At 40.8% G+C, this 574,117-nt stretch overlaps 27 protein-coding genes, 5 long non-coding RNA genes, 1 other non-coding gene and 1 pseudogene across 63 annotated transcripts in view; 22 read left to right on the forward strand and 12 right to left on the reverse strand.

The window, feature by feature from the left end:
* The window catches only part of tspan31 (tetraspanin 31), a 12,154-nt gene extending 7,593 nt beyond the window's left edge, over positions 1-4,561 (forward strand). The window contains exon 6 of the mRNA XM_004071019.5: positions 3,033-4,561. Coding sequence (XP_004071067.2) covers positions 3,033-3,107 — 75 coding nt within the window. The 3' untranslated portion in view covers positions 3,108-4,561. The remainder of the gene's footprint in view (positions 1-3,032) is intronic.
* Positions 4,562-20,231: 15,670 nt separating this feature from the next.
* On the forward strand, positions 20,232-50,848 carry marchf9 (membrane-associated ring finger (C3HC4) 9). The gene is made up of 4 exons (XM_004071045.5): positions 20,232-21,796; positions 44,139-44,294; positions 48,734-48,926; positions 49,483-50,848. The coding sequence occupies exons 1-4, from the start codon at positions 21,452-21,454 to the stop codon at positions 49,812-49,814; spliced, it is 1,026 nt and encodes a 341-aa protein (XP_004071093.1). The 5' UTR covers positions 20,232-21,451; the 3' UTR covers positions 49,815-50,848.
* Positions 50,849-61,887: 11,039 nt separating this feature from the next.
* On the forward strand, positions 61,888-85,095 carry LOC101155197 (natural resistance-associated macrophage protein 2). Of its 3 annotated transcripts, XM_023956938.2 has the most exons (18): positions 62,510-62,707; positions 62,771-62,889; positions 66,058-66,147; positions 67,425-67,864; positions 68,540-68,694; positions 68,792-68,914; positions 71,721-71,840; positions 73,300-73,406; positions 73,483-73,553; positions 74,753-74,820; positions 76,493-76,648; positions 76,715-76,873; positions 76,948-77,034; positions 78,178-78,297; positions 78,485-78,634; positions 79,623-79,696; positions 79,779-79,932; positions 82,959-85,095. In XM_023956938.2, the coding sequence occupies exons 4-18, from the start codon at positions 67,726-67,728 to the stop codon at positions 83,064-83,066; spliced, it is 1,791 nt and encodes a 596-aa protein (XP_023812706.1). In that variant the 5' UTR covers positions 62,510-62,707; positions 62,771-62,889; positions 66,058-66,147; positions 67,425-67,725; the 3' UTR covers positions 83,067-85,095. The 3 variants fall into 3 exon arrangements, with proteins under 3 accessions (XP_078806315.1, XP_078806316.1, XP_023812706.1); XM_078950189.1 differs by lacking the exons at positions 62,510-62,707; positions 67,425-67,864 and adding an exon at positions 61,888-61,906; XM_078950190.1 differs by lacking the exon at positions 67,425-67,864 and having other exon boundaries at positions 62,484-62,707.
* Positions 85,096-86,966: 1,871 nt separating this feature from the next.
* On the forward strand, positions 86,967-94,520 carry ctdsp2 (CTD (carboxy-terminal domain, RNA polymerase II, polypeptide A) small phosphatase 2). 2 transcript variants are annotated; one of them, XM_004071018.4, is made up of 7 exons: positions 86,967-87,682; positions 89,566-89,720; positions 90,679-90,780; positions 91,043-91,099; positions 91,558-91,650; positions 92,486-92,671; positions 92,960-94,520. In XM_004071018.4, the coding sequence occupies exons 1-7, from the start codon at positions 87,619-87,621 to the stop codon at positions 93,083-93,085; spliced, it is 783 nt and encodes a 260-aa protein (XP_004071066.1). In that variant the 5' UTR covers positions 86,967-87,618; the 3' UTR covers positions 93,086-94,520. The 2 variants fall into 2 exon arrangements, with proteins under 2 accessions (XP_004071066.1, XP_011475929.1); XM_011477627.3 differs by having other exon boundaries at positions 86,978-87,682; positions 90,682-90,780.
* mir26-1 (microRNA mir-26-1) lies at positions 91,386-91,483 on the forward strand. Its single transcript, NR_107118.1, has one exon. It is a non-coding gene; the product is annotated as a microRNA mir-26-1 (primary transcript).
* A 231-nt stretch (positions 94,521-94,751) lies between the features above and the next one.
* tmbim6 (transmembrane BAX inhibitor motif containing 6) lies at positions 94,752-101,346 on the forward strand. Its single transcript, XM_004071017.5, has 10 exons — positions 94,752-95,306; positions 96,248-96,353; positions 96,430-96,538; positions 97,220-97,340; positions 97,421-97,469; positions 97,560-97,657; positions 97,754-97,833; positions 98,669-98,769; positions 98,875-98,950; positions 100,577-101,346. The coding sequence occupies exons 2-10, from the start codon at positions 96,298-96,300 to the stop codon at positions 100,598-100,600; spliced, it is 714 nt and encodes a 237-aa protein (XP_004071065.1). The 5' UTR covers positions 94,752-95,306; positions 96,248-96,297; the 3' UTR covers positions 100,601-101,346.
* Positions 101,347-103,992: 2,646 nt separating this feature from the next.
* nckap5l (NCK-associated protein 5-like) lies at positions 103,993-157,037 on the reverse strand. Of its 7 annotated transcripts, XM_023956926.2 has the most exons (14): positions 133,610-133,762; positions 132,019-132,134; positions 131,765-131,850; positions 117,726-117,866; positions 116,198-116,266; positions 116,081-116,119; positions 115,883-116,002; positions 114,576-114,668; positions 110,465-113,298; positions 108,667-108,796; positions 108,451-108,523; positions 107,972-108,250; positions 105,471-105,622; positions 103,993-105,079 (listed from the first exon to the last, which is right to left on the reverse strand). In XM_023956926.2, the coding sequence occupies exons 4-14, from the start codon at positions 117,864-117,866 to the stop codon at positions 104,819-104,821; spliced, it is 4,191 nt and encodes a 1,396-aa protein (XP_023812694.1). In that variant the 5' UTR covers positions 131,765-131,850; positions 132,019-132,134; positions 133,610-133,762; the 3' UTR covers positions 103,993-104,818. The 7 variants fall into 7 exon arrangements, with proteins under 7 accessions (XP_023812694.1, XP_011475924.1, XP_004071092.1 ...); XM_011477622.4 differs by lacking the exons at positions 132,019-132,134; positions 133,610-133,762 and adding an exon at positions 156,898-157,037; XM_004071044.5 differs by lacking the exon at positions 132,019-132,134 and having other exon boundaries at positions 133,610-133,929.
* An 844-nt stretch (positions 157,038-157,881) lies between these two features.
* Positions 157,882-175,898, reverse strand: kansl2 (KAT8 regulatory NSL complex subunit 2). Of its 2 annotated transcripts, none has more exons than XM_004071016.5 (10): positions 175,748-175,898; positions 173,415-173,672; positions 173,083-173,255; positions 172,846-172,960; positions 172,397-172,560; positions 172,151-172,314; positions 169,002-169,092; positions 165,692-165,945; positions 164,697-164,897; positions 157,882-158,277 (listed from the first exon to the last, which is right to left on the reverse strand). In XM_004071016.5, exons 2-10 carry the CDS (start codon positions 173,663-173,665, stop codon positions 158,206-158,208), a joined length of 1,485 nt encoding a protein of 494 aa, XP_004071064.1. In that variant the 5' UTR covers positions 173,666-173,672; positions 175,748-175,898; the 3' UTR covers positions 157,882-158,205. The 2 variants fall into 2 exon arrangements, with proteins under 2 accessions (XP_004071064.1, XP_011475923.1); XM_011477621.3 differs by having other exon boundaries at positions 175,464-175,814.
* Positions 158,192-166,218, forward strand: LOC144994034 (uncharacterized). Its single transcript, XR_013657410.1, has 3 exons — positions 158,192-158,326; positions 159,259-159,357; positions 163,539-166,218. It is a non-coding gene; the product is annotated as an uncharacterized LOC144994034 (long non-coding RNA).
* Positions 175,899-175,984: 86 nt separating the features above from the next.
* On the reverse strand, positions 175,985-183,629 carry ccnt1 (cyclin T1). 2 transcript variants are annotated; one of them, XM_023956936.2, is made up of 9 exons: positions 183,370-183,629; positions 181,556-181,637; positions 181,339-181,467; positions 180,725-180,785; positions 180,088-180,150; positions 179,902-179,947; positions 179,636-179,799; positions 179,442-179,512; positions 175,985-179,012 (listed from the first exon to the last, which is right to left on the reverse strand). In XM_023956936.2, exons 1-9 carry the CDS (start codon positions 183,540-183,542, stop codon positions 177,738-177,740), a joined length of 2,064 nt encoding a protein of 687 aa, XP_023812704.1. In that variant the 5' UTR covers positions 183,543-183,629; the 3' UTR covers positions 175,985-177,737. The 2 variants fall into 2 exon arrangements, with proteins under 2 accessions (XP_023812704.1, XP_078806314.1); XM_078950188.1 differs by having other exon boundaries at positions 179,902-179,957; positions 180,086-180,150; positions 183,370-183,626.
* A 4,051-nt stretch (positions 183,630-187,680) lies between these two features.
* sarnp (SAP domain containing ribonucleoprotein) lies at positions 187,681-194,778 on the reverse strand. Its single transcript, XM_023956953.2, has 11 exons — positions 194,627-194,778; positions 193,697-193,796; positions 193,566-193,609; positions 193,226-193,296; positions 192,940-192,991; positions 191,388-191,461; positions 190,394-190,428; positions 189,300-189,325; positions 189,149-189,217; positions 188,490-188,576; positions 187,681-188,389 (listed from the first exon to the last, which is right to left on the reverse strand). Exons 1-11 carry the CDS (start codon positions 194,735-194,737, stop codon positions 188,348-188,350), a joined length of 711 nt encoding a protein of 236 aa, XP_023812721.1. The 5' UTR covers positions 194,738-194,778; the 3' UTR covers positions 187,681-188,347.
* A 5,866-nt stretch (positions 194,779-200,644) lies between these two features.
* Positions 200,645-215,788, forward strand: pmelb (premelanosome protein b). The gene is made up of 12 exons (XM_004071014.5): positions 200,645-200,921; positions 203,134-203,229; positions 203,319-203,465; positions 206,026-206,154; positions 206,299-206,460; positions 209,536-209,868; positions 211,214-211,417; positions 213,557-213,697; positions 213,794-213,896; positions 213,999-214,204; positions 214,285-214,375; positions 215,391-215,788. The coding sequence occupies exons 1-12, from the start codon at positions 200,840-200,842 to the stop codon at positions 215,548-215,550; spliced, it is 1,854 nt and encodes a 617-aa protein (XP_004071062.1). The 5' UTR covers positions 200,645-200,839; the 3' UTR covers positions 215,551-215,788.
* A 293-nt stretch (positions 215,789-216,081) lies between these two features.
* tuba1c (tubulin, alpha 1c) lies at positions 216,082-219,088 on the reverse strand. Of its 2 annotated transcripts, none has more exons than XM_023956945.2 (4): positions 218,913-219,088; positions 217,523-217,745; positions 217,293-217,441; positions 216,082-217,206 (listed from the first exon to the last, which is right to left on the reverse strand). In XM_023956945.2, exons 1-4 carry the CDS (start codon positions 218,913-218,915, stop codon positions 216,226-216,228), a joined length of 1,356 nt encoding a protein of 451 aa, XP_023812713.1. In that variant the 5' UTR covers positions 218,916-219,088; the 3' UTR covers positions 216,082-216,225. The 2 variants fall into 2 exon arrangements, with proteins under 2 accessions (XP_023812713.1, XP_020560565.2); XM_020704906.3 differs by lacking the exon at positions 218,913-219,088 and adding an exon at positions 218,103-218,220.
* Positions 219,089-221,113: 2,025 nt separating this feature from the next.
* On the forward strand, positions 221,114-223,885 carry tuba1a (tubulin, alpha 1a). The gene is made up of 4 exons (XM_023956946.2): positions 221,114-221,282; positions 222,219-222,441; positions 222,523-222,671; positions 222,758-223,885. Exons 1-4 carry the CDS (start codon positions 221,280-221,282, stop codon positions 223,736-223,738), a joined length of 1,356 nt encoding a protein of 451 aa, XP_023812714.1. The 5' UTR covers positions 221,114-221,279; the 3' UTR covers positions 223,739-223,885.
* Positions 223,886-228,168: 4,283 nt separating this feature from the next.
* Positions 228,169-230,923, forward strand: LOC101175403 (tubulin alpha-1B chain). 2 transcript variants are annotated; one of them, XM_023956922.2, is made up of 4 exons: positions 228,169-228,342; positions 229,191-229,413; positions 229,495-229,643; positions 229,730-230,923. In XM_023956922.2, exons 1-4 carry the CDS (start codon positions 228,340-228,342, stop codon positions 230,708-230,710), a joined length of 1,356 nt encoding a protein of 451 aa, XP_023812690.1. In that variant the 5' UTR covers positions 228,169-228,339; the 3' UTR covers positions 230,711-230,923. The 2 variants fall into 2 exon arrangements, with proteins under 2 accessions (XP_023812690.1, XP_078806317.1); XM_078950191.1 differs by lacking the exon at positions 228,169-228,342 and adding an exon at positions 228,641-228,807.
* A 5,173-nt stretch (positions 230,924-236,096) lies between these two features.
* LOC144981260 (tubulin alpha-1C chain) lies at positions 236,097-238,775 on the forward strand. Its single transcript, XM_023956924.2, has 4 exons — positions 236,097-236,279; positions 237,201-237,423; positions 237,505-237,653; positions 237,740-238,775. The coding sequence occupies exons 1-4, from the start codon at positions 236,277-236,279 to the stop codon at positions 238,712-238,714; spliced, it is 1,350 nt and encodes a 449-aa protein (XP_023812692.1). The 5' UTR covers positions 236,097-236,276; the 3' UTR covers positions 238,715-238,775.
* Positions 238,776-239,132: 357 nt separating this feature from the next.
* On the reverse strand, positions 239,133-266,726 carry jph2 (junctophilin 2). The gene is made up of 6 exons (XM_004071041.5): positions 265,810-266,726; positions 257,961-258,774; positions 245,067-245,185; positions 242,288-243,186; positions 240,321-240,421; positions 239,133-240,254 (listed from the first exon to the last, which is right to left on the reverse strand). The coding sequence occupies exons 1-5, from the start codon at positions 266,186-266,188 to the stop codon at positions 240,341-240,343; spliced, it is 2,292 nt and encodes a 763-aa protein (XP_004071089.1). The 5' UTR covers positions 266,189-266,726; the 3' UTR covers positions 239,133-240,254; positions 240,321-240,340.
* A 4,128-nt stretch (positions 266,727-270,854) lies between these two features.
* Positions 270,855-297,134, forward strand: gdap1l1 (ganglioside induced differentiation associated protein 1-like 1). The gene is made up of 6 exons (XM_004071012.5): positions 270,855-271,348; positions 278,497-278,689; positions 288,500-288,673; positions 292,493-292,587; positions 293,275-293,389; positions 293,463-297,134. Exons 1-6 carry the CDS (start codon positions 271,169-271,171, stop codon positions 293,804-293,806), a joined length of 1,101 nt encoding a protein of 366 aa, XP_004071060.1. The 5' UTR covers positions 270,855-271,168; the 3' UTR covers positions 293,807-297,134.
* A 1,235-nt stretch (positions 297,135-298,369) lies between these two features.
* On the reverse strand, positions 298,370-302,088 carry fitm2 (fat storage inducing transmembrane protein 2). The gene is made up of 2 exons (XM_023956921.1): positions 301,844-302,088; positions 298,370-299,562 (listed from the first exon to the last, which is right to left on the reverse strand). Exons 1-2 carry the CDS (start codon positions 302,014-302,016, stop codon positions 298,953-298,955), a joined length of 783 nt encoding a protein of 260 aa, XP_023812689.1. The 5' UTR covers positions 302,017-302,088; the 3' UTR covers positions 298,370-298,952.
* Positions 302,089-307,450: 5,362 nt separating this feature from the next.
* On the forward strand, positions 307,451-309,867 carry LOC144993897 (uncharacterized). Its single transcript, XR_013657181.1, has 4 exons — positions 307,451-307,583; positions 307,661-307,762; positions 309,033-309,128; positions 309,766-309,867. It is a non-coding gene; the product is annotated as an uncharacterized LOC144993897 (long non-coding RNA).
* Positions 309,868-313,750: 3,883 nt separating this feature from the next.
* Positions 313,751-349,197, forward strand: hnf4a (hepatocyte nuclear factor 4, alpha). Of its 4 annotated transcripts, none has more exons than XM_023956917.2 (10): positions 313,751-313,939; positions 342,739-342,913; positions 343,145-343,239; positions 343,651-343,757; positions 343,846-344,001; positions 344,537-344,624; positions 344,712-344,864; positions 344,968-345,204; positions 347,766-347,885; positions 348,234-349,197. In XM_023956917.2, the coding sequence occupies exons 1-10, from the start codon at positions 313,831-313,833 to the stop codon at positions 348,374-348,376; spliced, it is 1,383 nt and encodes a 460-aa protein (XP_023812685.1). In that variant the 5' UTR covers positions 313,751-313,830; the 3' UTR covers positions 348,377-349,197. The 4 variants fall into 4 exon arrangements, with proteins under 4 accessions (XP_023812685.1, XP_023812687.1, XP_023812686.1 ...); XM_023956919.2 differs by lacking the exon at positions 313,751-313,939 and adding an exon at positions 328,134-328,280; XM_023956918.2 differs by lacking the exon at positions 313,751-313,939 and adding an exon at positions 339,573-341,764.
* On the reverse strand, positions 326,315-330,953 carry LOC101174669 (uncharacterized). Its single transcript, XR_909070.4, has 2 exons — positions 330,490-330,953; positions 326,315-327,215 (listed from the first exon to the last, which is right to left on the reverse strand). It is a non-coding gene; the product is annotated as an uncharacterized LOC101174669 (long non-coding RNA).
* Positions 349,198-352,213: 3,016 nt separating the features above from the next.
* Positions 352,214-361,209, forward strand: ttpal (tocopherol (alpha) transfer protein-like). Of its 2 annotated transcripts, none has more exons than XM_004071011.5 (6): positions 352,214-352,658; positions 352,740-352,956; positions 353,861-354,104; positions 354,201-354,394; positions 354,638-354,748; positions 359,498-361,209. In XM_004071011.5, exons 2-6 carry the CDS (start codon positions 352,753-352,755, stop codon positions 359,774-359,776), a joined length of 1,032 nt encoding a protein of 343 aa, XP_004071059.1. In that variant the 5' UTR covers positions 352,214-352,658; positions 352,740-352,752; the 3' UTR covers positions 359,777-361,209. The 2 variants fall into 2 exon arrangements, with proteins under 2 accessions (XP_004071059.1, XP_011475919.1); XM_011477617.4 differs by having other exon boundaries at positions 352,236-352,669.
* Positions 361,210-367,793: 6,584 nt separating this feature from the next.
* On the forward strand, positions 367,794-405,813 carry pkig (protein kinase (cAMP-dependent, catalytic) inhibitor gamma). Of its 2 annotated transcripts, none has more exons than XM_078950193.1 (3): positions 367,794-368,037; positions 404,531-404,712; positions 405,192-405,813. In XM_078950193.1, the coding sequence occupies exons 2-3, from the start codon at positions 404,559-404,561 to the stop codon at positions 405,272-405,274; spliced, it is 237 nt and encodes a 78-aa protein (XP_078806319.1). In that variant the 5' UTR covers positions 367,794-368,037; positions 404,531-404,558; the 3' UTR covers positions 405,275-405,813. The 2 variants fall into 2 exon arrangements, with proteins under 2 accessions (XP_078806319.1, XP_020560564.1); XM_020704905.3 differs by lacking the exon at positions 367,794-368,037 and adding an exon at positions 403,883-404,436.
* A 303-nt stretch (positions 405,814-406,116) lies between these two features.
* ada (adenosine deaminase) lies at positions 406,117-431,807 on the reverse strand. Its single transcript, XM_004071008.4, has 11 exons — positions 431,578-431,807; positions 427,912-427,973; positions 423,810-423,932; positions 421,689-421,832; positions 421,490-421,605; positions 419,234-419,358; positions 415,994-416,065; positions 414,761-414,862; positions 414,473-414,540; positions 414,267-414,396; positions 406,117-406,884 (listed from the first exon to the last, which is right to left on the reverse strand). The coding sequence occupies exons 1-11, from the start codon at positions 431,701-431,703 to the stop codon at positions 406,780-406,782; spliced, it is 1,173 nt and encodes a 390-aa protein (XP_004071056.2). The 5' UTR covers positions 431,704-431,807; the 3' UTR covers positions 406,117-406,779.
* Positions 431,808-453,338: 21,531 nt separating this feature from the next.
* On the forward strand, positions 453,339-465,222 carry LOC144993898 (uncharacterized). 13 transcript variants are annotated; one of them, XR_013657184.1, is made up of 15 exons: positions 453,698-454,405; positions 454,928-455,033; positions 455,174-455,245; positions 457,058-457,157; positions 457,234-457,321; positions 457,437-458,034; positions 458,107-458,251; positions 458,334-458,416; positions 458,542-458,616; positions 458,686-458,817; positions 458,915-460,958; positions 461,031-462,336; positions 462,496-462,564; positions 462,756-462,909; positions 464,541-465,222. XR_013657184.1 is itself a non-coding variant. In XM_078949803.1 (11 exons), exons 2-6 carry the CDS (start codon positions 454,984-454,986, stop codon positions 457,705-457,707), a joined length of 339 nt encoding a protein of 112 aa, XP_078805929.1. In that variant the 5' UTR covers positions 453,339-453,983; positions 454,928-454,983; the 3' UTR covers positions 457,708-458,034; positions 458,107-458,251; positions 458,334-458,416; positions 458,542-458,616; positions 458,686-458,817; positions 458,915-459,074. The 13 variants fall into 13 exon arrangements, 4 of the variants coding, with proteins under 4 accessions (XP_078805929.1, XP_078805927.1, XP_078805926.1 ...); XR_013657185.1 differs by lacking the exon at positions 462,496-462,564 and having other exon boundaries at positions 457,437-457,464; positions 457,607-458,034; XR_013657183.1 differs by lacking the exon at positions 462,496-462,564 and having other exon boundaries at positions 453,699-454,405; positions 461,031-461,113; positions 462,199-462,336.
* A 20,587-nt stretch (positions 465,223-485,809) lies between these two features.
* On the forward strand, positions 485,810-498,282 carry ccn5 (cellular communication network factor 5). The gene is made up of 5 exons (XM_011477614.4): positions 485,810-486,001; positions 486,559-486,775; positions 492,055-492,303; positions 496,492-496,733; positions 497,004-498,282. The coding sequence occupies exons 1-5, from the start codon at positions 485,939-485,941 to the stop codon at positions 497,289-497,291; spliced, it is 1,059 nt and encodes a 352-aa protein (XP_011475916.1). The 5' UTR covers positions 485,810-485,938; the 3' UTR covers positions 497,292-498,282.
* A 2,526-nt stretch (positions 498,283-500,808) lies between these two features.
* Positions 500,809-504,159, forward strand: LOC101166131 (P2Y purinoceptor 1). The gene has a single exon (XM_004071007.5). The coding sequence runs from the start codon at positions 502,257-502,259 to the stop codon at positions 503,310-503,312; it is 1,056 nt and encodes a 351-aa protein (XP_004071055.2). The 5' UTR covers positions 500,809-502,256; the 3' UTR covers positions 503,313-504,159.
* A 10,112-nt stretch (positions 504,160-514,271) lies between these two features.
* On the forward strand, positions 514,272-515,581 carry LOC101174154 (P2Y purinoceptor 1-like; annotated as a pseudogene).
* Positions 515,582-519,320: 3,739 nt separating this feature from the next.
* LOC101173908 (P2Y purinoceptor 1-like) lies at positions 519,321-521,692 on the reverse strand. Its single transcript, XM_011493017.4, has one exon. It carries the CDS (start codon positions 520,949-520,951, stop codon positions 519,944-519,946), a length of 1,008 nt encoding a protein of 335 aa, XP_011491319.1. The 5' UTR covers positions 520,952-521,692; the 3' UTR covers positions 519,321-519,943.
* A 23,486-nt stretch (positions 521,693-545,178) lies between these two features.
* LOC101173941 (P2Y purinoceptor 1-like) lies at positions 545,179-547,368 on the forward strand. The gene has a single exon (XM_023956257.2). The coding sequence runs from the start codon at positions 545,745-545,747 to the stop codon at positions 546,723-546,725; it is 981 nt and encodes a 326-aa protein (XP_023812025.1). The 5' UTR covers positions 545,179-545,744; the 3' UTR covers positions 546,726-547,368.
* Positions 547,369-548,579: 1,211 nt separating this feature from the next.
* On the reverse strand, positions 548,580-556,414 carry LOC101173705 (UDP-glucuronosyltransferase 2B17). The gene is made up of 2 exons (XM_023956913.2): positions 556,297-556,414; positions 548,580-552,464 (listed from the first exon to the last, which is right to left on the reverse strand). The coding sequence occupies exon 2, from the start codon at positions 552,460-552,462 to the stop codon at positions 550,864-550,866; it is 1,599 nt and encodes a 532-aa protein (XP_023812681.1). The 5' UTR covers positions 552,463-552,464; positions 556,297-556,414; the 3' UTR covers positions 548,580-550,863.
* A 1,324-nt stretch (positions 556,415-557,738) lies between these two features.
* Positions 557,739-559,056, forward strand: LOC111947671 (uncharacterized). Its single transcript, XR_002873544.2, has 3 exons — positions 557,739-557,875; positions 558,560-558,639; positions 558,718-559,056. It is a non-coding gene; the product is annotated as an uncharacterized LOC111947671 (long non-coding RNA).
* Positions 559,057-559,062: 6 nt separating this feature from the next.
* Positions 559,063-560,215, reverse strand: LOC111947672 (uncharacterized). Its single transcript, XR_002873546.2, has 2 exons — positions 560,079-560,215; positions 559,063-559,335 (listed from the first exon to the last, which is right to left on the reverse strand). It is a non-coding gene; the product is annotated as an uncharacterized LOC111947672 (long non-coding RNA).
* Positions 560,216-574,117: the final 13,902 nt, after the last annotated feature.

Here is a 574,117-nt window from a genome sequence, read left to right on the forward strand (position 1 = left end):
AGAAGAAGGACGATTAGGATTTACGTCCCAGCCAAGGAAGACAGAAAAGAAAATTCAGCAATGTCGTCTGACGAGCAGCTCCAAGGATCTGCACGAGCTGCACCAGGACCAAGCTATGCTCAGCTTGCCCCGCCGGTTCCGCTGAACCTTAGCGCATCAGACTTATTCACGGAATATAACCTATGGATGGACTCCTATAGATTTTTCGAAATTGCCTGTGGTACGATTAATGCACAAGATTCGGTAAGAAGAGCCACACTGTTGCATTGCATAGGAGCGCCAACTCAGAGGATTTTTGCCAATCTTCCTGGAGACAAAGGTACGCATGCTCAGACTGTTGCTGTGCTAGACGCGTATTTTACTCCGCGGAGAAATATACGCGACACAAGTTTCGGCTCCGAGCTCAGTACCCTGATGAAACCGTTGATGCGTTTCTAAATGCATTAAGAGAGCTGTCAAATCAAGTGAATTTCACTAAGAAAAGTGCACGCTCAAATGGCGGATGTGCAACCGGAGCGGCGCGCGACACTAAAGGCAGCCACAAGCGAGCCGACAGCGACACCCAGTGTCACAGATGCGGAATGAACACTCACACAGCAGATGAATGCGGTGCAAAGACAGCGACGTGTCTTTTCTGTCGGAAAACAGGACATTACTACCTTTACCTGAGACTGAGTATAACGAGTATGTGGAAACATATGTAGACAAAGTCCTGTCATTAACCATGCATGGAGTACAAGCTATGAGCCTTCAGGACATAAAGCAGAAAACAGCTGAGGATGAAACACTGAAACAACTACATGAAATCATTGAAACAGGAACATGGCCAAATCCAGTTCCGGTGGAACTGCAGCCATATAACAGATGTGCAAAAGAGTTATGTACATATGACGGACTTCTACTGAGAGGACACAGGATAGTGCTACCCAGAGAAATGGTAAGACAAGCACTGCAGATTGGACACGAGACTCACCAAGGGGTGGTTCGTACCAAACAATATCTAAGGAGTAAATTCTACTGGCCCAACATGGACTTAGATGTAGAAAGACTGATCAGAAACTGCTCCGCCTGTGTTCTCAACCAGCCACTACATGAAGACCAACCCCTCCAACCACTGGAACTGGATTTGGCCATGTTCCTGTCTCAATGATTTCATGTAGTTGTTTCAGGAGAAACACCAGCCATGTTAATGTTTGGAAGAGACATCCGCACTAAATGTCCAAATCTTGAAAAAGATCTACCTCTAACAGAAAAGGAGAAAGCAACCGATGTAAGAAAGCATCACAAGGAATACCAAACCAAAATGAAACACTACGCTGACCAGACCAGCAGAGCCAAGGAGCACAATTTTAAAGCAGGTGATATAGTTTATATTGCAAGTATGGAAAATGGAAAACTGGATCCAACATTCAGAGAGACTCGCTATGTATTGCTGAAGAACACCTCTGACAGCTCATTTGAACTGGTCAACACAGAGGATGGATCTAAAGTGATCAGGAATGTCAAACATCTTCGTAAAACACCATTGGAGGTTGACTTTGACATACCAGAGCCTTCATCAGCCTGCAGTGAACCAAACTATCATAAGGCAAAGGATGCGTCAACTGCGGAGACTACTCCAGCACTTGAGATTCCACCAGAACGTGACCCCTCTTCATCTGATGTCATCACTACCAGGAAAGGCCGGGTTATCAGAAAGCCCATCAGATACAGAGAGACTTAAATAGAAAAAAAACAAAACAAAACAATAACATGTATATGTTCTCATTATTGACAAGTTTTGTTACAACTGTATTTGAAAAGAATTTGATTTAATTTGAGAACAAAGTGATTTGTTTATTATAAGAAAATTTAGTTTGAGAACAATGTGATTTGTTTATTAAGAAAATTTATGTGGTAGGAAGTTTTTATTCTAAACAAGGGAGGAAAATGTAGTATAGTTAAGTTCCTGAATTATCGCGAGATAGGCAGATAGAGAGGGCGGGAAAGGGAGAAGGACAGGAGACGAGGAAGCTGTAAGATTGAATGAAAGGTGTGTCTAATAAAACAAGATAAAACTAAACTAAAGGACTGTTTATTTAGACAACACAACATACGTCATAAATAAACTGTTTTTTAAAAACGACATTTTTAAAACAATTTGAATTAAAGAAAAATATTCAAACAGAATTTTGAGCTTAATAATCTTTATGCTTTTGAACAAAAACAGGCCAGAGAGAAAATTAAAAAACATTAAAAACATTATTTCTTAGTGTCTGAAGTTTTTAGATTTCTAAATTGTTAACTCAGATATCCCAGAAGTGTCATTTGTGTGCACAAAACACATCAACAGTAAGATGAGCAGAACTGTAAAGACTTTGATGTTTGCAGTATTACTTCAAAGAAACAAAGACTGTTGCATCACGTTGCAGGAACTTTTACCAAGGTTGGCTACAAATAGATTAAATGTTCTGCATCACTCCACTGGCTTCTTTAAAACAAACGTTTTCTTCATCTGGACAAAAACAAGCAGTAAGAGGTGAACTCTCTCTGAACTGATGCTTTATTTAACCTATTGTGACGATCAGCACATATATCGCTTTCCTTTGCCGCTGCAGCCGAGGTCGGTGCCGGCTCATCAACGTGCCGCCGCACCATGTAACAATTAGCCCGCTTTTTGTGGAAAAAATGATCTAAACTGAAAAAATAACAAGAAAAAGTACTAAAAAGTAGTGGAATATTTACTTTTTTCGTATGTGACCATGGTATAAGCGGGGTAATGCCCGACAAAGTGTGAATTTTCGATAATTAAAGCTGGCCGTGGAAGCCTGATCTTCTGATGCAAAGTGTAAGAACACACTTCACGAAGTGTAAATAATTCACATTAATAAGCATTAAAGCGTTAATTTTTATAAATGAATCACACGCGTTAACGTTAAAAACCCGATTAAAAACACAATTTTCTTCAGAGTGGGCCTTTAGATCAGTTTCATGTGTAGATAAATGTTGAATAATGTACTGTTTTTAACGATGCGTGATGATTTTTCTTTCAGATCCTGGGGGTGTGGCTGGCCGTGCGCTACAGGAACCAGAAGGATCCGCGAGCAAACCCGAGCGCCTTCCTATAGTCTGGCTAACCTTGCGAAGCAGCAAACACACCTGTAGACACACTGGTACACACCTTATGACACACATGTAGAGGCACGCATTCAGCCTTTCACACACACACACACACACACACACTCAAAGCCACACACCCACAAAAACAGAATGGACGAGCGCACTCAGCACCTGACATCACTGAAAAACAAAACACACGCCGTCACCAGAGACTGAGGAACCGCAGAGACCGGTTCGGAGCTGAAGCTGGAAGTGCCGCGTACTCGTGCATGAAAGGGTTATTTCTCAAACTGACAGGTGTGACCTGTTCGGCCTTGATTTGAGTACCAGGTTTCCTGACTGCAGCTTGCTTCGTTGGTGAGACATCTTTGCATGTGCCCTGCCCCCCCACGCACACCAACGGCCTTTTTGTCCATCATCCCACAAACCAACTTCTGACAGTCCAACCAGGGACTTGTATGCACCTTGAACTTCCTGTTGTCTTTAGTGTCGTGCCGCCACTTACCAACGGTGATTTTGTATCTGAACTTGTCCGGTGTGATGACGGGGGCAGCCTCAGCGCGTGGTGTAAAGTCGTTTTGGAAATGTGCATCTCAAACGTAGATCTGTCTTTTGGATGTAGGCCTTTTAGGTCATGTAGTTGCTTGACGGTTTCTAATAGTGTTGATCTGAGCCAGCCACCTTCCAGGGCGCGACATTCACCTGCCCTGATGCTGTAAATACTCATCCTTATAATGACGTGTTTGAAACGTGTCCCTTTCTGTTGTGGGGGGGGTTTAGCTGGAAGAATTGCAGGGTTGAAACTCTCGGTACCATCATACACCTTACCTGTGTTTATTATGTTCTGTGTCACTCAGTGACCTTTGCTTAGTGTAGATCCTACTGTTAGAAAAGTGTAACTGGAAAGAAAAACCATGAAATTGTGATATAACCTTCATGATTCTCAATTAGAAAAAAAATCCTCTAGATCTGACCTTAACATCTGTTTTTATTTCAGCATTTATTGTATCTGAAATTATTTACTTTTTTTTTTTGCTTGTTTTTGCTTCTGTCGCCATCACTCGTCTATCAGTGTTAAAAATGCTTTGTAAATACGCTCATTGAATATGTTCGGGGTTTATTTAAGTCGTATGCACATTGAAAACGTGTTTGTTTTCATATAATTTTGCTCCGTGTTTGTCGTCTTCTGTTGATGATGATTTGCTGAAGACCAGTCTTTTCAGAAATGTGTTTCTTGTCCTATAAGTTGCTTTTACCTTTTAAGAACTAACCTGATCCGTCAGGACAAAAGTCATTTTGTGTGAAGCTGTGATTTTTGCCGGTGTGGAGTTCCTGCTGCTGGTTTGGCATAAGTGCAACATTTGACGGATATCATATCATGTGACACCTTGCATTGAATTTGTGTGCACTTGTTTTTGAACTGTGTTTTTAATTTTCCAAATATTAAAGTCTTAAATTAAAATTCTTCTTTTTGTGCTTTGTTGTCTTGAACGGGAATTCAGTTTGTGTCATAGTGATAATATGGATTTAAATGTCCACATCCTTGTTTTCTGTAATCCAGCTGTTATCCCACTTTAGGCCACAAGATGGCCGTTTGAGGTCCGGCTTTGACAGCACCTGAAGCCATGACACCCAGCAGAAAGCTTTCTGCCTGAAATCAGATTGACTGCATCCTGCTGGAGTGTGATGCTATCAACACAGCAGATTTGATTTGGCCTCCCTGGTTGGAGGTTTTAATTCCCTGTGATAGTCCTTCAGAAGGACCCCTAATCCCTTCAGCTGGGGCGGTTCCTTCAAATGTGTGGGGAGAGCAGAAGGAAAGCTCAAGAACACTCTGATGTGGGAATGGAGACAACACAAACCACAATTAATTCTATACCTTTGAACGAGGATAAAACATTTCTTAAATTATTATTGTGTTTGGAGACCCACTGATCATCTTTTAATCTTTTTTCACAGCGTTCCCAGTGGACTTTTATAAAATAATGGTTTCTGCAGACCGGCTGTAGTTCCCCTCCCTGTTGCTGAGAGCTCCCTGCGTACATGCTCTCCCGCTAGCTTACAGCCCCTCACACCCCCAACCTACCAGTAGCAGTGCAACCAAAATAAAGGTTAATATTGAAGCCACCCAGCCGTACATTTTTGACCCAGATTCCACCTCAGATAAGGAAAACAAAGACACACCGGTACATGGATCGATCTTTGGATCCATCAGAATGGAGCAGAACAAGGAGCTTGTGGCCCACCCAGTGTATTTTCTACATCACAAAAACGATCTTGTTTTTGAACTGCCTTTTTTCGTCTGCTCCTGATTCTCAGCGATTTGAATATGGTAAAACTCAGGAATGCTGTTTTATACTTAATTTTCTTTTTAGATGTCCTCCATCATCAGGAAAATGCCTCAAGAACACGTACAAAACACCATTTTTATCAGTGGGTCTTTAAGCATCACCTGTTTTGTTTACTTCCTGCCAGCGTTGTTCCTGCATCCTCCTTTATCTCAAACTTCAACATTTACATAAGGCAAATCTCCTAAAGAGTCTTGCTCCAAAGTGCTTCCGATGGCCTTGGACCGGCGTTTTGGAAAAGGCTCCGCATCCCCTCCTGTTCTACCTCCTTGCTCTCCTGAGGGCCCGGTGCCCGTCTCCATCCTGTGATGCGCGTCCATATGCCGGGCGTATTAGTTTGGAGAAGCTGTGGAGAGTCGCACCAACAGGGATGGCCATCTGTCCCCTTACCGATATAGCATGAGTTCTGCGAGCGCACAAAGACAGGATCTTAAAACATTTGGTGCGTTATATCAGAGTTGGAATGGATAGTCTGTTGCTATCATGCAGGCAGAGTGAAGATAGGGATCTTGATAGTGATGCAGCTCCATTCAGAGCAGCAATATCTGAGGGAGATGAGAACCTCAACTGAAACATTCTAATTTATTTATCTATAACAAAACTAACAATGAGATCAAAAACTACTCCATGTATGAATTTGAGAAAAAAAATCAAGTTTTAGGGTTATGGTTTGATTATGCTATACTTGAATAAATATATTTTAAGGAGTGTTTTTAATAACAAGGCCACCTCTGAGCTTTAGTTCTTACTGAAAACAGATCATACTTACAGTTTTGATAATAGGGACACCTGATGGGTTATTTTGTTAGAAAAAACACTTAATTTTATGGCAACATTTAGTGATGACAGCTGTTAGTTTGGTGCAACAATATGGTCAATATTCAAAAAATAGTTTAAGGAAATATCCATTATTTTGCAGTTTGTGGACTTTTGAGAGAAATGGACAAACTAACAAACTGCAAAGATAGACAGAATGTCACAATGTATGCAGTAAACAACTCAGTCTTAGAGCAGCTGGGCCTTAGTTCCTGTGAGTTAACACAACAAAAATGCAATCTGACATGAAATAAAAGAGGATAAGAAAACTCTGATCTGACTGATAGAACTTTCAACTTGATCAGAATATGTACTAAAGATCATGAAAGTGTGATGCTGTCCTGCTTTGTGGGTTAAGCTGTTGGTGGTGGTATAATGGTATGGGAGATTTAGACCATTTGAACCACAGTGTGGTATTCATGCATCTCTTTATAGTGAAGGTTCTGATGGCTTCATTCAGCAGGATGAAGCACTGAGTCACCAAGGTCATCTCAGAGGTTTTGTACATGAGAATAAGCTGACTGCGCTCCTAAAACTCCACAATCACCAGAGTTCAAGTTAGAGTTTTATTAGTCTGTGGCATAATAAGACTAAATGTAAAGTCTGTGTGTAAATTTTGGTTAGGGGTCTCATGCTGCATTTTTCTCCCTCCATTGTGGCTCTTTGGCTTTAAAGAAAAGTTCCAATGATTTGTATAAATAATGGGTTTTTAATTGTGTTTAATTTGTTTTAGATATTTAAGGTTTGTCATTTAAGTGCTAAAGTGATGTTAAAATGTTTAATCTACCGTCGGAGTGGTTTATTATAAGAATAAGCTTAAAATGCATATTCTTACTTTCTGCTGCACAAGTGTCTAGCCGCTGTTCAGATGGAAAGTTCTTAGAATATATACCAGGAATTGCACTTATATGTGTAGATTTAAATAAAAAATAAAAGATTATACACCACTGCTGTCCTGTTTGGATGTGACAGTAAAATTAGAAAAATAAGACGGCACAACAAAGTGTTTTTGATAAAAAATGTCATGTTTTACTTTGACCTTTCAGTGTTTTTAATTCCAGTAATTCTGCAGCAGCCGCAGGACAGACAGTGGAATTTATACTTGTGTGTGCTGCTGTTAAAAAAAAAAAAAACTGAAACAGTTAACTATAGAGAATATAATGATTTCATGATTTAATTACTAGAAATTTTTAAAGGCTACATTTTATATGTAAATTGCTTAAATGACCACAAATGCATAAATAAAGTGGCCAAAATGGTTTTTTTTTAGGGTTAACGGTTGCAGACCTCTGTTTAAAACCCCAAACTAGGAAGGTCCTTTCCTTTTTGGACAGCTCCACTTCAGTAAATTGTTTATCATTTAATATTATTTTATCAATATATTTTTCTTTCTTTTTTTAAAAAAATATTTAAATAATAATAAAAAATAACAATTTCTAAAAATGTTCCTTTTTGACCAGGTGGTGATGAAGACGTGTGACCGTTCATCCATTCATTTTTCCACACTCCCTTCCTCCTGCTCGGGGCTGCGGGGGTTGCTGGAGCCTTTCCCAGTTATCCTGGGTCACAGACGGGGTTCACCTTGAGCAGATTCAGGACTCATTATTGTTCCACATTATAGAAAAACTGTCAAATAACAAACATATCAACAAGTCTGTGCTGCCTTCAGTTCAGTCTGAAAAGTTGGTTCCCTAAACCGTGAACGGTTATGCTTAAAACGTTATAAAATTGTCCCTAAGCTCCTCCAAAAGTCCACAGGAGACGGAGAATAGACATGCCATGATCATTACGGGGGAAGGAAAAGTCAGACTTCAGCTTTACAACATCATGGTTTCTTCTCAGAAGACTGTGGGTGCTGATCTGACTTCAGTCAAAACTAAATAAAAAGCTAAAGTCAGGATTTATTTTTTTTAAAACAAAGGGATACGATTTACCCCTGTCTGAAGTCCATATAACATGAATTTAACTTGAGTTTGGAATTTATCGCTTAAAACACTTTATTTCTATTCTGTTTGTATTAGAAAAGTTTTAATTTTCATTTTCATTTTCATTTAAAAAAATATTATCCTAACTTTTCTGACGTTCTAGTTAGTTGTGTTTTATATTATAGGAGATATCATCTCAGGCTTGAGAAGAGAACTCGTCCACATCACATTGAGTTTTTTTTTATTTGGGATGGAAAACAGCCAAAACCCAGTTAAGCCGAGCAGAACCAAGTAAAGCTCTGACTGCATGAGCATCAGAAGGAGAAGGAAACAAATCATGCCCTGATGAAAGGCGAAAAAGGGAGATTCAATGGGTACCAGCATCACCAAAAAGACATATCAGAGAAATGACAAAGTGTCAGAGGGTGCGGTTCCAGTGTCACGAAAATCTTTCATGGGTACCAGCATAGCCAGAAAAAGGTGTAACGTTGCACTGTAGAGAAAAGGACACTTCTATGTGGATTGTCTTCTAGATTTGGTCAACAAAAGTGTTTAGTTTTTTTTGTCTTTTTTTGACAGCTTTAACTCCCAGAGTAAAACAAGCTGCAAATTCCAAGATGCCCACTCATTTTATAAGCAGAGAAGCAGGCCTAAAGCCTTTACCATTATTCTGATACTGACCTCTGCTGTGCTCCTCAGATTTGTTTTTCTGATTTTAAACAAAGGGGGCAATAACTTTACTCAGTCGTCCATGTTTGTTCTGAGCTGTGCTTTTGAAACTGTCTTCTCATTGATTTTGTTTTTTTAGCTTTTTGAACAATTTTCTAAACCAGCTTTGTCCTGCTCAGGCTCACAGGCTTGCTGTCAGCTGTTTGTCCACCTTCACCACCTTCTCACACCCCCTTCTCCACCCCCTTCTCCAGCTAGTGGAGAAGGTGGTGTACACCCTGGACAGTTCTGCAGCCCACTGTAGGGTCACATGGAGACAAAAAACACGCCCACTCACATTCCCACCTAAAGCAGTTTAGAGACTCCAATTAGCATGTGAGGCAGGTTTTTGGACTGTGGGAGGGAGCCAGAGAAAACCCACGCAAAAACACACAAAAAGCTCCCCGCCGGGATTTGAACCAAAGCTTTAAATCAGTATTTTTTTCTAATTTTTACGATTTTATTTAACTTTTAATTCACCGAGGAATAATGTGGGCAATGCAAAGCCTAACCTTGAGCTTGAAGAAAGCTCAAGCTTGAACTAATGGCAGTTTCGTATTGATCCTCGGTTGGGATCCAGAAGGAGGGAGCGTGTTCTGTGCCGTGGCTCCGTCCTGCTGGGAGCAGCATTGCTGAGGGTGGAGCTGCACACTTTCAGTGCAGCTGGATCTAAATTCTTCTCACAGCACTGAGAGGACAAACAGGGAGGTAAATCATTCTCATCAGTGAGGAGAGACAAACAAGTCAATAGGCCTATCAATAATGAAAGAGAGCAGGGGAGCATGCTGTTAAGCCTCACGTGGAGGAAGGGGCAGATTAACCCACAGCGACGGGACGCAGCATGTGGGCAGGAATTAATGGAGGAATGCAGTTAAAGATGGTTAGGTGTTTTAAGCAGCTTTCAGATTGAATAAATGACATATGTAGGAACGACAAACCATAGATAATACCTCAACCAATGAGGAGGAGAGGGACAGCTCACGTTCACACATCAACCTGCCAGCATTGAAAGTGCTGAGGGGTGGATTTTAGGTTTTTGCATCCACATTTTTTTACTTTTAGAGAAATGACAGGAGTCACAAAAGTGAATCCAAAGCAGGCACTGCAGCAGACGCAGCTCCTTTGGTTTTTGGAGTGTGAACACAAACCTGAAGTCTTCTGTCTGGATCTCATCAGATTCTTCACAGATGAAAGAGGTGCGTCTCAGTAGAGACTGAGTGTGTGGTCCTCACAGGAAGCAAAGTTTGGAAGAGGATTTAGAGGAAGATTAATGTTTGTATGGTTTCCTCTGGGATTGTGGCATTAGTAAATACATTCATACTACTCACAATAAGTCGGGGATATTGTTAATTAAATGAGTGTTTTTCATACTTGGTCTGAATTGTATTGAAATTTGTAAAAGTACCCTTTGATATTACAGATTAGGAACAAGAGGAAACACTGTTTTCATTAGTTTGACCTTTATTACCTGAAAATTAATAAAATAATAAAGATAGCCCCAAATAACATCAATCGACCAAGTCAATAGCAAGTATTTCCACCATTTGTTGCAATGACAGCTTCATTCTCCTCACCAGCCTCATGAAGCAATGCGTTCCACTCTTCCATAAGTGCTACATGCAGTTCTGTCAGGTCACTCTGGGGTACGATCATCCAGTCTCTGCTTCAGCCAGTCCCAGATTTGCTCTATGGGGTTGAGGTCAGGGGTCATCGCTGGTCAGACCAAATGAGGCTCACCAACTGACAATTCTAGCACCATGTGGTGGAGCATTATCATCCATGAACAGAAAGTTGGGGGTGTGCTGGTGGAATTGGGGGATGATGGTGGGTTCTATGATGTCTCTGAGGTAAGAACATGCAGTGACTGGACTATTTACATAACCAAATCAATTTTGCGCTGATCTCTGCCCAGAGTAGTGCACCTCCTCTACCAAAGCCGACCACAGGGAGCCATGTTGACTGTGACTTTTCATTCACCTCACCTTCTCCATCAATACTAACGACCATAGTTTCTGTGAGAGGTCACTCATCAGTGAACAGGACAGTAGACCATTGCCGCATTGTCCAGGTCACATGGTCTTGTTGTCCACTGCAAACATTCATGACGGTGTCTTGGTGTCGGTGGAGTCACCTGCAACAGTCGTCTGTCTTTCAAGTCAAAGAGGTGGAGCTGTTGTGAATGGTTTGTCTGGAAACCCTGGTACCCCTCACATCTGGTAAGCGGGCCTGAAGCTGTGTGGCATTTGCTAAACCATGTCTGAGTGCAGAGGTCCTTAGGTACTGGTCATGGTGGTCGTCAGTCACTCGTGGGACTCCCCTCCTGGGTCTGTCACAAACTCTGCCAGTAGTTTAATGTCTTCATGCAAGTCTTCTGACGACACTTAGAGACACAATAAGTTCACCTGCAACATCTGACTGCCTACTTTCAACCTGAATGTGCCATGGCCAGATGGTGCTGCTCGTCGGTCAACATTGAAGAGGATTTTCTTTTTTTAGAATTTTTTAATTTTGGCCCCAGTAAGTCAGAAATACTATAGACAGTGAAACCATTGTGAGGAAAACACAAAATCGTGTCTGTCTATCACCACAATACAATACCCCCAAATTCCGTGAAGTGAAACAAACATTGGGGATACCACATCCACTGAGTTTTTCACAATACCTCTGACTTATTGTTATAGTGTACTTCATTGTGTTACATAGTAGTAGTAGCATACAACTTGGAGTTTTCTCACAATTGGAAGCGTCTCGAGGTTAGATGTCTTGCCCAAAAGAATCATGGCTGCAAAACCTGAATAACCCAATTTGGCTGCTACTCCCACTGATCCCACAGCCTGAAGGAACCCATGTAAAGCTGTGGAACTAATTTCTCTTTTGAATCAACCTTGGCACAGCCAAACACCTGTCCTGTACCTGGACAAAGCTGAATCTCAGTGATGTTCAGAGCTGTGGGATGACGGGACTGTTCCCAAACATGCCTCCCGCCTTCTTATCAGGATCCGGAAATTGAGCCCAGTTTCCACCGTGAGACAAAACAATAGCAAGAGATCACATCAGTTTTCATTTTACATGTTAAACTTAATGACATGTGATCAGAGTGAGGAATAAAATGAAGTTTGAGCAGAGGAACAAACACATAAAGTTTGAACTCAACATTAGTAATCTGATGCTGCTGTAGAAACAGCTGGTTTGTGGTTCTGCGAGGAATCCTGAAGCGATCACAGTGACTGTCGTTACAAAGAGATGGTGACGAGAGTCGTTTCAGGGAAATGCTGCAGCTGAGAGTCAGAACTTTGTGCTGCTCACTTCCAAGAACCGGAAGATGCAGTGCACTGTGGAACAGGAAAAAGGATGGAGAATCTGAATACTTCCATGCAAGTATTCAGAATACTGATCTGAGGTTATGATGCTTCAGGGCTAAGTAGATTTGTGGTGCTCACTGAAAGACATGTTTTTATCATGAACAACCCCAGAAAAAAAAGGTTTGTGTTGTTTACACGTCTGTAAGTTGGTGATCTATTTAGACCCTGAATCCGTGCATATTTTTGTTTTGCAATAATGGTTTTTGGCAGGAGTCACGTTCTGTCCTAGTTAAACAGCCACTGCATACATTTTGCACATATTGCACAGATGAAAATTGGTAATACTGAATGAATAAGTGTGAAAAAAGTGAAAAAAATGTGGTGGTCTTAAAGTGAACATTTCACAGATGTGTCACGAATAAACCACGTTAAAACCACAAAAGAAGTACGAATAAACCACACAAAGAACATGTTAAATAACATGGAACATGAACTATGCTTATTGCTATGATTATTGTGCTGTTTATATGCTCTTCATTAGTGACTTGTGTGTCAATTACATAATTTTAACGTTATATGTGCGCGATATAAAAGTTATACATGGTGCATTCATGAAAAGTCTGTTAAAGATACATGGAGTGGTTGTTGAAAGCCACAAATTTACATATCGCAAAAATCCTGCACAATTGTGCAGGATTCACGTAAGAATTGCACATGAACTACGTTAAATACACGTAAATTGTGTAATTCTCAACAACCAAAATTTCTGAACAGCTCCAAACTGAATTCACGTAAAGACCCATTGGCCTATAGGCACATCGACGAATGATGAACACAATAAACAATTATGAATTACATATATCACAAATGTATCACAAAAAAATGGCATTTTATACGTCGAAAATGTGCAAAATGTACATAGTGGCTGTGTGACATGGCCTGAAAAAGCTTCAGGCTTGGTCTAATTTAGTACTTCAGACATCAACGCTGTTGCCACAGTTTTTTAATCCAGACTGATGAAGCCACTTGGATGAGCGGCGAAAACATTTCAAGAAAGATGTTTAAGTCCAGTTGCTATGACTTAACTTTAAGACCAATAATTGTTGGTTTAGCAGAGGTACCCAACTGTCATTATAATGTGTTGCTTTCAGTCAGCAACTTTCAGTGTGGCAAATAAAATACAATAATAAATAAACACACTTATCCTGGTCTGAAAAAATATTGCTATGATACATGGAATATATTGCATTATGATTGTATCCTGATTGAATAAACAAACATGTCTTCGTCATTCCACAGGTGGAGCTTGTTTGCTCACTTGTCAGATCCAGATCATCCAGAGAAAGTTTGGATACAAGATTACAGTGTAGAAAGAGAGACTGGAAAAAAATTTAGAAACGATGTTTCTTTTATTGGAAAGAGTCATCAAAAATCAGAAAATCTAAGTAGTATTGACTTGTTTCCTCTGATTCTTGTTGCTAATGCTAATAAACTATTTTCATAGTGAAATGTTTAGAACATCTTTGGCAAATCCCACTGGTTTTATCCCAAATGTGGCCACTCTGGAACATGACCTCGTTCTGCATAATGCGATCAGACAAGCGCATCTCCATGGCATTGTTTTATTCAGATTAGGAACTAATTTGGGATGAAATCGACATGCTTGTAAACACAGTCATGGTCTCTGTTTAGTCACAAATCTCAATTTATGTTCTTCTGGCCTTTGACCTTCATTCTTTGCATGTAAGCCTTCATCAAGTCCTCCTGTTCCTGCTTGGATGTATTCTCCAGCCGTCCTCCTCAGATGTAACTGGTGACCATTGTTTAACATTCCCATTGTGTGTTCATATTCTTGTGTTGCCTTAATAACCTTTCCTATTTATTGTTTTGATTATTGTATACAGATTGTGGATAACCTTATATGTATAAAGGGTTACTTTGAGCTGCTTCATCTGTCTCAGTCCAGTTTCTATCTAAAATCCGAAATCCCATCAGACGGTGGTGGTTTCATTTTGGTAAATGAAATAATTGTTAAACGGTTCTCATAGAATTCAATCACTGAATTGTTGCTGTTTATTGGGTACGAAAATTGAGCCTAAAACGCTGCTTCAGAATAACAAAAACATGTTTGGAATTAAACAGGAGGTGTTGGACAGACACCCTCCATTGAGCAGCATTTCTTTCAAAGTCAGTCGAGGCAGCAACCAAAATCTGCAGGACATCAGCATTCCTGCCAATTGCAGGGAATTGTGAGTCAATACCAATAAGTAGAATCAAGAGAACGGCCCAGCATGTCAGACATGGAGGGGGTGCCTGACAGAAGCCTGGCCATGAGCAAACATGAAGCCCGACTGAAGCTTGGTTAACCCGGACCTTACAGCAGCCGTAATGGTGTTTGTTCATGATGGACAGACGTGCAACACATTGACGGTGTTACATGCAGGGGTTTTTTCATGTCTTTATTTTGTTTCCTTCCTCTGCATGTGCTTAAAGAGCTGAGTGAAGACACCTGGTGGAGACCTGACCAGCTGCACAATCAGGCCCCAAAGCCAGCCACCAGGCCAGCATATAAGCTCCTGTGAGCCACTGGAGGACAGCTCTTGCTGGATCACAACCAGATGAATGGTTTGAGCTTGTTGTGTTGGAGATTGTGGGAGGTTTGTGGACAGGTAAGACAGGGTACCCTGTACACGTCATGCAGCTTGCTTTCTGTTAGTCACACTAGGTAAGTTGGTTGGTGCCATCCCTTGTATGGTTTATCACCACTTTATAGATAAGGCAGTGAGTCTTTTGTTTTCCTGTTTTAGTTTTAGTGCTTTGATAGCCAGGCTGGGTTTTGTTCTATGAATTTCATTCCTTTGGCCCAACCTTAGTCCCTACCTCCCCTTCTCAAAGTTCAATAAAATCTTTAAAAGTTCCTCCATTGTGTGTGACTATGTTACGTACACCTCCGCCTTAGACCTGTACGTTTGTGAACGTAACAGACGGCCTGTTGGAAATATACTGGTCCGTTGGCTGAAGCTAAACAATTTACAACTGAGAGCAGACTAGGACAAATAGCCTCATATAGTGATGGGATCTGTGCTGGAAGTTATTGTATAGTTGAGGAGTCTGCAACCTTTAAAGCTAAAAGAGGCATTTGGACCAGTTCCTCACTGACCAGAACCCAGCGAGAGCCGTAAAGTCTCACTTCACTGTTCAGAAAAATGCCTTTTATTTATGCTTGTGTCAGTTCCTTTGAAATGTATAGCTTCTAAATATTAAAAATAGTTGGAAAAATAACTTTTTATATAAAAATTAACACTGGCACATACAATTTCCTTTCAAAATAAAATACACACTGTGTCAAATAAGATCTTCCTGCTGCAGAAGATTTAATAGATTAAAAATGTAAGGAAGTCAAGTCAAACATGGTATTTTCAATGTGACTTTGGTGCACCTTCATCACTTTACTATGCATAACAGTGGCGTGGAATCCAATATTTTTATTTTAACGTGTATATTTCATATTTAAAGACTTTGCCTCTGGACAGCAGCTGTGTGCTTTACGCTCAATCTCCTGTAAATTTACCCTGTCGCCACCATTTTACTCAGTTATCCGACAAGTAAAAAAATCTAAACATGAATGACAAGTCTTAATTAACTAAAAAATTAATAAATTAACCAAAACACAAAAAACACTTTTTATTTAAACAGTTAATTTTCTTCAAAGCCAAAGAGCCACAATGGTACAGACCCCTGGTATAGTACAGTTTCCTGAAATAACTCTGTAGAAAAGGTCAAAGAAACCTTAAATACACACAGTTGGTAGTAGGAGCAAAGCTTGTCTTTTTTAGCCAAAATCTGAAACCGTGTTGCTTTATAGGAGACTGTTTCTGCATAGCAGCAATCATTTATTAGAAAATCCCCTCTGAGTTGTGGGTGGGACTGTTGTTGAGGAGAATCCCCCTCCTGTCACTCATAACTGAGCTATGTGTTTACACTCTCTCCTGCTAGCCCACAGCCCCTCACATGCCCAAGCTAACATTAGCGGTGCAAAAAAATGGCGAGTAACATTGGAGCTATCCAGTTTTGACAGGCGTACATCTACTTGTCTACAAGTGGATGCGTCAGAATGGAGCGGAGCAGGGGGCTTCTGGCCCTCCCAGAGTATTTTCTTTGTCACAAGAACTTTTTCAAACCTCATTTTTTCATCTGCTCCTGACTCTCAACAATTTAAATAAGAGTCAGAAATGCAGTTTTAAGCTCGATTTTTTTCTTCTTTTTTTTTTTTCCTTTTCCATGTGTTCCCCCATGAGACAAGTAAGAACATGTTAACAGCACCAGAACCAAAACTTTCATCCAAGTGGGTCTGATTTAAATTAAAGCAGTGAAACAGTAAGAACACAATCAACCAACAAGAAAGTGTATTTACCCTTTAGTTTTAATGTTGTGGTTTTTGCCATTTGAGTGCTGCTAAAAATGTGTTGTAGAAAATTAAGGAGAGCAAATCCTCCTACTTAGTGCAATACTCACACTTGCTGTTTTTCTGGAGAAACCTGTGATGTAAGCAGGGTGAACCTCAATGCTCATCTGTCATCATGATAAAATGTTCATCAACACAATATTGAGTTCTTCTCTTCTTGATTTTTCATGGAACGACAACTGAGTGAAGCCCTGCAAGAACTTTATGTACAATCCAGAACAGTTGTGCAACATACCGAATGTGAGTGATAAATCAAGACATCAGGGGATTTTGTGGGATGCTGCAAGTGCATGCGGGGAGAAAAAGATCATTCAATGAAAAGTGCTGATTAGAATGACTTCTTGACCCGTGAGTTTGATGATCTGCTAATTGCCTTCTCATCATGCAGCAAAACAGCACTGTCCTCCAGGGAGTGGCACATTATTACAGCAGTTTCCTGTGGTTTCTTATTGCTGGAGTGTCCATGTTGATGCATTGTGATTAAATAATTGTCAAATTGTATAAAAACTGAGTTTTTGAATGTATTACAGGAGATAAATACATGAAAAAGTTGCATTATGTAGTTACTTAAGTTTTCTGGTGCTACTGTGTACTTTCTTGTGGCCACGAAATGTGACCAGTGTGATCAAAAATGGCAATTTATGGATTAAAAATCATGGAACTATGTGTTCAATTATTTGATTGTGATTATCTAAATTACATTATTATAAACATGTGGCAGCAACTTGTGCTACTTGACCTTCAGAGCCTTAACCCTTGTGCTATCTTAGATGACCCCTCCCTTACATTGATGTGTTCTCCCTACCATATTAGAGGTTGGAAAGATTTTATGTAATCCATGGACACCAGTGAAGATCACAAATCATTGAAGAAAAAAGGTTCAGAGCACTGTCTAGTGGGTCTAGATGACCCAACTCCCAATGGTAAAGTGCCTAGGAGAGCACAAGGGTTACGGGCTCAAAATCTGTACATTGAATTGCATGCCTAGTTCCTTTTAGGCATGACCAGGATGAAACTGGATTCTGAGAACATTGAGTTGTTTCAAATAAACTTGATTTGAACAGTTGAGATTCACTTTTTATCTTACTTGTTTCGATTCTTTTCTTTCATTTCTTTGCCTAGTGCCTTTAGATAATCTCACTTTTGAATTGCCATTATAAGGAAAGTGAAATGAACTTCAAGGGGACTTATTTCTGTCTCAACTATAAGCTATTTTGGGGTTTCTTTACACTGCGTTCCAAATGATCATGCAAATTGTTAATTTAAGTATCAAAAATATAAAATTATTTGTTTTTCAATTAATCTCATGGATGATATTGTGTCTCGGGGGTCTTTGGATCACAGACATCAATCTCAGGCACTTGTGATATGTTGTTAGTTTGGCATGTGAGTTAAATTAAAGGAAAAACTACTAAAGAAGGATGCTCTGCATTATTAAGCAGACCAACATTTTCAAGCAATAAGGGAAAGTAAAAGGATCTCTGCTGCTGAAAACTGTGAAATGGTCAAATGCCTTTTACAAGGTATGAGAACCCTAAATATTTCACAAAAACGTAAGCGTGATCATCATACTATTAAGAGATTTGTTGCTGATTCAGAGCAAACACATGTTTGTGCAGATAAAGGCAGAATGAGGAAGGTTTCTGCCAGACGAATACATTGGATTAAGAGAGCAGCTGCCAAAATACCATTACGAAGCAGAAAGCACATATTTGAAACTTCTGGTGACTCTGGAGTCCCACAAACATCAAGGTGTAGGATCTTCCAGAGGCTTGCAGTTACACGTAAACCTTCTATTCGGCTCCCTTTAACAACACTCACAAGTAGAAACGGCTGCAGTGAACCCAGACATACATGAAGACTCATTTTCAAACAGTCTTGTTTACTGATGCCGTGCAACGCTGATGGTCCAGATGGATGGAGTAGCAGGCAGTTGGTGGATGGCCACCATGTCTTAAAAAAGCTGCAACGTCAGCAAGGAGGTGGCAGAGTCATGCTTTAAGCCCGCCGGAATCATGGGGAGAGCTGGTCGGCCTCTTTAGATCCCTGAAGGTGGGAAATGACCTCTGAAAAGTGGGAGGACTTTCTGACTTTCCATAAAAAAATCATCTTCATGCATGACAATGCATCATCTCATGCTGCAAGGAATACCTCTGCTTTTTAGACTGCTATGGGCATAAAATGAGATAAACTGGTGGTGTGGCCTCCATACTACCCTGATCTCAACCCTATTGAGAACCTTTAGAGCAGGGGGTCCCCAAATCAAGGCCTCGAGGTCCGGTGTCCTGCTGGTTTTCCAGAAACCCTGCCTTATCTGCTGCTGGTTACCTGGATCAGGTGTGTGTAGCCAATAAGGAGCTTCAATGGCAGGTTGGTTGGAAAACAAGTAGGACACCAGGATTTGGACATGGGGACCCCTGCTTTAGAGCATCCTCAAACAAAATATCTCTGAGGGTGAGAGGCAGTTCATATCCAAACCGCAGCTCTGGGAGGCTATTCTGCCAAGAAATTCAAGCAGAAACTCTCCAAAGTTCAATGGATGCAAGAATTGTGAAGCTGCTACAAAATACAGGGTCCTATGTTCAAATGTAGGTTGCCTAAGATGTTTTGATTTGAACAGCTTTTAAGTTTAGTAAATATGACCTTCTAATACAGCAAATTCAACAAATTACCATTTTCAATTCTTTGGAATCTATCAAATGTTGTGAAACTGTTGAGTGTAATAATGTGGAACAGTGACCTTGGAGGTTTTTACTTTTGAAAGAAAAACTGTTATCTTTAGGAGGTTTGTTTAACCATTGTGTTATCCTAGGCATTTTAACATTGGGAGTTGGGTCATCTAGACCCACTAGACAGTGCGCTGAACCTTTTTTCTTCAATGATTTGTGATCTTCACTGGTGTCCATGAATTACATGAAATCTTTCCACCTTTATCCACCTTTGTCATGGTAGGGAGAACATGTCAATGTAAGGGTGGGGTCATCTAAGATAGCACAAGGGCTAAGTAAGGGATAACGGCCGACGAAGTGTGCATTATCAGGAATTAACGCACGAGGTGGAACCCTAAACCGTCCGACTTGAACCCAGCACACCCAGTAGTCAATCAGAACTGAGTATTCACACGGACTATGGGATAACAACATTTAACATAATGCTCTAACGGTTAGTAACTTGAAAATCATGCTGACTGTCATTTGCATTGAGCATTTTGAAAAATAATATCTGGATAATAATTTGGACCGTGCTGTAATAATGTAGATGCTTGTTAGACCACCGTTTTTGGCTATTTGTCCTGCTTTGGATGATCCAAGTTTGTTCATCTGATTTTCTTATTAAATGGAAACCTTAAAATTAAAATTAAAATCTCAAGTTATCTTTCAATATACGTGATAACTTGAATGAATAAAAATATGATTAAATTTTAGATTAGGAAAAATACTAATTGATCAAATGTTTTTCCACATTACTATTTGGTAAATTATGTTAATTAGACAAAACACAGATGAGCGTTTTCCAGTGTTGCCGTGTATTTGCGTCCGGTTTTGAACTGCGCGCGCTCCCTCTGCCCGCGCCCGCAGCGTTCACGTCAGCAGAGGGAGATCAGCACCTCGGACAGCAGCCGCCGGTCACTGAGAAAGCCGCCACAGCTCCTTGCCTGCCCACGCAGCTGCTGGGAACGCGGCAGAGGCGCGTCAACCGCCGGAGGAGATGGACGGATGACCGGAGGGGGGAAAAAATGGCGAGCTGTTTACTGGATGACAGTCAGCTTTTTTCCCTCCCTGTTCCGGAAGTAGTGGCTGCTAAGGGTTCAATCTCCAAGCCGACCATTTCGAGGAGGAAAAAAGAACCATCACCGCCATACATAACTGATCCCATGATCAATGCCTTCGCTGAGGTGTCACATCTGACAGATGCGGATCCACGCGCATAATCGGAACATCCAGGTGCCTTCTTCTTCTTCTTCTTCTTCCTGCCTCTCGTTTATTTGGCTCCTGGCTCGCGCTCAGGTGCTGATCGTGGACATCGAGCGAGGACAGAAAAACATGGGGCTCTGGGGTGTTTTTGCATTTCTGCTATAGGCTTGTGAAAATGCAAATCCAAAGGGCTGCATTTCTCATCTCGATGAGGATTGTCGGGGAGGACGGCGCGGATTGTTTTTGCCTTTGAGATAAAAAAAAGGGAGAAGAAAGAAGGAGGAGGAAAAAAGCGACCATGCTCTGACGGAGGATTCAATAATGGACAATAAAACAAAAAGACAATAAAAAAGACCAATTTTATCTCTTCTTTTTCTATTTTCTGGATTATGATTCTTGACAAGAGTCCCAGATGTAAGTGTGTGGATGGGATGCCGTTAGCGTTAGATTTTACATCTCTGATGCTTTCCTTTCCACTCCGTTCTCTTTCGATCTTCTGCTTTGGGTAGCAAAAACATGTAGGCTGTTATTGTTTTTTTAAATAATTTCCTTTGCCTGCAAGCCTCTGAAAATGAAGGTGGAGGAAATGGAGCAGTGAGCGCGCAGGCAGGCAGGCAGGTTGTGGTGTTTTCTGGGGTGCGGTGGAGGACGCATCTCGACGGAGAGTTGTTTGAGTAATGAATATTGAGAGAGAGTGTGTCGGCCAGCTGAAAGGGAAAAATCTTTCATCCGCATTGGCTTCGACACACATGCCATCAGTGGAGCGGGAGCCCTCCTTTCTCCTGATAGAGGAAAAGCCTCAGAAAAGCATGAATTTTCCAGGCTGAATGAGGAGAAACTCGGAGCAGTGAAGCGCATCTTTACGCAGACAAACATGTTCAAGTATCGGATCCGCATGTTTTTTAATGAACTCAAAGTCCTGGTGTTTATGCGATCCGATTCAAGACAGTCCGGCTCAGACACAGAGAGGCGCACCACCACCACCACCTCCACCATGCGCGGTTTGGGGATGGGCGGCTGCGGCTGGCCGCCGTTCGTCGACTGCCATTCCCGGGACGACGAGGAGGAGTATTACGGCAGCGACCCGCGGCCCCGGAGCCTGGCGTTCGAGGACAAGGAGCCCAAACTGCAAGTGGGCCTGGACGCAGTGTCCCTGACCAGCACCGCCAGCAGCCTGCGGACCCCCCAGTGCCGGATCTGTTTCCAAGGCCCCGAGCAGGTAAACGCAGCGGAGAATGGCTCTCCATGCTGATATTGTGTGCATTTCTGTGTTGAGCCGTGGAGGGATGAGGAGAGTTCTCTCTCTTTCTCTTCCTCACACCCCCCCCCTCCCTACCTTTTTAATCTCATCTGCCATCTTTGTGTTATTTCTCAAACCACAAAGGCCCCCTGATTGATTAGAGCTGCTCTACCAGCCTCCCCCCCCCATGTGCGTCCTCAGAAAAATACAAATAAAAATAGTGCTCTCAAATTCGCCTGAAGAGGCTGCACACTCTGTTCAGAACAGTCCTCGCAGCTTCAGTTCACAGGCAACTATTGTCCTTTTCAGAGGATGACCGCTCACTGATCTGCTCATCCAAACATCAGGTTTTTTTCAGAGCTAGTCAGCGTTAGAGCAGATCCCTCACATCTCAAATCTGGACCGCATGGCAACAAAGAAAGTTAACCAATTAGGTCTGCAGGATGACAACAGTCACACGCCGTGAGTCAAATCACTCCCCATGCAAGTCTGCTTGTGTCACAGAACACCACTGATCACTTGTTCCTTGCCATGAGAACGTGTGGATAACTTATCCTTCAAGCACCCCCCCCCCCACTCCTGCACAGGAGCCCAAACAAAACAACAAGCTCCTGTTTGGTCTGTGGCCAAATGTCGGTCTCACCAGATGTGCAGAAACCTGTGCCGCTCGGATCAGCAGGTACCTCTGAACACCAAGATAATTAGAAACACTGTAAATCCTGCAGGAGCACAGATGGATATTACCATTTAGCCACTTCTCCAAGATAGGCGTACAGTGTTGTTACAGCCCATGTGCTAATTTATGACATCTGCCTGAGAGTTTACAATGGGGAAACAGTAAAGCGGAGAATAAATCACAGCAGGCTGGCTTTGAACACTAGTTGATGTTGCAGACAGGGATCAAGCCCACGTTCCTGTCCTGGCCCACTCAAACATCCCCTTTCGATAAAAGGTTCATGTTTTTTAGGCTTTGGACTCTCCGGCAAGGTGACTCATCCAGCAACGTGGCTCTGAGCAGCCTCTTATAGCTACTGACAAAGAGCAAAGGAAACAAAGGGAAAGCCCTGCAATAAACTAGTACAGCTCCGGCGTGATACCGATTGTTTTCTGGCTCCACAGCACCGTCTTTTACTCTGACAGAGTGCCGCTCCGGCCTCCTTGTGTGGAGGGTTTGCCATTTTATGGTTATTTCATTATTAAAGCAGGTCACCACAGGAAGCGAGGATCATGTCGCTGTCAGCGGTTCGGTTACCTACAGACGTAATCACCCAGCACTGCAGGTTGTACCGAGCATGAAACCCTATTAATTGTCTGTCTGTGGATGGTTGACTCTAATCATCAGTGGAGTATGCTTGCAAACAGTTGCTGGCGTGCTAGAGAAAGATCGGGTGGGGGGGTAGGAGGGGTGATCACCCCTTCTTGCCCTTTTCAAGAGTTTGGAGTTGGGAACTCAGGGGCACTTCCTCATTGAGGTTTGACTGTAAAGGTTGCAGCCGAGGAAGAAGACCACTTTCTTAGTCGTGAAGTGACACTTCAAATTAACACCTTGGTGCTCCGTGATGTAGCCAGCAGCAGTCCGTCGGCCTTGGTTGTGTTTGTTCACCTCCTTGCTGTTACGATGTGACTGATATTTATCTTCAGTCGTGGTCACTTTGGGAAAATCTGAGGGGAGTGGGATCCATCTGGAAGGTCACCGAACCTAACTTCTACTGACCCCAAAAAAAAAAAAAGGAAATGAAAGAAAGGTTTCCAGAATAAAAGGGGACTGTGAGGCAGATTCTTTCAGGATACGAGAGTAAAACAAAACTACTGAGGGGGCATGTTCACACCTGAGAATTGTTACATGGAGTGGAATGAGAGGAGGCAACATCTGTAGATTGATTTAGGAAAAAATATATTGTACAGTTGTCTTATGCCTGTAACCACACATTTTAGAATCGTATGTAACACGACTGGAACAAGACGCCCGTTTAAAGAAAAACACTGTAGAGGCTCTCACAGGCTCCATCTGGCTGTAATATTTAGACAACTAAAAAATACATAAAACACTGGGTTGTGACAATTCATTTTAACAACAATTTGATTCATATCACAATTTGGCATTGCTGACGATCCCATTCAGTGGCCTAAAATGGATCCAGGACATCTTTAGCTAGAACCTCAACCAGTGTGACTCAGAGATAAATACCTGGTACTGAACAGTGCAGGTTAGGGTTAGGGTTAGTTTTCCAGATTCCTTTTATTTCCTGCAAGACAATAAAGAGTAAATTAAAACATGTAAACAAGAATGAATGTCAAATCCATTCACATTTTAGTTTGCTAAAGTTCAGCCCACTGTTGTTTTTCCTCATCAATAAAATCTAAGGGAATATTAGAACATTCTAGCACTCTGTATGGTCACAAGTTTTTGCTAAATTCAAAGTGTTTCCACGCATTAAACTGAAATGATGGACTGATCAGTTTAAGTTGACATCACGTGTGTGTGTGTTGTATGCTGTGATGCACTTGGTTGTTTTTACGTAATAGTAAGATAAACCTACTGAGCCTCAATCCACATAGTATTTTGCAATATCAATTATCAATGAGCTGAAAGCCTCTTGTTTTGGGCATATTTTACTGTCACAAAGGGGTTTAAATACACACTAGGTGTGTATTTAAATAAACCTCTGTTGTAATTTAGGCTAAACTTTATTCATCTTACTCATATCTGTAACAGTCTTTTGTTGGAGCGGACGGAAAAGAAAACAAGGGAAGAAGAGAGAGATAATCGAGGGGGGGTCAGGAGGGTGATTAAAGAGGATGGGGGTAGAACCGTGACGCAATATATCATTTAAAAAATATCATTTAAAAAATGGGATTGTCAAAAAAACATGTTAAAAATTCATCAGAGCAGAAATGGTTATCTTGACAAATAGAACGACTGAGTGATAACAGTTTATTTCTCTATTGGAGTCTATGGGATTTTGGCTTCTTGGAGCCAGTGAGCACTTGTGTGTGGGGGGGGGGTCTCTCAGTCCACTTCTCTTATACAGTCAATGGTTAGGACTATACAGACCCTGTGTTACATTGTAAATAAGTTCCCAGTGGTCTTCTAATTATGATTATGCCAATATAAAAAAAACATGTTTTTTTGTATAACATTGCTTCTGCAGAGTGGGAGTATTTCATTAAAAATTTGCTTCTGATGTTGTGGGTGGGACCAGTGGAGTGGAGCATTTGTCCATATTCTCCTGATTTGTGACAATTAAAAAAGAGAAAGAAATACTCATAAAAACCATTTAAAGTTTAATTTTCTTTATAAATGTATGTCCTCCATCATCAGAAAAATGCCCCAAATACATGTTAAAACATAAAAAAAACCCACAATTTTCATTGAAGTGAGTCTTTCAACACTTTAAACTTCCTTTTTGTCCTTTGGCCACACCCGTTAGGGGTTGCCACAGCAAATTGTCCGCCTCCATCTAATCCTTTTCTCTGCATTCTTCGTGCTCACGTCAACCTCCCTCATGTCCTCCTTGATAACTCCATGAACCTCCTCGTTGTTTCTCCTTTAGGCCTCCTTCCTGGCAACTCTAACCTCAGCATCCTTCTACCAAAATAAAAGAAACGTATAAACATCAAAGCACAGCTCTTTCTCTTTAAACAAAAGAATAAGCAAACCTCTAGATTTTTCTGCAGTTTTAGGGTTAAAACAAAGCTCAAAATTAACTACTGGAAATATTGCAAGAGATCTTTTTACCCACACACCATCACCAACAGACTAAAAGTGTTTTGTTTGTTTTACTGGAGTGTACGTCATTTATTGATCCACCACAAATGTAATGGTGGAAAAAGCAGAGAAAAGACTTTGTGTTTGAGGTTTTCAAAGCAGGGAGCTAAAGATTTGCTGTTAGTCATAAAGTCTTTTTTTTCCACTTACTCCACAGGCGCCGTGGTGAAAGTGTGTGAAGGGGTTAATGAGCCAAGCTGTTGCCGTGACGAGTTCCCACATAACAATGAACACGCAGTTTGTTTTGAAGCAGTAACACATCCACCATCCTGCTGTCCTACAGACTCATCACAGCACCAAATGAGCATTTCATCGCAGCTAAGAGAAGCATTTGGATGAAGTACTTTTGGAAAACTACAGTGTCAAGCTGTTTTAGGATAAAAGCAGGATTAGGTAATGTGAGAACATTCAAATAAGAGGCTGAAATCCCACTATTTTTGCTGCAGCTAATGCTCTGGAGCGAAACGAATACATAGAAAAACAAGATGTTAGGTCTCTAAAACCTGATAGATATGAAGGAATAAATTACTGTGAAGGGAGTTTCTTTGATTTTTGTTTTTATTTACTACAAATCCATTATGCTACCTATAAAATTATGAAATGGCTACAGATTAAGTGTAGATGTTATGCTTTTAATTGTTTACATGTTGAGATGTTTTCATCTGCAGAGACTGAATACTGGAAGCTTGAGACTAAAAAAATAAGCAAAGAAGACCAACCAGAGTTTGTTTTCCCCGATAATCCGGAAAACATTTTCAGTCTAAATACACCCAAGCGGACCCTGGTCCCGGACCAGGAACCGCTCTGGAACACATCTTTGGAGGTGGTGTCGGTTGGTTTCCAAATGCCGTAGCTTCGATTTGCTGTCTGATTCATCAGTCTGAATACAATCCGTCCTTGGAGAGGAACAGCTGACCCAAAACGGCCACCGTAGTCGGCCATCACATGATGTAAACAGATTAGGAATAAAGGAACAGATGAGCAGCGGACGAATGTGAAGCAATGATTGTCATGTTATCAAACAGAAGAAAGGGTCAAACTGTTTATTTGTTAGAAAGTTTATTTTAACACTGCTTCTTTAAAATGCTTCATACATGCTTTTCTGTGTCTCGTCACGCGGCACGCGACCGACAGGCGCCGCTGTGATGTCATCCTAAAAGCTACCTTGTAGTTCCTTAACGGAATGCAATAACACAGCAACTATGAGACACAGCAACTCACTAAAATGTGGTTGGATGATTGCAGTCTCATTAAAACAATTTTAACGTGATCCACATCGCCTCCCATTGTTTTCCCTACAATCTATATGTCATAAAGACTTATCAGCGTACCTTCATACCCGACGTCTCCTCATCACTGCAGTTGCTAGCATCCTCTGGTTTAACCCTTGTGCTATCTTAGATGACCCCACCCTTACATTGACGTGTTCTCCCTACAATGACAAAGGTGGATAAAGGTGGAAAGATTTCATGTAATCCACCAGTGAAGATCACAAATCATTGAAGAAAAAAGGTTCAGAGCACTGTCTAGTGGGTCTAGATGACCCAACTCCCAATGTTAAAGTGCCTAGTATAGCACAAGGGTTAAAGCACAAACGGCACGTCTCCTTGCCAGAAACCAAAGTAACAAGTAAAAAGTTTGTTCCTGAACATCAAAACTGATAATTGGCAGATAAAGTTCGAATAAGTTAACTGTCCTGATAGGGGTTGTAAAGCTCAGCATAACCATCTTTATATTGTTGTCTTGTTCCGCCCTCGTAGTTTTTGGCCAATGACTGAAAAGATGTTTAGTCACATGGTTTGTTTACAAGCTTTGGTCCATAACAGAACTGTCTGCTTGATGCCAGTCTGAATATAGACCAAAAGCAAGGTTCAGGACTCGGTCTGGAACATATTAAGCGGACTCGGTCCAGAACAAATGACTAATGCAGTCTGAATACTTCCTCAGATTCATCGGAAACTGAGTGCAGGTGAACCCTGGAGAAGATTCAAAATCAAGTGCATGTAAACAGACTATTTAGCACACAGAATTTGCAGAAGTAAATCTAGGAATGTTTTCAATTTCAAATTAGTAAAAAAAGAGAAAAAAATACAGCAAAGCTGTTTGGTCCACTGTTTCCTGACATAGTCTGCTCCAGTTGACAGGTTTGAGAGCTAACGTCAACTCTGGTGTGGACCAAAAAAAGCTCACAGCACAAAACCAAAGAACCTAAAGTCAAGAACATTTTAAACATGTCTCAATGGCAAACACGTTTGACAACTTTTTTCACAAATTGGCACACTTTACAGAGAGTCAAACACACGTTTATGACAACTTTATGATCACAGAGACTGTATTGCAAATGGCTTTTCAATGTCATACCTACAGCTCTGTCTGTTTCACCAAACCCCTGAATGTAAAGGGAGTCATGTGACTTTATTTCATCTATTTATATAAAATTGTGACTTTTGTCAGAAAGACTGTTGGACACAAGCTCATTTTCCTGAATTATTTCAGCTCAGAAAATCAAATGTGTTTTTATCCTTTGTTGTTGAACCTTTTTTATCCAGGTCCTTTAAAGACCCACTCTGATGAAAATTGTGTTTTTGTCATTTTTTTGTTGTGGCATTTTTCTCATGATGGAGGAAATATAAGAAGAAAATTAGGATTAAAATTGCATTTCTGAGTATTTCTTTATTCAAACAATGTAAATCAGAAGCAGACGAAAAAATGCAGTTGGAAAAAGCTTGTGGGTGTGACGTACAAGCTACTACGGCAAGCCACATGCTCCCTGCTCTTCTCCATTTTGATGCATCCGCTTACAGACGACTAGATCAGTGTACGTCTAGGAGGGGCTGTAAGCAGGAGAGAGTGCAACCAGATGGAAGGGGAGGGCTTACTCAGCGCCAACAGTCTCTCCCACAACTCAGAGGCACATTTCTAATAAAGTCTTGCACTCTGCAGAAACTATGTCCTAAAAAATGACACAGATTTTCTAAAACATGGCATAATCTTAATAAAAAGTCCACTGGGAACATTTTAAAATGGATCAAAAGATGATGGGAGTGGGTCTTTAACACCGGAGATGCTGCTGGCAACACCTAAATAAAACACGCTATTTGACCTTCCGTAACTTTTCAACTGTTGATGCATAGATCAAGATGAATCAGCTGATTCTAAAATAGGGAAAAGCGGCTTTTCATATCAGCTTTGCACCAATATCCAACACAGTAACGTAAAGTGTTGCACATCAGTGCAGGGCTGCTTTTCTCCACTGCAGCATCCGCTAGAATTACGTTATTTGCTGAAACGGTTGAAAAGTTACAGTAGTTGAAAGAATGTAACCATAAAGCTAAAGTGAATAAAGAGTTTTTTATAATAAAAAAGGAAAGAATACAAAAAGACAAACTTGATTTAGCATCAATTTTATTCTAAATCAAGAACTGAAAATGTACAAATAAAGACAGACACAGGGTTAGAATTGATGCTCTGAGCCTGAAAGTACTGGTTGACATTGATGAAAACACTGCAAGCTATTATAAATATTAAATCAATGTGATGGTCGAACATCCTCCCATAAAAACTCATCACATTTTAACTTGGTAAAACCTGGACACCACAGCTGACCTATTATTAATTTTTAAAATAACATTAGGAACTATTTCTTATACAGGAAACAGGTTCTGCTTCTTTCAGTAATGGAGAAAAACTCACAATTTGCAAGTTCTGAAGACAAAAAAGACAGTGAAAGAGAAAGTGGAGAAAAACAGTTGGATTTCCATTTAGGTTGGACACATTAAAATCAGCAGGGTGTTGCAGCTCTCTTTGGTTTTTTTAGGCTGATTGAACGTGTTTTTCCTCTAATTAGGGTTTGCCTTTGACGTCACCACAAAAACCAAAACGGCTTCTTGTTTTTGGAGACCCAGCTGATGCAGCAGGATTTGAACCTGCAGTACACACACACAGAAATGTGGCTTGTAATTTTTCATGATTATTGACTGTTTTACTAAGCAGTTTTCTCAAAATTTTGGACAGAGCTATAAAAGGAGACAGGCCCCTGTTTACAAGATCTATTTTAGTGTTTGGATTGGGATGATGATGACTATTTTTAAACATCAAACAAGTCTTCCTCACAGTCTTGAACATGTCTGGAAGGATTTAATTGATGCTTTCTCTGGATGCATGATGTGAAGATGCATTTCCCACATTATTGACTTGCATTTATCAATAGTTGAGGGCCTGCGATGAATGCATTACTGGATTTTTGGTTTGGAAAGGAATGGTGATGATTGCATGTGTTGCATCTTCTGCATAAACAGCCCCGGCTTGTAGTCATGATTTAACGCGATAATTATAGCTTTTAAAGGTCTTTTGTTTTCATCCTGTTCTGGTTCATCGTGACATTAACTTTCTCATTTCAGCCAGTAAATGCAAACGCACAGACGCACATCTTTCAGCGACAGCATGGCATTTCAGAAATGTTGGCTTTCACATTATTTTTATTTAGTCCCTCATATACATGACCTTCTCTGTGTTATCTTTATAATGTCAGCAGGCAAGTTATTTTAAAGTTTATGAGTGGCATGTGGCTCATCTGCGAACCCACTTTTAATGCAGCAGGACACTTGAAGTCTTTTATTATAAGTGAGAAGGTCAAATGAGCCAGATGGGTGAACTACAAGAGTGCAAACAGACAGGAAAAATAGAGGGACTGCTATTTGTGTCGGCGTGGGTCCCTGGCTCATAAACCTGTGCTGATTACACAGGTGTTTCTCTGCCAAGTCAACGTGAGCAGATGCTGATTCGTGTCTCTGATTCATCACTGTTAAATACGGCTATATAACACTCACACACTGTGATCTGTGTAATTAACCTCATTGTTCAGCTCTTTTCTTTTGCAAAGAACAACCTGACTCTTTTTTTGAAGGAGAAAACAAAATTAGATTCATTCAACCATATGTTAAAGAGGATCTCATCAAAATAGGATCAAAACAAATCTGATTCGATTCTAGAGTAGATAAACTAAGCTTATATAGAAAAATAGCACATAAACTATCAAACCGTCAAAACTTTGAACTCTGATCATATTTTGATCTATTTTTCAAAGTGTTCCCAGCAGCCTTTTATGTTACGATGATGTTGAAATAAAAAAATCTCAAGTCGTTTTCTAGAACATAGTTCCTGCAGAGCGGCAAAAGTTCATTCAAAAGGGGGCGGGATTGTTAGCCCATTTCACATTATCCACATTTTTTACACTCTCTCCCGCTAGCTTGCAACCCCTCACACCCTCAACGTAACATTATCAGTGCAACAAAAATGGTGATCAATATTGGAACTATCCAGCCGTACAGTTTTGATCCAGATACCAGCTCAGACGGGGAAAACAAAGACGTGTGAGTGTTTATTCATCTGCTCCTGATTCACAACAATTTAAATAAAGAAATACCCAGAAATGCTTTTTTTTAATCTTTGTTTTCTTTGCATAATGTGAAAATTGCTACAAAAGCATGCGGAAAACACCAAAAACACAATTTTCATCAAAATGGGTCTTTAAAAAGCCATTTGGGTTGATTTCTCACTGACCACAACCTAAAATTACAAATGCACAGACAACGACATTTTTTTTTTCCATATATGAAATAGTTTACAACCTCTGACAGATGTTCACATGACTTCCTTTTAAAATAAAAGACATCCTATGCCTAATAAGATCATCCATCAATATATCACTGGATTGGCCTTTGCCTATTTGCTGCTATACTCAGAGATGTGCACACGCAGGAGCACTTGCTATGCACTGAGTCACGTTAGCAGAACCCTGCTGTTCCAGGTGTAGTTACGACAGGCAGGCATCAACCATAAAAATCGGGTTAGCTCCCTCATTTCTAAACCAATTTTCACAAAACCTAGCTTTGATTAAAGGTAGGGAAATTATTGATCTGGTGCTAAATTTAAATATTTACTATCTCTAAAGAATAATCTATAAATAGTGCAAGAACTGCACTTTCTAGTGTTACAGATAACACATTGCTGTCAAATTCACAGCTATTAAATATCCATTATTTTAGATTTGGCCTGTATGCCAGAATCTATGTAACTGAGCTTGTAAATGCTTGTCACTCAAGCCAAGAAAGGAGGAATGAATTTTATTTCTGCACTGCAAACCGACATGTTGAAAACAGCAAGTTTGTCAAATTTTGAGGTAATAAACATTAAATTAAACATCAAACATCAATAAAAATATACGTGGATGACCCAAACTAGCATGCTAGCACCCACTGTAGCACACACTTCACGCTTCCCAGCGTGAAATTTGATTACTAACGAAATGGTAAAATAGTAAATTGCGTATACTAACGTGTGTATAGCGCTTTTCTACCTTCCTCGAAGGCCCAAAGCGCTTTACAGTCACAGTCCCGTTCACACAAACATTCACACACACATTTGCACACTGATGGCGGCTCCACTGCCGAACACTGGCGCCAACCTCCCACCAGAGGCAAGGAGGGGTTCAATGTCTTGCCCAAGGACCCGACACACGGGCGGGTAATGCGGGAATCAAATCTGCAGTATTCCAATCAGTGGCCTACCACTGCACCATGGCCGCCCGCCCAAAGGTGATGCCTCTGCATCGGATAATTTTTTTGTCATAATTTTTTTCAGTTGATGCCCAAACATTGTGCCCCTTTTTGTGATTCTTTGCATGCCTGATGGACCTTGTTATTACTTCACACAGCAAGAAGGGCTAGACTCAATGCAAAGCAATGGATATGCATTGAGCTATGCGTATGTCACGTAACAGCCAATCCAGTAACATATATCGATGGGATCATCTGAATGCAGAAAAGGTAGAAGTAGGTGGTTTCATGTCTGCAGTTAAAAAATAATTTAAAAATGTTTTTAGTTTATTTTAACATTGTTGTTGTGTGTAAGCCCCAAATTCCTAAACCTAGCCAACTAAAATTATCAAAGCTAATTAAGTGACCCTTTTCAGACCATATGGCACAGTTAAAATCATTGATTATTTTCAAAATAGAAAATCTACTTCATAATCCAGCCTGCATTATGCATGTTTCTATTTGTGCTTATTGATCTCAAATTTATTTTCTGTGGTACAAAAACCTCAAAGATCTGTCTGAATGTTTTAGTACAACTTTGGTTAATTATGAAACCGCACTGCTTGATGGACTGTTAGAGCACCTCGGTCACTGTAGTCACAAGCGTTGGGGAGTAATACGTTATGTGCTTTAACTATTTGTAAATTAGTTGAATAAATTTTTACTTGTCTGCTTTCTTTTGTTTTGTTTGATTCACCTTTTAGTCCAAACAATTCCTTACTTTTTATTATGGAAACCATTACATTTTTATTTTACCAGAGAGCCTAAATGGTGGGATAAAAAAAAAACACATGTAGAATTCAAACAGGTGCCATTAATGCAGATTATGAGTGGAGGACTTGAGATCCTCTTACAGAACCAGTTAAAAAATGCCCCTGACAGGGTTTCTCATATTACACCAGACCTGGGGGGCTATTCCAGGAAGCCTGTTTAAACTACCCTGACTTTAACCCTGAACTCTGGCTGAAATCCACCTGAACTTGCTTACTCGGGGTATAATTGAATAATAATAATTAATACTTTATTGATCCCACAATTGGGGAAATTCTTCTCCGCAGTTTGACCCATTCCCTGGGGGAGCGGCGAGCTGCAGCCTAACCGCGCTCGGGAGGCAGTTGCGTTAAGGGCCTTGCCTAAGGGCCCTCACTGGGTGACGTTCATTGCTCGCCATTGATATGGTAAATGACCCAGTACCTCTCACCTTACCAACTGAGCTACCCAGCTGGGTATGTTGGTTTCAAAAGACCAGATATGAGTTGGCGTATTTACGCTCAACTTGGTAACCCTGGGTTAATGCACGTGCACAGCAAGTACATAAAGACATTCTCAATCGCCCATTTCCGGAGTCACCATGGAAACGCATGGAGAAAAAAAAGAGATACTATACTATAGTCAGAGATTTTAATGACAGTGTAAGAGGATTATGCGTCCATCAAAAAAGTAATACGGCTGCATCAGCAAAAGAAAGAGTTTCTGCTTGGAGAAAAATAAAATATTTTCATTGTGACGCACATATATAGAAAAATCATTTGAATTAAGGTAAAATAAATGTCTGATAACTACGAGTTATCTTAACTGAAGCAAAAAATTAAGTTAGATCAAAGTAAAAATGTTTATCTTTCCATCATCCATATGTGGTCTTATCACCCTCTCATGGTGGAAAAAGTATTATCTGAGCTTTTTCATCCACTAAATCATCTTCAAATGGACACGCCATGCTGCTTCACCTCTCTGAAAACAAACTAACCTTCAACTAAACCTGCTCCAGACCAGGTTATGTTCAGAGTATGAGTTGCTATGGCAACTTGACATACCCTGAAACATACCTTCATTTCTGGAACCGAAAGCAGAGGTTATCCACTTCTTTAGCCTCAAACTTACCGTGGGAGCTAGCATAACCTGCTTTTTGGAACACCCCCCTGGGTGATGAGCATCAAGAGCTTGGTAACATTAAAAAACAAGCCCCATTGCTTTGTCAGAACTGCCATCTCTGGGGCCCCACCCTGCACCCACCCCGTGGCTGGGATTCATGGGCAAACACCTCCTAAAGAATCCACTGTTTCCCTTCGTCAACGGTTCTGTACATTACTTCTATAGACAGATTTTCTTTATTCAGCCAGGTGTTGGAGGGAGTTTGGTTTGAAGACTGCATGATTTCATCTCTGCTTTTTGCAGATGATGTTGTTATTTTGGCTTATTCAAACCGGGATTTTCAATGCACATCGAGGTAGTTCACAGTGAAAATGTGAAGCAGCTGAGAATTAGCACTTCCAGGTCAAAGGCCATGGTTCCCGGCGAGGAAATTGTGGTTTGCCATCTTGGAGTGGGTGGAGAACTCCTTCCTCAAGTGGAGGAGTTTATCTCGGGGTGTTGTTTAAAGGTGAGGGAAGGATGGAGTGTGGCAGGAGGATGGGTGCAGCAGCTAGAGTCGCTCTATAGTTTGTTGCTGGTCAGTCTATACATTTCTACTCTCAACCATGGTCATGACCACCAGGTCAATTGGACAAGAAATCAGATACAAATGGCTGAAAGGAGTTCCTCTACGGGGCATTTCTGCACTCTCTTAGAAATGGGGTGAGAAATTGAATAACCTGCACATGTCTGAGTTGAGTCTGTTGAAGTGGCTTGGGCATCTCTTTTGGATGCCTCCTGGATGCTTCACTGGGTAGGTAATCTGTGTATGTCCTACCAGGGGGAATGCCAAGGGAAGATTTAGGACATCCTAGGAGTACTTTGATGTTGCACCGATTGAACTGAAGGAAGTTTTCAGTTCAATGGATGAGTGGGATGAGATGGATGGATACAAAACACCAATCAGTATAAATGATCTAACCCCATATAAAATAAATTGCAATGAGAAAAGACTGAATTACAAGAAGTATATAAAAAAAAAAGCATCCATCTTCTATTCCTTTGCGGGGGAATGGGATAGGCGGGGGGCTATCCCATTGTTGAGGTGAGGGTGGAGTACAACCTGGATGGGTTCCCATCTATTGCAGGGCCACATGCAGACTTGAAACATTTTAGTCTCTAACTAAAATATATACACTGTTAAGTTTAAAAAAAAAAGTCATCATCTTGGAAGCACATTTTCCCACCTTCTTTTAAATCATTCTATGCTCACAAGTTAGTATATAGCAAACCACAATAGATTTAAAAAAATGTTACTCTTTATCTCAATTTTTGACTGCGGAAATTGTTTGTTTTGGGCAAACAAAATCATTTTTTCTGTTCATCTTATGCGGACAAGAAAAACAATGTTTTTTTTAAAGCTATAGGAAATCTGAACCAATGCACCAATGTCTTCTTGTTAAATTAAGAAATTTTTCGTTATGTTTGCAAAAGGAAACAAAATATATTTTCTTTTAAGTTAATACAAAACCTCATGAACCTCAAGGTTTATGAAAGCAAAAAGGTTTGCCAAAAAGTGACTTGAACATGATGACAGACAGATGACCCGACAGTAACTCGTGACTGAAAAGCTGCATGGATCCATCCTGGTTAACATACATGAAAATCCTCCTTCACACATAACTGCTTCCCTTCTTCACACTTAAGCCTAAAATGTGATTATATAATTGCCTAACCGCTTACTCACCTTTAAAGGAATGACATGTATGGTTCAGGAAGATGGCGCTCCATGTTGCTGCAGTGTCTCCTCAAGTGAAAGTGAGTCATGAGCAGATGAAGAAACTGACAGACCCCGTGGAGGCAAAGCAGTCATTGAAATGACAGGTGTCAACACTAGTCACTGACAATGCAAAAGTACATTTTTGTAGGTTTTTTTAAGAGGAAAACATACATTTCTTTCTGAAATAAGCACATATTGTTTTTTGGAGGGTACATAAATACATAAATTACCATAAACAGTTGTGCTTACAAAATAAGTTAACTGACCATCGTACTGACTAGTAGTTGCTGTTTGAATTGCTTATTGTTAGAGGCCACAATAGTTTTAAAGATAACGAAAGAACTCACAATACGGTCCTTTTGCCTCTTTGCAATTGTTTTTGCAGTTGTAAAGTAATAAGGTCCAAACAGGAACGCAAAGAATCACAAAATGGGGACTGGAAAAAGACAAGCCATTGTTTCCTTATGCCTCTTTTAAACTTCAGATTTTTTTTTTAACTACTTATTTTTAAGTTTGGCTCAGTTGCTTCACGGCTTCCAGCTAAGTGTCAAAAGTGTTATTTTCAAAGGCTGCAAAATGCTCCAAACCTGACCGTTGCTATGGTGTGGTACCAACAAAAGAAAACATGCAAGTTTCAATTGTTAATTTGATCAACTATAGGATCCATCTCCGTGTGACAATGTTCTTGAGAAGAACTGAATCCAACAGCTGTCTAATTGCAAAAGACTGATCTCTGATTAGGCATTAGTCAGCACAGTTTGGGGGATTTGAGCGTTGTTTACAATAGTCCCAATGCTCTGGATGTGAAACTTAAGTGTAACCCAACTCCAAGTACTTAATCCCCACTCCGATCATCTTTTGATCCATTGTTAAAGTGGTCCTAGTGGTCTTTTAATTGTGATCATGCCGTTTTTTAAAACTGGCATTGTTTTCTAGGCCAGAGTTTCTGCGGAGCAACAGTAGTACATTCGACAGTCTCCTCTTCCATTGTAGATGAAACTGTTGTCACTGAGTTAGCCAGTGCTGATGTCCCATCAACCCTTTGTTTACACTCTCTCCCACTTGCCCCTCAAAACTCAAGCAATTTTGGAGCTATCCAGCCATACAGTTTTGAGCCTCATATCAGCTAAGAGGTGGAAAACAAAGACGTTCATGGATCTATTTGTCTGCAAGTGAATGCATCAGAATGGAGCAGAGCAGGGAGCTTGTGGCCCGCCTAGCACATTTGTGACACCACAGAAGAGACTTTCTTCAAATGACGTTTTTTTTGTCTTTCACCATGATTTAAATCAAGAAATACTCAGAAATGCAATTTTTTGTCAAGGTGCCTGTCAGATTCCTCCCCCTCCAGCTCTTCCTGCTCTGCTCCCTGATTGCCACCAGCTGACTTCACTCACCTCATCTACCATGCTGCTTAAAAGGAGACCTCACTCATTAGTTCAACGCCAGTTCGTTACCCCTTATGGATCATCATCATCTCACGAGTGACGTCAGCTTCCTGCCATTCTGCTGCTCGGTGAAGCCAGAAGGCCCCACGGCCCACACTAACCGCACTAAGCCCTCCAGCCACGCCACCAGCTGTCTTCAAGCCTAGACTACCTCCAACTATTTACATTACCATACCTGGAGAAACAATAAATCATTTTCTCGCCAAAATCACTTACCTGTCTTCTTCTGGGTTCCAGCGTTTGGGTCCTCACGCCTTGAGCGTCATGACATTTTTATTCCTAATTTTCTTTACAGATGCAATTGATCATGAGAAAAATGTAAAACAGTATTTTAGCCGGAGTTGGTCTTTACGAATTTCCCTCCTTTGCCAGGAGGTGGCTTTGACAGAAGCTGCCTGTATTAGATTTTGCTTTTTGGAAACCAAAAAACTGTCTGACTCCACGGATAAAGTTGCCGTGGAGTTACGCAGTTTTAGACTTGGATTCCATATTTTACCCATCCAACCACTATCTCTTTCTCCTGATTGGGGTTATTGAGACTGCTGGAGCCTATACTGTAATCATCTTCTGTTTGAATTGTAAAAACCGAAACACACATAGCACACATTTCTGAGGGGAAATCTAGAATCTTCAAAAACATCCATTTTTTACACCCGCTTATTCCTGTTTGGGGTCATGGGGTTGCTGGAGCCTAGCCAGCTACTGAAGGGAGAAGGTGAGGGACACTCTGGACAGTTCCCCAGTCCACAAAGATGGACAACCACACACACACTCACAACTAAGAGACAATTCAACCTAAGAATTTTTGGATTGTGAAAGGAGAAAACACACGCATGGGGAGAGCATGCAGACTACATACATACAGGATCCAACCAGGGCCTTCTCGTTGTGAGTGCTAACCACTACACCACTATGTAGCTCTACAAAAACACATTAATACTTTAGGATTATGGAAGGAGGTGACAAGCTTTGAAGAAACATGCAAAGTCCAACCAAAAAGGTCCCAGCTTGACAAGAATCTTCTTGCTATGAGGTGACAACTAAAAGTAGTATCCCACCATAAAGCCCCAAATTTTTTATTTGTTCTACTGCATTATGTAGTATTCAAAAATAACGTAATACAAATTATTTTAATGAACAATTCAACAGACAGACATATGGTCTAATGGCTAACTATAACACACATTTCCAAATACTTAAAACTTGGAAGATGTCCGCACTAGAATTAAATTGTTGCAATGCTTTTATTTGACTTTGTTTAGAGTTTTTACTGCAAATAAAATCATTGAAGAGCATTGCTACTTTCCAATTCTTTCCGTTTATGTCCCAATTTTCTGTGTATGTGTGACGTAACAAAGACTTCCCCGACCTCCATTCAATTTAGCTCACCTAAACGGAAAAGAAACTACAAAAACCCTTGATTCGTTTTTGTGTTAGACAGAACATATAGCATGAGTAGAGCCTAAAGCAAGGGTTTAGGGGGCTTTGTGGTGTGTGAACAATTGAACAGCAGCCTCTCAGCCTCTCTTAAGCACCATTGTGTTGGCCAACATTACAGTGGTTTTCAAACAACCCCTCCCTATATCTCCCAGTGCAAGCCTTCCCACAGCAAACACCTACTCACAGCATCTAATACTGTGGTGTCCGGGGTACAGCAAGCACAAAGGTTGGCTTTAGGCATGCCCCAGAAAATGCTTCTCTAACAAAACAACAGCATTTCAGGCTTTGAATGAAGAGTGGAAATGTTCACTGCCTGGGATGCAGCACTCAGGTGATTCTTCAGCTAAATTGCAGATTTAGAAAAAAACACAGAGAGGATTTATGTTGATACCATTGACTGTATACGAGAGCTGGACTGAGTGACCCCTCCCCCCTGGCGTTACAAACAGGAAGTACCAGCTGGCTCCAAGATGCCAAAGTCCCATAGACTTTTATAGAGGAATAATAAGCTTTTACTCAATCATTTTATTGGTCAGAATAACCACTCTTCTTCTGTTACCTTTTTTTTTTAACTTGTTCTTGCTAACCCAAACATTTTTTTCATTTTTTTTTCATAATTGCTCAAGTTATAAACTGACCAATCAGATGCAGTTTATATCTGTTTATAACAGTATGTAGTTTCATATCAAACGTTTGAAATGTTTAATTGACAGATTCTCCCGAGCCTGCTTTCAAGTGGTAGGGGTGTGGCCTTCCAACAAGCTCACTCCTGATTGGTGAGAGTGGTTGCCATAGAAATGATGACTCATACTGACCAGTCCAATTACAACTTAATCATGTTTTCTGGTTCCATCATTCATGTTTTAAAAAAAAAATTACTTCATTTGGTTGGAGCTGAAAGTAAGTCACTTTCCATGGATGATGTAACACTCACTCGGTCCAGTTCTCGTATACAGTTGGTGTTTGATGCTTTGCTCAGCTTATTTTAGCATCATGATTGGGAACCCATGAAGCCTTTGCTGTTTTACAGACTATGCTTCAACTCACTGACAAACATTTTAAGTTTTGTATTCTGACTCAGTGTTCACCTATCATTTTAGACTAACTTATTTGCTAGCACAAACATAAACTATGCTGATTACAAGTGTATCATGTTTTTCTTTCACATTTCACAAGCAGGTATGGTCAAACTCAAGGCCCGGGGGCCAAATGTCATTTTATGTGGCCTGCGAGAGCATAAAAGTTTTTCATTTCTCAACATTGTAAAATGTTACACTATAATACATGTTCCTTCTAGCTCAGTTTTATGTTATTTTTCTTTATTCACTTGGACACTTTGATCTTTCATTAATGGAGTTGTGTGGGTTTTAATAAGCGGGCAACATTTAAAAGGATTTATGCTAGAGTAACAAGCAAACACATATTTTCTATGCAACTGTAATTGTCACTTTAAAAACATATTAGGAGTAGTTACATTTATTTTTCCATTACATTTCGTTACATGTATAAGTTAGATTTGGCCCTGTAACCCTTGTGCTATCCTAGGCACTTTAACATTGGGAGTTGGGTCATCTAGACCCACTAGGGTCTAGATGCACAAGGGTTAAGGACAGCTGCTATGCTGATGTGGCCCTCGGTGAAAATGAGTTTGACACCCCTGTTCTACATTAACCCTTGTGCTATCTTAGATGACCCCACCCTTACATTGATGTGTTCTCCCTACCATGACAAAGGTGGATAAAGGTGGAAAGATTTCATGTAATCCATGGACACCAATGAAGATCACAAATCATTGAAGAAAAAAGGTTCAGAGCACTGTCTAGTGGGTCTAGATGACCCAACTCCCAGTTGTGCCTAAGATAGCACAAGGGTTACGATAAGTATTCCAATAAAGTCTTGTCATGAATGCTTTGTAGTCTTTGTGCTTTGCTAATGCTAACTGAGAAGGTTTGTTTCGAGTCAAACTGAGCTAAACTCCTGTTTTTAATCACTCTCTAATTTTTAAGTCAGATTTCAGTCAGATTTCAGAACTCCGCTCTCTTCCCCCCTAACAGAGCTTAAAGCCTCGATGCTCCCTGCTGTCAGTGCCGAGTGCTAACATGCCCCTCTGCCAAACTCACTTCACATCAAGCTGTTCCTTTTCATTGATCTTCTAATGAATCACACTGACGATTCCCCAGAAAAGATGCAGATTTAAAAGCTTTTAATGAATGACTTTCACATAAAACATAATGAAAAGGTGCCATCAAAGGCCAAGTCATCTAGAATAAAGGATTTTTAATTGAGGTGAAACAGCTTCACTGTGGTCATCACTTATGTGGTGAATATGCCCTCTTTATTGCTCATCATAGTACAATAGAAACCCCAGCCTTGGTGTTTGAGCGGCTGACGTTTTGCATTGTCTAGTGTTTTTAAAATGTGCTGTGGCTTTTGCAGGAGTTGACATTTGCATGCTACAAGGATTGATATAATCTTTTGCAGAAATGCACTGTTTAATCTGTCACGTCAGACTTCTGTTTATGGACAGAGAGAGGTTTTTTTTTTGAGCCATGAAGATATTTTGCAAAGCTTTGAAGATAAAACTCACTGCTGAAAAACAGATTAAGTTGTTTCTGGATCCATCTTGAGCAAAATCACAGCTTACAGGGTTTTTCCTTCCTGAGAGGTTTACAGGTTTACATTTGTTAAATCTGCAGGAACAGTTTCTAGTTTCCTTGCTTATTTCCTGAGTCTTTTTATACTTTTTTTTATCCTTTAACATGAATTGGAGCATTGAACAACTTGGTGAAATCGCTTGTAATTCCACTTTTCATGGTCAAAAAACTGTTAAAACTATGGACTGGATGTGACTGACTGTAACTGTTGACAGAAAATTATAGGAACAAATTGTTGGAGAGTTTTCAAACTACCTTAAAACATTTGTGAGGGGTTTCCTTTTTTATAGAAGGTTTTGAGGCCTTTATGTCCAAAAGTTGCACAAAACAAGTTCTCTTAAAAAAGGGAAGAGTTATTGCTGCTGTCTTTAAATGTTCTTGAGTTTGTTTCAGTATATGAAAAAAAAACACATCCCAAAAAATGTGTCTCCCTGTATCAACGGCCAAAGAAAGACATTTTTGAAGCCTTGATCGCAAGAAATTCTTTTATTTTTATTTTTATTTTGAGTTGGTGCTACATTAAATGATGTTCTATGGCTCTCTGACAAATTATGTTCAAAGTTTGAACCACAGTTTACAATGGGGTTACCACGTATTGTATTACCTGGACTTCCACACTGGTCTTTTTGTCACCTGTGTCAATGTAAATTTGTACGTCACATCTCCCTCACACATTTCTGCTCTAATTTCTTCCACTTCCTTCATCACAAAAACTGAAACAAGTATAGAGACTTCCAAGCTAAATCCAGGGTTCAGTTCTACAGTTGAGGATTCCTAAATCCCAAGTGTCCATTCCAAAATTTTAAGCAAACAAGGAAGTGGCAAATGTTGAAGTTCTGGCAAAAAACATTGGAGGCTGGTTTCAAAAGTCAGTTATAAATAAGTAAGTTACTGATTCTAGTCAGATTTACTCCACGTTTTAAGTCTAGTTTCCAGGATATTTGTAGAGTACATTGCATGATTTCTTATTCTTGACAACTGTAAAGGGGAGGGTGGAGCATTTTTCTTCATTCATCCATCCATCTATACAATCTGCTTATTAATTCATTTTGGGGTCACATGGCTGCTGGAGCCAAGCCAGCTGCTGTTGGGCAAAGGCGGGGTACACCCTGGACTGGTCAGTAGTTTGTTCTTGGGCCGGTCCAGTATACTGCAAAAAAAACCATAGTTTTAATAAAGACTTTTTGCAAAAACCCATAAACAAAAAATTACAAAGAATGTGTGCTGCATAAATATGTTGATATGCAGATTAACTTCACACTAATTATATCCAAGTAAGAGACAGGCTTGATTTTGGAAGCAATTCTAATCTCTAGCTTTTGGGGGAGGTAGCTTCAAAAGGTGGTTTCAGTTTGTCTATGGTCACATAGTAAGAAATAACACAATTTCAATGAGCCTTTGGGTTTCAAACCCCCTCATTCATCATCCAAACTTAATGCCTTTTGTGCTCAGTGGGTTACTGGAGCCTATCCCAGCTACTGTTGGGACAGGGAGGCACATCATGGACAGGCCGCCTGTCCTTCGCAAAACGGGTTTCAGATCATCATTAGTCTTTGAAATATTAAAATAAACTATATTTTTAAGCGTAAACTACCAACTTAGTCTCTGTTCAGACTTTCTAAATATTGATGTGACTCTCTGAAGGACAATTGCACTGTCCAAACTTTAGTCGGACCCTTGGAACACCAGTAGGACTCGCTGAGGATCAAACCTTCTGAATGCTGGTCCACATTAATTTCAGGATAAAAAATCTATTTTGCAACCGTAACAAACACCAACATTCTAGCACCACAAAAGCAAAGACCCAGCAGAAAACCCCTCAGACATGCTTTCTTGAACTCTGTCACATTCAGCACAGAGACATTTGTGCGACTCCAGTCAGCTGAGAACACAACACCCTGTGTGGTCATGACAGGAATGTAGTGACATTAAGACAACCAAAACATGGATTGTTGAATTGTGCTAACATTCAAAGACATAATAGAAAACAGCCAGAACCTGAACAGGCAGAACACACACACCTAAATTTTGTTCCACACACCTTCTTTTGTTCCTGCTCTGTCATCTGTCCAAAAGGAAGACGCAGAGAATGCAGTGAACATGACAACTAAGCTTGGAGTAAGAACGACGAGCATGCAAAAAAAAAGAGGCATAAGAGAGTGGACATGAACAGATTCTTCATAAATGTGGAGGATTCACACTTCCTTAGCTCTCCAACCAGATCCATCAGGGAGGAAAAACACTGTTCAGCTGATTTCATTTGACTAATGCACCTTCTATTTTAGACCTCAGAGGGAATGTGGAAATGGCAACAAAGTCGCTTTTTTTACTCGGTTTCTTTGAACTGTCGTTAAAAAATGCTTCCATCTGGCGAAAGGACAGTCTGCGACACATGAGCCTTCAGTCAGAAAATGGAAGGATAAGGGGTAAAAGCTGTAATGATTTTGCCCTGGAGCTCTGTGAGAGGCTTCATAATATACAAAAAACGTGTACACTGTACAGAATTGAATTAAGTAGACATGAACATTTTGATGTGTAAACCATTATGAATAATTTATGCCTGTATTGGATACAGAAATGGCTTGCTAATTTGCAAATATAAATATTGACAGCATAGTTTTTTTGTAACTTTATATTGAGTTTAATTATTTCAAGTAATATTAATGAAGGTGATTTAATTTCACAAAACACTATCAATGTTTTCCTTTTTTAAAAACAGCTTAATAAACTCCGTCTCAGAACTGGTTTGTGTCTAACTGTGGATTTCCTTGTCTTCCCTGCAGGGGGAGCTGCTGAGCCCGTGCCGTTGCGACGGCTCTGTGCGCTGCACCCATCAGCCCTGCCTCATCCGATGGATAAGCGAGAGGGGCTCCTGGAGCTGTGAGCTTTGTTACTTCAAGTACCAGGTCCTGGCTATCAGCACCAAGAACCCACTGCAGGTACTATAAGTAGAACCACAATTAATTTGCTTTGAAGAAAAAAAAACCTCCACAAAACCTATGGGAAATCTTTCACTTCCGGTATGAACCACGTACATGAATGAAAGGAATTGGAGCCAGGTCAGCTCACAAAGCAAACACTGCATGGTAGTCATCTTTACAACAGAATTAGGTACTTACAATCCACATGTCCTTTTAGGAAATTTAGTGTACTAAACAAGACAATAATCATTTTATATTCATATTTGACCTAGAAAAAAATCTAAAACATGAAAAGTGATCAATCTTCACAAAAAAGTATAGACGTTTTGACACAAGTTGGTAACCCTTAAATGGAGGTTAATAGGAAACTGCTCTATTTGAAAGAAAAAAACAGACTCTAGTGGTCATTTGAGGAACTGCAACACGTTGTTCTAGTGGGTTTGCACCACCAATTTTCAAAATTTCTCAAATCTAGATAAAAGTGGCTTAATCTGAAATCTAAAAAACCAGTGTGACATAATATTTCATATTTTTTACACTCACTGGTAAAAAAAATCTTAATATATCTCAAAATACCAGTGATAATCAGGCAGGAAGAAAACATCGCACAGACAAAGTTGATGCTGTCAGTGACCTTTCATATTAAGTTAGTCAGCGGACAAACGCTGCTGCAGCACACTCTTTGATGGAACAAATCACAGGCCTGTCGCTGGTGTGAGGACTGTTTGCCATATTGTGCCGACACATTTTCCCTCTGCGTCACCGTCCGTCTGCCCTCCTTCTCTGAGGCGGCCAAGAAAACCTATGGAGGTGATGTGTTTGTCATCTGTGGGTTTTTCTCGCTGGGGACAAATTACATAAACTAACGGCAGATCGCTTTAAAGCTTTTTTAGTTTTTGTCATGTGTTAAATAAAAGCACAACGTTAGCAGCAAATCAAACAGTTGTGATTCAAGACGGATAACAAAAGTGCGTTCACAGTGACAGAGGGGGATGCTGTGAAATTTTTCCAAATTTTAACATCTCAAAACAAACTTGTTGATCCAAATCATTTTTCTTTTCTTTACTGTTTTAAGTCTGTTTGAACATCTACAACAGTACAAATTAAACAGCTTACATGAAGCCAAATGAGGCTGACTGTGAATAAAGTTTTAACATCAGTCCGGAAAATCTCAAGAAGCTCTGAACATCAGAACACAAGTGTTGTGCTCCCATAAGAGCCAGAAACCAACCATAATACATAGAAGGATTAGTCCTTTTTATAAAACAAAACTATCATCTTAAATCAAGCATTATTATGAATAATCCCAAATAATAAAAAGAAAAGGTTACTCACCTCATCAAGGTTGTTCTGGCATAAAAGTAACCATTTTGGTTGTGTGTGTTTTCCACACATCCTCCAGTTGTTCTCATGATGTCTAAAGACACAGTAGATCAAAGCTTTGCAGTTTCCGACTCCAGATGAGGGACACACTAAACTCCTCCTGCCTCAGGCTCCAGCAGCAAAGCTTTGTTCTGCTTCAGCACCGGGTGGAACCATCGACATGCAGTAGATTACATGGACAGATAATCACTAATATCATGTGGCGTAGTATTATTGACTCAACTCTAAAAAAGGCGGGTTGGATAAGTCAGAGGGAAGGCAGAGTCATGTTCGGTCCACCCCACAGAAATTTATTATTGTGTACCAAAAACTTCCATGGAAATTATTTTTTCCACAGGTCCTAAACTGAAGATGACCCCTGAATTTCTTAAAGTGTTCCCAGTTGTCTTACAATTATGATAATGCTGTTTTTAGCCAAAATAAAAAACCTGTGTTGTTTTCTAGGAAATAGTTTCTGCAGAGCAGTAGGAGTTTGTCAGAAATACACCTCTGAATTGTGGGCGTCACCCTTAACCCTTGTGCTATCTTAGATAACCGCACCCTTACATTGACGTGTTCTCCCTACCATGACAAAGGTGGATAAAGGTGGAAAGATTTCATGTAATCCATGGACACCAGTGAAGATCACAAATCATTGAAGAAAAAAGGTTCAGCGCACTGTCTAGTGGGTCTAGGTGACCCAACTCCCAATGGTAAAGTGCCTAGGATAGCACAAGGGTTAAATGAGAGCCGTTTAAACAAACAGCCCCTCACACACATACCTAACACTACTGGTGCTGCTATAATGATGAACAATATTGTAGTTTTAGGGGTGTGTATCGGCAAGAGTCTGGCAATTCGATACGTAACCCGAGACGCGTCCCACGATACGATACATAGAAAAAGCTCTACCTGAATATTAATACACCTATCATTGTAATAAAATAGTAACATTTATTTTATTTCATGATCACAATGTTAATCCCTGCAACTGTATCTCCCTACAAGGTGCGTTTATCCAAACAAATACATAGTGCTTTTTTTTTTGGTAATTTAAAATGTATTTTTTCTTAAAGGGAAGAGTCAACATTGTCTGATTGACACAGCCAAATATTTTTCAGTTTAAAAAAAACAAGGAATGAATGGCTTAACCAAAAAGGTTCTAAAGGTAAGACTTAGGAAATAAAGTGCTGTTTGTTTCAAACATTGCTTAATGTAGCTTCTCCAGTACTTTTTAAACAGTTCCGGAGCCTGAACGGTGCTTCAAAAATAAAGGGGGTAAAAAAAGAAAAACAAACACTAATTCTATCAAGAAACATTAATGTGTGATGAGGCAGCATGACAGGATGAAGGAGAGCGCTTTAATGAGGCTAAGATGCTTTATTTACATGACAGTAATCTGCACTGCAGCTGCAGCTCTGCTTTCTCACATGCAGAAGTAAACACGTCTCACTCCGCTCATCGCCACAGCGTTGGACTCTTATCAGAGAGTTGTACTATCCAGCCGTTCAGTTCTGAGCCAGATTCCAGCTCAGACGAGGAAAACAAAGACGTACATGGATCTACGGGTGGTGGCATCACAATGGAGCGGAGCAGGGAGCTTGTGGCCCGCTGATTGTAGTTTGTACCTTAAAACTACAAGCCTTTTTCAGATTGCCTTTTTTCATCTGCTCCTGATTCACATTAATTTTAATAAAGAAATACTCAGAAATGCAGTTTTATTCTTAATTTTCTTAATAAATGTCCTCCATCACGAGAAAAATGCTACAAGACCATCTCAAAAACACCAAATACACAATTTCTTCAGTCTTTTTAAATAAAAGGCAGCCAGCCCACTTGCTCACAAGAGACACCTGCCAAAAACAAAATGCTGTAAAAAAAATAGCTACATATACAGACCAAAAGTTTGGACACACCTTCCTATTCATTTGAAGGAGAAGATGTGTCCAAACCTTTGGTCTGTACAGTATCTGAAGCTGTTTGACCTACTTTTGGGATTGCTTGAAAGCCAGGGATCTCGTGGGACAAACTGTCCTGAAACTGCAGCAGACTTTCACAATATTTGAAATCAGCAGAGTCAAAAAAAAAAAATCACAGGTGTTACTCTTTGAGCGTTAGAAAGTTAGAAACACTGGATGTGCACACATGACTCTTAATTAATGTTGTGTGCTTTTTAATAAAACAATAATTAAATAAAAGCTGTTGGTGATGTTTTACTGTTTGACATATTTTTGTGTTTACGGTGATCTGATCCAGGTGCCCCCCCCCCCAACATTATCTGTTAATGGCCCCAGCAACCCCGTGACTCCTTAAAGGGACTCTGCAGTTTTAGAAATGGATCTGTGTTTTACATCAAAATCCCAATTATTTGTATGTTTTAGAAGTATATTTATATATATTTATAAGTATATCCATTGTCTGAACTAGAAACCAGTCCTAATTATACTGAGGATTAAAAAAAAAACTAAATGAAGACTGATCTGCAAAAGAATAACTGCTTAAGTCTGAGTGTGAATGCAACCAGGAGAAAAACACAAGACAATGAAATATTTGTAAAGTAAACAGGGGGAACTAAACTATGGAGTTATTAGACCCTCAAAAGAGAAGAACAAAATCTTAGTGACCAAACAAAATAACCTGATTGCACACAAAAAAAATCAAAAACTGGATGAAATACACAGACTGGATATTTAGCTGCATTTTAAACAACTCTAAACATTCCTTGGAAATGCTTGTGATATTTCCAAAGATTTATTCAAATGAGGTCAAAACATAGAAACCACCTCCTTTATGCTATGAGCTGACCCAAACACACTTACACAACAGTGCCTAACTGTTAAACTGTACATGTGTGTCCATTAAATTGGTTTATGTCAGATATGAATGAGTATTTAGGAGCAAAAACTAAGAGAAAAAAACCCAAAGCTTTAAAAAAATCTAAATTTTAAATATAAAAATATGTACTTTTTTTAAAAAACAACAGATATTTTATTTGGCTGTGACTGCAAATGTATCTTGACATTTGATTGTAATGGTAACAGCATCACTTTGAAGAAACGGCGCTCCTCCTTGACTCTAACATCCTCTTCCCGCAGTGGCAGGCCATCTCTCTGACGGTGATCGAGAAGGTGCAGATCGCCGCCATCATTTTGGGCTCTCTATTCCTCATCGCCAGCATTTCCTGGCTCATCTGGTCCTCCCTCAGTCCCTCAGCCAAGTGGCAGCGTCAGGACCTGCTCTTCCAAATCTGCTACGGCATGTACGGCTTCATGGACATCGTCTGCATAGGTAAAGGTCCAAACGGCAGACAGTGCTGCAAATCGCTTCAGCATCGAGATTTTTTCCAGGGGGGAAAAAAAAGCCGGAGAGATGACAAAGAGTTGTGTTATGCAAGAAGAAGGACAGCAAAGATTGCGGGAGGTAGAAGAGAATTTTTTAATAAGCATAAGTTGGATTATGCAAGGACAACGTAAGGTTGAGGTTATATGGAATTACTGAACAGGCAGATGGTGCTGAGGTAGGAGATGACAACTCCGCGAGAAAGATAAACAAATTTTGTTGATGAAGTACCGCACAAAAGATTGTTTTTAAGGTGCGACTGGCTTGACTTCTCTTGCGTAATTATGAGTTGCCTGTGTAAGACAACACTGAGAACAGATGGCATGAGATATCTGTGCCATGATTTTTGCCAACTGTCTATTCTCATCCTCAGAATGTTCTGTGATGCTGATAGCGGCTCTGCCGTCCACTACCTCCATATTTGAAGTACATCAGTGGGAATTTATCATCTTTTAAGTGCTGTCCTTCACACTGCTTCAATGTTTTGTTTTGTTTTCCCACCCAGGCCTTATCATCCACGAGGGATCATCGGTGTATCGCATCTTCAAACGATGGCAGGCTGTCAATCAGCAGTGGAAGGTGCTGAACTATGAGAAATCAAAAGACTTGGGCGACCCGCTCAGCTCAAACAGTAAGACTGGCGCCCGCGGTTCTCGCTCCAGCCCTCACGGAGTGGCCAGCAGCGGCGGCGGGCGGCAAAGCAGGAGGCTAAGAACTATTCTGAACCACCACTGTGGATACACCATCTTACACATCCTGAGTCAGCTGAGGCCCAACGACCCGCGGATCAGCGCCGCCGCCAACCGGGAGGTGGTGATGAGGGTCACCACCGTATGAGGCGGGGCCAGGCAGGGGATAGACTCCATCTCCGAAGTGAAACAAGTGGAAGAACGTATGGACCTATTATTAAACACTAAAGACTCCAGCCGGAAACCCTGCGAGGAGCTGAACGGTGCCTGGAGCATCAACAGACTGAACCCTTTGTGGATTTCTCCTCTTGTTTCGTACAGCAAAAAGGAAGCCAGATGCTCCTTTTCAATAAATAAAAAAACTGATAAAAATAGGGACATTAAACATGAAATGAACAACGGGGGGATTGTAAACAGGCTTTATAACCTGATCCAAGATGTTTTTCCAGCCCAATATCAGGATAACACACATTTCAATCCTCCAGGTTTTATTTACATGTCCTTTTCTTTTCCTACACGTTTTGATTTTCTACTGCTTTTAGAGGAAATCATGTGACTCCGTACATGCCAAACGTTTCTAACTACGTGTAATGATCTTTCTACAAATGATGCTGGCAAATAGACCGAAATACTGAGACGAAGCAAACACGGGGGGAGTGTGGAGGCGTCAACACAACAATAAATCTCTACAAATAAAACGAAAAAAAGTCAAAGAAAAGCCAATCATTTTCCAGTCACACCTAATCTTTATCGCAATAAGAACGTGTATGTACATTTCACAAAGAATTTTGCATGGATATATCATTTTATTCTTCATCACACATAGACATGTCAATTTTACTCTATTTTAAAAAGGTGCTTGCCAAAATAAAATCTTCAAAGGCATTTGACGTCATCGCACCAACTCTTTGTCGACATGACAAATGCCAGTGTGTTACAGCTCTTTCAGCTCAAATACAGAGTGTTGCTGCTGTGTGCTGATTCAGATTTGATAACAAGCAAAATATTGGATTAAAAAGTGGAGGTCGGATGACCTCTTACCTCTCAGCCTCACATGTTAGTCTCTTCTTTACCCGACGTAACGTTTGATGCATGCAGTGTTGGTTGAGTGTGTTGCTATCTTTCTGATATCCAACTGTCATGAGGTCATTCATTTTCAGGAAATAAACTTTGTATTTACTACACTTTCCTTCAATTTTGGGGCCAGACGGGAAGAACTGCGTGTAGGATTGATGCAAAGGAGGGGCTAAAGAAGGCTGTAACCCTTGTGCTGTCTTAGGGACTTTAACATTGGGAGTTGGGTCATCTAGACCCACTAGACAGTGCTCTGAACCTTTTTTTTCAATGATTTGTGATCTTCACTGGTGTCCATGGATTACATGAAATCTTTCCACCTTTATCCACCTTTGTCATGGTAGGGAGAACACGTCAATGGAAGGGGTGGGGTCATCTAAGATAGCACAAGGATTTAAAAAAAAAAAATCACCCATAAGGTGTCGCTAAGAAATGCACAATGTGCCTCTGATGCAGAAATTTCATATCGATCCTTGGAAAACCCACAGCATCAATTTATTTCCTTATTTTTTTATTTTAAATTCTTGCCCACTGTTAATTGCTGGTGTCCAAAAATAAATAAACAGTTAAATTAACTTTAAGATTCCAGCAGAAAAGTGCTCTTGGGTTCTCTAGGGTTAAATTGAAGCTTTAAATTTAAAGAAACAAAATTATTATTTTTTATTTCTTTACATTGAGCTCAGAAACACTGCAGCAAAGATTTTTTTAAATAGTCAATTAGATCAATACATTTATATAAATTCGATAAACGACAACTTCCCAGAAAAGTTTAAATTACATTTTTTTAAAATCTCTTTAGATGTGAGTTAAATTGGAAAAATAGTTTGTGAAGGGTGTTACGACTCATTTTAACGATTCGTTCCATTTATTTTGAACAATCTGATTCACTGACATAAAATGTATCCAGGACATCTTTAGCCAAAACTTCAACCAGTGCAGGTGAAATTTTCCAGATTCCTTGAATTTCTTGCAAGATAATCAAGAGTAAACTAAACATACGTGCAAACAAACAAGTAAACAAGAATGAATGTCAAATCCATTCACATTTTAGTTTTTCTGCCCACTGCGGTTTTTCCACATCCAAATAATCCAAAGGGAACATTCTGGAACACTGTATGGTCACATGACTTTGCTAAATTCAAAGTGTTTCCACACATTAATGATGGCTCGATCATCTTTAGGTGCCATCACTTGTGTGTCTTCCGCTATGATGCACTTTTTATGTGTTTACGTTAAAGTAAAATAAAAAATTTAAAAAAATGTAATTTTCCAATAATGATATCATCGATTTGTTTCATTTTGAAATTATTTTATGATGAAAATTCGGCTAACAACTTACCTCAGAAGAATCGATCTGGTTAGATCAAAGGAAAATAAATAATTTCATCAATTAAGTCATTTCATTGTAACACCCTCAGTTTGAGTGTGAAACTAGCAATTTCTGATATAAATCAACAAACAGGAATGTTCAAAAATGTCATTCACAATTACCATGGTTACAAACTAGTTTTGGCACGATTTCTGTAGGACTCGACATTTTTCCTGTCGTATCGGAGTATTTTCATAAAGGTTTTATTTTGTTGCTGTGTGTTTGCTCAATCCCTGCAGAACGTTCACTGCTAAACAAAAAACCTTGGGAGAAGAACCAGGGCTGTGTCTTCCTCAAACAGAACCTCTTAACAATTAATCACTAAAACTATAAAGAGCAAATTAAATGACCCACTGTTCCTGAATTATTCAGAGTTGGTATTAAGACCTGGTCTCTCTGTGAAGGCATCACAGCATGTAACCCTTGTGCTATCCTAGGCACTTTAACATTGGGAGTTGGGTCATCTAGAACCATTTTTCTTCAATGATTTGTGATCTTCACTGGTGTCCATAGATTACATGAAATCTTTCCACCTTTATCCACCTTTGTCATGGTAGGGAGAACACGTCAATGGAAGGGTGGGGTCATCTAAGATAGCACAAGGGTTAAATCTCAGCAGTCAATCATGTCACCCCTTGGATGTAGATTCTGATGTCCACCCAGAAGTCGTGTTCTTAGTTGTTTCCTGGATCTTTTTTCTCTCTTACTTCAGCCCAATTGCACAATATAGAGGTAAGTTGTTTTGTTTGTTGTTTGTTGTTTGTTTTTTTGCAAGTTCAGGTTTCAAACTTCTTCTTTCTCTTTCGGCTTTTCCCATCAGGGGTCGCCACAGCGAATCATCCTTTTCCACCTCACTCTATCATGAACATCTTCTACCCTAACGTTAGCCAACTTCATGTCCTCTGTTAAGACATCCATATATCTCCTCTTTGGCCGTCCTCTTGCCCTCCTGCCAGGCAGCTCCATCTCCAACATCCTTCTACTAATAAATCCACTATCCCTCCTCTGAACATGTCCAAACCATCTCAGTCTGGCTTCTCTGACTTTGTCGCTAACACAGGCAACATGAGCCGTCCCTCTGATGTACTCGTTCCTTATCCTGTCTAACCTGGTCACTCCTAAGGAGAACCTCAACATCTTCATCTCTGCTACCTCCATCTCAGCCTCTTGTCTCTGTCTCACTGCTACCGTCTCTAACCCATAGAGCAGAGCTGGTCTCACCACTGTCTTGTACACCTTTCCTTTGAGTCTTGCTGGCACTCTTCTGTCACACAACACTCCTGACACTTTCCTCCAACCGCTCCAACCTGCCTGCACTCGCCTCTTCACCTCTTTTCCACACTCCCCATCACACTGAACTGTTGACCCCAAGTACTTAAACTCCTGCACCTTCTTCACCTCAGCCCCCTGTAACCTAACGCTTCTACCTTGATCCCTCTCGTTCAGACACATGTATTCTGTCTTACTACGACTGACCTTCATGCCTCTTCTTTCCAGAGCAAACCTCCACCTCTCTAGCTGTTCCTCCACCTGCTCTCTACTCTCACTGCAGATTACAATTTCATCCGCAAACATCATTGTCCAGGGAGATTCCTGTCTTACCTCGTCTGTCAGCCTGTCCATCAGCATAGCAAACAAAAAAGGACTCAAAGCTGATCCTTGGTGTAGTCCCACCTCCACCTTGAACTCCTCTGTCTGACCTACAGCACATCTCACCACCGTCATACTTCTCTCATACATGTCCTGAACTACTCTGACATACTTTTCTGCCACTCCAGACGACCTCATACAGTACCACAGCTCCTCCCTCAGCACCCTGTCATACGCCTTCTCTAAATCTACGAACACACAATGCAGCTCCTTCTGACCTTCTCTGTACTTTTCCATCAACATTCTCAAAGCAAAAATGGCATCAGTGGTGCTCTTACGGGGCATGAAACCATACTGCTGCTCACAAATCTCCACCTTCTTCCTAAGCCTGGCTTCCACTACTCTTTCCCACAGCTTCATTGTGTGGCTCATCAACTTTATTCCTCTATAGTTGCTGCAGTTCTGCATGTCACCCTTGTTTTTAAAGATCGGGACCAGAACGCTTCTCCTCCATTCCTCAGGCATCTTCTCACTCTCTAAAATCCTATTGAACAACCTTGTTAGAAATTCCACTGCTGTCTCTCCTAGGCACTTCCATACCTCCACAGGTACGTCATCAGGACCAACGGCCTTTCCGCTCTTCATCCTTTTCAGAGCCTTCCTAACCTCATCCTTTCCAATCTCTGCTACTTCCTGCTCCACAACAACCACATCTTCCTCCCTTCTTTCCCTGTCATTTTCCTCATTCATCAGCTCCTCAAAATACTCCTTCCATCTTTTCTGTACACTCTCTTGGGTTGTTAGCACCTTTCCATCTCTGTCCTTAATCACCCTTATCTGTTGCACGTCCTTCCCATCTCTGTCTCTCTGTCTGGCTAGCCTGTACAAGTCCTTCTCTCCTTCCTTTGTGTCTAACCTGTCATATAGCTCATCGTAAGCTTTCTGTTTGGCCTTTGCCACCTCTCTCTTCACTCTACGCTGCGCTTCCTTGTACTCCTGTCTACCTTCCTCAGTCCTTTCTACATCCCACTTCCTTTTAGCCAACCTCTTCCTCTGGACGCATTCCTGTACTTCCTCATTCCACCACCAAGTCTCTTTACCGTCTTTCCTCTTTCCAGATGACACACCTAGCATCTTCCTACCTGTTTCCCTGATAATCTCTGCTGTAGTTTCCCAGTCCTCTGGAAGCTCATCCTGACCACCCAGGACCTGCCTCAACTTCTGCCTAAATTCCTCACAAGTTTCTTCATTCTGTAGCTTCCACCACTTGGTCTTCTTTTCTGTTTTCCCTCTCTTCTTCTTCCTGACCTCCAGAGTCATCTTACACACCACCATGCGGTGCTGTCTGGCTACACTCTCTCCTACCACCACTTTGCAGTCATTAACCTCTCTCAAATGACCTCGTCTACATAGGATGTAGTCCACCTGAGTACTCCTACCTCCACTTCTGTATGTCACTCTATGTTCCTCTCTCTTCTGGAAGTAAGTGTTGACTACAGCCATTTCCATCCTCTTCGCAAAGTCCACCACCATCTGTCCCTCCAGATTCCTTTCCTTCACACCAAACCTGCCCATCACCTCCTCATCACCTCTATTGCCCTCACCAACATGCCCATTAAAGTCTGCTCCAATAACAACTCTCTCTCCTCTGGGAAAACTCTCTATGACCTCATCCAACTCACTCCAGAATCTCTCCTTCACTTCTAACTCACAGCCAACCTGTGGCGCATACCCACTGACTACATTCACCATCACCCCTTCAATTTCTAACTTTAGGCTCATCATCCTGTCTGAGACTCTTTTCACCTCTAGAACACTGTTTACAAACTCCCCCTTCAGAATCACACCTACCCCGTTTCTCTTCCTATCAACACCATGATAGAACAGTTTGTATCCTCCTCCAATACTACGTGCCTTGCTGCCCTTCCACCTTGTCTCCTGTACACACAGTACATCTACCTTCCTTCTCTCCATCATGTCTGCCAGCTCTCTGCCTTTCCCTGTCATTGTGCCAACGTTAAGAGTCCCTATTCTCAAACCTATGTTCCTGCCTTTTCCCTTCTCTCTCTGGCAACGGACCCTTCTGCCTCCCCTCTTTCTTCCACCAACAGTAGTCAAATTTCCACCGACACCCTGTAGGTTAACAGCATCGGTGGCGGTCGTTGTTAACCCGGGCCTCGACCGATCCGGTATGTCTAAAGTGTTGTGGATGATTCGCATGGTTATTTTGGCAATTTTTACGCCGGATGCCCTTCCTGACGCAACCCTCTCTATTTATCCGGGCTTGGGACCGGCACAGAAGTTACTGGCTTGCAACCCCTGTGGCTAGATTTTCAGGTTTCAATCTTAAAAAAAAAAAAAAAATTCTGAGATGGTCTTATGGTGCTGTATGACCAGGAGTCGTGTGACTTTTACCACGATCTACAAGTGCAGTGTTCAAATCTATTTCAGGAGGTTTAAGTCCATCAGAAAAGCCTGGAGTGTTTCACTGTGACTCATTTAGAAGATCAGAGGTAAGTTGGGCTCCATGGAAGCAATAATGAGAGGCTGAAACATTTGCAGCGTACAGCTGCCACATTTACGACAAAATTGCTTCTTCGTGACTCTGCCGTTGTGAGTCAGTTCACTCCTTAAACTGCCACATTTAGTCAATACACCAAAACAAGGGTTTTCATCAACTATTTAGTGTCACTTGAGTAAATAGTTTTCGAGGCTGTGTGCTTTTCACGCTGATTTTAATCAGAAATTCGAATTTTAATGAGCTCCAGACAAACAAAAATGTATATTTTTCAAAATTTCTGTTTTGTTTAATCTAGCTTGACCAACATGAAGTTAAAGTACGTTAAAGAATGTACACGTTCCAGGTAGAAGGTAAACGTGACAGAGGTTCTGCTGTAACCTTCACATCTTTCAAAATCCTGCTATTTTGAGCTAAATAACGTAAAACTGATGCAACAAAAACATTGCTGCTTGTCAGGATTTGTAAAATCTGTTGTTCATTTTCCCAATTGAAATGTAGCTTCTCCAAGCAAAAAGTTATATAATAAAAATTGTGGTTACTCATTTAATTTGATAAAGTATTACTTAATTGTGATTTAATAAATTAAGTAGCTCTTTATTTCTGTCCATAACTCTGAAAGTAAGTCAGCAGGGTTTTTTTCAGCATGAAATTCTAGGCATGTTTCTAATATCTAAACATGAATTTAACATGATCTGCACTTTTTGTGTATTTTTTCCTGCCTTGTAAGTTGGAACACACCTACTTAAGCTGACATGAAGTCTGGCCCCTCAAAGGAGAAAATGATTGAGTCAGGAATTAGGTCAGATCTCTGATTGCCTTTGGATCATTTTGGACAGATTTTGTCTCTGAAACTGGAAAAAACTGGCAGTTTTATGCAATTTTTGCAGAAAACGATGCATGAAAATTGTAAAATGCGGTCCTGTCTAAACTGTGCTGCCCTGTAATGTACAACAGTGTGCTCACCGAGATTGGACAACAAGAGAAAAGAGTCACATTTTAGTCAAAGCAATGACACATTCTGTCTGCTAAAACACTTTTCATATCAGTTCTTATTCAGTTCCTTGTTTTTTTTGAGGTTTTTGTGGAGGCGGGGGCAGAATTATCTAAAAAAAATAGAAAAAAAATTCAAACGAAACAATGCAACACGAAAAGATTGAAATGAAGGAGACAGCAAGAAGCACATCAGAGAACGTCAGAGAAAAGGTTTCTTTTTTATTTTTAATTACACATAAAAAAGAACATCACTGTACAGCAATGAGAATCAAAATCAAAACATAAAAAATAAAATGTTGTCATTTTTACAGAAAATGAAAGAAAAAAGTAAAATTCAAACTAAACAGAAGATCTAAAACACAAATGTCAACAAGATCAAAGACTTATAATGTAGGTTAATAGTATATATTCCATTTGGAACATTGAAATGCAAATGTATTCTGTAATTCCATGCAATTAATTTAACATTCAAACTCAGGGCCCAGATTTATAGATTTCAATTTATATTTGTTTATTTTGACTAATTGCTGTTGTACTTGTTAAATAGTCAAATTCCTTTCACTCCTTTAGATTTTTATAAAAGGAGCTTTAGACCATATTCCGATAAAAGTTTCAAATAAATCCAGGTCAAATTTAGAGCAGTTTTTCTGAGTGCAGGTTGGAAAACGTGAGACCAAGAAGCTTTTCTGTTTGCTTTTTTTTCAATTGACAAAGTTCTACATTTTTTTCATTTGGAACATTAAAATCCAAAACATTATACAGTAAAACATTTTCCAAGTCGAAAACTAGAAACAAAGTCCAAGTAAGTAGATGAAAAAAATATATACATATATAAATAATTATGATAATGTGTAATATATAAATATGTAAAACCAAACTAAAATTGTTCAAATAAAACTAAAAGTAACAAGTGAATTAATCCATATAAACCAATAAACTAAGTTTTATAGCTTTCTGATTATGTATTTTACTGTAGGGATTTACAAAAAAGCATGAGATTTTTTTTAAACAAAACGACATTTATGAGTGAAAATTTACCTTAAAATATCAAAATTGTTTAAAATAAACGGAATATTTTTGTCTTTTTTGATACAACCAAATTGAATTCGAAGGTATGAAAATTTTAACCAAATTGCAATCATGATACAGGTGCTTGTAACCCTTGTGCTATGACCCCACCCTTACATTGACGTCTTCTCCCTACCATGACAAAGGTGGATAAAGGTGGAAAGATTTCATGTAATCCATGGACACCAGTGAAGATCAGAAATCATTGAAGAAAAAAGGTTCAGAGCACTGTCTAGTGGGTCTAGATGACCCAACTCCCAATGGGAAAGTGCCTAGGATAGCACAAGGGTTAAGTAATATCTTTTGTATATATGGGGCATACATTATCTTGTATATTAAATCTTTTTTGTGAAACGTCCTTACACGGCTAAATGTCGTCAATGCTTTTAAAATGGGCTACTTTCACTTTTGGAGGTAGAGGACCAGAAAGAAAGCACGATCTAATGTTTGATGTCTCTTTTTTTTTTTTTTTTTTAAAGTTCGGGTGGAGACCAAGAATCTGCTTCTGGGTGTCCAAAACACGCCACATGAACGCACATCCACCAGCATGTGGCGCCACCTAGCGGGTATCTCAGTGAAAGGTCACTTACTCCAGGGCAGCTCTGCTCTCCACTTGAAAAACATCACTTCCCTTTTGCTGCCGCTAGAGGGCGCACGTCTGCAGAAGACTGCCACACATTTCGGTTTGTAACAACGGCATCCTATTTTAAATATCAGAAATAAAATACTAAACGGTAATTTAGAGGAAATTAAAGAAAAATTAAAGAAATTATTTTTTAAAGACAGCAACAGAACGGAAGTAACACATTTCACTTCAAATTCTTATATGACCCTTGGAGGGCAACTTGGTTTTCCACAGACATTTTTGGACAATAGCAACTGTAAGTTAACTGCTACTACTTATTGACTGGTGTCATTGTTTTTTCTTTGGGTAAGTATTTGCCGTCAATGGGCATTTTGTGTACACTGAAAAAAATCCCATGATGAGGAAATACAATGACTTCATGATCCATCAAAAGAATGATATATTTTTCAGACAAACTAAATTACTTTTTCATATTTTTTACATTTTTGTGCATTACGTAATCCGACCTTTCAGCTGGTTTTGAAGTGGTGGTATAAAGGGGTAAAAAGGGGAATTTGTACCAAAGTTTAGTGGCCAGAGGAAAGATGAGGCCAAGGCCATACAAGCAGTATAAGTATATAGTATGAAGTATATTACACTTTTGATTCAGAGGATGGGTGACTTCTGAACAACTGAACATCAATATCTTTAGAAACATTTTCTTACAAAAAAATGTCCAGGCTGTTGAAACTGCGGCCCGGCCTTCTGAGACGACTCACAATCTTTTATAAGAAGCTCCTGCCTTCGTTTTTGAGGGATCACACCAAAAGATCATGAAAAAAAATGAGAGAGCTGAATCAATGAAATATAACGGAGCTTCAGTTTTGTCTTCCTGAAGTTCAGAGAGTCTAGTTTAAAAAAGATTACAACTTGCAGTCAAAATATGTGTAGCCGGTCACTTCCTGGCTTTGAATAACACTGCAGATTAGTATATTCTATGGTCCGAAGTTTGAAAAAATCTGTAATAAATATTCATTTTTGAGAAATCTTTGGGAGACATTTTTCTCTCTGCTCCAGCTCCATTGTTGTAATAAGTACACATTTTCAGATCTTAATCATTCATTCTGTTATGTCCTTTTCCCATCAACTGTCCTGTTATCTGTTTAGTTGGAATTCTTCTGGTGTCTAAATATTGTTACAAAGTGAGCGACTGAACCTTGGGCGATTAATGTGTATTTTGCAGACAGAAAAAGTCCCTTTATTCTTCAGTTCAGAACGGCGTTCTCTATGTGGTTTGCAGCTTCTTTTAATGCATAAAATACATGTTCAATTTATTTTGAAAATCTAAAAGTCAACTTCAGTCCCAGAATTCTACAAGCCTCTCATCTAAATAGTATGGCATCAGTTAAAAAGGAACTACACCACTTTTTTAAAGCTGTTTGATGTAGCTCTGCACCCTCACCTTATTGGAAACCATTCCATTTGCCCCCTCATATTATCCCTTGTTTAAACGGGTTTCGCCTTTTGCCCCACCTCTAGTCATAGTAACTGACTTCTTGGTTCTTTTGTAATCAGACACGGGTTATGTTTAAAGACACCTGACATTTTTCTATGGACGCATTCTGTGGTTGTGCGTGATAAAAACAGTTGATTGTCACAGACAGAGTCACCTGTCAGACTGTGACAGGTGACTCCGCCCCTTTGCTAGTCATGTTAGTGTTCTTCTGATTGGTCAACTTTAAAGGGCATGATGTGATTGGTGACTTTTAATGTAGCCGTTGTTCCTGCGATATGGCCATAGTTAAACAGAAAATGCTTTAGACACAAAATGGTCTCCATTGAAATTTCTGGTGAAGCTATTCCCTCTATGTGAACTCTGCAAGCAATAATTACAGTGACTTCACCTGTCAGGTTTCCAGCAGGTTTTTCCAGTGTGTGTGTGCATTCTCTACAGGACAGTCTGAAAACATGCTTTATAGGTTAATTGGTTTGCCTAAATTGCCCTCTAGGTGCTCATTTTAATGTGTGTGGCCCTGCAACAGACTGGTGACCTTTTCAGGGTGAACCCCACCTTTACACAACAGTAACTGGGTTGGCTTCAGCAGCCCCGTCACCCTGAAAGGGATCAAGCAGTGTTTGAAGATGGATGAGTGGCTACAAGGTAAGGCTATGTGGAAACTACAATCACCATTACAATATTTTCTTCAAAATGTGGGATTTTAACCAGCTCTAAAATACCGTCCATGCAAAGGGGAACTGGTGTGAAACTTGAGGCCAAATCTCTGTGTGAATTACTCGAGCTGTCACCTGCTGGAGCAATCCTCTGAGAGTTTCTGAATCCATCAAAACTGGGACAAGAACTGTCCAAGAAATCACAAAAAAACAGAAGCAATCCTGATGAGTCAGCATCTAGACCAGCGATGTCCAATTTGGGCCGGTGTCCTATACGGTTTCCAACCAACCTGCCGTTGAAGCTCCTTATTGGCTAAACACACCTGATCCAGGTAATCAGCAGCAGATGAGGCAGGATTTCTGGAAAACCAGCAGGTTGCCGGCCCTTGAAGCCTGGATTTGGACACCCCTGATCTAAACAAAGGAACTGGTTGGAAATTTTTCAATCAAAACTCATTTGTATGTTTAATTAAAAGTATCAGAGAAAAAAATAAAGTTAAACTGGTGGTGGTCCATGAAAGTGACAATGTTTCATGTAAATACACTCACTGTGTCAGGAGTAAACAGCTGTGTTGTTGAAGCTAATTGAAAACCGCATTATTTCAGTGGCTCTGCCTGCTCTGGACAGTCAGGAGAGCAGGATCCCACATAGGGGGATCTTTGTCAGCTGACCACTCAAACAGGGTTCTTCCAGCAGGAGATGTTTCCAGGAGGAGCTCCGGGATGATGCCGTTGGGAATGAACAGACTCAAAATGTGGATGCGTGGCTCTGGGAGCATGACACACAGCATTGCCACATGCACTTACCCCCAAAGGGTAAACACCTTACAAGAAGTTGAATCAGAAGTTTGGGGGGAAAAAAACTTCTTCCAGCTTTTCAAAGCGTAGGTATGTGAAGCCTAATAAGCTGCCTAATGTGCACAGCATAAGTCCATGGCGTAATCAACCAATTCCTTTTTTTGTTGTTTTCTTTTTTATGTTTGACATTTTTACTCCAATAGTGTGGAATTTTTTTCCTTTTTTTCTGTTGCTTTATTTAGAAATAGCCCCTTCCTGTGGCAACACAAATATGCAGCACCACACAAGGCAAAGTCCACAGATGCATGAATGTGAGAGTTTTGGAGTGGAACAACTTCACCGACAGGGATCTGAACTCCACCTGACACTTTTCAGATGAATCGGAGCAAATTCTGTGAAGCAGACCTTGTCAGCTAACACACAGTTTATTAATTTACAACATTAAATAGCATTTTAAACTCCATGGAATATGGTCATGAACTCCCATAAATGTATGTGTGAGTCAGAAAATATTTTACAAAATAAGTTAGAAAGTACCCCAAATGAGATCTCAAATGTTTGATTTGAATCCTTCTTCAAATGGTTCCTGCTTGTGTTCTGGTTTATTTTGAAAGGGTAAACCTGAAATCCCTCGAGGGAGGAAGTGCAGGAGCTTTAAAAAACTTTGAATGGTCAGTTTTCGGGCTTTCAGGTGAGTCAGTGGATCAAGCGACAGACTGACTCACTAGGATCAGTCTTAAGACCTGCCACGTGGTACAAACAAGGAAAAGAAAAAGCTGAAGTTTTGCCAAAGTGCGCGTCTATCTATGAGGTTCCGTTTTTGCCAAAAAGATCAAAGGCGTCAGTCAGCGTTTTGTCCTCACGGAGTTTCGTCTTCCCTCCACTTGTCAGGTGAGTTTACGCCTTCAGTCAGGGAGGGGTGGGGGCTCAACTTGCTTAACTTTCCTGCTCCAGACCACATTGTAGAAGAAGGCGTGGAAGACACCGAGGAATCCGCCAGCCACGTCCCGGGCATGTAACTCTGCTGCGGCCGGCCGTCCCGTCAGTCAGCATGCGGTCCTTCCTGCGCTCAGGTGAGCCCCCCGCGAGCCAGAGGCGCCCCGGGAAACGCAGAACCTGTCTGATGATAGATGCCACTCGTGGGGTTTTATCATCAGACAGCGACTGAACTGCGTTTGTCCTGTCATTCGAGACACGACAACCGGCCAACACTGCGCGGTTTGACGCAAATTTACCCATACGTGCCTTTACGCGTCACTTTTAACGCTGCTGTAGGAGGATCGATATCTAACAGGTCATCATTAAATGTGTTTTATTTGTAACAAATGGTAAGGAAGTGGCTTTAAATCACAAAAATGAAAGTGATGCTCTAATTTGTAGTTAGGGCTGTATATCTAAAGACATTTTTTTAATGTTTAACCTTATAGTTTGATGTTTTCATACATTTCAGATTCATTTAGACAGTCACTCCTTAGATTATTATTGTGCCCTTTTTAATTTAGGGCTTTGTAAAGTTTGTGTGAATGTATTTTTCTTTTTTAATTCACAGCCACATTAATATAAGTTACTATCACAGCAAAATACAAATACAAACTAAAATTTTAAGTTCATTACATTGGTTTCTGATGGCAGGATAGTTTCTTTTATTTTATTTTTTTTAGCTCCGGCCCCTAAAACAGAATTATATCTAAAGGTAGAAAATGAAAAATAAAGCTTATAATAGATCATTGTAGGTCACAGAGAGTTATTCCAAATTGAACTTTTAGGTCGGCTTCATGTCGTTAAGCTTACTCAAAATGTTTCCTTATGCCCATTTAGATAATTTTCAAAGAAATAATAACGAGTCACTTTTTTCATCTGTGAAAATAAATGCAGTCTTGTCCAGCAAATTTTGTCACAAATATACATTTCCACAGATTGTTGTGCATTAAATTCTAGCTTTATTAGTAAATACAATAGCCAAATACTAAAAAAATGTCAGTATAAACAAAAGGTTTTGGTAAAACTGCTGAATAGGATGCAGCAGGCTGGACATGTGAACCTCTTTATTGTCGGTACATTACAGCAGCTGTAAAGGTTAACCTCCTACTCGACATGTGTGTTAACATTTGTGCTGACAGAGCAGAAGGACAAAATCTGCTGGTTTCTTTTTCAGACGTTTACTGCTGCTTCTGTAGTGGGTTATTATGCCTAACCTTCAACTGACCTCTTCCAGATGTGTTTGTTCTGAAAGAAACTTTTTTTCCTCCTTTTTTCTAAAAATAGAATTGTGGCCAGCAATGCCCTGGCATCCATAGTTAAGCATCCTTTTTTTTTTTTTACCTGTTGCCAAAATTGGGTCAACTTTATCCTCTGCTGGCCAGAAGTTATGAAACGGTTTCTTTTGAAGGAAACAAATGTCTTCAAAAATCCTCAGAAGATTAATTCAGTCAGAATAAAATTTTTCATACATGCCAAGTCATACAGCAGAATTAAACTGCAAGTAAAACATAAAATAGAAACTTAAAAACTTTAAGATGTTGAATAAAGCCATAAAGATTTTTTAAGAGCGTGGAGAGGGTTAACTCCAACACCAACAAACATCTCACTGGTGCTGCACCACCGTGGTCTGTTTAATAAAGTCCCGAGGACATCTTTCTGTGCCACCCTCAGTCTCTGCATGCTGAATGCCCTGTAGTAAGTCACAGAGCTGAGCAGGAAGATTTAGATGAACAAAGGTGAGTGACAGACATCAGACATCAGGCTCGGTGCTGGACAGCCTTAAAAACAGGACAATTCAATTAAATTCAAAGAAAGTTTGACCTCATATTTCCATAAACTTGTACTGCACGTAATGCTGCAGGTTAGATCTTTGCCTCAAACCTTTAACGTCCAGTCTACATCTGGTGTGCTCACACTCGTTCCACTTCCTGCTTTTGATATGTGCTGGGTGACAACAGCATGAATTACATGATCTTCCACTTCCTCTTTGAGACTGGTTCAAAAGGCTGAAGAAGCCAGATCAATCCCTTCAATAGCCATTAGGGGGCTTTGACACAACAAAGTTCTTATTTGCTCTCATGTAAAACAAAGCAGTGTGGCTGCGACAGACTGGCGACCTGTCCAGGGTCTACTCCCCCCCCCCAACAGTAGCTGGTATAGGCTCCAGCAACCCTGTGACCCTGAAAGGGATTCAGTGGGTTAAGAAATTGGATGGATGGTGAACACAATCAATTAAAAACGATTGCACTTTTACTCATAAACGTTTGTGCACCTATAGAATGTGATGTGAGACAAATATACTTTAAGTTTATATTTTGATTTTAAAATGAAGATAGAAATTTGTGCCTAAATCGAGGCGAGGTCTTTAAAGTGACAGAAACCAGTCTATTTGTCTACAACAGACAGACATGTTTGTCCCACCAATGTTCACGTTTTCAGAAAGAAAGAAAATCAAATATTGCTATCTAGTGAGGAAGACTGGGGTCAAATCGACCCAAAACAAACAACAAACCCAGATGTCACCACTTTATTATAAGATATCCTATCAGCCGACATGAAGCAGGAATTTGAGATTTTAAATCAATATCTAGCCTTTACTTTGCAGCATTTCTAATCACACTTGTACAATATTTGTGCTAAAATGATGATTGAAAAGAAAATAAGGAACTGGGACTGAATCAGATTTATTATATTTGTTTGATGCAAACTAAATCCTTGAGGGTTTGGTGTTCATTCTTCTCTTTTCAGACCATCATGTCTGAAACATGGGGACAAATAATGACAAAGAATATGTTTTTCATAATATTGTCATTGTTAATATGCCAGAACCAAATTTGTAATGAAAAATATCTCATTTTTGTTCTAAGCATTTTCGTTTTTCATCCTACATGATGAAGCAAATCTTTCAAATGTACATGTGACAGAGCTTTTGTTTTATTCAGAAGAAAAACCTTCTTATTACAAATACAAATACAAATTTACGTCATCATTTTATTTGCAAAAGTCCCAAGTTTGTGGCAAAACAAGCATTATATAAACAGACAAATAAAAAAAGACAAAATAAAGGTTCACCCTTAAAAAAATAAAAATCAATGCGTACATTTAAAAATGTGTTTTTAGTTAAGGCGTCCTTGGAAACTTTGTTCATAGCTTGGAGTCGTTTTCTCATAGACCTTAAGTATGTAAAGGATTTACCTTCTGCTTGGCCAGTAGTTCTGGAAAAGCCTTTAATAGCTGCATAATGACCCGTTTGCTTCCAGTGAGAAACCCGGCTTCTGAGAACATCCACATCTCATCTCTTCCTGCTGGCGTTCCCACAGACCGGGAGCCGGAAGAACCCACGCAACAAGGTGAACAGATTTATTTGGTAAACATTCACGTTTGACCTCATCTGAGTTTAATGAAGGTTTCCTTTCGTATTTCCCTCCGTAATCCAGCAAACCATCTTCCATCTGTCATGTGTTCTGAGTATTTAACATAGTAAATCATGTTTGTTCATGTAGACATTTAACTGATGGTAATAAACTTTTAAACATAGTTGTGAAAGTTCTTAGTGATTTTCCTTTTTTAAACAAATGTATCACATGATTAGAGCTAGTTTTTTTTTTTTTTTACAGGAAGAATAACTACATAACAACAAAGAATGTCTTGATTTACATAAAACAAAGTTTATTTTGGCTGAGTTTTTTCTCTGTTTAGTCAAAACATTTTCTCCGTAAGGCTAAATTAGAGCTTGTAAATGTTTCCCATGGTTCTCAGTTGATACCAGTTTTCCATTTTAAGAGCAAACTATAATTTAAAGCGTTCAGGAAAAAGCAGACAAATACTTTAACAGCCCTTAAAAAAAGACCTGCTGTAGTAATACATAATTAGAACAGAGGAGGCATTTTATTATGAAAACAGAAAGCTGTGAAAATCGCGTGACGTGCTCTTCTGTAAACCGTGTTATGGGGGGAGCATGACATTTCTAAAGCGTGGCTGAATTACCTGAGCAAACGGTGCCCCCTCTATGGAACGCGTAGTTCTTAGTGATTTTGGCCCCTATGGCGTTCCGTGGACGATGCTCGAGAAGTTCGATCCTCGCTCTGGGCAACACTGCCGCCTGAGTGGGCTCGGATCCCCTGGGCGGGAACCGCAGACTCGGCAGCAGGCGCCGTGGCAGGACGACTGGGGCAGGCGGGTTGTCTCGGACCCCCTTCCGATTGAGGACGCACGCGGGCCGGCCCGGGCTTCGATACACGTTGCTGCGGGCCGGAGTGGTCGTCCGTCGGGGACCCTGCATGCAGCAGGGCCGGCAGAAGCCCTGCTGCATGCTGGGAAAACATAGAAAGAATGGCAAAAGAATGTCATGATGATGATTTATTTAATTATTTAGTTAGTTTATTTATTTTTGACGGCCCGCTATCTACCATCACATCGTTGATGGTGGTCAACATAACGAGCACCCCTGGCTCACATCATGCACCCTTGTGTCCTCCTCCTCTACATCCATGAACCTCCTCTTTGGTCTTCCTCAAGACCTCCCGCCTGGGAGCTCCAACCTCAGCATCCTTTTACAAACACTATCACTGTTCTACGTCTCAAGGTGTCCAAACATCTCAATCTGCTTTCCTGCTTTCATCTCCAGAACATCTAGCATGATCTGTTCCTCTGATGGATTCATTCCTGATCCTGAACATCCCAAAGAGAACCTCAACATCTTCATCTCTGCTACCTCCAGATGTGCATCAGTCAAGAAACCAACAACATGGCTGCTCTCACCAGTCTTCCACACTTTTCCTGTCATTCTTGATGACACTCTATGGTCACACATCACACCTGAAACCTTCCTCCATCCGCTCCAACCTGCTTGCAAACTCCTCCCCACCTCTTTCCACTCTCTATTGTTTTGAACAGTTGGCCCTGAATACTTAAAGTCCTAGTAATAGATGTTCTGTCTTGTTGCCGATGACCTTCGTTCATATCCTTTTCTCTGTCAAAGTCCCTGCATTCAAAGTTCCTACTGTCTGCAAACACACCATCCTCCTCTGCTTCCACCAACAGGACTTCAGTTTTCATCAGCACCCTGTAGGTCAACAGCACTGATGGTTATGGTCGATAACCCCATCCACGACCGATCCAATATCAAATCCATCATGATATGCATGATCGCTTTGACTTTGGTTTTTAAGTCGGCAGCTCTTCTAAACACAACCTTCTGCGTTGACCAGGATTTTGGTCCAGCACCGGATTGTGCCTCCTTGTGTTTGCGTTAATACAATAGAAGCCTGTGACATGGGTTAACTGCAGAAATAGGAGGGTATAAATCGTTTTAGGGTTGTTGTTTTTTTAACTACTCTGTGGATGGTTTTTAAATGCACTCATGATCATACTCCACTGCAAGTTTTTAATATGATCTAAATTAAACATGGCCGAGATGTGACCAACAAAGTGAAGATTGTTTTCTGCCAAAATATAATTATACATTGTGTCAGTAAACATGATAATTACCTTGAGTAATGAAAGTTTTTTTTAATAACTTTTAAACAACAGCCTTGTATTGTTAGCATCATGTTTCAGTGTTTTAGTTTAAATTCTGTTGTCATTGTTTATGAATGTGTGTCATGCAAGTTTGATACTCTATACCTGCTGAGTTAACCACAAACTTTCCTTTTTGTGCACATTTTTTTGTTTTTGTTAAATAAATGCTTTTATGAATTTCAATTGTCCCCTTTTTCCCTGAAAATTACAATGTTTTATCAGATGAGATGGTGAAAACTAAACGAAAGGCCGTCATCCGGACGACGCACACCCAGGGAGTCTCCACACCGTCCGTCTTCCTCCAGAACAATGACAACGATCTTCCTCCCACCACTTACTTTGACCAGAAGGTCTCTGTTCCTGAAGAAGACACTGCGGTAAGTAAAAAAACTAGGTTGTTTTTTTTTTTTTCATGAAGATGATGTTTTTTGTGTGGACTTTTAGAGCTTGTCTCTCTCTCTCTGCCTCCTGTAGAGATTCTTCAGCCTGCGTAAACTCTGGGCTTTCACTGGACCGGGTTTCCTGATGAGCATTGCTTACCTGGACCCAGGCAACATTGAGTCAGACCTGCAATCGGGAGCCAAAGCTGGATTTAAGGTACACGACCTTTCATTTTGCATATAGTTAAAAAGAAAAAAAAAAGGGAGTCAGTTAATGCTGCATAGGACTTAGCAAGACATTAATTATTATTCTACAGTATTGTTCTGCTCTACTATTCCGTCTTACTGTAGTTTACAAAATAGGAGACAGACCTGATTTCTTAAAAAATAACATTTTTTGAGCTCAAACTTAGATTTGAATGGCCGAGACAAGCAAACATCATGATACTGCCACCACAGACGACACAGCGGAGGCTGGTTACATGGCTACATAACTCCCTCCATCAGCCTTCTTCTTTAGGCCTCATATTGAAAAAGGTTCATTCAGGAATTATTAAAGTGCATGGCTTTGTTTTTCTGACATTTTTGTTTCAATTTAATGTTTCGTTCCAAATTGTTATCCCTTCGAAATTGTGTTTGCTGATAAAATATGTTTGAAACATTGTCTTGCTTGTGGAAAACTTTTCATTTTACTATTACTTAATGCAGAATTTTACCCCCTTTTCAAAGGGATTTTCCATCACGAGTCCTATAAAGCCTTGTTTCCACTGAGCAGTCATGTCCTGTATTTTGAGAGTTTCCATTATCAAATGGACCCAATAATCTGTACCAAACTGTTGGTTGTAGGTCCATAGAAAAATGGAACGGACCGGTTAGGGTGGAGCAACTGTCGTCACACGATGAAACCCGTTGATTGGTGGAAGGTTATTACAAGAAAAGAAAGCGCCAAACCTCTTTTCGGCTGTATTGCTTTTTGACGCCCGCACTCTTCTATGAAACTGCTTTAAATTACTTATATATACAAAGTAGCAAAAGCCAAGTGGGGAAAAAAATGAGCTGCTGCATGACCTCCATTGTTGTTCCTGATAGCTTCACCTTTGGTGTAGTCCCACTACTATGACGAAGAGCTACGCTATCAGTTTACACCTGGCGGCCGCCTTCACGATCCTACGTTGAAACCTCACCTGAGTTGCCTGGACTATTCTAAACCGGACTGTACCTCTTTTTTTTTGGTTGAAAACTTCAGACTAAAGGCAATTTGGCTCTGATGAGAATGTATCTTGAATAATTGCAAGTGAACCCTGTTGTGTTTCAAAGAAAGAGAAATATAAAAAGAAAAGTAATGAAGTGACATCACACAAGCAAACAAAAACAAAAAAAGCCTTGAGTGGAATCTGAAGACAGTGGCTCAAAAAAGGTTTAAAATTGTTGTGCAGTAGTGAGGAAATTCAGACTGTGTCAAAGGAAAAGACTATGCATCTCAGTCCCTGTGTTATTGTGAAGAAGCTGGTTGATGGGGTTGAGTTTCAGCTCTGTCTCCTGAACAAACAATATACCGGCTTTTGTTCTTAGTTGTGATTTATTTTATTTGCTGGTTGTTCGAGTAAAACCTAAACTTAGAAAAGACAATAATGACCCCTCAAATCTATTATTCCATTTTGTTGTTAAGTTATTTATTTGGTTTATACCTTAAAAAGCAGTTTTTCTATTTTTTGACATAAGCATTTCTAATTTTATGAATAAAAGTTCCACATAGGAAAATGTGTCATGATTACAATATAATAAAACAGGTTTTGTATGGTAATAAACTGTGTTTAGTAGGATTGTCTTAAGTTCCAATGGAATTAAATTGTCAAAGTGTGAATCAAAATTAAATCAGTTCAGTGGTTTGGCAGTGATTCCCAGCCCAAATAAGTAGTTTAATCTACTCCTAACATTCAGTGTGACGTTTTTCTGCATTCCCTTCTTTATTATAACAAATCTGATGGATTATCCTGGTCTGAGCCCACTCAATCGTGAGGCAAACGTCCTGTGGAAACCATTATTCTGTTACTTATTGTCTTTTGCTAAACGGCTGCTGTGCACCATATGGTTGGGAGCTTGCAGTAGACTGTCAGGGTTTATGTACAACAGAGAAAAACCAGAAATACGTCCCTAAATAAAGTAGTTCCATGAGTTTACATGGGAGTAAATAAGCATCCAAAAGGCTGTGTTTTCGGTCTTACCATTATGTGTCTCTTTACCAAGAGTTTCAGCTTCCACTTCCTCTATAAACTACATGTGGAAGTCAACTGTAAAAAGTCAGAAAAAACAAATATTATTTTAAAAAATGTGATCATGATTTGATATCTCTTATGTGATATATAAGATAAATCATACTTGATTTATATATATAAAGTCCCACTCCCATTATCTTTTGATTTATTTTCAAAGCCTTCCCAGTGGTCTTTTTGATCATGAATATGCCGTTTTCAGACAAAATGTAAAAACCTGTGTTGTTTTCTAAGACATAGTTTCTGCAGAGGGCCAGGAGTTTATCAGAAATTCACCTCTTGGGTTGGGGGCGGAGTCAATAGCACAGGGCAACCACAGCCCCCCTTCCCCTCCCTTTAAGAGCTTTCTGTTTACACTCTCTCCTGCTAGCTTACAGCCCCTCAGCAGTCCAACCTAACATTAGCGGTGCAACAAAAATGGCGAGCAATATTCCAGCTATCCAGCCGTACAGCTTTGATCCAGATTCCAGGTCAGACGAGGAAAACAAAGACGAACACGGATCTATTTGTCTGCGAGTGGATGCATCAGAATGGAGCAGAGCAGGGAGACAGCCCAGCATGTTATCTACGTCATAAATATGAGCTTTTTTCAAACTGAATTTTTTTTGTTTGCCCCTGATTTACAACAATTTGAATAACGAAATACTCAGAAAGGCGATTTTGATCTTATTTTTCTTTATACATCTTCATTTTTTTTTTTTTAAATGCCACAAGAACATGTTAAAAATGCCAGATCTTATCTCCTTCCAGCTCCTGTGGTTGCTGCTGAGCGCCACCATCATCGGTCTGCTCTTGCAGAGGCTGGCAGCCAGGCTGGGCGTGGTCACCGGGATGCACCTGGCTGAAGTCTGCCACCGACAGTACCGCACCGTAAGTTTCCCACTATGCCTGTTCCTAAAACAAATCCTCAACCATTGCTTAAGGCTTGTCATGTTCGTCTCAGCTGGTTTAATGTGCATCAGCGGAGAGGCTGAGCCTGCAACTCCAGGATTTGATTGGTGGGAGTTGATGATTAAATGATAACCAGTCAGCTGTTTTTTTTTTTTGTTTTTTTTTAGCTATTTCACAATTTAATACAATGAAAATTTACCAAGTAAGTCAACTGAAGCTCAAAATTGTTGAATTGATATCCTCGAATTTTACATTTTTAAAATCCTGCTTTAAAAACAAACTTTTTTCTTTATATTTTGATGAGCAGAAGCCTTCAGTTTCCAGTTTTTTATGAGAAGCAGGAGTAAAACAACCAACACTAAAACTTTTTGTTTTTTATCAAGAAATCTTTGACAGAATTAAAACTTCAATAACTGAACGACAAAATCTCATCTGCAGAAGATTCAAGAACGGTTGAGAAAGTGTTTCTTCTGCTTCTACTGCTGCTCCTGTTGAGGCTGCTTTGTTCTCTGAGAAAAATGAGACATTGAATCTGCCACAAAATGAACAATGGCCTCTCTGACCAGAACATTTCATGCTTCACAAGAAGCTCGAGTGCAGAAATCTCAGGTCAAATTCACTGTTATTCATTCTGAGCTATTGTGTCTTCACTGTTTTAAACAACTGAACTCTCCCCACGTCAGCATCAAGGTGACCCAACCTCAAGGCTGCCTGGTCAGGTGTTGTTTCAGTGGGAGCTGGTGTTCAGTCTTTTTTACTCTAAGTCCCTTTTTTGTTTTGTTTTGGTGGACGTTTTACAACCTGTGCTCTGACATTTAGAATGAATGAGGATGTGCATTGTTACTGTAACAAATGGCCCCGAATCAACTGACATGCAGTTCAAAGTTTGACCTATTTTTTTTTTTTTTTATTTGCTCTGGAATTGGATGGCCCTGAAATCACATCAACAAATCACTTAATGTAAAGAAAAATACACATACATACATACATACAAGATTTGATCTATTTAAATGTTTTTTACTCTGTTTTGTCATTTTTTTATTCTTTTTTTTGTTAACCCCTCAGAAAAAGAGATGTTGCATCTCAAGGGAATAATCCTCCCATTGCTTATTAAAGTTTAAATGATGTTCTTCAAAACTCAAACCATCATCATCTAGTCAGTGATGTTCCATAATACCTACCTTTACCAGTTTCTTATTTTATTTCTTTTTTAACATTTCATTTAGATTTTCAGAAATTACTTTTGTTTTCTGATTTTTTTTTTTAAAATAAATTTTATATTTTAGTTACTCGATTTTTGTTTTGGTTTCAAAAATGTAATGTTGTTTTTTTATTATTATTATTATTATTATTATTATTAGATGACCCCACTGCCAATGTTAAAGTGCCTAGGATAGCACAAGGGTTAATCTAAGAGCTCATACTGTGGCTCGTTAAGGTTCCTCGAATCCTCCTGTGGTTGATGGTGGAACTGGCGATCATCGGTTCGGACATGCAGGAGGTCATCGGCTGCGCCATCGCTTTCAACCTCCTGTCTGCCGGCAGGTGCTGTAAAAAGAGACAGTTTGAGTTTAAAATTCAACATTTGGGCTGATCTTTACCGTGACCCGTTTACCTACAGGATCCGCCTGTGGGCCGGAGTCCTCATCACCATCCTGGACACGTTTGTCTTCCTTTTCCTGGATAAGTATGGTAGGTTGAGGTTAAGTTCTGTCTTATACGATCCTATTGGAATAATTATGTTCAAACTACAGCAAATCTATAAACAGTGCACTGCTCAAGAGAAACTGAGCCTTCACCTCGTGCCTAAACTAATCCTTCCAATTTTAGGAATGATGGTTTAAACATTTATCTCTTCTTAAGATTGAGGTTGAAAAAAACTCAAATCAACTAAATAAATCAGTGGATGATTATCAACAAAATCTGACAAAAGATGAGTTTTTTCTGATGCTTTTAAAGTTCATTTCTAAAGTTAAGGGTGTATTCAGACTGGACACATCTGGGTCACTTAAAGTGAACCAGAGTTTGTTTTCCTCAATAATTCGGAACAAATTTCCATCTGGAGACACCCAAGCGAACCCTGGTCCAGGCTTAAATTTCTGTATGGATTTATACATGGAAACTGTAAATGAGAAAAAATTTGGGACCCTAATTCATTTAATGGTCATAGACAGACTGAGGCGGTACTAAGGCGTACCTCACCTTGGCCCAGCAGTAGCTGGGATTGGCTCCAGCAACCCTGTGACCCCGAAAGGGTTCAGAAAATGGATGGAAAGAATTATCTATTCACAAAAGCTCCCTTTCGGAGTCAAAAGCCATATTTGATCACTTCTACACAAATGCTGTACCTCTCTATGCAGATGTGTATCTATAAAAGTACTATTCATTTTAATCCCTAATAGCTGTGGCCTCTTCCATTTGACTCAAATATTCAGTAAATTGTCTCAACGAAACTTTTCTGTGCTTTTAAAAAAACACCACACAAACGATTAAAGCGGTTAAACTATTTAACGTTTACTGTAGACTCTTCCATTCAGCTTTTTATTTTTTGTGACTTGAAAGCTAACAGCAACAGTTGGATCAGGTCACCTTTCAGGTGGAAACAGATTTTAGAGCTCATTGCACACATGCAGCATTATAAATAAACCTTACTTACATTATGAAGCAGCTGCACATGAAAAGACTTGAAAACTTGTCCAAAAATGCTTTTATCCTAAAATGCATTGCGCTTCAGAGAAAGTTTTGCATGAAAAATCCATTTTAGCTCATAGAGGTGGATGTTTTCTACTTTGCCTCATCAGTTGTTGGTTTGGTGAATCTGGTGATCTGAACCACTCAGATTACCGTAAATCCTCACTAAATGTTCATTCTCTTTCTGTCTTCGACCGCAGGTCTGAGGCGGCTGGAGGCCTTTTTCGGTTTGCTCATCACCATCATGGCCATCACCTTTGGGTGTGAGGTAATAACAAACACTGATCCACTTGTTTTTTTGTTTTTACATAAAGCCGTCTGCTTTGGGTCAAAAAAAATCCTTTAAAGCATCACTTTTCTTCTGAATTTATTGACAGCAGGTGAGTTCAGACTGTTGGTCAGTAAGACTTTGAACCCTTTTGCTTTTCTTAACTTCTTATTTGGAGTTAAATCGTACAAACAAAACCAAGAATCTAAGAGATAACAGAACTTTTAAACCACAAAATAAACAAGGGGAAGTTTTCTTGTGATTTTAATGTATTTATTATTATACCAGATACAGAAGTCATTGGACAGATGAAGATGTGTTAACTGTTTTTAAAAGCAGAATGACACAAAGCTGCTTCCTCAGCTGAGCTCAGGAAAATGATTAACAGACTGACACGTGATGAAAATGTCAGATCAGAGAAAACGCTTTCATCATCGTTGCGTCCAAGTCTAAGGTTTGCGGTGAATAAAAATAGTCTTTTTTTTTTTCCTTTCAGTAAATGTTTAACAGTAACGTGGGATGGATCACTAACAAGAGGGTTGATGGTTTCTGACCTTACGGACCACTTGGTTCATTGTTTTTAGTGACTTAACACTGGAGACTTCATCTAGTTGTCTTTTGCTATGCTCTGTGGAAAAAAAAACTCTTGTTTCTAAAAGACATAATATTCCATTTTAGTCTCTGCGACGTTTCCATAGATGTCCTTAAAGCTAAATTAAAGGCAGAATGACTTCTGGATTTGATCGGAGAATGTAAAAACACTCGGATGATGTGATACAGTATTCAGAACAAAAGAACTCTGGCTTTATATTAGAGTGACTGAAAACCAGGAGTTCGGATTCTTTACTGTTTGTATAAAGAACTAAAATAAAAATTAAAAAAGCATGGGTTTGTGTGTTTTTAGTTTATCTGTTTTCACCATTTAAATGTTATGCCTTGTGTTAATAACTAAACTCTGTTATTTGGCTTTCGAATGAAGCCAAATATAACAAAATCTCATCTATGAAGATGAGCTATTGTTTTTCATGCAAAACAGAGGCTTGTGTGGTTATGCATTTGTGCATTTTTATGTGGCATGTCAGCTGATCAGGCATGGGACATCAAAGAATAAATAATCAATAAATCTATTTACGGGGTGCAGCACACAGACATTAAAGTGACGGACGTCCAAACTGGTATTTTTTTTCCTCTAGATCTTTTTTACTATTGATAAAGAATCAATATGATTTTGCCTTTATAGTGTTATATTGAACCACAAACACAGGAATATGGGAATCAAATTTAAATGTTGCAGATATTGTCTTTTTGGTTGGTAATTACGCACTTTGACCACAAGGGGTCTCCCTCACTGCTTTTGTTCTCAAAAAAAGAAAAGATCTTTCCTGGACAAAGCTGTGAGCTGACATCAGAAAAGATGATGGATGCTCCTGATTCACAATGATTTGAATAAAGAAATACTCAGGCATGTAATTTTGAGTATAATTTTCCTCATATATGACCTCCATCATCAGAAAAATGCCACAAGAATGCGTTACAAACACCAAAATACCATTTTCCTCGGAGTGTGTCTTTAAATCCACAGGTTTTTTGTGGAGTTTGCATTTGCGTCAGCATTTTTGAAGTGTTTTAGTGTTATCTTAAGTTGAAAACACTCTGAACCTGCTGTTTGCAGTATGTGATGGTGGCTCCAGACCAAGGACAGCTGATAAAAGGGATGTTTTTGCCCTACTGTGAGGGCTGCGGACCCGTCCAGCTGACCCAGGCTGTCGGCGTCATCGGCGCCGTCATCATGCCTCACAACATTTATCTCCACTCTGCTCTCGTGAAGGTCAGACGCTCACAAAATCCTCTGCGATTAGCCGCATGAAGCTCATCCGAGTGTCTAAATTGTCAGTCCAGAGAGGTGGACCGATCCAACAAGAAGGAGGTGAAGGAGGCCAACAAATACTTCTTCATCGAGTCGGCCATCGCGCTGTTTGTGTCGTTCCTCGTCAACGTGTTTGTGGTGGCCATCTTTGCTGAGGCTTTTTATCAACGCACCAACATGGAAGTGGTGAGTGCCCCTCTTCATGCAGTCACCATGGATCAGCATGCCCTGCTGCAGTTCTCTTACTTTTCTGTTTTTAGTACACTGTCTGCAATCAATCAGGCACCCCCCATCTAGACCTGTTTCCCCTGGACAACAACACTCTGGAGGTGGACATCTACAAAGGGGTACTTTCTTATTTAACAACCTCAAATCTCAGTTTATGACAAGCCTTAAACTGTAAAGCAGGGCAAGCAGTGACATATTTAGCAGTTTGGGGGCCCGGGTGATCAATAACATGTGACCCTCTGCAGCGTAGGTGTTAATCACTTAAAATAAAAATTAAAAAACTTACCCAGGGAAAAACGTCTGTTGAATAACTGTAAATCTTTTGAGAAACATTTGAAAACTAAAACCACATTTGGTGGTAAAAGAAATGTTTTCTTTATCAAATGTTCTGGGAATGTGGAAGTTTGGGACTCACTCTCTTTCTAGCTGGAACGAATGACAACCTTCTGTCCCTTCTTTAATTTACTCAAGACGGCAAAAGAAACAGAAATACTTACATGATGGAACAAAACAATACTCTATAGAGTACCATGAATTGTAAAAAAATAATGAAATATTCTTCAAATGATCATTTTCCGCCGCTCCCTTTGCCCTTCTTCCTCATATCTGTCCATTTTTCTCATTCTTAACGTTCTTTATCTTCTTTTTGAGTTCTTTTGATTCTGTTTTTCTTTTTCCTCTTTTGTTTTCCTGCACTTTTGGAAGTGTAGCAACAAATTTCCTGCTTTCTCTTTTTATTACCGCTGCTCAGCTATGCATCACCTTACCGCTTTTATGTCTTTTGCCCTTTCAGTGATTTTTTATTTTCTTTTTGAGGCAGAGTTAAATTCTAATGGCCATTATTTTAATATTTATATAATATAATATATTTTTGATCAATTGCCCACCTTTGCCTAATGCTAAGTCCGCCCCGGTATTTGCTGCATTCAAATAGTCAAAGCCAAATCCAAGCTTTAAATCTACTGACAGTAAAGGACATACAGATGTGATAGAGGAGCATTCAAGAATGTAAAAATGTTTCAGATGTTCAAACGATAAAAACCTGTACAAATAAAGGAAACACAACCAAGTGACCACATTGACCTGGAGTTCATCTGGTGGAACAAAAGAAACGGAAAGATTTGTGCTCTCAAATAAAGCAAAAAGCCAGACATAGGCAGCCTAAAGGCCATAGAATAAAAAAAAACCATTAAAAATCAAATGGTAAAGATTTTAGGTGTTTGTGTCTTTGCTCTAATCTCTGCCTCGTGTGTCCTGGTCAGGGCGTGGTTCTGGGTTGTTTTTTCGGCCCAGCAGCGCTCTACATCTGGGCTGTGGGGATCCTTGCAGCTGGTCAGAGCTCCACCATGACTGGAACGTACTCGGGTCAGTTCGTCATGGAGGTCAGTGAACGGGGACGAAGCCGTACCCAACGCAAGCTGTGCAAAGATCCATAAGTCCATCAGAAAACATATAAAACACGCACATTTCTCTTTTGTGTTATTCTAGTAACTTCTTGAGCTTTTGGATCAAGTTTTATTTTCACTTCTGTTCAATCATCCATGTTAAAGTTTTCGGTTCGCTCCTTAGGGCTTTCTGAACCTGCGCTGGTCCCGATTTGCCCGAGTCTTGCTGACCCGATCCATCGCCATCGTTCCCACCCTGCTGGTGGCCATCTTCCAGGACGTGCACCACCTGACCGGCATGAACGACTTCTTAAACGTGCTGCAGAGCATGCAGGTCAGACTTTCAGTCAAGCTACAGACATGCTGGAGAAAGGATTACTTTTCATCTTTTTGATATTTACTCTCCAAATAAGATTTGTTCAATTCTTCAGTTTAAAATGTTAAAATAAAGACTGAACAGAAAACTGTTAAAGTAAATGAAGCCATTGGTTTAGTCTAACAAAAAGTCTTTAGTTTTTCACATAATTCTGTTAATAAATGTTTAACAAAAATATAAATAAATACAAACTAAATTTAACTTAAAGGAAGGTAAAAAAAAGAAAAAAAGCCTAATATAAAGAAGAAAGATGGATATATTTTTATTTTTTAAATATTTATTGTAGACAGTAATGTTGGTTTTTGTCGTGTTTTTGTATTTAAAGCTTGAGTACAAAATACAATAGAGTGCTCTTCTCTGGTGTCAACGCTACCATTCTCATTTTTATCATCAGTTCCAAAAGCTGAATATTGTGTAGAATTTGTGTATTATGTTCACAACATCATTAAAAACATCTCTGAAAAGTGTTTTTTTTTAAATAAAGCCACAACACAGAACAAATTATAAAACAAATCGGATTTTCCTTTAAAATGTCAATAGATAACTCACTGCTAAATATATATATATATATATATATATATATATATATATATATATATATATATATATATATATAGGTTTTTTTAACTGCCAGTTAATTTAGGGGGTAGAGATAAATACATTATGAATTTGATTAATCCAAATGTAACGAAAACAACAAAGCATTTTTGCTTCTTAAAGGTTAGACTAATGTTAGACCAACAAAATAACAATAGTTATTATTCTATTCATACTCCAGTTCTCATCTGCCTGATGGAGACAGAGACTGGACTTCCTTTTGGTGTATAAATGCAGTTCTTAAATTGTTTTAAATTAAACATAATCTCACAGTTTAGCGGCAGCGCCTCCCGGTGGGCAGAGAAAGAAGTAGTTAGAGATCAAGGTAAACACTGACCTTCTCTTCCAGCTACCCTTTGCCCTCATCCCCATCCTGACTTTCACCAGCCTGCCGTCTCTCATGAGTGAATTTGCAAACGGATGGTAAGTCAGTCTGATGCCTCAAACCTTCCGTTTTCCTGTTTCTATGCCTCTCAGGCTCTTCTATGTCCTGGTCTTCCTGCAGGGTGTTTAAAATTGGAGGCGGTGTGGCGATCCTGATTGTGTGCGCCATCAACATGTACTTTGTGGTCATCTATGTGACGGCGTTGAACAGCGCCTGGCTGTACGCTCTGGCAGCGGTCCTCTCCATAGCATACCTGACGTTTGTGGGATACTTGGTAAGTTCTCTGAAGGATCGCCAAGTCGTCATTGAAAATGTTCTAGATTATATTTTCAAATGTTAATTTTATATAGATCTAGGTTTAATGAATGATGAATGAAGATGAATTAGCAACAATTGCAAATCGACCTCCTTCTTTGAGGAATGTCAATCATTCAGGGATCAAGAGCTGCTCCAGGAAATTCCTGCTTTTTCCTTTTTGGTTTTGCTGAATTTATATATTTGTGTGTTAATTCAAAATAATGTTTTTAACCTTTTTTAAATCTTTCAGAATAAAAGATAATTTAAACATTTAATTGTTGGGGAAAAATCTTTTACTTACTCTCAACTTTTCTAAAGTTTCAAATTGCTTTAATAGATGCTACAGAAAAATATTTAAAATCCGCTTATCCTTTTATCTTTTTGAAGATGTTTTGCCTTTTGTATTTGTTAATTACTTTTAAACAACAGTAGTGAAATTTAATCAGTTAATTAAGTATTTAGCAGTATTTTCATTGCTATTATAGCAGGTTTTTGGTTAATATTTAACATTTCTGGTTTCTTCAACCCTTTCAGCTAATCTAGTATTAAACAGGTTACTGCAGCTGAAAGATAAATCTATTTTTTCAGCCTTTTTACTCTCATTCGTGGCAGTTTAGCATTTTCAGTTATTAACACATGCATTTCCTAAATGAAGGCATATTTACCGTATCTCTCCTTAAAGTCCCACTCCGATCATCTTTTAATCTATAGTAGAAGTGTTCCTAGGGGTCTTTTAATTATGTTTATGTCTTTTTTTTTTACCCAAAATCTGAAAACCTGTGTGGTTTTCTAGGACGTAGTGTCTGATGAGCGGCAGGACTTCATTAGAGCACCATTGGTGTGGAAAAAGAAGATATTAAAAACACCATTTTCTTCGGAGTTATAGAATTATGGTTATATAATTTATTCTTATCCATTTATATAATATTATTATTGCTCAACTTTTAGTTCATGAATTAATAAAGCTGAATTCTCTGTTCTAGAGTTTTAGATGATTTAAAAAAGGAAATGCTGCATTTACCAGAGACTGTGTTGTTCATTTTCAGGTCCACATACACACAAATCACATATAGGTGACCCAGTTAGGAGAACAAAGACAGTTGCACACACTGGTTTGTTTTCTGGTATTTTATGAGTGAGAATATGTGTGTACAGGTTTGTCAAGCATTTCCAGCCTGGCAGAATGAGATGAAACCAAATGTTCATTATAAAAACATGGCAACAAAATGCTTCAGGCTTCAGCTTTAGAACGCCTTCGCACTAAAACATCTCGGCAAACTCCATTCCGTTGGGTAAGGATGGATGAAGAAATAGCTGAGCGGACCGGGGTTTGCTTGTTAGGATCAGAGCGGAGGAGCTTCAGCGACTCTCTGAGTTAAGAACTCTGGTCCTCAGAAAACTGAGAGGGGGCTCACACGGTCCAAACCCTGACCACTGTGAAATATCTGTTATTAAGTCTTAAACTGTAAGTACTGCATGTCCACTAAAGCCACATCAACGGGAGCAGCTTAAAGGACTCTTGTTTCACTGTTGAAATGTGAGAAGAAGGTCTTAAAAGCAGGTATGCCATAGATGTTGGAAACACCATTTCAAATAGCTACGGTATGTTGTTACATATTTGAGCGATTCTATAAATACTTTAGAAGAACAACACGTACAGTTTTAGTTTTTTCCGACACGTGTTTGCCAGTTCTCCCTTTTAACTTCAACTTTAGTTTGTCCCGTCAGGGCCGTTTATGTACTAAAACACTCGGAAAAAACACACACACTCAAATACAAGATTAGGGACCAGGTCGTAGCAAAAAAAACAACTAACAATAAATAAAAACCCATTCAGGAAAAATAGTAAGAAAGCAGGAAAATTGATTTAGCTGCAGGAACATGAAGGGATTTTTAAATCTGCCTTCTTAAAGACTCGCTCCAGTAAAAAAAATTGTGTTTTTAACATTTTGTTGTGGCATTTTTTTCTCATGATGGAGGACAAGGACAATTTTGCTCAAAATTGCATTTCTGAGTATTTCTTTATTCAAATCGTTGTGACAGTCGAAATTATGTTGTTTGAAAAAGAGCTTATTTGTGATGTAGAAGATTCCCAGGGCTCCCTGCTCCACTATAGATAGATAGATAGATAGATAGATAGATAGATAGATAGATAGATAGATAGATAGATAGATAGATAGATAGATAGATAGATAGATAGATAGATACCATAGATAGATAGATAGATAGATAGATAGATAGATAGATAGATAGATAGATAGATAGATAGATAGATAGATAGATACCATAGATAGATACCGTAGATAGATACCGTAGATAGATAGATACCGTAGATAGATAGATACCGTAGATAGATAGATACCGTAGATAGATAGATACCGTAGATAGATAGATACCGTAGATAGATAGATACCGTAGATAGATAGATACCGTAGATAGATAGATACCGTAGATAGATAGATACCGTAGATAGATAGATACCGTAGATAGATAGATACCGTAGATAGATAGATACCGTAGATAGATAGATACCGTAGATAGATAGATACCGTAGATAGATAGATACCGTAGATAGATAGATACCGTAGATAGATAGATAGATAGATCTTCCAAGGGTAATTCAATTAAAACAGCTCTCCAGCAAGAACACATAAAAGACATGATAGTAAAAACAGTGTGTGAAACAATGGCTAAATAGATCCATGTACGTCTTCATTTTCCTCGCCTGAACTCCAGTACAGCTGTTATTCTGACAAATGACTGAATAATGTCAGTTTATTTCACTATAGAAGTCTATGGGATGTGGCTTCTTGGAGCCAGCGGGTACTTCCTGTTAAGAACACAAGGGGGGGAGAGGTCACTTAGTCCAGTTCTCATATACAGTCAATCGTGTTTTCTGAATCGAACCTGTGTGTATTGAACACATCATCTCTACAGGATGTGTGTCTTTGGGTCCTCATCTTCCTCTGGACCCATGAGCCTCACTGTGCTTATGTGCTGCAGGTCTGGCTGTGTCTGATCGCTCTGGGAGTCTCCTGCCTGGATCCCAGCACCAGGACTCTGAACGACACAACCATCTTGATCGAGCAGCAGCCGGAGTTCGACTCCTGAGTCACGCGCCCCTCTGGAGGCAGTGCCGCTTTCGACCAACTGGGAGGTCGGTGGTTGGACGTTGACCCCTGCAGTCCACATGAAAAAGGGTATTCTGGCTGATAACGAAGCTCGCTTGGTCTCTCAGCACATGAGCGTGTCTGTCGTTAGCAAGCAAAATACCATCAATTAGGGAAGTGAGGCGTCTACAGCCAAGTATGGTTTCAGTTTGAAGCCCTCTGAGTTTACAGAAGTGTTTAAGTGTTTTCACAGTGGCTGCGATCAGCAGCTAAACGGTGTCTGCGCAGTTGGCTTTCATGTAGAAGTCAATGTGCCATTTTCTTGGTTATCCGTGTTTTTCACTAAGAGGCACCCCAGTCTAGAATCATAAAAGATGATAAAAGTTGTATTCTTGAAAATAAAGTGACAGCATCTGTGGAGAACGAACTGTATCTCCAAAATAAGGAATCTCACGGGCTTGGATGCCCAACGACCTTTTTAGGTGGTTCTTAAAGTGAATGTTTGTATAATTTATAAAATCACTAATTACATTGTTGTTCATTTGCAATGTCAAAAACTACACACAGACGAATAAAGAATAACTGCGCAAAAATTATTTATTTAAGGGAAACGCTAAATTTTCAAGACTTTTTAAAAAAAGAATTAGAATCAAGAGTCAAATAAAACTGCAGCAATCAGCTGATATTTGTACTTGAGTTTAAAAAAAATCCTTTTCTGTCTTACTGTTTGATACTGATTGACAGCATTTAGGGGAAAGATCTGTTCATGGAAAGATGAACAAGGATGTGACAAAATGAATCTGCAGAATTGTTGCTTTTGTCTGAAATTTTGATAGGATCGTAAAAGTAAAAACCTTTTAGGATTTATGTGAAAGAAAATAAATAAAAACAACCGTTTGCAATGTTTACTTTGACCACAAGGAGGCAGTGCGGAGCCCCAGATCCATTCTTCAGTTAAAGTAAACATCTCCACAGCTTACAGCAGAACAGATTAAAGATGTGGTGTTTGTCATTCTGTGTGTGTCCGTGCCGTCAGAGCAGCAGAGCCGCCGCCGCTGCTGCTGCAGCGTTTGCCTGAAGCAGCAGGGCCTTCATCCGGGCGCTGCTGCACATGTATGTGGTGCTGCTGGGTCGCTTGTGTAAGATGGTTTCAGTATCGCTCAAATTTCAGCATAGAAGAGTCCATATGGACTGCAGGGAGGCAGATGGACGTGTTTTTCTGTACATTATGGCAAGCAGTTTACCCCCCCCCCCTCCCTCCTCCTCCTCCTCCTCTGTTCCCTGTCATGGAGGCTGAGTTATGTAAGAGGGGAGAGTCTTCCCACCGCCCATCTCTGTTTTTGTTTTTCTCAATGAGCCAATGCCTCCCTGCTTAGGCCTCACAGCCTGTCCAGTAGGCCCCTTTCCTGGAAATACAGCCGAGCGGAGGCCACTGGGGGGCAGGCCCGCGAGGCTGGAGAGGAAGGGGAGGCAAAGAGGGGGCTCTTCCAGCAAATGACATGGCTGTAGAGCTTACAGTCCCAGCCCCACGTGAGGCTCAGATGTTGCATGTCATCAGCAGGATTGGGTGCAGTTGATGCATGGCAGAGAGCGGGAAGGCAGTAATTAGATGCTGGGGGCTCCCAGGTGTGAGATGTTGGAGTTGAACCTCTGCACTTGGTGGGTGAAGGTTGTTTGAATGGGATTTTGGAGCTTCTTGATGTCAACAGTGAGCAGTTCTGATCTTAATGTAAAAAAAGATCACTCTTCCTTTCTTGAGTGTTTAGAATAAATGTATTTATTGTTGTGTCTGAGTATCATTGCACTGTACTTGTTTGTAATTATGATGTCTCTGCAGTTTAATATCAACGAGCTGCTGATTTATTTATGCAAATCTGTAATCTGAAGAAACAACAAAAAGCACCAAGTGTGTATTAAACATTTGTGTAACAAAGCCTGATGTTTTAATGAATTGCAATTAAGAAAAAACAAATACATGTGTAAATTATTTAACAAATTCACTAAAGAAATAAAGGAACATTTAGAACAAAGGCTGTTTTTTTATGTTTCTTTTTAATTTCCATGACTAATAAAAGATGTGATGTTTGACGTTCTCCATTTAAGGGGGTCACATCTGCTGCGCCCTGAACACTCGGACCGGGGCCTCTTTTTTTACGGCGGCTGACCCCTGCGCTCCTTTGTGTCCGCCTGCCTGACCCGCTTCAGGAATGCAGCAGCGGCCGTGACCGAAACCCAGACGCAAATAATGGATTTGAAGTTTGGTAAACAGCAGCATCAGCTTTAGGACCACGCCACGTTTTCCAGCTGTGCGGTCCGGGCTCATTTTTGTGCGTATTTTTACACGCATCTGTCAGTGCTGTTTGAAAATGCCCAACACCAGGAATGCAAACAGCGGGGTCGTTTTTGTTTACGTCTTGCGCTGCGGCCAGCGTTGGCACCGGCTGAGCTCGTGCTGTCGTGGGCCCACACGTGCTCTGGGTTTCAAATGTGCATCCATTCCTTTATTGGCAGCAGTGCAGCGCTCTTGCTTCACCTCAGCAGTGTTCTGGGTTTGCTGCCCGTCTTGTTTTGCAAATGATTTATTGGGAGATGTCTGTCAAAAGGTAGTCATCTCTTTTGTTGCTTAACGAGGGTTGCATTAAGGAGATCGCTCTGATTTATTCATTCCGCTTTTATAGGATGAGAATGCAAAGCCTCGTGTCAATTACTGACATCTGTTGTGTTCACATTTGCATGAACTCATTGAATCACATTTAGATGCCAAATCATCCCAAAAAATATGCATAAATATAAAGTTTTGTCAAACTGATTAAAAACTGTTTTTCTAAATCCTAATAATTTTGTTTTTATGCTGTTTTCAGATGCTTTTTTACCTCAATTCACATTTTAAATCTCATAACGGCAGTTTAGAACGTTGCACAAATGTTTCCTGAACTCTGTTTTGAAACCTATTCTCCTCCTCAGGCTGTATACTTTTGCTTCCCCCCCCCCCCCCCCCCAAACAAGGCACAGTGTTGTCATGTCAAAAAGAAAGCAGGATAAGAGGGAAAACGAAAGAAGCTCGGGTCATCGGTTTCATTCTGCCCTCTGTTACCTCCATACATGCACTTCTTGGAAATGTACCCACCCAACAAAACTCTTCCCATGTGGGGGACGTTCAGAGGAGGCAGTGAGGGTGCAGCGGGAATGCTCCTCCACTGACTATCCCTATTCACTGAATTCACTTATAAATTTACATTTGCAAAGCCTAAACTATGATTGAAAATGATCTGTTAAATGTAAACCAACATTTTCCTACTAAAACCTCTCAGAAGCAAATGTTTAGATGTTGTTCCAGTGTGCAAATAGCAATGGAATTTACTTTAAATCCAATTCAAACTGCAAAAATAAAATACTCTATTACTTAAGTGTTTGGTGTTCAGTCTGCTTTTTCTAAAGACTTTAGAAGTCTGCTAATAAAAAGTATTTTTGTGGTTATGATACATAGATTCATATAGATGCTGTGAGGGATTTACCACCTTTGATGTAGTTTTGAAATGTAAATTATTAATAAAGTAGCACTTTTTTGGTTTGATTGGCTGGTTATGAGGTCAGGTATTTTTGACTATTTTTTTAAAAAGTAGAAGTACTAAAAAATAAAGAAAAGAGCTTAAATCCTGGTTCATATGTACTAAAATATTTTACTATTACTTAAAAACATTCACGCGACATAAAGAAGAATAAATAATTGTGAATAAAAGAAAAATAAATTACAGACATCGTTTAAAAACTTGTACATCCGGGTAGTTGAGTGGTATGCGCGTACGTTTTCGCGAATATTTGCGCGCTGGAATGTGTTTGCTGCGGCGTGTGCAGGATGGGGAGGAATGCACTAGCCACGCCCCTTCAGTTCATGTCACCCAATCAGAAAACAGTGGCAGTTTTAAGGCGCCCGCGCAGTCCCAGCCGCAGAAAAACAAAGCCCCTTATATCAAAAAAAGTAACATTTTACCGCGATATACCACCCGCAATCTAATTTTCTATGCTAGACAACACGTTTCTGGTCAACATTTGGGTTTTTTCGACGCTCTTTGTGGCCTTTCAGACGATGTTGTTTATCTGTAGTATGGGGGGGGCTTGAAACTCCCTCTTTCCCTTGCCCCATTTCCTCGGTTGTTTTCCTTCTCTCGCCTGGATTCTCCATGTTGTTGCTGCAAAAGTGAGGACTTCGCCGCGACGGGAGAGGGGGGCTGCTCGGCGATATCACTGCTAATAGTAGCGTTTACAGTCGGGAACACGGAGCCTACGCCGTGTCGGGTCGCCTCCAGAAACATTTCCAAGTGCCTTACCCCCTCCCCGGGCTGGAGGCTGCCGACGGAGGACGCAGAAGCGGTGGGAGAAGAAAGAAAACCAGGAACTAGATAAATCCTGCCGTCCCCGAGGATTGTGACTGAGGCGTTTGACAAGTTACCTCGGTGATTACAAAAGTCTACTTGTCAATAAATCCCAATGAGGGATGCCCATCACTTCTCGGGGACAGGATTTGAGGATTTTGAGGGCTCCGTGATTGTCAGATGGAAAGTTCTGTTATCACCCAAGTGCAGAAAGAAGACGTTCTTCAAGTGTCACCGAAAGCAGGTAAGCTGGAACGGGCTATTTTGGCCGTCAACTGTCACGGAAACGCCTGTATGGAACTATTTTCCGCGCATGAATCCGTGTTTCTCGGTCCCGTTTGTTTGACAGTTGAGGGCTGCGGACGCGGTTTGGACGCGCAGTTCCTCGGTGTTTTCAGCTCATCTGTCACTGTTTTTTTGTTGTTGTTTTTTTTTTTTGGGGGGGGGGGTGTCTTTGACCCAATCACTTTGTGGTTTATATTGAATAAAGAAGATCTCCTATTTTCCTCCGCTCGGTAATTGTTTTCCCTCCGAAATCAGCCTCGTTTTCGGCGCAGGCGCTCAGCTGCGTTCCCCTCACTAGAGCGGCCGCGGAACTGCGCGCACTGTTTTTTTCTGCTCAGGTAGAAGTTCAGGCTCCATCGCTGCGTTTCCACAGCTTATCTATTGTCTTTCACCAGTTCACCTTCGATCCACTCCTTCGCGTATTTGCGTGAATTCCCTGCGTGTTTTCGCCTTTGTCGTCGCAGGAGGAAGCTGCTCTTTTTTTTTTTTTAATGAACCGCTTGTTTACTCCGTTCTGGCACAGATAGGCGCGCGCCGCAGCGCTCATTCCCCCCCACACCCCACACACATTTACATGAATAAGTTCCACGGAACGCGCGGTCCGTGGCATTACGACAGGTACGGGAGCCCGCTGGGGCTGGTAATTTGCCCCGCGCGGCTGTGCGGGACGACCAGGTGGCGCGCGCGCTATTGACAGCGGAATGCACAAACACACCCCTCTTTGCGCACGCCCATTGTAGCGCCGTCTGAAAGATTTCGTTGTTTGCAGACTTTTCTCGGCTTTAGAATTGCTTCAGTTCCGCCTCTGTAGTTTAAATCTCAAATGGTTGAAGAATCGAGGCGCCCTTTGCCCCCTAAGTCATGTTGTTGTTCAAATCAATCCGCATTTTTCTCCTTTTTTGTCAATGTGTTTCTGCATCTATGTGTGTGTTTATTGGATGCAGCTTATAAAACCTCTAAAATATTAATCTCCCATCTTTCCATGTATTGACATGCAGGGAAGTTGTGTCACGCTCCAGCAACACTGTTTTACAAATCACATTGATGTCAAAGGAGTAAAGCAGAATGGGGAATGATGGATCTTCCTAAGAGGCTGCTGGACTGTTTGTAGAGTTACGAAACCGCAGGACCTAGTGTCCTTTGTCTCTCACACATGGAGTTGTGTAACATGCTTGTTGTCTGCATTGTGTCTCCAGTGCTGGAGGAGCAGCGTACACTCTGCAAGATGAAACGCCTAGGTGCACCGTTGCTTGGCATCCTTTTCCTGGTTCCTCTTTGAGGAATAATTGTTGGGCATAAATTCGGCATTTGTTTGCAAGTCCTCACACGAAAGGCAAGAGAGGCAACGTGCGCCCTCGGCGTTGCCCTTCGCTGGGGGCACAGGTGTTTCCGGGGCTGTCCTCCTCACTGGGGCTGATCAAAGGCCCGCAGCTTGTTGTCCGGCTCACTGACTGACTGACTGACCGAGTCTGGCTGGTTTCCTGCAGCCCAATAAGGTCTCGGTGCTTACAGGGGTTGGAATGTTTCCTGTCTGTGTTTGCTGCTGAAGGTACTGCTGTGTAGTGTGGGTTTTCCCGCCCTCTGCGATTATATAACACGTACCAGCCATTTCCAGCAGCAGAGGCAGGCGCATTAAAAACAAGCTTCATCTCTGTGCACAGATGGACCTCCACTGCAGCCTACCTGAGTAGGCCATGCAAAACCAGCATCTGTGCTCGTGTCCTTTTATTTAAAAGTATGGGTTTTGGCTGTGGGAGGAAGATTTCAGGAATTGAAATTGAAGGCCCTACCTAACCTGCCAATGAGTTTTCTAAGGAGAGCATCTGTGTTTGTGCTGCACAGGCCAGGTGAGCCGCTCTGCCCTCAAACAGCCGCGGAGCTGCAACATCTTCAAAGCCCTCTTCTGCTGCCTCCAAGCTCAGGATGGCCCCAAACCACTGCCACTGCCTTCCCAGCAGCCCTTGCTGGAGTCGCAGGAAAATGGGACGGTTGTCAAGGTAACGTCAATATATTCCCTTCAGCTGGAAACAACCCGAGGGTCAGTTTAGCATTTCTGTGTTGTTGGTTTGGTTGTTTTTTTTGGAACTTAACTTCCTGGTTTCGCCCACACGCACACACCATGGGTGGTGGAATAAAGTACACACTCTGTTGTAAAATTGTGTTCATTGTTGTCATGGTGCGTCGCCTTCTACAACCGTGCTCTAAAACCACTGCTGCACCTGCTGGGAGCGTCTTAGCACGCTAACCGCCAACTGTCTGCGGATTCGGAGCGGCTCTGATGTGCTCACTCCGTCCTAAATGGAAGAAAAGAGGGACGGACTCTCACTCCTTCAGGCAGATGGCTAAAGCGGCCACAGAATGGAGTATTGTCTGCCTTGTTCTGGCTGAGGTGGAGGAAGAAAAAAAAAAAAAAGAAGTCTCAGCGGAGCCGCTGCACAATGCCGGCCACTCTGGTGATCGCTGTCAAGCTGATTCGCTCCTCTGTATGATGTTGGGGGCATTTTAATGAAATGCCACATTTGTTCATGTTGAGGAGCGTCTTCAAGCCTCAGCGGTAAACAAGCAGCAGCAGCAGGAGCTGCCCGTTGTGTCTCAGGCTGGACTAAAATAATAACATAAGAGGTTACGCTGTTCCAGATTTACTTTGCTTTTGGACACCATACCTTTAGTTTGTTCTCCACCCAAACTGATAATCTATTGTCATTGTATAATACATAACATATTCATTTGACTTTAACCGTTTCTCTATGATGCTTTGAGTAAAAAGACTGTTTCTTGACCAGTGATAATTATTCTAAATCTAGAAATCAGGGTAGAAAAACTCCCCAAGTCCGCCTCACGTGTCTCCTTAAAACTAATCTAGTTTACTTGAAGTAAAACAAAGGGATTTTCTCAGTGTGAAGCTAATGTTGTAGCCGAGGTGAGCAGGTAACTCACGTGTGTGTGTTTCTTCAGCAGTATGAAGCCAGCCTCCTACCTGAGGTGAACGCCCAGGACCAAGGGAAGATCTGTGTGGTCATAGACCTGGATGAGACTCTGGTGCACAGTTCTTTCAAGGTACCGGCGCCAGTTTCTTGTGTTATCCCAAAGCAGCTAAATGTCTCTTAGATGAAGATGATGCTTTGACTCTGTTTTTTTTTCTTTTTGTGCACCAAAACAATCCTTCCGAACACGACTTGTTCTCTGTGATTTATGGCGGCATTGAGGATTGGGCTTCTTGGCAGCATTGAGGATTGGGCTTCTTACTGCTCGCTGCCGTGTTATGTAACGCCATGTGAACGCACACAGCGGCTTCATTTGACTGTGTTTGTCCCTGCAGCCGATAAGTAACGCAGACTTCATCGTGCCGGTGGAGATAGAGGGCACCACTCACCAGGTAAACTAGTGTCTCTGTTTGTTTGTTTGTTGCTACTGTGGTTGTTTATCTAAAAAAGGAGGGGTGTTTCAGTTGATCAGTTTTTATAGATGTGTGTGCAGAGCCCCCTACTGGCCAGATGTTTAATCCGTCACAGCAAAGACACAAAGTGTTACAGCTAAAACATCATGAAGAGGTGGAGCAGCCTGTGTTTTTTTGTTAAGGTCTTCTGCTTTGGTGAACAGAGTCTCTCAGCCAGACAGGTGGAAATGTGATTCCTGGGACCCCCCTGCGCCTTGAAGGAACCGTCTCTGGGCCTCTGCCTGGTTCAAGTAATCCAGGATAGGCTGGTTAACACTGGCACGGCCTATTCTTGATTACTTGTTTCAGGAACCGGCCATAAGCGTCCACTGTGGGGGGGAAAAGGATCCGTTGCTGATATGTGGCCGCTGTTTGCTGACTGCCTGTCTGCCTTGCAGGTGTATGTGCTGAAGAGGCCGTACGTGGACAAGTTCCTGCGCCGCATGGGAGAGTTGTTTGAATGTGTGCTGTTTACAGCCAGCCTCGCTAAGGTACCTGTATCGGATCATTTTTATTCACAACAAGTTGTTTATTGGCTGATTTTATAGACGGTGGTCATTCCCTTTCCGCCCTCAAGCTGCTCTCAGACTTTGCTGGCGGCTGCTGAGTCTCAGCGGAGTCACATCCTTCCCTTCTTTAACTGAAGGCGTAGATTCTTCGTATGTTTTGTAGGCAGTGGCTCGTTCCCCGTCCTAAGTCCGATCACCTCCTTTGTTATTGTTCTGCACTAGGGCTGGATTTTTAAAAACTTTATTAGTCAAATCAATTTTCGCTTAGAAAATCCAACACCGGTTCATCAAATCCAGGGATAGATTTCCTTTTTAAAGCAACTTACTGTATTTTCCAGGCAAAATTCAAATTTCCAATTAGATTCTTATAACTTTTAATTGATGAAAGTTCTCCCTCTGTTCAGTTTTAATCAGTAGTTATGTGAAAACGCTTTTTCATAACCCCCCGAATAACTTCTTTTTTTTTCTATTTCAAAATAAGAGTTTGAAAGAAAACTCTCAACCCTTGTGCTATCTTGTGGGGTCATCTAGACCCACTAGACAGTGCTCTGAACCTTTTTTCTTCAATGATTTGTGATCTTCACTGGTGTCCATGGATTACATGAAATCTTTCCACCTTTATCCGCCTTTGTCATGGTAGGGAGAACACGTCAATGTAAGGGTGGGGTCATCTCTACCCCACAAGATCGCACAAGGGTTAAGTGAATCTTAACTGGATTTAAAGTAATCATTCCTCAGCCCTTATCTGCACAAACATCTAGTATCTGTAGAAATATCCTCACTAGCCTGTCCTTGCACTCCTCCTCTTCTTCATCAGTACGCAGACCCGGTGACGGACCTGCTGGATCAGTGCGGCGTGTTCCGGGCCCGGCTTTTCCGGGAATCTTGCGTGTTCCATCAGGGCTGCTACGTGAAAGACTTGAGCCGCCTGGGCAGAGACCTCCACAAAACCCTCATCCTGGATAACTCTCCTGCCTCCTACATCTTCCACCCTAATAACGCTGTGAGTTCTGCATCCCAGACAAAACACTTCAGCAGCTTCTCCGCTGCCGGACCCAAATCCTAGTGAACCCTGGTGGTGAAAACCCAAATGGCTGGGAAATACTGGCTTTTTATGGCTTCAGTTTTTATTCCAGGACTCATCCTAATTTGTAGGAATCTGCTGCTGACAAAAGAGGCTTTCAGGGCTGATTACAACGCGCCCCTGTGGTCCAGGACTGTTTGGACATCAGTGTCAGTTTGCTGAAGGCACAAAGGCCAACCATCTGAGCTCCTCTCCTCTGTTCCCCAGGTTCCGGTGGTGTCATGGTTCGACGACGTGGACGATGCCGAGCTGCTCAACCTCCTGCCTGTGTTTGAGGAGCTCAGCCAAGCTGATAACGTTTACACTCAGCTGGACCAGCTCCGCGGACAATAGCTTCACCTTCACCCGCTCGGCTGCCGTCGGAGCCTCTTCGTGTTTGTTCAGAGCAGATGCTACCGTTTCCAAAAACGTACTGGCGTGTGGGTGAAGATATTCCAGCCTCGGAAAAACCCAGCAAAGTTGGGCTGCCACCTTCTGAAAGCACTACAAACAAAAGTGGTAAATGATAGCCAAAGCAATCCCAGACATTCACTCCTCTGTGTGAACATCAAGGTGGGGTTTGTTTTTTGCCAAAGCAAAAACCTGCCTGCCCTAACTTGACTTTTGGACTTTGCTTTCATTTTTTTTTTGTGCCTTTTAAGCAACTATAAGAAAACATCGGCTCCACCGGGTTTTATACATTCAGTGATTTCTTTTTGTAAGGAAATCTATTTTTAACAGTGAGCATGGTTCCTCTATGCAAACCAGCTGTGGAATGGTTGATAGTTCCTGTACATTTACCGGTTGAGGATCACATTCAGCACAAGGAAACCTTACTGTAGCCTTTTTTCCCGTTTTGTTCTTTTAAATAAGGCTGTTTTACATGTTTTTACTAAAAAACAAATATAGTTAATTTCTCAAATTGTGCTAGATTGGGTGGTTACAAATTAAGTCAAAGAGGTGAAGTTTTCTCTTTCTCGGGGAAAAGACACTGGATATGTTGGCACATACACCATAAACGTTTTGTTTTCTCTCATTTAAATTTCACAATGTTTCATTTATGTCTGACACACAATGTGCACTTGTATGATATGGACAGTGCTGAAAGTAACAACTGTGCCTTTTAAAAAAATCGGGACAGAGAATGGTCTTCTGCCTGATCTGAGATTCGTAGGCCTACACACACACACACACACACACTCGTGTGCCATGCTGAGCATGATCAACACTGTCAGGAGTGAGTGGAAAGCCAGGGGACGTGGTACTTGCAGTGCAACACTTGAAACTATCCGATTTGATATTTTTTACCATGAATGAGTGCTTTGTTTTTCTATATTTATTGGCCAAAAAATTTGTATTGTCCTGTACTTTTTAAATGCTCAACATTTTGTATTGTAGTCCACTCTGCCTGCGACGAGGCGGGCCTTTTGTCCGACTGTCTATCGGTGCCTAAATAACACATCCTGCTGGACAATTCTGAAGGACAATTTGCTAACTTGTGCGCTCAAATCTGCAATCAGATGAAAAGACATACAATTCTGTTCAGTACTGTTTCTTTGGTAGTGTGCTTTTCTACAGATGTTTGTGTCATTCGGTTATCCCCTGCATGTTGACTGCTGAAACATGACGAGGACAGTCGGTTGGAATGACCAAAAGTATTTTTCTTTTTCTTTGTATGTTGCAGAAAAGTAACGATGAAAACAACTCATTTTGTATATCAAGTCTGACCAAAACCCTAAAGCATTCCTTCTAATTTTCATTTTTGAAATAAAATGTCATTATATTTTAATGCTGTGTGTGTGGCTTTTTCATCCTTTGATATAGAATGTACTACTTGCTGGGCATTAAATTCTTTCATCGCCTGTTTAACTTCTGGTTCAACCAAATTTTTTTTTAATTTATTTTTCAAAATTGCCTTCAAATAAGTTTTATTGGAAAATTATTCTAACTTCAGCACCGATCTATAATAAAATCTAATACTAAAAGACCTTAAAAAATGTGTCCATTTGGTATCAGAAGTAATCTGAGCCCGATTTTCTAGATGAAACTAAGCTGTGTTGCAATAGGTTGCAACAGGACGCCGTTCATTTGCGTCATATTTTCAAGAGACTAATGTTACTAAACTAAGAACCCTTTAAAGGTTTATATTTACTAAGTTTGTTTGATGGTAAAACTAAATTTTAAGAGAAAGTTTTAAAAAAGACGTCACTTGAATGTTTACAGATAACAATCAGCCAGCTAGTTAGCAAGACGGCCATTTTAGGTGTCGCGCGACATTTCTTAGGAATTGCATTTTTATGAATAAAAATACTCTTTAAATAACAAGAGATGATTGTGGGGTTTAATTGCTTCGGGCTAAACCTATTTTAAAAAGGTATCAAAGATTTTTTCTTTTTATTTTACCGTCGTTGAAAGTAGGGAAACTGTGCTATGTTTGAGCCGTTAGCCCTCCAGTCTTCTGGGCGTTTCCATGGTGACATCAGCAGGCTGTCTCGAGCTCGCTGACACGTACTGCTTTATTAACAAAGTGCAGTAGGCGAGCAGGGAAGTAGCTAAACGGCCTCAAGCAGGGGAGGTACGTACACGACTGAGGGCGATGTTGTTTTCATGTCTAACTTTGTTTCTATTTTTGTTGCTTTGTTAAATCAATTAATGCTGAAAGTGTCGAGTTTTGTTTATCGGGTGTGGATTTCTTATTTGAAGCTAGACAGGAGTTAGCCACGTTAGCTATTAACTTAACACCTCAACGCTCGTTTGGCTGTACGCCGTCATCCCGGCGCATTTTTACTTTTTAACTTTAATTTATTACTACTTATTTAAATTATAGTAGTTAGGCTTGGGTAACTAGTTTTCGTTACTGGGGTTTGAAAATTAAATCGTTTGCGTGCTAACAACAGAGCTTCCCGTTAGCTTGCCAAATCTGGTTTGGTGCTACTCTAGTAAGTTAGCTAGTCAACCCTTGACATTTAACCTGTTGTTCAAGTTAACGCTTAACCTTCAACTAATCACTTATCATGCTACTTGAAAATTAAATTAAATTAAAAAAAACGTACTCGTTTCACATAAACGTGAGCCTAAGTAAATCTGTGTCCCTGCCTGTCCGTCGGTATGTTGTAGCATGCTAACACACAACATGCTATTGTTTTTTAGGCGTTAAATGCTTTTAAAGACACGAGTTTATGAGTGTTGCGTAGCTTAAGGTTTATAAATCTGTGGTTGTGAAATAGTCTCACAGTTCCGCCTCTCTCCAGATAGTGTTTTTTGTTTTTTTATAATGGATTACTATTTTTTGTTGTTCGCGTAAACTGTAACCCCTGTCAGCTGATCACGTCAAAATAACTTTGAGTGAACTGCAGTATTCTGTTGTGTCATGCCGCCTGGACAAAGTTCAGTTTTAAAAGGGAATTACAAAAAGTAGTTATGTAATATGTGGCTTGTAAGTAAATATTCTTTCCTGTTCATCAGAGAAGCTTTTTCTCAATCGGTCTGTAATTTTTTTGTTTGTTTTCTATTCAGATAAATTGTTGGATTAGCAAACTCTTCAGGTCTCTGTTCCTGGTTTCATCATGAACGTGTTTGACCGCAGCATCAACATCGACGCTCTCTTCAAGCTCTCTCAGATGTACGTAAGCACGCAGCAGATGCCTCCTCCACCTTTGTTCATGTCCCTCATTCATTGGAATGAATCTGTGTTGCAGATCTCACTCCACCCAGGTGCACTTGAAGAATGTGTACTCCAGCCTGGCGCTGAGTATGATCGTGGCCGCCGCCGGCTCCTACGTTCATGTTGTTACCCGTCTTTTTGAGGTGATGCTCATAATTCTCCTGCAGCTAACGGTGAACTACAGATGACTGTAGTTTCTCGTTCATCTGGGTTGATTTAAATCAAAGTAGAGGGTACCAAAAAAAAAAAGAAAGCAGATCTAAAGCTACTTTGAGATAAAACGCCTTTAATGCTTAAATAATATGTAAGTCCAGTCCACTGCTCCGTTACCTTCTGCTGTAGATAACGGTAAACTTTAAATCTGTGTTAGTTCTTGAATGACCTTGTCACAAAAGTTTGAGATTTTGTGTTTGGCTAAGTTTGATAGCTTTGACCAGATCCTGTTTTAGCCGATACTGACAGGAACAGCCAGCAGTGAACGCTTTTCCATAAAGTTGCTGAAAGTCTGACTGTGTGAAGGTTTGGTTTTATCTGCAGTACTGAGAGAAAATGAAACGGCAGTTTTCCACTTGATCATATTATAGTAAAAGGGACTTTTGACCCAGAAGTAACATGACTGTAGAGAGACTGGAATGTAGATGTCTTTCAAGTTTTGATTCTGCTTTTGTTTTGTAATAAATTTTTTTTAAAGTTTTCAATATCTAGATTAAGTCTGCATTGGAAAGTTTTCACTGTAAAACAATGAACTTCTCAGATCCCGTTGAATAAAACTCAGTATTTGAGTGCGCAGTGATCCGGCTGTAACCTCGTGTCTCCTCTCTCAGGGGGGCGTTTTGTCCTTACTCGGCTCTGTGGGGTTGATGTTCTGGCTCGCCATGACGCCCCACAATCCCGAGACGGAGAAGAAGAGGCTGGCTATCCTCGCCGGGTTTGCCTTCCTCACAGGTGAGCTGAGGGCGCTTTAGCTTTTTCCTCCTGTCTGCCTGAGATGGCCTAAAGCTGTGATTTCCTCATCTCCTGTGCAGGCGTTGGCCTTGGACCCACGCTGGACTTTGTCATCGCCATCAATCCCAGGTTTGATCAAGATTAGCATGTGTTGGAATGAAAGTTCAAGGTGAGCTGCTGTGATTCAACATGTGGACTGACATGAGTGTTTTCTCTCAGCATCATCGTGACAGCCTTCCTGGGAACGTCTGTCATTTTCGTCTGCTTCACTCTCAGCGCCCTGTATGCTAAACGCAGGAGCTACCTGTTCCTGGGAGGTAAACGCTGATTCATGTTCAAGCTGTCCTAAGCTACGTTCATTTTTGAATGTTTCTCCCTGACGATGCAAAGTTTCCTTTGTTTTTGGCTGAAAGGAACACTGATGTCCGGCCTGTCCATCCTCTTCCTGTTCTCTGTGATGAACATGTTCTTCGGCTCTCTGATGCTGTTCAAGGTAATTCAGAACAAATCCAGAGCGTTTTATGTTCCCGATGCTCTGTTTTGCTGATCACTTGTGCGATCAGAGACTCTTGCCTCCAGTGAAAGCCCTGCAGGTGTTAGCAGCTTAACATTGCAGCGTTCAGAAACCGAGGCAGGCGCCTTCTCACGACATGCTGGATGAGAGTCAAAGCTCCACTCAGCTTCAGCGTTTGAGCCTCACCTGCTGGCACATCACACTGCCAGACCTGGTTCTGGAAAAACTGGCTTTTGATAATCCCACACAGTGGAACGGTCTGAATGTGAAGGGGAAGAGAATTTGTGCTTGAAATTTCCCAAAAGTTCTGGAGAAAATGAAAAAGTGGAAGTTTAATCACAAATGTCCCATTCTGATGGCATTTGAACTGAAGGGACGCTGCCTGAGTCCAGGACAAACCCAGCAGGAACAAACCAACACAAAGGTTTCGGTACGAGCAGAAACCATTCCATGTGATGGATGAACACAGACGTATTTCTGTGCTTTCAGTTATTCATAGAAAATCAGCTCCTGCTGTTGGGTTTATGGTCTGTGATACATAAACCTTTTTTAATTTCTGAAGAAAATATTACTGATATTTTGCATCGTTTTTGAACTTCAGTGTCCGTTATTAATCTAAATTATTCATTTGTTCAAAATGCTTTTTTTTTTTTTAAGAATTCCATATAAACTTTTGACTGACAGGAATTTAAAGCCCTGAAGTATTTGGAAGAAGAAAGGAGAAAAGAACAAAATCCATGAATTGTCCCTCCTCACATGATATGTGTGTCAGCAGTCTTTTGTGAGTGTTGTTGTGTTTTTGTGTACCTGGCAGGCACACATGTACCTGGGACTGCTCATCATGTGCGGCTTCGTCCTCTTTGACACTCAGCTGATCATTGAGAAAGCAGAGAACGGAGACAAGGACTACATCTGGTGAGGAGCTCCAGACCCTCTGACCGAACCTCAGAAAAAAACATCTGCAGCCGATCGATCACACGAGAAAATAATGAAATCTCTTTTCTTTTTTTCTCTTGTCAGGCATTGCGTCGACTTGTTTCTCGACTTTGTCACCATCTTCAGGAAACTGATGATCATCCTGGCAATGAATGACAAGGTACCATCAATTCAGGATTTAAACCCGTTAAATAAATAAATCTATTTAAGAAACCAGCGAGTAGAAACACTTTGATTTGAAGCTGACAGAAACATCATTAGTTTGTTTGATGTAAACAAAAACTTTAAGCCCCCAAACAAAATTAAAAATATTTTTTTGTGGAGAAAATGAATATACTGCAGCCATTTCCTCTTAGCTCCATGAAGCTTCACTCTTTCATTATTGTCACTCAAACCATGTGTGCTGATTCTGGACAGAAGTAAAGACGAGGAGAAGCTTCTGTCCTCATCTAGGACTATGATGTCATAGTGACCAAAGCTGAACGCCTCCCGTTTCTATACTTCAGACATTAAAGTCCCACTATGATCAGCTTTTGATCTACTGTCGATGTTTTCCCAACACTCTTAATTAGGATTTTACCGTTTTTAGCTACCAAACAAAAAAACAGTCGTTTTCTAGGACATAGTTTCTGCAGAGCAGCAGTAGTTTGGGTGGGACTGTTGGCACAGAGCAACATCGCCCCCACTTCCCATCACCCATTTGTTCACACTCTCTCCTGCTAGTTTACAGCCCCTCACAACCCCAACCTAACATTACCTGAAACAAAAATGGCGAGCAATGTAAGATCTGTCCAGCCGAACAGTTTGGATCCAGATTCCAGCTCAGCCGAGGAAAACAAAGACGTTCATGGATCTATTTGTCTGTAAGTGGATGCATCAGAATGGATGCATCTGCATCTGCTCCTGCTTCACAACAATTTGGATTAAAAGAAATCCTCAGAACTGCAATTTAAAACTTAATTTTCTTTATAAATCTCCTCCATCGTGACAAAAATGCCACAGGAACATGTTAAAAAACCCAAAAACCGAATTTTCATCGGACTGTCTTTAAGCATCATTGAAGGATCAAAACGCTTCAGCAGCTTTTTAAGAAACTGCCCTTCTTTGAAACGGAGAATCTCCACGTCATGTTGAATCTAGGAGCATGAAGCTCTACAAACCGACAGAAGATGAGTTTCCAGAAGTGCGAGTTTGTTTTGGTGACGCTCTTCCTGCTGCAACCGGTCAGAGTTCCAGAATCTGCTGTCATATGCAAAGGAGCTGAGCGGCTGCAGCCGAGGAGAGGACCGGCCAGGCAAATGAAGCAGAATGTGTCCAGCACAAATGCACTGGAACAGCTAAACACCCACTCCATGGAAAGCGTGTTTTTAACATGTTCTGGTGGCATTTTTCTCACGATTGAGCACATGTATGAAGCTTAAATAGATGTGAATGGATGTGAATCAGGAGATGATGAAAGATGCGGTTTGAAAAAGAGCTCATTGTTGAAAATGTGCTGGGTGGGTCACAAGCTCCCTCCTCTGAGCATCGGGGAGGGGGAGAGGGGGCGGGATTGCTCTGCACCTGCAGTCCCACCCACAACTCTGAGGTGATTTACTGCGGCTCTGCAGAAACTATGTCCTAGAAAATGAAAGATTTTAAACATTTTGGCTAAAAATCCTGAAAATCCTAAAAATCCTCAAAGAAGTGACCTCAGTTAACTGCAAATGCATCTAGATTGAAGATTTTCTTTTTGAAATGTGTTTACTTCTCTCCAGAAAATCCTGATTTCTTTTTTTGTCTGCAGGAAAAGAAGAAGGAGAGGAAGTAAAGGGCTTTGGCGTGATCCACTGTAAAGGCGATGCACTTGGTGCTTTTCACTTTCTGTCTTCATTTCTCCAATTAAATCTTCTGTGGTCTTATGTTATTGACAGTTCTTGGACTTGTTTTTTGGAGCTAGCGCTGACTGAATGTAGGTTTCTGGGGCAGGAGGGCCGGTTTCCACCTGGCTGACAGTTCAGCCCAGCAGCTGTAGGGGGCAGTACTGCGTAACGGAGGATCACAGGTGCATTTGCACTCAAGATTTTTACATCGCTGTTGTTTAGTGCCATGAATTAAAGAGATCGTAGACTGATTTACTGCATCTTGTAAGCTTCTTGGACTGATTATAAGTTTTTCCTTTTGACGTTTTGTTTTTTTGCTTATTTATAGATTTTCCTGTTTTATTTAGTGGGATATTTTAAAAAGTGTAGCGTCACAGCGTTTCTGAAGATCTTCATCAGAAATTCCAGTTTTCTTTCCTCAAACACTTTTTCTTAAGTTTCAGATGAGGCGTTGTAACCCGACAACGACCCGTCTGAACTCATTTACCCAGCATTCATCTGGTTTGAGGAGACAGTAACATCGTTCTAACCACACTTCTCTGCTGTCTGACACTAGTTTGCCAAATTCAGTGACGTAAACCTGTCAGGTTTTTGCTTCCTTTTCCTTTTAAGTGTAAACTGTGAAGATTTTATTTTATCGATGTGGAACTGAAACTAATTTCATACATTTGCTCAAATAAATGTGTTGAACAAATTTAAAGTGGTTCTTGTTTTAATAACTCAAAGTTGAACTTTTTAGTTGATCTTTGAATAGATTTAAAACAAAACAAAAAAAAATTTCAAGCCACAATTTCAGTCACATCACTGTTTGCTTAAAATGCAAAAAATACACAAACTAACCCTTGTTATCTTGTGGGGTCCAGATGACCCCACTCCCAATGTTAAAGGATAGCAGAAGGGTTATATGAAACACACCTTCCACCACACTCTGCTGGGGGGACCCATTCACCCCAACCCCCACCCAACATAACAGGGCTCCTTTCACATCACCCCTCCAACTTCTCCATAACCACGAACCAGGTGAGGAGGGAGCTGAGGAGGATCAAACCCAGGAAGGCTACTGGCCCAGATGGCATCAGCTCCAGACTCCTCAAGGACTGTGCAGATCAACTCTGTGGGGTTTTCCTGCACATCTTCAACATGAGCATCAGTCTGGAGAGAGTTCCGACCCTGTGGAAAACATCCTGCGTAGTCCCAGTTCCCAAGACTGCACGTCCCAGTGAGCCGAACCACTTCAGGCCAGTAGTCCTAACTTCTCATCTGATGAAGACCATGGAGAGGATCATCCTGGACCACCTCCGTCATCTGGTGAACGACAACACGGACCCGCTGCAGTTCGCCTATCGTCCAGGAATAGGTGTGGAAGACGCTGTCATCTACCTGCTGCACAGATGCTTTTCCCATCTAGATGACACTGGTAGCACTGTGAGAGTCATGTTCTTTGACTTCTCCAGTGCTTTCATCACCATCAAACCATCACTGCTCAGGGGGAAGCTGGAGGGAGCTGGAGTCAACAGTAGCCTGGCTGCATGGACCATCGACTACCTCTCCAACAGGCCGCAGTATGTGAAGCTTCATGACTGTGTGTCTGATGTGGTAGTCTGCAGCACTGGGGTACCACAGGGTACTGTGCTCTCTCCTTTCCTCTTCACCCTGTATACATCGGACTTCACACACAACACTGACAGCTGCCACCTCTGAAGATACAGCCATTGTCGGGCGGATATCTCAGGGAAACGATCTGGAGTACCTGGAGGTCATCACCAACTTTGTGGACTGGTGTGCTCTGAACCACCTGCACATCAACGCCAGCAAGACGAAGGAGGTGGTGATCGACTTCAGCAGGAAACCATATCTGACTGCACCGGTGAACATCCAGGGCTTGGACATTGAGGTTGTGGAGGACTATAAATACCTGGGTGTTCACCTAAACAATAAACTGGACTGGACAAACAACACAAATGCCCTGTACAAGAAGGGCCAAAGTCGTCTCCACCTGCTCAGACGACTGAGGTCCTTTGGGGTGTGCAGGACACTGCTAAGAACTTTTTATGACTCTGTGGTGGCTTCAGCCATCTTTTATGCAGTGGTCTGCTGGAGCAGCGGAAGCTCGGAGAGAGACAGGAAGAGACTGAACAAGCTGGTCAGACGGGCCGGCTCTGTCCTGGACTGCTCCCTGGACTCCATCGAGGAGGTGGGTGAGAGGAGGATGTTAGCCAAGCTAACATCAATCATGGACAACCCCTCTCACCCACTGTACCAGACTGTTTCAGACCTCAGCAGCTCCTTCAGTGGCAGACTGCTGCACCCACGATGCAGGAAGGAACGCTATCGCAGGTCCTTCATCCCAGCTGCTATCAGGCTGTTCAACACCAGCCTAAGTAAATAGTTTCATAGTTTTTGTTTTTTATTCACTGTACAAAACTGTATATACAGATGACCTCTATATACCTGCACATCTCTTTCCCTGTTTATTTATCAGAACACTCTTACTTTTGTATATATTCTTTCAAATGTGTCTGTCTAACTTGTCATTACTGTCTGTACATACTTGTGCCAAACTCCATGCTACTGTGACAAGGAAATTTCCCATTCGTGGGATTAATAAACAAATCTAATCTAATCTAATCTAATATGCAGAAAACAAATAACCGCTGCTCTTTAGGATGCAGCGACCCAGAAAAGGTGCTGCCGTTTTAGCCTCGCCCATTTAAAAGGCTAACCCAAAAGGTCACGCCCACTTTAACCTCATAACCATTTGTGAACTGACCAATCTCATCAGCATGACTCAAACTAAACACTTTGCATTTGACTTGGGTGTATTTTCTGCCCTGTAGTTCCTCGTCATTCCACTAGAGGCACTAGAGGGGCTTTCTTTGCTTATTTCAAAATGGCCACGAAATATCAAACATTTAAGGTGGAAAAGGTTTAACTTTTTCATGTAATCCATGGACACCAGTGAAGATCACAAATCATTGAAGGAAAAAGGTTCAGAGCACTGTCTAGTGGGTCTAGATGACCCAACTCCCAATGGTAAAGTGCCTAGGACAGCACAAGGGTTACTGAGTACTTGCTATATTGAATAAAACATGTAAGAATTCTAACAGTTACAGCTATAAATGTGTATCAGTGGGTCAATAAGGGTTTTTTTTCCCTGAATCTGCAGGTCAATATTTTTGCATCTTAAACCAACATTGTGAGCAAAAACAAACCAAATCTCCTGAAAAAATATATCACATTTTTGTGGATTTCAAAAGAGTTAAAACATCTTCATTTCACAAAGTTGGAGTTTTCTGTCAATTCTTTGATATTTCAGGCTTTAAATAAAATAACCAGCTGCTCAGATATTTAAATGAAAACCTTTTAATTAGAAAGTTGAAAAACGGCAGTACGTACATCAGTTCTCTATCTGCTAACAAAAAATGACCGAGATATGAACCCGACTGAACTGCAGTTTCCACAGAGGAGATGAACCAAACCAGACCGTGGCAAACGATGATATACATTCAAAATAAATAAATAACAGAAATACATATCAATCAGCGTAGACATTTCTCTCTATGTTATTATTGCTGGCATATATTACCTTTTTAGATGCATTATGTTTCAGGAACGGTCTGATTTTACACTGAACATTGTGTTGCACGAGTTTAATGAAGAATCACAGATATGAAGGGTGTTTTTCTTATATCTAGGCCCTCTTTTTTTTTTTTTTTCTCTCTCCAAGACATTACAATGGTGAAATGATAGCAGAAGGGGATGGAGGTATGGATGCAGAACAGCACTTCATCTACTTTACTGGTCACAGCTTCCTTGATGCACGAACAGAGATTTTCCTACCAGAAAGAGAAAACCAAAAACAGTTCTGAGCGTGGGCGTCGACCTCTTGTGCTGATCCATAACTCGCCATGCGTTTTGAGAGTCGACATGAATCCCAGAGTCCAACATCTGTGAAAAAGTGAAGAACCTATTTTATTTGGTGGCTTTTGGCTTCTTGTTTTTGTTGGAAATCCTGAGAAGAGGAGATCGATCCGTCTTTCCAGTTGCAACAAGCCCAGGAAACCTTCTCCAGGCTCTTTTTTTCTCCGCGCCGAGCTCATCGTCACGTTTTCCGGAGAGGAGAGGCGACCCGAGGCCACGCCCCCCGCGCCACGCTCCGGGCTGCATCATCCTTGGCTGCCGCAGGAAGACAGGCTGTCGTACAGAGAATCGCTCAGGGACTCCGGGGTCTCCAGGACCTGAGGGCGACTCGGAGACAGCGCCTCCTCCGGCCGCTCCCTGAGCAGCTCCAGGCCGGCCTCCCGGTTCATCTCGGGGACGCTGGGGGTGCGAGTCTTTCCTCTGCGGCTCCCCCCCGAATGGGCGGGGATGGACAGGCTGCCCGGGTCCACCACCCGGCTGGAAGACGGGGCGCCGGCCTTCACGCCCTTGAAGGGGGGGAAAAGGTCATGAGTTTCCTCTGATGAAACAAACACCTTCAGGTGCAAGAAAAATGCCGGCTGCAGAAACTGTGAATTTTTAATCTTCAAGTGATGAATAATTTGTTGCAGGAGGATGTGGTTCAGTGTTTCTTTACGTAAGACTTAAGAGCAGAAAAACCTGCAGCAAAGAAGAAAGCTGATCCTTTATTCATCTACAGTTTGCTTAAACAGACGTAAAAGCAGAAAAAAAGCATTGTTTTCGTTTCCTCATGCTTATGAAGATCCATTTACATGTCTGATAAGATGTGTCTGATGCACATGTCATACAGGCAACTTTAACCCAAAACCCCCCGCCACATGTAGTGGGTTTACTCTGAATGGATCAGAACGCACTCACCCCTCGATACGGTGACCCGTAGGACACCGGCTCCTCCTCTTCCTCCTCCACTGCCAGGTAAACCTCTCCATGTCCTGAAGGGGTCTTCAAGTTGGGGAAAGTCCACGTCTTGGAGCGGGGGGAGAACACATTTGCTCCGTGGACCTCTTTATCTGCACAAGGGAAAAAAAACACTTCATTTACATATGCATATGTATCCTTGTTTATTTACATATTTATTCTTTTTATCTTCAATATTTCTTTCCTTATTGTCAAAACGGCTTTTGTTCATCTGCAACGTACATTTCTATTTAATCAATGAGTGCACATAACTGAAATGTTTATATTTAGGTGTAACCCTTGTGCTATTCTAGGCACTTCAACATTGGGAGTTGGGTCATCTACACCCACTAGACAGTGCTCTGAACCTTTTTTCTTCAATGATTTGTGATCTTCACTGGTGTCCATGGATTACATGAAATCTTTCCACCTTTATCCACCTGTGTCATGGTAGGGAGAACACGTCAAAGTAAGGGTGGGGTCATCTAAGATAGCACAAGGGTTAAATCTAATTTTACATGTGGACAGTAACAATAACGTCATGTCCATCCATCCATCCATCCATCGTCCGTCCATAAATCCAGACAAGTACAGGCCAGAAGTTTTCTGTATAAATGGTTACATTAATTTTGGACAGAAACTTTTGATTAAATTTCATTTGTGAAAGAACTTCAAATCATGGAGTTGAAATCAAACGTTTTAAGTTACTTTTACTCTGATTCATGGTATAAATGCACACTTGTCATTACAAAAAGCCACCACTAGATGGCGGTGTGGGTCCTCTACCTGAAGTAGCAAATGGCAGGCTAACGCTAGCATTAGCATCGATGGAGGAACATGTTTGGACTCCAGTTTCACAAATAAATTCTCAAATTCAAACTTTCAGGCAGAAAAGAGGAAATTCTTTGAAAATATTCTGGCAAGTTAAGAAAAAAAAAACCAAGAAAATCAGCATTTGCCACATCCTGATCCTGTAAACTTATGTTTTTAATTAAAGTTATAACAAAACCACAAAGGTTTTGTTTTAAATGCGACCAAAAATTAAATCAACAGAATATTGCCAATTACTGAGTGTTGAATGTCAAAATAAAATAAATGTTTAAAGATTAGACTTGATAAGAATCAGAGGGTCAAAGGTCAGCTTTGGTGCCTAAACAAACTAGAAGAAGCTGCATTGCAATAATTGGCAAAAATAAAAAATAACTAAATGAAGAAATGATCAAAGTTGATCATAAATTAAGTGAAAACAGCACAATAACAAAAGAGATGTTTTTGTGAAAAATGCCAGCACCGGGTATCGAACCAGCGAGCTTCTGCACCGCAGAAAGAAGCAAAGATTTTCAAGGATTCCCATGTATTTCAATGAAGGCAAAAATCCTGGAATACCTTGAAAAGCCCAAGGATTTGAAAGACCAAAAGTCATAGCTAGAAAACGCTGAAAGAGCTGAACATTTGAATAGTAGAATGGTTGAAATAGCTGAAAAATTGTAGAAGTTAAGCGGGAAAAAGAAAGGCGTAAGATGCTATAATAAACAAAGAAAGAGAAACAGGAAAACAATGGACTGAATGCTTTATAGCATTCAACCAATTAAAATACTGCAGAACAAGTAGTTACATTTTAGACTAAGTCACTTAAGTTTCCTAGGATGCAAACAAAAAAGTAAAATCAAATTTAAGCTGTTAAAACCACATGTTTTTTTTAAATATACATATAAATGAAACAAACATGTTTTAATGTAATGTTAAGGCTTTTTGGGTGAGAAGAAAACCGTCTGTTGGTCATTTTCTTAAAAACAGCCACCATGGAGGTGGAGGACATTTCCACTTTGAGGCTCGCTGTTGTTCCGTTGGTTCTGACAACAGACGAGACTCACATCAGCTGCTTTAAACTAAAATATTATCTCAACTTGGAAAAAGAAAAACCTCAGCATTCCCAGAATTTAGCAAGAACTGGAGAACGACGGCACAAAGCTAACCACCGGAGCGTCAGCAAACACGACGGCAGCCATGTCTAATATCAACAGACCAAACACTTTGGTCTACACCTGGACTACAGGGTGGATACGTTTGGATAACGGTAAATTGTTAAGAACATAAAAGGACTAAAGCGTCGCTTCATGCCAGGACTGAGAATGAAAACACTGAAAATACCCCCCCACCTCCCAGTAAAAATACAAGACAAAAGCTGGTTTGTTCATAGGTGCAGAAGGAGGCTTTAACAGTGCAAGTACAAATCAGAACCATCAGATCTGAGAAGATTTCAGGCTAATGAGGAACAAATGTTGACCTGCAATCAATCATTGCTGTAAAAACAGCACCAGCCTCAGGAGACTGCAGCGTGACCGCCATCCCACAATCAGGAAGGACAGGCGCTTTCCTATTCTGAGCTCAACCTTCAAGTGTTTGAACAGCCTGACCTCCTCCAGCTGTTATTTAGTCTGAGCAGAAGAGCTGGTTAGCACCTTCACGGACGCCGCCCGCCGAGCCCCTCCCCTCCAGCGCCGAGCCGTACTGAATGGTGGGAATCAGCTGCTTGTGTGGCGGGAAGCCCTCCTCCTGTGGCGTGGGCTCTCGATCCAGCGTGCGGGCTCGCCGCCCGGCCCTTCCCGGTGAGTCGGTGGAGTGATGCTCGGCCCCGCCTCTCGCCTTGGACAGGCCCCTCCCCGTTCCGCTGCTGCTGCAGTCCGGGAGGGGGAAGGTGCCGATGCCGCTGTCCAGGGTGTAGGTGGAAGCCCCCGAGCCTGGGGAGGACATGTCACCCAGGACAGTTTCAGGAAAGCAGATGTTTGTGATGTCTGAGACGTGACGTGGTTCCTGTGTCCTCAAATGCTTCTGCTGCAGTCACGTCAACCACTGTCTGCTTTCAGATGACTCTCCAGTCTTCTGATCTTCACATCAACCCTGGAAAATGTGCCAGGAGCCCCCGGCAGACCTCTCTTACCTGCAAAGTGCTGAGAGTGAACGGAATCCGCCAGGTTTTCATCCGACGTCAGCTTGCCGATTCTCTGTGATCCCTGTGTGAGACAACAAGGAGGAGGCTGCAGCTCTGAAACCTCTAATGAAGAGCCGATTCCAGACGCCAGGTTCAAAGAATACACAAGTCTGACTGGATCAAAGGGTCTATTTTTAGCTCCTGGCGTGCGAGCTGCAGCGGTACCTTCTCCATGTCATTGTGACTGCTGGTGTGACTGATGACGTCGCTCTGCTGGGTGAAGACGGCTTTGGAGGTCTTGCAGTCAAAGGAGAGGCGGCGCTGCGGCATGCTGATCACCTCCTTCCCGTCCACCCTGCGTGCAGCAAATACAGGCGTTAGGGAAAAAAGCAGGCAGCAGTGTGAACGGAGTTTCAGGAGGCGGATGCTTGATTTCACTTTCTTCCAGTCTAAGAACAGCGGCTGCATCCACCCGCAAAGGCTCGTCCTGAAATCAGCTGCTGTGAACAACTAAAGCTAACGCTGCACAGAAAAACAATAGCTGCTCTGCTTCTGTGTCCTTGTCATTTAAAACAAGTTGTAACTTATTTCAAAGATCCGCTCGGATGTAAATCATGTGTGGCTTTTTTGTAATGATGGAGGGTATTTAGGCAGAAAATTAAACTTCAAACAGCATTTATGAGTATTTTGTTACTCAAATTGTTGTGAATCAGGAGCAGACAAGAAGAAAAAGAGCGTATTTGTTACGTAAATGTGCGTTTGTCGGTCCACAAACTGACAAACTGATCTTTGTTTTCCTCATCTGAGCTGGAATCTGGATCTGAACGGTACTAATGGATTGCTCCCCATTTTTGTTGCGCTGCTAAGGTTTAGGTTGGGGGCGTGAGGGGCTGTAAGCTAGCTGTAAACAGAGAGCTCGCAGAAATGGGGAGGGGAAGGGGGTGCGGGGTTGCTCCTCATCAACGGCCCTGGTCACAACTCAGAGATGGATTTCTAATAAACTCCCGCTGCTCTGCAGAAGCTTCCTCCTCGTAAACAGAAGGATTTGGGATTTGGAACGGGCTTCCCTCAGGACGCTGCGTCACGCTTTAAGATCATGCCGGAGGGAGACCATGAGGAGCAGAGCTGCAGCAGCGTCAGCAGCCAGAACTTCTTCTGGGATGATTCTTCCATGATGCGGGAGAACCAGACTGCCGTGAACACGCTGGCTATGTCCGAATTCCCACCCTAACCCCTAACTACTAAAAAACTACATAGTGTGGCACTATAGTGCTCTGACTTTAAAAGCAATTCAGACACCACGCTCACTACTTTTTTATTAATTTTTTTAAACGGCAGATATGACGTCATCGATTTCTGACAATTTTTTATCAGTCCACTGTCTTCTGAAGATAAAAAGCGTTGATGGTTTATTTAAAAAAGACATTTAAATTTATTTTTTCTTGCAACCATTGTTCAAATGCAATGGATTGTGGTCTATTTTGACAATCTAGTGAACATTCATGCACACTGGTTTTTTGCAGAGACTTCTGGGAAATTTCTAGGGCACTACATTTTGAAATTGTAGATTCAGACTGCTCTATAAAATGGTGAGTGCACTATATAGTCCCTATGTAGGGATCCAGACACGGCCTTGAAGTATTAAACTACAGTTTTAACCAGGTAATGTTTTCTGTTTTTAATCCGATTGGATGATTTTTAGTGAGCTGTCATTGAAGGAAGAAGAAAGAATGTTTGAAAATGTTTCAGAGAAACAGGGATGGCATGGAAAAATCATACAATTTTTAAAATAATTTTTTATAAAAGATTTCAGTTCTGTGTGTCTTATAAATATGGACAAAACAACTCTTCTTGCACATAAATCTGCTTAAAACGTGTCAATTTTTTGAGAAAAACAACAAAAAAGGAATCTTAATTTGACCGGATTCATGTAAAGAATCCTTTTGGTTTCTACGGTTACAGATGCAGGAATGTGTTTCCTTAAACTCCATTCTGCCATAAAAAGCCGCTGCCGGGTCCTCACCTGTTCAGCAGCTGCTGCATGAAGTTGTCGGAGCGGCCCCCCCTGTACATGACCGCCAGCTGCCCCTGGGCCTGGTCCATCACCACCTCGCAGGAGTGGCCCCTGCCCGACCTCTCCACGTAGGCCCTCTCCTCCTCCAGGGCCCGCCTCAGCCCTTCAGCCTTCTCCATCAAGGTGGAGATGTTCAGACCCTCCACGCCCTCTTTGCACCTGGAGGTGACCTTCACAGAGTCTCTGCCCACCGAGGGGATGTTGATCTTCCACTCCTTCTTCTCGTCCTTGGCTTTGGCGGCGTCGGCCTTGCGGCTGAGAGCGGGCAGCTTGCTCTTCTTCAGGCCGAACCAGCTGGCGATGCCGTTGGAGGTTTTCTGCTTGACTTCCGCCCCCTGGCCTCCTCTGTCCTGCTCCTGGAGCTTCAGCACGTTCTCCTCGATGCCCTTCATCACCTTCTGCTCTATGGCTGACTGAAGGCTGGGCACCGGCTGCGGGGACCTCTCGCCCTCAGACGTAGGAGGTCTCGGAGGAGGAGGAGGGAGGCTGTCTCCATACATGGGGTTCTTTTTCCCTTTCCCTCCAATCTTGATCCTCTCCTCGGATTTAGAGGAGTAGCGTGGAGTCTCGGGGGGCTTCCCTCCTCTGTGCACAGAGGGGCCCTGACACGGCTTGGACGGAGACTTCTGGGGGATTTTGTTGGGGCTGCTGCTGCTGCTGTGAGTGCTCACACCGGGTTTAACATTATAAGGCAGGTTGAGGGAGCCGGGACACTTCATGTTGTTGCGCAGCACCAGCGGAGCGTCTGCATTGGGGGACAGCAAACCGATTTTGCTCCTGGAAACGTCTAGCTTGGTTGGACACGGCTCCTGCTTCGCCGGACCGCAGGACTGCTGCTTTAGCGCCTGTTCGTACAGCTGGGACGGAGCTGGATGCTTCAAACCAGCGCCACCTTTAGCTTTTCCCTCCAAACAGTCGGCATATTTGGAAAGCCTCTGCTCGTCCCTTTGGACCACGGCGGGCCTCTCCACCGCTTTGCTTCGTTCCTCGGCACACGCGCCCTCGTTCGTGTCCACCGACTTGGCGCTGGCCTGTAAATCCTCAGAGCTCCTCAGCTTCCCCAGCGCAGCCAGTCTGTCCTTGAAAGCGTGGTGACTGGAGTCGGTCTGGCCCCGCGCCGCACCACCTGCAGGCCTTTTAGGAATGGAGGAGCAGTCACTCCTCCTGGAGGGAGGGGCAGGCTGGGTAACCTCGGAGCTCGGACCGCCGGCGTCCCTCATGTCCGCCTCCTGCTTCTCTCTCATCCGGGGATAGTCGGCCCTGTTCTGAGCTTTGCTGAGGACAGCCGAGGGGGGCAGACTGTGATGGTTCACCCACACCGGGCTGTCAGAATCCTCTTCCTCGTCCGAAGTGGACTCCGACGAAGAGGAGGACTGTTTTCGCTGAGGAGAAGGGTGCATGACGCTTTCTGGCAACGACTTGACCAGCTTCCTCTCTGCCCCGTTGGGCTTTGCCTGAGCAGGAAGTGTGGTTCTTTTGCCGTGGGCGGGGCCCGTGTCCTCTGCTCTGGATACCTCGCACACGTTCTCATAATGAGGGACTTTTTGAGGAACTTTTGGCGAGCAGCAGGCTCCTGACTTTGATCCCGCGCTGTCTTTAGATGCAGAGAAGCTGCTGTAGCTTATTTCTTTAGTGGGGAGGGAGCAGGCCTCTTCCGACTGCGGCGGCGAGGTCGGAGCAGAGTGGGTGGCGGGATAGGACTCGGACCTGGCTGGCGGGGTAGGGGGCTGCCTGCACCTCTCCGTGGTCGTAGCTTTGCGTGTGGGAACTGGGGAGTGGTAGACCTCGTAGTTGTTGGTTCGGCAGGGGATCCGGGAGTTGCGAGTGAGTTGGGGGCTCAAACGGACGGCTGGGGGCGGAGCCTGAGACTTCTCCCCGATGGAGGGAATCTTGAGGAACTTCAGCAGCTTGGACGGCGAGTTGATGGCGGCTGCCTTGACGTCACTGAGGCAGGAGGGGCTTGGGCTAACGGACGCAGAGGCCCTGGTAGAGGAGGCCTCCATTTCTGTGCCGTCCTTCTCAGAAAAGGCTGAGGGGTCACTGGTTTCGGTGCCGTTGTAAATTCCGTCGCTGGTCCCCGCGTCACAATGGGTTGCTTGCATGCTCTCCTTCCCAGAGCCAGGTGTTTGCGAGGAGGCAGAGAGCCCCTCAGAGACGTCTGGACGGCTCCCTGACAGATCCTGCTTTGGCTTTACTGCCTCCTTATTCCGACAGAGCGGTTCTGAGGTGGAGGAGTGTGCGGCTGCAAGCAGCTGGTGGGCTTCATTAGCAGTGCATGGTTTGGACGGGGCTACAGACTGTGGCGCTCTGGTCTTACTGTGACATTCGCCCAGAGCAGCAGCAGCAGGAACCACATGGCTCTGGCTGGCTTTTGAAGGACTACAGACATGGCCGCAGGGCTTTGGGGGGCTGTCCGGGCTCCGTTTGCAGTGTGAACACCACGCGTTCCCCCCGTCGCACTTGACCGCCCCGTCGCCGTTGAAATGCTGGTGTGAGTCGGTCTCAGAGCAGGAGCAGCGGCAGTGCGTGAGGTGGGATTTGCACGGCCGGGGGAGGGGGTCCGCTGTCGCCAGCACCGCTTCTGTCGACATCAACACCTGACTGTAGTCGCAGAAAGACAGGCTGGCGGTGGACGGGTGGAACTTCAGAGGGTCCGTCTCCTCCATCTTGCGCAGGACCTCCAGGATGTGTGCTTTCTTCTTGAAGAAGGGAGACAGGGCCTCCATGGAGGCGGCGGGAGCACGGGGGCCCGGAGAAACGTGCTGCGTGCAGAAGCCGTTCCCCTTTGGACAGGAGTAGACAAGCGTTAAGTCTACAGCGGAGTCCCGACAGCTCAATGAAGAGCAAACCGTTCGGGTCATAAGGACCTTTGAGCCGACAGTCACAGGAAACAAGTGTGAGATTATCAGCGAGGACTCGACCCCGCCTAAAACAAAGCCAGGAAAGGTCAGAGCAGCTTTAAGGTCACACGTTTCTGTGTTTCCCATCAGAGAAGCTGAAGGTTTAACCCACACCCAAAAACATATTAAGTCTAGTCTATAAAACGCAGTGTGATCGCTTTATACAGAAGCCTTTTAAAAAGGAAAATACTCTTTTCAGCAAGACAAATATCTCTGTTTTTCTGCCAACATTGCAGCCAGATGTAAAAATGACTCGACACTAGGGGTGTAACGACTCATCGACTTAATGGATCCAAACAGATCGATCCGTCTGAGGTGAGTTGTTAATAAAATCGACCTATGCCATTATAAAACTGTTTCTAAATGATATCAATTCTAATGGCAAATTATGATATGAATGGAATTGTTAGAATGAATGGTTACACACCGATTTGACACCGATTGAACACATGTTGCATACATGTTTAATCCCTTTCCTAACACGTCAAATGTTCAGATGAGCATTCAGCTGATAAAACCAACATTTTCAATCTACCTGAATCTGTGTCGACTCACGGATCCACATTGATTTCATCAAAGAGTGGGTCAAAAAGAAAAAAACTCCATTTCAGATTTTACCCACGCCACATTTACTTTGACTGGTCCAAAATCACTGCTCTGTTTTGATAGATGAAAGACTTGGTGTCGTATAATTCTGCCCGAGCACAAGCGGTAAATATTCCTCTGCCCTTCATGATCCACTTTTAAACGGTTGGCACTGTCGTGTTTTGAAAAAGAGGCTCCCCGTACGTCACTGCCAAATCAGACTCCCTGATTGGTCAAAGTTCAACTGATTTAACTTTCAGCGCGCTTTCAAATGCTGCTCGTTTGGTACGCAGAGCCCGAAAAACGGACTTACAAAATGGAGCAACGCGGCCGCCCGAAACGCACACATACACGAGCACACAAGGCGTGTTAGGATCTGCATCAAAAAGCCCTGGTCTCTATTTTGACTCTTAACTTCCAGCTGATATTCAGCCTTGACATTATCATTTAGTTCTTATTTCACACCATGGCATCAATATTGAGGTAAGGCTGAATAAAGACGTCCTCTGTGACTTTCTGAATCATAAACGTTTTCGTGTACAGACGGCGTAATCGCTTTGATCACAGATCATCACCTTGGCCTGTGCTTCGGTCTGCGAAGGCTCCACCTGCTTGGCCGATTCATTGTGTGGCTGTGTATTGTAGTCTGGGAGGGGTCCCGCCTGGACCTGTAACAGGAGATTCAGGAGGCAATTAGGAGGAGCGCAGATCCACGACAAGCTATGAGATCCACGGACAAGCAGGAGCTACATTATCCTGGCATCTGATGGGAACAATGCAAAAGGTCGGGGGAACGCCCGAGATCCATTTCTGCCTCCGCATCTGAAAGGCTGAGAGGTTAAATAATGAGACATCAGCTGAGATGGAGTCAGAGCTGCAGTCTGACGGCGAAAGCCAAGTTATGACGCGTTCAAAGAGGGAATCAAACCCAAAAACCCTTCAATGCAAACTCTTTGTCACCAATATGAGCTATTTTTTTAAATACTCGTAACAAATCTGGTGTTTTAAAAAAAATAATTAATATAAAGTTTAGCCTCAAATACAAAGGGGGTTTATACAAATATACAAATCGTGTGTCCAAAGATTCATAACCCAATGTTGTAACAGTAAAATCTGTTTAACACAAGAGGCCTTCAGCTCCCATCCGTTTGCTCAACTGCTGGGCAGGACAAGTCTAAAAATCCATCCATCTTCCTTCGCTTATCGGGGGGGGGGTGGGGGTCGCAGGGGCAGCAGTCTATGCAGAGATGCCCAAGACTTCCCTCGCCCCAGCCACTTCCTCCAGCTCCTCTGGGGGGATCCCGAGGCGTTTCCAGGCCAGTCAAGAGACATAGTCTCTCCAGCGTGTCCTGGGTCTTCTCCGGGGCCTCCGCCCAGTGGGACATGCCTGAAACACCTCCCCAGGGAGGTCCAGGAGGCATCCGGACTAGATGCCATAGCCAACTCAACCGGCTCCTGTTGATGTGGAGGAGAAGCGGTTCTACTCCGAGCTCTCCGCGGGTGATCAAGCTCCTCCCCTTATCTCTAATGGAGCACCCAGCCACCCTACAGAGGAAGCTCATTTCAGCCGCTTGTATTCTGGACCTGGTTCTTTTGGTCACGACACAGAACTCATGACCGAAGGTGAGTACTGGAATAATGATTGACCGGCAAATTGAGAGCTTTGCTTTTTGGCTCAGCTCCCTCTTCACCACACAAAAGTCTGGTTTTAGTGGAATGATCTGGACTGAAGTGGAGTATAGCATTGTAGTGAATGGTTTGATGTCTGTTGTCTTTCCTGTAGTACCTCGTGTAAACGTGAGCTTTAAAAATACACTAAATTACACTGAGAATGAATGGCAGGATTCAGCCAGGATTGATCAGTGTCAGCGATCAGTGTTACCTGGTAGTGGGCAGTGGGGTGGTTGGGCAGCTTCTGCTGAAAGAGCTCGCAGAGCGCTCGGTTCTGTCTCTCCAGATCAAACACCAGCATTTTCAGCTTGATGCACTCCTCTCTCAGATCCTGCTCAGGAACACGCCACACAACAGTGAGCCAAACGCAAGGCTACAAGCCGAGGAAGGTCTGAATGCTGGACGTTACCTTCTGATTGAGCAGAGCCTGCACCACATGGTTAGCCACCTAAAAGAGAACGTGGAGAAGAGTTTGTAGGAGGAGCTGACAGAAGAGCTTTCAGGATCACTGTAGGGATGATCTCACCTCATCCAAACATCTCTCATAAGCTTCTCTCTGACTCTCATTGGCCAAAACCAGGGCTGAATTCTCTGCCTGCAACAAAACAGAGAATAATTTAGTTTTTAACAGAAAAAAAGGAAGAAAACCTGATCAAAAATAGCCATTTCTATAAACAAGAAGCAGTAACCTGCAGCATAGATGATATTCATTGTTTAAGAACTGATGATGATGATAAAGAAAGCACAACATGTTTCATGTGGAGCATTTTTTATTAATGTTTGCCGGTGTTTTGTAATTGCTAAACACAGTTTTCAGAAATACAAAACTCAAATTGTTAAAGTCCAACTCTAATCATCTTTTGATCTAAATTGTTCCCAGTGGTCTTTTAATTATAAATACGCAGTTGTTAGCCAAAAAAAAAAAAAAAACTGCGTTGTTTTGTAGCACACAGTTTCTGCAGAGCGGCAGTAAGTCATTAGATATTTGCCTCTGAGTTCTGGGCGGGACTCTTAACAGAGACATCCCACCCTTTTCTGTCACCCATAAATGAGAGCTCTCTGTTTACATGCTCAGCTGCTAGCTTACAGCCCCTCACATCCCCAGCCTAACATTACAGGTGCAACAAAAACGGGAAGTAATATTGCTACAGCTATCCAGCCGTAAAGTTTTGATCCAGAATACAAAAACAAAGACGAACACGGATCTCTTTGTCTACAAGTGGATCCATCAGAATGGAGCAGAGCAGGGAGCTTGTGGATCGCCCAGTATTTTCTATAAAACAAATACAAACTTTTTCATCTGCTGATTCACAACGATTGGAATAAAGAAATAATCAGAAATTTCAATTTTTTTAATCTATGCCCCTCCTTCAGAGAGACATGATTAAAACACCATTTCACTAATAAAAATAAAAGTGTTAAAAACACCATTTAATCATTTTTTCAACAGACTGAAACGCCTTTAGTGTGACAGCAGAAGTTTCCAGACATTAATTATGCAACACTAACATGTATAAATTAAATAAAAACTGCAGTATTAGTATAGTAAAAACTGAACCACATTCAAAAAAAGGAATTAGAAAAAGTATAAATTGAATTCTTTGACAGTTTAATGAAGTATGCGGTAAATTAACTTAAAAATGATGAAGGTAGTGAATTAATTTATGGATGATCTAAATGCGATCAACTTGATGTAGATTAGAAACAAGAAGAAAAGTTTGGTGTTTGATTACGTGTTCCATTTTTATTGTCTTTAGAGTACAGCTTAACTTTTATTCTTTTAAAAAATAAGTTTATACAGTGAAAAAAAAACAAAGTTACTAAAAAAAGAAAATCATAATTTGTATAAATCAATGTTGATTTATTTTTTCTTTGAAGTATTTTTTCTTAAGCTTGACAAACTTGGATGTAATCAAAATGAATTCATTTTCTCAGAATTTAAAGCTTTACTGGGACATTAATCCGCTCATATTCCCTTCTCTTCCCTCTGATTATATTCATTTCTGTGGCTTGAGACATCAGTGGAGGCGGCTCAGCAGCAGCGTCTGACTCACCTCCAGCTCCCTCAGCCGGTCCACCAGCTCGCTGCTGTTGTCCTCCAGGTAAGACTCCACATCTGCCTCCTCGCCCTCCTCGTCCGACCCAAAGTCCACGTCACACGTTCTCTGTTCCGTCTCATCAGACATTGTTCTCATCTGCAGCACAGAGAACACCAACATCAGCCGCTCTGCGTCACAGAGAGGAAGTCAAGCCGAGGCGACTCGTCATTTTCATTTGATCACATGACGTGCTTGAACGGTTCAATTCCAGAAAGTTCGGGAACCGTAACCCTAGTGCTATCCTAGGCACTTTACCATTGGGAGTTGGGTCATCTAGACCCACTAGACAGTGCGCTGAACCTTTTTCCTTCAATGATTTGTGATCTTCACTGGTGTCCATGGATTAAATGAAATCTTTCCACCTTTATCCACCTTTGTCATGGTAGGGAGAACACGTCAAAGTAAGGGGGGAGTCATCTAAGATAGCACAAGGGTTGAAAGGAACATGGACTTTCCAAGATGCTTTTAATGTTTCAGTAATGGATGTTTGTTATGATAGCATGACTCAGCACAAAGCAAAATGAAAACCAAATTCATTTACATCCTACAGTCCTGTGGAGCAGAGGAGCAAGAGAGCTTCTTTATTAGATGACAGGAGAGACTACGTCAGCTTCCAAACACTTTCTGTAATGTTGATGCTTAAATCAGCGGAGTCAATAAAAGCTTTGAAAAAAAGAAAAACAGCCGGCTGCAATCGGGAAATCCTGGCGTTTTGGCATCAGAGGCAAACCAGATGCAACTGAAGCGTTTCTGTTTCACGTGGACACTACATTGAGACAGAAACAAGGGCAGCACGTTCATCCACAGCCATCAAAAAGACCTGCAGTGTTCCCAGACACAAAGTGATCAATGACGGGCAGAGCGGTGAACTTCTGCCAAGTCATTTTACTTTCAAACAAGATGGAACAAGCCAGAGAGTGAATGTGTATCCAATTTCTGTGATATTAAAGTTGGCAAAAGTCAAAACGCTTCATTCCCTCATGATCGGTAAATCAGCCTGAGCTCCAAGCTTCACCTTTCTAAGAAAAGGAGACTTCAAAGCCTCGGCCATCTTCTTTTTTTAAACTCATCTAAGGACAACAGAGAGTCTTCCCACGGCCCAGACCGGTGTGGTCTCTGCCATTCAACTCAGTTCACTTCATTCACTTCTGCTTATTTAGGTCATCTCAAAACGCTACACAAAAACCAAAAAAGGAGAACGCTCAAATACATTTTAATATACAGGTCAGTTATTTTCCAGGGAAACGTTTCACTCACATAAAACCTACTGTAACGGAAACAAGACGCTTCCGTCATTTTAACCAGAAACAATGGAGCGTTTTATGGTTTGGTTTGCATTAGATCTGTGGAATTATAGTCCTTACAAAAACTATTTGTAGTTGTGATATAATATCACATCATTTGAATAGTTTTGCATCTGTAAACAAAAATTGGCAAATGCAGAATGTTTTGGGGGCTTTTGAAAAACCAATCTGTCCTCGTGAAAATTTACTGCAGTAAAAATGCTTTGAACTACTTTGTTTTTAGAAAGAAATGTTCAGGTCTTCATGGCAGCACACACAGACCTGCAGACACATTTCAAAGCTGTGACACAAATAGACAATTTGTTTGGCCTGATCAACCAGTCACCATATTCCTGTCCAATCGGATTAAAAACAGAAAACATTACGTGGTTAAAACTGTAGCTTAATACTTCAAGGCCGTGTCTGGATCCCTACATAGTGGACTAAATAGTGCACTCACCATTTTATAGAGCGGTCTGAATCTACAATTTCAAAATGTAGTGCCCTAGAAATTTCCCAGAAGTCTCTGTGAAAAACCAGTGTGCATGAATGTTCACTAGATTGGCGAAAATAGCCCACAATGCATTGCGGTTGAACAATGTTTGTGGGGGGAAAAATGTATGTAACCCTTGTGCTATCCTAGGCATTTTAACAATGGGAGTTGGGTCATCTAGACCAGGGGTCACCAACCCTGTGCTCGCGGGCGCCAGTGCGCCCGCGAGCACCCCTTGTGGCGCCCGCAGGGAATGCACCCAAAAAAAAATCTTTTTTTTTTTTTTTTTATTGAAGCAAATATTCAACAAACAACCACCGCATGTCTGTCAATGACAACAATATCAATTCTGAGATAAAGGTAGACAAAGAAAACCCAAATATGTAAACAAATATAACTTAAAAAATAATCACTAAAAGTAAGGGTCTATTACAAAAGTTTAAATAGATCAAATAAATTACACAATTTCTGGACATTCTTATGATTCATGTAATGTAAAGATTTTGAGAATAGGTTGAGGTGGTTGAGTAATCCATTAATGTGAGGATTAATATTCCTGTCTGTTTTTTATTTACATTTATGTTTAAAAAGTTAAAATTAAGTTAAAGTTTTAAAGGTTTAAAAGTTTAGCTTTAGTGTGTTCAATAAATATTTATCTTGTTCGGCTGCAACCTAAAGTCTGTTTTGAAATTAGGCTCCCTCTGCAACTGAGTTTGACCCCCCCCCTGTAATACGAGTCTAGAAAATTCATGCATGTTTTTGTGTGTAAAATGAGCAAATAAAAATAGGGCACACAAAAGGAAGTCCTCAAATTGTGTTTTTTTTTTTTTTTTTTGGGGGGGGGGGGGGGGGGGGGGGGCTAGGAGGTTTTTAGTGGCGCCCTTCATACCACTTGGTGCCCATGAAATAGCCCTCGGTCTCAAAAAGGTTGGTGAACCCTGATCTAGACCCACTAGACAGTGCTCTGAACCTTTTTTCTTCAATGATTTGTGATCTTCACTGGTGTCCATGGATTACATGAAATCTTTCCACCTTTATCCACCTTTGTCATGGTAGGGAGAACACGTCAAAGTAAGGGTGGGGTTGTAGGATAGCACAAGGGTTACATGTCTTTTTTAAATAAAACATTAACTTCTTCATCTTTAGAACTCTATGGATTCATAAATAGTCGTGGAAAAATGTTCACATTTATTTGGTTTTTACTTTGTGAAATTGGTGATGTCCTATTTGCCGTTTAAAAAAAACACAATGCAGTCAAGTCCACAGCATATTACTTCTGTTTTTCAATGAAAAAGCCTTCAACTGATTTGACTGATCATTTCAATCATTTTCAACAATGATCAAATATCCTCATAACAGTAGGACTTAGAAAATCATTGTACCAGTAGAAATGACAAGTACTATATTAATCTAAAAAAAAAAAAAAAACATAAGCCAGTTTTCATGTGTATGCAAGAAAAAAAACAGAATTGAAATTTTTAAATAAGTAGCAGTTCTGTTCTTTGTGTGGCACTAAAGAAACTGATCAGATTTCCACATTCAGCCATCAGTGATTCATTTCCAAACAGCATTTGGTTTTCGGTGTGTAATCGTAAAAAACATGGTTGTGCGTTTTCTGAAAACCATTTCAGTTTTTAAAAAACACTTTTACAGCCATAAATCTTTTTTTTTTTGCATGAGGACATATTGGTTTTCAAAAGCTCCAAAAAAATGTTTCAGCTGCACAAATTTTGTTCACAGCAGATACAAACCCTAATACGATGAATGGACATCATTAAATAGCAGCAAATTATAGTTATAATGTAGACAGAGATCTTTCTGCAGGACAGAAACAGAGATGTGTTCCTGATAGGTAAACCCGTTTCCAGAGTGAACGGTTTCGGCCTGAACAGCGGAGGAATCCAAAGTTCACGAGGGATGAGGTTTCAGTGCAGCACCACAGGTATTTGAAGGGCTCATAAAAAGAGAACTATACTACACAAACTCTAAGTCCAAGACAACATTCTGAAAACTCAGGACGGATGTGAGGAAAAGCAGCCCTGAATTTTTTTTCTTCCACTAATATGTTGCACTTTTATGTTTCAGATCAAACAGTCCAAATATATATATATATAAATCTTTAGCAGCACAACAATTCAGCAGGTGATAAAAGAACTAGAAAATGTAGAGAGCTGCAGGAAGAGAGTTCAGAGAAGAGTCTGAATTCTCCAAAAAAATCTGTCCTCTGGCTTTGATCTTTTTTCTGGATCCTTTCAGCAAACCTCACAGGTCAAAACAAGAGGAGACGGCGAAGAGGCCAAAGGAAACGGTAAAAGGAGATCTGTGCTTCTGCAGATTGACTCAATCTGTGCAACAGCTTCATAAAAGATGCATCAGTGGATAAATATGACCTCACTCTACTGTTGAGCAACAAATAACAAAGATGAACCTAAAAAAAGCACAATTACAGCTGCATACCATTAAATCCAGGACTAAACGTAATTAAGCATCACCTTGAGCAAAAAAAACAAACATTGAAGAACATCTTTTTATATCATTGGAATTAAAGTCAGTCATGAAGGGGTTAAAGACTAAACAGCCCAGACTCTTCATTGGGATCAGATCAGTATGTTCAGTTTTTATTTCATCATCAACAGCTGCAAAGTTCATCCTTAGATCACTGGTGTCTTTTAAAACATGGGAACTTTGTTGGCTTGCGAAGACGGGGCGCCGCTGGGTGGTGGGCGGCTCATGGGTTCTGGGGGCCCTGGCTTCGTCCTTGACCCGCGTCTCGGTGGGGGCCTGGGGGCCCAGACGCCTATGCCCCTCTGCACCTGGCTGGGCGGTCCCCCCCTCCCCCCTCCCCCCTCCCGGGCTGCTTGGGTCCCCTGGTCCAGGGGTCTCTCCCTCTCTCCTGGTCTGGCTGGCGAGGACCTGGTTCCCCTTATGAGCACACGGTTCACTACGGCAGCATGCATGTATCTCCACGTGCACGTGCACACTGCCACACTGCTGCCTATCTGCTTCATCCCTCCTCCTTACCTACAGTGTATTGATGTCTTTCGCTCATCTTTGTGTCAGAATTTCACCTTTGATGTAATATTTGTCTTTCCACCAGATCTGGTATAATTGTTACAGCTTAAAATAATAACTTACCCCAATTTCTCCACCTCTCTTCCTTTTATTCTCTCCCCCCCCTTCCCCTCACATTTTTCCCCTCTCCCTCCCCACACACACTAAATGTAACAAATAAATAAAAAATAATAAAGTAACAAAAAGGGGTTTATACAAATTTACACTCTGGTTTTTAGAAGTTCTATAACCTCTTTTTGTGAAAGTAAAACTTGTCCAACACAAATGGCCTTCAGCTCTAATCTGTTTCCTCAGTTGTTGGACAGAACAAGTTAAAAAAAGAGGAAAAAAACAAACAAACATTGGAACTTTAAGGCATAAAAGCAATTTACAGGTTTGTCTGCATGTTTTTAGTGCTTCTTAACTTTATGATTTCACCATGTTTTCCTTTCACGAACGATGGTCCCCGGTATCCTTTAATAAAGACGCCTTTAAGTTGAGTCACGGCATCTGGACTTAAAATGTTATTCTTTTGAAATGTTTCACCAGCCATCCCAGTAGTGAAAGGAAAAAGACTTTCGGCCCAGAAGCCATGACTTGGGGTGTATTCAGACTGGAAAAGTCCATTGGTCCGGATCGAGTCTTGAACCTCGTGTTTGGTCTGTATTCAGACTGCCTTTCAACCAGACCTTTCTGTTTCGAACCAAAGGTCATCATCAAAACACGTGACAAACGATCTCTTCAGTCATTGGCCAGAAGTCAGGAGGGCGGGGAAGAGCAACTAGAGAAAGAAAAGTCGAAGTCCTGCGCTTTGCAGTCCTTGTTGGGATAGTTCACTTATTTAAACTTTATATTTCGCTTTGAGCGTCTGCATCAACGTCAGGTAAAACACTTTTTATATCTACTTTGATCTGGTGCACAAAAGTTGATGATGGGGAACACAAAAAGACAACAAATAATTGTTGTCGGAGCATCTGTTAGGCAAAACTGTAACTAAATTAGTTTCTGGTGGTAAAACTTCAAAACACAAGTGCAGAAAGAAAAACGTTTGTCCTTCAGCTGTAAATGATGAAGAAACAGGGAAGAGGATGAGAGAAAAGTGGAAAAATATAGTTTCTTTAACAAAAACAAGTGTTCTTTGATTTGGTTTTCTCCTTTAGATGATCCACGTGCAGAAAATGAGGAACTTTACATTTAACAAACTAGAGTCTGACTAGGATGAAACGGTCAAAAGACTCAGACCCCCTGATGGGAACGCTCCCCTTTAGGGGGCGTCAGCACAGCTCTTCCAGGCCGCATGTAACAGGAGCTGTTTGCAAAGCATTTACAGGAAGGTTATTGAACAGCAATGACTGTGAACCCTCCTGGACAGACCATCAGAGCATGGGCTGCTCACTGAGACTTGATCGACTCAACACAGTCAGATGTGCTGTAATGGAGGGCTGATCAATGAAAGCCGTCTGAGAACGGAAGCAGATATTCCCCATCCGTTTGACCTTGGTTGTGGTAGCAACAGAGAGTCGTTATAAATACCAGCTCTTTTCACTAATGCACATCAGAGGTGCAGGCAGAATGGCCAAGGAGCTGGAAGAGAGGCTTGGGTGTTTCACAGGGAGAACAGTGAGGTTGACTACAGGTCAAAGAGAAGGTTAAACGTCTCCTGCAGATGTGGCGGTGCCTCCATTGCAGTGGTTTTCTTCACACAAGCACAGTTCAGAACGCCATAGACAGAAAATAACATTATCCTCCAGAGTTCAGTACATCACCACGGTTCTGATGAACTCTGGATCTATGTTCTGACTGTTGTGAAGACTCTCCTTCATCCAGGATGCCGTCACATTAACCCAATGCATCATGGGAGTTGTAGTGCGGGCTGACACTGGATCCAGCGGGAAACTACAGGGGGTGCCCCGATGATCCGTGATTCTTACAGATCACTAGCCCCTGTTCTGCGCAGACGTGAACACAATTCGTGCATCAACTTTGCGTTCACCACCCTTGTTTTAACACACGTAAAAAGTCGCCGCTCAACGTTTGTCCAAATGTGTGTTTAGAAACCCGTCGCTCCCGCCACGTGTGGGAGGAGCTACCGTCAAAGGCTGTTCTCGCCCTCCTTATGAAGGGCACGGAAGATGCCGAGAGATATGGTGCTTTTATTTTGAAGGGCTCCACAAAGCTGTCGGCAAACTACTCAGTGTGAAACCTCAACCTTTTTTGATGAGCACGGAGCAGATGTTCTGGTGATTATAAATGTTTTATATCAGTGAAAATGAATCATTTCCCGCGGCTCACCTGACCATCTAATGTGCCACGCCACGCCGTTGTAAACCACTGGCTTCATGTATTGCATGTCGGTGCAAAGCCAGAAAACGAAAAGCCACTTTCCTCCGTGTCAGAATCCGCTGATTCACGGTGATCGTGTGAAGGGTTGAAGATTTACGGTATGTCAAAAAGCCTGTGTTATTTTGGTGTCGCTGTGACATTATTGGTGTTAAAGGATTAACTACGGTGGCCCTGAAGTTCAAATCACATCAACAAATAACTCCACGCAAAAACATTGAAAAGATCACAAGAATTAAAAAAGCAAAACAAATAAAAAAAAACATCATTACTGTTTAAAAATCCAAACAAAATCCCTGAATCACGTACTATTCCAAAAAAGAAAGAAGAACAACAAAAAACAAAATAACAAAATGAAACGCTTCAGAAAACAAAAGTATTTTCCAGAAACCAAAAACATAATCCCTGAATCTATAACTATTCCAAAAACGAAAGAAAAATGACCACCAATGCGTTTTCTTGGACACAGTTTCTGCAGAGCAGCGGTTCATAACCTCCGAGTTGTGGGAAGGAATGTTTGCACAGGAGCAACACTGCTGTAATCTCATAAAATCTGTGTACACTCTCTCTCCCACTAGTTTACAGCCCCTCAAAACACTAAGCTAACATTAGCAGGGCAACAAAAATGGCGATCATGTTTGGAGCCACTAGTTTTGATCCAGATTCCAACCCAGACGGGGAAAAACAAAGACGTTCATGGATCTATTTGTCTGCAAGAGGATACATCAGAACGGAGCAGACTGTTCTTCAACCATTTCTCTTGTTGTGGCACCATTTTTTATTTGTTCAAACAGTGTGTTTTATTTGCTCCAATTTGATTAAAGAAATACTCAAAAAAGCAGTTTTATTCTTATATTCTTTTATATATCATGAGGAAAAATGCTACATGTTAAAAACAGACAAAACATGAGTCTCATTGGAGTGGCTCAACTTTTCTATTTCATTTATCCTTATTGTCGTTTCAAATAAATGTCTTTTTGTTTGCCAGTTAATCATTTTTAAGTATTAATGCTGATATTGACAGAAAAAGGAAAGTAACCACGTAAAAGAGCTGAGTTACATGCAATGTGGTCGAGGAGGTGGGTCCACCCAACTTCTGCACCGGTGCGCCTAAGAGAAAAACGTTAGGCGCACCGGTGCAACAAGTACAAACATTTGGTCTAGAGCCCTGAATTTTCATTAAAGTGGGTCTTTAAAAAACTCCAGATTAAAGTTTTAAAAGCTTTTTCTGAAGTTTCAATCACATCTTTGCATCAAATAATCTGCAGTTGTTGCTTGACTTTGACTCCGAGTTGATTATTTCACCTGATATTTCTATCATTTGGGAACCGATAATTGAGTTTTTTATAAAAAAAAATAAACAAACTATACTGTGGAGCTATGACCAGAGATAAGGGTTAAAACCCTGATCCTTAGTTTACTCCTTCTCTGGTAAGCTAGAAGTGTACAGTGGATACAGAGCTGGTCGTGGTTCTTTAGTCCACCTGTTTCTTCAAAATTTAGATTAAAAAGACACACGCGGAGGAAAATTATGTTTTTGGGTTTTTAGTTTGATCCCCTCTATTTGACCCTAAGGCTGCACGGTGGGACAGTGGTTAGCACTCTTGCCTCACAGCAAGAAGGCCCCCGGTTCAAGTCCCGGCTGGGGGACCTGAACCAGAACATCAGTTTACATGTTCTCCCGTGCATGTGTGGGTTTTCTCAGGGGACTCTGGCTTCCTCCCACTATCCAAAAACATGCTCCATAGTCACTCTAAATTGTCCATAGGTGTGAATGTGAGACTGCATGGGTGTGTGATTGGGGACACTCTACCCTGCCTTTGCCCACAAGTGGCCGGGATAGGCTCCAGCAGCCCCGTGACCCCAAAAGGGACAAAACGGAATAGAAAATGAATGAATGCTTGGTGTTGCTCAAAGTAAAGCAGGGAGGAACTGGGCCCCACTTTGAGAGTCTGTGGTACAACGCGGCCATGGGTTTGAACCCACAACCTCCCAATCTCAGGCATGACACTCTGGGATGTTTGAGAACATCCTTTAAAGACCCACAGCTTTTTTGATTTTGGCCTAAAAAACGGCATAATCATAATTAAAAGACCACACGTTTGAAAATGGATCAAAAGATGCTCAGAGCGGGTCTTTACCAAGAAATCTGGCCCAGAGACCTGAAAAGTGACTAGAACTTCCAAGAACTGACCTATGAGCATCTTTGGATCTGACAGCACGGAGGAAGAAAAAAAATGCTTTGCAAAAATGAGAAACGTTTGTGCCTTCATGAGACATTGCATTTGTTTAATATTCTTGGTGCTTTGAATCACACAAGTTCTCTGCAACCGAAACCCAGGGAAGAGTGGAGGAGTGGGAGGGAAAGTGCTGCTGGCTGCTTTCTAAACTGCACAATTGTCATGAGACTGTGGTTTAGAGGCTGCGAGTGGCCTGAAACTGCACACAGCGGCTCATTGACGGGCAGAGGGGGGGGGCTCGGCGTGCCTCTGAGGGGCTGCAGTGCCAGCGAGCTCCTTCCACTCAGCAGACTCCCTGCCGCTGCTGCCGTCAGGGAGAAACCACGAGGGGAATGCAAACAGACTTAATGCTGCTGCTGCGCTCTGCTTTTACCCACCTACAATGGAGGAATGCAACACTCTGAGGACATCAGTATTCATTATGGAGAGCAGCAACAAGTCTCCACAGACGAGCACAGAGCGGATCTCTCTGATACTAGAAGACAACGACAATGAGGCGTCGGCTGTTACGCCTCATTTCTGACTGAGTGTGGGTTTGGGAGTAAAGTGGAAGTCCCTTTGCTCCGATGGGAATCCCCGTAATCCCAGATCTCCATCCTACAGCTTCATTTTGAGCACACAGACATTCTCTCTTTAACTTTATATGAAAAAAAATAATGTATTCTCAATTTAAACTAACTGAAAATAAGTGAAATAAACAATGATAAATATAGTTCATTTAAATCAAGTGCACAGAACATTAATGCCTTACAAAAGACATATTTTTTGAATCTCTTAGAGCCTGATGGCAGCTTCACTGTGAACAGCAAATGTCCCTGCATTCATCCTCAACGGGGAGGTGCAAAACCACTGCGCCGGCTTCCACATGCCAGCATTCATATGGGAAACCCTGAAGACCTCGGTTAAAGATCCACGATCTATATTTTCTGCTTAGAGACCTGTTGAAATGATTTCAGAGAGAAGGTTTGGAATCTAAACTGGAACAGAATAAAATACCAAAATGCTTCACCTGAAGAGACTGTTATGGTAAGAAGGCAATAAATAGCGAGGTCGTTTGTTAAACGACTAAATAACCGTACACACTGGATTTCCCACGTCTAAATATTTAACACAACCGTCCACACAGATGGCATAAACTAGCATGATCTCTACTAAAACCACATGTTTCTGCACTTTCATAGCAAAGACCAATGAACTTAATGTATCAATTCAATCTAAAGCATTTCATTTTTTGAGATGAAGGGGAGAAAATCTGGTTTATGTTTTCATCTCCATTTATAAAGAAACAAAACTCAAACTTTCTATTTGAACTCATCCTCTGGACTCTAAAGGAGCAGTAGAAGTCTGATCCACAGTTCTACAGGCCTAAAGACGTTTGACTGCAGCGGGGGGAAACCCAGAGTTTTTCACAAGATTATCAATTATAATGAGAAAACTAAATGAATGTGGTAACATATTACTACAGTTGGGAGGAGGAGGAGCTGCATTTGAATGTCCATCGAGAGAAATAGTGAATAATCTGGCATCCAGCAGGCTCTTCTTTCATCATGCAGTCATGTCTATATTTCTTCTCTTTGTGAGTTTTGTCTTAAAGTGTCTGCTTGTCTTTGTCTTAGGCCGCTAAAGGACAAAAGCTGGATCCGCTGAAGTCTCCATCCATCATCCATGTCATAAGAGACTTTTAATGTGGAGGCTCAAACCCATGTATGCAGTCAAAGCTGAGTGCATGAGCCCATCACAAACAATCCACCTCACAGCGACTCCTAAAGCCAGTGGAGGCAGAGGAGATGAAACCCATACAAATGATGGGAAAACGTGCACAAACACAGAGGGCTGGTTGGGATCTGATCCCGCTGGCTATACAGCAAAGGTCTAAACCATCAACACCTAGCAACTTCAAGAAAAAAAGAGAAAAATCAAAGAAAAAAAGATAGATGAAGAAGTATATATAAAGGCAAAGAGAGAAGCACGAAGGTCAAAGCTAAAGTGAAACATTTCTGTCAAAACCAGGAGAAAAAGCCTCTTAACCAACATAGCCGAGTGTAAACAGAGAACACAGAGATAGCATGTCCACGGTTTAATGCTGCAATCACTGAACAAAACAGCAGGGATCATGTGCTCTCCTCCAAGCCAAGCGAGCATGTGGCCCTTTTGTTCCTGCTAAAAATGACTTGAACAGATACCTGTGCATGAAAAATGTGAGCTGCCGGGACACTGGGCTGCTTTCACCAGCAAACAAATGCAAAGGAACCTGAAACCAGAGGCAAACTAACCTTCCTGTGTGATAAACAAAAAAGCATAGAGTCCTTCAAACAAATTACCTAGAGGTAACTTCTAAAAAAAAGAGAAGCTGGTTTCTGTGGTTGTGGGTGTGATCTACCACCAAGGAGTCAGCTCTTTTTTTGTGTGTGTGCTTATTTTACACTAAATGTGTATTCAACAATCATCACTGATAGCTAAAAACAGTCTTGTTAGAAGGCCCAAAGTGCCCCATTCACCCATGACACCACCAACCCACAACCACCAGGAGCACTGTGGGCTTCAGTGTCTTACCCAAGGACAGAACCTACGATCTGATCGGAGGTTAGAGGTCGACCAGTCCACATTTGCACCATGGTTGCCCTATTTTTACATTTTGCCTTCAGAAAAATACATGTTCAAAGCAACATTTGATAAGACTTAAAGACATTTCTTTAAATGCACGTCCAGTCCTTTCCCCTGCCCAGCTTCAGATCAATTCTAAGGGTTCCCTAGTAAGATTTTCTGTTTGTTGAGGACAAAACAGTAGTTTATATCTTTAATAAGGCTAATTTGTAATTCCTTCTAGAGCAACATTGGTGTTTTGAGTTCAATTGAGAAGATGTATATTGAACTTTACATTGGAGCAGTCTGGGAACATGTCACACCTTCATGGATAAGGGAGAAAATTCACTCTTAAAGCCTTAGTCCTTCCTAACTTCCCTTACGGGTGGACACAGGCTGTCTGTGGGTGAGAAATGGGCAAACCCATATGAAACATCAAGGTCGAGGCCGCTCGGTGAGCCCATAGGGCGAAAATGTTCATACGCATGTTTCTACAGGAAAGCTGCGAAGGACAAGTCATAATGAACATTTAAACAGCACGTAAGGGCAGGCATGGTGAAGTAGGCGTGACACAGGCATGTTGTAAAGTGTTTTAGTTTTCTCAATCTCCCCAAATCCTGCACAAGGAGCCCATTAGTGCTTTTCACCAAATCCTTGTGCGCAGCCTGGCTGTTGGAAATAACAGAGTGTAGTTTGTGTGGGCGTCCTACGGGTGCTAACGTGTCACCTGCACATGCCGTGCGTGTAGCATTGTGTGCCGTCAATAAGGAGTCAGTTCTTGCCCCTTACTAACGACTAGAGTGTAGTGTGAGGGCATCCCAGCATCACCCGTACATCATAAGTGAGTGCATCTTACATTATCCTTTTTTTTTCTTCTTTTTTTTTTTACAGTTTACATGTTTTGCAGACCGCATGTTTTTTTACACTTTTGCAGCTGTATTTTTTTTATTTAATATTTATTTCTTTATTTAATAAGAATCTCATTTTTGATAATAATTTTTCATAATAATTTTAGTAATATTTTTAATTATTTAATATAAATGTCATTTGTGATGTCCTTTATTGATGTTATATTATATAGATTATTTCTGAATGTCGTGTTGCTGCCACAGATAGATGAAATTTCCCCATTGTGGGATTAATAAAGTCATCTATCTATCTATCTTACAAATACTTCATGGTACACTTATCACACCCACGACAATGGTACGTTCCATTTTCACGAGGAACTCTGCAAGACACACCTGTGGTCCTCTTCATATGCAGCCGCTCCGTTCTATGACCCTCCACAGGCCCAGGCTCAGGCAACCCAAAAACATGCAGCACCCGCTCAGGTCACATGTGCGTGAGACTAAGGCTTAGAGAGTGGACAAATCTGCTTGTTTGGGGAGGTGATGCCTCAGAAAAAAAATCTACCTTTAAGGAAAAAGGAAGCTAATTTTGACCGTCCTGTGAGTGTTCCGCCGAGACATTTCGCAACCTTTCCCTGATGTGCACTTCCTCAGATTCGTTAAGGAGGCTGTCCTTAAACGCAATCCCTCGTGCATTTCCTGCCACTGGTCTGTAAACGTTCCACACAGACACTAAACTGCACCAGAGTTCACTTGCAAGCCAACCAGGACCCTCGTGTTTGGGCAGACCGGGGTGCGCTTCTTTTAGTATTTTTTTCACTACAGAATTCAGATCAGATCTGTTAAAACGGGTTTAGACATGTTCAAGTAGAATTTATGTGTTTAAAAGAAGATTTTGGAGTAAAAGTAATACAACTGTTGTTGGAACTGATGTTGTGATGCCACATTGTGTGATTGATGCCAAACCCAGTCCGTTTGTGTTCTAACAATCACCCAAAGGAGAGATCTGTGACTTACAAAAAAAACAATTTTAACCTTTTTGCTGAACTAAAAAATTAGCTGATTTATTAAAAATGCTACAAATGATTGAAGGAAAATGTGCTTTCATGTCGTAAACAAACAAACAAACAAAAAATCTAGGACTTGTCTTTACCTGGGGGTTGGGATCTCCCTTTGTTTCTCCCGGAGAAGTCGGTCCTCCGTCAGGCTCCTCTGCCTCCCAGCATCAACACTGCAGAGCTGATGGAGACAAACACGTTTTAATGACCCCCCCCTTCTCTTTCCTCCACTCACGCATCCCCAGCGCATCTCAAATCATAAGGCAAACCACGAGCTCGTGTTTAAGGACGCACGTTGAAAAGTTCAGCTGTGGAAGTTTGGTGGATGGCGGCTGCTCTGCCTCCTCACCGAGCAAGAGCGGAGGAACCTGCCCTCGGGGGACACCAGCACTTGGCAGACGCCAGCCCGGCAAGGACCGCATGCCCCCACTCTGAAATCTCTCCTCCTCTCGTCTTCCCTTTCATCTCATTGTGAGCGTAATGAAAAAAAAAAAGACTCATGAATAATTCAGTAGAGCTTAAAACTCCCTTTTTGAGTATTTTCTGATAGCACAGATTACTCACTGAAGCAGCCGAATATTGTTTGGTTTTCTTCTAATGAGGGATTCCCGAACAGCACTGTTAATTAGACTGGCTCTTTACAGTTCAAACCAGAAATAGGACACCACCTCCCACTTTGCTGCAGCATCTCATGGTTTTTTTCCAGCCTGCAGGTCAAACCCCGGTTTGGTAAAGAAGTCTATTTAGTACCTGGGCCTGGTCGTGCCAAACTGAATTAGGATTAGAGGTGTTAAGCATCTGCCCACTCAATCTGGGTTTAACAGCAGCTAATCTGATGTGGCCATCCTCTATACACCTGGCTCAGAAAAAAACTAAAAGGCAATCTTTGATCTTCAGAGACATTACAAGGCCAGGAGTTTCAGAGAAAACACGGTGGGTTGATCTTGAGTCAGACTTTCAAAGGGGTTTGATTCGATGCTTAAAAACGAGAATGGAATAAAGGTTTTAGATGGGGGGGGGGGCTGCTGCAGCTGCAGCAAAGAGGAAATGCACAAAAGCTTCTTAAATCATGTCAGTCTCACTCTCAGGGATTTAGCACTGGCAGGGCCGTCTGAGGATACGTGAAACAGCAGCGTTTCCATCTGCCAACCTGGACGGACTCGAGTTCTGGCTGTGCAGGCAGAGTGTGAGGGTGGGAGATGTAAACAATGAGACGAAAACCTTAACTGGGTAAGTTAATTCAGGTCAAAGTTATTTTGTAGACGCGCAGCGTGGCATTAAAGACAGATGCAGATAGACATCAAAGAGGAGGAGAGACGTGGGTGAGACAGAATCAGGATGATGGGCTCCCTCAGTGCTGCTTCCTGTCTGATGTTTGGCTATATGAACCGAGACGAATCCTACACCAGCAATATTTGGAATAAGGAGCAGAGGCGGTGGAGATGGGGGAAGGGACGGAGGAAGAGGAGGAGGGGAGCTCCCTTCCTAAAACAGCCTGAAAGAGAGGATTTTCTCTATCTGTGTGAAATACAGATACCCTTTGGAAGTCTGTGCCAGGCTGTCTCCACACCCAAGCGTCATGGGGAGGATCGCCAGGCCCCCCCGCCTCCATTTCTGACATCAGGCTCAACCGCATGCTGCACGCAGACCGAGCTGGACCGCCATTCAGTCCCGAGATTTATGACACTTTGTTAGCTGCTACCAAAACAGTCGCGCTTCTGTTCAGCAAAAATGACACCACGGTTCTCCTGTCATGAGGGCTGTCCAGAGAATGAACCCTGCAGCACAACTCACCCCCTACCCACCATGAAACATCACACTGATGGCCATTTAGACTGAGGCAAAAGCGCCAAAAACATGACAGCTGTAAGAAAAAGAAAATAAAACACAACCCTGCACTTCCATCTCCCCTGTTCTGCAAGCACACACCATCAGCTCACCTTGCTCCTTCTTCTTCCCAGCCATCCAGGGAATGTCAGATCTCCTCCCAGCAGAATGAAGAGTAAGGCACCACAGGAAGAAGAAGAAGGGGGGAAAAAATGGGACCACCTTACATTTTTGCTTTCCGGCTGCAGAGGAGCGACGCTTTCCCTCCTTGTGGAGTGTCGTCACTTTGTGAGCGTGGCGAGGAAGCCGGTTTCCTCTGCGCTGCTCTACGGCAGGCCTGCCCTTGGGCATGTGGGCTGGAGGTCTGTGCTGTCGGCAGAGGCTGCCATGTCTCCCATTGTTTCAGGGCGAGTGAGGCAGGCTTCTTACCCCAACAGACCCTGCCTACTACAACAGCTGTGGACCAGCCCCCACCTCTGCCGCTCTCCTCCTCCTCTTTGCTACAACTCCTGCCTCTTAGCCTGCGCCGCTGTGAAACATTAACCCCCCAGCTGCCGTATCGGGCCACAAAGGAGGTGGAGAGGGGGGTGTTTCACAGGAGACTCTGCCACGGAGCGGACAAAGAGATGTTGCAGCGAGAGGATATCCGCCAGCCCGGCTGAGCTGACAGGAGATCTGCACAGAGCCATTCAGCGCCCTAGAAAGAAGAGCGGCTCCGTGCTAAGAGGATTTTCTTTCTCCGTCACACTGGTCAGAGATGATGTGTGCGAGTCCCAGGTGACTGAAGAGAGGAGCCTCCACGACAAGAAACAGCACCTTAATAGCAGCACATCATTCACGACTCGAATAAAAAAAAATAAAATAAAAAAAAGGACAACACTGAAACAAAACGTTTGTCATCCCACTAAAATGGGCTTCAGCAAATATGTGGCTCATAAATGAAAGCGTACTAATGATAAGGAGGACAGGGTCCTGCCTGCAGGAAGAAGAAATCTATGCATATACAACATGAAAGATCAGGCCAAGTCAAGGTTCTCCAACACAGACCACTGGGAGCTACCACCCTGCTGGTAAGATCAAGGAGCACAAAGATCGAGGAAGATAAAGTGAACTCTTGTTTGCTGAAAGTTAACCGAGTCTTAACTTCCTTTATGAAACAACAATGGATTCCAGGCAGGGTTCGAACTCTGCTCTCGCCAGCTTGTAAAGGATTTAACAAACATCCTCAATCTCTCCACATGACACTGTTGTCCTGGACCGTCTAACATCTGCTGTCCTCGTTCCAGTGAACAAGCACCAAGTCAAACACCAGTTCCCTTAATGACTACAAATGAGTGTGAGGTCCTGACAAACACAACCCTCAACTAACACACAATTACAGCTGCACAATATGAGGAAAACCTGCCATGTTCTGTGTTAGGGATCGATAATGCGGTGACGATAAAACAGTAAAAGAAAAAAAACAGAAAAATACATCATTTCATTTCACTCCAACAATTTTATTGAAATGAAAGTCAATGTAATTTGAAGTTCACCCCTGTTGACCCTCGTCTACATAGGAAGCATGCATATGAAGCAAAAGTGCTCCATTTGATGGGTCAGACAACTCAAAAAGGTCTATGTGGTTAAGCCAATGGCTGCATGCTGCATAATTACTGTGGTTACAAAACAAGCCCACACCATCACCCCTCTACCACCGTGCATGGCAGTTGGTGTGACGTTCATCAGATGACAAAGTGTGGGGCAAAGATTTCTAGATTTGGTAACATTTTGCCCACGAAAATGTTCTATTTTTAACAGTGGTGTAGTGGTAGGGAGGTCGACCTCTGATTGGAATATTACAGGTTCGATTTCCCGCCTTGCCTGCTGCCCGTGTGCCGAAGTGTCCTTGGGCACGACACTGAACTCCACGTGGCCTCTGGTGGAAGGTTGGAGCCAGTGTTCGGCATTGGAGCTGCCACCAGTGTGTAAATGTGTGTGAGTGGGTGAATGAATTTGTGACTGTAAAGCCCTTTGGGCCTTCCAAGAAGGTAAATGCGCTATACAAGTATATGCTGTTGACCACTTACCCAAAACAGTTTTTAATTGATTGAAAGTAGTTTTTTGGTTTAAAAACATACGAGAAAAATACACAAAAAGGTAAAATGATTAAGGGATTTGATAAAGATTTATTTAATATCAATTACTTTTTCTTTTTTTAATCCAGCTCTGTGTTCTTTAATCAAAGTTTCCCTGTGCAACTACATTTATGTAAGACAGCAGGGTAACTTTTAGCATTTCATGGACTAATTTAGCAATATTACGGGGATTAATGGATCACTGCCAGTGTTTTCAAACACTTGGTAGCCAATGCTAATAATATACTTAATCAGATAATTAAACCTTAATTAGCTTTATCAAAGACATAAAACACAAAGTCTCTTCTATTTTAGTTGATAGCATGATCAAATGTTAATTTGCAGTGCCACACACATCACTGCTTGAATAAATTCAACTTCAAATCTACTTGATCAATCAATGAAATGGCAACAACAAAAAAAAGTTGGGTTTTTTTCTCTGAAACTACAAGTATCCTTCTGAAAAATATATTTAAAAAAACAGTAATATCATATCCTGGAATTATTTTGCCAACAAGAATATCTGAGGTGTTTGATGTATGATGATGCATTTAGTGGAGATGAAGCTGCCTGTTTTCACCCAGCTGCTCATCACCGTTTGTCCTTTAAGGTTTCGTCATGCGGGTCAACCTCTGTCCTTGTATATGAAGCCACATCATCCTGGTACTCCAGACATACCGGACAGTCTGATGACAGAATGACGGGCAGCCTGAGCCAAAGGGAGGAAAACATGGCTTTCAGGACCAGAATGTGGGAGGATAAACAATGAAAGTATCCAGAGGGGTCACTCTCAGGGCACCACCGATAACAACCCTGCGATTTGAAAGTGAATGGGCTTCTCCTTGATTGGAACGAAGAGAAAGTTATCGTGTGGTAAAACACAAATAGATGGCATGTCCTTGCAGCAGCCTCCAGGAAAACATGATCTATACATTCTGATTTGTAAGCGGACTTTGTTTTAGATTTGACCTGAATGGAGCAGACAGAGCGGCCTGACCCGAATTGGCTTAACCCCACTCCACACTTTCTATGGTCAAAATCAAAAGCCCCAGGGCTCCCACACGAACGTCATTTGTTTCAAACTATTGTCATTTATGCCCCACCATAGCAGTGTCTGCAGCCTGGTCAGGACAGAAGTGTCCCAGATTCCCAGAGGAGGTCCAGCTCCTGGCAGTCAGACAGCAGAGGCCAGGCTTTGTTTTCAAGACTAATGCTGACGACAGCGATTTCCTGCACGGAAATTTGGGGGAAACCCAAACACAAAAATACTGTTTAATCAACTGAAAATTAACTGTTTGTTGTGCGGGTCATCATGAAGTAATGAGCTCCACATCAAAAACAAATGGCCCAGACCAAAAGGAGCTGGTGTCAAGTGAGGATTTATCCTCTCATTACCGACACATGCAGCAATCCTGCACGGCCCATCAATCCCGCCACCACCAATCCAATCTACGTCCACCTGATGTCTGAAAATTTCAATGAAACGAGCAGTTCTCCTTCATCTTCAAACAATAATTCCTAACCCTAACCCTGTCCTCCAAGGTCAGGATTTCTGAAGCAGTTCTTGCTAATCCTAAATTCTTTTAAGGTACTTTTTCTTTATTGCAAGTTATTCAAATTATAAACTGACCAATGAGATGCCACGATAAAAGTATCTAGTGCCCGCTGGTCCCACATCAAATGTTTGAAACCTTTGACAGATTTTTGACCATTTACTGCTTACTGACCATGTCTGGCTCCAACATGGCGGTGTCCATATTTGTGAAAAAATGGCAACTATATTTACCGTCATTTCTGGACTGTAGAGCGCACCTGATTATAAGCCGCACCCATTACATTTATAAAGGATAAACCATAAACGTATGTGCTGCTCGCGCTCCTTCCTCTTACACCAGCAGAGCACTGACACACACACTCATTCTACAACACTTATATAGTTAGTTCATTAGTTAGATAGTTAGTAGTTAGTTTTTACTGTTATTTGTTAATAAAGAATAGTGCATTGTAATTATTACTTGTATTGCTTTGCGACGCAGCCGCTGGGGGATCTTGTGTTGGGGGGGGGTTAACCGCGACACCTCACAACTCCTGCTGCTTCATCCCCGCGGTGATCAAAAACCCCACACAGTCACAGCTCTATTCCAAACACTGCCTGTGACGCAACAGTAACACGGCAGCAAGATGGTAGTAACAGCACTAACAGGGCAGGTTAAAAGAAACATACCGGTAAAAGTCACTGAGAGCAGCACTGACTTAGGCGCTGCTGTGCAATGAAACAATGGAAGTCTTCCTCTTCAGAGCCGGTTTGGATTAGCGTCAGACATTCTTCGTCAAACTCTCTCAGTGTCTCCTTCGTTGTCGCTGTCAGTGTCACTCTCATCCTGAGGCAAATTCTCTCCTGAGCTTGCGCTGTCCTCTCCGTCACGCAGCAGAGCGGCTCTTCCAAACCCGTTGGTGATGGTGGATTTTTTTCACACTGCTTTTAACTTGAAAGCTGCATTATATGCATTTCTTCTTGCATTTTCCATGATGAAGGTCTGTTCATGCTGTTCATTCACAAAGCAGGAACTTACATTAAACTTGCGTCTTCCTGACACATAAACCGTATTCCCCCTGTCTCACTCTTACCCTTTCTGCTCAAGCGCCTCTAGTGGCCGTTAGAAAAAATGCATAAATTAGCCGCATCATTGAATAAGCCGCAGGGTTGAAAGCGTGACAAAAGCAGCGGCTTATATTCCGGAAATTACGGTACTTCATTTTCACTGAAGCCAGAAGTAGCCATTTTCTATGGGGAATGTCACACTCAAGTAAAAAAAATGTTTTTTATTGCAAAAATGTGCAAAGCTGACCTGAGGAAATGGTAAGTCATGTCTTCTTTTTATACAGGAAATGGTGTGAAGGTATCATTTAGCCCGAATCCGAATTCTCCCCCTACCGCTACGGCTTCTTCCTACCCCTACATTTAGCCCTCTAAACAGAGAGTTATGGACAAATGCTGTCTTCGAATTCGGACGTTACTCCCACTCGATGACGCCATCAATAGTCCCCGGTCAGCTAAGTTAGCTGCTAGCGCTCGGAAATACATAAAAAACATTGGTTTTGCAACTTTGAAAAAGCTCAATCTAAAACAAAAAGTCATTACCTACATTTAAATGTAAACGTCTGTGCATCAGAGCCAACCCACATGAAAAAAGAGCTTCTCTTCTGCAGCACAGCGCAACATGGAACAATGAGGGATGCCGAACCCTCCGCCACGAGGGTTAGCCATTAAAAAGTATTTCGGACAACTCTACACCTCCAAATGCCCCCACAATTTGAAAGGTTGCCGTAGGGGCAGGGGAAGAATTTGGATTCAGCCTTAGACAAGCCATCCTACAGGCTTAGGCCGCGTTTCTAGATTAAAAAAAATTGTTTTCTTTTAACAAAGCATTTCTCCTCATCGGCACACAGCATTAAACTGTCCAGGAGTACACTGTCCCTGAGGTCGCAGCCAAACTGGTGTTTAGCTGGACCTCAGCATGATCACGTTGAAGAAACGAGTTGAGCTTATCTGGAAAGAGCAGGTTTATGAAGCGGTGCTTTTATTTGCATACAAACAGGACATTTTCATTTTAAAAAACTGCCTGGAGAAATGAATGGACTCTGCTTGTGTCTTTCCGGGCAGCTGTGCAGACTTAACCACATGTCCAACAGCAGCTAGTTGCACGTGTCACTTGCAGGCAATAAAAGGAGCAACGTCAAAGGATTGTCATTCCTCTGCTGCATCAGGCAGAAAACCTTACAGACTGTAGCATGGAATGTATGAAAGACAGAGGGGAGCAGTTTCAGGACACAGGCTGAGCTGCTCACATGTTCCCCTGCAGCCAACTCAGGGAAATTAGGATAACTCCCTACATAAAAGGCCTATTGTCACCCACGCTGCCCTCTAGTTCCCCTCAAAGTATCTCTTCTAACACCTCAGAACAAGTCAAGGAGAGCTGCATATGAATAACGAGCGGTGACAAAAAGCATCTTAAAGGTAGGAAATTTCCTGCAGGCAAAACTGGATGTTGGCGTGTGACAGATTCAGTGCAAAAGGGATGTAAAGCAGTGAAAATCGGGGCTCCTGGCAATGACAGGCGTGTCTTCCTCAAACAGCCCATTGACACAGATACAACCCTCATAAGAAGACACACAAAAAAGTCAGTAGATCCCACAGAGGGGTTCTTAACACACACAGCCGAAGCTTTAGCCGTTTGTTTCTCAAATACAGAATTCTTTAAAAAATGAAAAATTTTTACAAGAATAAACTTGTAGGGACAAAAAACTTTAATAAATCAGGGATTTATCATTTTACAAAAAACACATTAGCAGAGAAGTAGGTGGCATCTTTTTATGGAAGTCAGCACACTAGCTGCAAATTGACACATAATCTTGACTTGATGCTTTTGAATATAAACCACTTTATTCGTTACCAAACCAAGAAAATCCCAACACCACATCGCTGTATTCTGTCTAATAGCTCTATAAAAAGTCTTCATTCTTATTTTTGATCAGTTTTCAGACCCTCTTGCAGCTTTCACAAAAAGCAACTAACAATACATCTGACAGTAGAGACATTTGGAAACAGATATGAGGAACATTCAGTTCCTGCTTTCTCCCAAAAGCAGCACATGCCCTCATTCACGCTCACAGTCTAAACTTGAGGAAAACAACTTAACCGATTTTACGTCTTTACCTTGGACAATAAGTCATAAATTCCTATCTTTCCTGAAAGTGTAATTGGACCATTTTTGTGGTCCGTAGACTGATTTGTGCTGCTGGTGATGCACAGGAATGATCCTCTCTGGTGTCGACCACAGGAATCTGAATGACAAAACTGAAGCCTGAAGCGGGACATTGATCAGACTTTGACTTAATATTTTGGCAGTAACATCCGGCACTAAAGCAGGACCGGCAAAAAAGGGGGGTGGCACTGTAGAAGGGCAGAAACAAATCTACCACCACCAACACTGGACAGCAGAGACAGAGCTTGAAACACCTTACAGAGTATTTTCAAAAATTTGAGGCAACAAAAAATTGCAAAAACATAGTCTGTGAAAAGATTGTCTTGAATATTTTCTCCTCCGTCTCGGGGAGTACGGATGACTGTGGGACGGGCAGGCTTTCCTATTGGCAGAGCTGCAAAAGTTTTACAAACTGAGTTGAGGCTATTTGACGGCCTCGTCTTTAACTTGACCAGTTTGTAAGTATGTGCTTTCAGAAATCCATCTAAAACTTCACTTTGACTTTCTTGCTATGCCTAAAACTGTTGATTTGATGCACTGGCATGTTTAGCTTAAGGCTGCATTAAGTGGAACATTATTATAGTCAAAATGACCACAAAGTCAAAGTTTGACGTCTTCAGGGCAGGTTTATGTAAATAAAGATATGTCTTCCCATACACCCAACTAAAATGTGGTTTTTAGTTTTGGAATAAAGAGCTCCTTGCAGTGTAACCTTTAAATAAAAGTTACAATACAAATCCTCAAGTCTTATTTATATAGTTTATACGTGAAGTTAGTAAGTCAATGTGATCCTGAACAGAAGAGGGGTCTCATTTTAATACATCAACATCACTACAATAAAAATATTCAAAATATTTAAAAAAAAAACTGTTATTTTACGGGGGGGGGGGGGGGGGGGGAACTTTCTCATTTCTGATACTTTTTTAAATGAATCTGACCCAGGAACATCAGTGCTGTTCCTCACAAACAGACATCTGGGTTAAGATGATTTTGTTGGTCACACCCTCTACGCAAGCATCTTTATGAAGACCTATTCTTTCTTTCTTTTGTTTTCAGGCTGCTGGTAACAATGAGCAATTGTTTTGTCATTTTACTGAACTAATGGGAACAACAAACAACAACAAAAAAAGGACAAAAATTGCTGGACAAGTCAAACAGCTGAACCTGCAGGAAGCTCTGACCGAGTTGGATCGGATAGTTGGTTACTGGGCCGCAGAGCGCTGATGGAAGGGAACAGTGAGAACGAGTGAGAGCTGTAAATCACATCCTGGAGGACAAACACTCGGAGAGAGGAAGGGCTGTGAAATGGGAGGTTATTCGCACGGATGCCGGTCAGGAGGATGCACAGTTAATCCACCTTCAAGAAGCATGACACGGACATGTGCATAGTCTACAGCTGGGGCAATAAAACCCCCACTGGCATTAGAGGGGGCTAATTTGCGTGAAGCCCGAGCTTGGTTGGACCTGATTAGGAAACCACGAGTTGAAGGCAGTTAGCCATCAATACCAGCTGGTCATAAACCGTGCCTGCTGATGGTGCCAGTATGTGCAACATAGCTCTAGCCAAAAAAAAATTACCTTCAGACACAAGGCTGAGGCAGCAGAAAGCAAAGGATTCAGTGGCTAATGTGATGCTGCAGCAAGTTAAAAAAGCTAGAATTATTCACCAAATATACACCGCTCACTGAAGAAGTCTCTAGGGAGGATTGCATTGCTTTCAATTTTTAACTTTAATTCTTTAACTCTTCATATTACCCAGCTTTTGACCCCCCAAATAATTGCACAAATGCAAACCCTCATTCTAAATTTGTAATCATGTTTTATGGAAGAAAATTTAAAGGTGCTGCTACCTCAGGACAGGTGGATCACACTAGCATCAAAAGATGGAACTCATAATGTGAGTCCATTAATTAAAATAAGTCACGTTTGTCCAAAATAACTGCTGAGTCATTGTCTAGACATGTCCAAAATTGATGACAGGATTAACAACTGTGTTTTACAGCAAGGGAATGCTTTGTTCAGCTAAAAATCATATTCAGAATCTTTTTGTACACTTTCAGGGCCATTCGCCACCTCTTTCTACCATATTTGTCTGATTTCCTCCATATCCACATCTCCATCCGCCTCACTGTGCCCTCTGACCACCTCAACGCCATGAGGGGCAGAGCTTTCTGTCGCTCAGGAGACATGAGAAACACCGATCCTCCTCCCGTCTGTGGGTCAAATGTCAAATCTCATTTGTTTAGAACAGATCTTTCTCTAAAACTGTCGTTCTTCCATCAGTTTGTTTCTAAATCTCAACTTCTTCTCAAATTAAAATGGTTAATTTCATAACTTTTCTAATCTCAAGGAAAGTGTCCTTGGAAGTTTTGAAGGGTGCTTTTTAAATAAAATGTTGTGTTGCTGCTGGCCTAGTCTGTGATCCCGCCCTCCAGAGATGTTTACAAGTTAGTAAGATAGATATCAAGAAGGGATGTAACAATTAATCCCTAAATCGATTTCTATAAGCAGGTCAATCTGTCTAAGGCTAGTTGTTAACTGATATCATCAAAAGTTGGCAAATATCATTTGGATTGAAGCTCAGTAGGTTTATTTACAATTAAATAAATGACAGCAAAAACTGATCAGTCCATCATTCCAGTCTAATGTGTGGAAACACTTTGAATTTAGCAAAGTCGTGTGATCCAGTGTGCTAGAATGTTCCGATAATGTTCCCTTTGGATTATTTTAATGTGGAAAAGCAACAGTGGGCTGAACTTTAGGAAACTAAAATGTTAATGGATTTGACATTCATTCTTGTTTACTTGTTTGTACACTTATTTTATTTATACTTGATTATCTTGAAGACACAAGAAATCTGGAAAACTTCACCTGCACTGTTCAGTCTGAGTCACATGGAGGAAGTTTTGGCTAAAGATGTCCTGGTTTGATTTTAAGTCAGTGAATCAGATCAAATCAGATTGTTCAAAGTGAACCAAAATTGACTAAGAATCGTATCATCAACCAGTAATTATGATATGAATTGAATTGTTAAAATGAATCGCTATACCACTGACATAAAGTCTCAGCTGGAAAGTAAAATCAGGTTGAAACTCTCAAAGTTAAAAAGGTCATAAAAAGTCACCATGGTAGCTTGAAACCACCAGTGAAGAGAGTAATATGCTTTTACTAAATCCACACTGCCAATAATAAACACAATTGGAAAACAAGGAAAACGCCCCAGCCCAATTCTTTGACTTCAGTTTGAAAATACACTTGCATGTACAAATGCAGTTGACAAAATTTACCAACAAGCGATTGTTCATTAAAACCATTTTGGAGCTGAAGTGGTACGATGCATATTTGCACCAATAGAGTCCAATTGTGAAAACAGACCATTCTCCCTTTGCTGATTTTACGTCTTTTTTGTGTAAAAATATTACATTATTGGACCATAGAACACAGAGGGTCCTATGGTCCAAAAGTATGATATTTTTAAAAGTTTCTCTTTGTAAACTACAACAAACAAAGCTTTCTGGAGCCAACATTGTCACCTCAGCAAAGGGGGATAACAACGCAGCAGGTCGGTGCTGTTCTTGATGGGGATGGGATGGCACCAGACTGCACAAGCGGAGACTTTAAATATGTAGCTAGCCTAAGTTTGTCTGTCAATTATTTTATCATAATAACAAAACTGTTAGGAAACTGACTAGATAATTTTGACTTTACAAAAATATATATATATAGTTTCCAGCAGATTTTCTCTCTGCATCAGAACACAGAGGAGTGCAGTTGTGGGATCTACAAACACTTTACACTGAGCAATGACAAGCTTGACTTAAGACTAACGTCACAGGCTCCTGAAACTATTATTTACTGCTGCTGATGGCTGCTCAAAGAAGATTTCCCAATTATCTGCAGCACTGGCAGCTTCCTTGAAAAAAAAAAAGCGTGAACTGCAATCAATAAAGTCAATTTGCAGCCATTATTTAGATTCCTTTCTGATCAGTTGGCAGTGGAGAAGGAGGCCTAAATAACACAGATGATAAACTCATAGTCAGGTGCATTTGGTGCATGACTGATTCTACAAGCCTCATCAATGTCTATATCAAAAACCCTCTTCCCTTTCATGCGGATCCTTTTCCAGGAGACACGCTCACCTTTGCGTCTTTGCTCAATAATCCACTCCTTCTTATTCGTCACTCACTTTCTACGCACCTCCACCAGGAAATCTTTTTTCTGCAAGCGTCTTTTCTCAATATCACCCATCTGCTTGCACCAGTCTGTCACACAGATTCCTCACCAGAACGGTCTTTGGCTTGTGCCAATGCAAAACATTTAAATTGAACGAATATTTCTGAGCCATCGCTACACACAGACACCTGGCGTCCGCACAACTGGGCACTGGGCGGGGAGAATGGGGTGGGAGCGTGGTGAGACCAGCCACTACTGAAAGATAAACAGTATTTAAGGTGAAGTATGTAAAAAGAGGACCTTTTTCTGCCATTTTAAAATCATTTTACAGGAATACCAGCAAATTCTAGGAATGTAACAGTGAGTAAATGGGATCTCCACAGCCTTCTAGGGCTCACCCCAACCAGCCTTTACAGTTTATGCTGCGTTTCCCTAAACGTCTCTGGTCCATCTTCACTCCAAAGAAAAGCAACTTTCTAATCTCTGATCGACCGAACATCTTTCAGAAGAAGAGAGCTGCACTTCCATCCATGTGGGAGAATAGGAAAACTTCCAAAAGAACAGCTCGGGATTTGAACCACAACACTCTGTAGTGAGGTAACCACAACCTCATTATAAAACGCCTCAAAAATAATTGTACTGACGAGTCCTAAAATAAAAGGACTGGTGTCATTATCAGGAAGTGTTTCGTTGTGGGAGGAAGAAGCACCCAGCAGTCCGGTTCTTCTTTCCTCTTCCTGTTAAAGGAACTTGTTCCTCTCTGCTGTAGCCTACCAGCATGAGTATGTGTTCCTGTTCTAAAACATGTCATGTCCTCATTCATGATGGCTGTTGGTGGCTCTGTAAGCAGAAAGAGGAGGCTTTGATCCTCAAGACCTAGACAATAACAGAACTGTGCAAATCATTTTCAGACCACAAACCCTTATAGAAATGACAGGATTGTTTCATGACAATGAAGTTCATCAGAAGATTAAAATGTTTGTTATTGACAGTAAAACATTTTGATTTGAAGTCCCACTCCAATCGCCTTTTGATCTATTGTTGAAGCATTCTTACGATTATGCCGTTTTGAGCCAAAATACAAAACTGTGTCGTTTACTGCAAAGCGGTGGTAGTTCATTATAAATTTGCATCTGTGTTGTGGGCGGGACCATTTACACAACAGCACACATACAGCCCCTCCCTATTACAGAGAGCTCTCTGTCTACACTCTGCTAGCTTACAGCTCCTCACCCCCCCCCCCCCAAACCTAATATTAGAGGTGCAACAAAAAATCAGAGCTATCCAGTCATTACAGTTTTGAGCCAGATTCCAGTCGGATGAAGAAAACAAAGACGTAGATGGATCTATTCATCTACAACCGGATGCATCAGAAAGGAGCGGAGCAGGGAGCTTTGTGGCTTGCCCAGCGTATTTTCTACATCACAAATATATCCTTTTTTTTTTTAAAGAATGTATTCATCTGCTCCTGATTCACAACTACTTAAATAAAGAAATGCTCAGAAATGCAATTTTGAGCTTATTCTCCTAATATATTGGTCCTTCATCATCAGAAAAATGCCACAAGAACAGGTCCAAAAAAAAACAATTTTCATTGGAGTGAGTCTTTGAGAGATTTAACAAAATCCACAATAACCTCTTATTCAGTTCTTTTACTCAGGACACCAGAAAAAAAGGTGCAGTGCAACAAGTTGGAGGACTTTTGAGCAATTGCCTTCCAGCCACATGGGCTCAGATTGAACCAGGAGTCCCCATCTGCTTCCCAGCATCTGACCAAAGGAAGACCTATTTTGGTGCAGATGTGAAGATTTAAATATTATAATAGGAAAAATAATATACTAGGAGATCCGTTTAAATCATCTATGTAAGTGGAGCGGATTTGAGGTATTTTTGGATAAGTTTGAAACATGGAGCCCCTCAGGGAGGGAGGGTGAGGACCTTGAAGAAGCAGGGGAGGGAGGGGGAGGAGGGGTTTTAAAAGCAACTCATTTTAACCCAGAAGAAAATAAACAGCAGAAGTGCACAAAGACACACTGTTTAGCACAAAACATGACTGTCGCTTTTCTCTACATCTGCATTTTTTTAAAGCATCACAGCATCTGTGAAATGATAAAGCTGCTCCTGGGGTCTAACAGGACGTGGTGGGGGCCTGCTTGCTTTATGATTAAAACTGCATTCCAAGCAGTGTTTTCTCTGGCTGCACTGATGAATCGAATGCTTGTCAGACCTGCGGTGGCTAAAGCTCCGGTGTTTGCAGGACCACAGATTCCTCCGCAGGGTGGATGCTCCGCATCTGGACGGAGCGCTCAGGACTTCAGTCGTGCTTATGTCACAGAACTTGGCGGGCCGCTGCAACGAGAGACGCTCAAACCCACCACTGAGGCTAGGGGCTGTTCTCGCACCTTCTCTGATTACACAAACAGCAGGAAGCGCAGAACTGTGGGGAGACAATGCGGGAAGAGATAATCCCTTTGATGTGTGTACATTGTGTGCGTGTAAATAGCTGTGATGATGTGTTGCAGAGCTCCCCGCCAGCCCAGCCTCCTGCTGGGACCTCTTCCTTATCCAGTCGGTTTTGTGAGGAAACTGATGAATATTTTGCCATCCTAACGCAGACTCCAGAAGTGCCTTTGGTAGCTCCGGTACCTGCATGCATCAGACAGCGGGGTGATGAAGAGCTGAGCTGATAGGGAGGGAGGGCGGGCGGGCGGGGGACCTTGCTTGTACTATCTTCAAAGCCCTTTTTGCTGAGGGGAGGAGCGGTGGAAAGGAGATGGACGACTGCAGGAGCGTCTGACCTGCGCACGCTCTCTGGGCAGACTTCAAACCAATTGAATTATTGTCCCCGGAGGTCTTTACTCCCAGTAAAAACTGCAAACGGTGACCTTATGGAATGACAGATTACAGACCGACTCACGTTGATCCTTTGGACTTTTGCTTTAGAGGACACACATTCCAGCCAACAGCAGAGCAAAGACACAGCTGAGGAGTGGCCACTATCAGGCTGACTGACTATCAGCAACTATTCACATCCTTTATCAGGATAAATCTGTATGAAATTGAAAACCACTATTGTAAACATTTAAGCAAAGATAGTAAAACTTTAGTCAACAGGTTTGTTATTGAGTGTCTTTCAATCTTGAAAATGAAAATGATGAAAAACTTAATGTTATTCAATAATCGGCAGACAAACTTTAGTATGAACCTGCCTTGCTTGTTTATGGAGTAATTGTAGTGATCAATTTACAAACAGGTAGCATCATTTCATCTGCTGTATGTATATGTATATATTAACTAACAACACATTTTTTCCTTCATAAAATAGATATCACCAAAAGATACACTTAATGCCCTTTTTCTATCAAATATTTATCAAGTTTTCAGCTTTATTCATTCATTCATTTTCTAAACCAGTTTTGCTCCTTTTGGGGTCACGAGGCTGCTGGAGCCTATCCCGGTCACTCGTCGGCGAAGGCAGAGGACATCCTGGACAGGTCGCCGGTCTGTCGCAGGACCACAATCACACACCCATACACACTATTTAGAGTAACTAACTAACCTATGAAGCATGTTTTGGGACGGTGGGTTTTAAGCTTTGGTTAATAAGAAAAGAATGTAAAAAGTAATAGCAAGAAGAAGAAAAAAACAATCTAATATTCTGGTTATAATTAACTAACTTCATAGATGATTTTTTTAAAGGTTGTCCAAATGTGTGAGTGAACTGCAAAGCAGCAGCAGATCTAACAGGGGATCTGCCTCACATGGAAAACGTCTTTCTGCTAATCCTCCTGCAGAGATCTGCTCCGCATCAATGTAAAATCTTTTAGAAGTTTGAGCATTTTTAGAAAGAAAACTAACAAAATCCTGGTTGTGCCACCGGCAGCAGCACTGAACTCGTGTTCTGACAGGTTAACTGTCTATTCCTGTGTATTTATTGGTAATATTTAGTGTTTGTGATTCAAATTGTTTTCTGTCAACTCAAAAACAACTCAGTCTGTTATTTAACAATTATCTTGCATTGAAAGCCCTTAATACTGCATCTTAGCCATCAGTGAAAGTATTGTGGTATGGACAAATGGAACTGCTGTCTTCTTAATCCATCTCTATTAAATCTAATTAATACATAATACATAATTTTTTGTGTAAATCTGAGTTAGATTATCAACGCATTTCAAATGTATGCAGGTTGTTGGTTTTCATTAATGGACAGAAATTACCGTAAATTCCGGACTACAAAGCGCACCCGATTACAAGCCGCACCCACCCATATTCACGTGTTTGACTGCTTTTATACATACACAAGCCGCGTCAGAGTACAAGCCGCGCATGTGATAACCGATATTGTCATCCTGACAGATCACGCCCAGCATCCCAGAGTGAGTGCAATTCATTAGCACATTGTGGGTGGTGCCAATTTTGCCTCTGGGTCACGTATTTAAGTGTATCGACATCTGACAAACAGCATGGAGCTCTATTCTGTTCACAAGTTCCTCAGTTATGGTGTTTTTATTTCTTTTTTTTTTTTACTTATTGACAATCTAGGTATCTAACATAAAATTACAAACAGTAACCATATAATCAACATTACATCCCTCAGTTATAATGAGGAAATTTACATCCGCGATTCCACATTTCCCATGAGTCTTAGGGGCTAAAGGCGGGGCCAACGCCCGGCTCGCCATTCTCTTGTACGTGTTTAAGAATTAGCAGCAGTGCATGGAGGGGTGAACGGGTAAAGCTCTCCTTCCGCTTGTGTCGCAGCAGCGTTATGGGAGTAACAGGACTGGTTAGAAAACACAACGGTAAAATAAAGCAGCGGCGACTGAAAAGCGCGCGCCTCAGCGCGATACGCGCGCCTCAGTGCGGCGCGTGCGTCAGAATTCAGAAGCCTCTGCACTCCGCGGACGCCTCTGCGCTCCGCTCCCGCCCGCGCTCCTTGTCTCCCCTTCCTATCTACTCCGACACCTCTGGCCAGGGCAGCTTCAAGGAGGAGCACTTCGTCCCCGTTGCGCCGGTGGATGGAGCAAATCGTTTCTGTGCAAAGCAATCGGACTTAATACTGTACGTTTTGTGTATGAGGGGCGGGTGCGTTGTTACGTGTGGGAGCCTTCAGACTGCCATCGGCCCCGCAGCTCAATCAGCAGGAGAAGTTGTCTCCGGCTCACACGGAGGCTGTGAGTTTTTCAAAGCAAAATTCCGCTTTTACGGTTTCCTTAGAAACCGTAAATGGAGTGTAAATTCACTCCATGCGCTGTTCTCTCCGTCACGCAGCAAACCGGCTTTTCCAAACCCGTTGGTGACGGTGGACTTTTTTACGCTGCTTTTAACGATTGCTTTTAACTTGAAAGCTTCATCATATTGTAGCGGCGATCACGTGCACGTTGGGTCTAATGGCCCCAAAGGATTCTGGGATGCGGCCGGGCATGCGTGTTTCGTTTTGTTGAACCATGACTAAAGTGTCTAAGACCTGAAGTCAAGTCCATGCTGTTTGGCTGCTAAGAGGTGTGTTGAATAAAAATGCCTCGTGCTTGGTGTTAGATAGAGAATTCAAACTATTCACTGAGTTCGAAAATACGTACATGGCGGCCGCCAATTAAATCCATAAATTAGCCGCGTCACTGAAAAAGCCGCAGGGCTGTAAGCGCAGGAAAAAAGTAGCGGCTTGTAGTCCGGAAATTACGGTAATCCAACGTTCTTCTGTCCGCATCGTCTTTGTTGCTATTTGAACCTTTAATAAAGACTAAGTTAACAGAACCAGCAGACAAATTTAACATCTCGCCACGTCTGCCCTCTTTAGTAAAAGTTGTTGGTGCCGCATGTGGCGTCTGCGCGAGGTGCCTGCCACAAGATGTGGGACACAAAGGAGCGAGCACATCTGTGAGCAATTCCAGGCGAGCAGAGAGCGCCAGCATTTATACTGCCCGTTACACTTAAGTAAGTCACCGCTTTGGCTTTTCATGATGTAATGCTGAAGGAAATCTGAAAGTTGCACTGGAACAGGGCCCTCGCAAAACTTCTGTCGAGACCATAAATGTCAAGAAACGATTGCAGGGCAGAACCACATTTCTCCTCAGACGCCAGGCCCCACATCTGAGGAGGAGATGCTAACAGCTCTGCATGTTCTCCATGGAGCATTGCCTTCCATATACATTCAGAGTACAACTTTTGTATACCGTGAATGCTTGTTAACGGACTGTAAACATTAGCAAACAACCTAAAGACAAAATATCCTTGTTTTGCAGGTTGATACCATGATAGTCTACTGGAGTTTTAAGTCCCACTCCGATCATCTTTTGATCTATTGTAAGAGTGTTCCCAGTTGTCTTTTACTTATGATGGTGCTGTTTTTAGCCAAATAAAAAAAAACGATGTTTTCTAGGACATAGTTCCTGCAGAGTGGCAGGGCTTGATTGGAAATTCACCACGGAGTTGTAGGCGGAACTGTTGGTGTTGAGCAATCCCAACCTTTCTTCCCCGTGCTGTTGCTGAGAGCTCTCTGTTTATGCAAAGACGGGACCGTGTGGCCCTACCAGTACTTTTATCCTGTGCAAAAGAATACGCTTTTTCAAACAGACTTTTTTTGTTCTGCTCCTGATTCACAATGATTTGAATAAACAAATACTCAGAAATTCAATTTTAGGTTTGATTTTCTTGATATAGTGTCCTCTATTATCACAAAAATGCTACAAGAACATGTTAAGAACATCGAAAACACAATTTTCTTCTGAGTGGGTCTTTCCGTCCCTTTCTATCATAACAATTTGGTGTGTTTAGAGAGATTTGGACTTTTTCTTGGAAAGTCTGAGTCAGAATGTAATTTTGCACTTATTGTATCTGTGGAGGCTATTTTGTGCTGCAGGACACAAGATAAACACTCAACCAGGATTTGTAACTTCAAAAAGAAAGGGGTTTGTATTTCCATAAAGATCACAAAAACTATCAGAATACATTTTATTCAACTTTGGTAAAGAAAAAATTGACCAAAGGAAGAGACATCTGCAGCATAACAGAACCATTTTTCTATCAACTTTTTTTACTTTGAGCTTTCAGTTCGACAACATTTACAGAATATGGTGAAATAACAAACCCAAATCAGAGAACAGGTGATGAACTGCCAAAAGCCCATGTAAGAGCGGGGCTCTGCAGTGCAACCAATCGGATCGCACATGCGACCCAATTCCTTGACAGTGTGACTGATAAAAATCTTTGGTCGCACCAGTGCACCCAGCTGTTCGAGGAATTGAAAAAAAATATATCTCAGTGACTCTGAAAGTCTCCATGTGGTTCAACAGCAGACAAATATTAAGTCCATCTAGTGGTCTAAGCCAATCAGAGACAGCGTGGGGAACGGGTCCACCTCTGATTGGCCGAAGTCCACATATTCCTGCCTGTGAGAGTGGCTTCATTTACAAATCCTGCAGTCAAAGCAAGGCGAGGAGCTCTGATAACCAAGGTAGTCATAGCCTGTTCAGAATGTTTAGGCCTGGTCCATATGAAAAACTAGAAAGGCTCGGTTTCACTGAACATGTTTCTACTCAGGTAACACTGCGGCATGAACCCATAGTGGTGGAGCTTTGATTAAAAAACCCTCAGGTCTTTTAATTATTAATCAGAATTAAAAGATCACTGGGTCCTCGGAACCACCAGATCCAAAGATGATTGGAGTGGGTCTTCAGTAGAAAGACACTGAAAAGCTCAATGCATCTCGAAATAAGACATTTCAGGTTGTGATAAGGCCAACGTTCTAGTACCTTCCCTCTATCAGCAATGGCAGGCAGCAAATGGTTTTAAGAACAAAGACTGTCAAACTGGGCTGTTAATTGAGCACCTAGAATAAAGAATTAGGACACTTAAGTAAAACCCGTGCAAAAAGTTAGTCTAAAGCCTCAAAGAGGAAAGTCAAAAGCAAGGAACATTATTTTGGTGGCAGTTTTTGTACAAAGGTTTCATTTAGAGAAAGAGAAAAACAGCTGCAAACCATGACTTTTAAAAACATGTATTTAGTGTGCGTTTCAGATCATTCTCATGCATTAGATATCAAAGTGAGGCATTTCTTCACCGCCAGTTAGTTTACGTCATATTTCATTATCGGTTCATCTCCATCAGAACCTCTCCTGAACAAGTACCAACGACTAAACATGTAACTTGAACCATTTCCTGATGGAAAAACAGAGAAAATGCTGGGACCATAGATAGAGCTAAACAGGAACAAGTGGAAACTGAAATATTCACCAATGGAACAACAGGACGTTCACAAGTCTCCAAGGTTCTACTCAACAATAGAAAAAAATGAGAATTAAATGTAATTTTATAGGTGCTCATAAATAAGCTAAGTAAAAGCGTCAAAAATCAGATTTGACTACTTCTAAGTTCTTACTTTTAGTATCGTCATATTTTTTTAAACTTTGGATAGAAATAGTTGCAGGACATGTCTAACGAGAAATAACATGTGTGACACAGATGGCACTGAAACAAAGACAGTTTCATGCTGAATAATGCTTTGAAGAAAATTTGGTCTGTCAAATTGTATAAAATCCTTTGGAGACCATGTGCATGTTTTCATTTTTCATGCAAGGTATTTTTTAGTATTATTCAATAAAGCATCCATCCATCCATTTTCTTAACACGTTTTATCCCTGATGGGGTCACGGGGCTGCCGGAGCACAACCCGGCCACAGTTGAGCAATGGCGTTTACGCCTTAGACAGGCCGCCAGTCTGTCGCAAAGGCCACAATCAGACACCCATTCACACAACAGTTTTCGCCGACTCTGACTGCTCTGACACTGAATAACCCCACACACTATCCATAACTAACAAATCATTTACTTCAATTTTTAAATAAACAGAACATTGAAGAAGAAAAAAGTATATTTTACGTTGTTAAAATGGAAGACAAGACTAAAAATGTGCTTTTTATGAAAAGCGTCAAGACAAATCGACAAAAATATTAAGCCGCTTATTCTTTTCAGACAATGTGTGGTTAAGATTTCATTTAACTGTATGGATTTTGAAAGTTAGGAGTGTTGCACAACGTAAACACATAATTGTAAGGATTCTGTGGTGTTGTTCTTCGGTTATTGTTTTGGTTTTCAGGTTCATGATCCACAGCCGTCTTCACTTCAGTTCATAACCCTCAGCCTATTTAAGGGTCTTGGTTTCTGGTCATCCTTGTCAGGTCATCTGCTCTTTTGTGTCACCTTTTTGTTTTGCCCCTATAGTTTTTTCATGTTTCAGTTTGTTTTATAAATGTTTTATTTCCAAGCCTGGTCTCCTGCATTTTGGGTCCTCCACCACCAGTTCCTGACAATAATACTGAATATAAAACACTCCATTGTTAGACCTGATCTGTTTAAAGAGCAAAGGCGGGAAATACATCGGGTACCCGTTTTTAAAACGCGTTCCCCATCGTGAAATAGATAAAACCGTATAAATATATTACTAGCCTAGAACATCATCTAAACATTCTCCAAACACTTCTAACGAAACAAAATCGCTTTCCATGAATGACATCTTTTTTTTTGTTGTTTTACGCTTTCTGGATTCATACTGCTTAACCCTTGAGCTTGTGGGGTTCAGATGACCCCACTCCCAACGTTAACGTGCCTCCAAGGTTAACATCGGGAGTGGGGTCATCTAGACCCACTAGACAGTGCTCTGAACCTTTTTTCTTCAATGATTTGTGATCTTCACTGGTGTCCATTGATTACATGAAATCTTTCCACCTTTATCCACCTTTGTCATGGTAGGGAGAACACGTCAATGCAAGGGTGGGGTCATCTGGACCCCACAAGATAGCACAAGGGCTAAAATGACATAAATCACCACAACAACAACAAAAACTGCAAACCAACATCTACAGATGGCCCTGAAGAGGCAAGAAGCAGAATTGGAAGACAGCAGCCTGCAATCACTAAAAGATTCATCGAGCATTTCCTCTTCGGCAAAACTTAAATATTTTACAGCCCGACTTCTGGAGGCTTCAGATGGTCATTTTGTGCTCGTTTCTTCACAATTCCCACTCGCCGTTTGTTCAGAAAACCACGAGACGACAAAAACCAGTATGAGTCTGTGTCTGACAACAGTCACTGATCATTGAGCCTGAGCGTTTATCTCTAAGACAGCTATGCACCGGTTAAAGAGACGCCCAAAATCTTGTTGTAATCTCTGCCACTAAATGGCGTTAGCGGCACCTGTGTCACCCTCACGGGTGAAACCAAAAACAAAAACAATCCCTTTCTCGTGACTGTTGGGAGGAATGTGGAGTCACCCTTACAGAAAAGCAGCTTTGTTAAAGCACAATGCAGCGACACGCGGTCAACGCTCACTAATGTAGGCTGCAGACACCTGATTCAAATGAAATGCTTCAGTCAAAATAATCGTCTTATAGCGGAAAAAAATGAAATGTTGTGCTTCAATTCTCTCTTGAGGTTCTTATTTACAGTCAGGTTCTGGAGGCTGCTTTTTCCCCCTTACTGTCATTTGACTTTTTAAAGATTTGTTTTATTTGATAAGGATGGATTGAGCAACGCAATGACTGAAAACTGCAGGAAAAGGTTAAAAATTCAGCCACAGATTGAATCTAACTCTTCCGCAGCAACATTAAGAACACTATTTTTTTAAACAGTTAAGAGATTTTTTTTTTTTTAAAGCCTCAAACATCCACATCGCCCCCCTTCCCATCACCCATCTGTTTAAACGCCCTTTGGCTAGCTTACCCCCCCTTACACCCCCAACCTAACATTACATGTACAAGCAGTATTGGATCCAGCCGTATAGTTTTAACCCAGATTCCAGCTCGGACGAGGAAAACTAAGACGTATTTGGATCTGGTCTACTACCTGCAGATGCATCAGAATGGAGCGGAGCAGAGAGATTGTAGCTCACTCAAATAAACTCTTTCCCAAACAGCATTTTGTCCTCTGCTGATTCACAACATTATGAATTCATACATGTCCGCCATCATCAGAAAAATGCAACAAACAAACAACACCAAAAACACAATTTTCATTGGAGTGGGTATTTAGGATGAAATCAGAGATTTAGACCGTACAGGTGCCTGAGTAACACAGGTAAGTCGATTTGTGGCAGTACATTAAACAACAGACTATTACAATCTGCAACTTCAATTTTAAAAAAACATTTGCTCAAACTGAATCTACGTGTAGATGGACAGTGGATGTTGGACACTACTAGGTAGGTTTTTCTACCTATTGTTAAAACAGATGTGCATTCAAGAAATCAGAGGTTAATCAGCTTTTTCTCGTGCATTTTGTTGCCTTTAAAGCAGCTGATGTCAAGCCTGAACAAAAAAACAGGATAAAATCCATTAAGGTTGGCCTCTCCAAAGCTTTAAAACTGACCTTCCAGCTAGGCCAAGATCGTATGGAGAATTTTTATCAAATTCAAAATACCTAATGATTTTTTCTTTGCAATTTTAATAATTAACAGATTACTAAAAGTGAAAAGCAATCGTTAAATGGAATTATTATCATAATCACGAATTAATTAGACTATCATTAATAAAGTAAGGGTTCTTTTGATGAGAAGCCACACCCATTATGATGGTTTACAAAAACACGTTGTTTAAAGGAAAGAAATACTCAAGCAACAGTCTCAATATCAGTTTGCTGGGTTTGATTGGAAACACAAAATACCCAGCATGCTTTAATGTCCAACTTTAGATGATTAAAATATCCCAATATGCAATCCTACATATTCTAGTTGGAAGTAGAAGTAGAATGTTGACGTGAGATTCTCATGGGTACAGGTTCAGACTGCCTTCTAACTTCAGGTTTCCTCTGTCTGCTCGCAGTGTTTGGGGTCAAGCGTCGGTGCCATCGGCGCCGGGAGCCGGTTCTGGCTCTGGTTCTGGCTGAGGAGCATCACCCGCTGCAGCCTGGATCTCTGACAGGAGGCGTTTAAAGGAGCCGCAGCTGATTTCCATCATGCATGCTGGATGGAAAAACCACCCACCGACTCGGCTCCGGGTCTGCTTCCCCTTCCCTGTTCCCCCTTATCGGCAGGGCCAAGTCAGCGGGACATGGCGTGTTTCAGGCACCACGAAGAAAGACTTGTTTTTAATTTAAAGGCCTCCAGAACCTGAAACACCGAGCTCAAACGGGTTGTCCTCCGACAAGAGTGAAGCTGAAACGCCCTTTCTCCACACCCGGAGGTCCCAGGGAGGAGAAGCGACCTATTTTCTCCCCTCCGCCAAACAAAAAAAATATTGAACTAGCTTAAAAAAACATGCTAATTATCAAGGCTGCAAACCTCTACTGCCGTTCAAACCCAGCCAGCTTTCAAGCATCCCGTTAGGCTGACATTAACCTCAGAAAAATGCTCACCTGGTTCGGTTGAAGGTGGTCGTCGAGGCGCCGTGACTGATCCCGAGCGAGCCATCGGTGTGTGGAGCGTCGTTGCTGCTGCGCCGCGGCGGCCGCCGCTCCTCCTCTGCCCGGCGAAGTGAACGTTTGAGCGGAGGAAAAGTGATGTCATAGCGCGAGCCGCCCGCCCCGCTTTCTCCGCGAGGAAGGCCCCTCCGCCGAACTTCACCCGCAACTTCAGAGCGCGAGGACAGGAAACGTGCCGCTTAGTCGCTTTGAACGGTGTCTCTCACGAGGACGTCTGGCGGGAACATGTTTGTTTCCGCTTTAAATGGCGTTTGTAAGGACAGGGAACATGGAAAATGTTATCTGCCAAAACCAAACATGCTCTTTTGCTGTACTGACTGAGGTGTTCGTTAAATTATAGGCTAAATGTCCTTTTGTTATTTAAGGTTGGCACGTTCCATAAAGTGGCACCAAAAGCTTAAAATTTAAAAGACCCACTCAGTCACTTTCTCCAAAGAAAATTGTATTTTGGGTATTAAAACATGGAATTTTAGAATTTTTCTCATGACAGAGGACACTTAAGAAGAAAATTAAGCTTAAATTAGCATTTTTGAGTATTTCTTTAATCGTTGTGAATCAGGAGCGGACGAAAAAATGCAGTTTGAACAGGGGTGTAGTTGTTACAAACCAGTCAGAGGCTCACAAGCTCCATTCTGATACATCAACTTGCAGACATATAGATCCATGTTTGTCTTTGTTTTCCTCATCTGAGCTGCCTAAATAGTACCTTACTTAGTCTGTATTACCAGTACTTAGTCTGTATTAAAAGTGAGGCAGTAAACTTGACCTTAACTCTATATATTGTAAACTTGAAATTTTCCAACTTATTCTGAAGTATTCAGTTAGTATACTTCCTGCACTACACATACACATTCTATTAAATGTACTACATTTTGCTAAGGGATTCACAACAGGTTAAGAAGGAACAAACAAATGTCATTGTAGAAACTGGACAAACTTTAATGACTTTTTTTTTAAAGAACCTGGGAGAAACATTGTTTTACAGGTACATTTTCAGAAATTTATGTTTGTCAAAATCCATTCTAGAAGGAACCACAGCTGGAAGCGTAAAGTACAATGACACATTTGTTGGTTGAGTTGACACAAACTGGAGCTTTCCGATTTCTTTAGGATCTCGAGTAAATCTGGCCGCGTTAGAGAAGTAAAGTTGGTCTTTCAGCATTTTTCTTCCGTTGCATAAAAACAGAAGTGAGAGCTCTAACCGATAGTTCCATGTCACTGAGCTGGTTTGATCTGCGCTGCTCATTGTGAAGTGTGGCCTGCAGCAGTGGGGACGTCTGGAACCGAGCTCCTTGTGGGATCTTCTGACGCCACCTGAGTGGAAGAACAAGAAGTTCAAGCGTCTATTTCCTTCTTTTTTAAGGTGTGACAAAACACAAACGTTTTAACTCTGTTTACAAAAATGGTACCTGGGTTTAACTCTGAATACCATTCTGAGGGTTGCAAAACATCACAGAAATCCTCATGCTTTGCATCATTTTATGGATTAATAGGCCAAACTGTTGATCATATTTTGTAACCCTTTTGTAACTTGGGAGCTGGGTCATCTAGACCCACTAGACAGTGCTCTGAACCTTTTTTCTTCAATGATTTGTGATCTTCACTGGTGTCCATGGATTACATGAAATCTTTCCACCTTTGTCATGGTAGGGAGAACACGTCAATGTAAGGGTGGGGTCTTCTGGACCCCACAAGATAGCACAAGGGTTACACGTTTCTACATGTGAAAATCAGCTGTCAAGCCCAGACTGCTCTTCTCCTTCAATCTGCTCATGTTTTGCAAAAGTTGGACCTTTTAATATGAGGGATATCCGTTTTTATGCATAACGTGACATGAAAATGTTCAAATAAACTTTAGACGACTGAAATGACTGACAAAAAGATACATATCCTCATTAAATTTAATGTTTTGGACTCGACTAAAGTAAATCAAATGCCTCCCTTTTTTCAGCTAAACGAGCAGACTTTACTGATTATCTGAACCTGATGGGTTCATTTCAGAGGAAGTCTCAGTTTTTTATTTTTTTATTTGGGGGGGGGGGGGGGGGGGTTATTGTTGGCTGACGATTGGTTCCTGTGCAGCTCAACAGTGTGTCCAACTAAAACCCCATATCATCCCTTAAAAAAAAAGAAAAAACAGCAACATATATAAAAACTGAATCTTTATAGACCCACTCCAATGTAATTATTTTTGTTGTTGATGTTTTTAATATGTTCTTGTGGCATTTTTCTCATAATGGAGGACATATATAAAGAAATTAAGAATAAGACTGTTGTCTTGTGTATCTCTTGCAGTTTGAAAAAGATTGTTGTGTACAAACTCCAATCGGCGGACCACAAGCTTCCTGCTCCGCACCCTTCCTGATGCATCCACTTGCAGTCCAATAGATCCATGTACGTCTCCGTTTTCCTTTTCTAAGCTGGCATCTGTGTACGGCTGGATAGCTCAAACATTGCTCACAATTTTTGCTGTACCGCTAATGTTACATTGGGGTTGTGAGGATCTGCAAGCTAGCTGGAGAGCGTGTAAACAAGGATGAATTTATTGCAGGCATACTATCCGTCAACAGTCCCGCCCACAACTTTCTAATGAACTCCTGCCGCTCTGCAGAAACTATCTCCTAGAAAAACGACAGGTTTTTGGGATTTTGGCTAAAAGCGGCATCATCATAATTAAAAACCACTGGGAACAATTTTACAATGGTTCAAAGAGATGCTTGGAGTGGGACTTCAAAATACAGCAAGAAACTATGTGCAGAATCATTAACATTCTCATAGATTGGGGGACAAAATATAGTAAAAAACTATTTGAAAGGCATTTGTTAAAGGAAAGTGCAGATGGAGGCAAGAATGATTGTGAAAGACGACGTCTGTCTGATCTAATGAACCCCTCCAGCTTAGAATCTGAAGGGAGGACTCCTATCAGCTTTTTTAGTTCAATCAATCAAACTTTATTTATAAAGCACTTTTCATATAAAAGAATAACACAAAGTTCTTTATATTAAAACAAAACTAAACAATATAAAAACAAGCATGAAAATTAAAATAAACAAGCACAAAAACAAGCCTTTTTGAGCCTTTTCTTAAAAACTTCAATGCTCTCTGCGGCTCTCAGTGTTACAGAAGGGGAAAGGGAGGAAGTACCCAGGTGCAGAGAGGAGGAGGCAGGAGGTTTCAGGAAAGACGGAACTTCAATAAATAAACCAAAAACTACAAAACAAAACCACTGCAACAGGCAGGCAAAACTCAAACCACACAGGAACTCGGGGTATGACATAATATGGACAAGCACAGGAGGAAGAGAAGGACAAGACTTAAATACATACAAGGCAACAAGACAGGTGAAAACACTCAGGACTGATGGGGAAAGGCAAAAATCGAAACGACAACAAAACAGGAAATGCTACAAAATAAAACAGGAAGTAACTCAAACAGGCCCGAACATAAAACAACTAGAACATAAAGGCAAAGAACCTAAAACCGTGACACTCAGGTCCTCTGGCCATAGTGCTGAAAAGATGTTTCTCCGTAGGTTTTGGTTTTTACAGTTGGGATGGTTAACAGACCAGTGTCAGAGGACCTCAGGGTCCGCCAGGCTTCATACTTTACTAAAAGATCTGATCAATAAGAAGGTGCAAGACCGTTAAGACTTTTTAAAACTGTTAAAAGTATCTTAAAATCAATCCTGAAGCACATGGGGAGCCAAAGCAGGGGTTTTAAAATTGGGGTGATGTGAGCCCGCCTCCTGGTCTTTGTAAGAACTCGAGCAGCAGAATTTTGGAAAAGCTGAAGGTTCCTAATGTTGGTTTTTGGAAGACCAGCAAGCACGGCGTTACAATAATCAATTTTACTCATGATGAAAGCATGCATTAGCGTCTCCATATTAGCAAGAGAGAGTAGTGGGCGGACTCTAGCCAGATTTCTAAGATGATAAAAACCAGTTTTAACCACCTGTTTTATGTGGGGGATAAAAGTCAGCTTAGAGTAGAAGATAACACCAAGGTTTCTGACTGTTTCTGAATGACTTAATGAAAGTTCTTTTAACCTCAGAAACTGTTCTTTTCTCTTGGCTTCAGGACTGATAACTAAAATTTCAGTTTTCTCCTGGTTGAGCTGCAGAAAATTATTTGCCATCCATAATTTCACATCTAAGACAAAGTTAAAAAGTGCTTCTTTTGGTATTATGTCATCAGGAGAAATAGTTATGTACAGCTGGGTATCATCAGCATAGCTATGAAAACTGTGGCTCCTGATGACATTCCCCAGAGGAAGCATGTAAATGTTAAAAAACAAGGGGCCAAGGATGGAACCTTGAGGCACACCACAATTAATTTCATGGACCCCAGAAAAGTGTGTGTCCACACTTACCATAAAGTATCTCTCCATGAGATACGATTCGAACCACTTGAGAACAGTCCCTGAAAGGCCAAGACTTTTAAGTCTGTTTACAAGGATCAGGTGATCAGCAGTATCAAAAGCTGCGCTTAGATCTAACAGAACTAGTACTGAGATCTGACCTGAAACCAAGGCACATCTGACATCATTAACGATTTTTAACAAGGCCGTCTCAGTTCTGTGGTTCGTTCTAAAACCAGACTGGTTTATCTCAAAAATGTGGTTTTGTAAGAGAAACTCATTCAGCTAAATAAAAACAAGTTTTTTCTAAAATCTTACTTAAAAATGGCAAGTTGGACACAGGTCTGTAGTTATCAAAAACTGAAGGGTCTAAATGGGTTTTCTTAAGAAAGGGTTTCACTACTGCAGTTTTAAAGGTAGCAGGAAAAATACCCGTCTGTAGAGAGGAGTTCATGATATTTAAAATCTCACTCTCAAAAGACCCGTAAAATGATTTTAAAAAGTCATGCAGGGAGGGGATCTAAAAAAAACGGGTCGTTGGATTGACTTGGGAGAAAATTCCACTCGTTGCAGGAACCAAAAAGCAAAGAGAGCCGAATCTGGGCATTGCAACAGTGTGACCGACATTAGTGACCTGGATAAATTCCTTATCATTCAGTGCCTAAAATAAGAATCAGTAAAGAGCCAATAGCTTAACACAAAAATAATGTAACACAATATGCAAGTTCTCTTATTTGCAGCCACTTAGATTTGTGGTGGTTTGCCTCTTCTCATATTACCGTACCATTTTTTTCTCCTTTTGTCTCGTACATTCTTGGGAAGTGTTAGGCTTATAACATTTTCAACTTTTATAAAGTTGAAAAATGCAAATATGTTAGTGGTTTGACTTTGTTGCTCTATAGGTTTTTTTTTTTACTTGGGGACATTTGTTGTTTCTCTAAAAAAAAAAGTAGTTTTCTCTTTAACAGATTGTTCATACTAACTAAATGAGACCAAACCAAGATTTTTTATGGCACGCCATTAAAAAAAACAACATGCAAATAAGCCTTGTTTATTAGCACCCTTTTTTTTCAGAAACTACTCTGAAGTGACAGAATACTGTACAGCATTTGCATGTTTTAAAACATAATAAGAAAAACATTTTCTGCTGTTCATGCTAAAAACAGATTTTGGGACTGCGTACTCTGGAGTGATGTTGGAACTTATAAACTTGACGGTGTCCCAAAGGAATAAGAGTAAAAGCAGGAGTGTATGGAACATTTTGACGTTACGGTGATTCCACTGCTGTGCTTTGAAACAGCAGATGCTACCATCATTCTGCTTTTGTTTGTTCACACTGTAAATCAACAGCTAACTTCACTGCTGCCTTCCTAAGGGGCAGAGAGAGACAGACAATGTTGCTTGCTGAGCTGAAACTCAAAAAGCAGCATCACTCTCCTCCAGCATCCAGAACCCTGCATGGGAGGAGAAATACACTGCAATACACCAGCTTTGTTGGACATCATTGTGCCTCAAATCCTTAAAAAACAGTACTTTCCATTGCAAAAATGGCAGGTAAATCAACATTTTTTAATTTAACTTGATGTTTATTATTAATGTTTTTATGTAAGTTTAATTTTCTATTAAAACAATTTAGATTTTGGCTAAAACCACATTATCCAGGGGGTGTACTTACTTAGATGAGGACATGTTTTGCCATAAAAGGATGAAAATGTAAAATTACAAAAGCTCAAAAGCCTTTAGAGATCAGCTTGGGCATCAACTACAGCTCCACAATGACTCTGCTGTTCACACCATGACACAGCATTTCACCAGAACATTGTGAAGTTGGTTAAGGAGTTGGATTGATAACGATGAAACCATTGTTCAAGAAAAGCTGGTAAACTAGCATCACTGTCAGCACATGATCCATGATCGAATGCCCCTTCACCGATGTTTTAAATATTTTTAAATTGAACAAATAAAAGGCCGTCGATACCTGGAGCATTTCCACACTTGTTGGAAGCAAAAGTGCCAAAGCGGCTCCAGGGCAAACACTCCAGTTTGATGCAATGTCAGGTCAATATAATATCTATCAGGGATGACAAAGCTGCTCTCTGATGCTGGTGGATGTGATCCGGGTCTGGAAGGGGAACCTTGATAACATATAGAATAAAACTGATGTGTGTCAGACAGTAATGTGACACTAAGACACCAGTCTGCCATTCCTCATCATCCAGGGCAGGAGCATTGAAAGAGTGAACTCAAAGATCCTTGGGTGATTACCTGAACAATGCACTAGACTGGACCAGCTGCTAGGAAGGCCCAAGGCAGTCAGTCTCCTGCTGAGATTGTGGTCCTTTTGAGTGACGGGGTCATTCAGCCAACCAGCACAACACAGCATCATCACAGAGACGGGGAGGAGAAAGCTGGACAAAGTGTTCAAGAAGTCCGGAAGGGTCCTGACTAAACTGACATCCACGCAGGACCAAAGAACGACCCGTCTGTCCCGGAGAAGAGCCTCAGTGACCGACTGATCCACCGTCTCTGCGTGGAGGAGCAGAGACCTATCCTCCCTGCTGCTGTCAGACTCTACAGAGCATCACTGACATGACGCTCTGCTCCCAAAGCCACGACAAGTACTGACCCCAACATGCTCATGACTTCATTTTCTGTTCAAAAATCATTTAAGGTGCATCCATAAAGTTTGTCTTTATTCTGTTTTTATTCTTTTGGCACTCCAGAAAATCAGTTCACTGCTGCAGGACTAATGAATCCTTTCATGTAAAGGCTGTTTCCACTCTGCTTCATGTTATGAAAACATAACATGAAGAACATAACATTTTTTTTTTTTTTTGTCATTTCAAGCATTTCTGGTTTGTGTAAGTTGACAGAATTCACAAAAGTTGGTTTAGGGGTCAGGTCATGGTGGAACACAGACCAAAATCTAATTATAAAAAATCAAGTGAACAATTATCAATGTTTAGGATCAACATTCAACATAAATAATATCCCTTTCTTTCAGCTTAAACATGGCGTTTGTCGCTCATTTTGGCGCCGCTTCTGCTTGACAGAGCCTTTCACTATAAATGAAATCACTTTGGGAAATCTGCTACATAACCAATTTGAGTCTGTGTTTATGTTTTATCAGACATGAAACTTTGCCATCTTTATGCTATTTTATCGTTTTTAAAGCGATTCATCCAAAGGAGATCTACAAACTTCCATCAGCTAAACCCATATGGAGTCCATGACTTTGCACCTGAACTTTAGAAAAATGGGAAAAACGTTTTCTTTTGCCTGAACAAGGCCAGATTTTATTCATGAGAACATATTTATACATTTCGCTGAACACCACTGAAAACTCAAGATGCTGAGCCTCTAAAGTCAAAGTTAACCTGGTCATCCATGATGGCATCCACATCTCTTTCGGAAAGCTCCTGTCCCGAGGCATCCAGGTCCACCGGTTCTTCTCCGGTTAGGATGTCCATTGGCGCTTCAGCAATAGCTCTGATAGTTTGATCTTCCAGAGCGAGAGCTGTGTCAAACTGCAGAGGTGATGGCGGGCCCTGCATACCGTCTCCTTCAACGTCCAGGTCCTGTTAAAGACGGAGAAAACATTGGGTTTTTTCCAGCTCCAAAATCTCTGGCCCTTTTCTCCCGCCTCCAATTACATCCTGTTGACTGTTATTCTGTATTTCTGCTCAGGACGTCAACAGGTTCTTTTGAGTTCTTGTAAATTATCAAACTTTTAATTCGACCTAATTTTACCAAAACGGTTTTAGCTCAGCACGCACAGGTGTAGTCACTTTCCGCAAACGACTTGAGGTGTCACTGTAAACACCTCAACATTCCTGTCTTCCTACACACCCACACAACACTGAACCCTCTTTGTTAGGTTTGTGTGTGGAAACAAAACAACTACAAAACCATTAGGTTGCTCTGCTTTTTTTGCCCTGCAGAATCAAATAGGGAGTTCTTGCAGGTTGTTTCTGACCCATGAACCCCTCTGACGTTTTGCCTTATCCACCAATGACAGTTCCTCTGTCGGTTTAAATACATGGTGTGTGAATAACACAAGAGAGCAGCATGGTGTGTGTGTTGCCCCAAACAGTGCGATAAGAGCTGTATCTGACACACGTCTACGGTGCCTCTGTTCCCGTCCGCAGCAGGCAGCTGTGCTTGTCGCTGTAATTAAACGTGTTTATCCAATACTGATGTCAGAATGTTTAGCAGAAATGTCATGTGTGAAGCATCTGCAAGGACTTCCCCAACAGCTCTGCAATCTTGTGTGGTAAAATGTGACATTCAAAACATTCTGTTTTGGAGTCCATAAAACACGGCCGCTTCAAGTTAGGAAGGGAACAAAGTATGAAGCCCATCATCTACGTACGTCACTGAACTCCAGGGGAAGGCTCTCTGTGGGCTGAAGCTCTGCAGCACTGAGGTACATGTCTTTGCTTGCTGGTGTGAACTGCTCCTGCGGTGGAGGTTCCTCCTCAGGCTGGTGCATGGGCGGAGGCAAGGCGAGGTGAAGAAGGCAGCGCGGATCGTCGGACTGACCCATGTGCACCGTGCGGCTGCACGGGACATCTTTAATGCCGGGACAGATTTTGAAAAGAACCTGGTTGCTGTCTTGGTAAATGTCTGAGCATCTGGCTGTCAAGGATAATGTGTTATCTTTGCTATCATTTACAGGAAACATCATTGGGCAAGACTTGGTCATATGCTTATTGATAACTAACTTCTTGTTGGTATGCTGCAGTGAGTGGAAAGTACCAGCCTGCTATGCAAGGATTAGTTCTGCCATTTTTTGTCCGGAAGCCATTCATTGTGCTTAAAACCCACTCCAATGAAAATGTGTTTTGAAAAAAGTTCTTTTCTGATAATGGAGGACATATAAAGAAAATTAACGTCAAATTGTGTTTCTGAGTCTCTCTTAATTCAAGTTGTTGTGAATCAGGAGCAGACAAAAAAAATGCAGCTTGAAGCTCGCTGTAGTAACTTCTACCACCCGCAAGCTCTCTGCTCCGCTCCATTCTGATGCGTCCACTTGTAGATGGCTACCTCCATCTTTGTTTTCCTAGTCTGAGCTGGAATCTGACTGTATGGCAGGATTAACTCCTGCACCATTAATGTTAGGTTGGGTTGTGAGCGGCTGTAAGCTAGCAGGAAAGCGTGTAAACAGATGGATGACGGGAAGTACGAGGAGACTTACTCCACGCCAACCGTCCTGCCCACAATGGAGAGGCGAAGTGCTGCCGCTCTGCAGAAACTATGTCCTAGAAAAGGACAGTTTCTTAAATTTTACCTCAAAATGGCATCATCATGATTAAAAGACCACTGAGAACGCTTTTACAATAATAGTGTAGGGCTGTCAGCTATTCTGTACAGTCAATGAGTCTTTTTTTTTGACGTTTTTTAAATAATTATAATAACCACCAGCCACAAAGTCATTGGGATCACAAAGAACAACAAGAACTTTACGAGGCAGTATAGCTTTTCCTCGACGATAGTAGACGACAGATAAGAACTTGCATTTCTTGCTGCATTCACACCAACCGCGCGTGGTGCATTCAAGGACGCTCTCTATGCGGTCTTAAGAACACGCATTAGCATCAGACAAGAGCCAGACATGCAGGTAACGACAGAAGATTCTTGTTCTTTTGTGCATTTACTGTTTTTTTTAGCGCTCGTCCGCCACCTACAATAGGAAGAGGCTCGGAGCGCAAAATCAATGCAGCGCAAATCACGTAAATCCTGCTCCAGACGTTTTTTCACAGTTCTGTTCCTATAAATAAATTCAACCTGACACAAACCGCAATTATTACTGTCTCCTTCGTGATCGTGTTTTCAACAGCTGGTACATCTTTGTTTAGAAGCAGACGTCACCCACACATCACTGCTAAACCCACGATTGGTCACAGTGCTGCATTCCAGCGTGAGAACCTTCAATCGCTTGAACCTCCAGTGCGCGATCAATCAATGCCCCATTCGTACGTAGAGATGGTGACCAGACTTAAAAACCTGCAAGCGACGCGCGATCACAGGCGTTCCGGACGAGTGAGCCTTAAATTCTGGTCTGCGCCGTTGACTGTAGACCGGGGGGGAGCCAGTGCACATCAGGAACGGTGCACGGCACACTTTAACCTTGACAAAAATCCCGCGGCACACAAGCATCCAAAAAAAAAAGCGAAATTCATGGTCTGTATTGACCGACAGCCCCCCCCTCCCGCAATCTCACGTGCATTTTTGTGATAATTGTGGCCGGAAAAGCAGGAAGTTGCGGCTGTTTTTTCTAAGAGATGAAATAAAATTTAAATTAGAAAATTTAGAAACTGTTTGTTTGTTGTGGTTTCAAGACGTTTCACAGGGACGACTCATTGTGCGCTGAGACACTGTCCCTTTAAGCCAATGCATCATGGGAGATGTAGTGTGAAAACTGCCGAAAAAGGGCAGACAAACTCTGAGCTTCATTGTTCTGTTCACTTGTTCCACGGTCTGACACCGGATTCTGTGGAAAGCTACACCGCTTAAGACGAGCTTTAGCTGGTATTTTTGTTAGAACTGAGAGACTTTATCAGCAGAATTAAGAACAAGGAAGTGAAGATTTAACCACTTCTTATTGGTCAGACTGATGACATGTGATTAAGCCTTCAAGAATGATTGGCGGAGACAGTTAAAGGGGCGGGACTTTTCCGCAAACTAATATAGCTGCAGGTAAATCGCGGTACCGTCATTCTTATTAAAATGTCTTTAATAGAATCAAATAAACACAAAGAAATAAGTATTTTAAGATCTTTTATATTCCTAACTTCTCAGTGTTTTATCAGGGCCTGTTTGGATGAACAAAGAGCTGATTTCCTGGAGATGGAAAATGTTTTTAGATCAGTAAATGAGGGCAATTTCCCACGACACACTTTACCATCTCCCACGGCACACTGGTTAAAAAACACTGGCTTGGACGATGGTTTAGTGCAGGGATCAGAACCCCCATAGCTTGCCAGCAAATTATGGCTTTTTTCTTTTGTGCTGAAATATAGCTTACCTGCAACCTTAAATTTTTTTTCGCTTTTATAAGGATGAAATTGAAATTCATAACCTATACATATAAAATTTAAATTTTTGTGAAAGCCCCATATGCTGAGCATTAGCAGTGCCTTACTTGACCTCCACGGACTGAACACCACCACTATCACATTTTAGAAAAAAGAAAATTGCACATCAATTTACATAAACAATAATCGTTGACTAATCGACTACTGAAATAGTCGTTAGTGTCAGCCGTACTGGAGTGGGTCTTCCATGAGTGTTTACCCATTGATAGAAGCTCTCTGTCTTTTTAAAGGCTCAAACAATTTAGAATTGCACACAGAATCCTGTCAAAGCAACAGTTTCTCCAAACAGGGTGACTAAAATTTAAAACCTTTTCATTAAAAAAAAAAAGGTTAAAAAGTGTAATTATTTTGTTCCTTCCAACTGAAATGATTAGCTCCTTTTTTACAGGCGAGGACAAATCAACAGACCACAGGAAGGATGTTAATTTAGGCCCTTTAGAAAAACAGCAGTTACAACAAACTACTGCTTTTGATCAGAGCCAGGAACAAAAAAGATTTTAAATAATCAATAACAGAAATGCAAGGAGTGTAAAGAATGTAAAGAAACAGATAATACTTTAAAGATGGTTCACATGGAAAGGATACGTGAAACACAGTGACGAGCCATTGGAAGGCAAGGATTGGTACATCTGGTTCCCTCCATGAAGGAGATGCATGTGTCATTTGCTGGTTTGTTCTGGAAGTTGGACAAACAGTCATTTAAAAAAGAAAAAGAAAAAAGTCACAATGTTTAACGTCAATACATTTGACACCAGGCAAAACGCAATGCTCTGCTTTCACAGACAAAAACATGTTTGTGGCTGCTTTAAAGCAGAAAAACAAAAATGGGTGAAATGGAAATTAAAGGTGTAAAGACCTCAGACACAGCAAACCATCTCTCCATCAAAACACGATGGGAAGAGGATTGCTACCTGTCCCTGACTACACTAACTCATTTTTCACACACTGTCAAAATTACTACCCATACTGGAACAGTAGGTGGCAATATTTGGTCTTTTCACAGATAGACGCCTATCAGCTGGCCAGCATGCCACTATTTAAGCTTTCATTCAGTTTACATCACTTTAAAACAGCTGCTGTGTCTCCCCTACTGAACAATTCTGGTGCAGACCACAGCAATCTGAATCATCTCTACCTCGTCCTTTTTCTCTCATTCCTCTTTAAGATTCCTAAAAAGAGCTGTTGCTTCATGTCCATCTTTAAGCTAGCCTCATCATTTTACTGAAGCTGCTTTATTTTAAAATAATATCTCCTAGCAATTGACTTGGGTCTTCAATCAATTCTCATTCTTCTCGATTTAAGAGCAGCCACTGATGCCATTTTACACTTCCATGGTGCTGGACAGACTTCTAGCTATCCACATCACTAAGTGGTTAGGATCTTGGCTCCCTGAAAGGCTAATTATTGGCACTAAATGCACTTTAAGCAAAGCTCCCAGTTCATCTTCATCTGTATTTGTTGTTAGTTCCTCCATCTTACATGGATAAAGTGATCACATATGTACGTTTCAGGCTTCCACTTTTAAAACTATTGAGTTCACACGTCACCACACAAGTGTTTAAGTCAGTTTTCCGGCTCACCGGAAAACACATGGCGACTGAACGTGAAGTTAAACCAGTTGAACTTTGACAATTCAGGGACTTGAATTAGGCAGTGATATCTTTTCAAAACACAGAAGTGGAGACTGGTGTGAACTAGGGTTGTGCCGATGGACGATATCATCGTCCATCGTGATGGGTGACTGACATCCCGATGGAGAGACCACCATCGTGATGCCACGCCCCCGCCACGTTGCGCGTCGACACCATAAGCCGCGGTTACATGTACAAAATATCTTGATGGGATCAATGGTCGGATTAGAATCCAACCGTGTACATGGGCCCAGAAAAATGTTTTCAGAATATAAAAACGTTCACTAAGGTCACAATTTCGGTCGGAATAAATCATTCGCACATGCGCAGTATTCGCACATGCGCAGTTTGAAAACCGGAAGGGGATACAACTTCTGCCGAGCGGCTTTTTTTTCCCAAACTTTATTGAATGTAACAATTCAATACAAAACGATAACAGCACCGAGCGGCTATACATTGACATGTCAGCTCGGTAAAATACGAGATGATCTTCTAAACGTGCTTTTAATAATGTTACGGTTATTATCAAACACCTGTTCGCTCATCATTTGAATTTTAATCCGTGTGGTCAGTGCTTTTTCTGAACGGAGCCAGGATTAGCAGTATGCTAACACGGGCTAACAACATTAGCTTTGGGTGGTGCTGCACGTAAACGTGTAAGAATAACATCAGCCTTTATTTAGTACTGGACTGGAAACACAAATCCGCGTGATTGATTGAATGTTTTCTAAGGACTGAGCGACATTTCTGCTTTGATGCTCAAACCGCTGTGTGTGCTGACGATCCGAGCTGTGCTCAGAGACACACTTTTAGACCCGGTTCTGAGTTCGGTTGCTTGTACCCCTAGAGCTGCGGGACGGATCGCAGTCTTAAATCTCCCTCACATACCGCTCATGTACCCCCCCCCCTTCCCATCAAACACAAAGCTTTAAGTCCGCGCTCCGCCGGTCCACTTCACTAATTAAGTGCGGGAGCGACTACACTTCTTTTCTATCTTGCTTGTTACTTTTTCTGTTAAAGTCACTTCCCTAATTTAAACTGGATCATCGCGGATTAACCATTAGTTGGGAGATAAAATGAAAAAAGCAAAATAACGAATAGCAGTTATACAAGAACGAAAAATGTAACCCCCCCCCCCTCCCCCCCGACGATGTCATCGTCCATCCCGATGGTTGACAGCAAACATCGTCAACGGCCAAATTAGGGGACATCGCCCAACCCTAGTGTGAACATAGCTTTGCTCTTGTTTGGTTTGTTTATTACTCTTTTCTTGAAAGTATTTTGACTGTTTTCAATATGTCGTGACCTGGAATGTCAGAAAAGCACAGTAGAAATATGTTGTATTAATATTAATTATTTGTGCCTGAAAATGGAATGAGTGATCAAAGTAACCAAACAAAATGCACCTGATTTCAAAATGAGTATGAATAAACGGTGTGTTGTGTAAAGGAATGATTCCTCTTTACTTTATTAAACAAAACATTTAAAAGGGCCATCTGCCATGCTATTCTTAAGCCTTTCATAGTAAACTACATCCATGTATTTGATAATATATTACCTTTGGCACACGATAGACCCATTTTTTAAAATTAAATAATAGTTATTTTCCTGAGTTCTTTTCCAACTAAGACGACTCGACCTCCGAGTGCCGCCCATTTCATGACGTCAACTTAGAGTCGGCCTCGGCAGCGTGTCTGTGTTTCGCCCACGAAAACAAACAACATCCAAAGATATTTTGCAAAGATAGATGTCCATATTGGGCATATAAAAGGAAAGTATTTTTGCCAAACGCAGCTAGCTCCACAGAGGAAGTGTGTGTGTTAGCCTGGAAGCAGTGCTGGCAGTGAAAACTCTTCCTGGAGGGGCTGTTCTCACTTTGTGACGTCACAATGTGAGAACCCGCTCGTTCTGGTGGGTTGGGAGCTCAGTATGCAGGTTTTTAGAGGAACACTCAGAAATGTGTAAATGGATCAAAATACCGCTTTGAGGTTTCTTTTCGTGAGGAATGAACATTGCAATACACTTAAAAGCTTAAAAAACAGATTTTGCACGGCACAGGCCCTTTAAAATAACTGGCTCTTCTATTAGCTTTTGAGTTCACACCTGAGGGACTCCCTCCGTTACCGCCAACCTCCTCTCCCTCAGCTGCCGATGCAGCAGCGCCTCCACACCGTAGCGGCGACGGTATCGGCGCAAAGCCTTGAGCTTCTTCAAGTCCTCCCTCTCCTTTATTGACAGACCTTCAGGCCCCGTCAGCAGACTGTTCCCTGTGACCGACATAGAAGCTATGATTGGGCTGAAAAGGATTGGCTGCTTATCAAATGTATTTAACAGACAGTTTCTGTTTACCAAGAGTTTCATGCTCCACTTTGCGATTATGCAGATATCTGCGCTTCTTCTCTTTGAGTAAGTGTTGCAGGCGTTTGAACTGGTCGATGTAGAGGGACTGCAGCCGGATCAGTTTTTCTCGTGTGACCAACGCCACTTCCTCTGCAGTGTAAACTCCAGCATGCCTGCAAGTACGCAAGGTCAAAAAGTATGACTACTTGTACACACATAAACACATAACAACCGTATATTTTACTTTAAATACATTATGGAGTGGTAAGAATTAAATAAACATTTTGAACAAAAGTTTTAATATATTTATGCTATATTTTTGTTCCACCCATTATAAACAAACTATCAGATTTGTATAACATCAGAGTACAAAAAAGTAATTGACAGGAAAAATCAGACATTAGTTGAACTTTTAATGTAAACTTTATAGTGTCTGTAGTTTTTGTTACTTTACTTACTTTAGAGGGTCTTCAAGGTCGCTGTCTACACTGTCAGCCTCGCTGTCAGGATCTCCTCTCCAGGTCTGATCTAACGCTAAAGGTCCCTGCTCCTCCTCACTAAGACTGTCTTCATCTGAAACAAGGAACGGATTTTTACCACTTTAGGAGGATCTCTAAACATCACAGCCATATATATTGCATTCAAACAAATTAAACCACAGTCAAAAACCTCAGAATGAAGCCAAAGTTTCTCACCAAGAACTCGGCTAGCTTCGGAGCGCCCTCCGTCCTGACTCTGCGTCTCTCCACGACTGTAGCTACTGAGCTGAGACAACAAAGCCTCTGGAGATGGACCAGAAGAAGTCTTCCTCATCTGCGCTCGGAGGGTCATGGCGCTCCTACGAGCGTGCTCCGCACAGAATGTTACTCTACCAAAAAAAAAAAAAATGTATAAATTAGGCTAATAGCAGCAAACAGACTGTTTATTACATGATTTTCTTATTGCCCTGTGACTGAGCTTCCACAGGGCAGAAATACAACTGCTGTTTCATTCTTTTGCCAGCTGATGTAAATGACCTTCCACCCACCCATCTTTCCTCTCGGCCTTTGGCGCAGCATTGGGGCAGCGCTTGCCATTCTTGGCAGAGACGTAGCTACACTGTTTGTATGGGGCGTTCTTGTCCTCCAGAATGTGTTTCATACAGAACTCCAGACCCTCCAAGCGAGGCTGTGAACATGGTCGCTGGGTGAAGGAGCAGACCTGGGGCTCCTGGGGTCGGCTTGCTTGGGTTGTCCGGTTACGACTTGAGGGTAAAACGTGAATTCGTATTCTGTTCATTTCAAGTCTGGGAAAATAAAGTAAATACTTAAACTAAGCATATTTCTCTACTACTTTAGAAATCACTTAAGAAACAAATAATCCAGTAGTATTCTTAAACCACAGAAAATAATAAATTTAAAGGTTTATTGCATTAAAATTTTACATAAATATCTTCTGAATCTTTGGAACATACACATCTTTTACCTCTTACTCTAGACACTTTGATAATTTGCATTTTAAATCTGAACCACAAACTTTGGCAGATCTTACATCAACAAGTTCTGCTTTTCATAATTCTTTGGTTCTGTGATGCTGAAAATAATAAATTTCTACTGAAAAAAATAACAGTTTAAAATTAAGAAGAAAACAAAAGCCTCTTCATGCCTAACCCTATTATCATTCAGAATGTTTTTTCCATTGAAAATGATGCTGATGCAAAAATAGTGACATACAGCATGAAGAGGTCAAAGACTAGATTTAGCCCAGAATAAGTATTACTAAAAAGGCTAAGATATCATACATACATACACTTAACCCTTAGAAAGAAGTCAGTGGTCTTTTCTGTGTCAAGACAAAAGAAATGTATTTTATTGAAAAATGAACCAAAATCTTAAGAATAAAAAGCAAAACATTACTTTAAGGGACCTATATCGTGCTATTTTTAAGGCCTTTCAGAGTAAACAATAAGCATTTAAATGATACGTTACCTTTGGCACAAAAAAAAATGATTTTTTTAAACGAAATATTAGGTATTTTTGCAGCTCATTTTCCTACCCATAAGTAACCCCCTTTTGCTCCATATGAGTGCCCCCCAATTCATGGCATTGACCTAGAGTGCGTTTCTCCCACGAAAACAAACAAGATCCAAACTTTTGCCTCACTTTGTTACATCACAATGTGAGAACCAGCTTGTTTTTGTGGATTGGGAGGGGCTGGTGCTCAGACAGCAGGTTTTAGGAGGAATACTCAGAGATCAGTCAATGGGTCAAAATACCGCCTTGTGGTTATTTTTTATAAGGAATGAACATTTTACTACACCTAAAAGCTCAAAAAAGTGATTTTTGAATAATATAGGCCCGTTGAAATAAAAAAAGACAAGATTTCTATAACTTTTATTTTTACAGATATGATTGCGGTATATTACATATATATTTTGGTAAATATATAGCCCAAAAAGAAGAAAGAAATTACATTTTTTCTTTACCCTTAACTATTTTTCAATAATTTGAATAAAACACGTTTATGTTAAACTGTTGTGAAAACCATAACAAGACAAAAAGGGGGATATTTAATCTTGACAAAGAAGCATCAGTAAGGCAAAATTGTCAAATCATTGCTCTCTTTCAACCACCTTTTCCCACCATGTCTTCTTTTTATTAAAATTAATTTCGTAATTCGCAAAATTCAACAAGAAACTGACTTTATGGCAACACGGACACCAAAAAAATAGTTAGATCCATTGCTTTCAAAATACAATGAAAAAATCAAAACACCTATAATCTTTTAATTGGCCAAAGTAAATCGCTAAATAACATAACATAGAAAAAAACTGATCGCTCTGTCTGAATATATGTGTATTGCTGCTCCAACATTAAACCACAGAAACTAAAAACAGGGGTAAACGTCCGACACGTTGGGTCAACCAGCTCAACAACAATAACGCAACAACAGTCACACAGAAGCTAGCCTTTTTAATTTTTTGCAGACAGTGTGTCAGTATGTATGCTTATGTTGACAAAAAATAAAATATTAATAATATAATATTAACAATAAGAAAAAATAACCCACTATAACCAAATAAGTAGACTTTACATACATGTAAATGTCGACGTAAACGTAAGTACGTCTGTTTGACTCGAACAACGCGCTGAAAGGCGCTCCAGCCCGCCTCCATCTACTGCGTCATCCTCTAGGCTAAGGAGGCGCCATCTTTGCTAGCCGGCTAAACCACATGCTATCCTTTCCTTTTAACATTTCCAGGCTATTAAATCAAATTCGAAAACATAAAACAGTGGTTTGTCTTCTACCATGTCATTATTAAAATGTCTCAGACCCAGAATAGTAGCAGAAACGCATCGCTTTTTGTGAAAAACTGCCTACCTTCCGCTGTGCAATATGCTAACTCTGCCGTTCCAACGACTTGCCTGCACTCCCTGAATCGTTGCTGGACTTTGTGTGATGTCAATAAGCCCCACCTCCTTGAAGTTGATTGGTCGAAATGTTACTCCAGGAGACGGTTCATTGGCTAGTCTAGATGTAACTCAAAAGACCACGTAACCGCCCTCTGACCGACGCAGTGAATACAATTCAGTTGAAAATGACTGATTACTCCATTAATTTTGATATTTAATATATTTATTGACTTTCAGAATAAAGCAACCACAATATATAAAAAAGATCAGTGTTCACATATACCTTTTTAACGAAAACAAATTGAATTCTAGACCTGAGAGCCAATAAAAACACCTGACATTAAAAAACATAACTTAGGATGTTGTAATTGTGATTTTTGCATTGTTAGGTTGCACACGTGTCTTGGGCTTGTTATATGGTTTTGCTATAAAACGTGTTTTAATAGCTTTCATGTATCCTTAATACTTGAATGTATTATTTCTTAGATCAAAATAAAGCATGTTTTAAATGGACGCACCAGAAATCCACACTATTTTTAACCATGAAAATGTAACACTTAATTCAACTGCATAAGCAGGAAAAAAAAAATTAAAATTCAGTGCATTCACCATTTCCCTGTTACAACCAAAAACCTTTACTGCCCAAGTAAAGACCTTTTTTCAGCACACTTTTAATTCATCAAGGGAAAACAATATCTTACATTAGTTTGGCTGGTTTGATGTACTCCAAACAGCTTTGTTTTTATAAAAACTTTTATAAAAAAAAAAAGACACCAGTTAGGAGCAGGTGGACTAAAATTCATAATAAGCTACATGTGTGAAATGTACAGGAGATACCAGATTTCTTGTCAACAAATTGAACTTTTCCACTGTTGAGCGCTTATACAAAATAGAAAACATTCATTTCTCATTATACTCAGGGTCCTGCAATGGAGGTATTTTTAACAACAATTTCATTTTACACAATTATATTATGCATGCAAAGGTTTTTGAGGAATGCACATAGCAACCACTTTAAATTATGTGCTAAAAAGTATCATCAAAAACCTTTACATTTCATGAAACAGAAATATATTGTCACGTTTTCCCCATTTATCTTGTTGACAAGTCCTTCATCATGACCATTATGGGTGGATATGTTAAACCTCTGACGAGTTCTATGCATGTCCTTAGTATGAAGTGTATTCATAGGAGAACTGAATATGGATATTTCACAACCATTTAAAACAATGACTGCAACACTTAAAAAAGACTAAATGTACAAGCTTTCCTTACTTTACATTTCCATTTTTTTTTTGGCAATTTTCCATAACAAAATGTCCAAAAAATATTCTTTTACACATACTGCAGTTTTGTTTTCATGTTAACCCAATAATGTCCATAAAATAAAACAGAACGCCCAGGGCTATCATTTCTATATGGCTCTTTAAAGAAAGAAAGAAAGAAAGAAAACTAAAAACTGAAGATGGCTTTGGAAACATGCACTCTCAAATGAGCCGATACACTTTTAGGACGTTTCTGCACTTACAGAGCAGAGCGGGCCATAGAAAGATAAAAAAAAAAGCAACACGTTTTTTTAAAAGGAGTCAATAAATAACTTATCGTAAAAAATAAAAACATCACAAAAAGATGTGGATTAAAAAGGACCTAAAAGTGATGGGAGACGGCTCGGGATTTTGAAACTGTCTCCCACCATCAGAGTTTATCCAAAGAAAATAGAGATATCTACACGTTTGCTTTTTGATTTTCCTCAAGAAATCCTTAAAATATTATTGCACCACCAATAAAATGCAAATCATAATTTAAAAAATTCACCCCGGTACATTTCTCTGCTGTCCCCCTGAAGCCTGCGACGATGTTGGGTGAGTAGAAAAGTCCAAAAAGTAAAACAACATTTGAAACATTGTACAATACACTTTTTGTAACAAAGTGGACGTTTCTGACGGTGAGTATGTGGGCTATTTGGGTAATGGAGGAAGTGGGGGAGGGGGTTCTGAAGGTAGGGGTGGGGGTCTGGGGTTGTTCCCTCTGGACCCAGCGGGGAACCTATAGTCTCCGTACTGAGAGCGGTACTCGAACATGGACGGCTGTGCCGGCTGGACGCCCTGAGCGCTCAGTAGAGAGTTTAACATGTCAAAAGTGTCCTGGTACTCGTTGGACTGGACCCCGCCCGCTGCACTGTGGCCATTTGTGTCCGTCTTGTCACTTTTGGAGTGCGAGTACGCCCCTTGGTGGTGGGAAAGGCCCAAAGCAGGAAGCAGGTCGGGTCCATGACCCAAAGTTTGTCCAGAGGAAGCGGACAGGGACGGTAGTTGGTATGGATTCCTGGACGACTTGCTGACTTTGAGGGGCGGGTGGGAGCCGGCTGCAGGGTCTGGAAGGTGCGTCCTCTTCCGTGAGGCTGAGGATGACGAAGAACTTGTTCTAGAAGAGTCATTGGGAACTTTTTTACTGCTTCCTAAGCCCCCACTTGTACTAGAATGTTTGTGGGAGGACGAGAGTGAAGCGCTGCTGGAGGAATGGTGATAGTGGTGGTGGTTAGAGCGCTCCCTGTGCTTGTCCCTGCTCTTACCATCCTCCCCAGAGCCTGTCTTTAGTTTGTCAGGCACTCGTATTTTGACTTTAATGTCTGCATCCTGACCTCGGTCACTGCCACTTTGCGCACTGCTGCCGCTGCCGTGTCCGCCACCGCTGCCCCCTCCTGACCCAGGTACTGGATAACGCACTTTTAAAGAGCGGTCGTGTCTCTCTTTTTCCAGGGGGATTTTCAAAATAATGGGCGAGGGGTTAGACATGTCAGAAGAAAAGCTGGACTGCTGGTGGTGATGCTGCTGCTTCTCTTTCCTCTGCTGTTGGCCGATGAGAGCCTTCGCTGCATTGGCATATTCTCTCTTGACGCTGTCCTCCATGTTCTCAAGCTTCCGCTTCTGGGCGGCTAGTACATCTGCGTTCTTGGCCCGGTACTCACTCAGTGACACTTTGGCAGGAGCGTGGACCTCGTGGTTGGGCGGTAGTTCAGTTGCAGACGCACCTTTCCCGCTCCACGTCTGAGCGCTCCCAGGTGTGACCTTGTCGCCCGCAGATGAGGAAGAGGAGCCCGATGGAGCGGAGAGGCTCATGAGTCCTGCCACAGTACTTTCTGATGAGACCATGGAGATCATGCTGATCATGGCGTCTCTCTGTTCACCTTCCTCCTGGACCTTGGGCTTGACCTTTGGGGTCTGGCCTCCAGCCTGAGAAACAAGAAACATTATTAGGTCAGAAGTTCCATTCACACAAAAAGAGAGCGCTTGGCTTTCAGCAGGGGAGCCCAATCGGATCCATACGTCAGTGCACGTATGTGCATGTTTAACCACACAGAGTGCCAGATGTGTGATCGACCAGCCCCCTCTGCCTGCCATTGCATAGGCTCTGCTGGCACAGCCACGCGCCGGTTCCTAGGGTGAATGCCACTCCAGATTGCAGGAGCATTTGAAACCCACTCAGGCAGCAGTGCCGTCCAGAAGCATGTGCTTCTCGAGCCCCACCCATGAACCGGGCACCCGGCTGGGCTGCTGTGTGCACTCTGCCGTTGCTCGCCCACCACCCTGAAGAAAGCCCGAGCAGGTGGAGACCAAGAAACTGTGGGCTCCGCTAGCTTACAGGCAGAAACAAAGTCGTACCTTCCAGTTCCGAATCCGTTTAAGCCGACTAGGAGTTTTCTCCAAGATTTGCAGAAACTCATGCGTGAGTTCTGCAAAAGAGTTACAGGCTACAGTCACAAACTCTCCAAAGACGGATTTGCAGTTCTTTACACCATTTTTGCATTTACAAAAAAGAATAGTTAAAAAAAAAAACAACAGGATTTGTGAAGTACCGTCCAAAAGCTCCAAAGTAACCGTGGGATCAACGTATTCCCACCAGTGTTTGCCATCAGTGGAGACGGGGATCTCCCAGTTGGACCACTTGCATGCAAGATGTATGCACACGCAGGCCACGACGGGGGGGCAATACTGCAGGCAGAAGGTGGTCAAATGCAGACTGGGTGGCAGGACGCACGAAAAGAGAGAGAGAGAGGAAACAAATCAGCCCATTTCCACATCAAAATTCCCACCGTAAAGCCGATGTGAAAGGAGGGCATACCTGTTAGTTGCCATAAAGTAGGATGTTTGGGCCAGATCCTTGCTGGCTGCAATAAAACCAAAACAAAGAAACAAAAAAAGACCTTAAAGTCTGCAAATTAACAATTGGAGGTACAAGTTGTTGAATAGTGCCAAATAGACGGCATTTTTTTTCTTTATATACGCATATTGTGGACAAGGTGCTCACCTCTGACGAGCTGAGTGCACTTGACAACATGAGTGTGAGGATGATCAATGGTGATTTCAAAAGCTGCCACAAAAAGGGGGACAAGAAAAGAGAAAGACATCAGCTCACTGGTTGCCAAATTAAAACGTTCAGGTTTATTTGAACCATTTGGCTTCCACTGGATAGGTAACGTTACCAAAGACCCTAAGAAAAAAAACAAAAAATGTGTAATTATTCAAACAAAACGCCAAGTGGAGATCAACGTTTTATGAGAACTCTTCTCATGGGATCAAACCTTGGGCAAAATCAAAATATTAAAACCTAATCCACACAAAAAAGTAGAAGGAAAATTAAAAAATGGCCCATCATTTTCAGTTCCTCAAACATGTTCTGCTCCACGAAGTTGTGAAAAAGCATTCTTAAATTTATATAGAAAAAAAGGACGAAAATAAAGGACTGAAATGGTAAACGATAAAGAGAATGAAAGAAATGCGACTGAACAGTGGTGGAAATGCTTCTAACATGAGTTGAGTATGTGTTTTCCAGTGCTGATAACCACATTTGGAGTTTCTGGAAACAGAAAGCTGCAGAGGTCATCTCGGTCAGGATGATTCTCTGGAGGGAAAGGAAGGGTCCCAGGTTTGCCTCCCAAACTTACCCAAGGTCTGGAGTATTATGCTCTCAAGAATGACCAGGTCTTGGGCTTGTGTCAGGTAAGCCTGAGGTTGAGAGGACAGGCATGTTACTCTCCCAGACGCCTGCAAACTGTTGTCAAACAAGAGTGTCTGAGCAGCTCACTCTGTGGTCCTAGAAATGTTCGTCCATTCATGTAAAAGTCCACAAAGCGAGCGCAGACACTCCTGTTTTACAACCGATAGACATCACATCACCTGGGTGACTGAAACCTACACAATCAGACGCATTTTGACCCTTGCTCTCTCAACCCATAGGGAGCAGCGTCTCAAAAAAAAAAAACGTCAACAAGTCGGTCAAGTGGTTGTTTAAAGTTAACATGAAAAAGAAACCAAAGAGTTAAGAAACTCCCCCCGCCCCTCCTCTTATCACAGAACCATGGCAAACATTGTTCTTTCTAGAAAAGAAAAACTGGGATTAAGTGATGCACACAATTAAGACACAAGAACTGAGAAGACAGCTCAATGAAATGCAGTACACAGGAGAGCAGTTCAGATTTACAAGCCAAGCAGCGCTTTTGCAGTTTTTTTTGAAATGCAGGACAGACGAGTACTCATCTCACCGCCGTGAGACACTTACATCGCTGCGCACATCGGGCGACGGCTCCTGAGGATTGAGACACGCATGGGCCACTTTAATGACATGTTCCAGCTTCCTGGGCTGCTCTTCAACCTTTGCAGCGAGGAAAAGTGCGGCAGGAGAAATCACCTGAGGAGGAGGTGATAAGTTGTGACTTTTATTTCCACCGGTAAATAAATCTTTAAAACAAAATGGTTTTGGACATGAAAACACTTACATTTCGGTGAAATCGGGTGAAGGACTGGATCATGTAGAAGCGATGCATGTACACGATGGCTGTGTTAATGGTAAGTTGGGAGCTGTCACGCCAGTTAAGGACCATTGGAAAAACTGTGCAATCCTAAAACGCCACCGGAGAGAATTTTGCTAAAGTGACACAGACAGAACGTGTATCCTTAAAGCTGCGGACACACCGGACACGCGATGGACATTCTTGAGTGTAATCGCAGCATATGGTCTTCGCACTGCCCAAGTAGGGAGGGGCTTCTTCTCTCTCTTTATTACCATTTGTTAGCACATGTCTGCCACCTACTAGAAGTTTGGTGCGAAATGTCCAAGTGGGGAAAACCTCACAAAACTTGCTCCAGGCTTTTTCTTTCACAGCTCTATTCCGACATGAAAGACTTGGTTCATAGAATTCTGGCTGGGCACAAACTCTGATAATTTCTCTTTTAAAATCATCAAATGGACGGTACAACCGTGAATCAAAAGTGACGCCATCCATACCCAACTACCAAGTCCGAGATTTACACGGACTTTTTTTAATTGGAATAGGCTGCATAGCACACGTTGCAGACATTAACTGTAAATACAAACTAGACATACTGACCCCTCCTCCCTTATGTTCCAAACAGGAAGTACCCCCTGGCTCCAAGAAGCCAAAATTCCCATAGACTTTTATAGAGAAATAGATGGCTATTACTCAGTCACACTGCTTGTCACTCAGAATAACAGTTCTTGCTCTGCTATATATATTTTTTTACAGGTTCTTGCAAATTTATTTCCTGGTCTTTTTTTCTTAATCACAATTTATAAACTGACCAATCAAATGTCTCGGTAAAATGATTTGGTGCCCACTGGCCCCCCATCTCCAACCTTTGACAGATTCTCCCAAGCCACTTTCCGTGGAAGTGGTGTGGAATTCAAACATGCTTAGGATATAAAAGCCCCTCCCTTTCTTCTTAAATGGTGTGCATCTAATTAGCCAGTCGTGGCGGTTAAAGAAATAAACAAGTAGGTGGTGCAGATTACAGTAGATTACTAGCTCTTGGGAGCTTTGTGTGTCCTATTCAGAGCTCTTCTGGATCGCAGTCTGAGCATGCCTCTTAATTTGAAAATAAAACGTTTAGCTTAGTTACATTCATATAAACAAAAAAACTAAGAAATACAGTTAAATCTGGGAATTCTTTAGCAACATTCACGTGTTTTATGAGCTTTCCATAACTTAGGATACCCTTTGGTTGGAGGGCCTCCTTTAAATTTCACCGTGAGGCCCCCCAGAACATATGAAGCGTCCATGATGAGGATAATAAAAATAGCCCATCATGATTTTTACCACCACACCACAAACAACGAAAGCCAGGTTGCAGTACAGTAGTATAACCTCAATCCCTCACTCACAGCCTCTGAAGAGGCTTTTCAAGCCTACAAATAAACAATTTTCCTAAAAAGTTGATTCAATTTCAATTTATACTATAACTGTGCTGTTTATTTTTTAGCAGAATATATTCATCTGTTCAGAAAACTTCTTCCTAGTCATTTGCGGCTAGTGAAGCTAACGTCCCGGACAGGCCTGTCGAGCTACAGGCCTTGGTGGACCCGGCTAGCCTGAGACGCCGCAGGGAGATGTTAACGTAGAAACAGCGACGGAAAACAACCGCCATTTAGTCAACAACACACGATACTAACAAATAAACAAGAACCCGTCGAACAACACAAGAAATACCGGCCACGCTCTTGGCCGAGCAGGTTACACTTTGCTGGCTAGCATGCTAATGCTAGCTACGTGCGACGCAGCACGACAAAAGATACACATTGAGCCGCTGTCCCATGTCCTGGATCAGGTTCGCTGCCTGTTGCCTGTACGACAGCTCCTTGTCGGGGTCTAGTCCAGCTCGCCGAGAGGGGTTGTTGTCGATCTCCTGCCTGGTGAAGTACCATTTATTATTATTGCTTGCAGGGAGAGAACGAAACGAAGCCGCCATTACTAAGAAGGACGAGAGTTTAAAATTTCTGCGCGTCACAGGAACATACGTCACAGAGGGCGCTGTTCCTCTGGTAACCGACAGATGTCGCCAAAACCAATGTGTTACTAGGCAATATGGGTTTTTGCATTTCCTTCACAGATTCTGTGTTGGATTTTTTGGATACTTTTTCTTCTCTTTTTTGCAGTGTGGTGGTATAAATATTACTCCATAAAGATACAGCCCCGTTTCATTCACAGTGCAACTGATTGAAGGAGGTTTTCACTCAAATCTATCTTTCCTTAATAAGTCTTCTTGTCCACTTCGCAGAAAACCAGCCCCAAAGCATAACGTTTCCACCACCATGCCTCACAGTTAGTATGGTGTTCTTGGGGATAAAACTCAGCATTTTTGTTCTCCTAGTGCTCCTCTGGATCAGCCTCTGGCATGATTTAACAAACATGGACATGTGCTGGAGGTGGACCATTGGAGCTTCACTTTCTGACTTTCTCAATCTACTGATCAATATTTGTTCCAAAACTCACCTGTGGTCATGAGCTCTGGGGGATGACTGAAGGAACGAGGTCCTGAATACATGAGCTTCCTCCATCGGGTGGCTGGGCGGTCTTGTAGAGATAGGGTGAGAAGCTTGATCACCTGGAGAGAGCTCGGAGTAGATCCACGTCTCCCCTAGATCAAGCAGAGCCAGATGAGGCGGCTCAGCCATCTGGTCTGGATGCCTCCAGAGCCCCTCCCTGGTGAGGCGTTCTGGGCATGTCCCACTGGGCGGTGGGCCCAGGGAAGAACAGGACACGGTGGAGAAACGATGTCTCTCAGCTGCGCTGGGAAGGCCTTGGTGCTGACTGACCGCAACCTGGGCAGAATAAGATGGAATGATGGATGGATGGATGGATGGATGAAATGATGGATGGATGGTTGGATGGACGGAATGATGGATAGATAGATAGATAGATAGATAGATAGATAGATAGATAGATAGATAGATAGATAGATAGATAGATAGATAGATAGATAGATAGATAGATAGATAGATAGATAGATAGATAGATAGATAGATAGATAGATAGATAGATGGATGGATGGATGGATGGATGGATGGATGGATGGATGGATGGATGGATGGATGGATGGATGGATGGATGGATGGATGGATGGATGGATGGATGGATGGATGGATGGATGGATGGATGGATGGATGGATGGATGGATGGATGGATGGATGGATGGATGGATGGATAGATGGATGGATGGATGGATAGATGGATGGATGGATAGATGGATGGATGAAATGTTGGATGGATGGATGGATGGATGGATGGATGAAATGTTGGATGGATGCATGGAATGATAAATGGATGGATGGATGGATAGAATGATGGATGGAAGGATGGATGGATGGATGCATGGAATGATGAATGGATGGATGGATGGATGGATGGATGGATGGATGGATGGATGGATGGAATGATGGATGGATGGATGGATGGATGGATGGATGGATAGAATGATGGATGGATGTATAGATGGAAGAATGGATGGATGGAATGATGGATGGATTGAATGATGGAAGGATGAATGGATAGATGAATGAAATGATGGATGGATGGATGGATGGATGGAATGATGGATACAGCCATTGATGGCGTAGTTCCACTTAAAACTAAAACGTTGAAAACTAAAGCTACAGCACCCTGGAGGAACGAATCAATCAGAGCCATGAAACGTGAATGCAGGAGTGCGGAGAGGAAGTGGAGAAAAACGAAATTAACTATACATCGCAAAATTTTTAAAGAACCGCAAATGATGTACAACCATGCAATAAAAAAAAGCAAACTTGATTTTACAAAACAAAAATGATCCTAAAGTTCTCTTTAAAACAATAGACAGTTTAATTAAAAGAGACTCTTAAAGGTCCTCCACAGCAGCCTCAGATGCTGTATGTGAGAGTTTTGCCGACCACTTCAAGAGTAAAATCAATGCTATTAGATCTAGTCTCTTAACTCAAAAAGGTGTCGTTTTGAATAAAACTATAGCATTGCATTTATCAGAGGAAACACTGGAAAGTTTTGTCCTGGTTGATGCTGTGGCACTTGGTCAGGTTTTCTCCCAGTTAAAGCCAACCACCTGCCTTTTAGACCCAATCCCCACATCGTTGTTGAAAACATTTTATGACTTCTTTGAGTCTGAGCTTTTAAATATAGTAACTTATCGTTTCCCCACTTCAGGAGGAAGCCAGGTCTCTACATTCCATCATTTTTTTTATCATGGTGTGCGTATGAGTGTGTGTTTGGGGGGTTGTTGGCACTCTTTGTCTTGTCATCTTGTTTTTAAATTTTATTGTATTTTATGCACAGCACTTTGTGACATGTGTTGTTGTAAAAGTGCTATATAAATAAAGGTTAATTTGATCTACCAAGTTTAGTAGAAAATGTTTATTGCAAAACTGTAAATCCAACTAGATTCTTTGAAACTAAAAAATATTTTCCTTCTCACAAGTTCCTAAACATTTCTTTCCGTTTTTTGTCTCCAAGCTGTGTTCAAACAAAATTCAGAATAATATAAATATATATATATATACTTTAATCGAGAATATGTAAAAGTTATGTTTCTTGATGAGTGAAGTAGATTTATGTACTAGTTGAAAGTAAAGTATGAAAGAACAAGAACGCGTACGTTCGACTGCTCTTCACATCAGCTTTTAACACCATCATCCCGCAGACCCTCACCCAGAAACTACACACACTAGGACTGAACCCCACTCTGTGCAACTGGGTCTTGGACTTCCTGACAGACAGACCACAGTCTGTAAAAATCCGCAACGTCTCCTCCTCCCCGATCACCCTCAGCACGGGCTCCCCCCAGGGCTGTGTGCTGAGCCCCCTCCTGTTCACCCTGCTCACGCACGACTGCACAGCGATTCACCCCAGCTGTCTGATCGTGAAGTTTGCGGATGACACAGCCGTGGTTGGACGCATCTCTAACAACGATGAGTCCAACTACAGGCAGGAGGTGGAACATCTGGAGAGCTGGTGCAGAGACAACAAGCTCTGCATCAACGGGAAGAAGACCAAGGAGATGATCGTGGATTTCAGGAAGGACAGATGCCCCCCTCCCCCCATTCACATCGGAGGGGACGGGGTGGAAGTGGTTTCCAGCTTCAGGTATCTGGGCGTGCACATCTCCAGCGACCTCACCTGGAGCACCAACACCTCCTGCCTGGTCAAGAAGGCACACCAGCACCTGTATTTTCTGAGGAGGCTCAGGCGTGCTGGGATGGGGATCTCAGTGCTGACCTTCTACAGGTGTGTGGTGGAGAGCGTCATGACCTCCTGCATCACTGTGTGGCACGGCAGCTGCTCTGCGGCAGAGAGGAAAGCTCTGCAACGAGTGACAAAAGCTGCACAGAGGACTGTGGGCTGTAGCCTGCCGTCCACCACTGATATCTATACGACCAGATGCAGGGCCTCCCGCATCCAGAAAGACCCCACTCACCCCTCACACCCTCTGTTCTCCCTGCTCCCCTCAGGCAGGAGACTGAGGAGCATAAAGAGCAGGACCACCAGACTGAGGAACAGTTTCTTTCCTGAAGCAGTCAGACTGCTGAACTCCGGTTGATCACTGCACACCCCCCCCTCCCCCCCCTCTCCATGGACAACAAGCTAATTCCCAAGTGCAATATCACAGGGCTGTGCAATGCTTAACATAACATACTGTGCAATTGAAAAATACTTCTGTGCAATACTCCGTAACAGTCTGATATCATTATTGATACTATATTTATTTATGTCTGAATGTAAACGGCTGGCCCGGGACCAGAGAGCCTAATTTCGTTTTATCATGATAAAATGACAATGAAGTTTCCTGATCCTGATTCCTGAAAGTAAAGTATTTTTTTATGTAACTGGCAATTTCAACAAGATCAAAGTGGCTCAGTGAGACAGAGTTTGGTAGTTTTTGGGGTTAGGCTTCATTTAAAATAACATACATAATTACAATACATTTGTAGATATTTTTATCCTGACCTCATAAATGCTCAGCTCATGTGACAGAATGTAGAAACGATCTACCCCAACATTTTGCTAAGGAGGTTGAACTGTTAACCAAAATACTGATGTAAAAGGCTGATAAGAGGCGACTGTCCAAAAATTAAAAAGTTTATTTTAAATCACAAAATGTTATAAAACAGACAGATAATTAAACAGGCGTAACAATGGGACGCCCCCCCCCCCACCCCCCCCAAGGAAAAAAAAACAAAAATGAACAGGCAGATGGGTCAAAGTACAGAGAAATACCAAGAGTGAACCACAGCAGTCAGAGTTTGAAAAGAAGTCAGACGAGGAAACGACTTTTCCCGTGTTTGGGCCTGAATTTTTTTTATTTCAGCCCAATATTTTCCAGAGGACTTTTTTTTTTTAAGTTTTATTCCTCGTTTCACTGCACAAAAATGCTGCATCATGATCCTAAAACCACAGCAAATGAAACTTTTGAAAATCTCTAGATAAGCAGTTTACCTATTTTAGCAGAAGACTCTGACCGGTTTCCATGTTTGATAGAGTATTTGCAGAGGAGTCACTCTAACGCAGATCTGCAGGACTTTTATTGTGAAGAATTTGCAGGAAGCCTCGAGCAAATACTTGATTCAATAGTTTACCAATCTTTTTTTAGGGAAAAAAATAAATTTTTTAGGGCTTTGAAGACTAAATGTATTAGCAGACGTCTTAGTATTTAAGTGTACTTTTGATCAACAGAACTACCGTGCACAGCATCTGTCTGCCCTCCGCTGTGAAACTCTAGAAAACAAACATTCACACTTTTCCAAATCTTTCAGCGCGCTTCCTTTTCTTTGCCTGTTGAGACACAAAGTAGAAAAAGGCGACATTAACAGCCAGCTAGACTTGTATCATCATTTCAGACTTGCCCTGATAAGTGAACGAGACGGAAAAGTACCTCAGCATCTTCTGCTCCGCCTGGGGAGGCACTTGTTAGGATCCCAAACCGCTCCTTCCTCTTTTTCAGCTTCTCATCCTCCTCAATCTGAGGAAATCAAATACACTGCATTGCTTCATCCCAGTGACAACTGAAGCACACATCTAGTTTTAGTTTTTGATAACTTAGTTCAAGGACAGTTTCTTGAAGAAAAATAAACGTTAGCGCCACCTGGTGATCAGTCTCCATCAAACTTAACGAGGACAAAAAGATGATAAAAGTAATATACTTTTTACCAAAAACAAACAACAAAATATTGATTTATGTGCATAAACAAAAAGGTTGCATTAAGCTGGTAACAGAATGTTAGCATCATCAGGCTCAGGCTCCATAACAAAAAATAAAAAAAGAGATTCTGGCTCTTAGTCCCTAAATGGACTAAATTGGTGCAATCCTCAGACTTCCTCTGAATTTTCCATTTACAGGGATCATTGTAATAATTTGTCCTCATCAACCATTAGACATTTATATAAGCAAAAAAAGGCAAATATTTCCTCAAATAAAAACCAGTTAAATTGTAATCAATAGAAGAAGAGTAAACTCTGGCGTCTTTCATCAGATGCTGCATTCAGAATCCTGAAGGAAAACCAGTGACTGTGGTGAGGCGCCGAAGCTCTCACCTTCTGAGAAATGGAGGAGACGTTCATGCCGAACCTCTCCGCTCTCTTCTTCAGCTGGTCAACATCCACCTTCAAGAGAGACAGAAACGTTGACTGTTGGTCTGCCGAGGCTCCACAGAATGAGCAGAACGAGGAGCAGTGAAGGACTTACAGCAGCTTTACTGTTCACCACCAGGCCTGCATGGGAGGCAAGACAACAGAGAGCATGAAGCAAAGACACCATCACAAAAACCATCATCTCATTTTCTCTGAATTTACTTTAGATTTAAATTACATTTGTCATTTATTTCTGCAAACAGCATTTCTTTGTTTATTGTGGGAGTTCTGTTCTGACAAGAACCCACGATAAGGAAATCTGAAGTAGTTCACTTATTTTTTACAATTATTGGAGATGTTTTACGGCAGCAAAACCTGACAAAACACACGTTAGACATTTCTTCTCAGACACACATGAACAGTTGGACGCTTTCGTCTCTCGTTTGAACTCTCAAAGTTCAAACCCTTCGAAGCAAAATAAGTCTAAAAACAAAGATCTGATGGCGATGGAAGAGGCAAACATTCTGCAAAGGGGACACGGTGTCGAGGAGAATGATTGACAAGATCTACAGCCAATCAAGACGCAGGACACAATACACTGTAAAAAAACGTTAAAGCACGCGAAATTGCACAAAAAAAAAATACAAATCAACGAAACAGTGAATCCCTGAAAGGTGAATGTGATGTGCGATGTGGCGATGTCAGAGTTTTTCTTTTGGATGACTGCTTTTTAATACTTACTATATTCTTGTTTTATATATAGGAGTTCCATACAAGCCGTTTTTCTTTTTGCCCGTTATTTTATTGTCCTGCATTGCTGCATTTCATTGCTACGGTTGAAGGTTAATCATTTTTCTGATGTGTGAGAGATCATCTGTAAATCTGCCACAAAAACCACACATCTACACAAACAATATAGACTAAAATGAGAGAATTAAGACCAATGAAGATTACAAGCACCATCAGGATTTGGAACAGCTGTCTGCAGCTGCATGAAGCTGGACAGGCCGGCACCATAGCTGTGTTCCCTCAGCAGGTTCCTTCTTTTTCATTGGCCATGCTTTAATTAAAGCCGATGAAACAAACAGTAAATGTAGGGTTTGTTTGTTTTTTTCCCATTCAGCAGCTAAATCTGAACCCTCCATCTGGAAAAAGTAACCCCCCCCCCCCCCCCCAGTGAAACCAGCAGGTCACAGAGAGACGCCGTACCTGCAGTGGGATTTGACGCCGTGGTTGAACCAAACCTGCAGGAGAAAAAAAGAAAGAAAAAAAAACCACCATAAAAGTTGATCATTTAATAAAAATAGAATAAAAAAAAGAACCAACAAGTGCACACTCGTTAGTTCTTTTTTTTTTTTAAATTGCATTTTTTTTTTCAATGGGCTTCTAGGGGCCTCGTTCATTTATAAGTAACAGGTTGAATCGTTAAATTTGGTTTGAGAAAATACTGGCAGCAATAATGTTTTCATTTTTTCACTCAAACTTCCTACAGAAATCAGCAAAGAAGGCTTTTCTGTTCAGTTCCTTCTGTTTTACCGTTTTTATTGCTGCCAAAAGTCGGTGCTAAATCAAACTTTGGTTTTCATTTTTACAACCAGTGCAAAATCCTCAATCAGGCCCCAGTTGGGTCTTAAATTCTATGTTTTTCAGCCTTTCATGCTGGAATCTGCATTCATCTTGTGTCTTCAGGTCCAGTCTGATCATAAGGAACCAAGTTTTACTTCTGCAGGCCTATTTCTAAATATTGACACCACTGTCTGATGTATTTTAAGATTCTTAGGTTGGTTGAATCATTTAATCATGTTGTCATGTCTAATTTAAATTTCAACACCTGCAAATTCACCTATGCAACAAAAACCAACAGAAAAACTTTGGGATTTTGATCACAACCACATGGAAAATAAACAAGACTAGTTTGATAAAAATCCCACAGCTATGGGGGGGGGGGGGGGGGGGGAGGGGGGGGGTATCAACCAGGTCAACTGTAGATATCCTGGTTTGCAGAATATAAAAGTTAACTAATTCCAGCCAGTGCAAAGAACAGATGCATTTCACTAAAGAATGTTCCTGTTTTTCTATGTTATTATTATTATTCATCTTTGATTTCTCCTCCCAAAGATAGCCTGCATTTGTGCTTCTCCTCGGTGTTTCTGGCAGAAACACTCGCTCATCTGTAGGGAAATGAGGAAAGCTGGAGCCTCACCTGGCGGCCCGCAGGGCCTTCTTGCTCTCAGCGGTTGCAGGCATGTTGAAACGCTCCGCCCTCTTCTGCAGCCTCTGCTCAACAAAAGCCCACAAATGACACGTCACTGTCTGAAATTCATCACAAAACCCTAAAAACATGCTTGTTCCTTTCAAACCCCAAACTCTTCTAAGCTGCAGGCTCTGAGTGTCTAATAAAGGATGATGCGTTTTCACCAGGTAAAAAAAGGCCGCCGAGGACGGTTGGAAGACGCTGGAAATCAGGATTAAAAAAATAAAATAAAACAGAAAAAAGATAGACAGAAGTACAACTACTGTACATGTGAGAGCACCAGAAGCCTCAGAATCTCCCTTCTTCTGAACATTTATCCAAGGCAGCATTAAGAATTGGTTTCTGCTTTAAAGGTTGAACAATGAATTTTAAATGACACATTTGGGAAAAGAATAGTTTTCCTCCATGTGGGACAATAAAGCTGAGAAAAGTTTCTTTTTTTAGACAATTGCTTTATCCAAAACACCTGACAGTAAAGACAGTAACCAATAAAAATCTAAGTGAGAGCATGAACAGCCATACAGATTTGTGCGTTTGGCACCAACCATCCCCGTGTTCACTGCGTCTGACCAGCGGACATTTTCGGATCTAAAGTGAATTCAAACCTACGCAGCAACACAAATGGACAGACTGGGCTCTCAGCACTGGCCTTGATCGAGCAGAAAATGACTTCTTGACGGAACTGAAGAGCAATAATCTACATGACAGGATGATGGAACTGTTTGAGGAAAGAGAGGAGGGTGGATTTTGTCATCAAATAATCTCATCTTCTGATGAGTGAACATCTAAATATCATAAATAAATTCCTAATTGATGTGGTTATGGTAGCGGTAATGTTTTGTGCTGGCTGTAGTTGCATAACAAGATTTGTTTACTGTTTTCTGTATTTAGAGGCACTGATTGTGGCTGCAGGAATTTTCAATCTGCAATGCAAAGCTAGTTTCTGCATCATAATATGGTTAATGAGGCGTTGAGTGATTCAGACGTTGCACTACTGAAGGCCCAGGTGTGTAATGCACGGTCCGCCACTGATGTTATCCTACCACTATTGTTATTTATTTTTTTGCAAAGTCACCATAATCCAGTCCTTATCAGAGTAAGAGCATATTATTCATCAAGTATGATGAATAATATGAATGGATGGAGTCCTTTAAAAAAGCAAAATATTTAAGTTTAAATAACTAGGTTGTGCTCTTATTTGGTTAAATTTAAGTTACAGATTCGTTTTTCCACTTTTTAGGAAAGATTTGCTTTATTTTTCAGAAAAATAGATGTTTTTGTATTAAACAGTTTGGCTTTAGCATCTACCCAAAGTGAGATTTCAGCAAAACTTAATCTAAAAACACCAAACCAAAGGAGCAAACACGAGCACAAAGGTGAAGTCTGAGGTCAACTAGTGTTTTTCTGAAGCTTTTCTCTTCTAAAATTAGATTTCAGAGCTCAGACGTGATCTAAAATCTAAACCAAGGTTTATTTGTGAATGAAAACGACTCATACTTACTTCACCAGCAGACAACGGAGGAGAGATTTTCACCACTTTCTTGTCTTCAGACCTGAAGGTAGAATTTATTTTCTCAAAAATTAAAAAAAAAACTAAGAACATGACAGTCCAGCAGATCCAGCTGAACTCTTTTTTGATGTTCTCATCTGAGCAACATCGACTGTAATTCCCTGAAAAGTTACTATCTTACAATAATAGTTAATGATAAACGATAACTTTATTCACACGCAAAGAGGAATCTGAAAGGTAAAGAGGAAAAAGCACATTTGTTGTACAGTTAACTTACTCTGGAATTGCGATTGTTTCAGTGTGGTTGTCCTCCTTTATGCTGTTGGAGCTCTCAACTTTAGTGAATTCCTAAAAAGAAAAGAAAAAAAAACAGACATACTGCTTTTGTGAAACAAACAAGCAGAAGAAACAAACCTGAACAATATTTCATGATAAAATTTGGAGTTTATTCAACTAAAAACTGTGTGTGAGCTGTGTCTGCCTGAAGAAATGTAATCAATAAAATGAATAGATTTGTGTATTTGACAAATCAATATTGATTTTCTCAACAAACATTGATTGAACGTTTCTGTTTTATTGCTAAACTAGAAGAGAACGGATAGAATAAAAGACATTACCGGTGTGTCCTCTGCCAGAACTTCATCAACATCCACATCGTCCTCTGTGGTTTGGATGACAACACAGACAATATGAGCTGGCAGGAAACAACATTTGGTTGATGTGCAAAAACGGGTCACCCGGTTCTCACCGTGCTCCTCCAGGTAGGCTTGGAGCCGAGCGATCAGCTCGCCCTTGTTTCCCTTGGTTTCCAGACCGCGGGCGTCACACTCTTGCCTCAGCTCAGCAAGCTGAAAGGGAAGATGAAACCTCAAATTAACAATTGGTTTTAAAATTTACTGACGTGATTCAAAAAAAGTAAAACATAGATCAGCCAACACCTGCTTGGAAATATTGGTGTAATTGAAACTATAAAAAAATATATATATATTTTTCCATCTCCACATCAGTAACCTTCTTACTATTCCATAAAACTCTGTAAACGAAAGGACGGTTCTTTTTTATTAAAGATAAATTTACCACGATCTGAAAGCACCTACATAAACTGATTTCATCATCTGTTGAACTAAATCAGTTTAAATTGATAACAATAATTTGTGCATTGTTAGAATTTTATTTTTCCTTTTATATATATACATATATATATATATATATATATATATATATATGTATGTTACGATTACTTATTTTCAAAATGGTCGTTCATCACATTTGCTTTGAAAAGCAGAAATGCAGGATTGAGTTAAGTTAAGTAAAAAAAATCTCTCATTTTTATTTTGTCTTTCCAAACAGCGGTTGTGGTTCGGTCCATTTACCCACCTCTCGATTTTTGCTGTAACTGATTGTTTTCATTGTTTTACGTCGAACTTTATTACTGGTGGGTTGAAAGATAGTTTCTCAGATTATCCGTTCATTTCCCTCCGCGTTTCCTTCGTCGTTCTTTTAGCCCGGATTAGCTCAGAACACATGCCGGTTCGTAGACTTAAGACCCGGAGAACACGATTTTCTGCAGCCCGCCGCCACCCCGCTAGCTGGTTCCGGTGTAAATACTGACTTCATCATTTCCACCACAAAGAAATTCACCCAATGTCAGGAAAAACGTATTTTTAATTCTACCAACCTTCAGCTTTTGGAGCTCCACCACTTCAGCCATCTTTCTCTGTTGATGTATTCCTGCCGTCCAATCAGAGTCGAGCTTTTCTTCCTCTGTGCTCCTGAACAACGACGTCATTGATCACAACGACGTCATTGATCACAGCGCCTCCTGTCGGGCATATTAACGCCGTGCAGATGGTCCTGCTGCATTTTAAACAAACTTGTAGAGATTTTGTTCAAAATAAAAATTAATAAATCGCCGCAAAATTTTGTAAAAATAAATGTAAAAGACGTGTTAAGACCTTAACAAACTTTTTATTATATAAAATCATGATTAAAATGCGATTTTATAATACTTATTCAATTTAGCCTCAGATAAAAAGTGTTTACTAACATTTTTTATCCTTATTTATACTTTTTTCGTAGACATTCCTCACTGTTTTCTTTGTTCTCAGTTCATTTTATCTTATCTTTGCCATATAGATTGTGGATGTTTTTTAGAAGTTAATTTTCTTCTTTTATTTTCTTTACCTGGAGGAATAATGGAAGCAGTTTATGCAGTGGATCCACATTCATGTATTTGAGTAACAGCTACATTTAAATCAGTTGACATCATGCTGGAACTTTCTAAAACATGTATTTTTTTCAACCACATCTATAAAACACAATTATATTACTGTCTGATGAAAAAATTATTTGCTACATCCATGTGGCAAATAAATAAAGACTATTTTTCCTAATTTTCCATGAATCATCAGGTGTGGATCTTCACAGATCTAAAATGTCAGATAGGCCTAAAATGTCACCTTCATTGTTTAACACATTGGTTTCAAAACTATTAACTCACCTGACCAGGCCATGTTTGTAAAAAATAAATTCAGGCTGGACTGAGGAATCAAAACCATCTACAAGTCTGAGAGGTTTACAGAGGAATGCAGGTGCTTGTATGAAATGTTTGAACAATTAATGAGAGTTTAACCAAAAAAAAATAAAAATAAAATTCTAGTTTAAGCAGTTTTTCTGTTTTAGTACTACACACAACAGAGGTAAAACAGATTTTGTTCCTTTTTATATTTATGTTGCAGTTCTCGTGGTGAGAGAAAAAAAAATTCAATCACAGTACAACAATACTGAACAAAAACTGACAGCATTGACCTTGGCTCTTAAAGAGGGTCAGCTGACACACGCCACCGGCTGAAAGAACCCAACACCAGCGGGTCTCAGGCGTGGATGGACTGAGACACGAGGCGGGGTCAGGGTGAACACAAAACAGATGAAACGTGTTCAAACTGGATTTGCTGTGAATGCTGACATTGTTCAAAAAGAGGTTTAACCCAAGCTGCAGCTCGGCATACGATACACAGACAAAAAAAGTTCCAATAGACTGACTTTCAAGTTGTGGGCATGAAGGACAAAGCCGGATGAATTTAGGGAGTCACAAGTGCTTCCATAATCCTCATTATGGTTGCATTCCTTCCATTGTTTCAGCAAGAATGTGTGAGCGATTGTTCTAATGACACAGAAACACAAAGCTGCTGCTGCACGTTAATGTTTAGTCATCAAACCTTACCCCTTCACATTACATTAAGATGCACACTGAAGCGTGCAGCAGGATACAGCGGACAAAGCTACACAAAACCTTCCAAGGAGTCTGTGCGGATTCTGTGTATGAGAGCACTTCCATGACATCAAGCGGGAAAATCTCTCAATGCATCTAAATTTAAACAGTTCGGTGAAGTCTTGGTTAAAAAAAGGGCCTAATTGTTATACATTTTTCTTTACAATTGTGAAGATGTATCTATGAGAGGTTTAGGAAGTTACAACCTTTCATGAATAAAAGCATCACCTGTTTTTTGCAGGGATGCAACAATACACCGTCTTTACAATGAAGTGGTCAAATGTTTGGGTTTTGTTTCGGTTTGTGTTTCATAAAACAACAACAAAAACACTTAAAAAATCAGAAAAATCCTATTTTTAGTTTGCTATTAAAGCAGGAAAAATCTCCCAACTGTCTCATACTAAGATTGGTGTAATGTAACTAGGCAATAAATAATAAATCCTTCTTAATTTTAGCCCAATTTGACACTTTAATGGTACACAATAAGAATGTACGCTTTCCCCAGGATCGGGTCCGTGGTGCATCACACGGTTTGGATTGAAATGTATTCTTGCTGTTTTTTTAGTAGTTGTTCTTTGAAAGTCAAATTAAATTTGTTTTATTCATCCTTGGTTTTATATACAAGAAAATGAAAACATTAAGAACGTTTTGAAGGCTGTGTTTAAAGCATTATTTATATATATTTTTATGTTTAAATTATATTTAAAAAACTCCAACGCCTCCTCCTCCGTCTATTCAAGTATCCTATTATTTATCAGAGATTTCTTACACACACAAGACATTAAACCTACTCTGTTACTAACAGTAAGTTTATATTTATACTGTGACTGAGACATGTGTGGTTTACGTCATTCATACGTGTTTCTTGCGTTCGTCATTCGTCGATAGACACAGATGTCCATTTATGGTTTTGGGCGACAGGTCTTTACATGAATTCAGTTTGAGTTGTTTAAAATTTTTTGGTTGCTTGAGAATTACACTTATATGAACTACACAGTTTATGCGTATTTCACATAGTTTCTACGCAATTATTACATAAAGCGTACGCAGTTGTTGGTAATTTTTGTGATATGCATACGCAAATTTTTGGCTTTTATTGACTGTTCCACGTATGCCTAATAGACTTTGTACCACCAATGTATAACTTATGTCGCGTATTCGATGCAAGGTATAAGCATGTAATTAAAGCACAAATCACTAATGAATTGCATATAAACATTTACAATTTAACTTGGTTCCTTTGTGATCATCTGAGGAAAATTTCATGTAAAGACCACAACTTTTCTCCCTTTTTCCACGTATATTCACATATGACCAATTTTTATCCGTGCAAAATATGGGCTAAATGTATGCAGTGTTACGAACGGGGAATGAGGGAAGCATCCAGGCGCAGAGAGGTGGAGGAGGCAGAAGGTTTTCAGGGGAAAAGGGGCTTTAATAACAAAAGAAAAACTACAAACCAAAACCACTGCAGCAGGCAGGCAAACTCGAAATCTTATACACACTTGAAACAGGGGAACATGAACCTATGGAGCAGCACAGGAGGAAGGGAAGGACAGAACAGACGAGACACAGGGGGAAACAATGGGGCCATTGGGGGCAGATGGGGACCAAAAGTAAAACTCAAAATAACAACACAACAGGAAGCCCTTCAAAATAAAACAGGAAGTGAACTCAAAACATGAAGAAACAAAAGACAACTGGAAAACAAAAGTAAAGAAACTAAAACCGTGACATGTAGTGGCTGTCTGACACGACCTTTATCCAGTTCCGGGCTTCTCAAACCCCTTTAATAAAAAAGATTCTCAATTATTAAACACATAAACTAGTCTGTTAAATGTTCCACCTAAAGAGAGACTGGGATTTTTTTACACAAATTGTTTAAAACGTAAAAATAATTAGTTTATAATTCGGGTTTCTGCATCGTGTTCTGCACAACTTTGTCTGTTTAATTTTCTTTTTTTTGGTTTATTTTGAAACTTTTTCATTTTTCCTTCGGGTTCCTGTAAGTTTCCTGGCTCGGTTCTGTTTTCTAAAAGAATCAGCAGCTTACCTCTTGGTTTTAGTTGACAGAATTGCTGTTTGGTGCCTGATTCTGTTAAGATGCTAATCGAGACGACTGTTGTTGTGAATGTGGGCTATACAAATAAAACTGAATTGAATTGAGTTCACATCTAGTGGTCTTACAATTATTTTTTTTGCATTCCTCATATCACAGAATGTGCATCAGTGCATCATTCATTCATATGACTTTAATCCTCTATTGGTTCTCCAGATCAGAACCATTTTTGTGAAAACAGGCTTTTAGTTTTGGTGCGTCTTCCGCTTGAAACCTTCTACAAACAAAGGATCATTTCATTCCTCGTTATATATTGTAATTACTTTAAAGTTTGTGGGGTGCCTCAAGGCTCCATCCTGGGTCCCACACTTTTTAATCTTTACATGCTTCCACTCGGGGATGTCATCAGGAGACACGGCATTAACTTTCATAGCTATGCCGATGACACACAACTATATGAAGCCATTTCTCCTGATGACACTGGACCCCTGGATAGCCTTTTAAACTGTATTTTAGATATTAAAATATGGATGGGAGAGAACTTTTTGCAGCTCAATCAGGACAAGACTGAAGTCTTGGTTATCGGTTCTGAAGCTGTGAGAGATAGGGTCCAATTTTATCTGTCAACTCACTTTATGAAAATATGTGATACAGTAAGGAACCTCGGTGTGATTTTAGATGCAGATCTTAGCTTTGAAAAACACGTCAATCAAGTAACCAAGACTGCATTTTACCATCTCAGAAGTGAGACCCTTTCTCTCTAGAGCCAGTGCTGAAATCTTAATTCATGCTTTTATTTCATCAAGATTAGATTACTGTAATGCCCTCTTTTCTGGGGTAAAGAAAACCACTCTCAATCGCCTGCAGCTAGTCCAGAACTCTGCTGCACGCCTTTTAACGCGAACCAGGAAGAGGGAACACATTACCCCGATCTTAAAATCTTTGCACTGGCTCCCTGTCAGCTTCAGAATTGATTTTAAGATTCTTTTAATAGTTTTTAAGACTGTCCATGGCCTAGGTCCTTCTTTTATATCAGATTTGCTTTTAGATTATGAACCTCCCAGAGCCCTAAGATCCTCAGGCGCGGGCCTGCTGATGGTCCCTAGAGTCAAGAAAAAAAACCACGGCGAGGCCTCGTTCAGACACTACGGACCTCGTCTGTGGAACAGCCTGCCTGAGGATGTGAGGACCTCATCCTCTGTTGAGGTTTTTAAAAAGAAACTAAAGACTCATCTATTTAACTTAGCTATTAATTAGATCTTATATGTGGTATTTTTACTCTTATATTTTATGTGCTATTTTATCAAATATTTATTTGTTTAATGTCTTTTAGTCTTTTTATATTCTAACTTTTTCTAATTTATATTTTAGACTTTTTTAGGCACTAAATCATCTTATCTTATCTTATTTTAATTAATATTTGCTCATTTGACCTGTTTTTATATTTTAACTTTCTTATTTTATTACTTTTACATTTTAGACTGTTTATGAGTGTTTTCTCACCCTTGGCCGGGGTGTTAATGTTCGGGCTCGAAGAGATTCTGTCCATACTTGCCCCCTGGCATCTCTTGTTCCGACTCCCCGGGCTGCCGGGCCTGGTGCGCCCACGTTTGGTGCTCTGGGCCTGGGGGTTGGGGGTCTCTGGGGTGGGGGGTGCTGGGGATGAGTTGTGCTTGTGTTGCTTAGATGCTGACGCCCCGGCCAATAGGAGGACAGGGCGGACGGCGCCTTCTGGGTTCTCTTTTCTTAAGCTCTGTTATTTCTCTTTTACTTGTGCTTGTTTTTGTGTGTTTTATTATGAGGGGCTTATTTAATTATTTTACTTCATGTGTGGGGTTTGTTTTTATTGTATTCTTGTTTGTTTTTTATGGAAAGCACCTTGAGCTGTCTGTGTGACATGAAAGGTGCTTTATAAATAAAATTAATTTGAATTTGAATTTGAATTAAAAAAAAAGAGAGCATCTCGGACACTGCTAATGTTTCTAATTTGTTTGTTTTCCTTTTCTTAATTGTTATACTCCTAATAGTCTGTTTTATCAAAGATTTTTGTAGTCTTTCATATTTTATTAATAGATGTACTTGTGTTTCTTGTGCTTTCTAACTGTTTTGCATTTGAGCTACCAACCATTTTGCCAGATTGCCCTAAAAAAAGAGATTCTGATCTTATTGTGTCTTTATCTGGTCACACTAAGGTTAAATAAATAAATGCAATGACACAAAAGTGTGACAGAAGTGGAAAAATCTACCTCAGACAAGTTTAAAAGCAGATGTAATCAGTCAGAGAGCATTTTGGGCATTTCTCTTTTAAATTCTGGCTGTTGGGATTCAGGATTTTTTTATTTTTGATGTCTGTCTTGGGGGTAAAGTGGGCCTTGAAGATATTTTCTGACGACGTTACGCAGAGCCTTGTTGTACTGTACATAAACGTGTCACACAGCCTTTGAATCACGCAGAAAAGGGGTGTGTTTTTTAATTCCTACAACCTCAGGAGATGGCATAAAAAGCTCCCTGCAGCCTGCTCCTCATAAAGGGACATTCCACCAGAAGGAGGTGTACCAACCATGAGGGCTGCTGCTTCACCGCCACCGCTGCTGCTGCTGCTACTGCTGCTGCTGCTGGCAATGGCTTCACTAACCGCGGCTAGTGAGTACAAGAATTAAAGAATGCCGACTCCTGCTTTTCATTTTTAAACAACATACTACACGCGTACACAATTTATACCCTAACCATCACAGAAATACTTTTGGGATTAAATCGTTTATGTTTAGATCAGTTGGGGAGTATTTCAGTGTTGCAAGAATTTGGTGTCATTGTGTGTGTTTGGGTGTTTTTAAAAGAGCAAAATACCTTAAATCCACCAATTAAAATATAACTGAATCTAAATGTTAATCAGAGGAGATGATGTAGAGACGAGAATCCGCCTGGACATTTCGAACAAGTCAAAAACACCCTGAAACATCTCTTTACTTGGCAGACAAACTTAACCCCTTGATGACTGAACCAATTCACAGCTATAAAAGTGTTTCTTGTGTTTTTGCTGTCATGTAGATGCTAAATTGATGTTTTTATGCATATTTGTATCAATACTTGTCAAAGGATTCCATTTTTACAGCTCTTATAATCATGTTTACATGTTATTCTGAACAATTGAACATAAGTGGGGTACACATTTAGTTTAAAAGTCAAAAGTTCCTCATATTGTTCATTTTGGAATAATTTAGTTTATTTTTATTTTTAACCTCTTTATGCCGTTTGATGCTAATTCGCACAGTTTCATCAAATCCAGGGATCCACTTAATTTAGCATCGTCCTAAACAGAAAAAACATTGGAGAAAATGTTTGATATAATTGAAATTGAAGTAATGAAGGATTAAAATGCTACAGTTCTTGTAAATGCAGTGTTGCTTGTTTTCGTGCAAATTTTAGTTCTACTTTAATAGAATTAATTATGCATTATTGTAACCTACTTTTGCCGTGAACTTGTGGTCGGTGTCAAGGTCTGTGCATTGTTTTAAGCATTAAAAGTAGAATAGAATAGAACAGAAAAAAATACAATAGATTACAACGCGATAGAAAAGAATTTGATATTTGCACAACAAAATTCCAGAAAGTTTCATTTAGTCGCAGTTTCAGTAAACTAAGTAAACAGCACAAACAATATTATAATTAATTTAAGGCATGTTTTACACAGCACTCTACTCTCATACTTGTTCACTTCTTGCACAATATTTGTTTCAGTATTAATAACACCAAGAATTTGATTTTAAATGGGTATAAAGACAATACTTTGGAATGATAATTATAACAAAAAAATGTTAACACGTGTGGTTTTCCCTCTAGCGTCACAGAGAGAAGGCTCTGGTTCGATTCCCGGCTGGTTCCTTCTGTGTGGACTTGCATGTTCTCCCCGTTTATGTGTGGCTTTTCCTCCGCGGCCCTGAACCATTCTTTAGGTCAATTGGCGACTCCAAACTGTCCCTCAGTTGTGAGTGTGTGTGGTTGTGTGTCTTTGTGAGGCGCTGTGGTGGAGTGGTGAACTGCAGGGTGTACTCCACCTTCACCCTGAAGTGGCTGCATACATTTCCAGCATCGTGGTCCTGCACCGGACCCAGCGGTAATGGAAGATGCATGAGAGCAGCTGTAGCTTCATGTCTGTACAGTTCTGTGGAAGGAATCGACAGCGGATCCAATCCGTCTTTATTCCAGAATTTGATCTATCCTGAGTTACAGACTTTCTCTCTGCCTTTAGCTTTCAATACAAAAGAATCTGTGTTTTAACCTCTTGATGGCTATTTACGCAAATATGCATTAAACCAACCAAATTCAGGTGTGAAGATTTTTTTTAACCTATCTAATTGTTACACATGGCTCCTAAAACCCTGAAAAAAACAGGACTGAACCATAGACGAAATTGTACTTTTCTTGTAATCGTAAAACAAAATTTGACCATTAAATATGTACGTTTTCCTCCAACACTGATCAAAGCAGACATTTCAACAAATGAATGTTCATAAAGAGCAGAATGTTCACATTTAATGAGCTAAAAATAATCCAAGATTAATTCAAGATTACACCCAAAAGTGTGGTTTTGATCAAGAATTCTCCAATCCGCTTTAATGACGCTTTAATCCAAATTCAGCCTGTAACACAGTTGGTCTGTATCGTAATCCTGCACATGCTCAGTTTAGCATCACATGAGAAGGATTGAACCATAAACTGGGATTAAGGTACAGTTTTTGGGGCACAGGTTGGGCAGCTTCAGCCACATTTAATTCCTTTTTTTTTAAGTCATGATCAGGCACTTTTTCTAAATTACTCAAATTATTCTTTAAATGCTTTTTTCTTCTTCTATTAGAACCAAAAACCCGCTTCATTCGTTATCCATCATGGGACACTAAGATGTATCCAGTTTGGAAGGAAGATGACCCGCGATTCAAAGACTCCTGGAAAGGTTTGTCTTGTTCTGATCATGATCCAGCTCTTTGGAGTGTCTGAGAGAACGCCAGAGTTTGCTCTTCTCTCCTCTGTCCTGTGGTGAAGGTGGAAGGGTGAGCTTCAATGTGGATAATGACTCTCCAACCCTGACCAAGGCCAAGGTCACCTTCACCATCGACCTGGAGTTTCCTCACAACCAGAGGGTGCAGCCGGATGGAGAGGTGGTGTGGGCTGAAGACTGCGTTGTCAACGGTAACACAAAACACTGCCCACAGAATTCAAGCCTCTTTATTGAAGTGTTGTTAGAGTATTCTACTGCAGATAAAGCAAAGCGTGTGGAGGAAGGGTTGTGCATTACGAGTTTTAGTTTGGCATAGATTTATAGTAATTTTTCTAAAAAGTTCCTCCTCATCTCGTTTTTAATGCTGCACTTAAAACAATGTGCAGAAAACAGTGTCAGGCTAACCTATTTAACCCCTAAATCAAATGAAACAGATTTTACATTGAGTCAAGGTTTTAAAGGTTTAGTTACAAGATGAAAAAAAGGAGGGATACACAAAAGTGAAACTGTTATTAAAGAAAAAGATATCACTTAAATGCTTAAAATTTATATTGGATTTGAACATGACAATCAATCAGGATAAAACAAACTTTTTAAATTCTTTACGAATTCAGCCCTGGGTTCCGCAAACATCCGAACCTGATGTGTTAAAAGAAAATCAGGCTTTAGTCTTTATATTACTATTTCATATCTGCACATGTGGAAGTAACTGAAAATATGTTGCCATTTTATTCTGACCCATAAAAATATAAAGGGGTTCCGCCTATGGGATGCATCGTAGCTGCACACGTGTTGATGCCTGCATATTAGATCTGAAGCACGGTGCCTCCATCTCTCTACTGTCTGCAACCTTTAACCCCAATAGAGCTATTTGGTCCAGTTTCTCATTGACCACAACAACAAGTCCCACCTCTTACTGTTTAGAAAAACACACTTTATTTATGTTTCTGTGACTATGAAGCCATTCATTCATAAAATGTAGGAATTGAGTTACCACAGTGATCAACTTTTCTATGGATAATAACTTTAACTTCTTCAACTAAGTTCTTTTCAAAATAAAATACACCCTGTATCAAATGAGATCCTCCTGTTATACTTTTAAGGAGTTTGCCTCTGAACAGAACTGTTGTGCACTGAAGAAAAGAGTATGTGGTTTAAACTTGTGTCAATGACAAACACCTCTGACAATAATCAGAATCAGAATCAGAAATACTTTATTGATCCCACATGTGGGAAATTTGTTTGTCACCATAGCAACTGACAGCAGAGGGAGAAAAAAAAAGACTAAGAATAATATAAAAAAGAACAAGAACAAATAAAATGTAGCATAAATGCAAAACAACAAGGTTTTATAATTTAAAAAGCTATTTACAGAACAGTGCAGGTAAAAAGATGTGCAAAGAAATGTGCAAAATTGAAAAAAATAAAAAATAAATGGGTAATTAAAAAGAAATGTGCAAAGGTTATCTTTTGCATTGTGTTGTTGTACAGGGTTATTGCATTGGGTGTGAAGGATTTCTGGTACCGGGCAGTTTTGGAGTGGAGCTGTCTGAGCCTCCTAGAGAAGGAGCTCCACTGTTTGTCCAGAACAGGGTGGAGAGGATGCTCTGGGTTGTCCATGATTGAAAGGAGTCTGTTCAGTGACCTCCTCTCCATCACTGCTTCAAATGTTTCCTGTTTGCAGCCAATGACGGAACCCGCCTTCCTGATCATAAAAAGAACCTGTAACCTGAACCTGTAACCATCATTTTGCTTAGTTAAGGTGTCTGTACTTTGGGGGAGTGGTCAGCAGTCGTTTAGAAATAAATTATTTATTTTTACTAATAAAGGACGACCTCTGCTGAAAAATAGAAACAAAAAAAACCATTTACTCAAATCATTAGCATTTTTCTTTAAAGCCAAAGAGCGACGATGGAGGGATAAAAGAGCCACATGTGGCTCCGGAGCCTCGTGTGGTAGACCCCTGGTATCTAAAAAACACAGCAAAGAGATGACTCATCTGAGCTGAATGCAACAGGGACTGTTCTGTAGAACGAAATACCCAAATTCACTTCCATTTCAATCTCTATCAAAATCCAGTTCCTGCCCAAGGTTGTCCCATGTTCTGCACAAAAAAAGTAAGAAAAACTTCAAGCCAAGGCAAACATTTACATTAAGTCTTTCATCCCAAGTCAGTCTGAATCCTGATAATTAGACCAAACTCTAATAACTATTTGTTATTGTTGCTCTATTTGAGGTACAAAAAAAAAAAACATAAAAACCAACACTTTTTTTTGGCTATAGTAATAGTTAAACATGGATTGAGCGACTGTAATGAGAAACAAGTCACTTTACCAAACCAGACTGTCAGGAACTGATGGTTTAGGACCCAAAATCCAGGAGGCTGGGCTTAAACCTTTAAGAAATAAAGTAGAATGGGACAAAATCCGTAGAAAAAACAAAAAGGTTACAAAACAGAGGACAATGACAATGAACTGATAACCAGATGCTTAAATACACTGAGGATCATAAACACAATCAAGGCAGCTGTGGCTGAGTGGCAGCCTAAACCTGGTGAGGCTGACAGAGGGAAAAAACACAACAAAAGCTGAAGAAACAGGACAAAAATGCAAATGCACCATCCTCACTGATTCCATCTGGATGATCAACATCAACCTCTCCCCACTTTAAAAAAATCATTCTTGAATCATTTATATTTTATAATAATAATACATATTTTAACATTAAATTTCCCATTTTCTTTTCTTACAGCAACAAAGTATTTGCGACACAAGCCGGTTTACCCGGCGCAGAACCAAGACTGGAAAGCTGTTTTTCCAGATGGAACACCAATAGAGACAGACAAGAGGCCTGCATATGTCTTTGTCTGGAAAACCTGGGGTGAGTGCAGCTGTCCTACGACATGAAATGAAGAAACTTTACCGTTATTCCTGCTTTATACACCTGCACTGCTCAATCCTGGCTTGTGCCGTTGAAGCTGGCGGTCTTGGATGTCGGACTGACCTGCGAATGTTGTTTTGGCAGGTCAGTACTGGCAGGTGGCGGACGGCCCCTCCTCCTCCCTGACCATTGACACGGATGACGTCCCGCTGGGCTCCTACACCATGGATATTGTTATCTACCATTACCGGAGCAAAGAGAAGTTCATTCCTCTGGGATATGCTTCAACTCAGTTCTCCATCACTGGTTGGTAACACTCCTGTGTGCAAATGTTTGGTGTGAGGTGGGGTAAGAGGGCAAAACAGTACAAAAAAAAAAGCTCAAAAGGATGAAACAAAAACATTTGAATTTACCGATAAAAACACCAGATAAATTAAGAGCTGTAAATTTCTAATAGCAATACGTAAGAAAAAAGGGAAGCAGATGGAAATGGTTTGGACATGTTGAAAGGAGGAATAGTAATGAAGTTGATAAAAGGATGCTGCGTACTTAAACTATTCTTTATCAGACACTGGTTTGTTTGTTTTATAAAACGTACCGACATGTTTCGCTGGAATACCTTCCGCCTTCGTCAGGGTCGTCATCAGGTGATGACGTCACAAAAAAAACAAAACAGTGTCTGTTAAAAAACAATTTAAATACGCAGTATAATTTATAGACACAATGAACCTCATTGAATCATTGATAAAAGGATGCTGAGATTGGAGCCACCAGGAAAAATGGCATAGAGGAGGACCAGAGAAGAGGTTCATGGATGCAGAGAAGGAGGACATTAGAGTGGTTAACGTTAGCAAAGATGAATGGAGGCAGATGATTGGCTGTGGCCACTCAACCTCTCTATGCAGGCAGGCTTTAGGATGTCAGGGAAAATAATATTTTAAAACGTCTCTATAAATCTCCCCCAAATGAAGTGTTGTTAACAACTGATTTTTAAAATCACCACTGATGTTGCTTCTTTCACAATAATTATCGGAAATCTCCAGACCAAAAAAAAAAGAATAAAATCCTTTTTTCAAAAAGGCGCTGACACTTGATGGAAGTGAATAAATGGAGGGCAAGCTCCACATTGTTACATACCCTCTTAACTCTTTTAACCCTTGTGCTATCTTAGATGACCCCACCCCTACTTTGACGAGTTCTCCCTAACATGACAAAGGTGGATAAAGGTGGAAAGATTTCATGTAATCCATGGACACCAGTGAGGATCACAAATCATTGAAGAAAAAAGGTTCAGAGCACTGTCTAGTGGGTCTCGATGACCCAAATCTTTTTTTTTTTTCTTTTTTTTTTCTCCTAACTTGTCCTGTCCAACAGCTGGGCAGACAGATGAGAGCTGAGGGCCTCTTGTGTTGGACATATTTTACTTTGACAAGAGGGGTTATTAATCTTCAGACAAACCAAAGGTATGTCTGAATAAACCCCTTTTGTAATTGAGGCCAAACTTTATTAATTTCAATCATGTCTGAAAATCTTTGGTGTTGGACCGGACGGAAAAGGAAAGAGGGGAAGAAGAGAGAGGGACGCTAGAGAGGGGGGGGGTAGGGGGGTGATAATAGGAGGGGAAGGGGGATAAGACCATGAAGCAGCATAAAGCAACAAGTTTACTGGTTGTTAATCATTATGGTAAGGTTCAAATGCAGTACAAAAAGGGCGGGGCCCGTCCACACACACACTCAAATGTTATAAACACACCTGCTAGCTGCAAAAATGTCCACCTGTCGACATGTACACAAAACAGATAGTGTTCACACACGCATACTTATGCCTTAAAACCAACTAGTGTGAAATATTTCAGTCATTCAGTCATGCAAACTGTTAGTGCAAAGGTGAGCTAACACCAGTGCTCAGGTGAGTGTTTATGTTCTTCTAAAATGGATGGTGGAACGTGAAAAGAGGGAGGGAGAGTGCCCAGCCATCCCCACCCCAAGACCCCCACCGCAGCAGCAGCGGCTGCCGAAATCCACAACGCCACACGGGAACCGGCAGGGAACAACCGCCGCCCGGGCGACCAAGCCCGCCACCCAGGCCAGGGCCAGCAGGGCCGCCGCAAGGCCCCCAGAGCCAGAGGCCAGGGAGGCACGGAGGGAAAGAGAGCGCCGCCCCAGCCCAACCAGGAGAGCAGCCCCCCCGCCGCGCCTGGAGAACTCAACGCAGGGCCCCACCGGAGAACGACGTCCACAGCCCCAAACGAGCACCCCATCCCCCCGCCCCAACCCCGGGTACGAGCCAGGACCCCCCAAGGGAGACCTGCTCCGCACTCCAGGCAGCCATCCGCCCGGCCCACGGTTGGTCCAGGGAGGAGCGAGGCAGGGGGCCCGCCGCCCCCGCCCAGGAGGGGAGAACCCCGGGGGAAAAAAGAGGGCCCACAAGGGGTGTTGTAAATATGGCCCGACCAGGCTCAGCCACAGTTGGAAATTTGGCGGGGCCCAGCACTCAGGAGCAAGGACCAGAACCCACCCCCCAGGGACCAGACACCCCCGGCTCAGATGTAATGTGAACCCCCCCACCGCGCGGAGAGAGCACCGCCGGGCCCAGGAAGCCGGCACCCCGGGGACATGGCCGCCGTTGCAAAGGGGCCCGTATCCCCCACCAGGGAAGAGGCAGGGGACAGATGGACCCAGGTCCCACCTTCCTTGCAAAATGTGTGTGCGTGTATGTGTGTTTGAGAGGGTGTGCGTGTGCATGTGTGTGTGTTTATGTTGGGATGTATGTATTGAGGGGGGAGGGGTGTGTGTACTAAGGGGGGTGCAGTTAAAATTGGCGGGTAGGGCACTAAGGGGACATCTCCTGATTACTCACAGTGACGTCCCCTCACCCTCCCCACCAAGGGGCCCTAAATGTCTAAGGTGCGGTTAAAATTGGCGGGTAGGGTGCTAGGAGGACATCCGCTGCTTGCTGGCAGTGATGTCCAAGCACCCCCCCTACCAAGGGCCCTACATGTCTAAGGTGCAAATAAAACCGAAAGAGGGGGGCCACTGCCTAGTAACCCCCCCCCCCCCCCCCCCCCCAAGGCTCATCGCAGGCGAAGCCCCCCACCCCCTCACCCTATTATGAGGTTATATGAGGAAGGGGGTTCAGAGCACTGTCTAGGTCTCGATGACCCAAATCTTAATGTTAAAGTGCCTGGGATAGCACAAGGGTTACGAGCAGTGACTTTACGCACTGACGTTACATTTTGACCAGTTTCACAGAAAAAAATAAGAAGTGAATCTCTTTTGTTAATGCTTAATAGCTTTAAATAGAACATTTTCACATCTGTATCCATATAGAAGGACTCCCCTCATTTTTTCTCAATATCTCACAACTGTTTGTGGTTCTCAGATCAGATCCCCTTCTCTGTTTCACTGGACCAAGTGAATGATGTGCAGGCTGCAGACATGCGCTTTGTGCAGAACAGAGCAATCGCCTTCACTGTCACCCTTCACGACCCCAGCGAGTACCTCAGCAACGCAGACATCACCTTCAACTGGGACTTTGGTGATGAAAGCGGAGCCCTGATCTCCAGAGAGCTGACCGTCACTCACACCTACATCACTTCTGGCTCATACAAGCCCCAGGTGGTGATCCAGGCAGTGATCCCAGACAGGTCCTGTGACCCCCCACCTGAAAATCCAACCACCGCCCCTGGTCCACCTGCAGATCAGGGTACCACATGTAAGTAATACATTATAGTCCACTTCAGACAAGCTTGTAGTGCTCTAACTGTCTACTGCTATAGAAAGTAAACACTGAAACTTGCAGAGGTTGGTGGTTTTGGATGACTTTAACAAACCTTTATTTACTAAGGTTCTAAATACCTTTGAACTGTCCAGAATGTGCCCGCCTTTGCCTTGGTTTGCATAGCGAGAGAGAGAGAGGGAGAGAGAGAGAGTGACAGGAAGAGAAGCGTATTTTTTCTCCATCCATCTTACCTTTCTTTAATTGTGGATAGAAATGTTTATGGTTTGGAGCACAATATAGCAAAATTGTTATTATGCATAAAATTCCATACCAATGCATAATTGTATTTCGTTATCTGTTCATTATCTGGCTGTGATAGGCTCCAGCAACCCCTACGACCCTGACCAGGATTAAACAGGAATGGAGGATGAATAGGTGCATAACAGTTCTAATGCACAATAGATTTTACATTTACTGGAGCAGATTTATAATGAAGAACCACTACTCTTACTCAGTTACGTTGTACAGTCTGATTACATTTCGTTTTTAATAGCATTTGTTCAGTCCGGCACAGTCGTCACCAAAAGGACTGTAAACCACGGCAGTCCTTTGCTATGTCCGAATTTCCACCCTAAACCCTAACTACAAAAAAACTAGAGTGTTTTTAAACTGCTAGGATCAGTTTACTAATTTCATGAAGTTAAAAAAGAAGTTAAAAAAAATAAATTTAAACACATTTTCTTCACAATCATTGTTCGAACGTGATGTGGTCTATATTTCCCAAATAGTGTGCTTTGATGCATGTCCCTGTAACATTGATGCACTGGTTTTACGCCGAGACTTCTGGGAAATTTCTAGGGCACTCGATTCTGGAATTGTAGATTCGGACGGCCCTACATAGTGCACTATGTTTGGACATGGCCCCTGAGTTTGCACCATTTTAGATGTCATTTTTTGATGATGACATTTTCTTATAATCGAGCAATACATGTTCCCCTACTATTTATCAACTGAAATATTATTTGAGAAAAATGTAATATAAATGTCCGTTTGTTTTAAAATGTAGAACAAAAAAAAGATGAGAAACTGAAAATAACTGTAGACACAGCTGGTCATAGGCTAATGCTACGCTAACAATGAGCCATTTCAAAGTATATGGAATTGAATTTAAAAAATTCTGTTAATGAGAATCTATGTGAGCTTGAGAAAGCAAATGTGCGTCATGTGCCAATCAAAAATGTTTCCTCAAAGGCTAAAAGTTGGGTTGTTCTTGAGCTAAATCATCCTTTTAGGCTGTTTGACAACACAAAACTAACTAAAGAGTGTTATGTCATTGAAGTAAAAGCTCCTGCGCTGGTGACTGCTCTGCCCACGCCGGTTTACTCCGAGTCACCTCCACCGAACACCGTCCCCTCAGACACAGAGGACGACACCGCCGAGGGAGAGGCCTCTGCCGCCTCCTCGTCTCAGTCCGTCCATGAAACGCTCTCAGGGGCCAGGACACCATCACCCGTCAACAGAGAGGCAGGAAGCAAACCCAGAGGTGATGTATTTCATCCCACGTTACAGTGAAACTTAAAGCCAGTCGCTTGATCTTTTACATCACGATGACAAACTGTTGAAAATGCAAATGTTTCCCCATGAAAAGACGCTGATGGAAGCTCCTGGGTTTGATCATTTCAATCTGGATTTACATGTCCTGCACAGTTTACTAATCTGGTTTTCTTGTTCTACCAGATTTATATTTAATACAATGCAAAGAAAAATGAAAAAAAAAGAGAAGCAACAAAAAGGAAAACTTTAGGAAACCTTGAAACTTGAGAAAAATATGTAAAATGAGCATTTCAGACGTATTTCTTGGAATAGTTTTTTCTTTTTTAATTAAAATGAAAAATACTCCGGCTTTTGAGGTCATTTTCATTCTTTTACACAAAATGCATCTGTTCAGGCTTCCTTTTTCTGAGTTTTACATTTCCTTCTTTAATTCATTTATCAGATTTATGTACTCAGTGTCTTTCATTTAATGTATTTGTTTTGCTTTGACTGTGCTTTGACCTAAGGCAGGGGTGTCAAACTCCTTTTCACTGAGGGCCACTTCAGCATAGTGGTTGTCCTCAAAGGGCCAGATATAACTTATACTTGTAACTAAATGTAATGAAAAATAAATGTAACTACTCCTTAATGTCAAATAACTCATTTATAAATTTATTCTAACTTTGTAAAGTGCCATTTCCAGTTGCGCAGAAAACATATATTTGCTTGTTAATCTAGCATAAATCATTTTACATTTGATTCTGTCAGTTAGGTTATGTGGACAGTGTTTAAGTCCTAATGTATAGTCGCCCGATCCAACATTTCAAGTCTGATTCCCCCTAGATATGAATAAATACACACCAATTTTAATTTTTAATTTTAAGAAATTAAAAACTTTTATGCTCTCGCGGGCCACATAAAATGACATGGAGGGCCACATTTGGCCCACGGGCCTTGAGTTTGACACATGTGACCTAAGGTATCTGAACCGCAGCCTATGAACTATTATTACTGTACATCATGATGGCCCAGATGCAGGACAGATCAGGCAAGGCTTAGTAAAGCTCCTGTCATTTAATGACAAAAAGCACCACTCCAGGTGGGAAAACACGCCAGGAGTGGTGTAGCAATGGTTATAAATGAACTGAAACACTGCAGACTCAAACAGGGACGCTAAAATATTCAGGCAACAGTGCGCCACTCCACAGAGAACCACAGGTGAGAGGCCGGTGACCTCCAGCAGAAGCCACAGCCCGCCTGTGGGCACCAAACAAAGACAAACTGGCAGGCTGTGTTACAATATTCAAAAAAATCCAAGATTGTGTTTGAATTCCCTCACTGCTTAGTGCACTATAGGGCACTATATTTTGGGTTGTTTAATTCTACAATTCCAAATTCCAGTGCTCTGAAAATTTCCCAGAGGTCTATGCAAAAAGCCAGTGTGCATCAAAGTTCACTAGATTGGCAAATATAGACTACAATGCATTGCATGTAAAAGATTTTTCATTTGAAATAAATATATTTGAATTTATATTTTTAAATTATCCAAGTTTTCATCATCAGAATACAGTGGAATAAAAAGTCTATGGAAAATATTCATATTTATAAGGTTTTTACTTTGGCAAATATGTGACATTATATTCAGTATTTCAGAAAAAGTAGTGTGCAATTTGTTCAGATAGCTAAAACACAGGGTACTGGATTCTCCCACACTATACAGTGTTTTTGGCGTAGTGAGGGAATTTCAACATAGTCTGTGTCTTTTCTTAGGATTACAAAAAACTGCAATTTCACTGCACCTTCATTTTAGTGTTGAGCCTCACTTGGACATTACTTTTGAAAGAAATTCACATTTTTTTGTAGAAAACTGTCCTTGATACATTTTCATTGCATTAGCTCATTGATATTTACTTTTAATTTATTTTTCATATTTTTTGTTAACATTCAAAAATAGGAAACAAGTTAAAAATCCATTAAAATGTGTTATTTTCGATACCTTGATTCTCAGGAGTCACATGAAGGGTTTGGATGCATTTCCATGTTAAAATACGTTTATAGATTTTTCTGTGCCTCTAAATATTAATTTGTTAACTGTGAAGTGTCAAAAGCAGTTTTTGATGATAAATGTATATTTTTTTAATCTAATCAGGTGACAAGAGAAGAGTAATGCTAACAGGAGAAGGTTCGGCTGTCGTCATTGCAAAGAGGGATGCTGGTGACGCACCGTCTGCCGATAACAGCTGTGTGATTTACAGATATGGCTCCTTCTGCACCGGCATTGATATCTTTGGTCAGTTTTTGGTTTTTTAATCTGAGATTTTTTTTTCCATTAAAAAAAAGTTTAATTAACCACAAGCCATTGGCTGATTATTTTTCTTTTCACCAGAGGGGATTGAAAAAGTAGAAATTGTGCAAATGGAAAACGCTTTGGTGACAACCCCCAGAATAGCCAGCAATGTCTTAGATGTCACTGTTACCTGTGAGGGAAGGTGAGTATGTAGATTACACGGGTCACACAGCAAAGAATGATGCACAGTTTCGCAATTTTAGCAAAGTCTTTTGTCACTCAGTGTAACCTCTTCTTCCTGCAGCCTTCCAAAAGAAGTGTGCAGTGTAATTCTGGATGCAGAGTGCTTGAAGCCAATTCACACGTCCTGCAACGTTGTGGAACCGTCCAAAGAATGTCACCTGATGCTGCGTCACTTCTTCAATGAGTCTGGACTCTATTGCATCAATGTCTCCATGTCTAATGATGTCAGCTTTGCCGCCACAAGTGCCAAAGTCAATGTGGACATGGGTATGCATGATGACCACAATGCAGCTTTTCATCCTAAATCTGATCTGAGCCGCTCACTGACACAGAGACTCTTGTTTCAGGTTCTGGTCTGTCCTCTTCTGGACCCATTATCATGATGTTGGGGTTCCTCATGCTTGTTCTGGTCATGGGAATTGCAGTTTACTCTTATAAGTAAGAACAAGGAACATTATTTCAAAGAAAAGTTTTTAAAATTGCCATCCTTTTAATTCTAGTTCTCTGTAGCCAACAACATTCCACGGTAAACCTGGATCCTTTCCTTTTTTTCTGACTGAAAAACTCTCTCGTGGCTGAAAGCCTTGATATCATTGAGATTTGCGCGTTACCTTCTCCAGCAGGAGCAGAACAGTTGTTCACCTATAAAGATCGATGGTGAAATTCCTGGCTCATAGACATGTGGAAATGTCTTTGAGCAAGACACTGAACCCTTCGTTGCTTCTAGCGAGTTAGAATAAGCAACATGACCATCGGTGTGTAAATATGAAGATGATATCAGCATAGGAGCACTATTTGAGGTGAGAAAACCCTGGTTCAAATCGCAGCTGGGCTCTCTCTGTGTGGAGTTTGCATGTCCTCATGCAGGTTTTATCCGGGAACTCCAGCTTCCAACCACCATCAAAGACATGTTTCATAGGCTAATTTGCGTCTCTAATTTGCCCCTTGAGGCAATGTTTGTGCTTTTGTGGCCCTGTAACAGACTGGCAACCTATCCAGGGTGTACCCCACCTTTGTCCAGCTGGGAAAGGCTCCAGCAACCCCCAGACCCTAAAAGGGATTCAGAAGGTTTAGAAGATGGATGGATAATTTGCTTGATTACACTAAAAATGCTCTTCAAAGATTGGGTAATTGTTAATTGTAAAGTAAAAGATGAATGTATTAAGGTAAAAGCAGAGTTAATAAAACTCCACAGTCAAGGGATCTTAAGGAAATAGACTACGGCATCACTCTGCATCAGCAGAAGAATACGGCACTTTTTAAATTATGAGCTGGAAAAGTGGTGAAAAGATATTTCAACGTTTATTTTATTTGATCATTTAAGCAAAAATCCCCTTCAGTAAGAATGCCCAGAACTCCCACTCTATGTTCAGGTCTCCCAGCTCTTCCAGAATGTTAGCCTGTCCACGGTTTCTAAATGTTTCATCAATTGATTCTATGCTTTGCTTGACAGGCGCGTTCAGTCCTACCTCCCGCTAAAGCCAGAACTCCCTGCCTGTGAAGACGCACAGCTTGGCGCGTCTCATGGACGCCCTGCAGCCTCCATGTGCTGGAATTCAGACAGACCAGCAGAAAACGACAACTGCCCTCTGCTGCAGGACAGGTCGCTGTGAATCAAACACAGTTCATCTGAAACTTACAAAAGCACTGAGGAGATGTTTACTTTTTAACATGTTTTTTATATCTCATAAAAATCTTTGCAAATGTTTAACTTTTAGTTCTAAATCAAACAAATCCCTAGAATTATGTAACATTTCTTGCTGAAATTCTTTTGTACCATCTTCAATTAAATTTGAGTTCATGCTATCTGAAATTTGTCACATTTTGAAATAAAAATGGTTTGAAATTAAATTTGTTTATGAATTCCATCAGTACAGACAAATGGATAATCCATTGAAAGGTTCACCAAATGTTTTATTGATCTAAAACCATCTGAAGGGTCTCATAACCACAGAGAAAAACTGAAACTGAAAAAAATAATGTAATGAGACCAATAGAAGGATATGCTCAGGAGTAATGGTACTGTAATTTAGCTTTATAAAGTTTTACTTTTGGATGACTTACTTGAAAAACTCTGAACCATAGTAAAAAAAAACAGATCATAATCACATGTATATATTTAAATAAGCAAAAAACACAAACAATCATGTGAGAGATTTTATTCATATCAAAGCCAATCTTGACATTTTCAGGAGGTTTCACTGAACAACATATTCCAGAAGAAAAAAAACATCCGTTTGGAATCCTAGACCAAATTCTTTCCTCTGTAACTGATTCCTCCTCCTTGTTTAATACTCTTCTCCTTCCTCCTCTCCTTCACCTTCAATGGAGTCGACTCCAACCTCCTCATAATCCTTCTCCAGAGCCGCCATGTCCTCTCTGGCCTCAGAGAACTCTCCCTCCTCCATACCCTCACCCACATACCAGTGAACAAAGGCGCGCTTGGCGTACATCAGGTCAAACTTGTGGTCCAGCCGAGCCCAGGCCTCTGCAATAGCAGTGGTGTTGCTCAGCATGCATACCGCCCTCTGGACCTTGGCCAGGTCTCCACCAGGAACTACAGTGGGCGGCTGGTAGTTGATGCCAACCTTGAAGCCAGTGGGACACCAGTCCACAAACTGGATGGTGCGTTTTGTTTTGATGGTGGCGATGGCTGCATTCACATCTTTGGGCACCACGTCACCACGAAACAACAGGCAGCAAGCCATGTACTTTCCGTGGCGGGGGTCACACTTCACCATCTGATTGGCCGGCTCAAAGCAGGCATTGGTGATCTCAGCCACTGAAAGCTGCTCATGGTAAGCTTTCTCTGCAGAGATGACGGGGGCGTAGGTGGCCAGAGGGAAGTGGATACGTGGATATGGCACCAGGTTGGTCTGGAACTCAGTCAGATCAACATTGAGGGCACCATCAAAGCGCAGAGAGGCAGTGATGGAGGACACGATCTGGCTAATCAGCCTGTTCAGGTTGGTGTAGGTGGGACGCTCAATGTCCAGGTTCCTGCGGCAGATGTCGTAGATGGCCTCATTGTCCACCATGAAGGCACAGTCAGAGTGCTCCAGGGTGGTGTGGGTGGTCAGGATGGAGTTGTAGGGCTCCACCACAGCAGTGGACACCTGAGGAGCTGGGTAGATGGAGAACTCCAGCTTGGACTTCTTGCCATAGTCCACAGACAGACGCTCCATCAGCAGAGAGGTGAAACCAGAGCCAGTGCCTCCACCAAAGCTGTGGAACACCAGGAAGCCCTGAAGACCAGTGCACTGATCCGCCTGAAGACACACAAGAAAACAAATGCCAGATACTGTTCTTGCACCACTTGGAGACAAACACAAACACATGCTCTGATTGTACCCACCAGTTTCCGGATCCTGTCCAGAACCAGGTCGATGATTTCTTTACCGATGGTGTAGTGTCCACGGGCGTAGTTGTTGGCAGCATCCTCCTTCCCGGTGATCAGCTGCTCAGGGTGGAACAGCTGCCTGTAGGTCCCAGTGCGCACCTCATCTGACAACACGACAAATCCCTTTAGTTTTCACAAACTCCAGCACCTTCATCAGAACATGTTCATCTGGAAGAGATGCTCACCGATAACCGTGGGCTCCAGATCTACAAACACAGCTCTGGGAACGTGCTTTCCAGCTCCAGTTTCACTAAAGAAGGTGTTGAATGAGTCGTCTCCTCCTCCAAGAGTCTTGTCACTGGGCATCTGGCCATCCGGCTGGATCCCATGTTCCAGACAGTAGAGTTCCCAGCATGCATTGCCAATCTGGACACCAGCCTGACCAACGTGGATGGAGATGCACTCACGCTGTGTGGAAGAAAGAGAAAAACCAACCCCGTCAAAAATGAAATGAAAACCAGACACAGACACATTAACCCTGCACAGTAAATTGTAAACATATCCTTATAGCAATATCAACCTGTGCAAATTGCAATAAATAGTAACCTTAAATGTGCTAAAACAATCTTATGGCTTCTTGAAGGATTTAGAATCAAATAGATCCATCTATGCATTTGTCCAATCGGATGGAGCCCTTTTATGTTAGACGTTCACCTCCAATGTTGTTATATTGTCATCGCAACACTGATCACTAATATCGCAAATTGCGAGTTTTCCTCATATCGTGCAGCCCTAATATATATATAGACCATATATAGTCCCCACCCCCATCTAGAAGGAGCTTGCAGTGCAGCAGGAGGAGCCTCCCTGCACCACGAATCCGCAGAAATGTCTGACATCAGCCTTTCCCATCGCAGGATGTTCATCTTTCCTTCCCTTGTCTTTTTCTTCGCTCCCCTGCCCCATCATCCTAGTCTTCTGAATGCCTAAGCACAAATGCAAATGCATCCGCTCTTGGGAAGGTGCGCGTGGAATATTCCACTTGCTCCCCTTAAAGATGTACAGTCAATTTCCAACAATGGGAGTCTGTTCATAATCCAATTTAAATGGAAAGACCAAAGTGTGCGGTGTTTTTCACTAAATATATAAACAATTTTGTTTAAATTTGTGTTTTTAATTTGAAGAAATAAAGATGTATCGCTGCATCCCATGAATTAAAAATGACAACAGCGTCTCCATCCATCCACAGCCAGACTGCCGCCTCCTCCCTGCCTGCTTTGACCAGCTTATTAAACTAAAGGGTTTTTTATCTTTAATCCGTCTATAAATCACAATAAACCACCACAAAAACTGCATGTACTTCAAAATAAAATAGGACTTTATTGATTATCCTCATTGGTCATTGTTCTCATCTCTAACACAAAGGCACTCACTGTGCGCCGCAAAAACAATCACTCTGCGCTCCAAAGGCACAACTATACACGCACATTTCACTATCAGTTTAATAAAAATATCTTCTATGATCATAACATCTGTAGAAAATGTGATGTAGAGCAAACTAATGCGTGATAAAGCCTCAATCCGATTAAACAAAACGACTCCACTTTCATTTATAAAATGACAAATATGGCTCACCATATTTCCGATTAGGGTGAAAGGAGGAAGAAGAAAAGGAGAAAATGCCAAGAAAAGGCTTTGTTAAAAAAATGGGGTGTTCTCGTTGCGTGTTGTACCCAGCGGGGTCGATGCAACAACTGCTGAATGAGAGGGCGGCGCGTCGTGATTTATACAAGCGGGGCAGGGATTGCTGTGTGGGAGACAAAAAAAAAACCCTTCATGCCTGCCCAGATCTGCAATTCTGCAAACTGGTGTGAATGAAAATGTCATCTCTACAAAGCATTTTAACCATCTAAATGAAAAGATAATAATTAAAAAAAGATATCAAAGAAAGCAAACTTATTTTTACTTCATAACTGTGTGTGATACTTTTAGCTCATGTGCTTCATTTATTTAACTCAAAGACAAATTCACAACGTATGATAATGGAGAACAAAGAGTGATGCCTGTGTGTGTGTGTGTGTGTGTGTTAGGATGCACACTGCATGCAGGTTGCACGCAGGCGCTCCTCCCTCTTTGTCCTGGATTCTCTGCAGTGCTGATCACATGCCTGCCTGCCTGCCTCGGAGCTGATCTCAGGCCATCTTCCGTTCTGGCTCTGACCTTTGTTGAGGAACTGAAACTGCATGATTTGCAGTTTATGGGTGCAGGCAGAATGCAGTCATCTGAATGTCTTCCCTTTGAAATGTGTTGAATCATGTTTCATTTGAGGTTGTGGGGGACTATTTGTTTTTTCGGACAGTGTTGTCAGTTGGGTCCTTTTTTTCTTCCTGGCAACAGCTGTGAGGCAGGGAGAGGCTGAGGAGCAGCTGCAAGATGAGAGGGGAGGATGGGAATGCTGGATAAAGGGAGTGGTCCTTTGAAAATGGCTGCGTTGCATCCTTCCAAAGAGGGAACTTGATCCCCAGCAAAGGGACACAGCACATTTTCCATGTGCCGCGGATGAGCTGCCGCATAACGGAGAAGTCAAACGAACTGTGCAGCTGCATGACGGAAAAAAATGACACGTTTTTTGCAAAAAACTGAAGCTTGTTGAGAGGAAAATGTATAAGAAAGAATGCAATGGGTGTGGCAGCGCTCTTCAAGACTATACTGAACCTGAACAGATTAAACTGTTCGGTATTTTTTTCGATAATCATCATAAACTACAATGCAAAGATGGAAATTTAATGACATGCGTGTGACATGATCTGTTTTAACAAGACTGAAAAGACTCCCAATGCTGCCTCCGAATCCATAGGCGTCTCAGGTCACATCCAAAGGTGTAACATGTCTGATGACTGATGTCACAGATGGGTTTTGTTGTTAGTAACCAAGATAAAGAACCATTTATGTGCTTTGGACTTGAGAATTGGTCAAAACTGATGGAGAGGGCAACCCATCCTCAGGAGGAGCAGGGCGTTACCCCTCCAGCAGATTTTACAATAAAGATCGCCTCAATTCACCGACAGCTACAGCTCTGCCTCTTGATTTTGTGGCTTAGCAAGGTCATGTGACTGCCGGATAAAGGCGTCTGTGTGGATGTCGGCCTGTATCCAAGCAACTCCTCCATTCATTTCCTAGTAACCGTTAAACCTTGGGAGTGGGGGGCTGGGGTGGATTGCTCTGCTGGCATTATGGCCTACATCAATCCTGTGGGACCTGCAACAGCTGAAGCTCCTAAATCTGAGGGAAACGGCCACTGTGACAGTGAAATGCCCAGGCAACATGCAAAAATGTTAGACACATTGAAGAGCCTGCAAATAAAATGAACAATGGAGAGTAGTTTTAGGAGGAAGACGTTTAGAATACAGTGTTAAATGTTGTGGTTTTACACACCAAAACGGGTTAAATAGCGTTTTCACAAACTCACAAGTGAAAGTGTAAAAATCAGATAATTGAACAGTTTATCTTTCAGTTTAGTCAAATTAAATATTTTAAAGAGATCTTCACTTCAACCAGTTTAGTGTTGCAACATCATTAATTCTTATTTTGTATGTGCCCACACCTTAAAAGTTAAAAATGTGAAAAGACATGGACATCAACTTATTAAAAATTGGGTGGACAATTACATGGCATTTTTTTTTGTCTCTGGCACAGACGCCATGATTCCAGGCGGGATGACGCGGGAGGATGTCGGGTGGGGTCCTGGGGGCGGTTCTTAAAAAGAGCTGAGCACTCAGCCAATTGGAAGCCGCAAATCTCTAAAGAACAACCAACGGACATGGAAGTGACCAATAGAATGGCAGAAACCACCGGCACGAGGACTGACATGAATATAAATAGCTGTCATCTCCTTCCGCGACGTTACTTCTTACTTCGACCACATAACAGTCGAACCGTAAGACTCCGCGGCGAGGAATTTCTCCCATCCTCTCTCATCACTTAAAAAAAAAGAAAAACAAAATGGTAAGACTTTTTTTGTCGTTATTGTTTTATAAACACTCAGTAAGATGAACACGTTAATGTCCAGTTTCCACTTGTAGAAAAGTAACGAACTAAGGAGAAAACTGTTACTTAGAGTGAAATTTGAATGTTAATGTAAGTAAACCCAAACTTTACCTAGATGACTAAACTTTTCAATGTACAGCAGATGTTGTCTGCAGAATTTGGGAGGTGTTCTGGCTCGGTTCGGGCCGATATACGTGGCGGGTAGGATGAACAAAAGAGGGTTTCAGGGCTGGACAATCCGCAGAGTCTGCGGCGAATCGCTCCCCTCCTTCTCCGAGTCATCACTTGTCTGTAGTTGACTGTTGGCAGGAATTTAAATAGAAGACGAAATACAAAAATAAAAAATGATGACACAAAAAAAGACTCCTGGAAAGGTTGTTGTACCCAAGGAAACTTTGTCTGCAGGAACACTTCATGAAACGCGCTGTCGGCAGATCATGGCGGCGTTGATTAATTATGGATGATGGAAAACGGACACTGCTGTTTTGTTTGCCCCCAAAGACCCCAGCAGGAGGAGCGCCGCCTTTTGTCCTCGGGTTGTAACCGAGGACAACAGATACTCAATTGTTTTAAGTTAAAATGTGAGAAACGAGAAGTTTGCGTCGGGGCTTGTTGCCTGGCAACGAAGTTTACTCAGGAGGTCATTGCGCCGCGCAGAAGGGCAATCGGTTAACTTCTTAAAATAATAAAGAGAACGAAAACATTAGCAAATAAATCCATAATATTCAATGGGAAAACTTTCTTATATTCTTATGAATACATTTTATATTTGAAAAAAGTTTACTTTCAAAAGTCAAACTATGAGCAAAGTTTGTAAGACTTGTAGTCCAAAGGTTTTAGTAATTTATTTACAGTTTTCTCTCTCTCTCGTTTTTTGGTTTGTTTTCCCCACAGCGTGAGTGCATCTCCATCCACGTTGGTCAGGCCGGAGTCCAGATTGGCAATGCCTGCTGGGAACTCTACTGTCTGGAACATGGGATCCAGCCGGATGGCCAGATGCCCAGTGACAAAACCATTGGAGGAGGAGACGACTCATTCAACACCTTCTTTAGTGAAACTGGAGCTGGAAAGCACGTTCCCAGAGCTGTGTTTGTAGATCTGGAGCCCACGGTTATCGGTGAGCATCTCTTCCAGATGAACATGTTCTGATGAAGGTGCTGGAGTTTGTGAAAACTAAAGGGATTTGTCGTGTTGTCAGATGAGGTGCGCACTGGGACCTACAGGCAGCTGTTCCACCCTGAGCAGCTGATCACCGGGAAGGAAGATGCTGCCAACAACTACGCCCGTGGACACTACACCATCGGTAAAGAAATCATCGACCTGGTTCTGGACAGGATCCGGAAACTGGTGGGTACAATCAGAGCATGTGTTTGTGTTTGTCTCGTAGTGGTGCAATAACAGTATCTGGCATTTGTTTTCTTGTGTGTCTTCAGGCGGATCAGTGCACTGGTCTTCAGGGCTTCCTGGTGTTCCACAGCTTTGGTGGAGGCACTGGCTCTGGTTTCACCTCTCTGCTGATGGAGCGTCTGTCTGTGGACTATGGCAAGAAGTCCAAGCTGGAGTTCTCCATCTACCCAGCTCCTCAGGTGTCCACTGCTGTGGTGGAGCCCTACAACGCCATCTTGACCACCCACACCACCCTGGAGCACTCTGACTGTGCCTTCATGGTGGACAATGAGGCCATCTACGACATCTGCCGCAGGAACCTGGACATTGAGCGTCCCACCTACACCAACCTGAATAGGCTTATTGGCCAGATCGTGTCCTCCATCACTGCCTCTCTGCGCTTTGATGGTGCCCTCAATGTTGATCTGACAGAGTTCCAGACCAACCTGGTGCCATATCCACGTATCCACTTCCCTCTGGCCACCTACGCCCCCGTCATCTCTGCAGAGAAAGCTTACCATGAGCAGCTTTCAGTGGCTGAGATCACCAATGCCTGCTTTGAGCCGGCCAATCAGATGGTAAAGTGTGACCCCCGCCACGGAAAGTACATGGCTTGCTGTCTTCTGTATCGTGGTGACGTGGTGCCCAAAGATGTGAATGCAGCCATCGCCACCATCAAAACAAAACGCTCCATCCAGTTTGTGGACTGGTGTCCCACTGGCTTCAAGGTTGGCATCAACTACCAGCCGCCCACTGTAGTTCCTGGTGGAGACCTGGCCAAGGTCCAGAGGGCGGTGTGCATGCTGAGCAACACCACTGCTATTGCAGAGGCCTGGGCTCGGCTGGACCACAAGTTTGACCTGATGTACGCCAAGCGCGCCTTTGTTCACTGGTATGTGGGTGAGGGTATGGAGGAGGGAGAGTTCTCTGAGGCCAGAGAGGACATGGCGGCTCTGGAGAAGGATTATGAGGAGGTTGGAGTCGACTCCATTGAAGGTGAAGGAGAGGAGGAAGGAGAAGAGTATTAAACAAGGAGGAGGAATCAGTTACAGAGGAAGGAAATGGCTCAAGCATTCCAAAAAGATGTTTGTTGTTCTAAAAAAGGTTAAGATGTTCAATGAAACCTCCTGAAAATGTCAAGACTGGTTTTGATATGAATAAAATCTCTCACACGATTGTTTGTCTTCATATATTTTCACTTAAAAAATTAAGTTTTGAGCTGAAAACAACCTAGCTTATGCATTTCAGTCCCTCAAACAGGACTACTTTCTTCAGTCCTAGACGAGCTTTTTTAGAAACCTTGCTGCATTGCAGCTCACAAAGTGACAACTGAAAAAGGCTAAAAGTTTCCTGAGTTCACAATCAGATTTAGAAGAACCATAAAATAATGTGAATCTGGATACAGAGCGTCTCTTTTAACATTTAGGCACACAATATGTTAAAGTAAATTTTGGGTCTTTCTGCACCATTTTTCCAATAAAACCACAGAAGTTTGTGCTTTCAGTATCTTAATCTTTCAAATTTAATGTCTGTTTAAAGTCAAAACAGTTAGACCTAGGTCATATTTATCCTGATGAAGCATCATTACAATATGAGTGGCCAACTCTGCATACCCCTTTTACCTGAGCTCCCTGGTCCAGGTCTACTACTTTCTCCACTCAGCTTGCAGCAATTAACAGTTATTGGTGGACTCTGAACTAACAGATAAGGAGTTGAAATCTGCTGGAAAACAAAACCCTGGTTTCCTATGTGTCAGGCCTACACACTGCCAGCTGAGCCATCCAGGTGCTTGAGCTAAAATCCTTTATCAGGAAATAAAGTTCCAATTGTTTACTTGTAAGAAATAACTAAATGCTTTCCACACAACCCACTAGAAGCCACAGTCTTTCTTCACTAAACACTGATTTGCATTTATGTTATTGTTGTTGTTATGATAAAAAAATTAAAAAAACAAAACAAAACTATAAAACCTTCTGCGGGTGGTTTCTCACCAAGGCTCGGGTCCTCTACCAGAGGCCTGGGAGCTTGAGGGTCCTGCGCAGTATCTTAGCTGTTCCTAGCACTGCGCTTTTCTGGACTGAGAGGTCTGAGGTCTTTCCAGGTATCTGTTGTAGCCACTCCTCCAGCTTGGGGGTTACTGCCCCGAGTGCTCCAATTACCACAGTCACCTTCACTTTCCATGCTTTCTCCAGTTCTTCTCTGAGTCCCTGGTATTTCACCAGTTTCTCATGTTCCTTTTTCCTGATGTTCCCATCACTTGGCACTGCCACATCCACCACAACAGCTTTCCTCTGTTCTTTATCCACCACTACAATGTCTGGTTGGTTCTCCATTACCATCCTATCAGTCTGGATCTGGAAGTCCCACAGGATCTTTGCCCTTTCATTCTCTACAATCTTTGGAGGTGTTTCCCATTTTGATCTTGGGGTTTCCAGTTCATATTCTGCACACATGTTTCTGAATATTATTCCAGCCACTTGATTGTGGCGCTCCATGTATGCTTTACCTGTCAGCATCTTACACCCTGCAGTTATGTGCTGGATTGTTTCAGGCGCCTCTTTGCACAGCCTACACCTTGGGTCTTGTCTGGTGTGGTAGATCTGAGCCTCTATCGCTCTGGTGCTCAGGGCTTGTTCCTGAGCTGCCAGGATGAGCGCTTCAGTACTGTCCTGTAGGCCAGCCCTTTCTAGCCATTGGTAGGACTTCTTGATATCAGCCACTTCAGTTATGGTCCGGTGGTACATCCCATGCAGGGGTTTGTCCTCCCATGAGTATCTGTCCTCCAGCACTGCATCCTCTGCCCTCCATTGTCTGAGACATTCACTGAGCACACTGTCAATTGGGGCCTTGAGCTTGATGTGTCATGCATCTTGGATGTTTCATCCTGGATAGTGGCTTCTACGCTCACTAGTCCTCAGCCTCCTTCCTTGCAGCTAGCATACAGTCTCAGGTGCTGGATTTGGGATGGAACCCTCCATGTTTGGTGAGGAGCTTTTATGTCTTTACATTTGTGGTCTGTATCTCTTCTTTTGGCCATCTTATTATTCCTGCAGGGTATCTTTAACTGGCAGTGTGTAGCTGTTTATTACCCGGGTCTTGTTCTTGCCATTGAGGTGGCTTCTCAGAAAATGCCTTACCCGTTGGAGGTATTTAGTTGTTGCAGCTTTCCTTGTTGCCTGCTCCAGGTTGCCATTTGCCTGGGGCTTGATGTCATCCATGTAGAGGAGGTGACTGATGTTGGCCCTGTTTCTGAGTCGGTATCCACAGCCAGTCTTGTTGATTATTTGGCTGAGGGGGTTCAGACCTATGCAGAACAGCAGTGGGGACAGAGCGTCACCTAGGTATGGACACTTGTGCAAGTGGCTTGTCATTGGCTGCAAGGGTGGATTTCCACAGCTTCATCGGGTTTCCTATGAAGGCTCTCAGAGTCCTGTTGATGTTGTACAGCCCCAAGCATTCAGTGATCCACGAGTGTGTCATTGAGCAATATATATATACTGTATATATATATATATATATAATTTTTTCGCATGCATACAGACAATACAAACTTAAGGAGAATATAGCCGTTTCCTTCCAAATTAAAAGACACCATGTATTACATAAGATCATCTCAATGCAGTCAATGTTGTAGTAGGTAATATGATGTCAACAGTGATAAAAAATAACAGTTTATTTTGCTTTTTGTAGAGCATCTCAGCCAGAAATTTGTAAATCTAACCAAAATTATATCAGAGCTAATTATATGACCTTAACTGGATTTTTTAAGCCATGAGGTGCACTTGAAATCCTTGAGTTTCTTCAAAAATAGAAAATCCACCTTATAATCAAATGCGCCTTATTTTTGTCTGTGCTTACTGACCTCCAGTTGATTTTTTTGTGGTACATGGTTATGGTATAAATTTATGGTGCACAAAAATCTGTCAAAATGTTTTAGTTTGACTTGTGATTCTGTCCTTCAGCCGTTAGTGAATGCATTGAGAAAAGTTTAGTCATTTTATTTTTGAGCTCTGTTTTTCCCCCAACTCTTTTCTGTTGTAAGGCGACATTGGGTGTCCAGAAAGGCGCCTGATAAATAAAAATAAAATAGTTATTTTTGTCTTTTGTTACCTTTTTGTCCTTGAATGCTTTTTAATTAATCGTTACTTTTAAACTTAAAAACTTGTACTTTTGTTTAACCAGAGAGCCTTCATGGAGGAGTGAAAGAGTCACGTGTGGCTTTGGAGCCACAGGTTGCAGACCCCTGATCTAAATGATTAATTTCTTTGCAAGACAGTTTTCACATCAGTGTCAGTATTATCAGGAGACGCTGATGATCAGTGTTTGAAATTATACATAAAGGCAAGAGTTTACAGTTAGAAATGAATGTATGAATGAATGTAATAATAAAGTATTGTGAGGCTTCACAAAAAAATTGAAAAATTTGTACCTGTTGTATTAAACCAGACTTAATTCCATAATGGTCAAGCAGAGTGACACTGAGACAATTAAAATGTGTTTTCTGTCTGTGGTCAGTCACTTTAAGCTTTTCTTAGTTTTTACTTTACCAAGCCAAAAAAAACAAAAAACCTTTTTCTTTGTAAACCCAAACACTTAATTATGGCCCGCAGCAGTCATAGTTTCATTTTGTGTTCTGAAGAACTGTCTTTACTTGGATTTTTGGAAACACCTCAACTGTCTGTCTTGATCAGCTAAAAGTGGATTTGTTTTTACCTGCTTATTAAGAGAGTGTGACTATTTTTAAGGCACATGGACCCAAGGTTCTATATTTTGTCCATCTTTTTTCAAACATTACATTTTTATTTTATGGTCCTATATCTGAGTGAAGCTGAGGCTGGTCCTCACAAATACTTCCTGTGAAAGCTAGAACTTTGTCTTTAATGCTCTGGTGGTTTTGATCATTTTTTTCTCAGTTCTAGGCAAACAAAATTACTGCAAGGCAAAAAAAAAAGAAAAACGACCATGGTACTGTGGTCTTAATGGTTTACATACAGTCCTTTGTAGTATTAATAGACCAGTTTTCAGAAAACATACTTCTAGACATATTTTTATTGCTTATCTTTGCTTGAGGCTCTCGTGTTCACTTGCATTGTAACGTACTTTTTCAAAAACATTGGTGGCTGTAGATGTTTTGTTCCACTTCTGAAGGTATTATAGTGTAAATCACTTGAAAATAACACAAGACTAATCAAATGTGTTGGAAATTGAATACGTTTTGAATAACAGTAATGACTAATCTATAGCTTGGATATTTAGAGAATGATTTAGGTAAGGGTAAGGTCAGACATTTTTTTCTCTTCTTCCAACAGAGTCCACGCATCTTTTCCTCTCCATGGGAGGATCGCCATGTTGCTTTATGATCTAAGGGGCGGGAAAATGAAGTCAGCATTCTGTCAGGGGGCGGGCTTTCCGTCGACGCTTAACCAATGAAAAAGCCGCTTCTTTGTGCCAAGAAGTTGATTGACAGAAAAACACACCAATAGTAAGAAAGTACCGTTGCAAGCGAATGTAAGCGTCTAACGTCTCCATCAACCGCGCCATTACCTCTTACATCGACCACATAACAGTCGAATCGTGAGATTCAGTTTCGAGGAAAATTCCTGCAAGCTGATCATTTCAACAAAGCAAAATGGTAAGATCTTTTAATACGTTTCTTTTCAATGTAGTGTCGAGTTTCTATTTACACGGATTTGACCCGGTTTTAAATAAATAATAAATGTACCAGAAAAAAACCAGTCAGTTTCCAGATATAAAACATGTCTGTTCTCCAAACAAGTTATGTCCTTTTTATGGTTTCTTTGTTTTAATAAAATTTTGTAAGAAGATGCAGAGATATTCTTGGCTCAGTGAACAAAAGTAGGATCATCATCATCATGCAGTCAGTTGAGCCGCATACTGCGGCATTTTCACTCCCGCCCATGCAACAAAGAAATGCCCGGATGTTAATTAAACGTTTCTGTTAAGCGGAAAAGCTGAGGATGGGAGGATTTACCTTACCCTCTGGCTTTAAGACATCTCGTATAATAACGAAAGTAGCAATTGCTGAAATTCGCTGCCATCATCATGGCGATTATTCTGATTAAATATGGATGACTCTGTAAGTAACAGACACCGACATATTGGAGGGTCTTTGGTTTTTCTCCCACTTCAACGTGGTATCTACAGCTCGCTCTACTGTTATTTTGAAAGTTTAAATACATTTCTTTAGACTTTGCTTAATAGTATCCCACTAGGGATTATTTTAAGACGGTTTTAAATGAATTTAAGGCTCGCCTGCACGGGGGCTTGTTGCCTGGCAACGGGGTTCTTTGTAGGAAGACAGTGCGCCTCTCTCTGGACAAAAAAAAAATTATCTTCTTCTGAAAAGAAAAAAAACGATGATGCATTTAAGAATTTGTAAACAATTATTTTAATGGTTGAAATTATACAAAAACATATTTTTATACTTAAACAACTATACCAACCTTTTTCCCTCCACAGCGTGAGTGTATTTCAGTGCATGTTGGTCAGGCCGGAGTCCAGATTGGCAATGCCTGCTGGGAACTCTACTGTCTGGAACATGGGATCCAGCCGGATGGCCAGATGCCCAGTGACAAAACCATTGGAGGAGGAGACGACTCATTCAACACCTTCTTTAGTGAAACTGGAGCTGGAAAGCACGTTCCCAGAGCTGTGTTTGTAGATCTGGAGCCCACGGTTATCGGTGAGCATCTCTTCCAGATGAACATGTTCTGATGAAGGTGCTGGAGTTTGTGAAAACTAAAGGGATTTGTCGTGTCGTCAGATGAGGTGCGCACTGGGACCTACAGGCAGCTGTTCCACCCTGAGCAGCTGATCACCGGGAAGGAGGATGCTGCCAACAACTACGCCCGTGGACACTACACCATCGGTAAAGAAATCATCGACCTGGTTCTGGACAGGATCCGGAAACTGGTGGGTACAATCAGAGCATGTGTTTGTGTTTGTCTCGTAGTGGTGCAATAACAGTATCTGGCATTTGTTTTCTTGTGTGTCTTCAGGCGGATCAGTGCACTGGTCTTCAGGGCTTCCTGGTGTTCCACAGCTTTGGTGGAGGCACTGGCTCTGGTTTCACCTCTCTGCTGATGGAGCGTCTGTCTGTGGACTATGGCAAGAAGTCCAAGCTGGAGTTCTCCATCTACCCAGCTCCTCAGGTGTCCACTGCTGTGGTGGAGCCCTACAACGCCATCCTGACCACCCACACCACCCTGGAGCACTCTGACTGTGCCTTCATGGTGGACAATGAGGCCATCTACGACATCTGCCGCAGGAACCTGGACATCGAGCGTCCCACCTACACCAACCTGAACAGGCTGATCAGCCAGATCGTGTCCTCCATCACTGCCTCTCTGCGCTTTGATGGTGCCCTCAATGTTGATCTGACAGAGTTCCAGACCAACCTGGTGCCATATCCACGTATCCACTTCCCTCTGGCCACCTACGCCCCCGTCATCTCTGCAGAGAAAGCTTACCATGAGCAGCTTTCAGTGGCTGAGATCACCAATGCCTGCTTTGAGCCGGCCAATCAGATGGTGAAGTGTGACCCCCGCCACGGAAAGTACATGGCTTGCTGTCTTCTGTATCGTGGTGACGTGGTGCCCAAAGATGTGAATGCAGCCATCGCCACCATCAAAACAAAACGCTCCATCCAGTTTGTGGACTGGTGTCCCACTGGCTTCAAGGTTGGCATCAACTACCAGCCGCCCACTGTAGTTCCTGGTGGAGACCTGGCCAAGGTCCAGAGGGCGGTGTGCATGCTGAGCAACACCACTGCTATTGCAGAGGCCTGGGCTCGGCTGGACCACAAGTTTGACCTGATGTACGCCAAGCGCGCCTTTGTTCACTGGTATGTGGGTGAGGGTATGGAGGAGGGAGAGTTCTCTGAGGCCAGAGAGGACATGGCGGCTCTGGAGAAGGATTATGAGGAGGTTGGAGTCGACTCCATTGAAGGTGAAGGAGAGGAGGAAGGAGAAGAGTATTAAACAAGGAGGAGGAATCAGTTACAGAGGAAGGAAATGGCTCAAGCATTCCAAAAAGATGTTTGTTGTTCTAGAAAATGTTAAGATGTTCAATGAAACCTCCTGAAAATGTCAAGATTCGGTTTGATATGAATAAAATCTGACATGTGTCATGCATTAAATTGTACATGGAGGTAATATAAAACTACAATAAAATCGGTTTCTCCATCAGAAAAAGGCCTCATTGTCTTTCATGTCTTTTTGCAATTAATTCTTATTTCTTTTACCAAAAAAAATGCAGTTTTAGCATTTTAGCTTCCACTGTTTTTTTTATTATGTAAAGCTTTTAAACTCTTCAGGTAAATTAGACTAGTTCTTAAACATGTTTAATTTTCATCTCCAACCTAAACACGCCCCAAGAAGGCACCTTGAACTGTCACATGAGATTCTGCAGGAAATGCAGTTTTTCTAGTATTTGAAACATTTGTTTTTTTTGGTAGATTTTCAGATTTAAAGACTTAGTGCTGCATTCTATCAGAGTTTCTCAGTTAAAAATGTGTTCTGCTGGGAAATTAACTGATTTTATTTCTGTTATTATTATTTTACCATTAAAACAAAAGACAGCCTGAATACAGCATGACATGTTTCTGCTAACGTTCATTTCCGGTCCCTAGTTCTGTTGGCGGGTGCAAAGAAAAAAATTAAATTCAGCCAATAGTAAAGAAGCTGGTTCAAGGCCTAACCAATAAAAAGGAAGATCATAACAGGAAGTGTGTTACAACCCCGCCCACCGGTTAACTCCTTCCTATTCCTTTAGCACAGGTTTTATAGAAACCTGCAGGTACACCTACATTGTGTATTGGTTTTTCACCAGTGATGACAGCAATAAAACTCTTAGAAATTATTCATTTGGAAGATGATTAATCGTAACACATTGTAAAAAATAAACGAAAACGTTTTTTTACACCCTTCCATGGACACATTTCACAACTGAGCAAAAGATTAATAAAACGTTTGATCTTTTTAAGCTCATTTTATAAGTAAGTTATGTTTGAAGCAAATCATCTATGGCTGCAGAATAACATATAGTAGCTGTCCAGAGGGAAAATGTAAAAATATGTATCTGTGTGTACTTTATGTACTTTTTCTTTAGGATTTTAAAGTATTGTAGTCATATTTAGATTCCTGTTAACATCATTACAAAGGGAAAAGGATCACAACCCATGGAACAGACTTAAAAGAAAAGAAAATGCTTTTTTTTTTTTAAGTTTGACTTTTTTAAAAAGAATATTATAAAAACATATAAACAGCTGTAGGACAAATTTTTTATTTTGAAAAAAAAAAAACTCATATGACACTGTCAAGCGTAAACAAAACATTTTATATTCATGCTAAAAAATTCACGTTTTCCGTAATACAAACACATAATAAAAGAAAGTAAGTTAAATACAAAGAAGTGTGTTTTTGTAAAGGATGAAATAAGTGCTGCTGGCTCCCACTGCGTTTGATCCATGAAAAGTCGGCCTGAATGTTTTTTTCATTACTTAACCTGGGCGTTAGGTGGTGAAGGCTGGAGTGTTAGTTTATGTGTTCAAGACCCATTTTAAAGACAATTGTGTTTTTGGTGTTTTTTACATGTTCTTGTGGCATTTTTCATGATGGAGGACATCTATGGATAAAATTAAGCTTAAAATTGCATGCCTGAGTATTTATTTATTCAAATTGTTGTGAATCAGGAGTAGGCAAAAAAATTGCAATTAGAACCAGAGTTTTTTGTGAGGTGGAAAACGATGGGCAGACCACGACCTCTCTGCTCTGCTCCATTCTGATGCATCCACTTGTAGACAAAATAGATCCATGTGTGTCTTTGTTTTCTTCGTCCGAGCTGGCACCTGGCTCCAAACTGTACGGCATGATAGCTCCAGTGTTGCTTGGCATTTTTGTTGCACATGTAATGTTATGCTGAGCATTTGGGAGGCTCAAAGCTTCTGGGAAAGTACTTAAACAGAGAGCTCAGTTATGGGTGGGGGGGTGGCGGCAGAAATTATGTCCTAAAAAAGACAGGTTTTTCTAAAGCAGCAAAATCACTATTAAAAGACCACTGGGAACGCAAAAACGAGATTAAAAGATGATCGGAGTGAGTCTTTAAGGAAGCTTAGGTGTACAGGTGTGTGGAATTTATTTTGGAGTTTGTAAAGTTTTGAAATGATGTTTGTACTCATTTTAAACCAAATCACGTCTCCGTTTTCTAGGGATACTAAACGACTAGGTAATCTATCTATTTTGACTTGTCAAAATCTCCAAACTCCCTTAGTGTTTTATTTTCAAAGGTTCACTTACCACAACAAGTAAAATTATATGAAAATACATTTTAGGATGAGACTGGGTTGGAAAATACCACTGTTGTTATCAAAATCGGTTAAACTATGTCCTTGAATTGCACTTTTCACAGTTAAAGGGGGAGTTTGAGATGAAATTACATCTGTTTATTACATATAAAAAGGTCCTATGTCAAATGTTTGCACCGAGACAGTTTTTAGTCAATTATAGTAATTATACAACTTTTACAGAAGAAATCATAGAAATTGGGTTGATTTGTAAAAGCTGCTTTTTTTTAAGAATAGCCCAAACAAGCCACAGCCCTGACAATTTAAATAAGGCTCAGATTATGCTGGTTTAATAAAAACACTGCTTTTGATTTGTGAATCTTATATGTAATTTTTTAAAATTCATTTTATTCTATTGAACTGTTCACAACGAGCTAAAGCTAATCTGAGTATTATATTAGTATATTTACATTTTGAATTATTTCTGATTTTGAAAACTCAAAGCGCCATTTTCTTGATTAGCCCTTGTGTTATCCTAGGCACTTTAACATTGGGAGTGGGGGCTAGATGACCCACTAGACAGTGCTCTGAACCTTTTTTCTTCAATGATTTGTGATCTTCACTGGTGTCCATGGATTACATGAAATCTTTCCACCTTTATCCACCTTTGTCATGGTGGGGAGAACACGTCAATGTAAGGGTGGGGTCATAGGATAGCACAAGGGTTAATATGAATGCAATATCAACTTAAGTCCTGTAAAAAGAAACTACTGCAGTAAGACAGATTTGACCAGATCTTTATCTTTATAGATAAATTACATTTTTTTAAACAGATTTTACTTGGGTTTTGTGAGAAAGCAGGAATGGACTAAAAAACATCAATCATAGTTTTGATTTTTGCTTATATTTTTCTCTCCTTTCTTTGTTGTCACAGTGCCCTAATGCAGCTGATAATGTGAACCAACTCTCCAAGATAACTTTAAGCAGTGCAAATATTTCATTCATCTTCTGAACCCGTTTTGTCCCGGGCCACTCGTGGGGCGAAGGCAGGGGACATTCTGGACAGGTCCCCAGTCTGTCGCAGGGCACCACTGCAAATAGTTACCTCAAATTAAGATCCTGCAGATCAAAAGAAATGGAACATAACAGTTGATGACTTTTTAAAGCTGCATCCGATTTGCAAAAATAAAGTAGAAATAAATGCATAAAAAGAAATTTTACCATTTCAATGGTTTAAAACTGTCAAGTTTCAAAAAGGTCCAACTAGAAGCTTAAAAACAGAGGCGTACTTCTGCCTTGTGTATTTCCGCTTCATCGTCTCAGTGATTGTGAGGTATTTCTGTTTCAGCAGCTTTTGGAGTTGGGCTGCTGCTTTGTTTGAAAAACTGCAGTCAAAGCTTTTTTAGATCAAGCCTGTTCAGAGATTTAGACCTTCTGCTTTCATGTGGTAGTCTGCCATCATTCGCTGCTGTGTGCTTTGTCCCAACTTTGCTCTACAATGTTTAAATGTTTGCTTTTAACCCAGTGCAGTTTTTTATGCTTCAAAAGAGAATGTAAAGTAATTTTACTTTGAGTAAACTGTTAAAAACAGAGCACATACTTTAATTCTGTCTTGTTTTGTCCGTCTTTAAATGTAAAGAAGAGTCCTGACATTTACTTTTTGCCTTCCCCAAATGGTTATTTCTTTATTTATTTTATTTAAGATGTGGAGTACCACAAGGGTCAATCTTAGGCCCAACACTGTTCATCCTATACATCAATGACATACGCATGGTATCAAATACACTTGAATACTTTTTCTATGCCGACGACACAAGTACTTTGTGTACAGAGGAGAATCTCAGTGAAGTAGTAAGAATAGTAAACACAGAATTAGGGAAACTAAAACAAAGGTTCGACAAAAATAAAATCACTAAATGTTAACAAAACTAAATTCGTGATTTTTGGAAATCGCCATATTCCTGCAGATTTAGAAATAAAAGTTGCTATTGAATATCATGTTCTGTAAAGAGTGACTGAAATTGAGTTCCTTGGAGTAATTATGGACGACAAAGTGAGGAAGCCACATATCAAGCAAGTCAGAGCTAAACCTGCTAAAAGCATAGCAGTGTTGAGAAAATCGCTTCATACACTCACTCACAAAATACTTCTACTAATATATTCATCGATGATGCTACCACATTTACAGTACAGTGTAGAAGTTTGGGGAAATACTTATAAAACTAATCTGCAGTGTTTGTATATCTTACAAAAAAAGCCATTCAAATAGTTCATGGTGTGGATTATGGGACACATACAAACAAGCACTCATCATGTATAAAGCCAGAAATAATTTACTTCCAGTAAACATACAACAAATGTTCAAGGACAGAGATGGGAGTTTCATTTTAAGAAATCAGCTGAACTTAAAGAAGAAGTGGATTTGCACTACAAAAAGAAAATGTGCTTATCAATTTGTGCTTTGGATTTATGGAATGGATTGGATGAAGGTGTAAAACAAAGCAAAAGTTTACATGTATTCAAAAAACCTACAGAATGTCACTGATGGAACCTTACAAGGCCAAGAAGGATTGATAAAAACAAAAAATGTCACTCTCTGCATAGGTGTTATGCAGAATGTAATGTGAATGTTTGACATGTACAAAACTACGCAAATCATCAGGTGTTTTAAAAAAAGGGCTGGGATCACACAAGTTTCTCTTCAACCCACTCGTTTTCAACCACATTGTCTTTTTTTATTTGTTGTTTTAAACTCTTGTGTTTATTTTCCTTTGTGTTTGAAATAAAGAAAATTGAATTGAATTTCTCTGTGTATTCCGGTCATTCTGGTGTCAAGAATGGAAATTTTTTCTTAGCTCTAGGAGTAGTTACGAAAAAAAAAGCTTCTTATCAAAAATAAACTTTTTTCACTTTTTCTGCGTTTTAGCACTTCATATTTTGGTGTATCTAGTAAAGAAGATTAGGAATTTGAATACAAAATCACCCGGTTTCAGCTAGTTAAAGTCATTTTTCAAATGGAGACTGACGTAAAAAAAGGGTGGGGTGACAACGTTTTCAACTAATAGGAAAAAAGTGCACGTGCCATTCAACCAATCGGATTTAGCAGTGCATTTCCTGGGACTATATAGTTCTTTCCCGGCTAACGGCCGCTTCAGTTGCTTCTTGCTGAAGACTCTTAACGTCTGCTAGTGAGAACTGACGTGCCTGTCTTTGCTATCTCATCTTTCGACTCAAGTTAATTTTATCTTCCAAGTTACAGGAAAATGGTAAGTTTCAAACCTCTTGTTTCTGTTCGCCAAACAACTGGAGCTAAACTTGAGACTTTAATTTGTCACGCGCTGATAAATTAATCTTAAAGTTAAAGAAACAACAATGTCAGCCATCGAGATACAGAACGAAAAGTCAAATGATAAATGGTTTTAATTTGGTGAGGGATACTATAAAATGACACTTTCTTTTTTTTAAGTGTCGAAAAGCCAACGCCCGAAAAAGGCCGCGAGGCGTTAGCTTCCGGGTTCCGCGTGCGCGTTGACCTACTCGATGAATCATTCCTCTTTGAGCGCAATTTATGGCGACAGACTGGACTTCCCCAACCAGTTTTATCAATAAAGCTGTTCCACTTGACTCTCTCGAATTCTCTCGTCTTCGGTGGTTGTTTAATCCTTGTGCTATCCTAGGCACTTCAACATTGAGAGTTGCCGGGTCATGTAGACCCACTAGACAGTGCACTGAACCTTTTTTTTCTTCAATGATTTGTGATGTTCACTGATGTCCATGGATTACATTAAATCTTTCCACCTTTGTCATGGTAGGGAGAACACGTCAATGTGAGGATGGGGTCATCTAAGATAGCACAAGGGAAGGGCTAAAGTATTTCATTCCAAACAAATTCACTCCCTTGTGAGAATCTGATCCTGCTCAAAGTTTCAGGTTTCACTTTTTTTTTGTGACATTGAAGAAAAAGTGGTGTCAGGTGATTATGTTCACAATGTTGTTATCCCTGACAAAGAAGTTCTTTTATTCAAAATGAAGGCATTTCAACATGTGACTTAAATCCCTTAGGAGTAACGTGTCATAAAAAACAGAGAACCGGAGACTGACTTTAATCTGAACTCACTTTAGAAGATATTTGCACACTAGCATTTATTCTAATTTTATCACAATTCTTTTGTCTTTATTCCCCACAGCGTGAGTGTATTTCAGTGCATGTTGGTCAGGCCGGAGTCCAGATTGGCAATGCCTGCTGGGAACTCTACTGTCTGGAACATGGGATCCAGCCGGATGGCCAGATGCCCAGTGACAAAACCATTGGAGGAGGAGACGACTCATTCAACACCTTCTTTAGTGAAACTGGAGCTGGAAAGCACGTTCCCAGAGCTGTGTTTGTAGATCTGGAGCCCACGGTTATCGGTGAGCATCTCTTCCAGATGAACATGTTCTGATGAAGGTGCTGGAGTTTGTGAAAACTAAAGGGATTTGTCGTGTTGTCAGATGAGGTGCGCACTGGGACCTACAGGCAGCTGTTCCACCCTGAGCAGCTGATCACCGGGAAGGAGGATGCTGCCAACAACTACGCCCGTGGACACTACACCATCGGTAAAGAAATCATCGACCTGGTTCTGGACAGGATCCGTAAACTGGTGGGTACAATCAGAGCATGTGTTTGTGTTTGTCTTGTAGTGGTGCAATAACAGTATCTGGCATTTGTTTTCTTGTGTGTCTTCAGGCGGATCAGTGCACTGGTCTTCAGGGCTTCCTGGTGTTCCACAGCTTTGGTGGAGGCACTGGCTCTGGTTTCACCTCTCTGCTGATGGAGCGTCTGTCTGTGGACTATGGCAAGAAGTCCAAGCTGGAGTTCTCCATCTACCCAGCTCCTCAGGTGTCCACTGCTGTGGTGGAGCCCTACAACGCCATCCTGACCACCCACACCACCCTGGAGCACTCTGACTGTGCCTTCATGGTGGACAATGAGGCCATCTACGACATCTGCCGCAGGAACCTGGACATCGAGCGTCCCACCTACACCAACCTGAACAGGCTGATCAGCCAGATCGTGTCCTCCATCACTGCCTCTCTGCGCTTTGATGGTGCCCTCAATGTTGATCTGACAGAGTTCCAGACCAACCTGGTGCCATATCCACGTATCCACTTCCCTCTGGCCACCTACGCCCCCGTCATCTCTGCAGAGAAAGCTTACCATGAGCAGCTTACAGTGGCTGAGATCACCAATGCCTGCTTTGAGCCGGCCAACCAATTGGTGAAGTGTGACCCCCGCCATGGAAAGTACATGGCTTGCTGTCTTCTGTATCGTGGTGACGTGGTGCCCAAAGATGTGAATGCAGCCATCGCCACCATCAAAACAAAACGCTCCATCCAGTTTGTGGACTGGTGTCCCACTGGCTTCAAGGTTGGCATCAACTACCAGCCGCCCACTGTAGTTCCTGGTGGAGACCTGGCCAAGGTCCAGAGGGCAGTGTGCATGCTGAGCAACACCACTGCTATTGCAGAGGCCTGGGCTCGGCTGGACCACAAGTTTGACCTGATGTACGCCAAGCGCGCCTTTGTTCACTGGTATGTGGGTGAGGGTATGGAGGAGGGAGAGTTCTCTGAGGCCAGAGAGGACATGGCGGCTCTGGAGAAGGATTATGAGGAGGTTGGCGCTGATAGTCTGGGAGAAGAAGATGAGGGAGAGGAGTATTAATCTTGTTTATGATTCCTTGACATTTTGAAGTTGGAAAATAAAGTCTTTTCATCACTCTTGAGTTTGTGTGGTGATGGTGACAAATATAGCTTTGCAGAGTTGGCTCAGACATGTCATGACATGGGGTCGCGTATTGCAGAGTTCATTTAATTGTAGGTGGCGGAAATGTTTTAATCCAACTTAAAAGCTTTTCTAACTTTTTAAATGCTGCATTTGTCCAAAATAAAAGAACAGTCTTTATTTCAAGGACTGTCTGCATTAACCTTTCCCAGCCAGAATGCAACATGAAAACCCCTTATAACCCCATCAAAACCCAGAATTTTTACCACAAAATGGACCACAGAATAAATTTAATCTGTTGCACCAATGTTCAGGTTGATCAAACTTGTAGGCTTTACTGAAAACTTAAACATTCACCTTTGGAGGAGAGTTGAACTTTATTTGACCCAGCAGTGACGTGTTTAATCAATCTTCATAACTGAACAAACGGCCTCCTTGGTGCACCGACTGACACATTTTAATCACCTTGATCATGTGGTATCACGTGATGACATAAAAAAGAAATCTTAAACATTAAAACTAATGTAAGACATGGAGTTAAGTAAATCTCAAGGATTCTCCATCTCACTAAAGTGTCTGAAATTTAGAGATGCTTGCAGACTTTATTCTTGGGCTGGCTTAAGAATGCATACAAGTGTACATTCACAAAAGTTTAATCTCAATGGGCCCTAAATAAAATGCCCTGTTGGAGAGATTTGAGCACTGAAACTGCTGTCTCCTCACCAGTCCATCCACCGCACTTCCTGCTTCCTGTTTAGACCTTCAGCATCCTCACTAAGATACACAATGACTGCTTTGGCAGAAATGTCATCCCCCTCGCTTTACTGCACATTTATAGCTGTGAACTCCTGTTGTGACACCACATTAACACACACGCCCCTAGCAAAAGCAGTGTCTTTGTTTACCTGTAACAAAAGCTGCATCTTGCATGTTCATGCATGAACATCTGTGAGATCATTTCACAGCCTGGTCTTACAGGATTTCACAAGCAGAAAAGCAGCTGTTCTGGCACTTTGTCAACATATCTCTAAACCAATCTTTAGCAGTTATTTAACGCATACAAAAAGTATTTGGAAAAAGAGTGAACAGTCTTAGCTGAAAGGATATTGCAGAGAAAAAGCTGTTTGAACTTGCACAGATGCACATAAAATAAGAGGGCCTGGTGTGGAAAAAAAACAAAACATCGTCAGAGCCAGTTGATCTGAGAAGATTACAGGCTCTGATGAAAGCCATACAGAAACGTGATGCATGAAAAAAACAGCGCCAGCTCCATCTGATTTCTACAAAACAACCAGAAGCACAGAGGAGCTCTCAGTTCTTTAATGTCCATCGGTGTCTTTAATCTCTGGGAAGATGGATGGGTGACACCCACACCTGCAGCAGCCTGCAGGAGGCTCCTGTTCACCATTGATGGCGTCTCCCATCTCCAGTCCTTACAGAGGAGGAGCAAACAGCATCTCTTCCCAGCAGCACCGGATACCTGCAGCAGATCCACATTTATGGCTGAATGTCTCTTGGAAATAGGGATGCTTTTAGTGTTTATTACCTGATAGGACGGACAATGTCTCATGACAAAATGTGGACGAAGAGAATAGCCAGGCCGATGTTGAGCAGGATTACCATGCAGACCATAATAGTGTTTGGCCCCTTAAAAAAAAAGAAAGAAACACAAATGGTTAGACTTTCAAAATAAAACTTCCTCTAAACAATTTAAAACAGTAGAGACAAAATGATGTTTAAGTATTGTCATTTAGCGACTTAGCCAAGAGAAAACGCAACAATATTTCTGAATGAACAAAAGACAAAACCTAAAAGCAGTGAAAGTTGTTTGTTTTTCTCATCATCTGACTAGTTTCCCACCATTTGTCCTTGTTGTAAGACCACTGCCTGATAAGATCACAAAAAAATCTTGTCACTTGAAAGCAGCAGATTTTAGATTTTGATCATATCAAATGATTACCACAAAACACAGAGCATTTCTGACCAGATTAAGAAAAGGCGCATTTCTTTAGCAAACATAAAAGATTCTGTAGCTTATTTTAAAATATTATCAGCATTTTACTATAAATAATTTCTATTTCAGAACAAAAGATTTTTTCAAGTCCTGTTTTATTGATGTATGCAGAATTCTGTTTAATTGAACATTCAAGGAATAACTTTGTTAGTACTGCTATTTCTTTCTATTGACTGTGGTGGTGTTTGAGGGGGGGCCCTAAAGCAAAAACTTGAACTCAAATGTGATTCAAAAACTAAACAATTACATGTAACAAAACTTAAACTTTGAAAAAAAGAGGTGGAATCCTTCAAGGATGTATAACTAGAGCCTTGATAAACAACAAAGAAAGTTATGTTGTTTAAAATTGTAAATATAAAATTAGAAAGAGTTTTCAGGAAGGACTATTAGTGTTATATTTAGACAATATTTAATCTTTGATTTTGGTCTTTTCCTTGTCTGTCTTCTGTTCTACGTCCTCTAGTCCAGTAGGGGGCGGTGTTGCACCTTTTTGCTGGTTTGCAAACTACAACATCCCATGAAAATAAGACCAAAGATGAATTTGAACATGGGAAACAAAACGTTGACAAACAAAAGAAAAAACATTGATATTTGCAGCTGTCCTCAGACCTTTGCCACATTTTCATGTGTTTATTGCAGCTTTAGATGGAAAAAAAAGGAAGAGTTTCACATGTGTACTAACAGTTGAAAACATTTTTGGACACTGTTACAAAGTCATAAATTGCAAATGCTGCATACTTAGTTTAAAAAAAGAAGCCTTCAGAAAACATTAGTTGGTTACTTTAAATTCTGACAGAAACTATCTGCTTATAAAGTTTAATTTGATCAGAAATCCTTTTATTGTCAGTGCAGGACATGAAAATTGAAATGCTTTCCAGCTGTCTAAAGAATATATAAACGTTTATAACCTAAATGTAAAATGTAGACTATAAAAAAGAACTCAAATTTTGTAAAGTTGAAATATAAAAAATAGATCAATCACAATTCCAGCTTTTCCATTGGGATAAATGTATTTAGCCATTTTGGCTCATTGCATGGCACTTTGTTTTTGTTATTAATAATGTCATGGTAAAGCAATATAAAGCTGTTTGTCAGCATTTGAAAGGTTACAATGTTTAGATACATCTGAACCACCAACACTTCAGCTGGATTTTTGATTAACCTCTACAGTTTTGTTAATAAGCAGACTTTTATAGGTTATAAGACATTTTTGTTGTTTTTATGTTTCATATTAATGTTTAGGTTTTGGAATTTTTTTTGTGGTGACATTAACTTTAACACATTTCTTTCAAAGTTTGGAGTTTTGGAGGAAACACGTTTTACCACCTGAATGGTTAACACATCAAACATTTTTTTAATGTTTCTGTTTTATTGTTTTCTGACTTTGATGAATCAATCAATTTACGCGGTAGCTGTAAAACATCATTTCTATCGATTCCTTACTGTCTAAAATGAATGTTTGTCAAGGAGCTTTTTTGCAGACATGTTGATAGTCTCACCTCCAGATCTGAAGCCTCTGCAGCTCCCTCCACACATGAATCAGACACCACAGGCTTCAGGATTGGTTTAGCAGCAATGATTTTGGCCTCCACCTGCTTTGTAATTGTTTTGGGTTCCACATTCAGAGAAGCTTTTGGGATTGGAGCTGGGCTAGGTTGTCGTTTTGGCAGCAGCCTGGTCTCTGCCTTGCTCGGGGGCCTACTTCCTTCCCTAGATGGGGCTTTTTTCTCCAGGGTGGATGGTGAGCGTTCTTGGACTGAAGGGGCTCTTTCGGGCTTTGCCTCTGGAGCTTTAGGCTCAGGGGTGGCAGCTTTGGACAGCTTGCGGTGCTGCGGTGCTTCTTCTTCTTCTTCTTCATCTGGCAGAATGAGGCTGTTGGTTGTGGGGGCAGCGGGGGCTGGGGGCAGGTCTGGAGCCTTGGCTTCAGAGTCAAATTTCTGCAGTGGCTTAATCTCTAGCTCAGAGCCCTGCTCATTCTTGTTGCTGTGACGACTGGGGGAACGGGAGGGGCCGCGACTGCCGGGGGCCCCCTCACCTTCAGGTGGAGCCAGTGCAGGTGGAGGAACTGCGGTCGCAGGGGTGGTGGGGCGGCTTGAGGGTGTGCTGTTGGGTTTGCCAGCATCTTTTGTGCTTCCCTGTTTCACAGATCTGTCTTCAGTGATGCTTTTTGGACTGAGGAGTTTGGGGTCCTCCTTGTTGGCGATGGCTGGACTTGGGGATGGGGTGCGGCCCGGGGAGGAGCCCGGCATGAGCCGGTCCAGTTCATTCAGAAGTGGGCTTTCGGGGGGTGTTGGCAGAGGCTCCTCTTCAGCCAGAAGGGGCTCATGCATGACCGTGTCAGCATTCTCCGTGTCCTCAATGGCGTCCTGCAACACTTTCTTCTTTAGATATTCAGGTCCTATAGAAACATTTCAGTCATTATTTTATCATCATATAATCTTTTGTTTGCTGCATATGAGTCCGAGCTTCTATGAAATAAAAGCTATGAACGTTCTCTTCAGGATGAGGAGAATAGATAAAGCAGAGGCTGGATCTCAGACAGAAGAAAGCTGCTGCAACAAATGAAAACATTATGGATTGAAATCAGCCTGTGATTTCCTAAAATCAGGATGGTCTAAACCAGGGGTCTGCAACCTTTAAAACTTAAAGCGTCATTCAGGTTGATTTCTTACTGACCACAGCCCAGAAGGAGCCACAAAGTCTTATAAGACCCTGATTTGTATTGATGCCATTGTTAGTATTGGGATAAATATAAATGAATTTTTTTTTTAAACATAAACAAAACCAAAACACAAAGAGAAAACAGCAGTTTTTCAAAAGGTGTAATAGTTGAAAACTAGAGGTCTACATCACTTCCTTTCAAAATAAAAGACATCCTGTACACATAGGCTTTTCTAAGTTTAGCTATGCAGTAATGGGTGGTGAAATGTCAGCAGTGATTAGAAATAAACAAACAGCAAAAAATATATATATATTTTTAGTGGTGTATCTAAACCAGATATTCATAAATCTAACAAACTAAATAAAATTAAATCAGAGCTTATTAAATGACCCTTGTCATGTTTTTGGACCAGAACTTTAAATCCTTGAATTCTTTTCAAAAACAGGCAGTCCACCTTAAATATTGGTGCACCTTAAGTATGAATTCTGGTTGTGTTTACTGATCTCAAATTGATTTTCTGTGGCAAACAGCACTCAAAAATCTGTTGAAATGTTTTAGTTTAGGTAAACTATGAAGCCAAAATGCTTGATGGATTACTGGAGCATTATGGGTACTGTAGTCAGGAGCCTGGTGGAGCACTACAAACAGCTTAAACTTTGAACGAATGAGTAGAAAAATGTTTGAATTAGCTGACTGTTTTGTTATGCTTAATGTGCCTTGTTGCCTGAAAAATATGTAACTTTTTCAAACTGAAAACATTTTGTTTTGCGTCAACCAGAGAGTCATAGTGGAGGGTTTACAGAGCCACATGTGACTGCAGAGCCTCAGGTTGCAGATCCCTGGTTTAAACATTACCAGGAGTTTAGTAAAGCTGTGAGAAGCTTAATGCTACAAACATGGCATTTTTAGATGTAACAAATAATATATATTTTTGAATTTCCTCATGACATCTTGAGGAGGAAAAGCCCAAAGTGCCCTAATAGGCAAAGTTGAGACAAACCTAAGGTAACAAAAATAATACACAAAATAACCCATGTTCACTTGAAATAAATTAAATATATAAGAAATGTACCGGTAAATGATTAATGAAAAAATGAACACAAAAAACACAATAAGCAATGAGAGGATATTATTCAATTCCTACACAAAAAAATGTTTTGAGGGGCGGAAAGAGAAGAAACTGTCTGGAGTCCAAGTTACTTTTAAAAATCATGTGAATGAACATCAGTTTACTCCTCTGAAACAGCATGGGCAGTAGTTTTAACCCTAGAACACTTTCACTATAAAAAGTTACACCATCACTTTTGCCGGGTAGTTTTTACCAGATATAATATACCCCCAAAAAAATACTTGTCATAAAAATAGATTAAAACATGACCATAGGTGATAAATTACAGTGATTTTCTTTTATTTTCAACTGTGGTATGTGTAACAAAATGAAAAAGAAAAACGTAGGAAGTTCCTAAAAACATGCTCAAAAATGACAACAAATGTCTTTGCTCCGTTTCTGGACCCACAAACTTTACTGTGTTAACAATCACAACACAAATCCCCAAAGTTATTTCAAATAAAAACTGTTTGAGTTTAACTTGAAAGTGAAATGGGTGTCCACTGACCTGGCTGGTAGAAGGAAGGGGAAAGCTCTTTGGCGACCAGTCTGGCGATGCTGGACTCACCGTTGGCGGCGTGAGCGGCCTGTTCAGCCCCATCTGACTTGGCTTTGGCATGGGTTGTCCTGCAGTTGAGAGATGCAACACAACTTACCCTTCTTTGTATGGTAAGTGCTGTTAAAGATAACACATCTGTCATTGTGTCAGCATCTACAGCAGATCTGATCATTACCACCTCTGTCTGTCTGCAGCAAACTAGAAACTCTAAAACTGCTTTCAGATTAGAATCTGTGAGTTTACAAAGAAAGGACAATTTTATATGACATATCCTGCAGAAATTATTGCATCAAGAAGAAAAAATAATAACTTCTGTTACGTACAAATTCTACTTTAGCACACAAACCATCAGCAGAAAACATTTAGACAATTAAGCCTTTTTGTTACAATATTTTAAATCTTAAAACAGACATAATTAAATTAAATAACAGAAATAAAGAATGAAATTACGGAAGACGTGTCAGTTTTTAAAGCCCAAGACGAAACTTTCAAACCCTTTATTTCTGCTGTCAACTTGGGTAATAATATATTTTATATTTTTTATCTTAAGACTGTGTTAGAACAATTAAAGAAACATTTCTTTAGTATCGAAAAATATTTTTTGTCTGCTCTTATTTGCTTTGGCAAGCTTTGTCAATTGTTGCATTTCCTGTGGATTTTGATACATGAATTTATTGTTGGGGTGAAAAAAAAACAATGTCTTAAACTGTATTATTGTATTATATAAAACGTAAAATATTATCAAGCAAAGGGAAAGGTCTGGAAAATTCTTGGTAGATTTATAAACTTGAAACAATCCATTTAGTGACTTTACTTAAAGGCCACAAACAGCTGCTCTATAGAAACCAGGAAAACGACTCGCTGAGAAAAGTCTGTGAGATGTTGGCTTGAAGAAAACTTTGGCCCAAAATAGCTGCTGGGTCCAGTTTGAGACGGAGCGGGGAAGGTGCTTCCCAGAGGAACATTAGTTGTTGCAGCTGTCGCAAACAAGATCAACACTCACAATAACAACTCATGGATGATATTTCAGATTTGTTTTGTGCTAACAAATGACGGCTCAGCTTTCTATATAAAAATAAAATGGTTTGTTTGATTGAAAAATCACCAAATGTCTGCTTCTCTGTGCTTCAACTTAGCACAAACTGTCCAGTTTCTTTATTTTATTGTTGGTCTTGCTTCATACTTGGTCACAAAATACAGAACTTTGACAGAATGCATCAGATAAAATTTCCTTTTTTTAAACTATCACTACAGCTCTGTATTTTCAGAAATTTTCTTTCAGAAATTATCCTCCTTTGGTTTATGAAAAGTTTCTAGGTGGGGGTTAAACACACATTTTGGTCGTCCATTCTGATTAGCAAATGAGAGATGTTTAGTTTCTGACTGAAAACAGCATTGAATAAAATGAGAGGCCACTGGTCCCGCAGCTTCTAGTGGTAAATGGTGTATACTTATATAGCACCTTTCTTCCTACAAGGAAAAAGCACTTCACAGTCACAGACCCATTCACCCAGTCACACATACATTCACACACTGGTGGCCGCTACCACCAGAGGCAAGGTGGGGTTCAGTGTCTTGCGCAAGGACACTTCGACTCATGGGCGTGCAAGGCGGGAATCGAACCTGCAATCTTACGATCATGGGTCGACCGCCCTACCGCTGCACCACGGCCGACTCACGAAGTGAAGTAAACCAGAAAGGAAGTCACAGCCAGCTGAAGTGTTGCACTAAAACAAAGTTTAAACTAAAGAAAATTCTTATTTACTTAATAAACTTAAAATAATAAGAAAACATATTACAGTTTACTCTCATAGGTGACCAGTTCCTTACACATTTTCTTCATGGAAACTACATCCTGAATGATGGAATTACTAGAGGCAGATGCATTGACTTGCTAGCAGCTTTAACTCTACTGCCTGCTCAATCACTAGTTCATTTGGAAAGATTATTTAAAAAAAAACATTGATTGTGTGCATTACTTATCCAAAGCAATAAGAAATGGAAGCAAACATAGTTTTCAATATTTTTTTCTTGGTGTGGTGGTCAGCAGGTTAAGGTATCTGTTAGTTGTGCGTTTTTTATAATCTAAGTTCCAGCAACCTGAAACTGAAAATCACTTTGGGAACAATGTCGTCTCGCCACCATCAGAGATCATATTGCAGATGTGATAATTTTCTTTGCAGCACAAAAAGTTGGTATCAAGGAACCCTCCAAACCTCAAGGTTACAGCTGAATTATTAAACCATTGCAACAAATTGTGGGTTGGTTGTCTCCATAATTTTAAGGGTTTTAAGTTAAAAATCTTAAAAAAAAATCAACTTTAAGTTTTGAAATGTTTGCTTTTTTTGCATTAAATACAGAATAATTATTCATTCTCAATATTTAACACATTTTCTACAGGCCTACCAGGATCAGGAAACCCCGTTACCCCGACAGGGGTAGAGCGGGTCTTTAGATGTTTTAAACAACACTTGGTGTTGGAATTCCTTTTTTTCAAGCAATCAAAACAAACAAAAAAAACTAAAGAAGACGAACAAAAGAAATATTTTTACAAAGATTTATCAGACTTAGCACGATTAGTCAGGACTTGATTGGAAAATTAAAAAGTAAAAGAGCAGAGGGGTTGGCTCCTTGTAAAGCTGGGATCCTGGACGTTTGTAGGATTTTGAACAAACTAATACCTTAATGAACTTTAATTCTATAATAACACTAAGATCATCACTCTGAGCCAATAATCTTACTGCACACACCCTCACTTGTGATGTCTGCAAGTAATTACCAATGTGACAACAAGTCTGCAATTACAATTTCCAACCTCATTTCATTAGAAGGGTTTTTGCACAAATAGGAAGCCAGCTAAAAGTGGATTTTTTTCTTCCTGCAGGAGAACTTTATGATCCAGACATTTTTGGTGTATGAGCGTTCCCAACACTCCAGCACAGAGCTGCTGTACATCACATACCCAACACTAGGAGGCTTTTCTCGGCAGTGGCACAGTCAACTTGAACTCATAGGATAGGGAAGAGAGGATATGCTTTAGTGGGAAGCAAAAGAGTACAGTTTTCACCATGAGCAGACACACGGAAATGGCACCTATAGGATTCTGCATGGCAACAACTTGATATAACGGCTCAAAAGGCTACCATAAGAGACATCGTGAAAATAGAACGTATGATTGTTGTGTGTGAGTGGTAAGTGTATCATGAAATACCCGTACTTATGACGTACGGGTGATGCTGTTGTACAGTGACCTTACGCCATACTCTTGTCATTATTGAGGCGTGTGTACTTGCTCCGTGCGCAAATGATACACGCAAGAGGATGTGCACGTGATATGTAAGTGGGACACCTGTAGGATGTCCACACAAACTACACTCTTATTGTCTAATTTTCTCATTTATAACAGCCAGGCTGCACGTAAGAACAGGGCACTTATCGCTCCCAGGGCAGTGTACAAAAAGGAAATATCCTCACACACCTGCCTGCAACTAACCTACTTCACCATTGCTTATACTCATGTCTCGTTCCAGTGTTGACCACAACCTGTCACTCGCAGAATGCCAATAGAAAAATAATGTACATGAACATTTTTGCTCTCTGGGTTCACAGAGCGGTCTATGATCTTAACATTTGGTTCGGGCCACCTGTGTGACGCGTACAGGTTTTCCCACTTTTCACCCACAGTCGCTAAGATTAGTGTTAAAATGCCGCATTGTGGCGCAGCGCCAATCTGCAGAAGCAAACGTCCAGTCCATCAGTGAGGATATAAAGAGACAGGGAATGCATTGTGTCAATGGAAAACCCTCAGAACTATAAAAAGACAGGAATGTGTGTGAATGCGTACATGAGGGAGCCTCTATAAAAAGAGGGCCACATTTCAATTAAACCACCTTGCCAAAATATACGAAGTGCTAATTTAAAACCTGCTCAGAGATCTTATCAGTCAGTGTTTTTATTGAATACTCTGTTTTGCTGATCCTCTTTTTAATAAACAATTAGGAAAACGGTCTGAAGCTGACATTTATGTGGTTTAAATAGTGGGTTCTTCACGGACCAATGACAAAATGCTTGTGTCAGCAGTACAGTATCTAATCCAAGCTCCACAACTAAAGCAAGGTGTGACACAAGTATATGCCAACCCTTTATACCCAAGAACTTGCTTATGAGCTGTGTCATATTTTTATCCGTGCAGCCATTTGACACCACTGCTGAAGCAAGATGAACCGGGGCTCTAACTGTTGCTGTCAAGCAGAGGAGCTAAAGCTGTCAGGAACACAGACCCCACCAGCAAGCAGGCTGCTGTTCGTCCAGAGTGGACCTGCAGAAGGTGTGTTAAAGCAGCAACTCACTGCAAGGCATCGTAGGAGTCTATGTGTCTAGGCGGGGGAGTTTGGGACTTGACAGCAGGGGGAAGGGGGGGATAATCAGCTGTTGCATTCCGCTGTGATTGTGATACAACAGGAGGGAGCCGGTCCATATTTAGTCAGGGCTCCTCTGTGACCACACAGCCCCCGTTTGCATCATTTACACCCGCCTCCCATCCACCAGCTCAACAGAACAATGTCCACAGTGCGTCCGAATGCCAGCAAACACGTAAACCAACCGGACCTGAGGAGGACAGGTCTTGTAGCTCATACACTGAGCTGGTTCTACGGGTATTTTTAACCCTCATCTTCACTGCCAAAGGATCACAGCGTGAGGAAGCGGCTGCCAGGAACAGATGTGTCATGTCTCTTCCTCTTATATAACAAAGGTTTAAGTTTAAGGTTAGGGAGCACAGGACTATAGCTGTTTAAGTTTGAGTGACAGAGAAGCAAAGGAAGCTCTTATCTTCATTTCTTTGCTGGACTCATCCAGCAGAGGCTAAAGAGGCTGCATCCTCCGATTTAGAAGCATAGGTTTGATGTTCATGAAAGCATAAGCAGGAGTAGTTAGCATGATAACATTAAAGCTAATTTCCAAAAAGTCATTTAAAAGCAAAAAACTTAAACAATTTCTGAAATTGCATAGAACAATTAGCACACAGTATCTCTGCCTGTAAAGTTATTGGAACCTCTTCCATGTTATTTTAACTGTATCCCACATTTTAGTTTTCTATGATCTTGATTAAAGCCTTAAGATTGCATGCTTGGTGTTTAAATCTCTTGCTGGCATTTGAATCTTTGCTATTGAGAAAGTGATGCTGATTCAGACCAGTGGGCTCTATTAGGGATGCATGCAGGTCTCCATAGCAACCAATCCTCCACCTTCACTTTGTTTTTCTGCAGGAACTGAACTGATGGTCTGAGTCTGACTGCAGAGAAGACCTACTAAATGCAGGATTTAACTTATTTGTTTTAATGAAATGGTTTAATATTAGACCTGCATAAAAGTAAAAATGAATAGATTTATAAAAATCTCGTTCTTTTAAAGTAATTCTGTATCCTTTTAAAAAATGCTTTCTGTTCTATATTTTTATGTAAAAATTCAAATGTCAGTAAGTAAAGTTTCACTTGTTCAGTTTAACTACTATAGTTACGCAAAGAGTTTTCATAACCAAATATATTTTCTTTTAAATAAAGTTTTAGAATTTATATTTATTCATATTTCTCTATTAAAAGTGTCCTCGTGATTTAATTAATACTTTTGATGATGTCCATTTCGTCACGTGTGTTAAATCCTCTTGTTGCAAAACGACCCCACATCATGATGCTGCCACCCACATGTGTTAACAGCTGTTCTGGGGCTTGGGGACCATCCCTTTGTAACAATGACATTATAATAATAAAATGGACTTTTGATGAAACCACTGAACAGGAATTCTGTCCATTTATTGAGCTGCAAACTGTATTTTCTTCTCTTTTTAGTGTGTTCCGTTGTACATTTTTACTATTGACAATCAGTTAAATGAACCATGTTGACATTTGGTCAATTTCTGAAAAATAATAACTTTTTCATAATCTTATGCAGTTCCAGGTAATTTTAACCATCATAAAGACCTAAATGCTTAACTTGATCATCTGCAGCGGTCAGAGCATAGAATGAAAGCAATAAAAAAGGGTTTGGAAACCAATGATTGTTCACTTTTAAGATGAGTAAAGGTGTTTCCGCAGAAATAAAACAGTTATTGATAATGAAAAACATTTGCAAAAGAACTTTAGAGAGAAAATTCCTTATTCATTTTACTTTAAAAGTGTTCCAAGTGTTTTTTTGATCATGATTATTGTTACAGCGAAGAGAACTTATAAACTCTGTTAAAACCAGAAAGACGGCTGTCAATCAGGCAAGATGGAATTACCAACCTTGGCCAATCGACAGATTATGGAGCTTTTTTAAGTCACAGCATTTCCTTATTAATATAATAATAATAAAATTGCTTAATCAATTAAGATGGTTAAACTGATTGATCTCTAGTTATATCACTTCACTTGCCCCAAAAGTCATGATTTGTTAAGTCTATTTTTTTCTGACAGTGTTATTTTTAATCATAATCATGACTTTTCTAATAAAAATAATCTGAATATATTTTAGATAACTGTTCTGTATGTGGTTATGTCTATTTCACATAATTATGAAGTAATTAATCGTTGTAATGTGATTTATTGATACCTAAGTATTCTTACTGACCTGAAACTGTGTTGGTAAGTCATTGATATCTGATAAAAGGTTATGAACTGGATAATGATAAATCATGTGAGTTCACTTCCTTTCACTCCCTTTCAAGCAATCTTAGATTCAATGTCTAATTATCCTAAGTTTATACGTCTTTGTATGAATTTTTGTGCGTTATTCTTGCTTTGATTGCTTGAAATAAACCATTTAACCCTTGTGCCATTTTAGATGACTCCAGCCTTACATTGACGTGTTCTCCCTACCATGACAAAGGTGGATAAAGGTGAAGAGGATTTCATGTAATCCATGGACACCAGTGAAAATCACAAATCATTGAAGAAATAAGGTTCAGAGCACTGTCTAGTGGGTCTAAATGACCCAACTCCCAATGTTAAAGTGCCTAGGATAGCACAAGGATTAAAAAAGTGATGCTATTTATAGGAAAACTCAAAAAACCCTGTCATTTTCTAGGACATAGTTTCTGCAGAGCGGCAGTAGGTTCTCAGAAATTGCCCTCTGAGTCGTGTGCTTCGACCAAAATTGTGGCGAAACACCCCCCCCCCCCAGTTGCTGAGAGCTGTCTGTTTACATGCTCTCCCACTGGCTAACAGCCCCTCAAAACTCCAACGTAACGCTCCTGGTACAACAAAAATTGTGAGCAATACTGATCCAGATTCCAGCTCAGACGAGGAAAACAAAGATGTGCTTGGATCTATTTGTCTGACAGCGAATGCATCAGAATGGAGCAGAGCAGGAGCCTTATGGCCCGTCAAATGTATTTTCTACCTCATAAATATGACAGCGTTTTTTCATCTGCTCCGGATAAACAATGATTTGAACAAAAATTATCCAAAAATACAATTTTAGGCTTAATTTTCTTTAACAAACTAACATGTTAAAAACATCCAAAACACAATTTACATCATAGTGGGTCTTTAAAAGTATTGTGAAGTACTACCTTAATAAGTTAATAGGTCACAAAAGACGTAGAGGGCGTGATAACTGGCGTATTACATTTTAAACTGAAATAAACAATCTTTCTGTCAAGGACACTATTTTCTATTAACTAAAACCAATCCGACACTATCATATTACTGTTTAAAAATGAAGTACAATTACTATTTTGAAGATTTCCTTTTCTGAACAAACAAATGATTCATTAATGCATGCTTATTTTCATTTCGTTAACATATTATCTTCAGCTTTGTTTACATATTTTCAAACATATATTTGCTTACAGTTTCATTTCATAAGACTCCAGATGTGCAAAGGAGTGATTTTTACATCAGATAGAAAGTTATGGATGCTTAAAAGTCACATCAATAGATGAAACAAAATTTTTTCTTTTCTTAATCCTGTCTACTTCATGACTAAAACTCAAAGACACAGCGCTATAAATTTCTGTTGAATGGGAAGACTTATGTGCGAGCTGCTTGTTGAACTTATATGGAATTAAACACAATCGCAAAATCCTGATGGACTGTAGGTGAGCTCAAAGCAGGGACAGAATGAATAACTTTTACTTGCTGCTTATCTGAGAAGAGCAATATTTAGAGTTGAGTCTGCGTGAACGCGGTCTGCGGAGCATCAGTGTAAAGTCTCAGTGCTGTAAACACAGAGCTGACTTCACACAGGAACACCAGCACCTTGTACGGTCACAGACAAACCACAAGCAGATGAGAGATCGCACGACAGATTTGTCTCAGGAGTTCATCTGGGTTTTTTCTTTTCATGCTGTTTGTGGGCTTCAATAAATCTGTCTTTAATGTCAGGAACAAAAAGCTCATGAGGTATTGATAGATCAAAAAAATGCTGCAAAATTTCCTCTCTGCTTTTGATCAACGACTCTATTAAACTACTGAGCCAAGTTTTTCCTGTAAAGCTTCACAGACCCAAACAGTTTAACTTTATTTAACGTCATTATTTTTTGTTTTTTAAGTCTTCGTTAAAAACCCACTTTTTAAACTTGGCTTTTAACACACAGTAAATGGGCTTCAGTTTCTTTTAATTCACTGCGTTGTAATTTATTCTATTTTATTGATTATATAATTTCTGCTTCTTATTTGACCATGTAACACATTAACTTTTAAAACAGTCTAAATACATTTGAATAGATTTTATGTATTGCTTTAAATATTATTTTGTCTGCACAGACAATTTAGGTGTTCTCTAAAGGACTTATATGATGTAAAATCCAGTTTTTTGAGGTTTTAACTGTATTATTAAAACCTGGTCTGTCATTCCTCACAAAAGCCAACCCCAAAGTGGTATTTTGATTCATTCAAGCATTTCGGGTATTCTTCTAAAAACCTGCACTCTGACAACCAGCCCCAACCAATCCACAAAAACGAGCAGGTTCTCACATTGTGACATCATAAAGTGAGGAACAGCCCCTTCCAGGAAGAGTCTAAGCTTCCAGCAACACCCCCAGGCAAACAAACACACACACTGTCTCTGCGGAGCGAGCAGTGATTGGCTTAACCCTTTCCTATTATATGCACAATATGCACATCCATCTTTGCAAAAGTTCAGATATTGTTTGTTTTGGTGGGCGAAATTCAGAGAAGCTGCTGAGGCCGACTCTAGAGGTCGAGTTGTCTTACTACCGGGTAGTAAAATGAGCTGTAAAAATAACGTCTCTTTCATTAAAAAATCGTTCTTCAGTGTGCCAAAAGTAATATATTAACATATGTTGGCAAATTTTTTCCCCTGAAAGGCTGAAGAATAGCATGGTATAGGCCCTTTAAAGCAAGTTGGTATGCTAACCTGTTATTATGAGTTTGCATTTTTTGCTTTAGTCTTTAAACAACCAAAGGCGCACGTTTTCTTCTGTTCAAAGCAGAAATGATTTGGCTGCATGTTCATGTTTATGAACTAAACTGAGGGGGTTTGAGCTTCGTGTTGCAATCACCCTAAAAGCCTCCATCTCCTCCTTAAAGTTCATAAAGACAATTAAATGTTTAAAACAGCACAAACGGCAAAAGAAAATTCCTTCTTTTTCTGTTAGATTTAAATAACGCTCACATTTGACCAGATAATTAAGCAACCTTTGCCAAATTCGTTTTTTTTGTGGTGTCATGCTGCTATACTGTACCAGAAAAAAAACTACATGAACTCTTTATGACAGCATACTGCCCCTCATCTGGATTCAAAATACTTCTATTACTAAGGGGCTGCAATAAATATGTAATCCATTAAAATTTAGACACATTTTAAGGTAATTACTTTTGAATCTCAGTAGTTACTAATGTATTACAGCTTGGAAGTAACAGTTGGATATCTTTTGAAGTCTCTATCCTCTCATTTAAAAGCTTCCTAAATATGAAAAACTGACTAAAGATCCACTCCAATGAAAAATGTGTTTTTGGTGATACTGGCCCATTGCTCTGCTCCTGAGAACCTCCCACAGCTTTCTGAGGTAAGCTGACACATGCCAAATAAAAATGAAATATTTCTAGTCATTTTATTTCAACTTAATGGAAGTTAGACAGTACAGATAAGAAAATAAAGTACAGCTTTAGGCTTTTTTTTCTTTACAAAGGGAAAAATAGGAATAATCAGGTCATTTTAATCTGAACAAGCATACATGGCTTTTAGCATGAAATGAGTGCTGTCCAAAAATAAATCCAAAATAAAGAAAAGAGGGATAAATTCAGCTCTAGACGATTTTGAGTCCGTCAGAAATACAAATTCTAAATGGAATATATAAAACATAGATGCCAATCTCACCAGGAATGGCAGAATTCTGACGTGCATCCCAGATTGTGCAGAATTCAATAACATTTCTAAAAGTACAGCTATTGAAACAAAAAGCTGGAAGCAGCTTCAGTCTAGTAACAATCATTCTAATTCAACCTTTTTGTGTAAAAAACAGGATGTTATGTTAAACATGAAAACATTCAGATATATAACATCTTCAAAATGCTGCAAATAAGCCAAGGAGTCAGAACATGATGATCTCAACATGGCTGGAAAGGAAGAGAAATATACTGATAAAAAATGGTAGAGGTGAAAGGTCAGAGATCAGTGGTAGAAAAAGGAAGGGAATTCCTGGCAATTAATCCAGCAAATTTAAAACAACATCTTTATGAAGTTGTAGTTGGACCAGAAAGCTGTCCAGGGAAAATCTTGTCTTTGAAAGCAGCTGGAATTGGCACCAGCAACCCAGTGACCCTCACAGGGATTTAGCAGGTTTAGAAAATGGATGGATGTGTTTTTTGTTTTTCTATGCTACTCACTATCTTAATGTGTTAACAATGCTCACACACACTAAGTTAAAATCTCCAAATTAAACTTACAAAGGCTCATTTTCCCCAAAATTAAAAAGTAATTTTTTGCATTATTTTTTATAGACTCTTGGTATTAAAGTCATGAAAAGCAGCGTAAAAAACAACTTCTCTTTGTTTTTTGTACTTGTCTTTTACAGATCCCGCGGTACTCTTCTGTGTGGGTCAGGCTACAGTGGGTCAGCCCCTCCACTCAAACTGTCTTGACATTTGCTTGACGGCATTAGCAAACAGCTAATGATACGTTTCTAATATTAGATGAAATCTGTTCACCGTCACTCGCTGCTAAAGTCCCCTCCTGCTAGGCCTGGTCTTCGGCAGGAGTTTTAGAGTGTCTGCAGAAACCACAGCTTCAAACTGAGGTGTTTATCAAAGAGGTGTGGATTTATTAAAAAAATACCTGAGATTAAAAATTAAAATCAAATTGGTAAATGTATCTACGGTGGGATTATTTCTAAACAACAATGCTTCCAGTTTATGGAACAAACTGGACATTTCACTTTAGGAAGAAAGGTCAAGTGGATTCTTGTAAAATAAAAAGGTGAACTCCGTGAACTGATGGAAAAACTTCCAAAGTTAAAAAAAGTGACAAAAGTCACACAAGGCAAAATAAAATTAAAAAAATAAAATAAAATCCAAAAATTAAAAAAAGGATCCATTATGATCAACTATTACAATTAAAATAGGATCATATTATTAGGATCAACTTAGATTCTACAAAATAAATAATATTTGTAACCAATTATTACCAATTTGCAATATTACTGATAAAAACTGTTCAAATATTTGTGCTGAAGCTGGAGATGGAGAAGAGCCTGAAGAGAGGAATGGCATGATTTGAAAGCAAAGCAAAAGACTTTTTTCAAACTGGAAGCAACAAAAATCGCTTGCTGTGAAAGAACTGTTTTTGATCAAGAGAATTGGAAAGTCTTTAAAAGGGGGTGCTTTGCTCTTTCTGCTCAACAGGTTTTCTTAAATGCATGTTTCAAACAGACTGTATCAATTTTCAACATCCAAAATGCACATTTAAAGCCTCATTCCATATTTAAAAGGGAATAAAATCATTCCATGTTCCTCTAGCATCTTTTCTCAATTGAGAGGAGAAGTGGAAGTTTGGAGTTTGACTAACCCTAAGATCTTTTAGATCAGTGGTCTCCAACCTTTTTCAGGTCCTGGACCAGACTGGTTTGATGTCAGACAATATTTTCATGGACCGGCCTGTATGAGGCTCGGTAAAAAATCTGCAGCTGCTTTTAACGTTTATTTGTCTTCTAGATTTCATGTAGGAACCATTAAAATGCATAACTTTAGCCATAACTGTAAAGTGGAAGCTAAAAAAATCAGATGCCAACTTTCCCCCTTACACAACTTTTAAATTTAAGAAAAAGGTCGCTAAAACTAGTATGAAAAAGTGAATCAGCAGTTTGAGCAACTTTCTTGGCAGCATCATTGCAACATTAGACAGCCGGTTGCTGAAAATTCTGCATTTATATTATGGTATGTGGGAACGACTGTCACAATAAATACATATTTGGAGTAAAGCCTGGTTTTTGTCTGTTAAATGCAGATTCTTTTTATTTTGAAGTCAAATGCTCTTCTTCTGTTTCACCACTGACTCTTTTCTTAAAAAAAAATTAAAAAATAAACTTTCCAAAAAATACGTTTGTTTTATGGTTAACTTTGCTAGCTTGGGGTTTAATTTTGGTGGTCAGCTGAGCCGCTTTAAGAACAAGCGACTTGACATGCATAAAGAATGAGTCGGATGTGGTGAATCCCGTAGCTTTTCAAAATAAAACTTCCTTCAGAAGACATAGGTTGTGTATTTTTCTCTGTGCCGTGGTACCACCTGTCCCATGGACCGGTACCGGTCCGTAGCCTCAGAGTTTGGGACCAACTCCAAGGCTCTGACATCAGAGCGCGCATCCTTTGCATTTCAGAGAAGGAGAACTTTGCTCCGTGTTCTTACCTGGAAGCAGCGATCTCTGCCTTCTGCTTGGCGATGGCTGCAGCCCTCTGAGCTCCTTCCACTGCACGCTCCACCTTCTGCTTGATTTTGTTTCCTTTCAGCTGGATCATCCTCTTCTTCATAGCCTTCACCAGCATGTTGTTCATGTACTTGCCTTCCTCTTTTCCTCCTTCAGCAAATGTGGTGCAGCCATAGCCATGTCGCTGGTTGTTAAGCCACTCCCCCTCGTACTTCAGGCCACTAGATCTTTCGCTTATTCCGTATCCTGAGCGCTTGTCGTTCTTCCACTCTCCCATGTAGACCTCTGTGGTCGTGGCATCAATGTCGGACTCCACTGGGGGGAAATCCTCAACTCCCAGCAGGCTTTCATCCCCACTGATGGTGGAATTTGTGTCGCTGGCGTTGGAACTGAGCGCTGAATCTGGCCTCAGGAAGCTGGTCTTGCTCTTCTGGCTGGACAGCGACACACTGGAGTCGGACTTCTTCAGCTTTCCAAGGAGGGAGCTCCTGCGAAACAGGCCCTTCTTCTTTGGTTTCACTGCCTCTGGATCCACCTGGAGAGTCAGGGCGAAGCCTCCGCGGGATGGTCCCAAGTGGGTTGGCGTGGCAACGGGCGTTTCCTCACCTGAGGTGTTGGTGGTGGTGATGACCGGGATGTCCTGCTGCAGGACGGTGCCATTGCTGTGCTCACTGCGCAGTGAAGTCAAGGAGGTGCGAAGAGGCGAACGGACAACAGCCGCCATGCCGTACGGGACGCTCTGACGGACACCATAGCCGTGTCGCATCCCACCAGTGAACTGACCCTGGAAAGTACCTGAAAACATTGGAGAACAGAATGGGAATCTCGCTGCACCACAAAATTAAGAAATACATGAAAAAAAAAATCTAAAGGACTTTTATCAGCAATGTTTTTGTGATTCTCTTTTAGAGGCCTTTATTGTTTCTGCCTCGTTTAAATGACCTTTTGATCTATTTTCACAGCATTCCCAGTGGCATTTTAATTATGACTATGCTGTTTTTAAGCAAAAAAAACCAACTTGTGTTGATTTATTAAACATAGTTTCTTAGGAGCGGCGGTAGTTCATTAGAAATCCCCCTCTGAGTTGTGGGAAAGAATGTTGGGGCAGAGCAACACCGCCCCCCCTTTCCGTTACCCATAACTGAGCTCTTAGTTTAAATTCTCCCCCAAAGCTTACAGCCTTTCACAACCCCAAACCTAACATTAGCGGTGCAACAAAAATGGCAAACAGTAGTGGAGCGATCTAGCTTTACAGTTTAGATCCAGATTCCAGCTCAGACGAGGAAAACAAAGACGTTCATGGATCTATTTGGCTCCAAGTGGATGGAGCAGAATGAAGCGGGAGTTTGTGACCCATCCAGTGTATCTTCTGCGTCATTAATACAGTCGTTTTAAAATGGCATTTTTTCGTCTGCTCCTGGTTCACTACAGTTTTGAATAAAGAAATACTCAGAAATGCATTTTTAATATAATAATAATAATAATAATAATAATAAACTTTATTTGTATAGCACCTTTCCAGATAAAAATCACAAAGTGCTTCACAGTACAACACGATAAAACAACAGTAAAACACAGTAAAAACACATGTTAAAAAGAAATTAAGAAAAAGCTATTTTAAAAAGATATGTTTTTAGCTGCTTTTTAAAAGAAAACACTGAGTCCACAGATCTGAGGCTGAGAGGAAGAGAGTTCCAGAGGGATGGGGCCACCGTGGCAAAGGCTCTGTCTCCTTTAGTCTTTAAACGGGTTCTCTTAACAGCCAGCAGACCCTGGTCACATGACCTCAGTGACCTGCTGGGAGTGTATGGCTGCACCAGGTCTTTTATGTAGACTGGTGCTTGGTCATTAAGAGCTCTGTATGTTAAGACCAGGATTTTAAAATGCACTCTGTAGTGGATGGGGAGCCAGTGCAGCTGCATTAACAACGGGGTGATGTGTGAAAACTTGGATGACTTGGTTAAAAGCCTAGCAGCAGCGTTCTGGACAATCTGGAGCCGTTCTAGAGATTTTTTACTTAAACATGTGAAGATGGAGTTGCAATAGTCGAGACGGGAGGATATAAAACTGTGAATGAGCATCTCCATCTCAGAACGGGACACGACTGGACTCAATTTTGCAATGTTTTTTAGATGATAAAAACAAGAGCGAACGAGTGACCCGACATGAGAGTCCAGGGATAAAACCGGGTCTAAAGTTACACCTAGGTTCCTGACAGAGGGCTTGATAAAAGAAGCAAGTGAGCCGAGCTCATGGATTATCTTGGGGAGACAACTGTCAGGAGCACAAACTAGGACCTCAGTTTTGGCTTCATTGAGTTGGAGAAAGTTGTTATTCATCCAGCTCTTAACTGAATCCAGACACTTTTGTAAAGTCTGTATTTTAAAAACATCCTGGGGTTTAAAAGACACATAAAGCTGAATATCGTCAGCATAAAGGTGATAAGAAATGTCATTAAAAGAACTTAAAATATGCTGTAAAGGCAGCAGATATAAAATAAACAATAAAGGTCCCAAAACTGAGCCTTGGGGCACACCAGAAGTGAGAGGAGCAGAGGAAGACTTAAACTTGGAGAAGACAACAGAGAAATCATTTTAGTCATTTTAATGAATGTAAATTAAATACCGGTATACATGTATGCAAGTTTTTTTTATATGTGTCCTCCATCATGAGAAAAAAGGTTACAAGAACATGTAAAAAATAAGATATACACTATTTTTTATCTGAGTGGGTCTTTAAAACAAGCCAGAGTCCTACTTGTAGTAAAACCTCAAGTTTTCAAAAATAGTCACAATAATAGAACATTTTCAGGTTTCTTTTTTTATACTGACAAAATTTTTCCTTTTGATTTTTTTTAACAAAGTATTTTTCAAAATATCGGCCTGTTCTAAGCTGTATAATGATGCTGCTATCATTCCAGAACATTATTTCTATTACCTCCAGCCACTGATCCTCACGAAGTCCAGCTGTGACTTTTGCATTTCACTGCTGCACTTCCTTTAGATTTAAAAAAAATGATTGTATTTGTGAATAAAATAATTGATTCATTAATAGCCTCCCTGACAAAACATTGTTTGGACAACACTCTGTCTAAAAGTGACATGTGTGGATTACGATGACAGCTCGGCTTCAGCACGTGAGGCCAAGAGGTCTCAGAGTCTGTGTGCTATTATTACAAGCTGACATGTGGCAGCATAACATCCCCCCACCCACCCCCAGCTTACCCCTGAACTGGGCTTTTAATGGCTGATGACTCAGGGAAACTATTGCTGTTGCAAAAGTACAAGAAAACTGAAGTACTTCAGGTTATTTTTAAAGGAACATTTTTGTTTATTAAACTAAGAAACTGATAGAACGGTGCATCTCCGAGAAAAAAAGTCCATCTACAAAACCATTTAAACAATCGGTATCAGTCAGTTTTAAACTTTTATGAATGTTAAAATTCAACTAATAACAGCAAAGTTACAGTTAAATAACTAAGCTGTGAATTCCACAGATGAAGTGGCCACCTATGAACAAAAGGTCCAAAATGTGAATATTGTGAACACTATTTTCCCCTTCAAAACTCTAAAACGTTAAAGCAGGTCAGTTCAAAATCCTTCCTCTGCAACAAAAAAGATCAATAAAGAAATAAACCCTCCAGTTTAGTTTCAAGGATGTAAGTGTGGAGGTTGTTTCCCATTTGACTGACAGCAGCAGTTTTCTTCTGGTCACACATGGATCTTTAAAGATCGTCAGGATCATCAGGCTGCTCGGTTTTTATTGTTGGATGATCTGGGTGGACATGCCGGCCTGTGTGCTTCATGTGAGAAGAGGAACATGTTCTGGGCCATCAAAGTTTATTGTTTATTTCATTTGATTACTAAGTAGCAGTTTGTAAAGTGTCGAAATGTACAAACTGTATTTCTTGGGGAAACTGTTTTTAGATTTGTATGTTAATAGTTTTCTCAACTATTTTGCGCGCAGTGTTAAGGGGGCGTTTTTGTCACTTGGGGGCGGTAACCTTTCTGGTCGATCTGATTTTTCTACATTGTTACTTGCTAAATTTTTCTGAATTGTTGTCAATTTGTAATGCCAAAATCATATATCGAACTGAAACAAAACTGTGACCTAAAAAATCAAGGTTGTAACTGGATTGTGAGGAAAGTGAATCCTTGAACCCCCATAGGGAGTAGTAAGGACAGGGAGTAGTAAGGACATTCAAACACAACGCTGATGTTGACCTGTTAGTCAAAAAAGCCAGGCCCCCATTTTAATTTGATCTCAAATAGAAAAACATCAAAAAGAAGTAAAAGTTTTGTCACAGACAATGAAACACTAGAACTAACCTGACTTGCTTGTGTGGCAACCCCCCTAGTGGTTTCTTGGTGAACTGACCTGGCTGCAGTTAGTTTTGTTTTTAGTTTGATTTAAAGAAGAAGTCAAAATTAAACTGTTTTTAGTATGTGAACAAATTAACAAATATGTTACTTCTAACAAATATAACATATAGTTTTTATTTTTAACTGCATCATCACATAACTGTTTCTTTTACATGTACAGTGGAACAAAAAAGTGTTTAGTCAGCCAGCAATTGTGCAAGTTTTCCCACTTAAAAAGAGGAGACAGGCCTGTGATTTTCATCATAGTTATACCTCAACTATGAAAGACAAATTGAGAAAAAAAAATCCAGAAAGTCACATTTTCTGATTTTTAAAGAATCTATTTGTATAATATGGTGGAAAATAAGTATTTGGTCAATAACAAAAGTTCAACTCGGTTCCTTTTTATATACTCTTTGTTGGGAATGACAGCAATCAAACATTTTCGCCAAGTTTTTAAGAGGTTTTCACAATCTGTTGCTGGTATTTTGGCCCATTCCTCCATGCAGATCTCCTCTAGAGCAGTGATGTTGTAGGGCTGTCGATGGGCAACACAGACGTTCACCTCCTTCTAAAGATTTTCTATGAGGTTGAGATCTGGAGACTGGCTAGGCCCTCCAGGACCTTGAAATGCTTCTCATGAAGCCACTCCTTTATTGCCTGGGCTGTATGTTTGGGATTGTTGTCATACTAAAAGACCCAGCCACGTTTCATCTTCAATGCCCTTGATGATGGAAGGAGGTTTTCACTCAATATCTGATCATACATGGTCCCATTCATTCTTTCCTTTACACGGGCCCCAAAGCATGATGTTTCCACACCCGTGCTTTACAGTAGGTATGGTGTTCTTTGGATGCAACTCAGCATTCTTTCTACACCAAGCAGAGTTCTTACCAAAAACTTTTATTTTGGTTTCATCTGACCATAGGACATTCTCCCAATCCTTCTGGATTTACCAAATGCTCTCTAGCAAACTTGAGCTCCTGACAGGGCAGAGTGTTACTGATGGTAGCCTTTGTTACTTTGGTCCCAAATCTCTGGAGGTCATTCACTAGGTCCCCCGTGTGGTTCTTGGGTTTATGCTCACCGTTCTTATGATCCTTTTGACCCCACGGGTGAGAATTTGCCTCAGATGGAGGGAGATTATCAGTGGTCTTGTATGTCTTCCATTTCCTAATAATTGCTCCAACAGTGGATTTCTTCAGACCAAGCTGCTTACCTATTGCAGATTCAGTCTTCACAGCCTGGTGCAGGTCAACAGATTGGTTTCTGGTGTCCTTAGACAGCTATTTGGTGTTGACCATGGTGGAGTTTGGATTGTGACTGTTTGAGGTTGTGGACAGGCGTCTTTTATATACAGTGGTATGAGAAAGTTTGGGCACCCCTCATACTTTTCAAGATTTTTCTTCATAAATCATTGGTTGTTCGGATCATCAATTTCAGTTAAATATATCATATAGCAGATGAACACAGTGATATTTGAGAAGTGAATAGAAGTTTATTGGATTTAAAGAAACTGTGCAATAATTACTTAAACAAAAAAGGCAGGTCCGTGAATTTGGGCACCCCAACAGAAACATGCCATCAATATTGAGTAGATTCTCCTTTTGCAGAAATGACAGCCTCCAATCACTTCCTATAGCTTCCAATAAGGGCCTGGATTCTGGTTGAAGGTATTTTGGACCATTCCTCTTTGCTAAACATCTCCAGTTCAGTCAGATTTGATGGCGTTCGAGCATGGACAGCCTGCTTTAAATCACACCACAGATTTTCAATAATATTCAGGTCTGGGGGCAGAGATGGCCATTCTAGAACATTGTACTTGTTCCTCTGCATGAATGCCTTTGTAGAATTAGAGAAATGTTTAGGGTCATTGTCTTGTTGAAGACAATGACAACGGCGCAACTTCAACTTTGTCACTGATTCTTGAACATTGTTTGTAAGAATCTGCTGATACTGACTGGAATCCATGCAACCTTCAACTAAGACAAGATTTCCAGTACCTGCACTGGCCACACAGCCCCAAAGCCCCCATGATGGAACCGCCACCAAATTTGACTGTGGGTAGTAAGTGTTTGTCTTGGAATGCTGTGTTCTTTGTTCGCCAAGCATACCGCACCTTGTTATGTCCAAATAACTCCATTTTAGTTTCATTAGTCCACAGCACCTTATCCAAATGTGCTTTAGCATACCTCAAGCAACTCTGTTTGTGGCATGTGCGCAGAAAAAGCTTCTTCCGCATTACTCTTCCATACACCATCTCCTTGTGCAAAGGAGATGCTGAACGATGGTTGAACGATGCACAGTGACACATCTGCAGCCAGATCACGTTGTGGGTCTTTGGAGCTGGTCTGTGGGTTGAGTTTGATTGTTCTCACCATCCTCCGCCTCTGCCTATCTGAGATTTTTCTGGGCCGGCCACTCCAGGCCTTTGCTTGAACTGTGGCTGGGGTCTTTTATTTTCTCCCTATATTCCTCACAGTGGAAATTGACATCTGAAATCTCTTAGCAAGCTTTTTGTATCTTTTACCTAAACTATGATGTTGAACAATCTTTGTTTTCAGGTCATCTGACAGCTGTTTTGAGGTTCCCATGTTAACATTCTTCAGAGAAGATGCAAAGAGGAGAAAAACTTGCTCTTGGCCACCTTAAGTCTCTCTTCTCATGATTGACTTCACATGTTTATATAGGTCAAGGGTCAAATGGCTTATCAAACTAATTTTGTGTTCCAATAATTATTGCTAAAGGAAGTCAAATCAATAAAACAACAGGGGATCCCAAATTCACGGACATGCATATTTTTGTTTAATTATTGCACAATTTCTTTTAATCCAATAAACTTCATTTCACTTCTCAAATATCAGTGTTCATCTACTATATGATATATTTAACTGAAATTGATGATCCAAACAACCAATGATTTATGAAGAAAATCGTGAACATTATCAGGGGAGCCCCAAACTTTCTCATGTAGATATCCAGTTCAAACAGGTGAATTAATACAGGTAACTAGTGGAGGACAGAGGATCTTCTTACAGAAGATCTTACAGGTCTGTGAGAACCAGAAGTATTGCTTGTTTTTCTTTCCACCATAATTTACAAATAAGGTCTTTTTGTCTCTCATAGTGGAAGAATACCTATAAGAATATTTCCTCTCCTCTCTTTTTAAGTGGGATAACTTGCAAAATTTGTGGCTAACCAAATGTATTCTTTGCCCTGTAGGTCAGATTTATTTCACTTTGAAACTTTTTTTCTTAATATAATTGACAAATTAAACATAAAAATTGCATATTTTAAAGGGAAAGGATCCAAAATCTAAACATGCTATTTCCATTTTTAGGCAATATTATTTATTTAATACCATAGGATATGCTCTGTTTTTAAGGAATAAGCTTTCAGTAAGTGGAACCTGGACCCTGCCAGACAGAGACTGATAATAATATTGCCATAGGTTAGGGGGGCCTCTCACCTCCATCCGCGTAGGTTTCTGTTCCGTATCCATCCTGCAGCCCGTTATTCCACGTCCCCTCATATTTTGCGCCGCTGCCCACGCTCACGCGCGTGCCATACCTCCCTTTGAAGCCGTGCGTCCATTCCCCTTTGTAAATCCAGTGCCCTTTGCTCTCCACTCCCAGTCCGTGGCGCTTCCCCTGCGACCAGTAGCCCTCGTAGGTGTTCCCGCTGGGCCACGTGTAGACCCCCACCACCTCGAAGCCGTAGTTCCAGGAGCCGGAGTACTCTCCCTGGCCCTTGGGGCCCGTGCAGATGCCGTGGCCGTGCGCCTTGCCCCCCTCCCATCCTCCGCAGTAAGCCCCGCCGTCATCAAACTCGAAGCGACCCCCGCTCATGACGCGCCGCGGCCCCAACTACTCCAGCAGGCAGAAGAGCTGTTGCTTTTAGGGGTGCGGGCTTTTTATGTGCTACCTCGGTGAAGACAGACAGACGCTCCGTCAGTGTGAGAGCTCCTGCAGTTGACATCCAACCTGAACTTCTTCAGATTTCTTCAAGCGTTTCCAGAAAACTCCAGTGTCCACTCAGTCCTTATTTTCCTCTTTAAGTCTTCTAAGCAGATCCGTTGATAAATAGGCTAACTTTTTAGATTTGCTTCACAGATTTCCCTGAACTATTGAGGCGAATTGTTTCTGTATTTTTCTCTTTTAAGCCAAAGATCTTACATGGCTTTCAGGTGGCCGAAGCGAAAAGCCCCCCTCTGTCCCCCTTTCCCTGCCACCCAGCTATCTCCTGACAGACGCTGCTGTTGGAAATACTTCAGCAGACCTAAAAGGCGACCGATGCGCACACACACCCTTCCAAAAATACGACCCAATCCTTACTCTGCTGCCTGTAAGGAGCCATGCCAGAGTCTTGCCACTTCGGGACTGAAGTGCATGCCACTCCTGTGCGCACTGTTGCATTTGTTTGACCAAACTCAGAATATTCTCTGGGCAATTTAACACAAAAAGATTCTGCTGGACATAAAACCTGTTTTTTCTTCTCAATTTTAACGTCAGAAAAGACCTAAGTAAATGTAAAACATTATACATCTAGTCAGGCATATTGTTGACACAAGGTAAATTTATTGGGATTGGACAAGTTATGTTTGCACAATTCTGTCAAGAAGAGACAAAATAAAAGCACATTTAAACAAAAATAGAAATTAAAATAAAACTGAGTTAGTTTACTATTGTTTACTAGGATTCTAGACCACTCAGATTACATTCATTTGACCCCAAAAATGTTTACATTTCTTCTATTTTTAATAGTATTTGTGATTTGGTGCTTCCTTCTGTCATCTAGTGGCGCTAATTTGCCATTGCAACTGTCAAGTTCTTACAGTGAATCACTAAAATGTCCAAACTTTCTCTGAACATCCGAGTAATGATCAGAGAAGCAGATGGTGAAACAAAAAACATTCTTATACGGGTCACGACATGGCACAGTTCTGCCTCTCCGTGCACTTTTTTCCAGATCACTGCGTGCAAATTTCAGATTTATCTGAGGTGAACTGAAGGTGGTTGGTTTACTTTGTGGAAAATGTGAACTCTCTCACGTGTTTTTTTTCTATTATTGATGTTTTGTACTCATTGAGAAAATGTTTTAACCCAATGCAGACACCTCCACCTCTTAAAAAGTTTGCTCCATCAACTTCTGTTCTTTATATTGAGAAACACAGTCCCAGAGGAGGCTCAGGTCATTCAACATCTGCCTAACCATGATGAGGATGTTTGATGAGTCTGTTGTCTCTGGTGCCATCTTGTTTGCTGTGGAATGCTGGGGCAGCAGACGGGTTACATAAACTGATCGTGGTGGGAGTTAAGCTGGAATCCTTAGAGACAGTTAAGGAGAGAAGGATGTTTAAAAAACTTTGAAGCCCCCCCCCCCACCCCCTGCTCCTGGACTAATACAGAAGCTCACATGCATAGATATCACATTTAGGGTTGTATCACAGTAATTAATTAAGCATAGAGCCCTGTCAAAGAGAAATACAAAAGGCACAGCAAACAAAGGCTCAGGTCTGAAAGGCCCACTCCAATGAAAATTGTGTTTTTGGTGGTTTTTTAAATGTTCTTGTTGCATATTTGTCTTTTTGGAGGAGAAGGATTTAGGCTTAAAATTTCATTTCTGAGTATTTCTTTATTTAAATTGTAGTGAATTCAGGAGCAAATCAAAAAATGCCATCTAACAAAGCTGTCAGTTGTGACGTAGAAACTGAAATGGGATGGCCTAAGTCTCCCTGCTCAACTCTATTCTGATCCTCCACTTGGAGACAAAAAGATCCATGTACGTCTTTGTTTTCCTCGTCTGAGCTGGAATCTGACTCAAAAGTGTACGGCTGGATTGCTCTGATATTGCCCGACATTTTTGTTAGGTTGGAGGTGTGAGGAGCTGTAAGTTAGCGGGAGAGAGTGTAAACAAAGGCATGATGGGAAATGAAGGCGTGTTCACTCCACACCACAGTACCACACAACTCAGAAGTGATTTTCTTATAAATACTGCTGCTCTGCAGTAACTATGTCCAAGAAAACGACCAAAGTTTTTTTTTTTACTTTTTGTTAAAAACAGCATAATTATAATTAAAAGACCACTGGGAACACTTAAAAAATTTATCAAATCATGATCAGAGTGAGACTTTTAATAGCATTTTATTTTGTTTTATCCTGATTACAATTTGTTAAGGTGTTTTGTTGAATCAGTTATGTTGCTATGATACATTAAAACATTAATTTTCCTTTCATAAAGTTTATCAGTCAAACTCACAACTGACCAAACATTTGGAATAAACAAAATATAAAAGATTTGATCCTAGAGTTCTTGCGTTAAACTAAGTCTTTCGCATTGGACTACAGCTGGTGAAAGAGAAGAACTTGACCTTCACTGACACTCAAGTACAAACAAATCAAGTAGAAGATATTCTAAAATTAAAATTAGATTTCTCTTTGAGTATTCCTTGGGTTTACTCATGAAAACACAAACCAGCAATATTTACTGAACGAAAGGTCTTATTTTTTGCTTATATGAGGTTTGAAAAAAAAACAGAAAACTGCAGTATAGCTGAACTTAAATCAAACAACTAAAAGAGAACAAAAATGACTGTTTGCCCATCATTTTCTAAATAGATGGAGCCAGTACTGAACTCTTTTCTTGGCCACATGGACCCAGATGAAAGGTTAGGTTGATACATGCAATGGGCAACTACATTTTGCCTTGGACGCGCTTAAAACATGTGCGGGAAATTCAGCAGTGTGCATCTTGGCTGCATGTTTCACGTGCGGCCATCGTGACTTTCCATCAGTTTTTGTGCTGGTCGCACGTTAATATGTGCAAATACCATCAGCCTCAAAGAACATCAGACTGAAGGATTTCTTTCACTGACACTTGGAAATTTACCTTCAGTCTTCACTCTGCTTTACAGATCAGTGAGATGCAGTAACAATTTTAACCATATAAATCCAATAATGATCTATCAATACTACAGTAATAATCAATACTTAGGCTATGCTTAGTTTTCCATTCATTAGTTTTTAGCCTAATTTTAGGTTTTGCTGATTGAACAATTAACAGTACTGTAAAAAGCTGATCAAACATTCACCAGACTCAAAATCAGAAATTAATTTGATTTGATTTTGTTTATTGATACACTGGAGGCTGAAATTGGTGTGTCATCATTGTATAAGGCAGAGCTTTCCTTGCTGGTCATTGGGGAACACTGTCCTGCATATTTCACCATGAAGCCTGGTGATGGCAGTCATCAGAGGCAGGTATGTTTAAACGGGATTAGATAGAAGAAATTCAGGAGTTATCCCTGAGGAACGATAGTATGGAACCACAGATATAAGGTTTCACTTGTCAAATTAAGAAAAACACGATGTTTTGTAAGGTTTGGGTCTGAGATGAAGATCTGCTTCACCCTTCCTTAAAATAACTCAAAATTGGGGGTGTTTTGGGGAAGGTTTTTGTACTTAATGCTACTTCATAGTGTTACGGGGAGAGGAAGACGGAGTACCCAGGCGCAGAGAGGAGAGGAGGCAGGAGGTTGCAGGGGAACGGGGCTTTAATAATAACAAATGACTACAAACCAAAATCCACTGCTTAGCAGGCTAGAAACTCGAAATTTGAAAATACACAACGCTCGAAACCAGGGAACAGCACAATATGGACCAGCACAGGAGGAAGGGAAAGACAAGACTTAAATACATACAAGGGAACAAGACACAGGTGCAAACACTCAGGACTGATGGGGAAAGGTAAAACTTGAGCCAACAACAACAAAACAGGAAATGCTACAAAATAAAACAGGAAGTAACTCAAACAGGCCCGAACACAACTAGAACATAAAGGCAAAGAACCTAAAACCGTGACACATAGAGGACAACTTTGTGCAAAAAATATACAAATTAAGCTAAGTTTGCCACAAAAAGGCATTAGAAACAGGAAATAGTTTAGCTACAGCTCTGTTTGCAGATAAAAGGTGAAAACATGATAAAAAAAACTATTGTGGGTCAGGAAATCTTTTACATTTTTACCAAAACGTATTTCACAAAATCACATAACGTTAAATGTTCCTTTTCAGATTAAATGAGTTTGTATCATGACTGCGCACAGAAACATGTATAATGTTTTGGTTTATTTTTTTTTAATATGTTTTAAAAAAAGCCTAAAAACTGTGCAACATTTTTAAAATAATGCATGGATCCTCCTCATATTCTTAGTGGAACTTTTGTGGAAAAATAGGAATAGAAATTGTGTTGTTGTAAAAATAAGTAAAATTTTGGTTAACGTTTATATCAAGATATACACTCATAGTATGGTTTCTGAAGATGTGTTTTAATTCATGAAGATTTGTAAAGAAGAGCTGCAAGTTTAAGATGGGGCCAGAACATCAGATTCAACTTGCTCCTGCTGAATTCCTCCACAATATTCATTACTGTTTTCTAAAAGGGCAGAATCTGATCACATTTTCCGTGAAACTGATGTCCAGCGTGTCCTTACACAGACACATGACCTTCCGCATCCGCTGCACAGTGTACGCATGTGCGTAAGTCATGACCGCCTGACGCAGCGTGGTAACGCATTGATTTATCTGGGCGCTGCTGCATGCTGGAGTAAGTAGCAATCTGCATATGGATTATGCTGAGGGGCTCTCGGCCTGACTTTTGAGGGATTTCAGCACCGGAGCTGTCCCGCGCCGACGGACGCCGCTGCCGCGTGATGCTGCGCCCGCGCCGCTGACATCCTCCCTCTCTCCGCCTCTCTGAGCGCATCTCTGTCCGTCCCTCCTCTTCTCTGCCTCCTCGCTGCTCTCCTCCACACGCACAAAACGCTCTGTCATGGCGTCTTCCAACCATGTTACCCCCACCAACTGTAGCTGGTGGCCCATCTCAGCCACGGATGAAGACGGCAAAGTCGCAGACGGAGAGGAGAGCGAGGAAGTCCCGGCGGAGCCCAAGCCCTTTAACAAAGACAGGCTGGTTCTGTACCACTGGACGCAGTCTTTCGCCTCCCAGAAGGTAAAAACAGCACACACAACAGAACATGAACGTGAACATGGCTCTCTGAGCGTGCTCCTCTCTGCGTTTGTGGCGTGACCGACGCGTGTGTGCATCCGCAGCTTGCAGAACACGCAGAACCCCGCAGCGGAGGGAGAACGTGCAGCCGCGGCTAAATCATGAATCAGCGCGTCAGATCATCCGATTGCAGCTTCCATTCACACGGTTTTCGGGTCTTCTTGCAGCTGCAACCTTTGCGCTCCGACACACGACGTCCTGAATAATTCATTCCAACAGTGTTGAAAACAAAAGCAGAGGCCATCTCTCCTGCACACTCCAGCTACATCACACTGTAGCTGCTCTTTCTTTCTCTGAATTTGACCTGAAATGTGAAAACACTTGATTGAACAACAGGAAGCCAAAAACTGCTTTCTCATGACTCTCGACCTCCACTGAAGCATCGGTTTGAGAGATCTGTTCAGCTGTGACCCCTTTAAGAGCACCTCCATCCTCTTGGGTTGGAACTTAGTGCTCTTACTTTGCAGAGATTTTATAAAATGAGGTTCATATGACGCCTTGACATGAAGAAAAAGGTTTTATTTCATATGAAAGGATTAAAGATATTTCTGTGGTTGAATCATCAGTTATAAATGAGAGAAAACGCTGAAGCGGAAGACACAGAGAAGCTGAAACCATCTTCAACAAAATACACATTTTTTCAAGGTGTCATTAGTAATTCAGAAAAACCCACAATTTTGTACTTCTTATTGAGGACAAAACAAAGTTTGAGCGGACATTTTTGTAACATCAACTCATCCATTTTTCTGTTCAAACAGATCTATCGTCTATGTAAATGCATTTATGTTAAACTTACAATGAGGAAGTTAAATTTTCAGCTTGTCTTTTTTTTTTAAAGTTTACTCTCTATTTCCATCCCTGTCGAGCTCATTCATGATTCCAAGCTGCCTTTAGCTGCATTTCCTCTGCACAGTCTTTTGATGAACTGGTGACCCGGAGTCCTGGGTGCACCCGTCTCTCACTCCGTGACAGCCAGGAGATAGACTCTGTCAACCTGAACAGGATCAAACGGGCAAAGACAGAGGCTGGTTATAAAGCACCTTCAACGGCAGAGTTTGAATCCTGCAGAGAAGATAATGATCAGAGTTTAAAAACAGGAACGGTTGATCCGTTTTTGTTTAATCTAACAGATTTGTTGAGATTTGAATGAGGTTGAAATTCTTCCTGGGTGAGTCTGTGTCTGCAGAATCGTTCATTCTGGAGTTCCTTCTGTGGTATAGAAGTTAGGACATCTGCTGCTTTGATTAAGTCTCTGGTGATACCTGCAAATGTATGCACAGCATATCTACCAAAGGCCTAATGACAGATGGATTTTTGTTAGACTTTTGACTTTTTGTAGTGTATCCATGAAGTGGGATGGCATGTTAAATCACACAAAACTAAAATTCATGTGAATTGCTGTAAAAACTGTACATTTTAGAGTTCCTTCTCTTGTATCGGACAAAGTAACCAGAATGTGTTTAATGTAAGATTAGTTAGATTAGAATAAATGGATAAAAGCGAAAGAAAACATTTTTGAGTTTGTCTTGGCTTCGATGCCTGTGGTTAATGTATATTTTGACTTACCTGAACAGTTTAAGATTGCAAAAGAAACGTTTTTACCCAAAAATCCACAGATTTTTTCCCGAAATGACTGGACATGTTTAAATGTGATGACAGTCAATCCAACACACACATGTATCTCATAGTGCTGAGTAAAGGAAGTGAGGTGTACACAGGATCCTCTCTCCTCTCCTTATTGTGCTGATTCTCAGTCTTAGGTCTGCACGGATTGCTGGCTCGGTGCCACTCCAGTCTGAGCTGCTGAGTGTCACTCATCAGAGAGTAAACACCAAGCTGAGTGTCACGATCATCGCTCCGATTGGGAGCTGGAGTGACTCCACCATCATGTGCCTACTGATCCTGACTTTAGAGGGTTTTTATTTTTAGACTTTTGTTTCACTACCTCATCCAGTGCTGCATGGAGAACATCCCCATTAGATGGAATTCAAGGAAAATATGCAGCAAGTTGTGTTTTGATATTTAAGATATTTTCCACCTTTTATGAATAAATTCTGGTTTCTAAGAAAAGTATCATTAAGTCTGTGAAATAATACTTGAGCACTGTGCCACACACACAGAAATGGGGAATAACAAGTTATATTTATTAGATTGATCTGGACCAAACTGAACTAATTTGAATTATCTAAATTAATTTGGATAATAACAATGATTAATATAAGGTTATGCTTGGTTTGATGTCATCTTTGCTGCTTTTTTTGAAAGGAATATAATCTTGAGAGAACCTTAGTTGTGAATTTTATTTAGTACACTGAATTAATCAGAACAAATTTAGAATATAAATCAGGTTTAATCAAAGTGATACACAGTATTTGAGCAGTTCTTGCTGCAGTTACTTCTCCACTGCTAAGTATTTACTGGAGGTCTTCTGTATGACTTTTACAAAGAATGGCATTGTTATGAGGTAACACTAATCTTACCTTGGAAAAACTGTCTTTCAGACCGGTCTCTTGGCACCCAGCTGTGATAATACTTAGAAAATAGTTTTTCTGTCGAGTTTTAATCATGTTTACAAACAGAGTCAATGCAATTAATGCAGTGAGGAGAAGAGTCAGACTATGGAGGTCCAGGTTGCTCTAATAGCACTTTTAGCTGGTTTGTATAGTTGGGTCTAAAGTATCCATTGACTGAGTGACTCCTCCCCCCAGGCGTTCCAAACAGGAAGTACCTGCTGGCTCCAAGAAGCCAGAGTCCCATAGACTTCTGTAGAGAAACAAACAGCTATTACTCAGTCATTCTATTTGTCAGAATAACCACTCTTGGTCCGACACCTTTTTCTAGCGTGTTCTTGATCAAAAATGTTCTTTTTCACTATATTTTTTCTGTAGTTCAAGATATTCAAGTTATAAACTGACCAATCCGATGCCTCAAAAGTATGTGGTCTTGTTCAAAATGTCTGACAGATTCTCCAGATGCCGCTTTCAAGTGGTAGGGATGTGTACTTCCAACAAACTCACTCCTAATTGGTGAGAGTGGTTGCCACAGAAACTTTAATTCAGACCGACTCAGACCAATTCCTGCTTATTGACGTCTAGTTCCAACATGGCGGCAGTCATGTCACAAAAAAATGGCAACTGAATTGACTTAATTTAGTAGGAGCTGTCTCACTCATTCCGTCGATCCAGTTCTCATAAAGTCAATGGTTGTATCACATCGTTCTCTCCTCAACAAAGGTTTTGGTTGAAATAATTTTTGGGACTATCAATAACATGATTACAGTGATCACTAAAGCAGGAATGTGGGCAGGAACCAAGTCCTGCTGGAAAATAAAACCACCATCCGCTGGTCTGTGGTAAAGAAACATGGAGTGCTCTAAAACTTTCAGGAAAACTGCTGTGCTCACCTTGGAGAGGATAAAACATTTTCAATCAATACCAGCAGAGGACATGGCTCACCAAACCACCATCAAAGAATTTTATGTGGAGCCTCAAGCAGCTTGGAGTCTGTCCTACTTTATGCCTACCTTCTCTGAAACTTGGCTTTTAAAATAATATTGTGCTTTTATTTCAGGAATAGCTTAAGTCCATGTCCTGCAACCGTTAATGGGATGCACCTGTATAGCTTTGACTGCTGCTGCTCTCCACTTTAATTTCTGAAAGAGTTTCATTTCAAAATTCTCTTAATTCGTATTCGCCTTTGCTGGTCTTTTTTTTTGTTTTATACCAATTTCTGGTAACCCTTGTGCTATCCTAGGCACTTTACCATTAGAAGTTGGGTCATCTAGACCCACTAGACAGTGCTCTGAACCTTTTTTCTTCAATGATTTGTGATCTTCACTGGTGTCCATGGATTACATGAAATCTTTCCACCTTTATCCACCTTTGTCATGGTAGGGAGAACACGTCAATGTAAGGATGGGGTCATCAAAAATAGCACTTAATGTGCTTTGGCACAGCGCCTTGTGAAAATCCGGCTTCTTTAGCAATCACCTTTAGGTTTTTACCCTCTATGTTTAGAATATCAGGCTCTGCTGTGTTCATTGTTTGGTTGACGGATCCAAACCTTTTAAAGGACTTCCATCATACTTTTATTAGCCCCTTCTGAGTGAACCACATCCATATAAATATAATAATAGAAAAATATTTTTAATTAAATATGATTTATTTTTACAGTTCATTTTGATAATCAAAAGTTAGACAATTCAATCTCTGAGGCTCCGCCTTTCACTGCTTGTGGGTGCCGCCCATTTCATGATGTCAACCTAGAGTCGGCCTATGCAGCGTGTCTGGATTTCTGACATGAAAACAAACAACATCCAAACTTTTGCAAAGGTGGATGTGCATAAAAAAGGAAAGCGTTTAGCCGGTCACCGCTAGCTCCATGGAGAAAGTGTGTGTTAGTCTGGGGTGGTGCTGGCAGCGCAGACTCTTCCTGGAAGGGGCGGGTCCTGACTTATATATATTTATATATATTTTATATATATTTTGTGGGTTGGGAGGGGCTGGTGCTCAGAGTGCAGGTTTTTAGAGGAATGCTCAGAAATGCATGAATGGATCAAAATACCACTTTCGGTTGGGTAGAGTGGGGAGTTTACATTATAATACACACAATAGCTAAATAAAGTTGATCTTGCTTGATATAGGCACTAAAATCCCAGATACCTTTACAGGTGTTTTGAAACCAGTATTTGATTAGAGTTTTTGAAATACTCACATTTTCTGAGAAACAAGTGTTGGGTTTTCATTAACTGTCAGCTATGATCATAAAAACTGATAATAAAAAATGTGAGTCTCTCTGTAATGAATCTATAAAACATTTACATTTGTCTTTTTGAACTGAATTACTGAAATAAGTCAACTTTTTCAGTATTTGAATTCACTGAGATGCATCTTTGCACTGAGAGCTGTTGTTTTGCTGCACCCGGTGCCTCCTCATCCTCCTGTACTGCCTGTCATGTATATCCCAGCACACCTATACTGTGAGCGATGCATTGTGCACAGGACAATAGAGGTGGATGAAGCTGGACCGCCTGAAGTAACAGCACATTTATGGTCGGCTGCACCGATCGATGCTGCTCTGGTTGCCTCACACTGCGCAGGTTTACATCTTCAGTAGGGAGGCTGGAACGCTACTTTCTGTCAGTAAGAAGGCCAGCCTGTCATAAACACAACAAGCTGTCATGAAAAGATATTTTGTCAATTTTCCTGCTGTGGGTCCGTTTGTGAATTATGAAGTGAGAAGCAGCTTTCTTCTGAAGCAGCAAATACTGAATGACATCAGAATGATTCTAAGGAACATCATTTTGTAGCCGCTGTGGCCACATAGACCCTGTTTTTTGTTGAGGTCTGCGGAATGTCTCAAAAATGATCAGTGATCACAGTTTCACTTTTAGTCTCAGTGTAAAAGTTACATCAACTCTAAAATGATGATATTTTTTTTCCTCTGCTGTTTTCACCATCTTGAAAAATGCTTCTTATTTTGTAAGTGCAGCAGCTCATTTTCAAGAGATGAGAAGAAAAAAAATCCTCCAAACTGAGGTGTTGCACTTTTTAAACCCAGAACATTGAAAAACACCTCAACGACAGAGTTCAAAATGATTATTTTTTTGGAATATGATCCCTTTTCTCTGACGGTGTTTCCGTAAATGTACAATAATCTGCAACCTTTCTTTCCCTATAGTAAGCTCCAGGTTTTCATGTTTGTGTTTGCAGGACGTTTTCATAAGCTAAGTTGTTAAATGGTGACCTCCTATTTTTTCTATCGATGGTGGATTCAGTGACATGTTGTAAATTGAATGTCTTTTTGTGGGATACGCTTGTAGACGTAAGCATTAAACAAACAAACAAAACAAACTAAAGAGTTACCCTCTCATTGTTCTTGTTATGTTACATTGACTTTATAAATGGTGATGCAAAAACCCAGAGCCTTTGTCTTATCTTCTATGAGGTAAAGTCAATGCATCTGCATTTGAAGTGGACAGTTTGTGGGGAAAACAACCCAGCAAACTGTCTGAAAATCCTCAAGTAAACCTGTGTTTGTGGGTTAGTGACGCACAAATTCACTGGAGAACCGGAAACGTTACTGTGAATTTGATATTTTCTGAGAAGATGCAGCTACATAGTAGAAAATTATATAAATCAAAAGGAAAAAGGTGAAAAAAGTTAACGTTTAAAGAAAACAAAATGAAAGGGAAATATTAGACTGTAAGCTGAAATAAATTAAATTTACTGTACCTTTGAGGAAATGTCATCCCATTCCAGTAAAATGTCCATAAACATGTTATTATTGACAGATTTAGATAACACTGAAATTGAGAGGAAAAGCATGTTGAAGTGTGGTCTCGACTAATGAAGTGCATTTATAAAAAGCCAAATGGGCATAGAATGTATGAGGATCTCCATGTGAAATAATAGATACATCAAAACAAAGCACAAAGTGTGCATGCACATTTGTGGAATAACAAGAAAAGAGTTTTTAAAACTGCAAAGTGCTTCTACATTTTGGACCCTCTGTATGTTGAAACATGTCCTCCAAAAATACATACATATAAATATGCATATTGTTATTAAAAAAAAAAGATATGAAGTCCTTGGGACATAGATAAGTTTCTGCTTCTGTGAGATAAAGCGATCTGAACATAACACACCCAGAACCAACAGTAAGGAGAAACTGTCACAGTTTTAAAACCATATTTCTGTTGTGGACTCCTCTGAGAGACTGCATTCTCCTTTACTGTAAAATGTCAAACAAGATGAGCTTATTTCTTCCAAGCAGCTGAAACTCTTGGCTTCATTTCATAGAGTGACTGATATAATTATATAACAAACCCTAGTTGCAGCAGGGACTGCAATATTTGTAGTCATCCTTGTAGGACACCTCAGCAAAAAGACGTTGCAAACCAGAGTTCCTTCAGAAATCCCGGGTTTGTTGAAGTATCACTTTTTGGTTGTAAAGTCATTCATTGTAACCAGGTTGCTGCGTGCAAAACCGGACATGCACAACATTCTCTCTGAGTGAGGTTTTCCAGTAAATCGGAGAGTGTGCATGTTTTTGAAGCCACCTGTAAAGTTGCTCGTGTTTTCTGCTTCCAGGTACGTCTGGTCATCAGTGAGAAGGGTTTGGTCTGCGATGAGAGGGATGTGAGTTTGCCGCTGCAGGAGCACAAGGAACCCTGGTTCATGAGGTTGAACCTGGGGGAGGAGGTGCCAGTCTTCCTCCACGGAGACAACATCATCAGTGACTACAACCAGATCATAGATTACTTGGAGAAGACCTTTGTGGGAGGTAAACAGACTGCGATTGAAAACAGACTTTTATTAGTCCAAATAAATGGGCCATCATCAACTCTTCCTCCAACAATTCGAAAACCAGCTCAGTGGCTGAGTGGAAGATTGTCCATCCTGAAGCTGAGGGGGTCATGGGGTCAAATCCACGGTCAAACCCAAAGACTCTGAAAAGCGGACCCAGCAGTCAGCAATAAGGGGCTGGATTGGAGGGGTTAAACCACCAAATTAGTCCCTAGTGGGAATGGGTCAGGTGCAGGGTGTACCTGGGATAGGCTCCAGCAGCTCTGTGACCCCAAATGGTTTCAACGGGTTTAGAAGATAAACAGACAGACTACAATCCTTGCTCAAAAAGAAACAGACTGGTCCACACATTAGCTGAACATGGGTTACAAATAAAATGAGTTCCACCATTGATCAATTTATGTGAAAGGTGTTTTTATAACCAGATACAATTGTTTTTTAATGTAAAAATGAACAAATATTCAGTTAAATCACTAATCAATTCTTAAGCTTGTAAATCATTTCAGTATTTTGGCTGCCAAAATTATTTAACAAAGGAAAAACATTTCTAAATATAATTTTAAATACCCAAACATCCACTGTAGTGTTATTTAAACATCAAGTTATTCTATTGGCTTCAATGGAAAAGTCAAAATGACTTGATACAAATATGGTTTGAGTTTGGCTTAGGTCTCATGTAATTTTGGTAGAACCACAAAGGATAAAGTAGTAAAACGGATGTTTAAATGCTTCAAATCATTCTAACTTCATGCTTGTTGGATTATAAAAGAAGGTCAAACCCTGTGCTCATGTGACCCAATGTTTTGTTACTCTTTGAAAACAATTTTTCAGCTTCAAGGTCGTCTCGATCTCTGCCAGACACGATTCGATTAAACCCCAACTTTTCTGAAAACACTCCCATCAGTTGTTGGATAACTCCCAGAAAGTTTATGTGATGTGTGTGCTGAACTGCAAGGCAAAAGATGGCGGCTCAACTCAATGACACCTCAAAACGGGAGAAAATTGACCCTTTGCGGGTCTTCTATAAACACTGTGATTTTGTGATATTTTCATCCAGCTGGTAGGAATCCCTTTATCTTACAGCACAAAAAAATGCAAGGAAACAAATTTATAAATTGATCAGCATGAGTCAGCAATGCTCTAATCTGCAAAAGAAAAGAGTTTAGGCTAATGTTTAATGCTAGTTATTCTGTACCTGCAGACATTGGGATGTCGTAGGACATCCAAACATACTACGCTTGTCTAATTTCCTAAATTCTAACATCCAGGCTGCAAGCAAGGAGTACACACTTATAACCTGAACAAGCTCTAGTGTGTGCTCTAGAGTGTGCAGGGTTCGAGGGGTTAAAAAAAGGAAAATATCCGTACGACATGCCTGCTTTTCAGTATGTGTTCATTACGACCTGTTGTCTGCTGCACACCTGTAGAAAAAAATGCGTTTGAACATTTTTTCTCTATAGGGTCACTGAGCGGTCTGCCACCTTGGTATTTTCTCTGAGCCACCTGCATGCCTCAAACAGGGTTTTTCACTCACAGACTGCCTGTATCCACCCGTAAGGGCAGTTATGACTAAGGCATTCATTTCTCATTCTGCCTGGTCAGAATATACAACACACAACATGTCATATCAATTACAGGACATGACTTGCCAAAAGTTAAACAATGCAGCTTTCAATTCTTCTTTGGATTAACTGGTGGGGACATGTTAGTTTTTGCTAATTCAGAAATAAACTTGTAACTGTGGGTGAGCCTTCTCAGGCCATATTTACAACACTCCTTGGGGACCCTCACTTCTCTTGGGCGGCCACTGCCTTTCATTCTCCTGGACCAACAGTGGGCTGGGTGGGTGGCTGCCTGGAGCATGGGTCGGGTGGCTTATGCCTGGGGTTGAGTAGGGCAGATGCTCAGAACTCCTGGGTGGTGGTGGGCTGCTCGTCTGGGGCTGGGCCCTGCGTTGGGCCCCCTGTGGCGGTGGGGGTGGGGGGGGGGGTATTCTTCTGGTTGCACTCTCTGTCCCCCTATGCCTCCCTGCTCTCTGGCATTGGGGGCCCCTGTGGCGGTCCTGATGGCCATGACCTGGGTGGCGGACGTGATTGCCGTTTCATCTCTGTCTGCTGCAGAGCAGGTGTCGGGGGGTCCTGGCTGCTGCTACTGCTGCGGTCTTGGTGTGGGGATGACTGGGCAATCTCCCTCTTTCTTCTCACTTTCCATCATCCACTTTAGAAGAACAGAAACACTTGCTCGAGCACATGTGTTATCTCACCTTTGCACAAATAGTTTGCGTGATGGAATGAAATGTTTCACAAGTGTTGGTCTGAATGCATTAGAATGCGTGTTTGAACATTAGCTGAATTATGTCCACGTTTACCTGTTTGTTATGTGAATATTTTTGAAGCCAACAGGTATGTTTGTAACTTTTGAGTGTGTGTGGACAGGGCCCGCCCCTTTTAGACTTATTATACATCTTGACACCTGACAGTAATGATTATAAACATCCAGCAATTTGATGCTTTATGATGCTTAAGGATTTTACCCCCTCCCCTTCTATAATTGCCCCTCCCCCCTAACATCCCTCTCTCTTCTTCCCTCCTCTTCTTTTCTGTCCGGTCCTACAAAAGACGGTTACAAATATAATGAATATAAATAAAGTTTAATCTAAATTACAAAAGGGGTTTATTCAAATATACATCTGGTTTGTCAGAAGATTCATAACCCCTGTTGTTAAAATAAAATATGTCCAACACAAGAGGCTTTCAGCTCTCATCTGTTTGATCAGCTGTTGGACAGTAACAAAAAAAAGAAATCTTTAATGTTCCACTCCGATCACTTTGAATCTATTGTAAAATTCCCAGTGGTCTTTTAAATATGGTTGCGCCGTTTTTAGCCAAAATAAAAAAATGTGTCCTTTTCTAGGATATTTTCTAGGAGTTCGCTTGCACTCCTTTTCCAGCATCCTTTTGTTTACATGCTCTCCGGCTAGCTTACAGCTCCTCGCACCTCCAAGCCAACAATACTGGTGCAGCAAAAATGGCAAGCAATATTAGAGCTGTCCAGCCTGACAGCTTTGAGCTAGATGTAGGCTCGGACGAGGAAAACAAAGACGTACAGTAAATGATCTACAAGTGGACGCATCAGAATGGAGCGGAGCAGGGAGCTTGTGAGCCTCTGAATGTAGTTTGTACATAAAACATACGAGCTTTGTCAAATAGCATTTTTGCGTCGGCTAATGATTTGCCACAATTTGAATAAATAAATGAATAAATAAATAATCAGAAATGCAGTTTTATGCTTTTTTTTCTTTATATGTGTCCTCCATCATCAGAAAAAGCCACCAGAACATGTTTAAACACAAAAAACACCATATTCATTGGTGTGGGTCTTAAAAAATCATCTCTTTTGATCGATTATACAACTCATTTAGTAGAGTTACCAGAATGGAATAAAACTGAAAAAAATGCAAACAATTTATATTTCTGCTTTATTGGTGGTTTGTCTTGCATTCAATGTGTTGCGCCTTAAGATAGACTGAGTATTAATTTCACACCCTATAAATACACTGATGTAAACATTTAAAGCTTTAATAAAGTCTTTCAAAGATTTATGTTTCGATTTTCTGCAAAGCTGCTGCTGACTTATTTCTCTTTGCATCACAACTGCAGCTTGACAAGCTGCCACTCTTAAAAGAGATGTTTTGTCACAAAAGATGAAACTCCTTTGTCTAACACACACAGACTCACACAAAGCTACAAGCCTGTTGATTTCCACCAGACCGAATCTTTGGCTGTTACACTGTTTCTGTTTATTAGCTGTATCGTTGCCATTAATCGACTCTAATGGATCCGCATGTGCAGCTCTGCTTAGCCAGCAGATACTTAACACTGCTCTGTGCAGACAGACACGCTCCCACCCGCTGTAATGATATCCTTTCTTCTTTTTAATGACACAAAGAATGAGACCTCGGCATTAATGCTGAAACCCTGTTTGTGCACGTCTGCAGACGAAGAGACAAATAAAGATTTTTGTTGCAAAAGTTGCAAAAGGCACGAGTCACTGCAACAAAGACACAATGCACTCTGCAACTTATGGCTGAAATAAATCACATCAAACTTTGACAGTTTTCATGCACAAAGTTTGGAGAACAAACACTGTTTTGGAATATAATAAAAGTCATGCATTCATCTATAAAAAAATCAAACTTGTGGACACTCATACTGATACGGAGCACACATATGCTTCTGCAAAAACATAATTTCTGAGCTCTGGTGTCCAAAATGAAGGTTGAACCTCCTAAATCCTTCCCCTAGATGTTATTTCTTTAAGTTTGCAGCTAGCTAAAGAAAGGTATGATTGAGAAAAACACAACTTCTACCACTTCAGATCATTAGAGAATTGCAAATTTGGTCATGTCATTTATGACAAACCACCAGCGACTGTTGTGCAGCTGTGGACTTTTGCTGTATTTCCGAGCTGCAGAAACCTTCAGCTCAGATCTGTCAGAGTGGGGAAGCTGAAGTAAAGCTGGGAGAAGCTGAAGACCATCTGTCGTCCTGATAGGGGGCGCGTCAATGTGCACAGTGCTGTGAAAACGCCGCAACAATGTCGCTGCAGCAACGTCACCGAGAGGATCTCTGATGAGACCAGAGAAAAAAAGGAAAGCTCCCAGAGCCATGCAGAGAGCCAAACTGCTGATGTTTGAGCTAATAATGATCTGATATGATACATTTAATACATAAAATGTTATAATACTGAGTCTGCGTAAAAATTAACTACCGGTAATGAAGATGAACTAGACAATCTCTTTAAAGATGTGACGCATAAACTGTCAGATAATGAGTCAGACTGAAGGGTAAATAAAGATGGGTTGCAGTAGCTGCACTGTTACGTCCTGTGGTACTGTTAGTGGACACATTACGCAACATGCGAGAAGCCCCAGATCCAGAAGGGCCTGAGGGACCGTGGTCATGCTGTGGCTCAGTTAGTGGTCCTATGTCCAGAGCAGAGAGCTCAGTAATGAAATGAGGAAAACGGAATCTGACCTCAGGCATTGATGTTTCGATTGGGTTGCTTTTGCTATGAGTTGGTTTGCAGGTGAAATCCTTAGCAGTTTGTGTTTCGTTGGATTTTTTACACATTTATTTCAAATTATTCAAAAATGGGATTACATTTCCGTGAATAAGTTTCCATGTTGTTTTTGTGGAATAATAAATGTTTAGTTTTAGTAATGCAGAATAACCAAAGAAAAGTCTCAAGTTCACATTTTATCTCTTATACTTCTTTTGCAAAAGGTACTTTTTTACTGGTTAATTACATTTAATGTGCTGACATATCATACCACTCCAATCATCTTTTAACCTGTCTTGTTTTCTAGGACATTGTTTTCTGTAGTAGTTCATAAAAAATCACTTCTGAGTTGTGGGCGGGACCATTGTCGTGGGAGCAGCCCAGTAGTTTAAACGAGAGGAGATAAAAGCATGGATGATCAGCTCAAGGTCAGATCTGGTTAACATTGTCTTCAGTTTAGCCACATTCCTACGGTAATAAAAACAGTTTTTGACCAAGAGCTTCGAGTGAGAGTCAAGAGACATAGCTTTGTCAAACCAGACACCAAGATTCCTGAGACTGGGCTGGACAGAAGAGCTCAGTAAACAAGGTGTCTTTTGATGGAGGGAATTTTGTCACCAGAAGCAAAAATTATTGTCTCTGTCTTATTAGGGTTCAGGAGTAAATGGTAGTCATTTAACCAAACTCTAATGCTGGCTAAGCAGTCTAGCAGCCACGATAGATTTGTGTAATTTTCTTTTTCAAGGAAGAAATAAAGTTGAATGTCATCAGCGTAAAGATGATAAGAAATATTTGAAAATTTGCTGATGAGTCTCCCAAGGGGAATCAAGTAGAGAGTGAATAGAATGGGTCCGAATACAGAACCTTGGGGAGCGCCACAAGACAGGATTTTTGCTTCTGAAGATAGAGAGTCGACACAGACCTTATGAGATCTACCACTGAAATAGGAGACAAACCAGCTTAGGACAGAACCAGATAAACCGTGGTTGTTATGAAGACGTTTGATCATGACTTCATGGTTTACAGTATCAAATGCAGATTTCAGGTTTAAAAGAATGACAACAGTGTATTGACCAGAATCTGCCGAGCATTCATGCGCACATCGTTGGAAACTTTTAAAAGAGCTGTTTCAGTTGAGTGGTTCTTTTTAAAGCCAGAATGGAAAACGTCACAAATGTTGTTGTGTTCTAAGAATGACCTTAGTTGCTCCCCTGCAACCTTCTCCAAGATCTTAGCTGTAAAAGGAAGTTTTGAAATGGGACGGAAATTATTTGGATCAGAGTGGTCCAAGTTAGGATTTTTAAGCACAGGATTTATCATAGCGTGCTTCAGAACGGAAGGAACAGATCCAGACGTTAAGGAGAGATTTATAAGGTCAACCACGGCAGCACCAATACACTCAAACACTTTGAGAAAAATGGGAGTGGGAATTATATTAAGAGGGCAAGATGAGGGCTTGATCTTATTGAGCAGAGAATGGATGTCTTCCACTGTGACTGGAGAAAAATTAGACCAGGTCTGATACAAATGTGCTTTGAATGTGGCTGAGGTCTCATGTAATTTTGGTAGAACCCTCAAAGGATAGAGTAGTAAAAAGGATGTTTGAATGCGTCAAAGCATTCTAACTTCATGCTGGTTGGATTATAAAAGAAGGTCAAACCCTGTGGTCATGTGACCCAATGTTTTGTTACTCTGAAAACAAATTTTCAGCTTCAGTTTGCTAGAGAGCATTTGGATGATCCAGAAGAGGGTTGGGAGAATGTCCTATGGTCAGATGAAACCAAAACTGAACTTTTAGGTAAGAACTTTCAAGGTCCTGAAGTGGCCTAGCTAATCTCCAGATCTCAACCCCATAGAAAGTAGGGAGTTAAAAGTCTGTGTTGCCCATCGACAGCCCTAAAACATCACTGCTCTAGAGGAGATCTGCATGGAGGAATGGGCCAAAATACCAGCAACAGATTGTGAAAACGTTATCAAGACTCACAGAAAACGTTTGACTGCTGTCATTGTTAACAAAGGGTTATAACAAAGTATTGAGTTGAACTTTTGTCTAAATACTTATTTCCCACCATAATTTACAAATAAATTATTTGAAATCAGACAAGGTGATTTATATTTTTTTGTGTCTTTTTGACTTTTTGCCGCACTGAATGTGATCATGTTCTTTGTGGATAACCAGGGACTCTTTAAAAACCTACTAAGCAGAAAGCCTGTCCTAGAAAATGAGTTTTTTGATTGTGGCTAAATAGGGCATAATCATAATCAAAAGGCTCAGGGAGCACTTTTACAAAAGATCAAAAGATGATCGGAGTGCATAAAACCAACAGAAGCCATTAACCATCCCCCTATTTATTCAACAATAAACAGCAAAAAGTCACTCCCTGTCTCAAAATTAAAGTATGTTGCTTTTTTTTTTCTTAAAGGCACTTTCAATTGTTTTTATTAACTCCTGCCACAAGCCCCAGTTTTGAAACGGATCCAACAAGCAGCTGGCAGACCTTTTTTTAAATGAAGTTAAGTTTGCATTTTCTGGTGACACCTGTCTCTGGAGGTTCATTGGACGTTCAGGTCGGTGTTTCTATCCTGACACTGACCGCTCAGCTTTCTGGAGGTCAGCCATGAGCCTCTCCGGCCTTCTCAAACCTCTCTGCTGACCAGTCTTATTAAAAACCAGTCCAGCGTTCAGTTAACGAGAAAACTCAACAGTCTGACAATTTGCTGGGTTTTACTTGCAATCTCTGCATACAGGTAAGCTCTCACACATTAGGAAATAATAAAAAATAAAATAATAAGAAAGTATTAACTTTAAATGACTGAAGATGAGCAACACTTGGCAAAATAAGTCAGGAACTGTATTGTTTGGTTTAGTTTTGTATTTGATCCTGAAGTACATCTAATGGGTTGAATGCTTTATAGCATCTTTCTTTCTTTCTGTCTTTCTTTCCGTGTTTCTTTCTTTACTATAGTATCTTCCACCATTCTTTGGTGCTTAACTGCTTCTACAATTTTTCAGCTATTTTAACCATTCAACTATTAAAATGTTTTGCTCTTTCAGCTTTTTCCATGACTTTTGGTCCTTCAAATCCTTGAACTTTTCGAGATTTTCCAGGATTTTTGCCTTCATTGAAATACATGGGGAATCCTTGGTGCAGAAGCTTACTGGTTCGATACCCGGTGCTGGCATTTTTCACAAAAATATCTTTTTTGTTATTTCTGTTTGCCAATTATTACCCTTTAAGTTTCATTTTCATTCAACAAAATAGCATTCAACCCTGCTTTTTCTTCTGGAAATGCAGATCCTTCTAGTTTAATTTGTTGTTTCTCTGGATTGTTTGAAGAAATCCCATTTCTACATCAGTCAATGTTGTTTTTTCTTAGATTTTCTGTTCTGCTTTAAGTTTGTTGATTCATCTGGTCCTTGTTTGTTAGTCTGGGTAAAAAACAGCTGTTGTGTGTCTATAAAAATGTAAAATCTGAACAAAGTCTTTATATACAGTCTGCTGGGATGTTGTTTTGACTGAAGTAATTGGAGCTTGTAAGAAACCATGATGTGGTTCCTTGTTGAGTCAAACTGATTCCAGTTTCCTTTTTGTAGCACCCTCAAAGAGGAAGTGCCCTTATTTTAAAAATATGTTTCACCTTGTGATTTTTTTATTCAGGTCTTTCTTCTGCTTCATTTTGTAGGGTCCACAACAATAGAAGTGATTATTGTTTCTGCAGGAAGACCAAAGAGAATGTTAAAATGAACGAAGTCATGAAGGTAGCTGGTGTCAGAGGACGCAGAAGACAGGGGTTAGATGGAGGAAGCTGATGCTCTGTGGCGACCCCTGCACAGAAAAACCAAAAGGAAAAGAAGATTGTTTCTGTTTCTGTTCTAAATCAGTTGTAGGGTAGAGTTAGAGTTATGCTCTGTTCATTGCTGAGAGCAGCTTAACACACATTTTGGAAGTAAAAACAACAAAAACAAATGAAAAGTAACCCAACAATTTTGTAGCTTATTGCTTGGTGAAATAATCTGTTTCCAAAAAAAGCTGCTTTAGGTTTTAACGTTTCAGAAAGACAGAGCTGCTGTCTGCTGGCTTGGACAGAGTCTCTTCCGTGACTGAAGTCACATTTTTAATAATACAAAACCAGATGCCCATTTGTGGGTGCGGCAAAAACCACAGAGTTGTGCGTCTGTATTCTGGTCTCAGAAGGTTATCTTTGGGCTGGACGGGCAGCTTTAAATGAGGAAGTGACACCAGCACACTTCTCACAGCGTCTATCATCTCTGAGAGAGAGATACACTTCAAAGGAAACACAATCGTTCTTAACGTGTCCAATTAGCGCTTTAGCTGAGCAGCAGCAGGGAAACAGAGCAGAGCAGGTCAGCAGGGGATTAATGCTACAGGATTTTGACGAGGCCTCATTAACCTGTTTATTATGAACATGCAGTTTGTTTTAATGGATTAGATTTTGCTCGAAGAGCCTTTTTGCCACAGTCTTTTGCAGAGCCTTGGTTCTGTGAGGTGTTAGTCTGTGCTCCAGCAGTAGATGATGCTCTCTGTCCTGGATACCACCATGCTGGGCGAACAGCAGCTGAGGCAGGAGTGTGTTTTTGGTAGCTTGGTGACAGTTGTTTGGAGACGTCAAAGCTGCTGGAAGTGTATAAAAACAGCTGAACATGCGTGTTCAGCAGGACTTTTGTTGTCGTCCGAATGACGGTTTCATGTTTTTCTACACGCAGACACGGTGGCTCAGCTGATCCCTGATCCGGACTCGCCTCTCCATGAGCGTGTGCAGCAGTACCGGCAGCTCCTGGACAGCCTGCCCATGGACGCGTACACGCACGGCTGCATCCTCCATCCAGAGCTCACCACAGACTCTATGATCCCAAAGTACGCCACCGCTGAAATACGTAGTAAGTGACGCCTGCTCACAGTGATGAACGTGCACAACCCTGCGTGCAGCATGGAAGGAGAAGCTGCATTTTGGATGGCGGGTTTGAGATTGGACTGTTGGTACAAACTGTACACTGTAAAAAGAGGCTCCTTATAAATAAGTCAAAAGTCTCACCTTATTGGCAGATTTTAATTAAATATGCAAAAAGATCTGCCAATGGGGTAAGAAAAATGGTCTTACAAGAATTCTTAGAAAAAAATTCTAGTCACTAATGCAGTGTTTTTCAATATTTTTTGAGCCACAGCACACTTTAACCTTGACAAAAATCCTGCGGCACACCAGCATCCAAAAAAATAAAAAAAAAGGAGAAACTCATAGTCTGTATTGATCTTCAGCCCCTACGCAATCTCACATGCATTTTTGTGATAATTGTGGCAGAAAAAGCTGGAAGCTGCAGCTGTTTTTTCTAAAAGATGTCATAAAAGTTAAGTTAAAATATTTAAAAACTGTTTGATGTGTGTTTGTTATGGTTTCAAGACGTTTAACAAGGACGACTCATTGTGCGCTGAGACGCTGTCACTTTAACCCAATGCATCATGGGAGATGTAGTGCGAACAGCCGCCGAACACAGACAAACTAGCGTCTCGGAGCTTCATTGTTTTGTTCACTTTTTCCACGGTCTGATACCGGATTCTGTGGAAAGCTACACCGCTAAAGACGAGCTTTAGCTGGTATTTTTGTTAGAACTGAAAGACTTTACGAGCTAAATCGGAACAAGGAAGACTTTAACCACTTCTGATTGGTCAGACTGATGACATACGATTAAGCCTCCGAGAATGATTGGTGGAGACAGTTAACGGGGCGGGACTTCTCCTAATATAGCTGTAGCTGCGGCTAAATAGCGTTACTGTCATTCTTATCAAAATGTATTTTATAGAATCAGATAAACACAAAGAAAAAAGTATTTTACGATCTTTCATATTCCTAACTACTCAGTGTTTTAACAGGGTTTGTTTTGATGAACATAGAGCTGATATCCTGGAGATGGAAAATGTTTTTAGATCAGGTAAATGAAGGTAATTTCCCACGGCACACCTGACCATCTTCCATGGCACACTAGTGTGCCGCAGCACACAGGTTGAAAAACACTGATCTAAGACATGTTATCTAAAAACTATGATTATTTTGCTATTGAAATACTTTCTTAAGATTATTTTTCTCGCAATACAATTTTCCTAAAAACACTGGGCTTTTTACTTTCTTAAAATTCAGTTTTTGCAATGAATGGTAGGTAAAAAAGTTTAGTTCATGTTTTGAAAAGACATTTGAACAGTTGCTCCGATCTGTTCATCAGAAGAACTTTACCTACAGATTAATTACACCTTTTTATTTGCAACATATTTATAACATTTATCCAAACTGTTGTGCAAAAAACAAACAAACCTCAAGGCCCCACTTCTAGCATCAGAATTCACAGCAGTAAATTGTGATGCTGAATAGCAAAAAACACTGCAAATAGGACATTCCTGTAGTTAGTGTGACAAACACATTGGCTTTTTTATTCAGACCGTGATCATAAGCAGAAATGTTGCTGTTTGCTGCAACATTATTCTTAAAAATCCAACTCTTTATTTCAAATCAGTGCAAGTCTGCTGATCTGTTTCAAGCAGAGATAACTCTGAGATTAAACCAGCCTTTTTGCTTACCATATACAAAACAAAAAAAAACATTTAAAGACTTCTGGAGGTTAGGGGAGGGAATCATAGACGAGGTAAAAACAAGCAAATCTTGTGAAATCCCTATTTCAGAAAGAAGAATGTAGAAGCCAAGAAAAAGTGTCTGGATTCCAGGAAGCAAGTGTAAGGATCGTTATTAGAAATTTAAAAAAAGTCTACATCTGCACTGAAATCTTTTAGACACATTAACAAATACACACAAGATCATTTATCATCATTTAAGGTAAATAAATACATGTTTTTGTAAAGCACATTGTACACTTAGATGTCACAAAGTCCTTCACCACCTCAGAAAAAACAAACACACAAAAAACCAAAAAGGCTGTTACGTTGAGTGGTAGACTACAAACTCAGACAGAAACGTAGAGCAACAATCATCTGGCAGGGAAATCGAGAAAGGCTCAGGCTTTTAAAGACAGTGATGAGACGAGGATCAGGTGTGCAATGTAGAGAGGCACCAGGGAAAAGGTCAGCCGGGCCCCCCTGCTCCACACTGCTCATAACAAATGCTCAAGTATATAATGAAAACATGTGTGATAATAACTGGGTAAATGACAACTATTAGCAAACAGTTTCATTATTGTAGGAGACATTTGAACTTGTTTTAGGTGTCAAACCCACAGTAGTGTTTTCCGTGACTCAGCATTATGCGCTTGCACACTTCTTGATCATTAAAAAATACATTTCTATAAAACATATATTTCAAGAAATGTTGTTTGAAAACGTTATCATGTGAATCTGTTATAATCATGCAAACCCACAGGCCGGTTCACACATTTCAAATGTAAAGCTGTTGGTCTTTTTACAGCATTTTACACACGATCCAATTAATGTGCACAAAAACAGAGAAACTGTAAACTAAACACCTTCATTCCAGCTGACATCACTGAACATTTCAGTAAATGCAGAACTCCACACAAGAACAGGTTTATTTCTTCAAAGAAATCCTGATAGGTTTGGGAAAAATTCAACCTGATTAGCATTGAACCCTTTCCTCCATCCTTAAAAAAACCAAAATCACTGCTGTTCTTGAACCTTGTAGAGGTCATGCTGAACATTAATTACTCAGCATTGAACACAGAAATTAAACTATTTATTTAACTAGTCTGGATGAAAAATGTTCTCCAGTGATGGACTAGAAGATAAAATGAGACAAAGAATTGAAAAAAAAAAAGAAATTAAAATAAAAAAAGTCATTGCTGACATCTTTTCAAAGTGTCATCCACATATTTTTGTGTCTTCAAATTAAACATTTGAAGCACAACTCTAATGCAAAGTCTTATCTACATAAATGATTCAATAGTCCAGGGAGCGATACTTACAGAAAACATTTTACATCTGGAAGCTTTAAGTCCTACTCCAATCGTCTTTTGATCTTTTGTATAAGCGTTCCCAGTGCTCTTTAGTTATTATTATGCCATTTTTAGGTAAACTCAAAAAGGCTGTGTTGTTTTCTGGGACATAGTTTCTGCAGAGCAGCAGCAGTTCATTAGAAATTCACCTCTGAGTTGTGGGCGGAACTATTGGGACGGAGCAACCCCGCCCCCCTTCCCCCCTCTGTTGTTAAGCCCTCAGAGCAGGGAGCTTGTGGCCTTCCCAGCAGATTTTCTACGACACAAATACAATCTTTTTCAAATGGCATTTTTTCGTCTGCTCCTGATTCACAGCAGTTTGAACAAAGAAATACTCAGAGATGCAATTTTAAGCTTACCGTAATTTTCTTAATATGTGTCTTCCATCATGAGAAAAACACCACAAGGTTCATGTTAAAAACAGGATTTTCATCAGAGTATGTCTTTAAACTATGAATTTATATTTTAACAGAATAATAATAGAATATATTTCTCATATAAACCCCTTATTCAGTACAAATGATTTTTTTAGTGATTTTTTTTACTATTTTTGAAATACTTTTGAAGGAAAGTTTGTAATCAGATTACAGGATTCCTGTTCTTGGTTGTGTTGGTGTTGTTTATCTGCAGCATCAAGACAAGCTTCACACCCTGGTGCAACTTTGAATATGAGTTTTGGCTTTTTCACAATATGTATGGAGGAGTAAAACACACAAACCACGTCACTCTGTGTGTGTGTGTGTGTGTCAGGGCACTTGGTAAATGCTGCAACGGAACTGATGAAGTTGGACCATGAGGAGCCTCAGCTGACAGAACCGTACCTCTCCAAGCAGAAGAAGTTAATGGTGAGTTTCAGCCAGTGTTGGATTTGTTGGACTTTTTAATAACACAGGAGTCAGTAGAGGATAGCTTTCTTCTGAAACCTGCCTCTAGTGGTCTTTGGAGGAACTGCAACATTTGGCACTTCCTGGTTTGGGAATAGAAAGCAGCAGCTTCTTCCAATTCATTAACAGTCTGACTTTGACACACAACTTTTATGTTGTTGTGGCTGCAACAAACATTTCATGCCCTTATACATGTTTATTTAAAAAAAGAAAAAATGTATTCAGGTCTAAGAGATTCACCTTTGTGTTTTCTGCGTTTTCTGTCTGGGGTGGCAGTAAATTCATTGCTCTTGAAATTCTGCACCTCTGCATAAATCACAAACCACATTTTTTGCAGCTTCTGCTGTTTTAATGTTTTGTCTTTGCTTGTTTTAAGAGGTTTGTGCAAAGATTCACAAAGACTTCTTCCTCTCTGAGTACTGCCTATCTCTCAGCTGGATCGTTACAAACGATTGTTGTCCCTCTGTGCTACAAAAACTACAATAACCTGATGCCTTAAAAAAGTGCTTTTGTAAATTTACTCCAGAAAAAAACTATTTTTGTGATTTTCTTTAATTTAGACAGAAGTAAAGCCTATAACAGAGGAACTAAGTACCGTGGTAAATCTTGGAGCTCTTCTCAGTTGATCTCCTGATTTTTTTTGGGCAGGCCAAAATTTTGGACCACGATAACGTGAACTACCTGAAGAAGATTCTAGGAGAGTTGGCCATGGTTCTTGATCAAGTGGAGGCGGAGCTGGAGAAGAGGAAACTGGAGTATCAAGGTCAGCGTCCTAAAAGCGTCCGTAAGCCTGCAGTGTGCCGTTTTTACCTTACGAATCCACATTTGTGTTGCAGGTCAGAAGTGCGAGTTGTGGCTTTGTGGACCTGAATTTACACTAGCTGATATCTGCCTTGGAGCCTTACTGCACAGGCTCAAGTTTTTGGGACTTTCTAAGAAATACTGGGAGGACGGCAGCCGACCCAACCTGCAGTCCTTCTTTGTGCGCGTGCAGAAACGCTATGCTTTCCGAAAGGTCTTGGGTGACATCCACACCACCCTCCTGTCGGCGGTCCTCCCTAACGCCTTCCGGATGGTAAAAAAGAAGCCTCCGTCCTTCTTCGGAGCCTCTTTTCTCATGGGCTCGCTGGGCGGGATGGGCTACTTTGCCTACTGGTATTTAAAAAAGAAATACATGTAGTGAATGCCCACTTCTTGCGTTAAATGTCTGTGTATTTGTGTGATGTTTCAACTTTTCTGTACTGTTTTATGACTGCAGGAAAACATACAAATATATATAGAGAACACTAAATATAACCTGGGTGAACAAAGAAATATTAAAACATTCCACAGTAAGAACTTCCTGACAGCACATTTTCTGGCAGTCAAGGCCTTCATCCAGTTTCCCTTCCAAGGATGCGGCGCTCCTGATTTTCTTTTTTTCTTTCTGGAGGCATGCATCAGATCCGATCTTGCAGCCAGACGAGACACCGACCACAGTGACAGCAAAGGTTTTTCGCATGCCACAGTGACGCTCACTATTCATGTCTGCAAATCCACAGAGTCGCTTTGTGCTGCCAGAAACTGCCAGAAAACCTGAGGAAAGAGCCAAGGCGAAGTTTGAAGAAATGGTTGAACATTTTGGGAAATTCTCTTGCCGGGCTGTGAGAGTTTATGGGAGCGAGGCACAACAGATATAGGGAAGAACTTCAGTCCCTAAAGTCTTCTTCAGCATCACACAAAACATATTTCTTAAAACCCAGTTTAGTTCTGAGAGCAGTTTTGTCTTAACGGTGGATATAAATGCCATCCATCCTTGGAAAATTTCACACCTCTATGCATGAACATCAAGTACCTCAATATAAGGTTTATTTTGCATAAACTGAGCCAAAGTCATATTTATTTACATCCCTGTTGGAGCAGAGTTAGCATGGAAAAAACTTTATTTAACCCACAGGTTGCTTTATTACCTTTTTTTTAGGTCCAAAAACCAGTTTTGGACAATTTTAGGAGGATATTTTACTAATTAGGACAAATATTTAAATTCAAATTAAACTTTTGTGCCTCACAGGGCAGTGTGATGATTAGGGGAAAATGAAGCTTTAAGGAAAACAATGATTTTTTAATTTTTTTTTTCTTTCTCTTTGAAACTTTTTTTATGGATCAGTTTTTTTTCAGAGAAACCTCCATTTTTACTTTAGGTTAAAAGAGTTTCTTTCCCAACCATTAAAAAAAAAACCTCCTGATATATTTTCTTTTAAAGGCCCACTTCAATGAAAGTTTTTGGTGTTTTTAACACGTTCTTGTAGCATTTTTCTGAAGATGGAGGACATATGTTAAGAAACTTAAGCCTAAAATTGCATTTCTGAGTATTTCAAATCAGATAAAAGAAATGCTGTTTGAAAGAACTTTCAGTTGTGACATAAAAAAATATGCTGGGTGGGTCACAAGCTGCCTCCTCTGCTCCATTCGGATTATGCACTTGCAGACAAATTGATCCATGAACATCTTTGTTGTTTTGGAATCTGGATCAAAATTGTCTGACTGGATAGATCTGGTATTGATCCCCATTTTTTCTGCACCACTAATGTAAAGTTGGAGGTGTGAAGGGCTGTAAGCTAGCAGAAGAGAGTGTAAACAGATGGGTGGCAGGAAGGGGGGCGGGGTTGCTCCATGCAAACATCTCAGAGGAGAATTTCTAATGCCATTACTGTCGGTAGTGCAGGTGCAGACTCTTACTGCAGAAACTATGTCTTGGAAAACAACATTTTTTTTGTTTGGAAAATAACACATTATTATGATGAAAAAAAAAATCACTGAGAATTCTTTAAATAAGATCAAAAGATGATGGGAGTGGGACTTGAACGACAAAAGGTGATATTCTTGAGCAGAGTGAAAGGGCAGAGGCTTCACAGACATTTAGAGCGCAGTAAAATGTTAATTTTAACCTTTAGTTCATCTTTAAATCTACCAAAACTGGTACCAATTTCCCAAAATATCCAACTATTCCTTTGATCCAAAGTACACTTGACACAAATAAACACAAAAAACACACTCCGCTGTTTCTTAGCAGAAGTTCACTAAAAGTTTTAGAAGTGCGTAAAAGGAAGAGGTGCTGATCCGCGGCGCAGCTCTGCTGCACTGGGACGTCTGTCATCCCGCCATGTGTACAGTGTGATTGTCTCAGTGTGATGTGAGGACACACAGGGTTTGTGTTGCCCAGCCAGCTGGAGACAGCAATCCCATCATTCTTCTGTTGATTTGCTCCTTGTTTGAACATAATTTGATGGATTATCTTAATTTTTTTAATCCTCAAGGGTTTACCATAAGGATGGAAAAAGGTGAAGCTATTCTTGTCGTCAGACTTTAGGATTCTGACTCAGCTCTTTCTTTCCTCACTTTGTGTCTCAGATTTTAGCTTCTCCACTTTTTGCCATAAAGCGAGTTTCCTTCTGAGGGTTGAACCGAAACGATCTGAGCTTTGAAAGGTCCTTCCAGTTTCCTGCTGAAGAGAGAGGGTGGAGGTGGAGCAGAGACACTACTCCTCTTAGGTGTAGAGTATCAGTGTCTTCAAATTAAAGATTTGGAAATAATACAACTGAACATCAGGTCAACATGAAAAACATTTTAGATAAAAAAACTTTTTTTAAACTGACCTTATGTTTAGAAATTTGACTTTTATCCTAAAATCCTGACTACCCCCCCCCCCCCCAAAAAAAACAATATCAAGAAATTGCAAAAAATTATGATTTCTTTATAAACTAAATATGATAAATGTGTACTTTGCGTAAATATTATGAAAAGTCATACAAAGTTATAATTCTGACTTTTATATTTGAGTTGTATTTGCCACAATATACTGATTCTTTTTAATGAAACCCCCATATTCAATGTTTTTTGTTCTGAAATTTGAGTCAGTCGTAATATTTTTCTCAGTTTTACCTTTTTATTTTATTTAAAAATCCTTCTTTGCTTTTTTTTTTTTTAGAATCCAGATATCATTAATGTGGACATTATTTGACATAAAACAATATTGTGAATTATTTAAAAAAAAATGCTCAAAAATCAAGGACATCTAATCTGAGTTCCTTAAACCTCAACTTTCATTTGTAAACAGTGAAATTCTGAATTCCCTTTTGAACAGACGAGCTTCCCAGAAGTCCTGATCCTCCTCTGGAGGATCCGGATCTCCATCCTCCACGTCTTTCAAAGCTCAGAATGACGTGTTTTTTTCTTGCGACCGCCAGCGCAGAGGGAGGGGGTGCTCCGGCGAGCGAAAAGTCCCTCCAAGCACACCGGTCAGCACGCCACCTGAACGGATGGATCTGCACTTCCTGGATCGCACAGACAGTTCAAGAAATATTAGCCGTATTTTTTGGCAATTATGATTCACATTATTTTTTACTTTTCATTTTTTATATTTCTCTATCTCTCTATATATGCATTACTTTATGGTGCTTTTTATGATGTTTGTTCATACGCCTTAATTTTTTCAGTTGCCATCAATAAAGTAAAACAGAATTCACAAATCGCTTTTTATTTTTCTAAATCCAGAGTCATTCAGGAAGTTACAACAAAAATGAACAAATCTATAATGAATATGGCCGTTGGTTACACACACGAATGCGCTCCTGTGTTGATTTATGCATTTGCCTAAAGACATTTAAACAAACATCAAACATATTTGGAACAAAAAGTCTTTTTTTTAACATTTCCAAACTGCTGCTGAAAGTAGAAACCCTTCCTGCTGGAACCACAGATGCTGCTATTTGGTACTAAAGTGTGTGGAGAACACTAACACAACAGTTCTGCAGCAACAAGACAAACACACAAAGAGTTTGGTCTTTTATAGTGTCAACAAAACAACCTGTGTGACATTTCTGTGACTCCAAATCACTTGGATTCAGCTTAAAAACCAGAATATTCATGGATTTATTTGAAGCAACTTCTTTCTTAACTCCTCAGTTTACATTTGATCTGGTTTCAGACTTTAATGGTTAAGAAACAAGTAAAGCTGCAGAAACTAAAACTATCTTTAGTTCCCAAACTGGAAAAACAGAAACTTTTCTACAGAGTAGAGAAGTTAAAATCTGCAGGCTCATCGCTTCTTCAGCCCAACGCTGTTCACTGTTCCGTCTCTGAAATCATAAATCTTGCCGGACTTCTTTAATTATTCAACGGCTAAAATAAATTAGGCTCTAAAAATATAATATATACTCCTTACAATCTGTTGAGTCTTGATAAAAACCAGCAGCTGCTGAAACTTCATTGCAGCAGTTGAAGATTCTTTCTGAAGGTAATTTTTATTTTATCTTAAACAATAAGATTTACACATAAGTGCAAAAATAACCTCCACACGTAGATGTAAAGACAGTCATGTGTTCCCTCCCATGCGTATAAAAACAGCTTTTACCCCTAAAAGCTTTCTAAGGCAGCAAGCTGTTGATCTGAACAGGGCAGATCAACACGGGGCGGCCGTGGTGCAGCGGTAGGGCGGTCGTCCCATGATCATAAGATTGCAGGTTCGATTCCCGCCTTGCACGCCCATGAGTCGAAGTGTCCTTGGGCAAGACACTGAACCCCACCTTGCCTCTGGTGGTAGGCGGGCGCCTGTGTTTGGCAGCGGAGCCGCCATCAGTGTGTGAATGTGTGAGTGAATGTGTGTGTGACTGGGTGAATGGGTCTGTGACTGTAAAGCGCTTTGTCCTTGTAGGAAGAAAGGCGCTATATAAGTATACGCCATTTACCAACAGCTGAGGTTTCATTTTTCTTTTTTTCAACAGGTTTTGTTTTGAATCCACAAACACTTCTGGTAATGTTTCTGTAAATAAATAAGCAGATATGGACAAAGGTAGTAAAAGTAGCAAGAATGTGACAAATAAGGCCAAGAGGAAAGCTACTAATTCAAGTTAAACGGCTGTTTTAATGCTGTAAGCTTAATAGAACTGAGTATCAGTGTCATGAAGGGCTAAACTGTGACTTGCGTGTTCTATTAATCACAACACGGTTCCATCATTTAAAACAAAAACTCATCTAATTTTTGGAAACTATCAGGAAACTCTTCAGTCCAATCAGGCCCCGCCCCCATCAGCTGCTTTAGAACGGACCGAACTTTCCAACAGATTCGTCTTGGCGGTGCGCCTTCAGACTGTGGGGGGGTCTGGCTTTTATTACAGGAAGTCGTTCTGGGAGGACAGCTGCCTGTCCCTCAGGAACAAACAGGAGAGGTAAACCTGAAATAGCTTCTAGCATCCCGGCAGGCGCTGGACCCCGATGTGCCGTGGTTAGTGTTGTTGTTTGGACTGTGAGGTTAGCAGCTGTCCGTGGAGGTTAGTGTGGATTTGGCCTCAGGGGTGTGGTTTCCGTTCCTTTGACTGGAGCTGGGGGGGCAGACCGGGCGAGCACGGCGTCAAATACCAAACCCGGTAAGTCAGAAACCACCCCAGCAGCCCGCATATGGTCCCTAGCAACTTGTGTGAGGTGTCATGGAAGTAAACAGAGGTGCAAGCAAACATCCACACCCACATGACCACGATCAGGTTCAAGGCCACATACAGCAGAGCCAGGACCGTCCCGGGGAGTGCAGACAGACGAGCTGTCCTCACCAGGGCCATGGGAGCCGTCTCCTCCATGATGAGGAGCGTGGAGTAGGCCAGGATAAAAGAGTGTCCTGAAATGTCGTACCCGTGCCAGTGGAAGCCCGCCCGCCTGCAGCTGGCCTTGGACGTGAAGCTCTTCTTCAAAAGGCTGGAGGCGCCGCTTTCAAAACACGAGCCAGTCGCGTCCTCGATGTAGAAGAAAGACTCGGTGCAGACATACCACACAGCCGTCGCCACCGCCAGGGAGAGCAGCCGCCTGCCCAGGATGGAAACGCTTCTGCTGACGGAGGCGTTGGAGAGGAGGAGGAAGGGGGTCAGGAGCAGCAGCGTCCAGCCCCAGGAGATTTTGACAAAATACCTGCAGGAGCAACGAGGCGTTGACATGAACACTCACTGTTAACATTCATCACGCGTGCATTTACATATCAGCACGTCTGCCATCATCTCATCTGTTAACACTGGGGTGTGTGGGTTCACCCCCCCCCCCCCCCCCTCACCTTCTCAATACACTGTCTATCAGCCGATACACAACAGATTCAGCTCTGTGGAGATACGATGCAGTCCAGTTCTTCTACACAAATAGATACAATCTAGATATTAAAACTTTAAATGAAAATGTTTTTTTTTAACAGAGAAACTATTTTTTTCTAACTGGCACTTTTCATTTTAAGCAACAAAAACAAAACATCTGACATAAGAGCTTCAAACATTAAAGCCTGACATTTGGGGTCTTTAAAACTGTTTGGTATTTTGTGGTTAATAAAGTGTCTCATTGATTGATTCAGGTATGAAGGGCTGTGAAAAGGGTTATCATATGTTGATTAGTGAACAGAACACACATCCTTCACTTTGGTTCACCTTCACCCAACTTGTGATTGGATGTCTTTTTGTTTGCATCACACGTTCATAACAAGGCAAAGACGGTAGAGTCACAACATGAAGTGACGCTGACAAATTTCACCAGAAATCGATTTATTTTTGATTTGATACTTCTTTACCAACAAAGGTTGGTTCGTATTTGTAATTTTTAACCGAAACTGCTGTTACTCTCAGTGTGGAATGTCAATTTTTTATGTGTCTGTATCCTTTAGATCCCTAGTTAACAGAAAATATGACATTAATGGATCAGAAACAGGGTTCTGAATGCACACAGCTTTACTTTAAAATAAAAGCGGCCTGTAACCGTGGGGAAGTGAATTCATGAATTACCAATAAATACCTGATAACAAATTTGCATCTGACACAAGAAACTCGCAACTTCTTGTTTTACATCACAACTTTGACATTTTTTTTCCAGCTCGGAAATGTTGAAAAGTCTTTAGAAAAACACAAGATGGAGCGATTACAACTGAATCCATGAAATGTCGTGCAATTCCAATGCTTCGTATTCAGGAAACAGTCGCAGTGTTGTAATGAGTTCACGTGAAAGACATAAATAAACTGACATTTAACGTGAGAGAAATGAGTTCAGCCTTTAAGAACCTTAAGAAAAGGAACCACGACTTAAAACCTGAGCTTGCAGCAGAAAAAAACAAAGAGGCTCGTTTTTCCAGTAGGACTCACTGAACTGAAGGTGTGCAGAATGCAGCTTGATCCTGATTGGAGGAATTCAAAATGATGCACATTTTCCTGAAAGATCTTGTCAACAAACTGACGATCTGCAACTACCTTTTCTTTCCGTTTCTGAATATATATGTATAAATAATATATTATATATAAACAATATATATAAATAATATCCAGACTCAAAAACAACAATAAAATAGTATCAGTTTAATTGTGGCAATTAAGTTAAATATACACTTTGAAAATGCATGTAGAAGCTAAAAAGGTAATTACAGGTCTTTTATTTCTTTTTTTCCCTTCTAAATGTTATTTCTCACACTAGAATTTAGATTTAAACTGAGAAAAGTGGAAATTTATCTGAATTCTGAAACAATACTGCTAGAATGTCTGTAAGTCAAGGGTTCTTAACAAACAACAGTGAACGAAGGTGCTAGACTAATAAGGATATAAACATTTAAAAAAAGAAAACAGAGAGATTTGGGCATTGTGTGTTTTTGTCATAGCTCAGATTTCTGTCAAAATGTTCAGTTAAAATTTTGTTTTGCCTAATTAGCCTAAAGAGATTTCTCTTTAGATTTATCTGTGTATCTGTGGTATCATGGGTCAATATTAACAGAACTACATATTTGTAATCGAAATAAATAAAACAAAATACTAGCATAAGACCTAGAGAAGAAAATTTCAGATTTTTCTAGACAAAGGCGATTTTCATTTTATTTTGAAAAGATGATGCTGACATGCGCACAAACACCGACTTCCGCTGTCTAGTCAACCGTTACTGTTTACTGTTGAATTTCCTGCGCGTAAATATATTAAATAACTGGTTAATAATGGTGCAATAACATTCTCTGAGAGTTGTTTCTGCTGCTTCTCAACAGCAGGTGCCGCCATTTGAAAATAGACTAGAGAAAAGAAAAATCACAGACCGGCTTTTCTACACTGTGTTGATAAACCGTTAGGAGAAACAATAATGAAAGTTTTCTCGATTTTCTATTTTTTTATTTAACTTAAACTAAAGCTGTGAAAAGTTGACGTTCGGGGTGCCGTCGGTTAAGTCAAGATGCTGTACTTACACATTAAAAATGTTTTTGCTGCTGCTGAAATACGTCTGAGGAACAAGCTCCAGGTCTTTCAGGACTGAGCCCACGATTGAGATGAGTAAAAACAACCAGGGGACGCTGCGGCGGACCTTCGGCTTCACCCAAACAGAGACCAACCTGTCCACAATGACACCTAACGCCGCCATGATGCCCGCATTGGCATACGTGGGCGGTGACTTCACTGACGTCACAGGACAGCCACCACGTTTTTTTCCTTGAGGATAAAAGAGGAAACTATCGCCACCTGCTGTTCTGGAGGATCATTTACAAGTCAAGTGTTTTTTTTCTTCGTACTTCTAAGAAAATTAAAGGTACAAATAAAGCAATACAAACAAATCATATTTTCCCTTAAATATTCACTTTTATTTTAAACAATTTAACAAACGTTTATTTAAACTTTACAAACATATTACACATTTATACAGTACATACCAAAAGTTTGGACCCCTTCTCATTCAAAGAGTTTTCTTTATTTTCGAGAATATGAAAATTGTAGAGTCACACTGAAGACATCAAAACAGTGAATTAACAAATGTGGAACTATATACATAACAAAAAAGTGTGAAACAACAGAAAAATGTCATATTTTAGGTTCTTCATAGTAGCCACCTTTTACTTGGATGACTGCTTTGCACACTCTTGGTATTCTTGATGAGCTTCAAGAGGTAGTCACCTGAAATGTTTTTCACTTCACAGGTGTGCCCTGTCAGGTTTAATAAGTGTGATTTCTTGCCTTATAAATGAGATGGGACCATCAGTTGTGTTGTGCAGAAGTCAGGTGGATACACAGCACAAAGTCCTACTGAATAGACTATTAGACTTTGTATTATGGCAAGAAAAAAGCAGCCAAGTACAGAAATAGGAGTGCCCATCATTACTTTAAGAAATGAAGGCCAGTCAGTCGGAAAAATTGGGAAAACTTTGAAAGTGTCCTCAAGTGCAGTCACAAAGACCATCAAGCGCCACCAAGAAACTGGCTCACATGTGGACCACCCCAGGAAAGGAAGACCCAGAGTCACCTCTGCTGCGGAGGATAAGTTCATCTGAGTCACTAACCTCAGAAATGGCAGGTTAACAGCAGCTCAGATTAGAGAGCAGGTCAACGGCACACAGAGTTCTAGCAGCAGACACATCTCTACAACAACTGTTAAAAGGAGACTGTGAATCAGGCCTTCATGGTAGAATATCTGCTAGGAAACCACTGCTAAAGAAAGGCAACAAGCAGAAGAGACTTGTTTGGGCTAAAGAACACAAGGAATGGACATTAGACGGAAGTGGAAGTCTGTGCTTTGGTCTGATGAGTCTAAATTTGAGATTTTTGGTTCCAACCACTGTGTCTTTGTGCGACGCAGAAAAGGTGAACGAATAGACTCTACATGCCTGGTTCCCACCGTGAAGCATGGAGGAGGAGATGTGATGGTGTGGGGGTGCTTTGCTGGTGACACTGTTGGGGATTCATTCAAAATGTGTTATATTAGATATTAGATATAACACATTGTAAATTGAAATAGCTGAGAAATTGTGTTTTATAGAAAGAAAATTACTAAACACAAAATTACTATAGACATGATAGACTCACTAGACTGACTCTGAAAGACTGAGAATGTGTGTGAATTGTGAGTGCAGCTCCTTAGTCAGATCAAAGCCAGACCTTTTCTTTGTGTTGCAGTTCTTCATTTTTGTTTAGGGTTTTACATACAATAACAGACATGAGAGCGTCAAAGAATTGACAGGGGTTGTCAGGATCCGAGTTCTCTCCCAGTTAAAGCCAACCACCTGCCTTTTAGACCCAATCCCCACATCGTTGTTGAAAACATTTTATGACTTTTTTGAGTCTGAGCTTTAAAATATAGTAAATTGCTCTCTTCAGACGGGTGTCTTCCCTGCTGCCTTTAAAACGGCAGTGGTGAGGCCTCTTCTGAAGAAGAGTAATTTAGATCCAAACAACTATAACAATTATCGTCCAGTATCCAACTTACCATTTTTAAGTAAAATGATTGAATCAAACTGTCTTAATCCAATTTAATGAATTTTTAAATAGAAATAACATTCTTGAAAAATATCAGTCTGGTTTTAGGACAAACCACACCACAGAGACGGCCCTTGTCAAAATAGTAAATGACGTTAGACGCAACCTAGACTCAGAAACTTTCAGTCCTGGTACTACTGGATCTGACTGCTGCATTTGACACAGTAGATCACAGTATTTTACTCAACAGGCTGAGAGGTTTGGGCATCTCTGTAGCGTTATGAAGTGGTTTTATTCCTATCTCACAGATCAAATATTTTATGTAAGTCTGGATACATGCTCCTCAAATATTTTTGAAATCAATTGTGGGGTCCCCCAAGGTTCAATTTTAGGCCCAATACTTTTTAATCTATACATGCTGCCACTTGGGGACGTCTCATCAGTAGGCATGGCGTTTGTTTTCACAGCTACGCTGATGACACTCAACTTTACATCGCTTTGTCTCCTAATGACGAAGAGTCGGTCAAAAACTCCTAAAATGTATTTTAGAAATTAAGTCATGGATGGCCAAGAACTTCTTACAGCTCAACCAGGACAAAACAGAGGTTTTAGTGATCGGCTCTGAAGAGAGAGATAGTTTTGTCTAAATTTAAAAAAAATTACAAAACTTCTCAGTGTGTGGGCGTTATTTTTGACTCTGAGATTAATTTCATACCACAAATTAAAAATATAACAAAAACAGTATTTCATAATCTTAAAAACATTGCCAGAGTCCGCCCATTTCTCTCTCTTGCCAGCACAGAGGTGCCAATGCATGCTTTTATTACCAGCAGACTATAGATAGATAGATAGATAGATAGATAGATAGATAGATAGATAGATAGATAGATAGATAGATAGATAGATAGATAGATAGATAGATAGATAGATAGATAGATAGATAGATAGATAGATAGATAGATAGATAGATAGATAGATAGATAGATAGATAGATAGATAGATAGATAGATAGATAGACGGATGGATGGGTGGATGGATTAAGTGTCCACTGGGGAAAGCTGTTTTCATAGTAAAACATTTCTTCATAAGCTATGGAATTATGGTATTCATGCATATGCCTTTAGTTTGTTTTATTTTTGATAAAACAATGCATGTCGTATGTCTCGACCATTCAGAAAGCAACAAGAAATTACATTTGAGCTGAACACTTTCCCATTTCCACGTTGATTATTACCGACATCTGTTCCTTGTCAGATGCAATTAAATGGATGGAAATAAAATGCCCCATCACAATGCGTAATGACGCACAAAGGTTGATCTTGCGCTCTTAGAAGATGTGGCAAATGGAAGAATTCGGAGTGAACGCATCTTTAGACAGCAAGAAGACTTGCTGGCAAACGAGGACGACTGGCTTATGAGCCGGTTCCGACTTCCTCGAGCCGTCCTGTTGGACCTCTGCGGGCTTTTGGGCCTGGCGTTACAGAGGAGCACTCGGAGGAACCACGCCGTGCCAGTCCCACTTCAACTCCTAACAACAGTATAAGATTCCTGGCGACTGGCAATTTTCAGAGGGAATTGGCTGACAGGTCAGGAATATCTCAGCCGACCCTTAGCCGGGTAATGCCAGACGTGTTAAAAGACATAATAGCTTCGTCCCATGATTCGGATGGAGCGCTAGACGTTTTTTTGCCTCGACTTTGATGTCCGACCATTTCTTTTTTATTTCGGCCACGGTCCGAGGTTGTGAGGCTACAGCATTTACGGCGTCTGCCACCGTTTGCCGCTCACGTGCCTTTTTGGCATTAGTAATGCCCACACTGTGCCCTCCAAACAACACTTTTCTCCTCTTTTTCACCTCGCCAACGATAACTTCTACTTCACATTGAGTGAAGATACGTTTTTTTGATTTCCTCTCTGTGCTTCCCATGATTTCGCAATCAATGAATATTATCTTGTGGGCGTTTCACGAACTATTTATGGGCAACTATGGGCGTGTCATGAAGCCGCAAAAGCTGCGCTGCATTTAGAATTGGTTGTGATTTATTAAGGGAAAAATCCGTAGGATGTGCGTGCGCACGGTTTTATAAATCCGAATATTTCTGTGCGTACACACGTCCTATGTTTCATCCGTACGCCACTTCTGACGCAAATTTAATAAATGAGGCCCCCCCCAGTTCATGCTTGATAATATCTTTTTCAAGACACAATCTAAAATGATAAAAAAAACTAATTAAGGTACTGCTCTTCTGTAAAAAAAAGTGTGATCATTTTCTCAGTTGAATAATTTTTATATAGTTTCATCAGGTTTTTAAAAAGAAACAGCAGAGAAAAAAAACAAGTTATTGTAATCTTCATTGATTTTCACCGAATTGGATTCCCAGATCTGAAGAGTTTTCAATATTTCCAAGTATTTGGAGCTTATAGATTCTTTACCTCTATGAGTAATGATGATACATCCACTGGATAAAATAATCATCAAATTGTAGGTAAAACCATTAAATTAAACCAAAAATGATTGAAGTTCCTGTATGCAACTCACCTGTGTCCTGTTAGTTTACTGCAGCAACTGATTGATGCCTGTCAAAACTGGAAAGGATTTAAACATTAGTCTCACTCCAATCATCCTTTAATCTATTGTTAAAGTGTTCCCAACTATGATTAAGCCGTTTTAGGCAAAATCGAAAAAAATCTGAGTCGTTTTTTAGGGCATAGTTTCTGCGGAGCGGCAGGAATAAATTCGTCTCTGAGTTGTGGGCGGGACTGTTGGCTTGAAGTAGCCCCACTGCTTCCTGTCACTCATTGCTGAGCTAAATCTAACAGTAACTGTGCAACAACAATGGAGCAATCCAGTTGTTCCAGTTTTGAGTCAGATTCCAGCTCAGACGAGGAAAACAAAGACGTACATGAATCAAGTCGTCTACAAGAAGATGCATCAGAATGGAGCAGAGCAGAGAGCTTGTGGCCCGCCCAGTGTTTTTTTTTTTTTTTTACATCACAAACACAATCTTTTTCAAACATCATTTGTTTGTCTGCCCCTGATACTTAAGAATTTGATTAAAGAAATACTCAGAAATGCAATTTCAAGCTTAATTTTCTTTATATATGTCTTCCATCATTAGAATTTTGCTGTAAAAGACTCCTCCGCAACTTTTTTTTTTTTTACATGACATGCTCATGTTTTTGTACAGAGAAACTCAGAACAGGTTGTTCCAGACATCATGTTATTTTTGGTTTGAAGGAGTGTCAGCTGACTTGAGAGTCTCGGAGGTCTAACACATTTATCACATCCCAACACAAGAGTCCTCACCTTTCCCCAAAGATGAAAACTGAACCCCGCAGCGCTTCCACTAAATATTTATGTTTTTTATGTCAGCAGTCCCCAACCTTTAAAACGCCATGAACCGGTATGACTTCACACAGAGATTTACACGGCTCTGTCTTTACAATGAGGGTGGGCTTCACTATGTGTGGATCAGAGACGTGACAAGTAGGATCCTGGACTTTTCTTTTGACGCGCATCACTTTGTACATCTCACAGGTCTGATCATTCCTCTGCCCTTCCCACACTCATGGTGCAAAAAAGCAGTAATTGTAGCTTTCTTGTTTTTGGAAGTTGAAGGCTCCTCCTCTGTCTCCTGGCTGGGTGCTTTCCGGCATTCCCTTGGCTTCAAGGTGCCTCTGTGATATCGGCCCGAGAAAGGCGGTGAAATATCTGAGCCAAAACTTGTCAATAACTTCAGGAAGGTATTTTTAGAAAAACATAAATGCGTATATGTAGTCTCTCTGCTGATGACTGGTTCTGTGTATGGTGGCTGTGACAGGTACAAGTCTATCGTTGACCTCTGTGGTCCTAGCACACTGAGAGGCATCCATGAACTTACCCAGACAGATGCAGTGGATCTGTGTATTCTCACTACACTCAGGTACGGCATGTTTAGTCTTTTGACTGTTGATGTTTTACTGTTCATTTCCAAAATGATTGAGCACTTTGTAAGGTCAATATTTTTATTTTAACAAAATATTATAGGTAAAGGTATTAAAACAACAAACAAGCAGTCATTAAAAACAGGGGATTTAATAATCATTACTTTAGAAGTATTTTATTTAAAACGGGCAAAAAGGCAAAAGTTGGTGGGTTAAGGAGGGTTTAATCACAGCTTAAGTTTGTGTTTGTTTTTTCCCCATCAGTCAAACAAGGACACATTTGACAGTTATCTATCCAATTTTAAACTCTGGTTTACAATTTGTCTGCAGTTGGTGATTCTGTGTAACAGCTGTTTGTTCTGCCTTGTTTGGGGATTTTTTGTGTTTGATTTTTTCACGTTTTGGTTTACTTGTTTTTTTCAAATTTATGCTTTGTTTGGTTTTTAATTTTGGTGTTTTAAGACAAGTCTCGTGCAAATGGGACTTTGAAATCATGCACCATGTTGTCTAATGGTTATTTAGGCCACATAGCTACTTTTTTCTTTGTACAATTCTTTTAATGAATATTATTTTATTTTTTATTCTTAAACCTTTATGGAACATCAAAGAGATGTCTTTCTAGCCCTGTTCTGTTTACAGTATTTCCTTTCTAAGAAACAGAGCAGAAAAAGTCTTCATAAACATGACTGTTTGCCTGCATGTTGTGTCTGATAACTTTCTGTAATTAACAGGCACTGATGTAAGACCTGGTATGTAGAGATGCAGCTATTCACTTTCCATGTGGTTCAGTTCAAACCTTGATATGTGTATTACAAAACAACAACAACAAATTATTTGCTAATAAGCAAATAAAAATGAAAACAAACAAACAACGGATTTCAATTGGCCTATACAAAACCTGGTATAATGTAATAAAACAATGAATAATCAATCCTTCTCACATAAGTATTTGACACTTTCAATGTAAAAATACTGGTTTGCACTATAGATGCAGTGATTCATTTCCCCCATGATTCAGTAACATATGGTTCAGCTTTAAACCCAGAATTGTTGCATCCAGTATGTAGTGCAGTAATAATATCTGGGCCTGAGGTTTTGGCATAGCAGGCTGAGCAGACACAGAACGTTAGTGTTAGAGTGTTAAAGTGTCTGCTGCAGGACCCCTTTTGTGGCCGATGGAAGTTCTTTATGACTCCTAAATAAATTAAGCAGTCCTGTAATGATCACTTTGCGGCTGCTGGATAACAGCGATTGTTTCTGCTTTCTCAGATGGACCAGGCGGGCAGCAGCAGTGTGGGATGTGCTGCCAGGAAATGCTCCAACATGCATATCTTTGGAAAAACCTGGAGGGAAGCAACACTGCTGGTTTGCAACTAGTCCACTAAGTAACACAAGTTTTTGACCAAACATTTTTAAAAACAATTGATTGCTATTGCTGTCAAGTGTCGTTTTAGAAGATCGATTTAATCACATCGTACAAAAGCAGCACTGCTCTGTGCAAATGGAGAGACTGGGTTGAAAAATTTTATTCTACCTGCTAATCCAAAACACACATGCCAATAATGTATACCTTTAAGCTTTAATAAAGTAAAATTGCATGATTTAACTGCCTGCTCTTCCCCTGCACACAGTTGTCTGAAGTCAAAATAAACCAGTAAAATTTTAAAAAAGGGGCATTCCACAATACGAATGTTTATTTTTGGTGTAAAATCAGATTTTGTAACATATGATTCAATTGGGAATTGCTCCCTTTGGACTCCAGCTTCTGGTGGTTTTCTGAGGAACTCCAAGACTTGGTTTTCCCATATTGGCTTTAGATTTGGACACAGAAGTTGGGGGATTGCCCCACGCACAGTTAGTAGCCAGGTCAGGAACTATTTCAATTACCGATGGTTTGGCATGAACTGGATATGTTCCTTATTACAAACTTTTATTTTTATGCATACATTAAAGACACATTTAAAAAAAAAATCCATCTATCGATTTTTTTCTGCTTTTCCAGGACCGGATCACGGGAGCAACAGACATCCGGTCTAGTTGCCCGAAACACCTCAGCTGGCTCCTCTCGATGTGGAGGAGCAGCCTTTTTTCTCCGAGCTCTCTGTGAGTGACCGAGCTTGTTGTTTCGAGTTTTACTTTTGGTCCACCTCTGCTCTCATTGTTTCAACCTGTGTGCTGTTTCTGCTGTTTCGAGTTTCTTAGTTTGGCTTTTCCTGCATTGCAGTGGTTTTTGGATTTTAGTTTGTTTAAGTAATTGAAGTCCTTGTTCACCTTGAACTCCTGCCTCCTCCTCTCTGCACCTGGGTGCTTCCCTCATTCCCCCATGTAACAACTGTAGATACTGAAAGCACTACAAAATGGCGAACGCACTAGATAGTCCACTATGTAGTGAGAAGGGAAGGATTTCAGACAAAACCACTGTCATTTTGATTCATTGGTATGGCAAAATGCAAGCTTGGTAGGAAGCCAAAAAAGCGGAAGAGCTTGACTGAAACATTGTAAATAATGCAAACCATACAAATTTTAAAATCTAATAAGCAGAAAAGCACATTTCCCTTTAAAGCCTTCAGGAGATATTTTACAGTTTGTTTGCTTGATTTTGTCTGAGTCATTGAAATTTATGACCAAAGAACACAAATCAAATCAAATCAAATCAACCTTTTTAGCACTTTTCATAAAAAAAGGCATAACACAAAGTGCTTTACATTAAAACAAAACAAAATAAATAATAAAAAAAACAAGCACAAAAATTAAAATAGAGCCCCCTCCCCAGACCAACACGCAACCCCCCATCCCTTTGACACCTCCCACCCCCTAACTGATTGGGATAAACAATGAAAAATAGTTAGTATAGTATTAAACAAACTTCAAACTCCAAAGATTTTTAATGAAGATCTATACATTTGCTTTTTGGTGGAAATATCTCAGTTAAGATCTCAGTAATTACCACAAAAACAGAATTATATTGACTCACTTTAATCACAGTGTTGACAGTTCTCTAACAAATTGACATTCTTGGAGTGTATTTATAACACGTGCAGCCGCCATGATCAGTCTCTTGTTTTGTTGCTTTGGTCTCTCCTTTTCTTCACTCATTGTACTTTTTGCAAGTGAAGTAAAACTTGTAAACAGAAGCAAGTGTGTGATGATCACTGCACCTACTGGTCAGAAGTCTCAGTGGCAGAGTAATGACATTTTTGAAAATAATCCTGAAATTGTTTGTAACATTGCAACATGACATGATGCAGCCTCTTCTTTAGGACTGATGGTTTCTGTTATGTTCACGGGAAAAACAGCATCTTATGAAGTTCATCAAACCATGGGAATTTGTCTCTTAAGCTTCCCTGAACTTCCTTTTTTGCTTAATGCATTTCATACTAAACACTTCTGTACATTTTGTTTTCCCTATTAGGTTTGTTGCCCAAATATCAAGAAGACACAATTTTTCCTTCCTGTTTGAGGTTTAACTGAGCCTCGTGGCTCTCAGAGTAATTTCCACAGCTGTTTACTCCCCTAATTCTACTGTAGCTTGGTAGATGGCAATTAACATTAGGACTTGTTCAGATTAGGACTGGTTCATATTCACACCAGGTTGATGTGAACTGTAAAGTGAAAGTGAAAATAAACAGTACCAAATCAGTTTGGAAGCAGACCTACATCACCTTTTTAGATTAGTTTTTGTGAATAAAAATTGTGTTTTGGTGTTTTTAACATGTTCTTGTGGTCTTTTTCTGATGATGGAAGACATGGAAAAAGAAGCTTAAAATTGCATTTTAATTATTTTTTATTCAAATTGTTGTGAATCAGTAGCAGACCAAAAATATTGTTTTTTGTCACGTAGGAAATACCATGGATGGGCCACAACCTCCCTGCTTCGCTCCCTTCTGATGCATCTATTTGAAGACAAATAGATCCATATACATCTTTGTTTTCCTTGTCTGAACTGAGCTGGTGTTGGGCTCAAAACTGTACGAATGGACAGCTACAATATTGCTCACCATTTTTGATGTTGGGTTCGGGTTGTGAGGGGCTGCAAGCTAGCAGGAGAGAGTGTAAACAGATGGATGATGGGAAGTCAGGGCAGGTTTACTCCACGTCAACAGTCATGCCCTTATCTCAGAAGCAAATTTCCGATGAATCCCAGCTGCTCTGCAGAAATCATGTCCTAGAAAACGGCACAGGTTTTTTGATTTTGGCTAAAAAAAAAATCATGATCACAATTAAAAGATGACTGGGAACAGTTTGATTTGATTTTTTGATTTGAAATGGTTTATTTCAAGCAATTAAGTAGAAATAATACACAAAAGCAATATAATCATCAGTTATACATTCATACAGTAACTAATCAAACTTAGGATAATTTGACATATTAATAAATATTGCTTGAAAGGGAGTGGGAGGAAGCGAATTTATATAATCCCACCCCGTTATACTGTAACCATTTTATTACATGATTTATCAATATCCGGTTCCTAGCTTTCATCAGACAGAATTAAGAATCATAAGGTATCGATAAAGCACATGACAAAGATGAATTGATATATATGCAGATTATGTTACTTATAAAAGTCATTCATATGAATAAAACATAATACTATATCAGTAAAGTAGACACAACACTGTTTCAGGAATTTTCATAGCAAAATTTCGTCAAGTATCAAAAGTTAAAAACGTGCAAAATTATGCTAAATTAGGAAAGATTTTTGAATCAATTTATCAATTTCTGTAGCAAGTGAAGTAATATCATTAAATTAAAAGATGACATGGAACAGATTGAAAATGAAAATAGCAGAAAAGAGGATTGGAGCGAGACTTTAAGAGTTTGCATGAGTGTTTTCATGGCTGTTCACCTGGTTTGTAATATTGTGGGAAACAAACTCTGAAACATTTTAGGCTGCTGTGAATACACCTTTAATTTCCAGATGGACTATTTATCTAAATTATTTTAACTAAAATTATCTAAATTACTTCATTTTATCAAACATTTAAGATTTTCTGACAATTATTTTATTTACTGATCCATTGTCTGAATTTGTGATTTAAAGAAAAACAGTTTCTCAATATAAGCACTTGAAAAATTTATAAAACATCCAATTTAACCTTGGATAGATCATTGATTATCCTTTTAAATGAATTGTTTGGGATCGTTGCAGTAAACACCTTCCTGCTGAAATATGGTTTTCTGTTTGTCTGACTGACTATTAATTAAGCCATAAATTACTGACGATGCTCAGGATCCATATAAGCAATTTACTGCTGACAAGTTATGTTTGTTCACCGCCGCTGCAGGAAATTCTCTGCCCTGCATTTCACCTCATTACATCCCACAATTTACTCTTCAGAGACTTTCTCTGCCATAAAACAGTGCACTTAGACAGCTTTTATGGTTTGAAACCTAAAAGTGTCTGTGGGCACCCAACCGCTCTTATGAGCACAAGCTGGAAACATAGAAGCACATTTAAACACTTTCTTGGTTGCTCACTTTGCAAAATGTTGTCTTATTTTAGGCCCAAAAATGTGAAATATATTTAAAGGTTGAATGCTGATGTGGCCATGCAGTTCATTCCTGCAGAAATCCCTACAATATACTAGTTTAAATTACATTGAATTAGGCTTGAACCCATGAAAGCTAAAAGAGTTTTTTCCATCATACAAAACATATTTGATGACGTCACCCATCATGTGTTTGCTGCCACCTTCAGTACATTCTCCACTCCTCATCCACGTCTCACCCTCCTGCTCTCTTTCTTCCCTCTTTATTTGGACAAACTCCTCTTCCCTCATTAGCATCCACAAAATTAGCTTTTGGTGATGATACAGAGAAATAGAAGGAAAAGCCATCATAACTTTATGTCTATTTGAGTTTCTGTCATCATGTTGCCATAGTTACAGCCGCTGTATAGATTGGTGTCCATATGAGCCTGGTTACTGTTTAACCTCCCCACCCACATTTGCCCAGATTAGGAAAATCAATAAGATAACAGCAGCAACAGCGGCCTTACCTTGCACCAACAACACCGTTCTCACACTACAGCACGCGGCGCGCAACTCCCACATTTTAGACCTGATGGTTAGGAAGTTAAAACGTGGATTTAAACACCACACTCCAGGAGAAACGGAGGACAACATGGTCAATGTGAACAAACAAGTCGGTGCAAGTGTGGAGCCGTCGCTTGGTGAGTACACCTTTGTTAAAGGATCAAGAAGCGTAGGGGTTATTTTAATGGTTATTTTAATGGTTTGTGCGGCTATAAAATGCACGCCAGAGCACTGCTGGATCACAGGCTGGGAAAACTTTTAAAGTTTGTGGCTTCTTCACACAAGAGGTGTGTCAAAGAAATGGAGGCTGCTCAGAAAGACACGGGAGCGGAGGTTGCTAATGATGGAGGTCAGAATGAGATGACATGTCAGAAGACTCTTGGTCGTGGCATCCTAAAGGGGCAAAAAAAATATTCTCCCAGAGCAGAGTAAAATAGTGAAACAATTCCATGAGGCACATCTAAAGAACAGCTGTTTTTACTTTTTCGGAATCACAAAAATATTTCACTCTGCGACTCTTGCTTGTTCTTCCGGATCTTTTCTTCTGTGCATAACGCCTCACTTAAAACAAAAGGCTTTCGGCCCTGCTCCTTTCAGTTATGGGGGTTTCCTTTTGGTCCTGTGGTCATTCACTGGATAATTTGCATGTCACTATGGGATGCGGAGTGGGATGCGGAGATGCAAATCCTGCAAGTCCAGAAACTCGGGCCAAAAATAGAGGGAAGTTAATGTTCTACTCAGACATTCTCCGCCGCTGTTTCTATGTCTCATCTTGTCTTAGCTGAGGTTTTCCCGAGCTCCTCCAGATTTTCCCTCGACAGAGTGAAATCAGTCATTCTTAATGCGCTTTCTACAACAAAGAAGATGCTTAATTTGTTTTGTGGTCACCTGTGCTGTAGGTTGAATGGTCTTCTCTGTTGCTTGGAGAATGATCACTTTTAATTTATGCACTGTGTCAATCCTGTCTCCTCTTCTCTTTCTAAAAAGACATAATTGGATAAAGAATCAGGTTCTTGGTGAGTTTTTTTCGAATACGTTCTGGGAAATGGGGTCGGGTTTTGTTTTGTTTGATATTGCAGACCATATGAGCTTCATCCTTTAAAAAGATGCTCTTGTTGTAACAGCTCTAAATTTACACCAAAAATCCAAAAGGAAGCAGGTTTTGGGTTCTTGGCACACACATTTCTGTCCTTGTCCAAAATGTATTAAAGAGTGGAAACTGAAGAAATGTAAAAAAAAGTCTTTATGATGAGGGTTGACAACAGGCTGGGGAACATGAACTCTTGAACAGGGTGGACTTTCTAAACCGACTGGCATCATTTCACATCTGCAAAAAATATTTCTGCAACTGATTTGTGAGTCTTTCTTTGGTGGTCAGGTCAGTTTTCTGTTTTGTTGGGAGGTCAGCTGGGCGTTTGGGTACCCAACACTCTTGGCAGTTAAAAAGGACCATCACTGGTAGGTGCTGAGCCTGATCCTTTGGAGACAGTGGTGGAAGAAAGAACTGAAGAGAGGTTAAAATGCATCACAGCAACAGCACTCACCCCCCAACAAAACCAGTGCTTTCAATCATTTATGACCAACAAAATGAAGCAATCATTTGTTTCTTTAAGCTCACCAGCTTAACAAAGGAATAATTTGTAGAATTTAAATACAAATGTCAGCATTCTGTGAATCTCAAAGGACCACCAGAGAGCTGGTGCTTTAATTAAAGGATGAACAAGGACTGGCCTTCTGGTGTTGCGTGATTATGTAAACTTGCAGTATCCCTGGATAGTCACAGGTGAGTTTGTTGTCATTGGTTACTCGTCCAGTGCATGATCAAAAACCATTACTAAGCGATTCAGAAACAGTTACTTAGTTAAGGTGAATTGAATATCTGGTTTGCAACTCTGCACTTTTGTTTGGCTTGGAGACTTTTGGTTTATTTTGACATTTACTTTAATTGTTCTTACTTTGGTTGCTGTAGAACGTTCTTTGAAACATGAAGAATAACTGTTACACAAATCTCCGTTAAATAAAAATGAAATGTTATTTTGCTTTGAAATCTGTCAGGGTTCTCAGTTTCCCCTTAGGCATTTTTGACCAACCAATGCTTTTTCTAAAACTTTTTAAAATGCTGCATTAGCGAGCCTGTAAACACCCTTGTGTCTCTTAGTTGAAGCACTTAAACATGCCCTAAAGAATATCACATATAAATTTTTTTTATTTAAAAACCAAAATGCTTTAAAAATAAAAGTAAAGACAGAAAAATGTATGAAAATGTTTAAAAGAGAAATATTAAACTTACCCAGTGACACTTAGGGTAAAAGTGTCACTGGGTAAAAAACTAGTTAAACTATGATCATCAGTTTTTATTCATTTCATTAGTTGTCATTAGTTATTATCATTAAGTAAAAAAAAAAAGTATTATAGTCCACAAATGTGTTGTGGATAGATTTTTTTCGCTGTAGTTGAAACACTCTAACACTTTCTGAAGTAAAAGTTTTTTCATTTATCTATTTCCTGATGAAATATGCAACAAATCAGAGTGTAGAAATTTCCCTTGATTTTCATGAAAATCCACGAAAGGATGAAGAAGAGAAGAGACAGATGCTTGCTGCTGCCATTTTCACAGACAAATGCCGCGAGAAGAGAGAGGTAAATGGGTCAGCTTACGTTAGCGCATTTTTTTCGGATAGAACACATGCAGAATGACATTAAACTAAGATAATTTTGTTATTGTCTGGGGCACCGCATGTGTCCCCTGTTATTACCTGTAAAAGAAAACTGCTGAACAACATGCAGAAAAGTGTCTCTTACAGAGTATTGGGTTATTCAGTATTAAACACATTAAGCTTTAATGATTAAATAATGAACAATTTTTTTTGGACTGAATCTTATTTTATCTCATTCATTATTCGCCCCTTTGAGTCATAGATGTTACACCGTGTGTTTATTACCATCAACCGCAGCTGGACAGTTGCACCACAACAGACAGTTGGGCTGGGGGGATTCACACCTCCTATGGAAGCGGTTCTGTAGCATAATTAAAAATAAAAGTCAAAACCAGAAATGCTTTTTCATTTTCAAAATGAAGCTGCATTTTTTGACTCAAAATTATATTGAAAAAGCAATCCTCCAAAATGCTTTTTCATTTCTATTGAAAAAAACGCTTGCTCATGTTTTTTTTAAATCCGTGCGGTCAGTGCTTTTTTCTTCGCTGCAAGGAGGACCCGAAAGACGGGTTAGCATTAGGCTAGTATGTGCTAAAAACATTAGCCGTGGAGGTACTTAAAACTCCAAACGGGCAATAAGGATCTTGGATGTAAATATGTAGAAATTACATCAGCCTTTATTTTGTTCTGGACACCACTGGAAACACAAATTCATATTATTTCTCAGATCGTAGCAGCACTTCCGCCTTCGCCGATCGGGAGCTTCAGGTCGTGCCGGTCCGAGGAAAAAAAGCTTCGGAGGGGAGGGGTTTCGACGAACCACGGTGTGTTTAAAGGGGGGACAGCAGAAGGCGGAAATGCTGCTACATAGTCCTGAGAAGCTGTGTACAATCATCACCTCTTCTCTGCCGCTAACACAAAGCTCCACTGCTCCTAGCATGTGTCTCTTAGCAGCCGGACACACGGAGATAGCACTGATGTCATTGCCCCGCCTCCACTCTGGAAATGCTAAGTCAAATTGAGATATGCGACACTATTTGCAGGGTGGATGTTAAAATGAAAATGCAATTCCCTCTTTGCATTTTCATTTTATTTCTGACATGGAATAAGAGGTTTTTAAGTATAAAATAAAAAAGCATTTTGAAGTATTGCTTTTTCATTTTGATTTTGAGTCATTTGATGCAGCTTCATTTTGAAACTTAAAAAAGCATTTCTGTTAATCCATTTTAATTGTCAAATTAGACATTTCTAAATGAATTTTGCTACACATTTACCAGAGAACTTTTTGAAAATGAAATGTCAAATACCATTTTCATTATCATTTTAATTAAGTGAGAGAATAAGCGGTGTTGAAGAAGAAAAAGAAAAAGCATTTTGGGGGATTGCTTTTTCATTTTAATTTTGAGTCAAAAAATGCAGCTTCATTTTGAAAATGAAAAAGCATTTCTGGTTTTGACTTTTATTTTTAATTATGCTACACAATCGCTTCCATACACCACAGCCACGAGCCGATTCGTCAATTCACACACGTCACCCAGAGTGTGTGAAACTAGTGCTCTGCAGCCAGCTGCTTCTAAACTGAAGCAGTTGATTATTTTAGCATCACAATGAAGAACCCCTTTAAAAAAAAAAAAAATATCCGGTCCCGGATAAGCGGAGGAAGATGGATGGATATATATATATATATATATATATATATATATATATATATATATATATATATATATATATATATATATATATATATATGTATGTATGTATATATGTATGTATGTATGTATATATATGTATGTATGTATGTATGTATGTATGTATGTATGTATGTATGTATGTATGTATGTATGTATGTATGTATGTATGTATGTATTTATTTATATACATGTATACAGACTGATGGTAATGGCGAACCAACCAGACATTGTAGTGGTGGATAAAGAACAGAGGGAAGCCGTTGTGGTGGATGTGGCAGTGCCAGGCGATAGGCCCATCAGGAAAAGGAACATGAGAAACTGGAGAAATACCAGGGACTCAGAGAAGAACTGGAGAAACATGGAAAGTGAAGGTGACAGTGGTGCCTGTGGTAATTGGAGCACTCGGGGCAGTAACCCCCAAGCTGGAGGAGTGGCTACAACAGATACCTGGAAAGACCTCAGACCTCTCAGTCCAGAAAAGCGCAGTACTAGGAACTGCTAAGATAATGATTCATTATTAAGTGGATTGATTTATCCCTGGTCTTTTTTTTTTACTAAGTTTAGTACATTAATGCATTTACATTTAACAGAGGCTTTTATCTAATTTGATTGACAGGTGACTTGAAATTGAGCGCAACACAGGGGGTTTGGTGTGAGGGGAAAAACTATTGTTAAATCTGGTTCATAAATCTTTGCCACCCAGACAGCTGCTTAACTTTGCAGAATCCCCTATAGTACTTGGAATAGATTTTTATTTACATCCCTCTTTCATTTTACATTCGATTAAAATCAAATAAATGAAGCCAGTGACTCAGTCCAGTTCTTTTATACATTCATTAGTCATCATAACTCATGTATGTCAGCACAAACACTTGTATAGCGGTGGTGATTTGACCATCTTCTTTGACCAAGCAAGCAGCCAAAACTTGGCTAAAGTTCCTATTTTGAGTTAAATGCTTCTCCAAAAACCATAAAACCATAAAATGTCCTTTTCCATTTTTTTTAAATGTTTAAAAAAAAAGAACAGTGTTGAAGACAAAAAAACTCTAGTTTATTTTCAAATGAAGGGTCTTAAACTATAATATCACTTCATTTACAAGTCAAGGTCACAGTAAATTCAACAGATATTGTGAAAAATGATCTCTTAATCGAAAGAATAAATTTAATTAAATTCTTAATTGCATTGTTTTCAACCCATTGGCTATATTTTTCAGTATATACCTAACAAATCCCAAAAAATCTTGATATTTATCCAACTCATGCACTCTTTGGCAGCAGCCAAGTCTAAGCCATCTTTTTGGCCTGGATTGGGTTTGGCTTTTTTATGTAAGTAAAGTTTTAAACCACAGTTAAGTTTACTTTACTTCTAGATACTCTTCAGCAGCATTCCAAGCATATTTATGTGTTTATTTTATTTGTGTAGAAGTGTTTTTTTTTTTTACTGTCAACCTAACGATGATGGGAAAAGGGAAGTGTGAGCTGAGTTTGCTGAGAGTTTGAGTGGCTCAGCATGCACCTGCTTGTGTCAGACAGATGGGAGTGATAGCTCACCGGCTACAGCTTGAACAAACTCCCAAGCTCTGCTGCTGCTAGAACCCCTTCATCAGTGTAAATATGACAACAGCCGCTGAGCAGACACGGCAGATATCTGTTTGCCTACCAACGGAATGGCTTGATGGTAAACCATGAGGTTTCTTAGGAAGCATTCCCAAAGTTTCAAACCCTAATGGCTAAAGGATATCTGGGTTTACCTGTTGGATTGTGGATAGTGATCAATATCTATCTTATAAGATTTCTAATTAGGCCTGCACAATAAATAGCAAATTTATCGTTATCGCGATATCAAGCTGTTCAATATGCATATCGCAAAAGAAGGCAAAAATGGCAACAAATGGTTACCTTAAATGTGCTAAATAAATCTTATGGCAGCTTGAAATATTTAATGAATTAAATAAATATATTTATGCATTTGACCAATCAGGTGGACACCTTTACATTGTTGACCAATCGGATGGATCCCTTTTATGTTAGATGTTAGTCTCCTACATGCCTATGTTATTTGGAGTTTAATATTTAACTGTTGCAATGAAGTGAACGATCCTGGGAGTATTTCGGGCAGGCAACTCGAGCAGTGCGTTTACCTGGTTGCTCCTCCCTGTGGGCGGTTCCGTCTAATCAACTCACCTGTTCAGCGTCCTACTTAAGTCTAGGGCGGTCCAATCCTCTTCTTCCATTTCCGCGATGTCTTATTATTTAAATGTCTTCCCCCCGTTCTTTTTCGGACTCGTTGGTCCCCCTTCTTCTGATGTGGGGGCGTCCGTCTTCCCGGCGTCTGCCCCTCCTTTTGCAGCTGTTCAGCAGGCAGTGTCGCAGCTCCCGGCGCGTCTTTCGAGGCCGCTGCAGTCACGTCTCCGGCGTGCATCTGCGGGGTGGGTGTCCTGCAGTGTTTGGGTTGTCAGCGGAGCTCGTTCGGGCCTTCTTGAATGCCGTGATCACCGGAACCCCTATAGTGAGCGTGCCTTGCTGTCCTCCTCCTGTGTTTTTTCTGTGTTGAGGTTTTTCAGAGGCTCTTCCTGGTTCTCTGCTCAACCCTCAAGGACCCTGGGAATTGCAGTTCTTTTTCGTGAATGTAATGATGTGCACCTGGTTCGGTTTCTGCTGTGTGGCTCTGCTTCGTCCGGGTATTGTTTCGGGGATTGTGGGGTTGTGAGGGCTGGAGGTCCTTGCCTGGACAGGTTTCTCATGCCAGCTGAATTTGTTGTTGTCATGTTTCGTCAAGTTCCTGTCTGACATTTGTGTCCTCGTGTGTCGCTTCCTGTTTTCTTTTGAAAGTTCCTCCCTTTCCTGTTCATGTCTGTTTTCCCCACAGCTGTAGTCCTAATCATCCCTGATCGTTCCCACCTGTGCTGTCCCTCCTCATATGTATTTATGGTCTGTGTCTCCCTCTGTCCTGTGCCTGATTATCATGTGTAGATGTTTACCAAACCCTATCTCAGGTTCTCAGGAATAAAAGTTTTCCAAGAACTCTGCATCTGAGTCCTCGCCATTCTGTGGTCCTTGTCAGTTGTGGCTTTTGGCGTATTTCCCTGTGGCTGTGTTATTTAGGAGCCGGATATGAATCTTGGCCATCATTCGATGCTGGCTCTGTTATTGTGGCTCTCTGTTTTGTTTCTTTTCTGTTAAAGCTGCTGTGTACATTCGATAGTTGTCTCAACTGTGGACGATCTGTGGCTCCTTTTCTCTTTTTATTTCGCTTGGTCCGGAAACAGCGATCCTCGTGTCGTCACAACCGCATGCTTGGCGTCTCGTTCTGCTCCACCCTTCCTCCCTTGGGGCCAGCTGGTGTGTGGACAGCCACCCTGCTCTGTGTTCCCCAGAGAGTCCAGCCCTAGCCTTCGGGGAACTAACATCAGCCACCCTTGTGAATGAATCAGCTTTGTACGCGGCCCCGTCTTCTCAACCTATCAGATATCTCTCTCTGGTTGGTTTAGGGGTTTCTGGCTGGTTTGTGAGGGGTATGTGATGGGCTCTTTACAGGGCCTGGTTTTCGAGTCAGCGCTAAGGGTGGTCTCTCGGAAGTATTGAGGTTTGGACTTATATTAGACATGTCGGCGCCTCGCAGTTCATCCATTCTGGGATTCAGCAGCCTAATTCCTTGTGATCCTTCTGTTTTTTTTTTGTTTGTTTTTTTTGCACTTCGGCTGACCATGCAATCTCCATGATTAATTCCTCCGGACGCAATGCATGGCTAGGGAAGGCGGATATCGCAGAAATTCTCACTGTTCTGCCTCTCCTTACCTCCTAGTGGCGTCTTCTTGGCGTTAGGTGGCGCTCAAAGTGTTATTTATCAGTTTACCTTTCGGCTGTAGTAACAGTCCTCATGTTTTCGACTACATTTGTCAGAAGCCCTGTGCCAGACTTTGTGTAATCCTATGGGCTCCCCTCTGTTTAGCATATTATTGATGATTTCTTGGTGGTCGATTTTCCTCCTTTATCCCCGGTCTTTTGCATCTCTGTGGTCGCGGCTCAGTTTCGAATCTGGGTTTCCGCTTTATCCAAGAAAGACGTATGGTCCTCCAGCCGTCTGGATTTGTTTTCTGCCATGGATCTCTGGTTCAGTGATGTTAGCCTCTCTTCCACTATGAAGTCCCTCGCATTCGTGCATCGTTTTTTCAATCTGTGGATGTGTAAAAAGAGATTTTGTCCCTGTTGGGCCACCTGAATTTTGCTATGTGCATTATTCCCCACGGTCATCCGTTCATCTTGTTTTCTCGTTATAAGTAGTTCAGTCCCAGACCTCCATGTTCCTTTTCCTGGATGTTTCTTTGTCTTGCGTTTCTGGTCTCTCCTTTTCGACGTTTGGAGTGGTGTTTCGTTCTGACTGATTCGGGTCTTCGGTCTCCCTCCACTTGTTTTCTTAGGCTGCCTCCTCCGTTGGTTTTGGGGGGAATTTATTAAGAGTGTTTAAGAATGTCCGGCCACCAGAAATTTAGGATGTATGATCAGCTTTAATGGTCCATTAACAGATCATGGTGTTCTGAGAGAATTCAGCCGTGGAGATTATTACAAAGGTTGTTTCAAGAAGTGCCGTGATAAATAGTTTAATGCGTCATCGGTTGACATGGTTTAGTGTTTAAATAACTTCACAAAACGAGCAAATTTTATCCCTGGCCGTAGAAACAATATCACTGACGCTCTCTAGCTTCAGTTCCAAGGGTTAAATTTTGTGTCCGCAAGCCAATCCTCAATCTGCCCTGCTTTCAAGCAGATGACACTCGACTACAAGCATCTCCATTTAGAGACTTGTTGTACTCCGCCTCTAAATGCATGAGGTTCAGCCCAGCTAAAATACAAAACCTACGATCCCTCATGGATCTCAAATTGTTCTTCCTTTGCAGTATCCAGACACTCCTTTGCCAATTGATATTTCAGTAGGCTGTGCTTTGTTGTCCACCTATTTGAGAACCGCTGATTTCAAGTGCAAAGCATCAAATCCAGCCCAGCTGCTGTCCATTGCTACGTGAGATGTCGACCTTCCTCATCTATGAATCTCCTTGGTCCTTGGATACCCTTCCATTGGCCTGCTCCTCAATGGCCTTCTAAAGGTGCGTCCCTCCGGAAATGACAAAAGTTACTTCTCTCTTACCATTGGTGCATATAAAATTTTGGTATTAAAATTACGTGCAGGTTCCTTCTTTCACTGTCGATTCTCTGTTGGAATCTGTGCTTCTGATGGCTTTCTATGGTGCGGTGAATACACAAATAGAACCTTCTCTTTAAACTCACTACGTGATTTTACTTTCTCAGATTTGTTCTTTAAAAGCACCTTTATTCCCTTTATCTCAAGCATTCTAAAACTAATGTGGCATAAGAGCGCCATACAACAGCCCCTTAGTCACGTGCACCCATACAGGTGCACGTGACTAAGGCTTAGGTATATGATCCTCTGTTGTGATAAATATTTTAAACCTGAAACACTAAGATCCTTATCATTACAGAAAAAAATGTGATTTTATTTGTTGTATTGATTCAAAAGGGAAATAGCATAAAAACCAAGCCCCCATTTTGTCTTCCAGGATTTGACATAAACTACTAAGAAACAAATGTTGAAGTTCCACTGAGAGCCACTGCAGGTTTCAAAAAGTCGCAATTCCCTATAAACACAAGCTTTTACTGTGTGTTTTCAAGTAAATTTGAGATGTTTTTTGTTTATTTGAAAACAGAAGGAACAATGGGTTTTGGACCTTGGAACCTCAATGGTTGGCTGGGTGGGTGTCAGCGTCCCTATAGGAATGGACGAAAGCCCTAACCCAGAGAACCAAGTCAGGGTTCAGCTGGTCTGAGGTACCTGATAGGCCAAGGCTGTTTTAGTGGGAACTCCAGTCAGCAGAACTCACCAGACTTTCACTTTCTGGTAATCCCGTCATTAGTCAGCTTTGAAGAGAATCAAAATTGACTGTGAAGAAATTGGGAATTTGCACGGGACGGATAATCTCTGACTTCAGCCATAGGTTCTAAATGCTGGGAATGAATAGATCATGACGCAATAAACACAGTAAAAAAAAATGTGTGAAGTCAAACTTCTTAACATGTTGGATTTCATTCCCTTCTGAAACCAGTTTCTAGTGGCCATTTGAGGAACCCCCCCAACCACGGCTGGATGAAGCTCGTCTGCTGGACTTCATATATGTAGTTGTAGATTTAGATAAGTTAATTCTTCTCTAAGAGTTCTGGTAAATCGCCTGTCCGTCCTGGGGGAGGGTCCCTCCTTCATGTGGGCACCCCTGAGGTTTCTTCGTTTTTTCCGGAATCCGTTTTTTTTAGGAGTTTTTCCTTACCGCGAAGGGGGGTCTAAGGGCAGGGATGCCAGTATAGCTTAGTCAGTTTGTTAGTTCATTTTAGTATTTTCCTATTGAACTCTTTGTATTCGTGATCCTTTTGAGTTCATGTTTTACTTGGAAGCCCATCGAGACGACTGTTGTTGTGATTTTGGGCTATACAAATAAAATTGAATTGAATTGAATTGAACTGCAAAATTTAGGACTTTTGCTTCAAATCTGGGAGCGGATGGCATGGTGTTGGGAGGTAGTGACACACAAAGATGAAAACATTGGTGTTATGGTGTTTCCAGCAGCAAACCAGCTGCTCTCGACAAAGAAAAAAATTAACATGCCCTTCCACATGTAAGTCACCAGTTCAGCAAACCTGAGTGGGAGCTTTAGTTTCATTCATCCGTGTGATGATAGTCGTGCCGTCATGATTGTATCCATTCCCTTTATGATTAACTTGGCAATTTTGAATACAGACTCTGTGTCTGAAAGTTTGCAGCTATGAGGTAAATCCTTTAGCTCAATAAATCTCCAGTGGAATGAGAAAAGCATCAGAGTGTGCTGTTGTGCAGACTTCCCTGATTAAACACTAAAAGGCTCAATTGTAGATTTGAAAAAAAAATGCAGCTTCCACAGCATTATCAACCATTCATACACGCATACATAAGGGTAATTGGCAACTGTAAAGCTGCTGATTCTTTAGGTGGCAACATATCAATGTGCAACCACAACCACAGTCATGCCACAAGTGTTAGCGTCACAAAAACTATTTTTAATGCAGTGAATGCTATTTTTCACAAAGAAGAAAAACAAAGGGCTTATCCAAAAAACTGTGTTTTTCTATCACACAGATTATTCCTTAACAGATCTGATTCAGGACTGTAGGAAAATAAAGAACAACAATTACTGCATGTATTAACAAACGTCTTTGTTGCTCTTCAGACTCCTGAGCACTTTGTGTTGGAATTCACCCCAGTTAAAGCAACAGCCATGTGGTAAATACAGCTTCTAAATCTCCCCTCACCTCAGCTGGTTGCTAGAAGTGGCCTCATTTTTCTTTCGCCCACATTGAATATTTATATTTCTGAACATTTTTATTCTGAAAGTAAAACGACAAAAAGGTGAGAAAGGATCTCATTCACTGACGATGCAGCGCAGCATCCTCCTGTGAGGGGCGTGCTTGGCTAATCACAGTCACAACCTGAACACTGAAAGAAAATCCCTTTTGTATTTGTTTCCTGCCATCAGTTCCCAGATATGATTGGAAATAGTCAAAGGACAGGGGGCAGGGCAAACTCAATAAAAGAAAAAGAAGATTCTTGCATTTGCAGACCTTTAGCGTAACATAGATGCCACTCCAGATAAATACGAACATCCTTTCAGCTGTGTCATGCAAAACATGTAAACACAAACTCAAGTGAACAAAATAACAGTAGCTGACATGTTCATCCAAAGATCACTGATGGATCACAAAGAAAAAATGTAAAGCATGAAAAAAAACAAACCTGCATCCCAACTTTAATCAGAAACAAACAATTTTCTCTTTACTCTTAGTGTTTTGACAGTAAAAAACGGTGAAAGGCAAACATAAAACGAGAGGGAATCAGGCTTGGAAAATCTCTGCATGATCCAGCTCAGAATGTGCAGATTTACATTTTTTTATATATTTTTTTGTGACAGTTGTCTATCAAGAATCTTTTTTTTTTTTTTTGGAAAGAAGCAGCAGAAATTCATTAAAAAATCATCTTCCTGTTGGTTTTTCTGTCTGTCTGTCCACAAAGGAAGAAAAACAGTTTGTATGGATTAAAAGAAAAGGCAGATACAGCATCAAATCAAGTGGGCATAGTTTATTAATGTAGTGCTTCCTAATCTACTGTTAGGAACCTTAAATAAACATTTTCAAATTAAAAACTTGAACATAAAGGTTTACAGCAGCAACATTTAAAGATTGACAGTTGAGTTCACACATAATCAGTAACATTTCATAACCATGTATGCCGTGACTTCCAAACTCTTCATCCACCATACAAACACATCAGGAAACGTTGCTAAGTTATTACAAAAGCAGATCACATAACCTTTAGGTAAAATAACACAGTTTTCATTCTCTCTTGTTTGGAGGCAAATGTATGGGGTCAAATCAGGATCTGCTTAAAGTGGACAAAAAACAGATTATAAATTAGAAAGATTCACATTAAAACTCTGAAAAAACAAATCAAAAATTTGAAAACTGTTTTAAACTCGAAAGCACACATTGTAAACTTGAAAAAAATATTGAAAATATGACGGAAAAATAGCATTTGAAACATTTGAAAAATAATTTCAAGAAAAAACTGAAAATGTGAATAAAACTACTAAAAAAAAAACAAAAAAAAGCCCTGAAAGTTTTACCAAATCAAAAAGAAAGTTTTTACGCCTGCTGTAATACTTTGTTTTTCCTTTCTCCTCTTCCTTGCTTTCAGTGCTCAGTTTACTGTTTCAATACAGAGTTTTTGTTTTAGCCATATATTCCAATTTCACATGGGGGTGGGCCTTTCCCATTGGCTGTCGGGACATGATTGATATCGGGTAACAGAGGTTACAGTGACATCCTTTCTGCTCCAGAACAGCCTCTGTTGCCTCTGTGCTGCCTGTGTTAACCCTCCTCCCATGTGGTGAACCGTAGTGAGAATGCTCTCCCAAAGTTTGATGCATCAGAAAATGAAAATGTCTGAGTGGAAACCATAAATTGACTCTCTGAAAGGAAAGATTGACAGAAACAAAAAACAAGTTGAAAATACAAAACTGCAGTTGTTACATATAAACCCTTTTTTTCATCTGATAAACATTTTGGGCTTAAATTTTTATTTATTTATTTAAGTTTTATTCAAATGTATAATTTGTCCTTTTTTTGTTTTCAAGTTTTCCAAATTTAAAATGTGTTTTTGGTCACTCTAAGCTGAATGGAGCCCAAATAAATGTGTCCTTCATTTACAGAAAGAAAAGCACCCAACATGTCAGAAGCAAACACAAAGGCATTAAAAAGGCTGACAGGTGGATACAAATGAAGTGAATACAGACATGCGCACACCTGTGGTGGGACTAGCATAATATGGGGTCGCTTCAGAAGGAGCAAGTGGTTTTTGAATATTAAACGCCTAAATTTGTCTTTTTAATAAAAAGTGATTAAATGGCGTATTGTACTGCTGTCTGCTGTAATCAAAGGTAGGCCTGCCTCTCGCTATAACGTGTAAACATGTAAAACATGTAGGGTGCACATTTATGCTCTTTTACTGTCAAAACTGGATTTTTTTCACTTTTATCACCTAAATATCTCAATTGTATAAAACAGCGGTTTAAGAACATTCAGTCACAATGTCTGATAAACAAGCCACTAATCAGTGAGTTTAGCCCTGAATGAGGGGAAACTGGATATTTAGAAGAAGACGGAGAAGACAGGTATTTTTTTTCTTTTTAACATACAGAAAGCTCCTTCAGCAGCCTGCTTAGAGAGCAAGTTTTACCCTGTTCACTTGACTGTATTAATCTGGGTGTTCACGTCTCCAATCAAATCTCATTGTGACAGGCATTATGGGATTATTCCTGTGCGCCAAGGGCCTGTACAGTTAGACTGCTGGGCTCAGAAAAACAGCACTATCCAGTAACAGTGGCACTGCTTCTCCTCCAAGCCTGGTGGGGCCTGAGAGAGCCGCCGAGGCTCATGGGTCTTCGCTCAGCTGGCCAGCTCACTGTCAGAGCTTGGCCGCCACACAGGGATGTATGGCCAGGATGGGACGCTGCGGTTCAGCAACTCATGCAAAGGTAAAGGGAAGTGCGAGGGTTTGGTTGCATTTGTTGGACTCTGCTGTCAGAAACCCACACAGAAATGCTTTTCTGAGGAGTTTAAACGTCATTTTCTGTACAGCAGTTTGCGGTTCCCCTGACACCAGATTTTCTGTGTCGGCAGTGGAAGAACTGGACAAAAAGCTTCTGTTTGAGGGAAATTTTCTGGTTCTGGATGGAGTTATAATCTGTGTGTCCACGAGATGGCAGTAGTAAGCAGAGATTTTGTACATCTGTGATGCAGAAAACAGCAGCTCTGCAATCATTTCTAGATTAAGAAAGCTGAGATTTATTCATTTTTTAAGCATTAGAAATTTAAATTTAGGTACAGTAGTAATCTGGAATAAATCAAAGTAGATAAAACATGAACTGGATTCTAACTCTACATGTGTACCTAATAAAGTAATAAGTGAATCAATGTTTATTAGCTAATTTCAAAAATTACAACTTCCAGCTTCTTTGTACTGTTACTGACTTACTATATGATTTTGCTAAGTTAGTCAAAGTGTAATTTTTGCTCAAATGCACATAATTACCCTGTGATTGGGTTTTTGAAAAAAATAACTGCAAGGAACAAAACTGAAAAACAGATAAAAAGTGAGACTTGTCACTTTTTATAAAGTTATTTTGTAGATAGTTTTATTCAAAACTACAAATAGAGCAAGTAACTAGCAAAGTTAACACAATTTAAGGTAAACTGTAAGAAAAATGTCTCACAGATGAAATGTTTAAGCAAGAATTTTGCCAATTTTCTAAATTAAGTTGATTGGAAAATTTAATAGATTTTCATTTTCAGCAATTAAATAATGACTGAAATATTTTGAAATATGTTTTTATAATGTTAACTTATATAATACTTATGATTCCAATATATTTACTACTTAATCTTATTTTATCTGAGCATTTTAAGGCAAAACATCGCTTTTTTAATGATTCGCCATTTTCTTAAACCAACAAATGGCAAATTCCGATGAATCTGAGACTTTGTCCATGCTGAATTTGGACTAACACGTCATCAAACAGACTTCAAGCTTTTGCTTCTGAAGCATTTCTGTGCATCTTCTATTGGCAGCAGAATCCAAACCATCAGAGCAACATACGCTGAAGGAAGCATTCACTTTGAATACAAGCAGTGATGCAATCATCACACTCTCAAGCATCAAGGAGACAATTTACTGGACAAAAGAGAATTTTCGCTTTCTGTTTACAGCAGTGATTAGATTCAAATTCTAGCTTGCAGTTTGTGCTGCGCTTCAGCTACGTTTCAGAGGACATTTAGAACATTTTGTTTTTTCCAGCTTCAGAAGTTTTTCTATTGACAGTCTGAGGACCGAGGGGGCCGGCAGAGATTGACGCGCTCAGAGCAGAGCTGCTGACGGGGGTGATTGAGACAGCGGTCAAAATGAATCTTCAGCAAAACAGTTAATGATTAGAGAAGCTTATCAGACGCTGTGATTGATTTACGTCCTGCATGGGTCTTCATGTTTATTGATGCAATTGTTTACTTATTTGGTGCACGGAGACTACTTCAGTTTTCTTCACTGTGACTGGATATGAAAACAGATCAAACAAGCCACAGAAATTTCCACTGATTAGTTATGCCTTTGGACAAAACCACTGCGACCAGACCATAGAAGAACCCCATCGTCTGTTCTTACCCCCTCATTTAGTAAAATTTAAGCCCATGTCATATTATGAGAAGCTAGACGGCGGAGTAGCGGTTTATCATTACCCACAGAGCGCACACTAAATGCCTGAGACAAGCAAAACCATTTTAAAACAAGATTATCCTTTTTTTTCTTTAACTATGTTTTCAGCTATAGAAATAATAAATAGAGAAAAGCAAAAAGAAAACGACATTCGATCATTAGCAGACAGAGAACTGTGTTAAAAAATATCACTTTTGTCTGTAAGTGTGAGAATTTAACAAAAAAAACAATCAAATAATCTTTCATAGCTGCCATAAATCCACTTTAACTGGAAAAAAATAAAAGGACTGAACTTGCTACTTTCAAAAAAGGGGTCATTTAGCATCATATATCCCAAATGATGGTATAAAAGAGATCCAAAGTAATAATAATTGAGTGTCACACATGATATTGTGCCTCTGAGCCGCAGTGACTTGCACAAGCTGTTATTTGCAGATAGTTATCTGTTGACAAGGTCTTTGCCATGACACTCTACTCACCTATCTCCTCCATCTACTGCAGCAGCCCTGTTTTGTTCTGCAGGCAGCACATGGTCTCCTTCTGCTTTACTCTTATCAACGTCAACAAGCTCCTGGATGTGCCTCACAGACACATCTCCACCGTGCTGCAGAAAGACACGGAATGTCAGAAGTCCTCCCAACAGCTTATATTCCACATCTTTCTCAACTCCTCTGGGCCGCCATGATCGCCGCCTCGCATTTTGACTTTTACTGGGCTTCTCTGCTGCTTGCCTTTCGGACCGGACTTGGGGAAATGAAATGTAGTCATTGAGGAGAAGGTACAAATAGGCAGCGGTTACAAATGGAGTTTGCTCAGTGGTCGGAGATTCCTATTCAGAAGATAGACTTTGTTCACAAACTGGAGTTTGAAGTTTCAAAGGGGAGATTCACACAAGTGTTACATCAGGTCTCGGCGATCCTTTGACTTTTAGCCCCCGGGGCAAGAGTTTGGGTGACTGATTATACGACCGCTGTGTCTGGACCTTCATATTTCTGCACGCCAGCCTTTCCCATTCGTGCACTTCACATCCACATGTCAGCTTTGTGCTACTGTTTACCATCTAGTAAAAGTAAAACGGACGTTAGTCTTGCTCCGTTACATGAAAAATATGCTTCGTATTCATGCAGTATGGAGAAAATCATCCCGTTTTATAAGAACATTTTACAACAAAACCAAATTCTTGTGGCTCTATAAAAAGCTCTCCGTTGTCTTCTGTTTAAAATAACATGGAAACAGTGAAGCAGAATAAACCATTAAGAGTTGGATACTCATAAACACTGAATGAAAAAGCATTACCATTAAAAAAGTAGAGTTAAAATGTTTTAGGAATAAACCTAAGTTGTATTTATAAACGTAGTCCTAAAGGAGTGTTTGTTTAAATGCCAATATTTTAAAAGCTCCCTTCGGTGGCCTGTGTTTGCTCAGATTCACTACGCACGTTTGTTACAGGGCAGCACGATTTGAGGAAAACTTGCAGTGTGGAATATTATCAATCAATATTGGGATGACTTGTAATTGATGAGCAAATAGCAAAACAAAAAGCAGCTAATACATCCTTTCCATTTCACTGCAACAGTGAAATAAAAGTCAACATAAAATATACTGAAAGTAATCTTAATAGGAAACAGGTAAGACGTCGTATGTCAAGGCAACATGCCAAAGAACAATCACCTATCTTTATGGTAGTACTGGATACAACTAATATGGACAATAATTAAGAACAATGTAGGTAGTGTTTGCTTAGGCTTTTTAAAATTGTCTAAGCATGTGTGTAAATTTTTATGGTAACCATTTATTGGGATTTTAGCCATCCTTTGTGATATGTGTATTGCGCAAGGGATGCGATATGGATCCATTTTTGTCTTATTGTGCAGGTCTAGTACATTTTTAAATCAAGCATTTACCTATTTCTTTAGACGCATTAAGCGGGTCCATGATGGCGCAGTGGTTAGCACTTTCGCCTCACAGCAAGAAAGCTCAAATCCCAGCTGAGACCTTTCTGTGTGGAGTTTGCTGTTCTCCTTATGCACGCGTTGGTTTTCTGCGGGCACCACGGCTTCCTTCTAAGAAAGATGCTTCAGAGGTTATTTGGTTACTCTAAATTGTTCTCTGGTGTGTGTGTGTGTGATTGGCCCTGGGACAGACTGGCGACCTGGTTCAGGGTGTGCCCCGCTGTCACCCAACAGTAGCCATGACAAGCTCCAGTGACCCTGTGACCCTGAAAGGGAATTAGTGGGTTAAGAAAATGAATGGAAAGATGCATTAACCGTTTTCTGTGCTTTAATTTCAAAACTACTGCTTATGGAGATTTTTTAAAACAATCCCATAATCAAAATATGATGACTTATTAATATTGTTCTCACATTCATTGAAACAATCAGCTGCCTCCTGTTTGTGAAACGGCAAGTACCCCGCTGTGTGTAGAGTACCACTGATTTCTAATCACCAGTTTTGGACCTCTGGACTGTACTGCAGGGCTTTCAGGGACCTGTTCTGACTGATTATAATGGTTAAAATGGGACCAAATCTTGATTTGTCAATATTTTTTTTAATGTACTCTCATCATCTGAGGCTGTATCCACTCTTGTTATTGGACGCAACTAGCGACTCAACTTTGATATCTTTGATTGGTTTAGACCACAATGTAGACGTAATGGTTGTCTGTTCTTAAACCACATAGAAACTTTCAGAGTCTCTGAGAAATATTTTTTAAAACCAAATGCCTGATGTGCACTGATGTGACCTAACATCTATATTGGTTGCACTCTTAAGAAATTAGGTTGCATATATGTGACCAGATCAGTCATGCTGTAAAGCCCTAACAAAAGAATTACATCTAATATTGTTAATGTTACTAAATGGTATGTAGTTGTGAGCATTGTTCTTACCTGTATTATTAAATGTAAATAATATAGAAAAATTGTTTTATTAAATATCTACAGCAAATTAACTCTCACTATTGGTGACACTGCCTTTGGCTTTGGCATAAAAAAGCAAATGGCTACATATAAAAAAGTCAAGCTGACACAAAAATTAATTTATGTAATCCAGTAAGCTAATTAGACTGACCAAGAACGTATCTTAAAACCATTCAAATAAACCAACAAAAATGTTCAGGTTATTGAGACTTCAGGTTATAGACATGAATGATGACCTAATCGTTTCCTCATTGTGACTCAGATGATGATACTTTAGTTTTGTTTTTGTCATGAACTTTGGCTTTTTACAGTTAGTAGCTGCAGAAGCTGGCATCAGTTAACAGGTCAGTAATAAGCATAATCAAACACAATAATAGCAATCTTTTCCTAAATATAACCCAGCATTCACTCCCTTTTCCTAGACTGGACAATATGCTGCTATCTCCTAATATAGAAATAGTGATGCCTGAACCTAAAACAGTAAATGGCAAAAAAAAAGCAAAAACTTGACAAAAACCAGGAAAATCATATGTTGCATCAAAATGTCCTGCTAATTGTGACTATTTGTCTATTTAAGTTCCATTTCCTCCTTTAAAGTGCAAGTAAACATATTAGTCACCATGTAGCTGCTCCTAAATGAGCTCTCCCAGTCATAAACCAGTGACTGTATCTCAATAGGCTTCAAGAGAGAAGCAATACTTTACCATTCTGGCAGTAGCAGGTTTAAAGAGTCAAATTTGACCCAGAAATAAATGCTCTTTACTCTGGTTCCAAATTTATTTTTTGTCTCTCTGCGTTCTGATTTAATATTCAACAAATATTTTGTTATGTGAATTTTCAATTTTCCTCATTTTAGATTTCTTTTAAAGGTTGAAACTCTGCTCCTTGTCAACAGGTGGTCTTTGAGTCCTTAAGCTTTAGTCACAACTTCCTTTGTGAGTGGTTTTGGGCTAAATTCGGGAGATAAATGGGCACCAAAAATTGGCCAGCACAAATTTCGAGGTTGTAGACCGCTCAGTGAGCCCCTAGACCATAAAGATCATTCAGAATTGTTCAATGGGCCTGCTGTGAGTGATAGGTCGTAGGCAACACTTATAGAACACACAAGAATAAGTAAGGGTGAAGTACGGAGACACAGGCGGGTCATACTGATTTTTCAATCCCCATCTTTGCAATGGGTCCATCAATTCCTGTTCAAGTGAAAAGTTCTGGCTTCTTGGGGTCCCTGCGTGCAGGACTACCATTAGAACTGAGGACTGCGACAATCAGAGTGTTGTTGGTGTGGACATCCTATGGGCACTTATGTCACACAAGCACATCCTGTGCCACATGCACATCATAAATGCATGCAACTTACATTAGCTTTCGAGCTACCTCAATAAATTTACCATACGCACGGCAATTGTATGTTTTTTTATGACATCCCTAGAGAAGTCTCAAGGGAACTGCAAGACACACCTGTGCTTCCTTTAAGATACAGCTACTCCCCTGGGTGTCCTCCTCCAGGGCGGGGACGGCTGGCCCCTGCCTTGCTCCTTCCTGGACCAACCGTTGGCCGGGTAGGTGGCTGCCTGGAGCACGGGGCGGGTCTCCCTTGGGGGGTCCTGGCGCCCCAGAACTCCCGGTGGTGGTGGGGTGCTCGTCTGGGGCTGTGGGCGCTCTTCTCGGGTGGGGCCCCGCGTTGGACCCTTCTGGCGCGGCGGGGGGGCTGCTCTCCTGGTTGGGCTGGAGCTTGCACTCTGTGTCCCCCCACGCCTCCCTGCTCCCTGGCTCTGAGTGCCCCCGTGGCGGTCCTGCTGGCCCTGGCCTGGGTGGCAAATGTGATCCCCGGGGGGACGGTTATTCTCTATTTGCTGCCGTGCGGGCGTGGGGTGGGGGGGGGGTTCTGGCTGCTGCTGCTGCCGTGGTGGGGATCTTGGTGTGGGGATGACTGGGCACTCTCCCTCCTTCTTTTTACATTTCATCATCCATTTTAGAAGAACATAAACACTCACCTGAGCACAGGTGTTAGTTCACCTTTGCACTAATAGTTTGCGTGATTGAATGAAATATTTCACAATGGTTGGTTTGAAGGCATAAGTATGCGTGTGTGAACAATATTTGTATTGTGTACAGGTTGACATGTGAACATTTTTGGAGCCAACAGGTGTGTTTATAACATTTGAGTGTGTGTGTGGACAGGCCCCGCCCTTATAGACGTGTATTACATCTGAACAGCAACTTGTTGCTTTATGCTGCTTCATGGTTTTACCCCCTTCGCCTTCTATAATCACCCCCCCCCCCTCTCTAACATCCCTCTGTCTTCTTCCCTTCTTTCCTTTTCCGTCTGGTCCAACACAAAAGATTTTTAAATATGATTAAAAAGAATAAAGTTTGGCCTCGATTACAAAAGGGGTTTATTCAGACATACCTCTGGTTTGTCAGAAGATTCATAACTCCTGTTGTTAAAATAAAATATGTCCAACACAAGAGGCCTTCAGCTCTCATCTGTTTGCCCAGCTGTTGGACAGGACAAGTTAAAAAAAAAAAAAAAAGATACAGCTACTCTTCTCTATGACCCTTTCTGTTCAGAATCCTAATGTTGGTATCTGAGATTATCCAACTAGTCTATGTGCAACAGCGTGATCCTGCTCTCCCCCTCAACCAGCCTTCAACTCTAGCTTTTCAACTTCACTTAAAATCATCTTATTTACAGTTTCTAAATTAACCATGGGGTTAAGTTGCTAGGAGCTGTTACGTATAGAAAAGAAAACAATACGCATCAGCATATAGCTTCCTTTTGCCTCCAGTGGTCATTTGAGGAACTTCAATATTTTGTACTTCAGAGTTTTGCATTGTTGGAAACAAAATATGGTGGCATGAAAGTAATATATTATTCTTAACTTTAATCTTTCTGAAAATGTATTTGTTTCTATACCCAGTTTCAAAAGATATGTTGCCCAAAATAGGTACTAATAATTTAGCTTTGGACCTATGCATTGATTCACCTTTCAAACTCCAGTGATCAATTTTTGGCTCATGGATAAAAACTTTAAGAACAATTTTCGACAGTTTGAGTCCCCTAAAATGACTCTTTGGCTATTTTGAGCAAAGATTGTGGACATTTTTTAACATTTCTTCAAAATATTGTAAGGGTCCCTCAAACATTTATTTGGAAGGGTCATAGAAAGACCCTCAAAAATGTGTTGAGACCGGAGTTTCTAGAAAAGCTTAAGAAACCCACTACACCACAGAACACTGATAAGTTGTTGGAAAGTTTTTGAGCTTCACTATCAAACACATCAGAACGGTTCGCCAGTTTGTGATTAAGAAAGTTGTAACCTTACAGATTACACTTTATAATCCGGTATATGGCAGTTCTTTGAGGACTTTGCTGAAATTTAAGATGGGAGCAGCGATAAAAACCCTTTAATGACGAGGAAGATAAGATTTGCTGTGAGTGAGTCATTCATAGCTCTGCAGTGATTCTCCCGTCCTCAGTCCTCTTCCCCCCCTCCCCAATCACACGCTCTCTGCTTTGAAATAATCAGCACAATTCTTGAGCAAACATGGACATTGCAGAGGAGCAGCACGAATCGAACACGAAGTGATGTTGTAAAGGATGACCTCTGTACACACTCCCCAAACGCCACGCTTTCATGGAGCTCCACTGATGCACAGTAATCATCAGTGAGCAGCACAGAAGAGTGTAAACAACCGATAATCCTTTATTTAAATGAGTTGGTTCTAATTGATCTAATCATGTTGTTTACAATTTTAAGCCACCTTCCCCATCTCAAGCATTTCATTTAAATCTGGTTTTACAGACAGTAAAAAAGGGTTTCCATGGCTCTTTGTCCCATTGGTTGTCATGTTTGATTGAATTACTGTAAGGAAGGGGTTGGTCCGAGTATCATCTCACAATTACGTGAAGAAGCTTAAAGGAATGTTATTAGTGTTTGCCTCCTCAACGCACAATAATGTTATAAGTATAATGTGAGTGTATGGTTAACAGGTTCACCTACATGAGGTTTACTGCTTTCAAGGTCTGGCTGAACCCGGGATCATTGACCTGTTTTTGTGTACTGCCACTTTTTCTGCAAATACAAACCCACTGTTTACTTTGCAAGAGCGACTTACGCAATCATCCATTAAAAAAAAAAAAAGAAATTTGGGATGTTGTTTAATTTTTGCAAAATTCACAAGTTTACAAACCATTTTTAAACCAAGACTTGCAAAAAATGTGACTTGAAACTAGAAGTGTAACAATTATTCATTGGTTAAGGTTAAGTTTTTAATCAAATCAACCTATATCATTATAAAATCTTTTCAAAATGAAATAAATTGATTTTAATTGATATGGAAAAATACCATTTGGAATGAGGCTCAGTAGGTTTATTTTATTATAACGACCAAATGAATCACAGTCGACAACACACATGTGATGACAGTCCAATGTGTGGAAACACTTTGAATTTAGCAAAGACCATACAGAGTGCCAGAATGTTCTAATAATGTTCCCTTTGGATTGTTTGGATATGGAAAAACAACAGTGGGCTGACCTTTAGGCAACTAAAATGTGGATGAATTTGACAATCATTCTTCTGTACTTGTTTGTTTGTACATATATTAAACTTAATCTTGATTATCTTGAAGAAATACAAAGAATTTGGAAAACTTCCCCTGCACTGTTCAGTATCCAGATATTTATCTCTGAGTCACATTAGTTGAATATTTGGTTAAAGATGTCCTGGATCAATTCAGATCAGTGAATCTGATCGAATTGGATTATATAAAATAAACCGATATCGACTCGTCTCGGCACCGATTATGATATAAATTAAATTGTTGTTTAAATGTTAATGTTTTTCCTTATTGTAGGTATACCTTGTCAAGACTGTATCAAAGTCTTTTGTTGTTTCCTCGGCTACTTTTTTCCTTGAATAGTGATATAAAAATCAATGGTAATGTTTTGGGCCTATTTTGCAAATTCTTGACCTGACAAAAGTAAAGTCATGTATTTTACATGTAAAAGATTGTCTGGAACAGTTAAAAATCTCAACCAACAAAGTGGGAAAAAAGGCATTAAGTTTTGGACATTTCTAGTCAAAGTCCAGGCCTGCCCACAATGATAGGCTGGTGTGTGGCCTTGATAGATCTGCACATCCATTTTTAAAAGCATCAAAGTGAACTAAGGCAATGTTGTTATGACAAGTGGGCCAAAGTTCCTCCTCATCCATCCCATAGACTGGTAAAGCCTCACAGTAACCGTGGATCCAAAAAGTACAGAAGTTATGCTGTAAAGTCAGAATTTAATTTGTTTCTTGCATTTATTTTATTTAAATAGAAAAATAACTTAACTTTTTAAATTTTGGTACTTAATACAGTGTAACTGTCTGTTTCTAACACCCGTAAGGATCAAACTATTTGTTATAAAACATTTCTATACAGCAAAGTTGTCTTAAAGTGTTGCCTACATGTTAACATAAAGATCAGATCCACAAAAAAGGACATAGTCCCATAACTTAAATGTAGTAGTTACTATAAACATTATTTATAATACACAACTATCATAATCTGACACATGAAGCCAGAATGGTAAAGTCACTGGGTTAGTGACACGTGTGAAACGTTGGGCTAACATACCACATTACAGCCCCACTCTACACATCTTTATTTATGTTAAAAGTGTTCCCAGTGGTCTTTTTTTATTATGAATCTGGAGTTTTTGGCCAAAATAAAAAAACAAAAAATTAAATAAACAGTGTTGTTTTCTAGAACATAGCTTCTGCAGAGTGGCAGTTCGTTAGAAATTCACCTATGGGAACTGTGGGCGGGACCACTGGTGTTGAGAAACCCAGCAGCTCGCATTTTCTATCACCCCTTTGTTTACGCGCTCTCCTGTTAGCTTACAGCCCCTCAACTGTTTTCCAGTTTTACAAAGTTTACAAAGTTTTCTTTGTTTAACTTTCTTCTTCATTGAACTTTCTTGTTTCTCTCTTTTCAATCTTGAATCCCAACAAACCAATGAACTGTCTGACTCGTTTGCATGGTTCTGTAAAGATGCCTTCCTTACCAACAACCGTGAACAACCGGTAAGACAACTGTGCGGCTCTGCCGTCCACTCATTTATTTAAAAATTCACCAGCAGCACATTGCATCATAAAAACCAAACATTTCCAGTCTTAAAACGGAAGTTACTGACTTCAAAATAAAAGCATAAATTGTTCTTTGAATTTAAATAATAATATTGCTGGCATTAAAAGACTAAATGTGTCACATAAGAGGCGCTCACACTAACATTGGCGGTGAGCAATATCTGAGCTCTCCAGCTGTACAGTTTTAGTCAAGATTCCAGCTCAGATGAGGAAAACAAAGACGTTCATGAATCTATTTGTCTGTAAGTAATGAATCAGAATGGAGAGGATCTTGTGGCTTGCCAGTTGTGAAAGTTTTTTTTTTTGTCTGCCCCTGATTTACAATGATTTGAATAAAGAAGTACTCAGATATTTAATTTTGAGCTTTATTTTCTACACCAAAAACACAATTTTCATCAGAGTGGGTCTTTAAATTGACATTTTACAATTTTGACTTGGTTTGTCAAAAAAAGACAATACATTGTTTTTTAAATGATTCCAACTTGATGTCATAGAGACTGCACTTTATTTTATTTTATTTTTTTACATTTTTACATGTTTTTCAAATTATGTAGTGTAATTATGAAGGCACAATTTACAGTCTATCACTGATATTTAAATCAATAAAAATAACAGGATGGAAATTCCTTCAGCTTTTAAGAAAATAAGGAACGTTTTACAGCTTTCACTTCTGGTGTCAATGCAAACTGTTGAGAATTTTTAAACCTGTTTTTCTGACACTACATGTTGAGCTTCTGGATCAGCCTCACGCGCACCTTCCACAAACAATGAAGGCTTTTACAACAAATGCATTGCTTTGCTGCAATGAGAGTTATTTACTCGGTTAATTATGGCAGAATTAACTCAGATTTACTGGCTGCGTGTGACATAAGAAAGTTGACCTGAATATGGTTTCCTGTGAGGGATGAAGGATTCAAGGCTTTCCTCTAAAAATCATAAAATATGTGACTTTGACTAAAACCTTCTGTAAATCAAATTATGATAGAATAATACTTTCAAAAATAACTTTTTGGCAATATTACTTGTCATAATAACAAGTTATAAATACAAAGACTGAAAATAAGGCTGGATCTGAGCTTTTTGCTCTAAAAGATTCTCTTAAGATCTGCCACAGGGCTATTTATTGTTCCAGTTCACTTTAAACATGTCTATTTGTGTCTTTAGAGTTTGTCCACACATTTTGCTTTAGAACCTAGTCCTGTTGAACCTTAACTGTAAAACGTTTGCCCAAAAATGTATCCAATCATATTTGAAATCCAGCATTGTTAGAATATATACTGGTATTTTAACCTGATAGGATTACTTTTCCTTAAAAAATTGGCTTCAACTCAAACTTTGAACAACAGTTCCTTACCACCATACCACCACCACCAAACATCACAGTTGAAACATGGTGGTCAGGAAGGTAATTCTCTCCTTCTGACAGAAAAACAGAAACTAATTTGTGTGATTTTTCAACCCACACTTAAAGATCTGCTCCAATGGATAGTGTCTATGCTGTTTTTTACATGCTCTTGTAGTAGTTTTGTCACGATGGAGGACATATATATTCAATAATCTTAGATTTAAAACTGCATTTCTGAGTACTTGCAGACAAACATCTTCTTTTTCCTCATCTGAGCTGGCATCTGGCTCAAAGCGGGATTTCAGCGGAGGGCTACTTCCGCGCCAACAGTCCTGCCTAAAACTTTCTGTTTTAGGCAAATTTCTGATGAACTCCTGCCCTTCTGCTGAAAATATGTCCACACCTAAAGAGACTGGGGCCTTCACAACAATCTCCATTGTTCCATGTCTATAAATGGGTAGTTTATAGCTGGATATGTCATTTTATACGCTTGGTCAGTGGTTTTAATTGAAACACATCAAATCAGGGGAAGATTCTCTGTTTTGTGTTGGTGATTCAAGCTTCTTTGGTGTTTGAACTTTTCCTCCTTATGTACAGTAACGGTCTAATAGCTATAGCTAGTGTAATCATGTTGCACATTTTCTTATGTAGAGACTGTTTTAAACAAAAAGGCACAAGAAATAGACAGAGCTGTGAGTAAATGCATACACAGAGCTGCACTTTATCTTGCGCCTGTCGCATGCATGTGACTTCAACGTGCAACTCACAGCACAGATTATAAAATAAATCATTCTGAAGGGGAGGAGCAGGAGTGATAGAGTTCTGGTGAACAACCGCGTTTTCTACCTGCGTAGAAGAAGCCATTGAGAAGTGGCTGAAGTTGTGCTATCTCTTGTTAAAAAGAAAAACAACAAAAAAACAGTGATTCACCACTGAAGAGAGTTGGTTAACCATCAACCAACAGACACTCCACCTCTCCTCTGGTTAGCTGCAGGAGGAAGAGTGAACGAGGAGCTGCTGTCAGTCACTGCTCTGCTGTCTGACTCCTGTAGGCTTCCATCACACCCAACTGGGCCAAGGAGGTGTTCTGCTAGAACTAGGCGGGGTTAGGCCTAAAAAGAAGCAAGAGGGGGGGCTATCTGAGGTGTGTGAGAAAAAGGATATAGCCAGGAAAAGAGGAGGAGGAGGGGGGGCAAACTAGTTTCTTGGACAAGTCTTTCTGTCCCGCTGTCAGGTAGAATTTGTTTGCTCAAACCACTGGTAGACATGGACATGGCAGACTACAGCGAGGCTCTGGACCCAGCCTACACCACGCTGGAGTTCGAGAACATGCAAGTGCTCCCCTTGGGCACAGGTGAGTCACATATATGCGAGTCTGGCATTGAACTTTGAAACTTTTACTGATTTAAAACTTTGGTCAGGAGAGGACAGAGGTGGCTGTGACATGAGGTGATAAAAAGGGGTCATTTGTCCATCCGCTCTGGCTCGCACAGAGACGATCCCCCGCACTGGCCTTTTATCACCTTGGGGTGCGATAAGTAAAACATTAAGAGCTTTTGTTTTATGAGAAGGCTGTATCGTCAGAGCTCTCAGGTTGTCTGGTCCAAGCCATTTGACCTGTTCGAGCTTGTGCAGCGATGTGTTGTCTGGCTGTGAGCAGAAATTCACTCTGTGAAGAAGGAGTAGCTGGAGTATCTTGATCACCCTTCTCCCGTTACAAACGGCCAGTTCCCACATGGTTTCAGCTGAAGGAGAAGGATGCAGTTTTTCTGTATGACATCAACTGATTTACACAGGCAGTCTCCCATGACCTGCTGCTGTGATTCCGACATTCCCAATGAAAGCTTCACAAACCTGATGGGAAAGCCAACTTTTTCATCTCTTTTTCACATTTCTAATCAATCATATAAAATGTTACCAGTAGCTTGATGAATCCATCTGAGTTTCAAATAGCTATCACAAATGTGTGTGTGTGTGTGTGTGTATCATGGCATGTGACTGATGGAAAATTGTCCCTGGTGGTTCCTTTTGGAGATGTAATCAAACCAACATCAATTATACTCTGCTGAGTCCATGAGCTACTCAGATAGGTAACAGGTCCTCGCAGGCTCCTGTGAATTTTGCTTTCAGTCAGCCGTCAACCGCCCGATTGACATTCAGACCATTCACACCTTCTGTAATCCAACCACTGATCTGTTTTTCTTTGAGCTCACTGCCTGCTCTGCTCTCTGATTGATTTATAAAAAAAAAAAACACCCCCGCTCTTCGAAATCTAAAGACCTGGACTGCTGCTGACTTGATGGGATTTACCTCCTCTGTCTTTGCCAGACTCCTCACCGGCTGAAAGCACCAACATGAACGCCACAGGCCACCTGGCAGCTGGTAGCTTGTGTGCCATATGCGGAGACAGGGCGACGGGCAAACACTACGGGGCCTCCAGCTGTGACGGCTGCAAGGGCTTCTTCAGACGCAGTGTCCGCAAAAACCACATGTACTCGTGCAGGTGAGGGCAGAGCTGCTGCTCAGAAACACTCAAAGGGGATTCGGTTGAGCTGCTGATGCAAATCACTGCACAACCACACTAATTGTATAAGGAACCCCTAAAAAAAGATCTACCTCAAAAAAAAAAATTACTAAGAGACAATTATTTGTGATAAACTGACAGAAAAGAATCTGATGATTTCATTTCTATTATGCATGACAGCCTAAACTGCGTTTTTCTCCTTATTCTCAGGTTCAGTAGACAGTGTATAGTGGACAAAGACAAGAGGAATCAATGCCGATACTGCAGACTGAAGAAATGTTTCAGAGCTGGCATGAAGAAAGAAGGTATAACACCATTATCTTCTCAAAGTAAATGTTATCTATCACCAGTTGCATGTTTCTTTTTTTTTTTAAAGTCAGATTTCTCTTCCTAAAACACAAATGCAAACAAGAATTTAATCTTCAAATCACTGCCACAGTGTCTCCACTGAATTGATGTGACTGGTCTATGAGTTTTGCAATCCCCAGGAGAACTGCTTTGTTAATGTTCACTCAATGGAGCACTGAAGTCTCTGACAGGCTTATGCTGAGCAAACATTTCCAAGCAATAATGACCATATACTGATAAACACGACAACCCTAGAAGACTTATTTTTCTTTCTGACGTCCCATTCTTGTGCAACGTCCAGATTGGCATTGAATTTATTTTTCTTGCTTTTTCTTGATTAATTCAAGTATGAATCTGGATGCTTTCAGCTGTACAGAATGAAAGAGACAGAATCAGCACAAGGCGATCCAGCTATGAGGACAGCAGTTTACCGTCCATCAATGCACTGATTCAAGCAGATGTTATGACCAGACAGGTACGGTTTCCTCAGAACCTAACACCCACAGTAACTGCCATTAATCCCCTGTAACAAGGCAGCCAATGGCTTCAATTTCCCTATGCAGATCACGTCTCCAACTCCTATACTCAACGGGGATGTGAGGACCAAGAAGATTGCCACCATCACAGACGTCTGCGAGTCCATGAAGCAGCAGCTGCTTGTCTTGGTGGAGTGGGCCAAGTACATCCCAGCCTTCTGCGATCTGGCCCTGGATGACCAGGTGAGGCTCATACAGACACCGTGTACATAGAGGCATAGACACTCTGGTCACTCATCAACCCGTCAACTCCCAGCTGCGATGTGAGCTCCAGAGCACACGGTTATGGGCTTGTCTCCCTCTCCATTTCCTTCCTCCATAAACTAAAACTTTAGCAGAAAACGGAGGGCGTGTCAAGAAAAACCTCTGGGGATGGAGGACATTTCAATGCTCAAACTCCTAATTCCGTCCACTAATGTCTTTTAATTCTAAATTCACAATATGATGAGCTGGTTTTTAAGTTATATCCCTGCTCAAAAAAATGCCAAATCATTAACACTCTGGTGACCGGGGCTTAGTAACTGATTTGCTGATGCAGTGAGAGATCCTGAGTCTCCTCCCAGAACGTTTTTCTGCACCTGATTTAAAATGCTGGGCTTGACATGTGGGACCTTTTTGGAAAAAAGGATAAACCTTGAAAAACAAACTAAGATCTTAACATTAAAAGGTGCAGAGATTCAAGTTGGGATCTAACACTTATTCATGCTCTTTGTTCCAGGTGGCATTGCTTCGAGCTCACGCAGGAGAGCATCTCCTGCTCGGTGCTGCAAAGAGGTCGATGCTCTACAAAGACATCCTCCTATTAGGTAAAACCCAACACAGTGCAAATAATTCCCATTCTTTTTCTTGTCAAAGCTTCTCACCTCTTAATGCAATTGGTTTTTGTCTTGCAGGAAATGACCACATTATTCCCAGGAACTGCCCGGAGCTGGAGGTTGGGAGAGTGGCTGTGAGGATCCTGGATGAGCTGGTGCTTCCTTTCCAAGAGCTGCAAATTGATGACAATGAGTATGCCTGCTTGAAGGCCATAGTTTTCTTTGACCCAGGTACAACACTTCAGAAAGTGTCTGGACTCATTCTTCCTCTCTAGAAACTACCCGTAAAAAATATTGGTTGCATTAGGATAAATTGTTTTTCCATTTCTCACAGATGCTAAAGGTCTGAGTGACCTGGGGAAGATCAAGCGAATGCGGTATCAGGTCCAGGTCAGCCTGGAGGACTACATCAACGACAGGCAGTATGACTCTCGGGGCCGCTTTGGGGAGCTCCTCCTGCTGCTGCCAACGCTGCAGAGCATCACCTGGCAAATGATCGAGCAGATTCAGTTCGTCAAACTCTTTGGCATGGCAAAGATTGACAACCTGCTGCAGGAAATGCTCCTAGGAGGTGAGCAGACACTTAGCTGTTTCATCTTCCATTCATCCATCCATCTTTCAAACCTGCCAAATTGCTTTTGGGGTCATGGGGCTGCTGGAGCCTATCCCCGCTAATGCTGGGCAAAGGCAGGGTACACCCTATACTAAAATGTAACAAAATATTCAAAGCAAAGAGAATTAAACATCAGGTTTACAGTTAAGATTATAACTAAATTACTTTTTTTCTATTCTGACATTCTCAAAATGATACCAGAATAACAAACAACTGTGGAATAATTTAGTGTTTAAATCTTAAATGCTAACAGAAAAATTACATTTGTCTGCCACTGTCACCATGTATTATCAAAACTACTGCAGTGTTAGTACAAAGTTGTGCTTGTGTTTTTTCAAAGCTTGGGTCAGAAATGTCCCGCAGAAACAGCCTAAAGTCTCATTTTAAGCTTCAGTCATAATAGTTCAACCAAGATGGCTGACAATCCATTTGACAAAATGTGCTTACTTTATAGTTCACAACTGGTTTCTCCTTAATATAGACCATACATACTTAAACAACTATTCACTATTTACCAGGGACTGAGTCAGGTCGGTTTGCTTTCCGAAAGTTCACATCTGGTTTTAAGGCCCGTACACACCGGGACGAATATTCGCCAGGCGTTATTCGCCAGCGTTTTTCGCCACGTTTTTTGTGTTCACACCCAGGCAATTTTCGCTGACGATGAGCCGAGCGAACATGCAATTTCATTCCCTGACATTAGATGGCGCTTAATGTAAACAGAAATACTCCTGTACACAAGGTGGCGCTGCGCAACTTTACGATTCTTAAAGTCGCTTTTCACTCAAAAGAAGAGAGCAAGTATTTACGCGCTTGTCAGAATAATACAAAGAAAACATGAATATTTCAAGCATCAGTAGCTCCAACTGGTACTTGGTTCGGGGATATTTTAGAATGTCCGTCATTATTTCTTCGCGGCAGTGTAGACGCTACTTGGCGTCTATCTTCTTCGCTGGTATATGTGCTCAGCAAGGCAGTTTTGTGTTTGAGCGCCCCCAAGTTGTGTTTTACTGTAACTTCAGAAGCTCCAAACACGTGTGCAAAAGCGCAATTCTCATTGGTCGAATAGATTTCGACGCGACGCGTCGGAAAAAAAAAAACGAACCCGAGGCGTTTTTTTTTTTGACGCTTTGGCGCGTGGCGTTTTTTCGCGTCGGTGTGCACACTCTCATTGGTGCCCTTTGTTTAGTCACGAGGCGTTAAACGTCGGCGAAAATCGCCGGCGAAATTCGTCCCGGTGTGAACAGGCCTTAAGACTCAGATGGAAAGCAGTCAAAGGGGATTCCTGAAAATCGATTTAAAGTCAAATTCTAAAACTCTTTTGATTTTGCTTTTACACCTATTGAGAAGAAAGAAAACTAAAGGCTTGAGTTGGTACTTGACCTTGCCTTTTGCTGAATCTATTAGAGGACAGCATAATTGGACAAATTAATAGTAATACGTCTTAAACAATGCTGCGGTCTGAAAAAACTCAAACCAAGTCTCAGATTTGTCATTCAAAATAATACCATTCTGAACAAAGGCAAACACTTGCAGTTGGTTTTGAAGCAATTAAAAAGAATGAAATTAGTGGAGCCATGTCAGTTTACCATGCAACCACTAGATGGCTTGTAAGAAAAAACAGAACAGCAGTCACTTCCAATGTAAAACAGTCCATTTTACTGCAAAAATCAAATGAATTACAATGTGTTTCCAACAGTATTTTCTCTGCCTTGCTGTTAGTTTTAATATGCGTGAAAACTACACTGAGAGAAATTTGTATTGATCTTTTGTCTTTCATTTTATATTCTAGGTAAATGTCCCTCATAACTAGGTGTATGACTTTGGCATTCACGGGTGGCAGTTTAAATCCTTTTTTTTTTTACAGGCTCTCTTGACATTTTGCATCGACCGTTAGGCTATTTTGTCTTTTGTCTGTATTTTTAAAAAAAATCAGTTTGGTGAAGTCCAAACAACAACAGCAACCAGCAGCAGTCTGCAAAACTGACTCTACATCATCACAGTACAAACCTCTGGGTCACATGACCACACACTAAGTCCATCATTTGTTCTATCCTGAGATGAGTCCATCTCCAATCATCTTTTGATCTATAGCAAAAGCATGATTATGATAATGCCGTTTTTAAAAACCAGGGTCATTTTCTACGGCATACAGTAGTTTCTGCAGAGCTGCAGGAGTTCATCAGAAATTTAGAAATTCACCTCTGAGTTGTGGAGGTAAGGTTTCTTTCCTCTCTCCGTTGCTGAAAGCTCAGAGCAGGGAGCTTGTGGCCCTCTGGGGTATTTTCTACGTCAAAATTATAATATTTTTCATTTGAATTTGAATAAAGAAATACTGAGAAATGCCAATTTTTAGCTTGATTTTCTTCATCAGAAAAATGCTACAAGAACATGGTAAAAACACCAAAAACACATCTTTCATCAGAGTGGGTCTTAGGAAATCCGAGCTAATGTCAAATTGAAGCATGGTAATTCGCTAAAACCTAATGTATTTGTTATTTTCATGCTTGGTGTCTCAGGTTCTGCTAACGAAGCTCCACATGCACCTCACCTACATCCTCATCTGGTTCAAGAGCACCTCAGCAGTAACGTCATAGTGGCCAGCAGCATGCCAACACCCATCCACAACGGTCAAATCTGTAAGTAAATAACATGAGTAGTATGAAAACACTCTCTGGTAATCAGAAACATTTATTAAATAAAGGATAGCCCCCAAAGTTCAAGACTCAGCTCCATCTACAGCTGGGAGGCCAAGCCAGGCTCGGCAAAATAATCCTTTAAATTCTTCATGGAAAATAATCAGGCTTATGTGGTCAAAGAAACCTCGTTATTCTTTCCTAACATGATTAATGCACTGAGAAATTCCACAAAAGGACTCATTCCTTATTGGAAAATTGTCCTAGAAAACGGGAAACTTCAGAGTGGTGAACTTGCTGCTGTTTCAAGCACTGCTGCTCCTAACATTTCTTCTGTGCTCTACCTTTCAGCCACTCCTGAAACCCCGATCCCGTCTCCACCTACTGCCTCCGGCTCAGAGCATTATAAAATGGCTCAGGGGGTCATAGCCACAGTGCCCAAGCAGCCCACCTCCATCCCTCAGCCAACCATCACAAAGCAAGAGGCCATTTAATAAATGTGAATTCTCATCCCGCCAGCTCATTTGTAGGTTCTACCAGGGTCTTTTCATGAAAGTAGCAAAATATACAAACTATAATTACAAGTTACCACACTTATAGCCTTTCAGGGATGTGTTTGTACATAGTATGTAGGTAAAGTTGAGCTTAAAAGCTTAAGGAAATCCAGATAAACTAGAAGCATTTCAATTTTCCTGGCATTTCTGCTGTTCATTGAGACTGAAATGTACCAGTTCACTGTTCTCAGCGCTCGATATGTTGTGACATGAGTGTCCTTCAATGAAAAAAATATAGATGACGCCAGTTTCATGTGAATGTTACAACAAGCCTTACTTTGTCACACATGAATTGTAGCTATTTTTTCTTTTTTGATGTTCAATAGGGAAAAAAAAAACAAATTGAGAGAAAGGCTGGAACGGCTTCAGCTTTTTCTTTCTCTTTTAAGTATTTTTTGAGAGAGCCTCTCTATGTCTGTGTTTTTTTTTGTAAGCACTGCTAAAAAACAGGAGAAATTCAGAGAATCACTGTAAAAACAGACACTAACATAACCGAAAGTAGCTATTTGTGCCAAGTGTGCCACTTTTTAAAAGTCACAGGAAGGCATGCTAAGGAGTTTTACCACTCACATGTTATGATGGTTTATAAAAAAATACAAATTTTACAAATATTATTGTGTTTTTTTTCCCATTTGTTTAGTATTTTTCTCAGTTAAACTCAAGAAATAAATTGTGCCTTGTGACCTATACTGCCTTACAAAATAAGGCAATGTTGTGCCTTACAATGTGAAATTCCTTAATAAATCTTACATCTATTTTTACATTGTATATTTGGAAGTTATTTGTTGTGAGCGGAGACTTCACCAAAGGACAGAACAGACTGATAAATGGAGCTGGGGGGGGGGGGGGGGGGGAGCAAGCTCCAACGTGGCAGTTTAGTCACTGATAAACTGCTATAAAATCCCTCATGATTACACAGAAACCAATTCGTTGATATAAATCTACCCGGCAACAAGGAAACACAGTAGGTAGCTCTATCTAGACTAAGCCAAAATCTGCATGTAATAAACATAGCAATAAAAAATACCGACACAACAGAAACAAACCTGAAAAAACACATTTAAGCATAAAAGTCTTTTGTTTTGAAATGGAGCATATTTGTATCTCTGACCATTGAATTTCTGGGTTGAATTTCTTGAGCTTAAGTCTCTCAAGAGCTCCAAACTAATGCAGATGTTACAAAATTATAGTGCTTTAAGAACAGGATAGTGTGGCAGACTTGGTTCCGTTGTGCAATACTTCTTTTTGTCTTGACTTGCTGTGGCAGCTTGATTCTCAAAAACAGACCAAATTGTGTGAAATCATTGCAGTTCAAGCTGCAGATTATTTAAGGGCAGTATCTCCAAACAAGATCTAATCCCGAAAAATAAAAGGTATGAAGAAAATAAAAAGATGACTCATATCAGGCTGCATCTTATTGTTCTACTATCTCATCCCATTCCTAACCCATTGAGTTCAAAATGATGTCGGTCCACCTTTTGCAGCCATATAGGAATTTTTGACCCTTCTTCCAAAAGTGCATTGGTGAGGTCACACACTGATGTTGGTGGAGAAGGCCTGGCTTTCACTTTTTGCTCTAATTCATCCCAAAGGTGATCTATGGGGTTCAGGTCAGGACTCTGTGCAGGCCAGTCAGGTTCATCCACACCAGACTCTGTCATCCATGTCTTTATGGACCTTGCTTTGTGCTCTGATGCACATTCATGTTCCCGCTCCAAACTGTTCCCACAAGGTCAGGAGCATGGAAATGTCCAAAGTGTTTTGGTTTCCTGAAGCATTCAGAGTTCCTTTCACTGGAACTAAGAGACCAAGCCCAAGTCCTGAAGGACACCCCCACACCATAATTCCTCCTCCACCAAATTTCGCTCTGGGCACAATGCAGTCAGAAATGTACCGTTCTCCTGCCAACCTCCAAACCAAAGCATGATTCATCACTCTATAGAAGGTGTTTCCCCTGTTCTAGAGTCCAGTGCAGTCCAGTGTGCTTCACACCACTGCATCCAATGCATTACACTTGGTGATGTGTTGCTTTGATGCAGCTGCTCTGTCATAGAAACCCATTCCATGAAGCTCTCTGCGTGCTGTACTTGGGCTGATCTGAGGGTCACATGAAGTTTGGAGATCTGCAGCAATTGACTGGAGAAAGTCTTTGACCTCTTTGCACCATGTGCTTCAGCATCCACTGACCCCTCTCCATATTGATAATACATTGATATTATATTTCTTGTAAAACAGGCTCCCATGCCACATTTTTGAATTGAAATATTCACCCTAAACAGTTAACCACAGAAATGATCAGAAAATCAACCAGAAATGAGAAAATTTGGATAGTAACAGCTCCTTAAGCTGGTTAACTAAAAACACAGCCTTGCCATGCAGCCAAATTAAGGTCATTTGGGTGCATGTGAAGTCAAATACACAAAGCAGATGCAATACCAGACAATTCTAACAAAATGTCCAAGTCTGACACAAATAACCAAAAGGAAATGGAGTTGGTACAAGTGGTACAAATGCCAGATCAATTTCTGGTTTTATGCTCTTATGATAAAAATATGTTTTGAACTCACCTGAAGGAGCAGAAGGACCTGTATTTTTTTCAAAGAAATTGCTATTATTCATCGGCAATATTTTTGATGGTGAGAGTAAAACCACAAAAGCCTGATAAATGTAGGATGGCACTGACCTTCCTTCAGACACTTCAGCACAGTATTGGATAAACTATGCTCAAGAAGTCAAAATTACTTGGATGTTTAAGAGCCACAAAGTGCCTAAAGCTGCATTTAAGTGTTTTAATTAGAACATTGAGTTTTTATGTACTCCTAATTTCCCTAAACATTTTAAAGCCGTTTTTTCTGCATTTAAAAAAAAAAGTAAACTATTCTCAAACCAAAGCATTTAACCCTTGTGCTATCTTAGATGACCCCACCCTTGCATTGATGTGTTCTCCCTACCATGACAAAGGTGGATAAAGGTGGAAAGATTTCATATAATCCATGGACACCAGTGAAGATCACAAATCATTGAAGAAAAAAGGTTCAGAGCACTGTATAGTGGGTCTAGATGACCCAACTCCCAATGTTAAAGTGCCTAGGATAGCACAAGGGTTAAGCCCTGCAAATTACTCTGATACTCATGATTACTGTGATTTAACACTTATTTAGTCTCACTTATTAATATTATAAAGATATTCAACTCTTTTCGAAATAAAATCGTTACATTATACCACGAACAAATATGTGATATTTTATTTTGAAAGACAAACCTGGAACATAATAGAAGCCCCTTTAACAATGTCAAGCTGTGACAGGTTTAGGGACACATTGGTAAAGCCTGCCATCTATCGTTTTGACGTGTCATTGATAAAGGTAGTTTTACTTTTAATAGTTCACGCACATAATTTGTTGCTAAATCCTGACGTCGATGTGGCCTACAAGTGAAGCACGGCTTGTGTTGTTGGTGTTACTTGAATTAACGTAACTTCTAAATACTACAAACCTTACACTGTTTAATTTCACTGTTTATGTGCACTTTTAACTATGTTTTTCTCTACATTTTACCAAGGTTATGAAAGTGGGTGAAAAATACAATACAGATGAATGTATGAATACATAGAAAAATAAACAAAAACAAACACATATTTGTATATTCTTAAATTATGGCATAAATAATAGCCATAACACTGGTGACGTGTGCATTAGCATAGCTAGTTTTCGAGGGGCATTGAACGCAACAGTGCAAACAAGGAGTCATCTAGGTGTCACGTGGTCTAAGCAGGCCAATCACAAACCGCTATCTTTTTACCCGGAAAATATTTTCTCTCAACAGGAGGCGGTTGTGATTTTTTTCATGGCAAAGTTGATTTTACATTTGCTGTGGTTGCGTTTTTTTCTCTAGTTACAACTTTCTTTCTTAAATAATATTATTTATGTTTGTGGTGGGGCGTTAATTTTGAACGCCTTTTGGGTCAGTGTTGATTCCGTCGCATTGCTTCAGGTTCAGGGTCAGGTTGTATTCTGTTCTGTTTTCTGACTCATTACTGAGACTGTGAAAATAGTAACGTTGGTATTACTAGTACATGTAAATAAAAACTGGATCTTTTGTCTTGCACCTGGTAATAAGCGCAGTGCGTTATATGGACTCGGTTTAAAAGGTAAAAACCGTGAAAGCATTGATTAATTTCCGGTGATCCAGCACGGCGCATCCGTAATAAATAACACAGCCAGTAAGTCAAAGGTGAATTTTAATGTTTAACAGTACACCTGCAGAACTGCCACCAGTTTTGACACCTGTGCTCCCTTAACAGCTTCAGGCAGTCCATGGCCGAACAGCATGAACCCCACAGTTTCAGTCCAGCAGACCTGGCAACAGCTGCAAAACACAGCTGGTTCCCCCCACCCCCTCAACCCATCTATTCCTGCACCCTGACTCCTGAACTGGAGGCCAAGGCTCGAGAGGAGCTCCAGGAGAAGCCAGAGTGGCGTCTTCGAGATGTCCAGGCGCTGAGAGACATGATTCTTAAGGTTTGACATTGTGCAAATAATTTCTGTTGGCCTATTCTTCTCAGGTTGGAGGGGTTATGTGTTAGAGTTTTGAGGAAACATAAACAAACCCATTTGTGAAGAAAAACATGCATGATAAAACATAAGTTATTGAATAGCCAATATTACCCATTCATGTTTTATAAGATAAATGTATCTACATTCAATAGAACAAGACAATAGATCTATTTTTGAAGGTAGGACATGCCTCAAAAAAACAAAAACATTTTTTTACTGTGTCCCGCAGCAGCAGTCACTGACAGCAAGGACCATAATGTTTTTGCAATGATGAACATAAGAGGAATGTGGGCGTGGTTAGCAAAAAAACTTTACTTTTGCTGATTCTTCTGAAACTCACGTCGATCTGTCCGTCATCCCCTGGCAACCAAACATAAAATGTTTGCTATGGGGATGAAACCATCAGAAAAGCTGCCCTTTTGAAAAAAGTGTGTTTGTTTCTTAAAATTTCATATTACAGGTATTTTTTTAAATTATTATTATAACTCATTTATTCTGTATACAGACAGCATTCATAACCCCTATGTAAATTGCCTTTTTATTTTTATTTTGTTTTTCTTCTTTAAAGAGTCACTGGGTCTTATAAACCCCATTTGTTTGTTCTGGTCCCATTTGAAATGAACATAGAAGCACTTCTGTTTATGCAGTTAGTCATTAAGATGGATAATCTTTCTTTTTTTTCTCCATTCCAAATAAAAACACATAATGCAAAAAAATACAAATAAAACAAACGGTTTCAACTTAAAATTACAATATAGTTCAATTTTCATAGCAGCATGCCTTTTTATGAATACTTTTCTCAGTGTTTTAGCTAACCTGAGGAGCACAGTCTTTTGTTTGCACATGTGTCTTGTGTATGGCCCATCAGGAGCAACCCAACCTGCACACGCGGCTAGATGACGCCTTCCTCCTGCGCTTCCTGCGGGCCAGGAAGTTTGACTATGACCGCGCGCTGCAGCTCCTCCTTAACTACCACGCGGGTCGCAGGGCCTGGCCAGAGGTGTTCCAGGACCTGAAGCCGTCCACAGTCAAACACGTCCTGGACCTGGGCTTTCTCACGGTCCTGCCGCGGCCAGACCCCAGTGGCAGGTACATCCTTTGTCTCCGCCCAGGTGGGTCTCTCCTTTCATCCTGAAGAATCCAGCAGTTTTTGAAGTACATTCTGAAAATCCCAGAGCACTAAATCATCTGAATGATTCTGTCTTTAGGGAAATGGAAACCAAACGATTATCCGTTTGTTGACAATGTGAGAGCCATTTATTTGACTCTAGAGAAGCTAATCCAGCCTGAGGAAACACAGGTTAACGGCATCATCATCTTGGTTGACTACACAGGAGTGGGCATGTCACAGGCGTCCAATCCAGGTCCGTTTCTTGCCAAAAAAGTTGTGAGCATCCTCCAGGTCAGTCTATGATAAATTATATTATATTTTATGTATTATGTAGTATGCAAATGCCATTTTTTATATAATTAGTGTTTTAAATGTTAAAATAAGCAATACTGTGTTTTAAAGCCTGATAAAAATGTGATTGCAAATGTAATAAAGATCAGGAATACATGCGTGCTAAATTTGAGTTGCCGTGGAATCTCTAGACCGGTTTTACCGAGTCCTTGTGTTTACAGCAGTTTCTTGTGGAATTCACAGGATGGTTTTCCAATCCGGATCAAGGCGGTCAACATCATCAACGAGCCTCTGATCTTCAAAGGCATCTTTGCCATAATCAAGCCGTTTCTGAAGGAAAAGATGGCAGAAAGGGTAAGAACTGTCCTTGTACTTTTTTCCTCCATTTTCTGGACTGTATCCTGATATTATTGTTTTAAAAATAAATGCTAAACATCTTGGTCCTTGTAAAAATCCATTTTATTTAGTCTATGTTCATTTGGAATTAAACTGTGAGTATTGAAATAAACTATAAACACTGTCCTGACATGAGATAATATAGAGAACCTATTAGAGTTAGCTAACAGGACATACAACTGGGTTCAAATACAGTTTTTGTGAATTTATTAGATTTTTATTTTTGCTGTAATGCAGGAATTGTGAGCGTCTTTTCCACTTCAAGGATTCTCCTTCTTCCCCAACACCTACTGTCACATCCGAAGTGTTATTTCTGTTTGAATTTGACACTATCGTTTGTCAGGATGCTCAAATGTGGTGAAGAGTAGAAGAGTTGGATGCATAGAAAGAGGAAAACATATATTTTTTCCGGAAATTCTGGGCTGCTTTCACATTAGTTCCCCGGACTACGGTATGTCCAAATGGGCAGAGAGTGCAAATAATGACACACACCTTCATCAGGTTTGGTTTTCTTTCACACACTTTTACTGTAATTCTGCAGTTTGGTTCACTTTGAGGTGAACCAGAACCCTCACTCAAACAGCAGATTATCTGAACCGATCAGTCCTGGTGAGAATCAAACCTGCCAATATGAATGGACCCTAGATCAGAGGTTCTTAACCTTGTTGACACCGGGGCCCATTTTTCCCTGTATAAAGTGATTTGAGGCCCTTTCAAATATTAACATGTTAATTGAAATTGATCTGTCTTGTTTGATTTGGATCTGATAATTAAATCAAGTCAGTTTCCGGTTGATCAAAGTAAAACCTTGGGGGTAAAAAATATGATACAGTGCAATCATCTCAAAGACATTTATTTTCACACATTTACAGCAAAATGCATTCATTCTATTAGTTTGAAAAGCCCATATGTTCTAGAAAAATCAGTTTAGCTGGTTTTGTGTCTCCCACTGTGCAACACAGCAGTTGGAGTAACACCCTGCCCACTCGGAGACCATGTCTCTTCTGATTGGCCGACCTGATTAATACGATTACAGCTAAAGCTCACTTTGTCCCCACTGTTTTTTTTTTAATGGCTTATTGTTCAGAGCTGGTACCTTCTGTCTTTTCTACAGTGCAGAGACAACACCTAAACAGCTGTTTCTTTAGTTTGGGTCTAAGACAAACTGCATCCACTGCTGCCAACTCTGCTGTGCTTCACAGCCGGAAAAAAACAACACCTTTCTGAGCAGCTCAGAAACCCAAAAAGTTGTGGTGCTAATCCTTCTGAGCAGCACAGTTTTTAATGCATGAAGTCTTTTGCACCCCCTCCTTGTGGCCTGCCTGGCTTACAAATCCAAGATTTTCTGACTTTAGGATATCAGTAGATTCTTTGGGAGAAATTTGCCAAATCGGAGTATGTGGGGAAGAGAAAATGATGCAACATCATACTAAAAACACTACAAACTTTTATTTTGAAATGTAGACTGTTTACAGTGGAGAAAAGAAGCGTCTGATCTCTTGATGATTTAGAAGTTGGTCCACTTAAAAATAAAAATTGAAAGTCTGTCGTCTGTAGGTTCATTTGAACAGCGAGAGATAGAAAACCACACAGAAAGGTAAAAAAAAAATCGTCTTTGAAGAATGTATATACTGTACATTGATTTGCATTTCATTGAGGAAAATAAGTATTTGATCCCTTTTGCCAGAAAGACTTAGAATTTTGTGGCAAAGCCCTTATTTGCAGCCCACAGGTCAATCTTTCCTTGTATTTACTGATCAGATTTCTGCACATATCAGGAGGAATTTGTCTCCACTCTTATTGTGTAAATTATTTCTAAATCATTCAGATTTTGTGGCTCTGAGCTTCAGCCCTCCTTAGGTTTTCTACACCAGTGTTTTTCAACCTTTTTTGAGCCAAGGCACACTTTATCATTGACAAAAATCCTGCAGCACACCAGCATTTAAAAACTGAAAAAAGGAGAAACTCTATAGTCTGTATTGATGTACAGCCCCTCTGCTATCTCAGGTGCATTTTTGTAATAATTGTGGCAGAAAAATCTGGAAGTTGCAGCTTTTTCCCCCTAATAGATGTAATAAAAGTTAAGTTCGTTTTCTGTAATAATTTTCAACTAATATGTTTGAAATTTTACCCTGGTAGTTGTTTTTCCCTCCAGTTAATTAACATGCAATTTTATGTAACTTCACAAAAAACAAATAAATTCTTTCTAAATAGTGATTCATTTTTTTTATACTTATTTCAATGTTAGTGCAAAACCAACTGTAGGTTTTTTAAACAAATGAAATGATCACAATATGTTTGATAACATTTACACAAAGAGACTAACATAACAATATTAATAACAAAATTAATAACAATATTAATGTTTTCTGTAGCTACACAAAAAGTGAATATGTTGAAATTGTATTCGTTTTTCTATTGTCTTAATCAAAAATCAAGTCTTTGAAAATTTTAACAAAAAAGTTTTATTTCTTTTTAGATAATTGAATTGTTTGAATTTAGTTTAATCGTGTCTCTAAGCTACTTCACCTTAATCCTGTTTCTTAAATATTGTTATTACTTCTTCTTAAATTTAACACATAAAATAATCCAGACGTTATTAGAAAAGTGTTTCAGTTAGAAAGATGACATGGACAAAACTCTGGGATGTTTGGCTGTTAATAAACACAAACATTGAAGGAGAACTAAAGTGTTGATCTCTGATTTAATCAAGAAGATTTAAAAACTGTTTGATGTGTTTGTTGTGGTTTCAAGAGGTTTAACAGGGAAGACTCATACGCTCAGACGCTGTCACTTTAACCCAATGCATTATGGGAGATGTAGTGAGAAAACGGTCGGAAATCGCTTCTCTGAGCTTCATTGTCTTGTTCACTTGTTCCACAAATCAACTCAAATCAACCTTTATTTATATAGCACTTTTACATCAACACATGTCACTCAAAGTGCTGTGCATAAAATACAATAAAATTTAAAATCAAGATGACAAGACAAACAGTGCTGACAAACCCCCCCCATAGTCTGATACCGGATCCCGCGGAAAGCTACACTGCAAAAGACGAGCTTTAGCTGGGATTTTTGTTGGAACTGAGCGACTTTATGAGCCAGTTAAAGACAGTTAAAGGGGCGGGACTTTTCCTAATACAGCTGTAGCTGCAGCTAAATCGCGGTACTGTCATTCTTATCAAAATGTCTTTTATAGAATCAAATAAACAGAAAGAAAAAAGTATTTTATGATTTTTCATATTCCTAACTAATCAGTTAGTCACAGATGGTTTTCTTGGTGACTGTGGTTCCAGATGCTTTGACATCATCAAATAACTCCTACTGTGTTGTTTTAGGCCGATTTCTCACTGTTCTCATGATCATGGAAACTTCACCAGGTCACATCTGGTTTGGAACCCCAGACCTTCCATGGGGCAAAAAAGTAAAAAAAAAAAAAAAAAATCAGAAAAACTGTGTCTGATTTTTAAAAAATTTATTTGTAAATTATGGTGGAAAATAAGTATTTGGTCGCCTACAAACAAGCAGGATTTTTGGCTCCCACAGACCTATAACTTCTTTTGTAAGAGGATCCTCTGCATTAATGGCACCTGTTCAAACTGGTTATCTATATAAAAGACGTCTGTCCACATCTTCAAACAGTCACAATCCAAACTCCACTATGGCCAAGACCAAATAGCTGTCTAAGGACACCAGAAATTACATTGTTGACCTGCACCAGGAAGACTGAATCTGCAAAAGGTAAGCAACTTGGTGTGAAGAAATCAACCTTGGGAGCAATTATTAGGAAATTACAGACCTCTCTCATGGTTTTAAGTGGGAGAACTTGCACAATTGATGGCTTACTCAATACTTTTTGCCCCACCATGAAGGCGAATTGATGGTCCTGTAATTCTTGAATTTTGACACAACAGCTTCTTGCTGATGGTTTTGTTGTCCATTCCAGTCTTATGCACGTCTACAATCTACTCCCTTAAGTCCACTGAAAGCTCTTTAGTCTTTCCATGTTGGAGAGTTTGGAGTCTGACTGTTGTGTGGACAGGTGTCTTCTCTACAGGTGATCACTTCCAACAGGTGTCTGTTATTCAGGTAAAAGGTTGAATAGGAGAGTTAACTCATGGCTGCTCATTCCTGGTACTCGAGATCTACCACCCTGCCTGTTTTTGCAGCTCTCCCTGCACTGCTTGCTGCTAATACCTGGACCAGGTGTGTTCATTCAATCAGAATGTGGAGACATCTGATTGAGCTAATCAGCAGCTAGCAGGTCGAACTGGTCTGTGTGAACTAGAACTCTTAATAAGGGAATCAAATACCTATTTACCTCAATGAAATACAGATAATTGATGTCAGTTCTTTAAAATCTGTAATTCTTTGTGATTTTTCTATCTCTCACAGTTCAAACAAACCTGCCATTAGGATGACTTAATTTCTTTTTAGGAGGGGGGACTTACAAAATCAGCAACAGATCAAATTTTTCATTTTCCCACAGTTTGTTAGTATGAGTCATTATTGCAAAGTACTTTACTCAAAAACTACACAAATTTGGAAAACTGGCTAAGTAGAAGGCAAAGACTCTGAGGAAACTGAATCAAGGCGTGACATCTGGGACAAATGAAGCTGCACGGCTGAAATAAGATGATTGGAAACAGCTGAGGGTGAGTGCAGCACAGATCATCTCTGACACGCCACTGTGGTCTCCTCCGACAGTACATCCTCCATGGCTCAGACCTGCGCTCTCTGCACCGTAACCTCCCAGCATCCGTCCTGCCAGAGGAATACGGCGGCACCGCCGGTCGGCTGGACATGGGCGCATGGTCCAGACTGCTGCTGGACTGCGAGGAGGAGTTCATAGTGGAGTTCTGCCAGCCCGATCCACTAGAGGGCGTCATGCTTCCAGACTCGGTGCTGTATGAAGGAGAGCAGGCCAGCGGGAGCGTGGAGGACACCTTCAGGAGTCTGCGCTCACAGCTTTACTACTGTTACTGAGGCGCGCTGCACGCTCCCACTGCTGAAGGAAGACTCAGTTTCCTCTGAAACGTGTAAAGGGCAAGTTCCCAAGATATTATGTAGATGATTTATTTTCCTAACTGGTTAGCACTTCTCTAGTAGAGTCCTCTTTAGTTTACACACAGCCCAGTATTCGATTGTCATCCAAGGGAGCCCTGTTTCCGGTATACAATCAGCTGTTATCGTTGGTCTGGTCTTACATTGTTCAGAAGCTTTTTGTGCCTGCAATTCAATGCAACAGGTATCACCTGCTGCTGCAAAAAGCTAAAAAGAAACTCCTCCTGATTTCTATTGAATTATAAAACATCAGCTGGGGCCTTACAGCGCTGCCAAAGCTGTGAAAACATCTGTAGGTGCCCTACTTGTTAAGTGCTAGAACCTGCTGAAAGTTAATTTTAGCTTCTGCTGAGCTTTTTTGCCTGGATGGAAAATTGTCCTCTTTTCTGTGAAGTGGACTCTTAAATGCTCGTTGTTATCAGCAGGGTTAATTACAGCAAAAAAAAAAAAAAAAGGCCTTTTGGCGATGAATAAATGCTCATCTGAACCCTTTCAGATCATCATTGATGTGAACAAAACAAAGTTTGTACAGCTAATATTTCCTGTTGTCTTCTTCCGGTCACTATTTTCCATTTGAGCTCAGATGTGGCTTTCATCCAAAAACTTTTTTTTTTAACTTAACATGAAAAACATTGCCTTTAACTGTCTGAATTATGTTAGAGTGGTGTGCGTTAAAGCAGTTCTGATGTTCTCAGCAGTGCTGCTGTTCTGTGAGGAAGAACATTGGTTAGAAACTGGACGAAAGTGTGGTCGAAAATCACGTCGAACCAACTGTTTAAGAGCCTTTATTTAGTCCAACTTTTTTATAGCTTAAATCTTTCAGTCTGATTATTTTAGGCATTCAGCCTTATGATGTATGTTTTGTTTTTGTGCGTTTTGTATTAATATTTTTACATGTTTGCATGTTTTTCATTAATTACTGACTTTAATCGTTTGGTTTGCCAAACAGGCCATTTTTATCATGTGCAATACTGTTGCATCTGTCTTGTTGCTGAAGCCCAAAGCTTTTTATTTTGGTCTTTTTGTATTATTTGTAGCACGTCTGTGACTGTAGGATGTATTTTGTTGTGTTTGATCAAAACAGTAAAGTTTAGCTTCAATACACTAAAGTACTGTTTTGCGTGTGTGCTGTGGGCGCTGCGGTTGGTGCAGGATGGGCTACGCCCCCCGAGCCTAGTGGGACCTCGTGGCTATTTTCCCATTATCACATCTGTTTAAGCTGAGTTCCAAAAGCGGGGTCATAAATCCCCAAAGACGACAAAAACAAAGAGCTGACAGAAAGACACAGATGTCGATATTTGGTTTATGATGTGAAAGTTATGGACTGAGAAAGTAATAAATGAGAAACAAAGCGGTCTCTGCTTAATGTTTCCTGATTTATAACAGCAGCCTGCACCTTTATTTATTCAGGACAAGACTTATAGAGTTTGTTGTTTTCCAACAAACCCATTTAATCTTTATTAGAGCAGTTTTTCCTTCAAAGAACATCCACCTGGAAAAGTTCCCTTTTATTGATGCATCTGCAAGGTAAAGTGTATATTTTCAGGTTTTGATGAAATGTTTTGTCATTGCTAAACAAAAGCTGTCAATCGTTTAAATGTTACAGGTTAAACAAGGACAATTGGTACAGAGAATAGAATACAGGTAGTGTAAAAAAATCTTTAAGTTCATGTTGTGTTGGACTTTCTTTGAAATACTATCATGTCGTTAAGTTTGATGGTAGGTGACCCCAAATTCTATTTCCTGTTACTTTGTTCTCTTTGTGGAGACATAAACTTGTCAACAGTCACTTTGCACAGAAGAAAAAAATGATTTCAGTGTCACCTTCAGAATAAAATACATTATAGTAAATGTATTTTATTCTTGTTTTATTTATTTTGCAGTGAACATTTGTTGTCTTGATCAGGATTGGCTTCACAACCACAGCTGTGAATAGGAAATGTTCAAGGTTACAAAAGAATAAATAATAAAAAAGTGCAATGATAGAACGTTTTTAACCACAGCAAAACAGTTTGTTATATTAAAAAAAAATGCTTGGAAAAGTGATTAGGAAAGGTTCAAGAAATTATACAAAAGCTAATGAAAAAAAGTAAACCTTACTGCTCAAGTGAAGTAAATTAAAGAATCTAAAATCTTAGGTAGGTTCAATAATACGACATTTCACGGAGGACATTAGAAATGGTATCACTCGCTCGGGGGGGGGGGGGGGCCAGCGGCGCTGGATGGGCTTCCCATCTGCACCTGGGGCTGGGATCGGCCCTTCCCTGGCTCTGGGGCGGGACGGGACAACCCTCTTGGGGCCCCCGGTCGCTCTGGGTGTCATCCGCTTCGGCTGCGGGGTCTGGGGGGGAGTGGGGTAGGGGGTCTTGTCGGCCTTGTCCTGTGGGGGGGCATTCTGGGGGAGGGGGGGGGCACTATTGGTACGGGGCAGGGGGGGTTGACGGGTCGGGGTCTCCGCTGAGGCCATCGGCGGTTTCCCCGGCCGGTTGGCTGCCTCGGTCCCGTCGAGGCCTGACCAGAGCTCTTTTAGGGCCGGCGTTTGGGGGTGGGGGCCTGGGCTTGCTCCGGGGGGGGGCGGCGCTTTCTGGCTCCTCTCTCTCTGTTGTGGGGGGGGTGGTGCTGGGCCTGGGGTGTCGGCGCCTCCGGGGGTGGGGCCCCTGGGCTGGGTGGGCCTGGCCCCCTTGCTGGGGGGGCGGGCGGGGGACAGCTGTTTGACCACCGGGGGACAGTCTATCAGCTGTCCCCAACTTACCCCCTTCCTCATATAACCTCATAATAGGGTGAGGGGGTGGGGGGCTTAGCCTGCGATGAGCCTTGGGGGGGGGGGGGGGGGTTACTAGGCAGTGGCCCCCCTCCTATGGTTGCCGTATGGAGTGGGCCCCCCCTCTTTCGGTTTTATTTGCACCTTAGACATGTAGGGCCCTTGGTAGGGGGGGTGCTTGGACATCACTGCCAGCAAGCAGCGGATGTCCTCCTAGCACCCTACCCGCCAATTTTAACCGCACCTTAGACATTTAGGGCCCCTTGGTGGGGAGGGTGAGGGGACGTCACTGTGAGTAATCAGGAGATGTCCCCTTAGTGCCCTACCCGCCAATTTTAACTGCACCCCCCTTAGTACACACACCCCTCCCCCCTCAATATATACATCCCAACATAAACACACACACACACCCTCTCAAACACACACCCACGCACACACATTTTGCAAGGAAGGTGGGACCTGGGTCCATCTGTCCCCTGCCTCTTCCCTGGTGGGGGGTACGGGCCCCTTTGCAACGGCGGCCGTGTCCCCGGGGTGCCGGCTTCCTGGGCCCGGCGGTGCTCTCTCCGCACGGTGGGGGGGTTCACATTACATCTGAGCCGGGGGTGTCTGGTCCCTGGGGGGTGGGTTCTGGTCCTCGCTCCTGAGTGCTGGGCCCCGCCAAATTTCCAACTGTGGCCGAGCCTGGTCGGGCCATATTTACAACACCCCTTGTGGGCCCTCTTTTTTCCCCGGGGTTCCCCCCTCCTGGGCGGGGGCGGCGGGCCCCTGCCTCGCTCCTCCCTGGACCAACCGTGGGCCGGGCGGATGGCTGCCTGGAGTGCGGAGCGGGTCTCCCTTGGGGGGTCCTGGCTCGTATCTGGGGTTGGGGCGGGGGGATGCCCGGAACTCCTGGGTGGTGGTGGGGTGCTCGTTTGGGGCTGTGGGCGTCCTTCTCCGGTGGGGCCCTGCGTTGGGTTCTCCCGGCGCGGCGGGGGGGCTGCTCTCCTGGTTGGGCTGGGGCGGCGCTCTCTTTCCCTCCGTGCCTCCCTGGCCTCTGGCTCTGGGGGCCTTGCGGCGGCCCTGCTGGCCCTGGCCTGGGTGGCGGGCTTGGTCGCCCGGGCGGCGGTTGTTCCCTGCCGGTTCCCGTGTGGCGTTGGGGGGATTCCGGCTGCCGCTGCTGCTGCGGTGGGGGTCTTGGGGTGGGGATGGCTGGGCACTCTCCCTCCTTCTTTTCACGTTCCACCACCCATTTTATAAGAACATAAACACTCACCTGAGCACTGGTGTTAGCTCACCTTTGCACTAATAGTTTGCATGACTGAATGACTGAAATATTTCACACTAGTTGGTTTTAAGGCATAAGTATGCGTGTGAACACTATCTGTTTTGTGTACATGTCGACAGGTGGACATTTTTGCAGCTAGCAGGTGTGTTTAATACATTTCAGTGTGTGTGTGGACAGGCTCCGCCCCTTTTTTTTGTTTGTTTTTTTGTTTTTTACTACATTTGAACCTTACCATAATGATTAACAACAAGTAAACTTGTTGCTTTATGCTGCTTCATGGTCTTACCCCCTTTCCCCTCCTATTATCACCCCCTACCCCCCCTATCTCTAACGTCCCTCTCTCTTCTTCCCCTCTTTCCTTTTCCGTCCGGTCCAACACCAAAGATTTTCAGACATGATTGAAATTAATAAAGTTTGGCCTCAATTACAAAAGGGGTTTATTCAGACATACTTTTGGTTTGTCTGAAGATTAATAACCCCTCTTGTTAAAGTAAAATATGTCCAACACAAGAGGCCCTCAGCTCTCATCTGTCTGCCCAGCTGTTGGACAGGACAAGTAAAAAAAAAAAAAAAAAAAAAAAAATACAGAAATGGTATCACTCAGAATCCAAAAGGTGTGAAACAGAAGCAGTCACAGCATCCAAAGCTGACCTCTGACTGCATTAAGCGAATGTAACTTTACTATTACATTTAGAAACTCCATCACTATAGGAACAAAATAAGAAAACACTTTCAGTCCTCACCTTTCATGGGATTTTTGTTTTGAGACGTGACATTTCATTTTTTGATTTAAAGTAAACACTCCTATATTGCCACATCCTTATGAAGATTGCAACCAATTGTTCAAAAACACAGAAATCTGATTTTACGCCAACAATAAATGTATTTACATAAGATTTTTTTTAAATCCCTTTTTCTATTTTTAACAGCTGTAAAGCGAGGGGACAGTTGCTTTGATCTGTCTTTATGTCAGCCCCCCCCCCCCCCCCCCCCCCCCCCAACCAACAACTTCCACTGTCCAATCCAACAAAGGGAAGACCTTCTGGGTGATAAGAGGAAGGAAAAAAAGCAGGAAGGAGGGATCAATGAGATGAAGAAAACATGCAGACCAACACTATTACACAACACATTGGGAAGCTGTGGTGCAGAGGTAGAGTGGTCCACTTCTGGTTCAGTTCCCACCTTTCCAGCCCATGTGTCCTTGGGCAAGACCGTGGTGGTTTTAGGTTGGCACCAGTGTAAAACGCTGGCGTCGCCACCAGTGTGTGAATGGGTAAATGAAACTGTGACTAAAGCACTTTGGGACTGTTTAAGTATGTGCCATTAACCAACACAATTCCACAACACACCTAAGGCCCAGACCAAAGCCTGTAAGGCCCTTTATTAAAGACCCAGTTTTAATAAAGAAAAAACACTCCTGATTAAATAAAAATGAAACACAAAAGCAATTTATAGAAAACAAAAGATACTCTTGTGCAGCATCTCAACCTGAACCCACTCCATCCCTTGCCGGCACACAGGCATGCAGTGTTTCTTCTTGCAGATTCATGCTGCTCTTCGGCCACATGTTGATGAGCATAATGAGAGCAGCGTGGGAGTTCTCTGTTTTGCTCAAGGACTCTTCAGCATTTAGAAGGGATGGAACTGGAGGACAATCGCTGAAGCGCACAGTGGATTTAAGCAGCATAAACATCTATGAAGGCACCATGAATGAAGACAAACAGTGAGAAAGCACAAAAGAGTCATATATCAAATGGCTTTCTCACATCAAAATGTGACAACAGCTCAATAAAATGCTCCAGATGTGGTGCAATGCCTAAATGACAGCCGCACCAAACAAAACAAAAAAATTCATCTCGGCTTTCACCTGTATTCATGCAGAAAAACGAGATGCAGGGAGTGTTACCACCAACCTTTATAAGCTAGTTATTTTAATCCCAATGATTGTATATTTTTAATTAAAAGAATTAGGTCAGTTCCTTTTTTTCTTGACATTTCAATTAGAAACACTCATTTTGATTGGCAGCAGGAAAAGCAGGACAGAGTTTGTAACTCTGCACTGTGCAAGTATGTGGAATTGCTCAAGATTACAATAGATTTTCCTTTAGCTCTGCAGCTTTCTGTTCTTCTTTAAAGTGACAGTCATGGATCTTTTTAACCACACTGATTTTTGTTTGCTATCTTGTGCAAAATTGATTTAAGTCCTTACTCTTTCCACTTTTGACAAAAGTCTGTTGTTTCTATGGTTACTGGGTATTTACATGGAAAACTTCCTCAATAAAAAAATACCAAAATGTGACTTTTATTTGCTTATTGGTTAAATACATTAAAATATTGTTTTTCTCTGATTTTTTTATGTTAAAATAATAAAATAAAATGAAACATAATAAATATGTATTTTTAGTGTGCATAGAAACAGGCTCAGAGTTATATAACAACAGAACTTCCTATGCTTAACAGTGAAGTCTCTGTGCTTGCCTGGTCTCCACTGTCTCCAGATCTTAAAACCACTGGAGCAGCTTTGATAGGCTTCATCAATGGAGTGTTCCATCCATCCATCCATCTTTGCTTTGTCCTGTCCCAGGGGTTGCTGCTAAAGAAAGGAGCCCCCTGGAGCTGGATTCTGCGTCCTTTAATGCTAAAAGATCTATATTGTTCAGTTTCTTATTGAACAAAACCCATTGAGAGCTGCCAAGTCCCACTTTACCATTCAGAAAAATACATTTTTTTCACACGCAGCAGCACATTGAAGTTCCTTTCAAAATAAAACCCACCCTGTGTCAAATAAGATGCTCCTGCTGCGGATTTACAAATACTTAAAATGCAATAAAGTCGGGTCAAACATCACATTTTCCATCATCTTTTGTTCTACTTTTACTATCGTATGTAAGCATGACAACATTGGAATAGAATCCCTTTTTTAAACCTATAAATATGTGCAACTGTGTAAGAGTTGTGCCTTTGAACAGCAGCTACTGTTGTGCAGAAGATGAGAATAATATCTGCTTTTGGTGTATTTGAAACAGCTGAGCAGAAGCAGGGCTACAGGGCCACCCCACACACACAGCTAAGAGACTGTCTTTTTCATGAGTTCTTTAGGCACTAGCACCCCAGATAAAAGAATGTCTTTTTAATGACGATAACAATAATAAAACTGTTTGAGATATGCGTGGCCTTCCACTATGCTCTCATTTGTCACCCTACCAAAGACTTCTACCCCCAAAATAATATAAAATGTTCTAGGTCCACAAGTGCAGCAGAGACAGTAGATTAAGCCTTTAGCTCATTTATCTGACATGCTAGAAATCTAAGCATGATAGACTATAGTCTTGAAACAAAATAACCATTATTTATACCATGGTCTGGGTAAATACCCTTTATTTCTTCAAATCTTCAATGCTTTCCTTCAAAGCCAAAGAGCTGGAGGTTGCAGACCCCTGCCCTGGACAGTTCAATATATGGCAGAGCTGCACACAGATACGGACCCCTAATGGAAAATTAAAATAGCAAGTATAGATCTTGTATGAGTAGTGTAGGAGGTATACTAACTGAAAACTTCTTCAGACTAAATTGGAACACTTTAAGTCTATAATAGAAGTCAACTTTAAATATACTAAATCACTTTTGGAGTAAATAAACTTGTAGTACTAAATCGATAAATTCTGGTTCTGTTTGTAAGTTTAATAGGCGGCAGCAGCGCAGGTAACCGTCAGGTAGGGGCCATCTGTCTCCTTGCGGAACCCTCTCTGCTGTTGCGCAGAGATTCCCCGCGCGCTTTGATGATAAAGAAGGCCCTTCACGTGCGCAGCAAAGCTGGCATAAAAGCCGACAAAGAATTGCGCCGCGTGCGTCTCATGTTGAGCACGCGGGGAGGATCGGGAGCCCCCACGAGCGCGCTCTGATTGGTCCACACACAGCAAACTCCATTTTGGAAAACAGCTGTTTTGTAGACACTGGCTCTCCCCGTTGTTCGCAGACGGCTTCCGAGCAGGCTCCCGAACGAGGGGTCCCTGCTTTGATTCCGAACCTCCCGCTGCGGTTCTGGTCGAGTTCGACGTGCTGCAGCTTCCTCTGACTGCCGGGAACTTAAAGCAGGGATCCATGGTGTTCAATTTCTATTGTAACAAGTGGAGAACAGGAGGCGACCCCATCAAGGTTAGTGCCGTTTTAGCGTTCGCGCTTCTGGTCGTGGTGGGATAAAATGGTGGGTCATGTTATTTAATTGTATTTATTTTTAAATACGGGGGGCTTAGAGCCGCAGAGTCACGAAGCGGGCGCTTCTTTCTCATTTTAATAAGGCATTTTTCCCAGCCAGTGCCACAGACAATGAACGCATCTCCATCCGCGCCGCTCAAGCGGCTTAATGCAACTCTGGCTTATTTTAGGTTGAATTAAACGTTGAGTAAACACGATTTACGTGTTCCCGGAGTGTGGCAGACATGTAACCGGCCACGCACATTCACGGCCACGCGCGTCCTTCCTCCCACACTCACTGCTGCCATGGTTGCTGCTGCTGCGGATGCGTTTGCCTGGTCTCTCTCTCATCAACACCTTCATCCCTCATCAACTCTCCTTTTTTCTCCATGGCCTCTCCCCCTCTGCCGTAAACTGACCCACTCGCCGTTTCTGTTCAAATAAACATGGCAGCAGCGCTAAGAAGGAACACGCCAGTCCAGTTTTTCTACACTGGAGTGAAACCTGAAACTGATGGATGGATGGAGGTGACACAGCAGCAGGCTGGTGTGGAGCAGATTGGGGGACACACCCCCTGCTCTGTGTGTGTGCGCTGCTGGGTCAGTGCCAGCTGCCTGACCCGTTCACATCCTGTGGCCTCCTGGCTGCCAGCAGTGGTTTGCTTCAGCGTGTGATGAAAAGGAAACCAGCGGATCTTCATGCAGGTTGATGCTCACTTTCATGTGGTTGTGGTCTCACATCACAGTTGTAGAGTGGAGTTTCAGTCTTTTATTTTTACTAAGCCTAATCCCCAAAGTGGTTTCATTTGTTTGGCATTTCTTTGTGCATATTTTAAAGTCCCGCTCCGACCATCTTTTGATCTAAAGGTAAAGTAAAGTGTTCCCAGTGGTCTTTCAATTATGATTATGCTGTTTCCGGCCAAAAAAAACAAACAAAAATACTGTCGTTTTCTAGAACATAGTTTCTGCAGAGTGGCAGTAGTTCCCTCTGAGTTGTGGGTAGGGCTGTTGGCATAAAGCAATCCCATCACCCATAACTGAGAGCTCTCTGTTTACACCCTCTTTCCTGTTATCTTACAGCCCCTCACCCCCCCCCCCCAGCCTAACATTAGTGGTGCAACAGAAATGGTGATGAAAAATAGAGCCATCCAGCAGTTCAGTTTAGATCCAGATTCCAGCTCAGTCGAGGAAAACAAAAAATGAACATAGATCTATGAGTGGATCCATTAGCAGGGAGCCTGTGGGCCACTCAGTGTATTTTTGATGTCACAAATACGATCTTTTTATGTTTTTTTTTCCTGCTACTGAGTAACTATGATTAGAGTAAAAACACTTAGAAATGCAATTTGGATCTTAATTTTTTTTATTATATGGCCTCCATTGTCAGAAAAATGACACAAGAACATGTTAAAACCCCAACAACAACATTCTTAATAAGGTGGGTCTTTAAGAATATTATTTACAAACTTGTTAGAAATACGTAAAGCTCTGAGAACAGAAAAATACAATTTAAACTAAAATAAATCATAGCCTTAGTCTTTTTGGTTTAACATTAAATGACTTTCATCTCACAAAGGAGATTTTTCCTAAGCTCCTCAGATCTTTGTAAGACTTATGACCTTATGGACTAAACTCACATCACCTTAAATTTAAACTTTTTTCATATCTTTAAAGTTTACTAGTTAATCTAGGTACTTCCTGCTCTTATGACCCCCCCCCCCCCCCCCCCCCCCCCCCCCCCATACACACCATGTTAAAAGCTCTGGTGAAAAGTATCCCAGTTCTCAGGTCGGTGTTGTAAACAAAGACAGGCTCCAGCATGTAAAGACAAGTCCAGTTTATCAAGCTGTGTAACAGCATGACTTGGCATTTATCTCATTTTTTGGTTTTTATTGCTTTAGATCAGGGCTGCCCAGCTCTGGTCCCCAAGATCTTCCATCCTGTCTGCGTTTTCCGGCTGTCCCTGCCTTTCTTGCTGCTGATTACCTGTGTCAGGTGTGTTCAGTCAGTCAGAAGGAGGAACATGAGTCGACTAATCAGCAGCAAGCGGCGCAGAGAGATCTGGAAAATGGGAAGCTTGGGCACTGCTACTTTAGATAACGTCTGCTGTAAAATACACTGTCAATCAAAAGCCGAGACTTTTTAGAGCTTAAGCTTCAAACTTGTTCAGATTTTTCTTTGTAAATAAAGTTAATAACAAATCTATTCGAAGAAATAGTTCAGCTCATGAAGATATTTTAATTCTATCATGCAAAACAAAGAAAACAGAGCATGTTAAAAGGTAAAAAAGGGCTTTTCCTAACTGAGCGTTTACATTTTCTTCAATTGACTGATTCATTGTACGCCGTAAAAATCCTGAATGAAAAAAAAACATTTAAAGACCCACTCCCCTTATTTTTCCTGTTTCTTTGTCTGCTCTTGGTTTACATTGAATCAAGAAATACTCAGAAATTCAATTTTAACTTAATTTGCTTTAAATGCCACAAGAACATATTAAAATCACCAAAGCACAATTTGCATCGGAGTGGGTCTTTAAAGACGCATGTAAATGAAACGTATTAAAAAAACATTTTTTACTGACAACTGATGACCAAAAAGAGGTGGGAGAAGGGGGTGTCTAAAAGGACAAACCTATTGAATCTATCCCTTGTTTTCTGAATTATTAATGGCTGCTTCCTATTTTCCTATTCTGATCAGAGATAGGCAACTTCAGGCATCGAGTGCCACAGTGTCTGCATGATTACCAGATACCCAAGCCCCAATCAGGACTGATTACCTGGTTCAGGTGTGTCCAGCCAATTAGAACATGCCAGTATGTTGGAAAACATACAGCAGTACGGCCCTTGAGGCCTGGAGTTACCTATCGCTGCTCTAGATGTAATCTAGATTACACAAACTACTGCCATAAACAAAACCTATAAAATGAATCTGTAGACATAAACCCCACAAGCTCTGAAAACAGGTTCTAGTTGAAGTCTGCCTGTAAAGCACAGAGCTTTCAATCAGAGGCAGATCTATAAGTGCAAATAGTATTTTTATCCGCCTGATCGGTCTGTCCTCGTCTTCTATCCGCTGTGGCTTTCTGTGGAGAAGCCCTGCCTCCTCCAGTCTCTTTGTACCATCTTACCAAACATGGTCTGTGATCTGTCAAAACAGTTTGGAGAGCAGCCAGAACAGTCACACATGCCCTGTTGACCTGCTGCAGAGCCTCCCCTGCTCTGAATCAGACACGTTTGCTGCTTCAAAACAAGAAAAAAAGGAGGAAGGGCTGCTGCCATCTTCATCACAAGCTTTCGTGCGGCCATGATTATAAAGGCTTGTCCTTAGAGGCTTTGGTGTGTTTAGACGTCTTGTAATCTTTGGTGCTGTGTTTTCTTTGTCTTTTTCATGAAGCAGTTTGATCATGAGTAATCAGGTCATCCAAGGGCAGCTATGATTATCTGCGGAGCTGCATGACCAAACGCTCTCACTGACTATTCTCTGCTAATGCCATCATGCACAGAAGTCATTTCTGCTTCGGCTGAAGTCTGCTGACGGTAACTCGATTACACCTCAGACCCTTTTCTCCCTGCACTCAGAAGACTTTTGTGTTCACACAGTTTTGAGCTTCCTAGTTGGAGAAGTATGTCCTTATATGAGAGAATCTGAAGCTTGCCTTTAGCTAAATATAGAAATCCGTTCTTGGAATTAGTTCAGATGCCTTGTTAGATTTTGTCCACAGTCAGCCACCTGCCCAAAGACGGCAACGGGGACCACAACGTAAAATCTGAGCTCATCGCTCCGTTCGGGTTTGATGTGTACATACTTTGTTCATCTGCCCTTCTTCTGCATTGAGGGTATGTGCATCTCTGACTTTGGCTTTCTGACTCCCACATAAGGAGAAAACGAATGCCATCACCCCGGCCCTATAACTGTCTGCTGTGACAGATGGAAGCATCCTTCTGGTGTTCTGAACTCCTCTTGCAGTGGTTCCAGCTACAATTACAAGTTTGGAAGTGCAATTTCCTTTGAAGCCTGTTTGCTGTGGTGTGTAAACTGAGGTTTTTTGCTTCATGTGCTATTTTCTAGGCAGCCATCTGCAACCAAAATTCATGCTTGGGTTCTACTTGTCAGCAGAAATTTAAGCTAAATGATTTTGATGGCCACTCACACTGGAAAGCTAAAATCAGTGTTTTGGAAACTGGAAGAAGCCTCTACGCTGAAGCAGTTTGACAAATGTTAGAGTATTCCAACATTTTTAGTGATTGAGTTGTTTTTTTGTGCTCAGTTCTGAGTGTTTATTGATTTGTCGTAAATCTATGTAGCAGTCACGGTTGTGCTTTCTTGTATTTTAAGCATTTGCAAGGGAATTTTACAACCCTGAGCCGACAGAATTTAGCCTTGTAGTTAGAATTTAAACTAGATAAACAAAACAAAAAAGAAAGATAGATAGAAAAGAGAAGCAGAGGTATGTAAGAAGTAAAAAAAGACAAGTGTAACTAGTGGGTTGGTTTTACTGTTTCTAAGGAACAGGGGAAAAAAAACTGCAACATTTCTATTTTAAGATATTTTGCACTTAAAAACTTATTCAAGAATATCCACAAAGGTGGGATCAGAAATAGCTTCACATTGTTTTTCTGTTTTATTTCCTTCTTTGTCTTATCTCAAAAAAGGAAAAAGTAAACAAAATTAAAGTGCAATCAATGACCCTCGTCTGAATTTTGGAAAAGCTAAAAATAGTTGCACATTCTTATTTAACAAAACTTGTTGCCGGTTGATTTAAGACAAACGAGCTCATGGTGGATGTTGTATTCACCACCGTATGAGTGATCACGCCACAGGTGAAACTTTGGTGTCTGTGCATCATAGCTGATGCACGGCCCAAATGTTTGCATAAGGTGATAGTTTTGAATTTTGCGCACTTTTGGTATGAAGTAAACTATAAAAAACAAGTAATCCACTGAATTCCTTCACAGTTTTTATCAATACTCTCCTGGTTCACTTCCAACCAAGAGAGTAACTAAACTGTCAATTTGTTTGTATTTTGTATTGATTCACTCTGGCTATATTAGGTGGAGAATGTCAGCGCGAATAGATCTCTTTTGCTTTCACAAGCCACAAATCCTTCAGTGCCAATCACAGAAACCAAGAAAAAAATAACTTCATCACATTGAAATCCCAAGAAATGAATTCTCACTCAGTTTTTTTCCTTTGGTTGTGAAGATCCTGAAGAAAACGCTAAATAAATCCAATTTAGACTTTTATTTGCAGAATTTGTCATTTATTCTTTACAAGCCGTTACCACAACTGTGTTATTCAATATGTAACAAACCTGAATAATACAACAGTACTGTTAAAACCATCTTACATCAGCACAAATGTGTGCAAAAATGAAAGAGAGCCGACACTTTCAGGACTAAGTACAGGACACCACACTTCAGTCGGTCTCCCAACAGTACTGAAACTGCCCCCTCATGAAGGGCTTGTTGCTGGGATTGCCAGCATCTTTCTGGCAACTGGTGCAAGTGCTCTGGACGTTTCTTGCCAAAAGCTAAAAGGCAACTGGGACTCAGTGGTTATCCTCTGTCATGTACCAAAGCACTTGGTGGCCTCCCCATGTTAATTTCTTTCAGATCTTCCTCCATCTGCACACAACTTGCAAAGGTCTTGTGTACTTCTGTGACCACTGGGGCAAGCATATCATGAAATAAAAAAGGCTGTTTGTAAACCATTAAGAATTTTTGTTCTTTTGTAATTTTGAGTTTTCATTTGACAGGTTTTCCTTCAGCTAAAGGGCAGGAAGAAACATTAACTCAACATCTTTTTTTTTTAAAGACCCATAAACCGTTAATTAAAAGAGGAATACATTATTCGTCTCAAATACTAAATTTATCTTGATTTTCGTATTCCAGTTGATTTTTACCTCAGTAGTTTGAACCAGAGAGAGATAGACTGTCTGGTTAGCGGACAGGTAGCTGTCACGGTGTGGGGTTGGCTCGAGAGCCGGAAGGACCCAGATGCAGAGGCGGAGGCACGAGGATCAGGGACTAGTGGTTTTAATAAACAAAACCGAACACAAAGCGCTGCAGAGCAGGTTTTCAGAACAAAACAAAACTTACTTGATGTGGCGAGGAACATGAAACGAGAGAGTGGCGAGGAACAAGGAACTAGACAGCAAGACATGAACACCAAGACAGAGTTAATGGACCAGCACAGGAGGAAGGCAGAGACAAGACGTAAATACAGACAGGGCAGACAAGACACAGGTGAACATGATCAGGGCAGATGGGGACCAAAGGAAGTAAAACTCAATAAACAAGAATAGACAGGAAACCTTTCAAAATAAAACAGGAAACAGAACCAAACAAGACAGAACAAGAACTAAAACGAAAAACAAGACATAACAAACTAAAACCATGACAGTAGCCTCAGCAAAGGTTAAATTATGTTGATTTAGAAGTTCTGGATTGATTTATTGTGGAATAAACAAAGCTTATTTTGCTAAATGAGGATCTCCTGAAGCTTTCCAGACGGCAGATCATCTCTTATAGACCAGAGAATTGCAAATCTAGTATTCTTGTCTCAGTTTCTTGAATAAAGTTCATCAGCCTGATGCCATTTGTAATTTTTACATCACAATACGAAATGTTGAGCAGTAAATTTATTAGATTATTATTTGACATGTTTTCAAATGCAAGTTATTGACATGTAAAATGTCTGCCCAGCTCTTTGGAAGTGTATGACGAGGGTCTTTGCCTGCCTGAACTGGTTGATGTTGGGAACATCTTTAAATTCAAATGGTCAAACAGGTTTTAGATTCATGTTTATGTTGGGCCGAGAGCAATAAAGTCTGGTATAACCTTTGAAAGCTGTGACCATACTTCAACCCTAGTCTGTGACAAAGACAATGTCCTTGCAGGATGCCAAGTTTACTTAAAAAACAAAACAAAAAATAACATAAAAAATTAGAGAAAAAAAAAAGAATCTGAAAATCTTAATGCTGCAACAATCAATGGGACTGTTTTACCAAAAAGCTTTAGGTTCTATGAAAATGAAATTGATATTAAAAATCAACAAAGGTTAAATTTATAAACGGCAAAAGGGAATTTTGCTTTTTGATGGTCTTCTAATATTTTAGTGAGTTCTGACATCCAGTTTGTCCCTCATGGCCAGACTGTGGTTCACAATCTTCCAGCCAGGAACGTATGGACCATGATTGTGATGGAATGGGTTCTGGATCTCTTCTCGGTCCATTGGTCTGTTTTTACAAGAAACTCTGGACAATACATTGGAAATAATTGGTGATTCAATAAACAATATTTGGCATGATCCTAATTTAAAGACAAGCTTTGCAAAAAAGAAATGGTGTAACTTGCCTTTTGGAGCTGCTCAACAACATGTATTTTCGACCTCCTCAAATTTTTCCTCAAGCATCGTTCTTGCACTCAGCAACACCCCCAGCCCCCGACACATCTGTGCGTGACAGTGATACTTAACAGGTCCTTTGTAAAGCTAAAAAAGCCACTATCTCCACAATTGCAAACAGGTAATTGTCATGGCGTCACATATAAACCACTGAGTGAGACCAAAATTCCAACTTTTTCTGACACTTTACGAGTTATAAAAGAAGGGATCTTTGGTTGGCTTTTCCCTTCAGAGTAACTTTTTTTTACATGCATGATTCAAACATCTGCTTGTTTTTGAGGGAAAAGTAAACTTGTTTTATCTGTTGTAAGAGTGAAAAATGGTTTATGGTGTTTCAGCTCTGTAAGACTCTCTGAAAACTGCAATATTCTGACAGTCTGTTTTTGCAGGGAGGTTTGTCTTTAGTTTAACATTCCAGCAGTAGTATTTTTTTTTTAAGCGTGTTTAGTCAGGGCTGGGGGCTGCCGGCTGCACATTACAAAATGGCATACCTGGTTAATGTCATGTGATGCGGTGGTTAAGGTCATGTGATCCATCACAGGATACGGTGACAAATCTGCCATCAGTCAGAAAAATTACTTGCAGAGTGTAATGTAAAGGAAAATTCCTCAATATTGGAGATTGAGCTACTTATATTGGTTTTTATTCCAATTTTTACCCAATTCTGTGAGTTAGTATTTGAGTGAGTTAATAAAAATGGGCAAACCTACACGGTGGCCCGCACAAAATTGTACGATCTCAGACAACATGGTAAACCCATACAATCAGAATTTAGTTTGTGTGGGATGTATATGTCCTATGGGCACTCATATATTACCTGCACACCCCATGTGTGCGAAATTTGCAGGAAGTCAGTAAGTGACCAGTACGTAAACCTTACTAACGACTAGCCAGCTTTAGGACGCTGTACAACAGTATCACACGTATCATAATTGCGTGCTACTTTCATTATTTTTTGATTTGATTTGAAATGGTTTATTTCAAGCAATCAAATAGAAATAATACACAAAAACAATATAATCATCAGTTATACATTCATACAGTAACTAATCAAACTTAGGATAATTAGACATAATTAATAAATATTGCTTGAAAGGGAGTGGAAAGAAGCGAACTTATATAATCCCACCCCGTTATACTATAACCATTTTATTACATGATATATCAATATCCGGTTCCTAGGTTTTATCAGACAGAATTAACAATCATAAGGTATCAATAAAGCACATGCCAAAGATGAATTACTTAAGTACTACGTCAAAAATAACTATTTTAGAAATCAACATGGCAAATGCAGCATCTGAAATATATGCAAATTATGTTACTTTTAAAAGTCATTCATATGCTTTAAAACATAATACTATATCAGTAAAATAGACACAACACTGTTTCAGGAATTTTCATAGCAAAATTTCATCAAGTATCAAAAGTTAAAAACATGTGCAAAGTTATGCTACATTAGGAAAGATTTTTGAATCAATTTATCAATTTTAGGAGCTAGTGAAGTAATATCATCAAAAGTCAATCAATTTAACAATTTTCAATAAGTGATTAATCATTTGTTTTACTTTTTTTTTAATATTTTTTTGTATTTTTATTTTATTTTTATTTAAAAAAAAAAAAAATTTATAATAAAGAAATGCTGTAGGGGAAGAGTAAAAAGGGTCCATAACTGTCGATTGTCCAAGGTTGGTATTTCTTCTTTTACTGATAACAGCTGATCTCCTGGGTTCAAAACAGAGTTTATAGTTCTCTTCGATGTTATGTCTGCAGACATTAGATTCAGGTCCATATCCTTCTTCAGCTAATATCAGCTGCGGTGAAAGTTGAGGTCAAGTTGTCTGCAGGTCAGAACTCTGCTGTTATTCAGGTTACGTCAGACATCCAGAGAAAGTGATGAATCCCCGTGTCATATTTCTTGAAATTATTTGGCTCTTTGATTTATAATAATAATATAATAATAATAAACTTTATTTGTATAGCACCTTTCCAGATAAAAATCACAAAGTGCTTCACAGTACAACACGATAAAACAACAGTAAAACACAGTAAAAACACATGTTAAAAAGAAATTAAGAAAAAGCTATTTTAAAAAGATATGTTTTTAGCTGCTTTTTAAAAGAAAACACTGAGTCCACAGATCTGAGGCTGAGAGGAAGAGAGTTCCAGAGGGATGGGGCCACCGTGGCAAAGGCTCTGTCTCCTTTAGTCTTTAAACGGGTTCTCTTAACAGCCCGCAGACCCTGGTCACATGACCTCAGTGACCTGCTGGGAGTGTATGGCTGCACCAGGTCTTTTATGTAGACTGGTGCTTGGTCATTAAGAGCTCTGTATGTTAAGACCAGGATTTTAAAATGCACTCTGTAGTGAATGGGGAGCCAGTGCAGCTGCATTAACAACGGGGTGATGTGTGAGAACTTGGATGACTTGGTTAAAAGCCTAGCAGCAGCGTTCTGGACAATCTGGAGCCGTTCTAGAGATTTTTTACTTAAACATGTGAAGATGGAGTTGCAATAGTCGAGACGGGAGGATATAAAACTGTGAATGAGCATCTCCATCTCAGAACGGGACACAACTGGACTCAATTTTGCAATGTTTTTTAGATGATAAAAACAAGAGCGAACGAGTGACCCGACATGGGAGTCCAGGGATAAAACCGGGTCTAAAGTTACACCTAGGTTCCTGACAGAGGGCTTGATAAAAGAAGCAAGTGAGCCGAGCTCATGGATTATCTTGGGGAGACAACTGTCAGGAGCACAAACTAGGACCTCAGTTTTGGCTTCATTGAGTTGGAGAAAGTTGTGATTCATCCAGCTCTTAACTGAGTCCAGACACTTTTGTAAAGTCTGTATTTTAAAAACATCCTGGGGTTTAAAAGACACATAAAGCTGAATATCGTCAGCATAAAAGTGATAAGAAATGTCATTAAAAGAACTTAAAATATGCTGTAAAGGCAGCAGATATAAAATAAACAATAAAGGTCCCAAAACTGAGCCTTGGGGCACACCAGAAGTGAGAGGAGCAGAAGAAGACTTAAACTTGGAGAAGACAACAGAGAAAGATCTGCCAGTCAAATATGATGAAAACCAGTTTAAGGCTGATCCGGAGACCCCAACCCAGTTTTTCAGCCTGTCCAAGAGGATGTAATGGTCCACAGTGTCAAAGGCTGCGGTCAGGTCCAATAACAGTAACACAGAGCATTTTCCTGCATCACCCTGCATCAGGATGTCATTAGTGACTCTGAGAAGGGCTGTTTCAGTGGAGTGAGCTCTGCGAAAACCTGACCGAAAATGATCAAATATCCCATGACTGTCGAGAGCAGCTGTAAGTTGTTTGGCAACAACCTTTTCTAAAATTTTAGACATGAAAGGAAGGTTAGAAATGGGTCTAAAACTGCTCAAGAGGGAGGGGTCAAGCCCAGGTTTTTTAAGTAGAGGAAGTACAACAGCTTCCTTAAAGTGCTCAGGGACTTGACCAGACAGCAGAGACGAGTTCATTATTGACAGGACACAGGGACCAATGGACTGGAAGAGATCTTTGAGCAGAGAAGTTGGCAACGTGTCGAGGGAGCAAGAGGATGACTTCATTGTGCCAACTAATCTGACTAGCTCAGGGAGGGAAACAGGTGAGAAAGTGTCTAAAATCACAGGACGAGGCGGACCAGGAAAAGAACCAGGGCCAGGACCAGCTGTGTGACACAGAGAGCTTCTCACAGATCTGACCTTTTCAATAAAAAATGATAAAAACTTTTCACAATCATCATTTGAATGGATGGGAACGGCAGGTGGACTGGGCATAACAATATCACTAATAGTGTTGAACAGCACTTTAGGATTACCTCTGCTTTTGGAAATGAGATTAGTGAAATATGCAGCCCTCGCATCTCTAACAGCATTGTTAAAAGAAACTAAAAGATCCTTAAGATGAAGGAGATGAACATTTAGGTGAGTTCTTTTCCATAAACGTTCAACTTTTCTGCATAATTGTTTCAGACGGCGAATAGTATTGTTAAACCAAGGGGAAACCTTAGTGACAGGAGCCAGTCTAGTTTTAACAGGACAGACTTCATCCAAGATGGAAAGACAATAACGGTTAAAGTTACATAATAAAGTATTAACATCAGTACACGGAGAAAGGACCAGGTTAAAAGCATTAGAAAAGACCTCAGCTGTGGAGGAGTTAAGGATGCGAGAGCTGACTTCTCTGCGTACAGGCGAAAGTGATACAGAAAAAGATAAGTTAAAAAAAATGCAATGATGGTCAGAAATAAAAATGTCCTCAGAAAAAATAAAATCAATATGCACACCCAAGCTAAAAACAAGATCGAGTGTGCCACCTTTAACATGTGTGGGCCCAAACACATGCTGAATAAAGTTAAAGGAGTCCATTAGGCTGATAAAACCACTGGCAAATAGATCAGAGTCATCATTAATATGCATGTTAAAATCACCAACTATGATCAGGTTAGACAGCTTCATAGTGGAAGAAAGAAAGTCGCTGAACTCCTGTAAAAACACACCATTTGATCCAGGTGGACGGTAGACAACGGCACAGTGAAGGGGGTACTTATTCCCGACTTTGATCACCTGGAGCTCGAATGAAGAAAACTGAACAGCGCTCACCGAGCGGCATAGGAGGCGATTCCGAAAGACCGCGGCGACTCCCCCTCCACGACCCGATGGCCGAGGCCGTCCGATGAAGGAGTAACCGGCCGGGCAGAGTTCAATGAGGGACGAATGGTCGGAATTCCGCTGCCAAGTTTCAGTCAGAAACATAAGATCCACGTTCCTGGAGTCGATAAGATCGTTTAGCAGAAACGATTTGTTAGCCACGGATCGGGCGTTGAGGAGCGCCATGCTCAGAGGGGAGGGAGCCCTGCGCAAGTTGTCAGCGACCCGCGTCAGGGGCCGCAGGAGCTGAGGGTTAGAACCCAGGCAGTCCGAGAATCCGGAAACCACAGGGAGAGGCGACCATGTCGAAGAAGAGCTTGGATGAACGGTCCTCAGGTAGCACGGCCTCAGAAATCCAGACCCTGGGTGTCCAAGCAGGGACTCGGGAAAAGCATCTGGGTCGGTGGAAGTCGACAGATGACAGCTGACCAGGAACGCTCGTCGCCGTCTACAAGACACTCCTCGCTTCCATCGCAGCCTGATCTTTACCTGGACGCCAGCTCTTTTCCCTCTCCTCCTCCACCGAGATCCGCGTGGCACCGGTAGGCCCTCAGTCAGGACACCGGCTGGAGGCGCCAGATGCAGGGAACGAAGAACGCCGGCGCAGGAAGAAGAGGTATCTTTCCCGATCAGCGAAAGTCCAATAGACAGCAGCGTAAGGCGGTCGTAAACAAAAGCAGCTAAAACGTCGTTTGCAAAAAACAAAATAATAAGCACAGAAAGAAACAGAACTCATGTAAACTATAATCAAGATGCCTCTCAAAGTTGGAGGGGGTTATCAGGTGGAGTCCCACACACTGTCTGAGTAGAAGTCTGCCTCCTGGAGAAAACTCTCGCCCTGACAGGGCTGCCACATCGGTAACAGGAGCTCCCTGCAGATATGGAAATACAAGATGTGATGGAATGGAGGCATCCAAGCAGCAGCTGAGCTCTACAAATAAAACAATTGTATAGAGCACCAATCATGACCTTTACAATTTCTTCTTTTTTAGCAAGAAACCTTATGAATGGCATAAAAAATTTCACGACTAGAGTGGCGCATCTCCGCCTGCTTGGAGCAAAGCACGTGTTTTGCCGTGGGACAGTTCAGTACCAGAATATTTCTCTTAGAATTATGTTTCTGGGACACTAATGAATCAGTTCAAGTTTAACACTTGTTACTTTCTGAATCAGCTCCCAAGGGAAATATGTGGCACTGTTGAGGCTGCTCTTGTTCAACAGCTACTCTCTGACACTGCCTGTTGTCACGTTGGCAGTGGGCAGGCTGTAGGATTTTAGACTTTTTCCCTCTTTCTAAAATAAGGCACAGCTGCCAAAAAATTGTGTTAAAGAAGCAATGAAAGTGACTCTTAACGGTTGGGAGATGAATGCCATAAATCTCACTTCTTAGAAGAGCTAAAGGAAGCTATTGGCACCACGTTGACAGGTACATTCTTTTCACAGTCTTGTTTCTTCTAGCACCTCAGCAGGAATGTAAAGACTCATCTAGTGTGATGTGCTACCGCTAAATCTCCCACATGCAGTCAAAAGGGAGTCTGTATATTCACAGTGGAGACTTGCGTCCTTTTTAGTCTAGGGTGAACCAGTTGTGGCTGTAAGATTTGAAGGCAGTGGCTTCAGCAACTATAAACCCCTTCTTCATGAAGAGTCACCGAAGTCCCTGCTGCAAGGGAAATGGCTGTTTTGGAGTAGCGCTGAACATATTCTTTTATCTCCTAGAATATCACTATATTGTAAACACCACGAAAACACGCATAACCACAACCATTATTCTCTGAAACAGATCAAAATACATATAATTAGTCCCTGAGGGACTGGATGCCACACTCAAGATAGATTTTGGTTCGAGTGTCACTCCCTCCTTTGCCACAGTAAACAGGCGTTTGTGCTGGGATAGAGTTCAGTTGTCCTCACTGTATTATTTGTGGCTGGTAGGAGTGGAAGAGAACTACATGCATAACCTTTATGAAACCCAGAGCTGTGGTGAAGCTGGGTTCCTCATCTGCTGCTCTTAGAACCAGCTCTTTTATTGAGAAAGTGCTGCTTTCCACAAGAAATAAATGCCAGATGTTTGATTAGTTTGTCAGAACAGTTTCAGACAGCTTCTACTTTCAGGTGTTGGTGACATGGAAACTGCTAAAACCAGAGTAAAAGCAGAGATCAGATCTCTCAGCTGAACGAGGCAAACGCATTGTTCCTCAACAAAAGCTGGTAGGGGAGGCCTGAGAGGCCTGAGAGGCTCTAGTCAGACTGGCACCATCACAGCCCCAGTCTTAGATAAGTGACGATGAGTAGATTTAAAGGCTTTACCGGTTTTTCCTTTTTGCAATGATGGATCTACTATATATAAATCAGTTTCACAAAACAGATTAAACTTTTGAACTAACTCATTTTTAAATCTGTTTGCGAAAAGAATGTTTAATCAAGCTTCATTATATAAATGGATTCTCACCGATGTGAACTGGTGCAGAAGTAAAGATGACATGTCCTCTTTTTAGACCTAGAAAGTCATTGAATCATGATTGGATGAGAGTATCGTCATAAAAAAATGGAAATTTACTTTAATTATTTTAAAAGGAGCGGCCCATTTGAACTCAGTGCTATGTAATGTCACTGAGCCGTCAAAGCAATGAGACAGAAAATTCCTGGAGGGTAAAAAGGACATCATTAATTCTGCTGTGTAATTAGAAGTCAGAGTCTCATTGTCCATCAGTCCTTTTGATTGAACGCCTTTAAAAAGTTCTTGTGTTTTAGAAAACTTTCTTCTTCTAAATCACAGTGGAGGGCTTATAAATGATGACAACATTATACCAGTCCAACTCTGCCTTTAGGCTGTACGGTGGTGCAGTGGTTAGCGCTCTTGCCTCACAGCAAGAAGGCCCCCAGTTCAAGTCCCAGCTGGGGACTTGAAACAGAACCAGAACACCAATGGGGGACCTTTCTGTGTGGAGTTTGCATGTTCTCCCCCTGCATGCGTGGGTTTTCTCCAGGGTCTCCGGCTTCCTCCCACCATCAAAAAACATGCTTCATAGGTTAATTGGTTAATCTAAATTGTCCATAGGTGTGAGTGTGAGAGTGACCTGTCCAGGATGCCCCCTGCCTTCGCCCACAAGTGGCCAGGATAGGCTCCGGCAGCCCCGTGATCCCAAAAGGGAAAAAACGGAATGAACTCTGCCTTTACAAAAAAAAAACCTACATCAGAATCAGAATTTTTAAAAGTTAAACTTTGAAACTCTTTCTACTGTTATGATGGCTCACAACTCATTTGAGACGAAAATAAGTTGCAAGAAAAGATGCAACAGTTTTTACCTGAAAATACTCTAAACTTGTGTTGGATGTTGAACAAATTCCAGTTAAAATTGGAACCAAAATTTGCTTGGAAGTGGAAGTTATCTAAATGTTGCAGGAATATCTGATCATTCTCTTTCACCTAAACTGTCAACTTCACGATTCTATCTCCAACCAGTCTCAACTTCATTTTATAGGTCGCCAACCCCCTCATGAAGTTATCCCTTATTTCTTGCACTTCCTGACTAATAAATGAAATCAAGAATGGTTTTAGATGGAGCTGCATAAATTAGTGCCTATCTTGAAAGGGAAATTACTGCAAAAGCTATTCACAATTTATATAGACCGTTGCAGCCCTGGGAGATGGAAGTTAATTGAACCAGTGTCATATATTATAAGATGATCTTGTTTTATGGTTGATCATGTGACATTGCCTCCTTTTCTTCAAATTGAAAATCTCGTTTTCTGTCAACAGTTGGTTGTAGTGTCTATTTTCAATCACAAAAATGCTACTGCAGTTGAAGCGTCTGCAGTGTTGCTTTCCACTGTCTTGTAATTAATGAGATGTCAACCTCCTCTCGGCCTGTATTGTGTGAAGCGGTTAAACAAGTTAAACATTTTAGCCACATCTTTGAGTGTTGGTGCATTTATCTGGAGCTTTTGTATTCCATCAAATGAACACAAAAGCTCAGGATAAATGCACCCAATGGATCACAATGGGATCTGCTGGAAAACAACTACATTTTTTACAACTTGTCAAATATATATATACCTAAAAAAAGAATACAGACATCTTTGCATTATTTTGTTTGGGACAAATGGACTGTCCCACTTGTACTAAATTTCCCTTTAAAACTTAAAATAGTGGTACTTTATATTGCTGAAACATTCAAATAAGAAGTATATCATGTCTCAATTCAATTGGTGTGCTGCACATCAGAGGCCCTGCAGGAGTTTGTTCTAGATATACAACCTTATGGCTATTTCATCACAGCTAAAAGAGAACGCCCTGCAGGCCGCGTTTTTTTTTTCATCCCTATTCGCTCACAGGGTGTGACACATATGTGCTTTGTATTGCTGTCAACCAAAACCATATTGAGTCACATGATGCCCACGTCCTCCCAGACTTGTGGGAGAAAAATGTGATGGTGCAGCAGAATTGAGCTGTGGTCATGTAAAAAGAAAAGAACACCCTATTTCAACACTAAAGCTTTATGAGTTGTGCTATCATAAATAATATTGAAATACAAAGAAAAAAAATCCTCATGTTAATGCTTTTGTAGTGAAGTTTTTAAATGGAACCAATCACAAGTAAAAACTCCTGTAACCCCGTAACCCCCCCCCGAGAGGACCTCGTTTTATTAGGCACATCTTTCACAGACATGTCTCCAGGTTTCAAGAGATTCATTACTCTATACCTATAGAGCTGTACAGAAGCTAGCACAGGTTGTCTCAGCATTCAAATAGTGAAAAATGATAAGCTATTAAAATATTTTTGGATTTATCAAGATTGTTTTTTTAATCAAAGGTTTTTTTTTTCTTTCCTAAAAGTCATGTTTTTACTGGACAGCAGTGGATGCAGTTTGTGGAGTATAAGTTTGCTTCCAGACTTAACTAATACACCCCAGTTATCTTTGTTTGTGAGCGAGTCAATTCCCTCTGAATAATTAAACAATTTAAAGACAAGCATCCCATAGTTGTGGGGTTGGGTTACAGTCCTAGTATTTAAGTTGACCAATCGAAAGAGACCTGATATCAGTTACAAGACTTGAGTTTGAACAAACACGATCAGTTTGCCCTATAAATAATTTTTTTAAACAGATTCAAAACTTGATGTTGTAGAGGTTTAAAAAGTTCAACACTCTCAATGAAATTGCCCTTTTACAAAAAATCTTCAAGATTGAACAGAAGACTTTACATTACACTATCACTTATTTAACTAAAAACATTTAAAGCGACTCTTTGGAAAACTTTCCAAGAGCTTTATGGCACGTTAGGCTGTGGGTTATTTTAAACCAAATATATCCCCAAATTCCAGTACAATGTCTTAATGAAATCAGGTCTTTTGACCTTGATTGGGTTACTGCAACACTTGCTTTTATTTTTATACCCACCATCAATTTGCTTCATCCTCTTGTCGCTCTGTTTCAGCCAAGTGTTGGCTGTTGAACTGACGACTTCAAACCTGATCCTTCAGTTGGTTAAATAAAAATGCCAGCCTAACTCTCAGTATGTTTGCACAATGATGTGCAAATGTTTTATGACTGTAATCTTCAACATAACACTTTAGGAATGATGTTAACATTGTAGTCTGACTTAACTCCAAACTGAGCTTATCAAGGCTGAGCTATGAACTATGACTTCAATGCAAAAGCCTTTTTTACTAGCAAGACAAATCCATTGTAGACTGCAACCATCTATGACCCCACCCTTCCATTGACGTGTTCTCCCTACCATGACAAAGGTGGATCAAGGTGGAAAGATTTCATGTAATCCATGGACACCAGTGAAGATCACAAATCATTGAAGAAAAAAGGGTCAGAGCACTGTCCAGTGGGTCTAGATGACCCAACTCCCAACATTAAAGTGCCTAGGATAGCACAAGGGATAAACAGAATCCACAAAATCCAGAGAATTAAAGTGCTACCCCTTTACAGCTTGTACTATTACACACTAGTTAGTTGCCAAACAAATGTACATAACATTTAGAATAAACTTTTTTCTAATGAAAAAATGCTGACAGTCTCACAGAAGGATGTTGACAAACCAAACTGGGGCCTGTAACAAAGCAGGGTCATCTATACTTGCTCACTGGTCCCAAAGTCTTTCAAATCTGAACAACAGATGTCTGCTTAAATTATCCAATCAAGTTATCAGCAGAGCACAACCAAACCTATACTGCAGGTGTTGAGATCTTATGACTGGAAAACAAGCTCCAATTATCTTTGCTCCCCTGCCAGCCAGCTGTGATGTGTTCTGCTCAAATGCTACTTGGTTTTGTCATTCTTCTATAATTTTTTGTTTTTAATAGAGATGCTTAAATGTCATACTGCAGTGAAACAGTTTGCCCAGTCAAAATCTGCGGTGCCCAGAGTTGTCTTGTGTTTTTCACAGAGCCCCTCTGTTGATTCTCTTTTGTTTTCATCATTCTGTCCCCGCCCCAGTATGTGACCACAGCATTTGACGGCCTCTGACACTGACAAAAGTACAAAATTGACCTAACTGGTGCTAAAATATTCACCAAAAGCAGCGTTATGGCCAAATATTTAAATTAAGGCTGAGATATCTACATTATGGTTGTAGAATGTACAGAAACGGAAGCTTGTAGAGTCTGAGATGTTATATTTTCTCACAGTTTCTTTGAACATTGCTTTGATCTTGAGAAAAGCTGCTAACACATTCACTTGAGGGAAGATTGGAAGCTGTCCTGAATGTTTTAGTGAAAAATTGTCATTGATTTAGTGTTAGGCAATTAAAACAAAAGTGTTTATCCAAAGTTAATGGTTTTAAGGGCTTGCTTTATAGAAAGAAAATTAACAAAAAACATGGTTTGTCTTCTGTTAAGTCAGTAGAGAAAACGTTACAGTAACAGGAGGTACACAAGGAAAAAGGTCAAGAAAAAATCCAATCTTCCATTCCAAACAGAAGTTGAGGAGGACAAATTTGTTTTTTTGGCCAAGCAATAAAGTAATACAAACAGTGGATCCAGGGAAGAACTTCTTCTAAATTTAGCAAGGACAATAAACTTTCATGCATTCTTTCCCTAAGACCCCCCCCCCCTCCTATCTTCTTCTTGTTCTCATCTGTGTCATTTTTCCATCTACACTCTGACCATCTTTTCTCTGTCTACATCAACCATCTTCCCTTTCCCCTCCTGCTCCTTCTGTGCTGATCTGCCTCCAGCGTTTTTACAGATAGCCTGAGAAAAGATGGGGCACAAAACGAGCAGGCAAACAAACCACCTGCTTCCTGCCAAGATCTCATGTTGTTAAATGTGTGGACGGAAATAGAAATAGGCAACATTGCAGTAGAATTAGAATAGACGGGCTAGGAAAGGGAGAGGAAAATCACAGAACAGCACAGCAGTTATCCAGCTCACATCACTGTCCACCCTCTGAAATACAAAGATAGAAATCAAACTGCATGAATCCCAAAGCCTTGTGGGAGTTGAGAGATAACATGAAGCTAGAAGTTGATCAAATCCAGTGGCTTGTGCAAAAAAAAAAAACAAAAATGCTTCAAATCACTTCATTTTCTTTTGGTTTCTAAGCTTTTAAATGTCATTAAAACAAATCTGAAAAAATAAAAAAAAAACTGTAATATAATTATTTTTTACGACTAGTAGATACAGCTCAACCTGATCAAAACAGCAAAACAAACAAAAATGTTGAATTCCCCACATGGTTCTGTTTTAGTGACTCGACTTTGAGTCATAATTTTACAATACTCACATGTGATGCTTTGAGTCTATCTTTTCATGTGGCCATTGTCTTCTGTTAACTTCATAAAGCCGTTGGGGTTAGGAATTGTCCATCAATGTCTTTATAATGTCCATCTTTCCATTTGTTATCTATAAGTAAGAGATCAGAAGGTTGTGTTATTGGTTGCCAAGGCAACCAATGACATAACTCCTTGGAAGCATCAATAGGTTGTATCGTCTGCATGAACAAAAAACAGGTAGTGTATGAACTGTTTTTAAAAAATACTACTCTATGAGCTGCTTAAAAAAACAGTTGATTGTGAGGTACTAACGCTGGAATTGATGTGCTAGAAAAGACTTTTGAAACATTGCCGGAAGGGCTCTGAATCCTCTACATCTTCTGAAGAAACTCAAACTGTAAAAAGTACAGTAAAAACTTTCCAGTTCTGTGAGAAAAAGCTGAAAGTCATAAGAAAAAGAGACAATCCAAAGTGTTAAAACTACACCAACCTCTGTAACGGTGTCCCTGAAACCTACTCCTTTTCACTTTCATTTGTCAGAGCTCTACATTTACAAATAGCAAAGTCACTGAGATCTAAATGTTTATGACTTAAACGCTGATTTATAATCTGACTGTTTCCGTAACCTGCTAAATTCCAAATACCTGCTCTACACAAACGTTAATCATTTTGCCGTGTTAGATAAACGTAAGGGCGCCTTAGAGAAATGTCTTAGTTGTCGCGCATTCGTCTTTTACTTGTTTAACTCTCAGGAAAGTGTTTGTCTTTTGAAGTCATTGTAAAAGTCTGGCTACCTTCACACATTTGCTTTTGTGAGTTTGCTGTTTGTGAGACGGCTTTGGAATGACAAGACCGTTTGAAACGCACACAAGATTGTGTGTGTGTGGTCTTTTGGCGAGTAATGGCAGTTTTTTATTTTTCCCCACGTCTGGTTGAAGCACCTGCTCCTGACTCAGACGTGAATCATGGTTTGTTGTTTATAATCGGTCACTCCCATCCAACACACAAAAACACCAACCGGCACACATGCGTTCAAAACAGGGGATTCCCTTCTGCCTGAAGTCTGACTGTCTCATGTGTCTGACAGTCCTCCCACTCGTCTCTATTACAGTGATAATTGAATCAATTCTAACTTATTTAGTGTCTGAGAAACACAGATGAGAAAACAGGCCAGTGCTGCACCTTATGCCTGCCATAAAGTAGCCTGTTGCTGCTGCTGCTGCTGAACATTGTCACTTGAGCTTGGTGTGTTTGTGTGGTTCTGTACTCATAGCAACACAATAATGCTCTAACTGGATCTTGTGTTGTTCGACCCAGCTGTTGCCAAGTGACCTGCTCTAACAAAAGTGTCTGTTTTCTCTTGTAAAAGTATTATCTGCCTTTTCAATGTTGTTTATTTGGCGTCGCTGCCATCTGTTTAAGCGAGGAGAGGATTTAGTGGATTAGCAAAGTGTGTGTGTGATGTTCTGTGTGTGTGTGTGTGGCTGATTTTGGGTTCCATGTTTCTGTCAAACTGATTGGTGGTCTGCTTTTATCAAGCTAAGAGAGAGCAGGAGTTATGATGGATTTCTTTCCTCTGCTCCTTTGTCAGGCGAGTTTCCTGTGAAGGAGCTGAAAGTCCTGACAGACTCCCTGGTTTGTTGGTTGTGTCATACTTGCTTAAAGAAACATTTCTGAAATTGACTGGCGCAGTTGATGAATGTTAGATGTGAACGTGGCCTGAGTCAATATTTGGAAGGCTTCCTGGGCCGTTGTCATCCCGGCGATGTGTCCAGGCAACCAGTGGTGCCTCCAGGAAGTAGATCTGCCCAACCAAGAAAGGTTCACATAGAATGTGATGTAACTGAGCTGTACCAAATGGTGGAGGGATTGATGTGTACAAAGGGGAAACACTCTTTAAGATGCCATTATAATTCCTAAAAACTATCTCTGCTTTAACTATAGCTGCTTCACTCATAATTACTTTTAAACCCTAAAATAATAAATGCAATACATCCACATCTTTTTTGTTTTTTCAAGAACTCAAAAAATCTGTTTTACATAAAAGTTAAAATGTATATATTGGCCTATTAGTCTCTAAGGATTAATATTACTAATTCCGATTCACAAGGTGAGTTTATGCTTTAAGCCTTATTGAAGGTTCTTTAAATGTTCTATTTTACAACCAACTGGTTACAAAAAATGGTATTTTGTAACTGTTATTCAAACCAAAATATGATGGAGCGTGCATTGAGAAGTGGGTAATTGGCTGCCGCAATGCAAAACATGGAATTCAGAGGTCAAACAATAGTGGAATTTTGTGAGTTCTTTTATATCATAATAATGTTTTATTTCCTAAAGAAAGAATATAGTTTGAATAGCCTGCATTACTTTTGACACTGTACCAGAGTGAAAGACGTTTAAGTTTAACTTTCAGAGTGTTCCCAACAGGAATGAATGGTTACAACTGTAAAAATGTTTTCATAACTTATTAAAATATGTTAACAAGACATCCAACATGTAAGATGTAGATGAGAAAAATACATTTTGGATTCATGGGTTTTATTTCACTTTTCATTTTTTTTCTTTTTTTAGAACGAATCATATGCAAATCTTATGAACTGGACACAATTTATTTTTCAACACATATTAACGAATTGTGATCACATTTAAATTGGCTAAATAATGATAGCAGTTATATTTCTTATAGTTGTTTTATCTAAAAAAAAAGTTGTCCCATTTAATGCTAATGTTAAGTACTTTAAATGTTTTAATGGTTTGTCAACATTTTTAAAATGCAAAACCTGCATCAGACAAAGGGGTCCCAAACATTAAAGACCACAAATTCAGGATGAGAAGTACCATTACTTATTAGTAACTATACTATAACTATACTATATAGTTTTTCTTTTAACACATATAATTAACATCTTTGGAAACATTGTTTATGAATAAGTTTTTATTGCTGTCACAGGACAGCACTTAAGTAATATGAATGTAAAGCAAAGATTTTGCTGCTTGTATTCCAAGACACAAACACAAATTAAAACATGTCAATAAACAGATTGAAGAAATGTTTCTACTTTTAAACGCATTCATGGAATAATCAAGAGTACCCACACATCACATTCAGCAATGCTCTTTATTAACGATGAAGAGACATCAGTCTCTGTTATATGTCCTTGCAAATGTTCTTCACAGATGATGTGGACTGCAAAACATTTGAAATTGCATCAAAGACCCAACAACAGATTGTGTTGTATCATGCTTGTAAAGTTACAAACTAGGTCAGAGGGCTACGAGTCATTTTGCTCAGGGGTAATCTGTGACCCACTTTTTTGTCTTTTATAAATCTCATGCAGCACAAGTGTTCTGCAGCCGATTATATCTATATGATACTGCATCAGGATGGATAGATCTGATCCAAGATAATAAAATGTCTACAGCTAAATCTATAAGTAGCTATTTTAGTTTTGAGGTTTAAGCACTTAATCGCCGACAGCTTCTACTTTTGTTTTCCTTTGAACTAAGACTGTAGGGATTTGTTTACGTAGTCTTTGGTTTCCACAACAAAATTAGTCAAGACATTAAAATAATCCAATAGGAACATTATTAGAACATTCTAGCACACTGAATGGTCACGTCTTTGCTAAATTCAAAGTGTTTCCACACATTAGACTGGAATGATGAACTGATCAGTTTTTACTGACATCACGTGTGTGTTGTCCGCTGTGATGCACCTGGTCATTTTTTCGCTAAACTAAAATAATCCTACCATGTCTCAATCCAAATGGTATTTTCCAAGATAGATTATAATCAATCTATTTCATATTGAAACGATGTTATTGGTCAATTTGGTCAATTTTTTCATAAAAATATGAATTGATTCCTCGATTAAGGCATTAATCTTTACACCCACGTTAATTACTAAGGTTGTGTAGTAAGCATAGACGCTATTTCACTGCACAAAGCAGGTGTGATGTCACCTATAGAAAATGCCTTACCTTTGGCTCCAGCTAAATTCAGCCAATTCTGTCTGCGTTTTTCCGCGATACAGGATTGACTGAGCAATAGCTGTTTATTTCGCAATAGAAGTCTATGGGATTTTGGCTTCTTGGAGCCAACGGGTACTTCCCGTTTGGAATGCGAGGGGAGGGGTCACTCTACTTAGTGATTTAGGGTGGTCCCCCACTTTTTCATGTTTCAATATTCACGGTTTCACAAATTTGCAGATTTTTTTTCTAGTCACGTGACTTCTTCGGTTCATCACAATGAACATTTATGCCAAGTCTGCTTTGCTGATTACTTTCTCAGCTGTCTCTTTCTCAGTCCAACCCTCTGCAGAAAGAGGAAACACAGTTTAATTTTCCACTCCATCTTATTCCTTTTCCCATCAGCCTGGGTATTTTGATACTATCCATATATCTCTTCTTGCAAACAACTCTACATATACAGATCCTTTATGTAGAGTCTGAAGTTGAAGATTTCCCACCGCTACATAATGCCCATTAGTTTCTCATAATCAATTAGCTAACTTCCGATTCAAAGTTCAGGCGTTATGCGTGTGTATTTGTTTGATTAACAAGCATTTTTGCAAGATCTATGTTTTTGTGTGCTTTTGAAATGATATTTAATAGACCATTAATACATTTTTCGTACATAAATTCTGGGAAAATAAGGTTTGGTTTTGCAGGTAACATCCCATGTAAAAGTTTAGAAATGAAAGAGGGCACCACACATACAGTGTAAATATAGCACATGGTTATTTATAGGCAATACACCTTCCCGTTTAGTTCATGTCAACAAAAATGACAAACTGTACAAATTCTCTCTTATATTCATCTTGTATATGTTTCTTGTGTCCACATGGACTCGTGTTTCTTTAACGTCCGTGCTGCTCTCGCCCTCTGATCCCTTGTTAGAATGTGCAGCCAGATGGAGAAAAGTTCATTGGCCATTTATCGGAAAAGCAAAGCTATCCACACTTAAGCTGAAATGACTACTTGATAAATAATTTCGTCAGCTAATGGGAAAGCGCAGTTGATGGAGCAGCTAAGTAATTCATAAAAGCAAAAGAGGAAAACATTTTGTTTTATGACTTTGCTTTTCTCTTCACTAATCAAACAATGCTTTGAACTTAGAGTACTTTGAAAAGCTGTCAACTTATTCAGATGTCCACAAAAATCTGTTAACTAGAATTAATTATATATTTGCAATTTTACTTTGGAATTGTAATCCTCAAAAAAAAATACTGGTCCACATTAGTCTGAATTATTTTGTAGAAAATATGATGTAACTTTTAAACTTCTTTTTACTTACAAAACCTTGACTCACCCGTTGTAATGGTTGTAGCATGAGGTTTACTGTACGCCGTTTCCCCACGTGGAAGAAACATGAATTGCTTTGGATACTCATTGGTACTTTGACTCCAACATCTTCTTATTCCGTTGTTCGGTAGAAAAGCCCACTAATGTAATACTACAAACGACTGTGTAAAGGAAACGAATCAGCTTTTGAGAAGAAATCTACTCATGGAAATGTCAATATCAGATGGCCAGCGTTTCTTAATGAAGGACATTAAATCTTCTAGTCTGCATGGTCTCTTGTAACTTCCCATAACCCAAGAAACCCAACAATGATCAGATATTTAGTGTGCATGTACCTCAGTGTGTGGGTTTTCTGTAACCCTTGTTCTATCCTAGGCACTTTAACATACGGAGTTGGGTCATCTAGACCCACTAGACAGTGCTCTGAACCTTTTTTCTTCAATGATTTGTGAACCTCACTGGTGTCCATGGATTACATGAAATCTTTCCACCTTTATCCACCTTTGTCATGGTAGGGAGAACACGTCAAAGTAAGGGTGGGGTCATCTAAGATAGCACAAGGGTTAAACTGAAAAGTAGAAATAAAAATCCTGAAGAAAGTCAAAAACCATGTAGAATATTTTGTAACAGAAGCTGCCATTGGCTTAGTATGTGGGTTATTGACTTTGTGTTAATGTTGCACTTTCTTCTCTTTAAGACATTGCTTAGAATGTTTTAAAAGATGCCAAGCCTTTTACTTAGTTTTCATCAACACCAATGTGTCCTATGTTTGACTTTCTTGGGTTCAAAATATGTTTTAGAGTCTCTGTGTTTTTAGTCTGGCCTGTTTTAGTCTGTCTGGTTGTCCTTGCTAATTTAGGTTTCTTTGACTGGTGCCGAAGCTGACCTAAACTTGGGCCGGAACTAAACAAGCAAACGGATCTGTGAGAAGTGGGCTTGCAAAAGAAATTATCTGGTGGGGTTCACTTGCAAGAGCAAAAACATAATAATCCCACAGACTCTGTGCAAAAGTTCGGAAGATTGCTAAATATGTTCACATCCTCATTGGATTTGCTCTCAGGAGCAAACTAAAGATAGAAGCTGACCAAATTGCCGGGAAAAAATCCTGCAGTATTGGGGGGGGGGGGGGGTATTTTACTCAACAAGTTCCAGGAAGCAAAAAAAGCACAAATGAAAGCAAAAAACAGCAAGTTCTGCTAGACCTATAATCCTTTGGATTTTGCCTCTTTACTTTACCTCATCAGATATTTTGAGTTTTCTAAATGTCTGAAGCTACATTCACACCGGCAAAACTCGCATTTAAATGGCCACTTTTAATGAAAAGCCTATGTAAATGCCTGTATACCTGCGTTTCTGGCTTCTGCTTAAAAAATCCTTGATTTTTAATGGGTGCCCCAACAAAAAACAGGTTTATGATCTTCAGATGATTTGATTCTGTATAATTGTAGATTATCTGAAATCATCAAGATCTTTTCCTATTCATTGTTTAGCACTCAATGCATTTTTCTGCAGAGTAGCTTAGACTTTTCTGTTTCACCCAAATGCTGAATTACACACCAGCATGGGTCAGTGCAGGTTCATCATCAGGCCTAGGGACCCTTCTAGTTCCTGAGATACAGCTGCTGCACAATTAAAGCGTAAACCTATCTGGTTTCACAGAGAAGTTATCTACAACAAGCATGCTAATTGATAAAAAGGGTCTTTGTTTTCAAATAGAATCAGTAATAAAATGCTAGTTCTTATAACCTAAGAAATGATTAAAATGTTTTGGCTATTAAAGTATTGCGTGCATTTCTTAACATGTTCTCGTGTGACGTCTTACAGCAAAGCCACCTAAATGAAGTTTAGCTGCTGCTCTGCATGCAGTCTGCGCTGACCTGATTGATTTTTGATTTGACAGAAGATTTGAAGAAGCAACCTTCCAGGGCCGCTTTTGTTTTATTCATTTGTTCCTTCAAGACGTTCCTATTGTAGCTGATGCTAATGGCGCTGGTCAGGCTCTTTGTCTGCTGTTACTCGGCTGACACTTAATGCCTTTAGGCGTGGGAGCTCGGCTCGCTACTATAAGATGGCGATTTTATGAGAGAGGCAGTGATCACTCTCTGTATCTGTGCACAGGGAAAAGAAGATTGAAAATTAAATCGAGTTTCCGGTGTTACCAGTGATAATTCTGCGCGTCTCGCATTGAAGATGGGGACTTCTGCCGTGAATTGGCGGTGAGCCTGAGGCTTTATGGTACCAGGGAGAAAAGGAGAGGTGCTGAAAGCCTCTGTTAAGTTGTAGAGACAACATCTTCTCATCTCCCCTGCAGGAAAACGTTTAAACATCTGTGTTGCTGAACAGCAAATGCAATATGTCCATCACCAGGGGAAATGAAGTCTTCACACCCAGCCAAGGTCCCACCTAAAGGGAAGGATGTGAGGAAAATATACAGGGTCAGGGGGTTCACTTATTTATGAGAGGAAGAGCAGTGAAGTGGACTTGTTGTCAGATAAGCAGCTGTTGACATCATGAGCTGGATGACGTCGCATGACCACGACATGCCATGGCAGATGAGAGGCACTCTCTGCCCTGCAGGGGTAACAGATTTGCATGAATTTGTCTGAGACATTTAGCGTCACTCAGTGGGCACCTGAGAGGAGAAGAGGCAGCTCTAGTTATAGTTCATTAATGCAGCATGTCGAGCTTGTTGTTGTTTTGTTTAGGCAAAAGAACTGACAGATGGATGTTATTCAATCATTAAAAGACACACACTCAAATTCGTGCTTTAGATCAATTGTAGCTGTATATTTTTTTAGCTTTAGGTTGATGGCTAAAGTAAACCAAAAACAATAAAAGATTTTTAATTGCAAATTCAAGTGTGAAAACTGAAGTAACCAAACTGTTTGAACTACAGAATGAACCTAAAGCATGTCGCTTAAAAGTCTTGAATAATTTATAAAGGTTCAGGAATCGCTGCAATAAACTAAAATAGCTAAAACACTGAGAAAATGACAAATCAACTGCTAAACAAGAGCTGAACAACATTTAGATGGCTTATAGCTGCTATTTTATATGCTGAAAATTGGCAATTTACTTGTTAAAAGTACCAAGATAAATACTAACTATTACTTCAATAAATCCTAAAGTTGTAGAAAAAGCGTAAATGTTATGAAATGCTAAATGGTCCTTTTTAAAAACAAATGCAACGTCTTTTCTGGAAAAAGTCCTACGTAAATGCAGCAAACTTAATTTATTTATTCAAACAATGTTTAAAGTAGGATCAAAAGATTGCAGATGTGGCAAGTAAGTTAACGACATTAAAATGACCAAACTGCTAAAGTGAATTTTAGCTTTTTACATTGGCTAAATGAAATCGTGGCTCTGAGAGTGAGGTTATAATTGATAAAAGAAGAAAAACATTCTGGAAGATGAGCATATGTTGCTGTGAATGCTGATTTTTGCAGTCGGTTACTATAGAGATAAATACACACTTATAAAAATAAACATAATTGTTCACAGAAAACAAGTAGATTTCTGTTATATCACAACCTCTGTTGTACTTGCTGACTTCATTCACAAAAACTCTCAAACCACTTTTCAAAGTCCAGTTTTGTCATCCAGCTTGTCAAAATCACAGTAAGCATCGCAGCTTTAAGGCTGTTATTAGTGTTGACATTCATACAAAGGACTAGTTAAAACCCTAAGCAATAATTATAGTATGTAAACATACACAAAAAACAGCACACACATAATTTAATGCTTTTTTACTCCTTAAACTAAACATGGTTTCTGTTGAGAGACAAAACAGTGTCTCCTCTCCTTTGTTGTGGGAGTTGCATTCTAAAAATAACCTGCAATAGAAAAAATCTGCAAAATACTCATCTTTGTAGTTTTTTTTGTTTAGAATTATTTGAGATGTTTTAACCCGTTAACACCAGAGATATCCCTGGTGGTACCTAAATAACACACGTTCTTTGACATGCCGCAACTCATCGACCTTTTACGTGGATTGCGCTAAATCAGCCGATTCTGATACAGAGAAAAGCGGCTTTTCATATCTGCTGTGCAACACATTACTAATGTGAAATGTTACCCATCAAACCTGCTTTTCTTCTCTTTAGAATCCGCTGGAATTGCGTTAATTGCATGAAAGGATAAAGAGTTACTGTTGTTGTTAAAGGCTGTAAAACCCACACACATTAAACTTTATAGACTTTTCTCAGACAGACATGAGCATTTTCACATTTTTCTCCCTTGTTTTTACTCTCAACGTTCAAAGCTTCAGAAACATATAAGTCCAATATTATAGAATAAAAGCAAAGGTCTGATCACGACCAAAGGTTTTTGTAAAATTGGTAAACCGAATGCATTTTGTACAGGAGATGCGCGCAGAGGACACTAACAATGGTCTACCGCAATTCAGGACGCAGAACACAATGTACTGTAAAAAATAAATAAATAAATAAAAGGCATGCACAAAAAAAAAATCAGCGAAATTGCAAAAGGTGAAATTCATTATAGCCAGGTGTTCCTGTATAATGGACCAGGGAAGTCATCCTCCACTTTTTTAATGTGCTCAACTTAAACACACTTCTAGGAGTCCAAACTGTTTACACAACAAAAATGACTAACTACAGCTATCAGACGGTAATAACCAAGGACTAAAAAAATCAATGAATCTCCAAAAAGAGCATGTTAGCAGCATTTTTGCTGACAAATACTAGGATTTATTTTTAATTCCTCAAGCAAACATGCATGATTTCCTGATTTTACTGGCATTTCAGGATCTCCATATAGGCTGGTTTCAATGCCAATATGAGAGCATCCGACGCTACTGTTATGCACAGTTGAGTACCACAAGTTACTTACCAATTCATAGAAGATTATTATCCTATCAATTAAGGATTTTCTAAAGGTGTGCATTAAAAATTCTCATATTCCAGAGACATTTAGAAAGTCATAAGAAGCAGATCTGTCTCCTAAGACTTTAGCAGGGATTTCTCATGTCCTATTTCTCAAATAATGTATTCATAAAATGTTAGTTAAATGCGGGTTAGTCTTTTATGATGGAGAGGTGGTTTTCTGGAAGAACAGCACTTAAGTGAAGAGTTAGTGGAAGATTTAAGTTACTGTGTTAAACAGGTAACCCTAAATAACAGGAAGAGTTTGCGCAATTTACCATAATTGTAGCAAAACTAGTCGAAAGACCTGGAATTAGCTGGCTAGCGGGCCTTGATGGACCTCAGCACAAGCAAAGAAGCTGGTCTCTGCATGGATTATTGCAGATAATAGGAGTTTATTACACACAAATCAGGCTTAAAAGGCTCCAGCGGGACAGGAGTGAGGCTGTCTGTCTTAATGGCTCCTGTGTAAGAAGCTGCACTGACTCGGATTCCCTCTGTGATCTCAGAGGCTTTTGTTCTCCATATCTCCAGACCACAAACCTCTCCTATTACATGTCATCTCGCCCCATGTGGTTGGTGTTCATGTCGGGCCTCCATAGGCACAAATCCTCTCTGGATTATAGAGCCCTTTTTTCAGATGATAAAATCATTATTTCATTTTTGTATACATTCTTTCTTTTTTTTTTTTAAAAGGCTAAAAAATGAAATAATTTACCTTTAAGTTTGTGTTAATGACCTGTGAGGAAATGCATGCAAAATTATGGATTATACAAAACAACCCTATACCCCCAAATGATATTGACCGAGGTCTAGAAATCCGTCTCAAAGTGCTGTTAAGGCTGCAAGGATTATTTAAAAGAGTTCACTTACTCCCACACTTTAGCACTGAAGTCAACTCATATCTTTAAAAAAAACAGCACAGTCTTTTAACTACGACGGAGTCGTAAAATTACGACATTTTATCTCGTAAATCTACGAGAAAAAAGTCATAGATTAACAAGGAGAAAACACAGAAGTTGTCCGTTTATCGGAGCATCGCTTGAAGATGAAAGACGTGGAGCCTTTTGTGAAGCTTTATTTCCGGATTATTATAGGTTTAAAACAAAGAGATTCTGAACCTTGGCGAGTCAAAATCAGATTATTGTCAGTAGAGGCGGCTTTCTGGGGTTCAGTGTCAGTAAAGCGGAGTTTCATATGTAAAATAAGGAGCTCAGAGACACGTTTGGGTGCAGAGGATCGCTGGAGCTTTTATTCTCCATTTCATTCACAAACCCTGAAGTTCATTTGTCACCTTACGTCATGAACCTGTCATCAGATCCGAACACCAATGCGGAACTAAACGTCCCGTTATATCATTAAACAACAAAGATGAATGAAAATAGTCTATTATATTAGCATTAGAACATTGAAAATGCCAAAAAAGTGATCCTCCTCCTCAGACGGAAGCGTCACACAAACGTAGAGATCTTGATTTTGGTGGAGGAAGAAAGGATTGAAGCGGAAAGCTGCAGGGACAGCGATGGCTTCATCGGGCTGCAGGGATCCTGCAAACCAACCATCAATAAATAAAACTTTAATAAATTGTAAATCAAACAAATGAGCTTCCAGATATTTGGAACGTTATCAATAAACATTCAGCTCACCTGTTCAACTGAGTTTAGTGGGTCTGCTCTGTTGCTGTGCGGCGTTCACCTGCTGCTCTGCATGCTCACTTCCACTTAATATCATAAATTTACGAGTTTTTTCTCCTAAATTTACGAGATAAAAACTTGTAATTTACTTTTTTTTTTTGGTGGCCCTAATACTCTGTCGTATTTAACTGCCAAAGTGGGAAAATAATCATATTTATAAGAAGTGCATGGTCAAATACTGTAAGTGGGGGGTGTGGGGTATTGGGAAGGGCCCTTAGGATGTTACACACAAACACGTCAAGTTTCATTGTTAAGTCAATGTACAGACGATGTGCCTCAACCAATCAGGGACTCAGCTTTGGGCACGTGAGCTTTTCAGCGACTTCATCAAAGGGAAAAAAAAACGAGTCTCCGGATACACCCTGGGCAGGTTTCCAGCCTGTTCAGAGCCCATGGAGCTGGAGCGATCACGCCCACTACGACGGCACTCGCGGTCTGGCCGGACCCGGGGCCGCCAGGCTTTTCTGGCATACAGAGAGCTGCCACAGGTGCCATCGTAGCGGACGTGATTGCTCCATGGGCTTATGATGTTTTTCATATTTTCATTGAGACGGTAATAATCAGATCCTCTAGTTTATAGTTTCCTGTCGGGTCAATGCTTGTCAGACACTGGGCCATAGACAGACGGAAGTCATCCAAGCGCAGCTCCTGCATTAAATGGTGAAATTCAGTGTACTGTGAGCGTCTCTGAAGGATCTGGTGAACCCAGACACGGTGACGTACTTGCCCGTGCCTCTCCAAAACGTATAAACCCCATGATGTGGCATTGAATGACTAAATGAAGTCCAGAAAAATGCTCTGCGGCCGGGTGTCAAGGCCTCCGGGGCAGGCGTGCAGCAGGAAATTGGATGTCCGCCAAAAGAGAGGTGGCAGACATAAATTAGACGCACGGACCGCATCCGGTGTGAATGCAGCATAAGGCCTTTATGTTTGTTGTCATTCTTGCGTTGTAAGAGTTGTTTTCCACAACAGTCTTGGTTCCAATCTTTTTGCATAACTTTTTGCATAATTCAAATGACGGCAGGTCAACAACAGTAGCCCTCACTCTCAATCGAGCCACTTTCACGAGAACAAGTTACATGGAAGTTAAAGTATTTTTTAAAACGCTTCTCCAGTTAAGCTGATTCCCCCCGCTGGGCTGAGCCTGAACACACAGACTGAGGAGACTGACACATGTGCCAGGGAGCAGGATTCAGAGTCCTCTCCCATGGAAACCTGTGCATGATGCCATGGTAAGATTTGATCCACATGTGCAGGCAAGCTGACTAATTTAGCAAACAAACCGCAATTAGACAGGACTGCTAATCCACATCGCTGGGCGGGTGGACAAGAAAATGAGAGAGGCTGCTTGGTTATCAGTTGGGGCTTGTTGTTTTGATAGATCCCACTGTTAAAGTTCCGTCTAAAGAAATCACAATGGGGGAGAACTGGAGAAAATAGCTTTTTGTTATTTCAAGATTGTGGGAGGCACTGACTTAACAAGCAGTTGGACATTTGGAAAAATGTTTTCTCTGGGTTTATTTTTTTTGCAGAAATGAGATGAGCTGTTTGAGTCTCTCAGCGTCCACTGTGGAGGTGCAATGGCTGTGACAGAGAATGCCGGAACAAGTAATGACTTTCATTTTAAGAGCGTGTGCTAGTCCATCACTTTTAGCCGATGAAAGGATTAACCCTCTGCTGCAAACTCTGCGTTCCCAGTGCTCTACACACCTGTATGCATCAGAGCCCCCAAAAGGCTGGGGGGTTTCCTTACATTAGTTTTAGTCAGCTTAGTGGCAGTGATAGTGATGCTTTTTTCTCTCTCTTTGTCCTAAAAACATCTTTTGCTGTTTTCTTGCTGCACTGAGAAAGCCCTTCCTGTTGCAACAACCTCTAAGGCATTTGTACTGACAATAAACAAAAACTCTACATTCCTCACATGTGATCCATTTTGAATTATTTAGACCAAATTGTGATATAACCGCCCTGCGACGGACTGGTAACGTGTCGAGTATACTCGACCTATGCCCAACAGTAGCTGGGATAGGCTCCAGCAACCCTGTTTAAAACAGATAGATGTATTATAAGGAAACGATAATGCCCAACGAGGTGTCCACTATCAGAAATTAATGGACAATGCAAAGTTCATTTCTTTCTAACAGTGCCCACCTCAAAGGGGCATTGCCTATGGCCTATGCCATGGTCACAAAAGAAATAAGTATTATATCAACTTTTAGTACGTACTTTTTTTTGCCTTAATTCTTTTTCACAAGAAGTGGACTATTTGATACACAGTGTAACACGTTGTCATGGTAACTTCTACAGAGCCTCCACCTTGCTCTGCTGCAGCTGGTGTATGAGGTCGAACCACTGGAGGAAAGCGGTATGGGCTAAATGTCAGGTTAAGTTACCTACTGTTACTTACTGGCGGCCAGCGTAGTATTGTCGAATATTCAGGCTATTTAACTGGAACTTCTTTTTTGCTGTCCATTATCACTTTACTGGGCACACAGCAGCCAATCAAAATTGAGTATTCACACAGACCATGGCATAATCATTTTTGCTTTTTGCCTTTGCTGATTTTGTTTTTCCGGCTTACTTTGTGCAACCACGCTGGACAATGACTGTTAAATCTATTTCCTTTAGGAAAGTTATGTAAACTTAGCATTACTCACAGTGGCAATGACAACAGTATGTGACAGGATATACAAACTTTTATTTTGAAAGGATTAACATTCAACCACGATACTTCACTTCTTGAGCTTTAAAAGCATCGCAGCCCCAGCTCACTGAGGCACAGACACTTTGTGGTTCACAGTCATGGAAGCTTTGGAAGTCACAGGAACCACCCTCAGAAAGATGAAGGGATTTCAAAGTAATGCTAGTGGATCAGCCTTTGGTTTGTTGTTCTAAAGGTAATTGCAAAGTGTCTCTGTTTTCTGGTGTTACACGGGATCAGAAAACCCTACAACCTCATTCTGTGTGTGCCAAATGTTGTTACTGACTATCCCACTGCACTCTTTGCTGCCTGCTGGCAATTAGGTTAAATGAGAAATTAGATTTTTGCTCAGCAAGAGCTAAACTAGCAAGATCTGCTTTGGCTTTCTGCATCCTTCTGTGCTTTCACCGGACTCCTCTAGGCAGTTCTGCTATTTATCCTGGGTTTGTCATTTGTGTTGACTTAAGGGGTTTTTCAGAAAATGATGAGTAAGTTAAATAAAAATGCAAAGCAGTTTGTTCGTCCTCCATTGTTGGACATTTTCAATCATAGGTGCTATTGTGAATAGAGAGGAGTCTCAAATGCTTGTTTAGAGGGGGGTTATCATGTTTGGACCACTGACTGTATATGAGAACTGGAATGAGTGACCCCTCCTCCCTCGTATTTCAAACAGGAAGTACCCGCTGGCTCTAAGAAGCCAAAATCCCCAATGGTTAGAGAGGTGGGTATTTGGGAAAGGATGCCTGTCATTTCAAATACATATAAAATACCCTTTCTGACTAAGATGAGATGATTTATCAAAGGCTGCAACAAAATATCTGGTAGGTTAGTTTTGGTTTAAGTTCGTATGCAATGTTTTCAAACCAGAACCCACCCACAGCTCTGGGGAAAACGTTTTTCATGAGCGTTCTGTGAATATGGCTGTCCAAACAGATGCTGAGCTCTGAGGGTGAAATCGCCTCCTTAATCACACGGGCAGCATCTGATCCACTCGCATAAGAATTGAAAATGAGTAAAGCGGCAGGTCTGCGGGCGTCAGCTCATGAGACATGGCGTCCTGCAGTGACTTGGCTGCCCGTGACTGTTTCGAGCTGACCGTCAAGATGACAGTCTATCGCAGGATCACACAACCATCTGTGTTTTGGACACAGAGCGAAAAGGCCAGCTGTCCAGAACCGTTGACATTTCCAAGGGCGCAGCTTTCACCTGCAGGCGCTGAAAAGCGGCCCTTCACATTCCCCGCAGCATTGTCTGCGGCTGCAGCAGCTGCTGACCTCCCAAAGAACCAGGATGTCTGCTTCCCTTATTGACGAAAGCCCACGTTTGAGAAAGAAAAGGAGAATGAGGCCCGGCTGAGTGACGCTGAAACAATGTGAGTGGAGGAGTTTGGGAACAGGCTGGCCCCGGGTCAGCATGTCTGCCAGCTCATTTTTATTCCCATCTTGGTCTTGTGCTCACTCCCCCTCATGTTTGTTAGCATTCATCGCTCTAATAGATAGGGAGTGTGTGGATGTAAGCAGTTCAGCCGTGGACTCTCCGGATCTCATTTACAATGCGATAATCTGCCTCAGTGTTTTCAGCTCGACTTTGCTGCTCTTACCTAGAGCTGGATTTTCTTTTCTCTAAGGACTCTGGCAGAATTCCTGACCCACTTAAATGTAGAGTGAGAACAGGAAGCAGAAGAGGAACAAGTTGCTAATGAAGCTAAGAGGAACTTCTGGCTCCACCTCTGTTTGTGTTTCTTGTTCTCTGCTCGTTCTCCACGCTGCCCTCCTGTTCAAGAGCGGTCCCTCTGGCTCAGACCAATGGACTATAGCAGAGGCGTCGCTACACAAAAGACGCCACTTTTCCTGATTTGATTAGGTCCGACCAATTAGGATAGATGGTGGTGCCGTCAGTCCCTGAGCAGAAACAGGAAGGGCATTTCTTATCAACTACGTTCCTGTGCAATCCTTTGCTTCTCCGCTCTCCAGGATCTGTGAGTGTCCTCATAAACAAAGGGGCTTGCCCTTTGCACAGCGGGGTGATCGCTGTCAGCTGCAGCTGATGCTTCCCTCTACTCCTTTTGACAGGTGTAATGAGAGCGCAGGTCATGGACAGATGATGGACGTGGAGACGTCGTACTCAGACTTCATCAACTGTGATCGCACAGGCCGCAGGAATGCCGTGCCCGACATCTCAGGAGAGGACAAAGCCGTGGGCAGCACAAGCGAGCTCTCCAAAGACATGGCGGAGATGGATCTGAAGGCCGGAGGTCAGTAATGGCGCGGCACGGCCCTGGGAACCCGCTTTTGTGCGCAGAGCTGATGCCGGCAGGAAATGGACGTGCAAATGTCAAAAGCCTTTTATGGAGATGTACTGAAACACAATCCTTTAAGTGCACACTGCAGTAACAAAAAGGAGTGGGTCTGCTTTTCCTGCACTTAACTGGGCAATTAAAAGAAGGTTTTCAGGAAGTTCTAACCCATCCAAAACCAGTAAAATGGGTTAAGGTCTGCATGAACCCGAATGCTGCGCTGGCTTATCAGCGGGTCAGACTATGTTCTTGAGTCAGTCCGTTTCCCACGACCACAGAAAGTTGAATTCTTCTGACATTGTGTGGCTTCAGGAAGTCCCAGTTCCTTCCTCAGGATTCTGCTCTTTGTCCCACGCTGCTTATTATCCCTGGCCCTGTTTGCCCTCAAATATAAACCTTAGATCCATAACTTTTCTTATATTTGCTTTTGTCCTCAGAAGGAAACCCAGGACCCTCTCCAGCCCCCCCGACAGAAGGCTCCATCAGCCAAGAGACGCAGGGAGGGGGAGGCCCATCCTAAGATCCCCTGCACTCCGAAGGGGGCGGCAGCAAAATGTGGAGAAGAAGCAGGAGAAAGGGAGAAGATGGGAATGAAAAGGGGGTGTTTAAGTTGTCCTGAATGGACACGGGGTTGCAGGCTCACTGCCGGCCCGTTTGAAGCCTCAGCCGCTCTGAGCGCCGCCTTTTTCTCTTCATAGGACAAAAAAAAACCCATCACAGGGATCCTACAGACATTTAAAACGATGCAGTTTGGCTTTACTCCCTGTTGGCCATTCATAGGAGGTCCAGAGACTTTGGCTCAGTGACTGTGGAGGTGGACTGAGTTGGGTGGTTTGTGCGGCGGCCTGCTGCGTGTCATGATCATCTGTTTGTAGTTTTTCTTTCGCCGTGTGTTTGTGACTGCTGCAGTGTCTTTGCCACATGGTTTCTTTTAGTAGTAACCAACAGTGTCTCGGTTCACCGTCGTGTACAGTCTTCATATTTATTGCTAAATGTTCCGTGATAACTTTGTGATAGACTTTCCCTTTGTGTAATAAAATACCTATGAGTTACTGTCAAGCGTGTGTTGTCTTCTGAGATGCATCCAGCCTTTAGCTGCAGAAGAGGAAGCCCCAGCTAACCAGAACTAATGAGAACCACAAATATGTGCGGGAATAAATGCACCTAAGGATGCTTGCAGGGAGTTTTGTGTTTACATTTCCAACTCTTGTGGCCCCTGCGCTCCCATTTATCTTTTTTTTTCTACGATAAAGCAACAGCTGTTTGTCTGCAGAGCTGTGCAGATTGTGCAATAAGCTGTCGGAGCATCTGCCAAACTTGATAAAAACAAAACTCGGTAGTTATTAAAAGAAGTGACACGGCAACTTTGAACAGCTTTTATTTCGGTAGGATATGCCCTTCAAAAGTGCTATAAATGTATTAATAAAAGTGCTTTTCATTTTATGAACTGTAAAGTTTTGAATAAATATGTACATGAAAACAGAGTAATTATCAAATCCGCTGTGCGAACAGATGAGAGCATGCTGCCATCTTGTGTTCAAAGATATGGTTACACTTTTGGCATTAAGCTGTTTAGAACTGAAGTATTGTAAAAAACAACAGCTGTTTATGTTGCTGCTTAGTTGGAGTCGGGTGTGCAGGGCTTTCAGCCCCCCCACTTCACTGCATGAGTTTTATCCTGCTGAAGGCCTGCCGTCTCACCCAACGCTCAGGTCGACAAAGTGCTCAAACTTGATAAGTGCTGACTGATAAAAAGCTTCCCTGATTCACTGGATTTTTAAGAAAAACTGTAAACATGAACGCTTAAACTGCAGGACAGAAGGACCTGACTTGAGAGAAAGCACTTTTAAAAAAAACAAAAGCTAAAAGACCTGAGCGGGGACCAGCCGGCATCGTGCAGGTTCATGAAGTCAAGGCAGCAGCCACATTGGATCTTCTAAAGGCTTTAGGTCTGGTTACTTAAGATGTTCCACTTTATCAGGAGAGTGGAGGAAAAGATCAAATCTTCTGACATGCCACTCAAGTTTAGAAGGGGGTGCTTTCTATCATCCCATACGCCTCGTACAGTCTGGACAGGAGCTCATTCTTCTCTTTCTCTGGCAGGAAACAGGACTTTGCAGACTTGATGTTCTGCAAAAAAACAACACAACACAAACGTTTAATGAGTTTTTCAGTACAAAAATCCAGGACCTGAATCCTAATTTTAAGGGGCGTTCAAAGACATGATTCAGTTATCAGTAAATGTTATGACTTTTATGCCTCATAGTGAATAGATCACATATTGACTGGCAAAAACAAAACATAAGAACTTAATTTCTCAGGATTTACCAATGAAAATATGGACTGGAGAAAGGGACTTTATTTATTTATTGATCTCAGATAAGAAAATGTATACCTAGAAGCAGAGACTTGAACCTGATATTAATATGTGACAGAAATGGTGCTAAAAACTTCAAATTACAAACACAAGGAGGAGTTCAGACCCTTGACTGTATAAGAGAACTGGACTGAGTGACCCCTCCCCCTTGGCGTTCCAAACAGGAAGTACCTGCTGGTTCTAAGAAGCTAAAATCCTTTAGACTTCTATTAAGAAATAAACAGTCATTTATCAGTCATTCTATTGGTCAGAATAACCATTCTTACTTTAGCTTTTTTAACACGTTCTGCCAATCCTAATTTTTTTCATGATATATTTTCTTTATTGCAAGTTATTGAAGTTATAAACCGACCACTCAGATTCCTGAAATAAAGTCTGTAGTCTCAGGTGGAACTTTTTAAAACATATGATTGATTCTGCTGAGGCCGGTTTCAAATGGTAGAGATGTGGACTACCAACAGGCTCACTGATCGGTGTGAATGGTTGCCATAGAAATGATGACTCAAGCTACGGACACACCAGGCAGTGGTTGCCGCAAAGGGGTGCCATCCGTAAGTCATTACCAAATAAATCTGATTGGTCAAGGTTCGACTTCAGTGACTGTGTGTTTTGTACGTCGAGCCCAAAAACAGTTGTAAAAACGTGCGTAGCTGCGTGTTGAACATGAATGGCTGAAACACGCGTGTTCTTGTAGACTTGACACTGGAAGTGGTGGCTTGAACGCGTGTTGCTGAGGACAACGTGAACGTAGCTTCCGACCAACTCCAATCAATCATTGCTTACTGACGATTACTGGCCCCAACATGGCGACCTCCATGTCACATAAAAATGGTGACTGAAGTGACATCATTTTGTTGAACTGGAAGTCATTTTCTATGGGTGACATCATACTCACTCCAGGTCAATTATACAGTCAATGGTTCAGAACAATTTTAGAGATTTCTGAGAAATATTTTAACCCTTGTGCTATCCTAGTTACTTTAACGTTGGGAGCTGGGTCATCTAGACCCACTAGACAGTGTGCTAAACCTTTTTTCTTCAATGATTTGTGATCTTCACTGGTGTCCATGTGTAGGAGCCCTATTGAGAAACATGTCCTGTGGGTGTCGCTGTTTTCATGTTTTTCTGTCAATTATAAATTGGTTGATGATCTGACCACACACAGGTGTGCATGAGCCAGATGGAGAAATGGTTTTTGACCGCTTGTGCGGGAAATGAAGCAAAAGAGTAGTCCAATCCGTTCAGTAGTGTAAATTAATAAAAGAAACAAAGTAATGCAAAGTTGATCGGAGTAAAAGACTCATTTTTCTTCGTCGTATAAGGAAACGACAGCCCGCTTGGCGCGTCAATCAACTCTGGCGTCGCACATCTCAGTGTATCAAAGGAGCTAGAACTTAGTTAAATAGTTTCTAGGCCTTTAGCTCCTACACTTATTAGTCAAAAACCTCTCATTTCTTTGGATGGATTGATGGAAATCTCGGGATTCGGAAGCCAGTTCGGAGCATCGCTGGATTGTTTGAGTGCTGACAGCGAGAAGATCAGCAAGACCCAGCGCAGCCTACGATTCTGTTGGAATCCGATCGGGATATTGGAGTGGACATTTGGAATAATTCGTGGATTTGGACAAGGAAGAGAGCCGACAACTGAAGCAGTCCGTGAAGTTCAGCTCTGCTTTCGGCGCCCAACACTTCAAAAACCCAGAGGTATGAGTAGCGCTACACCTTCAATGGCCATTTAAAAAGTGTGCACACATAACTGGACATAAAATCCAATGCATTGGTTGACTGATTGACGAGACTGCTCAATAAGCGCTTTAAAACTTGTTGAATAAAAGACTGCGTTGGCATGGAGACGCGCGACGCAACGTCAGACGTAACAGTGGGAACTGCAGCGTGCACCGCGAACAGAACTAATAGTTTGACTGGCAATGAAATACATGCTGAAAAGCGAGTGGTTAGACTGACTGCAAAAGCTCTCGCTGATAAACTGGACAGGCTACAAAATAACAGAAACCTGAAATTAAATAAAGCAAGCAACATTAGGAAATCACTGCAAAGTTTAATGGTTAAAGGTGATAAAACAAAGGTTCAAATAGCTCTTGATAAACCTGTTGAGGTTTGTAATGATGCCACATGTATGCATGAATCTTTGTTGGGTTTATTGCCATCCGATGAATGTGAAAAACATGAAACATGGTTTAAAGCCAAAATGTTGTTCAATAATGAATGTATTTCTGAGGGTACAACATGGATTTCTGTGAATGAGGAAAATGTGTTTAAAAATGAGAATGCTGAAGATGACATTGGTCCAAATGACAGTATTTCTAATGTTGAAAGTAAGCCTAGTCTGAGAAGTAAATCAAGCGGAACATCATCTTCAAGAATTAAAGCTCAAGCAGACAAAGCTGCATTGATTGCTCGTATGGCTGCACTAAAACAAAGACATGCTCTGGAGGAACAAGAACTGCAAATCAAGAGGAAAAAGGAAGAACTGGACTTGGAGGCTGAACTAGCAGCTTACACAGCTAAGCTTGCTGTACTGCGAGCTGCAGATGAAGAGTATGAAAATGAAGCCGATGGAATGAATTCTTACTTTGAGAAGCAAAGGCATCAAATGGAGTCTAAAACACCATTAAATCCTTCAGCGGAGGAATACAAACCAGAAACATGGAAATTAGCCTATCAAAATACTTCAAAGGGACAACAACCGACTATGGATGCAATACCAAAGGAAACCAAACAAATGGAGTCAGCTGTCAAGTATCAACACAGCATAAGTCTACAACCAGAGCACAACAAGCAAAAAACGGTTCAACAAACTCAATCTCATTCATCAGTTCTAGTTTTAAGTGATCACACAAGGCAATTAACTAACTACCATTATTCCAGCAATAACCAACAAGAACAGACTGGGAACTCACCAAATGAACGCATAATTAACATAATGGAGAAGCAAAATGAAATAACATCAGCACTTGTGCAACAGCAGCTTTCAACATCTCTACCACCACGAACTATTCCCATCTTCGAAGGGGATCCTCTGGAATATAGAAGTTTTATCAAGGCTTTTGAGCAAGGAGTGGAAGCAAAAACAGGAAAAGCCGATTGCTTATACTATTTGGAACAGTTTACAAGGGAACAACCACAAGAACTTGTGCGTAGCTGTCAACACATGAGTCCTGAACATGGCTATGTAGTGGCCAAGGATCTTCTTCAGTACCACTTTGGAAATCCTTATAAAATAGCAACAGCTTACAATGAAAAGGCGTTGGCTTGGCAAACAATAAAAGCTGAGGATGTTAAAGCTCTAAAAGCATTTTCTTTATTCCTTCGTTCCTGTTGTAATGTTATGACGGAGCTTCAGCACATGCAAGAACTTGACATGCCTGCAAATATGAGAGCTAATCTCAAAGTTGCCATACAAAATGAGAGAACATTGGAGAGTCACAGCACATGAAGTTATGGAAAGAACCAACAACAGAGCTCATTTCATTGATCTTGTCGCTTTCATTGAACGACATGTAAAAATTCTTTCTGATCCTCTATTTGGCAACATACAAGATCCTTTATCAAACATTGCTCATACAAAATCCTTTATAAGACCCAAGTCATTTCCTAAGTTTGGATTCAAAGGAAACACTGTGGCCACTACAGTAACATCAGGTGTATTTAAAAAACCCAGCAACAACAAAGAGTTTCCTAACTGTGTTTTTTGTGCAAAAGGCCATCTATTGGAAGACTGCAAAGCCTTTACAATAATGAAACATAAAGACAAGATTCAGTGGCTTAAAGATAGACAATTATGTTTTGCATGTTTAAGCACTGGTCACGTGAGTCGCATCTGCGAGCAGCAGCTAAAATGTGAGGCCTGTAGTCAAATGCACCCTATTGTGCTCCACATTAAAAGACAGCCCCTAGCTGCAGAGCAGTCAAAGGAGTCCATAGAGAATAAACCAACCTTACAGACAACATGTGGACATACAGGGGCCGGAGTGGATTACTGTGCCCTATCTATACTTCCTGTGAAGATCAAGGCAAAAAAGGGAAATTGTGTCATCAAAAAACATGCATTTTTGGATCCTGGGAGTTCAGCAACTTTTTGCTCAGAACATCTTATGCAAAAGCTGAATGTTACTGGTAGAAGAACTTCATTTATCTTGCGTACAATGGGACAGGAGACTGTTGTTCCAGCCTACTCTTTGATTGGTCTAGAAGTGTGTGGTGTAGAAGACCATAATTTTTATCCTCTGCCAGAAGTATTGACACAAAGGAAAATGCCAGTTTCAACTGAGAGCATGGCAACATCTGAACATCTGAAGAAACATCCTCACTTGTCAAAAATTCACATGCCAAAAATAAATGCAGAAGTCGACCTATTAATAGGTACCAACGCCCCCCAGCTACTGGAGCCTTGGGAAGTTATTAACAGCAATGGAAATGGACCATATGCCGTTAAGACAGTGTTGGGATGGGTCGTCAATGGTCCACTGAATAGAAACAGTGGTGTTTTGGAGGAGCGCCCCCGCTCTGCTACAGTGAACAGGATCTCTGTGAATAAACTTGAGGAATTGCTGTCCAGTCAGTACAGCTATGAGTTTAATGAAAAGGTTTCAAAAGACAAAGAGATGTCAAGAGAAGATGTAAAGTTTTCAGTTGATCCTAATGACAAAGAGGTCAGAAAAGAAGAAACTGTAAATGCAATCAGTGGCTGTGATGCTTCTAACCCTACAGAGAAGTTGATTGCCTATTTCTCAGACTGGAGCAAGTTAACGACTGCGGTTGCCTGGATCCTTAGACTGAAATCCATACTGTTGGAAAAGGGTCAACAGAGAAGGCAGTTGAAAACTGTACAGGATGAAACCACAAGGACAAAGGGGAAAAATGTCACACCTGCAACAGACGCAACATTTGGCAAGGTTGACTTCTTAACACTGAGTGACGTGAAGGAAGCTGAATTGGCCATCATACGCTATTGTCAGCAGCAGCGATTTATGAAAGAAATTCATGCATTGATGACAAACTCAAGTGTGAGTAAACAAAGTTCGATCAACAAATTAGATCCCATCATGGATGATGGACTTCTGAGAGTAGGTGGAAGACAGTGCAAAGGAGCAATGCCCGAAGAAAGCAAGCATCCTCTTATCCTTTCTAAGGACCAGCATATCTCTATGCTCATTCTGAAATACATACATCAACGTCTTGGTCATGGCGGTCGGGCTTATACACTCTCCAAAGTAAGACAAAGATTTTGGATTACAAATGCCAACTCTGCGGTGAGGCGAGTAATTTCAGAGTGTCTATTTTGTCGACGTTTTCATGGGAGACCAGTGACACAAAAAATGTCTGATCTTCCAAAAGAACGAATCCTTCCTGATCTGCCTCCATTCACCAACACAGGTGTTGATTACTTTGGTCCAGTGGAAGTGAAAAGAGGAAGAGGAACCTGTAAACGCTATGGGGTCATCTTCACTTGTATGGCTAGCCGAGCCGTGCATTTGGAGGTTGCAACGTCTCTGGATACAGATTCATGCATTAATGCTTTGCGTCGCTTCATTAGCAGAAGAGGACAAGTGAAGCAGCTAAGATCGGATAATGGCACAAATTTCATCGGTGCCAATAAAGAGATAAAAAGAGCGTTGTCTGCAATAAACCAAGATAAAATTGCAAGAGTTATGACACAAGCCGGAACACAGTGGAGTTTTAACCCACCAGGAGCTTCACATTTTGGAGGCGTATGGGAGCGTTTAATCCGCCTGATTCGTAAGGTTCTTTGTTCAGTTCTACAGCAGCAGCAACTGGATGATGATGGACTGTCCACAGTACTCTGTGAAATAGAAGCAATTCTAAATGATCGTCCACTCACGAAGATGTCTGATGATCCAAATGACTTGGAACCTCTTACACCAAACCATCTTCTTCTTCTCATGAGGAAACCTGCTCTACCCCCTGGAATATTTGATCCACAAGACCAGTATGTTAGAAAACGCTGGAAGCAAGTACAATATCTTGCTGATCTTTCCTGGAAAAGGTGGATACGGGAATATTTGCCTTTACTCCAAGAGAGACAGAAATGGATGGAATCAAAGGAAGAGGAATTTGTTAGTCGGGGATATAGTTGTAATCATGGACTCATCAGCTCCCCGTGGTTCCTGGTTACTTGGCAAAGTCTTAGAAGTTTATTCAGACAAAAGGGGACTTGTACGATCTGTGAAACTACAAACTAAATCTAATGTAATCGACAGGCCCATATCAAAACTTTGTTTGTTACAAGAAGTGTAAACTATGTTTGGCTCCTTTTTGAGAGGTATTTGTAAATTGTTATTCAATTGTATAACAATTTAGGGGCCGGCGTGTAGGAGCCCTATTGAGAAACATGTCCTGTGGGTGTCGCTGTTTTCATGTTTTTCTGTCAATTATAAATTGGTTGATGATCTGACCACACACAGGTGTGCATGAGCCAGATGGAGAAATGGTTTTTGACCGCTTGTGCGGGAAATGAAGCAAAAGAGTAGTCCAATCCGTTCAGTAGTGTAAATTAATAAAAGAAACAAAGTAATGCAAAGTTGATCGGAGTAAAAGACTCATTTTTCTTCGTCGTATAAGGAAACGACAGCCCGCTTGGCGCGTCAATCAACTCTGGCGTCGCACATCTCAGTGTATCAAAGGAGCTAGAACTTAGTTAAATAGTTTCTAGGCCTTTAGCTCCTACACCATGGATTACATGAAATCTTTCAACCTTTATCCACCTTTGTCATGTTAGGGAGAACACGCCAAAGTAAGGGCGGGGTCATCTAAGATAGCACAAGGGTTAAACTAATTGACGTGAACTATGCTGTAAGCCCTAATTTATAAACAGAAAGTGGTTTACGTCCATAAATATTTTTTGTCTTAATCAATCAAACAAAGAATAAAGCACCTATCTACTGCTGTGTCACCAAATTTAGTCACTTAACACTAAATAAACAGGACAAATATTCTTTTTAAACCCAGCACTAAAATAATTTGACCTAAAATGTTTTTTTAAACATAAAATATTGAGGCTGTTTAGCTGATGTTTGAGCATTGGACATTCCTTACTGCTCTATGAAACAAAAAGTCTGTCCTTTAAAGTACAGACAAAGTGATTTTTCTCTCACCAGTCGCTTGAATTCTTCCTCAGTGAAGCCCATGTGTTTGTGGGCTAAGAAGTAGTCCAAGTTGAGGGTGGAGTTAAAGATCAGAGGGTCGTCTGTGTTCAGAGAGTAGTTGGCCTTGTCCCTCATGAACCTGCAGCACCAGAGGTCATTTTTTTTAGTTCAGCTGAAAGTGAAAGTGCTTTTACTCTGACAGGAACGACACTCACGTGATGACAGGATGTTTGGTGAAGTCTGGGTTGCAGGCGCCGGTCAGCTTGCTGGAAAAAGGACACACCTGCAGGCAGAACAGCACACCTGTTCACATCAGCCTCCACAGAATGACGCACAGAGCGTCCACTAGGGGTCAGTGTTTCTTTTCTGAGGCCTTCCCCTCCCCTCTAGTGTGGGATTATAACATGAAGGATAAAGTCCACTTTAGTTGATTAGATAAGAGACGCCTTTACATTTAAACAGATAAATCACAGTTTTGCTGATAAGAGTGGACTGGGTGTTACCTCAAAGTGCATATCTTGAGCCAGCAGCTCTCTGTACAGATCCGGGTCTCCCAATGTTCCGTAGCCGTGTCCAACACGCTCGGCTTTGAGCACTTCCACAGCCTGAAATGTCAGCCAGGGGAAACGGAAAAGATGGAAAACCACAGAAATAATCAGATGTGTGGCATTTTGCAAATCACTGAATCTTGATTTTTCCCCTGACTTTGAGCAAAGAATTTTGACAAAATATGTCCAGACTGGTTCTCAAATTCTTGTGATTTGTAAAAGAATTGCTTTGCAGACTTCTTTCTTTACTTGGATTTCTTCTGGCCTTTCATTTAAACAAATTTACTGTCCTTTCTTTAGGTTTCACCTTTTCCCTTAGCTCAATCAATGAATATCTTCATGTTTTATGAGTGACTTCCAGTTGAGATGGGTCAAGTTTCCTTTAACATTGAAACACCTAACACTTCCTTCTCTAAGGTCATAAGCAACATCTTCCTTTATCTGGACGGTAGCACCACCAGGCTCCAGAACTACAAATTCAAGGAGCTCTCCAGATGATCACAAGATCTCATAACTTTCAGGATTAATCCTGTGGAAGCAGTTAGTGTGCACCTATTATTGTAGTTGCCACTAATTCCCCATATTATCAAATGTGTAGCATTATGTAAATTCAAAATATTGACAATTCAACAGGCTTTCAATGAGACCTTTTATTTATTTCCTTTGTTAATGTCTCTTCTGATTTACAAAAGGGGGCATTCCTTCTCTAATCAAAGTGTGCAGTGCTTATATAACTCCCATTCAGTGTTTTTTTTTTTATGACTGATTCATTATGTGGGTGAACCAAACTTGTAATTGCATCAATTTACATTCAGAGGTGGAGGTGGACCAGGGTTCAAATAAGCGACACACATCAAAACAAAGCAGAATATGAGATGCGTGGACCAAACACATATGAGTCAAGGCCCTCTTAGTGTTACGTTGTGGTAAAAGGCAAAAGAAATCAACCAATGAGGGGAAACTGCTACGTTTAGAAGAGGCTCATGTTTCTGTGGAGCCACTTTATCCATGAAACTAAAGTTCCGTGTGAGACAGCTGTAACTAAAAACTCTGCTGGTCTCGTTCTGTTGGATTCATATTTCTGTTTCTGTCTTCAGTCTTTTGTTTACCCTCATCTAAAGGGGAAAAAGAGGTCAAATGGCTGTACTTCCTCCCTTCAGAGATGTGTGATGCTGTTGCGTAGCTTACCTCCCTCACCACAGAGGCTGGACCCACCTCTCCTGCGTGGACCGTCCTGTGGATCCCACAACGAACCGCCTCCTGTCACAAACCCACGATGCAAGACATCAGCAAGCGCACAGCTCAGCCAAACATCTGGCTTTCACAATGTTCTCTTTGGGAATGTTTTCCCTGTCACCAAAGAAGAGCCAAACAGCTTTTATGATGTGTTTGAATGGAATTCCAGAATGTGGCTCTTCCAACAGTTGTTCCTCAAAGATCTAAACCTTTATCTACAAGAAAGCTGCACCTTTCTCTGTAACTCAAAGCCAACACAGACATAAGCAGCAAAAACTGTATCTGCAGCTTCATCTGAAACAATAAGTCTGACAGTTTGCAAACATTCATTAAAAAGCCAGAAGCCCCTAACCAGGGGCTTGTTTAGAGGGGGGGGAGCAGGTGGAGGTTAAATTCCCCCCACGGCCAGCTGTAAGAAAAAAAAAAAGAAACGGCTCTGATTTATCATTAGTCAATCCAGTAACCCATACCAGGAAAAAATACTGCAGTATTAATTTGATCAGTTTCTTTTTAAAGATACTGCAGTATAAAAATAAGTTAATTAAATACACTTTTTTTCAGATAAGATAAGATTTAATTGCAGGAGAAGTTATAAAAGGTTTTTGGAGGCACAAAGTGAGTATTAATATTTCTGCTGTTAAGTTGGGTCCATTTAAAATTTGGGTTAAATAAAGGAATGCCTTATTGTTGTTACTAGCCACCTAGTGGTTACGTGGTGAACTGACGTGGCTCAATTGATTTAACTTTAAAGCAAGAGTCACCCGGGAAGTGAAACGTTACCCCCTAGTTTTTTGTTTTTAATTATACTTTTTTTTATAAACTTTTACGTTTATTACCTGCTATTATTGTGAATGAGTGACTGTTGCGCTTAAAATGATTTGTCTACAAAAACTTCAAAAGCACAGAGGGCAACATTTGGAAAAAGTAGTTTAGACAAATTATTTAAAAAAAAAATAATTGAAGTGATTCTGTTTTGTTTCTTTTTTACAATTCCACTCAGTCAGAACCTAAATACCAATAAAAAAACGTGTCTCTGTGATCTGGTAAACGTATACAGATATCGTACTCCATCAATCATAGTTTGAGCATTTAGATTGTCTTTGCACTGGTTGTTCTACTGAGGATCAGACACAGTCAGATCTCAGTGTTTGGTGATCATAAAAACAAAAAAGCTCCATTTGTAATGTCCCTGACAAGTTTAGCTGCTTTGTGAGTTCATTTATTTATTTGTTCCTTTCATGAAAATCATTGATTTTTCCAATAGGTTTACATGTTTGTTGTACAATATTGAAAACTTTCATGACTGGAAAGGAGCAGAATTGAAGAATGCAAATTCTTATAATTGTCTGCTCCCTTTTAAACATTGCATCAGTTCATACAAACAGAAGTTGTGGTTCACATGCAGTTCCTCTAAATTTGTCTGTCACGCTTAAATAAATGTAGATGTGCGGATAAGATCATGTGTGCAGAAAGCTATGACACTTCTGAAACAGACATATGGTTCCTCTAATAAATGCATAAATGCTGTTTTATTTTAGCTTCTCTGACATTTATGATGAACACCTTCATCCAGACAGAGGCGCTAGTCTTTAGCCCTAACTTTGTGTTACATGTCCAGGCATTGAGGCATAATAAATAAACTGTACTGCATTCTTCAGGGTCAGGCGGATTCATCTGATTACTCGCCGTGCTGTTCTCTAAGTTAATCATATGAGCGGAAACCTAAGTCGGGTTTTTTTCTGTGAAGATTCAACATTTAAGCAGAAATCGGTTAGTCTGGGTGTTCTGTTATGTTCCTGTCATGTACTGGTGAACATTTAACTGATAGGAAAAAATCAGTTTCTGGCTTCAAGAAATAGGTGTCATAATCATCATCATCACTATCAACTGGTCTGAGGAAGACTGTGTGTATATGATCAGTTGAGTGTGATCTTAAATAGAAAATGAGTTATACTGGCAAATGTTGGAGCACCCGACCTTTACGTCGCAAACTCAAATATCTGAGAACTGGAAGTAAATTGAGGTTGTGGCATCAATTATTATCTAATGCCATTCAAATCTGACAAAATTTTAAGGCATGATTCAATGTTACCTGGTCAATCCCTAAATGATGACCTTTCGAAAGGTCATCATTTAGGGACATCATGTCCTGTAGAGATGCTGATGACTATGACACAAAAAAAAGGTATTGTAATTGGCCTAAAACAAAACAGTGGGTGGCGTTACCACACCCTCCCTTCATCTACTTACAGAGTCCGAGCCAGTAGATTAACTTCATTCAGGTGCGTTAAGCCTGACTTTACCAGCCATATGACACATGATTTCAATATCACTGTCAGAGCAGGAAGCAGTTTGACACTCAACCTATATAGATAAATCAGGTTCTTCTCCATGTGTTAAAAACACAAATGACTGCAGGTCAGAGGTCAGAACATGTAAAAGTAAACAACTGAATCCTACATTTGTCTAAAAATTAAAAACATATTTATTCTACTGATGCTACAATTAACATGAATTACTCTGTTTTGACGTAGCAGACTGACCCCCCCGATGACCTTTCTCTGATGAACTCTCTGATCTGTTAGACTGAAACCCGGCTAACCCAAACATACTGAGGGCCTTAGTGGATTCATGAAGCACAAATAAGGTAAAATAGCTTTTTTGAGTTCATCATGATGAGGGGAAAATGTCATCAGGTCAAAAGCGAAAGTCCTTTTCACTATTACACCATAGTGAAAAGGACAACATGGTGGTTTAAAATGATTTAATGGCCACAAAAAATAGATAAATGGTATTTCTTTAAACAGTAAAGTGGGATTTTTTGGCTCTATCTGGGTTTAGGTCCATAAGAATCTGGACCAAGTGGCTGTTACAGCTCTACAGGTTGCAGACTTTTTTTTTTTTTTTATACACTGTATTTTATCCCACGAAGGGAAATTCTTTCTCCGCATTTGACCCATCCCCTTGGGGAGCAGTGAGCTGCAGCCGAAACCGCGCTCGGGAGGCAGTAGCGTTAAGGGTCTTGCCTAAGGACCCTCACTGGGCGATGTGAACTGCTCGCCATTGATATGGTAATTGCCCCCAGTACCATTGCTCATTCCCCTCTGGGAATCGAACCCTGGTTTCCTGCATGGTAGCTTCCCACCTTACCAACCGAGCTACCCAGTTCTGCCATGGTTCCAACATGCTCACCTCGTAGGCCTTCCTGTGGTCTGGATTCGCTTCACAATTCAGAGACTCATCGCCGGCCAGGTCGATGCCGACCACTCCCTCATTCTGATATTTCTTACACAGCTCCACCACCTCCTGGGACCAGCCTGCAGGATCAAACACAGAGCATCACCACACAGACTTACAACAGCGAGCAGCCAGGAAATAATCATCTGTATTTCCTGTGTAACATTCCGGCCCCAGCATGCAGTTTTATATTAACTTATCTACAGACGTGTGTCTGCATGAAAAACCTTACCCACATATTCAGGGGCTTACACGTGTTCTGAAGCCTGGATGAAAAAAACTGGAGATATTAAATTATGGTTTCTGAGAAAACCTAACCAACCTATGCCCTACCTGGGGCTGTTAGGCCTTAATAAACTAAAAAAAAACGAAAAATATTAAATGAATAAACTAATTCAGAAATTCATGTTGGGAAGATAAATAATGTTATTTTGGTGGGTTTATATATATTTTTTGTATAAAAACAACATGAGGCCTTTTATTTTGAATTCTTATCACATTCCCCTTTGTGGTCAATAAATCCACAGCAGCAAATGTTCCCTGTTTACACTGATAATCTTCACTGGGAAAAGGAAAAATGCAGATCACACTTCATCCATCGGAAAATAGGAACAATGTTGGAGTGAGAAGACACACAAATACACACACACAGCCTAACAACCAAGTGGATGCAAAATACAGCCATTCAAGATATTTCAAGTATTTTCTCAGCAGCGGCAATGAAGTCAGGTCTGCTGTCTTCTTTGTTTGGTCTCATAATACTTTTTTTCTGTTATGCCCCTGTAGCTATAAATGAAGTTTTAACACAAAAAAATCGAATGATGTCCCTGCAATAGCCAACCACAGACTGGAAGTTGATTCATGCTCCTGGAAGGTCTTTGGAATGAGCTCCTTTGTGATCGTACATCCATCCCCTTTGCTCAGAGCACTGATTCAGACCGTCAGAGCCTGGACCACGTCCCAGTAACAATCTGAATAACGTGTTTTTAAAGTAGTTAAAGTGGATAAAGGTGTTTTAAATCCTCTTTAATCAACAGACGAGATTTAAAGACCCACTCCAATCACCTTTTGATCTATTTTCAAAGTGTTCCCAGTGGTTTTTTGATTAGGGATATGACATTTTTGGCCAAAATCAAAAATCCTGTGCTGTTTTCTAGGACATAGTTTCTGCAGAGCGGCAGGAGTTCATTTGAAATCCACCTCTGACTTGTGGGCAGGACTGTTGTCACAGAGTAGAGCCCCCCCGCTTTTCCCCTCCCTAATGCTGAGAGCTATCTGTTTACATGCTCTCCCTCTAGCAAACAACCCCTCACACCCCCAACCTAACATCAACAGTGTAACAGCTCGGACGAGGAAAACAAAGACGTACATCGATGTCATCGTATACAAGTAGATCCATCACAATGCAGTGGAGCAGGAAGCTTGTAGCTAATAGGTTATTGTTCAAACTGCATTTTTTCAGTTGCTCCTGATTCACAACAATTAAAAGGAATACTCAGAAATTCAATTTTAAATAGAAGTTTGAGAAAACTGTCATAATGAAAACCAACATTTTCAATGGAGCAGATCTTCAAGGTTTTCCACTCTAGGCCTTGCACACCCTGATATTTACAGACTCAATAAATGCTTTTGATATATAACTAACTGAAATATAACTGACTGAAATATCCCGTAAGAGATGGGGGAAGGATAAATGTGCAAATGTCCTGTCTTTCTTGGAGAAACATGAACTAAAGCTCAGACTGCCTTTTATGGATTTAACAACTTTTTTACTATGATTTTTTCAAGTATTTGTATAAGAATGATTTATTACCTCGTTTCCAGTCTGTGGAATATTTTATACAGACAAAATAAAGTAAGAAAAAAACATAAAAAAGCTTGAAATATCTTGAGGTTCTGACAAAAATACCATTGCTGTTTGTGTGGACGTCATTGTGTGGTCACAGTGAGCACATGTTTTTTCTCCAAATGTTGCTCAGTCCAAAGCAAATTTAATTTGTAGTTTGGAAATCTTAAAGTAGCATTTAGAAATGTGTTGGGGCGTTCTCTGACTCTACTCAAAGACTGCTGGGACAGGCTGCCGCACCCGCTTTGACCCCAAGGGCATTTTTCTTTTACCATCATGGACATCTGAGGCAGATCTCTGACACAAGACAGAAATAGTGCATGCAGGAACCTTATCTCACAGTGCTTTTGTGAACAGTTCATTACTTGGCATGTGGCGCATGCAGCATAGAATGGACCTGGCTTTGATTTGGAAGGCCCTCTCCCCCTCGCTGAGGCCCTTGTTGACCAGGCGCACCACCTCGTCTGGGCACAAGTTACCTCTGGGCACAAGCATCACAGGAAGCAGTTTAGTGTTCATCGCCCCGACGGAGACAGGCGTAAAAAACACAGATGATCTGCTTACTCCTTCTGGTTCCATGGGATGGGCTCCACCTTGCAGTTGGACAGCAGGTGTGGGCTGTACCTGGCCTCCACATAAACCACACCCTCCTTGGCCTTGTCCTCAACAAACTCATAGGCGATCCGCTGTATGGCCTCTCTGTCTCCTCTGAAACAGAAACACAGATGGGATGAGTGGAGCTGCTTCAGATAAGCTTATCACAGCCAGCTGATCCATCCGTCATAAAAGCAGGGATGGCTATCAAAACCAAAACTAGATAGGATTCTCAGAAACCTAGGAAATGCAATCCCTTCTGATTCCTAATCGAGCGTTTCTTATCGCATGTTTATCAGCCTCGGAGACAGTCCATCAACCGCTCCCAATGATTTCCTGCAGTAATTGATGGATTATAAATCAAAAATAGGTCTGTGTGTCATATTTAGGTAAACAAAAGTTGATACAACTGACGTTTCCAACCACATAAGTGGTGTTTTATTTAATGTGAACAAACAACTTGCAGTGGTTTCATCTGTTTTATTGACTTTACTTGTACGTCATTGGCGTGACAATCAGAACTGATGCATTTCATCAACAATTCTCACCAAAAGTGCTGTTTGGATCAGAAGAGCTGAGCAGCTACAAATGCAACAGTATGTTCATGAACATAGTTTCAACTTTTTATCCCTGTCTCTGTTTACAACAATTCATTTTTCTGCATTTTTCTTACTGATCTAAATCTTGATGGATTAACAAAATTGAGTTATTTTCAGTTCAAAAGTTCTTTTTTTTTTACTTGTCCTGTCCAACAGCTGAGCAGACAGATAGGAGCTGAAAGCCTCTTGTGTTGGACATATTTTACTATTATAACAGGGGTTGTTCAGTTAAAAAATTCAATGATAAATCAACATCAGTTTATTTTTTTGTTATAATATATAATATAATTACTAAAAACTAAAAATAATATTACACAAAATACGTAAAACTGCATCTTTAGTATATTTTAATTTAGGCTATATAAAATATAAAACATACAGTACATAACATATTATTAAATTATTAAAAGAAATGAAAAAATGCAAACATTATTTAAAATATGTTATAAAAGTATTAAAATACATAAAATATAAATTATACATTATATATAATAATTTTATAATATATATACGAGCAATTTCTAGTATTTGTTTTAGGCAAAACATCTTTTTTATGATGACTAATGAACTTTTATTAGGAGTTTAACCTTTGTTTGGTTACATAGCTAGTTATGGTAATACTGTTTTTATACGCAAACAGAAAGTTTTTTATAAACAGAAATTGGATAAAAAATGCAAAGACTGATTCTGTATTCATAGTGGAAACATAAAGCCCGGCCTTAATAATTAGGACTTTTTCTCTCCAGAGGGTGTTGTTCTTCTTTCCTACACTCAGGAAGCTTGTGATGCGTCTCCTGCAGACATGGATGTCTGTCCTGCTCATACAGCGGTGTGTGTGGGGCGAGTCTTCGTTCTAGCCCGTGTCTCATGACGGAGAACAACGCCGCTTCCAGCATTTTTAGCCACTCTGAATGCTGGCTGCTCGGTCTGAATGCGTGTTGTTCTCCGGCGTCCTCTCAACACTTCTCCAAAAAAACCAAGCGGAGTCCTGCCTCTGCCAGAACAACCCCCCCCCCCTTGCATGAGCTGAACTCAGCTGGCAGCTTCCCTTGTGTCGAGGCCGTTGTGTGCAAAAGGCTTTCATGGGCCTTTTCTGCTGAACCTTCTGTGTGCGCTCACTACGGAGCAGCCTCTGAGCGCCAATATGACTTGTTTTCTGAAGGGATCAGGACTTAAAACAAGACTCCATCACTTTTCCGTACCCATAGGGTGGTTGCTATGACAACGCATTTCAAACCGTCCTCTGTGTTATGTCACTGCCATTCAGCGTCATCCTTCCTGACATAACTCACACCTGTATGGGAACACGTGAGGGGAAGGGCAACAAACGTCCTGTCCGCACTTTGACCCAGACAGTAAACATTCCTGCAGCTCCAGAAAGGTGGATTCCTGACTCATCAGAACGCCGCTTTCAGCCTTTGCACCGCCTGCCAGCGCCTCAGCAAGAAAACACTGCAATTATGCAACTCAAAAGAGACGTGTCAGCACTTACGCAACCACGTGCATGTACTCGTCGAATTTTTCCAAGAAGCCCGTGAGGGTTTCGGGCTCCTGGAGAATGATCCTCTCCTTCATCTGCTGGGCCGTGGTTGCAGGAAGAGAGATGCCACGTCTCCTAAAAAACCAGGAGAAGGTCACAGAGATTTAAAAGAGAATTCAGGTTTTATTCTAGCAGAAATTTGCCTCTTGATCTTCTGGTTTTCAAAATACAAACAGGAAGTCAATGTGATGAAGCACCCACAGCAGTCAGATCATCATTTTTTTACTTTTAGAAGCATTTTTCAGGTTATGTTTTGTAATCTATTATTTTTATGTTGCCATTAAGTGACAGCATCCAATCAGGCTTTTTAAATAAAGTCATTTCTTAAATCTCATGTAAACTACAATCTTTTTTTTTTATGTAACCAGGCAGTGGAATTTTGGAATCCAGTTTGTTTTTCCCCCAAATAGATTTCCTTTTTGGGAAAAACTGCTTTTTCCAAGAACACATGTGCACAACAGGACCCGGGACTGTCATAGCACAGATTTAAAATGAAGAAACAGCTGGATGAAAGAGGAAAACTGATGGAGAAGCTCTGGAAACCTGGTAACAAGTTTCAGCTAGGTTTCCCCCACAGGTTTTTGTTGCTACAGTATATTGTTACATTTAAAAGAATATCAAGTGAAGTGAAACTAAAAATAAAATGTCATTCTTGATAAATAATTATTTTATTGATAAAATATACGCTATATTACCAAAAGTATACTACCTGCCTTGCCTCACATATGAACTGAAGTGTCATCCCATTCCTAACCCATAGAGTTCAATATGACGTTGGTTCACCTTTTGCAGCCATTACAGCTTCAACTCTTCTGGGAAGACTGTCCATGGTTGAGGAGTGTGTTTATAGGAATTTTTGACCATTCCTCCAAAAGTGCATTGGTGAGGTCACACACTGATGTTGGTGGAGAAGCCTGGCTCTCACTTTTTGCTCTAATTCATCCCAAAGGTGATCTATGGGGTTCAGGTCAGGACTCTGTGCAGGCCAGTCAGGTTCATCCACACCAGACTCTGTCATCCGTGTCTTTATGGACCTTGCTTTGTGCTCTGATGCACATTCATGTTCCCGTTTCAAACTGTTCCCACAAGGTCAGGAGCATGGAAATGTCCAAAATGTTTTGGTACCAGAAGCATTCAGAGTTCCTTTCACTGGAACTAAGAGACCAAGCCCAAGTCCTGAAGGACACCCCCACACCATAATTCCTCCTCCACCAAATTTCACTCTGGGCACGATACAGTCAGAAATGTACCGTTCTCCTGCCAACCTCCAAACCAAAGCATGATTCATCACTCCATAGAAGGTGTTTCCCCTGTTCTAGAGTCCAGTGCAGTCCAGTGTGCTTCACACCACTGCATCCGATGCTTTGCATTACACTTGGTGATATGTGGCTTGGATGCAGCTACTGGGTCATAGAAACCCATTCCATGAAGCTCTCTGCTTGCTGTAGTTGGGGTGATCTGAGGGTCACATGAAGTTTGGAGATCTTCAGCAATTGACTGGAGAAAGTCTTTGACCTCTTTGCACTATGAGCTACAGCATCCACTGACCGCTCTCCATCAGTTTACATGGTCCACCACTTGGTGGCTGAGTTGCTGTTGTTCCCAAACTCTTCCATTTTGTTCTGATAGAGCTGACAGCTGACTGTGGAAGATTTAGGAGCGAGGAAATTTCACCACTGGACTTGTTGCACAGATGGCAACATGACAGTTGTCACCGATGACAGTTCCACGCCGGAATTCACTGAGCTCATTCTTTCAAAAATGTTTGTAAAAACAGTCTGCTTGTCTGAGTGCTTGAATTTATGCACCTGTGACCAGGCCAAGTGATTAGGACACCTGATTCTGATAATTTGGATGGGTGAGCCAATACTTCTGGTAATATTGTGTATGTTTTTTTTGTAATAAGTCATTTAACAGGCCTGATTTCTTTTCATCCCTTTGAAATACAAGCGAGAAACTTGATCTGGTGACTTCTCCTGGACCACATTTACATGGCTGCAAACTGAGACACACTCAGCTCGCCGTACAGCAGAGCTGTATGTTCTTCAGTCATAAATCATGCAGCGGGTCCTGTGATTAAAGCTGACCTCTTTCACAGTGGGGGTTCAGTTTTGGCTGAAAGTGAATCTTCAAATGTCCATTCCTCTGTCTCTGTCCTTTACAACTTTACACTTCATCAAAGGAGATGTTGAGTCAGCACAGCCTCTCTGGTTTGAGTTGACTGACACTGACAATGTGTGGAAGCTGCAAACTTAAACCCTCATGCTATCTTAGATGACCCCATCCTTACATTGACGTGTTCTCCCTACCATGACAAAGGAGGATAAAGGTGGAAAGATTTCATATAATCCATGGACACCAGTGAAGATCACAAATCATTGAAGAAAAAAGGTTCAGAGCACTGTCTAGTGGGTCTAGATGACCCAACTCCCAATGTTAAAGTGCCTAGGATAGCACAAGGGTTACAGTCCCACTCCGTCAATCAAATACGAGATAAGGAATGTATCTCGCATTAAATCAATTTCACTCTGACGTTTGAGGCTTTCAGGGTCTTGAAATATTTAAAATGTCTTTAAAATGCAGAAATAATACAAGAATTTTTCTCAATTTTTCGCGTCAATAAACATGTTGATAAAGTTTCAATTAAATTCTTTCAAACCAAAATCTTCACTTTTGTCGTGGTCCTGTCAACAGATGACTTTGTGGCTCATCTTCATTTAAACTTTTTAAATAGTCACAGCTTCTGAGAAGCTTTATTTTATTTATTTTTTAAACTTGACATAATTTATTTGAACATTCTTGAGGTTTGTCGCTGTACTCTTTATGTGTTAGCAAAATCCTGTAACTAAAACAAAGTCGACAGAATTCATCTGTGCTTTCTAAAAGTTGGACTTGTGCTGTTGTGAGATGTTTGACGTGTTCTTGAGGTTCCATAGCTGAATGCCAGGAGGTGACCTCATTCTGTCACGGTGGAAAAAGCTTCAGAGAACCTGAGAGCTGCTGCTCTAAACTCTTTCATTGTACTTTTAGAGTTTAGTGGAGAACACTATAATAATACTATAATAACACTATAATAATACTATAGTAACACTATAATATTAATAATAATTTTGGCTTTTGTATTTATCGGGGAAATTTCATTATAACCTTTTTGAACTGTATATTTTTATCATTACCAAATGTCATCAGCATTTTTGAGACAAAAATCAAAGATAGTTTTTTGCACACTTTTTTTAAGGAATATAGTCAGCAACTCAGTTCACAGAACCTCCCGAATCATCACTTGATCTAGTGTAAAAGCATTCCCAGTGATTATGATAATGCAGTTTTTAGGCAAAACCAAAAAAAAATCTGCGGCAGGAGTTCATCAGAAATTTGCCTCTGAGTTGTGACCAAGACCGTTGGCACAGAGCAAGCCCACTCCCTTTCCCATCACCCATTTGTTTGCATACTCTCCCACTAGCTTACAGCCCCTCACAACCCCGACCTAACATTAGCGGTCCAGCAAAAATGGCGAGCAATATTGGGAATTTCCAGCCGTACAGTTCGGAGTCAGAAACCACCTCAGACGGGGAAAACAAAGACGTTCATGGATCTAGTCGTCTGCAAGTGGCTGCTCTTTTTTAAAGGACATTTCTTTGCCAGCTCTTAATTCAAATCAATTTGAATAAAGACATACTCTGAAATATTAAACTTACTTTTCTTTATATCCTTATCAGAAAAATGACATAAGAACATGTTAAATACACCAAAAATGTAATTTTCATCAGAGATGGTCTCTAACCTCTTCTGTTCTTAAGTGTAGACTTCTAACATGAATTTAGGGTTGAGGACATAGAGTTTGATGTTTAGAAGTTCCTGATGTTGAATCATAAACTATCAGATTAAAACAAAAAAAGTCAGGAGCTCTATGTGTGCCTGTCAGTTCAGCATTTTCCACAGCCTGAGCTTATCGACATGTCTGATTCTGTGACCTTCACCTACGAGGGAACGGCAACCTTTTGTTGCTTTAACAGAAAAACAAAACAAAATCAAATCAAACAAATCAACTTACCTGGCAACGTCCAGAATAGTCTGCACCCTGATGGCTCCATCAAGGTGGACGTGCAGCTCAACCTGCAGACGACAAAACAAAAACTGTTAGCCGGAGCTGCACAAGCATTCAGTGTTTGGGCTGCGGCCCACTGAGGATGAAGAACACATGAATGAGCAGAAAGGCTGGGGGGCCAGAAGGGTACGAGAGGATAATGTGTTCCCCGTTCTTTGTCGGTCTCTGATGAGAGTTGTGATTTATCTCAGCAGATGACACAAATCATCTTCAACAGCTGAGGCCTCGGTTACACAAATGGGTCCTCAGACACTTTAAGAAAGCAGGAGGCCAGACTTCTCATGAGTTTAATCTAGATCCTGCTCAATCCTCACTTCCAGTCAGCTCAAGTTGTGAAAAAGATTCAGAAAGATCCTCCGGAGGAACACTCTGACTCAGAGTCTCCAACGATAAAACCACATTTTGATTCAAACTAATACTCTCAGAAAATGATCTAGGTAGAAGTGAACTGGAGCAAAAGTTGTGCAACGGGTTCAGAAATTCCAAAGCCAATGACAAATTACCCTTTTGACAGAAAAAAATCTCAGCGGAGAGCACAAACTCTGGAGATGGAACTGTTTTTTAGCAGATGTGACCAAATAATTCATTCGACCATAAATTTCACGCATACCCTTGGTTTAAAGTGAGTGTCCACATTTAACCCCTTCAAATCAAACGTCGCTGATTCAAAAGATGCCATTGAATCCAGGACTCTCTAAAGAACATTTCTTTTGTACTTGGAAATAAAGTCAGATGTTCAACTTGATGCATTTTGCTGACTTTATTAACAGCTTATAGAGTTAGTGCTACTAGGAAACATGCCCATATTCTTTGAAGCATTTTGTTCGTAGTTTCCACATAATTGATTGATCTGCAACGAGTTGCAGCACTTCCTGTTATAACATGTCTGTAATCATCCAACTATGTCGCTTTCTTAAACCATCTGCATCTGTGCGTGTGTTAAAGGGAGACCCCCCTTTTCTTGACTTTCTGACACAGCGAGGATTTGGATTCCATCATTCTGAGCTCTGATGAAGATCTGAACCATTTCCAGAAAAGGACAGCTGCTATGCTCATCGTCGTGTCCAGGAAATCCTGGGCTGCTTCCTTCAGTTCACACAGTACTGAGTGTTTTGTAAGAGATATGATGGAGTATAAAAGTGCTGAAAGGAGTAATCATATGAGGCCCAGGAGGGATGTTTATTTCTGAAAAAAGCTTGAGAAAAAGAAGCACCAGACTGAGAGCATGTGAAGAAACGTTGGAGCTTTTTTATTTTAATGCATCGTTATTTATGAAAGCAGTTACTGTGATCCAGCTGAGTAAAACTGCTGAGAAATATCACACATTTTCTGCTATTAAAGCGTGTCTGCACACAATTTGCCAACAATAATGTTTTAAAGTTTGAACATCTATTCGTCAGAGAACAAACAGAGAATGTTTTTGTTAGGACTTTAGGTCGGATTTATCCAATCTAGGCTAAAAGGATAAAATATAATAGAATAAATAGAAAAGAGTGTTGTGTCTGCTGTTTTGTTCAAACTGAAACTTTCTCTTTTTTTAAAGAATCAACACACAAGATCAACAGTGTAGTATAATCCAAGTTTTCATAAATTTTGTTAGGAGCCAAAGATCCATCCCTCCATCCAGATGAATTCCTTTGAAGTCACGTCTGAAGTTAAAATAAAGATAATTTTTCTCACAAGCAGTCTTTGAGCTTCTTTAAAGAACTTGTGGCGACACATTAAGAGTCAGTTGGTGTTTCTGCATTATCAATATAAAAGCTTTGTAAAGACAGCCTCAACTTTTTTGGAGCAGCAGTGATGAAGAGAAAACACAAGAAGATTAAAGTAAGATTGTTCAGAATTCCCAAAACCTCAAGCCTTTGAAACCCAGGTCTAACTCAAGTCATGATCTCAGGTCCAACTCAGCAGATCTGAGATCTACTGCACTGCATGTTTTCCAGGTCTGCTCTGCCTGCTGCCAGTCGCCTACATCAAGTTTATTCCATCAGTCTGAACCTGGAATGACCTGATCCAGGTGATGGCATGGCAGCAACGCAGGAAAAACTGGTCAGACCTCCAATGAAATGACAAAAAATGAACATGAAAACTTCCTTTGATTTAAAAAGAAACATTTCAGTTATTGTGAAGATAAGGCAACTCTTTTATTTGAGATCATTTAAAAATCCTCAGATGAAAAGTTTAATTTTATATTACATTCTTCAAGATAAAACTTAACTCAAGGATACTATAAAGATTTAGGTAATTGCATCAATTAATGATAATTTATCTATTCCAATTGAACTTAAATCTCACTTTATATCACTTATTTTACTACCAACTGTATTTTTGTCCTTCAAAATCCACTTGAAAAATAATTTTAAAAGGCAAACTATGATGAATTTTATTTATTAATGTTTTTTTATCAAACAAATAATTATGATTATAATTCTTTTTTTAGTATGTTAATTCCCATGACACAAACACATTTAAATGTAGACATTTACGTTCTGAACCAAGAAAAATTCCTTGGTAGTCAGTCATGCTGTTTGTTCAGACTTTCTGTTGTGGTTTTTCCCTGTATTGAGGTGGAGGCAGCGGGTGAAGCGAGGCTGCTGAAGGTGGACAGTGACCACTCATGGTGGTATCAGAGCCTCATCAGCTCATTCATGTACGGAGGTGATGGCTGCAGCAGCCCTCACCTGCAGCTCAGCGTTTTCACTCGTCCCTCCTCTCCCTCTGTTATCAGCTGTCTGATTGTGAGCCGTACATGTGCAGGACTCAAAGGGCACAGGGGGGATTTATGACTCTTTCATTTCTCACCTTTAATTTGAAAAGGATTCACAGTCATCTTTAGAGCAGAACACTGTCATTTATTAATAAAGATAGCAATTAGGCCACATTTTAAAGCTTTTATCCTTGTTTCTGTGCACGTTTTTGTCATTTATTGTCTCAGAACATTTCCTGATGATTCAGCTAAAATTATCTGAGGATTTATGACGACCTCTAGAAACTGAGGCTACAATCTCACCAGAACCAAAACATCTCCTATTCTGACAGACAGAACGTTTGGGCTCATCTTAGATATTCATAAAACTCCAAATCTTGTCTCTCAGAACCTAAAGCATCTTTGTTTACCTCCAAATGATTCAGAAAAAGCTTAATCAACCGTGTGGAGGTCCTAAGTACATCATAAAACATTTATGCCTGGTCATAAATGCAAAATCTCAGCCTAAGTACATATAACTTTTAATTTTTTGGCTCATGGGCATTGCAGTTGTCTTAGAGCGCATAACTTCTTTAATTCAGAAACTTCCTTTTTTGAGGTTTTTCAATGGAAAAAGTTGCAGCCTAATAAGCACGTCTGCAGTCTGGTTCTTCTTCCTGAGTAACTATGGAGTCACGAATCGCAGAATATAAATCTATTTCTTTAAGTATTTATTCATTTTCATTAAAGAAAAAAAAGAGGAAGATAGAAAGCACTGTTCAGCCACCCCGACCCGGTGAGTACTTTATGGACTTAGAGTACTTCTTGTACTTTCAGTACCGTAGGATGAGCGGGCGTAAATCCAACATAAAGCGCGCCTCGCCGCCTCCTTCTCCAGTCTGTGCGCGGCGCGGTTGGAAACGTACCTTCGGCTTGTTGAACACTTGTTGTTCGGGGGAGGACTGAGCCATGGCGGAGAGTTTGCTGATGCGCACGGAGCAGAGAGCTGGCGATCCGAGACCTGACGCAGCGCGCCTCACCATTATAAGCATGACTCAGGGCCCCGCCTTAACTGCACAATTTACGCACCCGCAAGTGCTATGGAGAGATAAGGGGAGGCCGGTGGGCGCACAGGGCCGCGGGCAGCGTGCGCTCTGCTTCGGGCAGGTAGCTAAGAGGGACGGTGGAGGGATTAGCAGACCCACAGCAGCTTTGCACTCATGTGATGTGCCTAATTAATCGCGTCAGATCAGGTCGCTGCCTTTGTAACAAGGGCTGCTGACAAACAACCTCAACATCATCACCACCTTACCCCAAACAGGTCTCACATTGTCATTGCCTCCTGCAATGAGGACATGTTATGGAGCAAACGCACAGACAGGTTTAAAACAAGCTCTGGCACCGGTCTGCCAGGACGCACGCCTCACCTATCACAACAGCTCAAAACAGGCATCCTAATTCACGTAAACATGTGGAGAAATACACCAAATGTTTCCTGTCAGCATCTGAGGAAATTGATTTTTATTTAAAAGTTGTTTGTGTGAGAAAAAAAAGCATCTAAAGACCCACTCCAAGGACAATTGTTTTTTGACATGTTCCTGTGGCATTTTTCTCATGATAGAGGATGTGTATAAAGAAAAATAAGCTAAAAATTGCATTTCTTTATTCAAATCATTGTAAATCAGGAACAGATTTAAAAAATGCAGTTTAAAAGCAGGGAAGCGTATATTCAGGTGGGTGATGGGAAGTGGCGTGGGGCTTACTCCACGCCAGCAGTTCTGCCCAAAACTCAGTGGGGAATTTCTCACAAACTACTGCAGCTCTGCAGAAACTATGTCCTAGAAAAAGCCACAGCTTTTTAAAAAAAATATTGGATCATAAACAAAAGACCACTGGGAACGATTTGAAAATAGATGGAGAGATGATCAGAGTGCGACTTTAATGTCATTTAAGAATCAGGACACACAAAAACACAATCATGACCCCTGACATTACTAAGTTCAGCACAGTATTGCGGGCCTCACCTACAAACAGCGTTTAACACCTAAAGAACTTGATCCAATAGAGGTCACTGCCATGGAAACCGCATCACGCACTGCTCAGCTGCTCCACAGTCAGTCTCATCAGCACCTGGATTCCCTCCAGAGGCTGAAGGGGGTTGCACTTCTCACAGAGACACAGCTGAGAGTGAAAACCAGCAGCATCTCTTTTGGGAATGGAGAAGCTGGTGGTGAGGAAAACTGAGAAGGTTATTGGGGCCACACTGCCCCCCACTGGAGGGTCTGGGAACAGTTTCTGTGTAGAGCTTTGCAGTAACTCAACAGTAAAATTACAAGTTAATGGATCTTTTATTCATATCTTTTTAACCTATTTAATGGATTTTTCTACATATTTTATTCACACATCTCTTTACACAGGAATGATCAAACAGCATCCCATAACCACACAGTTTCAAAATTCACAGCATCTGGTTAAGTTTGAATAATTGTTTTTAAACCTTTGAATCTGGGGCCTTTCTGTCAGCTTCACACCTCTGACTTTTATGTAAAAGTGGCCACTGAGCTTCTTTTTTACACCCAATTTCAAAGTAGTTTTAAAATGTTCTTATTTTTTATTTAACTATACACTTTTTTTCTTCTTCTCTTCTAGAAAAGGTTGGATTAGTCTAACTCAGTCCAGATTACTTCAATAACACCAAATGATCTTAACTGTGTTAAATATTGATTTTCATAAGTCACATCAATTTTGGTATTCTCTGTTTTGAGCTTTTGGCAAGTTTGGATAGAAAAATTACACACAGATCCCTTGGATCCTTGTGAGTACCAACCCCTGCCTGAGAAAGACAGAAACACTGGAACATCTGCTACAGGAGAAAGAAAAAAAAATAACAACACATAAATGTAAAGGGCGTAAACTTATACAACAATTTTCCACCTTCCTAGAAGGCCCTAGATGCTTTTATAGTAACATTCACACACTGATGTCAAACACTGGAGCCAACCTATAACCACCAGGAGCAATGTGGAAATTTCTTTTACACGCTTTACATTTCACCTGGACCTCGGGTTCGGCAAGATGGCGGACCGGGAGCCTGTGGTGTTCTAAACTCTGCAGAAGTTTGCGTGCCAAACCCTAGTAACAAGACAACAAATGAATACAGTGACTGACTACCGGTAAGAGAGCTTGCTTAAATATATAAAAAAAAAAAACGAACTCAACATTACTTACTCGCTCTGGGAGTTCCTGCTGGGGAAGATCTTTCAATCCACCACTATAGCAATTGCTAGCTAGCTATTGCTAACGCCATGCCGAAACGAGATAAAATCAAAGGGAACATGTTAATGGACACAGATGAAGAGGGCGCAGGTTCTGCTTGTGCACTGCTGCTTGAATCTCCTGCTTCAAGTCCTCTCTCAAAAAAACAGTGTTCAGGAAAAAAAGAAGAACATGTGTCAAATGCTGATATTCTACACGCAATCCGCGAATTAACAGGCAGATTTGCTTCACTTGAAGAAAAGATCTGCAGAAACACTGCAGATATTGTAACCATCAAAGAAGTGGTGGAAGGATTGGATCATCAGGTTAAAAAAAGCGAGGAAAGGATGCAAGAGGTGAATCAGAGATTTTCAGATCTGGAGATGAAGACCGATGAGATGGAACGGTACAGTCGCAGGTGGAATCTGAAGATGTTCAACCTTCCTGAATCCACAAATGAAACAAGGGAGGAAACAAGAGGAAAAGTTTTTGAGGTTTTTGCCCAGATTGCTCCAGAAGAAAGGCAGAAATTTGGCTTTCTCATTGACACAGTGCATCGCGTGGGACAGCGTAAAGATGAAAACAGGCCTCGACCAGTCATCATTCAATTCACAATGCGAGTCTTCAGGCAGAAAATCTGGAGGGCGTCAAAGGATGCTGCAGTCATGAAGGAAAAGAAGCTTCGCATTGCCGAAGATCTGACCTTTCGTGAAAGGCAGAACAGAGGAAAGATCTGGCCGTTGGTGGAAAAAGCTCGGAAAGAAGGGAAGAAAGCCACCTGGAGAGGACAGGATGCCATCATCGATGGAAAGAGAGTTTCAGCTGAAAATCTAAAAGACTGATTGATGTAACTGTAAAGGTCGGTAATTAAGAAATATTCCCTTTGCAACAATCATTTGTTGAGTTAGAATTTTACCTTATGAAGGCATGTCAAACTTTCGATAAGTTTTTGTTTCCAACTTATCCCTAAAGCTAGGTAAGTTGGTATAGAATCGTTATTTGTTCTTAGTTCTTATTTTCAAGTTCTGTGTTCTATAAGCTATGACTGATTTTAAGTTTAACTCTTTAAAAATAATTTCTTTAAATGTTAGGGGACTACGTGATACAACCAAGAGAAAAGCATTATTTCTTTTTCTTAGAAGAACTGGCGGAAATATTTTTCTGTTGCAAGAAACTCACTCTTGTGAGTTGGATGAAAAATTTTGGAGATCTCAGTGGGGTGATCAGTATTTTTTCTCTCATGCTTCTAATCATTCTGCAGGTGTTTCAATACTCTTTAACAAATTTACTGGGGATATTTTAGAAAAAAAGAGTTCTGAAGATGGCAGATGGATAGTAATGGCGTTAAAGCTGGATAATTCCATTTTCATAATCCTTAATATGTATGGTCACAATATAATAGCACAAACAAAACAATTAGCCACAGATGTTTACAATATTATACAGACTTTTATAAAGAAATATAAAGATGCAATTCTGATTATTGGGGGAGATTTTAATGATGCCCCAAATGATTGTGTGGATAGACTTCCAGTAAGAGCTCTAAACTCTCAATTTAAATTGACTGATTTCCTAATTGATAAACTTTCCCTCATTGATGCATGGCGTTTTCTCAATCCTAATAGCAAAGAGTTTACCTGGAGTAACTCTCGTAAAACTCTGCAATCAAGAATAGATTTATGGTTAACATCCTGTAATTGTCTACAATATATAACTAATATTTCACATTGTTATGCCCCATTTTCTGATCACAAAATGATAACTATCCAACTAAATGGTTCAAAACACAAAACAAACAATAAATTAAGAGGATATTGGAAATTTAATAACAAATTACTTGAAGATGAACATTTTGAAAATTCCATTAGACAAGAAGCAAAACATATATTTGGAAATAAAAGCATGAATGCTAAGCAGAAATGGGAGTTCTTTAAATTTAAAGTTAGATCCATAGCAATTGAACGTAGTAAAACTCTTAACATAAACAAACAGGCCAAAGAAAATATGATAATGGAAGCTATACAGTCTTTATTACACAAAACCTTTCTTTCTGATGATGAAAAGACAAATTTAACCCAGCTTCAAAATGAAATAGATAAATTATACTTCGAAGCTGCAAAAGGCGCCTTCATTCGATCTAGAGCAAAATGGCTAGAAAATGGAGAAAAAAATACCAGCTACTTTTTTGCTTTAGAAAAACGAAATTCTAAAAGAAATACAATTACAAAGTTGAAAATTGATAATAATATTTGTACTGATCCAACAGAAATCGCAAACCATGTAAAAAGATTCTATGAAGAATTATATATTTCCAAATTTAATGAAGAATACAGTCAAAAGTTTTTAGGTAACCTAAAAGAACACATCCCTTCTATTTCAGACACATTCAAATCTATCTGTGATGATCATTTAACTAAAGATGAGCTGCTTGATGCCTTAAAAAAGATGAACAATGGGAAATCTCCAGGAAATGATGGTCTTTCTAAAGAATTTTATTGTCACTTTTGGGATGTTATCAATCCTCATCTAATGGAGATGTACAAAGAGTGCATTGTACAACAAGAAATGACAGCTACAATGAAACAGGGTTTAATAACTTTAATACCCAAACCAAACAAAGACCCTGTTATGATAGAAAATTGGAGACCAATAACTCTTTTGAATGTGGATTATAAAATATTAGCTCTTGTTTATGCCCAACGATTGAAAAGTAATTTACACGAAATTATTAGCGAGACTCAGTCTGGTTTTATGAAAAATCGACATATTAGCAATAATATAAGGTTAATTTTGGATTTATTAGACTATTCAGAACACATTGATTCTGAAGCACTCGTTTTTTTTTTTAGACTTTTACAAAGCGTTTGACACTGTAGAACATCCCTTTCTCTATAATGCACTGAAATTATTTGGCTTTGGGGAAAATTTCATTTCTATCGCTAAAATGTTTTATAAAGACATTAGCAGCTCTATTCTTCTTTATCCTAATACATCCCAAAGATTCTCCATAAATAGATCAGTACGCCAAGGATGTCCAATTTCTCCATTTTTCTTTTTAATTGTTGCAGAACTACTTTCATTAAGAATTAAAAATTGTCCAAACTTATTAGGTTTATCTATATTTCAGAAAGAAATCAAAATAACACAACTAGCAGATGATACTGCATTATTCTTAAAAGACAGAAACCAAGTTGACCTTGCTATAAGCACGATTAATTCCTTTTCAAATGCTTCCGGATTACATCTTAATTTAGGAAAATGTGAAATATTAAGTATTAAAAACGTAAAATATGAAAAAATTCATAGTATCCCGATTAAAGATGTAGTTACATATTTAGGTATTAGTATAACTAAAGACATTAAATCTAGACAAAAGCAAAACTTCTCCTTGAGAATTAAAAAAATGCAGGATGTTATGAATATGTGGCTTCAACGAGATCTATCTATTTTTGGCAGGATCCTCTTGACTAAAGCAGAAGGGATCTCAAGAGTAGTTTATCCTGCCTTATCTTTATTTGTTCCTGATTCAACTTCCAAAGAAATAAATAACCTCTTAGTTAACTTTACATGGAAAAATAGACGTCACTATCTCCAGAAAGAACAACTTTATGCCCCCTCATGTAAAGGTGGGTTTGAACTCATAAATTTTTCTGATTTGAATTATACATTTAAAATTAACTGGATTAAAAAATGCCTTCAACACTCAAATTCAATCTGGTATTTCATCCCCTTCAATATTTTTAATAAAATTGGTGGCCTTCAATTTCTATTAAAATGTAATTATAATATCAAAAAGATTCCCGTCAATCTCTCAAATTTTTATCAGCAGGCTCTTCTTGCTTGGAAGTTATGTTATAATCACAATTTCTCACCACACAAAAGTATAATTTGGAACAATGAAGACATAACAATACAAAATAAATCTTTGTTTAAACAAAACTGGATTGACAAAAAAATAATTTATGTTTCGGATCTTTTTGACGAGAATGGTACGATTTTGGATTATGGCAGATTTCTAAATAAAATGTGTTTTCCAGTAACCAGCAAAGAATTTAATGGTGTAATGAAAGCTCTCCCCTCAGGATTAATTCAGCTGATGACCTCTCACCTTAAATATCAAGACGCCTCTAAAATTGACTCTCCTTTAATGATTAATGGCATTGATATTCTCAATAAAAAATGCATCAATAAATATATTCGGAATACCTTAAGTGAAAAAAGACATATCACACCAAAAGGAGAAATATTTTGGAACAACCTTTTAAATGATATAAATTGGAAAAAAGCTTGGTTATTGCCAGATACATTTTGTATAAATAACAAAGTTAAAGAAATACACAAAAAAATTCTACATAACATTTACCCCACAAATATGTTTATATCCAAATTCTCAAATATAGAAAATAATTGTAGTTTTTGTATTGATTTCCCTGAATCAGTTCTTCATCTTTTCTACTTTTGTAAACTTTCCCTTGAATTTTGGAACCAATTAGAATGCTTTGTAAACAGCAAATTTAACTGTAACGTTGCTTTAAATTTGAAACAAATAGTTGCATATTTTAATTCGGATGATAAAAAAGTAGAAAAAAGTATTAATTTGTTACTTCTCCTTTCCAAATTTTACATTCATAAGTGCAGAATAAAAAAAACAACTCCCAACTTCACCATATTTAAGTTCGAGATGCTCCAGTTTTATGAATATATAAAAAAAATTAATACACCCAAAGCAAGTAACACTGAAATAATTTGTGCTTTTTTGTTTGATAGGTAATCCCCTCCTCTAAGAAAACTTTGTATTATAAATATTATTATTATCATTATTTTGTAATCCCCTTTTATATATTTTAAGATAATTTATTTTTCTATCAGCATATTCTATTTTGGATATATTTCTGATTATTTTATTATTATTATTTTTTTCTTCTTGAAATGATTCAATAAGTTTGGATTGATGACATTGACTATCACTGCTGATGCTCTTTCTGAGTCTTTGATGCTGGATTTTGTATGCTTATGCTTTGTTCAATAAAGTTGTAAAAAAAAAAAAAAAAAAAAAAAAAAAAAAACAGGAGCAATGTGGGGTTCAGTGTCTTACCGAAAGACACTTCAGCACAAGGCAGGAACTGAGCCTGTGATCATCCGATCAGAGGCTGACCACTCTACCTCTTCCCCATAGCTGCCCGTATATATTTACATGTATGTTTATGGAGACGGGAGGAAATGTGTAAAGGACGGAAGCTAAGAAAAACCATCGGGTTAATCTAAAAATGACCTGCAGTCTAAACCTTTAGTAAGATACATAAAGACGACTGAGGGTCGCCCACGGCAACCTGAGCCTGTTAACTCCATCAAAGAGGGAAGTTTTCAGTCAAACCTTAAAACACATGGCGTCTACTTCCCAAACTGAAATTTGTTCCACAAAGAAAATTCAAGGAACGACCCCTAATCGGATTGGTAAAATTTAGGTTAGTAAACTATAGGTTCATTCAGAAAAAACAAAGCGCTTCTGTTTAAAGGTGTATTTAAGTAAAATAGTCTCAAAATCTATTCTGCTTTCATCTAATGTTAGCATCAATTCATTCAATCTGAAGCAGAACTTTTATTTCTTCTTCATTGTACCTGCAGTGTCATGATCAGAACACGAAGCGGACCCAAGTGCTGGAACCCAGAAGGAAAAACAGGTAAATGGTTGGCAAGTAGGATTTATTTTACTGATCCAGACAGGGCAGTGAGCAGACGTGACAGTAGATTTGGAGGGTGGCTGGTGTAACTGACGAGGAGCGTGGCATAGGCTCTTGAGGGAGGCGAGGCTGGAGTTCTTGGCGAGTGGTAAATGGTAAATGGTAAATGGCGTATACTTATATAGCGCCTTTCTTCCTACAAGGACAAAGCGCTTTACAGTCACAGACCCATTCACCCAGTCACACACACAGTCACACACTGGTGGTCGCTCCGCTGCCAAACACAGGCGCCCGCCTACCACCAGAGGCAAGGTGGGGTTCAGTGTCTTGCCCAAGGACACTTCGACTCATGGGCGTGCAAGGCGGGAATCGAACCTGCAACCTTACGATCATGGGACGACCGCCCTACCGCTGCACCACGGCCGCCCAGTGGCGTGCCTGGAGTTCTTGCGGAGCGCTGAGACTGTGGATCTTGAGGAATGAAGGCGTCAGCCTGGAGATAGAGACAGCTGCTACTCGAGGTGGTGTTGACTCAGGACTTTCGTGGCTTGAGATTAATCTGAGGCAGAGGAGACAAGGTTCAACTAGCGAGGTACAAGACTAGGGGAGCCAGACGTGAATCACACCGTGAGTAAGCAACATCAGGGTTAACGGACTGGCGATTAATGCTGGAGCTGGGTGTCCTTATGAAGAGCAGAGGCTTGATGAGAATATAGGATGCAGCTGAGAGTCAGGAGCAGAGTAGGGCTGGGAGGGGGAGGACTCAGACCGAGGCACCATGACATGCAGGGTACAATAACATTCCACATCACACCTTCAGTCTCCAGTATCTGACTCAGCATCTCAACTTTCACCTTCAGAACATCTCCTTTAAGACAACTCATTCATCCACAACAGGATACACTTCTCTCTTCCTACAGTTTAAGCCTGTTACTTTTGCACTGGTTCCCCTGAGCAAATTGAAGATTCATCTTCTATTCTACCATGTCTACCCTCCAACAATTCTTTTAACCCTTGTGCTATCCTAGGCACTTTAATGTTGGGATTTTTTTTCATCTAGATCCCACAAGACAGTGCTCTGAACCTTTTTTCTTCAATGGTTTGTGATCTTCAATGGTTTCCATGGATTACATGAAATCCTCCTCACCTTTATCCACCTTTGTCATGGTAGGGAGAACACGTCAATGTAAGGATGGGGTCATCTGGACCCCATAAGATAGCTAAGGGGTAAAAGCTGTCAATGTTTCTCTCAGGTTCCATCTTCTTAACTCACCTGACTTGGCAGCACAAAAAGATGCTGGACTGTCCCCCCTTTCTGGTTCCATTAAAAAGGCATTGAGATCGGCCGGGTTGCTGCACTCTCTACCCGTAGCTCTGGGGTGTGGGGTGCCAGGCCTCCTGCCTCTGCTGGAGCATTCAATGTGATCAAGGTACACTCTAAGAGGCACACGTTCATTCAACCCACCCGCTTACTCACCTTTGCACAAATACGGGCATGGATACTGTTTTTTCTTTTTTTCTACACCTCTCTTCATGAATATCGGTAATGCGAATATTGTGTGTAGCTATCTATGTGCAGAAATCCTGGGAGATAAGTCTTTAATCATTGACGCAGGATTGTACTTCTAACCCGTAAATAGTTGTGTGCAGACTATTTTTTGTTGTTTTGTTTTTGTTTTGTTTCTGTGTGAACTAAGTTATGTAATTTAATTTACTTACAACACTTTTGTGTTTTAACGTTGTGATATCGACTACCCCCCACTCTAACCCCTTATCCCCCATCTCTGACATCCCACTCTTTCTTTCTCTCCTCTTTTGTTTCTTTTTTTCCGGTCCAACAAGGAATGCATACAATTATAATTTTCATAAATAAAGCTTAGCCTCAAATACAAAAGGGGTTTATACAAATATGCACTCAGTCTGTCTGTAGATCCACAAACTCCAATTGTAACAATAAAATCTGTCCAATACAAGAGGCACTCAGCTCTGGTCTGCTTGCTCAGCTGTTGGACAAGTTATAAAAAAAAGACATTGAGAGTTTCTCAGAGCTTTTGGACATTTCTCAGATCTGATTTGAAATTTTAAAACGTTCAGACTTGACACCATCGTGTCATGTAAGTGTAAAAAATTTTTTTTTTCCTTTTTTTATACAAATGTTTAGCAATCAGAATGTTTTAGTGAGCTTTGTTAAAGTCCTCTTCTCCATGACATCATCTAACGTGTCCATTTTACATCCGATTACAGAGCCAGCTCTTCTAATCAGTTTGTTCAGTCTATTAGTGTCCTTGGCAGCTATGCTGCCCCCCCAGCAGACCACAGAGAAGAACAGAGTGCTGGCCACAACAGACTGGTATAAAATCTTGAGCATCCTGCTGCACACATTGAAGGACTTTAGTCTCCTCAGGAAGTACAGTCTGCTATGACCTTCTTATACACAGCAGAGCTGCTGCTCTTCCAGCTCAGTCTGTTGTCGATGGTTACTCCCAAGTACTTGTACACCTCTGCCACATCTCTGCTCAAGATGCTGCGAGACTTGGAAGCTGGAGGTTTCTTCCTGAAGTCCACCACCATCTCTCTGGTCTTTTCCATATGGAGCAGCAGGTGGTTTACTCCAGTCCACCTCACAAATGTATCCACAAGTTCCCTGTACTCCTCCTCCCGCCCACCAATAATGCAGCCAAGAACCGCAGAGTCGTCAGAGAATTTCTGAAGATGGCATGACTCTGAGTTATACTGGAAGTCACTGGTGTACAAAGTGAACAGGATGGGAGAGAGTACAGTGCCCTGTGGGGCCCCCACACTGATCTTCACCACGTCAGATAGGACACTGCCCAACGGACAAACTGCGGCCTGTCCAACAAGTAGTCAATGATCCAGGAGACCAAAGCCCCATCCACACCCAGAAATCAAAGAATGTGATCCTCACAGTGTCTCCCCCTCCATCCAGGTGTGCATGAGCATGCTGCAGCAGGTAAATGACAGCATCCTCAAACCCCAGGCGTGGCTGGTACACAAACTTCAGTGGGTCCTGAGATGGTTTCACCAGAGGTCTCAGGTGGGCCAACAAAATCCTTTCCAGCACTGTGGCTGCCTTTTTTTTTTTAACTTGTCCTGTCCAACAGCTGGGCAGACAGATGAGAGCTGAGGGCCTCTTGTGTTGGACATATTTTACTTTAACAAGAGGGGTTATTAATCTTCAGACAAACCAAAGGTATGTCTGAATAAACCCCTTTTGTAATTGAGGCCAAACTTTATTAATTACAACTATGTCTGAAAATCTTTGGTGTTGGACCGGACGGAAAAGGAAAGAGGGGAAGAAGAGAGAGGGACGTTAGAGAGAGAGGGGGTAGGGGGTGATAATAGGAGGGGAAGGGGGATAAGACCATGAAGCAGCATAAAGCAACAAGTTTACTGGTTGTAAATCATTATGGTAAGGTTCAAATGTAGAAAAAAAAAGGAAAAAAAGGGGCGGAGCCTGTCCACACACACACTCAAATGTATTAAACACACCTGCTAGCTGCAAAAATGTCCACCTGTCGACATGTACACAAAACAGATAGTGTTCACACGCATACTTATGCCTTAAAACCAACTAGTGTGAAATATTTCAGTCATTCAGTCATGCAAACTGTTAGTGCAAAGGTGAGCTAACACCAGTGCTCAGGTGAGTGTTTATGTTCTTCTAAAATGGGTGGTGGAACGTGAAAAGAAGGAGGGAGAGTGCCCAGCCATCCCCACCCCAAGACCCCCACCGCAGCAGCAGCGGCAGCCGGAATCCCCCCAACGCCACACGGGAACCGGCAGGGAACAACCGCCGCCCGGGCGACCAAGCCCGCCACCCAGGCCAGGGCCAGCAGGGCCGCCGCAAGGCCCCCAGAGCCAGAGGCCAGGGAGGCACGGAGGGAAAGAGAGCGCCCCAGCCCCACCAGGAGAGCAGCCCCCCCGCCGCGCCGGGAGAACCCAACGCAGGGCCCCACCGGAGAAGGACGCCCACAGCCCCAAACGAGCACCCCACCACCACCCAGGAGTTCTGGGCATCCCCCCGCCCCAACCCCAGATACGAGCCAGGACCCCCCAAGGGAGACCCGTTCCGCACTCCAGGCAGCCATCCGCCCAGCCCACGGTTGGTCCAGGGAGGAGCGAGGCAGGGGCCCGCCGCCCCCGCCCAGGAGGGGGGAACCCCGGGGAAAAAAGAGGGCCCACAAGGGGTGTTGTAAATATGGCCCGACCAGGCTCGGCCACAGTTGGAAATTTGGCGGGGCCCAGCACTCAGGAGCGAGGACCAGAACCCACCCCCCAGGGACCAGACACCCCTGGCTCAGATGTAATGTGAACCCCCCCCACCGTGCGGAGAGAGCACCGCCGGGCCCAGGAAGCCGGCACCCCGGGGACACGGCCGCCGTTGCAAAGGGGCCCGTACCCCCCACCAGGGAAGAGGCAGGGGACAGATGGACCCAGGTCCCACCTTCCTTGCAAAATGTGTGTGCGTGTATGTGTGTTTGAGAGGGTGTGTGTGTGCATGTGTGTGTGTTTATGTTGGGATGTATATATTGAGGGGGTAGGGGTGTGTGTACTAAGGGGGGTGCAGTTAAAATTGGCGGGTAGGGCACTAAGGGGACATCTCCTGATTACTCACAGTGACGTCCCCTCACCCTCCCCCACCAAGGGGCCCTAAATGTCTAAGGTGGCTGCCTTTTCTTAAACCACTTTATCCCTTTCGGGGTCACAGGGTTGCCAGAGCCTTACCCGTCTACGGTGGGAGAAGGCAGGGTACTGCCTGGTCAGGTTGCCAGTCCATTGCAGGGCCACACAATCACAGACCACCTTTCAGTCACACCTAGGGTCTTTTTAGAACATTTCAGTTTTATTAATTGCTTTTGGAAACCACTTTTATACTGTTCTGCAAAGTCAAGGATATTTAACAAAAGTACAGCTGTGATGAAGAAAAAGCCAATATCTGCACACATGCCTCTCATTGATTGTGTGCTCTTTAAACAGCACGATCAAAGCTCAGCAGGATCACATACTGCATATGTCAGTTTCCCCTTTTTGTACTTTTACACCACTTTCCATTACATAAAAAATCAGTTTGGAACAAAAAAAGGAGGAAACTTCACCAGAATCACCAAAGTCAATAAATGTCAAAGTACAGATAATTCTGTAATGATGATTTTCTGCCTTTGAATCTGTTTTGGTGCAGAGTTTCTGTTATAAAAGAAAGAACAATGTATTTTTAAACCTTATTACAATACCATTTTTTTTCAAAAACACACTGAGGGGACGACTTTGTATGAAAATGACAGCAGGGATCACATTAAATATATATTTTTTATTTATTAAAAGCTATTGGATCTAACACTTGACTTTTATTTTATTTTTTTTCTATTTTAATTTATGTTATTGGGAGGAAGTTAGGGTACTTTTTAAGTCCATGCCCTTTTTTCGTTTCCTATTTTGACTTAATCCAAACTCAAAATTGAACAAAATAGCTCTATCAACAAAATCACAAGAAACAAAGAATACAAACACTGTAACCCATGATCAAAAGTTCCCAAAAGGAAAGGAAAGAAATACAGAAAACAAAAATTTTGAAAGTTACATGCACTTATCGAGCCTCTTGACTGTACCTATTAACCATATCATTCTGTATTCAGCTTGAAGTTTGTTTATTGAGTGACACATTTTTCAATGTTCATTACAACTGTTCCATAACCGAACCCCTCATGTAGAAATAGTGCATACCTTTGCATTTGTGCTTACATCTGGTTTAATTATTGAATATTTGAAACCCTTGCTATCTAGAAAAAAATTAACTTCTTAGGCTGAGCAGCACAAATCCTCCCCTTTGCTGTAAAGATGTTTGTGTTCTGTTGGTTTGCTGTCTAAACGTGTTGTGGCACCAGCTGCATCTTCAATTCTTTTTCAGGTTTTCTCCTCTCATTTGTTTTGTTTGGTTTGATCATGGACATGTCCAGCAGGTGGCACCAAAAACAAAAAACTCAGTCAAGAATTTATTACCTTGCTGTCTGCATCCTCCGTTCATCTTCAGAACCCGCGGATTTCACTTCAGGGTCGTTGGGTTGCTGGAGCCTATCCCCGCTGCTGTTTGGAGAAGGCAGGTTCACCCTGGGCAGATTGCCAGTCTGATGCAGGGGCACGCAACCACACTCACAGGCACACCAAGGGACAATTTAGAGACTCCAATTAATCTAAGAAGCATGTTTGACATGCGTGAGGAGGAAATGCAAGCTCCACACAGAAAGGTCCCAGTTGGGACTTTTCCCTGTGAGGTGAGAGCTCAAACTACTACACCAAAGTACAGCCCCGTCCTGCCTATGTTTTTTCTATTGTAACATAATAAAAAAACAGTATAAAAACTACAAATACAGAATGTGACAAAAGTTTAACTAATAATCATTTAACTCCATATAATTCAGTCTTTATTAGACTATCTATGTATCAGAATTAGGAAAAAACGTGATTATGTTGTTTAGTGACCTACAGTAATGTGAGCTCAACCACACACTGAGATTGGATGATCAGCCTTTCTGCAATTCTTAGTTTTGGCCACTAGATGGCCCTTCAAGAGTTTGATCTGACAAACCTCTGTCTTCTGCAAGACCAAGCTCACTGCTGATAAATCTGTGGCAAAGCATATCATGATTTGAAGAAAAGAGAAAAATATTGTCACAAAAATAATTTTTAAAATACCACATTGGTCTTTAAATGCTTAATTTTTACTTATAGTAAGCTACATAAGAAACCTTACAGTTACTGACACATGATTTATATTTGGAGAAAGCTTGACGCCCTTTTTCTTTACATTTTTTATATTTGAGTTAGTTTATAGCAGCTCAACTAAAAATGCCTTACAGATTAAAACAAAAAAAATAATGAAGACACAGGAAATAACATATACAAAAAAGGAAAAAAAGTGGATTTATTTCTAAGAGTATTTAAAGAAAACCTTACACTGGTAGCCAGTAAAGAGAAGAAAGGCAGGAGGAGTGTGACGGTGCTTATCCATGACAAGTCAAAGCTCTAAATAAATACTGAACTATCTTTCAGGATGGGGCAGAGATGGGAATAAAAAAGCAGAAGTCTAAGGGTTTAGCTCTGGAGAACGTTACCATATAAACCTGGTTTTCATACCAACCTTTAACTTTGAACTATTTTATAAAAGTGTTTAGTCATTTGGTTTGCTTCTTAAAAAAACCCAGTCTCCTTAGATCTATTCTTTTTCAATTTAACAAGCTTTCAACTCTTCAACAAGCTTTCAACATGTTACAAATCATTTTTCTTCACTCATACAAGAACATGGCTTTGTTAAACAATATCTTTTTATCTTTGCAGCGGTGGAGACAACATTACAGCAGTTACAGAGTCTCTGCTGAACTTCCTGCACTTCAAAAAGGTTATCTTTGCTCCACGTAAACATAGCAACAATCTCAGCTAAAAATCTTCACCCTGTTTATGGAGCTGAGAAGCCGCTGCGCCTCTGAATCCAAGTGTTGTTCTGTATTTATTAGTTTAGGATTATTTTTAGTAACTGTAGCTTGAAATGGATGTGCTGTTGGTTGAGGCGTGTTAACAAGTTCAGCAGAATATTTTCACATCAGTTCCTTTAGGGGTCTTTCTGCACTTTGTGTCGTCCTGAGAGTGACTCAAATTGAGGGGGTTGAAAAAACTAAACCAGCAAGTGAAGCAGCATGACCTTATGTAAATAAAGCTCTTTTCTTGATATTTACTATTAATGTCATAGATGAAACTTTCTAACATACATATATTTCTTCAATAAACTAAATCTTGCCAGTCACAAATTTCCTTATGAAGTCCCACTCTGATCATCTTTTGATCTATTTTCAAAGTGTTCCCAGTGGTGTTTCAGTTAGAATTATGCTATTTTTGGCCAAAATAATAATAATAAAAAAAATGTCGATTTTAGGACATACTTTCTGCAGAGCAGCAGTAGTTTATTAGAAATTCACCTCAGAGTCGTGGGTAAGACTGTTGGCGGGGAGCAACCCTGTCTCCACTTCCCATTACCCATCTGTTTACAGTCTCTCCCATCAGCTTACAGCCCCTCACACCCCCAAACTTAACATTAAGAGGGTAACAAAAATGGTGATTAATATTGGAGCTATCCTGACATACAGATTTGATCCAGATTCCAGCTGCTCAGTCGAGGAAAACCAAGACGCACATGGATTTATTTGTCTGCAAGTGGATGAATCAGAATGAAGCGGAGCAGGGAGCATGTAGCCCACCCCTAATATTTTATGTGTCACAGCTGGAAGCTTTTTCAACCAGCATTATTTTTGTCTGCTCCTGATTCACAACAATTTAAAGAAAGATTTACTTAAAAATAAAACTTTAGGTTTAATTTTCTTAATTGATGTCCTTCATCATTAGAAAAATTCCACAAGAACGTGTTAAAAACACCATTTTTATTGGAGTGGGTCTTTGAATTTGGAATTGAGCCTCTGTCCTTCCTCTACTAATGGGAGCGGAATCCATAAATGTAAACAAATACAAACCCACCGAAATATTCTGCCTTTTTGTTTAAAATTCTTCAGAATTTTACCATTTTTCTAGTTTGGTTTATAAAACAGCCTAGTACAATTGAAAATCTTAAATTATATTTATCATCAAGTCCGTCAAAAAGAAGAAAATATTGTTTTGCACTTTTTAATTGTCAAAAGTTTTTGACACCATGGACCACAGACTGTGGGTACAACCCCGACATCCCCTTGGGTTTTCTAAACACGCAGTTGTGTTAGGCCCCCTTTTGAGTCTAGGGGTACCTAGGGGGGCATAATATAAAAAGTAATTATTTTTGGCACCAAGTTTAAATAAACAAAAACACCAAACAAATGTCTCCATCCAAATAACACATTTATTTACAAAATGAGAACAAATAATAACTTAAAGTGAAGCAAAAACGCTTCAGGGTGAACCGAGGCCAAAGTAACAAACAAAACCCCACCAAACTGAAATCGGTTTTCTTAACTGAACCAAAAGAAAAGGGAAAACAAAGACAAACACTAACCTCCCTGGACTAAAATAAACAGGAGAAAACAAGTACTAAAGAAAATGGCAGTTCACCCCTACAGCTTCACTTAAACAAAACTAGAAACCAAAAGACTAAACAGAGTGGGCACAAAACCACAGAACTACAAAATACTAGAAGAAAACAACACTAAGTGAAACACACAAAACATGTAGAGAAGTACAAAACATGTAGAGAAGTACGAAACATGTGGAGAAGCAGGCCAAGCTGCAATGGGGACCAGCTGCTGCAATGGGGACCAGCTGCTGCAATGGGGACCAGCTGCTGCAATGGGGACCAGCTGCTGCAATGGGGACCAGCTGCTGCAATGGGGACCAGCTGCTGCCAAGCTCCCTTCTCACAGGCTGTAGGTCCACATGGTGCTTTTGAAGGCTGTCTCCATCAGTTTGGGTCCAATGGGAGCCACGCCTTCATGCACCACACCTGAAAATAATCAGACAAACAAACACAAAAAGATCCACAAAAACAACAAAGTCCCATTCTGATATAAAAAAATACACAAACACAGAACAAGCAGAATAAACAAAACCAAATACGGCCTAAGCCGTAACAAGCTGTCTGGTTTAGCATTGGCCTATTCGTCACCAACGGGGTTCTCCAGGGTTCAGTTTTGGGACCAATTTTGTTCTCAATCTCTGCTGTTTTTACTCATCCAGTACCATTATTTATTGCTGTTCAACTTTCCTCACTCAGACTTTTGACTTTGTACAAGTCCTTTCTTTGTGTAATTCAGTCTTCTTTTTACGATCTGAAACTGACTTTAGATACAGATAAACTCATGGTTTTGTGTGAAAGGTGCTGCTGCAGAACGTTCAAATTAAGATAACACCTAATGACCAACCTGTTGAGCCGGATGCAGACTCCAATCTGCTTTTCTTCAAACACTTACCAGCGAGGAGCGCTACAATAAGCTCCAACAACTACAACAAGGCTATGCTGCACACCAGATTTTTACAAAAATGGCTAAATGCTGTGAAAGAAGCTAGCTACGTTGCGGCTTTGGAAATGGTCGTAGCAAGCCCTTCAGTGACGGGGAGTTTGTAAAAAGAATGTATGCTTAAAGTAGCTGACATTGATTGCCCAGAACAAAAGGAAAAGTTTGAAGAAATAAGTCTATCAAATGATACAATTACTAGACGAGTAGAAGATCTGGACACCAACTGGGAAAAAATCTGGTTAACTGTACAAATGACACTTGGTCATTATTATTTTTTTTTACTTTATTTATCCCACAACAGGGAAATTCTTTCTCCGCATTTTGACCCATCCCCTGGGGGCAGCGGTGAGCTGCAGACTAGCCGCACTCGGGGGGCGACAGCTGGCTGGAGAGAGTGGGGATCAATCCGCCAACCCTTTGGTTGTTGGACAAACTGCTCTGCCGGTATATACTGGCTTACCAGTAAAAAAAAAATTGTGTGTTTGGGAACCCATGAAGAAAAAAATAGAGGTTTGATCTCACCAGCTGGTCTCTTTGAAGCCTCATTGGAATGCGCCCACTCACGGGATGGCGAATGTCACTCCACTCTGTCTTTTGAAAAATCTCCGGTTTCTGATCCCTCGTCACTCATCTGGGTATTCCAGAAAATAGGTTTAAACTACCCTGACTTTAACCCTGAACTCTGGCTGAAGTCCACCTGAACTTGCTGACTCTGAGTATGTCGGTTCCAACATACCGGATATGAGTTAGCGTAATTACGCTCGACTTGGTGACCCTGGGTTAATGCAAATTCACGTCAAGTACATAAAGACATTCTCAATGGATCGCAGATTTCCGGAGTCACCATGGAAACGCGTAAAGAAAAAAAGAGAGCGCTATACTTCAGTGAGACGGAGCCCTTAATATGAAAGAAAGCAAAATAACTGTGATAACTACGTGTTATTCTTTAAGCTGACTTAACAAAAAAATGATTTATCTTAACTAAAACAAATAATTTAGTTAGATCAAAGTAAAAAGTTTATTTTTCCAAAATCCATATGTGGTCTTATCACCCTCTAATGGTGGAAAAAGTATTGTCTGAGCTTCTTCATCCACTAAATCATCTTCAAATGGACACGCCATGCTGCTTCACCTCTCTGTAAACAAAGTAACCTTCAACTAAACCTGCTCCAGACCAGGTTATGTTCAGAGCTTGAGTTGCTATAGCAACTTGACATACCCTGAAACATACCTCCATTTTTGGAACCGAAAGCTGAGGTTATCAACTTCCTTAGCCTCAAACTTACCGTGGGAGCTAGCATAACCTGCTTTCTGGAATACCCCCCTGGACTCCACAGCATGTTTGGTGGGATAAACCCAGCAGGCAGGGAACATTGAAAATTTGGAGTCTTTTTTATTTTTATTTATTTATTTTTTTTTAATTTTATTTGGAGTCTTTGGTCATGGGAAAAGAGCACGCCGGCAGCTGTCGGCGCGTCTTTCACCTTCCTTCTTCCCTCCTTTGCGCACCTGTTCCGACCCCATTTAACAACTTTGGTGCGTGACTGCCGTGCGTCAGGTGAACCGTCCATTAAATAAATAAATAAACCCATGAAAATAGTACAAAGACCACCTCCAGAATGTCAGTGGATAACATATATTTATCACAAGAAAAAACACGTCAGTCCCTTCATATATAAACACAGGTAGAACTAATGTTTCTTTTCTTTATGTTTATCCATATTCATACTGTAATGTGACCCCGTAACAGTAGTGCAAATAATAAATGTTAAATGCAACCCTTCAATTTGCAAACATGATTTATGCGTCTGCGCAGAAATGGTTTCTGTTTTGTTTCTTTCAAACTAAACCTGCTCTGTTTATGGCTTATTGTCACAGCTTAACATTGCTTAAACAGGCTCCCTTAGAAATAACTCCAAAATTCTTACCCCAATGGCAGAATTATTTTAAAATAAACAAAAAAAAAAATCTGCCAATGGGTTAATTAAAATGGTTTTACCATAAATTCTTATTATAAAAAAATTCAAGGCACTACGAGTGGACAAGATTATTTTACTATTAAAAACTTTCTTGAAAAGATTATTCGTCTTGCAAGACAGAAAATAAGACATTTTTTCTTGAAATAATAAGGGTCTTTTTACTTTCTTCAGTTTTTGCAATGAGCTACAGGTTTTATTATCTTTTAGATTCTCTGACTGCCCAAAATAATTTGTACATATTTTTACATTTTAATGAAAAAAACAGGGAAATAGTTTAGCAGTACTACATTTGCATCTAATATTTGGCCAAGATACAATTTGTTCTAATTGCTATTTTTATTAACCAAGAAAACATTTTGTTTGAATGAAGAAGAAACACCTGGAGGAAGAATAGTTTTTGGGGAAAAAGTTTCAAATTGTTGGTGTTAGTAATTTGAGCAAAGTTCTCCTGCAGTTTGGATTTCTACTAAACTTAAAACTATGATCACACATCTTGTTTGAAGGGAATATACTGTTCTTTTTTTGTTTACATTTTTTTTCTTGTTAATAAAGTCATGCTAAGGTAAGTCATGCATGTAGCTTCCTTTGATCTTTGTGGAATGCTGCTTAGAAAGGCCAAGTGCTTCATAAGGATAACTAAATATGTTTCTAGATACTTAGATAAACATGGTTTTGTGTGCTGTTTTTGCAGAACCTGTCCAGTTCAAACAGTACATGCAGTCATTGCTCACCCTTTAGAAATCCAGACTTGCAGGTACTCAGCATCTGCTCTGCTCAGACCAGCGATTATGAGGATAAAAAGGCAAGTGGGCGGGCAGGTTAGCGACCCGGGCACATAATCAGCCAGAATGTGCCCGGGTCGCTAACCTGTCACTCAAAGTCACACAGTCAATTGTTACAAATGCTACAGAAACCCCTCCCACCAGTGAGAAACATGTGATTTGCAAATGCATACAACATATTTTCAAAGACCTCAACAGAAACCACAACAGAAACAGTCTAAGGGCAAGTCGAGCAGGAAATATCAAACCAGCAAAGACAAAAACATTTTTGGAAAGAAAGAAGACAGAAATACGTGATGAAAAGATGTACAATTCATGTTTGCAAATTGGAGGGTTCCATTTGCACAAACATTCTTTGCACCTCTGGAGGTTTTTCTTTTGCATTTTTTTACTTTTCAATTAAATGCAAAAAGTATTGCATAAAAGATTTGGCACAAATGTAATCACATTGAGTTGCCTTATTTTAGTGGACCGTTCAAGCTTTCAATCATTTTCTCTCAGCACTGATATTTGTCATCTGTTACTATTTTTTTATCCACCACTGCGAGCATCATGTCACAGCAAGTTTACCCTCTCTGAATGCACATTGATTGACTCTAATTTAGGAGGTTTAGGTTTGAGTCCTCCTCATGTTGGGGACGTTTTACAAAAAGCAAACAGGTGGTTTGCCCTGAGGTGTTCAACACGCTGGCTTTTTCAGTTTCTTTGGTAAGGACTGATTTGGAAAAAAACTTTTCAGCTTTGCTGTCCCCTCAGTCTGGAATGTTATACAGAGAAAATTGAATTAGGTCATTTCATTTAGAGTGTTCTGTTCCATTCTGAGGAAAATAACAGCCTGAATCTATTGGATAACGCCTTTTAAAACTTTGATGTCTACCGTTTTATGCCAATTCTTGCTATAAACACTGCTGCACTTCTGAACTGTATCTGTGATTTTATACTGTTGATTCTTACAGATGCTTTCATGACTGACATGGTTCACGACTTCTTGACCCTTGTGAAAGAAACTTTCCTCTCAATGTCTTTATTTCTGGTGAAAAAGAAGGTAAGAAATAAAATAAGTCAACGTGACATAGAAACAGACATTCGCTATCAAAGGGTCATAATGTAATTTAGTAGCAAAATTGATAGCGGTGGTCATTATAAACTAACTTATGACTCCTGCGGATGGATTTCCACTATATTCAATACATTCTATAAGAAGTTTGACAGAAAAACACAAAACGTGAAACAGCCTTTGATAAAGATTAACAGTCTTTGGTGAAAAGTGAGCAACCTGGACAAACCAGCCAAATTTGATTTAGTTCAGGGGTGAGACCATGGTCCGAAGGGCCATATGTAGCCTGACAAACTATTTTATCCAACCCAGTCTCATCCTAAAATGTGTAGTAGCTACATTTGTCCACATGGAAATGCGTGAGAGTTTTACAAAAACGCCCCCTAAACTGTGAGGCGGATACGTTTCATTTTTCTATTCATTTTCTACGAGCCTTCTCAGGATCACGTGACTTTGGAGGTTTGGCCTGCCGTGAGCAAAAAACATGGCGGATGCACGTTCATTTTTTCGGTGGAATATCCCATAAAACAAGATATTTTGAGGACTAATTTTTATTTTGACAACATTTCTAGTGAGAAATATACCATTTTCTTTTAAAATATGCTTTCATTTAGGACATACAGTTTGTAGTTTGCCTGTTTCGTTCAACTTTTTCTCCCAAAAGCTCTGTGTTACGTTGGAGAAACACGTTAACTTTCATTCATATCTGCAGACGTGCGCGTGGGTCACGTGACTAATATGTTTCTCTTTTTTTCCGCAGAAAATTGTAAAATATGAGTGAATATGGACTGATTTATTTTTGAAAACATTTCTAGCAGTATATATCCCCTTTATTTTCGTAATATTGCAGACATGAAGTTGTTTGTTTGTTACGTTCAACTTTTCCTCAAAGGATCTGAAAGCGTCTGATCTTTTCCATTCATATATGCGGGCTGACGTGGGTCACGTGACGTGCCTTTCTCTTTCTTTTCCTGTGGAAAATCTCGTAAAAAGGTACGTTGCGATTTATTCATTTCTTTTATTTACACATCTAGGGACCCGTGTCTAGGTTTTTCTCGTTCCGTGTTGCTGTTGCGGCGATCAGGCTTTGATTGACATGTGACAACAAACCGGAAAAATGTTGAGTTCAGGGACGGACCAAAGAGTTCTTTAAATTGATTTTTCTGCATTTTAATTTATTTACACTACGAGTCTAATGGTGTGTGATTAAAAAAAAACTATAAATATTATGATAAATGAGATGAAACAATTATTTTGATGGAGTTTATAAAATAATTAGCATCTATTATATTCTTTTTTCTTTAACTGTCAATTTTTTTGACGTATCTCATATATTATAGTATTACAATGAAGTGCTCTAATTTATCTGTTAAAAAAGGTTTCATCACTGATTCCTGTAGTAATTCTCAATAAAGTTTTAAATAGGATATATTAAATAGGATATATTATCTAAAGTAAACAGGCTTTTAAGCCTTCAATTTGCCCCAATTGACATGAAGTGCGCATTTCGAAAAGCCAGTGAACGCAGCGTCATACGGGCACCCCCACCCCACTCTCCCGGAAACCCCCGGATGAACCCGCAGGAAGGCGCGCGGCTGAAGAACTCATGGACAGCTGGAAGGTGGGCGATGCTTTGAACTTTTCTCTGTAGAAATGTAATGTTTAGATTTGGGAAACCAGAGATGGTTTTTAGTAAAAACGTGTTGGCTGTTTAGGATTAACGTTGAATGACGAGGCGTTTTTCCATCTTAAATTTAAAAGGCAGCAGGATCACGGTGAAGGCCTCTTCTGTATAGAGGACGGGGGCGGAAACGTCACGTGGTCTCCGCAGAGGTAAGTTTCCTTTTGGGTCATTTAGCCAGAAACGGGGGTCTGCAGCCCTTTAAACAGCTAAGAGCATTTAAATGTCTCACTGTCAAGAACTCAGTAGGACCCACAAGGTTTCTCTTCAGCCTTTAGAAAATCAAACACTCATTTGCATTTATGTTATCTTGGAAACTTGATAACTACTGGGGTTTACAAAGGCTTTTTCTTTTTTACACATTGTAGATTTTATGTTGTTAGTACATCTCAGCCAGTATTTCTTTAAGGGCCTATATCATGCAATATCAACGTTTTAAAATTTTAAGTGTATTATAATGTTAATTCCTCACAAAAACGAATCCACAACAGTATTTTGATCCATTCACGCATCTCTCAGCATTCCTCTGAAACCCTCTGAGCACCAGCCCCTCCCAATTCACAATAAGAGGGTCCTCACATTGTGACGTCATCATAAGTGAGGAGCAGCCTCTTCTAGGAAGAGCCTGTGCAGCTAACAGACACGCCCACTTTCTCAATGGAGCTAGCGGTGATCAGCAAAATGCTTTCATTGCACAATATTCACATCCATCTTTGCAAAAGTTTGGATGGAAGAAACGCAGAAACGCTGCCGACGCCGACTCAAGGTTGATGTCATGAAATAGGCGACACCCACAAGAAGAGAAAGGCAGAGCCTCAGAGATCGAGGAAATAGTTTATTCTAAATGGCTAGCATGGGATAGGCCCTCTAAATTGTGCGTATTGACCTCAAATTGATTTTTTTTGTGGTACGTTGTCAGGTTTAAAAAAATTCGTCATAAATGCTGGAATTTCTTAAAATATTGTGCATCACCGCTTGATAGATTATTGAAGCATTATGGGTACTGTAGTCAGGAGCCTGGCATAGTAATACTTTGCTTCAACTGTTGAGTAGATCACCAAGTTGAGTAAAGTTTGACTTATCTGACTGTTTTGTTTTGCGTGATGCGCTGTGTCGTCTGAAAAATAGGATATTTGTTTGAATTAAAAACATTTTTTTTTTTTGTCGGAGAACCGCAAAGGAGGGGTCAAGGAGCCACATGTGGCTGTGCAACCTCAGGCTGCAGACCCCTGGTCTAAACAATTATGGCTGATTTGGCTGACCACATTTATTTATCCTAGCATTGTCAACAAAGTTAAAGAGCCGCTCCAATGGAAATCATGTTTTTAAGATCAAACATTGTTCTCATTATTGAGAACATTAACAAAAATATAAACAGATACACAATAATATAAGATTAAAACTGTTTCTGAGTATTTATTCAAATCCCAATGGATCAGGAGAAAATGAAACTCATTGTCTCAAAAAGCTCTTAGTTGTGACGCTCTAACTGTCATGAATGGGCCAAAGTCTCTACTCCACTCCAATTCTGATGCATCCACTTGCAGACAAAAACCAGTAGATCCATTAATGTCCTGAGTTCCCTTGTCTGAGCTGGTATCTGGCTCAAAAGTGTACACATGGATAGCTCCAATGTTGCTCATTGATTTTTTTTTTTGCTATGCTAATATCGGCTAGGGCTTGTGAGGTGCTATAAGCTAGCGGGAGAGAGAATCAACAAACGGTTTATGGGAAATTAGCAGAGGCAAACATCTGCACCACAGCTCTGAGGTGAAATTCTTATGAGCTGCTGTGCTGCAGAAAAATGTCTTTAAAAACAAAATGATCGTAATTAAAAAAAACACTGGGAACGATTTTATAATAGCTAAAAATTCTGTTAGAATGTCTGATTCCTGATTCTTGTGTGTGTGTGTGTATGTATATACATAAAAGAACCTCGTGTTTTTTTCCCTTTCCTCTCTCAGACTGGTCAGTTATTTGGAGACAACATGCACAAATAGTTCCTGGACTGATTTTCTGCTAACTCTGAGATGGAGAGGCTGTCAGGTTCACACCCCAACTGGGGTGTGTAAAAATTTTTTTCCACCTACATTTTTGATGGTATAAATGTTTTTTTATGTAAACTTTTCTGTTCTTTTAGGCTCAGTGGTTATTTTGAAGATGCGTTTCTGACCAAAAACACTGTGGAGACCTCCTTTGTGAACTGCATTCATGGAGAAATAGAAAATGTAAAGTTATTTTCATGTCTTCTTCCTTAAGAAAATGAACATGCCTGCATATATGTTTTATTGTATTTTGTGTCATATCATCATGTTAATATACGACATTCATTTGTTTTGATAGAATCCTGGAGATGGGAGATGTGGAGCAGGTAAGTTTGTGGCAGCACCAGAGTCCTCCAAAAAGTCTTCTGGCAAAGTAAATGAGGAAGGATCGCAGTCTACCGTCGTGGAGTTTTGCTGAAAGGACTGAACATGTTCCATCCATCCATCCATCTTCTTCCATTCATCCAGAACCAGATTGTGAGGGCAGCAGTCTTAGCAAAGATGCCCAGACTTCCCTCTCCTCCAGCTCCTCTTGGGGGACCCTGGGGCCAGCTGAGAGACGTACGTAGTCTCCCCAGCTCTGCCCAGTGAGACATGCATGGGCACCCCCCACCCCCACCCCCCCCCCAGGGAGGCGTCCTCCTCTGGATGTAGAGAGGAAGCGGCTCCACTTAGAGCTCTCCAGGTGAGCGAGCTTCCTGAACCTGTTCCGTTGAGATATTTTCATGAACCCCTTCTATTTGCAGAAACGGCTTTCTCCACAGACCGTGCAGTTCTTCTGCTCTGATGTAGTCTACGAGTTCTGATCGCATTTGGAGAAGGTTGTGGTTCTGTGTCCTGAGATGCAGGACCTGTTGAACATGTGTCCTTTTCAAGTTCACTCTTGGATGTGTGAGGTAATAATTATCAATGACTTATTTCTCATTATTCCTGTTGGAGTTTTTTTCTAATCCCTTATGTTTCAAAAGTTTGCAAACATACATTTTGGTTGAAATGATGAGGATCCGAGGATGAAATCAAGAAGGGACAACTTCAGGGAAAGGGACTGAACCGACTGAACAGCTTCCTCTCTTCAGCAGACACATGTTCCGAGTACATATGTGTCAAATATTGGTAAATACTCATTGAAGATGCATCCTTTTTGTGTAATTTGTTTTCTCAGTTTAATACATTTTGATCCTTTCATTCTGTACAGACATCCTCGCCGTTCAGGCCAGTGGCTGGAACAAGCGGAAGTCAGAAAAGCTGGAGCAGACGTTACCAGAATGATACCTCCAGGTAAAGATTGTGGTAATGTTGTAGATAAATGTTGGCTTGTTTCTTTCATGTTACTCTCATGCTGTTGATGTGGAATATCTCATGATTTCTTCAGTATTATTAATACATTAATCTCTTCCCACAAGGACCAATCAAAATGACCCAGAGAAAAACACTGAAGGGCTTTGTCTGAGCATCAGGAAAACAAGAATCAGCATATGGTAAAAATCTTTTGTTACACTTTCTAAAGTTGTTGCATAACTGATCAAGCACAATGTGATGGATTGCAGGTTATGGTGCCATAGTAAAGAACTAAAGGCTCTATGATGTCATGCTGCTGACCAGACTGTGGTTGGTGAAGTCCAGCAGCACTTCGAGTCCTTGAAGTGTGGTTGAAGAGCTCTCCTCCCATCTTTTGGAAGGTTCTGCCCTGCAAAGCCAGGAGGTTTCTCTTTGTGATCTGCATGGATGTCCAGGGCTTGTGGCATTTATGTGTTTTCCTCTTCATTTCATTCTCAGGCAGCACAGAGGCATTGATGGAGAGAGAACATGAGGGACTAATTGTCTGCTGAGGAGGAGACTTTCTGCAGTTCAAGCCCCAGCTCCACCCCTAAAAAAAGGCTTATATGAAGGAAAACCTCATTTCAACTTTGTACCAATAAATGACTTTTAATTGAAATGAGAGATTTTTTTTCTGCACCGCACCAATGAAGGTTTTTTCAACCTAAATTTCAACAATTACATTATTTTTTACCTCCGTTCAAGTTTCTACAACACTAGCTAAACATTTCAGTGCTCACACCTGTGCTGAAAACACTTCTCATTTTATCTCAAACGTTTTTGCCTTTGATTTGTATGTCCAACACCTTAGAATGAAACACTGTCCCATTAAACTCATATAATAAATGTGCTATGCATCTCCAAATCCTTTGTCAGGGTACAGACTACATTTTAATTGTAGCAAGACTGAAGTAAAATGTAGCAAAATGACAATGAGTTATCTTAAATTAGGGGTAAATGACATGAGAAATTAAGAATATTAGAAGTGTGGAGTGATATGTGTATTTATCAGTATGTTAGCTGCAGGAAAGGTGCTGTCCTTGACATGTTCCTTTACTCAGACAGGATGACAGGTAGGGAAGGGGGTAGCCGATGATCTGCTCCAGTATCTTCAGCACTGAAGCTTCTGCTGCTCTTCTTCAGTTTGATCTGAGAGCCAGACCATGATGCAGTTGGACTGGCTGAGCGGTAGGTTGCCAGCAGCTTCAGACGTGCTGATGTGCTTGTTGATAACGTCCTGGATGTTAGGAAACCAAGTTAGATCAGCTGAGATGGGGATGCCCAGGAAAGGGAAGCTGTGAACCCTGCTCTGTGCCTACTATAGTCCAAGATGACTTTCATGGTCTTTTATTTGCCGATCAGCCTTACACTATACAGTTTCCGCACTACAAAGTTCACCTCAGTGACCTTTCATAAGTCTTTGTTATTGGCAAGTTAATTACTTATATCCAAGACATGGAGATGTGCATGGTGGGTCCAGTATGAGCAGGATTTGGGAAATGGCAGTTGCCAAGAACTCACATGAAGTTTCAAGGTTTTTGCCTTTATTTGGAGGAAAAAAAGTTTTTGTCCTTTGTTTGTTGTGCAGAATTGCAAACCTAGAAAGAAATCAAGTTGAAAGAATTTATATAAATGTATTTGCCCTTCTTTTGACCCTTCTACATCATGAATATTTGGTGGCTGTTGCTTGGCGACTCTGAGATCTCTCCATAGGATTGACATGGGCTGGGCCTCTCAATGACCTTGATATGATTGTTCTTCAGCCATTCCTTGGTTGCCTTGGCTGTAGGTTCTAGGTCACTAACCTGTTGGAAGACCCATTCATGACTGATTTGAAGGGTCCTGGCTTAAGGATGGTAGGAAGTTCTCACTCAAGATTTTTCATTAATGGCTCCATCAACGTGGTGACGTAGCTCTGTGCAGAAAAATAGCCACAAAGCATAATGCTTCCACCTCCATGTTTGGCAGTGGTTAAGCTGTTCTTGGGGTCATAGGTAGCAATTCTCTTCCTCCAAACCAATGGTTGAGTTGATGCCAAAGAGCTCAGTTTTGAGCCAAACATTCCATTATGCAGAATAAACTGATAAAGCAAACCCTATTTTTCAGTGTGTGATTTTCATTTTTTCCTAAATCTTAGGACAATTTAGATGATAAAAGTAACAAATATATGAAAACAGTATAATACAGCAAATATGTAAATATTTGATGTGATGAACAATGCTTATCTGATTTAGACCCAACATGGAATATTTTATGACAGACACACATCAAGTTGTGTTATTTACTGCTCGTAATTTAGACACAAATGATAGAAATGTTAGGTTTATATGCCAAAGAGGCCATGTGAAAATTTTAGTGCAAATACGCATGCGTGCGCGCCGTGCACATAAAGCCACCCCACCCCCACGTATCCGCGCGCCGGTCGGTGGGTGTTGGGCGTCAATAAAGGTAATCTGGTTGTCGCGCTTTCTGCATCTCTGCACGAGCTAAAGAAGTCTCAAAGGTAAGAAATGTAAACACAAGAGGCATTAATGAAAATACTTTATGATCATCTGAAAGTATTTTCATCTGACAGATGAATGCAGCTGTTGTTATCACTGTAGAGCTGGGCTGAAAAATATGGCCTCCATCGAGAGACTGAACGTAACACGACTGCAGGTTACTATGATCATCATAGAAAAATGTATTAATTATTTGTTTCGACTGTATAGTTATTGTGGTGGAGCAGAGGAAGGGAGGTTTGTGAGAATCGGGGTTACATTAGCTAATAATTATGGCAGCGCTCGCGCCACCGCCGGTTTCCCGGCAAAAAAAGGAACAGTAATTTACTGATATATTAAAGTGTTATGATTGACCTATTTAGGGTTTTTCTCCAAATTTACACAAAAAACGTTGTAACAACGATCATCTGGACTTGGTTTTGTAAATATTTTAAAACAGTCTCTGTCTCAGAGACCTGGACTGACTGACTCCTCCCCCTCACGTTCCAAACAGGAAGTACAAGGAGCCAAAATCCTTTAGACTTCTAAAGAGAAACAAACAGCTGTTAGTCAGTCATTCTATGGGTCAGATTAACCATTCTTGTTGTGATACCCTTTTAAACATGTTTTTGCTAATTCCAGTTATTTGTTTTACAAAACTTTTTCTTTATCACAAGTTATTCAAATTATAGACTGACCAACAGATGCCTCAGTAATAGCATGTGCCACCTTGAATGTTTGTTTGACAAATTCCACCAAGCTCACTTTCAGTGGAAGCAGTGTGGACTTTCAACAAGCTTACTCCTGATTGGCGACAGTAGTTGCCATAGAAACGTTGACTCAGATAAATCACTGTCAACTGGCTCCAACGTGGTGACGTCTTTATCACAGAGAAACGACGACAGAATTGACTTTGTTATGATGGATCTGGAAGTAAATGGGTGACGTCACACTCGCTCAAATCTTTTTCTCTGATCCAGTCAAACTGCTTTTTTACCAGTTTTATTCCAGAAATCATTTTGGATAAGAGGAAAGACATCTTCAGCTCAAAACCAAGTCTTCATGACCTTTTTTTTTATAACTTTTCTTTTTAAAATTCAGAACTAATAACCTGCACATTCTTACAAAACTGTTAGACTTCAATTGCTACCTTAATTTAATTGTAAAACTAACAACCATTGTCATTAATATGGCAATATTTTCCCCAAATCTTATCAGAATGTGGAACTGGAGACATAAAAATTCTGCTTTTCCTATTTTCAGCTGAATCTGCCACGAGGCTCGACAACTTCTTGCATCAACTGTGATCGCTGTGGCGGCCAAAACATCCAAATGTAAGGCGGGCTACAAAGATTTCAGGCCAAAAGAGAAAGCCTCACATGTGATGAAGTGTCTGTATTGGTATGTATTTACCATCTGTGACTCAGAGTCATTAACCAATTGTTGATCTGTTCACAGTGTTATATGATAATTTAAATTTTGACGATGACGATACAAAAATTGCTGCCAAACCTGCCAAAAAGTCCCGCCTCTTACCACACACATGTTGTGCCCCCTAAGGTGCCCTAAATTACCTGATCAAGCACAAACGTGCTTTGCCTGGATGAAGGCCTTGTATCAGGTATACTGGTAATAATAATTTTACATTCACCTCAGTCTGTTGTTGTTCCTCATTATTCATGGAAGCTTGATGACACGACATCTTCAATCTGCTTTAACTCTAGTTTGATTAGAAACTTTCATTTGTGAACCGTCAGCAGATCTGGTCATGTCTCACCAAAACAACCACACTAATCATTTCATCATTTTCATCCATTAAGGTTGGAAAAACCAGCAGCCCTCCAGTGCTTCAGCCGTCCAACCATCAACCGTTTCAGACATCCATCCTCCCACCACTTCAACCACCAATCTCTCCACCACTTCAGCCCCACAGCCGTCCACCAGTGTGCCAACTTCGGACATTTTACTATCCTGGTACAATCTTATTTTTCTGCACAGTTAGCAAAAATGATATGTTTTTTAGATATTCCTGTGTTTTTTTATCCTCAACAAATGTTTCTCCAAAGAAATGTGCAACTACAGAATTATTCATCTGGTGGTTATTTTTACACTTTTCCTCAAATCTTTAATAAGAAAAAAATAATTCAGTTCAAGTTTACTTGTGCTTCTCTTTTTAATGGGCATTACAGTTGATATAAAACATATAACATGCAATTAAAATGTTTTGTAGTTAAAAACATTTTACACACTATTAAAAGATTCTATAAAATATTATTTAAAAAGAATCCTTTCCAAGAAAATGTTGACTACCGTATATCTTACAATATTAGCCCTGGCGTTTATTCCATCACAGACAGAACAGTGATGGTTAATGGGTTTATTTTGCAGCAAAATTTCATCAAGAAATGCAGACAAACACCAGCAGATGAACATTTCAGGATTTATTCAAATGATGAGAACATTGGATTGTGTTCTGATCAGCACTGGCTGTTGACGTTTCTTTTCTCCTCGAAGCATCAGCCTCCGTATCAAAAATCATGTTGGTTGTCATGAGGATCTCTTTCCTGGAGACACGCCCACCTTTCCGTCTTTGTGCAATAATTCATGTTCAAACCAGTTCTTCTAAGTTGTCGCTTTTCTTTGCATTTCCACCAGTAAAAAGTAATACGACAAAATACTTGCAGAATTTGTAAAGATTTGGATTTTGTATTATTAATTTGCCTTTTTTAGTCTTTTATTATAAAATAACTATGCATTATTACTTTATTTTAACTAACACATTTATCTTAGTTTACAGTAGTTCTCCTAAACATCTCTTAAACAAGTTTACACTTTTCATCTTTCAGAATGCAGCCGTGTGATTGGAGGAAAAGATTAATATGCAATGAGGACATTTAAAGAAAAAAGGAGCAGTTTTTATTTTACATTATTACTATTTTAAAGTAGAACTCTAATGTATATAAATGCTTTTTTATTCATTTGTTTGGCATATTTACTGTGTTAGAGTTCTGATGATTGTTTTGAGTGGTAAACGTTTTTATTTTATTTATGAAAGCCAGATGGAGTTAATGGAGTGCTAGTCATGTTTTATGTTGTATATATTATTAATTAATTAATTTATTTATTTTGAAGTGCCTATTTGCAAGTAAAGAAGCCGGGGTTATGGTTAAAATACGTACGGACAATCCAGCAACATGCCTCTTCAACATGAATTTCCATCCGTTTTTTTGCTTGGTTGCAAATAAATAAGTCCAAAAAATAATCAGCCTAATTTGTTTTTTTGTTTATTTAAAATTATATAAATATTTTCTAATTTTCTTTGTCAATAAAATGACAAAAGGGGTAGATGATGGATGCATGTCCAAGTTTTATTATTCATGTTCTACAAGTTGTTAGATATTGATTATTTGATGCTTTTGTGCTATGCGTTAAAAATCAATGTAATATTGTAATTATTCATAAATATTTGAATAGTACTAATATTTCCTACAAAGGATAATTGACACTAATCAAATTAAAAACAGTCGTCCTGTGAGCACTGAGTGAACAAACTGTAACCCATTGTCTATCACTGTTTGATTGAACCTTCTCTACTTTTCTTGCAGGGGGGGGTCATGGCCTCTACACTGGATTCCAAAAAAGAGACAAAAAAAACCCCGACCTCAACCCCCACTCTTAGTCAGACGTGTTTATTTTTTTATTTACAATAATAAATAATATACTATGTACATTTATTTTGTTTTACTTTTTTATACTTAGTTTCCTTATTTCCTATAATATTTATTAGTAGTTGTTGTTTGTTGATGTTAGTTCTTTTTAGCCCCTTTTATGTTAAAATAGACGTAAATGATCCAGATGCTGATATTCTAATATATAGACAGATTTATGAATGAATTATTCTCAACAGAGGTTCAACACTATTGTGGTAGCAGTTTGACTGTTTTACTGTAATCTGTCGTGCCTCACCCACTGTCCATCCCATAAAAAAAAACAATTCTACATCATTAACCTTTATTTTTATTCATATGGCACATTTATAAATACAAAGTTAGAAATCATACCCCCCCCCCCCCCCATTTTTCTATCTTTATCAATGAGTTCAAACAAAACATGAACACAATGAGAAACCCTGACAAATAGGAAACAATTAAAACATTCAATCTGTGCATCAGTTTCAATGTTTTTGTGAAAAATTTCATAATAATCCTCTGGTTTGTTTCTTTCTTGTTGCTGTTGGGAATTGTTGTTTTGAATTGTTACAGTCAATAAAGTTTGTATAAAAAACAACTGCAATCTGTCATGGGACATGATACCTGCAAAACAAAAAGTTTGCATTAGTAATGGAAACATTAATTTCTGTAAAAAATAAAAATAAACACCTGTTTGTCGCTGGGCTTATTTTTAAAACTTAATCTTCCCGATAAACGTGGGAGCAATCACAAAACCAGTTTAGAGCCAAACGTCTTTTTTTATTATTTACAGTGTATTTTTAAACTCAACTAGTTGATGTGAAAAAATACGCTTGCATGGACGTTACGACAGAGTACATCGGTCCCTAGAAATGTTATTAAACCTAAATATTAAACCTCAGACGATCTTATTTTACGAGATTTTTCCACAGGAAAAAAAAGAAACTCGCGTCACATGACCCCGCGTCAGCCCACAGATATGATGGAAAAGATCAGACATTGTACACAGCATTTAGACTTGTAGTGTGAATACTTTAACATGTAAAAGATTATTGAATAAAAAAATCGCTAAGTAAATTCAGAGAACTCTCCAGTCCGTTCCTGAACAACATTCTTCCGGTTTGTTTAAATGTCCTTCAAAGTCGCAACAACACAGCATGAAACCTATACACGGGTCCGTAAATGTAAATAAAAATAATTAATAAATAGCAACGTACCTTTTCACGAGATCTTCTATATGAAAAAAGAGAAACTCACGTCACGTCACGTGACCCACGTCAGCCCGCATATATTTATGGAAAAGATCAGACGCGTTCAGATCCTTTGAGGAAAAGTTGAACGAAACAAACAAACTACGAACTGCATGTCTGCAATGAATGGATATTATGAAAATAAAGGGGATATATACTGCTAGAAATGTTTTCAAAAATAAATTAGTCCACAATCACTCCTATTTTATGGCATTTTCTGCGGAAAAAAAGAGAAACATATTAGTCACGTGACCCACGCGCACGTCTGCAGATATGAATGAAAGTTAACGTGTTTCTCCAACGTAACACAGAGCTTTTGGGAGAAAAAGTTGAACGAAACAAGCAAACTAAAAACTGTATGTCCTAAATGAAAGCATATTTTAAAAGAAAATGGTATATTTCTCACTAGAAATGTTGTCAAAATAAAAATTAGTCCTCAAATTATCTTGTTTTATGGGATATTCCACCGAAAAATGAACGTGCATCCGCCATGTTTTTTGCTCACGGCAGGCCAAACCTCCAAAGTCACGTGATCCTGAGAAGGCTCGTAGAAAATGAATAGAAAAATGAAACGTATTCGCCTCACAGTTTAGGGGGCGTTTTTGCAAAACTCTCACGCATTTCCATGTGGACAAATGTAGCTACTACACATTTTAGGATGAGACTGGGTTGATTTTATCAGTGCCGTCAAACTGGAATAAGTTATATTGATGACTGCTATTATATTGGCCTGCAGCAGTCACTGACTGCAAGGACCACATTGTTTTCGCAACGACGAGCAAAACAACTCAAAAAGGTTCAAAAAACCCTCAAAGGAAAGGAATACGCTCAAAAAGACATGACCAATGTGTAGTAAAACACAAAATACAAGACATAGTTGGTTCTAACAGCAAAAACATAAGGACTGGAAGAACCATATTGTTTTCCCAGTTGGAAAAATCTCTGTGCCTTTGAGTGAAAATTAGATCACCGCCACATGCCCAAAAAGTCCCCAAAATTTGCACACACCTAGTACCCGGCGAAAATTAATTTTCGGTATAGTAAATGCCCCCCCCCCCCAAAAAAAAAAAAAAAAAAAAGAAAAAAAAAAAGATGAAGACTTCACAGCGAGCGCCACTGTAAAAAAATGAATGGGCTAAAAATCACCAATAATTTCTTGGGTAGCTCGCACATTTTTTATTGGAATGTTGTAAAAATTCAATGTATAATTCCCTGACACAAGCTGAACAAAGTGATGTAACAAAATATATAACAATGTTAAAATTGGGGGCATGGTAAACAAAGGAAATTTTGATTTTGTGCCAAAATTTGAGATTTAGCAATTTTCATGTTTTTCCACAAATTGTGAAAATGATAAAGGACTTATGTGTGGAATACTGTGAAAATTGAATACATTCACCCAAGGCTAGAACTGAACAAATTGATAAAGCATTGTATACGAACACATAAGGAATGTGGGCGCGGTTAGCAAAAAATTCTCCGTTGCTAAGGAAATCCAACAGTTTACTTTTACCGATTCGTCTGAAACTCACGTCGATCTGTTCGTTATCCCCAGGTGACCAAGACATAAAATGGTTGCTATGGAGATGAAACCAACAGAAAAGCAGTCATTTTGAAAAAAGTGGATTTTACATCAACTTAACTCATGTGACTTATCACCAATTTCACCCTTACTTAAACAGACAACATGCCGGTAAAGAAATCTGCTTGAATATTTTTGCCTTTACAGGTTCACGGAGATGTCTACAACCTTAAAAATTTGTACGGGCAACCAGGGTTGCCCATAAATCACCCAAAGACAGCCTGTCTCCACCTGAAAGTGCAGTTGTGACTAAGGCTTAAAGTGCTTTATTAGTATTGACAAGCACAAGAATGCTAAACATTTGTGAAGAAAAACAAGATTCCTACCAGTCTAGATGAATGCTAGATAAGATCCTATTGGCCCAGAACAGAGAGGGTGGAACTGAAAGAAGGTGACGTCACAGAATGTGAATTCTGATGTTTATTATCATTAGCATTAAGGCAAAAATATAGAATAAAACGGGAGAATCTTTAAAAGAAAAGTAAAAAAAGAGCCAGATGACTCTCAGCACATCAAAAACGGAATCTTATAAAAGTAAAAAGATCCTTGTTTCAAGAAAAACTATCTCTGTTTCTGTCTTTCAGAAAAAATAATTGTATCAGGAAAGTTTTGCAACCCCAAATTAACTTTAGTGGAGAAAACACGTCTTGGTGACTAGAATTTCTTTCTTAAAATAAGAATTCTTGGAAAGACCATTTGTTAAACCCTATCGGCAGACTTTTTTGCTTATTTAAAGAAAATCTGCCAATGGGGAAACAATTTTTAACTTGTTTTTAAGGAGGCCTGCTTTTGCAATGCAACTCCAGCTGCTTTGTGTAACATGACAACAGTTTTTCATTTTCCTTTGTCCTCAGGTCAATTGACCTTTTCCTGGCAGAATTCTCACATTAGGCTTCTTTTTTTGGTGTGTCAACAATCGTGTCTCTCATGAAGCTGCATAATGCTGTTCAGCATATGGCTGAATTAGAAAAAAAGTTTTTTTAGACTGTGACCATGTTTACGTGAAAGACCACCTTCCCTTTCTTTAGTTTATGGAGAATTCCTTCAAGTAAAGAGAAAGTTTTGGCAAAGACACAAGATTTCAAGAGAATGAATTACCAAAGCCTGAACAGTTCTTTCCAGCTTCCCTGCTGAGCAAAAGATTTCCATCCAATACAAACTTTAGTAGAAAGAGATGTTAGGATTTGATTCATACTAAGACATAAAGTTGAAGTGACAACATGTTTGTGTTATTAAATGTCAAAACATTCCTTCTTGAGTCTTTTTTGTCATAACTGAATATTTGTAACATTGTTTGAGGGTGGTAGAAGTTCAGACATTACCACAGGTCTGTATTAAACTTGTTACATTCTGTGGTCTGGTTGTTTTTTTGTTTTCGTTTTTTTCCCCCTGGTTTTATAATCTCTAAGAGGGGTTTAAAAAAGTTTTAATGTACCTTTTAATTAAAAAAGAGACTTTGGTGCCTTAAGTTTGACCAGATTTTATAAAACAACAGCTGCTTCTTCTTGGTGTTTGGAGAACACTGCGGGTCAGTTAGATAGATAGGATCTAGAGCAGGGGTGGCGAACACACGGCTCTCAAGCGGCATGCGGCTCTCGGCCAATAAGCGGCTCTTTGCGTCTCATCATAATTTCTATATACTGTGCCTCATTTCATAGTTTTTTCCCTCTTAACCCTTGTGCTATCTTAGATGACCCCACCCTTAGTTTGATGTGTTCTCCCTACCATGACAAAGGTGGATAAAGGTGGAAATATTTCATGTAATCCATGGACACCAATGAAGATCACAAATCATTGAGGATAAAAGGTTCAGAGCACTGTCTAGTGGGTCTAGATGACCCAACTCCCAATGTTAAAGTGCCTAGGATAGCACAAGGGTTACACCACACACAAATCCATCAGAGGGTATTAAAAATACATAATGAACAATAATAAAATTAATTTGGCAGTGTGTGTGTTTTGATGCTGCTCCCGACACATAAGTGACCCCCAATCATTTGCGCGGGTTACGCCCAATGCCGGAAGACATAACCAAACATTTGATGTGCGTGCAGACTGTTACCTTCATGGTCAAAATGGCTTAATTCAGAGTATAAAGATAAACACAGGTTTCTGAAAGAATGGAAAGATTCTTCCTTTTATACTGAATGGAATGGCAAGTCACTGTGTTTATTATTATGAACTTTTGGAAGCAGTAAACTGGTTCATGGCAGAAAAGAACAAAACGTATCCCGGAGAAAATGAAAAACTCTTACTGATCTGACACAAATTGTCTCCTTTATTAACAAGTTAAAGCTTTTCAAAGTGCACATTAAAAACGGCGATCATCTCACTTTCCTTCTTTGCGTAGCTCACAGCACAAGGCCGCAATCAAAATGAATAAAGCGTAGAACGTGACGCTGCTTGCGCAACTGGACGGAAACTTTCTTTTGCGGTTTAAGGACCTGCAGCAGATACGACCGCAGATCACTTTTCTCATCGACCCTTTAATGCAGAGATTGGCTGCCTGAAATCCCCGCTTGTCACTGATGAGGCAGCGAGCGAACCGGAGATGATTGAGCTGAATTTTTTTTTGAAAGAAGGCCCTGTTACGTTTTGGAGAACAGAAAAATACCCGTGTGTGAAAGAGCCACTCTCAATCTGCTGTCGACGTTCTCCTCAATAGTCCCTGTTTATTACCTTGAAACACGTGAAATCAAGGCATCGGTCCATTCTGACCGACACTCACGTAAAGGAACTGCTCAGAAGGGTTACAACTGAATATAAACCTGATCTGCAAAGGATTACTAGAAACAAGATATGCCAGACATCCCACTAAGATCATCATCCCATCACTCCAGCAAGGTAAGAAATTCTGAGATGTAGTTTGGAAAATACACCTGACTGAGCATGCCTATGTCAATAGGGTGGCGACTAGGGGTTAGCCCCGCCTTCAGCCCCTAAGACTCATGGGAAGTGGGGAATCGGAAAGCTCTATAACACCTCCAGTTAGTCTGCAACTCAGTGCTTGTTTCCCCGCTAAATTGTTATACGCGCTGAGTATATTTAAGAGTCCAGCAATCAACAGCTATCCATGCATAAAATAAATAATTTAAAAAAAGTTTTAAAAGCAAAATTTCTTAAATTAAATTAATGCTACACACAACTGAAATGTAATGTGTTTATTGTGATTATAAATTACTTAGATACCAGAAGGATGCTCTGTCAAGATGTTTTCTTATTTGTTGGTGTAAGTGTCATTGAAAGAGGAATGTTGAGATACAAAGAATTACCAGTTAAATACTGTTGGATGAATGGTGAAATATTCAGTTTTTATAATCGTAAATCAGACTTCAGAGGAGTCAGTGCCTCACCAGCCATCAACCTCACTGCACGACACTGAGTAGTTGTGTGTGTCAAAGAGAGGCAGAGAAAAGAGTGAGATAGAGTGTGTGTGGAGGGGGTATCTGACCTCCAGGGTTAACTCTGGCTAAGCTGCTTTTGATGTGTGTATTGAAGGTGAACACTTTCCTTGAAATAAACACAAGGACAATACTTGCTGTTGTATTGTAGGGAGAGGACTGTGTTATGTAAAATAATATGGCTTTAATTGCGTGTTTGAGTGTGTACGTCTTGGCAGGTCAGTGTGTGGTGTGGCTCTTTGACTCTCACAGTTAAAAAAAATCGTCTCTTGATCTCAAACCTTTTCGCCACCCCTGGTCTAGACCTTCTGGAGGAACCACAGCAAAAAGCCTGCTGAAATGGAGTGGGACATGGGGAAGTGAGGTTAGGAAGCACATGTCTTACAGAAAAAACCATATGGCTAATTGATGAGTCTTTTCCTGGTATTTTACACCTTCAGCTTATTTTTCAGTTTTTTCCTGCCAGTAATGGGTAGATCTACATTAATATATTATATAGTAGATCTATATAATACATACCATGGTAAACACCATATCTGTGAAAAGCATACGACAAAAAGTTAATATGGTGGCAAATGCATTAAATTTCCAAATTTCTTCTGATCTATGTTAACAGTATTCCCAGTGGTCTTTTATTTAGGATTATGCTGCTTTTAGCCAAAATCTAAAAACCTGAGTTGGTTTCTAGGACATAGTTTCCCCAGAGCAGCAGGAGTTTATTGGAAATTCACTTCTGACCATTCTGGGAATGGCTGTTGGTGTGGAGCAACACCACCCCCAATTCCCCTCACCGTTTGTGAGAGCTCGCTGTTTACATGCTCTCCCTTCAGCTTACAGTCCCTCACATCCACAAGCTAACATTAGCAGTGCAGCAAAAATGGCGAGTAATATTGGAGCTATCCAGCCGTACAGTATTGATCCAGATTTCAGCTCAGACGAGGAAAAAGACATACACAGATCTATTTGTCTGCAAGTGGATACATACGAATGGAGCAGAGAGCTTTTGGCCTGTTAATTGTATTTTCTATGTAACAAATGCAATCTTTTTCAAACTATATTTTTTCATCTGCTCTTGATTGACGATGATTTGAATAAAAAAATTCTCAAAGATGTGTCATGGTGCCTCTGTCAGACTCCTCCCCCTCCAGCTTGGCTCCACTCTGCTCCTGATTACGCTCCAGCTGCCGTCACTCCACTCATCAACCTCTGCTGCTTAAAAGGAGACCCAACGCCACAAATCAACGCCAGATCGTTGCCCATTATGGTGACTAGCCTGGTCTCATCTAGCTCTAGCACATCTTGTCTAGTTTCTAGTTCTGGCTCTAAATCTTGTCTCCTTGTCTCAGGAATCCTGCTCAAGAGTGACGTCAGCGCGGACCCCACTGCCTGCTGTCAGGAAGAACCAGAGGACTGCCGCGTTCGGACCTCCAGCCGTGCCACAGCCTATCACTACCCGGATCACCTCTCGTCAACTCTCTTTGCCATCCTCGAAGAAAATAATAAATCCTTCTTACCTGCCACGTCCCGGTCCTCTTTCTGGGTTCCAGCATCTGGGTTCGCTCAGCCTTGAAATCATGACAAAGTGTCCTCTATCATCAGAAAAATGCCACAAGAATGTGTTAAAAACACTAAAAGCACAATTTTCATCGGAGTGGGTCTTCAAACATATACCAATTTTACATCTTAAATTCAGACAAAACCACACTTTTGATCATTCTCATTTGTGTGAAGTGATTTATGTTTGGTTTGAACATAAAAATTAAAAATTCAGTTTAAACCCCAGCTGACAGCAAATGTTCAGAGTTAGCTGGTTGAAGTACCTGTTACATTTTACCAAAAGTTTCACCAAAGCACACAACCAAGCTAAGCTCGGATTCTTTTGCTGTAACAGAACCTCAAAATGACTGAATTCTGTAACAGTCCATCCTCCTGTGAGTGCTCTATTCAAGTGTTTGCTGACTTTGAAAGCGGTTTATCATAAAACAATGATTGTACATCAATGTCAAAATGCTGAACTGCTGCAACTTTAATAAGTATGTTTAACCTCTCATAGTCACAGGCCCCAGCTTGGCAGAACTACCTCACTGTGGTAGTATAGCCCAAAAATGTGATGGATGCCAGTGCTTAAGAGGTTCAATTTGGTTCAATTTAAGAACAACCAGAATTCAATTGAATTTTAATTTACTTTTAAAATTCTCAAAGAAAACATACATTTTTTGGTAAAAAAGTATTATAACTTGAAGTTTAACTGAATTAAGTTGAACTTTTAAAATCAAACTGTGAATACATTTAAAGCAAACAGAAAACAGTCTTTTACTTGTCAAAAATAGAAGTTTGAAAAATGACTTATCAATTTAAATTCGGCTACATTTTCAAAGTATAAAGAATTTCAGTTGAGTTAAATTGATTTTTAAAACCCAGCTCTACACTAATATTTGCGACTGGCAGTGACCTGAGCTTTCTTCCACTGTAAAGTGGTACAAGAAGAAATACACAGTGACTGAATTTGTGGTACAAATCATTCACGTTATCTCGCCTGCTCTTGACCTTTCTTGTAGTGAACTTATTCCTAATCCTAGTTTTCGATTTTCCTCCAGGATCTCTACACCGCAAGTGCCAACCTGGGTTCTTTCACTAGTTCCAAGCCACGACACCAGCCAAGCCACAACTCCAGCCAAGGCACCTGCGTCCGCTTCCGGTTGCCTGCGGCTCTGAAAATCCATCCCTCGTTCCACATTTCCCAGATTAAACCTGTCAACAAAATTCTGCGTTTCCTGCCTTCCGCTGCCCCGCGCCCCGCCCGTGTCATTGACGATGCTCCCGCCTACACGGCTAGTTGGTGTTCTAGATGTCCAGCGTCGGGGTCGTGGATATCAGTTTTGGGTGGATTGGGAGGGTTATGGGCCTGAAGAACGTTCCTGGATCTCCTGTTCCCTCATCCTCGATCCCTCTCTCATCAAGGATTTCTATCAGGCCCATCCCGACCGGCGTCCTGGACCGCCTGGAGGCGTTCGTTGATGGGGGATACTGTCATGGTATCCCCGGAAGTCCTCTCCTTCCCTCCCCTCTCTGCTTCATTCGCAGATTGGACCCAGCTGTCTGCACTACCCCATCTCCTGCTCCAGTATTTATGGTGGCCTCTTTCCAGTATTCATGCCCAGTTCGTTGCCCTCTATGGTGCAGTACCTGGTCTACATTATCTCGTCTGCACTTGACCTTTCTGAACTTATTCCTAATCTTAGCTTTCGATTTTCCTCCAGGATCTCTAAACCAGTGTTTTTCAACCTTTTCTGAGCCACGGCACACTTTAACCCTGACAAAAATCCCGCGGCACACCAGCATCCAAAAAACAAACAAACAGAAATTCAAGGTCTGTATTGATCGACAGCCCCCCCCCCCCCCCCCCCGCAATCTCACGTGGATTTGTATGATCATTGTGGCAGAAAAAGCAGGAAGTTGCGGCTGTTTTTTTCTAAGAGATGAACTTAGAAAAATTATTAAAGTATTTTTGTTAGAACTGAGCGACTTTATCAGCAGAATTAAGAACAAGGAAGTGAAGACTTTAACCACTTCTGATTGGTCAGACTGATGACATGTGATTAAGCCTTCAAGAATGATTGGCGGAGACAGTTAAAGGGGCGGGACTTTTCTTTACACACTTATAGCTGCAGCTAAATCGCATTTCTTATCAAAATGTCTTTAATAGAATTAAATAAACACTAAGAAAAAGTAATTTTAAGATATTTTATATTCTTAACTACTCAGTGTTTTATCAGGGCCTGTTTGGATGAACACAGAGCTGATATCCTGGAGATGGAAAATGTTTTTAGATCAGTGAATGAGGGCAATTTCCCACGGCGCACTTGACCATCTCCCACGGCACACTAGTGTGCCGCGGCACACTGGTTGAAAAACACTGCTCTAAACCACAAGTGCCGACCAGGGTTCTTTTACTAGTTCCAAGCCACAACTCCAGCCAAGCCATGTTTCCAGCCAAGCCACAACTCTGTCAAACTACGACTCCCACCTACACCGCTCAGTTTCATCAACAAATAAAGACTTACCTTACATCCTCGCCTCGCCGTATCTCTGGTGACGACGTCACTTGAATCTTCCTAAAAATCAACCCTTACTCTTCTAAGATCTGTGCGTCTCTTGGATTCCAGGGTTTGGATCTGATCACGCCTACACACATCATGACACCAACTTCAGCTTCAAAACCCCAGCTCTGACTTCACCTCCCTGGGAACCAAAGGCTGCAGACATGCAGCTGTAAGGAGAGGCTGAACTCTTGTTTGTTTGTTTGTGTCCAAAACGGTAGAACTGATTGTGATTTTCAAATGCATTTTTAGTATGTTCAGATTGAATGTTAGCATTGCCTGTCTGCTCCTTGCTTGGAAGTAAAACTTCAAAAGATAAGTTTTTGACTCTTGAGTCTTATTGAATCTTCATTTATGTCTAGAAAACTGGGTACGAGCTAACAGCATTTTGTTGCTGTCCGTTTTCAGAAAATGTTTCCTGACACTTAAATTTGTTATTAAAAGATATTTCTTGTCTTTACACTGGAAAGTAGCTGGTTTCCACTGCAGTTAGGTCAAAGGTGAGTGTGATGCAGAAGGAAAACTCCTCCGGAGGCTTCAGTCAGCTGTCATCCATCACTGAGAGGATTTCTTTCATAACAGTCCACAGAAAAGCTGATAAAAATAAATTCTGTGCTCACACATGGGTCTGAAAAATACACAGAAATGCAAAAATAGGCCAAGATTCTGGTCTGCATTAGATCAAGTGTTTGAAAGAGTTTTACGATGCCACACATGAACTGTTAGGAATCCCATTTTCAGCCTCATTATTTCCTGTTCAGCTAAACAGTTGAAGCACCTGCTCCGTTCCAGTCATTCATCATCCCAGCCTGCCGTCTGATGCCGATACTTTCCCCAGTTCTTCCTGTCAGATCTGTCACCACGGGTGTCTTGGTAAGTGTGTGTGAATCAGTGTCCAGAGGAGATGTTGACACGGCGGTGACCTACACCCCAGATACGTCACCAGGTGACCTTTGGCCACGGGGATGTCTGGGTATTCCTCTGGCAACGCTGTGGGAGTTTCACACATCCGGCTGAAATGCCTGGAATTTAAGGTTCATTTTAGGAAAAGCGTTTTAGCAGCAGTGTGAGAAATCCGTGCAGGAAGAAACCGGGCAGGGAATGTGCTTATGTCTTCCATTAACTGCTCACATCTGGACCACATCTCGGAACATTTATCATGGCTAGATATCAAATCGTGCGACTAAATTCCTCATGTCTGTCATGGTTTCCAGTTTGTGGTTTTTGCTTCTTCTTTACAACATTTTTAGACTTTTACTGGAGTAATTGCTGTGTTTAGGGTCTAAAGGCCCAGCGGATTAAACCAGGTCTCAGTGCCTCAATTCAGGACATATTTAAAACAATTATTACAATTTACAACAGAATTTTTAGCAAATGATAACTGTTCACCATCCCTAAATACTCTGGTATTTTACTGAAAAACAATGTAACCAGCATTTCTCTGTGACTGATTGGTCAGAAGCCTCTTCTGATCTAAACCACACAAAAAAACCTGTACGGGGCAAAAAAGACTTGGTGGGCCTGTAAAGCAAAAATGTTCATGCTCAGGTTGTAACACGTAACCCTTTTGCTGTACTAGGCACTTTAACATTGGGAGCTGGGTCATCTAGACCCCCTAGATAGTGCGCTGAACCTTTTTTCTTCAATGATTTGTGATCTTCACTGGTGTCCATGGATTACTTGAAATCTTTCCACCTTTATCCACCTTTGTCATGGTAGAGAGAACACGTAAATGTAAGGGTGGGGTCATAGGATAGCAAAAGGGTTAGGCAACATATGAGGGTAAGTGAGGATGAGGTAGATCAGATGTAGGCAAATGGTAAAGGATTTTGGATTTTTTCAACCCCTTACATCTTTACGAATACTTCATGAATCACTTACCACTCACAAATATTGTACGTTCCATTTCCATGATGTCCCTCAAGGTGGCTGCATGAGCGTCAAGGGAACTGCAAGACACACCTGTGCCCACCTTAAGATGCAGCCTCTCTGCAACCTTTAAGAGTCAGGACAGCCCAAAAACCCTCCGCATTCGTACCGGGTCTGTGCAGATGCAGATTATTAACGCTTTACCTTTTGCTCGACAAACTTTTCCATCTCTTCCCTTTTGCATCAGACATTTACAGAGTGAAACTGTAATTCTAGTCAGTCAGGAGTAAAGGTAACACTTTACTTTTACCATACCACATATTTTAGGATGGCGACAATTGTTTTTACTCTGGTGCTTGACGTGAATAAAACAAAAACACCTGAAAGCTAAATAAAGTTTTCGAAATCTTGTGAGAAAAACCTGTTTGAGCCGAGATGCAGAAAGAAGGATCACAGGCAGCAAATGTCCAGACGGTGGATAACTCGTTATTATGGCTTTACTGGAACAGTGACTCAGTGCAAAGGACAACATCACCAGTAAACTGTGAGTGACCGGCTTTTTTGTGACTCCTCCAGCAACTTCTGTTGAATCCATGCGTAGACAGAATACCTGCAGACCTGTCAGAGTGGAGCTGCCAGCGACTGGAAACTGTCAGTGGCATGCAAAGCCAAAACCTCAAACACCAAAAAACAAGGGCGGTCCTAGCCGCTCTGCACTTCCTGTCGTCCTTGAAGAATATTTAAGTGTTTTGAGAGGCCATTTCAGCAAGCATAAATCAGCCATAGTCGTTTGGCACTAAATGAAAACTGGTTAGAGTTGAATCTTGTCTGGGTTTACTTAAATCAAAATGTTCAGGCATGTTTAGAAAGGTATAAACTGGTCATTTTTCTGCCACTCATTCAGTCCTCTGACTACATTTTGCTCTTTTTTTCCACCACAACTAAATACCAAGTGGTTTCAAATCCTTTCCATGACAAACGGAACCATGCTATGTACTAGTGACTTTGTCAAACTTAGTTTTTTCCCTAGTTAGCTAAATTGCCAGTTAAATTTCTCTCTCTTTCATCTCTTTTAAAGAAAAGGGTTAAATACAATTAATTTTAAACTGTGGGGTTGGGGGGATGCAATTTGACACATTTCTTTTATTCTGAAAAAAAGGCTTAAAACAGAAACAATCTCTCTCTAAATCTCACCGCATTTTATCCAGTGCATGCTCTGAAAGATCTATTTAGAAAAGCATACAATACTAAGTACATAAAAAACACAGACAACAACAATGTATTAGCTATTTAGCAATATTAATGAAGGTATAAATGTTGTGTACTTATATAGAGCTTTTCTACCTTCTTCAAGGCCCAAAGTGCTTTACATTCACACACACATTCACACACACACACACACACACACACACACATTCACACACTGGTGGTGCCTCCGCTGCCGAACACTGGCGCCAACCTTCCACCAGAGGCAAGTTTGGGTTCAGTGTCTTGCCCAAGGACACTTCGACACACGGGCGTGCAAGGCGGGAATCGAACCTGTAATATTACAATCATGGGTCGACCGCTGTACGGCCGCCCCGTACAAAATATAATGTATTAATAATAATTTCTTATGTCAGCAGATTCCACAGTTTGGTCATTTGTCCTTTTCTATGACACAATTTCTGCAGAGCAGCAGTTGTTTATTAGAAATTCACCTCTGATTACTCTAGATAGGACAGTGGGTGTGGAGTAAGCCCACCTCCACTTCCTGTCACCCATCTTTTTACATGATCTCCCACTATCATAAAGCCCCTCTCAGCCGCAATCTAAGTGAGTGGTGCAACAAAAATAGCGAGCAATATTGGATTATCCAGCCATACTGGTAGTCTAGAATGGCTTAAGTGGATGGATCGGAATGGAGCAGAGCAGAGCAGGGAGCTTGTGGCCCGCTCAGTGTATTTTCTATGTCACAAATATGGAATTGTTTTGCCTGCTACTGAGTCACAACAATTTGAGTAAAGAAATACCCAGAAATCTAATTTTAAGCTCAATTTTCTTTATGTATGTCCACAAAAAATGCCACTAGAATATGTTAAAAATACTAAAAACACAATTTTCACCTGGGTGTGTCTTTAAATTAAAGAAAAGGTTGTTCCCTGTTAGATTGTGTTGCCTGTTTTGACTTTGAAGAGTATCTGAAATAGATTTTTATTTTAAAATAGATCCTTACTTACAAGGAAACCAATCATCACTTATTTGAGAACTGCACCCTTAATGGGGCTGACCTCGGAGGCTCCATGTTTCCTTGTAGCAGTCTGAATCTGCCTCACTTTCTGAGCGGCCTTCACTCTGACGTGTTTTGGGGCATTTGGACAACTCTGTCTGAACATCTGTTAGACATTTGTGCTCCAGAGTCTCAGATTTGCTGGAGTGATTATTCTCTCTTTCAGCACCTCAATCAATGCATTCTTTTGTAACCTCTGCAAGAAAAATAATATTATCATTTCTTTGCCTTGCATTTTTTCAATTTGCAAATCAACTAGAAAGTTAGAGAAACTTTCCGACATCCCAGCTCTTATCAAAACATTAGCCATACTTGCTCAGTGGGGAAACACCGTAAAAGACTTGTGGGTTTCTAACAGTCAGCCATCACAGAGATTATTAAATGGAACTCTGGGAAGTTTCTTGTGTCTGTGTGGATGAGAACATCTCTTCCATCTCTTCATCTTTGACCTTTTTGACCTCTTTGACCTCTCTGCAAAAAGGTAGGCAACAGGACAACATTTGGTATAATCTCTAATTCAACAAATAAATAAAATAAAATCACTGTACCATGAAATGTTAAGTTAGAGTATTATAAAGTGTGTGACAGACTGTACCTTCATCTATATACTGTATATATAAGCAACAATTAAAATCACACTAACATCCGGGTTATTTACATGTGTATCATCCATCCATCCATCCATCCGTCCGTCCGTCTGTCCATCCATCCATCCATCCATATTCTTCCCCTCATCAGACGGGCGGAGGCACCTCGCTGCAACCTGTCTCCACTGCAGCATGTCGCTCTTCACCACCTGTTTTGTTGTGTGTTGCACTTAGCACTTTGTAGTTTTGTGGTTTTGTGTTGTGTGCCCACTCTGTGCAGTATTTTTTTGTTTTTCTTTTACATTTTTTTCTCCTGTTTATGTTGTCTAGGGAGGTTAGTGTTTTGTCATTGATTTCCCTTTTCTTTCATTTACAGGTAAGATTACATATTTCAGTTAGGTGGGTTTTTGTTTCTTATTTTGGCCTTGATTCCCCCCTGAAGCCTTTTTGCTTCACTTTAAGTTCTTGATGGTTGTAATTTGTTCCTTTGTAAATAAATGTGTTACTTTTTTTAATGGAGACAATCTTTTGGTGTTTTGTTATTAATTTAAACAGTCAGGGCAAATCTAAAAATGTTGTTATGCTCCTCTAGGGCCCTTGGACCTAAAACGGGGCCGAACACGGGGTCAGCATTCTAAGCAAAGATGCCCAGACTTTCTTCTCCTCGGCCACTTCCTCCAGCTCTGGCGGTACCCTCAGATGTTCCCAGGCCAGCCAAGAGACGTAGTCTCTCAAATGTGTCCTGGGTCTTCCCCGGGGCCTCCACCCAGTGGGATATGCTGGAAACACTTCCCCAGGGAAGCCTCCAGGAGGCATCCGAACAGATGCCCGGGCCACCTCCACCGGCTCCTCTCGTGGATTCGTTTTTCAAACATTTTTTTAATTTCAAAAAGATGGCTATCAAGAGTCAGGCTATAAAAAGTTTTTTTTGGATATCATGGAAAATTATCAAGGCTCGGATGCAAAATAATTTTTGTAAGTCTTCCAGTTAGTCAACAGTTAGCTGATGCAGCCAGTGAGTCTGCCCCTTCAGTGCTGACTTCGGCATTGTTGAGTCTTGCAGATGTGCTTGTAGCTGCAGAGAGAGAAAAAAATGACTCTAACATTTCAATGGTCTCATGGCTGCTAACAAAATTTTCAGTATAAATGACAAGCTCATCTGCATATGTGGTGTAGTTGTGCCACTAATGACAGCACCCGCTTCATTGAGTACGCCATACTGTTACTTGAAGATAAGACTTATATATCTAGAGGTTCACATTTGGCTCTTAAACTTTATTTTTGTGTTCCTTTGTGTGCTAGAAATCCATTTTTATGGATGAAACAGCAGTTAGCTGTTTACAGGTGACTCTTTTTACCCATACAAAACCACACGTTTACAATTAAAACATGCTAATAAAAAAACAAGACAAGAAATTGTATTCTGCATTTGATGTAGACAGATCTAGCACCCTGCATGTTTTTCCATGATGGAGGATACTGAGGCCCAGAGTTCAGCAGGCAGTCAACATAAAGACCCCGCAGCAGAAAAGCGCCTAAATCAGTTTTCTCCACATGATCCAACGTGCCAGAGCCTGTCACCTTGAAAACCTGCACAAACATCTCTCCACTCCAGAAGACTTCAGGATCTCCTCCAGTAAAATGTCAAAGAATTAAAGAAAAATGCTGTTCATATTTTCTGAATGAGCCACATGAATATGGGAGTCAAAAAAGAAATTTCTTTGATGCCAAATAATACTTGTTATAACAAGCTAAGTGCAATTAATTCATAGTTTCTGCTTAACCCAAAAACTTGAGTCACCTTCTGTGTGTCAGGGTGAGGGGGGCTTGAGAGCAGGTAGGACCCAGACGCAGAGGCGGGAGGCAAACGGTTCCGAGGCAAGAGGGTTTATTGCAAAACAAAAGGCGCTGCCTGAGCAGGATAACAAAAACAAAACTAGACTTGCTGTGGCGACATCCAAGACATAAATAAAGCTATGACATGAAGACGTTAATGGACCAGCACAAGAGGAAGGGAGAGACGAGACTTAAATACAGACAGGGCAGACAAGACACAGGTGAACATGATCAGGACAGATAGGGACAAAGGAAGTAAAACTCAAAAACATGACAAGACAGGAAACCTGTCAAAATAAAACAGGAAACAGAACTCAAACATGACAGACCAAAACGGAAAGCAAAAACGAATAAAAAAGAAACTCCAACCATGACAGTACCCCCCCCCCCCCCCCTCAAGGAACCGCACCGAGGTTCCAAAAGTCAAGCAAGGAGGAGGGGGCCTGTGGGACAAACTTAGATAGGCAACATAGTTCAGGAATGCCGGGATTGGCACATCGGTGAGGCAGAGAACAGTCCGGAGGACGGCCGGGAGGCAGGTCTGGAGGACGGCTGGGAGGCAGGGCCGGAGGACGGCCGGGAGGCCAAGCGGTCCAGCGAGGCAGGTCCGGAGGACGGCCGGGAGGCCGAGCGGTCCGGCGAGGCAGACGAGGCAGATCTGCCATAAAGTCTGGGGCGAGCATGGCCAAGTCTAGGTCCTGCCAGCAGTCGCTAGGCGGGTCAGGCCAGCAGTCGGCAGGCGGGTCAGGCATGGCGTCAGCCGGCGGGTCAGGCATGGCGTCAGCCGGCGGGTCAGGCATGGAGTCAGCCGGCGGGCATGGAGTCATGGTCAGGCATGGAGTCATGGTCAGGCATGGAGTCATGGTCAGGCAGGGCAAAGTCGTTGAGCTCCGGCAGCTCGGGCCAGTCGTCGAGCTCTGGCGGCTCGGGCCAGTCGTCGAGCTCCGGCGGCTCGGGCCAGTCGTCGAGGTCCGGCGGCTCGGGCCAGTCCGTTTCAGGCACCCCCTTGGAAGCGGGGACAAGTCGGGGTGCAGCCGGTATTCCCCTGGGAGCAGGGACGGGTCGGGGTGCAGCCAGCACCCCCCTGGGAGTAGTGACGGGTCGGGGTGCAGCCGGCACCCCTCTGGGAGCAGGGACGGGTCGGGGTGCAGCAGGCACCCCCCTGGGAGCAGGGACGGGTCGGGGTGCAGCCGGTACCCCCCTGGGAGCAGAGACGGGTCAGGGTGCAGCCGGCACCCCCCTGGGAACAGGGACGGGTCGGGGTGCATCCAGGACCACCACCGGTACAGGCTGTGGTGCGTCCGGGACCACCACCGGAACAGGAAGGCACTGGGGTGCATCCGGGACCACTACTGGAACGGGTTGTGATGCATCCGGGACCACCACCGGAACAGGAAGGGACTGGGGTGCATCCGGGACCACCACAGGAACGGGTTGTGGTGCGTGCCGGACCACCTCCGGAACAGGAATGGGACGTTGAAGGGGACGGCGGCGGCAGCGACGACCCCCCCTTCATGGCAAGGGGGGCAAAAGTGGAAAATGTAAGGCTGGTCCATTCTGTCAGGGTGAGGGGGGCTTGACCTCTAGGCTAGGACCCAGACGCAGAGGCGGGAGGCAAACGGTTCCGAGGCAAGAGGGTTTATTGCAAAACAAAAGGCGCTGCCTGAGCAGGATAACAAAAACAAAACTAAACTTGCTGTGGCGACATCCAAGACATAAATAAAGCTATGACATGAAGACGTTAATGGACCAGCACAAGAGGAAGGGAGAGACGAGACTTAAATACAGCCAGGTATGTCTAACAGACTTTCACACATGTACCACCGATGTAAAACTTGCGTATATGGCGCACATATCACGCTAACATTACTGACGCATAAATCACAAATGAATTACATATAAAAGGGCAAATTATCACACATGGTTCATGTTCTACATTGATTTATGTGTGGTTTATTCGTACTTCTTCTGTGGTTTTGACATGGTCCATTTATGATACATCTGACCATCACAGGACATTCACACACACGAGTGGAGCCACAGTGTCTAACCCAATGACACAACTGCAGTTGGTTGTGGGGAGCGGGGATCAAACCGCGGATCCTTTGATCTTTGGCCGACCTGCTCAACTATCCGAGCCACTGTCGTTTTGATGGTAGGCTACATTCACACTGCAAGCTGAAACGACCCAATTCCGATTTTTTTGCCCCTATGCGACCTGTATCTGATCTTTTCATGACAGTCTGAACGACACAGATCCGATCTTTTCAAATGCGACCCAGGCCACTTGGGTATGTGGTCCTGAATCCGAAACGTATCCGATCTTTTCAAATGCTACCGCCGTCTGAACAGCCAGGCCACATGAATTCGACCCGTACGTCATTGATACGCTACAAACGTCATCATTCTGCGCTGAAGCAGGCTGGAACAAGATCATAAACATTAACCACGATGCTGCTGAGACCAGTCAGTAGAAGGGAAGCGAAATCACCGATTGGATTAGTATTTGGGGTGACAGCTCTATTCAGGCCAAACTCCAGGGCTCTTATCGCAACTGGGCGCTTTTTGAAAACATTTCCAGCGAAATGGCCAAGCATGGTGTTGAACCTTCCCCGCGATGATATTTTTTCCTGTCCGACCGTGGTCAGAAGTGCAGGGGATTGAAGGCGGATCCTCATTCGGGGTTCACTTCCCCGTTCTGACCCTCAGATTCTCCAGAGCGGGTTAATAAATAGTCAATAGCAGTTATTCTTGTCAGGCGTCGGGGTCGTCCCCGCACACCTGCGTGATGATCCGGTCTCGCACACCTGTTCAACATCCAATCAGGGACCCTATTTAGTCCATCTGGCCCTCCAGCCATTGTCGGTTCGTCTGCCCTAATGAAGGACTCGCCGATCCAAGCCAAAGCCAAACTAAAGCCTACGCCAAAGCCCTCGCCAAGGCCAAAGCCGAAGTCTACGCTAAAACCTACGCCGAAACCCAAGCCAAATCCAAAGCCAAGCCAAGTCAAGCCAAAGCTAACGCCCACAGTCCACACCAAGCCAAGCCGACGCCCAAGCCAACGCCAAAGCCAACGTCCACTCCAAAGCCACCAGAACCGAAGCCACAAGAACCCAAGCCTCCAGATCAAAATTTCGCAAGAAACTCTGAATCCTCCTCCAAAGAACAAAAATCCAAAAGAACCAAGACCAACACCAAAAATCCAACGCCCAACATCATCTGTTTCATCCTACAATAAAACTCACTAAATCAAACCAAGTCCTCGTCTGCCTTTTTGGGTCCAGCAACTCCAAACCTAACAATTCTGGGGGAAGCCTTCTTTTATTACCGTTCTCCTTCCTCCTTAACACACAACATGAATGCCCCCACTCCCCCCCTCATTCCCTACCTTGCTGCAAGCGCTCTCTCCTGTCTCCTACACACGCGCGCGCGGCCCCAGCACATAAACATCCTCATTCCACAACAGTGGGTTGAAACGATCCTGGCTCCAATGCCTTCTTAAAATGAGAAGATTGTAATTGTGCTGGCTCCTTTGTGAAAATAAATGTTATAATGTAAAAGAGCTCCGCTGTTGACAACACTGTTGTTGACATCCATTGTTAACGTTAGCTACTTCCGCAAACAACGAGTGACGTTGTTCATCGTTGAGTACTCTTCTGTGCATTCGGGTCACTTCTGGGTCATTTCATGGTCACACAGGAGATCACAATTTATTTGGAAATGTGAACGGCCTTGCAAAAAAATCGGATTTTTCAAAAAAATGGAATTGAGCATTAAGCCCTGCATGGTGAACGTAGCCGTATTGTGTTAATGCAAACATCAAAGACTAACAACGTGCTTTAATTTGCACCAGAAAAAGGAAAAAGTGTAGCATCAGGTTGCTCTTTATTCTCAATACCCATATATTTAGTCATTTTGCTTTAAATATTCCTGATAACTTTTTTAAAATAAAGAACCAATCAAGACTCAATTTCTCAATAATGAATCTTGATTTATTGTACCTGACAAGCATATTTTAATTTTTACACATCTGATCAACATTTTTGTTAGAAATGGAAGATAAAATGATTGAAAACACTCATGTTTACTGTATAAAACTGAAAGTCCTGGCTGTTATTTAATTTGGAGAAAATGTGGCTAACGTATTTTTCATGTTTAGCTGAGCAAACACAGCGTGCCACAAGCCTGGAAAAGTCAGGCAGGAGGGGAAAAAGAGGGGGCGGAGGTGTGCGTGTTTGGAAGTGGAAATGGGCAGCAGGGAGGAGGAATGTGAAACATTTCTGATGCTGCTCCAGAGGCTGTTTACACGGCAGTCAGCCTGTGACATCAGAGTCCAGACTTTATAAATGTCAGCGGGCAAACACTGGTCACACCGTTATTCAGGTTCCAGGCAGAGCCAGCGCCGCCACCAACAAGCCCCATGGATCGACTGCTGTGTGACTGTGTGACGGCTGTGGCTGTGCTGCTGTGTGTGGCCACACAGGTGAGGCCTGCTCCACTCATATACAATGCTTTGTTCTGACTGAGTTGATAATCTATAAACGTAGTTTCAGTTAAATCCTGTTAAAGCAGCTCGTCCTTTGCACATCTGTCAGTTGTTATTCACGTTTATGTGTCTTGGAGGGCAAACTCTAACTACTGGGTTGGATTCAAACGAAGATAAACTCAGTGCCGGCTCCTGAGTGAGTCATGCATCCATTTTGAACAACCTGTTATTGTCAGACAGCAAAGCTGATCCAGCATGCGTTTTTGCAGCATGCCGCAAGCCCTTATAGACAACTGCTTGAGTGTTTTCCTGAGAATTTTGCTCTGTTGAGTATTTCAGGAATTCTCCTGGGGTAATGAGGGACTGGGCCTGTCCAGACATTTTGGGTTCTTCACTGATTGGTTAGCAGCATCAGCGGTTTGGCCTGAGTCTCGCTGGATGATGCAACTTCAGAGAACACCAATGTTTGACTTTCTGTTTTACATTCAAAATTCAATCATCTAGTAAAATCTGCTTCTTTTTGTTTTTGCTTTCTGGTGCCTTTTCCCCTCCAGGTTTTTTGTCAGCTGTGTGACAGGTCCTGCTTTTGCCCCGCACCTGCCCCAGAATGCCCTGCAGGAGTTCCACTCGTGCTGGACGGCTGCGGGTGCTGCAAGGTGTGTGCACGTCAGCAGGGAGAGCCTTGCACTGGGATGCTGCCCTGTGACGGCCAGAAAGGACTCCAGTGCGACTACAGCGCCAGTCTCCCCGGTGACCCTGGAGAGTGTGTCGGTGAGTGCCTCCTCCAACAAACAAACAGGCTGGCTTATGTTTGGACAGAGAGGGGACCACACTAAAAGTGGGTGATAAAACCAGAGTTTATATATACACTCCAACACAAACACACATACATGCACACACCCTCACAAACACACACACACATGCATTTCACAAGGATGTGGGACCATCTGTCCCCTACCCCATCCCTGGTAGGGGGTACTGGACCCTTGGCAACAGCGGCCGTGTTCACTGCGTGCTGGCTTCCTGGGCCCGGCAGCCCTCTCTCCATGCAGGGAGAGGGATCCCTGAGCTTTCTGGCAAGGCCAAGAGCCGGGGATCACATCACATCTGAGCCGGGGGTGTCTGTGTCCCTGTGGTGTGGGTTCTGGTCTTTACCCTTGAGTGGTGGGCCTCGCCAAATTTCCAACTGTGGGCGAGCCTGGTCGGGCCATGTTTACAACACTTCTTGTGGACCCCCTCTTCGCCTGGGTGTCTTCCTCCTGGGCGGGGACGGCTGGCCCCTGCCTTGCTCCTTCCTGGACCAACCGTGGGCCATGTGGGTGGATGCCTGGAGCGTGGGGCGGGTCTCCCTAGGGGGGTGCTGGCTCATACCTGGGGTTGAGGCTGGGGGATGCCCAGAACTGCTGGGTGGTGGTGGGGTGCTCGTCTGGGGCTGTGGGCGCTCTTCTGGGGCGGGGTCCTGTGTTGGGCCCTTCCGACGTGGCAGGGGGGCTGCTCTCCTGGTTGGGCTGGTGCTGCACTCTTTGTCCCCCCATGCCTCCCTGCTCTCTGGCTCTGGGGGCCCCCGTGGCGGTCCTGCTGGCCCTGGTCTGTGTGGCGGATGTGATCACCCAGGGGGCGGGTGTTCTCTATCTGCTGCTGTGCGGGTTTGGGGGGTTCTAGCTGCCACAGCTGCTGCAGCGGGGATCTTGGTGTGGGGATGACTGGGCATTCTCCCTCCTTCTTTTCCATCATCCATTTTAAAAGAACATAAACACTCACTTGAGCACAGGTGTTAGCTCAACTTTGCACTAATATTTTGCGTGATTGAATGAAATATTTCACACTAGTTGGTCTGAAGGCATAAGTGTTCGTGTGTGATCAATGTTTATATTGTGTACATGTTGACATGTGAACATTTTTGGAGCAAACAGGTATGTTTATATCATTTGAGTGTGTGTGGACAGGCCTTGCCCAAATAGACCTGTATTACATCTGAACCTCACCGTAATGAGTATAACCATCCAGACACATGTATATGAAGACTCTCATTCATCCAGGTTGAAGAAAAATGGTTCAGAGCACTGTCTAGTGGTTCTAGATGACCCAACTCCCAACGTTAATGTAGGTTTAGGAGCTGTCATCTGGACTTAGTTTTTAAAGTTAGAAGACATTTCACTTCTTATCCAAGAGGCTTTGTCAATTCTGAATTAGCTGGTAAATTGTTGTAAGTGATGAAGTCAATGCTGCTGACAATGGGTCTCAGTGGTATTCCTTCCTTGTGGATTTTTGGGAGGCCATAGATGCAGGGAATGGTATTACCCGGGTACAGTCTGTAATATAGTGGCTTGTCGATTTCTTGATCTCTCTCCAGTCTTTCACTCCACTCATTTAAGGACAGTGAAGTCCGAATTCTAGCCATGGAGAAAGGATGGTTTGAGGGATGAGTGAAAGAAGCCGTCTTTGTCAAGAAGGATAAACCTTCTCTTAATAAGAATGGTGGTCTCAGGTTTATTCTTCCATCCATCTACGGCAGTATTCTGAAACCCAAACCAGTTTCACCCGGGTCGTTAACAGTTGAAAGAGATGACCAGTTTAGGGAGGGAGTCACTGGCTCCCCAACCCCCAGCTGAGTACAAAGGACTCTTAACGACCCAAAACCATGTAGGCTAAGTTGACAAAACCATCCAGTTTCAGGTCTGACTCCTCCCCCATGAGCGCATGTGTACCAGCTCTTTTATTATCACCCTCCTATCCCCCCCCCTCTCTAACATCCCTCTCTCTTCTTCCCTCCTTTCCTTTTCCGTCCAGTCCAACACAAAAGATTCTCAAATACGATTAAAATGAATAACGTTTGGCCTCAATTACAAAAGCAGTTTATTCAAACATACCACTGGTTTGTCAGAAGATCAAAGTCAAGTCAAAGTCAAAGTCGGCTTTATTGTCAAATGTACTGCATCCATAAAGACATACAGCACAGATGAAATTGCTTTCCTCTCACCCCACAGTGCAAGCAGCATATAAAAAATAAATAAATAAACGACTTAAAAAATAGATAAAAAGACAGCAATAATAAGAAGAATAACAGTAGTCTAAACAGTGCAGAGAGCAATGAGATGGTTAAAGTGGCAGTTTAAAGTGACAACAGTGCTGAGAACAGTAAGTGGATGAGTTAGTGATGGCAGTCTTTGGTGAAAGTGGTCATCTGAACTGTTGTGAAAGTTTTCAGTGTGGGCTTGTAGGACGGAGTGGAGGGGCCAGAGGGGGGAGGGCAGGGAGAGAGTTGAGTGTCCTTATCGCCTGATGGAAGAAACTGTCTTTTAGTCTGCTGGTTCTGGCCTGCAGACTTTGCAGCCTCCTCCCTGATGGCAGCAGGTTGAAGTGTCTCTGGGATGGGTGTGAGGGGTCCCCTGAAATCCTGATGGCTTTGCAGGTGAGGCGGGAGCGGTAAATGTCCGAGAGGCCTGTAAGAGGGACACCAACAATCTTCTCAGCTGTTCTCACAATGTGCTGCAGAGTCTTCCGGAAGGACGCGTTGCAGGCTCCGTACCACACGGTGATGCAGCTGGTCAGGATGCTCTCGATGGCCCCCCTGTAGAAGGTCTGCATGATGGGGGGAGGAGCTCTGGCCCTCTTCAGTTTGCGGAGGAAGTACAGGCGTTGTTGGGCTTTCTTGGCGAGTGATGCAGTGGTTTGGTTCCAAGACAGGTCTTCGGAGATGTGCACCCCCAGGAACTTGGTGCAGCTCACCTTTTCCACAGCAGCACCATTGACGATCAGTGGAGCATGCTGGGTGGGAGTTCTCCGGAAGTCCACAACCATCTCCTTTGTCTTCTCCACATTCAGGTGGAGATTATTGTCTTTGCACCACAGAGCCAGCCTGCTCACCTCCCTCCTGTAGGGGGTCTCATCGTTGTTGTTGATGAGACCCACCATAACCCCTGTTGTTAAAGTAAAATGTGTCCAACATAAGAGGCCTTCAGCTCTCATCTGTTTGCCCAGCTGTTGGACAGGACAAGTTTAAATAAATAAATAAATAAATGAAATAAAAATAAAACCAGAACCACACTACAGGGATCTAGCAGACGTCCTTACAATTTCAGTTTGTAGTTATAGGGCGGCTGTTGACTAATTTCTCCTAATTCTGCACCTTAAGTTTGACAGAATACAGAGACATCATGCAGAAATCATATTTAGGATTCATTATCCTCCAACAACAACAACTACCTATCCATTGGCAGGGACTGAAGCTCCTGTGTCCTCACCTCTTTCCATGACCTTCCTCTGCTCTTTTTCCCTGTCACTGAAGCTGGAAACACACAACAGAGCTGGAAGAAAAGCTGAAAGCTCACACTAACTGACTGGTTTTAACTGGTTTTTGGGTAACTAATATGAAGTCACATTTAAGGTTTAAAACTGAATCGCATGGTACACCACTGAACTGAATCGTGGGGAAAGTGAATTGTTGCATCTCTTCTGCACACCAGTATGTTTACATTGAAAGTGTCAACACACATATGCAAAGTGAATGTAGGAGTTCCTTTTTTTATTATATCACACCAGGTTTATTATAAACCAAATGAAATGTTTTTTCCTTTTTGCTACTTGCTTTTAAGCAAAAAAAATAAAAAAAAGATTTTTCCTATTTTTTTATCATTTGTTGTTGTTTTGTAAAACCGTTTTGTTAAAATTTAGGTTTAAACCAGAGGGAAACTAAATCGTTGCATCCCTAGTGACCATCCTCTAAAAGACTATGGATTGTTAACTTCATCATATTCAAAACCAGATAAAATTGGTCAAACCCAATAAACTCTTAGATTACTTGTTTCCACTTGACTAAGGTTAGTTTTTTTTCAAATAAAATAAAACTTTATTGATTTTTTTTCACTGCTTTACCTTTCCAGCTATTCACCATCATTGCTTTAACCCTTGTGCTATCTTAGATGACCCCACCCTTACATTGACATGTTCTTCCTGCCATGACAAAGGTGGATAAAGGTGGAAATATTTCATGTAATCCATGGACACCAGTGAAGATCACAAATCATTGAAGAAAAAGGTTCAGAGCACTGTCTAGTGGGTCTAGATGACCCAACTCCCAATGTTAAAGTGCCGAGGATAGCACATTACCCTAATTAGCTTTTTACTTAGAAAATTGTGCTTGCGTTCGTTACTTTATACAGCTCAACAACAATCATATTTCATTGAAAACCAGAAAATCTTTTGATTACCTGCAAATTGGATTGTAAAATCCAGCCATCCCAGATTCAAGCAAACAACTGCAAACTGACTAAAAGGCTTTAAAAGCAGTAAATCTACTATTGGTTTGTGCTGAAACGGTTGGAGCCTGACTGTTGTTGGAAAATGCCCAGAAAGGAAACTGTGGAGCCCAGACTTCCATGTTTACCAGTCATTCAAAAGTATATGCCCCCATCCGTACATAATTTTGAGTTTAAATAGAATAGAATAGAATAGAATAGAATAGAATAGAATAATCCCAAAGAGTAGCCAAAATTGGTTTCAGTACAATGCAAACAAGATCAGGCAGACAATTGAAATACACACATAGAGGTCAAGGCTGTCTGGAAGAGGAATGCTGAGGTCAAAAGTGGAAGAGTGTCATCCTCCAGCTGTGGATATGTTTTGGTGGAGCCAAGGACAGCACTGTTGGCTCAGGGGAGTCGGCCTTAGATACAATTTTTTCTGGCACCAGCAGTTGTTTTGTCCTGCTAAATACGAAATAACGGTACATTGAAAAATTAAACCAGGTTAGTTGTGATAAAAAATGACAATGCAGAGACAAACAATGTTGTATGAATCAGTCTATGTTTATTTAGTCAATGGGAAGTGTGTTAAAAATCTGTGGTTAATTGGTGAACTGCACCTGGCCCCAGTTGGTTAAATTTTATACAAACTTCTGAGAGGATGATAAAAAGTTCTAGCTTAATGCAAATTATGCCCTAAACTGTAGAAAAATCTAGCAAAAAAGGTAAAAGTGTCCTTTTCAACTTAAGTCAGTTTATGCTGGTATGACTGAAGAAAAGTGAAATTTTTCTGACTCTGCCCTACAGGTCAGGATGACCTTAGCTGTGAGGTCAATGGCGTTTCCTACCAAGATGGCCAGTCCTTTAAGCCCTCCTGTGACACGTACTGCCACTGCAGAGGTGGAGGGGTCGTCTGTGTACCAGCCTGTCCACTGAACACTCGTCTTCCCACTCCGGACTGCCCGAATCCACAGCACGTCCGGCTGCCTGGGAAGTGCTGCAAGGAGTGGGTGTGTGAAAACCTGGAGAACACAGTCATTCAGGATGCTATTAACGGTAAGAACTACAGATGAACAAGTAGATACAGTAAGTTTTTACCATATCCATCGGTAAAGCACATTTTCCTTTAATGCTATGTTCACACTGGACTTAGAAAGGTGTGTTCAAGCGGCCACTTGCAATGAAAAATCAATGTAAACTATTAATGGCTTGCATTTTCAAAACTCCCACATTCGTGTGTCGCTTCGCAAGTTTTTAAGTCGTTTTTTGGTCTCTACGTACAAGAAACTGCTATTGAACACGTGTTGAAACCATTTGAACTTTAGACCAATCAGGGACTCTGATTTGGAAGTGACATGGGTAGCGTTCTTTTCAATTCACGGAAGTGCCAACAGGTTGAAAAGGGATCCTGGAGGAGAAATGAATGACTACGGTTTGTGCCCGGCTGGAATTATAAAAAACCAGGTCTGTCATGTATCGTAATAGAGCTGTGAAAGAAAAATCCAGTAATATTCGCCAGATTTTCACCACTTCGACATTTCACACCAAGCCTCTTTCAACTACTTTTTTCACATGCTGGAAGACATTTATAAAGAAAATAAAGCTTAAAATTGCATTTCTGTGTATTTTTTAATTAAATCATAGAGAATCAGGAGCAGAGAAAAATGTAGTTTGAAAACAAGCATATTTGTGACTTAGAAAGTACACTTGGCAGGCCACAAGCTCTCAGCAATGGTGATAGGAAGAGGGGGCGGGGTTGAGGTGAAGCGAGGGGAATTTCTAACTATGTCCTAGAAAACTGCACAGGCTTTTTGATTTTGGCCAAATACTGCATAATGCAAAAGACCACCGGGATCAAAAGATGATCAGAGTGGGACTTTTAAAGTGCATTCATGTGTGGCACCCAAGTTTGGCAAACAATTAGTAAAAACCATTAAGGGCATAGATTAAAACTCTAAAATCTCTTGTTTTCTTTACATCTATGACATGCCAGACACCAAATCTCACAAGATGATCAGTTGCTGTTTTTTAAACATGAAGACCATTATAACTTTAGTTTCATTGTTTATTTTAATTGTAGTACTTTTACACTTTGGAAGGATGAGGCTCCACCTGCTTTCAACCTTGATGTTGAGCTGAGAACTAAACTCTCCTTGAATAAGAGAATGTGTATGTGTGTTTTCTAAAATGTTAAAACATTCCTGAACACTTTATGTTAGAATCAGGGCTGGGAATTTACAACAGCAGAAATGCCAGATGTAGTTCTATATATTGTTACAAGGAATTTCTCTGCAATGATCAAATAGTTAACTCGTAACATAATCCCTTCACCACTTTTATGAGATCTGTCACTGCCGATCATGTCTGGGAGTTCCTTCCGCAGCTTTTTGGCATTAACTGTGGGTGTGAGTGGCTAGCAAGAGGAAAACTCCCAAAGTTCAAATATGAGGCAGTTTTTTTGGGTCAAAATATACTTTATTTGTTCTTTGTTGTGAAGCCTCCCAGTCTCATGAAAAAAAAGTAATAATTCTCTGCGTGGAGATCACGTTAGCATGCTCTGTTAAAAGGAGTGTGAGCATGTCGGAGAAATGAAGACCATCCTAAAATACCTGGATACACAAACAGCATCTAAGTCAAACATAGAAGGAAAGAATGCAAAGTAACATTTGGTATATAAACTGTTTACTGTTGTGTCTGAGCAACTGAGACTGTTATGACTCCTGCTTTGTATAAATCTTTTTAGGGTTTTTATGGGCACATAAATACAGGGCAAGAGCTTGTGGGTGAGATCTCAGAGAGAAAAAAATCTATTAGAAGATACATTAAAAATAGACAAAGAGGCAGGCAAAAGCTTTCTTGTGTATGGGGAGGGGTTGGATGAGAACAAGACATACTACTACTTCTACTACTACTACTATAGTACTTTTGAATCAAGGCGTGTCTATCTCCTGGAAAATACCTAAACCACATGTTTTTCTGAAAGTCACAGTTAGTGGCTTCACCACAACCGCAGCTGAATTTAGGAAAAAAGCATTATGGGACTAGAACAAACGTTATACACAAATTTTTAGCACTTTTAGTCAGACATTTCTGTTACAAGGCATTACATCAAGCACTTATTTCTACTACAACAGTACAAATGGATTCTTTGACTGTGAGGTTTTTCCCTGTGCACTTTAGCCGTCGGACTGGCTGTAAATGTGAAAATCAATAATAATAATAATACTTTTTTTTTTTTACTTCAAGCGCCTTTCAGGTCACCCAAGGTTGCTGTACAAGGTTAAAAATAAGAATAACATAATAAAACATTAACAAAAAATTAACAGAGTAAAACATGAATAAACATAAAGATAAACATCAATAAGACATAAAAATATGATAGAAAAACAACAGACAAATGAAGTTGTGTTAACGGAATGGATTAACTGACTGTCTGAAGAGATGAGATGAGGTGGGACATGGAGTTGGAGAGAGGAAGAGGAGCGGAGAGATTGGGAGGGAATGGAAATGTGAAGAAGATCAGAAATGTAGAGTGGAGCCAGGTTATGGAGTGCTCCAAAAGAAAAATTTGAAACAGCTCAAAACCAAAGACCCGTCGGCTGAAACCCTCGATGGACATCTGTGCACAACGGCGAATAACAACCACAAGAAACACATTCATGACATATCACGCATGTATCATGAAAGACCGAAATTTCATACATGGACAATGCACAAAATGTACGTGGTGGCTGTGCGACACGGCTTTAAGACCCGAGCTTGTTTGAAATGCCTTTCTTATTTCGTAGTCACAGGGCTCCAGTTAACCTTTGTGCTATCTTAGATGACCCCACCCTTACATTGACGTGTTCTCCCTACCATGACAAAGGTGGATAAAGGTGGAAAGATTTCATGTAATCCATGGACACCAGTGAAGATCACAAATCATTGAAGAGAAAAGGTTCAGAGCACTGTCTAGTGGGTCTAGATGACCCAACTCCCAACGTTAAAGTGCCTAGGATAGCACAAGGGTTACGCAGAATTTACTACTGTGGTACTGTGACCTAAAATGTGACGTCCACATATACAGTATATCCATAAACAAATTCCTTCAAAGATTTAACTGGATGTCAAAAACTGTCCAAGGAAATGTGCAAATGACTTTAATTTGAATAAAAATGTCAAGCATTTTTCAAATATTTAACAAAACATGTCCTGTTAAAATAACCCTACCTTCATAGTTAATTGTTGTGAGTTAAAAAAAAATGTCAGAGAACAAGGGAAAAAAAAAGAATTTCAGAATCGAAACGTTCAGCTGAACATGAAACTTAAAACTTCTGCCTGGCAACAGTTTGTCATTACCAAGCTAAAGGGTCACTTAGAACAGCGTGAAAATTAGAAAAATCCCCCGATGGAACTAAACTCAGCAGAAGAGGGCAAAGAGGAAATGGAAGAAATGAGGGTGTGTTTTACAGATGAAAAGCAGCGACTGCAGGTCATGGAGACAGTGAGCAAACCTCAGAATGAGAATCAGAGGCTAAATATAAAGATTAAATGGGAAAAAGAAGGAGCAAAAATAAGGAAGAGAATAACAAAGAGGCTGGAATAAAAGCTAATCATTGCAGAGTCAGAAGTAAGACTGAATTGAAAAGAAGATGGAGGAGCAAGATCTGCAAGAACTCATAGAGAAAACAGCGAAAAAAGAGGCAAATAAAATGAAGCAGAAGCAGACATAAATTCAGAACAAGATTGAAGAACTACAAAGAGATCTGCAAGAAAACGTAGAAAAAAATAACAAAGAAAAGAAACAAGAAAGAAGAGAAAGGAAACACAGTTAGAGGGTCTTTGAAAAAAAAAAGTTCTGCATCTAGAGGTGAAGCCATGCTCGCTATGTTTCCTCTTTCAAGAGAGGAAGAACAGTTAATTTAAATGATGTCAGAGATTAAGCAACAAACTGGGCAGGAAATTAAAATGGTAAAGTTTTCATTTTCATCGTATGCATGCAGGGGATGCCAGATGCTTTGGCTTCCCACAGCCACAAATAAAACTGAAAAGATAAAAAATCTAGGAAGTAAAATGGGGTTTTCTACATTTTAAGAAATGAATTTCAGCCTGGGTGGTTGTGCGAGCATTAAGGTTTTCTCTGGATTTTTGAATTGTGAGGTTCAGCATTGTGTAGTGCTGTACCTGCATTTTGTTGTGGTCATAAGTCTGCATATCCTGGAAGAAATTATGAGCTTTTTTCATGTTCTGATTTTTATCTAGCTATGAGAACAGACAGGTTGTGGCCATCCTTGCCCAGGAATCGCCCTCTGAACCAGCTCAGCCCACCCGGCCCTTCCTGCGTGGAGCAGAGCACCCGGTGGAGCGCCTGCTCACGAAGCTGTGGGGCGGGGGTCTCCACTCGAGTCTCCAACCAGAATTCTGCCTGCAAGCTGCAAATGGAAAGTAGGCTTTGTAAAGTGAGGCCCTGCAACGACGTGCGGTCTGCTCCAGGAAAACCGTTGGTGAGCCACAATAGCACTCTGTTCCCACAAGTGCTCACTTCCTGTGCAGCATGAGCTCACGCTTTACCAGTGTGTAACACTAACTAACTAACTATCCTAGCATGAATTTTCTGCAATGTGAATACTGTAAAGGATTGATCTGCTAGTCTGTTTGTACCCTTATCCAGTGCAGCGCTATAGTTACAGCAGGAATTTACTGTGCTTGACTGTGTTCATGCTCAGGTTAAAAAGGTCATGTGACGTAAGCGTCTGCGCTGTCTTTGTTCTCAGTGGGGGCAGCAGGGGCGGTGCAAGGCCAGCTACAAGTCACCAGGCCCCATCAGGCTCGTTCATCAGGGCTGCTACAGCGCTCGGACCTACCGGCTGAGGTACTGCGGGCAGTGCTCCAACTCCCGCTGCTGTACGCCGCACCAAACCTCCACTGCTCAGGTGACCTTCCGCTGTCGCACGGGCAGGCCGCTGCAGCGAGCCGTCATGATGATCCACTCCTGCGTCTGCCATGAAAACTGTCCCTCCACTCGGTTCACTAATCCAGCTCTGTGGAGGTACCGGCCCTGATCCAACTGGGCCCCAGGAGCACCAACTCAGTGAGTTAGAGAAACTGAGGGGAAGATTTAAGAACATTTTAGAAAGATTTAATCCATTTTGGATTCAGAAAATGACAAATGTTGGGAACCTCTGGAAGAACGACAAGCTTGGAGGAATGTTGAACTATGTTGAACTCTGCACAGACATCTTTCATTCTGCTTCTCTGAAAACAGCCATGTACAAGCTTCTCTTCATCTCTGAATGACAGGACAAAAAAAAATCAGTCTTCATTAACAGAATAAAGTTTGGGGGTAAAAACCTGGAACAAAGAAGTAAATATATAAATGCAAACATATATGCTTCTCTTTCGGCTTTTCCCATCAGGGGATCGCTACAGCGAACGAGTCGCATGGTAAACTTGGCAATGTTTTACGCCGGATGCCCCTCCTGACGAAACCCTCTCAAAGCAACCGGGCTTGGGACCGGCACAGAAGTAGAGAAGGGAACAGGGAGCAGCCTGGATTTGAACCTGGGTTTCACGGACGGAAGGCGCCGCAAACCAGCACAAATAGAAATAAATAAAATATGACTTCAGTACATTTACCAGCACACATGAAAGGGTGCTCCAATTTAGCTTTTATTTTTTTCACGTAACAGATTTAAATCAACATTTAATTAAAAAAAGGAAAGTATAAAATGTGATTCTAAAATATAATGTTTGTTTTGAGAAAATGGGTTTTCCAAAATCAATATGATCTTAATTTATTGAAAATGTCTAATAAGTCAATTTATCATAAGATGTCTTTTGCCACATCTTCTTGTTGTTTTTATTATATTCTGATGATGAAGGACAGACATGAAGAAATTTAGGATAAAAATTGGGTTTCTGAGTATTGTGATTCAGGGGCATACGTTGATTCAATCCAATCCACTTTATTTATAGAGCACATTAACTAAACAAAAAGTTTCCAAAATGCTGTTCAGTGACTAAAATTAGAAAAAAATCATTTAAAAATAAAAACAGGCAAACTACAACAATAAAAACATAAAGTCCTGTTTGACATAGAAAATACACTCGGTGGGCCACAACCCCCCTGCTCTACTCTATTCTGATGTGTCCACTTTTAGATGACTAGATCCGTGAATGTCTTTGTTTTCCTAGTCTGAGCTGGAATCTGAATCTAAACTGTGCAGCTGGATAGCTCCAATAATGCTCATTTTTGCTGCACTGTTAATGTAAGGTGGGGGGTGTGAGGGGCTGTAAAATAGCAGTAGAGCACATAAACAGAGAGCTCTCAGCAACATGGTGGAGATTAGGGATTAAGTTCTAAAATTCCCAGAATTTTTTAATTCGCTATTCTGACAGAAGAAAAGATCTCCTATAATAAGAACGATTGATGTTGTTCATTAGGTATAAAAGTGTTCTGGTGGGTCTTTTAGAACGTGTTATTGACGTCTAGTGTCTGAACAGAATTTCACTTTGACTGTACAACATTGGTTAACCATCCATGCCTATTGCTGACTGTTGTCACATGGCAGTAACAATATTGTAAGTGTATGTTGATAATGTATTAGTTTATTTTGTTTGAAAACATAGACTCTGAATAACTGTTTGCATATGCAGAAAGGTTAGGCACTTGTTCTGTATAACTGAAGGTTTGTGTGAGTAAAACTTTTGTAAATTAGGGAAAGGGGGGCAGTTGATGTACTAACAAGATGCACCGAGGTTATCTTATCCACAATAGTAAAAATACTGCACCCAATCTGCATTTTACCAACATGGGTGCAACATGGGTGTTCCTGACAGAAAACACAAATAGTATTGAGGAGTTGCAATAGCTCGATGTAATATACATAATGTGTTTTATCAAACATGAGACAGTGTCGCTGTTTCATCTTTTTCACATGTCTGAAAATGGGTGGTCATTGTTGCTAGGAGGGGGTATGCACAACAAAAAAGCGACCACCCCGACTCACATTCACAGAGGACGCTACATGTGTCTTCCTCCTGTCTTTCTAAACTCTCTGATTAAATGACAATCCATATGGTGATTAGACGTGTTATCCATGGTGCTATCATTCCTGGTTGATAACCTACAAAAGAAACAAAATGCAATAAGTGCCATTTCTTTGTAAATGCTCCTAATTTTGCAGTTTTCACCAGGCCTTAGGTCAACTAGGGCAGATTAACATCAGTGCGTGCATAGAGGGAAGTGAATTGACTAAATGTTGTTCAGATGAACATTGAGAATGTCTAAATATGTTCAGCTAACTGTTTGAATTTGCAATTTAATCTTGTTGCACTTAACTCTTACTTGTGTGTTTTTTTAGAAAGCATTTCTAAAATGTTTTATTGACATTTTTCTACCAGTTTTATGCATTTTAAATGACTTAGATGTTTTTTAACTTGGAGTGAATTTTGTCTTGTTGTTCATCGTGTATATACTGTAGTGTTTTGTGTTTCTCTGCCTTTTTTATATAGACTTTCACAACATGCATTTTATGTGATATGTGAAAAAGAAAGGAGGTTTGTTACAATATCTTCTTTCCCTTGCTGTTGTCTGTACTGGAGTCCACCGCTCTGCTTATGAAGTTTTACGTTCAACCACAACACAGTTTTGACATGGCCTTAACAGTGTTGGAAGTTATTCATTTTAAACATGATAAATGACAGTAACATATTACTTTTTGAAGAAATAAAGTAAAATCAGGTACTCCCAGGGATTTCTTAAAAACTGTGTTATACTCAGTACATGTTTTGTACCATATCTGTCCTAAAAATATTATTTTAAAGCATCATAATACATTAACAGATGACTAAAAGCATAAATTGTAGTCAATAGTCAAACTTCTTTTTTGGCATTTATTTTAACCCTTGTGCTATCCCTAGGGTCAAGATGACCATTGACATGTTCTCCCTACCATGACAAAGGTGAATAAAGGTGGAAAGATTTCATGTAATCCATGGACACCAGTGAAGATCACAAATCATTGAAGATAAAAGGTTCAGAGCACTGTCTAGTGGGTCTAGATGACCCAACTCCCAATGTTAAAGTGCCTAGGATAGCACAAGGGTTAAATCAAGTTACTGAGCCAAGTTTTCTATGACCTAAACACTTTACTTTTAATTTTGAGTTGCTATTACATGTGTCTAGACCTGTTTTTCCACAGAACCAGCAGCAGTCTGTTCTGTTGCTGTAGACAACGTGGAGTCCTTTCAACCTGCTTTTACTTAGTCGCATGTTTTTTTTTTTTGTCTTTCTAAGGCAACATATGCCTCTAGTTATGTGTTTGGCCTTAATATCTAATAATCAACATTACCTTCTTTTAAGGTAGCCTATATTATTGAATGTATGACTGTAGCTGAGGGTTTCTCCTCTCAGTGTGCCTCCAGCACTTTCACTTTGCAGAAAAGAAAGTTTATTTAGAGACGATTCTTTAAGGGGCTATATCATGTAATTCTTAAGCCTTCCAGAGTTAGGTATATATATATATATATATATATATATATATATATATATATATATATATATATATATATATATATATATATGTTTAACACATTAGCTTTGGCATACTAAAGAAGGATTTTTGTTAATGTACATGTATGTATACAATGACCTATCAAACTGAGGATAATTAGACATATTAATAAATATTGCTTGAGAGGGAGTGGAAGGAAGCGAACCTATATAATCCCACCCCGTTATACCGTAACAATTTTATTACATGATTTATCATTATCCGGTTTCTAGCTTTTATCAGACAGAATTAAGAATTATTAGGTATCAATAAAGCACATGACAAAGATGAATTACTTAATTATTATGTAAAAATAACTATTTTAGAAATCAACATGGGAAATGCAGATCAGTTATTTAAGATATATGCAGATTATTTTACTTATAAAAGTCATTAATATGATTACAAAATAATACTATATCAGTAAAATTGACATGACACTGTTTCAAAAATCTTCAAAGCAATAAATGCTCAAGTATCAAAGTTAAAATATGTGCAAAATTAAATTAGGAAAAATCATGAATCAATTTTTCAATTTTTGGAGCAAGTGAAGTAATATCATTAGAAATCAATCAATTTAACCATTTTCAATAATTGATTAAGCATTTTCTTTTTAATTAATTTTTTCTTTCTTTTTATAATGAGGTGTGAAATAAAATAAGATAAAAAAGGGTCCATATTCTGTCGAATGACCAAGGTTGGTATTCCATCTTATGCTGTTTAACAGCTGTTCTTCTGGGTTTAAACAGAGTTTATAGTTCACTTCGATGTTATGTCGGCAGAAATTAGATTATTCTTTGAAGTGTAAGGCTTTCTCTCTGTCTTTTCACCGGATCTTTTCTCTGCAAAGAAACTTTCCAAGGATGTTTTATTTTTTGGTGAACTTTGCCAGCCTGGTGGAATCCATTTAGCAGTTAGAATTTAATCTATCAACCATAAAAGCCGCTTTGAAAAGTTGATCTATGACGACACGTGACCATAAAGGGTACATTATGCCCATCAAAGTTTAAGAGAGTCATAGAAAGCTGTGGCAGTGAGAATCTGGTAGTTTTTCAAAAAGAAAAATGGCTCAGAACAAGATTATAAATCAATTATGAATAAATAACTATAACATAAATAATAATAATAAATATATTTTTAAATTAATCATAAATGTAAAATGGGATTTTTTGTATGGCTCAGTATTAAGTGACCCACTGACCTGTACCATTTCATGCCTGAGGGTTTGGGACCTGTGACATATATGATAGTCACAAACTCGCTTTCACAAACTTGAATCACAGAGAAAAATTTGTTGATGAACCGTTTGGTCAAAACAATTAAGAAAATCAACCTTTAAGTTTAATTTAACTATTTTTCTTTTTTCTAGACGTCACATTTCTTCACAGCACTTTATCTTTCCCATGTGATGATGTGTACCAGCAGTACTTCCTGAAAACCAGTCAGCTTGAATCAGGAAGTCTCTGAGACAACATGTGGTTTAGCTGTGCTTCTGTCAGGGGAAGAAGAGTTGCGGGCACGGAGCGAGGAGCACCTTTGTCAACTACTGCTCAAACCAGAATGGACAAGCCTTGCAAAAGCATCAACTTGAACTTTGAAAAGCAGTTCCTGCCTCCTGTCTACATCTGCGTGTTCATTGTTGGGCTGCTTGCTAACATCTGGGCACTGGAGTGTTTGCTGCACAACTGGAAGAAAATTGGATGTGTCAACGTCTTTGTTCTGAACCTGGGACTTGCTGACATTCTTTACCTGCTCACTCTTCCTTTTCTGATGGTGTACTACATCAAAGGTTGCTGGATGTTTGGACAAATTCACTGCAAGATTACAAGGTTCTTTTTCAGTGTGAACTTGTACTGCAGCATTGCATTCCTCACCTGTATTAGTGTGTACAGGTACCTGGCCATCGTTCATCCGATGAGAGTGCATGGAAGAATGACTGTGACTCGTTCAGCAGTGATCTCAGCTCTGGTTTGGATATTGGCCATTTTACAAAGTCTTCCAGATGTCTTCTTCCTCAAAACTGATGATGACAATTCTGGCTGTTTTGACACCACCACCAATGATTATGTTGAAAATTATTTAATGTACAGTCTCGGGTGGACCCTCTCTGGCTTTGTTATCCCAACTTTCATCACACTGGGCTGTTACGGACACATCATTGTTGTTCTCTGCCTCAAAAATAACGTGGATAAAGGGTTAAAGGAACGAACCCTGAAACTGATGATCGTCTTGATTGTTCTCTTTTCTGTTTGCTACATTCCTTATCATGTATTCAAGAATTTAAACCTCTGGTCAAGAGTTCTGCAAAAACAAGACAAATGCTACGAATGGTTCAATGGGATCTACATTGGACATCAGATCGGTCGTGGTATGGCTTGTCTGAACAGTGCTCTAAATCCACTGGTTTATCTCTTCGTCAGTGAGGACATAGCTATTAAGATCAGAAACCTGCACAACGGACTTCGCCGAATTTCCAACTTTTGGTTCACCAACAGTCAAAACTACCCTCTGTCCATCGAAAGCATTTGACTGTTTTGTTTGTTTTATTTCTTTAGACCAAAAACCTGTTATTGGGAACAATCCTAAAGAATTTTTTGCCTTCACTTTGGAGTTTATCAAAGGTTAAATGCTGGATCAAGCTTGCAGTTTGATAAAAATGTAAGCAGAAAAAAAGTTTAATTCTTCACTAACTGTAAAAATGTGTGTTCATAAAATGACTCAGGAATTCAAACTAGTCTCAGTGATTTTAATGTCAAGCTTGATATAAACAGGTTCTTACTGTAAGGTTTACAAAACAGAATACAAAAAGATAAGAGACAATGCAAGTATGCGGACGAACTGGTCAGATGATGATAGGTCCTACATTTACATGTACAGTTTTTATCTCATGGTTTCAATGGGACGTATAAAAGACTGGCTTGTTTAGCCTATTTTTAGCGGAAAGCAAGTGTATGTTAGAAAAGGGTCTCTAAACTACCTTGTGAAAATACAACAATGAGGTAAAACTCTTAGGTCATATAGTCATTGGTCAGAGAGAGAGAGAGAGAGATCAGCATTTCAGACATTAAACAAAATAACTTTGACTGTTAGTCTTAGTTTTAAATCAGTGAAAGATGTAAATATCCACACACACACACACACACACGCACACCCACACACACACACACACACACACACACACACACACACACACACACACACATATATATATATATATGTATGTTGTTATCTAATTTATCTAAAATGTTATATCCTAACTTATTTGTTCATGGGTAAGCCTTTGCTCTGCAATAAATATGTTCCAACACTGACATCTAGAGGACATCCAACCAAATGTTCAAAGTGTTGAAATAAACCCTTCCATCTTTATTTAAAACTTGTCCACTCATGCTGTTTGTTTTATTAAGAGATCATGTCCAGTGACATTAACTTCATGAGAGAAGAAATGTTCTCTTATTCTCTTCATTTTTTTATCCTGGATTAACCTGACAAATACTCAACAACAACATTCTTAATATTTTTTAACCCTTGCAACAGACTGGTGACCTGTTTAAGGGGTATTCCAAATTTGCCCAACAGGAGCTGGGATAGGCTCCAGCAACCTGTATCCCAAAAGGGATACAGAAGGGTGTGCAAGGAAACTGTTAGTACTGTTCAAGTGATAAGTGTATGCTCTTTGCACCCTTGTTACGTGCTCTTTATGTGAATCCTGACTGTTCGAAATTTGGAGTTCAGACTGTCAGAGTGTAGTTTTATTGTGGGCTCTTGGGTATCACCTGTACATCACTTGCACAAAGTATTTGCATTTATCCCTGCATCATAAGTGCGTGTAACTTACATCATACTTACAAAAACTTCACCATATACACTGAAAAAGTTTTCTGTCAAAGTTGTTGGAGGTAGGTAACAGAAGCCTGAAAGGTTCTGGTTTGCCTGGATTGAGACCAGCTGGTGAAACAGTTTGTAATGCGGAGTAAGATGGGGTCTGGGTATCTGCAGTGTGTTCCCACTAAAATTCCAACCTGGTGGTTCTCAAGTTGTGTGGATTAAGGGAGGGAAATCTGGGGGTTGATAAACCTTCAGTCATCCAGCTGTGAAGGCCTGGTGTCCCACGCAGGAGGTTGAGGGGACAGAAACTATAAAAACCAGTGACAGCAAAAGTGTAATTCATAGTGGCCATGGTGATCTAGGTCAGGGGTCGGGAACCTATGGCTCCCGAGCCATATATGGCTCTTTTGATGGTCACATGTGGCTCGCAGACAAATCTTTAATTTTACTTTTTTTCATTAGACCAGTCCTTTTCGGGCGCGATGCGATGCCAGAGGCGCGCAGTAGTAGCGGTGCTTGGAGAAAAAACTATCAGTTTACTATTATCTATTTCACAGAGTTTGTACCACCCGGAAACCTGTGAATTGCCGTGCCTAAAACTGCACGCTCTCGTCTCTGAGAAAGAGCGTGCAGTTGCGGGGACGGGATGTGTGAGGAAGAAAGCAGAGGGTGGGGGTGAGGGGTTGCGGGGACAGACTGCAGGTGAATCGCGCAGGGATTGTAAAAACGTAAAACCCAATGCCCGTCACTCACTGCAGTGTGTGAGTGTGTGTTTGGCTCCATGTCTGCATGTGAGCAGTCTTTGTCACATCTACAGAACATTCAGACCTACGATCACGTTTAAAGTCTCAACGCCTGCATGAAGCAGAAACTCACCACGTATCAACCAGACTAGACCATCAACAAAACTACCACGAGAAATACTCATCATTTATTAGCAACAGCATAACAATGTTATAAAAAAGAATCCACAGACTTATTGTACTTTAAAAATGTTGAAATTATATCAAATGCACACATTCACTTGTATATTTAGTTTTAAAAATATTGTCGCGGACTGAGTTTAACTTGGCTGTCGGGCTGCGTTAAAAGTTTTGGGGTTCATTGAAGGCATCAAGCAGAGATCTGATTGGCTCTCAGTTCTGTCGCTCAGCCTGTTGTTAGGTAATTTGGACCAATGGGGTTCAGCTATGGGCCGAATAAGGAAAATGGGAGGGCTGGGGCGGGAGCAGGTGAATATAAAGTTGGGAGAAGCGCTCTCTCTCGTCTCGGCAGGAGAGATTCAGGAGTTGATGAATTAGTTGTATGGCGTTTGTTGCGGTCTACAGTAACCAGAATAAAGAACTTTAAAAGAGGTTAAGTCTCCGTGCATCAGTGTGGGAAAGAGACACAACATTATTGTATGGCTCTTTCGAAATTACATTTAAAAATATTTGGCGTTTATGGCTCTCTCGGCCAAAAAGGTTCCCGACCCCTGATCTAGGTCATAGTGACTTTAACACCTTTTGCCAAATGTTGGTGATGGATTAACTGTAGCTGTAAAAGAAGAGTAATATTATTATAACAATAATTACTTGTTTTTTTAATAAAGAATAATTTTTAATTAAATAATATTACTTTTCAAAAAGTGCAAGGAATAACAGTTATATATTACTTTTTTAGAATAGGGAGCCCAAGACTGCCCTAATTGTTCAAGACTTTAGAGATGACAGCTTGTAAAGAGATGGGTCAGTTTTATTTTGGGTGAATACAATCACTGCAGCCTCCTTTGCTCTGCCTTACCTTACCATTTTCTTTACATGAATTATTATCCGGTTCATAACTTCTAATCAGAATTACTACTTTTTTGCAGTAATGCTGTGATATTTGAAGTCACTTAAAACTTAAGACATTGATCGCTACCAGAGCTGCAGACAGGCGTCCACTCATTGACGGAAAAAAATGATCATCACCTTAAGAGTGTTTCACAAAAACCTTTACTCACTACAAAATCTGTGCAAATATTAACACAAAAGTTAACATTAGTTCTAAAAATGTGCAGAACAACAGCATCTTCATAAGAAAGCACATTATACACACATATTCTTACTTCCATTGACCTTGTCTGAAGCTGTGCAAGGAGTTCCACTGTCAATTATTTCATGTCAAATCAAAAAACCTCATAGAGCATGACTCACACTGACATTTTTACACTGATGGGATGTTTTCTTTCCCTATGTGAGTTATCAATTGATAAGGCAGAAAAGAAATGACCAAAGACTTTAGCTTTCAGTACAGGCTTTAATCTGCAAGTAATACTGTGATCTATTTGTCATGTGCGGGGGGGGGGGGGGGGGGGGGGGGGGGGTCGAGAGCTGGTAGGACCCCGAACGCAGAGGCGGAGGCACACGGTTCAAGGACAAGGGGGTTTAATAACAAAAACAAACAAAAGGCGCTGCCAAGCAGGATTACAAAACAAAAACAAAACTTACTGTGGCGTGGCTAGAAACATGGAAATTGGGCGTGGCTAGAAACATGGAGACATGAACACCATGACAAGGGTAATGGACCAGCACAGGAGGAAGGCAAAGACAAGACTTAAATACAGACAGGGCAGACAAGACACAGGTGGACACGATCAGGGCTGATGGGGACCAAAGGAAGTAAAACTCAAGAAACAAGACAAGACAGGACTTTTCAAAATAAAACAGGAAACAGAAAACAAGACAGAACAAGAACTAAGACGAAAAACAAGACACAACAAACTCAAACCATGACACTATTGACTGATTAGGCTCAAAGCTATAAATATGATGGGGGGACATTTACTTGAAGACACACTGTAAAGATAGATAGATAGATAGATAGATAGATAGATAGATAGATAGATAGATAGATAGATAGATAGATAGATAGATAGATAGATAGATAGATAGATAGATAGATAGATAGATAGATAGATAGATAGATAGATAGATAGATAGATAGATAGATAGATAGATAGATAGATAGATAGATAGAAACTTTATTAATCTCCCAAAGGAGAAATTCAGGTGTCCGGTAGCAAAACACACAACCACACACAACAAACAACAGTAAAAAGACAGTTCACAAAATAACATCAGTTCATATCAGGCAGGTTCATTAAACAGCCTAATAGCTGTAGGGACAAATGAGTTCTTAAAGCGCTCTGTCCTGCAGCGCAGTGAAAGGAGTCTATTACTCCGTGTGCTCCTCTGACCTGACATCGTGTTGTGCAAAGTATGTCTGGGATTGTACAGGATGCTCTGAGTCAAAGCCCTCATTCTCTTCTGCAGCACAGATCCCAGAGAGTCCACCCTCCTCCCGATCACAGATGCACATCTCTTAATCATTTTGTCCAATCGAGTGCAATCCCTCGTGGTCATACTGCCACCCCAGCAGACAACCCCATGGAAGACAGCACTCGCCACAACCGACTGATAGAAGAGGAGCAACATGTCAGTACATACATCAAAGGACCTCAGCTTTCTCAGAAAGAACAGTCTACTCTGCCCTTTCTTACACAGAGCATGAGCCTGCTCCGACCAGTCCAGTTTGTGGTCAAGGTGCACACCCAAGTATTTGTAGGAGTCAACCACCTCGATTCCCCCTCCATCAATGATCACTGGCTGGTGGGAGGACTTCCTACTGAAGTCAATGATCATCTCCTTGGTCTTTGATATGTTCAGCACAAGACCATTGTCCCTGCCCTAGGAGGTGAATCTGGTGATGAGCTCCCTGTACTCACTCTCATCCCCTCCCTTTACACACGCCACAATAGCAGTGTCGTCCGAATACTTCTGGACATGACAAGCTGCAGATGCATAATTAAAGTCTGCATTGTAGAGTGTGAAGAGAAAAGGCGATAGTACAGTTCCCTGTGGTGCTCCGGTGTCTCTCCTCAATGTCCCAGATACACAGTCTCCTAGTCGGACAAACTGTGACCTAAGAGTCAGATAGTTGTGGATCCAGCGAACAAAACCTGGATCAACTCCCATCCTCTCAAGCTTCCTCTTCAGGAGCTGAGGCTGGACTGTATCAAAGGCACTTGTGAAATCGAAAAACATCACCCTCACATATCTGCCAGTCCCTTCCAAAAAGGAGAGCACCCTATGGACCATATAAAGGACTGCATCCTCCACTCCCATACTGTCCTGATAGGCCAACTGAAGGGGGTCCAGCGCCCCCTCCACCTGGGGTTTGAGCCTCCGGAGTAGTAGCCTCTCAAAAGTCATCATTATGACAGATGTTAGGGCAACTGGTCTATAGTCCTTCATCCCTGCAGGCCTTGTCACCTTGGGCACTGGGACAAGGCATGAGGTCTTCCACAAGCCAGGGACACATCCTGTCTGAAGACTCCTGTTAAAGATGGTTTGAAGAGGCACCGCCAGCTCTGACGCACAGTCCTTTAGCAACCGTGGTGATATTCCATCAGGACCAGCAGATTTCCAACCATTGAGCCTCCTGAGCTCTATGCACACTTCCTCTATTCTTATAGGTGTTACAGCATCAGGGCTGGAGCTGGAGCAGGCGCGGCTGGGTGGAGGAGAAGAGCAGGTCACAGCCGCAGAGGTGTAGGAGCCGCCACTTGGTGGAGTAGAGGAACCAGTCACAGCAGCAGAAGTCAAGGATCTGTCACTGGGTGGAAAAGGGGAGCCGGTCACAGTCACAGCAGCAGAGGTGGAAGAGTCACTGATGGTTGGGCATGGGTGAGCGTGTACTGAGTCAAACCTATTATAAAAATGGTTGAACTCATCCGCCTTGGCCACATCACCAGGCACAGTCCATCCCCTCTCCTTAAAGCCAGTAATGGTTCTCATGCCGCTCCATACCTCCCTAGTGTTCTTATTCTGCAGCTTCATCTCAAGCCCAGATTTGTAATCGCTCCTGGCGCGCCTTATGGCTCTTCTTAGATCATGTTGAGCCACCCTTGCTTTGTGCCGATCACCAGTCTTAAAGGCCTGCTTCTTCAGGTTTAACAGGTGCTTCATACTGCTTTTAATCCACGGCTTGTTATTGGGAAAGCAGCGTACTTTTTTCAGAGGCACTGCCACATCTGTACAGAAGTGGATGTAATCAGTGACACACACCACAGCCTGATCGATGTCACTGTCACTGTCTCCCACCAGCAAGTCCCAGTCAGTGGATTCAAAACAGTCCCTTAGCATGGCTGCTGTCTCAGGAGTCCACTGCCTAAAGGATATGGTAGCTTTAGGCAGCCTCATCACACATGGCTTATATGATGGTCTGAGCTGAATGAGATTATGATCAGACCTACCAAGGGGGGGTAGAGCCACTGCAGTGTAGGCAGATCTTAAATTCACATAACACAGGTCCAGAGTGTTTTTGTGTCTAGTTGGACTGTTCACATATTGTGTGAAAACCCCTAAGTGAGAGCTCACATCAACATGATTGAAGTCCCCTGATATTATGATGAGCGACTCTGGGTGTGCAGACTGAGCCCTCGCAGCCACTTCCTGGATGACGTCGATGACGATGGGTCCGCCCGTGGCGGAATGTAAACAACGATGGCGACTACGTTGGAAAACTCTCGTGGAAGATAGTATGGTCTTATACCGATCACCAAGAGCTCCACATCACGAGTGCAGATCTTACTTTTGACCGTAATGTGACCGGGATGGCACCACTTGTTGCTGACCAGCACAAAAAGTCCACCGCCCTTCGTTTTTCCGCATAGTTCCACCTCTCTGTCCGCTCTGACGAGTGCGTAGCCGGGGATGCTAACAGCTGAGTTGGGGATCACGTCAGTCAGCCAGCTCTCTGTGAGCAGATATAAACTCACACGGTATGCCTCGTCAGTTCTTATCAAGGCGACCAGCTCCTCACACTTGTTCTGTAGAGAGTTTACATTCCCCATGATAATAAGAATAAATAATAATAAGAACAACTATGAATTTCTAAAAATATTTAGTTCATTAAATCACAGAAGTGCAGACAGATATCTCTCATGTACTTTTAAACTCTGTCTGTAGGTTTCAATCAAAGTACACTCAGGACCATAAATATTTGGACAGAGACACATTCTTTCTACTTTTGTTTCTATACATTACCACAGTGAATTTTAAATAAAACAACTCAGATGCCAGTGAGGTCCAGACTTTCAGCTTTTATTCCAAGGGTTGAACAAAAAGATTGCATAAAAATGTGAAAAACTAAAGCATTTTTTAAACACAATCCCTTCATTTCATGGGCTCGTAAGTAATTGGACAATTGACTTCCATGCTATTGCATGGGCAGGTGTGGGCAATTCCCCTGTTATGTCAATATGAGTGAAGCAGATAAAAGGCCTGGAGTTGATTAGAGGACTTGTGCTTGCATTTTGAAGATTTTGCTGTGAACAGACAAAATGCAGTCAAAGGAGCCATCATTAAGCTGAAAAAACAGAAAAATGCCATGCCAGAAATTGCTACAGTATCAGGAGTGGCAAAATCAACAGTGTGGTACATCCTGAGAAAGAAAGAAAGCACTGGTGAACTCAGCAACGCAAAAAGGCCTGGACGTCCACGGAAGACAACAGTGGTGGATGATGGCAGAATCCCTTCCATGGTGAAGAGGAACCCGTTCACAACAACCAACCAAGTGAACAACACTCTCCAGGAAGTAGGGGTATCAATATCCAAGTCTACCATAAAAAGATGACTACATGAAAGTAGATACAGAGGGTAGACTGCAAGATGCAAGCCACTCATAAGCCTCAAGAATAGGAAGGCTAAATTGGACTTTGCCCAAAAAGTCAGCACAGTTCTGGAAAAACATTCTTTGGACAGATGAAACCAAAATCAACCTCTACCAGAATGATGGCAAGAGAAAAGTATGGAGAAGGCGTGGAGAAGCTCACGATCCAAAGCACACTACATCATCAGTAAAACACTGTGGAGGCAGTGTGATGGTCTGGGCGTGCATGGCTGCTAGTGGCACTGGGACACTAGTGTCTATTGATGACGTGACACAGTCACGTAATGCAGTAATGCAGGATACCATTCTGGATTGGCCACAGAGTGACATTCATGTCTCCATTGATGCCAGTGGAGCTGAACATGGATTCAAGAGAGCCAGTGGTGAAGGACAGCATGGCTTTCTTCTCCTCAGAAGAATTCTGAGGTGTTCAGAGACATACTCTCTGCGCAGATCCAGGTGAATGCAGCCAAAACTGATTGGGCGGCGTTTCATAATACAGATGGACAACGACCCAATCATACAGCCAAAGCAACTCAAGAGTTTATTAAAGCAAAGAAGTGGAATATTATGGAATGGCCAAGTCAGTCACCTGATCTTAACCCAATTGAACAGCATTTCACTTGTTGAAGACTAAACTTCAGACAGAAAGACCCACAAACAAACAGCAACTGAAAGCAGCTGCAGTAAACAGTAAAGGCCTGGCAGAGCATTCAGAAGGAGAAAACCCAGCATTTGGTGATGTCCATGAGTTCAAGACTTCAGGCTGTCATTGCCAACAAAGGGATTTCAACCAAATATTAGTAATGACCATTTTGTTTTCAGTTATTTCATTTTTCCAATGACTTACGAGCCCATGAAATGAAGGGATTGTCTTTTAAAAATGCTTTAGTTTTCACATTTTTATGCAATCTTTTTGTTCAACCCATGGATAAAAGCTGAAAGTCTGCACTTCAATGGCATCTGAGTTGTTTTACTTAAAATTCACTGTGGTAATGTACAGAAACTAAATTAGAAAAAATGTGTCTCTGTCCAAATATTTATGGCCCTGACTGTATTTGTGTTTTTAACTGTAGGTCACTGGCTTGTTGCGTGTACTAAAAGTTCAGCAGCAGAACAGTTTGAAAAACAGCTTTTGACAGTGTTTACAGAAGGTAGACAGCTGGATTGTGTCCATTGACTGACTATGAAAACAGGACCGGGTGAGTGTTACGTCAACCATAGAAAATGACTTACTTGCAGCTCTGACGAAAGAAGTCAATTCAGTTGCTATGTTTTTAAGATACAGACGTTGTTGAGCCAGATGTCAATCTGAGTCGGTCTGAGTCAACATTTCTATGGTTACCACTCTCGCCTATCAGGTGTGAGCTTGTTGGAAGCTATCACTTGACACCTCACGCCCTTACCAATTGGAAGCAGGCTTCACAAAGTCTGTCAATCAAATATTTTGACACAAGACCACATACTTTTAATGAAGCATCTGATTGGTCAGTATATAACTAGAATTATTTTCACTACAAAAAAAATATAATTTTTCTGTTTTGAATAAAGCTAAACTGGTTCTGGACCACAAATCACTCCACATGTTATACTGTACATTGATTTTACCATATTTTACTTATTGTGTAGAGGTTTGGGGAAACAACTATAAAACAACGTTACATTCACTTTCAATACTTCAAAAGAGAGCAATTCGAATTATACACAAAGTCAATTACCTTGAGCACACAAATAGATTATTCATAGAATCAAAATTACTCAAATTTTACAATGTAGTAGAGTATTGTACCGCTCAAATAATATTCAAGGCCGAAAACAATTTATTACCGACGAATATCCAAAGGTTATTTATTAAAAGGAGAGGAAAAATACAATTTTAAGGAAAAAGATAAATTTGTCATACATAAAGCACGTACAAATAAAAAGAGATTCTGTGTTTCAATTTGTGGAGTGAAGTTGTGTTGTAAATGCTTGAAACAATGTCCAAACATAAAAGAATTTAAATATAGATACAGAAATATGATCATGGATAAATATGTACAAATACAAAAAAATACAGAATGTCAGCATTTATAAATCTGCATACTTTGACAATACGTTTTGTTATTCATTTGCATGTTGTTTGGAAATGAAAATTACATGTATATATGTACATATACACTTGGGTAAGGGCACTGGACTTTGATGGTGGGAGTACTGGGTTTAGTTGGGAAAGTAAGGATTTAAGGTAAAGGAGGTGAGAGTTTATAAGATTTTTTTTCTTCTCACTCCCTTTTGGACTGGTGTTTATATAATTTTGTCTTGTTTTGTTTTATAGAATTTACTTGTCTTTTTTGTTTTTTGTTTTTTTTATAAGTTTTGTCTCGTTTTTTTCTTATTTTGTTATTTTACACTTGTTTTCACAAGTCCAAAATAAAAAAGACTACTCTTACTACTACTATCATAAAAAAAATTAGGATTAGAAAGACCATGTTAAAAAAAATAGCAGAGCAAGAAAGGTTATTCTGACAAACAGAATGACTGAGTTACAGCTGTTTATTTCTCTACAAGTCTATAGGATTTTGGCTTCTTGAAACCAGAGGGTACTTCCTGTTTTGATCGTCGGGGTGGTGGTGGGGGGGAGATCACTCAGTCCAGTTCTCGTATACAGGCAATGGTTGTGCCCCTTTTGGTTGTCTTATTAGTTGAGTGCAAATAAAACGTTTAAATTCTCCACGTCTTAGAACTTGCTTTATTGGGTTGTTACTGTAAAAAAGGTCATTCCATTTTTGCTGTAATCCATTTTACCAATAAGAACAGATTTCTTCCAAAGCCTAATTGTACTGGGCATCTTTCTGCGGTATGACAAAGCCTAACAAAAGTTACGTCAACATTTCATTGAAGAGATTTGACCGCAGTAATTATTTCATTTAGGTCATTTTAAGATAAAAATCGTTTGTAAACACCATGATTAAAAACGATTAACTTTTATTGATCTCACAAAAGAGAAATTCCCCCTTCATGGCAGCTCAAAAAAAAAGCAAGTAACAGTGCAAATCTTATATAGATAAAGTATGAGTTTTAAGGGTTGTTGGTGGAGAAAAGCAGATATTGTTTAAACATGAAAACATTTTGATCTTGTTCACATGAAAATTAGTTCAAACAGTATCTACTGTGATGCTAAATACATCTGTTCTTTACAAAATAATTTATGTTCGCTGATGACAGAATTAATGGAGGCAGGGCAGTTCTAAACAGGAAGTTCTTTACTTTACTTTTTTTCCCCCCTTCCATTTCAGCAGCATTTGTGACCGATTGAATTGACACCCTGCCAGCAGAAAAGATGAACTCATCTAGTTTTCTTCGCAGCTATGACAAAATTGAAAATAAGATGCTGCCTGCCTTTTACACCATCACGTTCATCATTGGTCTTTTGGGTAATGCACGGGGGATGAAAGTGCTGCAGCAGAAATGGAAAAGGCAAGAAAACATAAACATTTTCATCCTCAACCTCGGACTTGCCAACGTCTTGTATCTGTTCACCCTTCCTTTTTTGATGGTGTACTACTTCAGCGGAGCTAAATTGATTTTCGGGGACGTTTTCTGCAAGATGACAAGATTCTGCTTCAACGTGAACTTGTACTGCAGCATCGGGTTCCTCACCTGTATTAGTGTGTACAGGTACCTGGCCATCGTCCATCCTCTGAGAACGATGGGAAGACTAACTGTGACTCATTCTGTGCTGATCTCAGTCCTTGTTTGGCTTTTGGTGAGTGTTCAAAGTATGCCAGACATCTTTTATCCAAAAACATTAAAATACAAAGCAAAGTGCTTCCACTCTACAAGCCATGAAAAGACAGAGGATTACCTAACATACAGCCTTGTGTGGACAACCACTGGATTTTGTATCCCATTACTCGTCACTCTGGGCTGCTAAGGACGTGTGACTTTTGTTTTTTATCGCAGGCAAACCATAGAGATGACAATAAGACAAAGGTGCTTCAGTTTGATGTTCGTTTCAAGTCTTCTTTTCTCCGTCTGTTATATTCCTTATCACGTCTTTGGGGACCTAAGTCACAGCGTTTTCAGGATTTGTTTGTATATAACAGACACACCACAGCTGTCACACAAACTAATGAGGAACAACTGTAACTAATGAGGAACAACTTGAAGACCTTCCAGTTTTCACTAGGACTGTCCTAATTTCATACTAAAACCAACCTCATGTCCTCCTTCACTACATCTATGAACCTCCATATAAGCCTCTTTCCTGACCCTTGTCACTCCCAAAGAGAACCTCAACATCTTCATCTCTGCCTCCTTCCTGTTTCTCAAAGTCTCTTTTAAGTATTTTCCTTTCTTATCTTTGCTTTCATTTCATTCTTAATAACACCTTTGTCACATAATTTCAAATACTGTAAAGCAGAAAAAGTCAACAGCAAAAGTGCTTCAGCTTCTTTTTCTGATGTATATTTTCTCATGATCCTGTCATGTGTTGTATCTGATGTTTCTTTCAAACGCATTTGTAAAAATATGTTAGGCATACTGTCAGTCATTGTAAGTCAGTTAACCTTTCAAAAACAAGTAAGAGCTTAGTAAATGCAAGAACATGTCAGTCCTGAGTTTTTTTCTTGAATTAAAAACAGTTTTCAGTATTTATTTTATTTTATTTAACCTTTATTTAACCAGGAAAGTCCCATTGAGATTAAAAACCTCTTTTACAAGGGAGTCCTGGCCAAGAGGCAGCAAAAAGTTACAAACACAGACAACAAATAAAATTACAATTTCAATTATAAACACAGTAACATTTAAAGGAGTTGACCTCAAGTGCTCTCAGTCTGGCTTTAAAATCCTTTAAAGAGATACGTTCAGGGAGCTTCCAGGTTTTTTGCAGTGTGTTCCATGAAGTGGGAGCAGCGTGAGAAAAAGATCTTTTTCCCAGTTCTGTGCGGACAAATGGAACCTTTAGCAACAGTTGATCATTTGAACGCAATGAATATGAATCAGTATGTCAGTATCTATGCCTGGTGTTAGGCAACAACAGAATTGCTTGTGTTTTCATGAATGTCATTGCTCAGGTAAACAGCAGTTATATTCTGCACACATATGTGTATATATACAAAAATACATAACTAAATACATCATATTTCTAATAAACAAGTATGAATGAACTACTGTTTATTCACGTTGTGAATGCTTTTTTTTCTTAAATGGCGTTTTCTTGTTTTTAAAGCTCACATTTCCGCACAATTTAGAGTTTTTTTTTATTGATTGGCAGATGAGTGGACCAACTGTTAGTCTTGCCAATTCTTATGGCCGTGTCACACAGCCACTACTGACATTTTGCACATTTTCCACAAATGCAATTTCTGTCTTTCGTGATACATGTGTGATATACAGTACAGACCAAAAGTTTGGACACACTTTCACTTTCATGAATTGGGGCCTTCTGACACTATGTCAAGGGGTAGGCCATGAAGACTGAACACATTGTGGACAAGGAGGTTGGCAGTCTCTGTGGCTGATGGGAGTTGAGGAAGTGCAACGTAATGGGCAGCTGTGAGGATGGTAGTATTACCTTGTGAGGGTGGCAGAGGGTAACAAAATCCAAGCCTATATGGGACAAAGGTCATCCAGGAACGGGCAGGGGATGGAGGAGTCCTGCCGGAAGCTGTTGGGAAGTTTTGTTGCGCTAACAAACTGGACAGGCAGCAACGTACTCACTAACATCCTGTTGCACGGTGGCCCACCAAAACCGCACCTTCAGTAGCAAAATGGTGCGTGTCCCTCCAGGTTGACAGGCTTGGCGTGAAGAATTCCCCCATTGGATTACCTCTTACTGGACCGAGTCTGGAACAAATAGAGGGTTGGGTGGGCCTGTACCTGGGTCAGGTTGTTGCTGTTGTGCCTTGAGGACTTTGGCTTCCACATCCAAGGTTACTTCCGCCAGGATGCAGGAAAAGGGCAGGATGGGTTCAGGTGGTGATTGAGTATCTGGGGCAAACTGGCGGGACAAGGAGTCTGGTTTAGAGTTTTTGGAACCAGGTTTGTAAGAGAGGGTGAAATTGAACCGGTTAAAAAACAGAACAGCGTGCCTGTCTGGGATTCAGTTGCTTGGCAGTTTATAGGTAAAACAGGTTTTTCTGGTCAGTCCAAATGAGGAAGGGTGTCTTTGTGCCTTCCAGCTAGTGCCGCCAGTGTTCCAGTTTCATTGCCAGCAGCTCCCGATTCCCCACATGATAGTTGCGCTCAGCAGGAGCATTGCAGAGGCCAAACGGCATCACCAAGTATTCAAAATGGCCGAGTGGGGTCTTAAATGCAGTCTTCCACTCATCTCCTTCCTTTAAAATGTTCCCAGAGGTGAACAATAGCCTGGCATCAGCTGAAGGTCCATGTGAGGTTTAAGTAGAGGCAGACAAGGAGCAGATGAGGAGCAGGTGAGTGACCATGACGAGGTGCAGGTGTGGCTCAGGCACTGGATGAGTGCATGCCCACAGGATCACAACAGATGTGTTCTTTGAGTGGTTTATTTGTACTTCTTCCATGGTTTTAACATGGTTCATTGTGATAAATCTATAAAAAGTTCACTTAAAGACCATGAAAAGTTTTTTTTCCTTATACTTAGAAATATACTGTTGTGGAATTCAGACAATGTTGACCGTTCCCTTTGAGAAGAAACATATTTCAATTTACCAAAAGAAAAAGCACCATGAATTTGCTTGGGCAAAAGGAACTTGTTTCTGAGATACAGTTGCAGTGCTCAACTTTGAGGTCATTACATAAAATTAATTTTACTATTTTGTTCAAATGAAAGGTATATTAAAATTCTAGATCTTTTTTCTAAGTCATATTCCCTTTAAAAAAATATTGAGAAATTGTTCCAGTAAAGTCTTTGGATGTATCGCGATGTGTGTTGTATTGACTAATGCCAATACACACCCCTAAGTGAAACACATTTATGTAAAACTATTACAAAACTGTTCATTTCTTCAAATTAAACTTATTTTAAAAGACATTACAAAAAAATAAGATGGTTCATTTAATTAAAATCAAACCATTTTGCCGTCCACTCATTCTAGAAGGCCAACATTCTCTAAACAGGAAGGGCAATTTTACTCCATTTACCGACACAGGAAGACAGAAGTATAAATAATTTGACACCTTTAGTGCAAACCGCTATTATCTATCTTGTTTTTGCTCTACATCACTTGTTGTGTTGGTTTACACCTACAAAAACAAAAATAGGATCAAAAAACAGATGGAAATTCATGTTGGCAACACCAAATAAGTGCAGCCAAGATGCACAATAAGCGTGTTTGAGATCACCCAGGTGGACGCAACGCTGCGACAGATGACCTGGTCTGCCACAAATGTTTTTGCTCCAACGTCACCTGTCAATCATCACAAAAATATCAGGAAAAAGGGGCGGGAGCAGGGCCCCAACCTAAGCGAACGCAGCTGGAAATTTAGTACTGCACTGACTGCAAGCTGCCCTGATGACTACAAAGCAATGCATTGTGGGAAACCTGTCCTGACAGTTTTTGTAATTGAGAGATTAATTAAACTCATTTAAATTAGTTAGTGATAAAAAAGAGTCTATATACATTACAAATCATTAAAACATATATAAAATATATAATAACACAGATCATACTAAAGGGGAGAGGCATATTAAAACTAAAGTTAAATGAATGACTGATTTATTTACTTGTTGATTTTTTTCATTTACGTATTTTATTTTATTTGAATATAGTTATAGTTTTATAAGTACATTTTGTACCAAAAACAGTTAATAATAAAGTATGGCTTATAGTATAGTACATGTTTAATACAAATTTACTGGCTATCAGACACTCACAAGTTGCGCGCGTGTGTGTGCTGAAGTTGTGGCCCTGCTTCAGCTAGACCCTGCCTTTAGTGGCCCCCAGGTAAATTGAGTTTGAGACCACCGCTCTAGGCGTTTCAGATGCATGACAAATGGGGGGAGGGGGCTAAAGGGAGAAAGAGAGAAACAAAAAGAAACCCATAGGGTGCTTTACCGGCAAACTGTTTTTTATTCATGTTTTCCTCTTTAATCTGCAATAACCAATATTTGCAGAGAGTGCAACATGACAAGTCAGACTTTAGTCGAAAAATACTCACATGTTCAGTTGTAACACATGAAATACAAAACACTACTTTTATTCAGTTCATTTTGTTGTAGCTCACTGTGTATTACTTTACCAGGATCCTGACTACAGTAGCCACAAATCTCTGAAGTATATCAAAGTTAACACATTTTGACAGATTTGCCCATGAAACCACAGAAATCGCTTCAAGGTGGTAAGAGATGAACTTTCTCTCTGAACTTATGTTTTATTTAACCCATCGTTAAATTAAAAATAAGATTAAATAAGATTTGAAATGAATTATTTCTTTTACATATAAAGATGCAAATATATAAACTGGTGCAACATGATAAAATCTACTAAAGTTTTTGATGAACAGATTATAAAATATATTTACCAATGCATTAAAAAACAGACTAATAATTAAAAAAAATGCCAGTTAGGGTTAGGGTTAGGGTTAGGGTTTTTCTTGAACAAGCTTTGCATGTTTGAGTGAAATAGTTTTTTTTACAGACACAATTTAAAACAGGTCAGAACAAAGACAAACTTTTATTTTGAGGTTGTGGTCGACATTGATGTTGATCTCAGAGCTTCTTCTTCAGTTATTGTGTCACTGCTTGAATTCAAATGATAGAAAAACTTAGGAACTTGTTTTGGGAGCTGTCGAATGTGAGCCAGAATATGTTCACTCATCTGAAGAGTAGAAACCATAGGATTGAGAGCACTGTTCAGACACACAAGCCCCCGACTGATCTGATGACCTGTAAAAACATGTTTATCCCACCAAACACAAATATTCTGTTTCCTCTGAATTCTAGAAAATAGACTTAGGTTCCTAAAGACGTGATAAGGAATATAACAGACGGAGAAAAGAAGAATCAAAATGAAAAGAAATTTCACACACTTTTGTCTCAGTCTCTTCTCTATATTGTTCCTGCGACAAAGAACAAAAGTCACATGTCCGTAGCAGCCCAGAGTGACAAGTAATGGGATACAAAATCCAGTGGTTGTCCACACAAGGCTGTATGTTAGGTAATCCTCAGTCTTTTCATGGCTTGTAGAGTGGAAGCACTGTGCTTTGTCTTCGAATCGTTTTGGAAAAAAGATGTCTGGCATACTTTGAACAATCACCAAAAGCCAAACAAGGACTGAGATCAGCACAGAACGAGTCACAGTTAGTCTTCCCATCATTCTCAGAGGATGGACGATGGCCAGGTACCTGTACACACTAATACAGGTGAGGAACCCGATGCTGCAGTACAAGTTCACGTTGAAGCAGAATCTTGTCATCTTGCAGAAAGCGTCCCCAAAAATCCATTTCCTTCCGCTGAAGTAGTACACCATCAAAAATGGAATGGTGAACAGGTACAAGACGTTGGCAAGTCCGAGGTTGAGGACAAAAACATTAATGTTTCCCAGTTTCTGCCATTTCTGCAGCAACAACTTCAGCCCCCATGCATTACCCACAAAACCAATGATGAACGTGATGGTGTAAAGAGCAGGCAGCAGCTTGTTTTCAATGTTTCCATAGTTGTAAGAACAATTGGATAGGTTCATCTTCTCAGCTGGAAAGGCGCTTCTGTCCTCTGTGGCTGAGTTTAAGTGAAAGAAATGAAAGGAAAAACTATGAACAAATTCCTGTTAAAGCCACACCCATAAATTAACATATTTTAAAAGAGCTGTAATGTAAACATTTTTCCATATAGTTTTTCTCGAAAGAAAACTGAAACCAGTGTTTTCCCTAATCTCAATAAAACTAGTCACACCTAGTCTTCCCTTTATTCTCATGGAATGATCTAAGGCTAGAACCTTGTACATGTTTTAACCTGAAGCTGCATTAAAAGTTCAAGATGAAGCAATACTTTGTCATTTACCAGAAAACATGCCATAGATCTGCTTAACCCTTGTGCTATCCTATGACCCCACCCTTAGATTGACGTGTGCTCCTTACCATGACAAAAGTGGATAAAGTTGGAGAGAATTTCATGTAATCCATGGACACCAGTGAAGATCACAAATCATTGAAGAAAAAAGATTCAGTGGACTGTCTAGTGGGTCTACATGACCCAACTCCCAATGTTAAAGTGCCTAGGATAGCACAAGGGTTAAAGGCAGACAGAAAGTTATTTTCTATGTTATCCTATCCTCAAGCACATCTGAAAAAAAAAATTTCTTGGGAATTCAGAAGTCAGTTCAACCTGTTTCTGGCTAAGTAAGAAGGAATCTGAAAACAAACTTGCGCTGAGTTAGTTCTTCCTGTGAAGTTTGTCTGGAGTGATTTGGAACTTTCTAAAAAAATATTATGTAGCTTCTCTCTGAAAACCTGCATACTTTATACTGACAGTATTTTTTTTTACACTCTGTTGATTTGTACTGCCCTGCATTTGTAAGACAGCATTTTCTTTTTTTTTTCAGTCTGTGCCCGGAATAAGTCATCCACCGGACGACGCATGGGACTCCTACAGCCTCTTCCCATCCCTTCCAGACTGTGGGCGGAGGTCTCCATGGACTTTGTCACAGGCCTTCCCCTCTCACGTGGTCACAACACTGTTTTGACGGTTGTGGACCGGTTCTCAAAAATGGTCAGGTTCATCGCCCTGCCTAGACTGCCTTTGGCCAGGGCCACAGCTGACATTTTCCTGAACCAGATCGTGAGGTACCATGGTTTCCCCAAGGACATTGTATCGGACCGGGGTCCGCAGTTCGTGTCCCGGTTCTGGAGGGAGTTCTGTCGGCTCATCGGCGCTAAGGCCAGCCTGACCTCAGGTTACCATCCGGAGTCCAACGGCCAGACTGAACGCCTCAACCAACAGCTGGAAACCGGCCTCCGGTGCTTGGTCTCCCAGAATCCCTCAACATGGAGCAGGCATCTGGTCTGGGTGGAGTACGCTCACAACACCTTACCCACCTCGGCTACAGGCTTCTCGCCCTTCAAGTGCGTCTTCGGCTATGAACCTCCTCTGTTTGCGGCGCTGGAATCTGAGGTTTCGGTTCCGTTGGTCCATGCCCTGGTCCACCGCTGCTGTCGCATCTGGGCTGCCGCTCGACAGGTCCTGGAACGACAACGGGACAGGGTCAAGACGGCTGCTGACCGCCGCAAGCGTCCCGCTCCAGATTACCATCCCGGACAGAAGGTCTGGCTCTCGGCCAAGAATCTTAATCTACACGTCCCGAGTAGGAAACTGGCCCTGCGGTTTGTGGGGCCATTTCCCATCACCAAGGTCATCAATCCTGCTGCGGTTCGTCGCAGACGAAAATGGCAGCGGACCGACGCAGACCGAAATTCTGATGACCACGGCAGACGAGAAGACCTGGACTGCTCCTGATCGGGCACCATGGACAACCCGAACACCGCGGAAAGCACACCCCCTACAGATGCACGCGACCGCAGACACACGAACGCACTGGGCGCTGTCAGCCGCCCGCTGATCGCCGCAAAAGGAGAGCAGACGCGGCGAAACGAAAACCCCACATCAGAACAATGGGGATCAACCATCCGAAGGATGGGGGAAAACAGCAAGACGGCGAAAGAGAAGGAGACTCGCGGGCACGGAGAACGGCGAAGAATGAGCGCTGAAGGTAAGAGAGAATGAACAATTGTACATCTGACTTAAATAGGACACTGAGCAGGTGAGATAATTGACTGACCCGCCCTAGGGGAGTAACCTGTGACTCTGCAGAGTGTGCCTGCCCGAAATGCGACGAGTCGCTATTTATTGTACTTCACCATTTTATTTCTGTGCCGGTCAGACCAAAGGACTTCAATCACTGCAGTCCTACTTCATCCACATCACAGACTATATTCACTCTAGCCACACAACAGCAAAAAGATATTACTGTATTACTCTTGTGTGCCCAATCCAGCCTTGACAAGACACAATTGAATTGTCATCACAAGCCTTGTCCATGACCTGTGTTCTGCAAAGAGTAGACCCAGAGTTTTGTCAATTGTGTGCTAACTGCAAATTGTGTTTTAGGTTAAGCCCAAAGAATGATGTTTTTCCAAAATTGAGTTAAAGCAATTAATCAACTGGTTTAGAGAATGGTGCTTAATGTTTTAGCAATTGGTATAAACTGTAACACACAATTTGCAATACTCTAATCTAGTCTTTGCAAAACACATGACACATTCTCAGTTTTGACAGTTGTCAAAAAATGTAACACAAAGATGCAAAACACACAACAGAACAAAACTGAAGACACTTGTTGCCAATCAATTGCCGTGAATAGAAGGACAGTTGTAGAACAACTGAGGGGCTTTTGAAAGATGGATGACAGTGGATGAGCTGCACCACGACCTGGACCCAGACAGAGGACAAGAACTTCTGATGAGATCCTGGCCATAGATATTGACTATATGGTGGTTTACGGAATGACCGTGAGGGAATTGGGTCAAAAGGTCAACCCTCAACTCAGCAGAATCGTGTTGTTAATCAGCATCATTTACATGACATTCAACAAGAAAATGAAAGAGAATATTTTGTTTTTTTTTCTTGGAAATGTCACAAAAGATTGCGCATCATACATTAGTTAAACACAAATTCCCAACCATACACCTGATAGAATCTGTTGCCGGCCGTGGACATGGCTCAAGATGATATCTCAGTTGTGTCGAGTAAGATTAAAGGCTTGATTAAAAAAATAACTTACAATTATCTGAGAGGTCAAAAATGAAATTAAAAGACAATCAATCAGCAATGGTTTAAATGATATTTTTAAAAAGAAACAACATTTTTAGTTTAGAGCTGGTTTTGTTGGCCTCCTGCTCAAATTGCTGCTGTATTCCGCTGCGCTTTACTACAGTAAAATGTCATTTGTCTTCATTTATTTGACGCAAGCTTGAAAAACACAGCGCATATCAAAATGATTTAAAAAAATATCCATTTATCATATAGCATCTAACATCGAGATGTTTGATACACAAACAGAATTAAGGCCTACCGGATTGTTCCAATTCTACGGAGCCCCTAAAGGGCCATTGAAAAAAAAAAAAAAATAAGAGTAAATAAGTAATAAAAAAAATGTTTAGAAGTAAAAAAAATTTTTTTGAAGTAAAAAAAAAAAAAAAAAAAACTAACTGGTGCGCACCAGTTAGTTTCAGGTGCGCACCAGTTAGTTTCAGGTGCGCACCAGTTAGTTTCAGGTGCGCACCAGTTAGTTTCAGGTGCGCACCAGTTAGTTTCAGGTGCGCACCAGTTAGTATCAGGTGCGCACCAGTTAGTATCAGAAGAAATCAGATGGTTGACCTGCTTGCTCATTGTGCACCAACTAGCTACAGTTGTCTAGAGAATGGCTGAAGTTGAGGATATGGACCTTGTAAACTTTCTGAAAACACGAAATATTACTGACAATGTCATCAAAAAGATTGTGGAAGACAAGGTAAGCAACATTACTGCTGTTAATATTTGCAATATGGTAATTTCAGAACCTCACGTCTCTTTCTCGCACATGCTGTGTGCTTACCATTTTTTATTGTGTGTGTGTGTGTGTGTGTCGGGGGGGGTGTTGTTTTAGATCGACATTAATGTGATAAACGTCATGACTGTCCAGGACTTAACCAAATATATTGAAAGATATGGAGATCAGCTAGCCATTAAAGCGTTCTGTCAGCAAAGAAGCGCCGCGCTGGAAAGGCCAGGATCAAAGTCATCGCTCATGCAGCGAGTAAGAGACAAAATTCAGGGAAACCGAAACCGAAACCAAACCTACACTGGCAACATGGCAGGCCGTCATGCTGGAAACAAGCATGCAACAAAAGACACTCGGCGGATTGAAATGGGATGGCTACATTTTTCTGACGGCAATTATCATCAGGTCCGAACAAGGCATGGAGGCGGGACTCGTCATTTGAGTGTCCAGAAGACGGTCACTATGGAGGAGCTGCTGGAAACAGGAAAGAACTTGTTTTTCTTAAACGGACACTCTTCCAAAGGCGAAGTGGGTGACTTCGAGTTTGACATTCGTGATTTCAGCCACAAGATGGTTCCACTTGGATGCACAGTAAATGAGTTATATGAGCAGACCAAAATAAAAATGCTGCGAATTTATTTGTGTACTCGAGAAAAGGAAAAAGAGGATTCTCCCACAGATGTCATTCTTTCGGACACATCTTCGGATTTTGAACCTTCTGAACCTTCTGAGGACAGATCTGCAAAGGTATGAAGGAATTTATATTTTTTGTACACTGTTGTGTATTATTAATCAGATATATCAAGAGTGTAGATTACTAATGGTTTACATACAAACTATTGCAAAGACTTGACAGATATTTAAACGGTGTTGAAATTTTTTGTTTCGTTGTCCTTTTCACTACGACGCGTAAGTTGGCTTGCAATTCGCGAGAGCACTAAACTTGAATAGTCCACTGCATTTTTCACAGTAAGATCTCATAGAATCCAGGTTTGAGCAGTCCAGGTCCTGTGGTTTTTGATCAGGTGCTTGGTGATCCTAGTGTGAAAAATGCGGCAGAATATTCCTTTATTAGTCCTCAACTTCAGCGCCGTTTTCTCACTTAGAAGAAATTTTAGTTTATTCATAGTTTATTTATAGACATAGTTCATTTAAAATTTGGAAGCATTATTTAGACAACTAAATACGTCTTCGCACACTTTAAAATAACCCTGTTGCTCATCCCTCAATCTTTGACAATGTCATGATTCATGAACGACAAAACATCCTCTATAAATTACATCAACATGAAACAGCAGCTCTGCCTGCGCCTTAGTGTTCATAAAATACATACTTTCTGGACAACAACAACTGTTACAACATTCAAAAGATGCTATATGCTACAAATATGCATGGGGTTGTCTGCATATCTTTGAGGGTGGCACTGGCCACCACATGGGGAGTCTCTACTTGATGCCACATTATTTTCACTTATAAAAAATATTAGCACCGTCAGAATAATTCTAAATCAAGCTAAAACAGTCTTAGCTGAGACTCCTTTAATACATTTATTTCAGGGCCTGAGCGAATGGCAGTTGAGAAAGCTCTCCAAAACAACATGGATGAAACTGTTGAAGAAGACCTGCTGGATCTTTTTTCTAGAATGGGCTCACACTGTCTGCCCTCAGGAGACCATTTACGGGCCTCTTTTTTAACAATGGCACATAAAGTATTGCTTCAAGAGCCAAAGTTTCTAATAGACTGTTTCCACTCCATCATCCACAATGTGGTTCCACCTCTGACTGAAAAAGACATCATGAACCTTTATGAGTCTAAAAAGCCAACAAACAAAAAAGTGGCCCAAACAATAAAGCCAACAGTGGAAAACCTTGATCCACAGCAGCAGTCAGCCTTTAACCATCTGGTAAGGTATGTGAGAAGTGCTGACCAAAAAAAAACTGGAGAAATTCTTGCGCTTCTGCACAGGGTCCACAGTTCTTTGCCAGGACAAAATCGAAGTAACCTTTAATAGGCTGTCTGGTTTAAGTCGAAGATTAGTGGCGCACACCTGCGGTGCCGTCCTTGAATTACCATGTACATATAATTCATACCCAGAGTTTCGAGCAGAGCCGGACAACACTCTGTCAGGTCACTGCTACACAATGGATATTCTGTAAAAGACCAGTGAATCAGTGCTTTTTTTTCCCTGTCTTTTTCCTGTCTCTTTAGTTTTTGGGCTTTTGCTTATGGCACCAATTCCTTTCTAAAAATTTAGCAGTAAACTCAAGAACTATTTGTTGTATTGACTTCAACATTTTATTTTTTTATCAGTCTGAATTTGGTGTAAATGTCAGAATTTAGAGCTCCGTCTCCCCCTCTGGTCACCAGCTGGAACCATCTCAGGAGTTCTAACCACAATTCCTGTATAGTGCACACCTGACTTTCATTCACTCAGCCACAGCATACTTGAGCTCTGTACTGAACTTACCACAAAGTATTGTTTGTGCCACACTGTCTTCCTTATCATATCTTGTATCTGGACCTGATTTTCTGTCTTCTGACCCAGACTCTGGTTGCCTGCCTGGACCCTTGCCGCCACTATTTTGAACACACTGTCTCTCCTCAGATGAAATTATGCCTTTTATTGATTGGCTGACTGACTAAAGTAATTTAAGTTTGTGGACTTTCAGCTGAGCTAATAAACTTGCTGCATTTGGATACAGCCGTCTGCCTGATCTTGTGACAGTGGCGAAGTATTCAGTCACAAGAACAGGCAAGACGGCTGGATCCAAATGCAGCAGGTTTATTAGCTCAGCTAAAAGTCCACAAAGTTAAATTAGAGTCAGGCAGGCGGCCAATCAATAACAGGCATATGTTCATCCGAGGAGAGACGGTATGTTCAAAAAAGTGGCGTCAAGGGTCCAGACAGGCAACCAGAGTCTGGGTCAGAAGACAGAAAATCAGGTCCAGACATAACACTCAGTAAGGAAACCAGTGTGGCACAAACAATGCTTCACACTGAATCCAGCTCAATGAGGTGTTGAAGTATGCTGCGGTAGATGGAGTGAATGAGAGTCAGGTTTGCCGCATCCAGGAAGTGTGGTTAGAACTCTGGAGATGGTTACAGCTTGTGACCAAAGAGAGCGACAGTTCTAAATTCTGACATTAAAGCCAGTTCTGTGTTTCCTTTATCCTAGTTTTTGATACAGCTGTTTTCTCTAATACTTTTCTTGCCATAACTAAAAAAAATCATTCTTTATTGTTTGGATGATCATTCCATGATAAACTGTGTAAAAAAACAACAACACACATGTTAAAGAGCTAAGTTAATGTTTTTGCTAGTTAATTCCACTCCTATTTTGTGGTCATTCAATTTAAAACTGTTCTAAAGCCATAAAAGGTAGAACTTGGATGTTCTTAAATTCAAGATCTGTTCTTTTGTTTTAGCCCTCTCACAGGTATGAGATTGTGGTACTTTATTATTTTTTATTACAGATTTTGTAATGGAAAGAGATTACTGGAAAAGTACAGTTGGAACTAGGATGTTCTTAAATTCAAGATCTGTTCTTTTGTTTTAGCCCTCTCACAGGTATGAGATTGTGGTACTTTATTATTTTTTATTACAGATTTTGTAATGGAAAGAGATTACTGGAAAAGTACAGTTGGAAAACTATGTTAAATACCCTCTGAGCTCTCCCCTAGGTTTTCTAGTGTTTTTGTTACAATAAAACTACATTTGAGGCTCATAAGTGGCTTGTGACTTCTGTTTAAACTAACTAAAAATAGATGAAAACTTTGCATGGAAAATTATTTAGAAGAGCTTGTGCATTTATAATAATCCTCAAATACAAATAATCTAAACAATAACTATTTTTTAATTTCTTCTTGGCTCATGTCTCAGAACATATTTCTGAAATGAAAGATTCTGCACAAAATAAGACCTTCCAAGTGACTTTTTAAGTTTAAATACGTTTTTATATAAATTGAAATTTCAGGCATATTAAACTGTACAAAACAATGTCAAACTATTAAAACTAACATGAAAAAGTGATCAGATTAATAACAAAGGCTTTCAATATGATTTTACTTTTTTGTTAGGGAAAATACATAAAAGATTTTTAAAAATACCTGTAATGTAACTGTTCAGGTTCAAATACATTATAACATGCAAATAAAATAAAATAAAAACATTTCAGCATTAAGGCTAACAATACATGTTTGGTCATAAAACGTGCAGAACTTCTGAACAATTCTGTAATGCGTTGCTTAAATGTTTCACATCTGGCCATCAGAGATCACGGAGGATGTGATCACATTCCTCAAGTGCAAGTACAATTTCAAAGCTTAATGAACATCATTTGAAAATGCAAATCTGATTCAGCCATCAGAATGCTGCACAAGTCGTAAATGTCTGTGTCACATGGCACTGTTGGTCTAAATGTGTAGTTTGCATGACAGTTGTATGTCAGCATCATCCACTGGAGAAATGCAGTAATCCATTGCCATTACCTATCAGGGTTTAAAAGTGCGATCAATTCTCCTCGTAAAAAGAGATAGAGGTCAATGGCCATGTATGCGTCAACAGGAACATTTAGACTGTTTTCTGCCATAATGTGGGTACAGAGGGTGAAAACATCATCATCACAAGCAATGTTGCTGCGGTGGATACAGTCATCTTCACCCCTGGCCAGATCTTCCTCTGACACTTGGCACAAATAATCCTCAGTCTCATAAAGTTCAGGAATCAAGAACATTGCATTAGGACGCCCATGAGGAACATGTTCATTACTAGATGGACGAATCACATGGCTGTTCCATGTTTCTTTAGTGGAGTCCAACTCATCCTGCAGAAGTGACAAAAAAAATCTAAATACTGGAATTCATTAATCAACAAGTCATAAAAATGCAGTTACATAAGTCTTAATTAATATAAGGGCCTATTTGTTTGCCTTTTTAATACAATGCAAGTACAATTTTTGAGATCTAACCCTATGTTGCTCCTTTCTGATTTAAATAGAAAGCTGTGTAGACATACAAGAATATGATTAAGTCAATTTTCCCCTCCTACCTGTATCAGTCCAAGGAGGCAGAACAACATGAGGTTCTTGTCCAAAAAGTCACCAACAAAATACCCTTCATCTTTTAGTCTTTGAAAGTGGTCCAGCCAAAAGTCCACACACTCTTTGCGGAGAAAGCCCCACCAACTTTCTATTCTCTGATTAGTTGTGCTTCTTCCCCAAATAAAACTTCTTTCACCAGCATGAGCATCATCATTGTTGCGACGAAGATAACATTGCATATCTCGAATGGAGGTGTTTTCTGTCCCCATATCGGTTCTCAGGATCCGAGCACATCCATCCAACTCCTTTATGGTCTCAAGGAAATAACGTCCAATAACTTTGGGGTCACTGCTGGTAAAGTATGCATTAACCCTCCTTGAAAATCCATCAATGGCTCCATTGATGCATATACCCAAGGGTTTCAGTTTGTCGTATGAGTCAACATGCCATACAAAGTTTGGCCCCCTGGCAAAATACGCTCGTCTATGCAGTCTTCTACTTCTTCGTGCTTGTGTGCCCTCGGGGTCGAGAGTTGAAAGAATCAGGCGAACATCTTCTTTCCTGGTGTGCAAACCATTTTCTTTGCACTTACTGTGCATCCATCTGTAGCCATGCAAAGCACCCGAACCTTGGAGCTGCTCTCTTATGAACTAAACAGATTCCTCTAAACTGTCAAAGTGGATTCGGCGAAACAGTCCATTATTTTTCAGAACTTGTTTTAAGGTTCTCAAACTGAGAATGATTTGATGTTTTCTAATTAAAATACGAAGGATGTCCTTATAGGCAAGGCCTAAGTTAAAGTAAAACTTTATTAGGTCCAGTTTATCCATAGTTGAATGGCAGTTCAATGGTAAAGCACTGAGAAATCAGGGTCACATCTTCCGTCTTTTCACAAAGAAATTGCCTAGAAAAGGAAAATAACAGAGGTAGGATTACCAGTAGTGTTAAAAACATCCTAATTAAAGAAACATTTACATAAAATTTTACAAACAATTTTGTAATTCAATATGTTTGTGTTGTGCAACAAAAATACAACTAAAAGATTAGTTGTACATTACTGATTGTACAGAAATTTGGTGCGTAATAAATTTTCATGTGTCAGGATTAGGTTAATACATACGTGCTAACAACATTAGCTGTGCTAATAACAGATTTAGCCATGGATCAACTTAAACTGGTATAACCATCAGCCTTTATTTAAAGTTATTTATTTAACTGGTGCGCACCTGAAACTAACTGGTGCGCACCTGAAGCTAACTGGTGCGCACCTGAAACTAACTGGTGCGCACCTGAAGCTAACTGGTGCGCACCTGATACTAACTGGTGCGCACCTGATACTAACTGGTGCGCACCTGATACTAACTGGTGCGCACCTGAAACTAACTGGTGCGCACCTGATACTAACTGGTGCGCACCTGAAACTAACTGGTGCGCACCTGAAGCTAACTGGTGCGCACCTGAAGCTAACTGGTGCGCACCTGAAACTAACTGGTGCGCACCTGATACTAACTGGTGCACACCTGAAACTAACTGGTGCGCACCTGAAGCTAACTGGTGCGCACCTGAAACTAACTGGTGCGCACCTGAAACTAACTGGTGCGCACCTGATACTAACTGGTGCGCACCTGATACTAACTGGTGCGCACCTGATACTAACTGGTGCGCACCTGAAACTAACTGGTGCGCACCTGAAGCTAACTGGTGCGCACCTGAAACTAACTGGTGCGCACCTGAAACTAACTGGTGCGCACCTGATACTAACTGGTGCGCACCTGATACTAACTGGTGCGCACCTGATACTAACTGGTGCGCACCTGAAACTAACTGGTGCGCACCTGATACTAACTGGTGCGCACCTGAAACTAACTGGTGCGCACCTGAAGCTAACTGGTGCGCACCTGAAGCTAACTGGTGCGCACCTGAAACTAACTGGTGCGCACCTGATACTAACTGGTGCGCACCTGAAACTAACTGGTGCGCACCTGAAGCTAACTGGTGCGCACCTGACACTAACTGGTGCGCACCTGAAACTAACTGGTGCGCACCTGATACTAACTGGTGCGCACCTGATACTAACTGGTGCGCACCTGATACTAACTGGTGCGCACCTGAAACTAACTGGTGCGCACCTGAAACTAACTGGTGCGCACCAGTTAGTTGTTTTTTTTTTTTTTACTTCAAAAAAAGAATTTTTTACTTCTAAAAAAAATTTTTTTACTTCAAAAAAAAATTTTTTTCCTCCATTTTTTTTTTTTAATCAATGGCCCTTTAGGGGCTCCGTACAATTCTGAACAAATCAAAAGATTCTTTTTTTTTTTTTCTTTCAAACTTGACCTCTCCAACAGCTGGGCAGGCAGATGAGAGCTGAGGGCCTCTTGTGTTGGATATATTTTACCTTAACAATAGGGGTTATTAATCTTCATACAAACCAGAGGTATGTCTGAATAAACCCCTTTTGTAATTGAGGCCAAACTTTATTAATTTCAACCATGTTTGAAAATCTTGGGTGTTGGACTGGACGGAAAAGGAAAGAAGGGATGTTAGAGAGAGGGGGTAGGAGGGTGATAATAGGAGGGGAGGGGGGATAAGACCATGAAGCAGCATAAAGCAACAAGTTTACTGGTTGTTTATCATTACGGTAAGGTTCAAACGTAGTACAAAAAGGGCAGGGCCTGTCCACACACACACTCAAATGTTATCAACACACCTGTTAGCTGCAAAAATGTCCACATGTCGACATGTACACAAAACAGATAGTGTTCACACGCATACTTATGCCTTTAAACCAACTAGTGTGAAATATTTCAGTCATTCAATCATACAAACTGTTAGTGCAAAGGTGAGCTAACACCTGTGCTCAGGTGAGTGTTAATGTTCTTCTAAAATGGATGGTGGAACGTGAAAAGAAGGAGGGAGAGTGCCCAGCCATCCCCACCCCAAGACCCCCGCCGCAGCAGCAGCGGCAGCCGGAATCCCCCTAACGCCACACGGGAACAGGCAGGGAACAACCGCCGCCCGGGCGACCAAGCCCGCCACCCAGGCCAGGGCCAGCAGGACCGCCGCAAGGCCCCCAGAGCCAGAGAGCAGGGAAGCACGGAGGGAAAGAGAGCGCCGCCCCAGCCCCACCAGGAGAGCAGCCCCCCCGCCGCGCCGGGAGAGCCCAACGCAGGGCCCCACCGGAGAAGGACGCCCACAGCCCCAGACGAGCACCCCATCACCACCCAGGAGTTCCGGGCATCCCCCCGCCCCAACCCCAGGTACGAGCCAGGACCCCCCAAGGGAGACCCGCTCCGCACTCCAGGCAGCCACCCACCTGGCCCATGGTTGGTCCAGGGAGGAGCAAGGCAGGGGCCCGCCGCCCCCACCCAGGAGGGGGGAACCCCGGGGAAAAAAGGGGGCCCACAAGGGGTGTTGTAAATATGGCCCGACCAGGCTCGGCCACAGTTGGAAATTTGGAGGGGCCCAGCGCTCAGGGGCAAGGACCAGGACCCACCCCCCAGGGACACGAACACCCCCGGCTCAGGTGTAATGTGGACCCCCCCCCCCCTCACATTACTCAAACTTTATTTATTTATATTGCGCCTTTTATTTCAGTTAAAAACACAAAGCACTTAACAAAAAAGCAGATAAAATAATCATAAAAAATGAAAATTATTAAAAACAGAAAAACACAGGACAATCACACAGAGATGGGACCCTGAACACACAAAGAACTGCAGCTAAAGAAGGTCTTGCTTGGTACTGCTGTGAGGAAACAATATAAGTAAGTAAGTAAATACATTTTACTTACTTACCTTTCACAGACAAAAGTCACAAGGTGCTTCACAGGTTAAAATACGTATATATATACACATAAAACATAAAAGATAAAAAAAAGCATAAACCACGTAAAACATTCATCTCAAGCCCAATAAAAGCAGTTTCCGTTAAAATGCTTTGCAAAAATAAAAAGTTTTTAGTTGACTTTTAAAAGAATTCACAGAGTCCAGGGAACATAGGGACAATGGAAGTTCATTCCAGAGTTTGGGAGCGACAGCCTGGAAGGATCTGTCTCCTTTAGTTCGGAACCGTCTGCGAGGGACCGTCAACAGGTTCTAAACCGCAGACCTCAGTGCATGAGATGGTTTATAAGGGGCGATCAGATCGCAAACATATGGCGGAGCTTGAGAATGAAGGGCCCTAAAAGTCAAAACTAAAATTTTGTATTGATAACGGTAAGCAACCAGGAGCCAATGAAGAGCTTTGAGGATCGGGGAGATGTGATCTCTTCTCTTGGTGCGGGTCAAGATCCTCGCAGCAGAGTTCTGGATCAGCTGCAGGCGAGACAGCTCCTTCATATACTGAGGATCCATTCATTCCAAGGCCCAGCCCAACCACAGGGGTCATTGCCACAGTACCCACCCAACACAGAGCGGCCTAGGGCCCACTCCATGGCAATCAGACCACAGAGCGGGACCCCTGCCAGCCCAATGACAATGGGCACTGCAGCAACAACACCCCCTACAGGTTAAGATGGTGGTGCCCCAGAACAGTGGATCCTGCTTAGACCCTGCTTCTCAGTGAAGAAAAACTGCTAAAAAAATCCTGATTACAGTAAAACAGAAAAAACATCAGAGGTATCCACATGAAGGATGAACATCCCTGTTGTCCAGGATAGATAGAGGATGTAACAGGACTGTTAAAGAAAAATTAGCTTATCTAGCACTACAACTACATTTAGGAGCGGCAGTGGTTCAGGCGCTTGAGCAGGTTGTCGAATGATCGAAGGGTCGGCGGGACGATCTCCGTTCCCCTAAACCAACTGTTGTTGTGTCCTCGGGCCAGACACTTCACCCTCCTTGCCTCCAGTGTGGCTCCACTGGTGTGTGAATGTGTATGAATGATCCCGGTGATGGTCAGAGGGGCCATAGGCATGAACTGGCAGCCACGCCTCTGTCAGTCTGCCCCAGGGCAGCTGTGGCTTCAACAGTAGCTTACCATCGCCAAGTATGAATGAGTAGTGAATGAGCGCATTGAGTGTCCGGAAAGGCGCATATAAATCCAATCCATTATTATTATTATTATTACACGTTTGAATAGTGCAGCTGATGGGCTTCATCCAGATGGAATTGGGAGAAAGCTGAGGGCGCGAGACGTGGTCCACAGCCTAAGAAAAGGAGAACAGACGAGCCAACTGGAATCTAGAATCACTGCCGCTCCCCTGGAGGGGAGTGGGAAAGTAGGAAAAGACACGAATTGCACTGCACCAAACAGAGGGATGGAGGACTAAATGATCAAGAATAATAGAGAGGAATAGATGAGAATAAAGGACTGCACCATACTTTTCTCAGCTTCTGACTGCTAGCTGCCAATTAACAACTAATGAATTAGATATTCTCTGTTTCTAGCTAGCCGGGTGATAATCATGTCCAAAAAGGAATATTTAAGCCTAACTTTGAATGTATAAACTATGTTGGCCTCTCTTACATGAGCTGGGAGCTTATTCCATAAGACAGGGGCATAGGGGCTAAAGGCTCTACCTCCAACTGTACTTTTAGGGTGTATTCAGACTGGAAAAAAACGTTGGTATGGACCCAGTCCGCTTAATTTGGTCTGGATCGAGTCCTGGACCGTGTGTTTCGTCTGGATTCAGACTGCCGTCACTCACAAGTTGTGAACGTCTGAATGACCATCAGGCTCAACCCTTTCTACTGGCTTTTTGGTCTGGTGGAGGCTGCAAGGCGGTTACTGGCAAGAAGACACCTAAGAAGATATGCTGATGAGTGTTTATGACATATAGATTGGTAAATGGCGTAAATGGCGTATACTTAAATAGTGCTTTTCTACCTTCTTTGAAGGCCTAAAGCACTTCATAGTCACAGATTGTACACATATACACTACAGACTAAAAGTAAAAAAATCCTGTGGCTGTTAGACTGGAACTGCCTCGCTCTCGACGCATCCACCCAGTTTTCCATTTCAGCAAGTTGAAGCCAGCTAGAGACTCGCCCCTTTAACCCGCCCCAGTGCCCCCTCTGGCTCCTCGTTTCGTGAATGGTGGTCCAGTCTAGACAATAAAAGCACTACTTGCATCCAGACGAGTGGGTCGGGGCATACAATACTTTGTCGACAGGGAGGGTTACGGTTCTGCGGATCATCGATGGGTCCCAGATTGTCACGTCCTCACCCAGGATCTTGTCACCTGTTTCCATCGGGGCCATCCTGAACAACCTCGACGTCCGTCTGGATACCGGACTTAGAGGGAGGGGTTCTGTCATGAAATGTCTGTTTTGTTGTTTTGACTGGCAGTCTGTGGTTTCTCCTGAATGTCCTCCTCCTCCCTGAGGCCTCCTGTATGAGTCACAGCTGCAATCAGTAATTATGCCTCTACTAAAGGTGTGGCTTTTTCTGTGTTCTGTGTCTGAGCGTCTAAGTACCTTCTCTAATTTTTTAGTTCTGTATTAAATCCTGCTCTAATTGAGGATTTGTGTCATGTCCTTCCTGCTTCTGAGATTCTTCCCTGGCCACTCCGTTACAAAAGGAAAGACCATGAAAAACTTCCTGTTAAAGCCACACCAATAAATTAACATATTTTTAAAGAGCTGTAATGTAGAAATTTTTCCATATAGTTTTTATCGAAGGTAAAAAAAATCAAACCAGTATTTTCCCTAATCTCAATATACCTAGTCACAGCTAGTCTACCCTTTATTCGCATGGAATGAAGGCTAGAACCTTGTACAAACTTTAACCTGAAGCTGCATTAAAAGTTCAAGATGAAGCATTACTTTATCATCTAGCAGAAAACATGCCCATAGATCCAATTAAAGGCAGAGAGTAAGTTGTTTTCAATGTTATCCTATCTGCAAGCACATCTGAAAAAAAATATTTTCTTGGGAAGTCATAAGTCAGTTGAACCTGTTTCTAGCTAAGTAAGAAGGAATCTGAAGGCGAATGTGCACTGAGTTAATTCTTCCTGTGAAGTTTGTCTGTGTTGAATAATATACATTAGAGATGGGATTTATGACTCTTTGGAGTGATTAGGAACTCTGTAAAAACAATTGCATAGTTTATATATATATACATATATATACTACTAGTACATGTTTGTTAGTTATGTTTGTTAGCTATATGTTTTAGTCAGGCCTAAAAATGACATAATTTGCTTTTTCGTTAGAAGTTTTGGTGCTTGCAGAATTACAGTTTTCCGTTCTTCCATAATTGTGCGTCCTGCTGCGCTTAAGTTATGACCAAGATATTTTACCTGTTCCTTGCACAGCTGTAATTTATTTCTACTGACTTTGTGGCTTTCATCAGCTAAATGTTTTAACAGTGCCACTGAATCCTTACAAGTTTTTTTTTTTTTTATCTGGTGAAGCTATCAGTACATCATCTACATAAATTAGTATTTGACTTCCCCCTGGAGGGTAGAATTTTGCCATGCTCGCAATCATTACTTGAGAATAAATAGTAGGGCTTTCGCAATAACCTTGCGGTAGTCTGTTGTAAGTGTACCTTGGGTTGTCATATGTGAACGCAAACCCGTACTGTCTGTCCTTGTAAACAGGCACAGGAAAGAATGCATTACTAATGTCTACCACTGTGAAGACGGTTGCATCCGATTGTGAGGAGTTCAGTAATGTATAGGGGACAGGCACGCAGGGTGCTCTTTGAGTAACTGCATTGTTTACCGCTTGTAAGTCCTCCAACCAGTGGAGGGTGCCTGTTTTTTCACTGGAAATATGGGAGTGTTACACAGTGAGCTATTGCACTTGATAATAACTCCTGCAGCTATTAAATCTTTAATTACTGGTTTTACTCCTTGTTGTGCATCTGGTTTAACAGGGTATTGTTGATTACATGGTCTATAGTCTGTTTTTGGTCTAATCTGAACTGGTAAAGCGCCTTTAATTAACCCTACAGCTGTGGGTCCTTTAGACCACAGGGTTTCAGGGAGCTCTTTTGAACAGATCTTCCTCCTCCTCAGTTAACGCTAATATTCATTTGGCACAGTCTTTTGGTTTTTCTTGCAAATTGCACACTCATTTTAACAGAGGTCGTCCAAAACAAACCCAGTTGAGGGACTCCCCTGGATGTGGGGTGGTAGTGTTGGAATCCAGTCATCAGCACTTTCCCCCATCCTAACCATATCTCCCAGATCGTGCCACTGCTGATTGTGCCCTTTCAGCACAGAGACGTGTGGGGGCGCCACATGTGATTAAAATTCAACTTGTTTTCTCCCATTTTTACAGCTACAGCTCCAGTGCTTTGCTCGTCTGCATACATATTCGTACTGTAGCAGTGATTTTAGTTGGAGTTGCTCTTGCCAGCCGCTGTTCATACTCATAGTCTGGAGCAGGTGATTTTTTTGTACCACAAGGTCACGTGCATTTCATCTGGAGACATTTCATCTGGAGACTTTTCATGTGGAGACATTTCATCTCCTACATCTATGATATGTTTTTATGTTTCTGCTAAAAGAGCAAATCCTGTGTTCATTGGAGGTTTGTCTACAACATCCAAGGTGTAACAGTAATAGGGGAGCCTCCCCCTTTTACCACAAAGAGTCCGCCTTCTTTCATCTCATTTTTACGTTGAGCTTCAATCTGTCCTTGAGAAGTGGGGACGAGTGCGATGTTTAACAACCACAGTGCCTCTCTTCCTAGCAGGTTGACTGGACATTCTGGAAACATAAGGACTGATAACTCACAACTAGTTCCACAAGGATGTGTTAGTTGCACTAACTCTGACTGAGAAATGTACACGGTTTCACCATTTGCTGCTTTCTCTGAAACACGCGTGGCTGCAGGCTTTGATCCTGGAATTGGTTCCTTCATAGCTGTTCTACATGCACCAGTGTCACACAAAAAAATCATTTCTTTTCCATTTATCCTTAATTTAACTTCTGGATTAACATCTGCATAAGCCAATAAATCCTGGAAGTTTATCAACACCTCATCATTTCTATCTGACTCATCATTCTGCTTTTCAGGGAGTCCTGTATCAGAAAATGCAAGGCCCCCTGTCCCCTGGCCTAGTCATGCTTGTTCTTTTTTTTCGGGGCAGTCCCGAGTTATGTGTCCTTTCCACAGGTCCAACACCCTGGACAGGGGTAACCATAAGCTCCTCTCTGACGTCCTCCTCTACCTCTGAAACCTCTTCTGTTACGTCCTCTAAAATCTTCGCTGCTTCGGCTATCTCCACCGTGATAAAACACTCCCTCAAAGAATGCTCCCACAGTTTTTTTGTTTCTCTTTTCTTTCACTACCTTTTCAGCATGTAGTGCGTGATTCAAATACTGTTCTAATGTTCCTGATGATAAATCAATGTAATGTTTTTGTACCCATCTTATATTTGCATCTTTTGATCTAGCATGTATAGCATTTTTAAGTTGCTGCTGAAACGGCCCATCCGCTCGTCGATCATCCTCTAAACCAGAGTGAAATTTAAAAGTAGACATCATGTGTAGTCTATAATCATCAAAGCTTTCCTCATCCTTTTGTTTTATTCTACCAATCTCTGTGTAGTTAGCTCTGCGTCTAAAACGCGCCACTACTCTGTCTCTCAAACCTTGAACTCGTTGCTCCAGTAGGCCTGAACCCTGAATCACAGGGGCGTTGCCATCCATAGAATTCCAATCTCCCTAAACATAATGCCAATCAGGCCCCAAAGTTGCCATCCACACCTGCTGCACCTCCTGACCATTCAGATGGTATGATCGTCTCAAACTTTCCATGTCCTGCACAAACTGATTCACATCTGCTTTGTAAGAAATTACACCTTCTATAGCTTTTTAACATCTTCCATTGTCCATAGTCGGGGGTTGATTATCTCCTGCCTGGAAGTTTGCAACCTGGATCATTGGAAATGATTCTATCAGTGCTGATGCTTCTTCAGGTGCAGGGGAGACAAGAGAAAGTCCTTCTCCCGCCGTTTTTGACCACTGTAATTTCTGCCCTGTCTTTGATCTAGTCATCATTCCTGTTTGAGAAGATTCTCCATCATAAGGTGGGGGATCCTTTACTAACTGAGGGTAAAGTTATCTTTTCTTGTCCTTTCTTTAATCGCATCCTGCAATGCAATTATTCTCTGAGTGTTTCACCTTCCATTAAATCGATAGTCTTTTACCCATTTATCCAAATGCTTGATTTTTGTGGGATCCTGACTTTCCACATACTTCAAATCCTTGCTCTGCAAACTTTCTTTTGGACTTTCCTTACTCTGTGTCTTTCCCATTTTTCAAAAACTATTGTTTTTTTTAACAGTTCAAAAACACAAGCTGCAAATACAGCAATTTGCATAATACAGCAACAACAAAACAGACAGCAAATTGTCAAGGATTTGAATTCGGACACAAAAGCAGGACGGCAGAAGTTTGAATCAAACTAAGGATCCTTTACAGTTTTTCTCAGTCGCTTTAGTACAATTCTCAGATCATAATGACATTCCCCAAACTATTTGTTCAATCTTCACATCATGATGTCACTTGTGCACATATAAGCAGTTTCTCACTTCTTTGAACAAGTTGCAATTGCTTTGGTACATCCATGCAAATGATTATGTACAATTCTCTGCTCTTTGCTACATTATCAATTGTTTGTGTCATGTTGATCAAAATGTATTATATAGTTCAATGTGCAATAGTCTTATTCCTCAAACACCTAGTCATTAGTTCATCGTATAAGTCATTAACTACAAAATGGTTGACCAAGTTGTCATAATGTGACAAACATATTTCTATACATCTCCATTATAAGTTTTTGTCTAAATCACAGCAGATGCCTGCAGAGGCTGGATAAGACACTCTAAAAGACTCTTTCCACGCTGCATTGCAAGAGAGGATATTTGCTGTGATGTGGATGAGAATTTGTGGCCTAACATACAGGAACGACAAGAGGTGTAGGAAGACCACACCTATACCTACTGCACTGCCTGTACTGTTGTACAGAATATTGTCCTATCTTTTTTTTCCCTTTAAGTTACTGTTTGCAGTGGGTTTTTTCGATGTTGGTATGACATGGTCGGTCAACAAATTACAATATGAACAATAAAAGTGTAAATGTGAATCTTGTTCAGTCTCCTGCAATCAAACAAAAAAGCTGTAACTTACATTTTACAATAATTGTCATCAAAACTTTAGCCATAGTTTACATCAGAACCTCCCTCTGAAGTACACAGTTATATTGACAACATGACTAAGCAATTTGACTGTCGTTCGTAGACAATGACGCAAGGACTTGACATTCTGATGGCACTGATATGTTCAATGACATAAAGACTTAGTTTTGAGAGATGAACCAAAGATTTTGAGCAAGTTACAGGCTTTTGCAAGAAATCTATAGTGTTTTGTTGTTTGTACAAATTGTTTTGAAAAATGCACACAAACATTTGCAAACTTCAATTCTGATCTGAGAATTGTACTAAAGCGACTGAGAAAAACTGTAATCCAAAGAAGGCTCTTAAACTCGTGAAGACCGAGGTAAAACAAGTAGAACGATCCGGTGACAAGTGAAACAAAAACAGGAGCTTATATACACATCATAAATTGAAAACAGTTGGGTAAACAGGTGCCGGTGAAAACCGGGGTAAGTCACCTAAAGAACCAATGGAACACATAACATGAGTTAACAAAATAAAACCCCGAACACGGAAGTGAGACACAAATTAACCGCCCTGGCCCCGGCTCCTGACACAAATACAGCGATTTGTAAAGAAAATCACATTCACACACTTTTTACTTTACTTATTTATAAATGCCGGGTTTTTAATTATCTTTAATTCTTACAGCTCAAAGTTACAGCTGGGATTTTTTATTTCATATCTAAACATACATATATTTATTATTTTATTTAACACAGGATTTCGAGGACCCCGCCGTCCTTGCCTGATAATGTCTAGAATTCTGAGGGCTTTTACACGGAATTTAACGGACTCTGCTGTTCTCTGTTCTTACGGAATTTCATAGGACCCCGCCGTCCTTTCTGTTATCTTTCTCCTTCGGTGTACCGTCAACCTTTCGGACTCCAGCCAACGGGATGGGCACCAGCTCCAACAAAGGGTTGACTCACCTAGGAGTCAGCTGTGGCCACAGTCTCCTGGGGCCCACCACGCTTGCTGGAATCCTCGGGTATGTTGGTATCCGGCTCGGAGGACCAATAAATGTTGGGTTAAAACAACCTGCAACATCAGAAAACATTTATTGCAATATGTCTGTCTTTTCAGTCTTCCCACATCATCTTTGGACCTGCAAAGCCTTTTCTCACGGATAACTAACACAGAGCGTCCTTCGATTCAGGTCTAGACACAGATAACATGTAGTTCTCATGCTGAAAACTGGGAAGACGCAAGTTTTCATGCTGATGCTGGGAAGACGCTAAGATAGTCGGTTTCCCCCCAAGAGTTTTACCTCCACCTTCCTGTGAAACACAGTTGGACACACACACTTCTGCAAACATGATTTTATCACCTATATAGCTAGGTAATGCATTATAGCAAATATGAGAAAAGGTCAGAGGATTGAGGTCAGCATTCTGGATGTACTGAAGCTGTTTTACAGCTCGTTTGGACAGGCCGGTGAGCAGGCCGTTACAGTAGTCTAACCTACTGGAGACAAATGCATGGATAAGTATCTCCAGGTCTCGCTTTGAGATTATGTTTTTGATTTTGGCAATGTTTTTCAGGTGGTAAAATGCCGCTGATGTTACTGACTTGATATGGCTGTTAAAGTTCAGGTCAGAGTCCATGATTACCCCTAGATTTCTGACTTGATTTGAGGGTTTAAGAGACAGAGAATGAAGGTAGCTGCTGACAATTTCTCTTTGTTTCTGTGGGCCAAAAACAATAACTTCGGTCTTGTCTGAGTTTAGCTGGAGAAAGTTGTTCTGCATCCACGCGCTGATCTGTTGGAGGCAGTGGTTGAGAGAATCCACCGGCCCATATTCACCTGTTGTCAGTGACACATAGATCTGAGTATCATCTGCATAGTTGTGATAAGATATGTTATTACTGCGTATTAACTGCCCTAGTGGCAGCATGTAGAGGTTGAACAGAAGGGGTCCCAGGATCGATCCCTGGGGCACACCACAATTCAAGCCCATGTAGTCTGAGACACAACTCCCAATTTCAACAAAATATTTCCTGTCTTCTAGATAAGACTTGAGCCAACTTAGGGCAGATCCAGAGATGCCAACCCAGTCTTGGAGTCTGTGCAAAAGGATCCCATGATCAACAGTATCAAAGGCAGCGCTCAGGTCTAGCAGGATTAAGACAGAGACTTTTCCATCATCAGTGTTCAGGCGGATGTCATTGGTTACCTTGATAAGAGCAGTTTCTGTGCTATGATGGGGTCTAAAACCTGACTGGAAAACATCAAACGAATTTTTTAATAAGAGAAAGTCAGTGAGCTGTTGGTAAACAACTTTTTCAAGGACTTTTCCTAAAAATGGCAGATTAGAGATAGGTCTGTAATTATTCAGTACAGTGGGATCAAGACCGCTCTTTTTCAGGAGGGGTTTAATGACTGCAGTTTTTAAGGCCTCTGGAAATGTTCCAGATTGAAGAGACATGTTAACTATTTGAGTAATTGATGGCAACACACTGTTCAAGACAGACTTTAGAAATCTAGTGGGTAACACATCAAGGCAGCATGTAGACGAGCTCAGACGGGTGATGGTCTCTTGGACAGTTTGGTCAGTGACAGGTATAAAGTGAGTCAGCTTAGAGTGAGTAGGTGGCCGTTCGATAGTTATATGTGTTGTGGAGTTGATGGCTTTTTTAATGCCCTGAACCTTGTCATTGAAAAATACAGCAAACTCATTACATTTAGGTGTACAAACCAGTTCTATTGGTAGCTGGGTTGGAGGGTTAGTTAATCTGTTAACTGTTGTGAACAGGATACGAGAGTTGCTGCTGCAACTTCCAATTATTTCAGAGAAGTACCTTTCCCTTGTTCTGCATAAGATCTGGTTATAAGCGTACAACTCCGCCTTATATATTCCATAATGAACCTGGATTTTTGACTTGCGCCACTTTCGCTCGGCTCTGCGGCACTGTTGTTTCTGTGCCCTGACTAGATCATCATTCCTCCAGGGAGCTTTCTGTCTATGTTTTCTCAATTGAACTTTCATAGGGGCAATGGCATCAATTGGTGTGACGTGGTGGGATAACGGGGTCCTGGTGATGATGGGGGCTGCAGAATTTTGGAGAAGCTGCAGTTTCTTGAGAGATTTATTGGGCAAACCAAACAGGAGGAAATTATAGTAATAGATTCGAGTAGTGACAAGACTATGAACAAGCACAGCAGTTGTATGAGTAGTGAAAGAAGGGCGGAGAACAATCATTGCTTTGCATTTGTCTGCGGCTCATCTGTTGTTACATTCCTGCTCTGTTTATGTCACCAAAAGTGGCTGTTTTGGTTCAGTATTCCGCTCCGAGGATGGATTGCATTTGGACTGAAGACTCTAAGAGCGATTGGAAACGAAAACCGCCAGACCCAGCCAAAAACCGCCCAACACAGCTTTTGTTGATGTTTTTTTCCATACTGGAGTGATAAAATAAAAGATTTTTCTAAATAAAAGATAGTTCAGACTAATAATAAAAAGTGTACAATATTGAATATTTCTTCAGCGGGCCGCCTTCTTCCATTCATTTGCTTAACCCGCTCTATCACGCTATAACTTGCCTCTGGCTCTTTCATCCTTGTGCGGTGCTGGAGCGCCCCGACTATCGTATTTTGCGCTCTCTGTGTGATTGGCCAATCTACATGTCAATCAAGTCCCGTACTTCTCAGTGAGGATTTTGATTGGCTGGTGGATTTTAAAGAAGTACTTTTTTTTCTTTTTTTAATCTTTTCTGGCCCGCGATCTACACTCATGTCATTGAAGATCGACCGGTCGCGATCGACTTAATGAGCACCTTTGAATAATATATACATGCATAATATATATAATGATGTCAAAACGGGTTGTGGCTTCGAGTGCTTTCTTTTTTATTAGGGGCGGTCCCAAATGGCTCTTTGAGTAAAAAAGGTTGCCGACCCCTGGTATAGTGTATGCGTTGTGTGTGTGGTGTCTAAAGTGAAAGTTAAAATTGGGGGGCGGACTGGTGAGAGATGAACCCGGATGTTTCACCCCTCCACCAGACCACCGCCATGGTTCTTTGAAACAAATCAGAATTTAAATACTTCATCTATCCCAGGGAGAAATTGCATTCTTTGCAGAGATCGGATCCTCAAATGTCAACATGCAACAAACAAAGACAATGCTGTGTTACAAATGCTGGGCACTGCAAATCATTAGAGTGTAAAATCAATATAAAATACTGTCAGTATGAAGAGTGCAGGTTTTTAGAGAGAAGCTATACAATTGTTTTTACAAAGTTCCAAATCACTCCAAAGAGTCATAAATCCCATCTCTAATGTATATTATTCCATACAGACAAACTTCACAGGAATAATTAAGTCAGCGCATGCTTTCAATTTCTTTCTTACTTAGTCAGAAACAGGTTCAACTGACTTCTTCCCAAGAAAAGAAGATGTGCCTGCAGATAGGATAACATTGAAAACAACTTTCTGTCTTGCTTTAAGCAGATCTATGGCATGTTTTCTGGTAAATGATAAAGTAATGCTTCATCTTGAACTTTTAATGCAGCTTCAGGTTAAAACATGTACAAGGTTCTAGCCTTAGATCATTCCATGAGAATAAAGGGAAGATTAGCTGTGACTAGTTTTATTGAGATTAGGCGAAAACACTGGTTTCATTTTTTTTCCTTCGATGAAAACTATACGGAAAAATGTCTACATTACAGCACTTTTAAAATATGTTAATTTCTGGGTGTGGCTTTAACAGGAATTTGTTCATAGTTTTTCCTTTCATTTCTTTCACTTTAACTCAGCCGCAGAGAACAGAAGCGCCTTTCCAGCAGAGAAGATGAACCTAACCAATTGTTCTTACAACTATGGAAACATTGAAAATAAGATGCTGCCTGCTCTTTACACCATCTCGTTCATCATTGGTTTTGTGGGTAATGCATGGGGGCTGAAGCTGTTGCTGCAGAAATGGCAGAAACTGAGAATCATAAACGTTTTTGTCCTCAACCTCGGACTTGCCAACGTCTTGTACCTGTTCACCCTTCCTTTTTTGATGGTGTACTACTTCAGTGGAGGTAAATGGATTTTTGGGGACATTTTCTGCAAGATGACAAGATTCTGCTTCAACGTGAACTTGTACTGCAGCATCGGGTTCCTCACCTGTATTAGTGTGTACAGGTACCTGGCCATCGTCCATCCTCTGAGAATGATGGGAAGACTAACTGTGACTCGTTCTGTGCTGATCTCAGTCCTTGTTTGGCTTTTGGTGATTGTTCAAAGTATGCCAGACATCTTTTTTCCAAAACGATTCAAAGACAAAGCACAGTGCTTCCACTCTACAAGCCTTGACAAGACTGAGGATTACCTAACATACAGCCTTGTGTGGACAACCACTGGATTTTGTATCCCATTACTCGTCACTCTGGGCTGCTATGGACATGTGACTTTTGTTCTTTGTCGCAGGAACACTATAGAGAAGACACTGAGACAAAAGTGTGTGAAATTTCTTTTCATTTTGATTCTTCTTTTCTCCGTCTGTTATATTCCTTATCACGTCTTTAGGAACCTAAGTCTATTTTCTAGAATTCAGAGCAAACAGAATATCTGTGTTTGGTGGGATAAACATGTTTTTACAGGTCATCAGATCAGTCGGGGGCTTGTGTGTCTGAACAGTGCTCTCAATCCTCTGGTTTATCTTCAGATGAGTGAACATATTCTCACTCACATCCGACAGCTCCCACAACAAGTTTGTAAGATTTTCCATTGTATGTTTGTGTGCAGCAGGAACAGAGTTGCTGTGTCACAAAGTGAAGACATTTAGAATTTTTTTGGTGCTCAGAAACTCCTGAAATGTCTACCACATTCTCTGGGTAAAACCTTTTCTTTGTTTTGACTCCGTTTGGAATTGTGCCTGTAAATACAAACATTTCACCCATATATGTGATGCAAAGCTGGACATATGTTTAAGAAGGAATCTGTTTTTGTGAACACGACAAAAATGTTTTACCTTGGTTGAATTTGTTTTTTTTAAATACAAATCTGATAGTAATTTTGTGAAATACTAGGGATGCCACAACGCCCAGTTTAAAACTGAACCGTATGTTGCAGCCTTTACTGAATTGAGGAGGAAGGGAATCGTTGCATCTCTGCTGACGACGCGAGAAGCAAGGCCGTGATTGGCCAACCAGCTCACATGATAGAGTCACGTCGCGGGAAACAGAAGGTGACCAGAAATGCGCAGAAAGGAAACTAACAGACGGTTAAGGCAGAACAAAGTAGCCAAAACCACCTGGGCTACATGCAGTTCACTATAAATATGATTCAAGTGTCAAATATGTGTTGCACTAAATTTAAGAAGCATTTATTAGTTAATGTTTTATTACATAAAAAAGGCTTAGTATGAGCCAAGTGAAATGTTGTCTTCATTTTTGCTTGCTTTTTAGCAAATAAAAACATTTTTTTCATGTTTTGTTTGTTATTGTTTTGTAGTACACATATCATGTATCAAACTAAAACAAAACCATAGCCCAAAGAAAACTCTGTAGTTCTTTATAGAATTAACCTTAACAAATGCCAAAACACCACAACTTCTATTTTTTTTTGTAAGGGGTAAAGCTGACATAGTGTCATTATAGTTATTGGGGTTGGTTAGGCCTGATCACATCAGACATTGGTTCTGCGAAGTCCATCAATTTCTGATAATGCATGTCCAACTGCATTACCCCACTCATACCATAGCCGCTTTAGAGAAAAAATTTACTTGGTTACTAGTACTTTAATCTTGTTATAATTTTAGTTTAAACTGTTTTTCACAAGAAGCAGACTCTTTGATATGTGATGTGACGTGTTGTCATCGCAACGGCTACTGATACCGCAACGTCCTCAAACTGTAGCAGCATAGTATTAAGAAGTAGTAGAGATTGGATTTATGGCTCTTTGGAGGGAGCCAAATATTTTTCAAAGAGCCATTCAAAAGACTAGCTCATTTGGCTTTTTTATTTTTATTAATTTTTAAGAGGCCAGGCTGGAGTTTATTCATTTTACACATGAGTTATGTGGGGGATAAGGAAGATAATTGCGGTGCATAATTATATTCTGGATGAATGAATGATGGATAAAACCAGACTTTTCTGGAAGAAGCGACGCTCAGAACACGCTGCTGTGGGACTGACACGCCTTGCCCGACGCTCAAATCCGGACCTCTTGGTCTTAACGGATGAAGGAGGAAGCATGGCCTCCTGGTTTTTTGGCACAGAGAGAGAAAATGACACTCCTAATGTGCGTCATAAAGTATGCTACAGTACAGTCTATTGCTCTAAATTAAAAATAAATAAAAAAACTCTTTATGTTGAGCAAAATTCCAATGCTCTTTAATACACTTTTACAAAGCAGCAGAAATGATTCAGAAGGGTTTTTGATGAGTAAGGATCGGTGACGGACATTTGTCAGCCATGGGGGGAGGTGGTGTGGAAGTTTTCTGTATTCGCAGATTCTGCGTATTCGCAGGACCCTCTGGTCCCTGAACCAGGTAAATACTGGGGGGATACTGTAATACAATTGATTATCCATTCATTCATCTTCTTCCGTTTATTCCCTTTCGGGGTCACGGGGCTGCCGGTGTTACAGTTCGTAACCAGAAAGGACCCAGGAGTAGGAAGGACTCAAATCCAAGGAGTTTGGAAGCCAAAGGTTTAATAACCAAAAATACTCCACACATGTGAGACAAAAACAAGAGATAACTGACAGGACTAAACAGGACATTGCGACAACAGAAATACAAAGACAGAACCTTAAATAATTGAACACTAATTTAAAATAGCTGAGAAGCCTGGTGAGTGCACAGAAGGAGGAGGGGGGAATTCAGCTGGCAGCTGCAATCATGACAGCCGGAGCCTAACCTGGCCACTTGTGGGCGAGGCAGGGGACACCCTGGACAGGTCGCAAATCTGTCGCAGGACCTCAATCACACATCCATGCACGCTCACCCTCACACCTAGGGACAATTTAGAGTTGCCATTTCACCTGTGAAGCATGTTTTTGGACGGTGGGAGGAAGACGGAGACTCCGGAGAAAACCCATGCATACACGGGGAGAACATGCAAACTCCACACAGAAAAGTCCCCCATTGATGGTCTGTTTCAAGTCCCCCAGCCAGGACTATGAATCTGAATCCTTTTCTTGGAGTTGTGAATAAAATAAAATAGAATAAAATAAAAAATGAAAATACTGTAACTCACATGTCTAAACAAAAAAGTGCAATATGTACAGAAACAATTGAATATTAAATACTTGAGAAAAAATAGAATAGAATGAGTTGAGTTGCCATGAGCGCAGCATAGATATTGTGTGTTATTGCACAGAAGTCAGTTATTGCACACCTGTGTAGTCAGTAATGTAGCATTTGTAAAAAGTCAGAGTGAGGTGTTATTGGTGGTAGTGTGTGTATTCTGTATGGTGAATCATTAATTCATTCATTTTCTATTCCGTTTTGTCTATTTCGGGGTCACAGGGCTGCTGGAGCCTATCCCTGCCACTTGTGGGCGAAGGCAGGGAACGCCCTGGACAGGTTGCCAGTCTGTCGCAGGGTAGAATGTCCACAATCACACACCCATTCACTCTTACACTCACACCTAAATTGTATGGTGATTGCCTGTGGAAGAAAAGCTGTTCCTCAGTCTGTTCGTCCTGGTTCTGATGGACCTGTACCTCTTTCCAGAGGGGGCAGCAGATCAGACAGAGGGAAAGCAGAATGAGTGGAGTCAGTGGTGATGTTAGTCACCCTGCTGAGGCAGCGTGACTGGTAGATGTCCCTCAGTGAGGGGAGAGGGCAGCCGATGATCCTTTGCACTGTCTTTACCACTCTCTGGAGGCTCTGCTGTTCTGCTTCAGTGCAGTGGGAAAACCACACTGTGATGCAGAATGCTCTCGATGGTTGAGCGGTAGAAGGTTACCAGCAGCTCCTGGCTCATCTTGTTATTCCTGAGCCTTCTCAGGAAGTACAGGCGCTGCTGTGCATTCCTGATGAAAGCCATGGTGTTGTTAGACAATGTGAGGTCAGCCGAGATGGTGGGGCCCAGGAGGGTGAAGCTGTGGACCCTCTCCACACAGTTCTTGTTGAGCAGAGGCCTCCCCCTCTGCTCTCACCCGAGGGTTCTTTGTTCCGGTCCCGCGGTGAACAATGCGGCTAGTTAGCTGGATAGCCGCGTCGGAAATCTGCTGGTGTAGCCAGGATTCTGATATAACCAGCACGCAGCAGTCACAGACATGGCAGTTTCCATCCATGAGTAGTTCCAGCTCGTCCATTTTGTTGTTCAGGGATTGTGCATTGGCAAGGGACATACTTGGAAGAGGAGGCTTATGGGGGGTTTTCCTCAGTCTTTCCAGCAGGCCTGAGCGGCAGCCCCGCTTCTGCTTTCTGTCTCTCCTCCGTCTCCTGCCGTCACAGCAAAAACAAACCAGGGGGCACCCGCTGGTCTCGCTATTTCCATGTGGATGCCGTGTGTGCGGCGAAACTCTTCCGTGACGGTTAGATGCAATGTGGAACCGATGTCCAGAAGCTTCTGTCGGCTGTAGTGGTTGTTTGCGTGTGCAGAGGAGCACAAAAATCAACACAAAAAACACAAAAGTAACATCCCAATACAAGAGCTGCAAGCCGCTGCGTCTGGACGCGCCGCCATCTGAGAACCGGGGGCCTTCTTGCTGTGAGGCAAAAGGGCTTATCACTGTGCCACGGAGCAGCCACATTTTGATCCAGATTGATTAGGCAGTAATTACAATAAACAAAGGACCAAATCTAACTTTTTTTATACTTGCTTTACCTTTAAATTTTGATTGTATTTCTATTTAGCCATTACATTTAATAATAATAATATTTAAGAGTATTCAGACTATTCAGAGTTACAATAACATCAGTGGTTATTATAGCATGATTATAAAAATGTTTCATTTTTGTTAATCATCTATTCTACCTTGGACTTCTTCATTCTTGTCAGGCATCTAAACATACATCTGCAGGAAATCCAGATAAATGTGAAGATAAACAATCCAACTGCTCCAAAGACTGCCATCACATCTAAACATTGGTAGGCATACCACGGCAGTTGATATGACTCTGTGCGAAGGTGGCCAGCACCCTTGTGCCTCATGACAAACTCTATCCAGAAAACAGCCTTGTCCATGGGTTTTATTGGTTGATCGCGATAAATCCGGGACAGTTTTATCATGTTCAGCTTGTAGGGTTTTGTTGGGTCCAGAAGATCCTTTAGAGAGTTTGTCAGAGACTGGACATCCATTGTTGTTATGTCAATGATTTCGGCCACGCCATGGGCCTCCATACGCACCAAGTTATCATGCTGGTCAAAGATTAGGGGAATACCTAAGATTGGTACACCTTGAAAAATTGCCTCATAAAGGCCATTGGTGCCCCCGTGTGTGACAAAGAGCCTGGTTTTAGGATGGCCAAGAATATCATTCTGAGGCAGCCATTTGACCAGCATTGTGTTACTCCCGAGGGTGGCTGGTATTTCTCCAATGTGCCTCCATAAGACCTTCTGTGGCAAGTTTGCAAAAGCTGCAGCAAAGATTTCTGACACTTTAGGGCCGAGGTCACTGAGCAAGGTTCCGAGAGTCATGAGGATCACCCCATGCTCCCCAGAGCTTTGCATAAAGTCCTCTAGATCTGCTGGAAGGGGGTTGGCAGGCTTACACTGGAAGCCTCCAATGTAGATAATATTGGGCATAGTGGGGCGAGGGAAGTCAAATGTAAAGTCAGTTCGCATTAACCAAAGATCCGCTCCTTGCATCAAGGACATGACGTTAACATTATGTTCAAAGTAACGATCACACAGTGCCTGGTATGGGGGGTTAGAGATATAGTAATAAAGATAGACCAACATGCCTTTACAGAATACATTTTTGACTCTTTGAAAAAAGCTCATTTTGTCAGTGTTGTGAGAGAACAAAACTGGGATGTATGACAGTGGGGAAGGTGCTATAGGATAATGAGCATCCCCACCTAAAATCCAGCGTACATTTAACACCAGTGGAAGCTTTAGATGATGCGCCAACAGCACTCCAGCTGGAAACACGGGGTCCGTTAGAAAAACATCATACTTGGTTTGGTTCAGTTCCTTTACCAAAGTCTTGTTCTCAATTATGCTTGCAGCCAGATTTGCCACAACCTGCTGGTTTCCTTGTATTAAGTTAAAAAAATTTCTGTAAAACTCAAAAAGTCCCCATAATGTACCTTGGTATTGACGGTCCTCCAAAGTCTTCCTCAAGAAGGTGGTCATGTAGGTTTGGCTCTCTACGTTTTGGGGCTTTTCCTGAGGGATGGTGATGGAGGTGTAGTAAGGGGAAGATTCAGAAATGTACCAGCTGTTTGATGAGCGGAAGATTGTGATTTGATGGCCCTTTGAATGCAACACTTCCAGTATTTTGATCATGTTAGTCCAATGGCTCCCATCTACTGGGTACACAAGCACTTTTCCACTCTCACATCCGGAATTCAGGAAGGTTGTAAATAATAGGAAGAACATCAAGGCTGGAAATGAAGCCATTTCTGCAAATGAGATATAATACACAATTATTACACTGTGAAAGTTCTCAATTATCCAGGTGAAGTCCTGAAGTTGAGTCACAGCAACTGGACTTTTTCTTTGAAACATTTCACTGCTCATCCAAGTTGCTTCATCAGTCTGAGTGATGCAGGATTCAGTCTATATTCTTCCAACTGGGTGGCTCATTAAAGGGAAACAGAGGAAAAAACAGTGAAAAGCCTTTCCTCTTGTAATCCTCCTAACCACAACACAAAATCCTCAGGGTCATTGGGTGTGGTCACGCTGGAGTTTTGGTCTTCTTTGGAACTAATGAAAGGGCAGCATGGTAAATAGGGGACACATTTTGTCTGAGTCCTACCCCTCTGTTATTAGGGAAGGGTCATTTTTTTTATTTTTTTCACTTTCACTTTTTTTATTTCGATTTTTGTCACCAGCCCTCGTGGACTCACAAAGACACAATTAGTAGACAGACAGGTTTTCCATTATTTAAAAAAATGTCTTACGGCGTTCCCAAGCTTTCAACAAAAATTGCATTTTTAACCACATTAGACTTAAGCAAATGTTTCAATCTGTCTTAATCTTTTATATCAAACAGAAATAAACCAGAAAACAATTCACTTCTAAGATCATGATAGATGGGGCACTAAAACCAAAAATGGCATTCATTTTCTAATTCGTTTAGGTGACAAGGTGTAAAAACACAGTTCTTTTCTGCGACAGAGTGGAATCACGTTATTAATATGTACATTGCTTCCCTGACTCCTCTTTCAAACCATCTATCTTCTCTCAAAAATCTGTACTTCTACTGTATTTCGTCTTCAAATGAGTGTCCTCCATCCCTTTATCTGTACAAAACTGGCTCAACAACTTCACAGCCACTAAAGTGCTCCATGGATGTTCCACAGGGCAGTACTTAGGCCATCTACTCTTTATTCTGTATATCAAAGATTTACCCCAAGTTCTTAACTTGCACATTTCTCTTCTGTATGCTGATGATGATGTTATTTTCTTGTCTTGGTCCAGCGTTGACTTAAACGTTGACAAGCTTAACACAGATCTGCAGAATCTACATGACTGGTTGCTAGCTCACCACTTAACACTTTAATGTTAAGGAAACAGAAGGAATGTACTTCTATTCATCTCAGAGACAGTTATCTTCATCTCATCACATCACCTTCTGTACTTATAAACTTTCAGTTGTCTCCATACATACAAGTATTTGGGGGTCTTTTTTGACTCACATCTCACCTACACTCATGTCCAAAATCTAACTTGAAAGCTTAACCAAAAATTGTATGTTTGCCCTAAAATCCGATAATTTTTGAATATTTTTCTAACACTTATCTTAATGCAATCACTTTGTCTACTATCTCATATTGTCGGTCTGTTTGGTCACTCACAGCAAACCATCAAACCATTTTTATGTACTCCAGTTTTTAAGTTGAATCAGCCCAGATTGTATGTTAAATATTTTCCTGTTTAATAAATCAAATCAAATCAAACTGGTCCCGAGGTGTTGTTTGTCCTGTGTAGGTACATCCTCTTGTGTAATGACTGTTTTATCTCTCCAAAGCAAAGCTCAGAGCGTTCTTCAATGCACTGGACTGTTTAAACCACACTGCTTTTTTTTGGGGGTGGGGGGGGGGTATTTGGGGTGAACCAACTTCTGCCTCTGTTTTTTGCTAGATTTGATATTGGTTTTTACCAAAACTCCAGCAAAACCACACCTGACGACCTTGTGATGGGGTACGAAGATTAGAAGAGACGAGGAGTTTCACTCTGGTTCCTTCACTTTGTTTCTGTTAAATGAGCAATCAGTTTGCAGGACTGTGGGTGTCCCACCTGGAGGATTTAAATGTGGACTGAATCCTCCACACTCAGATGGATGAAGCCCCTTGAATGAGTGGCGAAACATTTCAAGGCAGAAGATTTTAAGTCCTATTGTATGGAGTCCTATACTGTTCATAATTAAGTACCGGTAAATAAATATTTAATTAAATAAATAAATATGACCTCATGCAAATACACAATCAACCAATAAATCTCTCATAAATAGATAAAAAGATCATGAAATTGTGAAAAACCTGCACACTGATTTTAAATTAGCAATTGTATTATTCAATATATTTCATTTTGCTTTAAAAACCTGCTCATTATTTTAAAACAGCATTTTAAAATATTCATTTTATTCATGTGGAATATATTATAACTTTACGTCTTTTTTCAGAACCTTGGATTTCAAAATCAATATTTTCCAAAGTAGCTTTTTTTTAATTTCATGTTGCTGTTTTTCACAATGACTTATTTATTTCAGGAAGAGCTTTTTCAGAAGAATGGGTCTGTCTGTCAACATCCCAATACAAGAGCCTTGTCTGTCAAACTAGACAAGGCGGAGACACTTTTGTGATTGGCTACTCTTTTACTCAGACATGAGCAGCAGCACTCTAACTACATCGATCAAAGATGCTTCAGCAGACGTGACGGCGCAATGCCCACTCCTCAACACTAGGGGGAGCATGCCACATGCCACACATCCACAGTGTTACCAGAAATTGGGCAGTTTTGGTTCTAAATTTGCGGATAAAATTGGCTTTGGGCGAGTGTGCATTATTCAGGTGATTTTGTACTATTATTTGCTTTGAAAATTTAGCAATAAGATTATATATATTATAGATTATATATATATATATCATCATTGTCATCAATTGTGATTATTGACTTTTTTAAGATGCTCTGCGCTTTCAAAGAAATCTTTGCATTTCTTATGCACAAACGATTCCTTTCTGTACTTCTGTGCCGGTCCCAAGCCCGGTTGATTTGAGAGGGTTGCGTCAGGAAGGGCATCCGGCGTAAAAACATTGCCAAGATTACCATGCGAATCTTCCGCAGTGACGTGGCTGATTCACTGTGGCGGCCCCTGATGGGACAAGCCGAAAGTGCCAGACAGAATGCACAAAGGATTACAGGGTTTGCACCCTGCAGAAACATTTTTTGCACATAAAATGGTTTTTGCACAAAAAAATAAAATAAGCATGTTTAAATGGGGCTGCTGGACTCACTGTAAACCTTAGTGACCATGACCAGGAAGAACCAGCCATGGGGAAAAAATGACATTAATAATTTAAAGCCAGGAAGTTTGCAACCATGGCAAGAATCTGTGATAGTGCAAAACATGTTATCTGCAAATCTATACATGTTTCTGTGCTGAGCCTTTCCACATCTGGCTGCAGGCGATCCTTTGCCCTTTGACCAATGTCTCATGTATCCTGCAATCTTTAACAGAGCTGATTACCTGCTAACCAACCTAAAGTCCCTCTGCAAACATCCACTCAGAAAGTCTACAGTTGCTATGTTACTGAGGAAATGTGCTCTTCAATGTGGTCTTTCTGTCAAGTACTGTGGTTTTGAAGATTTTGCATGGGTGTTGCTTGTTGTAAACACAACTGCTTATTGAAGATGAATGCCAGTCACAAAAAAATTATTGACTTGATTATTTTGGAGTGCGGGAGGAAGATGGAACACCATGAGAAAACCTTTGCATGGGGGGGGGGGGGGGGGTAATGCTCATGGATTCAAACCTGAGCCTTCTTACAGTGAGACAACAGTGCAAACCAACCATGAAGGTGCCTAAAGGTTAAATGGACACTCAAGTTCTCAAAGGCAGCTGTGGTCAGGACACAGCATGACCATAGATACGTGAAAAGAAAAAACTGTTCTTGCTGTGTGTGGATGCTTCTCCTTTTAACTGTATACAAAAAAACTGCAACAATATTATTTTTAAAAAGTGGAAGAAGAAACATTAACTTACAGAAATTCATATTTAAAGATTCTCACCTCATTCTTTAGAACCTTCAGTGGTTTCAAGTTAAAAAAAGGAAGAATCCAAATATCAGAGATGATCAAAAGGTTTTTGTTAGCTGCTGCTCTGACCCCAAGTGAATGGATAACTGAATGTCCCTCACTGCTTTTCTGCATGGGTCTGTTGAACCTCCCCTCCCCCCGTGGAATTCAGAAACTCCCCTTTACGATGTTTTGACTTTTAGCCAATTTTTGTGGTCTTTTATTTTTTAAAATCTGTACTAAGAGAAAAACATTAAAAAAAAACAGGCTGCAGAAGAAAATCGACAAAAAACACCAATGTTGGCCTGAGCTTCCGAAACTGATGACACAGAAAGTTTTCCAAGCATTGTGTTGTAGGCTGCAAGGGGATTCTGTAGAGCAGGGGTGGGCAATTATTTTAACTCGTTGGGTTCTAAATTGGGTTCTAAAATTTGATAGAAGGGCCAGACCACAAGCAGATGCGTGAAGTGAGAATGATAGAACATGAAATGTAGATGAAAACATTTATTTTGAAAATTATATTCTAAAACAGAATATTCTAGAGTTTTTAGTTTAAAACTTTCGTTCTCTTTTTTTTATTGTGAAGCCCTTTGGTACCTTCAAGGAGTTGTAAAGTGCTACATGAATAAAGTTTCATTCAGTCATGTTCATTTTATTAAAATAAATAACATTATTTATGAAATAAAAAAATGACCAAATAACACTCTTTATAATTTTCAAAGAAAAAAATTCAGGAAAAATATACTGATACATTTAAAAGACAACACACAAAAAATGAAATAGTCGGTCCTCTCCCGTCATAATCCTAATAAAGAGTTTGAGGGCTGCAGCTCATCACGCGTCTCACAGTTTGCGCAGCTGTGCTGTGTCCTGCACGTCTGTTTCTCATTCAGTAATAAAGAAAAAAGCTCTTTTCTATGTCTTCTGCTGCAGGTATACATCTGTGTTACCTTTTCACCAGTACAGAGTTCCCTCGTTTATACAAGGAGTTACTTTCTAAAAATAACTGATTGGTGAAATTCACGGAGTCTGATTACAGACGTTTATGGCAGTAAAACTCCTCACTGCCTACTTTCTACACTTTTCTCAGACATGAACATTTTCTCCCTTTTCTCTTGTTTAAATTCTCAAACCTTCATAGAAATGAGGTCCAGGATTATGGTGTCAAAATAGAGCCTAAAGTATTGCGCATCAAAACAGTAAAACCGCGCATCAAAACCCCAAATCTGCGAATCAAAATGCATAAATTGAGAACCAAAACCCACAATTTGCAACCAAAAGCCTTTCCCCAAAGCACAATCCTATTTCTCAGCTGCCGATTTGTTTTCTCGCCATTCTGAAATCCTGTTTTTGAGTTGCAGTTTTATTTTGAAACTGTCTTTTTGAGTTGCGCTTTTATTTTTTGAGTTGCGCTTTTATTTTTTGCGGTTTTGATTCTAAAACCTGTCGACACGTAAAAACAGCGACATGTCAGTCAAGGGGAGGGGAGGCGGGACATCCCTGATATCCAGAAGCTCATTGGCTACCGAATAAGACCGAGTCTTACGTCAACAGACCAGTTTAGAATGTGCCGGTAAGTTTCTCATGTTTTTCATATCTTTTACTATATTAAAATATCAAAATTGTACTTTATTTAACCAGAGGACGCCAGCACATTCAGATGAGGAGCTCTCCCAGTAGCTGCTAGTGAAAAAAGATGTTAGAAAGTTAGATGTTGCATGACAAACTATCAGCATTGTTCTCCTGTGTTAGCATGCTAGCTAGCTCAATGCTAGCGGGGTATCCAGCTCTTCTCATGACTTTTGTGGATTAAACAAAGTCGATTTTTTACCACAGTGTCAGGATCGGTCATGTCAACCTGGGAATAATTGCCCGTGGATTGTCACTATGGTTAATCAAATAGTTTTTTAAGAAGTACTTTCATGTATATATAAGGTTTTCAAGGTTAATCAAATATGTTATAACCTATAAGGTTTCTCAATATTTTTCAGGGTTTACAGACAGAGGGAATTATTGAACAGAGAAACAATATTGCTGTGCCATATTATTCAAAATGTATGCGTCTGCACTATGCAGACTGGCAGAAGTCCGGTATTCGAGTGAACCAGAGCAGAGTAAATTGTAGCAGACCAGCAAAAACGTGTTTTATTCCACTTAAAATTATTCCAGTATTAGACATCAATAGAATTATTAGTATATTTAATTGGGTGGTGGTTTTAAAATTGACTATTGCTGTATGTCTGTTGTTTTCTATAAGGGCCGTTGTTATGCATACCATAACAAAAAAGGCAGGAATACTGAGGCAGCTACGACGTGGATGTCTACATCTTCTTTAAGGTAAAGAAAAAAAATTTAATCTTAATTTTTCTCTTCTTTTTTTGGTTAATTAACTTTGCTGTTTTTGTTTCTTTCCAGATGCAGGCCCCAAAGACGTCCCAGTGTGATGCAAAGGCTGTCCAGCAGGCTCACAGACATCTCCTGTCAACTGAAAGAGAAGCCTTTAAAATAGTTGTCCATTTTGACCACACTGTCTGCTTCCCATTTCTTAGTGCCTGTACGAAAACAGTGACTTTTCCACCTCAAGTCTTTTAAGGAGTTTTAAAAACAGTTATTTTAATTTCTCTGAATTGTGGTTCAGAATTTCACAGAATCTAATGCACTTGACTCTGTGTTTCAAAGATCTTTGCAAAACCATCAGTCTTTTGTACAAAACACATTCAATGGTCAAACATTAAAAAATGAAGCTTTACAAAATACCAGTGGTGATTATTAGCCATTTATTTTCTTAAGGGGGGCAGTATTTTGTAAGGCAGATGAGATCTGTTCACATTGTTAGTTTTTGTTACATCCTGCTGTGATGACATGCATAGATCAGTACATAAATGTTAATGTCTTGGCCATGGTTTTCTGATGTCCCACAAGGGTTGAACAGGTCTGAGAGGAGAGAGGACAAGCCACAGAGGGAACAACAACTCCAACAGTTTCCTGCTCTGCCTGGTTTAAGTTAGTCTGTCGTCCAATGTCCACAGCATCCTGCACACAAAGAAAAATGTATTTAAGACAGTTAAAATGAGTGTGTGTGTGTATATATTTATATATATACACACACACACACACACCTTAATTGCTACTCAGTAGCTGCATATTGTGAAAGGTAACTTCCTGTGTTAACCTGCAATCTTTAAGGTTGAGAAAATTATTTTGGAATACAGTTCAGAATCAGAAAAACTTTATTGATCCCACCTGTGGGAAATTTGCTCTGGTACTTCAAATAAAAATTGTGTTTCTTTTATTTATTTATTTTAAATAGGGATTAACTTGATCCCAAACTAGGAAAGGTGTCACTTTCTTGCAGCAATATGTTGCTTTGTTGTTCAATCCATCTGTGTAATCCCTAAGGAAATATTGAAAAACCTTATATATACATGAATGTACTTCTTAAAAAACTATTTGATTAACCATAGTGACAATCCACGGGCAATTATTCCCAGGTTGACATGACCGATCCTGACACTGTGGTAAAAAATCGACTTTGTTTAATCCACAAAAGTCATGAGAAGAGCTGGATACCCCGCTAGCATTGAGCTAGCTAGCATGCTAACACAGGAGAACAATGCTGATAGTTTGTCATGCAACATCTAACTTTCTAACATCTTTTTTCACTAGCAGCTACTGGGGGAGCTCCTCATCTGAATGTGCTGGCGTCCTCTGGTTAAATAAAGTACAATTTTGATATTTTAATATAGTAAAAGATATGAAAAACATGAGAAACTTACCGGCACATTCTAAACTGGTCTGTTGACGTAAGACTCGGTCTTATTCGGTAGCCAATGAGCTTCTGGATATCAGGGATGTCCCGCCTCCCCTCCCCTTGACTGACATGTCGCTGTTTTTACGTGTCGACAGGTTTTAGAATCAAAACCGCAAAAAATAAAAGCGCAACTCAAAAAATAAAAGCGCAACTCAAAAAGACAGTTTCAAAATAAAACTGCAACTCAAAAACAGGATTTCAGAATGGCGAGAAAACAAATCGGCAGCTGAGAAATAGGATTGTGCTTTGGGGAAAGGCTTTTGGTTGCAAATTGTGGGTTTTGGTTCTCAATTTATGCATTTTGATTCGCAGATTTGGGGTTTTGATGCGCGGTTTTACTGTTTTGATGCGCAATACTTTAGGCTCTATTTTGACACCATACAGGATCTTAGAATGAAAACAAAGATCTGATCGATCACAGATTTCTGTAGATTTGAAGAGCTCCGCTTTTCTGGACGAGACGCGGTACTGTTCGAGAAACCAAGGGGGTTAACCCAGATGCAGGAAGAACAAGGAGACTGAATGAACTCTGAAGGCTATTTAATGCAAAAAGCGCTAAACCAAACAGAGAATGTCCAAACAAGACGCTGCGACAAACATATGCAGGGACAGAGACCTTAAAAAGGAACCAAATCAAAGTAACATGAGAAACAGCTGTGGGGAGAAGCAACAGACAGAGAAGGAAGAGCGACCTCCAGAGGGAGTACGGCTGAGCAGCAGGAGGGTGAACGTATCATAACCCCCTCCCCGAAGTCCGGCTACCAGACGGACCCCGACGGGGCTGATCCGGGTGGAGGCGATGGAAACGGGCGATTAGCCCCGGGTCATAGATGTGGCGCTCTGAAACCCACTGCCGATCCACAGGACCGTAACCCTCCCAGTCCACCAAGTATTGGACGCCCCGTCCCACTCTCCTAAAGGCGAGAAGCTCCCGAATGGTGTAAACAGGTCCTCCGTCCACCATCCGAGGAGCAGGAGGAGGAGCTGGAGCAGGCTGGAGACAAGAGACCTTAGCAGGCTTCAACTTGCACACGTGGAACACTGGGTGGATCTTCAGAGAGGAAGGCAGCTCCAGTCGTACAGCCACCGGGTTGATAATTCGGGTGATGGAGAATGGGCCGATGTACCGGGGCTGCAGCTTCCTGGAACCACCCTTCAAGGGAACATCGGTAGCAGATAACCACACCTTGTCTCCCACCTTGTACTCCGGGGCAGGGGTCCTCCGACGGTTAGCCACCACAGTGAGCCTTTCCTGGTTCCGCAGGAGTTCTTGGCGGAACCTGCTCCAGGTACGGCGACACCTCCTCACGAAAGCCGCCGGACCCGAAGAGGAGGCCAATTGTTCTTGGTGCGGGAACAAGGGGGGCTGGAATCCGTACGCGGCCTGGAATGGTGAGTATCCTGTGGAGTTAACCAGGGAATTGTGGGAGTACTCTACCCAGGGAAGTTGTGCAGCCCAGGTCTTAGGATTCTTACTGCACATTGCCCGCAGGGAAGTCTCCAGATCTTGATTGTACCTCTCTACCTGGCCGTTTGTCTGAGGATGGAATCCAGAACTCAGACTGACCTTGATCCCGAGGAGGTTGCAGAACTCCTTCCAGAAAGCCGCGATGAATTGGGGGCCCCGATCCGAGACGATATTGAGGGGAAGTCCATGAAGACGAAACAGATGCTGTGAAACCAATGCTGCTAGTTCCTTGGCCGAAGGAAGTTTCTGCAGGGGAATAGCATGGGCTAACTTGGAGAAACGGTCGATGATAGTGAGAATGACGGTTTTACCCCTTGAGTTTGGCAGTCCAGTGATGAAGTCCATTGCAACGTGGGACCAAGGTCTGGACGGCACAGGTAGAGGGTGAAGCAGGCCGGCAGGAAGGGTCCTGGGGGTCTTCACACTGGCACAAACGGGACAGGCAGACACAAAGGCCCTTATGTCGGAGGACATAGTAGGCCACCAAAAGCGCTGGGCTATAAGAAACCCCGTCCTCGTTACTCCGGGATGGCAAGCTAGCCGGGAGGAGTGCCCCCACTTCAAAACCATGGTGCGTAGGTCAGATGGTACAAACAACCGGCCCTTAGGACAGCCTGAGGGAATGGAGGCCGGATCAGGAGCAGAAGCCTGTACCCTCCATTCCAGGAACCAACGGGTGGTTCCAAGCACCAGGTGGCCAGGGATGATGGGTGTGGCCTCTGTGGGGGTCTCCTCCACCTCCTCCTGTTGGAATTGGCGAGAAAGGGCGTCGGGCTTGATGTTCTTGTTCCCTGGCCGATAGGACAGGGAGAAGTTAAACCGGTCAAAAAACCAGAGTCCACCTCGCTTGGCGAGGATTGAGGCGCTTGGCTGAACGAATGTACTCGAGATTTTTGTGATCGGTCCAAACTAGAAATGCCCGCTCAGCCCCCTCCAACCAGTGGCGCCACTCCTCCAAAGCCACCTTCACCGCCAGCAGCTCTCTGTTCCCTATATCGTATCACAAAAAAGAAACCTGCTCCTGCTGGAGAGGAGGACGGACGAATGAGCCCCGCCTGTAAGCTCTCCTGCAGATACGAGTCCATAGCCTCTCGTTCAGGTGGCGACAGGGGGTAAATGTGACCCCTCTGTGGTTGAGTCCCTGGCAGGAGGTCGATGGCACAGTCATAAGGGCGATGGGGAGGAAGAGAACTAGCACGTACTTTACAAAACACAGAGCCCAAATCATCACGGAACTTTACAGAGATCTGGAGGTTCCGGAGACTTTTGGACCTCCACAACCTTACGAACAGAGGCAGAGGCAAGGCAATTAAGCAGACAAAAAGGACTCCACGACAGAAACCGCCCCGAAGCCCAGTCGATGTGAGGTTTGTGTCTGCTCAACCAGGGAAACCCTAAAATAACAGGAGGTTTAAGGGACTCAACAACATAAAACGACATGGTCTCAGAGTGGTTTCCAGAGATCAACACAGAAATTTTAACAGTACGAGTAGAAACCTTGTGTATGAGGGTCCCATTAATGGCATGAATGTCCAATGCTGGAGACAGAGGTTCGGTGGGGATTTTCAGTCTGTCCACCACCTCCTGGGAGATCAGATCCCCATCAGACCCCGAGTCAATAAGAGTGTCAAATTCCACCTGGGCTCCAGCATATGCCACCAAAACCTTGGTGGAGGGACGAGAAGGAGAGGAAAAAGAATGGTTGCGGCTCACCAGTTTCCTCACTGCTGGGGAGCCTTGGCGTTTCCCGGACAGTTGCGCACAACGTGTCCCGAACGTCCACAATAAAGGCAAAGTCCCTCCCGCATGCGGCGCTGCCGTTCAGCTGGAGAGAGACGGCCCGCTCCGAGCTGCATGGGCTCCGGGGAGGAGTTGGAAAGAGGCGGAGGACCCTCCGCGGGGCGCGGTGGGCGGTAACCTGGAAGGCTGCGTTGCTCGTTGCCCCGTTCCCTCATCCTCCGGTCGATACGAACCGCCAGGTCGATAAGCTCCTTGAGGTCGTCTGGAAATTCTCTCGCTGCCAGCTCGTCCTTGAGAGCGTCAGACAGACCCCGCAGGAAGACGTCAAGCAGTGCTTCATCTGGCCAGCGGGTGCTGGCAGCCAAGGTCCGGAACTCCACCGCGTAGTCCGAGACACAGTGGGATCCCTGCTGAAGGCGAAGAAGCTCAGACGCAGCAGCACGATAAGGCGTGGTGGGATCGAATACCGTGAGAAGCCGAGCGGAGAAGACCCGAAAGGAGCGACACAGCTCCAATCCGCGCTCCCACTCCGCCAGTCCCCATCGTTTGGCTCTTCCGGTTAGGTAGCTCAGAGCAAACGCCACCTTGCTTTGCTCGGAGGGGAAATTGTCAGGATTAAAGTCAAACTGCAACCGGCAGGAAGTAAGAAACGCCCGGCAGTCTGCAGCAGTCCCATCAAACGGTTCAGGATGGCCCAGTCTGGTCTGCCGAGGAGAAGACGAGGGCGCACGTTCCAGGTGGGAGAGGCGTTCGTGGAGCTGCTGCATACCTGACATGAATCCTCGCATCTCCTGAGCCAGGTCTGCCCGTTCTGTACCGGTGACGCAACCATCACCGGCGGAGGATCCGGGTAAGTTTCGTCGAGACGAATCTCCTGCTGGGTTGGACATGGTCGCAGCGTAATGTTACGAGAAACCAAGGGGGTTAACCCCGATGCAGGAAGAACAAAGAGACTGAATGAACTCTGAAGGCTATTTAATGCCAAAGCGCTAAACCAAACAGAGAATATCCAAACAAGACGCTGCGACAAACATATGCAGGGACAGAGACCTTAAAAAGGAACCAAATCAAAGTAACATGAGAAACAGCTGTGGGGAGAAGCAACAGACAGAGAAGGAAGAGCGACCTCCAGAGGGAGTACGGCTGAGCAGCAGGAGGGTGAACGTATCAGGCACAGACTGAGGAGATTGATTGACAAGGTCTCCAGCCAATCAGGACACAGAACAAGGTGCGCTGTTTAAAAAAAAGCAGCATGATTGCTCTAAAAGAATGAGCTAAACCGGGAGAGATGAACTGTGACGTAAAAGGTAAGACTGTCTTCTGTTCTATTTGACAGAAATTTTAGAGGGTTTCAGGTTGGAGCAGAGACTGCAGAAGGGGGGGAATAAAATGTCCCGTATTGATTGTGTGGCCAGATTATTAAAAAACAAAACAAAACATGGGTCTCTGATATTGTTCAGTGGGCTGGACCAAACATGCAGGCGGGCCGTAGTTTGCCCACCCCTGCTGTAGAGGAAGATCGACAATGCCCATTTTTATCTAAGGGCATGCTGCGGGCGACCGGTCATAGCAAACTCTTAAGCAACGCATAAGTAAGGGTTAACAGTTAGTGAGACCTTGGAACGTTATCACATCAGACAATCAAAACATTTCAGCAGGTCCACATGACCTGGCAGCTGTGGTCTCAAGCCCTCACAATCTATAACAGAACCAATGTGCATTTCAAAGGTATGGATGATCTATTCATAAGTATACCAGCGAAAACCTGTCGGAGCTTACATTAATCCTCTTTAAGAAACATTCAGTTGGACAGGAAAAATTCTTGCTATGACTCCGTGCCCCTCGGCAGCCATCCCTAAGGATACTCATGCTTCATTAGATCTTTGGCACATTGGTGTTTACAGAAGTTACAAAGAACAAGACATAAAATAGTAAATAAAGAAAATGCACAAATATAAAATTCAAATTACTCTAAAAAGTAAAACATAAAAAAGACAATAAAAATAGCACTTCATGTAAGAAAAAGGTACACGTGGAATTAAGGGGGAGAATTGAGAAATGTTAAAGCAGAACAAAATCACACAGACGATGAAAAGGGAAAAAGAAATTGTCAAACATAACAGCAAGCAATTTTGTAAAATGCAACAAAGTCCAAAAGGTCATTCCGGGCCTCGAACACTCGCGTCCTCCTTCTGCATGTCCCACAAGCTCTGGCAAGCTTGGACCTGGCCTCCTATGGACTTTCAATAAGCCTGTAATTAGAGATCTGGCACATGGTGATACAACAGAACGGCTGCAAAGGAACTTGGGGTGTCCACTGCTGTGGTACTGTTCTGCCAAGATGATTCTGCTGTGGGTCTAAATATTTGTTAGTGTTAGGGTCAGGAACTTAAAAAAGAAAAAACAATAACCAACAACCATAACAAAATTTTCCTTATTATCCTTTGCAGCCGTTCTGTTGTATCACCATGTGTCAGATCTCTAATTACAGGCTTATTGAAAAGTCCATAGGAGGCCAGGTCCAAGCTTGCCAGAGCTTGTGGGACATGCAGAAGGAGGACGCGAGTGTTCGAGGCCCGGAATTACCTTTTGGACTTTGTTGCATTTTACAAAATTGCTTACTGTTATGTTTGACAATTTACTCTCTCTACACACACGACTGCCTGTCTTCGCACAGCTCCACATCCATCATCAAATTTGCTGATGATACTGTGGTTCTGGGCCTCATTCACAACAACAACGAGACCGCATACTTGGACGAGGTAGAGAAATTTACATCATGGTGCCAGGACAACGGTCTCTCTCTGAATGTGAGCAAAACTAAAGAACTGATTGTGGACTTCAGGAAGAGAAAACAGCAGCCCCACACTCCTCTTATGATCAGCGGGACCCCTGTGGAGACGGTGAGCAGCTTCAAGTACCTTGGTGTAAACATCTCGGAGGACCTGACTTGGACTACTCACATTCAAACACAGGTTAATAAAGCAAGGCAAAGACTGTACCATCTGCGACAGCTGAGGAAATTCAAGGTCTCACCAGCAATCCTGAAAACCTTCCACTCCGGTGCCATAGAAAGTGTATTGACTCAGTGTATCACAGTGTGGTATGGGAACAGCTCAAGTCAAGACTGCAAAGCCCTGCAGAGAGATGTGCGCTTAGCTGAGCGCATTTCAGGGTCTGCTCTCCTCTCTCTGCAGGACATCTACCTCAAACGCTGCAGGAGTAGAGCTGCAAAAATAATCAAAGACTCAACCCACCCCAGTAATCATACTTACACTTTGCTGCCATCTGGTAAGCGCTACCGTAGCTTGATGGCAAAGCCCGAGAGACTCAGGAGGAGCTTCTACCCACAGGCCATCAGGCTCTTAAACTTTAAACGTGTATCTTAATTATCTAAGTCTACAGTTCACATTCATGCACTTTATTTTGCGTTCTATATTTAATTTTTCAATACACATTTTTTCTCATTTCATCTTTACATAGCTTTACTTGTGTATATTAGGTACATTTTCATCTATTCTGTTTTTCTTAATTATTTGCATTATTTGCACTGTCCACGGAGCGGACCTGGCGTACATTTGAATACTGGTTGTAATTGCTAAATATAACTTTGTATGTGACAAATAAAAATTCTTGATTCTTGATTCTCAAAACACAAAAGACAATGAGACAAGAATCAATTTACGCATGCGCAGGTGAAGAGCAAATATGATGGAATAGGTCTACCACATTTCTCTTCTCAAAGGTCTGCTTCCTCTCGTGCTGTTCTTATGAAGAACTCAAGTGGGGAAGATACAAATTCAAGAAAAAATAAAAAAGTTTAACCTACTCATCCTTGCTGTGGATAAGAGAAAATCAGATGAACAAACACACAAAGCTCTAAAAATTAAAAAATGGTCAATCTGCGTTACCATTTAAACATTCTTTCAAGACAAATACATTTAAACGCTGATAATAATGAAATAATAAAATAAAGTCCTTCTTTAATGTCCTTCTTTTAATCATTAAGACCTCTTCCGTCCACATCCCTCTCTTGGCCTGGGGCTAAGCCCTGGGACACAAACACATAAAACGAAATAAATGTTAAGCAAAAACATAAAAACAATAAAGGTAAGGTGAACAGGCGTCCTGTCCACGCTCCTGTAAAAGGCAAGGTCACAAGAAGAAATAATACAACTGCAACAGAAGATCTTTCATTAATTGCAGGCAGAGTTCAGCAGTTGGTGCTGCGAGCAGGATGTCATCAACCTACATCATCAAAACACAAACGTCTTATAGTATAATGTTCTGTCAGAGAGACTTTAAACAGTGATTTAAAATGCCAGAAGACTTTTATGAACACCTCTGTACCAAAATGCAAATAATTGTCTGCTATTTTTATGTAATGGAATGCAAAAGAAAACATGTGCTAAAGCAATAGCAACGAACAACACACCTTGTGGGGTTAAAGTTGACAGCATGCAATATGGATCAGGGACGGATAGGTTTTAGAATAATGGTGACGTCGTCAACTTAAATTAGCATTAGCTTAAATCGTATGCCACTCGATCCATCTGCTTTTAAAACCGGTTTCAAAAAAGTACACCATGAAGAATACGAATATTCAATGACCCATAGTTCCACAGCCCAGATTGAGTTTCCTTCATCCCTTCATCTGCATCAGTCACCCAGCTGCACTGAGATCTAAAAACCTGTGCTCCTGTAGTCACCTGAATCACCACCGGGGGGACGGTGAAGAATGAACGAACATCAACTGAACCTGTGGACCATGAAGCATCAGAGAGCGTTTTTAACATCACCTCTGCATCTTCATGATCTGTCTCTTCTCTGCTGCGATCAGCGAAAATGCAGAAATGCTCTAGAACTCAGGAGTCAGTCGTTGAAGGCAAAGTTAACCTGTACATTTTTATTGAGGGAGAAAAAGTGAACACCTGAAAATACACAATTTTGCCAGTATGTGTTAACTTCCCGCTTAGTCAGGGGTCCGCGTTGCCGAGCCTCCTTACCAGGGGGAGTGCTAAGTGAGGTACAGCTGTGTACCATTGCATTTGTGAGTTTGTGAATGCAAAATAAACTGTTAAACCCACAGGACCACTATATGTTAGTGTAGTTTAAATGCCACGTATGGCCTGCTACCTGATGAAATGCTTCGTGCAGTTCAGGTCATCGGAGGCGGAAAATGCTTCTAGGACAGGGTTCGTGGCTTCTATACCTGAAATTCATGTACACACCTGGCGTGTCAGGGGCCCCTGGATGTCTGCAGTGGGGGTTGGCTGTGGCTTGTGGCATGGCAGCCAGTCTGAATGAATGCTGGCTCCTGCTTTGACAAGAATGTCCCGTCCCAACAGATTCACAGGCATGTGTGGTAAATGCACATATGAATATTCCATCATCTGGTCAAAAGTCAGTTTGATGGTTTTTTGCCGGTTTTGAGGAGTCAGATGTTCATTTGTCAGAGCAGATGGAGGCAACTGGCAGTTTATATAGGAACACGTTGCACTAGTGTCCATTCATGGAGTTACCTTTGAGCTTGAAAGGGACCATGGCTCCTGCATCACCAAGTGGTATTGTCCGACTTGCCACCCCTGTGGTCCTCGCCACAGTGGAGGAGGGGCTTGGAGCGGTTGTGGGTACTGTTCATTCCGCCACACCCTCTGTGCATTTTGCTGTTGGGTACCTCGTTGTGGGCAGTCGGGCCCATTTGTCCTGAGCGCCACAGATGCCATTTCCAGCTGCTGCTGGGGGGGGGGGGTCCCCTGGGTGGCTCACGTCTGACAGGATATCCGCCTTTTTTCCTGTCCCGGCCTCCGATACCTGAACATTGCTACAGGTCCTGAGGGTATTTAAACTCATCATGTTATTTACTTTTTTTTTAAAACACCTTTATTATCCTGAGTGGATTTCGCCTGCAGTGTCAATAATTTTTTCAGTTGATCAACTTCTCCCTCTGCCCTGTAATGTGCTCTGCAGTGATGAATCAGATGTATGTTAAAATCGACTCTTATCACCTGCCAGACGTTCCAATGCATTCTTCATGCACAAAATCGTGCCTTCAATTGACTAGGAGAGCTGATTTGAGGGTCAGTCAGTCCTGACTCGGCCCCCTCCTGTGAAGGTATTGAGCTACGGAGGATGGTAAACTTCTGCGCCTTTTGTCACTCACCCACGAAGCAGAGAGGGGTTTCTGCGTAAAGATTTATGAGGTCTCAGGAGGGGTCTGCTTTTCTGCTTGGAAAGAGATTTATAAAAATTTATTAGTGCCATGTTCAGTGTTCACCGTCTCCTCCGCCGTCAGTTGATCAGTAATGAAAGCCAGCAAAGGGAAAAATCCCTGAAATTATCTTTGTCCGAAATGATGGACGTGGAGCAAAATCTTTGAAAAATATGTTGTCTTACATGCATTCTGGCCGCTAATCATTCACTCTTAATCAAGAAACAAAGACAAATTGTTTTGACTTACCATTAAGGACTTGCTGTCCTACAAAAAGATTTGGAGAAGTGCTAAAAGCAACAAAATCCCACAATTTAAGCTTTTAGAGCTCACACTCTAAAACACAGACAATCAATACAAAGACAATAACTTTTAACCGTTTTTTCAAAAGACATAACACAACAAATTAGGTACCTTACACATAAACAAAATAAACCATTTCACTGAAATGAATTGTTCATAACTAGTGTTTTAACATTCATGTTCCCCCTTCTTCCGTTCTACCAGAACCTGCTCCTCCTTACCACACCTTTCCATGTCCACAGACCCTCCATTTCACTTCCCATGCCTTTCATTTTTCCTTTACTTCACTGCTTTGTCCATTTCCCATCTCAGTTATTTTCTGATCACAATTTCCAAATACTATTGATTATGATTCAAACAAACAAAACCGCCACTCATTCGCTTCTCATTCAAACAGCAGTGCACAAGATTAAAACAAACAAGCCAACTAAATTAAATTTATCTAAAATTTCAATAATACTTCTTTGAACAAAGCTGAACTCAATCACGGGCCTTAGGAAGCGCAAACAAGCCAGAGACATGCATTCAAAATAAGAAAACGGAAACAATTGCAAAATTATTTTACACAAAATGTTTTAGACCGCTGCTACCTTACCATGTTTTTTGAAAGATTTAGGGAACCTCCCGAGAGAGTTGTTTTCGTTCGAACAGAGACGGCCGCTGCAGCCATGCATGTAGTCATCTCGCCGTGGCGTAGGCTTCCGTCGGAGGCGCTGCGCTACTTAAAAACCTTTTTCGGCGAACCGAAAACCCACTGAAAATTGTTTTTAAACGACGTCTTACAACCGAGGTCATGACCATGCTCGATAACGACGATCCCCGCCATGATTTTACCGCAAATTAGATCCCGAACTCTTCAAATTTGTTCGTGTAAAAGTTTAGCGTGTTCCGCCATATTGGTCGCTAGGGACGCGTCTCGCCGACCACATGGTACAAACAAAGCCAATCATAGCCGTCGACGCCATTTTGGCTAGGACTCCGTCACGCTTACCACGTGGTACAGACAAAACCAATCAGAGTCGTCGACACATTCTAAAGCAAGTAAAACGTCCCGTCATTGGTCCGTTCGACGTAAACATGATGAACAAGATGGCTGCGTCCATAGAAAAAACAATACACAGGGAAATGTGGAAAATAAAGTTAAAATTCACAGATTCCAAACACTTTTTCATCCCATTCTTTCCAAAATCGCATATATTTCATCCCATTCATCCTCATTCAAGTCATTTTCACAGCTGTTGTCAAGTCAAGTCATCAGCATCGTCTGTCTTCGTATTGTCTACTGTGTTCCAGTCGTACATTGTCCGGACAAAATGCACCACATACCTGATATTACCCCAAATTCACCTTCCGTGTTAGTTGCTGATCCTTCTTTGGTCATGTCTCCATCTAAAAAAATAATTTATAAAGGTTGCCGCCTTCTTCGTGTCGCCGAATTTTATCCTACCGCGCAAAATTAGTTCCTATAGTAACACTGTTTTTTGTAAGTTTCTGACTTAAGGCTCCAACAGACGCAAACCTGTTCACAAGCTCCCAATTTGCCGATGTTAAATGTTCACAGGCCGAACAGACGCAAAACCTGCATAATTTGCCGTTTATTCAATTTTCAAAATTTGCCGCCGCCCAAATCGCTGTTCTAGGGAGGGTGAACCACAAAACATATTTGGGTGCGCTATGCTGCCCATTATTTCTTTTTAATTTGCTCCCGCCCAAATGGCACAGGCTGAATAGACGCAAAACTATCAAATTTGCAACCGTTCAATTGTCTATTAAACTTGCTCCCGCCCAAATAATGTCTATTCAAACACTGTTTTTTATACGGTCCCACCGTATACGGGGTACACTCCGCCACCCACACAATCGACTTCTCCTTTAATTTGAGTTAATCAATATGCAGACTTTACAAAAGGCTCTGCTCACCATTATTTTGAGGCTTCCGAAGAAGTCGACCGCATGGCAGGAAGCATCCCCAGACTTTACGCCGAAAGTCTCAGCATTCACGTAATAAACCACTATGATCCGGTCCAACCGGTCCAATCCGCGTTCCGATTCCGCGTTCCGATCCCACGACAATCACGTCGGGGTCACCAAGATGAAGAAAAAGGAGAAATCTGTCGCTTTGAGATTTCTTCCATGTGTGTTCGTATGTCGGGAGAATGACCAGAAAATGCGAACGGAATAAAATTAAGAGGTTTTATTTTCCCTAACAAAGAGCTCTAAACAAAAATAAAACAGATCGATCTGGGTGTCCAAAATCAAGGCTTGCAATACGTAAGAGGTTAGAATCCGAATTTACATGCAGCTTGTCTGGAGACAAAAACTTTTCCAAAGCATGGCCTTTTTGAAAACATGTGGTCAGAGTCCCTCCTCCTGCAGCATGATGGCCGCTGAATCTCCGCCTCTGGTTGCTAGAGATTGGCTGACAGAGGAGCCCGCCTACTTCCTTCAGTCCATCCTTGCAATCACAGCATCTGGTCTCTGCTTCCCGTGGTCCTCCACAGGCGGCCGGAACTTCCCAGCATGCATTCAGTAGATCATAAAGCTTTTGTTCTCCACACGTGAACGGACACCTGAAGTGGTTTCCACAGCTACAATCAGTACCAGAGATGGTTAATTTATGGCCCATGTTAGACCTACAACCAAATGGCCTTAGAAGATCAAAGACTGTTTCTTCCCATGACGGTGGATGGACGTGGAGCTGCCTTCTCACATATGCAACTTAAGGAAGCAACTTCAGAGTTCAAAGGATGTTAAAACACACACTTCAGCAAATGACTTATCTTCAATGTAATAAAAATTAAGACTGACAACCCTAATGAAATTACCAAAAATATAAATTCCTTCAAACGTCACACGGATTAATCATTTTTTTCAGCCCCCTCCAAATCCTGAACACTTCAAAAGGGGCGCATGGAATATGTTCATAGGATACAGTGCTTCAGGGTTAACCAAGGCCAAGATAACAAACCGAACTCCAACCAACCTTATCCCCAGAAAATAATCTTACCTTCACCAAAAGAAAAGGGAAAAGAAAGACAAACACTAACCTTTAGGGATGGCGTGTTTGACACGGATGCTTCAGCGCGTGTTTCACCTTCATGAAGCAGAGTGGTTCGGCACAATGTTTGGTGGCGTGTGTCAACAAGCGCAGATCACGTGGTTGATGACGTATGAAGCACCAAATGTATTGTTTGGTCGAACCACGGTTCAGATGCCACTTGTGTTTTGAACAGTTGGGCGCGCTATTCTATAGAAATACGAAATGAATCCCGAACATTTCCCGACCAGTTCTATTGTTTCCCCTGTATCGGAATCAGCGTCAGTACATTGCACTTTACCATGGCTCCTGGTAAAAAACATACTGTGGCTCAGGATTGTTTCAACTCGATTCTTCCTTATAAAACAATACACTATGAACGTTGTGTATAAAAAAAATACTTCAATCAATTTACAATGGCGCAGTATTGGAATGTCAGTAGACTTAGCTCAGTAGAAAAGTCAAAGGGGTTTAACAACAGAATCAGCTGCCTCTGGCTGCAGTCTTCCTGTTGTCTTGTGCAGAGCTGCTCAAAGAGGCTCCGTGTTCTCTGCTGCCAACTAGCGGTCGGAGGGTGAAGTGGACAACAAGAGTCAGACGCTGAAGGACGCTCAGAAATAATTAAATAAATATCGATCTGGCAGCATTTTGAATCGAGACAAGTATTGCCAAATGACGTATTGCGATATTGATATTGATTTTTTCTTACACCCTTAGTTTGCACACAGAGAGCCTGGGTTCAAGACCAGCATTTTACTTTTTTTTTAATTTGCTTTGTGTTTATTTTCTTCATGTGATGTGTGTTTTGCTGTGTCAAGCACTTCTCACAGAAAACGTTGCATGTTGTGTTGTTTTACTATTTTTTTTAAATAATCATCATTAACAACATTGTTTTGTTTTACGTTTTTTCATTATCATTTCCACATTGATATGGAAGCGATTGTGTGGCATAAATAAAAAGAAAAGTCAAAACCAGAAATGCTTTTTCATTTTCAAAATGAAGCTGCAATCCACCTAAATGCTTTTTCATTTCCTTCCTCAACACAGCTTATTCTGTCACTTAATTAAAATGATAATGAAAATGGTATTTGAAATTTTGTTTTCAAAAAGTTATCAGGTAAATGTGTAGCATAATTCATTTAGAAATGTCTACTTTGACAATTAAAATAGATTAATAGAAATGCTTTTTAATTTTCAAAATGTAACTGCATCAAATGACTCAAAATTAAAATGAAAAAGCAATAC

The sequence above is a fragment of the Oryzias latipes genome, chromosome 7, assembly GCF_053564925.1.
Source record: "Oryzias latipes strain Hd-rR chromosome 7, Olatipes_Hd-rR_3.1".
Classification (NCBI taxonomy): Eukaryota; Metazoa; Chordata; class Actinopteri; order Beloniformes; family Adrianichthyidae; genus Oryzias; species Oryzias latipes.

What these genes read in the sequence shown, in the direction of transcription:
- marchf9 (XM_004071045.5), top strand. Translation starts at nt 21,452, where the DNA reads ATGTTCAAGTATCGGATCCGCATGTTTTTTAATGAACTCAAAGTCCTG. An exon ending in GCACCAAGAACCCACTGCAG is followed by an intron (nt 44,295 to 48,733) that starts GTACTATAAGTA and finishes CTCTTCCCGCAG; the next exon opens with TGGCAGGCCATCTCTCTGAC. An exon ending in CATGGACATCGTCTGCATAG is followed by an intron (nt 48,927 to 49,482) that starts GTAAAGGTCCAA and finishes TTTCCCACCCAG; the next exon opens with GCCTTATCATCCACGAGGGA.
- LOC101155197 (XM_023956938.2), top strand. Translation starts at nt 67,726, where the DNA reads ATGTTCTGTCTTGTTGCCGATGACCTTCGTTCATATCCTTTTCTCTGT. An exon ending in CCTTTTCCTGGATAAGTATG is followed by an intron (nt 73,554 to 74,752) that starts GTAGGTTGAGGT and finishes CTTCGACCGCAG; the next exon opens with GTCTGAGGCGGCTGGAGGCC. An exon ending in TCCACTCTGCTCTCGTGAAG is followed by an intron (nt 76,649 to 76,714) that starts GTCAGACGCTCA and finishes CTAAATTGTCAG; the next exon opens with TCCAGAGAGGTGGACCGATC.
- ctdsp2 (XM_004071018.4), top strand. Translation starts at nt 87,619, where the DNA reads ATGGAAAGTTCTGTTATCACCCAAGTGCAGAAAGAAGACGTTCTTCAA. An exon ending in TGGTGCACAGTTCTTTCAAG is followed by an intron (nt 90,781 to 91,042) that starts GTACCGGCGCCA and finishes TTGTCCCTGCAG; the next exon opens with CCGATAAGTAACGCAGACTT. An exon ending in TTACAGCCAGCCTCGCTAAG is followed by an intron (nt 91,651 to 92,485) that starts GTACCTGTATCG and finishes CTTCTTCATCAG; the next exon opens with TACGCAGACCCGGTGACGGA.
- tmbim6 (XM_004071017.5), top strand. Translation starts at nt 96,298, where the DNA reads ATGAACGTGTTTGACCGCAGCATCAACATCGACGCTCTCTTCAAGCTC. An exon ending in GAGCTACCTGTTCCTGGGAG is followed by an intron (nt 97,658 to 97,753) that starts GTAAACGCTGAT and finishes TTTGGCTGAAAG; the next exon opens with GAACACTGATGTCCGGCCTG. An exon ending in GCTCTCTGATGCTGTTCAAG is followed by an intron (nt 97,834 to 98,668) that starts GTAATTCAGAAC and finishes TGTACCTGGCAG; the next exon opens with GCACACATGTACCTGGGACT.
- nckap5l (XM_011477622.4), bottom strand. Translation starts at nt 117,866, where the DNA reads ATGAGAACAATGTCTGATGAGACGGAACAGAGAACGTGTGACGTGGAC. An exon ending in GGCGGGCGGCGTCCGTGAAG is followed by an intron (nt 105,623 to 107,971) that starts GTGCTAACCAGC and finishes TCCCTTGTGCAG; the next exon opens with ATAAAGAGGTCCACGGAGCA. An exon ending in ACGGGTCACCGTATCGAGGG is followed by an intron (nt 105,080 to 105,470) that starts GTGAGTGCGTTC and finishes CCCCCCTTCAAG; the next exon opens with GGCGTGAAGGCCGGCGCCCC.
- kansl2 (XM_004071016.5), bottom strand. Translation starts at nt 173,665, where the DNA reads ATGAACAGAATACGAATTCACGTTTTACCCTCAAGTCGTAACCGGACA. An exon ending in AGTGGAGCATGAAACTCTTG is followed by an intron (nt 172,315 to 172,396) that starts GTAAACAGAAAC and finishes TGTCGGTCACAG; the next exon opens with GGAACAGTCTGCTGACGGGG. An exon ending in TAACGGAGGGAGTCCCTCAG is followed by an intron (nt 169,093 to 172,150) that starts GTGTGAACTCAA and finishes TCCAACTTCCAG; the next exon opens with AACAAACCAGCAAATGACAC.
- ccnt1 (XM_078950188.1), bottom strand. Translation starts at nt 183,542, where the DNA reads ATGGCGGCTTCGTTTCGTTCTCTCCCTGCAAGCAATAATAATAAATGG. An exon ending in TACTTTATGGCAACTAACAG is followed by an intron (nt 179,800 to 179,901) that starts GTATGCCCTCCT and finishes CCTGCCACCCAG; the next exon opens with TCTGCATTTGACCACCTTCT. An exon ending in TACTTTGGAGCTTTTGGACG is followed by an intron (nt 179,513 to 179,635) that starts GTACTTCACAAA and finishes ACTCTTTTGCAG; the next exon opens with AACTCACGCATGAGTTTCTG.
- sarnp (XM_023956953.2), bottom strand. Translation starts at nt 194,737, where the DNA reads ATGACGTCGTTGTTCAGGAGCACAGAGGAAGAAAAGCTCGACTCTGAT. An exon ending in AGCCTACCTGGAGGAGCACG is followed by an intron (nt 193,610 to 193,696) that starts GTGAGAACCGGG and finishes TCCAAACCACAG; the next exon opens with AGGACGATGTGGATGTTGAT. An exon ending in AAGGCCCTGCGGGCCGCCAG is followed by an intron (nt 190,429 to 191,387) that starts GTGAGGCTCCAG and finishes TTTCTCCTGCAG; the next exon opens with GTTTGGTTCAACCACGGCGT.
- pmelb (XM_004071014.5), top strand. Translation starts at nt 200,840, where the DNA reads ATGAGGGCTGCTGCTTCACCGCCACCGCTGCTGCTGCTGCTACTGCTG. An exon ending in CTTTGTCTGGAAAACCTGGG is followed by an intron (nt 206,155 to 206,298) that starts GTGAGTGCAGCT and finishes TTGTTTTGGCAG; the next exon opens with GTCAGTACTGGCAGGTGGCG. An exon ending in CACCGGCATTGATATCTTTG is followed by an intron (nt 213,698 to 213,793) that starts GTCAGTTTTTGG and finishes TCTTTTCACCAG; the next exon opens with AGGGGATTGAAAAAGTAGAA.
- tuba1c (XM_020704906.3), bottom strand. An exon ending in TCTGGAGCCCACGGTTATCG is followed by an intron (nt 217,442 to 217,522) that starts GTGAGCATCTCT and finishes TCGTGTTGTCAG; the next exon opens with ATGAGGTGCGCACTGGGACC. An exon ending in TGGACAGGATCCGGAAACTG is followed by an intron (nt 217,207 to 217,292) that starts GTGGGTACAATC and finishes GTGTGTCTTCAG; the next exon opens with GCGGATCAGTGCACTGGTCT.
- tuba1a (XM_023956946.2), top strand. An exon ending in TCTGGAGCCCACGGTTATCG is followed by an intron (nt 222,442 to 222,522) that starts GTGAGCATCTCT and finishes TCGTGTTGTCAG; the next exon opens with ATGAGGTGCGCACTGGGACC. An exon ending in TGGACAGGATCCGGAAACTG is followed by an intron (nt 222,672 to 222,757) that starts GTGGGTACAATC and finishes GTGTGTCTTCAG; the next exon opens with GCGGATCAGTGCACTGGTCT.
- LOC101175403 (XM_078950191.1), top strand. An exon ending in TCTGGAGCCCACGGTTATCG is followed by an intron (nt 229,414 to 229,494) that starts GTGAGCATCTCT and finishes TCGTGTCGTCAG; the next exon opens with ATGAGGTGCGCACTGGGACC. An exon ending in TGGACAGGATCCGGAAACTG is followed by an intron (nt 229,644 to 229,729) that starts GTGGGTACAATC and finishes GTGTGTCTTCAG; the next exon opens with GCGGATCAGTGCACTGGTCT.
- LOC144981260 (XM_023956924.2), top strand. An exon ending in TCTGGAGCCCACGGTTATCG is followed by an intron (nt 237,424 to 237,504) that starts GTGAGCATCTCT and finishes TCGTGTTGTCAG; the next exon opens with ATGAGGTGCGCACTGGGACC. An exon ending in TGGACAGGATCCGTAAACTG is followed by an intron (nt 237,654 to 237,739) that starts GTGGGTACAATC and finishes GTGTGTCTTCAG; the next exon opens with GCGGATCAGTGCACTGGTCT.
- jph2 (XM_004071041.5), bottom strand. Translation starts at nt 266,188, where the DNA reads ATGAGCGGGGGTCGCTTCGAGTTTGATGACGGCGGGGCTTACTGCGGA. An exon ending in CCCTTCCTTCTACCAGCCAG is followed by an intron (nt 243,187 to 245,066) that starts GTCAGTGGACAC and finishes ATGTTTCTATAG; the next exon opens with GACCTGAATATCTAAAGAAG. An exon ending in CAGAGGCTTCAGATCTGGAG is followed by an intron (nt 240,422 to 242,287) that starts GTGAGACTATCA and finishes TTTTTTTTTAAG; the next exon opens with GGGCCAAACACTATTATGGT.
- gdap1l1 (XM_004071012.5), top strand. Translation starts at nt 271,169, where the DNA reads ATGGCGTCTTCCAACCATGTTACCCCCACCAACTGTAGCTGGTGGCCC. An exon ending in GGAGAAGACCTTTGTGGGAG is followed by an intron (nt 278,690 to 288,499) that starts GTAAACAGACTG and finishes TTCTACACGCAG; the next exon opens with ACACGGTGGCTCAGCTGATC. An exon ending in CGCCACCGCTGAAATACGTA is followed by an intron (nt 288,674 to 292,492) that starts GTAAGTGACGCC and finishes TGTGTGTGTCAG; the next exon opens with GGCACTTGGTAAATGCTGCA.
- fitm2 (XM_023956921.1), bottom strand. Translation starts at nt 302,016, where the DNA reads ATGGCGGCGTTAGGTGTCATTGTGGACAGGTTGGTCTCTGTTTGGGTG. An exon ending in AGCAAAAACATTTTTAATGT is followed by an intron (nt 299,563 to 301,843) that starts GTAAGTACAGCA and finishes TTGCTCCTGCAG; the next exon opens with GTATTTTGTCAAAATCTCCT.
- hnf4a (XM_023956917.2), top strand. Translation starts at nt 313,831, where the DNA reads ATGGTTAGGAAGTTAAAACGTGGATTTAAACACCACACTCCAGGAGAA. An exon ending in AGCTGGCATGAAGAAAGAAG is followed by an intron (nt 343,240 to 343,650) that starts GTATAACACCAT and finishes GGATGCTTTCAG; the next exon opens with CTGTACAGAATGAAAGAGAC. An exon ending in GCAGGAAATGCTCCTAGGAG is followed by an intron (nt 345,205 to 347,765) that starts GTGAGCAGACAC and finishes TTGGTGTCTCAG; the next exon opens with GTTCTGCTAACGAAGCTCCA.
- ttpal (XM_004071011.5), top strand. Translation starts at nt 352,753, where the DNA reads ATGGCCGAACAGCATGAACCCCACAGTTTCAGTCCAGCAGACCTGGCA. An exon ending in CATCCTTTGTCTCCGCCCAG is followed by an intron (nt 354,105 to 354,200) that starts GTGGGTCTCTCC and finishes TTCTGTCTTTAG; the next exon opens with GGAAATGGAAACCAAACGAT. An exon ending in AGGAAAAGATGGCAGAAAGG is followed by an intron (nt 354,749 to 359,497) that starts GTAAGAACTGTC and finishes CTCCTCCGACAG; the next exon opens with TACATCCTCCATGGCTCAGA.
- pkig (XM_078950193.1), top strand. Translation starts at nt 404,559, where the DNA reads ATGATGGACGTGGAGACGTCGTACTCAGACTTCATCAACTGTGATCGC. An exon ending in GATGGATCTGAAGGCCGGAG is followed by an intron (nt 404,713 to 405,191) that starts GTCAGTAATGGC and finishes TTTTGTCCTCAG; the next exon opens with AAGGAAACCCAGGACCCTCT.
- ada (XM_004071008.4), bottom strand. Translation starts at nt 431,703, where the DNA reads ATGCTTATAATGGTGAGGCGCGCTGCGTCAGGTCTCGGATCGCCAGCT. An exon ending in ACCACAGGAAGGCCTACGAG is followed by an intron (nt 416,066 to 419,233) that starts GTGAGCATGTTG and finishes GGTTTGTGACAG; the next exon opens with GAGGCGGTTCGTTGTGGGAT. An exon ending in CTCAAGATATGCACTTTGAG is followed by an intron (nt 414,541 to 414,760) that starts GTAACACCCAGT and finishes TTCTGCCTGCAG; the next exon opens with GTGTGTCCTTTTTCCAGCAA.
- LOC144993898 (XM_078949799.1), top strand. Translation starts at nt 454,906, where the DNA reads ATGAAGTGCGCATTTCGAAAAGCCAGTGAACGCAGCGTCATACGGGCA. An exon ending in AACTCATGGACAGCTGGAAG is followed by an intron (nt 455,034 to 455,173) that starts GTGGGCGATGCT and finishes TAAATTTAAAAG; the next exon opens with GCAGCAGGATCACGGTGAAG. An exon ending in TTCATGGAGAAATAGAAAAT is followed by an intron (nt 457,322 to 457,436) that starts GTAAAGTTATTT and finishes TTGTTTTGATAG; the next exon opens with AATCCTGGAGATGGGAGATG.
- ccn5 (XM_011477614.4), top strand. Translation starts at nt 485,939, where the DNA reads ATGGATCGACTGCTGTGTGACTGTGTGACGGCTGTGGCTGTGCTGCTG. An exon ending in TGCTGTGTGTGGCCACACAG is followed by an intron (nt 486,002 to 486,558) that starts GTGAGGCCTGCT and finishes TTTCCCCTCCAG; the next exon opens with GTTTTTTGTCAGCTGTGTGA. An exon ending in TGACCCTGGAGAGTGTGTCG is followed by an intron (nt 486,776 to 492,054) that starts GTGAGTGCCTCC and finishes TCTGCCCTACAG; the next exon opens with GTCAGGATGACCTTAGCTGT.
- LOC101166131 (XM_004071007.5), top strand. Translation starts at nt 502,257, where the DNA reads ATGTGGTTTAGCTGTGCTTCTGTCAGGGGAAGAAGAGTTGCGGGCACG.
- LOC101173908 (XM_011493017.4), bottom strand. Translation starts at nt 520,951, where the DNA reads ATGAACCTATCCAATTGTTCTTACAACTATGGAAACATTGAAAACAAG.
- LOC101173941 (XM_023956257.2), top strand. Translation starts at nt 545,745, where the DNA reads ATGAACCTAACCAATTGTTCTTACAACTATGGAAACATTGAAAATAAG.
- LOC101173705 (XM_023956913.2), bottom strand. Translation starts at nt 552,462, where the DNA reads ATGGCTTCATTTCCAGCCTTGATGTTCTTCCTATTATTTACAACCTTC.